The sequence below is a fragment of the Calonectris borealis genome, chromosome 1, assembly GCF_964195595.1.
Source record: "Calonectris borealis chromosome 1, bCalBor7.hap1.2, whole genome shotgun sequence".
NCBI lineage: Eukaryota > Metazoa > Chordata > Aves > Procellariiformes > Procellariidae > Calonectris > Calonectris borealis.
In genome coordinates, this window is record NC_134312.1 from 93,217,024 (window position 1) to 93,773,431 (window position 556,408).

Here is a 556,408-nt window from a genome sequence, read left to right on the forward strand (position 1 = left end):
CTAATTGACTGAAGGAAGAGGAACACTTGAACTTGCTCCAAAAGGAAGCACAAGCTCCAGCTTCCCCACATTCATTTACTTGCAGAGCTTGCCCAAACCTGCAAGTAGGCGTCAGCTTGCAGACAGGCAGTTTAGAGGAAGCAGAGTTAGGCCAGCACAAGTCAGCTGGAGGTATTGACCCTTCTGGCAGTTTGGATGCAGACCTTGGGCTCAGCTTAAACATGTCTGTCTTCTCCTCTATCTAGACGAACTGGCCCTTCCCAGCCATTATTTTCTTCAGCATGACTCATTCCGACTACAAGTCCATTGTATCCTTCAACACTGTCTATCCAGGCCCTGCAAAACACACTAGGGAGAACTCCATCAGAGCACCTACACCCCTTCTATACAGGCAATCCCTGCAGAGAAACAGATATACCATCAAATATCCCATTTTTGGTTTAAACCACACAAAGAATTTATCAGAACGTTCTTTATTTTTCTAGAATGTCATACGTTCTAATAGTCCAGTTTAGCTTAGGGCAAAGCTTAAGGCCAATAGAAAGAGCAAGAATCTCTTGAGAACAACCATCTGCCCCTCAGGTGATAATGGCACTAAGTTAGACTAGGTGCTTCAGAGACATGCACCAGAGAGCTCTGGTGGCAAAGCACAAAAAACAAATCAAGAGCTAGCTTCCTAAGCAAGCAGAGTGAGCAGGCTGCCTGACAGCCATCACTACAGTGTTACGTGTATCAGAGCAGTGAGATTTAAGTGCTTTTTAGTGAGTTACCAGGAAGGAGTAAGTGTTTGCAAAATGCATGGTGATGTGAGCACATAACTGAGAGCTCTACTTTCCAAGCCTCTCAGGAATAGAGGTTTTAGTTTAAAAGTTTCCCTGTACTCATTCCACAGAGCGAAGTCTGTTCAGCAATGAATGCAAACAGTGCCACAGAACAATGACAACTGCAGGTGCAAAGGAGGAAATGCTAGAGGCGTGATAGTGCTTCAACGTTTATTTTCCCCAAAGACACATAAAAAGAATTAAAACAGTTCTAAAAACCACAAACCTTTGTAATACTTCACAATACATACATACTAGCTGTGCTTCCTGCTCAGACTAACCAGCAGGGAGGTCTTTCATTCAGGCCTTTATGTCAGTAGGTGCATAAAGCTGTTTCATTTACTTCAGGTACAGAACAAGTGACAGGAGAAATGTAGAGTCATTCCAGTTTGGTTCAAGGCCAGGAAATTCTCCTGAGAGGGATGCTCTGCTGTTGACTGGAACTCATGTTCAACAGGTACTGCTCACATCGCATACAGATGTCTGCAGTCGGCCAGTCTGCCATGGTCCCTGTGTAACAGCACAGAGGCTGTGCTAGGCAACGGGGTTCCAAAACAACAGGTACACTGGAGTGGGAGAGGGAAAAAGAAAAGCAGGAAAGCTGACCCAGGTTTCTGTTAGAGGGCATGGTGCTCTTCCACCCTTCCCCCACACATGATCCAACACTGCTAAGCAATTTAGCTAAATGCATGAGTTCAACAGAGCAGTCAGCTCCAGTTAGGAAGGCTACTAAGCACCAGAACAGCTTCACTTACTGACACCTTCTCTCTATTGACAGTATGTCAGCCAAAGGGCTAATGGATATCTGTGGTTGATCCAAGGTTATGGCTGCATCCTTACACTAGGATTTTTTTTGCCATCCTGAAGTATGGCAGTAATGCAGTCACTGAGATCTCTGCAGCACCTGCATTATAAGACAGGCCAAACCACTGCCCCACGCAGTTAACTTCAGTAGTGAACACTACCCCTGATTTTTGGCAACTGAAGTACAAGCCTTTGAACCAGAAACTGCTGTGACTTTATTTTGGCTACATTGAAGAATGGTTTCGGAGAGAAAAGATACCTGTTCCCCCAGTAGAATATATAACTTATTTGGAAAGAAGAGAACAGATAATGTATCTTTCCAGTCCTAGATACTGCACTTATACCCACAAGGTCTGTCTTTTCCACCCAGAACTGTCAAAAGCTCTTTTTGAAATAGTTCCCTTTCTGGGAACAAAAAGGAAAGGGTGTCTGTATGTGTGTGGAGAGACTGAGAAACCATTTGTGGCATTACTCTTCAGTCAGTTATACCTGAGACCATTACCATATTTTACTTCTAGGTAGAAAGGGACTACTCCTGGGTTGTGGTGACAGACTGCCAGCTGTGGGGGATAGAATATAATGGGGTCTGGAAATTCTCATAGAAATGAAGCTGTTGCAAGGAACCTTCTATGTCTGGGCTAATATGGACACTTCTGAATCCATGTCAGAAACCTGAGAGCTAAAAAGCAAAATGGATTTCAGAGCACCTACATGTCTTCCCTTTTGGCCATCTAAAATCCACAATATTTCCAGAGAAATGTAGACTAGTTAGACCAGTGCCTGAACCAGTCATTCAGCATAACATTCAGCTGACCAGCATAATACTACATACTGCTGTCTGCATGTTTGTAGACTTGCATATACAAGTAACTGGTAATATCTTTCAAGGTAAAACCAGAACATCCCTGTCCCAGCTTACCCAAAACAGTCCCAGTGCTCTATTTCATGCAGCAACTCTGAGCTCTTCTGCTCTTGAGTAGCTGGGTTCTCCTCTCTGGAGAGTCTCAAAAGTTTTAGGAAGCAAAGTGGGAGATGTACACACGTTCTGAAGGGCATGGACATCTAGAATCACAACACAAGTCACCTGAGTTCTCAGGGAAACACATCCTCCTTCTTAGCAGGAAAATTTGTATGGCATGCAATTGATTTATTGGTGCACTTAGAAGATAGACATTAATGCAGTGAACTTTCTGACCCTTGTATAAATAGAGCACAGAGTAATTCCAACCACTTTACACAGGATGAAAGAAAGAGGAACCAGCGTTGTTTTAGCTGAGGTTGACAGATGTCAGTGGCAACCTGGCTGCTTTTGCACCTTGTAATATTTTCTTAGAGACAAGCTAGAGGGTAGATTTGAGGTATGAGTGGGATGAAGGAAAGCTTCCTATGACTAGGTGAGGTGCAGGGAAAACAGAAAATGTAAAAAACCCCATATGTTGTTGTAAAGACTAGACTTGCCTTGATGCAGCAGTCAGAGCAGACAACACTAAGAGAAAAAAATTCCCAGCATTATCATTTGAGTAAAGCTCAGCAGATGCCAATATTCCAGCTAAGGGTGACTTTTGCAAGTAAGTCTTAATTTGTGATTGTGGCACAATCACTTGATGGCAAAGCGAGCAAGCTTAGAACTCCCCTATTCAGTTTGCCAGCCCTCCTATTTATCCTAGTTTAAATCATCTGAAATGTGTCAGCATCCATAGCTTGAAGACTTTATCTGCAAATGCCCATTATTTTTCACCCAGCGCTACCATCAGACAGTTACTCAATTCCCAGTGGTTGTTTACTTGTTGCTTGTAATCAATTCAGTGCTTCACCACTGCTTCAAATAGATTTAAGTGAGCCTTAATGAGCCTGAAGTTCCTCTTTTCCTCTCCCATGAACAGAAAACCTCTGACAAATAAGTGGATACAAGAAGGTCCAACTTCTTTCCCAGTCACAGGGGCTGGAGTTCACTTTTTCAGTCCTCAGCAGAAGATTCTGGTGAAGAGCCTCTCCCAGAACCTGCTTAAACCCTTGACTGAAGTTAAATCCAACCTTTAGAGCAAAATGCAGAGAGTGATCTCTCAGAGAAATTGAATCTAATACTTGCAGAGTAAATTTGGCTATTGCTACCTTAATACTAAGAGCTAAAATTGAGATACCACTTCAGAGGCAAGTTTTTCCACATCCTCGGCAGCTGTAGACACTTCAGCCTGGCTTGTGCAGTAAGGCAAAACTGAAGGGCTCAGCAACCTGTTTGTATCCAGTACTACAACTGTTTGAATACTGAGTATTTTCAGCACTGTTCTTTCACTCTTTTCTCCCTCCTCATTCAATCCTTTTGTACCAGCTCACCTGCTGCAGAGGTAACAGCTGTAAGGCCACTTAAGAAACATCTGCTTATGGCAGCTGAAACAGATCTGTGGAAAGGAAAGTTACTTGTGAATGCAAATGGGAAATATCTTTGTACCAACAGTATCCACTGCCTGCCAAAGAGCAAGCACACAAACCAACCTTCTAAAGGCTTTAGATCCACATACAATAACAGAGGTCCAATAAAGGATAGCAAAGACACAGGAATTAAAAGCTAAAAAGGCAAAAAAAGTCTTACTTGTAAGGCCAGTGTTTTTATGATGCAGAGGTTCGGGGCAGCTGGCAGACAACAGGAGTTTAAAAAAAGGCTCTTGAGCAAACAATAGCTGTATTGTGCAAGAGTGTAACAGTAGCTAGTTAAGAGAGAGGGAAGAAGAGAGACATTCTTTGAGGTAGACTGCAGCAATCCCAAAGAGATTAAGTCAGGGCAAATTTGAATCCAATCCTGAAGCAAAAAATGAGTCATAAGGAAGCTGATGAGTCGCTTGAACTTTATAAAAAAGAACACATTCATACACAGCTGGCAGTCAAAAGTGATATTATCTTGAGAAACAGAGCTTGAGAAAGCTAAAAAAACTTCAGCAGCAAGAACACAAAGGGGGTATGAGAGCCATTTTAGAATAGGCAGAGAGCAGGCAAGTTAAAGCAGGGTTGGTAAGTAAGGTGAGAAGAAAACAAGGATTGAGTCTCAGGAGCATCAGACAGATTGTGGAAGCAGCACAGCTGTGCTAGTAGAACCCTTTGGCTCTGTCTATACTACTAAGTAAGTGAGGGCAAGAAGCTGACCCCTAAGCCAAGTAGCATGGACTTCCTCACATCTGTGTTGCAAAGGGCTTGTAGCCACGACATCTGCTCTAGAGGGGCTGGTTGCAACACCCCTTCTAAAGGAGGTTCGGTGAATAAGCCAGCAGTTAAGTAGAGTGGACAGCCAAGAGTCCTGTGCTGCAGGTCATTCCCTGTCCCCCTCATCTCCCCAACCTTTGCGTCCACTCAGCAAGGTGGTTTGAGTCAGCACAACTCAGGTGTGGGAGCCTGAGTTAAGAGCTTTTGTTTCACAGTTTAGCAGTACCAAATCCCAATTAATTACTTTGTGATTTCAGAGCTGGCCAACAGTCATGGCAGTCAGCTCTCCTAGCGTGGAAATAACAGACAAGAAGTATCAAGCAAAGGCTGGGTTACTTTCTAGGCAACTTACCCAGCTTAAGCTTGATTAGAAGCCATCACCACACAAGTGTTAAAAGATTTTTTTACAGCCTAGGGCCTCGGATCAGCTGTAGAACAGAATAAGTTGAGGCAGAGAGCGCCTCAGCAGTTCAGCACTGAGGGCTATGAAGCCAGCCAGCTTTTGAAAAGGCAAGGACAGCACAAAGAAAAGGAAACATACCTTTGCTCTTGGAAAGACACCATCACTACCTCCTTGGAAGAAGCCTTGCCCTTCCAGCACCATCATTGCATATCTAGTTCCAATCAGCTCAGCAATGGTTGGTGATGGCCACTTGGTAGGAAAGGAACAGTCCTATTGAAAGACAGAAGTTAAGCATCGGACAAAGTTGAAGGAAGCAGATATTTGGGAGGTCATCCTCAAAACCGGGTCCCAAAAGGCTCAGGAGCATTTGTACCCAAAACTCAGTTTTGCCAGTGATGGGGAGTATCAGTTGACTCTTTGACGATACTAGCAGAGAAACTACTACAGGGGTTTTAGTGGTTGCTATAGTTTTCAAGCAGCTTCCTGACACCTCATTAGGGAAGCAGGTCCCTCGGTCACCACAGTAGTTAATACCGCCTCCAGAGCCAGTCTCTGAGGAATTCTACCCTTTGATACAGACCACAGCACAGATGGCACCCTGGCCCCTCCTAGGTACAGGATCCCTTTCCACAGCACAACACTCTCTTGCCTTCTCTTTCCCAAGATCCACTGGCCCCACACAAACAGCAGCTATGGTCTGGTGGTCGACCAGGAGAGACAACAGTGCTTTTATGCCCAGGTGGGGAGCCCAATCCACCTGCATCCCCCTCCACGCTGCTGAACAGAGTGATCACACAGAGTTATGGTCAGTTTAGAGACTTGCTGGGGGTGGGGCAGGGAGGGATGCAGAAGGAAAGAAGGGGGCGAGGGCACAGCACACCTTGTCAGGGCAGAACAGGGCGAGGCCATGATTCAGAATGTTGCACAAAACCCAGCATTGCTCCCACAACAGTCATTCAGAGCCTGATGACTTCAGTACCGCATACATTTAAGTCACTGATGCTGTGCTATCTACATTTTGTCAACAACTTGTTCCCTTTACCGCAGCTTAAAGGGAGTATGTGAACGTATCAGAATCTAGAAAGAATGAGGGGAGATGGAGAAAGCAGGACGGTCCCACTGCCAACTAAAGTCTGCTTGAAGAAGCCTTGACGAACACTTTCAAGCAATGCAGTGGTATTTTTCTCTTCTTGTATGAGGAACAACTTCATTTCATATCATTCAAACTTGGAAGCCTCCACAAGGACACTACAGCATCCAGTCTTCTCTTAAACTGTCTCCAAGGAGAGAATAATATCCCAACTTAAGATCAGTATACAATATGGCCTAAGATAAAAACCACAGAACATGCTTATTGCTTGCACGAGGATCAAGGTGCAAGCTCTGGTCTTTACCAGGTGCATCAGACCAGGCTTGCTAGCTGACATGCCGCACTTACGAGTTCCTTGCTTTGAAGGCTTCTCTCTAAAGATTTGGACCTTCCTCTGTAAGGAGGCAGCTGCTGTTGGCCAGCATTCAGGAAACCATTAGGTTTAATGTCTCCTAGTGTGGGTGCACTCATGGGAGGATATGTGCAATTTGCAGTAAGACCTGGATAGGATGAGAGAGTTTTAGGGTGCAGAAAACCAATTGGCAGCCTCTAAGTATTCACCCCAAAAGCTGAACGCTCAAGAGCGCTACACTGCCTTCTGAAGGTAGCAATGCTTCCATCTCTCCCCCTCAACCCCCATCAGCTCAGATCACAAAAGCAGAGGTTACAGTAATTATGCTTGTCAGTAGGCAGTGATGAGGCTTCATTAGCACCACTTAGTTTAATAAAATCAAGTGGTGCACTTTCTACTCGAACATTCAAAACACTCATTTAGCTTTTACTGTGAATTCCAGTTAGGCCTCTGGGGACTTGCTATCATTGTTTTGAAGCTGCAGGAGCTATACAAGCTTCAGTCAACTGCAGAGGAATGGTTTTCTAAGGGCGCCTCCCCAGACTCATTACTTAGTGTTGGAGCTTCTCCTGTAAAGTGTCTTCAGGTGATCAGAGAGAAAGTGTACAGCGAGCCCAACCTAAGGCTTTGGGAACCCAGCAGGCCACTGACCATACTTTGTCACCTGCTTTAGAAGTGCAGCTAGAAGTACACTGACCTGTGCTGGTGCAGGATACTACTGATGACCTGGTTGAGGCAAGCCAGGTGCTGGAAGGCAGCTTAGGAGTGGCTTCCTGTAGACCAGAGGACAGGATGTTCTTTAGCTGCATACAAGAGACACCAAGTCCACTTCCTCAGAAGTGCTGCTGCTAAACAAAACCCAGGATACCCAGGACTAACCAGAAATGTTCAAGGCTCAGCCTTGAAAAGTGGAGCAGAGAGAGAAATCAATGTGGTACATTTAGCAACTTTATATTCCAAGACATAATAGCAAGTTAAATCCCCCCGCAATTAGAAAGCTCCAACCAAGCTAGTGAAATTTCAAATTCATCTCTCACACAAGTTCAATGCAGATACTAGTCCTAAATTTTCATCTGTTCAGGAACCAATGCCACAAAATCCTCCCTATACAACTCTCAGAATACATTGGAACCATTTCCTTGGCTCCAGCTCACATGTAGCAACACTGGAGAATAGTTCAAGAGACTGTGCCCTGCTAACCCAACTCAAACCCAATGTTGTATCTCAACAGCTTCTCTAGAAAAGCAGAAAACAAATCTGATTATATTAGTCTCCATATGAAGGTCCTTCCAGTTTAGCAGTAATACATCACCCACAGGGTTCTCAAATGCTGAACATTCCTACAAGTAGCACACACTTGTGCAAATATAGCTAAGATTTTCTGCTTTTATTAATTCGTATCCGTTTTCCTCAGTTAAGCAACTGCATTTCAGACAGAAATGTTTACAGAAAACAGATTCCTGTTTGTATGCCAGCGCATCTGTGCTAGACATGATGTGTTAGGGCTTAAGTTCTGTTCCACAGAATTTCTGAGTATGCTCAGACTGAATCCCAGAACCAAGCAGTCAAGCTTTTCATGCTCAAGCCAGGAGCTAAAGAACCCAAAGACTATGTATCATGGTTTATTGAAAAATGGTGCTCCCAAAATTGCTCCACAGGCAGAATAGTGGGAATTCACCAGTGAAGTTGCTTCCTGAAAATAAATCATGACGTTTTCCTTCCACAAGCTCACGTACCACGTGAAATGCAAATACATCAATAGATCTAGCACCAAATGCCTCACTGTGAGGTAAGGGTGGGAATAGTTCTGTCCCGTATTTGCCAAACTCCTATGCATATTAAAAATTCTGCAAGATCTAGTTTTAAGAGACCAGAGCAGACCTTGGTTCTACAGGCTGCAGTCATGCCACAAAAAGAAGGGTTTAAATATGGTGTGAGCATCTGTAGAGGAAAGGGCTTCAGTACACCTAACAGTACCACATTTGTTCACTTTTGAGAGACAAGATTGCCCACACTAGGATTTGAACCTGACGTTCCAAGCTACGTGTGTAGCCTCTCCAGAGTCCTTTCATTTAAAGCCTTACCTGAACTCCTGGTCCCAGCTGCTGTGTTGTAGCGTTGACAATTTTAAACTCGGTACTGGCATCTTGGAGAGTTAAGAAACTATCACTTGGAGATTTCAAGGCAATATTTGGTGTCACAAGCATTTCTGCAGAGGAGAGGGGAAACAAAAAACCCCCTACACACAGACAAGATAAGATATTGTGCTGTGACAAGAAAGTGACAAATTTGCTACCCACACATCAGAATTTGAGATTTGGCTAGACTTTGTCCTGGTAGTTACATAATCTTTTCGTTTTAGGTGATAGTCAAAATCCTGTTCTCTCACTTAGTGGACAGACAAATTTGAACATACATAAAAAAGGGGTAAGTTGAAACATCTTTTGAGTCTTAATAAGTCACAAACAGATTTTCTAGAAAGAACTATTCTTATGCATACCATCTCTATCACACAAAATTTGCATTCCCACCTCCCTTGCATTATACACGCTATGGAAAGGATAAGCGGGCTTTCATTTCATTATTTTTAGTCAACGCTGACTTCACTTGCATGCTTGATAGGTCACTTTGTAGCAGGTACCTTTGGGGCTGCTCCCATTTTTCCTTACTGCTGATGACGGAAGCTTCTGTGGTCGTTTTATTTCTGCCATGAGCTGTTCATGCCAGCTGGATTCCCGTGGCACACACTCTTTCAGCTTCCTCTCCAGCACCTGCAGGCAAAGCATAGCACCAGAAAGAGCCAGTGGACAGAGCAAGGAAACCAGTGGTGACCGAACTACTCCTTCAGCAATGGCACTGTTTTACAAGTGTCTCCCACTCAAGAGGGCACTGGGCCCTGCACACAAAAGACACGTGAGAGAACCTTTAGATAATGCATACTAGAATACTTTAGCAACTCTCAAATTTGAAACTGAGAACTCCAGGAGTACTTTCAGGACCACAAAATGTTCCAAATGGAAGAAGCAGCGGAGAAAGTAGGGAGATTGCTCATCTTTTTCCTATGAAGATGTCACCTCCCATTTTCCTAACCCCATGTTTTGGCAGGAGGGTCTGCCCAAAAGTTAAGTATGGTTAATATATCCCCCTCCCAAATCCAAACTAGCAGCTAAGACATTAGCTGTATATTCCTGGAAACTGTCCTGTGAACTCCAGAATCATCTTGTTTTGCTATCATTAGATGCAGCACCAGGTCACCTACAGGCTTTAGATGAGGCTTGGGAGCAGCTACATCAACTTCGGGGGTCCCGTGTTTTTGCTCGATGATCACCTGAAAAAGCAGAAATGATGCTTAAGCAATAGTTCTTTCTCTACTCCTGGTACACCCTCCCATTCAGTGGCACAGTGAATGACTCACGTCAGGATTTGGGAATGGGGGAGGTGAGGAAGGCATAACAAAACTGAGTTGGGAAGTGTAGAATGATGAGGTTTACTTACGTGGGTTTTTGGTAGAGACAGATTTGCCTGTGGCAAACTAGAGGCAATCAGAACTGCTGCACAGCCCTTTGAGGCTTGCACAAGAAGCATAGAGCCTTCTAGCCCCAGCAGCTCACAAACTGCTCTGAGAAGCCACTGGAAAACGTTGTACTCAGATTTTAATGTCAGGAGTGATCCTCACAAGCACCATGGCCACATCACATTCATCAGTGAGAACTCAGCTCCAGGGAGGAGCGTAATTGAATGGGCTAACAAGACTGTAACAAGAACTGCAGCAGCAGGCAGCTGTATGCATAAGCTAGAGTCCCAGAGACTGGCTTAGAGCCCTACATAAACTAGGAACAACAGCAAGATAGAATTGCAGGGCAGGTATTCACGTGAGGCAGACAGTCTCCCTCATCAAGACCTGTGCTTACTGCATAGGGGAGAACTGACAAAAAAAATCAAGTTGCACATGCATGTCTTTAGCTGCCTTGTTCACTTATTCTTACTTTGAGGCTATGCCATTTACTCTCCTTGTGTGTACAACTTCAGAACACGAGGGAGTGCAGGTAGAACAACACTACAGCTTCCCACACTCGCTGTGCTTTCATTCATTTGCAAATTAGACCACTGCTTGCTAGAGAGAAGCTTTAAAATAGCTTTGCAGATGGGGAAATACTCGTTTAAGAGCCTTCACAAAGACCTGAGCAGTAGCACTCTATGCTTTCTTCTAGCATTTCTGACTACTGCTTTTCAAACATGTTTGTGCTTCTTGTCAACCACAGAAAAAAATTAAAAAAAAAAAAAGAAAGAAAAAAAATAAAAATCAAGACCCAGTTCATCCTGCCCCCTTGAGTTACAGTTCTGTACTGCACAGTGCGTTGATACACAGTACATCAAGGAACACAAATAGTTATGATGTTTTGTCTCCTTTCCACTACTATTAATTTATATATCAATCAAGATATCATCTCCAGAGAAATCTCATAGCCCTATCTGAAGGCTGGAGCCACGGTCAAGACAAGCAAGAACTGGGTTTTTATAGAGGTGCATGGTTTATCTGAGGCTTTTAAACCCCCTGCACTCTAGCAGCACTAACAAGGAGAGAAAAGCTGATGTCTAGTGTGGTATGCAAAGTTTTCACTTTTCAAAATATCTCTCTTTATTACAAGTAGAGTTGTGTCTCATCTTCTGCCAAGACGTCTGTTTGCAAAGCACGCCAATGCCACAAAGCCTTATGCCAATGTTTTAGATCTGCTCATCATTCCCAGCTCAAGCTGCAGCAAGCGAACAGCATCACAAACCTTTAGAGACACCCCAGACATTTTTGTATCTGGTCGTTTTCACCAACCATCCACATTGTTGGAAGCCCCTACCACTTGAGTCAGCACAGGAGCTGCCTCTGGAAGGGGCTCAGCTTTTTCTACCCCGACTAAACTCCTGCAGTAGCTCGTGTACACTGCCTAGAGGCCTCTGCCTGAGGCTGAGCAAAGGACTCGCTCAAAAGTACTTTTGCACTTGCACACATTCCACAACATCCGGGAAGGCAAGGAAACTGGTAAGAGATGCCAGGCACAGCTCAGCTCCAGGAGCCTGGGAGGACACAAGTGTCCAAGGTGGAAACCATAAGCAGGCAAAGGTCTGTTTTATGAAACTGTTGTGTGCAAGGCAGCATAATTGCCCCAGGGAAGGGAGTGGCTGACCCCTGGAGGGAGAAAAAGTTTACCATCCAGCTTCACGAAAGCGTGGCTACCCCGACTTAAAAAGTTACTGGAAGTGAAGCACTTGGGTGGACAAACAGGGTGATCTAATGTTGAGCTGAAGCTGAGAGGGAGACCCAGACACTTCTGGACTTGGAAGTACCTTTGAGAAAGACAGGCTTTTGGAGAAGAGGTCTCAACAAATTCTATTTGGAAATGAGGTAGACCAGGTAGTTTCAAAGTTGTCCATTGACTCTAGTCACTCACCTTCCGAAGGGTGTACCTCTTGTGCTGAATATCATCCAAAAGTAATTCATAGGGAGAGCGGATACATTCTTTTGGAGGCGTGTGACGCTGTGGTCGCTCAGTGGCCTTGCACAGCCTCACACCATTCTGCAGTTCACGGATGACATTGGGCCACAGGGATGCCTCGGAGAAACCAGTGAGGGCCAAGTCAACAGCTGGCTAGAATGCACAGAGCAGCATCCCCTCCCTCCATGTAATAGGGCACACTTAGCAACTGAAGTAATTCAGAAACACAGAAGTGTGTCCTTAACACCCCCTTCAACTCAATTCCAGATCAGGACACAGTCCCAGAGCAGAGAATTGCTTTTCTTTGCAGAAGTTAATTTACAACGAGGGATCTGCGAGCTGGCTCGCCAGGCTTATTTCCAAATTTTGTCATTAACTTTATGAACATACTTCAGCAAAATATATGAACATACTTCTGCTGCCAGGTAGCTAGACCCATTTTCTTGAAAACCTACTTCCTGCAAGTGCTCCAGGTGCCAGAGTTTTTTCATATCATTGGGTCCTAGGAAACTCTGGGAATGAAATCCCAAATCTTACCATTAAAATCCTCTGAACTTTCAGAAACCAAGGGTTGAAAGGCTCACAGACAAAAGAGGAAGACAAAGGGAAAGGGATTTCATACTTTAACCTTCACAGCAGCATATGTTAGCAGTTTCAGCCTGGAGACACAAGCTGATAACTCTGACATCTGCTCGTCCTGTTCCTGTATTAATATCTGAGGATGCTCAGGCATGCAGTATAACCCAACAAAGGTTAAAGACAGGGAAAAAAAAAAATCAACTCAATAGCATGTTTAGACAACATTGTAATGGAAGTGCTAAGTCAACAGCTTATCTGGATCCCAACGGCAAATTGAGTAAGAACAAGTGATTGTATTATAAACAGTGAAAGGGAAGCAAAACATTTTAGAAAACTGCCTCAGAACAAAGTTTGACTTAGACTCCTCTCCCTTTTCAACTTACAGTATGAAGCATCTTCTCTCAACTTATCCCTTCAGATATCTTGGTATAATATCAGAAGAGTCTTATGCAAGCTCTGACTGATGGCTGCCTTCAAGGAGACGGATTTTTTGTTGGATTGTTTTAGCCTGGCTTTGGTACAGTCATACCTCAACTCCAGAGAACTAGAACTGTCAAGGAGTGACCATACACTAGCCGTATCTCCTAGGCTATACTTATTATTGTGTAGGAGAACACACACAGGTCTCTGGGCAAACTGATCAGTATTAGAGACCTTTGAAATAGCTTATCCTGAGCTGTTTGCACTTTCTAGAGTTGTATTTCTCATAGTGACAGAACTTGACTGAAAGATATGACCTGAAGAGAGACTTCTGTACTGTAATACTGCCACATTAATTTCAGGACAAGAATTGCCTTCAGCTGGCCATTTCAGAGCAACTCGTACACCCAAAACATTTTTCAGATGTAGGTGACATCACTATCACTCATACTTCTCTTTCCCTACTGACTGGATCATACAGTTATTCTACTTGGGCCATCCCATGTATTGTCAAATGCCACATAAACTTCCCACACCTGTGCAATGCAACACAAAATGCTACAACTCTCCAAACCCACTGCATTCAGTTCAACAGATGAGCAGTAAGACAGCTGTGTTCCTAAGAGATCTCACTGCTTAGATTTCAAGGTGAAGATTGGCTTGTGACATGTACGGATAAGCTCTGCTGAAACTGTACAACCCTGCACGCTATCAGGCTGTGGTCTGTTTCAGAAGGCCTGTTTCATAGCAGTCAACATGAAAAAGTGTGGTCCATAGAGAGCATTAGCTGCTTGGCACCACTCAAGGCATCAGCTCTAGTCTGTGGGATCCCAGTGAAGTTGGCATCCTGGTTATTTTAAACTCAAGAGTTTGTCAGAGCGATGCAATCAACTGGTGCTTAGGGACTTGGAAACTAGAGGCAGAGGATTTGCAACAGACATCCTGCTTTTGGAATTCCTGTCTCCTGAAGGAGCAGAGGCCAAATACACTGGCCTTCAGGCCACACGGCAAAGCCCATGTATTTATTCATGTATTCCCTGCAGAAAAGAGCTATAGCAGTTGATGAGTTTGTGGTTTGAGATAGCTTGCCAGTTTATTTTAATAGATCACAAAACTGAGAATATGCCCAAACACACATTTCACAAACATTTTCATACGAATAGTTTGAGCACGCTTCAAAGCAAGTGCTATTTAGACAAAGGAAGCGAGTCCACAAGTCTCTCGGGGCTTGCCGTTTGTCTCCACAGACTCCAGACTACAGTGCATTTGTTTATGCTGGGCAGAGCTCCAGCCAGAAGAGCTATTTGTTTCTGATTGAGCCCTGACAGTGTAGGGCCTTGAAAAGAATAGAATAAGTTGCTTTCTCTGCCCCAAACATACAGTCCAAGATCTATGGAAGGACAGAATGGAAAGATAAGAAAGGCAGTGAGCAGAAGATAGGAGCTACATCTCCAGCCTCACCCTCCTTCACCCCTTTGAGCTGCTGGAGCTGCACAACCAGAAAGATGGACAGAACTACTGGCCTTCTGTCTCCTCCAGCCCTGAACCAGCACAGACCCCACATAATAAGAGTGAACGAATCCACCCTAGTACTACCACCAGCTGAACTTTTTTCTGGGAGTTTTCAGTCCAGCTACAAGAAAGGCACAGATTGCTTTTGGCAAGTGTCAGTTCCTGCCTAGAGCTGGAGTTTGGGGCTCATTTGCAGGAAGAAATAGCCTGAGTAAGTGCTTGTGGACACTTACTCCAAAGACTGCCTCCAACTTCATTTTCAGAAGTGGTTGAAGTTGAACCACAAAGTGCAGAATAAATGTCCACATGAGGTTAACACACAAAATAGTTTAACTTCAAGTTCACTCCCCAGCTTGTTTTGCAGACAAGTCTTTAACTACTTAAGCTCTTGAACAACTTAAGAAGTCTTGTTTGTGTTCAAGCTCTACTTTTCATAGAAGCGTCAATGGAAAGCCTCAGAGAGCCAAGGTAGACAAAAAACCCCAACCTCCCCCATAATGAAGGAATTCAATCCCTTACCCAGTGTTTTTCCTTCTTCTGAAGGGGATTTTCCACCAAATGTTCCACATCCATTTTTCTCAGACTCTGAGAAGCAAACACATGAGGTCATTACCTTGCACTGTTCAGTGATTTCCTATCTATCCAGTATAAATTACCAATGTTAATCTGACAAGCCTAGAAGCCCCAAACACTCAAACTTTCAAAACCTACAAGAAATTACTAATATGGTGCACAGACAGTAGCCTTTCACATTGTGAAAATATACCTTCAGCTAGGTACTCCATTTCTAGTGCAATGGGAAGGTTACTTTAGAACTAGGTGAGTGTGTGAAGGTAGAGGGAATAGCAGCTAAGGGGTGATCCCAAATGTACCTCTTTGGAGGTCTGGATGATGGTCACAAGCTTCTGAAGTTCCATATATTCAGTAAACAGGCTCCTACAGGTCATTTCATAATGGCTGGTAGCCTCAGAAGGCCTGGACAAGTGCTCCTCACAGGCCTGAAAGAAGTGCAGCTATTTAAGAGAGATCTTGAAATGAAAAAACATGGTAGGATGGAATAAAGCAAGATTCAGTTTTCTCAATCCATGTTTAAAAAGCATCTTCCTCACAGCCCCTTTGTATCTTTTTTTTTTTCTATTGCAGATGCAGAGGAACAAAGCAGCAAAATGTCCAATGTACAATAATGTAAGTAGCTGTGTAATTCTTATATCTTGTTGTCCATAAGGTGTGGTTTGAAATAAGTACCTGGAAGGGGAAGCCTCCAGTGCAGACAAAGCACAAAAAACAGAGCAGGTGGAGCCACTTGCCCAGTTCTTTTCCCCTGCCCTGATCAGACTGAGGGATGGGAAGTTTCTCATACCTTTAAATTATGGTTGAGAGGAAAGTATTTGTTTGAGTTGAGACATTCAAATCCCAGCTCTTGCAGAAACTGAATACTATGGACGAGTGACTTTTTTCAATATCCATAGTCTTCTAGGTATCAAATTTGGAGACTACGTACAGAAGGACTTCGTAGACACAGCTGTGCGAGAGCCATGCTCAGTCTTCCTTCTTAATTCTTTTCCATAGGCACCTGCATCCACCTAAGATGGTTTTGCCTTTTCCCTTTGATGGGAAAGCCACATGCTCCCTCTATGTCCTCCAACAAGCTACCCAGCTTTTTCCCAAAAATGGTCTTGCCCCTTGGTTAACAGCATTGTTCCAGCAACTCCTCTAAAGCTGCTATATTTACTAAGTGGGAAGAAGGAAACCTTGAAAACATCCTGCAGGGTGACTGCTGGTTTCATTGCCTCATCATCCAGTTTCAACATGAGGCACAGCAGTTTCTCCAAAGGTTCACTCAGTTCTCGCTCCACTTGGCTGTCGATTCCCCAGTCCAGGGCTTCATAGATCACCACTCCCAAGTACTCCAGCAGCTGCAGACAGAGACCAAGGAAGCAGTGCACGACAAAGCATTGTGGAGAACTTCACAGCTCTCACTTCCTAGCCATGAGTGTACCCTCCACTGCCCCTCAGGGCTAAGCACATCTCTCGGGATGAGAAGGGCCCAAAAGGCAGCTAGATACTCATCGGGTAGCCTGAGATACTCCCTAAATAAGCTGGTTTAAGATTTTTAAATAGCCTTATCTAGCACCTCTAAGTTATCTGTTATTAAGATAAAAAGACTGTGGGGTATTCCGCAGCAGACAGTATCTGCGCACATTTTTTCCCTGTCCCATTGTCTTACTTGAGTTCAGTCCTAGCATTTTGTTTCACTTTCCACATTGCAGGGGACAGTGTCACTCTCACAGGGCACAGCAAATTTAAGCACCTTGGTAGTTTCCGAAGACGTCTGCATCTCCTGAGCTGGCCTTCTATTACAGCAGGATTATATCTGCACACATAACGAAGGTGAAGACACAGACTTACCTTGTCCTCTGACTGCTGAATGCTGCCAACATCTGAAAGAGAAAAAAGAGGGGAGGAGGAGAAAGATAACTGCATAGGCATTGATAGACAGCTTTTAGAATCCCTGTCAAGAGAGAGAAACAGGAAGAATTCTTGGTAATAAGGAAACAAACCCCTCTGACTAAGGTCAGTCCCACCTGGGGAAAGTAGGCCTATATTTGGGGACTCCTGGAAAGCAACACAGGATACTCTTCTTGTTGTGAGCGTTAGACCCAAACTAACTGCTGCTGGGTACTTTTTTTGTTTGCTAATAGATATCTAACCACAAGGAAGGCACTGGATCTTTGTCTTCATTCTTTATTACCTTGTCCCTGAAGAGTTAGCCTAGCATTGACCTCTGCAACATGTGGTGCATAAGACAAGCTTGTTGCCGCTCGCTAGCTACACATAGTGACAAAAAAGGGAAACTGTCAATCATAGATCTGGTCATGAGAGTTACTATAACAGAGGAACCATACATTGGAATATGAACAGATCGGAACATATAACAGAGCCTCAGACTATTTATTTCAAATAACATCAGTGGTAATAAACTTTCATCCCAGCTATTCCCTAGAACCAAATGACTCGCTAGAGCACTACTAGAAAAATTAGTAGGCCATACTCCTGTATTACCACTCATCTACAGTCTTTTCAAATGAAGTACAGGCAGCAGAACAGCTTCATGACAACATATAGAGAGAGGAAAGGGGGAAAAAAAAAAAAGCAGGAGGAAAAAAAAAATTCCCCACTTTGTCCCCACATTTCTAGGAACAGCCCTTGGCCTCCACAGCTACCTATGCTCTTACCAGACTTGTGGTACACCTTGAAGGAAGCAGTACCATCAGCATGGATAAAGATGCTTCCAGGACCTTTTATGAATACAGAATGGAGTGGTGGGCACAGCCCCTGAGCCAACTGCTCCATTTTACAGCAACACTGAAAGCAGACAGCCCAAGCTTGCTCCTCGCTTATAGGATGTTCAAAACACCTCAGAATCTCGGCTAGAGAGACCTTTGTGATCCTCTGCTCACACCGTGGAGACTCCATTTTCACCTTTACCTCTCATCTCCACTCAGCCTAGGAAGCTTAACACCCCCCTTTCCAGGACAGGCAAGTGCTCATAGCAGCCTTTTATCAGTTCTGCCTCCTGGTTTACTCTCACCTCCCTTCCCTACAGGTGCAATCATTAATGCCAATTTTGCTCTATCTTTTTAAAGGGACACCACTTTAATCTGTGTTTGTATGAGACTCCTTGAAAGAAAACAGAAAACATACAACAAAATGGAATCTAAAGAGAAGATAAGACTGTACAAAAGTCATGCTCAATTTAAGTCCATTGTTACTAACAAACATTAATTGGAATACCAACGTTGGCAGGTAAGAAAAAGAGTACATTCAGCTTCAGGCAGAGAGGGAAGGAGGCAGAAAATAACGTCTTATACTCAAGGGAGAAGAACTCACAGCAGACCACAAAAATTCAATCCATTTGATGGCAAACTATTCTGGGAGCACTATTACAGCAATCAACTCCACAGGGCACCCGCATCCACCACAGGCTCCACTCGTGCCTGGCCTTGACCCTTTGGCCCTGCCACAGTAAATCCCAACAGCTGGGGCTGGGAGCAACGCATTCAGGGACCAGGCAGGCAGGTGGGCAGCAGGGCCCTTCCTTGTTTGAAACGCTGATATGAGTTGCTACTGCTGTGAAGTTAGTTACCCAGCTTTTTTTGCACTTTGGGCTCTGTGTGCGTGTGACAGTCGGGAGGGGACAGTCGCATGGCTCGTGACAGGGGTCATCCCCTCAAGAACTCTGTTGCTGCCGCAGTGCCTGCAGTGCATCGCGGGGCACCTCAGCTGCTGCTGCTCCGGCTCTGAACAGCCCACGCTCCCGAGGCAGACACTGAAGAACTGTGAGGTTTAAAAAGCATGAATAATACTCGTAATTTATATTTCTTTCCCTTCTCACTCATGACATTTTGGGAATGCAGTCAGGCAGGCAGCGGGCCTTGGAAGGGTGTCCAGGCCAGCGTGCCCTAGCGTCACCAGACCATGTGGTGGGCGCTCACGGGCAACACGCCCTGCCGCGGCCGGGGGGCTCAGGGCTGGGCGGTCTTTTCTGGGCTGCCCCGTGGCCTTTACCCGGCCCCAGGCATCACCCTGGCGCTTGGCCGGGCCCCTGAGAGGGGCTTTCCACTCCGCCTGCAGCGCAGGGGGCCTGCCGGGCCGCGGCGCCGGGATGTGCTCCCAGGCTCGGCCCTGGCGGGCGGGAGGCACGGAGCTCCGCGCGGCCACGGGTGGCTGGGGAAGCCCGGGAGCTTCCCTTCCGCGGCTCTAGGGTGCCAGGCACCCAGCAGCGCCCGAGGTACGCTGTGCGGGGAGGGGGTGAAGGCACAGCAGGCACTGGGGACACCAGCAGCGAGACCCAGGGCGAGCAGCCCCGCCGCCGCCTGCTCGCTCGCCCGCCCGCCCGCCTCCACCGGGCCTGGCGGCTGGAGGCCCAGCCCGGGGAGCGGCCCGCCCCCCACCGGGGTGACTTGGTCCGGCCCGGGCGCCCCCCCTTCCGGCCCACCAACATGGTGCCGCCCGCGTTCGGCCTCCCTCCTACCCTACGCAGCGCCGCCCCCACAACCGGGGAAGATGGCGGCGCCCGAGGCGGCGTGGAACCGGCTGGACGTGCCGTGGCCCGCCAGCAGCGCGACGGTGGCCCTGGCGGCCGAACACCCTGCAGGTTCCCGGCGCCGGGCCGTGCGGCCGGGACGGGGCGGGCTGGGGCGCGGCGCGGCGCGGGCCCGAGGAGGGCTGGGAGGCGTTTTAAGCCGCTCCCGGGCGCCGTGCGGGACGCCGGCGTTCGTGGCAGTTGCCAGTCGGTGCTCACCGGCCGCGGGAGGCGGGACCGTTGGGGGACGCGTGGCCCGGCTGGGGCGCGCGGGGGGCCCTTGGGGCACGGCGGGCGCTGAGGCGGTGCCTGGCTCCCGCCCGCAGTGAGGTGGCTGCCCGCGCTGCGGCGGCGGTGCGACATCGCCGGTAAGCGGCTGTCGGGGACAGGCCTGGCCGTCGAGGGACGCGTCCTGCGGGCCGTGCTCTACGTCTACCACAGCAGGTTGCTCCGGCACCGGTCCTACCTGGCCCTGCAGCAGGTGAGGAGCAGCCCCGGCTGGTCGGCAGGTACTCGGCAGCTCGTCGCTGCACCCCGGCCCCCAGTCACCAGTCCCTGAAAGGCCTTTGGAGTAGTGTCTGGAGCATCGTGCACAAAGTATTTTGGAGCAGGTGCATTTTTGTCGTCTTTAAGCCTCCTCACAGTGTAGTTCAGTGGGTTTCCTGGCTCTGTGTGGCCAGTGCAGCTTCTGCTTTCCAGCCCTGTGGAACCAATACTCAGTCTCTTACACTCTGAGGCCTGAAGTAGGTACAATTTGGATATACGAGTAATACAAGGATTTCATTTTCAATTAATTTTAATAATAGGAGGGGGGAAGAATAATCCTAGGTTACTCTATTAGGCACTTTCTGTTTTAAGATGAAAAGTGAACTTCTTACCAGTTTTCCAGTAAAGGGATTGTCAGTATCTTCAAATAACTGTTTTGAAATAGAACAGGAATCGTCTTACCTTCTTGATTTGTTTATGCATTTTCATTCTTGAAAGCCAATACCAAAGGCCATTGCATACAGCAGGGGAAGCCATGCAGCACCAATTAACAATGGCCTACTCCAGCCCTTCACTTAATTCCTTATTCACAGTAATGTGACAAAGGGATCTTTTTCATCATAGTGCAGTATAGGAACATACCAGAACATTCCATCACACAAACCTGCAATTTATGCTGTTAAACTGATAAGGGGAAGGCATCACTTAATATAGTGACAGTTCTTGGACCAAGGCACTCCCATCTCTCAAAATACCTGTCAAAGGAGTTTTCTTTTTTTCTAGGTAGAACAATGCTTGAAGCGCCTATGGAAAATGAACTTGGTGGGCTGCATTGAAACCCTGGCAGGACTAATTCCCAAGTAAGTGTCATATAGCGTGTTATACTATCCATTAACTCAGTCTGCAGAGCTAAAGGGGGGGAATGCTAGATCATAACCATCTCCTCGTCCTTGTATCAACACAGGAGAAGTACATCCCAAGCCCATGCAGAGTGCTTAGTTCCCAGCCAGCCTATGTTGGAAACAGTGGCTCTGAAGGTATTGGGAGGCTGCAAGCTCCTACTACGTCTACTGGACTGTTGCTGTAAAGCTTTTCTGTATCCTTTTTTTCACCATGAAAACATTCTTACAGTTCACCAGCAGCACCTCATGAGACCAAAACTAGGTCTGCTGTAAGCCCTGTATTGCTGATGGACTCAACTATGCCATTCAGATGTGCAACTTGAAGTTTCTTTGATAGCCAAACATGATATTTTCAAGTTATTATGTAGGAACCTCAGGCTGTTGGCTGGCTGCTGTTCCGGCCTTGGGCAACCCAAAGTTTGCATACTTGTCTCCCAGATTATCCAGGATATTGCCTTGTGAATTGCCTCTAGTTGGTGTGTTCAGCAAGTCTCATTACATGCTGTTTATTTTTTATCCTTAACTGGTGTAATCTTCAGCTTGTCCGTTAAACATCTCTGCTCGGAAGAATTCATACTTTTGAACACTGTGGCTTCGGGGTTGTTGAGCCGGCTATGGTTTGTGTACTCAAAAGTCTGTCTTGTTTGTTGTCTGTCTGTTTGACGTGCCTGTCAGGGAGAAGGGCTTGTAATTAGGCCTTGCTGCTGACTGAGCATTATTCAGTTGGGAGGAGGAGGAGGGGGGTCCCTCTATCCTTTTGGACTTGATTCTAGCACCTGAAGAGTCGTATAAATGGAGAGAGACTTCTTACATGCTGTTATAGAAGGCTTTGTTCTTGGTTCATAGCAAACTTTATGTAGCACTAATAAAATCATAGTGTTAATGCCAGCCTGCCACAAACACAAACATCAAGCACTCTGCAGCAAGCAGTAAGTCCTGCCTCATGCTGAAATGGAAAGGCTGGGATAAAGTTGTTCTATAATATGTTTTCCAAGGAAATCAGTGTTCTGGTCTATCTCAGTACGAGAAAGTCACTGCTGTCTGTAGCTTTAGGAGTAACAGCAATGTGTAGAAGAACTCAGTAAAATGTTCTTTGGCACAAGAAATCTGTCTCCCCAGTAAATGTAGAGCATCAGTGGTAGCACCATTGTCCTGAGTTGGTACAGGTTGCTTTTCGGGGGAGACCTCATGTCAAATGATGTGGATGTGACCTGAGAACCTGGTGAGTCTCAGGTGTGGCACTCAGCAAAGCTCTAGGGAAGCAGACAGGCTCCTTATCAGGGACTTACTGGTCAAGTCACTTCTACATTCTGATCTTGAACAGTTCCTTAAAGCTCAGACTAAAATTAAGGAAAGCGTGGTGGCGGAGTGTAAAAAGATAAGCTTGTATTGAGTGGGAATAGAGAAAGGGCAGCTTGGAATCTCTTCCATCAGCTCTTCCGCTTGAGCTGAAGGTAGTTGTTCAGTGAGCACCAGGTTTTGCTAGAGGAGACTCCATACCTTTCTGTCTTCTCTCTTTAGGATTCAGTACAGGTGTGTATTGCACAGCCTCATGTCCTTGTATGCCATGTTGTCAACATCGCTTCATCTGGTGTCTGAGACCCAACAGATGCCTTATATCAAGGGGTTTACCTTCCCTTCTGATATCAGTAACTTCCTTGGAGTTAATATTTCTTCTGAGGTGAAGAAGCAAAAGGCTAGAATGCTTACAACAAAAAAACCTACCAGCTGGCTGAAGAAGCTCTTCCCAACAATGCCAGAGGCAGTGTCAGAGGTTGGGAAAAAGAGAAATTTTGCGACCTGCATGAGTGCTGTGAAAAACCGTAGCATCCCATGCCCCATGGACGTCGGAGAGCCAGTTCTGGTGACCAGAGCCAGCAGAGGTAAAGCCTTGTGTCACAGTGCTACTGGTTTCTGACATCTCAGAGACTGACCGCAACTTCTGTCCAACAGAGCCAAGCACATCTACCACCCACAGAGTGCAGTTCTAGTACAAACTCCCCTCTCCTGTCCTTGGAGGAGGACGAGAATGCTGCATGTGCCCTTGCCTTTATAAAGAAAGGTGTGGATAATGTCAGTATTGTGAGGTTTTTTTGGTTTTTTTTTGTTTAAACATGATACAGCCTGGAGAGAAGCAAGTAATGAACACAGTATACGGGTCCTGTAAATAGTTATTTGTATTTTCCTGCTTCTGCATCGATGGGGCCCAAGGATAGTGAGGGAAGCTAAGAGCACTCTCTGCAGTCCATACAAGAGTGGATAAGGTTGTAAGTACAGGATGCGATGCTGGTTCTGGGCTGTGCCCAAGCCTGCCCCTGCAGTCAGGGCTATGGCCAGTGACTGCAGGCATCCAGGTGTTTGCGTGAAGCTTTTACCCATTAAGTTCTCCTTTGCAGCCATCTGTAAATCTCTGCATCCTCTTCATCCCTTGCCTGCTGCCATGCCAGATGAGTGTAGTCCCCTTGAGTTTGCTGGAAATGTTGAGTACAGGTGTAAGCCTGCTGAGATGGCAGGAGATCGGAGAGCTCAGCAGGGCAAAGCATTGCAGTGTTTCTGTACGAAGACTTAAAACTGTCTTTACTTCACAATGAGGACTCTCCTCTCTCTTTGTAGGGAAGCACCTGGGGTTTGATGTGAAGAGCTTACTTAGACCATCCAGACCTCCAACACGAGAGGTTTGTATGGTACCGTTTTACGCTTTTTTTTTAAAAAAAAACTTAAAGACCCTAACACTCAAAACATGGTATCACTGATTGAAAATGTCCCCTTTCCCTGCCTTATTTTTGCCTAACAACCCACTTTATCATGGAAGCTTTGCACTGAAAATCACTACTAATTTCTGCTTAGGACTTTGAGCATTTGTTGGTATGTCAAGTGAAATGACCAGAGAGCAGGTCAGTAGTAGGCAGGAATATAAATTCTAATTATCTGCCTCTTTTTGTATTCCACAAAACAAGACTGCTCTTCCACTTTCTCCTTAGGAAATAAGGAATGTTCTCACAAAAACCTCAGTGCTCTGCTCCTCTCCAGCAGAGAGGATCAGGCATGTCATATTTTTAAAAGACTAATTATTTCTGTTATTGTTTCAGGGTATAAGCATTGCATCAACACCTTTTAAAACAAAGTCGGCATCACTTTCCTCTCATATAGCAAAATCGCAGGACACTGGATCTCTTGTACAGATGGTCCAAACAGCTTCGTCATTTGGGGAACTGTCAGAGGCACTCAGAAAAGTTATTCTGTGGTGCAAAGGCAACAAATTCAAATCGGAAGCTTATTTTCTGCGTAACAAGTTGTTGAAAAGCAACCGGCTGCACCACGTGGAGGCTCAAGGATGCAGGTAATTTTGCATGGGTGTGGGATTTCTGGATTTGACACTTTACATTGCAGTATTATGTATTTTGCTACAGTGTAGAGAAACACAGAGTTCTAACCCATTCTTTTTAAACTCAGTTGGGATCACTAGTTCCGGTTACTGGACGCTCTGACGTGAACATTCTATTTAGCATCAGTCATTTGTGAAAGGATTTAAAAGGCTAACAAATGCACAAATATTTAAGAGGGAGGATGAAAATGCAACTTAAATCATGTGCATGTTTAATAGTAACTATTATGATGCAATGGGTATTGTCTTTCTTGAGAATGCCCTGGTTAGTATTGTACAAGGTGCTGTTGTATCTCCTTGGTATGACAAGGAAAATGGTAGAGAAGGCTAGTAACTAAACCTCTCCAAACCCCAAATGAAGTAACACTTTAGCAGCTGATAAAGTTATGTTTTGTGCACCTTCCACCCCTTAAGCTTGAAGAAAAAACTGTGCTGCGTCAAAACATCCGTCCGTAAATACCTCCTATACGGATCACAAAACGCACGCTGCCCAAAGCAGTATCTCAGGGCACGGTTCTGTCGAAGGAGGATGAAATCATCCGCACGCTTGAAGAGAACTCTGAAGATTGTTCGGCAAAAACCTTCTGAGCTTTTTGGGGTCTGTGAGAACAGTGCATCACTCATCCTCCCAGCTTACCAGGATGGGCCTCCGAGCCGGGAAGAATGTTCCAATGCTGATACAGGCTGTGTCAAACTAAGCACAGCAGGGACCCCTAAAGAGCCGCTGCTGGAAGGAAGTCCTGGCCCTGTGTGGAAAGAAGCTACTGAGAACATGGATATTGATTCTATTTTTGCAGCAATGGGTGTCTGAACCTGGACTTGCAAGGAGGAAAGGGGTCAAGTAATTCCAATTTTTTTTTTTTTTTAAGTAAAACCTTCAGAACCCTAATGATGTCTTGATAACTCACACCCTGAATTCTGCTAAGAAAGTAGCAACTATTTTATTATGTTTTTATTAAACAGCTTCTTTTTTTTTTTTTTTTAATGGAAAGGTGTTCCAAACACTTGGAATAGTCTTCATCCTTTTACCTAGCATTGTCCAGGAACAGTGACTTTGAGCTACCCTTACGCAGTGTCCCTTCTCTATTGCTCAACCATGTTAAGTGCTGCTGTCAAATCCACAGTGCGAATAGTTACCATCCACAGCAGAAGGCTGCAGCTGATCACTTACTGCTGCTTAGGATAAAAGACTTGCTGCCACTTTTCCAAGGAAGCAGTCTTATACCCTTCCTTCTGTGGGACAGCCTTGACATGCTGTCCCAGTATTATCGCTGTTCAGCATTTGTTATCCTTGTCCCGAAATGAGGAGTTAACTGAACCTGCTGCCTCTGAGCTGCTCCAGAAATAGGGGAAAGCACAGCTGTGGCCTGCAACAGTAAACTGACTGGTGACCATGTTTCTCAGTGTCCTGAAATCTTTTTGATGTAAGTGCAATTTCTGCCTGCTTGGCAATGTAAGCCACAGCTACTCCAACATGTATTAATGAAATAATGTTAGAACAAGCAATGGGTTTAGTGCTTTCTGCCAGGCTATTGCTTGTAACTAAGTCCCAAGATCAGGATCACCAGGAAATACTACGAAAAAATTGTCTCGGAATGAAAAACAGGAATCTACTTTATTGTAGAGCACTGTCTAACAGAGGTAAGGAAAGGCTGTAAGTGCAAGTAAATCTGGAATAGGTCAACTTCAATTTCCTAGGCTTAATACTGGTAAAAAACAAAAGAGCTGTGCCCATTGGGACAGAAGTAAAAATAATGTTCTTAGCCAATTAAGTGCTAAAAACCCTTATTATGCACCTTGTGTGAACTGATCAATGTAAGTTTAGTTATGAGGAGTGGGCACAAACTTAAAATGTTTTATTCAAAGAACATATACAGAGCAAAGAGCAGAACTACTATAGTAGTTTGGCCTTGAAGACTTTGTCCAGTTAACCAAGATCCATTTTCTAGGTTTCCTGTCACAGGAATACCCAGTGATAACTGAAATAGTTCTGGAGAATCACCTGTCATTAGCCCTCTAGATATCTGATTCAACACAGTCATACTTCAAACAGACTTCCTGTCATTACAAGAATCTTTAGCGCTCTTTTCTCATTTCATAAAACGGTATAAAAATACGTAAGTATACCATATACAATCAGAGAACATTCAGCTGCTTGAATACTTTTCAGAAAAGGCTGGGAGCGAGGGCAGACATGCCAGCAGTGACCTCCATCCTGAATAACCCCTCCAAACAACACACGTAACATTCCTTCCTTTTGGGTAGCAGGTGCCCAAGTAATGCCCCAGTGCAGCCTATGCACAGAATCAAGATCCGTAGTTTGCTTCATCAAAGGCCTTTCTGGCTCGTTTCAGTTCTTCGTTCATAGTTAGGAGGTCTTTAACTCTGGCAAACTTCCGGGGGTCCTTGCGGATTAGAAAGACAATGTCCTCAACCTGTACACGACCCTGCCGCCCAATTGACATGGCCTTGTGTGTCTGTTAGAGGAAAAGAGGAAAGTCAGCAGGGTTCCTTTGCCCCTTAATTTCTTTTAAGCTCTCAATGTCACACTATTTCCTGTATTTTATAATCAAAAAGCAAGCAATTGCAGGATCTGGGCACCACCATCCTAGTCGCAAGAGAACTTCCCAGTAAACCATGGACTTACTGTCGCTCTGCTGCCCCCAGCTGCCTGTCACTTACACCCAGCATGTACCACTATATACACATAACAGTGATGACATCAAAACTAAAGCCAGATTACATGTACAACACCTAACCTGCAGAGTGCTTGAAGATGAATAGCATCAGGCAGAATGTGGAAGCAATGTGAAGTACCTGTATCACAGAACCGTTTAGGGCATTTTGATGAGGGAAGCCAAGGCCATCCTTTCAAAAGAAAGGGGATCCACAAAGAGGAATAACTTTTTTTCAGAAAACAAACTTTCAAACAGTATCCAGTGTCTGGAAGAGTGATGACTTCAGGCCCCAGAAGCTTGCATTTCTTTTGTAGCGCAGAGCTACATTCCCATCCATGTAAAGACACTGGGAGTACACACAAAGTCGACAGACTTTCAAAGCTGAGCCTTGTCTTTTGTCAGCTGCACATACAGTGATACCACAGTGAACCCCAAAGTCAGCCGCGTATTTCCCCCCCACCAATACTAATCTAGCTGCTACTTAAGGACTTCAGACACTGTTCTAAATCCACACAGAGCAAGATGCATGAATTCTGCCTTAATCTTGGAATAGCAAAGTCTAAGTTTAGCTTTTTCCCACTAGTGTCAGAGTTTTGGGCCTGGGATAACGCAGTATTTGAGTCAGAGGTATTAACCTTCAGAAGACTAAAGTCTTAGCGAGGATGATTTGACCATGCTGTCTAGAGCTGACTTACCATTTCTGTGATAAACTCTATTACCAGGTCCTCAAGAATGTCCACTGATTCTGTGTAAGGGTTCTGGTCATCCCCGAATCCATACATCATGCACCTTACTGCAGAAAGAAACAGGCAGCGTGAGGCTTCTTTCGTCTATTCAGCGCTGTCAGCAGCCCGCATCTAGTTAGAGCACAGCAGCCTACATGCTCACGCACCAGGACGGCGCTCTGGTCTGTTGGGCAGGACAGTTCTCGAGCAAACACACAGGAAACGAGCAGGTAGGCAGAAGCCAACAAAAGCCTAGTGCCTTATATACAGAAAAGCATGTCTCGTGACAGACTCTTTAAGCATGCATTTAGCCTACCAAATACTGAACACTGACCAACAGTGCGACTGACCTTTGGCACAGTTAGGTTCAGAGGATGCATTAGCAGTATTTTTTGGGGGGTCTACACGACAGGTTTCTGCGCTTTCAGTCAGGGCACAGAATGAAAGCCACTGCATTGCTAAGGAAAACTGAGTTTCGGAACTCCATAGCTGCCTCCTCAGAGTTTCAGCTGCGTTTGGGGGAAGGACATCGTCCTTAGCAGCCGCAGGGAGCTCTGCAGCCAGTGCCCCGGCAGCGCTGGGCAGGGGTTTCTGGACCGGCTCGACTCACGTTCTTTGGAGAACAGCCTCTTCCTCTTGCCTTGCCCGCCGTCCAGGCCCCCGCCGGCTTCCTCCGCGTCTTCTTCAAACTAGACGGGTACAGCGGGGGAGAGGCTGCCGTCAGCGCCCGGGCCGGCGGCGGGACCTCTGCCGCTACCCTCCCCGGCTCGGCGTGGGCCACCAGCGTGCCCCCCACAGCACAGGAGGGCTGCCCGGCTGCGGCCGGGATGTTGGGCTGTAGCGTCCCGTCCAGCGTTCCCCACCCCGCCACTCACCGGCGCGTCCTCCTCTTCGTCAGCCATGGCCGTCAGATCCCGCCGGCCGCTTCCGGGCGGGGCGGAAGAGCTTCCGCTTCCTCAGCCCCGCCCTCCCGCGGAGGCCGCCATGTTGTGGTGCGGCGGAGGGCGGTGCTGCTGGGGCCGCCCGGCCCTGCCCCGCCCCTCCTCGCCGCCCGCGGATTGTCGGTGCCAGCTCTGCTCCCGCTGCCCCGCCCCGCGTTCCCGCACAGAGCGGCGGCGGTTGCGACGGTTGGAGCCCTGCCGTCCCGCCTTACCGCTCGCTCTCCTCTGGATAGGTCCTCTAGGAAGCTGAAGAGGAAGAAGGAAAAGTGCAGCTGAGGTGCAGACACTGGAGAAACAGAAACATGGTGGAGAGTAGAGCCAGAGAGTCTTGATGAAGCACTGAAGGATCCCAGGGAATGAATTCGAAAGAAGTGAGCAGTGCCTTTCGGTGTCCTTCCCTGAGGGAGCTCAGGGCTGGTGCCCTCCCAAGGCACCATGTTCTGCACTGGCACCAGAGGCGAGGGCAACAGTCCAGCAGCGCTGTATTCCTCACAGAAGAACCAGTGGAGAATAACTTCTTGGGGAACAGCATTAGCAATAATAGCACTAAGATTTATTTCCCCCGCCCCGCCCATTACTACCTATTGGCATAATATGTTTTCCATCATTCTCAAATGTTTTTCAAAGAAAATACTGGTTTAAGTAGCTATGTCTGTGCAAGTGGTAGATTTATTGTCTTGTATAAACTTTGTAAACATGCCACAAGGTGCACAAATACCATTTTAAATTACTAGAATACAAAAATGTGAACTACCTTCCCTGAAAAAATCTGCTGTATATTTAACTAAACAGTTGATAGCTGCTCAATAATTACCTTATTGAGCGAAACAGTTTTCTGTGCTTATACAAGAGATGCTTATAAGTAGACTAGTTATAGCTGAAGTAGTTAGAGATCAAGTATTTAACAAGTGCTTGGGCAGTGTTAAGTGTTAAAATAAATCTGTGGACACAGGCTTAATGCTGTGGCTAGTTCTTAGGAGCAGACCAAATTGCAGTTACCGAACACAGTATTAAAATCCCTTGTGAAGGTAAGGAAGGGATGCTTACTTTACTTTTGATTGGTGGTGTTTTTAGATACAAACTGGCTGTGAACGCATCAGATGAGAATAAAAGGAAGTTACAGGACTGGCTATAGTATATTGTGGAGGGGGTGGCTTCTTATATAGGGGGCTGTACAAGCAAGTCACGCCTCTGTGACAGGTGCACCCACTCTGACTGAATTAACAGTACTTTGGTTCAGGCATCACCGACAAGTAGGCCCGAGTGAAGTCAGCCCTGTTGTACAAACCTTGAGAAATTGTGCTAGGCCGTATCTTCTCAGGAACTTCAGGAATTTAGGTCATGTCTTATCAGGAGCTAACAGTATCAGCCTGAGCTGGGACCAGACAAAACTACAGCTGCTGGGGTTGCACAGTTGCATGTACACCAAAAGGGAGTTTGACTACAAGTCAATCACTTTACGCTGTAAATATCTGCAGCCACCACAGCCTGTTGAGCTCTCTTGCACAGCAGCCACCGGCACAGCGGCGATCTCCCCTTGATGCCTCTCAAGGTTAGTCCTCACGGTCGAGAGATCCCTTACCCGGCATCTGATATCTACAGCAAGGTAGACGACATTTTGTATTAGATCTAAAGCATGTTGCAAGCTAGCTTAATTGTTACAAGTGTAGTAAGTAGTAGTGACCACTGTCTAAACATCATTTAATCATCATTTAATAACTGCTTAATAAAACCTTTTGGTTAATCCCACAGCGATGACTCTTCTTAATAATTCACCTGCGACAGCCTCTCAATTTATTAACTTATCTTTATTTTGGGATGTAATGTAAGATCAGTTTGCCTTTTCCTAGTTTTGTTGCTTTCCTCTCATCTTGTGTCCTGTGTGTAGCATGAAACAAAACCACAACTTAGTCCTCCCTCCTCTGCCTCTTCTGTAAATGGGTTCTGGTCTTACTCTGTTTCCAAAACACTTAAGCAGGAGAGTGATGTTAAGAAGCTGCATGTCTCCCTGGGTTTGCCCCTGCTTGCACAGAAACAGCTACAGTTTCTCTGTAAAATACCGTACTGGGATAAGCAGGTACTAAAAGTCATCTCAAGCATGAGTAGGATTAGCCAGTGATACAGACTGGAAACGTTAGCTGCTGCTAAAATTTGTTTCCTCTCTTGCCAGGAACTTTGACAGTTGAGGTAGCAGTATCTTGCTTCTCATGGGCAGCCACCCCACGTAATGCAGAATGAATTGTCTGTATTCAACACTTGGCATGTTCTGTTTGGCATCCAAAATTTGTTTCATACTGTGCCAGAGAGCTCCTACTGCAATACATCCTAGTTCTGAGCAGAGTCTGAAAACAATGCTGAGCCCAAGGAGCAAAACTTTACACAAGATAAATACTGAAAGAAGGCAACACTGAAACAACCTTCAAAGTGACAGTAAACGAGAGCTCTTTCTGCCTTAGTGCGTATTGCCTCTCTGTGTAAATGCCTCAGAGGGGCTAAATCTGAAATGTCTACCTGCTAAACGCCCCCCCCAGCTCTGCTTTTTAAAATAAGCCAAGAAACCTGTTTAGGTTACTTCATTAATAATAATAGAATTATTGATGTAGTATCTGGTCAATGTCCCTACTAAAATGCATTCTACATTATAGTAACTCTAGGAGACTGTTGCAAGAATACAGTCAAAATACTGGCTTTGTAGTGCCAGGATTATGGTGACAGACTAGACCAGACACAGTAGAGGAAGAAAAAGGAGAGAGTACTGCTGAAAGACCGTAGAGATGCACAAGGTAAAATCCTTCTCCACAGAAGCCTGTACTCAACATCACTTCTGTAAATGACAGGTGCAGAAGAGGCAAAGCTTTACAAGATAATGCTGGGTGCCTGCAGTGTGGTGTATACACTGCTAACAGTTTAGGACAAAGCATTTAAAACTGAAATGATCTCTACTACTTCAGCGTGCTGCCAAGGCCACCATTGATCAATGAGTGGGGAAAAAGAAAGGGATAGCTTTCGTGTCCCTGGCCTGAGAAAGTGCAGTTCCTCACTCAGCAACACAGGACGTTCCTTAAGAACTTGGCAGGAAAGCGTGCTAGTGCGTCAGACGCCTATTTACCCAAAGCGTGATCCCATGAAGGCACTTGAATGTAAGTTTTAATGTTTAAGTGAAGGAGAGGACTTGATTTTATTTACTACCTTATCAGTCACAGGGGCACCGGTTCTTGCACGTAACAAAACTGGTGTTCCCTCTTGCAGATGGCTGAGGAAAATGCAAGAGTTATTCTAGTATTTGAAGCATTTGTGAATGAAGATCTTTTGACTAATGCAGCAGAAAACTCAGATGTGTCCAGAGGTAAAGCTGGTTCTTCAGGATTAACACTGTCCCTACTGTTTCTAGCACAGCTGTAAGAAACTGTGTGACCTAGGTCCACGTGGCTTCCCCTAAGGACACCTCATGGCAACTATACACACCCACAAGGATCTTGGGGTCCAATTCAGAGTCTGCTGCCATTTCAAAGCACTTTTTATACAAATGTATTTACCAGACATACTTAATGTACTTAAGTGGTTAATAAAAGACTTCCTAGCACTGTAAGGCATTTTGTTCTGAAGAGGAATGAAAAACAGAACTGCACTTTCTTTTACGTATACAAACTTATTTTCAGAGGCTCTTCAGTCAAGGCTGAGGCCTTGAAAATGACAGCCTTGGCAAGACTGATGCTTTTGGAAGATCCTGGTGTTAAGATACTAAGAAAAGATTATTCCTGAAGTGTTCATTTGCACCTGTTCCATCTGTCTAGATACTACTGCACTTCCCCCTAGGATCAAGCATCCTATGGGCTGGTTCGCTCTGGAGCACTTTGGGATTAGAGGTAAAATATTAGAGGATTACCGGTTTGATCTCTGCTAAGATGTGGAAACTGGAGTTCCACATCTTTCTACTGCATTCCCCATAATCCCCACTTCTTACACGTATGCTGCAAACAGACCTCATCTCATGTCTAGTCTGAGACTTACAAGAATTCCATAATGAAACAAAACACTAGAAATACCTTGGAGTGGTTCACAAAAGACCTGCTCTTTCTTGAGGTTTAAACACTTATTGTTAATTAACTTTGACAACGGCATACAATTTGGCAATGTTAAGACATGACAACGCTGAGTGCCAGAGTTTGACATAGGCACTTAATAGCTTTGGTCTAAATTCTCTTGTAACAACTACTGCTGTTGATGGCAGTCCTCTGTGCCTTATAACAGCCAACTTCAGGTGCTCTTAGCTGCTGTGGGACATGGTTCTGTCAGCTGTTAAGTGCCCCTAAAGAGTACGGGACATCAGTATTGTGCTTCAGCTGCCAGGGTAGAACAGATGCAGATAATGCACAATGTGTCTCATCTCTGGCAATTCATCTGAGTGCAACTGCAGAACTTCATGCTGGATTTAAAACAGAAGGTAGATGCAGCACTGACGGATGATGAAGTGCAGAAGGAGAGAGTTCCCCTAGGCGTCAGTCATTTATTCCACTCTGTTTCAAGCCAACAGTGATCAAAAAGCAGATCCCACGAAAGATGTGTCCTTTCCTTCATCCACGGGGAGCAGCGACAACTCGATGTACGCAAGCGAGGCATGCTCTATCATGCTGCACCTATTGAATGCACGATGCAGAGGAGTTGCAAAAGTAAAATATACAAGAAGTCCTGAACACACCTTCCCAGAGAACATGTTGGCTATTTCCACTCTAGATCACCTTAGAGCAGGCAGGTTGCACAGGTGCTAGTTGTTGGCCCCTGCGATATAAGCTGAGAGAAGTAAACCTCTCTGCATCATTCAATTAAATTGGGCAAGTACAGTTTGCTTAATGTTAGGGCTATAGTTTTCTAAACTAAATGCCTTTTTATTAATGAGATTACTAGACTATCTCTAGTATCCTAAATACAGCAGAGCTTAGGCACGCAGTGGTAGCTTTTTAAACATTTAGCTGGAGGGAGAGGAAATGCTGTATCAAAACTTTGCTTCTCTTTGGAGGTTCTCTTTGCTTTTTTCTCCTTAGCACAATCACGTAGGTTTTATAAAACAGTTTCGTAATAACCTGGATTCATTCACAGTGCAAACTTCCTGAATTGATGAATTTGTTAAACAAAAAGCTTAGCCTTACAAATATTAATTTATCCAAAAATTTATACAAGTTTACCCAAAAATAAATTCTAGTACCTCAGGTTATTTACAGTAAAAATCCAGACCTCTAGTTTTGGTACCTTTTGTTCTGGGTGAGCCAAGCAGATCAGGAGCCAGTCTTCATCTGGCCTCTACAGTAGGCAGGTTTCCAGTAACGTGGGCTACAAAACACCTTAGCAAGTGAACCCCTGAAAACTCCAGAGAACTGTGGAAACAAAGGTGTGGATGTTCAGTCCAGATGCTGCTGTGTCTTGGAGTAATACAAGCGAACTCAGCCACCAGCTGTATTAAATTACATCTCCGGCAGTGCAGTACAACCTTGGTAAATTAAGCACTTCAGCTAGGTAATCAAACAATTCCAGCTTGCTAGTTAACACAACTCCAAACAAAATGGCAAAGCCCACTAGCATGCAGCGTAGGGACCGCTGCCCTTCTCGGACAAAGGCCAAAGGAGGAGCAGCCTTGAAAACTGAACCCCACCCGCAGAGGAGGGGGAGGAAGGAAAGGGGCGCTTCCCCACCAGCAGCCCAGCCTCCATCTTTGGGGCACAGAGAAGTGCCACCTCTAGAGCAGCCAGACCCATTTCAGGTAGTTTGCCCTGTTGCAAATCATCACCTGAAAGGAAACGGCAGCAAGAGGGAAGAGCTTTACCTGACCAGGAATAGCTGAGGAAAGCATCCCTGAGTTTTCTCCTTTACAAACTCCTGGATCTCCAGTACGTTCTTTAACAACAGTCCCCTGGAAGCTCGGTCAATTTTTGTTAACACCATCTGCATGGATCCAGAAAAGGAGGATTAAAAGAGGAAAAGAAGATTATTTTGCTGCTAGCCTGGAACACCTGTAAGAGTCCTGGACCACCCTGCAACGCAGGCTGAAAGCTCTGGGTCATATCTAGGGAGAAAAATGGTATAATACAGTTCACCAAAACACTTCTATAGCCTGCATAAGGAGTGGACTTTTTCAAGGTCCTCAAGTCAAGCACTGAAAAAAAAGAGTCCTTCTAATAATTCAAGCAAAAAATCCCTTAAATCCCACTTGCCCCCCTCAACACATTTTAGGCCTATTTTATTAACAATAAAGGGGGGCATGTTACTACTTAGGTAGGACAACTTGCAAGATCAGGTAGAGGTTATACACCTTTTATAGATTATCTGTACCTTATAACCAACACAAGAATGAAGCGTTACCTACCACATAAGGAATCCCAAACTCTTCCAGCATCTCTACTGCAATATGATCTGTTTTCTGGAGTCCTACTACACCATCAACTAACAGAAAAGTCCTCTTCAAGCTGCCAGAAATATAAGCAACAGTAATCACCACCATTATTTCATGCCTGCTCTGCTACTTCCAAATTCATAAGCGAGAACAAGTAACACGGGATCCGGGGATAGAAGGAGCCAAGAAAAGCCATGCATGGGAGCTGAGGGTCAGCATGGAGCAGCACCTCAATCTTTTTTGCTGTTTTGATTTCTCTAAGCACGAATGAGTGACACCACAGAGGTTCCCAGGGAAATGACATCAGAACTAATCAATACTGCCATTGGAAGTAGCTACCCCTCCTGCATTTTTTCATCTAATTACATGACACTGTATCTGGCTTTTATTGCTCTGTGGAGGTACAGTTAAGTCCCTTACTTGTGCCGTTCCTGCAGATAGGCTTCCACCATCTCCACAAAGTCTTGTGGGGCACGGTAGCCGTATCCTGGCATATCCACCAGAGTAAAGTACTTCCCTACTTTGAAGAAATTCATCATCTTGGTGTGGCCCTGGGGAGAGGATTTAGGTAAGATGAAGGAAGGGGATAGTTTTAAAAAGTTGCTTTAAGCAGTGGACTAGGAGATGCCCCGCAAAACATCTCTGTACCATACCCTGCCCTCCAGAGAAGGCTACAAAAATGCTACTGTTGCTTTAAGCTGACTAGTCTCCTACCCTTGTAGCAATCCTGTGTGGCTCTATCCTTAAAAAGACTAAAAATACCTTCATGGGTCTCTGTGCTTGGTTCTTCCCAAAGGGCTTTACAGCACGGCTGCTCAGCTGGAATGACTCTTCCGTCTGGCACGTGCCAGCCCTGGCTGAAGAGCTAAGCTGGGCTCTTTCCACCTTTTCCTTTGCTAGAGCAAGGCCTGCACCAGCCGTGAGCTGGTGGCCACCATGGCTGGCACGTTCTCCTGCCGCTTCAAGTTACCCATGAGCTTGTTTCCTCCTGCCCTTGTCAGCCCTGTACTCCGGGTTGGCACCAGCTTCTGACCAAGAGGAAGGGAAGTTAAAGTGTCACTTACCGGAGTTTTTGACACCCTGACCTCCACTTCTGGAGACAGTGAAAACAAGGCCCGGATTAAAGATGATTTCCCCACATTGCTTCGGCCGATGAAGCACACCTGCAGTGGGAGAGGCAGAGAGAACACTTCTACACCTGCCCACCTCCCCTCATGCAACGTGTCTGGGCCGGGCGTACCCCCTCCTGCTGGAGTCAGCCCAGTACCCCCCTGCCAATGCCTGGGGACAGCGATGTCCTGTGCCACGGGCTGCTGTCCTGGACACAGCAGATTGCCGAGTTGTACAACGCGGGGAGCAACAACAAATAAATGATTTAGAAAGAGCCAAAATAAATGCACGGCGCACTGTGCAGCGCTCAGACACTGCCGCCCCAGAGCTCCACAAACACTGCCAACAACCGCTTATCTCCAGCAGCTCAGGCCAGCCCGGGGGGGGCGGGGGTGGCCCTGGCGGCGGGAAGCCGCTGTCCCAGCACGGCCACGGCCTCCAGCTGAAGGGCACAGAGGGCCCCGCCGCCGGGCGAGCGAGCGAGCGAGTGGCGGGGAGGCGCAGGGGTCCGGGCTCGTCCTGACCTCGGGCAGGACCGGCGGGGGGGCATGGGCCATGCGGACGGCGGAGCTCACGTAGCCGATGGCGTGGTCGCGGCCGGACCTGAAGAGCGCCTCGGCGCGCTGCAGCGCGGCCAGACCGGGCTGGAAGAGGCCGAACCGCTCCGTGTCGGCGCCAGGAGCCAGGTACCGCGCCAGCTTCTGCAGCGGGAACACGACGCCGATGCGGCGGTTCCGCTCCAGCCGCAGCACCTGGGACAGGGCGGCCAGCGGCGGCGGGCACCGTCCCGCCGCACCACCCGCCCGCGGCAGCAGCATCCCGGCGCGGCGCAGGCCCGGCCCGGCCCCGGAAGGCGGCGGGCGCGGGGCGGAGCGAAGCGGGAGGGAGCGGGGCCCGGCGCTGCGCCTCCGGCTGCCCCCGCGTGGGCAGGGGTTGTCAAGGTCCGGTGCTGCCCGCCGCCGGGGCCGTCTGCAGCCCTTCGTCTTCATCGGACCCCAAGAGAGCAGCAAGTTTTTCCCAGGCTCGGCTTTTTATCTTTTGTTCTTGCTCATCTTGTGTCCTTTATAGACTCGAACCGAACCCAGGAACGTCGCTGAGCTGCTCAGGGCTGTGTACGCTGAAGCCCTGTTTGGCCACGAAACAGAGCAAAGCAATTGTGTCCTTCAGCACGCTCATCTGTCTGCTGCAAGAGCTATTCTGATGTTCGACCTCACACCCAGGCAAGCCTGAGGGTCCTGGGGAACGCTCCCTCTTCTTTGAGAGAGAGACCCATTTTTCTTCTGCAGTCACAGTCCTCTGTTTAAAGCCATGTAAGTCTGGACGGTTTAGTTATTACAATGAAGAGATTTAAGGCCAGGAAGGACCATTAGAAGATAACACAGGCTACATGCTACTTCCCTTGTATTGAGCCCGGTTACGAATCTATAGGGAGGGAACATCTGTCCCCTAAGAAGAGGTCAGCCATCAACATACATGTTTCTCAGAGACAGCTTCAAATCTTTTGTAATAAGACAAGCTTCTACTGAAACACAGAAGCTTCTTCTCAAACTTATGATCAGTGAAAGCAGTTACTGGTGAGAGTTAGGGTAACGGTGTAAACCTAGGGTAAAAAAAACTGTATTCTACTTTAGTCCTGTAAACTAAATCCTCTTAAAATCTGCTCTGTTTCACAGCAAGACAGAGCTCAAATGCACATCTCTCTGGACAGACTACAACCACTGGCTGCTACATGCATACTTAGAAGAGTGCTCCCAAACAAATCTACAAGTGACCTTTATTTGATTCCAAACCAGTTCGAAACCTACAGAGCAGGCCTCTCTCTTGTCACCTCCAGCGGTGCAAATAACCATAGCCAAAGGTACAGAAAAAAAGCAGAAGAATACACCTTTCAAGAATTACTTCAGGAACACTGCTAATTTTTTTTGTGGTAATGCAGCAACTTAATTTAATTGAAATCTGTGGTAAATCTAGTAACAAAAAAACCACCCTGGCCAGAGATGGTGCTCGTAACCACTCCAGTAGGCAGATTTCCACATTTCTGTGCTAAACCATGACACATGAAACAGAGCAAGCGCTCTTAGGTATTTTTGCCTCGGTGTCCCATGCAGCTCACCGCTGCTGGCAGTGGACTTGCCTGCTTGAAATTACCCTACAGTAGTTACCCTTACCAGGCACACGTTCTCCAGCACATTACTCCCAGAACAGCCGGCCAGAGACAGGAGGGAAGGCAGCAGAGAAACCGACTGGTCCGTTTAACAGTACATCTGCAGGCATGATGATGTGAACAGAGGTGCCCAGTTCACAGGCTAGTGCATCCAGTAGACCCACATCTAAAACCTGAGGATCAGAACTGTGCGTTTCAGTGGAAGGTGTTTTTTTTCTCCTGGTCCAAACTGCAGTCTTGGTTCTCTGCAGGCAGACTGTATGGAGACTGGAAATGGCAGGTTACTGTGGACAAAGCTGGTAAAATGTCAACATTCAAGGTCAGGTTGGATGGGGCTTTGAGCAACCTGAGCTAGTTGAAGATGTCCCTGCCCACGGTGGGGGCGTTGGACTAGATGACCTTTAAAAGTCCCTTCCAATCCAAACTCTTCTATAATTCTATGATTTCAGCCTGCTTTGTATCTCTCTTGAAAGACTCTACTTTCTATTCCATGTATTATTGCCAAACATTAGGCATTCAGACTAAAATTGCCTATGACTCATGTCTGTGGCAGCAGACATCTCTTTTCAGTTGTGGGTTTTGTAGTTCAGATGTTAGAGGATGACTACAAAAATAATTTAGTCCACATAAAAACTCTGACAATCATTCCCCTGGAGTATGAAAGTGGGATCTATAACCACTGACACTGACCTAAATCCCAAAGAATGATCAGGAGCGTGGAGCTGGAAGGAAGTAGTGACACCAGTTGTCTTGTCTGGTCTGATCTTGTCTATGCCAGCATTGTGCGATGGGTCAAACCATCATTCATTTCAGATGCCTCTTGGAGAAGAGTGGCTGTGAGAGCAGCTGGAGATGGAGTTCTGGGAGAGCAGTGAGGGCTCCTTGGGCATTTAGGGCAGTCAGTTTGTGTCCTGTGAGCCAAAGCCAACTGGGCTTTTGAGCTTCATTTCCAAGAAGAGGAACTGAGACCAAATACTGTCACCAGGAAGCATGCCAGAAAGGACAGAGCGCATGCACCAACCTTTCTGCTTTTCTGTGACATTAAGAGCACTACTGACTCTGTCCAAATCTGTGCTTTCTCCTAAAATACAGCCTATGTTCTTTCCACTTGGAAGGTGGTTTAGGAACTAGAGTTACTAGGATAGACAGTTTTAAAGGCTAAATTACTTGTATAAAATACTACGAAGTGCTGCATTTTCCTCTATACAAACTATTCTAGTTGGGACGTGGGGGGGAAGTGTCTCTTTCCTCAAGAAGGAATTCAAAGCCACAAACCTGTCAATGGCTGGACATTCTGAGACAAAAAAAAAAAGAAAATTAAAAAGTAAAAAAAAAAAATTTAAAATACTCATTAGTGGGAAAGTTTTTCAAAAGTTCTCAAGTGAAGTAATGGAAGAGAGAGGCATTATTGTTCATGTGGCAGCCAACACTGCTAGTCCTGGCTGAAGAGTAGTTTCCACTGGCTTCACAGAACTGAAATTCTCTTTTCATCTCAAATTTGATGAATCTCTTCTATTTGTACCTAGTCTGACCTCTGCTGCAGCGTTTGTTTTTGCACTTCAGCCTTTGAGGAGAGGCAAAGAGCAGAAGACAGAATTACTCCATCCATTTTCTCAGAGTTGGCCTTGGTCATTAGCACAGGAAACAGTGCTGTGAATATTCAGAAGAGGAGGAAATTCTGTGTCTTAAGGGCGCTTAATCAGTTAGAAACCCCTTGAATCTGGGCTGAAAAAAATAGAAGTAGTGCCAATAACACTGACTGGTGAGGACACTGACAAATGGAAAAGCTTCCCCGTGATCGGTGAAGTGGGATGGAGAACCATATAACCATTACATCAAGAACTGATTTGAGATAAACTTTTGTTTCCTTAACGCCAATTGCTATGGCCGTGACCAGGACCACGGGAGCAGCAGGTAAATCTTGAAATAAAGGAATTGGTAAAGAAGGAAGACAGTGCCATGTGTTTCCTCCCCAGTCTTGCTGTGCCTCACGTCATACAGTGATTTTATTGCAGGGACATTCAGAATATCAGACTAAGCTGTGTGAGGACACTTCTGTACTCCATAACCTTAACCACGTTTATCAGCAGAGCTCCTGCCTTTGTACAATCCATATCTGTGCTAAAGCAGTGCAGTGGCATGAAAAAAAAGACTCAAACAGTACAATTCCTGCCACAAATTTCCAAGCAAAGTACCAGCTTATGCAAACACCTAGTGTCACATGGCTGAGATCCCACAACATACCTTTGTTTTGTTTACAATAATCATCTAGAAATGTAATCTTATTACCTCATCAGTTTGAGATTGCCCTTTTTAGCATACTGAAGTTTTTGTGGGCATAGCATCCAAAGGCAGTCATGTAACACAATGCAGGGGTACTGATGGCTCACGTAGCCCACAGTTCTGAGTTTTACGTCGTAAGAGCTGGTGGGGATGGTCTCATTCTGTCCCTTGCAGATCTACAACACGTTTGGGCAGATTACAATATTCTCTAATGATCTGGCCCAAAAGCATTTCTGATGCAGGCGGAGTGTTTATTTGATAATTTATAAATCCAGTAATAGCTTCAGCAAATGCCTTCCTCTTCACTCCCAAAATGAAATGCCCTAGTTCAGGAATTACAAACACTCCACTTAAAAATTAAGCCAAATTTACCACATCAATACTAGAAAGCAACAATGAATAAACAATGAACATCCCTGAAAGTAAAACGTTTTGTTTTGAACGTGATACAGTCGATCATTCAAAAAAACCCCCAACTTTTCAAGGTGAGTGTTGTTGCTTGCTTTGACCAGGAGATGGAGAGGAAAGCACAGCTAGAGCCTGGGCCCTGACAAAAGTCGTCACAGAGGGATTGCACAACAGCAGCAGGATGAAGCCAACGTTTGCAAAACTGTGCTCTGCCCGGGGCTGAGCCACTAATAACCATTGAGCAGCTACATAGCAGCATGCTCTGAAACACCCAGGAGGGTAGCTAAAACCAGCATTTGGTACATCCGTAACTGGGGGGAAGGAGGGAGAGGCTAAGTCCCTCTGCTAGAGGTATGATGTACATATAGAGCCCTTTACCAGGGCTCTTGCAGAATGGCTAAAAAAAGTAAGGTAGCAAGCGAGAAATGACACAAAGGAAACAGGATATCATGCAGCCCTTCATGGTACTCTAATACTTCAAGTAAAACAGGGTCTTAAACACAGATGTCTTCTGAGCTGAGGAGGAAACAATCTAACACTGAAGGACACTTAAAACCAGCTCCAGGGCTGTGCTGGAGGTGGATGGAGAACAACCAGGTCCAGCAGCTCAGTTGCTTCGACCAGCTGCCTGGGGCACAACAGTGGTGCTCTTGCCACAATATTGCCATGCTGACTGGCTCCAGCTCTAGGCATCAGACTGAGAGTTTGGGCTTCCAAAAATAAAATACACCCATCAACCCACCCCCTGCCAAATCGCCCATATACAATCTTTCCACTCTACACAGTCATGCAGTAAGTTGCTGTGCTGTGGCCAGACTGTAATCCAAAGACTCAAAAAACAAAAGGCTAATTAAAGAAATACAAATATGATTTTCCAGCCATCACCTTCACTATCAGAGAGCAAGCAGAATCTTTAGCAAAAAAACCCCCAAACCCAAAAACATTAGGCCTCACCCCAAAGATAACTGGGGTTGCATGCTGTAGGGAATTCTCCCTTTCCATTTATCAGGAGTTTTCCTTAGTTTCTAAAATGACCCTAGATTCTTCCAGGTACCTGGGTGCATTGCTCCCAATTAAACCCCAAGTGATTAGGACCCTGAAAGCTGATTTTTGTGACTTGGACCATTATTTCTTGCTGCCTCTGCCATTTAGTGCTAAGCTATGTCACCCACAGATTCTATGGCTGAAACTATGCTATGTCTCGCACTGCAGGGATCTAAATGTGATCTTTGCATCTTGGACCTGCCTCTAAACATGAGAAATGGTTGTTGCACTTAACCGCCAAACCACACAGCACTGAAACAAGCTGCATTGACCAATATGCAGGTAGCTGTCTGAAATTGTTTGACAAGTGACTTTTGGAAAGTATAACTGCAGCAACAACAGCCAACAGAGATGAAGATTTCATTATACTGCTGCTGTTGGCTTTTTTGAATATAAGAACTGTGAACACAGGTTGCCTAACTTTCTTTTTGAACTTACCCAGCTTTTCTTTTGAGTCACTAATGAGTGCTATGCCTCTTCTCATTTAATGGCACCCACTATTTGGGGGGGGGGGGGGGGGGGGGAGGCGGGGAACATGGTTGCCTGCCTGCCAGTGATTCCCTCCATTCGTGGATGTCTTGCATCTATTTGACCATGGAACTGAAGCCCTTCCAGGCACATTTCAGCACAGCCATGGAAATACATAAATCTGCTGGGACAGTATTTGGGGTGGGGGGAGAGTTCTGTTCTTAGAACAGCCAAATAGTCACCAACTTATTTCACCTTGGTGGCTTCAAAGTTTGGGGAGGCTAACATTTTTCTGATAAAATTAAATTCAGTGCATTAATTTCCAGGGAGGTTCATCTTATATCTAGGGAAGCTGTCTTTGCTGGTACAAGACAGCAGTCTTAATCACATGGGAAGACAGACAGTAGTAGCTTGGGGAAAGATCTTTAAGGACCTTGTAAAAATTAAGGGACTCTTCTGGCTCTACACAAAATCCTGCAGCTCATGACCTTGAGTGTTTGCTTGTGTATGTATGGGGGGAATATAGTACCAGAACAGTTTGAAAAACAGACAAAACAGTGGTGCAAAAAAAGCAACCTTGGCCTGTCTGTAGATGTACTATTATCAGAGAAACAGAGCTGTGATAGAAATGTATAGTGTACCTACCTACCTTCCCTCCCTGCAGGCGAGAAGTGATTGCCAGTGCCTTTTAGAGAAAAGGTCTTAGGCTGTTAGGTATGTGGGGAAGGGTAGCGTGGGGAGGAAGAGGAATTTGTTTTAAGAGATTTTTTGGAATATGCTGAGTATCCTTGAAGTGGTAAGCTAAGAATCCTTCCCCCCATTCCCAATGATAAAATTCTCACTGCGAGATCAGAGCCAGACCACTTAGACTTTGTGCAAGTTCTGCTACAGAGTTTGTCTTCCCACAGTGTCACTATACAGAAGGCCAGTGGTCAGAAAGCAAATACCAACACCATTTCCTCTCCGTTCACCAATTCTCAGCACAGGAAGCTTTGTGCTAGGAAGAAAACCACCACCTCTCAGTAGCTGCACTGCGGGGCTCTCAGGAGCACAGGAAGAGCAGTGAGTCTGGCTGCTGAGGATCCCTGACAGGGGATGATGGGGAGCTCACAGCAAGCTGGATGGTGCAAGAAACCCACATCACCCACAAATGCAAGAGCTACTTTGAAAGTTGTCAGGAGGACCATGTACACCATTGTTCTGCTCACCATCACTGCAGTCACAGGAGCTACAGGTACTTCTGACGGTACTTTGGTACCAACGCTCTGTTAAGGGCAGAGGAGGAAAAGGCAATGTATCAGAGTGATGTTTACTCAATTCTTCTTTGGGAAAGAAAAAAATCTAGGGGAAGGGATCTTTACAAATTGCTGAAGGGACTTTTTGATGGAAAACCAATAACCTGCAAATCAAAACATTTCTAGCTGCAACTAGATATTTTCAGTTGTCAACCAATAAGATGTCAAGCTTTGCAATGATTGGATGAAAACTGGTAATGATTTTCTTGGAGTATGATATTTTTCATGATAATTAACAGATTTATTAAAAACACGTTTGATGGGAGGTTTTCTGATCAGTCTGGGCACCCTATCAAGCTTTACTCTTAGGTATCAGTGACTTGGCCTGACAAATGAAGTATACTGGGATCTTACAACAATAGATTCAGATGAAAGTAAGACTTAATGGGAAGGTTCTTTCCCCTTTCCAAACTCAGTTAAATACTTAGAAAGCTAATTCCAAAAATATGGGATCTGAAAAAGCAGCTATAATCCTTCTCCTCCCTACTCTACATTAATTATGCAAATTCATGTTTGTTTTTCTTATTTGTTTTTGTTAGGAGAGGTGAGGCAGGTCACAAGGCAATGATCTTGAGTCTATCAGGGATCTCTGCATCTAACAGCAAACAGGAATGTGTTTTCTTTCCAGTTAAATGTCATACTCCTCTACTATTGCATTTGTCACCGCTATAATCGGGGAAATTGGTTCATATGAGCTTTGGAGTGGCAGGGCAGAAATTGCCACCTGATGTTTGACCTGATTAGGAGGGCTGCTTATATCCAGCCCAAAGTGGGGTGAACATCTTCAAAGAGTCATTTTTCTGCCATAGTGGGCAGTGATGCTAAGGGAAAAGCCATCTGGGAGATCTCCCCATACAGATGGGCTCTGCAGCTCATTCAGACTCTGCTTCCCAGTCATGTTATTTATCCACTGTCCTAGGGAGAGGACCTTACAGAGGGAGGGAGTGAAAACAAGGACCGATGTACGTGAACACAGCCATGAATTTGAAGATCTATTCCTGCCTAAGAAGAGAGACGCAGCTCTTGGGCAGAGACAGGGCCTCATGCTGGCCTGTAGCAGTGCAGACACTTCTCTGTGAAGCACGGACCAGAACTCCAAAGCTATGAGTGACGTCCCTGGGCATCTTCTCACACGTCCTTCTCCTTTCTCTCCTTCAGGAAACGACAAAGTGACAGTGACAGTAGGTAACAGCTCTGTGCTCACCTGCCCTCCCAAATCAAATATAACTATGGTAACATGGAAAATAAACCCCAAGGTTGGAGGCCCCTGCACCTTGGCATACAGGGCTGATCAGAACAAGACAGACAGAACAAACTGCAGTGACAGCATGAACTGGAAATTCAGACCAGATCGGGATCCTGCCCTTGAGATACGGCAAGTGGGAATAGCCCATGAGGGAAATTACACCTGCGAAGTAGTAGCAACAGAAGGGAATTTCCACAAGACGTACCACCTGACCGTGCTAGGTAAGGGACTGCTTCCTCATTTTACAGGTCTCCAGAGGACCATGGGCCTGGACAGATAAAGCTCCTCTCCCCATGCACCAGAGGATATACTAATCCAATATACTAACAGAGGATTCTGCATATCCGTCTGGTTATCCTGTAGAATCAATCATTAATACACTAATTTAAGAGAACTAACGCATGTGACACTAACACTTCCAAATGCTGAGGTATTCTATCAAACGTGGGATGTTCTTATCCAGACAGTAAAAACGGACCCATTTCCTCTTATGCCGGCATTCAAATATGTTTTAAACCATGTGTACGAAGGCTGCTTAGGACAAAAGTCTAATTCAGCCCTGTATTTGGGATAATTCCCTACCGCAACGTCCAGGGAAACCTCCTCTAATGGTACATGGCTGTGGTAACTCACCTGAATGGGGGAGAGTTGTCGAAAAGGAAAAAAGAGGCACGATCTTTGTCTCTTGTGACTTTGGCCCATGTCGCTGTAATGGGATGGCACCTCCAACCTTATTCTCCTCTTTTCATTTTGGGTGGAGAACAAGAACATCCTATCCCAACTGCGGCAAACTAACTCCATGCATCTCCCCTTCCTGACGCTTTGCAGTCCCCCCCAGGCTGACCCTGTACTGTGATGACCACGGGAACCCCGTGTGCGAGGCCGCGGCAGGGAGGCCGGCTGCTCAGGTCTCGTGGGTCCTAGAGAGCAACTCCACCCCCAAGGAAGAAGGCCATGACAACGGGACAGTGACTGTTCTCAGCAAGTTCACAGCACACAGCACCAACGTGACCAATATAACCTGCATTGTGTCCCACCCAGCTGGGAACCAGAGCAAGTCCATAGCCTGCCGTCCCTCAAGTAAGTTTCCCTTTGTGTGTTTGGTGTTCGAAATCCCGTTTAGCCCTCCGTTCGTGCACTAAGACAAACATCAATGGCGCTGGCAGGATTGCAGCAGGAACCGTGCAGCTGAGCTGAAGTTTCCAGTCAGAAATTTGTTGGGAGAGGGAAGGATAAACAAAAGAGCTGTCAGAACTGTAAAGTCCTTTGTGAAATTCTAGGAAGGGAGATGGATGTGGTGGTCTTCCCTTCCACCAATAGGGCTGAATGGAAAGGCAGGATTGTTCAGAAGTTCATGACACACAAAGATGTCAATGGTAGGATCACTCAGATCTGTGTATTGTAATCCAGTGGTACCATTACATCTTGCTAATTGTTGAGTTACACATAGGTAGTGACAGGATGACTGAAAGCCAACTTACAGCTTCCAAAGACTGGCTGGTGGGTGAAGACTTTAGGTGGTGAAGTTGAAGAGGTTGCTGGGAAGTTGTGTGCAACCATTTGTACTTCACTGAAGTACTCAGTTGGAAGAGAATCAGAGCTGGGAATTTTGAAAATTTTATCCCAGCTGAAATTTGCTGGGATGCACATGCAAGGCCTGCAGCTGGACTATGGGAAGTGGTGAGGAGGAGGATCTAATTAGCGCCCATACAGCAAAAGACATCTCCATCAAGAGCATGGGGGGATGTTGTTTATTCCCAGTTCTGTGCCTAGCACTGTATTCCAGCTACCTTAGGTCATCCTCCGAAGTTCAGCACGGAGAGCATTGCCTAGAAGATGCCATCCTGACAGAAGCACAGGGTAAACAAACAGTCTGTGAGATGTACCTAAAAGAGCAACTGTTTCTCTTTAGGGAATAGTACACGGTTTCTTCACTGTGTCATCAGCCTTGCTAGTCTCCTGGGCCTCCTCTTCCTTCTTGCTGTTCTTCACCTCTACACCTTCTGTGATAGCAGGTATGTATGGGACATGATACACACAAACCCCTTTGGCCAGTCCTGGGGAAGTTTAGAAGGGCTTTTGGTACTAATTCATGTCATGCGCGGTCACCTCAGTCTGTCACAAACATGCCAGTTCGGCACATGTTTATGGAGGTTTGTCTGAGGTCTATAACGCCACAGCTGGGGCAGAGGGGGAGGGAGTCCATACATGAGTGTTAGGGACCTTCTTCCTGCTGCCATACTTCTTTCAGAAGCAAAAATACAAAGGGAATAGTTAGTTTTTTCCACCCGATTGAGGGATCTGAACAAAGAGTGCCAGGCTATGGAGATTAGAGGCAGCAATGTATCTTTCTGAGCTTGGAGCCAGACTTTTGGTCCATTTTGTCCTACTCAAGGGAAGCCAGGGAGGGCAGGGCCAATGAAGAAATGCAGGAAGTATTGCATGAGAGCAGAACAGGTCTGCTGTTACAACTGCTCAGGAGTTCTGGCAGAGTCTGGTGGCTTGGCCAATTGCTCTGTCTGAGCTAGCTTCTCTGTCACAAGGTGCAATTGCTGCCCAGAATTACAGTACAAACACCACAGAGGCAGAACTAGCTACTGGGTTCAAGTCACTTGAGCTCCACGCTTTGCCGGGGCTCTTGGCAGCTCTGTTTGGTGCTGGCTGGAGCATGGCCAGCTCTGGTCATGCTTGTGAGATTACAGACATAAAGCCTTATGTTCTTTGTTTCTCTACCAAGTAAAGGGGAAGAATTCTGTTCTTACATTCCTAGAGCCCAAAATCGCATTCCCAAAACGACCTTGTCCTCACACTTACAGTATTGGTGTCTTGTTTCCTAGGACAATGAGAAACCAGGACAAGCCAAGGCATCTTCCATCTGCAGAGCTGTCTGGGCCTACTTCTAACTCAGCACCTGAGCAGAGAAGATTAAAGAATCTCCCAGTATGCCTCAGTCAGCAATGTGACATGCAGCAGGGACTCACCAGTACAAAGCATTCAGGAAAAAGAAGCAAACATCTGCAATGCAGCCAGCGTAACTGTTCAGAAACATAGCATGCAGGGCAGATCCTAGCTGACCCTTGTCAGCTCTGTCTTCCATCATCTCTCTAGTGCAACTATAGATGCTGTTATCACCCATGCGAGTATCAAACTTTTTTTAAAAAACCAAATCTAACATATATGCAATAGGAAATTAATTCATGTTGTATAAAATGAGGTCACTCCATTCCAAATACATTGTATCCTAGTATTTAAGTATCAAGTCTTATAGGATAAAATAAATCAAAAGGAATTTTCTTGCATACTAATGAGCAGCAGCCTTCCCAGGATGATCACACAGGACTGAAGCTAAGTTTGAGCAACTCTCATTTTCACTATAAGAATTTTGAAGTGTTTCACCAACAGCTACAAAAAAGGGAGAGAGAGGGAAAATATTTGAGCTTGAGCAGTTATTGCTACATGAAGCATAGAAATTATTACAATCCTGAGATCTAAGCCTCGCACTCATTTACCTCTTTGCATAATTCAGAGAGCCGCAGCCCACAGAACACAGCTCTCTAATGTTAATTTCTTTAAACACATCTTACTGGTTCTATCACAAGGGAACCCTTTGAGTTTAATCTTTCATTCGATGACATACTTCTACTGCTAATCCTCTAAACATAGCTGTGCCCCTTCACCATTTCTTAACTTCTGTTCTGAATAGATATGACTAGAGCTGAATATGCCCCTGAAATTTCAAAGGAACCACAGGTATTTCAGACCCACCTCACTCCTCCATGCTCCACAGAAATCCACGTCTCGTCGTTACTGTACAGAAGACTATTTCAAACTGTAATACATCTGGAGACCTTTTCCATTTGCTACAGTCATTCAATTTGCTAAATGTCTGCAATGATATGTTAATGATATTCCTGTGAGATGTCAGCTTACATAAGGGCAGAAGTGGGAAGGTACTGCCGGAGCACCTTTGCTAGGTTTGTGCATTTCACATGCCCAGGTTACAGAGCTGTTGGGCCTTTCTATACTCTTCACAACCCTTCCAATCCCAGACTAAGTAGTTTTTTCCTTCTCCTTTTTTCTTTTTTTTTTTTTTTTTTTGCATTAGTTATTAAAACATTTATTTAATTTTTGGGGGTATCAGTTACACAGATCTCTAGCTCTCAGCCAGCAAGCTGGGCTTAGAATTGGGGCATTAATATGTTACAGAGAAGATAAAACACAGAAGCCAAGGCACTAAACTCCTCTGGGCATCGGGGGCTCTTTGTGGGGGGGCAAGCCTGCACAAGTGTCCACAAAGGTCAGCTGTTCTGAGGGCATCAATGAGTCTCAGCCAGATTTATTAGCTTTGTTGTAGTGCCTTGTGCGCACAGACCAGGTTTAAGGCTGACGAGATAGGGGAATTGCCCAGACCCCCAGGCCAGAAGAATACCTGTCTAAGGCTGACTTAGATAGCATTGCAAGTTCAGGGAGGAGGAGAGGGTAGAGAACAGGGAACTCCACGGCTTCCACAAACTCGGAACATGATCCTGATCTTTGTTATTCATTCACTGCTTCTACCCATGACTGACCACATCTCAGGCTTTGTGAGCCTCATTTCACATCTGAACCAACTACTGAAGGAGCCAGGGCCAAAACCTCACCTAAACGTCAGTAATTAACAAAATCAAGCTTTTCAATCTCAGCACACTAACATGTAGAATAGTTATCTAGCTTTATACAGAAAAGGAAATGCCACGTCACCGCACTCCCTCCCTTGTGCAGCTTTTCTACCACTACCTTGCTGCACCTCACCCTTTCCTGGTGCAGCCCATAAACTGGTGTAAATCACTGCCTGGGGCAGTTTCTGCAGAATGACACCTGCAGGATGCAGACAATGATTCTGCTGGCACAGCGCCGTGAAACTGCTCCTTCGACATTTACACACACAGTCCCATTCCGTCCATCTGTTGTCACGTATGGCTTTGGTCACAACAGAGTCTGAACTTTGCAGGGCTGATACACAATGCGAATGAACTCGGAGACAAGAGCTAGAAGAATAAACACTTCAGAGGCTAAAAAAATTACTGCCAATTCTTTGTGCTAACCTAACTGCTTTATCAAAAGGCCAGCAAGCAGAAAACCACGCTGACTTTAGTTGATATTTGTAGCTAAGCTGGTAACTGAGTTTCCACAGTGCACATCAACTGACTGCACACAAGTCGCACTCAGCTAAATCTCATCTCTGCAGCAGCTAAGCAAGTGTGGAGCACCTACACATACAAACCTACATGCAAACACACAGCTTCTCCACTAGCAGTCTCATTTTATGTTAAGACCATCTGCAAAGCTGCAACTCTGCTTGGCTCTTACTAAGTATATTACAGACAAAAGGAGTACACAGAGAAGACTCATCTTCCTTTCCTCTCTTCACAAACTGCAGGGCAAGTCAAAGTTTCAGAGATACCAAAAAAGACATGCCCTAGGTTAGCAACAGCCCACCAGTGTTGGCGGTATTCAGGACATGTCTTTGTTGAGCTCTACTTACTACATTTCTTTTCCTTTTCTCCAGATTGGTTAGGTCTCCAGCCAGAAGGAAAAATATCTCACATCATTTGCTGCAGTTTCCATTCAAATGGCTCGGAGTCTCTCTATCCTCTATCAGAGATAAGAGAGATCAAATTCACATACCAGAGTCCACAGGGTTCTGTAACCAGCCTTGCCTCTACCTCTTGATCTATTTACTCTCAAAGCCATCACAAATCCTTCTGCGGGAGAGAGGATGAAGCAACCTAAGCTTTCTACAGTCAGAGTTTCAACCTAGTCTCCTGGGCAACTACCAGAGCAACTAAGAATGTTTCTTTCTTTCTCTCATTGGACACCCATCTTCTTACTGGTTTGTTCACCACATGATGACGACAGATTTGATTGGAATGTGCTAGATTGAATTTATAGCTGTTATAGCTGTTTAGGTATTAATTGGCAGGCTTCTGTGCTTGCCATGAGGCTTGCTTGCCTTACTGTATATTAGAGTCTAGTGCTCGTTAGTGATTGCTTTTTGCTTTTGCTGCTTGTGGTACTGCTTATCATACTGTGCTGTGCCTGGGAACATTTTGATAACAGCAATGGTGATGCACCTGGGCTGGCAGATGGCCAGGGCATTGCTGCTGCTTCTGTGCTGCTGTAGTGGACAGGCTGGAACTCCAATCAAAGGGACTGTGACCTGTGGATGAGTCCATGCGGGAGCAGGACACCCCGAAGCGCCTGTGGCCGTGGATAAGTCCATGCCAGAGCAGGTACATCTTGAAGTGTCTGTGGCCGTGGTTATGTCTGTGCTGCAGCAGGTATACCTCTGAAGGGATTGTGGCCCAAGGATAAGTCCACGCTGGAGAAAGTACATCTCGAAGCATCTGTGGCTGTGAATAAGTCTATGCCACAGCAGGTACACCTTGAAGCGTCAGTGGCTGTGCGTGAAGTCATGCTGGAACACCTCGAAGCATCTGTGGCGGTGGATAAATCCACAACACAGCAGGTACACCCCTGGAGGACTGTGGCCATGGGTAGGGCCATGCTGGAGCAGGTACACTCCTGAAGAGACTGTGGCCACGCTGGAGCAGGTACATCTCTGAAGGGATTGTGGCCCATGGACAAGGCTGCGCCAAAACAGGTGCACCCCTAAGGGACTGTGGTCCATAGACAAGTCCAAGATGGAGCAGGGGAAAGGGAAGGAATTCATTGCAGTATTAAACCCTATGGTGTGGTCCAAAGACACCAGCGGTCCCTGTAAAGGATACAGCTTTAAGTTGTTTTACCCCATGATTTGAGTTGCATGTTATAGGAATTACTATAGCAGGAACCACCCAAACCAATGGAGGACGAGCCTTACAAGAAGCAGAGCAAGTGCAGCAGCAACCCAACCTGAGCTGGCTTTGGTGACCAATAACTCCATGCCACACACCACCTCTCCTGTCCTGAGTGACCACCATAACAGATGGAGCCCAAAGTCATGGACTAAGTGAACTCCATGAACATTTTATGGATGTTTACAGACATTTTATAGGGAGGTGGTCAACAAACTAAGGGAATGATATCTGTGTGTATATATCAAACGATAGGAAGAGGGGTGGTGGTTAATGAGGATGTATTGGATAGTGTGTGGCCTGAGCATGATGTAAATGGTAGGGAATAAGGGGTAGAGAATGTGCTGGTTTGAGCTGGAGTAGAGTTAATTTTCTTCATAGGAGCTAGTATGGGGCTATGTTTTGGATTTGTGCTGAAAACAGTATTGATAATACAGGGGTGTTTTCGTTACTGCTGAGCAGTGCTTCCACAGAGTCAAGGCCTCTTCTGCTTCTCACACCACCCCACCAGCGAGTAGGCTGGGGATGCACAAGAAGTTGGGAGGGGACGTGGCTGGGACAGCTGACCCCAACTGACCAAAGGGATATCCCATACCATATGGCATCATGCTCAGCATATAAGGCTGGGGGAAGAGGGAGGAAAGGGAGGACATTCAGAGTGATGGCGTTTGCCTTCCCAAGCAAACATTATGCATGATAGAGCCCTGCTTTCCTGGAGATGGCTGAACACCTGCCTGCTGATGGGAAGTAGCAAATGAATTCCTTATTTTGTGTTGCTTACGCATGCAGCTTTTACTTTACCTATTAAACTGTCTTTATCTCAACCCATAAGTTTTCTCACTTTTACTCTTCTGATTCTGTCCCCCATCCCACTGGGGGGAGTAAGCGAGCAAGTGGCTAGGGGGACACTTAGTTGCTGGCCAGGGTTAAACCACAACAGCAGGAAAAGATTGCTCGCCTTTTTATGGGACTTTTTTTTTTTTAAACTTATATCAGTTTTAAACTATTGTTCTCAAAAAAAAAAAAATCACCAACCTCAAGTAGGGGAAGAAGTTCTAAGAAATTGAGAGACTGCACTAACTTTTCTCCCCCCACTCCCAAATAAGAACTGACTTTTCTAAGTTTCAGTCCTTCCCCAGCAGGCACACACAACTGAGAGACCGCAGACTGACCACAGACTCATTTTTTCGTCACTTGGTGAGCCTGCCCCAAAGGATTACATAAAACCCCTCTCACATCCTGTTCACTTGCAGAATGACCTCAGAGAGACTGCTCCAGCATCACCAGTTGTGTTTCTTCCACATTACTACTAGTCCCTAGTTCAAGTCTCTTCATATTCCTACTACTTCTGTTTGTGAACAGGAACACTGGGAGACCAAAAGATGCTCTCACTTCACAGAGTATTTCTGAAGCTTGGTACAAGGATACAAACACACGTCATCCCACTGACAAGCTATCACACCACCCTGTAGAGCATCATGCTTTTCTTCTACATGCTATGATTCATACAAGTGGAAACAGCAAGAGAAAATGAACAGGAAAATGTGCTTCTCCCAATGACTTCTCATTTCATGTGTATAAACACATGGAAAAGATGCAGAAAATGCCACACATTTGTTTCCCTTAATCTTCCTGCTCTAGGTAGAATAAGACTGGATTACTTCAGAAACCCTTATGAAGGGTTTGCATCTCTTTGCTTCTATGTCCCCTGATGTCCCTGAAGAAGTAACATGTGTGCTAAAGTGCCCAAATTGGCAGAGCACTGGCAAAAATAGGCCTGTCCTGCCAGGTGTTTTCAGGGTGGCTGGCAAAAAATCCTCACTTTAAGGCAAGGGGGTGGTTCAAAAGGAAAAAGGTACTACAGCAGCAAGAGCTATAGATGAAAGCAAGAGAAATCTCAGCTTCCCCCTTGATCTATAGTTTGTTGTATCAGCAGAATTCATACATAACAGCTGTGTTCCAGTTAGAGGCAATATCTCTTTATGGTGGGAGAGAAACCACTGAGCAGACTGCAAGGGAAGACAGAGATACAAGAGGAGCCCTTAAAATTGAGTATCTAAAGATGAATAAACAGCAGACATTTCTACTTAACTCCACTATTCACAGCTTCCCCCATGCTGGCACAGCAACTTTCTGCAAAAGCAGGTTTAGAGCCCCTGTTGTTACTTTTCTGTCCTGGGAACAGGCATTGGCCTTTAAAGAAAAGATTTCGGATTATTGGCTTTTTTGCAGGAGGGAAAGATGGGGTCATGCCTGGATAGTGCTAATACCCTGTCAGTACTGGAGGTAGAATATGTTTCCTCCAGTTCCCTAACATCTAATATAAAATTTATCTTCACCCAGCTGTATGAGAAGTGAAAAACAGAAGGCATAGTCACTATATCTCTTTCCATATGCTTCCCCAGACTGACAGCATAGAAAGCTTGGTGCTGGGGAGAGGGATCTCCAGCTCCAGGAAGCTAATCATTCAGGAGCAGGCAGGTCAGGGTGAACTAGCACAGCAAATGGCAATGCAGACTCCTGAGAGCACAGTGACAAGATCTCCTACTCAGCTGAGCAAGGCAGCAACTCGAGGAGTAAAAAAATCAAAGTGTTGTCGGCAAGAGTTTTGTTGGAAGGATTGCATGAGCCTTCATGCTGCTCGCTATTGGAACAACAGCCAAGGCAGACTACCATTTAGGAGGAAGTAGCTGTCGAAGCTAGAGGTCAAGGCAATGCGCACCAATTGCTTCTTAGCTTTGTTATAGCCATGGCTAGGTAGCACGCTCACATCAGGAACAGGGTGCTAGTCAGCAGCTGGATGGAAAAAATGAAGGAAAAAAATTCACTGAAGGAGCTACAATATAATTGCATTAGCCTATGTTCCCCAAGAACTGGAAGTCTTCCAGAAAAACAGGACCAGGCAGGGGTTGCTCCCCAGATTTACTTATCATGGAAGTCACACAGCAAACTCACAGCAGAGAAAGCTTCAGAATGACCTTTCCTGGTCCACTGCTGGATGGAAAGAGACGGAAAAAAGTGAATGTTGAGAGTTTGTTTTTCGGGGGTGAGATGTGCGGGAGGGAGGTGGCAGGGAGCATCTTGGGAAAATGTTCAGCTTTTGTTAGGAAAATGGCAAGCCCCAAACTAGAGGTTTCCAACTACACAGCACATGCCAGTTGCTTTTGTGGGACTTTTTGGTGTTTGATGTAAACTGATATTTTCCATGTGTTCAGGCACTCATCAAAAGATTTTCCTCAAATAAAAAAGATTTTAAATAAAAAGATTTAGGGAAAAATCTTTTTATGAAAGCTCACAACTGAACCTACTCAGAGGAATGTGCCTCAAACTGTGCTTCTTACTGACATGTAAGACTGAGGACAGGAAGTTGTTTTGGAGCAGACTGCAGATCCAAGTGGCCGCTTGGGGCCTCTGCCCATTGGGAAGTGGTTGAGTCACCAACCCCGGAAGTATTTAGAAGACGTGTAGATGAGGCACTTAGGGACATGGTGTAGTGGGCATGGTAGTGTTGAGTTGGCGGTTGGACTCTATCTTAGAGGTGTTTTCCAACCTTAATAATTCTATGATTCTATGAAACACAGGCCAAGGCACAGCCATCAAGGCACATGCCGTCAAAAAGTCATACGAGAGTTGGCCATCATCCAGAAGCACAAAAGCATTTTCTGGGGAAGACAAGGAGCACATTTTAAGCGAGGACAACTGTGCACTCCAGAAGTTTAACTGAGTTTATTTCCATGAGTTTTTTGGTGTTTCATGCTGTCACTGCAGCATGTCCACTAGTGATAAGATAGGCTTCAGCAGTGACTGCGTAACCAAGGTAGTAACTAGACCTATTCTGTGCAGCAGGGAGAGCAGTGGATGTTGTGTACCTCAACTTCAAAACTTTTGGCATGATCTCTTACAACATTCTTATAGAGAAGCTGAAAAAGTGCACAGTGACATTGATTTAAAACTGCCTGAACAGCCAGTCCCAGGGGGGAGTGATCAGTGGCACAAAGGCCAGTTAGAGGCAAGTCTCTAGCTGTGTGCCCTAGTGGTTTTTACCTCTTCATTAATGGCCTTGACACTGGGACAGAGTGCACCCTCAGCAAATTCGCAGACAACACAGAACTGGGAGGAATGGCTGATTGCGCTGCCATTCAGGGAGACCTGGGGAGGCTGAAGAATTAGGATGAGGGGAATCTCATGAAACTTCAATAAGGGAAAAGGCAAAGTCCTGCATCTGGGTAGGAATAACCCCAGGCACCAGTATGGGCTGGGAGTCCACCAGCGGGAAAGCAGCTCTACAGAGGAGCTTGGGATCCTGGTGGATGCCAAGCTGACTATGAGCGAGCAATGCACCCACAGGACAAAGGCGGCCAACAGCATCCTGGGCTGCATTAGGAAGAATATTGCCAAAAGGTCGAGGGAGGTGATCCTTCCTCTTTACTTAACCCTGGTGAGGCCACATCTGCAGTGCGATGTCCAGCATTGGAGTCCCCAGCACAAGGAAGATATGGACTTACTGGAGGGAGTCTAGCAGAGGGCCACAAAGATGATTTAGGGTCCAGATCATCTTTCATATGAGAGGCTGAGAGAGCTGGGACTGGAGAAGAGAAGGCTCAGTGGGGACAAGGTTAGTGAGCCCATCCAGGCCTGAATTATAAAAAGGAGGCAGAAAAGCTAGCAACAGCAGATCAAAAAACCAGACAGTTTTCCTTGTCTTGTCTTTGACACAGCATAAGAGCTCTGGATACTACTGATGTGAGCATCTTAGATTGTGTGCGCACAGAAGCCTGAATCTAAGCATTATGCTTAACTGTCAAGGGAGGAGAAGAAATTCCACCTGATATTATTTGATAACACTGCTAATAGGATGCACAGTAACATTATATGTTTTCAGAATAAGAACAGCTCCCCGAAAGCCCTGAACAGAGTATTTAGGAAAAGCAACAGATGTAAGATGGCTCATCTCTGTAGCACTTCTCTGGTTCACTGCAGACAAGCTGCCTTTTACCTTTGATCAGCTGGGGATACCAATCACCACTGCCTCTCACAGCAAATAAATGTATGCCTTCTGCCATAATTCCCCTTCACCCTTTGGAGCAGCTAACCACAAAGATCCAGAAAAGTATCTCATTATCTTCCTTGAAGCACTTAAAACAATACTTGTTGCCATGATTTCCAAACAACAACAAAACAAGAGAATCCACCACCAAACCCCACATATTTAGGAGCTGGATTGTTCCTGTGCTTTGAGGAGACAGGCTAAAAAGAAGCTGTGTGCACTGTGGTCTCCACAGTAATGCTTACATGTCTGTTGCAATGTTCCATCCTTGAACAAAAACTCAGGGCACCAGATAAAGCAGATATTCACCCACTTCAAACCCATTCAGGGTTACAACTGAAAACACAGTGTGGAGGAGACCAGACAAGAACCCTGTACCAAAGGCAGAGCTGGGAATATATTTATGATGGATGTTGAATTTCTGAATGCCCCAATTTGCTTCAGCCAAAAGAGCCTTAGAATTAAACATTCAGATTCAACATCTAGAAACCTTCAAGTCTTCCCTGAAGTCTAACAACAATAAAAAAATGCACAGAAAATCCCCACAGTGAATCAAGTGCTGTTTTGGCTCTGTTAAAACTCTCATTCCACCCTACAAGGTAAGTGTTATTACTTGCTTGACACATAAGATGAAGATTAAAGAGCAGATAGTATATTTTAGAACTGTTACCTTGGTTTTACACACAACAAACATGTCAGAAAGAACATTAGCAAGTCTATGTAGTCTCATGCGCCAAGATATGAATAAGCAGATAAAAAAATATCTGGAGGCATAGTGATAAATGTATTCCCATGGGAATGTATGAGAAATAGTATTTTCAGTCCACATTTGAATCAGAGCAAAGGCTGGAGGTGAAGAGAAGAGCAGTTCTCCCCCCACAATCACCTAGAGGCTTAATTATTCTCCATGTCTGCTCATGACGTACCCGAAAAATACAGTATTAATGTAGCATTTGGCATTATGCTGGTGAATGCAGTCCTGGGTGAATTACTGCTCTATGTTTACAGTCATTCCCAGTACTGCTCTGAAGAACAGTACAGCCTGAGACTTGAGGCGACTGAAATTGCCATGTAACTCTAGAATCTGGGAGTTTATTTTAATCAGATCTTTGCTTTTATTTCTTCTTCAAACATGAACTCAAGATTTACCTCACCCTTATTTGCAGAAATAAAAGAAACAATGGCTCATATTCTAGAAAGCAAGTAAATTTCCCCTAGTTCCATGTATTTTACAATACAATTGTATTTTTTACAATTCTTTGTTAGCACGTCTTTTAGGAATATGTTCCTGAAAGAAAAGTATGGATTTTGCCACAGATCCTCCTGGAGTAGGGATAGTAGATATTTTCCTTCATGACAGAAGGGACCAAACCTGTCCTCTTCAGAGATTCTGTGGGAACAGTCCTCACCATCAGAGCAGGACTGTTGGAAAACACTAATACTAGAACTAGCTTTAGCCTTACTGTAGAATTAAAGAAAGATAAATGTGAGCCTGTTGTCCTGTTTGAATTTATTTGGCTATACCTTCCAGCCATTAATGGGCAGTATACCTTTCACACAGAAGACACGATCCTTTAATACCTAGTGTTTCTTCTTGAGTGGCTTAGGTAGGTTATTTATTTGCCAAAAGAACTAGCTTTCAAACACGAATTTATCAACAGATCTAAGGAAATAAACTAGTGCCCAGCCATGATGAAAGTTAGTTGGAGGCAAACTTTTGTTCCCTATAAGACTGGAGAAGATATGCACCTTTTTATTCATAAATGGACCTTCAAGATTTCTGGACCAAAGTTTTTCTAATAAGTCACCCTTCCATTGGGATGAACACATTCTCTTATTCACATCAGCAGAAAGTTTGTCTACAAGTGGCTCGGTTTTCTGAGACAGTCATCAGGGGAAGAAAAGTTCTATATCCCATAAGTCTATTGGTCTCCACAAAAGCTTGCTGTATATACCACCAGAAAATACCTTGTTAAACTCATACAACTTAAGACTGACTATAAGCATTGATTTCTATGCAAGGATATTTGTGCACAGTTAGTTGAGTCACCATATCATTTCAATCCTGCAGAGCAGGGATGATATGCAAATAAATCATAGGCATGAGAAAAGACTTCATTTCAAATAGCTCTTTTATGGTTGCTGTTACTGCTTTACAATGAGCAATCTGTATTATTGAAAGCCACAAGACGTCTTGGCACAGCAAACCACACTGACCCAGCTCACATTCATACTTACACCAGTGAGTGAGTTTCCACAGTAAAACAAACCTATCACAATGGAAGGCACTCAGCTGATTTGAATCAGTTGAGTTTTGCACACACATATCAGGACACACCTCACCAACCAGCATACTTACATTTCATTCAACTTGGAGTCCAAGCAACATGCTGCAGTCAGGTGCCACCCCTAGGCTGGTTCAAAATTTCAAGTGCCACAGAAAAGTTGCACTGATCATTCCCCACTAGTACGTATCAGGCTTAGTTTGAAGCAACAACCTGATTGCGCAATTGAGGGTATCCAGGCAGAGCATCAGAGAAAAGAAAGAGCAAGATCTTTTTTAACAACTCCTTTCTACATACCCAGCCACAGGCTTCATTTCTCTCAGGAAGTACAAGGCTCAGCATCGCACCCTGGACACCACGGAATCACAGGCAAACTGGAGCTTCTCCACAATTTGCAGATAGTCCATTCTTGAACTCCCTTGGAGGAGGAAAGAGAGCAGAATCCAGACCAGCAGAAGACACTTCTGAGTTCCAGCATGGTGTCTGTGTCAAGCAAGTGAAAAACAACCCTATTAAGCTATCACCAGTACATCTAACAAAGCTGTTTCCCCTGCAGTTTCTTTTCTCCTACAGACCCAGTTTGCCTCAGCTGCAAGCCATTCCAGCAAATGCACAGCCACAGCTGGACAAAATAATGAAGCCCCTCATTAATTCTTTCTGGATAGTCTTTCCCTGTGGTCTGTGTACACTGTCACATTGTGACTAATTACAGACTAAGATAATGCACATATGCTATGCAATGTTTGGGCCTTTCCTTACTTCTTCTGACTGCTTCATTTTCAAGCCTTTAATAATGTGCATTTAACATATGATTTTCTTTGTCTTTTTTTTTTCCTATCATCTTCTTGATATAGTATGTTTACACTAAGGGTACAAAGTGAGCAAGAAGTAGATGGAGGTTCTTGTGAGAAAACCAGCCATTAGTTCTAACTTTCCATTACCAAAACAAACCGAGATCAATAAGTTTCAAGTCTTCCTCTGCCACTCATGCTTATTTGCAAGACAAGCAAATCTGTGACCACAGGTTCTTTATTTTTTACTCAGTGTATCTGTCCATCAGAGGATTACGAAAAATCCACCCACGTCTTCTCAGCATGTGAGCTCCCCCATGCCCTCTGTTCTACCTATCTCAAGCTAGCAATACCTTGCTAGGTAAGCACCTCTTAATCTCCAATATATTTACTCACACAATAGCACTTTTAATGTGCATGTGGTTATAGTTAGAAAACTACAAGCAATTACCTGCTCAGCAGCAAACAGGAAGTCTGAAATCTGGAACAAGGTTGATCTTAGATTATGCTACAGACAGTGTAGCACCTTAATCCATAGACCCTTTTCTTTCATGTAGTATGACTAATAGAAGTCACAGGAGTGACTTCAGGACCTTCTGCTAGGTGGAATTTGTCACTTTGGAAAGGGATTAGATAAAAATGAGAAGCAAAAAAGCTTTAATCTAGAAAGGAACCCCTCATGAAACATGAGTAGGAGGAAAAGCCTTTTACTCTGACCAAACTGTACTGTGTTTTTTCACAAGTAGGCTTTATGCAAATACTGTGCAGGAGCACGGGTGAGTGCTTGTAGGTGGGACTGATACAGTCAGCTCTTAAGAGTGTGCGACAGTTCCCATTATAAGAGTGTCTTCTACAGCTTATAATATTGCCAAATGTTACAAGTTTGGGCTAGAATTATCTGTGCTAGATGTCTGCCTTAGCCTGATATTTGATTTTTTTCCCTTTACATTTTATCTTAGATCAATAATTCAGTAGCATTTTACTCATACCAGAAAGTGTGGACAATCTTTCACTTGAAAACCTGTAGCAGTGACATATCTTAGATCAGGCAGTTAATGTTTGGCAGTGTTTGCCTTTGTTAGTGATATGCTGTGCTGAGTCCCATAAAGGCCTGGCCAGAATTAATCAAGGGACAAGACTTTGTAAATGTACAATTTATATGCACTGCACTACTCACTGAATCTTTCTTCCCAAAGGAATGTGCGCGAGTTCCAGAGAATGAAAACACAGGTATAGACCAGCGTTGCTGTAAGACTTTATACGCAGAAATGTGAGTGTAGACCCAGACCCTAAGAGTCTTTGCAAGAGCAATTATATAATTTTGAAACAGAAGACTTTCTAAAGACATGAAGATATCTCTATAAATTCAAGTTCAAACCAATTCTAAGCCTATAAGTACGAACAAAATTTTAAAAAGGGCTAGGCCTGCCATTTCAGAAAAGGGAAATAGAGTGACACTGACACAGCCCTTTGTATAGCTGGACAGAGAAGAACACTTGTTGCATTTCCTAAGTCAGGGGGATTTAGGCTTGCTAGATTTGCCATGACAGAAAAAACACAAGGAGCCTCTAGGGTTCAGAGGAAAAGTCCAGCAGAAGAGAAGTGATCTAAAGCAGCAGCCTATAACCATGACCATCAATCCAAATCCCAAACACTGCTGAAGAGCAGCAAGGAAACTGAAGAAGAGTGACAAACAAGTATTCCCACTTCAGTCTCTATGGCCCATGCTGTGTAGTAGAAAGAGCTTGCTTTAGAAACTTGCCCGAAAAGTCTGTTTCTTTGTATGTCACATTTCCCTCAAAGATAAGACTGTATACCAGAAAGATCACAAGGGTGAAGCACTGGGAAAACAAAGTCTAACTTTTGGCTGCCCTGTGCGGGTCAGTAGCTGTCTTGGGGGTCTGTGGCACCAGGATCCTTGGGTTCCATTTACAGAAGTAATCCATGTAGAGACACTTCTTCCAGAAAATGGGACAAAACCAGCACAGCCAATAACTGAAGCGGAAAGTCATGCACCAGCCTTGCTGCCTTTTGGCTCTAGCTGTGTCAACACCATTACCGATGGCAGTTACTTCTAGCTAGCCCCATATTCTAGCCTGTCAGCACAGAGCTAGCCATTGACGAGGACAAGCGCTGCACAGGTTCAGTACTGGAATTACCTGTGTCCGAAGTAGAAAAGGATTCATTTTATCAAGCATTTAGTATCTCTCTCAGTGTCTAGGAGGCCTCGAATCTGTCATTGAGTGAGCCACTCCAGAAGGGAGAAATTGTAAGGATGCTTTCTACAGAAAAATTCTACAGTTGTTCTTTTTTCTGGAACATAAATAAATCAAACTATTCTTTGGGAACAAGCAGATGCTATGGATAGGTTTCTTTCCATTTTTAATTCTGTCCTGTATCACTGGGACACATGAAGTTGCAACCACTGTTGAGAGTTTCCACAGAAGCCATAATATGGCCGTGTTGGATAAAAACCTCTTTGTTTTGTTCTTTTTGCCCAGCATAGTCACATGCCCTGACATACCAAGCTCTTCTCTTATAAGCAGGAGAATGACCACGTAGATGACTAGATCCAGCAAGAGGCTCAGACAAACCTGTTACAGTCTAATTTTGAAGGTCTTGATATTCCCTGTCCCCCCAACATTCCTCATGCTCTTTCCCTCACAGCCATTCTCTTGTCAGCAGTATAGCTGGAGAACACAGGCATACACCAGATTTCCACCCGATACAGTCAGTATTTTGGCTGTTAGTTAAAAGAGGCTTCTGCACAGCCACATCCATGTTTTATGAAGTATTTTGAAGAAAAGTTTAACCTACTAAGAGGTACCACCTAGGGATACAGGTTTATGTGTGTGCCTGTGTAGGCAGTACAGTTTCTAAGCAGTCTAAGCCATACAAAATGTGATGTGTAAATCAGCCATCAGAGCAAAGAGAACGTTTTCCTTTTGCACTGAGAAGCAGCACAAGGAGCACTTCACAAGACTAAATTGGGGTTGCTATTAGTTCTTTGTGGTAATGCAACTGCATGACTGAAAGCCACAAAGAATTCAGCAGCAGAAAGCTACGCTGGCCTGAATATATATTTTAAATTAACATGAAGATCAAGTTCACACAGTGAAAGTGGTGCTGCTGCAGCTGAAAGGTGCTTGGTTATTATAAATCCTTTTTTACAGCAGCAGAACAACCTGAGTTCACATGCATTCACACAGAGGATGCACACCTGGCATTGCCCAGGCACAAGAGGAGCCATTCCCTGATCAGAAGAGAAGTTTATACTTCAAGACCTGCTTAGGCTTCTCCGACAAGTTACTGGCCAAGAGTACTCTGGGCAAAGGGTATACTGTAGATTTTGTGGATATCATTCTTCAGTGTCCTGACTCATGACACTGTGGGCCTTGTCATGATTTCTGATACTATCAGAGAAATACTTTATGTCAGCAACATCCTCCGAGTACCTGCTGTATTTGATTTCCACCAGTAGCCTTGTTTTATCTTTTATATTCATTCTGTTCACTATTTACAGTTTTCTCCAAATTGGTTAGATGCTGTCTAGACAAACTGCAAGATAAATAAATAGCAGACTTTTTCCCAGAAGTCCAGAAATTGTCTTCAGTTTTCCCCTACCAAAAATGTTCAATCAACAAGCTTCAAGACTGAGGCAAACACAGTTTTACCTAGGAAATAGCAAAGATCTGACTACAGACTCCAATGCATTATTACTACTCTAATTCATTATTACTTGCCAGTTTGTCCCAGAGAATTACACAGAAGCTTACCCACATCATCTTAAAGTGCAGGATGCCCTCAGAGAGACAAACTTTCTACCTATCAAGGCCTTTATAGGTCAGAGGGTATATTTAATCGGGTATCTAAGCAAATCCCTCTCTACCACTGAGGTAAGCAGGTGATTTCATTAGTATTTTAGACATAGGGAGCAAAGGACAGAAGCATAAGATATCCTGTGAGGCCTGGGAATAATTGCCAGGTCACAGAAGGAGCAGTAGCAACTTAAAAAAATACAGGGTTCTTTCCAGCACAACTTCTCACTTAGGCAAGGATCCAATGGACAAATAGGCCTGATACATGCTCAAAGCTCCTCCAGGCTATGTTTTGCTTCTGATCATGCTAAATTTTCCAGAGATAGACAGTATGCACTAGAACAGGCACATGGGACAGGATTGGTACCAGTTCCCAAGCCTGAGAAGAATGTGCCAGGTGTCCCTCATTTTTGACTCATTCCTCATGTTCTCTCCAAGTACCTGGGAGGCCTCTTTGGACATGAGCTCAGAACTCCACTCCTGCTAATGCCTGAGCACTTTTTCACTGGAAAAAACATCAACAACAAATGTAAAACGAGATATATTGTTATCACCTTGCGGAAGGATTGGGGAGGGACTGTATAATTTTAGCATTTTCAGTGCTAAAAGAAGAATGTTTCTTCCACTAGCTCAGAATAAGAAAACTCTGTCTGATATGAAACACAAACAAGAAGAGACTCCTACCCCATTTGAGCTCTGCTGTGGGGTTTATCAGCCACAGATCAACCCTGTGAGGAGAGGCAAGGCAAAGAAGGTACAGGAAGCCCAGCTCTGCAAAAAGGCAGGGGGTGGAAGCTCTCCAGCTTCAAGGACCCAATCCATCAGAATCATGGGGAGTCACAGCACAGTAGTGAAGAGAAAGCAATGACTCTGGTTGCTTAAGATGTACTGGCACAACAGGAATCTGGCACAAGCCAGACTGTATGGAAGACCCATCTGAGACAGAGACAAGAGCAAGCTTTGAAGTGCAAAAACTGCTGGTGCCTTGTGTGAGGAGACCACAAGTGCAATGGGTGGGTCAGGCTCTTCTTTGGAACGTGGCACTTAGACACCAGGGCCAGGGCTGTGTGCCACAGCTGTTTCTTTCTAACTTTGTCACTGTCTTAGCCAGACACTGAGATCACATCAGAGACCAGGTCAAAACCCCAGGTGTTCAAATTAGGTATGGGAAACAGAAGTTATGGAGGCCAGTCAAGGAAGGGTCACATTGCTTCCTGAAATGGCATGTAGGCGAAATGTCTATCCCAACTGACCAGGGAATAAGTGCTGCATTAACCCAATGTATCAGTAGCAGTCACAAAGCAGAACCACTCTTCCAAAGATAAACATGCTCCAGGATAATTGGATGATACAACAGAAAGTGCTGGCCAGAGACCCAGGTCCTCCGGTATTTAACCATCCTCATGCTGGTATTAGGACAACAGACTTTAGGGAGGAGAAAAAAACTTATGAGAACTAAGTATCAAACTTATAAAACTTACAAAACTTACAACCGATCTTACAAACTAAATATTAAACTTAAGAAAACTAAATATCAAATAAATATCATTGAGGACCCAGAGTATATACACAGTTTTTCTGTAAGTGCTTAGAAAGTAGTTCTAGGAACTGCATCCTTTTGTAATGTCTCTTCTGCTCAATGCTGAAAATATTACAAGTTTTTCTGAACATGATATTCAAAGGCAAATAGTGTCACCACTCATTGATGATTTCTGCTCACACCACCGTTGTATGGGAGCTTTAACATCTCATTCAGACATGTAATTCTAAGAGCTGATGGAAACTTTTCTCCTATTATTATCATCAGCGATTTAGATACTTTTTTCTTTAGAATTAAAAGATATGCTAAAGAAATCATGACATAAGAATGCAGTTGAGATCACTGTCTCTTACCCCATCATCAGTGACGATTTCAGCACCATTAAAAAATATTTTTATAGTGCCCTGCTTAGCAAGACAGACATAAGGCTATAAGGTATCTATCAGGGTTTGCAGACATTCCTTCAATCAGATTTCTCTCAGTAATGAGATTGCAAACCTAATAACACTACTGGAGTCAGAGTTATTTCCTATTTACAACAGAGTAAAAGGGCAGAATTTCTACTACAGGAATATATGCAATAACAAGGAGTTAATAACAGATTGAGTATCCTTGCCAGTATAATTCAGGATGACATTTACATAGCTAATAACATTCTAATAAGTAAAAAAAAAAATCATCGTCCCCCACCTATGCCAGTCTAAGAGTTAAGCTGAACTACAGCAAGGGCTCTGCCTTATTGATCTTTCATCTAGTACAAGGTAGAAACTCCACACTGGCTGTAGATGGAACAGCAGCAGTCTGGGGCTGTGGAATACCCATGTGTCAGGTGCAATGACTGTCAGCGGTATGACTAAAGTTAGTCTCTCACCACTATTCCATCAGAGAAAAACAGGGTTAGAAAGCTTCCTCTTCCTGCAGGGCAGTCCAGGGGACAGTAGCCAGTCCAGATCATTAGGCAAGTTCATGGTGGTAAGGCTGGTCCAAGGTCACGCTGGGAAATCAATTCACAAGTCAAGGTCAGGTGAAAGTAACCAGGGTCAGACACAGGCCAGCAATCATCAGGCATCTTCACAGCCACAAGACATGCCTGGGGTCAAGCTGTGAAATCAGCCCAGAGCAAGGCATAAGGCAGCTCAGAGATGATCAATACTCCTGCAAGGCAGCTCAGAGATGATCAATACTCCTGCAAGGCAGCTTAGAGATCAATACTCCTGCAAGGCAGCTCAGAGATGATCAATACTCCTGCAAGGCAGCTCAGGCAGGAAGCAATGTCCCCCACCTGGGCCTAAATGGTGCTCCTGGGCCTATGGGCAGAGAGCTTGGGTGGAGGCCCAGGTGAAGCCAGTCAGGGCCATTAAGGCTCGTTAGTGCACCCTGACAGCAGGAATCTAACCCCTATAAAGGGCAAACTAGCTGCGCAGGGATGAGCTTTATAAGTCTGCCTGGAAATGTGTGTCAGTTGCTGGTTACCTGGGCCTTTGCTGCTGCACCTGGAGTTACAGAGAGCGCAGTCGCTCTTGAGGAGTGTATTGTAGATACAGCTACAGGCACAGGGGAGAGACTAGCTGCTGTGAGTCCTGCCGCGGTCTAGCAGCCACAAAATGGGTTGCTTCTTGTAGGATTGTCAAGTGGGCCGTGTGTCACTCACAGCTACCACTGGGTAGGAGAGCCTTGATCCAGGGGGCTGTGCTTAAACTGAACGTAATGCTAGCGCCTCATAAAGGCTTTGTCAGCATCCAGACTTCTATTCACAACCAGAATTGTTTCTTGCTTCAGTTTGTTCGTTCTTCAGATAATAATCAGCCTGGAGAGAGCCCTACTTGTCTCTGTGCAAAAGGAATTCTTATCTTCAGGATAAGATTGCAAATGTTCACAATGCAACTAGTGTAACTATGCAAAAATCAGAAGTGCCTGCCTAATCTTCGCTTATTGCTATCTGTCTTTCCATCAGTAGGCTGATTTGCCCTTGTTTATTTTTACTGCATGTGGTATTTCCACTCATGCATATGAACTTTTTCCTTTTAAGTAATTTGCTTAACATCTATACATCAGGAGGTTATCTTACATTGCATCAAACAGAGTTTATTCATTTCATGTGTTACCTGATAGTGTCATCAAAACGCAACATGTCATGAGACAGGGCAAGCAACCCTCCAAACCAGTGAGTCTCAGCTTTTGCGGGCAGGTGGCCCGTTCCACCAGGAAAATATTTAATTATGGAACTCCTTCCTATATGTACCATGTCATGGTAAAAACTGTGCCTGTGTTCTGTAGAACCGGCCCATTCATATACACTGCATTGAGAGGCAACCTCAAACTCAATCTTGTATTTGAAACCAATGAGTTAAATCACAGCTATCAAGTACATCAGAGGCAACGTTCCTTATAGCAAACTCAGTTCTGCTTATCTCAGGTTTTATGCCTTGGGGTTCAAGCAGCAATTCTTATGATGCTTAAATTCTTAAATTTTTAGATTTCATGAGAAAATCTCATTAATTTTTTTTTCTCATTTTTCTTATTCTCAAATGTACAGAAGAATGAACTTTCCTTTCTTAGACAAAGATGAAGCTTCACAGGAGTCTAAATGCAGGTGAATGTCAGGATGGATAAAAAAATTCTAATAAGACTTTTCGATTTAAATATTTTAAAATAAACCTGCATATAATGATGACCAATCATTATGCTATACCTATTCAAGCAATTACGTTAGATAAAAATCATACAGTAGTACATCCTTTCTCCTAAAGTTTCACAGAAAATAGACTTTCAAAAATACTTTAACCCCCCACACAAATCCCGCTCCTTCAAACACGTAAAATCTTTTCCTTCAGGTTCAATAAAGTATTTCATTCCACCCTAAAATATATTTCTGAAAGAGGGCAGCATCACCTGGTTTGACCACAAGGTGGAGATGAAAGGGCAACTAGAGTGGGTTTTTTTAATCTACTGAAGTCACCCACAAGTCAAATGCACATTATCCCAACTGCCTAGTCTTATGCACTGGAAAATGAGAAAAATAATGACTATCAGACACCATGTTTTGAAACGGCTGGGAAAGAGATTAAAAAACATTTTGGTTCACTGTGAATTCTAGCAAAATCCATGGGATAGAATGGAGAAAAAGAAGAAATATAGAACAAATATAACACCCATCTTTTACATCCTACTGCTAGAATAGCTGAAAAGTAGGGTGGAATGTAAGTAGATAGAATAGGAGAACCACGCAATATAGATAAGATGTTCCTTCTAAAGTAATTTCTGGTCTTTCAGTATTTCTGGTGAAACAGGACCTCGTGACACATTTATCAGCAGAGAAACCCCACCAGGGAGAAAAGGCAGCTGGTAACTTTGCAGAATTCTTCTCACAGATGGTACGGATGGCCAACTCTATCAGGTAGAAAGTCCATGCTGAATGTGGATAGCAATGCAAGAAATCTTAGTTACTTCAGCTGTCTGAAGGACAGTTATTTTTAAGGTGGTCCATGATTTGAGTTCTCAGATCATTATTTTTACTCATCAAGACAGTCCCTGTGAAAAGATTTGGGGTATCTGTAGGGTGCAGAGCCTGGGCTGAACTCCATGTTGCAAAGTGTTCTCCATCGCCTTCTCTGTTTGTTCTGATCCTTCTGGACTGAGATTTAGATCTTTGATTCTCACAGAACTCAAACATTAATATGTGCCAAAAAGCTTCTGTGATTTCAAGGCATTAACTGTATATGCCATTTCATATACAGTCATGCTATCTTCTAGATGGTATTACTGAACCAAGTCTTGGCAGAGAAAAGTTGGGAAGCTTCAGCTGGTCTAGATAATGACATAAACAATATATGTATCCCAACCTACCTTGAAAGCAAGCAGAATATTTAATCACAGAAGTTTTAATCTGAAGTTGTACTCAGTTTAGGCAGTTATATGGAGCACAACAATCTACTGACAAAGTGATTTTGGGAGAAGAAAAGCTGCCGTACTGCTGCTGCACGCTCACTGACAACAGTGCCAAACTCATTAGTAAGCTGCTGTTGGTATTTATAGCTTATCAGAGTCAACAGTTGAGCTTTACAGAGCTCAAGTTGTAAGTTGCCATCATAATCAAAGGGCACAAGGTTGAGAAAGCCATCCCAAAGTGGGAAGCTTAGAATGCTCTGCTCAATACCACCCTTTTGTCTCATCAAAATTCAAGTTGCAGTATTTCTTGGATTTTAGTGCTGTTTCATTCTACTTGCAGCATTTTCATCCCAAAAAGCAGCTACAGCAGTTTCTAAAGAAAGAAGAGAGCAGTGTGAGGCAACATGTCATTGCTAATCCCCAAATTATGACTTTTGAGCTTCTGACTCACTGCCTCTTTCTCATTACTGTTCAGACAAGCTTGCCAAGCACTGGAGAGATGGAAATTTCAAATGTCATCAGTTGTATTCACCAATATATAGTTTAGAAATTCTGACCTGATTAAAACATAAAAAGCCAAATTTATTGTAACTATTGTAACAGAATTTTGCCATCATGTTCTTTTCTTCAACTGAAGTGTTCTCAGTATTGCCAAGTTCCCAAATTAAGTGATATTTAGAGGAGTTCTGCCCCAGCTGGAGTCATATGGTTCAGACAGCTCATATTTTAGCCATTGTTGCCACAGAGCGAAACCACCCAAGCAAATGCATTCCTTTTGCAGTCATATGATTTGTGGCCAGCAAGTTGGGAAATGATTTTTCAATCTTCAGGGCTGGCAAGGCTCTATTTTCCAGACCATATAGATGCCATACTCCCCCCGTGCTGTTCTTAGTTGTACATCGCTAACAACTGTAGGCTGGTGTTTCCCTGTGCCAGACAGGCCTTGTTTGTTCTGGTGTAGCAAGCAGAGCTGATTCCTAGCCATACATTAGTATCAGAAAAAATGAACTGTTTAGGTTAGCAAGTCTGCTTACATGGGAGAAGCCCATTTCTTCTCAGTTTCCAATACATGCATCCCCATCGTACCATAAGCATTTTATGTATATAATATATGTAGCCTTGGGAGTTGAGCTTCTGTGTGACAGAAGCCATTTTTACCATTCACTTATAGAAAGTGAAGGTGACAGAATGAGCCAGTAGCAAAATTGGAAGAGACATCTTTACCTCTGGCCTATCCTGAACCCCCCCACATCAAGTCTTCTGCCTTCCTCAGAAAGTGGTGAGAACAGCACTATGAAATCAGGAAATTCCCTCCTACACATTAAAAACTATCAGAAAAATCAAGTCTTGATGAATAAACTGATCTTTCTGGAGTTATGCTAGAGATTCTTTTGGATTCTGCACATCTTAATTAAGCCAATTATAACTGAACTATTTTATGCCTAACACAACTATAATAGACTAGACTTGGCTGACAGCCAAATACCCATCCAGCTGCTCAGTTACTACCTGCACCCTCAGCAGTAGAGAAGGACAAACAGGAAGAATAGGAATGAGAAAACTCATGGGTCAAGTTGAAAACAAGGAGATTGCTTATCAATTACCCTCATGGGCAAAACAGACTTGACTTGGGGAAAATTAATTTATTGACAATTAAAATAAGCATTTAATTAGTGATTAATAATCACTAGTAGTGGGAAACAAAAAGACAAACATTAAAACAATTTCTGCTTCCCTTTTGTATGTTCAACTTCATTCCCAGCTCCTCTACCCTCCCCAGAGGCACAGGGCGGATGCGGGGTTACAGTCAGTACAAAGCAGTTCCTCTCTGACGTTTCTTCCTCCTCACACCTTTCCTCTGCTCCATGTGGGCCCTCCATGGGCTGCAGTGAAATATCTGCTCTGGCATCATGCAACACCTCTCCTCCTCCTCTTCTGACCTTGGTGTTTCCTCTGCTGTTTCTCACTCTTTTTGTTTCCTATGTGGTGTTTTCTGCCTTTTCTTAAATGTGTTTTCACAGAGGCACCACCGGCTTTGCTGATGGGCTCAGCTGTGTCTACAGTGGGTCCACTACTCCTCTACCAAACCTTGCCACATACACCCACAACATAAATCTAAGGAAAAATCCTATTGCGGGGAACTCCTCACATGCTAAATATTTTTCAACTGTATCAGGATTTTCCCCTATTAAATGTAAATTTTGTCTTTTTTATGAAAGTTAGTGGCACAGGAGTTGATCATACTAGAGGTAAATGCAGCACAGAAGTTATCTGAATAATATGGAATATTTGCAAACCTCCCAAATTTAAGGCTGACAGCCCAACCTGGAGATAATAATTTCAGTATGATCCGAGTCACGACATAGATCCTTTGCTAGGAAAGCCCTCTTCCGTGGGAAAACATTTTCTTCGGAAAATAAGGTACATGCTGCTGGAATGGAGACAACAGATCCTGTCCTCCATTTCAGATTCTAGTGGTTGCTGAAGCTTTTATCAGCACCCTTTGGAAGGAGACACACAGAAATGAGATAAGGCAAAGCATGGTACAAGATCCAGAGATTATGTCCTCATTCAGATTTTTCGTGGCCTTGAGGAAATTTTGAGTTTCGTATTATTTTTCAATTTAGTCTCCTTTCCTCAGTGTAGCTCTCTTTCTTTCACTGGAAAAATCAAGAGTAGTGCAGGGTAAGCCTAGAGCTGACAACCCATAACTTCCCTTAATCACCTACAGATTAGGTTCATCACTGCTATACAATTCACTAAGGTGTTTAAGATCGATCCTGGGAAAAGTGAATAGGTATGAATAAAGGGTGTTTCAAATTTCATGTGTTTCCTGTTCTTCATCTCAGTAGAGGTTCTGCTAGTACTCATTCTCTGTGGTGAGATAACCCAGGCTCCAGCAGAGCACTTTTTCTAAGAAGGCAGCTAGTCTTTACCTGAAGGAAACGAGGCATCACTTCCTACAGTAGTTTGTTCCAACGCTTAGTCATGCTCACTGTTAAAAATACATGCCTGATTTATAGTTTGAATTCTACTGGCTGTAGCTTGGTGGGTGTTGCACCTTTTTCACTGACTGAAAAGTCCTTTACCACCTGCGCTTTTCCTCTGTGCACATATTTGCATGTGGTGATCAGATCACATTTTTCATCTCCCATATTTCCATTTACTTGTTTGTTTGTATGCTATTATAGCTAGCTAACCAAAGGATTAGAGCTTCCCAAAAGGGATTCCTTGATATGGTTGAGGATATGTGTGCAAATCAAGATAACCTGTCAATTTATTTCACAGAAGGTGCTTCAAACCTTGACGCAAAATTTCACTGAAACTAATGAATTTGTCCCCACTTAGCTTGAAGTTTGGCCTTTTCAGGACAAGATATATCATGGATGCTCTTGGTCAATTTGATTGTGGTGAACCTAAAAAGAAAAGCTTTCTTTCCCATTTCTAGTCCCACCGCTCAGCAAATTAGACAAAGAGGCACTCGATACTGTTGGGAAACAGGTGCACAGTACAACCGTGTCCCAGTTGCAGCTATTAGCTGCTAACATTAATGTAGTATCACAGAGTACATATAATACTGTCTCGGTGCCCTGCTCTGCACACCGTGCCTCACTGTGTGCTCCACTCAGCCTCTCTTGTCTCTCCTTTCATCTCAATATCCCATCTTGTGAAATGGGATGCCATCTCTCTCTCTTTCATGTCTTCTCTGCTCCATCAGTGCAAAGGAAGGTGAAGACTCCTATATCCCAGCTGGTGGCACTTTCCAAGCAATGCAGGAGAATGGAGCTGTCATGTCAGTGGGTCACAGGGGTAAAGGGGAGCAGGAATGGGGTTTTGCCAAGGAGAGGGAGTCAGAGATAAGGAGGGAGTCACAGCAACTTCTAAATTACTTGCTTTGGCTGTGGAGATAAGTGCCCCAGGAAGAAGTCCTGCAACCCCCATACCTCACTTGTGAGATCAGATCACTTGGGGAATGGGGAAGGGTTAGTGAGGCTGGAGGAAAGATGTCTGCCTCCATCTCCTGCCCCCTGAAGTTCCACTTACCTCTGTCCAAAAGTTTTAATACAATGCTTATTTAGCATGGATTCTTGATGACTTTTTGTTTCATGAAAAAAAGACTCATTTCAACCTTCCATGACTGCTGTGTCCCTGACGGATGAATGTCATGGTGGATCTCAATGTAATTTATACAGTTTAAGAATGACCTTGAGCTGTAAGATAGCTGTGGATGTCTCTGTGGTAAGCTGAACTTCACAGAGAAGACAGGCTACGCTAATAAACCAGAGGAACTGAGAGAGGTTTCCTCTCTAATGTCCAAAAGTAAGATGCTGACAATAATAATAATTTGGTAATTCTCTGTGGAAGTATAGCTGTCTTTGGGAAGCCCATTTGATGCAGGTGCAGAAAACGACAATGAACCCAGCATATATTTTTAATCAATATTGTGACCTTCCTGCACATAAATGGTTCACGATTGACTGAAATTATCTGTAGACAGTAACAAGAGCAATACACACACCCACACATACAAGGCTCATTACTGCATGCCTTGACCACACTTTGGACAGACCGTAGCTTTTTAAAGTTACAGGAAACTTTCAAACATGGCAACACTTTCAGTTCCCTATCTTTCTCCAAGTGTAGTGGGGAATACGTTTTGCACAGAAATCCCTCCTAAACTGCAGTCTATCATTTCAGAATGGCCTTAAAAATCTGGTCATATATTAGCAAATCTCACCACCATCATATATTTCAGACTTGAATCATATGCTTCTCTCTACTTCCTTCTGTTTTTTATTCAGGTGATGTTAAATGCAGTCTGAATAGAAAGGGAGAGAAACCAGAGTTTTTAGAAGAAAGGCAGAAAGATTAGGATTCAAGCTTGGATAGCTAATTATTATTATTATTATTATGACTAGAAATTAGCTTCTGCTTCCCTTGATCCCCACAATGCAAGAACAGCAGGATGCCTCACCTCACCTCGTACCAACTTCAAGGCAAGAAAAGGAAGTAACTTTTCATTTACTGCATAAATGGGCTGCGTACATCCTTATCACCAGATATTGCTGAAATAAGAAAACAAGAAAGACTCCATAAAACATTAGATAATCATGAATTGTGGAAACATTAGAAATTAGAACAATGCAGGAGCAGTACTGAAACAGATATTAAGCTTTATGTACTGTCATTTAAACCAATACCTATCTCCTGAAGATGAGAAAGTGTCTTGCACCTTTCTGTGAATGGTCTGATGCTGGACTTCAATTTCTTCACTAGAAATGTCCATTCTATTAGAATCGTCTTCTCTCAGCCTTACTGCTGTTTACTAAGCAAAATAAGACAGAAATAACTGTCCAAACCTCAAATCAGACAGAAGAATCTCCTGCTTCTGCTTACATGTGTAGCATCCGTTGGAGAAAATGAAATAAATACCTCTACAACCTGCAAATGTCTCCATACACCAGCTTGTTTCCGCTAACCACCATTGATTTATGTCAGGGAAGAATTTCCCACAGATTTCTCATGTTTCCTTACTCCAGCTACTTGAAATAATAGAGGACATATCACATCCAGCCTTAGTATTCTGTGCAGCCACACTGGGGGTAACAGACACAGCACAACATGCAGGGTAGTGCAGAGGTTAGCCCCAACCTGAGCTAGCCGATTTCCAGGCCACCTCATTAGAAGTGCTGCAAATGGTGTTCAAATGCAGAACTTCCTCCTTCGTATCCTTAGCTTGCCTGCCCTAGACTGGGAGATTGCTAGGAAGCATCTCCACTGGAAAAAAAAAATAGTCTCAGGCTTTGCTGTCAAGTGAAGATATCATGTTCATTCCTCAAGCCAAGGATTTCAGCATTTTAAGGAATCAGAGAAGTGAAACATCTTCTTCCTATTGTTGAAGCAGAACCTTAACAATTACTTATTTCTGTGCAACCTACTGACCAAAGAAAAGAGGGGCTGACTCCAATGCTTTGGATCTCCTGCACAGAGGGGAGCTAGGATTCATCTGGAGGTTCCTGCTCCTTTCCTCTCACCAAACTGAGTCAGTTCATCCGGTCCTCTGAGTCACTTCCTCCCCACTTTTCAGTCATCCGCTCTCAGTGCACTTCTCCAAGTAAACCCAGTCTTCTGTGCCCAGTCTGGAGCAGGGTTCAAGGGAAGCCTTGCTGGGAGGTAGGCTAGAACATAACCACAACGTAATCACAAGTTGAAGCTTCTAGGCATCGTGGCCTGTGCAGGAATTCAGGGCAGGTGAACATCATGCATTTTAGTGATCTTAATGCTGATTTCAAGAGAGAGACAACATTTCATACCAGCAGGAACTGTGTGCCTTCTGCGTATGTCAGTGACCCCAGAACTAGCTCCAAGTAAGCTGATACGTCATTGCATTGCACTGGGTGGAATCATTCATCCCCACCGCGTAGCCGTTAGTTGCATGAACAAGTTGCTGTGCCCCAGCTAGGTGCAGTGCTGTGCTGACTTGACTGTACTGTTTCTATTTCTGAAGCTAACTCGAAGCCAGCTCAGGGAGCTCTGCACTGTCAGCAACTGCACAGCATGGACATGGCCCGCAGAAGCTATTGAGACAGGAATCCAAGGAGTGGTGGGAAGCAGAATTTCAGACTAGGCTGCAGGGCGGTGCTTAGTACATTTAGCCCCTACACCCAGGACTCCAGAAGTACTTTGAAACATGAGTAATATTTTATTTACCTACACATGTGTATAAAGGGTGCACAACAGCTCTGAATTCAAAGTCAGGTCCTCCAATTTCAGTCTTGCTATTAAATGCAAGCTTCCCTGAAGGGAGAGGGACTCTGGGAATGTGGGCATCACCTCAGCCTTACCTACCCTCCAGTAGGAGTTGTGTAAAAGAAACCATATTCTCATCACGACTTTCAGGTGTGTGGGTGTTTCCAGGAATAAACAACACCCAACCACAGAACAACCAGGAAGCAGCTTTATAAGCATGCTATGTCACTTCACTGCCACAAAGTTTATAAATTTTATGTCCGAAGCCAGCCTACTGCATTATGCCATTCTGCTACAGGACTTGCCATGCAGTGGGACCCATGGGCAAGGAAATGACCACTGCACACTGCTCTTCATGGTGTGCTGAAAACAAGAGCTGAAATTACAGAGTCTGCAATTGCAACCATTCAGACAATCAAATTTTGGTTAGACCTGTCAATCATATTGCAGGTAGACTGGATGAACTCTGTTAGAGTTAAGAACTGGAATAGTCGGAGGAACAGCCAGTCAGAGTAAGGTACGTCAGCAAGGTAGATATAGCAGAAGTTTTGCATCTGCCCACACAAGACGTGGTGCTACCCAATATTTTTGCTTTCTCTTTCACATACCCCCGTATGCAAAATTAATGTATTTTGTTACAGACTATGCAAATAAAACTTCTGAAATTATTTTTCCTTCATTATAATGTAATGAGTTCTAGGTGCTAAGATAAGTCATCAAAAGGCACACTGACAAGTGTGACACACACTGCTATCTCTGAAAGAATTAAAGTGGTTTTAATGCCCTATACATTGGACAAGGCCATTGCATAATCTAATCCAGCCTTAATTTCACTTCCTTGCCAAATTGCCAGACAAAACCATTGTATTTCATTGTTGGGGTGAGCACTTACTCAGTGAGTAAAACAGATCTGTCAGTATACAGAGAATCATAATGCTTTTCCAGAACCATTCCCAGCTTCAGAGATAATTTTATTTACTCATTTATGTGCAGCCTGTTGAGCTAGCTATATGGTCCCAAGACTCAGGATCCTCAGCTGACATAGAAAGAGAGAGCAGGGAGAATTCTCACACTAGGAAAGTCATGGTAGCTCCATGAGAAGTCAAGGGAACCAGGCCAGCTTAAAAGTTTATACCAGCTGAAGTTCCAGAACTCTTGATATTCATGTTATCATTGGAAATGAAGTTCCTGGAAATAAATTAATTTCTGTTTGCACCTTGATAATTAAAATCCAGGTTTACAGCTCCTGCACTTCTTGTTGAATGAGTTATTAGCATGGAATCTGCTGTCAGCAAGGACTTTAAGGCTGAGTGAAACCACTTCAAACAGAGCAGATCACAGACGGTGCCTTTGTCAAATAATATCTGATGACATTATGATAATTAACATAAAATGGGTCTGCAATAACCCACACTGAAAACCACAGGCAGAGCCCAGATCTGTGCTCTCAGAAAACAAAGGACAGGGAAAGTTCAGTCTCCAGGAAGGCTGTGATGGCCCTGCATAGCACCTTAAACCAGCAATGCTTGAGTTTTCTTTGCTGCTGTGTCAAAAAGTGCACTTCTGAAAGTGTGTCTTTAATCGCACCTTGTTGGCAACATCTTCATCCTTAGCTACGTCTCAGGCTTCAGCTTCAGCTATCACAATCAGTTTATCCCTCTCCTTCTCCACCTTTCCATCAAATGCACGCTACATTTCTGACTGATGCAGCCAGCAAACCCTGACAACTTTCCTCCCTCTACATGCATTATTTCTCCATCTAAGTCATCCTCTGTCCCACTCTGGCCTTTCTCAGGGTCAATTCCTCTGTCATAGGATCCTGGCTCTCAATGTGTAACTGAGAGGACAGGCTCCAGTGAATAAGAAATAAAGTACTTGTCACTTCTTGTGGTAAATTTATGTTTTCAGTCATGTCCTGCCACAGACTTCTCATATTCCACTTCCCAAGTTCTGTTGCCCATAGCAGAACTTTCACAAGATAAAAGAAGGAACTGTTGCAGTACTTCCCAGACTCAGTCCTTGTCAGATATCTAGACAGCGTCATGTCCCTATGGATGTGATCAACAAGATAGCAACTATGTCTGCACCAGCTAACAAGAAACAAACACGAGCTTTCCTTAGGCCCCGTGGGATTCTGGAGAATGCATATTCCAGGTTATAGTCAGCTGGTGAACACTCTCTATCGAGTAACCCGAAAGAAGAACTATTTTGAGTGGGGCCTTGAGCAACAACAAACCTTTGAGCAGTTCAAACAGGAGATAGCTCATGTGGTAGCTCTTGGGCCTGTCTGGACAGGACCAGCTGCGCAAAACGTACAGCTACACTGCAGCCAGGGAGCATGGTCTCACCTGGAGCTTCTGACAGAAAACATCAGGAGAAACCCGAGGTTGATCACTGATGTTTTGGAGCCAAGTGTATCGAGGATCAGAAGCCCACTGCACCTTGGCTGAAAAAGATAGCAGCATATGAGGGGGTTCAAGCTGCTTCAGAAGTTGTTGGTACAGAAGCATATCTCCTCTTGGCACCGTGATTACCCATGCCACACTGGATGTTCAAAGGAAACACCCCCTCTATACATCATGCAACCAGTGCTAGTCAGAATAAGTGGCTAGCGTTGGTCACGCAGTGAACTTGACTTGGGATACCCAACTGCCCAGGATTCCTGGAAGAGATCATGGACTGGCCAGAAGGCAGAGATTTTGGAGCATTGTCTGAGAAGGTGGCTGGTGCCCAAGAGGCACAACCGTCTAATGAGTTATCAGAAGATGGAAGGCATTATGCTCTGTTTACTGATGAATCCTGTCACGTCGTAGGAAACCATCGGAATTGGAAAGCTGCTGTTTGGAGTCCCACATGGCAAGCCATTGAAGCCACTGAAGGAGAAGGTGAGTCAAGTTAGTTTGCAGAAGTGAAAGCCATCCAACTAGCCCTAGAGACTGCTGAACGAGAAAAGTGGCCAGTACTCTATCTCTATACTGATTCACGAATGGTGGCTAATACCCTACGGGGGTGGCTACAGCAGTGGAAGACCAATTGGTAGCGCAGAGGTAAACCCATTTGGGCTGCTGTATTATGGCAAGACATTGCTGCCCAGATAGAAAACATCGCTCTAAAGGTACGTCATGTAGATGCTCACATGCCCAAAAGCCACGCCAGTGAAGAACATCGAAACAATGAACAGGTAGACAAGGCCGCCAAAATTGAAATAGCTCAGGTGGATCTGGACTGGGAGTGTGAAGGTGAGCTATTTGTAGCTTGACGGGCCTATGAAACATTGGGACATCTAGGGAGAGATGCAACATACAGATGGTCTCATGATTGAGGCATGGACCTGACCGTGGAGGCCGTCACCCAGGTCACTCATGAATGTGAAACATGTGCTGCAATCAAGCGAGCCACATGAGTAAAGTCTCCCTGGAACAGAGGGCGGTGGCTGGGTTTTCGACATGGCGAGGCCTGGCAAATTGACTGTGTTGGACCACTGCCACAAACATGCCAAGGCAAGCGCTACGTACTCACTGTGGTGGAAGCAGCTACTGGTTGGCTGGAGACATACCCTGTAAACCATGCCACTGCCCGAAAGACCATCTTGTTTTGCTTATGATGGTAATTGTTCAGTGATCTCCCTCTCCTTATCTCTCCCATCTCCTTATCAACGAGCCTTGTGTCGTATTTTTCTCCCCCTGTCCAGTTGAGGAGGGGGAGTGATAGAGCAGCTTGGTGGGCACCTGGTGGCCAGCCAAGGTCAACCCACCACACCTTCTCATATGAGCCCCTCACTTGTTGCTAGAAACCCAGGTTTCAAACAGAAAGTTGCTCCCAAAGCATCTTAATGACATCTTAAATAATATTTGCCTACCAAAAGAATCCAGCTGTCTAACTTCTGGTTCCGAAGGAATTCAGAGACCTTTCATTATGACAATTTAAAGTAGGACTTTTCTTATTTAGAAGATAGTTTGCTCTCTTCCAAAATCTCCTCTATCCCATTGCATCTTTTCATTTTTTCACATTCATGCAGCAATCATCTATCCAATATGCCACATGTCTGCACATTTACACCATCTTAGTTTCTTCTTGTCTTTGCACCAAATTTGAGCACTATTGCTTTTACATTTGAGGCCTCATACTGCTTACATGTTGCCTACTTCTCTCTCCAGCCTTGCATCTTAATCTCTACTTACATAAACACCTCTTCTTCCTCTCCATGCCCTTGTCTAAAATATAGCTATGATATCTATTCACAAGCATTACTAATTCCTAGATCAATGGTAAAAACTCAGAAAATAAACCAGAGTGTTACCGTGAATAGCGTATCGAAAACCTGAGAACAGTGCGGAGGAGTGTCAAAATGCTAAATTGAATTTGAAAAATCAAGTGGAGAAAAATATACAGAATGCCCTCCCACCCAAAACTGTAGTCAATATGATGATCCTGGGACCAAGATGATCCAGCTGAATTTCTGTCTTACCGCATTTTCTTTATATGATCATTATCAGGTTTTTTTTACTTATTTACCTAGGACCTTAATTCACACTCCTTTGTTCCAGTGAACATCAATGCAGACCAATTTTGAACACCAGTCTGATCAAACAAAATTACCAGAACATCAGACTACTGTCATCAGTACAGCTTGCCAATGTTCAAATGTGGTGTGCAGTCCTAGCTCCTGAGCAGTTCGATTTCCTGCCAACTTTGATCTGTTTTCTGTCTTTACCTCTTATGTCTCTGTCCTCAGTGGTAATTATTCTGACTTGTAGCTTTCAACAGCTGAGGCCTTTTCTCTACTGCTGGCCCACAGAACTGTGCTGGGGAAGTGCAGTGGCTTAAGAAAGGAAAAGAAACCTTGAATCTTAAATTACTAGATCAGTGAGGAAGTGGGGAAACAGGTACAGTATTATTTTAAAAAAAACCACACAACAGTATTCTGAAAAAAACGAACAGTTTTTCAATGAAAGATGTGGCCCAGCTTCAATTTCTGTATTATTTCTGTTGAAAAGTATGTAAAATAGACTTTTCTTTCCCCTCAAAACTCCGTTTCTCCCCCCAGGGTCTGGAAAGCCTTGTTGTTCAAGATGAGAACTACGCTGCCAGTAGCGAAGTAGCTACTGAAGGGAGAAATACTAAAAATGCCACAGAGAAGACTTGAGACTGCTTTTTTTTTTGAGGAAGACACGAGGAGGAATTTTATTGGAGGCAGTGACAAAGAAATAGCAGTAGTAGTAGTAGTAGTAATAGTGACAAATATGAGGAATAAGTTTCTCTATAGCTTCCCAAGACTAAGATTTCCTTTTTGATGTTAAACTCAGCCTCGAATAATCTCCTCTGCTTTTACCCCCTCTGAGCTCTGCTGCAGGGTTTATCTTCACTCATCAGCCTCCTGAGGAGAGCCAATGAACGGAAGGCAGAGTTGTTCAATCTGTTTCCTCAGTGTTTTCGCCTAGGCTCTCAGCACAGGAAGCCTAGTGCTCTGAAAAGTCAGAAGGAGGAACCTCTCCAGCTTTGAGGAGCCAGTCGATCAGGAGCACGCACAGCTAGAGGAGACGAGTGGGAAAGGGGGAGAGAAAACACTGGCATTGGCTGCTGAGGATGCGCTGGCAGGGAAGAAATACTCCCCATAACCACAGCTAGGCTGGCGGCGGGATGGATGGAGTGACGGAGCTGCCCAAGCCGTGAAAGCAGGAGCCGACATGAAGATTGCTGGGAAGACTGTGTGTGTTTTTGTGCTGCTCACCATCACCAAGGTCACGAGAACAGTAGGTGAGTCTAACTGGGACTACTCAGCCATTGGGATGGAAGAAGGGGAAATGTGCACAGATATTTTCTTTCCATAAAAGCTATTCATCATGCTGTGACTTCCTTTAATTGCTAAAAATTATGGAGCACAACTAAAACATGCTTCCCCAATATCCACTCCTGCTCTTCTTTTCTTAGTGGACACAAGGCTGCCAGGCATTATCCCTGTGACTTCCATGTAGGCAATTATTTAGTGACCCTTAGCTGGGAATGTACCATTTGTCACAGATAGCCTTTTTACTCAGACCTCTAAATCCACATCATCTGAGAAACTGATCCATTTGACATATTAAAAATATGCCCGGGAAAGTGTTTGTGAACTTGAAGCTTTTGGCCTTGTGCTTTCTGCTGAAGAGAGGCTGCAGATACTCTGAAATAGGGCAGGGATCTCTTGCGTCTTTCTGAGGAGTGGTGGAAGATCATTGATGTGCTGACAGTAGGGAGCAATTTCTGGAATTTTGTTCGGAGGCTAATGGGCGTGGTCAGTATCAAGAGTGGGAAAGGCTTCTGTGCCAAAAACAGTGGCACTCCTAAGCCTTTCTAACCCCAACGTTTAGTGTAGTTGACTTAGTGTTAATATAGTTTAGCTACAGCAGTTAATGTCTCCCACATACTGTACATTTGCATGTCTAGAGCTTGGGCTCTTCCAGACACCATGCAGCTGTCCGGGGACATGGTAATGGAACTAGAGATTTGAGCAGCAGTTCCAGAAACCTAAACTGCCTATATATAGAGGGAGAAGGCAGGTAGGTCTGTGAGATCCAAATTAAACTAGGGACATCTCTGAATAATATGTAACATGCATGTGTCCATTCCTATTATGGACAGGTAAAATTAAACTGCATGGACATGAGTTATTCCATTCCACTTGGCCAGAAAATAAAAATGGCTCGTTGGTGCTATTTTAAAGCAAAACGGATGCAGTCATTGCTGGCAGTGAGGGAACACCCGACTATAATGTGTTTGGCTGATCAAATGAGGGATCCAAAATGGTTACCTCAGTGTTACCCATTGGAAAAACCTCAAATACTTCACAAACATTATTAAACTTTGCATCGATAACCTCACAACAGGCACACTGGAAAAACCTGCCCCTACTCTGTAGGTAATGCAAAGGAACATGCTCAGGGTCATACATACGGATTATGGCAGTCTACATTTTTGAATACGGCTGCTCAAAAAGTAAAGGAATATGGACATGTCGCAACATGTTTAAGAAAATGGGGGAGACAAAGGGGAATCCTACTGGCAAAAATTCTTTTTTAAAATGGACTTTGCTGGAAATATTTAAAAAAATCCAGTGCCAAAAAGTTTTTTTCTTCAGAGATCACAGGCTAAACGTCTCAAACTGATCCAATGTGTATGTTCTATCCAGAGAATTTTAGTGTTGTATGAAGCTCAGAAAGAACTATGTCGCCCCTTCTGAAGACTAGAGCAAGCTACTCTGAATGAAATAGAGTCATGCAAAAACTGTTGTGTGTAACCAACCTTTATCAGCATTAGCATTTCCTTAACATTTCCTTAGCATGTTGTTTGTGTGGTTTGGTTAGTTTTTACAACAATAGAAGGGACAGCTCAGAAGCAAGGCTGAGGCCACTTCGTGATTGTCACATCTAGATCTGCCCCCAAGTAGAGTTGGATAATATGCTACTGAAGCTGCTGGTGCATGACCTGTACTAACAATCCTTCTGCGACAATCCTCATAGTAGCAGCAGTGGAAAAGACTTAAAATTAAAATATTTTTGGTAACATTTTGAAGACTTCTCTAGTTTAACTAAGCAGACAGGACACCTCAGGTGGTTGTGTACATACTCCAAAGGAAAGGGGATAAAAAAGGGCAAGATCTTCCATGAGAGGTTCATGCAACAAATCTTTTTATTGGATTAACATTTGCAATGTTGGACTGTGTAAGTCCTGCATCTGCAGTTGTATCCTGTGACTATAGATATGACTAAGCACTTCAGAGGAAGCTGCAAGAAATTCGTTGTCAGTAATGAGATGTGATTCTCTATGGTTAGTTCAGTTTTATCAATAGTAAAAAATTGAACTCAGTGGCATTGCATCTGTGCTGGAATTAGAGTGTATGAGGTAAATAAAAGTGAAGTAGATTTACAGAGCAACCTGGCTAGAGTTCAAGTTTACCTGCATAGATAACTTTCTTGAAGGCTACTGCTTTCATTTAGTTTCTTTCCTTAATATAACTTACAAATTCTCTTTCACTAGTGTAGTAATGTTTTATTGCCTTCTTACTTTCTCTGTCCTAGTGTGGTTAAGTGCTCCTGTCTCTGTTGCCTCCTATTCTAGTTTACCGTGGAATCTTGCTCCATATACAAAAAATCATAGACTAAAAAACTATTCTGGTAAACTTATATTTGTCTCCATTTCACTATTTCTTTGCTGCTCCTTTGGGTCTATATGTGCTGGAATCATTCTGACCTCTTTTACCCTAAAAACACCTGAATCCAAACAGCCTGTTTTTCTTACCCAAATGCTTAAAACAGAATTATGTACTATTAAATTAAGCAAAAATTTTCTCAGAAGACATCCAAACTGCCCTAGTACGATCTTCAAAGCATGTCCTTGTGACATTAACGTTTTACTTTGCTGTGGTTCAAACGCAATGTCTGAACATGTCTAATTTCAAAACCATGGAAACAAGGAAGTTCAGTCTTGCAGGTTGACCACATACTACATGACTACAAAGTAGATTTTCTTTAATTGGGAATGCACTTGTAGAAGTGCATGCTACTTAAAACTCACAGTTGATATATTTTTTCTTTAGAGGTACAATCATTCATAAGAAAAAAGTGTAAGGAATCTTCTTATGCTGCCTTATCTTTGTATGGAGTAAGAAAATGCTAGGAAGAAAAGTACTATGCTAAAGCTAAGCACTAAATAAGATATGACTGAGATTTTAACCATATAAAAATGAGGTCATAAGCATGTTTTCATAGCAGTCCCTTATCTGCTTTCTGCAAAGTATGAAAAAGAGGGCATACAACCTACCGTTTGCCGTCAATGATCTATTTTTATTTAGAATAGCAGGAAAATGCCACTTAAGCATAAATAAACAGTACAACTTATTTTATTCTTCTTCTCATGAGGAAGAGAGTAAAAGGCCAAGTTCAGCATGCAGAACAGAATATAAAACATTCCGTATCTGTTTCTGTACTAAGAAGTGGGGGGCCTTTGCACTTTGTTACACATGGTGTCACAGTGCTATTCTGAAAGAAATAGTACCCAAGGCACTTTGGCATCCAGTGTAAATCCCTTCTCCCCTCATCCATTCCAGCTCACATTCTGGAAGGACAGAAGTTGCTATACCAAGTTTAAAGTTTACAGCCAGACTGATATAATATGCGACAGCTTGTTAAGTTCAGTGATGATTTATTAGCAGTTGAGGATTTGGCCAACGGTGTTTGTTCTGCAAGCTGGACGACTCTAACACATCATTTAAACACCAACTAATTCCTTCATTAAAGAAGTATACCCATCCTTTTTTCTGCAAAGTCATGTTTATATTGAGACATAGCCCATTTACGTGAGGGTAGAAACAAAACCTCAGAAAGGACCCCTACAACACTGCATCAAATGGCCTTTTTTTGCAGGCGTTATATAATGAAACACTTTTCATAAACAATCTGCGCACCAAAAAAAGCACCCACCTTATTGAAAGGCTGGTTTTAATCCTGACTGAGGCAAGATTCTCAGCCTAAATTTGTTGCACTACCTATTTTTATTGTTATTACATTTTGAGCTGCTGAATTTCAGCACACACCTACCATTCTGCTCATCAAGGTCACCTGGTTCTTCTTGTGTGACATTTCCATTCTTTATATTAATAATGCTATATTCTTCCTGCTTTCAACAAATTTCCTCACACACTCCTGATACAATGCCAATGCCATTAGTAAAACCGTTAAACAGAATTACCGTAAAAATCATCTGCTGAGAAACATTATTAGCAAGCTACCTTCAACGTCACATCTCCTTTTAACAATGCCTTTTGCTTTCTCTCCTTAATCCAGTTCTTTATCCATCATGTTTCACTCCAGTTGTCCCTCTATTCTTCAGCTTAATTTATGATTTTCAAAGGACACTGTATCAAACTGTATCTCTTACTAGGTGAGCTTTAACATGTTTCCTTTGCCTTCAAAATCAGCTGTCTTGAATGACTGCTTGAAAAGATACTGGAGAAAGCTAAAGAGAATGAAAAGATCATAGAAAAATTAAGGTATACTTAATTGCAACTGCAAAGGTATATTCCACCTTGAATGGGAAGATTGAAACCTTGGGTTCATTATTAAGCAACATATAAAGTCATATTAAAGTTTGCAATCTAAAAAAAATCCAGCCATGCTGCAGGAACTTTATACTGGAAAACCAGAATTTACAATGGCAAAGCGTATTTTTCTGGCTGTGTTTTAAGGTTGCTATTTCAGCTTGTATGACACAGTAGGAAAGAGGTTTATCCTTGTCATGGTTTAACACCAGCCGGCAACTGAGCACCACACAGCTGCTCACTCACTCCCCCCCGGTGGGATGGGGGAGAGAATCGGAAGGGCAAAAGTGAGAAAACTCATGGGTTGAGATAAAGACAGTTTAATAGGGAAAGCAAAAGCCGCGCATGCGAGCAAAGCAAAACAAGGAATTCATTCACTACTTCCCATCGGCAGGCAGGTGGTTCAGCCATCTCCAGGAAAGCAGGGCTCCATCACGTGTAACGGTGACTTGGGAAGACAAACGCCATCACTCCGAATGTCCCCCCGCTTCCATATTCTTCCCCCAGCTTTATATGCTGAGCGTGACATCATATGGTATGGAATGTCCCTTTGGTCAGTTGGGGTCAGCTGTCCCGGCTGCGTCCCCTCCCAACTTCTTGTGCACCCCCAGCCTACTCGCTGGTGGGGTGGGGTGAGAAGCAGAAAAGGCCTCGACTCTGTGTAAGCACTGCTCAGCAATAACGAAAACATCCCTCTGTTATCAACACTGTTTTCAGCCAAAACCAGCACAATACTGCAAGTGACACAGTAATGGTGGCAGAAAAGAAATGTGTTAAAAGGAGAACAAAAGAAGAATTTGAGAATGAGGAAGAAAGGAATTTCTGGAGATAGGAAAAAAGCCTAAATAGAATGAAATGGGAATAGAAGATATTTTCAAGGAATAATGACGAGTATGGATAAAAGAGTGTGAGTGGGAAACTAACAATAAAGGTATAAGTCTCTTATTGTGTCCTTTTAAGGATATGTCCATGCTGAAAAAACTGTGATCGCAGCTTCAGGAAACAGAGTCATATAGGCTCAGGCCAGCCGGTTCATGTATTTCTATCATGAAAATTAGAGTAGTCTAACTACTTACTACTCACCTGACACGCAGGGCTGGTTTTCAGCCTACACCCTCTCCTGTGCTGTTGTGGCTACATTTTCAGAGTCACAAAGCTACCACATATAAAACTCTGTCAGTACTTTAGCAATCCCTACCCTAGTACAAAGCACTTCTGCTTGTTCATCTCTTACTTCATTCAAGACGAGCCTTGCTAAGTGTCACAGGCACTCTGTGGCAGTAGAGGGGGAAGACAGATGCAGAGCTCAGCCTGTTGTATCTGGCCTCTTCCAAGCATCCGGTACTGCCTTTTTGATTATGACTTGCTATGACTCATATAATATATTCATTCCAAGATACAGTTAGTCATTTGCTTGTGGTATGATCATTGTTTCAGTTCATTATACCTCTAAGTTTAATACGTCACAATATGTGGGTGGGAGGGGATGCACCAAAACGCTGTGGTAGATTGTTACTGTAAGAAATAATAGGATTATGTCTGAGAAAGTAAAGCAGTCTCTTTACAGTGTGAAAAACTCTTTAACAGCTAAATTTCTGAAGAGGCTGTCATGGAACTTGAGTCATTTTGGGGGCAAGAAAAAGTTCTACTGTGGATTAAAACCTGCTATAAAGAATAACAGAGGCTGGAAATCTTCCCTATTTGAAAGCAATCAAAAGCACTTTCAAGCTGTGTAGCTGTCTGATTTTGCAGTGGTTCCCCTGAAAATTTTAGTGGCTTCACAATCAAATTTTCCTGTTTTTAAAATCTTTCTTTCTCCTTTTACTGTGAGAAAGACTCTGAGAAACAGGAGAAATGACTAAGTAAGTGACACTGCAAAGGAACCGGTGCAACTAGTTATCCACGAGAGCTGTCAAACACACTACATAAACCACGTTAAAAAAACAGAGCAAAGTCTTTCCCCCAATCTTTTTCAGTTACAGTAATCTTAGCACGACAATAGTAACCAGCACATTTTTGAAAAACAAATGCGAACTCCTCAACTGAGTTTGTTTTTTTCCTGAGTAAGAATATGTCCATTTTCAAACATAAAAGCAGAATCTGTCAGTGCATTGGAATGTGCACTCAGTGCACTGGAATAGAGCTTGAGAACCTCCTCAGACATGGCTTAAAATCTTCTTCAACCATCAAGGAGAGACAATGACGGATGGCATAATATTTTTAGTATTATAATTAAACGAACTTCAGAGGCTGGAGTCAAATTGGAGGACGTCTGTCTAAAGGCCTCCTACCCTACCCACCTGTCAGATGAGTCTCCAACGTGAAACCTGCTCATGATGGATTTGCATCCACAACCAAAATAGGACGGTTCAGCCCGCAGCTGTACAGAACTCCTGGAACCTGACTCGCCTATTTTCTACACCAGTGTGACAGACAGCACGTACTCCTGGGATCCTGAGCTCTGCTCCTTTTGGCTAACAGAAAAAATGATTGCTATTTTCCAGAGTCCACTCATTTGTGAAGAATAAGACTGAAAATGAAAAGTTATTTACAATAAATGTGTAGATATACAATCCTTCATTTAATCTCTCTTGTGTGTAATGAAATAATTAACAGTACTGACATTAATTATCATCCTACAGTTATTGCTGCACTGAGATGAGCTTGATAGCTCACACCTCTTCAAATTTCTTGTTCTCTGCAGACCCACAGAGAATGAGGCCTTTGCTGCACTGGTTATCCCCTTTTTCAGCTACAGCAAGCTGTCAGTTCAGCTTAGCTATAACATGGGATTTCACCTTGAGAGAAGTAGCAGTGCAACGTACGGGCTTGTTTCCGAGCCTTTGTTTGAATAAATGCTGACGTGTATGGCATATATGCCCTGATATATTGGTCATAAACCAATCAGCTATCACAGAGGAAACTTTAGCAACTGACTTTTAGCCATTTTACAGTACGAAAGCACCATTCCAGAAAACAGTAGTGGAGTGACAGGTCTGAATTAAAACACTTGCAGCGCTGAACCTTCCCTTTTTAACAGCGTGGAATACTTTTGTTTGTTTAGTTCTCCTGCAGAGCAGACACACACTCTTTAGGTTTAGTGAAATTCCTGGAGGGAAAGGGAGATTGTGTCTTCCCTCAGAGCTGCTGAGTACATACCCAAGAGTGCAGGCTGGGGCAGGCAGCATAAGGAGGGCAAAGAAAGCAGATGGGGAGACCCTGGCAAAGGGCTTGGTTGGAGCAGACCCACAAGAAGTCATAGAAGTGATGGAAAAAGGAGCTCAGAAGAAATCATGTGGAATCTGTGCAGCCTGACAAGTCATCGAAAGCTGGTGGAGTAGAAGAGAGGACTGGGGGAAAGAACCTGTTCTGTAAAGAAACAGAGAGGAGGAAAGATTTATTTTCAGGCCTTTTTTTTTTTTTTCATGAGTATAGCTAGCAATTCTGAGTTCCCTAAAGAACTATCACTTTCTAGCATATTGGTTTATGTTCTAATAAAACTTTTAGAGAGTAGATGGCTTTTGATACGCTCACTAGAAAGAGAAAGTAGGGCATGTCCAACTTCACCCCAAGATGAGGTCCTATCAACATCTCCAAATTGAAGGAAATGTTGTGGCTGACCAGGAAGGACAAGATAGGGATGAGGATAATTTCTATTTTCAGAACTGCCTTTGTGCTGGTTGATCCCATAGCTATTTACAGATTAATTCCTGAGAATATACATTTTGGACTGTTTTTAAATAAAGCTAACTCTGTGGTGAAAAACAGCAAGTCTTGACATCTCATTAGACTGTATTTTAGATTGAAGTAAGGCAAAGAAAGGTAAAACATCTTTTCATCAGAAACTGTTATGAAAATGGCTGACACTATGATCTGGAAGCTTCTCACCAAGTATTACCCAGGCCCAGTCCTATTTTGCTTGTGAGTAACAAGATTTTAGCTCACACAGTTCAAAACCTTAAATTATCTGAACTTGGTACCACGCTCTGTGGTAAGATGAAGCAGAGCTCTCTTTTTGCATATGCTTTCTTCGGAGAATAGCAAGCACGCTGGAAGATTTTTGCACCACACGATAATGCGAGTGAGCATCTATAGAAATGGAAGCATTATAACCATCTCCACATGGCTGATAAGCAGGGCTAATGAGCAAATGCCCAGCAGAACTATCAGCCTGGCTACGCTGGTTTTGGGACTCAGTCTAAAAGGTATCCACAGCACTCTGCCATCACAACATGCTTCCATGCCACATCGAACTGGAAGAGGATCAAAATAGGTGCAGGCTCTGCAGTTACGCTTTGCTCCCTTACCGTTTTTTTTCTTTCTCTGCCTTCAACACAAAGACAGACACTCAGAGTTTTTAGACAGTTCTTAGGAGAATGCTAACAGGCTAACAGGATCATAATATAGGATAAAACCTCCTTCTAATAAAATATGTCTGTTCTACAGAGATAAAAATATATTCCCTATTCCACCTTAAGAGGAGGTCTTCAAAGTTATTTCAGAAATACAAATTAACCAAACCTTTAAGGATTTTTTGCATATGCATTCTTCTTCTGTAAAAGCAGTCTAAAGATCATGTTTCTAGCAGCATGCATGAGAAAAGAAGCAAAGCAAGGAAGAAGTACACAATTCATATTTACACTAATGCCACTTACTTGCACTCTAGCAATGAAAGAGGGCAGTAAAGTGAAAACAGTTTTATTTTATTATTTCATAAGTCCTCTTTACAATGGTAGGAAGATATATGTAAGGATAGGATAAACAAGAAGAGTTTTTACTAATTAATCTACCATCTGGGGAAAAACTCCTGCCTTGCTAAAAGCCTTCTAAATTAATAACAAGATACAGGGGAATTCAGAATGCTTCTACAAATTTACCGTAAACCTAAAAGTGTACTTAAACATGATTCAGCAGATTTTAAGCTGACTGATGTGGCTTATCGTTTGAAGTGAATGGTACCTGATTCATTCAGGGAAGAACATGACAGAAAGGCATAGCAGAAAGCACCACTTTCACTCCCTCTTTCTTTACAGTCTTGAAGCACACAAGCTGTTATGTTGGGGAACTTGCACATTGCAATAGACTGCTTAGGAGATGCAGAGTTGAATGACAAGTAAAATGATACTGCTTTAACATGTACATGAAACTGTACACAGTTAAATATGCACAACATTGTCATTCCTGGGCAACATTTGCAAACATTATCCAAAGAAACCCCAGCGCCAACACACAGGCAGTTTGAATGCTTAGGTTTGCTTAGTCATTTGCAGCTGAGGTCAGCCACACCGATGACATGACTCAGAGCTCCGAGGCTCTTGGCAGTGTTAAACTGGGAGAGGAAACACTTTGTTCTCCAGTTTTCAGAGACATTCATAGAACTCGCATCCAGAAACCATCATGAGACAAAAGGCTTCTTTCAGTTCCTCTCCTGGTAAAATCGCCTGAGTTTAAAACACACACCTCACATTTTCTTGAAATGCCATTAAGCAGAAAAACTCGTCATTTAAAAACTCTTCCAGTGTAATAATTTATCACAGAACACTGTTGACAATTGAATTAAGGAAACAAGCATTTGTGGGGCTGGTGGGTAATTTGTGTATCAGAAAATGGTGTGAATAGATAGCACTTTTCTTCTTCTGCCATGCTTGGAAACATTAATCGATGAATCCTGGCAGTATTGAGCAGCAGGAAGCTAAGTATTATTTCCTTTATTTAATAGAAATGGGAAGTGGATGGCTTCAGTGAAATACTATCCCCACCTAATTTTCCTCTTCTACCAGCAAAAAAAACCTTCTCAGAATTACACTCTGATTTCCATGTTATACAGCTGGAGTAACTAATACATTACAGCACTGTATGGTGTAGTGTACTGTGAGGCAATATTGCAGCTACACCTTCTATCAATCTGGAGCTAGGTCTAGGTTTGGAAATGTCTTCACTGAAAGGGTACATAATCCTCAAAATGAAAAGGCAAAAACTTTTGAAGGAATCTTTAGGTAGTTAAAATGCAGTGAACTGTGTTCATTTTGCAAGTCAGAAATCATTTCCCAAGAACACAGCTAAACAGAAGGAAAAGTGGTTGAGCTGGAATGGTTCATTCACCTAGATTCCAGAATATAATGAGATTTCAGACAATATTATTAAGGTAAAACCAACTGTAGTTTTCTCAAAGAGGCTAATAGTAATGATTTGACTAATAATTTGAAGTTGGTGCTCATTAAGACCATTTCTTATAGTGTTGTGAATGTTCAGGAACTGGGCTTCACATTGTGCCAGCCAGCAGAGGTAATAGAATTCCAGCTCTGGGTAGGGGATAGAGAAACACAACAAAGTCAGGTCTGGTACCTCTGAGGAAGACTTTGACAAAGGTTTGATTAATCACACAAAACTTAGGTCTTCTAATTTTTCCATATTCCAGCTGAACTTTCAATTGCCTCTTTAGTATATCTGCTTGAAAGGTTTGGGGAGGGGTTTAACATATTTGGAATAATTTGTGAAAAACTCATTTGTTGGTACAAATCAGGTTCATTAACTTTTGTTTTCCTTCCAGATAAACACATGCTTTGAAATTAGTACTCTGATTTTCTTCTCATGAACAGCTCTCAGAATGCCACTAAAACCATTACTCAGCCCAAGGAAAGAGCAACTGGGGGTTCCACCAGAGACACTCAGAGATCAGTGGTTTACAGTCCCAAGGTTTAATGGTCACCTATTAAAAGAGGAAATGGGTGAGGTGGTAAATGGAGGCTGGCTTACCCATACAGCTATGGGTATTATTCCTATTAACTCATTAGTTGTTGCACTTAGGTTATTTATCTGTAACAGGTCTTCTTCAGGTGATTATTTATACACATATATACATTGTGGATTTTTGGGGTTGTTTGCTTTTAATTTCAGCAGGACCCAAAGGACACAAATGTCCCATTCCCTCACCTACTCTTCACACTGGTTTACCACCTGTGCCTCAGACTCTTGTTTTCTCTCAGTCTCAAAAGTGCCTCACGAAGGAGGGTGGGCTGCCTATATAAGTGTAAGCAACACTAATGCATATATAAGCAACTCATCTTGAAGAACAGTTACAGGTAACCTTTCTTTCACCTCTGAGTGCTTGCCCACATGTACCTCTACTGCAAACAAAACCCATCACAGAATACTTTATTAAAGAAAAGGTCCCAATGTGACTAGTTGAAACAAAGCAAGAGAACCAACTGTCCCAAAGGTGGCATCATGTTGAGAGGCTTCAATGGTCAAGGAAATAGTGAAATGAATCTTGGGGTTAAAAACTTGACCCCTTGGATGAGTCAGCTGAAGACACAGGCAGATAAGGGGTCCCAAATCTGGACAATATAAAGAGAGCAAGCACGACTTATGTTCAATATGTGCAAAAAAGAATCAGTCCTGAAAGCCTGTGGAAAAAGAAAACCCGGGCAAATTACTTTCTTGGCTAAGAAGAAATTCAGGGACCCATAAGCAAAAAAAAACCCAAAATTAAAGGCAATCCTGAGGGTGTAACTTGTCTTGAACAAACACACCACACAGAGGAGCCGTAATAGTGGTCTGGCTCTCTGCCCTTCAATGGCCCTTCAATGGCCAATTTTGGCCAACTTCCAAAAAGGACAAGAGGACTAGATCCAAGCTTTTCCATACAGATGTCTAGCTTCAAGTACATAGTTCATGGATCACAAAAAGATAAAGAGAGGAGGTATCGTGCCTGACTCCAAGCAAGAGTCACCTTTTAAAACCCAAAAGAAGAATCAGTGTCATGGAAAGAAAAAAATAGAACGTGTTTCCAAGAACAAGACATACTCACTATTAGAGAGCCAACACAGTTGATACATCAACTGAAAAAAGTTTCTCTGCAATCTTAGCCTTGCAAGCAAGAGGCACAGGGATATGGGAATATTTTACATCTTCGTAGCTGCATGCCTGGCACAAAGATGGGCAGGACTTACATTCATGTCCTATGGGGACTGCTGCAGTAAAAAAAGTACACTCACAGTGTGCATGCATATGTACACATTGTGGACACTCATAGTGTGAATGTATATGTTCACAAAGATTCAGAAAATGAAAAGACACCCCTGAGACATAAGGCAAAAACCTTTCCTCCTACACAAATCCCCACCATTGTTATTTATGTTGTGGTCATGTCTGAGAGATATAGACAAGGTCTTTGCCCACAGTGTTGGATTTTGTATGAATGCAGAAGTAAAAGTTGTTTACTTCATTGGTAGCAACAGTCCCAGAGAAAAGTCATTAGCATACAGTCAAATGCAATAGTCAAATTTCTATCATTTCAGTCTGTAAGTGGCAACCCACTGGAGGATTTGCCAATACAAACACACTGTTCAGATGCTGAACTGCTTAAGACAATGGCCAGGAGTAGGGTCTTCCTCCAGTATCTGTCTTATCCACTAAGATGAGCCCTGGTGGGAAATTTGTTGATAATATTGAGAGGCTAGGCTGTGATAGGCCACTGGCTCCATTATCCACAGCTGTCATACAAGATGACAGACAATTTGCAGATGAGCACAGACAGGGCCTCATGCTGGCCTGTAGCAGTGCAGACACTTCTCTGTGAAGCACGGACCAGAACTCCAAAACTATGAGTGACGTCCCTGGGCATCTTCTCACACGTCCTTCTCCTTTCTCTCCTTCAGGAAACGACAAAGTGACAGTGACAGTAGGTAACAGCTCTGTGCTCACCTGCCCTCCCAAATCAAATATAACTATGGTAACATGGAAAATAAACCCCAAGGTTGGAGGCCCCTGCACCTTGGGATACAGGGCTGATCAGAACAAGACAGACAGAACAAACTGCAGTGACAGCATGAACTGGAAATTCAGACCAGATCGGGATCCTGCCCTTGAGATACGGCAAGTGGGAATAGCCCATGAGGGAAATTACACCTGCGAAGTAGTAGCAACAGAAGGGAATTTCCACAAGACGTACCACCTGACCGTGCTAGGTAAGGGACTGCTTCCTCATTTTACAGGTCTCCAGAGGACCATGGGCCTGGACAGATAAAGCTCCTCTCCCCATGCACCAGGGGATATACTAATCCAATACACTAACAGAGGATTCTGCATATCCGTCTGGTTATCCTGTAGAATCAATCATTAATACACTAATTTAAGAGAACTAACGCATGTGACACTAACACTTCCAAATGCTGAGGTATTCTATCAAACATGGGATGTTCTTATCCAGACAGTAAAAACGGACCCATTTCCTCTTATGCCGGCATTCAAATATGTTTTAAACCATGTGTACGAAGGCTGCTTAGGACAAAAGTCTAATTCAGCCCTGTATTTGGGATAATTCCCTACCGCAACGTCCAGGGAAACCTCCTCTAATGGTACATGGCTGTGGTAACTCACCTGAATGGGGGAGAGTTGTCGAAAAGGAAAAAAGAGGCACGATCTTTGTCTCTTGTGACTTTGGCCCATGTCGCTGTAATGGGATGGCACCTCCAACCTTATTCTCCTCTTTTCATTTTGGGTGGAGAACAAGAACATCCTATCCCAACTGCGGCAAACTAACTCCATGCATCTCCCCTTCCTGACGCTTTGCAGTCCCCCCCAGGCTGACCCTGTACTGTGATGACCACGGGAACCCCGTGTGCGAGGCCGCGGCAGGGAGGCCGGCTGCTCAGGTCTCGTGGGTCCTAGAGAGCAACTCCACCCCCAAGGAAGAAGGCCATGACAACGGGACAGTGACTGTTCTCAGCAAGTTCACAGCACACAGCACCAACGTGACCAATATAACCTGCATTGTGTCCCACCCAGCTGGGAACCAGAGCAAGTCCATAGCCTGCCGTCCCTCAAGTAAGCTTCCCTTTGTGTGTTCGGTGTTCGAAATCCCGTTTAGCCTCCTGTGCACACTCTTGTTCCTTCTAGGAAGGAAAATCTATAAAAGCTATAGAAACCTTCAGTGAAGTCCTATACAGTGCCATCTCTAACTGCCTTTGCCCAGAAACATCGCCAGCTTGTTTGTGTTCTAGACACTATTTCCAAATGGTTTCTTCCCTAAGAGGGATATACATAAGTGTGGTAGTATTCTTTTGGTAGTGGAAATATTGTTGGAAACAGAGACAAAGCAGTCATGATCTTAGGGTTAAAATAACCACTTGGAAGCAGAACATCAGCAAAATTTTTTTTAGATTAAAATGTAAAGTCTGTTGCTCAGATCATAGCAAGAGAGAGAAAGAGAACCAACTCTTGTGTAGCCAGCAGAAACAAATAAATCACTTCATTCCGAGCTGTGAATGTCTGATATTCTATGACATTTGGTTTCTGGTTTTTGCTTTTTTTGTTGCTTTTGAGAACTACACATGAGTTGCAGTACTGAGATATGCTGAGTCCTTGAGAGGAGCTCAGGTACGGCTTAGTGAAAAAATATCATGAGTGTCCACTGTGGGATTTGTGGGATCTGCTTTTGTTTCTGACACAGACTCCATTTGTGTTTCTCAGACAAGTTTCATTATCGACTTCCCCTTCTGCTGAAGGGGATTATATTTATTTTATGAGCATGCTGAAAATGTGTGTATGTGCTAAAGCAGCTTTAATCTTATACTGAAATAATAAAGAAACTGAGCAGTAAGAAGATGTAACTAAAACTAACTCTTTGTTTTTAGAGAACAACGCCTTTAACCTGTATGTCTCCATCATTCTTTGTTTCCTGAGCATTATCACCTTCACAGCTGTCCTTTACTATTATAAGCTCCACAGAGACAGGTATGTATGATAGGGTGCTAAGGACAGATTGTCTAGTGCTAGACGAAATCTTTAAGTACTGTTTGTATCTTGAAATCATATGATTCTGTCAGTCTGTGCTGCTATGAATAACTGAATTAACTACATCAAATAGTTCTATACTGCAGACACTGTGCATTGCACACATCTTCACTGAATAATGCACCTGAGTAAAATATAAATGGGCAGAAGTTGGCAGAGGATCCTCATTGCATTGCCTGCTACACTAAAGGGGAGCTCTTCATTCTAATAGGAAACTGGCAGAGTAAAGCGGTTCTTCAGATATGGTGATAGTCTGTCAGTGTGTCTCTTATTTAGATCACGGGGTTGGTTCTGCTGCCTAATAAGTTCTATCAAATGCCAGAAGACTGACCAGTGCTATCCTGCCATATCAACAGAGAGGACAGCAGATTGGATCTGTATTTATGAAAAAGCTCCCTGGGTGAAGCTGGACTCTAGCCCCTTTAGGACTGGCTGTGGAGAAAAAAGCAATTCCAAGGAAAAACTACAGAAATCATTTGTGCAGAGAAAGGCTGAATTAGCACCTGTACTGAAAACCCCAGCTATGTTCTCTCCTTCCCCTATTCCAAAACTGTTTTTCTCCCAAACCTTCTCCCTCAGAGGTGAAGAATTGGTTCAATACAATTTCACTAACTGCAAATTGTACATCTTTCCAGAGGACTTTGATTTTAATCTTCTGCTTCCACTTTGTGCATAAGCTCCCACAAACATGAGAAAAACCTCTAAAGAAAGTCAGGATGCCATAATTTCAGGATCAAAAGTCAAGGAGAGAGAGACATGAGAAGGCTTTTTGGCTTTACTCTTGATGACAAGAAAAAGAAATGTTTCATAAGCTTGTGATCAAAGCAGGCTGTGATCCAGCCAAACCTAGGACTGAGGAAGGAATTTGTTTTAATACCTGTTTTCTTTTTAACAGACTGTGCCACAAAACCAAACCTCCTGAGACTGCTCCTACACATTCCCCACAGGTAAGGAGAATGATGCAAATTAGACCATCACCAAATCAGGGATCTTCTGGTAGCCCTGAAAACATGGTCAGTAAAGGGAAACCATTAGATTTTTAGTCTCTGCTTTCAGCGGGTGCTACTATGTCTTACATGTTTGCTCTTAGCCGTATCTCAGGACAAAACAAAGCCTATCATCACCATAATTTTGACTTGGAGCAAACATTAGAGGCATGTTCCAACAGCAAAGGCTCAGCAACTCCCATCTTTTATCTTAGCAAGGAGTGAGTCCCACCACATCTCCCTGTTCATATCAGATACACTGACCACAACTGCTGTACAAACAATACTCAGGAAGGATACTGCAATATCATGGGTTGGGAATATTAAGAAAGCTATTAGTAAACAAGAGGATTAAACAACAAAATTAACAGACACAGGGAAAAAAAGAATATCCCTCTTGATGTCCAGAATGATAATGTGCAAGCTCTGAAGGCCACTCTTTATCTTGTATGGTCAATCCACAATCAAAGAACTAACCATACTGAAGACAAAACATTTTATAAAACAATGGAAGGAGTGCTGAGCTGCAAGCTGGGAGGTATTCTTCAATTCCATATGTGTTACAAGCTTCCTGTGTAGCTAAGCAATTCACTTATCAGCTCTGTGTCTCTGTTCTTTGCTACCAAATATAAATAACAGCATTTCTATGCAGGCAAGATGTGTTACATCTACATTGTGAATACCTGTGCACCTACAGTAGACACTAGGCTCAAATTCTGTCATCAACCAAAAAAGGTTCTTCAGTTTCAATTTCTGAAAAGACTTAGTCAATTCTAGTTATTATTATTCTTCCTATTCTGCTGCCCTACCTGCCAGTTGTTGCTGACAGATGCAGTTGCATTAATGTAAAATAATGGGTTAAGTACCAGTGTTCTTGCTGTCACATCACACAACTTTCATTAGCGTGTCTGTAGACTGAAATTGTAGACTGATAGAGGAATCAGTCATGGTCAAGACTCTAGCATGTTATTCGCTCTTTCTAAAGAATTAGACCCCAGTACAATTTCTTTCAGGCTGAAATAAGTGGGGTAGAAAGGGAGAAAAAGGAGGCAGGTGAACCAATACCTCAGCTTTGACAGAAACAGCAACACACATTCTCTGGTAGAAAAAGCAATAGAGGTTTTTTTCTTGAGTCCAAGAGGAATAAATATGGGAGCACTATTTCCCAGTTACATTCTTCAGTCCAGACGAAAGCCTTGCAGAATCCTGCCAAACTAAACTACTCCTTGCATTTACAGTTTTTGGTTTTGTTTTGCTAGGATGACACAATGGAAGTGGAACCTTATACTACTTATGTGCAGAAGGAAAACGTAATTTACAACTCAGTGTCTGATCTGACAGTGGGGCAGAATCTTCCACAAGGACTGTCGACAGCAACATGAGTGATTCAGCAACACTGGAAAGGGAGAGAGACACTTTATAAAGGACTGGTTGTAGAAAGAAACTTCTCAGAGGATTTCTTCAGATTTTGGGGCAACATAGCTCACTAGGTCTGTTCAAACACCTGTGCTTGCTGATGAGTCCGTATAGTTCTTTTTTTCCCTGTTTTACCTTCTTCCTTGGGAAAGGAAACAGGTTTCCTGTTATTCCTTGGGAAAATGTGACTGATCCCATGCCGTAGTTTTTCCTGGAAAAGCTGTTGTGATCAGTCTTTCCTTTGCTGTTCTTGCCTTGGAGATCCTAGTTTTGTCAGTCACTTCTAGGCATTACTTTGATGCACTTGACACTATGTGGCACACATTTGGGAGATGGGAGGAGTGTTCTGTCTGAACTAAAATGAAACGCTCTTCAATCAACAGCCACTTTTTTCTAATTCACAAATTACTAACATAGCGGCCTGAGTACTGATCGTCACAGAATAGCTCAAATGGCGGAATATATTGGTAGGGAAGACCTTTAATCCCCCAGTTCTAAAAATGGAAACAAGTGATGAATTTAGAAGGTCATCCACTAAGAAAGAGACTTCACTAGCATGATTAATTTACTTATTGGGTTCATATTCAGTATTTCCACTAAATGTGTTCATTCTGTATTTCAGATTATTGTTATGATTACTTTTTCATAAGATTTTCTGAAGATATGGTATCCTTCTCTTTCTTAAGAGTATTGGCATTAAGATACTGTAAGAGAATTATGTTACTCAAATCCAGTAAGCTACTTTTAATAGAAAGAAACATCAAATATTTCACAAAACAAAACAAGTTCAAATATATCTTCTATAACTGTGCAATAATGTACAAAAAGGATAAAATGCTTGCTAATTCTAGTCATATTTATTTTTACTACCACAACTGAAGATTTTTTTCATTCATATGTCTAGATGTTTTATTGATATTCTTTTAAATATACTTGCAAGTTCACTTTTTTGTATGTAAATTAGCTTATATAGCTTAATGTGTCTAATGTTGAGGTAACTTCTTCTCACCTTCCCAAAATATCCTTTGGGAATAAGTCAAATAAATTGTCCTTTATATACTAGCAGTTCTCAAACTTTTTGCCTTACTAGCCAAAGTATGAATTGGCTTTACAGTAAGAGTAAAGAAATCCATTTGTAAACCTGTTTACTACCTCTTATTTCAGTATTTTTAAAGACTGACTGGGTACTTGGACTGATGGTAGGATCAGAAGAACTAGATTTTTCTTTTAGACCATAGAAATGTCTTTGCCACACATTGCTAGAGCTTTCTTTGAGAGAGCCTCCCGAAGGCTATGACCCAGTGCTTGGAAAACAGACTTCTAAATTGATTGCAGTTTCTACATGTATTACTGATGTAAATGGATACAATTGGTTATTTATTCTCACTCTACCAGCTATGAAAGAGCTACTTTTGTCCAGGTGCTCTCTGCATGCAAGTATTGCTTTTCTCCGTTTCTGTGTGTCATTTTGGAATGGAAGGGATCAAAGCTGAATCAGCTAATCAGCTACAAACAGAAAGTTTTAAAGGAACCTCCGTTTCCAGTGACTTACCAAGGAAAAGAGCCAGTCAACTCCGTCATAATTCTCTGAAATCCCTCACTTAAAATAGGTGTAATAATGGCCAATGATCTTTCTTCCCACACAAAAACAGTTTTACCACTTCTTAGACTTTTTTCTGTGGACTGGAAAGTCATTTATGTTCTTCAGTGTCCATAAAGTGGGGTTCATCCTATGATACAGCAGCTTTTGAAGGTATATTCTTGCCAGTTTATATGTAATATGTTTTATTTACAGAAGTATATTACCTGCTAACCTGCTGTCTAGCTGTAGGATTTTACGATCCTTTATAAGCCTATTACATTGGACTAAATCATGTATATCCCAGATCTGGTCGTTGCTAAGTTGCTAACTGGTTCATTATTTCTTTCGTCCTCTACTTCGTTCCACATCAGGCCTGCTACAGGCACTTTGAGTCAAAAGTCATGTAGGCTGTTAATGATGGCATGTATGTCTTCTGAACTGAAGCCCAAAGCAGCAAAGTGGCTAGAAGGCCAAAGCAGCCAGCACAGCAACTAATCCTGCCCTTTCATGTAGGCAGGAAGACCACTGTTTCTGTGCCTAACTGATTAGCATAGCCAAGGATGTAGCCAGATCCTCTGCAGTAAGTTGGCAGAAAACAGGATTTTAGTTTGTGACTGTGATAAATAATATGTTAAGGGTCTTATGTATACACATATATACAAATACGCTCTTTATTCCTAGCAGCACAGAAGGTCTAGAGCAGAAGGTCCCTCCCTGCACTCTTTCTCCGTCAAGATACTTGCTACTTCTCTTTGCAATGTGCTGCTATTGTGCTGCAGTCATCCTCCATGCAAAAGTGCTGCGTTGACTGTCTCTTAGCGGTCAGGCAGGCCTGCCCTATCAACTCCCCAGCATGTTGCAGACTCACAGGAAGAAAGTCAGCAGCTTTTCAGCTCCTCCCATAAAGAAATGTTTTGGCTTTAACCACATTTACCAATGCTATCTCTTGCTGCAACATTTAATTTTACTTAATTTGTATCTCCCACCTTTACTGCTATATTTTATCTTCACACACACATTCCAGTCTCTTGACTGTTTACATTCCTGCACTAATCAGGCAGTTAAGAATCGTGGTTATCTTATGACGATAGAGAATCCCGAGCACTGAGCTCACATGCACAGCAAGGCAGCAGATTCTGTGCTGTTGTGCATCCACAGAGCAGCTGCACACTGAAGTGCAGCAGGCCTCCTTCAGACTAAGGGCCTATTCTTTAAGATGGCACTGGCACTACTAAAAAATGGATGCACTACAAATCCTGAGACTGAACATAGCTTCTGTACATCAATTCTCGCAGCTCTCTAACCAGAAATTATTTCATGGGAATAGTCAAGCCCTTCACCACCCATTACACGTAAGCAACAGGTAAGATTTTGTTAAATTGCAAATTTTAGCAGAAGGGTCATTATATCATCACTTACCTGCTTCAAACAACGTTCCTAACAACAGAATCCATTAAAAGTGGTGTTTCAGATATTACCCTGTTTCTGCATCCCAACAGGATTCAGGACTTACAACTACATTCTCCTGCCAGTATCACCTACTCATATTTGTGGTTTACTACTTACTAGTTTGTAATCCTGCTGTCCATCACAGACCTTCTGGTTCAGTGTGTGACTGCTCTGTAGTTCTGCCCAGCTTTCTTCCAGTTACGAATTAAAATGACTTCAACATCTTCGATTTTCATCTTACTGGCAATAGAAATTTAAGTTTTCACATTAGAGTTAGATGACTTTCACATGAGCATTGACATAGCCACCTGCCTTTAGATGTAGCAGGAACTTCCTCATACAAATCTAGAGAATGAGTGTATTTCCTCATTCAGATCTAGAGAATTGGCAAGGGAATGCTAAAGAAATGTTTTTCAAAAAACATTTATTAAAAGAAATTTAAAAAATCTAAAATCTTTATAAGCAGAGTAAAAACTGATTCATATTTAACTGGTAGGGAAAGAAAAGTGTGCAATGCTTTTAGTCATAACTAGAAAGAAAGCTTAAAAAATAGATTTGCACAGAAAGAAACTATGCAGTCAGACCAAAACCTATTCACAGAAAATACTGAGCAAAGAATTTTCACTGCTGAATATATTTCACTAGTGAATATGTAAGAAAGGCTTCCATAGCCTAACCTGTTCTCCCTTGCATTCACTATTGAGAAATCATTTCTCTCTGATGGACTAAAGATGCCAGCTAACTTTGACCACATGTTAAGTTTAAAAATAATTCATCTTGTGCTTTTTGTCATTTACCTCAGATGGGACACTCTTCCCTGCATAAACATCCATAAACTGCATAAACATCCAGAAAGGTATCTCAGTATGTTTCTTCAACATCTTTGCTTAACTTCTGCAGTGACACCTGTTCAATAAAAATGACATTATTTAGGATGTGGGCATACTGGAATTAGTGCTAATTACACAGATCACATTGTCTTGTAATTCCCTTATGGTCCCCAACGTTTGCCTTTGTCAGCATTGTCCCTCAATATATACTTAAAACTGTAGCCATTACAAGGCGAATGCTATGTTGAGGTTCTGCGTTTGCAAGCACCTTGAATAAATGGATCCTAATCCAAAACTTGTGCACGTTGTGAAAATACAAATAATACACAGAATCTGCAAACTGAGCTAGAGGGGACATTTGTTTGCTAAGTATTATGACTTACATTAGCCAATTTGCTCCAGGAGATATGGCTTGTATAAAAGCTTCCTCGCTGATCAGTACACATGAATCTCTCCATACAAAAAACTGAGAATCACACCTGCTTCTGTCCACCGTATCACAGATACTAGATGCAGGTGCTAATGCTACGCAGCAATATTCTAGCTAGTCATCGAGCTAGAATTCCAGGGACTGGAATGCACTTTGCTCTGCCAGTTTTGCTCTTGTAAGAGGATATTCTTATTACACTGTCTACCAGTCCTGCTGTTTTTCACATTTATTCTCTGAACTCCAGTCATTATTGTCTAGGTGTTAGTATTAGCTTTACCAATCGGTCAGCTGTGAAACATTAATATGTTAACAAGCTCATCGTGAGGAGATGCGCATAGTCAGCTCTCTTCTGGCAGTATCAATATACTTGCCACAGAGTAGCTTTTATATAAAGAGGTCTGTACTCGAAGATCTAGAAGCCTGAGGCTGTGCCCACTCATGGTGCCTGTTGTTTCTTGATATATCCCTGCAGGTTTACTACAACTTGCTGGAGTCAATGCGTAACAGAAGACCTACACCTTCAGGCTGAAGGCTATTCTCCCTTACAACCTGTGCTTGTCCAGCTGAAAACACTGGCATGGTACTGATGCTGTAACAAAACTTGACCTTCTAGGATGAGTTAGGGTGAAGTGTTGCTACTATTTTTAAGGGGAAATTTGAAATTAAGGCTGACCTGTGAAATGATTGTAGGAGGATACCTAACAAGAGTTATTCTTTTGATGCCCCATTTTAGCTTCAGTTATCTTGGTCTTCAGACTCCCACAGCTGTTCAGTAAGGCAGAAGTCGATATGTCACTGTGGTAAATTGTGGGAGAGAGAGGAAAAAGGGAGTTCACAGCCCTGCTGCACAAAATTATAAATTTGTTTATTCTTGATCAAAGATTCTAGGGTTTTTCCATTCACCTCAAAGCCTCTCAGATATATATATTTTTTTAGCTTAGTATATTCAGGTGATACATCCTGGGAATAAGACACATTCCAGCTATATCCAAATGAAAATGGTAATTCAGGAACACCTATTATGACCACTAGATGACAGTTTCACCTCACTCTATGAAAAACACTGCCATAGGAGAAGCATTATTTCTCCACATACTCTTACTAGATGTGGAATTCTAGTGACTCATTTTCTTACATACGGAGCTTCATTTGTGACAGGATGTTTGCACAAAGAAAGGCATTTTCCCTTTGTGTGCACGACACTATAAAGCAATATGGCAATTCTAAGGAAAATCAACAAAAAACCCATACTATGCACCAACAAGCTCATTCAGAAATCGTTGGAGATATCTCCATGGTATACACAACACTCAAAGATGCAACGGTAAGTAGGTTCTGATGGTATGGAGAAGAGAATAGGGAAAAGCCAGTGGGATCTCTAGGGTTGGGGTAGTAAAAGGCAAATTGGGAAGAAGATGAGGGAGTGCTTAATGAGAATTCAAAGGACTGCATGTAGGGACAGGAGTTCCTCTCCTTTTTCAGCACTCCACCTTCTCAGTGGAAGGCTCGTTCTTCTCCTCTTTATTATAGGAATCAAAATCTATCTACTACCTGGGGTCCACAGAGCAGCTAGTTCCCTCCTGCAGCCCCCACTGTTCCCATACCTCCTGGGCTACTGTTTCAAGACAGGAAGCAGGTGGGTGTGAGGTCCCAGCAGAGAGCCAGCAAAGGACAGGGACATCTGGGCTAGTTAGTCCTCCTGCTGGTAGCACCAAAACCACAGATTTGCAGTAGAAACCTTAGGAGAGATCCCATGCCTTCAGTAAAAGCCATCCCCTCACTTCCACAGACCCCTGGCCTCAGTACGGATAGCAGCAGAGCAGAATACCATCTGCTCCAGTGGTTGCTCTATTCAGAAAATTGGTCCTTATATTCTAGACAAAATAAACATCTGAAGTCAGCTTTGTCCAAATTTCCTACTCTTCTCCCTTGTACGCCACTCACCTGTAACCCAGAAAATTACACAGCTCTTGACAAGATGGGATCCTTTTAGACGATCCATTGGCATCACATGAGAGTTGGTATCAAGCTTAATCTCCATCTTTTAATTTGGAGAGAAGAACCTGATGGAAAACATGATGGAGAAAGCATGCAGTGGCCACGCTTTCTGCTTCCATGAAGGACTCAGCTGGGGAGGGGCTTGTAAACTAAAGAGAGTTGATGCTGGCCCTGCCTTTTAAATGTAGGACCTATACATTACCACTCTGCAGGGTCTTTCTTTCTTGAGAAAACCCTATGAAACATGGCCAAGAATTTCTGGTCACAGGGAAACATAGGCATACACACCTGTCAGGAACATTTATTTCACCAACACTTTGCCCTTTGCCATGTACCTTTATGGCTCTCTCACAGTGAGAACCAGGGACCAAATACTTTCTAGAAGTTTCCATCCCATCACAGTCACACACCTTAATCCCTTCACATTTCTGTTGAGTAACCACCTCCTATCCTCTGTTCAATCCACCCATCTCTGCTTTTTTTCTCCCTCTCCACTTCTCTGCAAGCACTCTGACCTCTCAATACTGAAATGTTGATGAAAATGTTCAAAGTAAGGCTCCTGTATCAAGTCACATTGCAGACACATCGCAAGGATCTGAAGATGTGCACACTAGGCTGTATGATGTGAAAAGCTGTTTATCCAAACACAAAACAAACAGATAACTGGGCATGGACTTGGGTCATCCATCATGCTCCTTGGCGTGCTGTTGCAGGAAAGGGAAGTAGGTGGGTGTGAGGTCCCAGCAAAGAACAGGGACACCTGGGCTAGCTAGTCCTGTTGCCAGTAGGACCAGCATAGATCTGCAGTAGGAACCTCAGGAAAGGTTATATGACGGTGGCTTATAAATGAATGACTGTAGGAACATGCTTTTTAGGAATATTTACCACTGGCTGCAATGCAGTGCAGCTGCCTCTTTCCACCTCCAGGACCCCCATTGCAGGAAAGCAACTCAGCATGTTACAGATGTGCTATGAAGCTGAATCTGATGTAGGGGATATCCAAACCAAGATGATGCTGCAAATGTAGGAGCTTCCAGTGCCACAGCAGAGCAGCATGGGAGGTGTTAAAAAAGTGAGGGTTTTTTAAATAGCTCTCTTTACCTCCAATGAGGTTGATGTAAGTAGGCAGTCATGGCTCTCTGGGCTTAGTATCAGTATTTCAAGAGCAGTCCAGAATACTGTAGCAGAATAATAATATTGCTTTGCCTGCCAGTAAACACTTCCTAGCCAAAGATATGATAGCACTTTACCTTTACTTATAAATTTAACATTATTAATCCCCTCTGAATTATCCTCAATATTTTAAAATTAAAATCAAAATATCATCAATATTTTAAATAGACAAGAATATGAAGGGAAAGAAGGATTCAGTGATTTACACGCAATCACCAAGAACCACATTTTGCCTATTCAAAAATCAGGACAGATCAACTGCAACAGTAAGGAAAAATCATTATAAAAATTAGCACCCTCTAATTCTCCTAAAAAAAAAAGATAGCAGTACTTTAATAAACATAGGCAAACTTCTTCACCTTTAGGAGCCTCACATTTCCCTTAGGTAAAACAGGGTGATGATACTGCTTTGTGAAGTGCATGGTTTTCTACTTTTGATAGACACTGTGTAAAAACGAAGTATTACTTTTATCATCAAAGTGCAGCCACCTCTGCACCTGAATACAGAAGGCTGTGAAAACTGCAAATTTATTTAAGAGTTACAGAATAGAAGGTGAAAATTGTAACATCAAATTGAAACTGTCAAATTGAGTTTAGATGGGCAAGCTGTCCTTCACCCACCATATTTGCGCCATGTCATAGAAGTGTGTAAAACATCCTTATAGAGAATAATACTGAGTTTTTAAGGGACAAATGTCATTTGGTATTTGATTTAAGGTGTCACCTAGCATCAAATTAATCAATATCTTTTGTCTATTTATTAGGTAATGCTTTCCACAGGACACTGGTTTTTGTTTGCTTGGTTGTTTTCCCGTGGTCTCCTCACTTCATACTGACAAGTGCCCAGCAGTGGTTTAGCTGTACAAGCTGATGAGCTCATACCCTAAAGCGGAAAGGTTACACAAGACTCAGCTGCTAACACTCCCAAGGCTGAAAATCTACAAACACTGCCACGTGTATGCGGGGGTGGGAGGATGGATTTAAAAAAAAACTAGGAAAAAACCTGCAAAAACAATGTATAGCATTGGGACTTTGGTTGTCCGTCATCTGCTTTCATTTACCATTTCAAGCTCTATTGCACCAGCTGAAAGTAAACACTTTTTTCCTTTTTATATCTGTAACCATAGAACAGGACATATAAAATCACTTAGATGACCACATGACATTGAAAGAGAGCTCTAAGGAACTAAAATACAGAAGGATAACTTGAAAGAATTCTTAGATATTATTCCAGGTAGATATATGCCCTCCTTGCTTTACTCCTCACATGTCATCAAAAGAAGAAAAAAATTCTAAAAAGGAACAAGTTACTTTTGGGGGGTAAAGAAGAGAGAAAGTCTGTAAAAATTTCCATGATGACTTTTCAGCTTATAACCAGATTCCATGAACCTTATTCATCCCATAAAGGGGACAAATCTCAAGTCACATACAGTTCCAGCATATGAGCACTTGATTGCTTTTAATGTAGAAGGATTGTATTTCCCATGCCCTGGCTAAAGATTAAAAGAAAACTATTAGGGCTGGAGGTGGACACCAAAACTTTTTTTGATGCCAGCTCTTCTTTTCCCCTTTTTCAGACGCTCATCCAAAACATGCTTACTTTGGCAGTCTATGCAAAAGGCTGTGAAATCATAAAGAGCCACTGTCCAATTCTTGCCTCTGCAGGACAGTAGACCAAATCTAATCCTTGCAAATTGCAGCTGTTTTGATCAAAACTGTTTTGCCAAAATAGAAGCACTTTTTTTTTCCCTACTTTTCTGTTTTTGTGTTGTTGTCAGGACCTGGAGGGGCTCAGGAGACAAATTTTTCCCGAGAGCTTTTGAGGTTGTTCTCTTACCTGCTTTTTAACTACATAAAGAAAAAGGGGGTGGGGATTGCTGGGAGAGAGGAGGGGGGAAATGACTTGTGCTGTTCAAGAACTTGCCTTCAAAAGACTGAATGAATGGCACAAGGGATAATGAGGCCTTGCCTTTATGCTGCTGGCTCAAACCTGAGGTGATTGAAGATTCCTAACTGCTTTGTTATTACCCTTGTTTATTATTGTAATGTCTAGGGACTAATCAAGATGGACAAAGATTTAGTAATCGCTATACAAACTGGTAGCTGTAGACAGTCCTTGACCTAAAGAACTTACAATTTAAATAGACACGCCAAACATGACAGAACAGGATGTTATCAGTGATGTTTGAAAGCACGTGCAATTGTGGCAGCATGTTCAGTACTTAAATGCCCAGTTACACCTTCCTGGATCAAAGTTAAGATTTTCAAAAAGGGTGTGAGATACATGAATGCATTGAGAAAGTTCACCTTAAATTACTAACTCTGTGAACTGATACACTGACAGTTTCCATTTCCGTTGCAACATCCTGTAGAAACAAATGCTAAATCTTATGCCATTGAAGTTAATAGTGCGTTTTCCATTTAATAGCTCAAAGCAACAATAACAACCTAAGTGTTATGAGGACTTTTCTTGGGCAGGCATCAAGGCAGTTAAGTCAAAGGTACGTAAGCCTCACTGTAGTCCTACTGTGGAGTGGGGAAAGTAGGCAGCAGATGGAATTTAAGGCGTGAAAGACGGGACAGGAATTAACTACAGATACCCAATAATTTAGGATTAGATTGGTAGGACAGAATTCAGGGTCTGTCCCATCAGCATGAGCAATATTGATCAATAGACTGCATATTGTCAGAAATCTAATAATTGCAGGTACATTGAGACAAAACGGGAAGTTATATGTAAATTTGAGTAGAATAATTCCTGCACTAATAATCCCCCGATCTTTGGGTGCATGAGTTCTCCCTTTTAAGTTATGTTGAGGTACAGGCAGCAATTTAGGATAAGGAAGACTGCGCTGAAGTTACTCATGTGAGGATAAGTAATGGATTTCAGTTCCAGGGAGGTTTATGGCACTTCTTCTGGCATCATATTAAGATTTTAATACTCTATGAAGTCAAATTTTAGTCACTATAGTCTGCTAGGTGTTAATAGATGATGCTATAATGCATGTACGAATTGTATTCCTCCTTGATCTGCAATACAAAAACCTCCATGTCTCAGTAATGTGAGAATTTGATCTCACAGGAGAACTGAAGGGCAAATTAGCTAAAACCTAAAACAAGTAAATAATGTTCTTTGGGGAATCATATCTGGCAGTTCACTAAGGAAATTCAAAAGTATAAATATTTACAATAGGAGGTACAGAGATTTCTCATAATATTATAGCTGATTCCAATTTGGAATACATGCTGTTTTGCTTAAGTTTATTCCATTTGCTTTTGAAATCCAACCCATACTCCACATATAAACTTCATTATTTGCTCATCCTTTCTGTCCCTATCCTTGCTCCATTATTTTTCTGGGGTTTGTCTTTTATTGGAAATTTCATGTGCTTTTAAATTTTACCAAAAGATTGCCTTGATACAAAGTTCTGAATAAAAAAGCAGAATCCTAAGTTGATATTTACAAAACAGATTTTTGCTGTATATACACTATACTATATATTTATAAATGTATGTACATAACATTACTATTATTTAATTGCATTACTGGCAAATTTAGAGATCCTAGTGAAAACCAGGGATAAAAGCCTTTTCCTTGTAGAGTTTACAATCTGAATAGTCAAAATAGGCACCACGTGGAAGAAAATAACTTCAAGTCCTCATGACAAATGTATACTTTCAATCCTTTTTACCTCATTCCTCTCGTGCATCTCAAAAAGAATTTGCAAATTAAATAACACAGTGAGTTTTATACCCATCAGTAAAAAAAAACCCCAAATTGTAATAGGCAGGGCACAAAGAATGAAGCCATTGCCAGCACAGCATGACACATCTGCATTAAGAGCTTGTAATAGCATTAGTGCATCAGAGCCCCTGCACCCATGCAAGGAAGATCATAATTAAAACAAACTGTAAGGCTCTAACTACGGCTGGGCAGACCTCAGACTATGCAGAGATTCCCAACAGCTTTTAAGCGCACAGATGCTGTCTGGGCCTTCCCTGAATAAGCCTCATTCAGAAGTGTCCACTCAGTGTCTTCAGCTCTCACACAGTCGGGCTCCTATCACAGTTTACTGCTTGCCATTTCCAAAGCAGAAGTAGACTTAAAATAAATTATTTGAAACACATTTCTATCAGCTCAAAGGGAGCTGATAAGCTTGGAGCACAGATATATTAGGATGCAGAAGAAAAGAAGTCCTGATTTCATCCAAAATATTTTGCCCCCCTTTACAAGGCAGCATTACAAGTTACCAGTTCACACACTGAGAACCGGACTCTTTCACGGGAGGATTCTCCTGAATCAAGTGGAGATATTAGTGTCTGGCCCTAGGAGAGAAGTGGGATTATCACAGAAGGTAGATGAAAACTCACAAAAATGGGAAGCTTGGGCCATTCTAATGCCCCAAGTAGTCTAATGAGGGACACACCGGGACATTCATCCTTGGTTCACTGGAAGCTGGAACCTGACGGCACAGGATCAGGTCCCCAGACTACCATCACTACTGGTAACAACTGGAGTGATGATGTGGTGTATTAATCTTACACTGGAGGCAATAGATTAAACAGATACACGGTCAGCAGTACTCACAGTAGAGAGTGTAGTTGCTTCTAGAGCTTGCCCCTTTTCTAAAGAGATAGCACTGCAGAATGTTTCATTCCTACTCTCTACAATAAAATGATGAACCCAAGTGCCACTAAAACTGTTGAAAAAACACTTTTTACCAGCTTCCCAGAGAAATATCCAATGCCAGCCACAGGTGTAAGTACATTCCAGGGTCAAAGCATTATCCAGCCTAATGTACATAAGCTTGATACAGCTACCAAAGATATGTATGGACAACTATGCCTTGAACACTCAGCCCTCAGAGATCTGAATCAGGCCTAAATCTGATGTCCGAACACATCATTAAAGTAGCAACAGTTAAACTAGGTATTAAGAAATCAGAAATGTATCTTTGTCCTGGCCTCATCTTACTTGGAAATAATAGAACTGTTTTACTGGATTGTTGCCAAGGGATTTAAATAAGGTCTTGTTATCCACTGAAGCCTCAGGGGTCCAAGAATATAAACAATATATTGTGATTCTCTTTTAGATAGGGGCTGCTTCGCTTACAACAATCTATCATCCTTCAGGCCAGGCAGCTTCTGCTCCTCAGGGACTATTTAAAAAATGGCTTGCGGAGGAAAGCACAGCCAGGCAACAAAATCCTAAGGATTTACTCTTTCAGGGCTGCATTGTGATCAGCAGTCAAGTAGCTCTAAGGTGTAAATTTTAGGTTTAGAGCAAAGATCTGACAGTCTGTCTACAGCTTTGCTGGAATGGGGAATGGTATGTATGATACATACCACTTTGTGTTGCACTTATAAATGAGCAAAGCACCTCCCACTATAGTAGGTTCTTCATCTGTGACTGCAGCCAGAAGGCACTATGGCAACAGTGATAGCAGCTAGTGTAACAGTCTTACTCAGTAAATTACATGCTTAGCCACTGTCTCTAATGGGCCGTATTCAACTGGCTTAATAGCATCTGATTTGAGAGCATTCACAGGACTTCAGAGTGTGTGTGGGCATAGGACATAGCACATTCCTCCCATCCTGTTTCCAACATTTTGCTGTGTTCCTGCAAAAATAATTCATGGGCTGCTTACTACCTGCCTCACAGCACCGAGGTTAGGAATGACCTCTCCTGTGGCAAGAGAAAGCTACTCTTTGTATAGTCATACCACTGACCTGCAGATTAAAATCTACAGAAACCTGCATCTGACAGGAAAATGGAGGGTCAGGAACATGCAACACATGAACAATGGTTCTGAGAGGGAGAGAGACTTACCTAGGTCTTAAAACTCCCCTTGGGAGCCAAATCAGAACATGGCTCCAGATTTCCTAGCTGGCATGAACCTCGAGGCTGAGCCAAAGCCAATACAGACCTTTGTGTTCTAGGTCATGCCTTTTGTGTATTCAATACACAGAATATAAAAGGGGGAACAAACTGGTTGTCTCTGTCCACTGGGAATCCCCAGCTATTGGACATTTTTCTTTGGACAGTTTTATCCCATGCCATGGGTGGCCCAAGACTAGAGGAACCCAAGAACAGGGGAGTTGTATGGGTGGTTTAAAACTAACTATAGCCCCTTCGGACTTCTGCCAGGTACAGTTCAGGCAATCTGGAGACCGTGGGCCAAGCTGTACAATGCAGGCCTGTGGTGGTTTAAGACCTGAGGCACATGAATACTGTGAGGTTCAAAGGGATGCAGGGAGAAAAAAGCACACAAAGCACAAAGCAGTATCTTTCTGTAGCTGCGAGTTCTAGACCCAAGAGTTACTGCCTTGTCTCAGGGAATAACCTGGAGGCATAATCAGCTCTGATCTGTTTGTTTTCATCTCCTCCTGGGAGCCATTATACAATATTAACAAAATAAATCAATTTTAAATAACTCAGTGTTACAGCTTACAACAGAGCGGTTGTTTCTGGCATACCTCAGGGACATTGCACAGTCCTCCACCATTATGAATGAATGAATGGGCCTTAGCTGTACTGCAATAGAGTAATTTGTTTTAATAATGCCTGAATATACACTGAGGTAATATTTGTGCAATTCCTAATCGTGTTCTTAGGGCAGAAATTCACATATTAAGAGAACAGTGTTTATTTACATTTAAAGAGCAGTTATGGACAGAAAAGAGGCTCCAAAAATGACACCAGGAGGATCATATTTACTTTCTCCCTGTGGTTTCAGTTCAGACTTGCCTCGTGCACAAGTCAAAGGTGTTTTCTTTTAAATGACAGTTATAGAAACTTCACATGGGATTTGAAAGACATCTGCTTTTTATCCCCCTACACACAGCGGAGAGCCTGCAACTGTATTTAACTGAAGAGCTGGCAGCAAGGAGAGCCTCCAGATGCCCAGAATCTTCTTAGTCCTTTACAAGAGTCAGTCCTCCTCCTCCTAGAAAAGGAATATTTTGGTTGGTGGTAAGTGAAATCCATGTACACACTAGAAGCACCACAGAAAAAGCACCGCTTTCAGGGTGGGAGTGGTTTTTTTGGTCTGTTTTCAAATGTTAATTCCTCCTCCCATTAAAAATGGCAAGATGCTTGAGAAGGGAAGATTATACTATGGTCTTCAGGAAAGCCTTCTTGAGGAAGATTGGATAGAGAGATGTTGGTGCTTTTAAGTAAGGTTAAAAACTAAATATTGCATGTTTGTAATTTTTTGATTCTCTACAAGTATTCTGGAATCTGTATCTCCTCTCAGTCCAATACTAAACTGTTCTGAAGGCATCTTCTATGCTGACTTGTTTCTGCAGAGATTCTACCTGTTTCTTTTTAATTTATGACAGCTCCTTGGAACGTTTAGCTCTGACTTCAAAAGCAACTGTTTTTAAAAGAACAGATGAAATCTCATTAACAACATAACACAAAAATAAATTGCTGTAGGCCAAGATTTGAAGGGCAAAATTCTCTGTTAATAGCCAACTATTCACAGTCATTTGATAAAGGCTAACCTGTATTTAATTCTGGCAGAACATCTTGTTTGGCCACACGGTGTTTCAAACAAAAAAAAAGATTTGTAGCTGAGTTTTATGCAGTGTATGTATGTTTTTTGGAAGGAACACTGACGATTGCTTTCTGTTCTCCAGGCTACCTGCTTACTAGACTACATCTTTCTTGATGTAGGGATTCAACATATTTTTTGTTGGAGCAGTTCATTGCATCATAAAGGTAGGTCTGCTGCTCCTGGATTGCTGCTTCAGCAGCGGTGGAGCTCGTGGGAGCACTGCAAAAGCATGATGCTGAAGATAAGGTTGAGATGGAATTTCCAGGCTCAGCATTGCAATCAGTTATAGCTGTCTCTCTCTTTCCAAACAACAATATCCCTTCTGGGCAGTAGTTACTGATGTTTGGCTTTGACTCAGAAGCAAATCTTTGCAAGCTTTGGAAAGTTCGAATGTAATCATTTGGCTGCCTTGCAGTTATCTCAAGTGAACAAAAATGTTTTTCATCTGTTAGGAACTTCGTCCATCTCAAGGCAGCTGAAACATCATTCCAACACTTCACAAACCTTTATGCTTCTCCCTTTAGTACTTTGTTTTGTCAGATTCAGGATGTAGACTCTCTACAGAAACTGCTTAACAAAGTGAATAAAACCCACATGCCTGATACTGCTTAGAATTCAATTTCATTGGGGGTGACAGCCCTGTATTTCATCTGTACCTGACAGGTTCTGTTAAAGCCACCAACTACCAATAAAAGTTCTTCTTGAGGAAAGGATACAAGTAACATGAATAAAACACTTTGCTGGGTATCACTTAGAGGTACAGGTAAATTGTTCAATTTATACCTGTAACAGAAGCTCCATGACAATCTACCTGATAATCCCCATGATACAGCAGAGTTTCATTAATCCACTGACAGGAAGACAAAGGTCAAAAGAGTGAATTTAAAAAAAATATTCACCACATCATAAAAAATACAGAAGAATATAAACCAAGTTCACTCCTTACAAAAAGAACTCTGGCAATCATTGCTAAGTTATTATAATACCCTAAATTTACAGTAAACATTCTTTACTTCATAAAAGTAACAAGGTCATAATAGGAAATCTTATCACAAAACTGTGAGTCTGATTTACACAAAGAACCTTATGTTTACATCCTAATTTAGGAGTTTTTTCATGTGCTTACATTTGATCACAAGCATCAAGGGCTTTTCCGAATTGGAATTAGGTCTCTCTTAGTAAATATTTCCTCACGTTTTAGAAGAGACATTGTAGGAGTTACATTATAAAAGCGAAAATGAATGGCTTTTGAATATTTTTCAATTGCTTTTCATTTCCTTACATCTGCGCATGGACAAAGCCAGTGTATTTTCCTTAAGTAGATTAGCATACAAAGTCCTGATTTTAAGTTAGGATGGAAAAGAGCTGATTCCTGTGTCACTGCTGAAACCTGCCACTAAATTTGCTCCTATAGAGGCAGTGAAACAGAACCATTTTCATGAGAGGCAGCATCACCAAAATTGCTAACGGGAGCTCCTGAAGACAAACTCTGACATACCTCAGTTATTTTCTGCCAAAGAGCCAGCTCAATGCCCATGACAGCAATATGCACATTGTCACTCACCCGTTATGTCTTAGACTAAATATTCTTTAAAATTGCTGTCTGCTCTGAGTTGCCCTCATTGAAAGTCCTCTAAAGAATTACAGGTGGCTGTATATTAAGGGGGTTGTCTGATAAGTAGATAAGAGGAAGTACCTGAAAACATATTTAGAAGTACAACTATAGGTCAGATATATTTCTTCTAATGAAGAAGAGCACAGAAGCAGTGAGCAGGGCCAGTCCAAAGGGGATAGTGCTAATTGATGGAGCTTCTTAGTATGCTTTAGTCAAAATGGTATGTACAAGGTCCTATTAAAATAGCAGGTCTGAGTTTGAGAACACTGTGATAGCTAAAAAATTTCTCCCTTTAATGCAGCTGGTTTAACACAACACTATTGTTGTCAGGTTTTCTTTGACAGCAGTAAATTCCGGCTAGGCTTGACTTAAGGATGTGTGTGTCTTCTTGTAAGAGAAAAGTAAGTTAAGGAGCATAAATATACAGCCTTCAGATGTTTTTCACAAAACGCAAGCGGTGTTTGTTAGTGTGACATTAGTAAATCAACATTCAGAGTCTGAGCCAAAGATCACTAAAGTAAATTGGAATCTTTTTGATTGACTTCAAGGGGCAAGTAAGCTGTCGTGTACTGAGGGTATTTTGTTATTATTACAGGCATAAGATATAAAGAGCTGCTTATGGTCTGCATAAGGACTTCAGGATCCTCTTCCAGGAAGAACTCTGAATTCTAGAAAATATAAAGAGCAATTGGAAACCAGCAAAAGAGAAAGTAACGCCCTTTAGCAGTTCTTATTTTTGTGTGTGAGGAAAAAATGCTGTTTCATCCAGTGATGACAGGAAGTATAGCTACATCAGACTGTGCTCTGAACCAAACTGATTTGAGAGAGAATCTGCCCTTTCCTCACTTCTAAAACTACAAATAAATCTATGGTGCTTCACTGGAAGAACAGAGGAGTGATAGAATTCATGGTTCACTGCAGCCAGTTAGAATATGCCTTTTTTATTTTTTTAAAGTCAATCGAATGTATTTTGCACTTTCTGTGCTAAATTACAAGCCTCAGAGTGGGCCTTTTTTTTTTTTTGGCTAAAACTGGCTTTGTGGTTTATTTGTTGTTGGCTTTCACAGTCTGCTCTGGTCTGGAGAGATTCAACATGGAGATTCTCCAGCTTAGTTTTCACAGACCATGCATTCTTGTAAACAATTCCCAGGACAAAAGATTTCAGTCCAATGCTATTTATTAAATGGCGGTGGGCTGACTTTTTCCTATTCTTTCTTCCTCCCTGTTTCCTTATGTTGAAGCACATTTCATTTGGCAGTAAGCAGGAAATGAGTCACTCTCAGCATTTGAACCATTAGGTACTAACCAGATCCTAGCAATATCCAGTAATTAAAATGCTACAGGTCAGCTTGAGCTACAGAATTCACACCCGGATCCAAAATTTCCCCAGTGTTTATGTTCACAGGAACTGCAGATTTGTTTTAAGCACAACTTGATTCACACAGGACAAAACCACGTTGTATTTCATTACAATGTTTTATGTAGCTGGTGCTTGTTTGTCTGTTAGACAATGAAGTATAGACTTTGTTGGCTGCAAGGGCCAGCAGCCATGTGCACAAAAGCCAGTGCAATGTCTCAGAGACAAATGTTGTACTTGGTATTATTGCAGAGAATACTTTTGTTCTCTCCCATTTGGTCTTCTCCCTAAACAAGTTTAAAGACAATACTGACAAGATACATCTACAGAAATGCAATGAGACTTAAGCAGATGAGGATGCTAATGTACAAAAGCAAAACTCAGTGACAAGAAGTCCCTACAAAGCAAATCAACAGTGAAAAGTTCTGGTTCATAATAAAAAAGAACAAAATGACTGCTTAAAGAAATACTGAAGGTTTCTGGTTTGCTAGTAAATCAGAAATACATTGAAACAGTTAGAAAACTAGAGGTGTCTAGAGACAGTGCATTTGCGTATAAAACATCTGTTGCTGTAGGGCTCTGATTCTGTCTAGGGGCTCTGTATTTCTGAGAGAAATAATAATAGCAATATTAATAATAATAATAATAATAGTTCAAAGCACATGCTGTTAGCTAAACTGGAGGCATCCATGTGTGATACTACAGTACAGTCAGGAAACCACAAAACCAAAATATTAATGTTGGAATGCTGGAGACGAAAGGACAAAGAATACAGGATGAACACAGAGTCTGTGTTAGGAAACACTATTCTGAATATACAAACTTTGGGAGAGGAAATAAAATCTCCCTCAAAACCTGGTTATTTGTAGAAAAGCAACAAAGTAAACTGACATGATTTTGCCCCTGTGAAGAGTCCGAGGTGCCACATCAGCTCTCTCCTGCTCTTTTTGCAAGAATGGTTTTCACTCCACGTGTGACTGGATTGTTGACTGCTCTGTTTCCTTGTAAGCAAGTTTACACATCTAACCACCCTGCCATTATGAGATGGAGTATAGTCTGCAACGGCCACTGCTAAAATAACTACTGTCTCACTTTCAACAGAATATTTCTCAGTGGTAATGCACGGGAAGGGATAGAAAAAGTCCAGCTGGGTTTTCAGAAAGATCAGCATTTGCCTCATTAATTTGCGTATCTGGATTTCGAAAAGAGTGAAATTAACGGAGCTCTTAAAATCTGGCTTAAAGCTCAACTGAGTCCTTTGGACAAAGTCACTAAACATAAAGTCATTAAAGAACAAATTATCAAAGTCTGATAACTGAAAAAATAGCAGCTGATAGTAACCTCAAACCATAGGTACCTTAACCACCCAAAGCATGGGCAAATGAAAAGCAATTCAGAAACCTCAACCACATCAGCAAAACAGCTTCATTAGGTATTCATTTCTATAACAAGGGCATGCATGCTTTTATACGGATTAGAGTGGGGGGAAGGAGATATGCAAGTGACAGCAAAGAAAAAGAAGAAACAAAATTCAACATATCAGTAGAAGCACTGGTAACTCTGAGAAAAAGTCTAGAAAGGCAGATTTCACCATGCTGTCACTGAAATCTTAAGAACGGAAAACAAAGAGGCACCTTGATACCTACCGTGTTCGGGGGAATATGTCCCTGTTTTTGCATACTTTGTAAATACACAAGATGATGTCAAAGATATATAATCCGTTTTGTGTCATTAGACTAGATGACGCTGTCTTCAGAGACAATGAAGTTTTATGACGGTCAAATCTTACGCATCTAACTTCCATGCAGAAAGCCGGATGTTGTGATATCGCCCTTGCAGGGTTCCACTGAAGATTTTGTGCAGGTTTCACAAAACTGGTGCATTAAAGCTCTTAGTCCTTGGTAGAGTTTGGGTACTCAATGAGAGCTGCGGCTCTGCAGGGCTCCACCCTATGAAACATGGAAATTCTGCAAGATTACAGCTGTAAAGCCAATGGGCTCCTTCAATGACACACTTGAAAAAGCAGGTCCAGCAGGCTTCGAAGTCTGCATTCAAGATTATTCACAGATTTTGGAATTATTGGGCTTGTATAATATTAACCAAAAGCCATGTCCTCAGCTCTTAGGCAAAATTCATCTCATCATCACCATCTCTGGTCTTCATTTCCTTGGAGCTTTACCAATGCAAAGGCAGCTCAAGCTGAGCCCCACCAGACATGGTGTCATGGCTGTTACTGGGCTGGACCATGACAGTTAAAATTTCTGGGCCACTATCTGACCTAACATAGTAAAAATCTTCATTGCTGGAGTCGCAGCTTTGAGTGTCAAGTCAGCTGTTGGAGGTGATGATGGAGCAGTTCCAGGGACACACATCTCTCTAAATTTGCAGAAAGAGCCTTGATGTCCACACCTGGATTCTCACAGACCTTGCCATCCACCTCTGACATACCATCACACTGGCACATCAAAACCTTTAAAGAGCAAAATCAGCTTCTTTTCCATATTCACCCTTTGCTCAGATTCAATGCAAAGAGTGGATTTTTTATTTTTTATTATCAGTTACATAAAACAAACTTAAGATGGAAAATTGTGCTCATTTCTCCGATAAACATTTCAGTTTATTTTTCAGATTATTTCATAGCTAACCACTTCTAAAAATATTAAGATACACACAAGCACAAAAGGATTAAGGAAGCTTGCTGGGATTATAATGTGTATATATAGACATCGCCTTGCAAGGGAAAAATATTCATAGTTTTCAGTGGTGTTTTACTGCTGCTACAGTCCTGCTCACATTGCATTACTGAGCAAATTGGCAGCAAAAATGATTCCACCATCTATCCAGCAACAGATTTAAGGAAATAGGGATGTTACACTGAGACATGTTTCTTCTGTCTGTGGCTTAAAAAGGTGGAGGACTTATTCAAGCCCAGGGTAAACAAACATGTCAGGAAGTCAGATGAGAGACCCCAGAGTCTTTGCTAGGGAAGAAATAACAAAAATAATCTCCTTGTGCTTTGAAGGGAAACCAGGGGCCCACACTTTACAACGAGCTTACTACAGACTTTTGGAGGGAATGGGCTTTCCAGTAAAGGAATGAAGCAGTTTCCAGACAAGCTCGCCTTCCTCAGTGGCTGGGGATTGACAATACATCTATATTAACAGTGCTGGGAACTGCAAGTGTGATGTGAAATGAAATATTTATGATGTTATTGCAAGCACTACATACTTATAAACTGCAAGTTCCTATAACTTTCACTGGCAAGCCTGTTCTCTATTCCACACAGTACAGGATCACAAAGTCTACATGCTTCAAGGGCTACAGTTTAAGCTCCAGAAAAGCAGCTTTCTGGCCTGGAGCTAAAAGCATTTGTAAAATAATGTCAATATTCTTCTCTTATGAACATAATGCTTGCTTGAAAGTTCTAAAAACGAAGTTCCTATCAGGAAAAATATAGTCTTTCTCTCTCATTATGTCCTCTTCATCAGCCCCTGCCTGATGCAGAGAAATCTTAGTAAGAGTACAAGATATTAAGAGACAGCAATTGTCTGAGTCCACAAACCTCTGCTGGCAAACAGTAACTGGAGCCTATTGCTGTGGCGATTTCTTTAGTATGACAACAACTGTTCTCTAGGTAGTTCATTGAGATCACTACCTGCCATCAGGAGATCCCTGGTAACAATCCGTGCACCATATTGGTAAGAATAAACAAAGCCAAACAGGGTTTAGGGTCATATAACAAGACTCCCTCTCCCAGTGATATCAGGACATGTAGAACAGAATTAGCTGCAGTAACATGAAAATAAATCACTGAAGAGAATGGAAAATTATCTGGTTATACAAACAGTGAAAAAGCAGCCCATCTCCAAAATGATAGGTCAGAGCAAGTGAAATCTTCCTCAGTGTGCCACAGTGATCTCCATCCCACCCTGTCAAGCCCCCCTCCTACAGGTTTGATATTCACTTATATACATTAAGGCTTTTATTCCTATTACAGTTGGGTCAGAGCCAAATAATTCAGATTACCACTGAATTTCAACCTTTTCCTCTAAACTCTGGGAGGTGAAGACATGGGTCACCTATGTTTCTAATCAGTAACAACAAAGCCAGGCCTTGGGGGTCATCAGGAAAGCACCCAGTATCCTGATGGAGATTTCTACACTGCAGCTACCAAAGGCAGTAAGGAGAGCTGCCCCAGCCTCATTCCCTCTGCCTGAGTGTGTGGTGGCCCTAACCCACCACTGGTTCTTTTAGAGATGGCACTTGGGTGCTGCGTTTCAATAGGAGTTCCCAGCTCACACCTCTTAGGCTCAACTGGTTACAGAGAAAGTGGCAGGGGATAAACTTTCAAATTCACTCCCCAGTTCTGTACCTATTTCAGAGAGCTACAAAACTTGGAATTACTAGTTTGGGGAATCATTTGTTTCTCTCACTGCTCACAGAGCCACAGCCTCTTAAGCCATCCCCAGAGGGACAGTAAAAGACAGGGTTGGAGCTATGTAGCAAGAGTTGGGGCCCCAGCAAACCCCTGAGTTCAAGGCATGTGGAAAGCCTGCCTGGTACTTGCAATTCTGAAAGCTGGAATTCAACATGGGCATTTGGGATGATGAGTTCCTGGGGCAAGAATCTGCCTTATTTTTATTCTATAAAGTACAGAGCATATTTATACATCTACAGATGTATTTTACTTACTATGACAATAAACCCTTCAGAATCTTCTGTTAAGTACTCTGTGATTTTCACAGAAGATGGATGAATGAAGTTACAGTGTCTGCAGAGTTCCTGCAGTAAACATCCATGGCAAAATGCATACAAACATTTCACATCAGTCGAAGACAGTAAACTGAATTTCCTCAGCACCTCCCTTTATCCTCCACATCACGGTGTTCACAACTTCTGCTTACTTAGTAAAATCATTTGGAGTGCCTAAATTTGCATTTCATAGGATCAGCTGATTTTCTCCACCAGCAGCTAGAAAGGATTTACCTCATCAACAACTGGCTGTTTGAATGACAGATTTCTAATAGATTTATCTGACTTCCAGCGAAGCCGGGTTCTGATCTGGCCCAAGTTTAAGCAGAGCAGTGCGTACATAGTACAAAAGAGAACAGGTAAGTCTGGTGGGCATATCAGTTGTGCAGTTGTGACTCACGTGCTCAAAGATAAACGACTGGGAGACAGGGGAAGGAATTTTTCTCCAAGTCAGGTTTACATAGGCACTGGAGATACTCTGTTTTCTTTCCCACAGACTCGGACATGCTTATTTGCCAGAGCTGATTGCATTCACTAGCACCTGTCTATTGCAAGAGCGTTCAGCAGCAGGACCATTTTAGTCCTCCTATTTACAGACTGCAACTAAGGACAGCTAAACTTTCCAAATACACCAATGCTTGCAGCGTAATTAGCCTGAATCTGGTTTTATACTGGCAGTTCAACACAATGGGCTTCATTGTGACAGATAAAAGATGAAGCGTTTTTTATGGACTCAGCATTGCTGGGTAACAAGCAGTGGCTTTGCTACAGAGACTAGCACCGGTCTCTGTAGATCAAAGAGGAAAGGTCACTTGTGCTCAGTCACATCAAGAGGCCTAAGAGGAGAGGCAGCACCAGGAGCTACTCCAGAAACCTGAGCATCCACCCAAATATGTGCTGACTGTAAGGTCCAAGGCTGTAAAAAGCATCCTAAAATCTAACCTCTGCCAGTGAGAAAATTTATTTCCAACTGTAACAATAGATTCATTATAGTCCTTTGCTTCATCAAATGCCATGCAGCAGGTGGGAATAGGTCAGGGCTCAGAGGGAAAGCCCTCAGTAGATAACCAAAGTATTTTTAAGTGAAAAAGCCCACAGTGAGTTGTTTTTCTCTTCCCCCTCCCCCAGTCCTGTTTGTCATGATTTGGGCACACAGGTCATCTACCAAAAAAGACTTGAAAAAACCTTTCATTGTGATCTCTTCTCAAATCACAGTGAATTCCTTCAGCATAATGCCTGTTTTTTTCATTTCTTGCTAAATAAAAAGAATTTCAAAACTGGAGTGCAGCTTGCTTTATTTCTACATAACTGAGAAGTTGAGATTTATTTGATGTGATCTCCAAGTGAACTATAGAGGGAAAACAGGATACTGTATCTGGCAGCAAGTATGTGGCAATCACACAAAGTAAACTCTTGATATGTCTGTAATCTCTTTGTTGGCTTATCCCTGATTCAATTTAAGGCTCTGGAAAAAGCCACCAAACCTCTTCATGTGAAGTGTGAGGTGGAACTTATTAGTCATGGCAATTTGCTTCTCATGGGATGCTGGCAGTCAGAGAGCACGGTGTACTGAAAGAAACAAACCTAGAGGTCTCTTAGTCCTCCTCAGAGTTACCAGTGAGAACAGAGTTCCAGGTAGTTTAACACACAAGTTAGGCGTATGAAGGAAAGCCTGAGGGAAAGTTTGACTTACAAACTTTGGGGTTTTGGCTTTTGACAAACTTTTTGGCTTTGACAACCTTTTTGTCTTTTGTTTTCTTCAGCCCTTAGTACGCAATCAAACGCATTTGCCTTAAACCCATTAAATCGGAGGGTTGGGAAGGGTGGTTGCAGATTGTTAAGGGAATGTAGTTCTAAAAGGGTACAGCTACAACACCAGAGATACTTCCAATCTCTCCTCCAGGCATCATTTTTCTTGCACTTTTTTCATATTCTTTTTTAGTTCTCCGGTGACAAGACATTATTTGCTGAGAAAAATGGACTCATCTATGCCTATCTGTTTTTTCAAAAATCACATGTTGTCCACTCTGTTCCTCCTACCTCATTCTAGACAGGTGAAAAAAAACCCTTATTTCAGGCAGACAGGACAAATACGTGGGCAACAGGTGCTCCAGGTACTTACACATCCCACTAGGCGTTGGTGGAGGTGACACGAGGGTAGGATATTTGTCAGACATGTAAAAACATTACCAAGGCACATGGAGCTTGAAGAAGCAGCAGGATGAACCAGGACTTCCGTCCTCACCCAAATATCCTGAACCTCACCTAAATCCCACATGAAGTGCCCATACAGCCTGGCTGCAGGGCAGCTTGGCCACCATGCATTGGTTTGGACCTGCCATGACTGCGTAAGACGGGAAAAGCAAATGGGACCCTGGTTGTGTAGCGGCCTTTGAGTCCCACTCTGCTGGTTCACTTGGGGGCAGAGGAAGGGAATCGGTAGAGGAATTTGTGAGTAAAAGCAAAGGGGAGTGGTGGGGTGGAGGCAGAGAGGAGGAAGGAGCCCACAGCAGGGAATATCAAAATGAGTGCAAGGGAGCTGTGCGGCAGCAGCTGAAACAAAAGACCAGACAGAGAGCACAAGCTCTCTCCCACCTTCAGGAGAGCTCGAGGGAGCCATGGCCACCAGCTTTTAACTCAGCAGGGGCTGCGCGGAGTCCAGTCCCCATAGCTCCTCCTCGGCAGCAGGCCCCCTAAGCCCTTGCCTGTGCCTCCCCTCACGCAGCTGCTCCCCGTGCCCTGACCAGCCGCAATGTTCAGTGTCCAACTGCCAATGACCAACTGCCAGCGACCAACAGCCAACTGCCAACCGCCAACCCCTCACCTCCCCACTGCAGCACCTCTCCATCGGGGCTTTTTCAGCCTTCCCCTTCCTCTTCCCCAGGGCAGGCCCCGGCCCCGGCCGGGCAAACAGCAGCCTCCCAGCAGCAGGCTTGCAACACTCAGGCACCTTCTGCAGCCCTCCCAGGAGTAACCCACACGTCCTAAGCCGCGGGCTGAAACCTCCTGCGGCGTCATCATTGCCCTGGGGTAGGGCAGAACGACCTCTTCCATGGAGCAGGAGGGTCAAGGCAGGGTTTAGTGCAATGTGAAGTGGCAGGTTTGCAACAGAAACTCAAGCGCGCTTGAAAACAGCTCTGCTTTCTTCACTGCCCAGCTCAGTGCAGTGCACTGCCATCTCCGGTGTCTGGTATACTGCTAGCAACACTGCCCTACCCAGACTGACAAAAATAACCAAGGACAGAGTCATGTTTGTTTGGTTTGGTTTGGTTTTAACTGCTTTTTGTCTCAAATAAAATCAGGGTGAAACACTTGGTATTTCAAGGTGTCCTTTGTAGGGCAAAGTAAGGTAAAATTGCTAACCATGACGCTGGCTTAGCAAGAAGCTTGCTTCAACCTCCGCAGCAGGCCCTTCAGCATGAGCTGATTTCTCTGGGTGGGCTGCGGGGCTGTATTCATGCCCTTGCTCGGCGCCTCCTCCTCCGGTGCATACAACTCACCGCCTCGGGAGGCATCCATCTTACTGCGTATCAACATGTTTTAGGATGAAAAAAAGACTGAACCAAACTTTATAGAGATTTGGTTTTTCACGGTTTCAAGTTATTTAGTGAAAAAGCAAAAACTTGCAAGGTTTTGTTTGGGCTTGTTGACCACTTTTTTAGCTTCCTTCCTTTTTTCCTCCTTTTTCCTTCAAAGGACAGGCAAGTACTTTTTAAAACAACAGCTCACTTAGTTGGAAAATAAAGGAAGAGGCAGTGAGAAATTTCGAGTTAAATGGAAATATATTTTTGGCAAATTTTAAGGAAAACACTGCCAAATGTTGACCACTCTTTAAAGTTAATTCCTTTAGCTAATTTCTTAATTCTTTTCCTGAATTATGAGACAAGCTGCAGAAACAGATGCACTGAGGTTTGTACTTGACTGTATCTATCTAGCAACTCTCCGTAAATTCTTAACCGTCTGTTCCTGCTCCTCCTTCCTTTTCCTCAGTTAAAACAGTGCTGAAGGGGACGTCAGCCTAAATTCAGGGCTCTGCTGAGAAAGTGACCACAGCCTATGCAGGAACAGTATGGTGCATAAGCAGCAGCTCTCTTACGCAGTTCTTAGCGTAAATTAGAGAGGCAGGGCAAGATGAAGCAGATTACGGCTAGGAGAGAGATACAGTACAAATGCTAGTCCTCCCAAACTCCAGAGTCGTCCATGAACAGATATGGAACCTTGCTACAATCTGGAGCAGCCCCTTGGGTATTCTTACATTGAGGGCCACATGAACTTTGAGGTACTTAAGTTGATGGTAGAGGAATCATAGTGGCACAAACCCAGTTTCTATTCCCCTCTATCAGGCTGTTCCTTCTTTGCAGTTTTTCTAGTAGGCACAGCAGAGAGCCAGCCCCAGCATCCTTATCTTCTTGAAGAGACTGTAGAGATATTCCACTACCTCAGTAAGCTCTATTCTCCTTAGCGTCCCAAGAAACAACAAATAAATGCTATGATGGGCTGGTGCAGGCTCATTCCAGGTATCTTTGTTTAAGAAGGAAATAGGCTGGGTTCTCTTGTATGACTTTCCCTGTCCCTCAGTTGTCTCACCACATTTTTGTTCTTCCTGACAGAAAAAAAAACACTGACCTGTCTGTCAGTGCCATCTCTGCTTCAATGAGCTGCTTTACGCGTTTGTTCACGAAGGGCTGAATAACGGACCAGTGCCAAAGTCCTAATCAAGAGAAAAGCTACTACTAGTAGTTACAGCTCCTCAGCATTATACGTTTCTGAGTGGGACTGATTAAGGCTGTTGTTTGGAACAGGGGAACTGTGTCAGAGGTACCACATCCCATAAATTAGTTTAAGCTGAGGTAATGTATGTGCCAACAAACAGCAATATGTTTGCTAGCTCATCAAATGTGGTAAGCAAATGTCTGGAAGAAATAAGCCCATCAATATTTTCAGGCATTTAATCCAACTGAGACAGAGTTGCACAACTGAGGGGACCCTTACAGAAGCCCCAATTTATACACAGTGTAGTAGAACACTAAAAACTTTGCATTTTCTTTATTTATTAAGGGAAAAAAAATCTGAGAAAAAAATTTGGTGTCCAGACTCAGTTTAGCTAGACAGTTCTCAATGGTTTAATTCTCAAAGTATGGCATTTGCCACTAGAGACTCCTGAGTTTCAATCCACTCCCTCTGCAACCTCTGTTGCACTCTATAGAAAAGTCATTTAATTCTAGTCCAGACGGTGAACGTTGTATGCTGCTGAGCAGATTAGTCATACAAGTGTGTTCCTTTCTGTGGGACTACTCATGTGAGTAAGTTATCAATGGGGAGCGGGGGAGCAAATCTGGCCCTCTGAATGGAGTCACACAGAGGGAGAAAAAGCTACCACAAATTTTAATTGGTCTGGCCTCCTTGGAGGAAGAATTATCTGCAGTGATGCTAGAAGAAATAGTAAGAAAATTAAGAGACCTTCCTGACAGGAAAATCTGTTAATCGGAACAGTAGTTTCTTAAGTAACAGCAGCTTTATTGACTGTTTCAAATACAATTAAACTGGACTAAGGAATCGCAAATGCAGGGAATCAAATAGACCCATCTCATCAGGGACACTGAGTAAATGAGTCAGTAAGGCTCTTCAGTTTGTAGCACCCAACACATCTTACAGCAGGTGATTAAGACACCTGAGAGAAGAGCACACTCGCTGGCAATGCAACCAGAGAAATTAACCCAACCAAAAGTCATTTTGAAATGTCATTTCTTTTTTGAACCAGAACTGGAGTGTTGTTTTGGAGCCTTTTGGAACCTCAACTGGAACTAGACCCTCTCAAAATTTACTTTAGTTAATTAGCAAGGGGAGGTAATATTTTCTGTGCCTGAAGCTCTGTTCCACTGGATCTTTTCCAGCAATGACTGTTGTGAGTCAGTTCCAAGTTACCAACGTGGTTAACAACCGTTAGTGGCCTGAACTGAAACTGGGCAGGAACAATTTCAGTTCCAGATAAACCTGAACTGGAACGGAGGTAAAAAAACAACTTGCTTGACCCCCTGATGTGACACATCCTTGCTGATGCTGCAATTACCTAATCACACGGATTTACCTGAAGGGAAATCTGATGTGAAGCAAACTTTCTCTAGAAAACCAGGTTTTATTCACCACATTACCTTTCTGTTAGTGTCAGTAGATTATCTGTGTCTTCACTACTTGCTTTTCTCCCACAGGATCCCAAAATACTAATTAAACTTCCTAAGTCCAGGGAGATACTGGTTTCTTTTTCTGTAAGAAAACTAAGATGTCATACAGAGAATCCAAACTAGGGCTGGAAGCAGCATGTGGGAATCCTGATGCCAATCCAAACTCCCTGCCCTACTCTACCTGTGCAGTTCAGTAAGGCGCTGCTGCTCTAGGTACTTGCAAAAGACCTGCTTTGCTCTATAAAAAGCACAACAGGCAGGTTCTGAGTAACTCGGCCTTCAAGAGCACATCTTCCTCAGCCAGGCAACAGCTGTATTTTGTGCCAATGACCATGTCCAAGTAAGTTTCAATTCTTTCTTCTTTTTTTTTCCCCCCAAATTAGGAATTTTAAGTAGATTTTCTGGATTGTGACTTACAGTAGTCTAGAACTGAGCTGGGCTGCAAAAATGTATTTAAACAGGAAAGTGTATGACTGAAACACTGCATGGCTCAGCACCCCAGTGGGAGTTATAGCTTGCATGAGACTCTGATATTATGTGGTATTACTAGGCCTTGATTATGACACTTGGATGACTCATAACCAGAATATTTTCTAAAAATCTTCTTATCCGCATATAGAGATTGAGAAGAAGAACATGTGAAGGTGAACCCAGTGAATGAATATATTGCCTTGTGCTGCACAGAATAAAGCTTTTAGTTCGCTTGGAATTTACTAAAGTTACAGTACACTGGAGGACATGTAGCATAGTTTATTCATTCTTTCCATACCAGAGAGGCCTCCCTCTGAGCAGAGTTTAGTCCATTCTCCATCTGGAAATATTCCCCTTTCAGAAGCCCGTGACATGGGAGGGTGGTTGTTCTCATTTGGGGAGAAAGAAAAGAAAACCTCCATGAATTCCAAGGACTTAGTGTCACTGATCATGTTGTATTATCCAGAATCAAAGAGCTTAATCACCATTTACACTAAAGTCTTTAGCACTGCTCAGGCAGAAAATTACACTGTCTCCTGCTCTCATATTCCTGCACTCTTACATTGTCAAGAGCTTGAAAGTGCTTTAGAGTTAATAAAGTTAATAAAAGCTTGCAGTTTTTACAAGCGTGTGTATGAAGGGTGGCAGAAAAGTCTGCAGCCCAGGTTCAGGCCTTGTCTCTAGAGAGTTATGTTTGCACCGTCCAGATACCAAAACTAGTTGAGAAACAGTTTAGCATGGAAATCCACTTGGGCTAACTGACCTTGCTGGGAAGATGAGACTCCTTCATACAGAGCACTGAGGTTATTTACAGCTGGTTCACGTCTCTCTCCAACATACTACCCTTAAGGCATGCTTGTACATTATATGGCAGAAATTATGGTGCATTATCCAGTCCAAACTCAGATGGGGCATGAGGGAGCTAATACGCTGTAAGTACTAAGTCATAGAAAGTTCACACAGTCATCCAGCATATTCAGATACACAGCATGTAATTAACAAGTTACAGGAGACTGAGAGCTGTAACTGGAAAGGCAGTTGCTGGACAGCCTGAAGAACAGGTCCGTGCTTAACACTTAGAAGTGTTAGGCCTGCTTGGAATTTGTAGAGGAAAATGATTTAAAGCATAAGGCAACAATTGTATGTTTTGTGCAGCACTTGGCTGCACTGCCAGTGAAAGGAAAAACAGACCCAAGTTCATAAGCACTTCCCTGATCCTTCGCTTTGTTTTCCCTTACCTCACCCTAACACCTTTCAAATTACTTATTAACATAAACCACATTACACAAACGTTTAGTGTTTGCAGCAGTTTTAGGGAGGAGTGATAGTCACACAATGGCATCTGCAGCTGATTTACATTTATTTATCCAACAGTGTTTTCAAGTCTCTTGCCCAAAATCAAAACAGCTGCCCTCTCAGGGAATGCAGTGTCAAAAGAACGCACACATGCAAGGCTGTCTGAAATTTTAATTGCAGAAAGGTCAGGAAGTTCAGACTGAAGGTTCCCAGAGCAGCTCTAACCCCTTTCCCCTATGCGTATCACGTTGTTACAATAGGGCCTTTCATTACATAATCACGCAGCATGGGCAATTCAGCCTGCTGTTCAACATCTAAAACCATCTCATACGCTGCAGAGGATTTCCACTCCTTTTCTGTCATCCCAAAAGAACTTCTCTACTACCTCTTTGGATCCTTAGGAGTGCTAATCATGTTCTGAAAAACCCTACAGAACTAGTTACAAGGGAGCCTGCACGTCTAAGTAAGGACATAAATTCAACAAGGTGCTAAGTATATTCATATCTTGAAGAACGCTGCTGGACTCACTGATTAATGCACTCACTTCAATTTAGGTACATCTTTAAACAGTGCCCAGGCGAATTACAGTACCCTGGACATGGAGGAGGGGATTGATTCTAAGTTTTCCTAATTGTTGCTGTGATATACAGAAGTTGATAAAGTACGTTGTAGTGAATCACTTTTCGCGATGACAAAAAACCCTGAACAACTGTTTAAAGATGGATTTGATGAGTTCATGAACAATGTTAGAAAAACTAGGGGATAATTACAGCAAAAGACTAGATCTAGAGAGTCTGCAAATCTTACCCAGCCCTGCGGTCCTCTTTTCTTCTATACTAATTTGGTTTACACATCAGTGACGTAGTTCCATATCAGCAGTCCAGGTGTTACTGCCATCTCCCAGCAATTCTGGATCAGCTGCCAGAGCTGATGCTCTGCTGGAGATTTCAAAAGCTCTCAGAAAAGATGTGAATCATTTGACGTGGGCAACCAACCAAAGCAAGCCTCTGCCTTTACAGACAGCTTCAGTGGGTCTGACTCCTTCACCTGGCATGTATGGAATGCACAGGATGGAAGGCCTGGGTGTGAAAAAGATGCTTCCTTTTTCCATATGGTTTATGTATGTGCTTATTTGGGAAAGAAGAGAATTAAAAGATTGTCCTCTGTACCAGCTTAAAATATTCCTAAAAGGCCAGAACATAAAAAAACCCCAAACGACAAACCAACAAAAAACCAAACCAAAAACACAACAGAAAAAGAACAGATACTCTCCAGATCAGTAAGCCTTTTTAAATGGTGATAATGTACAAAAGTAACATGTGAAATGTCTTCTTTTCTTATTGCAGTTATCAGTTCTATTATAGCAGAGCCTGCAAGCTGCAACTAAGCTGTTTTACTATGCTAAATTCTCTACACAGACAAGGAAAGGGAGAGTCCTCATTAGTGGTTCTAACATTACATTGATAAGACAAATGTCAGAGGTTTTATAGATGGGAAAACAACGTGTGAGGAGGGTTAAGTAATTTCTTTCAGGTCATACACAAAGCCTATGGCTGAGCTGGAACTGACACATAGGTTTCCCAAGAGTGTGCCTTCACTGTCAAGTAACTTCCTTCCCAGCCAATCTGGGAATACGTGTCCGTCCCTGCTGCATATAGGTCAGATTACACCTCACGTTCTTTCAGGAGTGAGCCAAATGGGTCTCTGCAAGAGGAAACTCAGGTGCTATTACGACAGTTCTTTCTATGGTCCACTCCAGAGAGCTGGTATAGATACAAACCGTAGGTACAAACCACACCAAACCCCAGTCCACCTTTACAGCACGATCTCAGCATGCTTTGCACTCTCAAGCATTCTGACAAACCTTCATGCTACATGCACTGCGTGTAATTTATACCACTGAATCCATCTGATGAAAACATCATCCCTCTGAGCTGCAATACAGGCATTTTGAATGGAAAGAAAAAATATTTTAAAGTATTGATTATATCTAGGGCTAAATATGTGATGTTTAGGGGAGGTGAAAGGGTATTCATTGTGCACCTTGCCAGTCTTTTCTCGAGCAGGTTAGCCTTGAGGAGTATGGCTATAAGCCACACTACACCATTTGGTCTGGGAAAGGTGCATTTAGCAATGTAGGTATATTGACATGACCAAGTGGAAGGCTGAAAACGCAGAAGAAAACCCAATAATTTATTTTCACTAAATTGATTAGGAAGGCATGTTAAAACTAATTTTGAGCCATTGTAGGGACATGAATTGAGAGATAAGCTACCTCACCCAAACCTAGGTAAACCATCAGCTTTGGTAAAAGCAAATCTCCACTGATGTTGAGTGTGACTTACAGTTTGGATCCAGCTTCAGATTTTGAACCTCCTCTTCTACATACAAATGTAATAATGTTGTCATCAAGCATGAAGTGTAAATGTAATACAATTGATATGAAAGTCAGATAGGATCTAATTACAAACACCCCCACTCCCTCTCCAAGCTGTGGGGTATTCAGATACTAGCTTTACCTCCCCTTGTTCCTCATCTCTGAATGTTAAAATGTCTTGTCCTCAAAGACATTCCTTCACAAATGGAAATAAGACATGCTGAGTCAGAAGTAGAGTTAGTCTCCTACGGAGTGATGTGCTAATTCTACAATACACTATAGCTCAAGCACTAAAGCAGGATTAACTTATAATATCCGATGATTAAAAAAGGGAAAAAGACCAGACCTCACATTACACAAAACAAATGACTGGATACCAGCCAGATGTTTGAGCAAGTGTCTACCTCCTCCATTAACATGTGCTGCCTCTAACTCTCCAGGAAACCTCTAATGGCACTGCTGTGGCAAAACAAATGCTTAGTTTATTCAGTCTTCTCAACCTAGTCACTGATGCCATGCTCCCAATAACTGTCAGGCCCATCCCCAGAATATTCAGAATTCCTTGCAACATTTTCAGCAGCTAATCACTGCTTCATGAAGAATTTGTAGGCAGATGTCAGGAAGAGTCAAGATTTATGGTTTGCATGTAACAAAGTGCTTCTGCCCAAAGCAGCACGTGCATAATCCTAGCCCAGCAGCTTCATGAGATCTCATTACTAGAAAATGAATGTTGAGGCAAATTCGGGTTAAACAGGATACAGAAAAAATGAATATGAGGGATGTCAACATTTTGAATAGTGACTGGATGTATAATAGACTCTCCTTTGCTTGAAGACAGACAGGAAGTCTTTCTTCAAGGTAGGTGCTAGCTGAGAGAGTTAAGGATTTGAAGAAGAGATTATTGTGAAATCTTAGGCCACGTAGAATGGAAAACAAGTAATAATCATAAATTTTTCTCTGCATAACATCAACTTACCTACATAGCAACTCACTGGTTGTGCAGAATCTTAAGAGATTCTGTCTGTAAAGGTCTACACAAATGCAGATTTTCGCACAAAAATACTGTATATAACAGTGAGACAGCTATTCATGGAGCACTTGCATGCAGGGGATTGGGGAAAAATTCAATGGAACATCATCCTTCTGACTACAGTGCTGTGATTAATTTTTACTCATTTAATGATATTTTATTCCTTGTCTCACTTAGACCAACAGGCCATTTGGGCACTCCAAGCAAGCCATAATATGTGATTAGTACCTGTTGTAACAGACATCAGCTTTCCTCCCAAGAGAAGAGGGAGAAAAAGAGAAATTCAGTGAGTGCTGGTAGAACTGCCTCTTGGTTGAATTACTAACATATGATGTAATGCACCTTGCCTCTCCCTTCCGGCTTGAGAGCAGTTCAGACTGCCATTCCAGCCTGCAAATAGTCAGAGCAGGCACCATACAGACATACGTGAGCTCATACCCAGGGAGAGGTTGTGGCTGAGGTCAGGGCAACGTTACAGACTCCACTACCGTATCTCCTTGTTAATCATGGTAAGTCGGTGGTGTTGATGAGAGCTGTGGAACAGCAGTCAGGTCCAGATTATAATTCAGATAAGGTGCAACCCCATCTACTTCTTCCTGGCTTTCCCCTCCCAAGCAACTTAAAAATATCAGATATATACCAAAAGTCAAAACTTCAGCTGAAAAACCTGTCTAACAGCCGTTTTGCAAGGCAGGGGCCCATATCACCTTGGCCAGGGGCCTTCTGTAACAGATCCCATGTTTATGCACATGAATCTTCCAAGGGCCTGTGGCTAAATCCAGAAGAATTCAGGGGGAGTTTTTCCAGTGTTTACATGATGACAAGAATTCACACCTGAATAACTAAGTGATCAGTAAATGCATTCCTTTAAAGTTTTGTTTAGCACTAGTATGACAGCTCTCCATACGCTTCTTCCCCATTATGAAAGCTGTACAGGAGTGGTGTAAATCTATCTCAATGCTGCTTTTAAAACTAGCTTTAGGGTTCAGTTGTCCATAGGCTGCACAGTCTGCCTTGCTGCAGAATATGCTGCATTTGGAGCTTATGCTTGTTATTATACAACTATCTGCTAGAAGTGGAGGGAGCACAAAACAACCAAAGAGACTAAGGACTAACCAAGTTTTGTTTATCACACATTTGTAAACTGACTTACAGGTGAAAGGCTGCATATGTTAGGACTAATCCCTCTCATCACTCCTCCCCTTTGACAAGATGCTCCAGTAACCTATTTTTTCAGGGTTTTTCTGAAATCAGCTGGATGGACCCCATGTGTATTGAATGCAGCATAGTTAAGGGATTTTACTGCAGAAACCCTTGGCCTTTGGCAAAGTGAACAGTGCTGAGAAGTCTACTCTGGAGTTAGTCTCTTCAGACAATAAAGATAATATTCTGTCAGAAACTAGAAGTCCGAATGAACAAATAAAAGAGAAGCAAGCCGCTGAGGCTGGATAACAGACACACTAAAAGTCCTGATGGGACCAAAGAACAGAATGGATGAACTGCAAATGAAAAAATGAGCTTCTCTTATGCATGACAATTTCTGCGATGGATGACTACAAGATAGTAAGTGTTGCATTACCTGCTCATTTCCTAAGACTTAAAAAAGAGTGCTTATTACATCAGAATGAGAAATAATGCATTGAACGTTATAGAAGCATTATATGAAACAATGGCACACACTTGCCTGTAATACTCTATTCACCTCCAAAAGAGCCACAGAGGACATTCCAGAGTTAAGTAGAAAGTTTCTGTACAGAGGGAGAGTGGGCTATTGAGGTTGGAATGAAGATGCTTAAGAAAAATCAGGAAATGATCCAAAAACATTGCACCATTACTGAATATTGGATGACTGCCACAGAGGCTGTGTAAATCTGTAGCATCGGCTTTACGTAACATGGACCTAATCCTATTGCTGTAGATATGTGCAAAGATTTTGAGCAACGTTAAAGTGGGGGGAAATTTGGCCCAGATTAAAATCAAACTGAAAAGGTAAGTAGTATTCTGAAGAGGTAAAGTCCAGTTCACATCTCAGAGAGAAGAAAAGAAGAACCCAGGCAGTCACTGAGGCAGTCGCTGAGGCCAGGAATTCAGTGGCATACAAGAGGGAATTGGAAATTTCATAAAGGAAAAAACCACACAGAGGCAGAGGGTGCGATTGACAGAAAATGCTATGAAGTATATTGTGCTGGGCATAACCAATTTCTCACCAATGTAGGGAAGGGTGGAAGGACATAATTTCAATAGCCAGTTATTTAGTATTGACTACTGAGACTGTAGCAGCTTTCCTGAAGCAATAAATAGTGGTAATACGTGGATACAAAATACCAGAAAAGGTTTAACTAATCCCATGTGGCAATTGTTATATTTTTGGAAATAAAAAATAGCTTACAGAAGACCAAATAAACTATAACAAGTGATGAGAGAAATGCACTTGCCACGTGGACTGTCTATGATTTCACAGGTTGTTCTGCAAGAGTTAAAATAAGCTAAAATTTAAGAAATTATGATAATTGCTGAAATCAGCTAAGTCAAATTCTGTGCTCAGTTACACCAGTTATTATTTTATTGTTCTCTTCTTGTTGCTTTCTCCTGTGGTACAGGTATGACTGAATGGAAAATAAACCCATGCAGCAAAACTTGCATCTTGACACACTTCTCCGTAAATGTTTTACAAACTTTACCAGCAAAAGGAAAAGGAAGAGTCACTGCAGGATGCAGGGAAAATAAAGTCTCTTTTGGAACAGCTCACTGACAGCAGTGGAACCAATTCAGCTGTAGTTCAAATGGGAATCGTTATTATAAAATAAAACAGCGTTCTACTGCCCAAACGCAGCTGAAAGGAACTGTTATATAGTACATTGCATCATTACCAGACAGCCTGTGTAACCCTATCTATACCAACAGCCCTGAATATTGTGGTCCAAATTCTCTCATTCGTTATGGGTGTGCAATGATTTTTAGGGCTTTAAGTTGGGGAGATTTGGCCCAAAATAAGATAAAACTGATGACTTGATCAATTTGCCTCCTTCCGCACAAAACAAATTTGCTCACTGCAAAGCAGCTGCCTTTCAAATGCCTACACAGCTTAGAAGACCATACAGTAGTATAATTCCTCGCCAGTGAAGTCAGGCTGTAACCACGGCAGCTGTGAGTGTAAATCTCCGCTGTGTGAAAAGGCCCAGGCTGATAAAGCAGATTGTTGTACAAGTACATACGTGCCTGTGTCTGTGTCTACATAAAGAAAGCATATGGCTTAGGGTGGGAGTGAGGGAGAGCGGAAGAGCCCACCGAAACCTTTACCAGGGCAACTCTGGGTAAGCTGCCAGCTGGATGCCAGCACTGCAGGCGCCCTGAAGGGCACTGCTGAGGGTAGGCTGGGGGGTCACAGGACGAGGAGGCAGACAGGATGGGAAGGGATAATCCGGTAAAGGAACTTCACGCAGTGCGGGCTGGTTTTGGCATAATTCGGTGATGTTGTCCCTCAGGGGGAAAAACACTAATTCTAGCCTGACCTCGGTCTAAACACTACATTTGTTGCACAGAGAAGAGTGCAGAAGACAGCTCTTTTGCTCCAGTGAGTGGAGTGACCGGGGCCCAGGAGCTGGCAGCACACATATCTACAGAGATGGGGAAAGGGACAGTCTCCCTTTAATCATTCTAAGTCTGGCATTAGGTCAAGCTTTTCTTCACCCTTTTCCAGGGAAACTGGAGCCTTCGTTCCTTCCTTTCATTAAAATGAATGTATGATTGATGATCCTGGAGCCTGGTATCTCCCACGTATTCAAAGATTAGCCATAGCAGTGGCTACTGCCAACACAGCACATGCTGATGTGTCGCAACCCTAATTTCCAGGCTCCTTTTTAAGGGCGAGAAGCCCGTTTCCATGGCCTAGTCAGCCACTGGCCTCTACTGCTGCAAAGGCACAAGCACAGTGGTGATTTTGTAAAGAGGGGTCTTTACCGAGGAATCAAGCTGTGGCCTGCCTGCTCATCCCAGTGAGGCTGCGGAGTGACTAGGGAGCAGCGACACAGTGATTTACACAATGGCAGGTGCAACCAAACACAGGCAAAATTGAGGTAAAAATCAACTGAGTGATTAAAACCCTTCCTCTTACCATCCAGGCACACTGGTACACTTTGAGAATGGGCAGTTTCTCCAGAGATTAAGTCCATTTTGGAGAGGGTGCCGAACTGAATCCAAACAGAAAACGATTTTGAGCTGACATTTTTCCATCTCAGACCACACAGGAACCGTTATTATGATGATTTTGCTGAAGCTGAGCCAGGATGAGCAAACATTGATTTTTCTGGTTCAGAATAACAGATCAGGATTTGACATCTTCACCAGGGACCTTCCTGCATGGGAACAGCTTGTTTCTAGCAGGGTCTGAACCTCACAACTGTAGCCGTTCATCAGCTTTCCCATCTGCCCCAGGACGTATGACTTGCCCAAATGTGCACTGGGATGCTGCTTTGCTCTGCAGACCTTTGCAGCAGGCTGTTCGCAGCAACTTTTTCACTGGCCTGAATTGGTGCTTCTTGCCAGAGAAACTTGCTGATTTTTTTATTCCTCTGTGTGAAATGTCCCGTGACACTGCTGAGACCCCTCTGTGTCTGCTCCTTCCAACCCAAGCACCTGGATACACCCTTGAGTGCAGCTTAGATTCTGGATGCACACGTGTATGTTCATGCACTGTACAGGCACAGGTTAATCAGGGAAGGCAAAGAAGCTTCTAGTCCTTCGCCACTGGTGAGCCTGATTTTCCCTTCCCTGCCAAAATACCGTAACTATTCACTGTTGTGCTGCAGCTTCACTCCAATTTTTCTGCTCACGAGGCAGATTTAGGGAGGTAGAGAGAAACAGTCATACAGTAGTGCCAGAAATGTAAGTAGTACTGCAGCCCTAGCAGATAAGCAGATCAACAAATTCTTCCCTATCTTGAGGCTCAGCATGTAAAGCCACCCTCACTGCAGCTGCTCATTGAAAGCTTCTGATAACGTCAATGCCAGACGACATCTCTGTGAACATCATATTATTTTGCCACATACGGCGCCATCCTCATCCTGAGGCCCAGAGCTGCCCCAGTGTGGCCACACACTTCCTGGTCTTGCCTTCGTCCATCCATATAGACTTCACTTCCAGGGATGAAGATGGCAGTCTGAAAACTAGAGGACCACAGTAAACCACAGGATCGAATCCGTCTAGCTGTCCCAAACCAGAATTATCCTTATACTCCTTATGCGCTCAGACCTGTGCCTTCTGTATGGCACGAGATGCTGCAGCGACCAGTGGGCCACCACTCCGAGGTCCCCAGAAATCCTAGAGTTTTACATTGACATGAACAATAGCTCATAGGAGTTGTAAGGGCTGAAAGTTCTGGAAATTAAGCAACATATTAAATCTGAATGGCTCAGTCCCAGACGTATCCCCCAGTTAACAATTACTGGGGTATTTCCTTCCTGTTTCCCTACACACACAGGTTTTCTTTTAAAAAATCCCTTCCTCTTTGGGTCAACTTTATTTTACAATGAGAATGAAACAGGAGCACAAAGCTGGAGACTGTGCAACTGGAAAGATCAAACTACGAGATTTGTTTTAAAAGTTATTTGATATATAATGAATTGCAAATTCAGTAGAGTACCAGCTGGAAACAGCTAAGCCCTTTACCAGCAAGAGATGGGAAAGAACAATGACGAAATGAGTCAACAACGCAGATTTCCTGGAGAGAAGGCTTCTGGCACAGCAGGGCAACATAAGCAAGCATGCTATATATAGAACTGGTCCTTGGGTGAATACACAAATCTTAAAGATGACCCTAAACAGCACCCCAGTTGAGATACACAGAGAAATACATAGGATGGCTGTGTGGTTTGAAGCCTGGGCTGGGAGCCAGGGGTTTCCAGTTTCCCTTTTTCCCAGTTGAGTTTGTCTACTTATACCGACAGCCCGCAGCCTCTGTTGACACACAGGCCATGATACTGTGGAAGTTATGATCTGCAGGCAAATCGTGTGCGGCTCTTTTTGTCAGCCAGCCATGCCAGAGGCCCTGGGGATCCTTGTTTCAGACTGCGTGCTCTTCACAGCAGAGGCCGTGTCTTGCTTTGGGCGCATGCCCCGCAGTGCAATTGGCCTTCCAAAGCATGCGGCCACTAAACATTCCTGCACTCCCCCGTAGCGCGCTCTCCTGTCCCGTACTAAACATTAATGTACTCCCCAACAAGGATGAGTGTCAGAATTTGAAGTATTAACCTTTCAGACTGAAAAGGAGATGAGAGTTTTTTAATACCTCAGCTATAGGCCTTTAGTTAAGGACCTTCTTCTGTGTTTACAGCCTAAAATCTCCTTCTACATTCTGATGTACCGTTTTGGTGTAAAAATATTAGATGCTTATATCTAGATCCTCCACTAGATCATGGAGGATCAAGAGAGAATATGTAGGATGGATTTATTTATGCAATGGGTGTTCTAACACTGACTCAAAATGTTTGTTTATTTTTTTGGTGGGGAAGAAGGACTGAATTCTGTGTTTTAGAAGCAACGAAGTTGCTAATGGAGAGGGATTTAAAATATGCCCCTTGGCAATATGGTTGTTCCATAGAATAGAAATGCTTTTGGATTCAGTTCTGCACTTCATAAATTTATGATTCATTCTGGACAACAATCCTTAAAAATTATGATATGGTGACAAATTATGAATATTGGCCCAAATGCTTAGCTTCTTAAGCAATTTTTCCCACAGTCTTCCTCTAGGCTTCATTAAGAAAAAGTTAAGATGGCTCTCAGAATCTGTTATTTCTTAATAAACAATACACAGGAGTAACAGACTTCAAAAAGACAGATTTGCTATCATATAAGATACTTCAGCTTCAGGAATAATTGAATTTGAGCAAAGACATGCTTGCACTGGTTTCTATATTTTTGTTCTCTGGATCCTGGATGTCAAATTATTTGCCACATCTCCTTGAGACCTGAAAGAGGTTGGGTCCAATTTACACCTTTAAAGATTTCTTCCTTCAAATGTTTTTAATCTGATTTATTCCTTGTTCTTTCCATACATCTAGAAAAAAGCCGAGTTTGAACAAAATTTAATCTGTCAGTTCTGAGACAGAAGCACATAACTCTCGAGACAAGGACTAGGTAAATGCTTGACTCTACCTTTTCTTGGGGGCAGAGGAAGGTGTTAGTATTTTTCCAAAATGGTTTGATTCACTTTGCCCAAAAACTGTAAAAAAATAATTACTTGGTATAATGACTTTATAAGACTCTTTTCCCCTGCTTCTCCCCACTTCAGTAGAGCTAATTTCCACCCTATGAAAGGTCTTTTGTGCACACGCCTGCATAAGAGATAGCATTGCTGATGAAAGAACCAGAGACTGCTTGCTTTCTGTCTCTTCTTCATAAAGGCATTACTTGGACCTTTTTTCTCTTCTCAACTGCACAAAACTTGTAGGAAAAAAAAAATCTCTGAGATTTCCATCGGGTTCAAAAGTTTTCTAGGTGAAACTGAAAAACAGGGTTAGGGAAGATAGCCTACTAATTCAGCTGGAAAAAAAAAAAAAACCCAACCTTCTTTTACTTCATATTAAGAAAACATTATACCAGAGAGAATTTGTCTGATGAAGTGAAAGTGACTGAGGGTAGGTTAGAAGATTAACCACAGCACACAAGTAACTTAGCCATTTTTTAAGCACAGGGAACAAGATGGGCCTCCAAGTCCATGCTCCCTGCTGTATTTCTACAATTTCAGACATGGAGAAATATACTGCTGATATTAAGCCCAAAATCAGCATTCTTCTTCATAGACTTGTCTTATTCAGCTAAAGATTTTTTAAAGAGGTTAGCAATTTAGCTCTAAATATTTCACCCAAGGCTGAAATTCATAGTGAAGGTCTCATCCTTGGTGCTGTAATTTCTTCATGATTTCAAAACATTATTTCAATTTATTTCAGTGCAAATAAAGGCAATGAAATCTAAGGATGTGGTGATGTCTTCTTGCATGACTCAAAACTAGCTTCACTTTTTTATTCCAATTTAAATATTTCAAGCCACTGGAATGTATTGTAGTCTGGTTCTTTTGTGCATTTGGGATTAAAAATAGCCAAGATACTTCATTTGTTAAATAGTCTTCTATATCGTAAAGCTAATTTTTTCCTCCTAATAAAAAGTTAATTAAAGTCTGCTGGATACAGTTGGATTCATTTCATAATGCAGAACAGCACGTGAAGCACAGCTCTACCACAAAAAACTCAGTTCTCTCTGTTCCTTTTCTTTTCTTTGGCTTGGTTTCCTTTAGCAAGGGAAATTTCATCATGTGAAATGTGCAACAGTATAAATTCTGCACTCGGTCCGCCCCACTCTTCCCCATCCAGCCACATTCATTTCAAAGAAGTGTCCCCATTCCACAAGGATGTTCCTTTCAAGCAAGCCAAACCTTCTGCTTTGGCACAATCACACTAGAAAACTGGGTGATGAGGCCTAGAGCTGCACTCTGATCTCATACAGTTTGTTGCTTTGAGATATTCAAGACAGCTGTCCTACGCCCCCAAAACACTGACTTGGCCAAGAAGGAGACATTTCGTACCTCTGCCATCTCCCAGGTTGGTTCTTTCCTGCTGACCTGACTCGCAAAAGACTCTCCGTGTAGGGAGGTGCAGCCCAAAGTCCATTCAAGCCATGGCTGCTGCCAAAAGATGTCATGAAATATGCTTGACACCATTTGCATGCTCCACCTAAGGGTAGATAGCAGCACAGCACTGAGTGCACCAACCGAACTCTCCACTAGCATGTGCAAAAGAGCTTTTGTCAGATTCATCACCTAACAGAGCAAAAATTGAGGGGCCCCAGTGTAGAGCACAGAGAAATGTGTATGCAAGAGAAAGAAAATGTATCCCTTATTTGACACCTATCAGCATTAGTGTCATAACTGGAGCATCACCGCAGTCAAGTGACCAGTCTATTGAGTACTTACAGCGCGACCTTCGTTTTTTCACCCTCAGATCTCAAAGCAACTTACAAAGAGAAGGGAAAGTCTTTTTAAGAGATCAGGATATTTTACAAGGGAGGAAACTGATGCACACTGAGATAATGCAAACAAGGTGAGCCATTTAGGCAGCAATATAATGGCACAGTTCTGAGCAGCTGGCAAATCTCTGGAAGAGCAGCATTATGTTCTAATCATCCTGAAACTAAAAGAAGGAAAACAGAAGAAAGTTCCTTTTTTTTTTCCTCAGTAAACCCATCATAGGTCAATCTGTGCTTTCAGTAACAAAAAAAAAAAAAAAAAAAGAAAGATCATCTGGTTCTTCATCAGCTGTGGAGTACATACTCTACCAGTTACTGTCATTTCCTAACTCTTCAAAGGATTTAGTACTCTCTTATTCACCCCATCCAAAACAGAACAATAAGGCTTGTAGAGACCAAAATTATTCAACTGCATAGTGCAGTTTCCTCAATAAAAAACAGCTGGTACGGCACAAAACAACAGCAGAGCCATGGACTAGCATGCTATTTGCAATCCCGTGCTCTCAGTAGTAAGAAGCATATTGCTTTATTTAAGCAGAATGCAAATCAGCATAAGCCATGAGATGAGAAAAATAGACACAGGCCCCTGCAACATCTCTCTGGCTGAGTTTTAATTCCAGTGTGAACAGTTGCAGAGATTTAATTAGAAAATGACAGAACATTACTGCTAGAGAGAGGCAGCTGACATAAAGCATTTCAGGGTGCCTTGGACAAAGGACAGTCAAAATCTCTATCTATCTTGCATAAACACCATAAATGCAAGTTTCATCATTTTTACAGGGCCAGACTGAGCATTTCACTTAATTAAATCCTGTGATATAGATACCACGTTGTTTGTCCCAGCCTTAAAAATAAGCTACTAACAAGATCTGATCAGAGCCCACTAATCTCATGAATATCTACTGGCAAGCTATCTGACCAAATATGAAAATAAGGGTTGTCCTCTCTCACCACTTTTTTCTCAGAATATTTCATGACAGTTTCATTTCTGCAAGAACACGTGCTTTTAGTCACCTGTTTTTTCACATCCTCAAGTATGGTAGACGGATCAGTTGGCTAGGAGACCCTAAACTAGATGACAGTGTGCTGGTTTTGGCTGGGATAGAGTTAATTTTCTTCACAGTAGCTACTATGGGGCTATGTTTCAGATTTGTGCTAAAAACAGTGTTGATAACACAGGGGTGTTTTCGTTACTGCTGAGCAGTGCTTACACAGAGTCAAGGCCTCTTCTGCTTCTCACCCTACCCCACCAGCAAGCAGGCTGGGGGTGCACAAGAAGTTGGGAGGGGACACGGCCGGGACAGCTGACCCCAACTGACCCAAGGGACATTCCATACCATATGACATCATGCTCAGCATATAAAGCTGGGGGAAGAAGAAGGAAGCAGGAGGACATTCGAAGTGATGGCGTTTGTCTTCCCAAGTCACCGTTATGTGTGATGGAGCCCTGCTTTCCTGGAGATGGCTGAACACCTGCCTGCCGATGGGAAGCAGTGAATGAATTCCTTGTTTTGCTTTGCTTGTGTGCGTGGCTTTTGCTTTACCTATTAAACTGTCTTTATCTCAACCCATGAGTTTTCTCACTTTTACTCTTCTGATTCTCTCCCCCATCCCACTGGGGAAGAGTGAGCGAGTGGCTGTGTGGTGCTTAGTTGCCGGCTGGGGTTAAACCATGACAGACTGCTTGGGTGACCCAACCAACCTTGTTTTTCTAATGTATACCTTCTTTACAGAGGCATTTTCACATTTCAGCTTTAAAATAACTGTATATTTACTGGGGGAAAAAAAAAAAAGAATGTTCCAGGTAGCTGAAGGATTAGCAGAGAGACAGCTGAAGTATGGTGGGCTGGGAAAGGTTATCTAAACCCTGAAGAAAAACATCATTTTTAACGGAAGATCAATGGAGGCCAAGCAAACTAATCTGGAACATGGAGGTGAAAAACATAGGACAACTTGAGTAAACAGTGATGTCATCAAGTGGCCAGGTGAGATGTGCCAAGCGTCATTCTGAGGCCACAGGTGGTCATAAGATTAATAAATCCAAATTAAACCTGAAGGTCACTTATCCTTGTCTCTGCAGCAAGAGAATTAATGCAAGGAGAGAATATTACAAGAGCATTTTGTATGTGTAGCCACTCAGCCACTAATTATGGATGAGGCTATTGCTTCCAAAAACAGCTAGCTACAGTGCCCTGCTGTGACTGGCAAAGGAGAGAGCTTGTTCTGCAGATGTAATGGTTGCAGCGTTGTATCGTGACGTCAACGCTTAGGGTTTGTCTGAGAAGAAAGCCAGCCTTCTGGCCATGAGAGATACTCCAGTTCTCTTTTCAGACGTTACAAGAAATCGCCTCTACTGCTGGGACCAGGCTCTGACCCGGATGGCTGCATTCCACCTTCTGTGGGTAGCCTGTCCTCTGGTCCCTATTCATCCAAACCATCACAGTTTGGGACTCGGATAAAAGGTTTCAGTTTATTCTGATCTCTGCTATGAGAGGTAGGTTTAGTTTGGTGTCACAAAACCTCACCAGTTTTGGTTTTGTTCCATTAGTTCAGACATGGGATGGCTCATACCAGTGTTCCTTTATAACTAAACCTCAGTGGTTGGCTGGGTAAGATGGTAAAATTCCAATTTTAGATCATTTCTGTTTATAAAACACATATGAAACTGGCAATGGCCTTTTACCTTAAATGATGCTAATTTTGGCTACTGAAGTGATAGAGATGGTCAAAAAGAGCTTGAGGATCTCACGTTTCTGATGTTGTGAAACAGGAGCTATAGTCTCTGCTTTTTACATTAACCTTACAGGCTTTTCAAACAGCAGAAAGTATATAATGATTGGTATCTCTTCTTTGCTTGTATCAAAAATACTTTAGTGATGCATTCTTTGCAATTTGCTACCATCTAGAAAATCCTATTGCAGTCTTATCTCTGAGTCAGATCACTCAGAAGAAACTCATCGAGATTCAATTATCCATTAAAAAGCAGAAGATTTTATATTAGCAAAGGGAAGAGGCAAGGGTCAGAATCCTTCCGAGGTAGAAGTTCAGTGTAGTCAGCAGAATTATGCCACAAAGCTGTCCCCTCTTTAGAAAAGTTGCTTTATTCAGTAAGATGCTTCCTTCCCAGCACATCCAGTGGAAAAGTTGTTTTTGATGGTTTTTTAACCAATGGAGCAGTCGTCTTTCTTGTGGCAGGCCCTCAGGACTTTGGTCAGCCACAGTTTGCAACCAAAACTATCCTATGGTTAGATGATATAAATACCAAGCTTTAAAAAAAGAAAAGCAGAGAAAAGCTCTAGGGGAAGGGCTTGGCTTTTCTATAAATACTCACCTAAGTACAGTGCAGTTATTTCTAATACACAGAAGACAGATTTCAACAAATATGTCTAGAAATGATCAGACCAAATGTTTTTAAAAATTGTTCCTGGGCAAAATTTTGTTTTTGTTGTTCCCTCTGGCTATGGAAAAAAATATCTCCAGCTTCTCAGAGATAATTTCTCTACCTCCTGACAGGTTCTTTCACAATACTATTGACTCAGGGTACCACAGAGATGCCTATAAATACTCAGATGCGTTTAGCATGTATAGACAGGTTTTCATCTGTAGGGCTCAACATGCTCAGCAAAGGAAGGAAGGAACAGATTTTCATCATCCAGATAGGGAAGATTCTTATCACACAAAAGATTTTTATATCAAGTCAACAGCGTTTACTGCAGCTAGCTCGTACCTCCTCTGCTGAGCAGCACCGCTTGTGACAGCCGGCCTGTTTGCGTAGCAAGGCACTGTTTACCACGGGCAAGGGCACTGTAGTCTAGCCAAGTGCAATTTGTCTAAGCTGGCACAAGCCTGTAGCAAAGCCAAGTAGATGGATTCTTGAGACTGGCAGCAAAAATGCCCAGAGCCTAAGAAAGATTTTAAAACTAGAATTTGGAGAATATGCAATTGGCTGTTGAACTAAGAGAGCAGTTACATAAAAAGAACAGATTAGACTGTGATGTCCAGGGTAGGGAAATGAGATCTCCCCTTCCCACTGTAACAGAGAAATTGACTATAGTGAATATGAAAGGTAACCGCTTAAAAACTACTAAAATGAAATTATTTCCTCACATCTTTACTGCTTTTGTCTCTGCAGAGCCAGGTTTGGTGAATCTTTGGACCTAGTTAGATTCCTCTTGAAGGAGTTAGGAACATAGATAAAGGCATTTTTTAGTACAACTTCTTTACTTACAGAGGTCCTCTTTAACTGTGGAGAGGAATAGTGAAAACTACCGGTATGTTTCTTCCAATAGAAATATCTTCTTAATGCCTCACTTATTTACCACAAGTACATACCTCTCTTTTGGTTTCCATCTCTGTTTAACATACCTGTTTATTACACTGTTTCCTGCAGCATCAGGTTTTTCCCAGCACTGGGAAACTGAAGAGCATAAATTCCTTAAGTCCACCTTGCTTCAGTGATTGACCTGGCTTAATTACAGCTAAGCTGATACCAGACAAAACCTTGAGTCACGATACAGAATTGTTCAGCTGGCATACTTTGACAAGAAGCATGCAATCTCTGTACATCCCATTGGTTCTACTTCACAATTTTTTTCACTTTCTTTCTCTCCTACCAGTGACAACAAGAATTACCACTTTATCTTCCCAGACTTGATATTCTTATCCACCCTCCAGGAAGACACTGTCATCCAAAGTCATCCAAAGAATAAAAAGAGAACTGCGAGAAATATTTATTAACTTCTATAGAATGCAAAGCATTGAACTGCCTAACATTGCTTTAGCTCACTGATGTTTTTTATCACTAACCAGGGCCAATATTTTTTCATGGAGTATTTGGAAAGGAGTTGTCATTCATAAGACTAGTCACTGTAAGCTACAGAGGGACTCTAGACGATAAGCTGTGGTGATGGAATGATACTGGTTTATCCTGTTTTATCCCAGCAGGCTGATAAAACAAAGTTCATTGGTGTGCTGGTTTTGGATGGGATAGAGTTAATTCTCTTCCTAGTAGCTGGTATAGTGCTGTGTTTTGGATTTAGGATGAGAATAATGTTGATGACACACTGATGTTTTAGTTGTTAGAATGTGCTGGTTTTGGCTGGGGTAGTTAATTTTCTTCACAGTAGCTACTATGGGGCTATGTTTCAGATTTGTGCTGGAAACAGTGTTGATAACAGAGGGATGTTTTCGTTACTGCTGAGCAGTCCTTACACAGAGTCGAGGCCTTCTCTACTTCTCACCCCACCCCACCAGTGAGTAGGCTGGGGGTGCACAAGAAGTTGGGAGGGGACACGGCCGGGACAGCTGACCCCAACTGATCCAAGGGACATTCCATACCATATGACATCATGCTCAGCATATAAAGCTGGGGGAAGAAGAAGGAAGCGGGAGGACATTCGGAGTGATGGCGTTTGTCTTCCCAAGTCACCGTTATGTGTGATGGAGCCCTGCTTTCCTGGAGATGGCTGAACACCTGCCTGCCGATGGGAAGCAGTGAATGAATTCCTTGTTTTGCTTTGCTTGCGTGCGTGGCTTTTGCTTTACCTATTAAACTGTCTTTATCTCAACCCACGAGTTTTCTCACTTTTACTCTTCTGATTCTCTCCCCCATCCCACCGGGGAGGAGTGAGTGAGCGGCTGTGTGGTGCTCAGTTGCCGGCTGGGGTTAAACTACAATGATTGGATATTCTAGTTCTCAGACAGTCTGGTACTCGCTTCCCAGTCATCAGTCTTCACTTCCAGATTTTCACAAAAGGAGCCTTCTTCAGGTGTGACTTCTACAATATCTCTAATGTTTGAAAGCCACTAGCTTGCTACGGTTAGAAGCTAGAATAGAGGGTGACCACACTGTGAACTAATGCGTGACCTGCACAGGGTACTGCTTTAGCAAGGCAGAATGGAGGACTTAAATCAGCTCAGGCTACAGACCAGGCATGTGGCAGATGAGCCTGCTAGAATTAAAATATGTCAGTCAACTAAACAGACATGGGTAGGACTCAAGGCAGACCAAATCAATGCTGAAGTGAAGGTGCCACACTAGCGATTGCCCCTTTTCTTCATCTGTAAAATAGATAGGACTAACACATCAATACTTTACAGTGGGGTTATCAGAATTAATGCATTAATGTTCATAAGTGCTCAGCTGCTGCAGAAATTATGTCTTTTCTGTAGCTAAATAGTAGCACATAGTTAAGTGCCCTGTAGACCAACTAGCTAGCCAGTGCCAGATGCTGGAGGGGACAAGAGATTGGTGCTAGACAAGGAGGGTTTTTTTTCTTGCATAGTAATTTCTTTAGATCAATCATTTTCTTGGTCAAATTCTCAGGCGAATTTGGCCCAGTGATATATTTGGAGTTGAAAGGCTTTTGTCTCCATTGTCTCAGTTTTGGCACACAGAGGTAATGAATTTCACTAACCGACAGTACATGTATTCATTGGCATTGTCTGCTGTTGACCATGGGAGTCAACCTGATTTCTTTACCCTCCTTTTTTGGAAACTTTCAAACAGGGATAAGGAAAGGAAGCTGACTCTCAGTAGGCATCCTCCCCCCAACCGCCCCAAATAAACAGCAGAAAAATTACACTTTGCCTAAGTCCTCAAACACCTTTGATTTTGCTCAGATGTTATGAAGGAACTTCATCATAACAGAAGTAGAATTAGTTTACATTCTTTCCTTTTTTCTAAGGCATTGAAAATATTAACACTGGCTCTGCCTGAGTAGCATTTAATGTCAGTATCTCATCATGTGAGCCAAGTGCAATGATGACTTTAAAAGCAGGCCACAGTCTAAAAAGTGGCTCTGTGAAAGTGATATTGAGGTACTTTATGTTCACTCTTGTTTATCCCTTTCAGAAAAGGTAAGGGTAGAGGCAGTTTATTCCTGATTTTTTAGCTGCCAGTGTCCTGGTATCAAAAATATTGGAAATTCTACCAGAAATAAACTAGGAGAGATCAGCTGACAACCTGATGAAGAAGGCAAAGAAGTGCTAACTCATCTTCCTGTAGCAGGAGTGACTGGATGTCACTAAAAGAAGAAAAACTTCTCCGTAGCTCAATTTTCTCCTCATCATACCAAAATCTGCCAACACACAAAACAAAACCTCAAATTCTGCCACTGCTACCTTCCCCAGATAACTGATGTTTAAAAGGATACCTTTTAATCAGCTTTAGAAGTGCTGCCTTTCACTTTTACTCATCATCCTTTTCTTTTTGACAGAGGAAGTCAGGACAAGCAGCCTTCATTCTGTGTGCTGTTTGTTACTGTATGTAAAGTACCTTCACACCCACGTTAGGGTCTCCATACAGTTTTATGGAGAAAAAGAGAACACGCGAGGCTTCAGATGAAAGGATTGCCCACTCGCCACTAAACAAACTAAGCAGCAATGAAAAGAACCAAGGCCTGCCTTCTTTTTACCACCAGCACACACACCCCTCCCCAGCAGAAAGCACATCAGGCACAAACAGCCTCAGTATAAGAGGGTTCATGTAGTTGTGTCATTAGTTGTGAAGATGAGGGCTACCTGCAAGTATTTGAAGGTGGGCTGATCACCCTCAAAGATCATGGGCATTGCTTCCTTCTGCTGGGTCAAGTAGCAAAGAAAAAAGAAGTTAACCTGGAATGAAAGTATTTGGTGGGGATGCTTCCTGAAATAACCTATTTACCTTAAAGAACACTGTTAAATATTTTTAAGCCAGCACCAGCTAATTAAACAATTAAAGGTTGCAGAACTTGCCCTGAATATAGGGTCAGGTGCTGAAAGACTCTTTTGTAAATAAGGTAAACTGCTGTGGCTAGACAGAAAGCAAACTACACACATGATCACAAGCCCTCAAAAACCAGTCCCACGTAAAGGACTTTTAGAAAAGCAAAAAAAAACAGGGAGCCATTCAGTTTTCAAATCAGTCAGGAACAAATTCTCTTGCTTTTGAACACTTTTTTTCCGGCCAATAGCAACAAGATGAAAACGAAAGGGCTCTTTAAAACACTTATTTCAGATTTGCATAGTGCAGACATACCATCCTAGGTGAGATCAAAAGCATGATTTCACATGATACTTGCTCCTCAAGGTGGCTTGGAGAACAGAATGAGAAAACCCGAGACCAAGTTACACAACTTGACAAAGACAGCTGCGATCTTTTAAAATAATGGTCAAAACCAGCCCATTTTGTCACTCAGTTTAGACGCAAGAGAGAGAGAAAAAGAAGTCAACGACAACCTGAACTCCTAAGTAAGCGAGTCCAATTATCCATGCTTAGTGCTCTGCTTAAACTGAGGACCTTGGAGGCAGGTGACAGGAAATGTTCAACAAATAGAAGTGTTGTTTTGGGATAAGTGGCCGCTCTGCTGGGAAGAATGGAAAAGCAAAACAAAGCAGCTGTATTGAAAGGACTCACCTATACACATGGGCAACAACTACAGATGCCTTAGCACCCCATGGCAGCAGGAATTAAGACAGTACAGGAAGAGGTTTTCTTGTGCCATGAACAACTTCAAAGTATTTCCAGTCTGAATAAACTGTCAAAGGACCAAACACTATTCATGCACCATAATTATTATTTAAACATTTTCTATCTGAATCACCAAAACATTTCATTTTGATACTCTTTAAGTACTTTAATGAGATCTTGAGAGTGCAGTTTTAAAAAAATGGTATCTTGCTTACCTTTTCAAAGACAAGTCATTTTGCATTTGAAAATCATATTTTTTTAGATTTGAAAATTGCATTTTGATGCAATTTTTCCTGTAATGTGAGTCAGGAACACTTGGAAGTGACTCTTTCCAAATTCTTACAAGAACTTGGGGGTTTTCCAGCAAACCAAAACACTTAAACCCAGCCTGCTCTGGAGAGGATGCAGTTCACTCCCATCACCGTCATCCATACCACCCCTTTTAACAAGACCATCCTCAGAGAAGAGGATATTCTCCTTTCCGTTTATGCTAGATCCTACCAAAATAAAGGGCTCTAGTACCAGCTGTTTCTAAAGCAGTTCAGCCCTGCCTACCTCTGTTTTGTTTATCTAAGGATGTCCTACGCTTTCTAGGACCATTCCTAAGCCCCAGCAGGGTAGGCATAGGCCTTCCTTCTGTGCAGCTCACCCAACAGAGTTCTTTCTGCAGGGTCTTTTGTGCTGGACCTTGAAATCCTGTCCACTCTGCCCAAATGCTAATAATCCCATGGTGTTTTTCAGAGTTATCGGGGTTGTCCTTAAACAAAATCTCACTTCATTTTCCCTTTTTAGGCAGAAAGCCCAGAGTTAATTGGATGCATTCTCTCTCTTCTTCAGTGACTAAATGTAATGCTGATGTGTGCATATAATGTGGGAATCACGTTAATCATAGGCACACAGATTTCAAAGCCAAGAGTGCTGGTTGTGATGACCTAGTCTGATCCGCAGTGTAACACAAGGCATAGAATTTCTGCCAGTGATTCCTGCCTCAAGCCCATGATTTTGCACCTCAGTTCCCATCTGTACAAACTGAGTTGCAGCTTCCAGACACAGGGTTTGTTATGCCTCTCTCTGCTGCATAAACGAGTTCTTTGTTCCCAGAAACCTTCTACCACACTGAAGTCTTGTGGGCTCTGACCAAGTCACCTCTTCACCTTCTCTTTGCCAAAATGAATAGATTAAGCCTCTTATATCTCTACCCCGAAGGTAAGGTTTCCAGGCTTTGAATTATTCTGTAAAAAGTCCACATAGACCTATGCTCTTAGTATCTCACAAAAATCTCAAAGATGTGAGGCTCCTGCACTATGGGCGCTTCAAAGGCCACAGAGTTAATCATTCAGAAGTTAGTCATTTCAGCCCTCCAGTTGGATCCACAGCCTTTGCTTTGTCCCCGAGCATGCGTGTTAGTTTCTAGTTCTGTCACCACCTTATATTTCTCAGTTTATCCAATACAATATGCCTGCGCACAAAGTTTTAAATGAATCTCTGCAGCTGGGCTGTGGGTCCATATTCAGAGCAAGGGCTCAGAAACTTCATACACACTCATAACAAACACAGAGTTTAAACCAAAAGCGGTAATCGGTAAGAAAGATTCAAGCAATTAGGTGGGCTATCACATGCAGTCCTGGCTGTTCTGGTTTAGACTTAGACTTTTAGTTTGGTCTGTTATTGCTGACTTGGTCCTTTAAAAAGCAAACTTGGCTGAAAGAGCTGCTCCCAGTACTTCCCGTTACCCTGCTTGACCTGCCATACTTGTATGCACGTCAAATGCCAGCTCACCAAATGTGCTGTTCCTGTAATTACTAGCAAAAACGCATGTAATCCATGTCAAACTAGCCCTAATTTTCATGGCAAGATTCCCAGGTTTTGCAGCGATCTGGTGTGACAGAGAGATCTCAAGTAGTTCACAAATATTGAAAAGTACTAACCTTGTCAATAGATTCATCAGGAATTTAATAAATGATGGAGAATCCCCTTTGCTCTCATATCTTAGTAACTATCTTGGATAAATATATACAGATATATGCACACAAAACTCCAGTTTTCAAAATCCTTGCACATAATTGCATTGTGAAAGTCACTGATTTTAAGAGAGCAAGTGAGATTTGGAGAGTTTAACAAAAATGCTTAAGTGCCATGTAAGTCCTTTAAGATGTCTAAGATATTAAGCAATCCATAAGAGGTGCATGATATCACAGGGAAACCATCAACAACACTGTTATTTAAATTGCTGTAATTAAGCTAATGAGAACTGAAAGCTCACTTTAGAGAATAAATTTCAAGCGCTTGCTTTTCAATGTTTTTTCAGTTTTTTTCATTTGGCAATTTCAATCATGGTTTCCATATTTTTTTTAATAAATGAAAAGGTTATTCGTCCAAAACCCCTTTGCAATACACAGCTTCTCTTACCTGTTTATATTTACCATTTTTGTATTTTTAAAAACTGAGAGCAGGAGGAGGAAGGAGCTTGGCAATTAGAGCAAGCAAAACAATATCAAAATCATTCACTAAAAATTGTTTTTCAAAACCAACTTTTTCAACAAAATATATTTGTAAAAAATACTGCTCTTTTCTCATTTTATCATTGAAAATCCATCAAGTATAAATACAGCAAGTCGTACATTTTTAAGCTGTTATTTTGGGCTATCTGCAGACTCCGAAAATGTTTTAAGGTTATTTTCACAGACAGTAAGACTAGACACTTCTCATTTTCTTTTTTATAAACGCTGGGAATCTCGAGCCCCATTCAGTGGTAATAGATGGTCTAAATTTTTGACGTACATTTGGCACTATCAGTATTTACTCTAAATGTAACATTACTTGTTTCTTGCAAAAGTCTGAGACACACAATCCATTGCCCGACTCCATACTGAGTGTGAGGTAAGGCCTCTCTCCACTGGTCAAGTAGAAACCTAGGAACCAGAGAGCTGCTTTTTCAGCAGAGTTGAGTCGGTGTTTTCATTTTCAACATGCTTTGCACTAAACATCACTAAAGCCCTTTCACTAATTCTGATCTTGTGATTTCTGCCATTGACAACTAGAAGCAGAACCCAGCAGAGCAAAGTGATGTAGCATTAGGGTATTGTTTCAAAAGCAACATCTAAATGTGACGGCTGCTCCATTGTCTGGCTCTTTAAACCCAGCCTAGGATTTTCCTTATGGGACAGTGCTCCAGCAAAATAAATAAAAGGGCTGTAGTCTAAACTCCAAAGCCCTCTCTAAGATGTTATTGTGTTCCAGGCCCAGCAATAATAGGAGAGACATCACATTACAGCAGACATACACTTCTGCACTTTTGGAAAGATCAAAGTTTGCCTTGTCTGCAATAACTTTGGATAGATGCAAGATGGCTTGAGCCAGCATGGTCTAAAACACAGTAGGGGAAAGCGTCATCAACATCCTACAGGCTAATTTAAATCCCATTTTCTTCTTACTGCCTCACCGACTGAAAAGCCTGAAAAAGCGCATACTTGCATGGCAGCTGGTAAGTACCTCAATGGTGGGGGGAAACTGCAAGTGGAGGAGGAAGCACCGTAGAAGGGCTTATACCTCCAGGGGACTCTGGAAAACAGAGGGAGCAAAAAGGCCATACATTCAGGTTGAAATGCTTTGAAAAGGGCTTAATTACCAGAAGGCACGTTCCTCGCATTTTCTACTTATCAGTCTCAAAACCAAACACGCCACCAAATCTTGCCCACTCTTCCTACAAAATGGCACAACTTGGGCAGAGGCAGTTCAAGCCAAGTGGAGCAGCCATCAGCAGCTGCCAAATACTCCCCGATGGAAAACTCTGTGTAGGTCACTGGTCCCAACTCTCCATTACCTCCAAAAAACACCTACATACATTGAGGTAGGGGGCCTGACATTTCCCTCATCTTCTTTGCATTTTCTACGACTAGCTCTGACAGAAGTTGAGTGAGATGAAGGCTTATACTAACTTTATCCTACCCTGGGGATTAAGTCCAGGTCGTGCCTGGAGGCCCTTCCCTCCTGCCCCTTACAGCAGGGAGGGCTGTGTGGTGGCCGGCAGAGCCAGGAGCAGAGCTGAGCTGCTGGGGTTTGCCCACAGCCTCCCAGGGACGGCACAACATGGTTGTAACAGGCTGGACACACCACCAGAGCGTGCACTGGCCAAGAGTCTCAGTGCCCTTTAAAATGTCACAATTCAACCTTCAGAAACAACCCTTAACTTCTGAATTGCCTCAGTTTGAGGATAATGGCTTTTAGACGTGGAGGTGTTTCAAGAGCTGAGCACACACACCCCCCTAGCCAGACATCGTTCCCCTGAAGGGATAGTCCCGATGCCTGCTGGGCTACAGCGCTCTCACAAGAGCTGCAGCCCCAGGACGGTCAGTGCCTGGGATGCTGGGAGGGTCACAGCCCCAGGCTAAGGAGTGGGGGGCTGCCAGGGGGACCGTGGGCTGGCTGCCTGGCTGCCCGCAGGGAGTGAGGAGGTCCTGGAGGAGGTTCCTGAGAGCTGCCAGCTTCCCCACAGGAAACCTTGGCTGCATTTTCTGCTCTGCTACATGATGATGTGTGGGCCATAAATCTGGATGTTAATGCAGGAGCAGCTTGTGCTCCTATACAGACAGAGGAGGGACTCAGCCTTTTCTTCCTCATTAGGGACAATAATGCCTCTGGAAAGTCAATCACAGGAGGATTGTGGCTTGCTCAAAGACACTGAGTAGTTAAGCAGGACACATGATATAACCCTCACTTCTGCCCCTTTTGCCTCCAATCTGTTTCATGCTGATCTCACACAGTCTTACAGAGTGCTGGTCCTGCCTCCTTGGGCAGCTAACGCAGGTCAGCTGACACGAGGTCTGGTTGCACCATGTGTCTTCAGTGGATTCCTTTCAAAACAGACTAGTTACAGTTGTTCAAAGACACAAAAATTAGTACGTAGCACAGTGTATTCTTCCAAAGAATGAGATCCTACTGCTGACCTGCTGCTCTCTGGTGAATACTTATAAAACACCAAATGTGTTCCTCGTGCAGCATTAGATAAACAGCCATGGCCCCTTCAACTGAAACACACTGTACCTTCCATACTGCAGTCATCCTGCCATAGATTAGAGGTAATATTTCATCCAGCTCAACACACCAAACATTCCAGTCTTGCTTTAATGCTTAGCTGCAGCCACAGATAGAACTGAGTTATTTGTGAAAGAGTGAGAGTAACTATTATTATATGTACTATTTCTCCTGTAGCATCCTTTGGGGTTCAGTGACAGAAAAGAACCTTGCTATGCTAGATGCCATACAAAACCAGAGCTAAATGCTGAGCTTTGCTCCTCTACAAAAAAAAATGTTCAAATTTGACATAGTACAGTTATAGAAACATTTGGGTCTACAACCACGCAGTGTTTTGACCTGGCAATATGAAACGGCTCAAGAGGATGATACAGGAAAACACCTAAATGCAGTGAGGGGTGGGGGGGAAATGGAAGAAGATTAAAAGCAAGCAAGGATTGCAAGCAGCTGAAACTAGTCAAGACTAAACACAGAATTTGTATTGGAGGCAATACACAAAGTGACTGTGGAAATGCAGTGAAATTTTGGGACCCCGTTTCTCCAGTTTTCACCTATCCAGCCTTCTCATGAACCTCCTAAGAGCAATTATTCTACAAGTCCCTAGACAGCCATTGCTCAACTATTGTTACAGCTAGAAAGAGTTATGGGTTTTTTTTCTTCTTTTCTTGAAGATCTAACACAAGTCATCTTTGCTGAACTTAGGCCAATTTCTTCTTGCCTTACCCCGTCTTGACCTGTAGAATTGATCATTGTCCTACCTGTAACACCCTTGGCAATGTCTGAGAACTATCATATTTCCCACCTCTGCTCCTGCCATGTTCTCTTTCCTAGACTAAACAAAACTGATTCTCTCAGCCTTTACTCACAGTTCATGTTTTCTAAGCCTCTTATCACTCTTGTTTCTCCATTAGTGACTCTTTTATGTTCATCTACATCTTACTGACAATGCAGTACATCCAATAGAGACATCCGTTATGGTGTGGAGTAGGCTTACAAAGAAGGGAGAGCACTTCTACTGAAAGAATACAAGAAATTAAACATCAGCGGTAGATTAGCAGGAGTTATTCCATACTGCCAGAGATTGATTAGGTGAGATCAAATAAATTGTTTCTACCTTTGGTTTCTTCTGGAGTGGAAGTAGATGGAAGAGGCTGCACTGTTGACTGTTTCATCAACTCGTGCTTTCACAAAGAAGTCATTAATAAGACAGTTCTTCCCCTGTCTCTGCAAAGCAGTCAGTGGAAAAGTCAGCCCTATCAGTGGAAAAGCTGGAGTGAAGGAGCCTGTGGCTCATAAGTTTTAGTGGCACTAAAATACTTTTGTCTGATGCTTATGAAGAAGCAGCATGATGAAATCAGATCACAGGCACACACACATCCTGTGAAGCAAGGGTATAGCAAAAAAGCATGTCCATCCTGTGCAAAGGAGCATGGTGGAGAAGCCCTTCAATCTGGTATCTGCTGTGCTGGCTCTGGAACAGAGATACTGTTGTATCACACAACTTTGTATTTTAAAAAAAAAAAAAATTCCTTTGTCATGCTGTCATGTCATCTTTTAGGTCCACAGAGGATGCTCCTTGTGCAGCTTTTCAGCCTCATTTAGTGTAAGGTTGGTTTGGCTTGTTTATTTGCAGGTGATGGGTTTGGAGGGTAGGGTGAATCAGAAAGGCTTCTTGTAGAATGGAGCCCCTGTAGCATGTTTATCAGCCAATCCAAAGCCCATCAAAATAACTTATTTTTTTCTGGACCCTGAGCCAAGTTTTTTATTTGGTTCTGTCTCACACAGTGGTGGACTCCAGCTGCAGAAGTAGCCTACTCTCCTCCTTCATTTTCCCCTTCCAGAAAAATCACAGGGATGCACCCAGCTCTGCCCCATTCTGCTGTGGGAGTTCACTGGGTCCCTTGCTGGGGCCATCTATCAGCATCAGCTTTCAGGAGCAAAGCCTGAGAATCTTTCACAGAACAAGCTGGAAGAGTGTGAGAAATTGGGCAGGGGGGGGTGGAGGGGGGAAGGAGAAGGTGTTTTTCCTCTAAGTCCTAAAGGAAAGTTTGAGCCCACAGTGTGTTTATCATTTGGTTTTATTTGACTATGGGAAATAAGGAAGGGGAAAGCTAGGATTGTCCAGAATAGGCTCAGATCCAAACTATGCTGCTGAGAAAAGGAAAAATAGCCAGAATAGCCACATGCACAAACAGACAGCTAATTCCGCCAATTCTTTACTTGACCACATCACTCCCCGCCCTGTACACCTCAATTACTGCCTCACCCACTTCAAACTAGGGATTATACTGTGCTGCTTCTCCAGTACTCCCACGGGCTCACTGCCTGATTCTCTGCTCCCCTGTTTTTTTTAATCATTTACACCAATGCCAACAGTAAGTAGGAAACTATCAGGTCAAGAGCCAGAGCTTCAGCTAATAGAAATCAGATAACCACTATTCATGTTAGCGAGGGGCTCTCCCCTACTGCACACCACTTTATGAGATGAGACACAGGGAAGAGAACCCTGCAATTCTTCTCTAAACCCAGTTTTTCTCACTGACTTCTCTCTGCAGCTTCTGCCACCTCCAGCACCATTTGTAAGAGGCCTTCTGTCCCCTCAAATCTTCACCCCACAGAAGACTCCTTCTCAATGTTTCCTCTTCTGTGTGTGTGTGTGGCAGAGGGAGGAGGGTGTTCTTCAGGTTCTCTTCCTGCTTTGATATCACTCTGCGGGAGAATTTCAGATCTATCATTTGCAGGGGAAAAAAAAAAAACCAAAGAAAATATCTGTGTAGCAGAAGACTGCATGGTAAGCATCCTGTTGTGGCCCAGCCTCCATTGCTAATCTAGATACCTTGTAAGATATTTAAAAAAAAAAAAAAAAACCAACAAAAAAAACAACAACAACAAAAAAAAAACAACAAAAGAAACCCCAACAACAAACCCCAAAAAACCCACAAAACCAAACAACAAAAAAAACCCCAGGAGGTTAAGGGGAATTTAAATCAGAACTTAAGTAATAATACTACCACAAAATAGATAAGTCTATTCTTCTTGAGTCTTTGGTCTTAAGCATTTACAGATGGAAAATATGGACATCCTTCTGCATATTATTTTTCCCAGTGCATTTTACTTGGCAGCTCAAAACCTTATAGCAGGAAGATGGCTGTAGAATTTCAGGGATCAGTTCAAAGCCTTGTGCTGTAGCAGATCATCTGGTGTTTGACCTACACGCAAACTGAAAGCCTTGGGAAGAACACCACCCTGGGATTTTAAGATCCTTTAAAATCAAAATCTGTGTAAGCACTGTGCACATACACAATACATCTAAAACGCACACAGGAGTTCAGGTCCTAACAGGATTTAGGATCCCAGTTGATACCGTCCACACACAACAGCAGCAACAAGCTGAAGTTCCTACATACGCCCTGCTCACTGACCGAATACAAGTCTAAGTTACAGCTCAGGCTAATGACTTGACATATGTCAGGCTTTTCACTGAGGTTGGAGCTATAATACAGTAATTCACAGGTTAGGCACTCTGAAGCATACACCGTTCTGGCAGCTCAGATGGCCAGAGACAGTCAGGTAAATGGCGATAACCTCACCACCTGTCTGATCCAGGAGGTGCATCAGTCTCACTCCATAGGGATGGATTGTAAGAATATGAATTGAATTTGGTCTCCCTATTCCAGCTAGTCCCTGCGCTCCTTGCCTAGCCAGGGAACAAGTGTTTCCAAGGGCATTGTTTATGATATGCACGTCGAGAACATCTACATCTGCGTTCGTAACCTCTGAGTCAGCTCCAGGCACACAGAGCCCACGCACGCGCAGCCAGCCCTGCTCTCCAGGGGCCTGGGATCACACATGCGATTCAGTCAGTCAAAACACGTTGTGTTTATCTGTCTACATGAGCCAGCGCTCTGCTCCTGCCAACAGCCATTCTTGTTTATTCTATATTTGTCTGCCTTCCCTGGCACCCCGTGTTGTAGCGTCTAAGAGCCAGCAAAGCGCAAGCAGTTAGATGGATCAACTCATTTCGTTCAGGTGCCCAAATAGCCAGTGGGTGGGTAATGGCTTTTGGTCAAAAGCCATACTAAGACAGTGTTGAAAAGGAAGGCTTGATGACAAACTACAGAACTTAAAGCACTCAGTCTCTAATTACAATGAATTTAGACAAACTAAAAATCTTAAAAAGCAATTTCCTTGGGCACCGGAGAAGTTCAGATCACACTGGGAGTTCAAGATTCACATTGTGACGCATCCTAGGTGAATCACTATGCTTTTATTCACTTACTTTCCTCAGAAAAAAAATCACTTGATGTTTTAGGATAAACATCTGTCAGGAAACAGATCATATCCTATAGGAACAGAAGGAGGAAACTAATCTTTGTTCATGAAATGCTAAGAATGTATTTTTAATGACAGAGGCCTGGGGCAATTTCCCATAATTAGTTTACAGGAGTATGTCAGAAAGGTTCTGGCAGGCGGCACAGTGCTCATAAATCTGCACAATTGTAAAGTTTTCCAGGGTCCCTTCAAAGGGGCTGGACCAGAGGCAAAAATAGCAGGATGTCCTTCATGTGGTAATCCCAGCCTCTGCATACCAGGAGGTATTGGGAATCTTAATGAGGAATCCACTCTCTGGAGACTTTTACCTCTAATCTACACCAAAGAGAAGGGAGGGGAGAATAAATAAATAGAAGTGCTCACATTCCTTTACAGATCCAAAACGGTCTTCCAGAGTCTTTAATGTTCCCTCATTCCTGACCAGCCACAACCCTGTAGACAAAAGAAGTCAATATATTCTTCATTAGAAATAAGGCCAAGTCCCAGGCAAATTTAAATGTATCTCCACTGGTGTCACCTGCACTTTCTCCAAGAGAATCCCTCCAGTGCCAGCATGGTCCCCCAGGCCTGTATCAGATAACGTGGAAGGCAGGATATATTTTCTGCCAGGGTGTAGGAGAGAGTCAGAAAGAGAGACCTGCTTCAGTGAGGTAGAGTCACCCTCAATCAGGCTCATAGCACTTGGAAACTGCCTGAATAGGAGAGAGGCAGCAGCTGCCAGTACGCTCAGGAGGGAGAGGCTGGCTTCACCTCTGGTGAGGTACCTCCAGGAAAGACTGCGGCTGTCCACTGGTTTTGGTTGTGGAAATGGTTTCTTCCCATGAAGATGCAAACACTCATATAGCAAATTTAAAATGACAAGTTTCCATTATTTCTCTTAGGGTTCCCCCACCCCACCCCCTGCAAACCCTGGAGGTGTTGTACAGAGACCCTGATGAATATCACTGCTCCACTGGTAGGTACCACAGCAGTAATGGAGAAACTTCTTTTTGTTTGTTTGGGGTTTTTTTGCCCCTAGGGAAGAAGGGAATGCCAGTCATTGTCATTGCTGACCATCCTTACAGCCCCCTCAACACACCTCCTTTGTTTGATTTCTGCAAAGCCATGGACACACTTCCTTATTCTCTGCTTGTGGTTTCCGCAAACTGAAGATAAAATCTGAGCAAATCAAGAATGAGCAAAGAATAAAATTGCAACAGTAATATTAAGAGAGATAGCAGTACTTATAACCTCTTTCAAACCCTGTATCCAAGCATCTTAAGGCACTTCACATAGCCCTGATGCCCTGATATTGTAAGTGCTATTGCCCTTTTCAAAGCAAGGGCCACTAAGCCAGAAAGCGAAATGCAGTCTCCTGACACCCAGATCTGTGTTTTAAACCAGAAATTGATTACTATGGGAAAGGTTTTGCCATACCCCAATCTGCATGTTAACACTGAGATAATTAAGTGTTCCAAAACAGGGACACTTCTATGAGAAATCTCTTTTCCAAACGATTTAATGATTGTTCTCCTTAAGTTAGCGCTCACATATTTCTTAGTTTTAAAAGTATAAAGTGTTTTTTGGGGCTTGGGGGTTTTTTTGTTTGTTTGTTTGTTTTTAACTTCCAGGTAGGGTGATGTACTTTACTCTTAAATATGAGTTAAAACACATATTCCATTCTTCAGTTGTTATCATTCATCCATTTTTGGTCATAAGACCAGATGGTTTTGCTTTCCGGTTCTCGTGAGCTAGCAAAGTCCCCACGCGTGTTGGGAATATGGTGTGACACAGGGCAATAACAGTAATTTAAATTTATTCAATGAAATTCAAGAATGAAAAATCCTTATTCAAACCTTCTCTTGAAATAAAGAGAGCAAAGCTTGCCATTCAGCAAGCCCTTTCAGAACATATAGAACAACATATAACTTTGACTCCATTCTGAAGTTCTTATTCAGAAGCAATACAGCCTGAGCATCAGAGCACACTAAGGAGAATCAAACCTCCTTTATCCTTCATTCCTACAGAATTTGTCATAATTCTGTCAGTGAGATACCTTGATTGATTCAGCAGACTAGAGAAGCTTCGCATGAGGATCTACACCAGGTTAGACAACATGGTCTGCCTCTTTCTCCCTCCATTTGTGCCTTGCATAAAGTGAAAATACTTCCACTTTGTAAAGAGCTTTGAAAGTTACAGAAGAAAAAACAGACTGAAATGCAGTGAATCATCATCCAGATCACTTACCAGTATATAGACTCAAGGATGCCAAGATCCGATGCCCAAGGCAACACATGCTGAAGGCATTTATCTTTCAAAGAAGGAATTACCTTTCAATCTTAGTTGAAGAAATTAATTGTCTATTATTTTGCATTTATACCAGCTACAGACAAGTAAAAGCAATAGTGGAACTTGAGCAGCCCCAGTGAATCAGTGGCTCTAATTCTCATTATATTCAGAATGGCAAGGCCCAGCTGGGAAAGGCAATCAGCTAACTTCTCACCAGCTGGCAACAATCAAGAACTAAATGCATGGAGTGAGTGAGTGCTTCACTTCAGACACTTGAATGAAGTAATGTTTTACAGTGCTAATGTAAATACAGTTCAATGGAGAGGATGCTGGCAGGAAGCCACAGTAAGGACATAAACTCATGGTGCTGGAAGACCAGCTTGGCCGGCCTGCTGAAGTAGTTCACAAAGCAATCCAGCATCTCATATAAATAAACTTTTTACCTAGGTAGTAAACCAAGAGAAAGGCTGGATTTTCTATCAGATGTCATGATTTAACAGATGGTTCCATTTCCTCCTCAACTCACCCTTGTCCTGAAAAAGAACAAGTAAAATGAAAGCGGTTCTCAGATATGTCTGAGTTATTTCTGCTAGCCAGTTCAATCGAACAGTGCACAAAGCAAATGAGAAGCTACTCTCTTCTTGCTCATTCTCACTTGCATCACTCACAATGTTAATTGATACTGTCACAAATGAGGAGATTTGGGCTGTGAATATGTATCTTCAGTGGCTCCTCCAAAGAGGAGAAGCTCTCAAAATGTTCCCCAAAGAGAAGCCATAGAATTTTCTTGGATTATTAGTTGTTGGCATTCTGTAGTCTTCCCATTTGCCTCTTGCAAGCTCTTTATAAACACTTACATAGTCTTATGAATGCTTGGGAATCCCTCTAGCACCTGGTTCGATTGACACAGGAAGAGCACTGGAGGTGGATGATATCTGTAGGCATTTGTTCTCATCGGCATCTGCAAATCGTCTGATGAAGGCAGTCTGAACCCAGTGAAAACACCACAGAGGGGTTTCACTTTTTTGCTCCTGGTAAATCAAGTAGCTGTATCTTCCATCATCAGTAATGGATTATACCACTGATTCAGTGTTGACTCAGCGAAGGTCCTCAGTTTACCTCACTGCTTGTAGGCTGCTATTGAACCTTGCCAGTTTCAAGAGGTGTAGGGCTATCCCTTGCAGGCTTTCCATTTCCGTCTTCAATACCTGCTTCCTTCAACTTGAACCTGTGCAGTGGCTGCTCACGAGTAGCTACTACATTTTTGCTTCTTCCCCTGAACAGTTCTGCTCATGTTGATATTTTGGGGCATTTTTTTTATGGTTAGCTTTGTTGTCTCTCTGTCTTTCAAATAAGCTGGAATCACATGTTCCTCAAACCACTCTGCCTTTAATTAGAGAATCACTATGTCTGAAGAGCTATCTGTGGCCACCAAGGCTGCATATTGTAACATAATCTACCTACAAATTCCTTCTTCCTGTTCTGGTTTGGGGGACAAAATAAAATTGTCTCCTCTCTCAAATCATCTGAGATCACAGAGCTCCATAAGCATTGCCAGTACCCACCCCAGTACCTTACATATATCACAGCATTCCCTGGAGGAAAGTGTTCCCTACATAGCTGTCTGCACAATATTCAGAAACCAAGGAAAACATAACAAGCTGTTGCCGTACAGAGGACACCAGCAATGCAGCATGCCATGCCTGCTATGCAGGATGACACCTGGGATGTTTGAGCTCCAGATGAAGACTGCAGGCACAGGGTCTCCACTTACATCTGGAATTCACAGCCCTCGTCCTCCTCCCTGACACTAATCCTTCTCTTGACCTATATAATCTCCATAAGCATCAATGCAGACTCCAAGCTGTGATTCAGTATGGGCGCTTTTACCCCTAAGATCCTATGTCCCCAGTATGATTTTTGAGAGTCTGCATTTGACTGGAAAAGCAGGACTGAGTTTTACATAAGGGAGAATATAATGAATTACTAGCAACTTTGGATACCTCATTAGAGGTGCCATCACAAGGGGCCTGGCTTTCCAAAAAGTACTAGATTCCCAGTTTTACAGGTCAAACATCTTTGATAATATGTTTCCTGTACAGTAAATGAATGAGGCAAACATACACAAGGCATTTCTGCAGTTTGCAGACCCGGTCCAAACAAATTAGAGCTCTTTCTGAAGTCAGTTGCTTAGGCCAGCTCTCCAACATGCTCCTTCTCCTCTTCCTCATCAGAACTCCTAATTTGCCCACAGCTGGGACTCACACTCTGGACTTGGAGGGTCAGACTTCTCACATCTGGGACTGTCATTGCCATCTCAGACATGTCATGGTGACAGTGGGTGCTGCAGGTGGCAATTTCAGATGTGGCCATTGCAGAAGTGGAACTGAAATGGGCAAGAAAGTAATTTACTGACTGGTCATGTACAAACACACCCCCAGAAGGCTGTTTACATCAACATCTTCTCAAATACAGAAGCTGCTTACTTTTCTGATTTAGAACCAAGACAGTGGACATTTTATTTTTAAATATCACAAAGGTAGAAGCAGCAATGCAGTTATTCATAAGCAAGTTTAAACTCCAATCTCCCAACCAGCGGATGGGGAAGAGAGAGAGGGAGAAGGGGGTCATATCCCATGGAAGAAAGGGAAAGCTGCTGACACATTCAGGAACAGCGGCACGTGTAGAGAGTTAGAACAGTAGTGCATACAGAGCTACTTTTAAAAGCAGAGGAAGAGGAAACCCTTCCCAGCCATGGCCAAGGTAGAAGGGAAGGTGCTGAGAAGGGAAGGTGCTGAGAAGGGAAGTTTAGTGGTGAGTTGCAATTTGGATCCTCCACCCTGCCATCAACTGCCAGTCCATCAGCCAGTGCGTTTATGCTGTAGTAGGCAAGGCCACGCTCTCTCAGTCCACTTTGCCTGGGTTAGCCTAGAAGTTGCCGCCCAGCTTTGAAGCCTGCCCTCTGCTCTCCCCACTGCTTTCCTAGCGTGATCTTGGATCTTCCTTCTTTTTGGTTTTCCTTTTCTATGCACAGTTGCCTGCCAGGCTTGCTGAAGTCTAAAAACCTTTCCTGACATCAGGGCTACAGAGTCATTGCTATCCGTGCAACATGCTCAGTAAACGAGAGCAGGACACTTTTGGGTTTTTCAACAGACAAACCCACAGCTAATGCTGTTGCATTCTATGGGCTGGAAAAACTGCACAAATGGAAATCCTATCTTTTGTGGCTAAGGACAGGAAAGGCAGAAATACACAGATGAGGTGATGAGAGGCCCACTAGTAGCAGCAACAGAAAAAATATATTTTTAAAAATGAATCATACATTCCAGGGTTCAAAATATGCAGTGCCCTAAGACTGGCTGCTTTTAACAAGACATTATGGGCATTTATAGGCCATGTGTTTTAGAATTAAAATGATAGAACTTGTGTTGTACCCTTAGGAAGCTTTTCAAGGTAATACACAAGAATGCAGGATCATCCAGATGTTTGTTCATGTACTTTTCCCCCCTTCTGCATAGTCCATTGTTTCACTGACTAGAAGAGCTGATAAGAGATAAACCCACTTTCAAGAACAGCAGGTCTGAGTCCATGTCCTGTGCAGACAGAAAGGGAAGGGGAGTTGACATTGTTGAAGTCTCTTCTCAATAGAAGGAGTGACAGATAAAGCCACTGAAATTTCCTGCACCTTCATTTCCGTATTTGCAAACTGTGGCTAAGATAAAGGCCGTCATGAGGCATAGGCTGTATTGCAAAAACGTCTTGCAGAGGCTTGGATATTGCTAAATGTCAGCCTTCAGTTCTAGGATCTCAAATAGGAAATAATAGATATAGACAACATTATCCTCTAAGATAGGCCACAATGTGTGAAACAGGAAAAAAAATAGCATTGCCATAACAGCTCCTTTGTGAATGGCGCGACAGGGACTGAGGCTTGTATTTATATGTGTCTGTACAGATCCACATATAAACACTGGCCTGAGATGGATCAGTGAACGTACTAAATGAAGGCACCATGGCATTGTTCTGCATTGTCCCACTTGATTCTAATAAAAACACTTAGCAATGCTTAGCCACATGTATTTCTGACCTGCTAGATAGTGTGTTATTACACTTGCTTCCTGGAATAACAGAATGGGAACTTACCTTCTACAGAAAGGGATCTGTGGTCAGAGATTTTCTGACTATAATAGGCTTATTGCACAAATAGGGCTTCTAGTTATCGCTGCATCGCACCCTCATAGCTTCTGTTCAAACTACAGGCTGCCTTCTAGAGAGCACCCAGTATTTTGCACGGGTGATGGAGAATTCCCCTGGTCTGAATGTGTTCATTTTCTCCACACAGAGACAAGGAGTGAAAAGTTTTTAAGTACCATTTTTCCCCCTATGAGTGAGTTTGGCCTGTGCTGGGTGCTGCTGAGAGAAGAGCGTATCCCTTAATCACACAGACCTCCGGCTGTAGAGTCAGCTAGAGAGGGGGATGAGGGAAGAGACGTCTGTTTCAGATTAATGGATTGTTCCAAAACTTTCTGTTTGATGCAAAAAACACCACATCAAATGTTTGCACTGTGAAACAGCCAGAACCCTTCAAAAGGGATGGGATGGGAAGAATACAGTAGATGCAAAGTAACTTCTTGTTATGACCTGTCCAAGGATGGCAAATGGAGAACCAGAGTAAGAATGGTCATTGGAAAGGGTGGGAATTAAGTTACAAGCTTGCTGCAGGATAATAAGGGCTTCACCATTCCTCAGAATTATTACATTTTTCAAACATAAGGTTTTCATTAATCTTTTTTTTAAGTAGAGAAAAAAAGTATCAGTTCCAAAGTAAAAAAATCCAGCAATAATTCAACACTTTCCAAAATATTAAGGTTTGAGTTTGAAAAAGTATGGGGAAAAAATGATCTGTGGCTTTCTAGACAGCTCAAGATTATAGAAGGAGGTTATTGGATTTTCTGTGTCTCTGTGTCACTCTCTTTCCCTCTCATTCCTCACAGATTTATAAATCTTGGAAGCTTACTATGTAGCAGGCTCATCAAATGGGGAACTCATCAGTAACTTCTCAGCAAGGCTTCCATTTGAATAGGCCTCTGATTAAGGGAAGGATATTTTAATTCACTCTAAAAGAAGAGCACCAGTATAATTCACATACTTTGTTTATTTGAGGGTTATTTTTCCATGTAACATAAATGGAAGTGGTTTTTTATTTATATTAAAAGCAGAGGGAAATTTGAATACCATGAGGCCTCACACTGAGACCTGAAGCTGGGGTAGGACTGTGAGTGACAACCCAACTTCAAACTTGCCTGGGAACAGTTATTGCTTCAGTGGACAATTTTATTTTTCATTTAGAATAAACTAACAGCTCGGATCCCATGGATCAAATGCTCCTCTCACATCTGTTGGCCTAATTGTCACTGCTATTAAATGTAAACATTTCTTTTCCTTGCAAAACCATTGGCTGTTCAATTCAGTGCAATAAAATCAGACAAAAGCAAGTGTGTATGGGTTTGAGGCATCCCTATGTGTCACTAGATGGCGTTGCAAAACAATTATGGTATAGTTTAGTGGCAAATCACAAGGTTGTGTAATAGGCTGCTGTGTTATCGTGTAGCGCCCCAGAAAACCTGTTTCTGTGTACATGGTCACTAAAACAGGCTTGGGTACCAGTTCCATCTCTTTTAAGCTTGTTTAGCTCATATGTGAATAGACTGAAAGAATCAACACAGAAATCAACATAGAAATCATCAGTTTTCTTTCTCTACAACAGCCCCTATACGCTGCTCCTGCCAGTGTAGTGACACACTTATTCGTACCAAGCTAATCCACTGAAACTGGGGACAGTGGCAAAGTTAGGGTGGTTTCCATACTGAATACAGCCCTGACTTGGAAAATGTGTCAAGCACATTTCTAACATCAAGAAGATGACTCGTTCACTGCCTTCCCTTAAAGTCTGTGGTGTAGCTGATGTTCTAAAAATGATACGGGGATGTGCTACTTCTATTATTATTTAAGATCAGCTCATCAAACCTTAACAGTTTAAAAAGTAAAAGCTAGAAGTTAGCTTGCCATACTGCTGGGAGCTCTGGGAATCAAGCTGGTATCCCATCTCCCACTTTACCTGGCCCAGGGCTGTCAGCTGAGTTTAGCTCCGAATTACAATTGCACTGCCACTCGCCTTCCAGGTCTGCCTTCAGTTACAGCTGCGTAGCTGCACTGGCGGTGTTGGAACTGGCAGATAGGAGAGGGGAGGACAATTCAGCTGTGCCTTTAGAGTTTAGCTAAGGAGTTTGCTGATGATATGTGAGCCTAGCAGAGCCTAGCTCCCTCGCTGAGAGCTGCGCCTGTTCTGCAGGGCCAGCAGGCTCATGTGTACATAGGGTGCAGTCACACCTGAAGCTGGGGTGCACACTTCCTGTTTTCCTACTTTCTGCACAGGACGCGTGTGTGTATCCAATACTCTCCAGAACTGGAATGCCAGAATGAGATGGAGCAGGTGCAAAAGGCCAATACAGTCATCTAGGACTTATTCCCCTGCCAACAAGATATCCTCTAGTGCTCTGCCCAGTCCAGATTTAAGTGACTCAGGCTCTTGCCTGACCATGAGCTCTTGCCTTCTCCCTTGGGAAGTTACTTGCAAAGTTTTAATAGATCTCCTTAGCCTCAAAAGCCTCACCCTAGACTTGCCTTTGTCCAGTGATCCCATTGCCCCAGCCTTCCCAGTAAAAAATCTCCTGCTCTCTGATTCTTCATATCACAGCCTGGCGGCTTGTCGTTTGCCCAAGTTTAATGTAGCTACTTCTTTCACTATCTCCTCATAAGTCAGTCTCTCAGTCCCTCAATCACTTGTGTTGTTATTCTCAAAGAGAATTAAATCTCTCCCTCTATAAATAGTTCTGGTTGGTGTTCCAGTCTGTTGCTGATCTTTCCATTAGCAAAACTTCTTGACACTTTATAGCCCACCGTCTGCTGTGCATGATGGCATGCAGATGTTAGTCATACAGATGTCAGACATTTTTGGCTACCATTATAGCAATAAAGAAATATTTCTCTAACACAAAAACTTGAGAACTTGCCTTAAATGAACTAAGTAATGAAAGGTTAGTTCTGTACTTCATTCCCTTTGCTTCTTGCTGTTGATGAATAAAATCTCATTTTGCCACTCACATTTGGGAAAAAAATGCTCATTCTTCTCCTTCATATTGTTCCTTTTAAAAATCCCCAGAACCTCCCCTTTGCTAAGATACCCCCACACCACTGCCAATGAGTTAATTGACATAAATTTGGCCACTGGTGGGCCTGGCACTCCTGCCTCCATTTTCTTATTGTCCCTTGAGCTCTCACATCCATCTATCCACCTATTGTCTTCAACAGAGATTATCATCTCCCTGAAGACGAGATTTTATTGATGTTCCAGATTTTTGATTGCAGGTACAATAGCATCCTGCCCATAGCCAGGCTACTAATAGCCACCATGGATGAAATCATAAAACCCTACTCCTTTAATGCATTTTTAGCAGTTAAGAAGAATAAGGTTATATCAGATGTAATAGTATATTTCCAAGGGTGGGATTAAGGGCAAATAGTCTCGGACTGTTGGTCACAGTTTTAGCATCAGACAACTATTAGCAGTAAATACTTGCAGACAGTTTTCAAGAGGGGGGCATTAGTGGAGGTGTGAAACCAGTATATTTCATTAGGTAGTTTTTGATAAATTGCGATGTTGTTAGTCCATAACAGGATTGGGTTGCTTTCTCTGTTGTTTTTTTTTTTCCCTCTTGGAGGGGTAGCAACCATAATACTCGTAACACAAATGAAAATCAGAGAATAAAGTGTGTGGAAAAGGAACAAAATGGATTTGGTATCTGGTCACCTGCTTTGTATCTGCAGAGATGTGACAGAACCCAAATGGTTTTGGAGAGCACGGGTACGTGACCTCATGCTTCTGGAGATCAGAAAATCTCCAGATTTTCACTATGGGAGGTGAAGCAAGTTGGCTACTTTATAAGCATCTGCATCATGTGACCACTTAATATTAGCCACCTCTGTAGAAAGGACACTGAAGATAACTAGAGGTCCAAATACAGTGGCATTTCCAACAGCAGTAGATGTGTATCGGTGTAAATTAGACTTCCTTACTCCAACAATGTGACTTTCTAAGGAATCTGCAAGAAGTAAGATATCTAAATCATGTTTTACCCATGCCTACATCACTATACATTACTTGATACTTAAGACAATCTCTTCTTGGTAGATAGCGGTTTTCCGTTCCTTACTCTCCATTTTGAGTGCATGGACACACATATACACTCACAAAATTTTGTATTTGACTAAATGATGTCTGCTATATCTTGACTCTCCCAGTGCTGATGCACATGTGTAAAGCAGCTTTAACAGTTCTGGTCATTTGTGTGTTAAATTTCCATTGCTACTGGAAAAATCCCAGGTCACCTCCCCTCAGTGGAAGCAGGAGCTTGCTATAGTAATTATGGAAAAAATAACAACATCCAGACGTGAAAACTTGGACCAATTATTTCACCTGGGATCTCTTTCACAACATATTTGCTTTCTCATTTCTTTCTCTCTCCTCTTTAATTTTTGGAAGGCAGTGATCTCCCTTAAGTTTTCAGCTTAATTGTATCCTATAAATATGAGCAAAATCCAGGAGTCTTCACTGAAGACAGGAACTTTGCCATTGATTTCAAGGCAGCTGGGTTCATATATCAGGAACACATGTGGGTTTACATACAGGGCTGCCTTTAACACGAAGATAAGAAAGCAAAACCAGCAATGGAAATATCAGTCCTTACTGTGTATTTCTCTGAATAAATCTGTTATACAGATTTCCCTCTCTTTTGTTTTGTTCTTTTTGGAGATCATGAATTGTCAGGGAGATTTTATCATTAATGTAACTCTCAAAGGTGAAGTGACAGGGAAATAAACGCACTTCTTTTAGTCTTCCAGGTCTGCTGAGCACAGGCCTCCTGCCACTGTCTCTCCTGTGACTCAGCCCATTCATTGGAAAGAAACGTTGACAACACTGAACTGCTTTATCCCATGTATTTAGACAGAAGATGCCTGGACTGGGAAGTCATTCTCTAGTCATATAGTACCTACAGACGTACCAAACTCAATGGTAAGAACTTACTGCCCTATAGTAATACTAGTGCTTCTAGTACACAGGCACTAAAGTGCTCCATAAACAGCCCGCAACAATGATCTATCAGAGAAGGGCAGTGACAGTTTGTCTCTGAATGCTTAAAAATAGCAATATAAATGGTCTCTGTGTATTGTAAGAGAATCCGATCCAAAAAATAAACCTTGAAATGCTATCTAATGTATAGGCTATCAGATGTGTCATTTCAGATGTGAGCCTCTACAGGGGTATAATCCAAGAACAGCAGCAATATATTAATAAAACATGCTTCGACCACATTTTTTCTGGCAGATAGTACTTTTGCACTGTAGCCCAAAATATATAATGAAATCCAGATCTCACTAGTTGCTGGAATGTCCTTTGTCAATAACTGTGAAAAATGTCTCTCACCCTGCAGTGCAAAACCGAGCTGTGGAATTTATGTGCATAAGTTCTTCCACCCTTAAAAAGTATTTTTTATCCTGAATGAAAATACTGACACTGATTGTGCATGGCAGAGACCACTCCCTACCTCTGCTGTATATCCTAATCCCTTCTGCACCAATTTTGTTTATGTGAATTTATTGCCTGTGAAGCAGACTACCTCAGCAACCTCAAAACCCCAGATTTTCTATTACTGTTTGATTAAAAATTGATACCAGTATTAGTGAACAGGAAAGAGAAGCATATGTACATCTCCTCAATGTGAGACACTGTATCAGGGACCAGGATCCTTTTTTATTCTTTGCTTTTCTTCTAGTGAAACCGTTAGAATTCAACTGCTAGTTTTTCTCCTGGTGGAAACCTACCACATGGCACTCAACTTGGTTCTGACCTGAGCTAAGATTGGGTCACAGACCTTAAAAAAACAGACAACAAAACCCCTAGTTCCCAAATCCTTTGGACCAATGTCATGGCTCAAGACTTCTCACACCATTTTGCACCCTTTTCATACGTTTTTAGTTGAAAGCACCAGAGTAGTCAGCATTGTTCTATTGCCAGCTGCTGACCACTCACCATCATCTCATGAATTATGGTTTGAGAACTAGCTGCCTACATCATTCTGTGCCTATTTCTGCTTCCAGAAGTAGCACAGGAAGGTCACTGGATTCATGTCCCTGTAGCCTGGTGGAATGATGAGACTAACCAAATTAAGCCATTCGCCCCCTCTCCCAGGTGAGTAGGTTCTGCCTACAGAAGGGAAACAAAATTCTGCAAGGAAACAGGAAGAACTGTATTCGCCAGCCAAGCAGCATATTCAGGAGGCTGGCATGGGCCTTCCCAAAGCAAATGAAACCCCTTAAAGGAGGCTGTGAGATCTTCATCCCACTCTAAATGATTCCACAGTTTTTGACTCAATTTTCTAAATACTCGAGTTTAAGCTCGAGATACGTGCCCATTTCTTCTCTGTCTCCCCAGTGTGCTTCTCCAAGGTTTGGGTAATAGATGCTGGTGCTGAAAACTAGTTCAAGGAAAGAACTTACGAGCCCTGAGCTTCCAACTACTTGTTCTCCTTTTCCCCATTTTTATGACCCCACCTACAGGCCCCTGGCCTGCGGAGCACTTGACTGTCAGAGCACCCACCACAATGGGTGACCCCCTCCTCTGTCACCCACCAAGGAAAGATTCCAAAAGCATCTGGCAGAGAAGATCTAGTTCAGCCCAAAGAGAGAAGGGAGAGCCACAGGCTGCCACTGAGCAAGACACAGGAGCGCCTGTTCGCATGAAGGAAAGAGAAAAGAGTGACTCTGAAGATTAAATACTGTAATGCGCCTGATAGCATATAAATAAAGACAAGGGTCATGAATGCCTGCAAGTGAGCATAAACAACCTGACAAGAAGAGTGGTACATTATCTGCACACGATAATATTTCCAGCTGCCACTTGCAGGCTTGAACTGTCTTCAGTCTGATCCGAAGCAAAGGGACATAAACATTAAATTCTCCTTCTACTTCAGTCTTTTGCCTTGCCTTGCCTTGCCTTGCCTTGCCTTGCCTTCCCTCCATACAGCCATGCGAGCATCAAAGTGAGGTGAAACTTCAATAGATGCTTAAGTGCTTTTCTGGCTTAGAACCACCAGAGGATTTGAATCTTCTCCATTGACTAGTAATGAATGTTAGGACAAGAATGTGTGCAGCCATGTAACTAGTAATTTTTTATATTCATCCCCAAAACATTCTGACACGTAATCACTGAGGCTAATCACTGAGCACAGCCCTGTTTTGGAAAGCTCTTTTATTGCTGAACCGTAGCACAGTCTGGTTTTTAAACATGATCCTCCTCCACTCCTACCCCTTCAATTTTATAATCAAAACAAGTCTTTTTAAAAAAAAAAACAAACAAAAAACCCAAACAATTTTTTAATTTAAATTACAGAGTGCAAGAAAAAGTTTTGTAAGCCACAATATTTTAGGACAGATAATAAGGCCCACAAACATGTAAGGAACAACCCCCTCTGAATCAGTGGGCTCTCTTTTCTGGCAGAATCTCTAGTAGAAGTTCCTCTACCAGTGCAGAGGAGAGCTGAGTCTTCCCTGGTAAGTGAATGAGCTGATTGTATTGCAGGACAATTTCTACTTGGTCTTCTTCCAAGTGTGCAAAGCCATAAGTGATTGCATTTGGACAAAACAGTTGTCAAAGAAGTCAGACCTGGGAGCTCTGCATTAAGAATCCAAGTCCTAGTATTTGTGCAAAAAGAGAAGTTGCATAAGCACCAGCTTCCATCCTGCTTGAATCTGCTTTGTACTACAAAGTGGGACTGTGAGAGCCAGGAGAGAATTCCCCCTCTGTTCAGAAGGGCTCGACATCGGGTGCCAGTTCCCCAGAGAAAGGAAGGGAGAAGGACAAAGAAAGCACGCCAGAGAAAGGAGGTGGCATGGCTCAGTGTTCAGACCTATGCTAGCACAAAGTCCTCTTGTGCGGAGGTGCAAAAGTGAGATGAGAATTCAGGCCCTTGCAGCTGCTGAGTTCATTGCCGTGGCCAAATTCATTTAGCTGTGTAGGCATGTGATTTGGGAGAGGTAACCAAAGGCACTTCATGGGACAATCTTGAACATCAGCATCATGAGATGCCAGTAGCACAGCTTCCCTGTGGAGTTATACTGCTGTAAGAGAAGGATGTTGGCCCCACTCATTGATGATCGGAGCTAATGAAGTTGTCTTTTCCTAATAATTTCAAGAACTATTTCTGTGACTGACTGTCTGTAACTATCCCAAGACTATTTCAGTGGTTTTCTGAATGCTACACCTCAGCAGCTGTATCATCGAGAAACCATTTGCAGCACACTGCAATGGCTTTATCACTCCCACCAGCTTGTGACTAGGTAACACTGTTTGCAATGCCGGCAGATGGCAATCTTTGTATTCACTTGCTCTCATGTATAACACTTTCATCTTAGTGTACATAACACCAGTTGCATCAGTCAGTTTGGGGTACAACTTGTGTCGGTCCTGGCCAGAAGATGTTTTGTGCTCCCTGGCTGACATTTCCATCCCAGATGTCAACCAGATGTAGAACAAGAAACGGGTCTATGTGAGAGCCTTCCTCTCACCAGGAAGCTCTGTAAACTGGACAAGGAGAGGTGCTAAACTCAAGCTCAGCTCGAGCACAGGCCAATAATAACACCCAGATATCAGAATTTCACTGCGTCTCAAATATAGCCTGAACCTTTGGGGCTGCAACCCTGTGAGTACCTAGGAGGCTTAGCCTCAGTTTAAAACATTTAATTTTAAAGCTCGTAATATTTATTTTTAAAGCCTGGAGTGTCACATTGCATCACCAGTTTCTAAGCAACATTCCTGGGGACTCCACAGAAAAATGTATATTTAAAAAGTGAAGACTCAAATGAGGCCAACCTATTTATCAAAAGCGCCTTTCTATTTTAGGAGCTTGATCTGACTAACCAGGCACTGCTCTTTTTATTATGGGTCACTGCTTTTGCAAGCCTCCCTGTACTGACTCCCTTTTCCTGCTTACATACAGGGGGCTGCAGCACAGTTCCCCTGTTTACACTATTAGTTGTTATTTCCCCAGCTGCTGGCTGGGTTATGACCCCAGTCAGAACACTAATAATAGCTTCCTCCCCTCTCAGGAAAGTGAGGAGCCAGCGGGATTCAAGAAACCTGTCTCTTCTTAGAGCATCAACAATGTCCGGCTTCACAGGATTCAGGCTCTGGTGCTCTCTACTTTAATAACCCCCCACCGGCATCAGCAGGGGAACCTACACCTGCTTATCTGGCTCCCAGCTCCCCAGCACCGTACAAAACAGCTGATACCAGTTTTCCCAGCCCCTTGCCTCCTTTCACCTTCCTTGTAATCAGTTTTTCTCCCATTTTCTGGAAGATTGCCTGGAAGCCTATGGAAAAAGAAAGGTCTTCCCACTCGCACCTCTGGCTGTTTCCTTCTTGCTGCAACCTTATTTCTCCAGGTTTTGTAGGACTGAGAAAGAATCCTAGTTCAGGAGGCAGCTGACTTTCCATTTAATTCCTTAGCAGCTGAAATAATGTGGTTGTGCATACACCCCTTGACACACTTGATATATAAATTTTTAAACCTGATACCTAAAGCAGAATATAGAAAGACTCACAGTACTGTCATCCTTAAACAGATATATATTTTCCCTTTGTGGACACAGCATTAACTTTCAGTTCCTTATTAAAACCACTCTGAGGGCTACAGGGTTTGTACATTGCATTTCACCTTTCTCGGGTTGCTCATGTCAGTTCGGTAGGCTATGGAATTCCTTTTCATAAGCCTCCAGAGAGCTGCACTCTTCAGGGGTGGGTGCCGTTTTGATCTCAAATTTCCCATATAAATGTGTCCATGGGAATCTCATTCCATCCTTTTGCCATGACTTCCAGTCCAGCCAAGAAGGTCTCCTGGAGGCTTGATCTGAAGACTAAACAGCAGAAAACCACCACATTCTTGGGGAAATTATCCCAGGAGTTAACTGAGATCATTATTAAAAAATTGCAAGTAATTGCAATTACTTCAAGTCTGCATTTGTCAGAACTTAATTCCTAATCATTGGAGATCCTTCTGCCTTCCTCTGCTGGATTAAAAAGCAATTTACTTTCAGAAGTCTCTTTCTTGTCTGTGCATGAGAAGATCATGACCAAGATGTGGCTGTACCTTCCACATAGTTATTTTCCCACCACCATTTCAATGGGATCATATCCAAACATCACTTTTTGAACCCTTTGCAATCCTTTTGAAAAGCTTGATGTGCATGGGCAGTAACCACCTTATTGCTACTACATATGACTTCCTAATTTCTTGTTGACATGCTGGCAGACTTTCTCCTTGCTGCAATATCACATCAAAAGTTTATTTCCAGTGGCTTCCAGTGACTTTTAAGTCCCGTACAGAATAGCTGCCTTCTAGGATATTGTTCTTTATCTTATGCATGTTTCGTGCATTTTTTTGCTTCTTGCTGTATGACCTTGCATTGGCCCTTTAAAATATATATGTTCACTTTACCAGAAGTCCCATGTTGGCCTGTATAAATTACTTACTTTCTAAGAAATTCTGATGCCAAATATTTCCAGCAGTCATTTCAAGTTCATTCCTCACCTCAGATAAAGATACGAAGAAGAATCAGCCTTGGAAATAATCCCTGTGGCTCCACATCTTGTTGTGTGCTAGTCTCTGCCTACAGCTGCCTTACGATCTATCATCTTCACTGATCTGCCAGCCTTTCATACATTTAAGACAGATTCTGTAGCATGCTACTTTTTTAATTAGGTTGGGAGAGCACAAAAATTCTTCAGTGTATCTATAGTGGCATAGGAGAGACAGCAGAGATAATAAGGAAATCTGTTTCTTTCCTTTGTTGTCATGTACTAAGTGTGTTTTTCTTGGCTTCATTAGACCTATGCAGATAAATGATGTTTTGCTTCTGTGTCGTTTCGAACTATCACCAACAACAAGAAAATTGAGGTAATTTAGTTTTTTTAAAAAAATTAATTTACCCCAAATTAAATACTTGGCTTCAGCTTTGTAGGGTCACTTCTTTTTTGAATCTTTGTAATGAAACTGGAGGAAACATTTAAATGAAAACATCATTTTGAATTATATTTTCTTTAAAAGGTCACATTGAAAAGTTTAATGTTTAGAGACTTTTTTTCCTTGTCAACATTAATAAACCAGCAGACCTGCCACTGATTTAAGTGGAAAATGTTACCTACCCCTGCTCCACAGAGCTCCAGTTTTGTGCTCCTTGTGAGAGGTACAATGCTATTACTTCCCAGCTGATGTAGGATATGATATTCTGGGAGGGGCTGTGCATTTTTGCACTCATGTTGATGTGAGCACACCCACTTCAGGGCAAACCACTGGCCACAGAATGCAAACTGTGGACACATATTAGCAAAACCACTACTAATGTTTATCAGTGCACGGAACAACTTATAGTAAAAATGAAGCAAATAAGGAAAGAGAGAAAGAAAAGGAAGTTTTTTATCCTTGAAACATTAATTTCAAGAGAAGTAGAAGGTACAGCTCCCCCCACCCCAAGATAACTTGTCAAATCCAGTATGTTATCACAGAAATGTAACAGCATCTCTGTAAATATGTGAAATCTTGGAAAACAGTAAAAGTAGTATTAAGGCCTTGGATGTTTTTAGGTATTACCCATCAGCTACAATTAAGTGGTGTTTTACACTGAAGGTGCATGACACACTGAAGCCAGTGTGAATCGGCTAAAGACCAGGTGCTGGCAGCGTAGCTGTGCCAGTCTGCGTCAGCTCAATGGAATGGTGTCGTTTACACCGTGAAGGGAGAGCAAAGGATGTGACCCTGTCTTCACCCATGTCGCTTTAGGTGTTTTTGCCTCTTCAGGTATTTCTCTCTTTTTTTTTTTACTGCTAGCGCACATTCATGGGAAATACATGCGGCTCTAATTTTAATACAATAATAAAGTAATCATCCGGATCTCTTTAAAAACTACAAATTAACAAACAGCCATGCCCATATGACGTTTGCAGAAAAGACTGTACTAACATACATGAGGACCTGAAAGAGAAGTTGGTTGGAAAGTGAAGAGAAATTGGATTTCACTGGAGAACTCCCAGAAAGCAAACAAACAAGGAAAAGGGGAACAGGAGGCAGAAATAATGGGGTTAAAAAACAATAACTCCTAAAGACCAGAGCTGTTATCAACACCGATGGGGAAACGCACTTATCACACGACTATTTTTCATCCAGACGGTGTCTGTTTAATGGGAGGAAAGAGAAAGCCGAGGTTGGGGAGCGCCAGGGAGCTGGAACGTGTGAAGGAAAGAGTTAAGGCTGGAGTCACCCTCTCTGAAGTGCTCTGTGATGCTGTGCAGTGTTTCAGCCCCCAGAGCCTTCCTCCTCCTCCTCCCTCCCTGTGTCGGAGTGGGGAGGAGGCGGGTTCTGCTGAGTTGTTAAATCCTGAGTGAAGTTTCCCCCATTTCCAGTGGCCACCGTTGTCTGAGGCTGGTTTGGAGCAGGGCTGGGGTTATCCTGACATTTCTGGGACCGTGGCCAGACAAGAAGGGAAAAAGAAGGAAAGACGAGTCTTTTACAATTTGCTTTTGTCGAAGTGTGGAGAAAGGGGAAAGGGAAGCGTCCTTTTTTTTCAGCATCACATTCCTGTGTTTTTCTTCAGCCTGGAAAATATATTAATGCTGGTGCTTTCCTCTCTGGAAACAAAGGAGCTAAACGGGACTGAGGAAGAAAGAAGTGGGAAGGAGGCTTGGGAAGTTTAAAAGCGGGAGACTTTTCTTAAATGAAATCTCTGCCTGTGCGGGTAACTGGTAGAGCAAAAAGCTAGACCTGCAGGTAAATGGAGAAGCAGAGATCTCAAAGGAAATTTCCGCTAACCTCATCCCACTTGTCAAGAAGGTGAAGAAGAAAGAAAGTTAAAAGATACACGGAGAGACGGACAGGCTCTGGGACCTGTTGGGCTGTGTAAAGATAAATCACTGGGCAGCAGCAAAGCTGCATGGCATTGGTCTCCTTTTAAAGGAAAAAGACGTGAAACCTCGTTGCTGGAAGGGGAACTTCCCTGAGAGTGTAAGTCTAAAGTCAAATTCTTGGCTTTCTGCTATACGTACCGGACCTTTTCTCTGTGCGTGTTTGCTTGTGTGTATGTGAAAGCGTGAGAGAGAGAGAGAGAGAGAGAGAGAGAAGGATGCAGATCACAGTGTCCTTTTGGATAGACAGAGTCATGTTACAGACGGATGATCTCATTTTTGCATAAAATGATCCGTTTTGTGCTTTTCCAAAAATAACTGTAAACTGTACAAAGCCACCAGGCAGGATTGAAGTGCAATCAGCACTTTTAAATCACAAAAACTAGCCAGCCTGTGCTCTGCTTTTTTTATCACTTGCACAAGATATCATCATACTGTTAACATCTAACTTTTTCTCTTTCTCCTCCTCCCTGCAAGCGGACTGCACAATGAACTGGAGGCCAGCTCTCAGCTTAGCCCTGATGTGGGCAGCGTGGCTAGTGTGCGGTTCTGAGAAGACGGGGAGGCTAGTGGAGAAAGGGAGCCATGGAGTTAGGAAAGTGCTCCTGGCTTACAGGGCTCCAAGCAGCCTCCTGAGAAGGTCTGGAGCATCTCTGAGGAATTCAAGCCCGAATCCCCAACACCCCGTCACCAAGAGGGATTCTTCAGCACCTCCAAAGGCACCTGCCAATCTCCTGCAAAGGGAAGCGCGTTCCCAGGCCAGGGGCATGGGGACCAGAACGAGACGGGTACAGAGACTCACAGCTGCAGCCAAAAACTCCAAGTCTGAGATGATTAAGGACGAAGGGATATCCTTTGCCCCACAGTCACGAGTGGTACGTTTCCCTTCAGGGTCAAGTTCTCCCAACGTCCTGGCGAGCTTTGCTGGGAAAAATCGGGTGTGGGTCATTTCTGCCCCCCATGCCTCTGAGGGCTACTACCGGCTCATGATGAGCCTGCTGAAAAACGATGTTTACTGCGAATTGGCTGAGAGGCACATCCAGCAGATTGTGTTATTCCATGAAGAAGGGGAAGAAGGGGGAAAAGTCAGAAGGATAACCAATGAAGGAAAAATCCTGGAGCAGCCACTGGATCCTGCCCTCATACCTAAGCTCATGAGCTTTCTGAAACTGGAGAAGGGGAAATTTGGCATGGTGCTGCTGAAGAAAACTCTGCAGGTGGAGGAAAGGTATCCTTATCCAGTCAGGCTAGAGGCCATGTACGAAGTTATTGATCAGAGCCCCATCAGAAAAATTGAGAAGATGAGGCAGAAGGGCTTCATCCAGACTTGCAAAGCAGCTGGGGTGGAGGGACAAGTGGTTGAGGAAGGCAATAATGGGGGCAGCACCCAGCCTACCCCTGCTGGTGGACATGTCCAGGTGTCAGCAAGGAAGGAGGAGCCCAGGAGGAGCAACAATCAGCCAACAAGGACCAAAACAGTGAGGAAACCAATGACAACCACGGTGGCCTCTCCTCTGCCAACAGTAAGGACCACTACCCTCCCTCCCACCACCACAACTACCCATGCCACCACCCGCGCAGTGACAACAGCAAGCCGGTCTACGACAACAACTACACCCCTCCCCGCCACGCAGCGGACCTGGACCACAAAGTCGCATTCCACCACAGAGTACCACAGGCTGCCAGTAGCCCCCGACGCCACCACGTTACGAGTCACAGCCTCTGAGGATTTCAACTCTCCTGTATGGAAGGCAAACCGCAGGGACCGGCTACGCGGCCACCCGGAGAAACACCTGGCGGCCACACGGAAACCAAGCAAAGCTGCCCGCTATGACAGTTTCACAGAAGTCCCAACAGCTCCCTCGGTACACTACACAAAGGCAAATGTGGGTAGATTTAAAGATAATCGAACAGACAGGAAGGACTATAACCATAGGGACCTGAATGTCACACCAGGGCAACACAAACCAACTAAGACTAAACCACCAAAAAAGAAGGCCCAAGAAAAGATACTGAGCAATGAATATGAAGATAAATATGACTTGAGCAAGCCTGCTAGTTCCCATTTAGAGGAAGAGATCGCAGCAGGAAATACTCCCCCAAAGAAAGGAAAAGAATCAAAGAAGCATGAGCGAATGGATAAACCTGAGAAGAAGAAGAAGAAGACCAGACCTGACAAGCTGCAGAAGAGTGAGAAGCAGTCTAAGAAGGATAAAGCTGAGAAAAAGAGCAAGCAGGACAAAGACCGTAGCAAGAAGAACAAGAAGGGGAGCAGGACTGAGAATGAGGATTTCCCCAAGCCCAACAAGAAGCCTTTCCTACAGCCTCCCAGGAAATCAGTGACCGACCTCCTGGAATATTTTGAAGGCAAAAGGCGGCTCATTGTAAGTAACTCATTCATGTGAATCTTATTACATAAATGAAGTCATATCTCCCTCTTAGTAGGAATACGTGAAACAGAAAGTTTATGCTGGTTTTGTATTATTCTTTTTTGGTGCTTTTGTTTAAGAGGTAAAAATTTCTAGACCCAAACGATCATTTCCACCAGGGAAGGTTTCGCAGCCTCATGTTGGAAATCTTACATGCAGTATGAACATCAGTCAGCCAGGAATTAGGCTAAAACCTCTTCCCAGTCACTTCCATGAGTCACCATATAGCCATCAGATTATTTTGTTTTCAGTGGATATGTAGGTGTCAGGATCTGTACAGTTATGATCAATAAAACGAAGTTCCAGTGTGGATTACATCCGTTCATCGCTTTGGGGTACTTGCCAATGTTGCCACATTTCGATGCTCAGCATGTCCTGCCAGCTGGCACACCTGTTTTGTATTGGTGCTGGTGTCCTAAAACTGGAAGCAAGCCAGGTGGCTTGGCAGTACTAGTGCGTGTCGTGTCTGACTGAGGATATGCACAAAGACGTATGAACAGATGCCCTGAGGTAGGATTGTTACATTTGCTATTCTTTCTGATGGGAATTTGGCATTCAAATCTCCTAGACATCTTCAGAGATCCTGTGCAAACTTTATTTTGTTTTGGTTTTTTCCCCTGCTGTTTTTATTAAACTATAACACTACGGTAAGTTTTCAAGTCTGAGAAACTCAGCATGGTCTGGACTTACTTGTCCCAGGGTTTAATAGTGGTGTATGTTTTTCCAACTACTTATCTAAAAAAACACTTCACCTGGGACAGGAAACAGTTTTAGCTGTAGTACAAATGTTTTTTCTGGCAGACAGCACATACCCTGAAAGGTACACTTCGAAAAACAGTTCTTTAAAAATATTATTGTGGGAGCTGGTTTCTGGCAATTATTCCATTGCAAGCTGGTCTGTTTCACAGTTATTGTCCAATAGTCAGTGTCACAAACATAGCTTTGACTTTCATGCCCCATATTCCAATACAAATAGCTAATATGCCAAACTAAGATCTCAGCCATTGGAATTTAATTAATCGTTCTGCTGATGATTCACAGACCTGAGCAGAAGCCAGCCGCCTTCTCCCCCTCCCCGTTCTTCCAGCTGTAGGGGCTGTGCAGAGCTAGCAGACTTGCATTCCCCAACATGATGGAAATGGAAAAGAGCCATACAGTTGAAAATCTTGAACGTGATTGAATTTTGCAAATAATGCCTATTAATTACTTGTTAACTAATATTTAACCAAATCAAAAGCTCAGAGAGAGAAACTGCACAGAAGTTTGGGATCTTTGAAACTCGGTCATATATCTCAATGTTGTGGCTTCCAAAATATGTGCAGCATCAGGACAAATAAAAACAAATTTGAAAAAAGAGCCAAAAGCAGAGCTCACAGATGTCAGGCTGCTAATTCATTACACCAACACAGTCCTGGCAACCTAAAGGCCGGTCTGAAATTTGAACCTTCTGATACTAGGCTGGATCTCCAAGAAAAGTGTTGCACAATCTCAGGCTGTCAGGCCAAAACTCACTGAAGACAAATGATTATGCCACACTGCATTTCGCTTTTCCAGTATCTAATACCATCCTCAGCCTACGTGCTCTGAAGTTTCTTGGAGAATAGGTTTGATTTGGTCATTAGTAAAAGCAGTGGCTGAACTCTACTACCTCTTTGCCACACATGGCACGTGTGGAAAACAAACAACTTCTCAAGCTTCTTTGAATCCACACACATGCCTATTTGCATCCCTTCCTATCAAACTCTTCAGCTCCCTTAGGGTCAGTCCGTCCTTCCAGCTAGATGAACTCTGCCATTCATGAGTCTTCAAACTCCCTCTCTAGAGAATTTGCCCACACTGCCACAGAAGTGGCTCTACCTGAGTTATTCCCCACTGCTTTGCTATACTTTTGTCTTTCAGTCTCTTTAACAGACTGGCTCCCAAGGACATTGCTTCAGTCCTCTCCCAAAAGTCTTTTGCGAGAGACATGGGTTTTTAAGTCCTACACATCATTAAGGATTTCAGATTCAGATTTCAGTGTGAATTTCAAACATCCAGAATTTTGGAGTCTATTCTGGGTTAAGTTCAATTAATGACAAATATAGGACCCAGCTGCAGAAACTGAAATAATGTATGGGTTTTGAGTCCTTCAGCCCCACCTCTCTGTAGTGGGGTTTTTATTGCAGTCTTACTAATGTTGAGAAGTCTAGGCTCAGTGAGTTTGGGTTTTTTGTTTATTTCTCTGTGGTGATGAAATGCAGACTGACAGTTTGTATATAACACTCCATTTATACCTACATGCATATATATGCACATGCACATGCACATACACACATGTGCATGCAAATGCAGATAGATACAGTGTATATACTGCCTGGGTTAAAACAGTCCTAGCACAAAGCTTTGATTTGAAGTTTGCTTTGCCTCTTCAATGTTACCTGCTTTGTTCTACAAGGTTTGATGAAGTAGATCAAATTCAGATTTGACTGTGTGTTCCTGCTTACAACGTCCAAAAGTAGGAGGACAATACAAACCAATGGTCTGGTTTTGATTTCAGTCCTCAAATCCTTTCCATGATCCTTTTTTCATTTGAAGCATTTCCATGCAATTTAAAAGCATGTTACATGTTATGGTCCAGAAATCAAATCCTCTTTGTGTCAGACTCTCATTCACCTTCATGTCCCAACGCTGTAGTCATGCCAGGGGGCCTTTGCTTAAAAGAGAGTCAGATCTTATAAGCCCAGAAATGCCTTTTACATTTCAGTACATTGATGAACTGTATTTATAAGGACTATATCATAAAAATTAGCCTTCAGGCCCTACAGACTTAAGAAGGTAGCTACAAGATGATTGCACCTGCTACAGACTAAAGCATAAGCTTACAATTGAAGGATTCTGGTGATTATTTATGACGTTAAACCATATAATTTGGATCCAGATTCCAACTCCCTTTGTGTTTGGGGGATTGGTGGCAGGTGCTTGATTGCAGTTCACTGCTGCCAGTTAGAATGATTACATTGCTAGAGCTGTGGCATTCCCCTCCACCTTCTGCTGGAAACTGCTGCATAGGACCACTGCATGTTGTAACACACACACCTTCCCTGGAATATTTGCATCTCAGTCACTGATGAAGGATCTAAGTTGTGTGCTTTAAACTTTGTAAAAGTTAAATCTTTGCAATTGTTAGGAGGCTTTGAAATAAGTACTATAAACTGTAGAGATTTTTATACTTTTGTTGTTGTAATTTTTCCTCCTCCTGCTCTTCCCCATAGCCATGCCTTCTCAGCAAATATAAGTCCCATAAGGCATCAAAGTGGCTTAGAACAAACGAAAACTAAATCAGCAATTTTCAGATGAGGTCACAGTGGCCTTAGGAAGTCTTCAAGGTCGTCTTATATGGCCATCAGTTGCATAAGTATTCATGTAGCCCTAGCTATACTCATCCCTTGACAGTCAAAACAGCCACCGGGAGTCCTGCCTGGACTGGGAGGGTGAAGCCAGAGCAGCTGCCACGTTCCCAGTGTTCCCACTAAGAATGAGTAGGGGGAATCCTAGATTCATGGCAGATGAAGGCTGTGAGGGAGACCTGGAGAGACTGGCAGGGCAAGGGATAATAGGACAATACATGGTTTTCTGTAAAATCCAGTGCCATTTCTTCTATCAGCACCGTGGAGAGGCAGCGGAGGAGCTGGTGCCACCAGCTGGCCGTGCTTCCTGAGGTTTTCCTGTAGCTGGTTGAACATCTTTGGGTCAGGCCTGGGCCTAAAGGTACATTCCAACCACGAATAAATAAAATAAGGCTACAGAGCTGTCAACAGCTCTATGGAAAAGAAAGCCCAGTTTGCAGACAGTGACTAGTTCTCCTTCAGTAAAATACTCATCTGCTTCATTCCTTATACTAAACAAGCTCTTTTGTCTCTGCCACCAACCAGCTGATCACGACCCCCAAGGCGGACAACACCATGTACGTACAGCAGCGAGACGAATATCTGGAAAGCTTCTGCAAGATGGCAACGAGGAAAATCTCAGTCATTACAATTTTTGGCACCATGAACAACAGCAGCATGAAAATTGACCACTTCCAGCTAGGTTCTTTTTTTTTAATAATTTCTTTCCATCTCGTGGGCACAATACAGAGAGCAAAGGGAGAAATCTCCCCAGCTTGGGTCAGGATCTGAGCAAGATCATTTGTTGTGGTCCAATTGCACTTTCGAACCCATTCCTCCTCCTTCCATGCCAACTACACCCCTTTTTTATTTACATAAGTGTCTCTGGTATTTTCCATGTTTAGGCTTCCAGTACTGTAACTTGAGCACCTTCAGGTTTCTTTGTGGGAATTCTTAAAGCCAGTAAAACAGTGAAACAGTGAAAAGGCAGAAAAATGTGATGAGGGCATGGGACAGAAAGAGGAAATTAGGCTCAGCTCTACCAATATCTCAAATACCAACCTCACTATCTAACCGAATGGCTGCCCTAATACAATGCCCCCCCGCCCTTGGTTTTTGCAGGACATCAGCCATGGGTGGCTAGATACTGGCTAGCACAATTTAAACACTGCTTAAAGAAACTGTCTGTTGTCATGAAGGAGAGGAGACTGAGGGCAGGAAATGCTGAAGAAAACTGTTTGAGATTATATTCAAAACTTGGCCCAAGTTAATCCTATTTTGAAGTTCAACATCATTATCTCCACGCTCTGCCATATAACATTTTCTCATGCCTTTGCACTCCTCACAAGGTCATGGAAAAAGCTTCATTTTTCAGGGGCACAGACTGGCTAGACCCAGGACAGACAGAAGCATGTTAGTTAGACCCCTTGCTGCGAGTTCCTTTCCTTCCCAGGATCAGCTTTCCTAGGCTTAAAAGCTGATTTTGATGTGTTCACAAAATGAGTATTCTCCACTGTAAGGGGAGGTCCAGGCGCTTTTTCCCCTCTGTACTGGTAGACAGATATTAATTTACAAGATTTCAACCATAGCCTCTAGGTATGGACAACATTACAAATTTGCACCAGCATACCTGATATTAAAAGGTTTACAATTTGAAGTCCTATCGCCTCTCTTTACCCATAAAGCAAGATACCCATCAGAGTGACTGCTTATTGCTGGCTATTGTAAAGAGGTTCACCCTGCTGAAGCCAGAGGCACTATAAATCAGACTATGAAGGACTTGAAAAGTAGCTCATTCAGCCATATTTATTACCACCTTCTTTACATACAGAGTTCCCATATAGATGGGTGACACTGGGCACCCATCTCTCTTAGGCAGCTTTGAAACAACTGTGTCAGTGTTCAGGTCCTGTGGAAGCACCCACCAAAGCCAGTGAGAACCTTTCCTTTCATAACAGTAGGGTTTGGACAAAGACTTCAGGTCCCAGTTCAGCAAAGCACTTAAGCTTAGGTGCCTCTTGAATCATATGAACAATCTCATTGCTGTCTGCATCTGAAGGTTAACACCACTGTGAATGCTTCACTGGACGAAGGCAAAGAAATAGTATAAAAGCTGCTAGTTTTGCTTACAAGTCCACCGCATCTTTCCTCTGCAAGTTCATCTGGTTTTACCAGACCTTGAAAAGAGATGTGTGATGGAACAGAAAGCTCAGGACCACAGCAGCTCCAGAGTATTTCAGGTCTGGCATACAACAGGCCAGAAGATCACAGATTTATGTCTGATTTCCAGCTGTGCCTCTACTACTCTCAGAGGCAGAGGACCTAGCGGAGGACCAGGAGCCTTCTCTCCCTGAATGACAGAGAGTCACAAATCCTGCCAGACTGTCCATTTGTGCACCTCCTTGACAAATGTGGAGCGGTCATGCTTGCCGTTAGTAACATGTAAATCTCACTTATGAAGCATTGATGCATGATTTACGTATGGTTTACAAAGTGAACAACCAATTAGCACATCCAGCAACCCATCCAATGGGAAATTTACAACATTGCCTATAATTCTTTACAAAACTTTCAACTGAGGTACATGTAAAACCATATAAATTACGTCTATAGCTTGATTAGTATAACCAAATTTTAACATTTGCTGGTTTGGGTTTTTTTCTGTAAGAAGCGGGTCCAAGGTGTGAAACCGAAAGGTCAGGTTCTGATTCAGACTTCTTCCCAAAATTTTAATTCAGAAATTTCGTTTGACCTACTGCAAAATTTGAATCAGATCAGTATGCTCCTTAAAAGACTACAGATGTTTAGAAAATTATTTAAAATGCCTTATTGTATAATGAATCAAATAATTTCTGTTGCTGTCTGCTCAACTCCCCTTGTGGAGCAGGGGACTGGAAAGTTGTACCTCTGGATTCTAGCTCTTGATCAGCTGTCGCATCTCTGTTTGACTTCAGGCAGGTCACTTAAGCCGTGGCTGGGATTTCTAAGTGAGGATATGAATATTTATATTCATAGTGGTGTCATAGGGCATAAGCAAGTAATGTTTGCAGAGAGCTTATTGGTGCCCAGGTGACATTTCACTTTCTGTGTGATTTAGCCTGTCTTTAGCTTTCCAGGCCCACAGCTGCATACGGAGGCCTGTTCCAGCACTGTTGCAGTTGCATAGTGCTGTGCGGGATGCTACGGCTGAGGCTGAGCTGATGACAGGGAGGCTTTCAAGACTTGGCCCTCACACACCCCGGTCCCAGGGGAAGTAAGGAACCTCAGTACCTCCACAGGCTTGTCTTGTACATCCTTCAAATCTACGCCTTCAGAGGTCTTTTTCTCCTCAAGTGTTTCTGAATGTTTTCTTAGGGTAGAGCAGTGCGTAGGTGCAAATCATTCTCAAAAATAAGTTTTTTCCTGTCAGGGTACCAGAATGGGAAATGAACATCAACAAGCAGATGGAGAAGGAATGCCACAGCAGGGTTTATAGAGGGAGCTAAAGAGCCAGAACTGCAGTATTCAAGACACATTAAACAGTGTCTGGTTTCTTGTAGTCACTAAACCTCTCATGTAATTTTTTAAGACTGGAAAGGTTAACTCTAGTGTCCTGGCCAACCTCAAGCTGTTCTAGCTATATTTTAGTGACCCAAATTCTCTATGCAGTTTCATTTGGGTATGGTGCTTTCCAACTCCTATCCTAAATTGTCGAACAGTTTCTATTTTCTATTCCAGAAGTGACTGCATTTCAGGAGCTGGTGAAATTATTAGTACATGCATATACATGTATAAGCATATTGAAAAAATCTAGAAGATCTTTCCAGGAAAGAGAAGGCAACCAAGATTTTTCAAAAGCAAGTAGAACAGTTGAATACTGAAGTGCATGTGCCCTAAAATAGACTGATTTTCAAAAAATACTGGGATTGAAAATTGGACAGTTAAAAGCCATAGTGCCATACTGATGTTTTTTAATATCTTGCCTATGCAGCAGGAAGAAGGCTTCTGGGAAATTGATTTCCCCCCTTCTTTCAAGGTGAAATAAAAGGCAGAGTGCTGCATGATTCCATGACTATTTTTATTTCTCCTTTGTCTCACATGAAGATAATGAAAAGCCCATGAAAGTGATAGAGGATGAAGATCTTGTGGACCAGCAGCTCATCAGTGAGTTGAGGAAAGAGTATGGGATGACCTACAATGACTTCTTCATGGTGCTGACGGACACTGACATGAAGGTCAAGGTGAGGGTTTCGACTTTTTGAAAGAAAAGGCCTTGGAAAAATATGAAAAAAATTGAAAAATTTTAGGAAATTACACTACAGGCTTGCATGTGAGGCACATAAGAGACTGATGCAGGACTTGGTCATTGTTGGAGAATAAGAAAAAGGACAGTAAGAGAATTTTTCAGGCATTAGGTAGCTATCTTAATTTACTGTAGTTAGGGGATTTGGGGGATGGTGGGTTTCTGCTGGAATGGTGAGCTGACACTATAGGAACAGGACCCATCACTGGCAGGGGTTTTAATGTAGTACCTGGCATTCTAAAACACACAGTTTGGCCGCTCCATGGGATGACGGCACATTGCATATGGACAATGCTCTAGTTGAATGGCCTTACAAAAGAATATAATGACAATTTGTTGCCTGCAATGGCCTGGCCTTATCACATTGGGCAAACACTGAAAATATGCCACTTCCAAATATCAGTCTGACTGCAAAACCAGTAATATTTTCCATGGTTTCTAATCTGTTTTAGGCCTTGTTACCCATGTGTAAATAGGAATACTTGGATCTCTATATATCCTACAGTGCTGTGATACATGCAGAAAGACTGCTAATATGTGCATCCTTTTATCCATCTGTTCTTTTTTCTTAACAGCAATACTATGAAGTACCCATAGCAATGAAGTCCGTGTTTGATTTGATCGACACCTTCCAGTCACGAATTAAAGACATGGAAAGACAGAAAAAAGAGGGCATTGTCTGCAAAGAAGATAAGAAGCAATCCCTTGAGAGCTTCTTATCCAGGTATTACCTTCTGTTCTTATCTACTGCTAGTTCTAATAATTGTTGTCTTACGGGAAAAATACCCATCCAACTATTTATGTGATTTTTTAATATAGATTTCTCAGTATTTACAGTGTTAAGCAAATACAGAGATGTAGCCATAGCTGCATGCAGTCTTGTACAGAGCACTGTAAGTCAGGATGCATGTTGTGTTTCCTGACTGACTGCACATTCTTTGGACACTATCTTTCTGTACCTCAGTAAGATAACAACATTGATTTGCATTAGAAGAGCAAATAAGGATTAATTCACAGATGTTAGCTCAGTGTTTTGAATGTATGAAGCACAGTGTTTATGTGTTTCAATCATCAACAATCACAATCTCATTAATCCCATTCTAATCCCGTCCATGTAGCTTGAATCAGTAATTAATTCTCTGTAACTTCCTTCTTATCCTGCTTGAGATAACAGTTGGTCTTTGCCAGTATTAGTCATGCATATTATTAAAGGTCTCGCAGATGTCTCTTGCAAAATGTTTGACAGGCCTTCTGCAGCAAGACAGTTTTATTTATGCAATTTCTATATGCCATGTTACTGCTCTACCTGCGAGACCTAAATTCCAGGCAATAAACATGTCTGGACTGTGGGAATTCGAATTCACAGAAGAGCTGTGCAGCTATAACCCTCTCTGTTACAGGATAATTTACACGAAATAAGGGCTACCCCATCACTCTAGGCTTTACCTGTTACTACTGTATCTTCCTCACCTACTGTCAGAATCCATGGGAATACACTGTTAATGCTACATGGCTATAAAAATAACTGAGGCGGTGTGATGGATTATGACTTGAGGGGGAAAGGAGCAACAGGTAAATGAGTAGTTATTGGTTCATAAACATTTTAAAATTCGATGGCCACTTCAACAGAAAGAGAACCTTTAACAAGATCCACCCCACGCACCTCACCACCTCCTGTTTAGGTCTCAGTGATTCATCCTCAAGACCACCAAGAAGAACCACAGTTTAGAAACAGCTGACCAACACAAGAGCGAGCTTGTATGCTGGAAAGTGACAGGCCCCAAATCCTTCTTTGCTCACGAACAGCCCTAGTAATAAACACACATTAGAAAAACAAGCAGGCAAAATGCAGAATGTTGCATCTATAAACAGAACTGCCACTGCACAGAATGCATTTGTTGTCTGTGAAACAAGCATCAGGCTTTAAGTATCAGGTGGACTTCACTAGCCACGTTACTGGTCAGATTCCCAGCAAGACTCATTCCAGTTTTGTCCAAGATTATCTTTCCAGCTGAACAAGAGTCCCAGCATCATGTCCCTGGTGTTGCTCATTGGGGAGGTCAGTTATAATAATGCAAATATTGTTCTTAACAAGCTTGGCTGGCATGAAAGACCACGAGAGCCAGAGCTGGCTTGAGTAATGCTTAAAAGCCACATGTATCAGGAGAAGAACCTTGAGTTTGTGTGGGGGAGTCCCCCTGTAACACCAAGACACTGGCTGTGCTGCTCTCTGGGCTCACAAACGAGAAGGGCATGCAAAATAGGTACAAGAGGAAGAAAGAATGCACACAGGGAAGGGTCTGGAAGATTTGTGAGGACAGGAGTATTGGCCTGTGGCTTCTGATGTCAGAAATAAGGCATAAATCTGTACATTAGTGATGGGGAACTAACAGCTGTGAAGGACCAACTGAGTTAATTTCTCACGAAGATGTAGCCTCAGACAAGCACACCAGGTATAGGAATTACCTGGGCAGGGGGATAAACACCTTGAGTGGCTTTCAACCCTTTTCAGCTCTGTGCATCTCCAAAGGAGATACTCAAAAAAAACAGAAAGGAATTAAAGTATCTTAAAGCAGCTCACAGATAAGATTCCATTCTGATTTATGCCCTAGACAAAATACGATCCAATGTTTACATTCTCAGTCATTGTTTATAGGTAGCCAGGTGCTTTGCTATACAAAATATCACAAAGATTATTTTTTCTCCATTTTCAGAATAACAGCACGAAATTTCCCCCCTTTCCTTCACGTCACATATGTGATTCTTAATGCTTCTCATTGCTGTTCACATACTTGTATACATACGCCCATGTCTCTTTGCTGTTCCTCCTGGGCAAGATTAAAACTGGGGAGGTTTGCTTTTCAAGGATTTACTTTTCTAATTCTAAAAATACACGCAGTAACAGTTGGTCAACAAAACAAAGACATCATCAATCCCTGTTCTTTCAGCAACTTCTGCTGTGACTTTGAGCAAGTCCCACCATATTTTCTGCCTCTCTCAAGTGGACCAGAATTGACCCACTACATTAGCCTTTATTTTGAGATCTTCACACGGTGCTGCAGAAAGGCAGGCTATTATTGTAATAGAGTAACATCTGCATCCATTTAAAAGATTGTTTCCTGCTATAAAAATATCCCTGCAGCTTTGCAAATTCCTTTAAATCTGATTTATTTAGGTTTAACGGAGAAGTACCTTTGTTCAAAAAAGGGGTTGTTTGGAGAGTATTAAAACCCCCTATAGTTAGAATTTTTAAAGGTTTCAGGTGTCCTTATGGCATTGCCTTTCTTTGAGAGGACAAAGGAAGGTGCTCCTTGTGCAAAAGTTTGGTTAGATGGGGCATGCCATCTTAAAGAAAAATCAAAGATTTACCTTATTGCCCCATGCATGCCTTATATAGCTACAGGCTCACACAGCCACACCACATACAAACAAGCTCAGATTTAAGCCACGTTAAAGGTATTTTGAGCAAGTGTGGTATAGAAGAAAAAGAGGTCAGTGACTATTTACACAGAAGTATGAGTTATGAATGAAATGAAGATACACCCTAACTCTCAGACAGCCCTTGGACTGCAAAATAACTGTGCAGTTCCAGCAGTGGTGAATGACGTAAAAGCTAAATGTCTAGTGAGGAATTCTACAGGAATCTTTCTTTCCCTTGAATATACACTTCTCAGCATTGTTATAACTACTGAAGGGGGCTTTGAGCAAAGATCATAAGCTTTGCAGTGTTTGTTTGGTGAAGCAGCGAAACTGCAGATGTCTCTTTGAGAGTTTTGGAGTTGTAAAATTCAAAACAGGCTTTATCCTCTCTCGGTGATGGATAGAACTGGGAAGATCTCCCATCCAGCTGTTACTTAGAAGCTGTGAGAGGTATGACATACCTCAGCCTACAGGAAACAAAAATGCTGAGAGGACTTGAGTCATGTGTCATGACCGTGCCCTGTCACACTCTCTTCTCTTTCCAGGTTCCGATGGAGAAGGCGGCTGGTGGTGATCTCTGCTCCCAGTGATGAGGACTGGGCTTATTCCCAGCAGCTTGCTGCTCTTAGTGGACAAGCCTGCAATTTTGGTGAGTCAAAAGAAATCATACTCTTGCTCCCCAAAACCACATCCTTCCTGGTGATGTGATGGATTCCTTTGCTCAAGTCTGAACCTAGACAGTCTGAGTTGCCTGACAACTGAAAAGTTTGCCGTAGCTACTCCAAATACAAATGGAAAATATTGTGCTAAGCAGGTAATACAGCACACCCTGACAGCTAAGACAGCTAAACAGAGTGTTCCCTGGAATCATTTGTGTGAGGCAGAAAAGGTTAGCACTCCGAAGCTTCTCTTCGGGCTTGTACTTCAGGAGATCAATAGTATTTTCTTTTTCTTACTGCAGAAATTAATGATGTAAGTACAATCCTTTGAGAAGGGCAGATCCTCTTATACCCAGCTCAGAACTGGGCCAGGTATCAAGGAGATGCATGGACATCAGCTTTTTTTCTTTTCCTTCCTGCTTCATTGCCAAAACCCATAAAAATATTAATAGAAGCCACTTTAACCCAATAAGGACCCTCCCAGCCCCCTAACTAGGCACTTAAGATCTAACTACATAGTCAGTGGAGAGACATGGGCTCCTCCATGAGGCAATTAAGAGCAAGACCCAGAAACACTCTTCTATCTTTCCATTATGAAGCCCTGAGAGACATACTCTTTAACTTACGTTCCTAGCAATGCAAGTACCACACAGGGCCTAGACTTGACTCCTACAACAGAATGAAACAGGTCCCACTCAAAAGCCAGTATTTCATTACATTTCAATTATGCTTGGAGATCTGCACAGTATCACTGCTACACTGTCTGTTTATTCATAACCACCTGACTTTCATTCAGAGAGTCAGCATCATCTCATTTGGCAACTACCAAAGTAAACGGTGACATGGACCACTGTAAAATGCTTTCTGAAGAATGGGATGTAACCCAAACAGTTAATTCTCTCCACTCTTTGTTAGAGACAACTTGGAAGTGAGTTCCTAAAGCATTTGTCCTCAATGGGTGTTTTAACTAAGTTATATGTTTCCAAGTATCTTACTCCAAGTTGTAAAAACAGTTACATCAAAGATTTTGTCTGTACGTCGTACAGACTCATGTTACATGAAGAGTTTCTACAGCCCCTAAGGTCTTTCTTCAAAGCAGAGGCAACAGTCCAAGCCTCTGCCCAGAACAAAGGAAAGGAGTGAATGCCTGTCCTAAGCCATTCCCCACAATCATTTGGAGTTTTGGAGTGATAGGTTATATTGACTCTAAATACTTTGTTGCTGTGTGTATGACAAGTAAGAGCTTTACTAGTGAACAAAACAGTGCACAGACATTCTGAATTTGGGGAATGGCCTCTGTAATTTACTGGTGTGCTTGATGCTTGTATCCCTATGCTACAGAACCACACCAAATGCTGTTGTCCTTGGGACACTAGCAACAGCTTTTATGCAACTGATATCACATTTATTTGACACACTAGTTTATTGCCATGTTTGGGACAGGTGATTTGAGTGGCAGAGACTCCAGAGAAATCAGAAACTCTTCTTCCTAGAGGGCTGCTGAGACTGGCCCCTAATTTAGCATGCACAGACCTGGCCAATTAAACTGAAATCTGCCCGAGAACGAGCAAAAAGAACTGGTCTGACCCAAAACCTCTTCCATTTCCTCCACAGGTCTGCGCCATATAACTATCCTCAAATTGCTAGGACTTGGAGAAGATATTGGTGGTGTTTTAGAGTTGTATCCAATTAATGGTAAGTGACTGTTTCAAGTTTCTTCAGTACTATCCATAAAGGGCATCACATAGTGCTGAGTGTTTCTTTGCTGTAATTTCTTTAGAGGGATGGGTATGACTCTTTTTCTCTTTTGTTTTGTTTCTTTTAAGAAACAAGAAGACACAAAAGCAAACCATAAGTTTTCTTGGTGTTCCTATACTAAACATTATATAGCTTCTTCAGGACAGAAAAGCCCAAATATCATCTGGAAGTCATCTCACATCTTTATCTCCCACCTAAACATACAGTCCCAAGTACACCCCTCTGCCTTCCTTGCTGTCAAAGACAAAGGGATGTCTGTGCCTTTTACATGCTCACGAGTTTGCAGGGCTAATAGAACATAGAACCAGCAGCTTCTCTTACATGGGTCCCTCATTCATCTTCATAGAATGGTTTGGGCTGGAAAGCACCTTTTAAAGATCATGCCATGGGCAGGGACATCTTTCACTAGATCAGGTTGCTCAAAGTCCCATCCAACCTGACCTTGAACACTTCCAGTGACGGGGCATCCACAACTTCCCTGTGCAACCTGTTCCAGTGTCTCACCACCCTCACCCTAAAAAAACTCTTTCTTACATCCAATCTAAATCTACCCTCTTCTGGTTTAAAACCATTACGCTTTGTCCTGTCTCTATGGACCCTGGTAGAAAGTCTGTCTCCATCTTTCTTATAAGCCCCCTTTAAGTATTCCACTTCATCCCAGCAGGCTATTCAGGTAGCTATTCTTAGGAGACCTCACTGTCAGGGTACGTTTCAAATGCTGCAGGTTCCTCTACTACCTAATCCCAATAACTGCCTCCATCAGTGGAGGGACAAAGATGGGAAGGAGCTTACTTATCCCATTGCTGTTTCTACAGCTCTGTATATGAAAGCATATTAGTCCTTCTACCACATATAGACATAAGTCCATGCCTAAGAAAGAATATGAACAGAGAAAGCAGATGTCATACTTCTTCCATCAACGGCCTTGCAGCCTTCACTTACTTTTCATTGAAGGACTTCATGACCTTGGTTATAGTTCCTATTTGTTAAGATTGACAGACCTCTTTTCAATTTACTTGTCTAAACTCCCTTTGAATTCACATTAACTTCTAGCACGTGGCCTCCTGTGAGAACCTCTACAGATCTGCAAGGGACCTTTTATTTGTGCTGAACATAGCCCTTATAGCTTTGTTTGATACCCCTTATCTCTTTTGTAGGGACAAAAGGTAAACATTTAATCCCTATCCATTTCTGCAGTGACATTCACAATCCTGTAGACCTCCCCCAACCCATTTATTTTACAGACTGCAGTCTTTACTTGGTCATTTCTCATACAGAGTTTATTCCAAATCTGTGATCAGCCTTGTTGTCTTTCTGACTTTTTTCCCAGTTCTACCATATTTTTTTGAGAGGAGAGAACCAGAATTGCATGCAGTCTTCAAGATGCACACAAACAACAGGTTTCCATAGTGGCATAATAATACTCTGTTTTGGTTTTTATTATTTTCCTCATGGTTTATAGCATCTGTTTCAGCTTTTGACCATTAGTGAGCACTGAACTAGCCTTTCATGAAACTCTCTTTCATAGCCCTAAGATCTCACTGCCAAGTGGTAATGGTCAGACTTCACCATTTCTTATGTGGAGTTAGCAAAATTTTCAATTTGAATAGAATTTCTTCCATCATTTTATTGACCAGTCACACAGCCTTACAAGAGCCTTCTGCAATGCTTCACAATCATCCCCCGCCCTTACAACTCTGAGTATCTCCACATCCTCAGTACAATTCCTCACCTCCATGCTCATACCTTACGTGCATCATTTACAAATACATTGAACAGCACCAGTCCCAGCACAAACAACCGTGAGACTTCACTGGTGACCTCCCTCTGCTCTAGGAACCCATCATCCGCTCCCACCTTGTTTCTGCCTTTCAACCAAGCTACCAAAGTTCCTTTTGAAGCCTTCTAGAAATCCACATAGCCTGTACCAGTCAGACCACCCTTAGCCACCTGCTTGCTGACCTCCTTCAGAGAACCTCAACAAGTTTGTAAGGCAGGATGCCACTTTGTAAGAGTCCTGTTGCCAAGCCAACTATGTATATGTCTCTGTGTGTGTGTATTATATATATAGGTGTCCACTGATCCTAGTTGACTTATACTTATACTTTCTATTTGTTTATCCAGCACAGACTTCACACTTACAAGCCTGGAGTTCACCAGATTTACACTAGAACATATATTTTAAAGTGGACATGACATCTACCACATCCCATATCTTGCATATCATGACAGTTCAAGAGTGAGGCTCTATACTGCTATTAATGACCAAGCGAATTCATCCTGCAATTCTTCACGCTATCGCACTTCAATTCCAGTGATTTCTTTCACTGTGACTGTTTTTCACATATGCCTTCCGCATTATGTGAACCAGTGACCCAAGGTGCATAGGAGCCAAAAAAGTGCAAGTTTACAAAACCTAACAAAACTGTTAAAAATACATCTTTAGTCTATAGTGGAGCAGTTTCATCTCGGAACCAGGAAATCCTGAACTTGTAAACGACAAGAATCTTACATTGCCAACTATCGGGCTGTATCCTATCTCATGTTCCTAACTCACTTACCTACAAACCATCATCATTGCCTAAACAAAATATCAATGCTGTTTTTATGTGATCACTTTCTAGGAAGCTCTACTGTAGACCGCGAAGATATCCCAGCTAATTTGGTGAAAGACATTCGAAATTATTTCCAAATTAGCCCAGAATATTTCTCCATGCTTCTAGTTGGGAAAGATGGAAACGTCAAATCCTGGTATCCTTCTCCAATGTGGTCTATGGCGATTGTGTATGATCTGATTGATTCCATGCAGCTTCGGCGACAGGAAATGACAATTCAGCAATCGCTCGGCATGCAGTGCCCAGATGATGAGTATGGTGGGTATGGTTACCATAGCTATCACCAGGGATACCAGGAAGGTTACCAAGATGACTACCGTCACCATGGAAGTTACCACCATGGATATCCATACTGAAAAGAGCAACTTAGCCTCCAACTGCCCCGTGTCTGTCTTCTAATAGCTATCCAAGCAATAGGTGGCCAGTTGCAGAAAGTCTTTCCAGGCCACCTAGATACCCATGCCTCATTCTTCCACTGTTCAATCAAGGGACTTTGATCATTTGCCTTCTCAAAAATGCAGAAGCCTTTACAGTGAAGCAATTCAAACCAGTAGTATTGAAGCTTTAAACAATAAAGACTCCTTTATATTTTTAAACCTTTATAAACAAAGGGCATCAGCAGGTGCTGTTTGTATTAAAATCAAACAAAAAAAACCCCACAGTCCCAGTCTATGGACACTACTGTAGGGCAGGACACACACTGTCTGACAAATATTGCAATGCTCTTTTTAGTATTTTTTCTAAGGAGAAAAAAAAAAGTATATTTATTGGAAAGTGGGATTGCATTGTGCTCATGAAGACAAGCAAAGAATCACACTTCAGGACTTACCCAGAAAACGAAAATTTAAGAAAGAAGCATGGGGCAGGCTCTTTAATAATAACAACAACAATAATAATAATAAAATCCTTTTGAAGTATCTTGTCTAAAAAAAGACAGCATCCCTTCTACAGTGCATTAACATTGTAATTAGCTGACTTTATCAATGAAAATAAGAATTTATGGCTATGGCAGGATTTGTTCCAATACAATACAATGTAAAGTTCTTAACTACAAAGCTTGCTGCACAGCCATTTATTCTTTTAATTGGGGTCCCCATTCTCTTAGGTCCTGCCCACCTAATAGTTAAATCCAAGTTAATGAGAGCTAAGTGGAAACACCAATCATAGTTAGCATTGTCTGAAATACAGAAAACTGAAAAGCATTATTTTAACCAGAAAAAAAGGAAAAAATTCTCATTCACATATATTTTAAATGAGTTGTAACTCTCTATAATAATGTTTTTAATTAAACTATTGCTCTAAATTTCAGATTTCCTTCTACCTCTTCTTCTCATACCCTCCCCCATGAAAAAAAAAACTCTAGACTGAATGTTTATAAAACTATTTGGGAATAATTTGATCTGCTACTAAACCAGCTCTATTTCTGCCACACTTTCTGAAATGGTTTTCTTCTCCCTTCTCATTGGTGTCTTTGGGCATTGGATCTGTTGCATCACCCTACTCCTACTGAAAGCAGTGGCAGGAACTGCCATGCTTTCAACACCATTTGGGTTAAATTTCTAAACATTAAAGACCCCGCAGAAAGATTCAGAAATATCCTGAAGTGAAGGCATCATGAAAGCCTTCATAGTGGCACAGTGGTCACTTCTAATGTTGAAGGCATGCCTGACCAGTCATCTTTCTTTTTATAATCTGTGACATGGGTGCACATGCCATATATAGATTCATGCAACAGGGTGCTCTTACTAGGTTTTGCCATCACAGCAGTAGTGCAGGAATAGGGAGAAGCTACAGCTCTAAGCTGGCCAAAGCATGCCCCACAGTTTGAGTTTTAGCATTTTCCCGATTGTTGTTGGTTTTTTTTTTTTTTGGGCAGACGAAAACAGAACTGGGTAAAGCAACAAGTTCACCCAAAACCAGATGCTTTCTTTAGAAGCTTAGTCACAAAAGGTCAGACCTTGCTTGCCCTTCTGAATGTCAGACAGATGTGGAGAGGTCACAGGGCCTGGCCAGTTCTTCCTTAGCTTTACAAACCTGGTCAGCCGCTGGGGCAGGCCACAAGGTCTAGTCATCACAGGGTACAGGTCCCAGATTACCTCCCTCAGGTGACTGGACCTAAGTGGGGGAAGGTAGGCATTTGACAGAACTATTTTGAGAGGACTGCTCCCTGCAGAGAGCTTCCAAGCTCTCATTAACTACAGCACTTCCACAGCTGAAAGCAGGGGACAGAGAAATTCAAAAAACCAAAGAGGAGCTATAAGCAAGAATCCCAGAACTGAAAGGTTTCTAGAAGAAAATGGGAGGTCCCATAGCTCAGTTTTAGAAAACAAGTGCTTGTTGCATCGGTGTATTAAGGTCAGCTGCCTAACTTTCTTTGCCTAAAGCAAAAGCAGAGGAAACTATACCAGATGTCTAACAGCCACCTCCTGTAGACAAAAAGAGAAACACCTTTGGGGTGTTTTCTTTCAGGTGTTCATATCAACTTTTCTGTAATCTTGTTTTTCATGTAAAGTCTTCAAATGAAAGCCCTTTTAATTCGCATTACAAATCATGGAAACTAAATGTCTCGTGCTGAGCAGGAGGAGGAGACAGTTAACTTACAAAAGAGAGGGCAACACCTGATGCAAATTGCCTTCCCCCCCTCCCCGCTCCAGAATTCAAAGTGAAGTTGTGCAAGTACCAAACCCAGCCTTGGCATCCTGTGGGAGTTGCATGAAAAAGACAACTCCAAACAAGTTGTCCTCTTATAAGGGAGGTTGGGATGGGCTCTTAATCAAAACTACACATTCAAATATTCTTAGAATTTGAGGAAGACTCAGTATTATTCTACATTCTGGCGCTGATTCCTGCCTTCATTACAAACTGGCTCAAAATTACCAGAAACTCTTAGCAATGATTTAAAATCCTAATTTTGCAACCTATCTCTCTCTTTGGAAAACTAAAAGCAAAGCCTGAAGGAAAAGCAAGCCAAAAAATCCTTTCAACAACAACATATAGTTATCTTGAAGACTATAAGCATTAGGGAGCTTTAATACTCAAAATTAAGACTTCATTTTGCAAAACACAAATCAAATCCAAAGCACTGGATCTGTCCCTGCAGCATCACTCTGAGGACAGACTTATTGAGATTAAGATCCTATTTCTACAGCCCTCAGTGGGAAGATTTCACATGATAAGGAAAAACTTTTTTCTTATACATATTTATGGGATTTGATTCAGCTCCAAGATGGCTGTTTTCATCCACAGGCTGTCTTTCAAGCACCACGGCTCGGTGGCTACATTCACAAAATAGCTGAAATTAACCAAAATAGATACTGCTTTAATTGGCTTGTTATAAACAATAGAAAGATGAACACATCTCTCTTCCTGGGAGGTTTTGTGAACTATTTCCTCAAACCTGGAGGGAGGAACATAACATCCTCAGCAGCAATTAAGTTCAAACGTTTGGGAATCTGGGCTCTAAATCACAGCTTAGAAAGAGCTCTCTGCCCAATGTATTCATTGAAGACTATATGCCAAACTAATGCTGCTCTTGAAAAATCTCCTCATAAATTTCCCTGTTGTCATTTGAGGAGAAAAATAGTAAGCTTTCCAACATGGAGTAGATCAACAACCATACCGTGGAAATACTTAATCAAGTGGGATTCACATGATCTATTTGAAACGTGTAACTCTATAGAATAGCTCACCCTTGCTAACCAGGGCTGCTCTCCAGCTGACAATCGTTTACAGTCACTTTCTCTAACAAATTTCACGTACACACTAAATTCGACTATTGCCATGGATAGTACAGCTGCACAGAATTGCATAGTTATACTTACAGGTTACTTTACACACTTTTTTATCGCTAAGTTGATGCAAATCCTTACCCATTTTTAGACAGCACATAACATTCCTGTTGCTGCAAAGAGGACATATAGTTCTCCTCCATTATTAAAAGAAACCTGCCTGGCCAATCCAACAGAATCTCTCTGAGACCTCCAACCTGAAGACAACAGAAAGATTTCTACATGTTAGACAGGACCAACTCTACAGCACAAGTAAACACTTGGATCAACAGTTATATACCTGATATCTTTGTGCAATCTAAGACTTTGGCAAATAAGTCAAGCATGATAGCATCGGTGAAATTTATAGGGGGAAAAATCATTAAGCAGGACAAGACTGAAAGCAAGAACTAAGGGCACTTTATAAAATCTGCAGATCAGTCATTTCCATATCTCGTTTCTCTTAAGGCAGATGTTTCAGGCAGGAAGGTCAAACATACAGTTTTTAAGAGATTCATCTTTGGTTTGATGCTCTGTCGTTAGAGGTATGAGGCTGACTTCTATGTTCTGGCTTAATGCAAGGCAAAGCTCTCTAGAAAAGTTCATGTAAAAAGCTACTGCTCATGTAAATGCAAAGCAATCTAAAGCTAACAGTACTTCCACTGTTCTTGGAAATACCTAATGTTGGTATCTATGATTGAGAAAGACAATGAACTCAGGCAGGTATATATTGCAAAGCTGTATGTAATGGAAAAAAAAATGAAAATGTCTTATCGCAACTAAGTCTTTAACAGTTTGAGCATTTTGGGTTTGGGTTTTTTTTTGCGTTGAAGTTTCATTTCCCAAAGCAGGACATCATAAACAAGTGAAATACATGTTTCTGGAATTTACATTGAAATATGCTTTCTTATTCATTCTGTACAGATGCAACCAACTAGGATTCCTTTTGTTGAAATGGCCTACTATAGAAGCACAGTGAGATCAGCTGTAAAAAATATTTCACCCATAATAGTAATTTCACTTTGTACAGTTTTTCTTAATATATGCTAGAAAAAGTTAATACTCCCGGAAAAAAAGTAAGAAATGAGAATAATAATTTAAAATTCATAGTTTATAATTTCACAGTCATTGGCCACAGACGGAAACAGGCTGCCCCTCTTGATGGATCAATGACAGGAGGTATGTTAATTAATATAGCAATAAGCCATCAATACAGTATGCGTAAGTAAGCTGTTATATACAAAGCCTGGAAACAGGCTGGCAGAGGGGAACAAAGGCAGGACTGTCTTCAGTCCACAGAGAAATGCATCACTAACTGATTACTATACACTGTGGTATGAGGATTTGACACTGAACTCATTCCTTATCTTCTTAAGAATTCTTTTGACAGAATCTTTCAACTATGAAGACACATTTTTGAGGGCAGGAAATTATAAACCAACATCTTTTCCACTGTTCTGAGAGAAAAGGCTTTAGGAACATACTAAGAATCTCTTATCTGCGTCCCTATTCCCTTCCCCCCTTTTAAAATTCTCTGAATTATTTGGAACATATTTTTCATCTCACTCAAAATACAGTCCAGCAGATGCCTCACCAGTGATTCTGAGATCACTATGCCTGGCACTCTGCAGAATGATTTCTCGCTCTACAAAATGAATGCAAGACCTTATCAGTCTGACAGGGTGGAGCCAAATGATATTACCACCTGCACCCTCTTGCTCAATGCTCCAGATGTTGAAGGGCATCACTGTACCTTCATAATATTTGTTTTCAGATAGTGGCCTCAGTGCAAACTAAGCCTCTACACATGGCCTTTCTAAACGCAAAAAAGACCCTATGATGCATTTGTATTTATAACACACTTCTGTTTTATTCAAGCTCTTTCAAAGTTAGGCCACATAAGTTGCATGTAAAATTCACTACCTGCTACAAAGGCATTCCAGATTTCCATTTCCCCAGACACTGGGAGACAGGCACACAACAGTCTCACACTGAAAATGTGAGGAGAACTAGTGGCTGAAGTCAGTGAAATCTATTCTGCTCTCAGTCACATCAGAGAAAATCAGGAAGAAAGGACTCCACAGGAGTCAGTACAGAGTTACACTGATGTAAAAACAGGAATGAAGACAGAATTAAGACCATTCAAACTCAAATCACACTCTAGAGATCTGCCTGTTTGAAGGATCAACATATCCTTAACCCAAATTATTTGATTTGTTATACATTCTCAAGTGAAAGTTTGATGAGGTTGGTTCAGAGGGACTCTCTTACTCAGCTAGGGATATGTCAATCTGAATTGCCAAAACACAATAAAACAGTCAATATGCCTCATTATTTATGATGTTATTAGTAAAATCTTAAGTCCTGAAAAGAAAACTTACAGGAGCATTTGTACAGTGGAAGATGCAGCAAAAACATTTATCAATGCTCAAAACACTTCTGCAAGGTGGAGAACAGTTTTATCTCTGCTTTGCTAATCAAGGAATTCATAGAGGAAGTTGCAGTGACTTGGGACAGTCAACCAAAGCAGTGGAAGACATATGGCTAGAGCCCAGGACTGCCTTCCACAACGCAGCACGTGTCACCCAGACCACTGAGTCCAAGGTCCAAGCCTCTTCTTGTTTGCATCAGTTACAAATTTTGTTTCTTTCAGCAGTTTTTGAACTCCTGATTTACATGGATAGAAAGAGGGAATACAACTCGCCATATATAGGCTTTAACGTTCTCCTTATCCACCTCCGACATCCAGCCCCAAAATAGTCTCAGTTGCTCTGCAAGTGGGGAGAAATGACCCTTCTCTATGTTAATAAAACATTAACATTCTCTCACTATGAGTAATAGCACTCCTCTGAGCCAGCCTCATGCTAGAGGGAATCTTCATCTGTATCGATGTCACTGCTTGGTTTGTTCAATCTCTCAAATTCTTCTCCATCCTACAAGAACCAGAAGCAAAAAAGAACAATGTGAGCAAAAGTTACCTTGTTATTAATACAAAAAAAAACCCAACAAAAAAAAAAGAAGAGTAAAGTTTATTTTGAAGGTATCACTTATACAAAATCAAGACCCTGTAATTTAAATCTCTTACCAGTGTGTCATAATCTTGCTCTAGGACATACATGCTCATAAAAAAACATCCCCTGTATCTTTAGTGACTCAGTCCCTAAAAGAGCTTGTAGCCCATTCCTTCATCAGGAAGCCTACTCACATAGTGCTATTTGTTTTTACCACAGCTGCTCAATTGTAAGTGCTAAAAGAGATAACACCTGGTATAACAAAAATATATGACTTAGTGTTATTTACTGCTTGTTAAACAACAACCTAAAAAGGCACTGCGTGGAATTTCTGGAAAACATCTCTCCCAAGTTTAACGTTTCTTAGAATTAAATGGAGACAGCACCCTGTGGTGGTTGCAACGTGTATTACAGAACACATCTGTACACGCAGACTAAAAGTACATAGTCATTAACCCTTCCCGCCTAGAATGACATATCTAAGAGCAAGCCCTCCCTGCCATGTTCTAGTTAAGTAGATTACTATTCAAATCAGGACAAAAACCACTAACGAGCCTGGAGGAAATGTTTCATAAGAAAAAAACATGTTAAAACTCTGCATTTAAACATTACTTTTTTGTCCTCAGGTACCTTTGACTGTTAAGGTAGAAAGAATCATAACATCAAATATATTAACTTCTTCATGATGTAGGCTCAGCTACACAGATTTATCAGTTCTACTTAAGTACAGTTCTTTCCCAGGCGTCAATTCCAATTTCTGGATGCCAGGGCCAGTAAAATGTTTTGGTTATAAAGGTTTCAAGAAAGGATTTGCAGAAAGCTAAAGTTGCTCACAGGACTGTCTATATAGTCACAGCAGGAAAGCAATGCTTACCTAGGCTTCACAAATTGAAAAAGTGGAATATACAAAGCAATACCCAATCAATTTAAAACTTTTAAGAAATACTGAGGAGTTTTGGTGTTTGAGTTGAGGAATCAGTCCGGTCACATGCAAAATGAATCTTCCAAACATTCCATAGCATAAATGGAGGAGAAACAAAAGAGAAACCAGAGGAGACAAGTACTGAAAAGCCTTACCCCACTTGACCTCTCCCATGCATCTCCTTTGACAAGTTTGCCCCTTTCCCGCAGAGTGGCATATTCCAGGCCTCTTGGTTTACTGGCATTATAGATGAATATGGAGAGAAGCACTACAGGAGCTTCCAAAAAGAACTCTAGAGAAGGCTTGAAATCAAAGATGATGAAAGAGACGGTGGTGATGATGACAGTGGTGATCTGAGCAGTCATAACATGGAACATATTGTCTCGGAACTTCAAGATGAAGGCTACAGACAGCCCCAGGAAAGCTGTGACAAATATAAGAGCCACCGAGAAGATGTTGTGCCCATAAAAGAAGCCACAATTCCCTATCTGCCTCCGGTCCTTAGCTTGCAGCCCCAGCATAAGCCCATTGAACAGCACCCCAAAGGCATAGAGTTTGCTGTTCTGCATGAAGATGCTTTCAGCAAGCTGATCCCCATCTTTCAAGATCTTTTCGTTATAGATGTTAGCCAGGGCAGAAATGAAACACTGCACTAGAATAAGCAGATGGCCCAGGCTGAGGCGGAGAGGTTTCAATGCTCCTGCCATGGTACTGGTGACATTCCACTGGAAGCTGGGAAGGAAACTTGGTGCTACGCAGTTGCCCTTTTCCAGGCACGCTTCCTCAGGTCCGGCATAGAGAAGGCAGTGGTTAGATGGACTAAAAAGCACACTGTGATGGAATCCGTGTGCAGCCAAGCTTTGCTGATGGCCTCCAGTTCCTAGAGTCAGGGCAACGATGGACAGGAATAAAATCACCAGAGATGCCCACTGTACCCAAGAGAGTTTTCGCCTAGAAGTAGACAAAACAAGCCACCAACTTTAGAAACACAGTGGCACAAATTACATGACAGAAGAACAAGCTCTATAAAACACATAAAAGCCATCATGCCACAGATAAGGAGACAGAGACAGGTACAAAGAAAAATCTTGGCTTTCCAGAATTGACAGTAAAATGCCAAAACACAGCATGCTTTTCTATGGCAAGGGGAGCCCAGCCTGGTGATCACAGAAATACAAAATGGAGTATTCTGTAGAGATAATTCAAGGAAAGTCTTTCAAGATCGTGTTAGTTCTAGATACCGACTGCCTGACAACTTAAAAGCAACTGTTGTCTCCACGGGAACACAGGTCTGATGGATAAAAAGAAATAACATACATTCAAATAACTACCCTCTTTCTTTGGTAAACTTTCACTACATTTCACTTTTCTGCCATGATTTTGTGCCCTTTTCTAATATTTTATGATGGTAAATCATATAAATCTATTAATGTAATTTATAAGACTGTTAGAACCATTTATACTATTTCTTCACTCAAGCAAAGCCTGTTTACCTTGGGGAAAATCAGAAATTTGGAAGATTAAGTAAACTGTGACATCAGAAGAGACATAAAAGTAAACAACTGAGAAAAAGCATTTCAAGTCAGGCTATCAGACACTCTTTTGGTATATTAACACCTGTAGAAAAGGCATCTTTGCTCCACGTTCAACCCAAATGACTTTTTGAGTAGAGTATGAAATTAATATCCATTTCCCTGTCAGTCTTTTCTGAATCTAAATCACACCATAAAGAGCACAAATCAGGCAAAGTAGAACACATCGGATAGAGAGTCTGGCTTTTGTCACATGAATAATGAAGAAGGGACATATAAGTACATACTATGTGGTTGACCAGAAACACATCAGGGCTAGCACAATATTACCAAAGACACTCTTACATAACTCATCCCCTCTTGTTAGGTTACATTTACATTCAATTAAGAATTACAACAGACTGGAAAGAAGTATTGCTAATCATGAAATATGAGATGTACAAGTGAAAGTACCCAAACCTTAATTCTAACTATCCACAACTATATAATCATGATTTCCGTTGTTTTCTATTACAGTTGACCAAATGTGTATGGAGATATGTAGGGACTCCTAATAAGCTATTATTTTCTACACCTTCAGATGTAGAAAACAAAGCCATCTCTCCAAGTTGGTATAGCCACAAGAAAAAGAATTACTGTTCCCATCAGACAAAGAGAAAGAATGCAAGCTTAACTTCTTCATCAAGGTTAGGAAGATATAAAATTTCATTTACTTTAGTAAATACTACTTACTTTAGCACTATCCTGAAGAGAAGAGCTGTTGTTATAATGACAAAATTTGAGAAGAGTACAGCCATTGCCTAGAAAGAGAATGGGAACAAAGTTATACTCCAGACATAGTGTGGACATCAAAAGCCCACTGACTTCAAGTGTTCGCCTTTCTGCAAGGTGCCAGAATGAAAAGCATCATTCTGGTACTGCACTTTCTTCCTTACCCAAGTGGTAGAGTAACACGCTCCTAAAATGACATTCAAGTCCCATTTCAAAATCTCAAGCAAACCACAGAGCCTAAGTTCCACTGTAGTGGGGAAAGCTGTAGTGAAACAAAGATGTGAGGAAACCAATCCAACGGAAAACTTACTTAACAAAAAAGAAAACGGTTTCGTTTTCTGTCAGATCAGTTCCCCAGCCAGGCTGACCAGTCAACTGCAAAAACAGCCATGTCAGCACAAAGGAGGAAGGTGCCCCAAAATGAAAATAAGAAAAGAACAGCGGAAGGTGAGGCTGCTTCTGGCTGCAGAGCCAGCTTGCAGCATTCATGAAATCCCAGGCGTGGACAAGGCACTTGCAGAAAATAAACTTCTTGCATGTCAAGTGCATTTGCTGTATCAAGGTAAGGAGGTGCTCGGCTTGAATTTTCAAGACTGCAACTGTACTAAAAAATTTGCCTATTCAAAGTACAACTGAAGACAACTCTCAAGCTCCTGCTTAATTTGGGAATAGCTGTATAATAATGATAGTGCCCAAATCCACGGCCATGATCCCAAGCTGTAAACTCCTTGTGGCAAGGATTATCTTTGTGGTCTCTGTATTAGACATTCTATACTGGGACACTGGACCAAGGAGAGGCTCTTTTAGGCACTGTAGTTACCATTAAAGATCAGAATTTACCAGCACCAGTGAGGGAAAAAAAAGGTTCTTTTTGGGGGTTGGGGGTGTTTCCCAAATTGTGTTTTATTCAGGACTGCCCCGTGCGGTCAGTAAACGTACAAAAATCTAGGCATCTGAACTCTTTCCTCCAATTCAGCCTCACTTTTTTAGACAATTTTACACAAAAACACATACTGATTCAGAAGTGCAAAACACAGACTTTATCTTGAACTTTCTCATCTGCATTTCCACATTCCCAATTCTGCAATAGCAGAGCCTTTTTCATTTACCAGAGGAAAAGCACAGGCCCTTTTACCATTACCTTAGTTCCACTCTATTCCAACATACTGTCTGCTGAATAATAAAACTCATGAAACAGCACTACACAGGGTCTCAAGTAAGCTGAAGACTGACATGAGACATCCGCCTAAGAAACCACAGCTTCATTTTCCCCTTTGCAAGATTACAACTCAATAAATACTCATGTTAGGTGAACACTGTGCAAAGAGAAAAATATTAAATAAACAAGTGAATCTGGAACTAGCAGAAACCACTCCAGAAAAAAGAGGCTTGATGCAAAATGTGCAAGTGTTCCGTATATACTCTGGTTTTGCTTCACAGTCAAAGCCCCCCATCCAACACCTCTGGTAACATAGTATGATCAAAATCTATAGCAGGATAGTTACAAGGAATTAATTTTGAACTGCTTTGTTCTCTGAGGCCTCAAGGGACCTCTGTCCTAGATGAGGAGGAGTAAGAAAAAAATTTACCAAAGATCACCATGCCACTAACTTACATGTCACAAACAAAGTCTCTAAAAAATAAGTCTTATCATTAGGAAATGTTAGCCACTAAAGAGTATCCATAGTTATAGCTGAAGCTTCAAGCAAAAAAAATTTCACTAAAGCAACTCTGTACTTCAAGCAACTGCTCACCGAGGTACTACTTAGTCCCAAACCTATTTAGTTTTTAAAGTCACATGAAACCAAGGACAGTCAGGTACAGCTGCCTTCTTTCAAGCATCTTGCCTCCACCTTTTCCCTTTCATGGTCTTGTACACTGTCAAAGTATTCTATCTTACAGGTATTTAGTTATCTCTTTTAATACTTTTTTACCATTATAATGTTACAATTTCAGCTAACCCTCATAAAATATATCCAGTTAAAAGGTGTAAGACGCTAAGAGTTCTAAAAAGAGGAATCTTAAAGTACATGTTCTGAGGGGAGAGAGACAAGGTGTGTGGGGTTGTGCGTGTGTAAAATATAAAAGCTGTGCGTTTTACAAAAGATTACCTTAATTTAGCCAAATCAAATTGCTTAAGAAAGCAATAGTGTTTATGTAACCTTTTAAACATCAGCCTTTGCTATTGCAAATATTACAGCTGAATTTCCTTCCTAAAGTTAAAAAAAAAAAACAAACACACACAAAAAAACCCCAAACACCAAAAAAACCCCACACAACAAACCACAGAATCAAACACCTGTGCATGTTATTTTAAGATATCTGACTCTTGATTTTAATTAGATTTTTCCAGCCAGGTCCTTCCTATTCTAGACTCTGGTCTGTTCCTGACAGAAATGTACACCTAAAAAGACAATATTTTAAAGAGAAATTCTGAAAGAGAAGGAACAGAAACATTTATACTTATTTTTAATGTCAAACACACAGCCACAGTATTTTATAGCAAGCACTAACCATCTGTTTCCATCTAACTTCAAACATAGATTCTGAACCACAAAGTATCCTAGTACGAAAATAAAAGAAAGCACAATTTCCTGAGCATACACAGATTCATCCAAAGGGCTGAATGTAGCTAGAAGAAAGTACCAATTAAATTTTGTGCTTAAACACAACTAATAAACAAATGCAAAAATTAAGTGTCAAACAGTTTTCTTCCTCCCCTTATCAGTTCCTATTACACTCACTCCCTTTGTGGGTTTACATTTACTCACTTTTCTTTGGAGTCAGTGAGGAGAGAAAACAAGTCATCATGTGAAGTCACATACATAAAGTGGTAGAAACCGCACAGAAAGTGCGGCTCAAATACTAGCAAGATGAGCAAATGCACTGAAAGAGAAATACAGAGTTGAAGAAACCAAAGGAGAAAGCACCGAAAACCTGCCTAGTACTTAAGCAATTCAGTCTGCTTCTAAATCACTTCAGATGGAGAAAATACGCAGAGACTGCCCTCTACTGAGAGCTGTACAACGCTGACCAGCGGGCAAGAGAATGGGAAGGTCTGGCTGGTCAGGTAACAGATCATTCTTTTGCCTGCAAATCTTGCCTTGCCAGTCTTACAACTGTAAATAGCCTAAGGGCAATGTTACCTATCACTAAGACATCGGAAGATACTTTATTCAGTATATGTATACTTACTGGCTGGAGGTAGGACAGTACGTAGAAGACAATCAAGTTATCCAAAAAGTAAAGAAAGGCAGGAATTGACCATTTCATGGAATTACAAAAATTCTTCCAGGAAAGACATTCAAAGGGATGATCCAAACAACCCTCTGAAAGGAAAAGATATCAGTAAGAAGGACATCTTTCTTATTATCAAAAGCCTATTCCCTCAGAACAGAATAGGTACCACTGTTCTGTTTTCAGGAACACCGTTGGACTGAAAAAACTAACGTACCACAGCCCTCTGGCAACATGGAGGACGGATCCAGGGCAGAACACGCAGCTAGAGCAACAATCCTGTGTCTACGGGCATTGACCTCCTTGCTTCAGCAGAGAAAACATCAAGGAACCTTTTGCCCCCATCAGAGTATTTGTCCACCGGGAGCAAAAATTCAATTATCAACCATTCTTTGAGGGCCAAAAATCACCGCAAAGTCCCACACAATAGTGACATCATTACTGGGTATGATTTTCTGACGATTATCCATCAAATCTAGAAATCAAACAATGCCACAGACAGTGGAGCTGTTCATACAGCACCCAAAGGGCAGCCAGTAACGTCAGAAATACAAAATAAACCAGAACTCAGTATCTGTAGCACACAGCACATGATCTAGGTAAAAAGAGAACATACAGGAAGAAGAAAGGACAAGGCACAAAGAATGATATTTACTTAGGCATTCAGGACACACACTTTAGGAGGAAGACTGATAAATCTTAGACTACTCTATAGAGTTGGTGACAGAAGCACTTTGTTAGCACAGATTTAAGACTACCCAATGTTATCTAATCCTCTTCTGAAGCACTGACACATTGACTTCAGCAAAACTCAGACATCTGGAAGGAAAAAGAAAGAAAGGGAGAGTGAGGGAGAGGGAGCGAGAAAGAAAAAGCGAGGAAGGAGAGAAGGGGGAGGAAGGAGAGAAGGGGGAGGAAAGAGAGAAGGGGGAGGAAAGAGAGAAGGGGGAGGAAAGAGAGAAGGGGGAGGAAAGAGAGAAGGGGGAGGAAAGAGAGAAGGGGGAGGAAAGAGAGAAGGGGGAGGAAAGAGAGAAGGGGGAGGAAAGAGAGAAGGGGGAGGAAAGAGAGAAGGGGGAGGAAAGAGAGAAGGGGGAGGAAAGAGAGAAGGGGGAGGAAAGAGAGAAGGGGGAGGAAAGAGAGAAGGGGGAGGAAAGAGAGAAGGGGGAGGAAAGAGAGAAGGGGGAGGAAAGAGAGAAGGGGGAGGAAAGAGAGAAGGGGGAGGAAAGAGAGAAGGGGGAGGAAAGAGAGAAGGGGGAGGAAAGAGAGAAGGGGGAGGAAAGAGAGAAGGGGGAGGAAAGAGAGAAGGGGGAGGAAAGAGAGAAGGGGGAGGAAAGAGAGAAGGGGGAGGAAAGAGAGAAGGGGGAGGAAAGAGAGAAGGGGGAGGAAAGAGAGAAGGGGGAGGAAAGAGAGAAGGGGGAGGAAAGAGAGAAGGGGGAGGAAAGAGAGAAGGGGGAGGAAAGAGAGAAGGGGGAGGAAAGAGAGAAGGGGGAGGAAAGAGAGAAGGGGGAGGAAAGAGAGAAGGGGGAGGAAAGAGAGAAGGGGGAGGAAAGAGAGAAGGGGGAGGAAAGAGAGAAGGGGGAGGAAAGAGAGAAGGGGGAGGAAAGAGAGAAGGGGGAGGAAAGAGAGAAGGGGGAGGAAAGAGAGAAGGGGGAGGAAAGAGAGAAGGGGGAGGAAAGAGAGAAGGGGGAGGAAAGAGAGAAGGGGGAGGAAAGAGAGAAGGGGGAGGAAAGAGAGAAGGGGGAGGAAAGAGAGAAGGGGGAGGAAAGAGAGAAGGGGGAGGAAAGAGAGAAGGGGGAGGAAAGAGAGAAGGGGGAGGAAAGAGAGAAGGGGGAGGAAAGAGAGAAGGGGGAGGAAAGAGAGAAGGGGGAGGAAAGAGAGAAGGGGGAGGAAAGAGAGAAGGGGGAGGAAAGAGAGAAGGGGGAGGAAAGAGAGAAGGGGGAGGAAAGAGAGAAGGGGGAGGAAAGAGAGAAGGGGGAGGAAAGAGAGAAGGGGGAGGAAAGAGAGAAGGGGGAGGAAAGAGAGAAGGGGGAGGAAAGAGAGAAGGGGGAGGAAAGAGAGAAGGGGGAGGAAAGAGAGAAGGGGGAGGAAAGAGAGAAGGGGGAGGAAAGAGAGAAGGGGGAGGAAAGAGAGAAGGGGGAGGAAAGAGAGAAGGGGGAGGAAAGAGAGAAGGGGGAGGAAAGAGAGAAGGGGGAGGAAAGAGAGAAGGGGGAGGAAAGAGAGAAGGGGGAGGAAAGAGAGAAGGGGGAGGAAAGAGAGAAGGGGGAGGAAAGAGAGAAGGGGGAGGAAAGAGAGAAGGGGGAGGAAAGAGAGAAGGGGGAGGAAAGAGAGAAGGGGGAGGAAAGAGAGAAGGGGGAGGAAAGAGAGAAGGGGGAGGAAAGAGAGAAGGGGGAGGAAAGAGAGAAGGGGGAGGAAAGAGAGAAGGGGGAGGAAAGAGAGAAGGGGGAGGAAAGAGAGAAGGGGGAGGAAAGAGAGAAGGGGGAGGAAAGAGAGAAGGGGGAGGAAAGAGAGAAGGAGGAGGAAAGAGAGAAGGAGGAGGAAAGAGAGAAGGAGGAGGAAAGAGAGAAGGAGGAGGAAAGAGAGAAGGAGGAGGAAAGAGAGAAAGAAAAACAAAAATCAGCAGTAGCCAAAGATGGCAAACACTGACTGAATATACATACTGTCTTAGGTATATCTAAATGGTGGAGATAAAAATTTCATCAGCTTGCCAGAGTCATGACTGTTACATGGAGAAGTGGACAAAACCAGCAGTTCAATTTAACATGAGTCTCCAGTGCCTGACACCCTCTTCCAATTTAAACATCTGTTCCCTACCATTTTGAAATGCTATGAAGTTAACCTCTCGCCCTTTTTACATCACGACACAAAAGCCAAGAAAGAAAAAAGAAAAATAGCCTGCAATACAAAACCAGTAGCTAGTGAAGCCTGACACCGCTTTTTCTGAACAGCAGCCCCAAGATTTGTCTTCACAACAAAGCTACCTTGAATTATAACATTGATATGTTGCTTCTGACTCACATACCACTACACACACACAAAGCCTCTTCAGCGGAAGACTGCGGTGCTTTTAAATAAAAGTGGTCAAAACAACAGAACGTGAAAGCCAATCCTTGAGTTAGTGCAATTTACAAGCTTCTGTTCAGTCGTGACTTCACACTGAGGTGACTCCTATTATCCTAGAACAACGCTGTGTTAAAATTCTGAAAAATGTTAGACTATACCTTCATTACACTTTCTAATTCAACTTACCTACCCCATTTCAGCTACCGTACATACAACTCAAGAATACCTGAATTTACAACACAAAGTAGACTTATAAAAGTAAAGTTTAGTTATAATTCTGCATGGAAGACACAATTCCAGTGAATCTTACTAGCAGGACCTACTCCATACCACTACATGTGAATCTATCATTTAAAAAACAACAACAACAAAAGGGATCTGAAGTACAGCAAATCTTAGAAAGTCAACACATTTTATTTATTTTTAACATAGGTACTTACCTTTTTTCTTAACCCATATTGCCAATACCACACACAGGACCAGCTTTACTACTTCAGAACATATGTTCACTGTTGTAGGGAGGTAATCATATTTGTTGTCTGTGGGATTCAGCAAATCATAGAGAGTACACAATCAGATTCTGTCTCCTGCGTTCATAGTTATAGCAAGAAACTATTTTAACCCCTCCAGCCAGAATTTTAGCTACTTTCCATAAATAAAAAAGGCTATGTCAGCACTTTCATTATACATATTCCAATTTTTATGATATACAACTTCCTGAATGGTCTCCTTTCTGGGTTGAAATCTTTCCTCATTTGGTCTCAGTTTACAGTAGAACTTTTTGGAAGAACTCAAGAACATCACTGTTTTAAAAAAAATTAAAAATGGTAATGTTTTCCACAACCAGCAATATGCTATTTTTTCCTCTCACAAAAAATAGCTTCCAGGATGACACAACCTCCTTCTAGGATCTTTTCTTTGTTAGCATATTTTGCTAATACTTGGCAAAAGGAGAAGCGGTAATACTAGCCAGTTATAGCACGCCCACTATGATAGCACTTTTCTCCTAAGCCTGTTGCAAGAAAAATATTTCAGCCAAGACATGTACCATCAATAGTGCTTACACAACAATTTAGTCTTTGAAAATCAGATATAATTCACAGCCTCATCTTTTAAAGGTGAATCTCCACATGGATCATACACCTTGCAACCCAAGTTATCACTTTATCTTAGACCAGTGCCTATACAAAGATTTTCCAGTACAGAAATACATGGCACTATTATAAAATAGAATGCTTATGCTAAGAACTCTGCAAGTGGAGAACTAGGCTTTTGGGTACCCGTTTTACCCCAAACATCAACTCTTTCTTATTTGAAGCACATTATGTTTATTGCCCAACAGCACCTTCATTGGCCGAGTACTTCATCAGGAGGATTCGACTTGAGCCCAACACAATAAACACTCCTCCAAGCAGAAAGGTATAGATGGTTGTCTTGGAGCAAAACACAAATCGACTACAGCACTTGATCTTCATTCTGTTATCTTGCTGTCAATGCCCTTTGGACAACAAAATGAAAACACACTATAAAGAGTACTTCCGGAAACTGGTTAAACAAGGTGAAATGTGTGTATTTTACTGCTTTGTTATTTTATACAAAGATGCTTACATCACAAGCCATGATCTCATTCTACAGCTATCTTTTCCTTTCTTATTTAAAAAAAATCATAAAATTAAGAAAGAGAAAAGGATATGCTATGAGGACCAGCAAATGGGGATAAACAATGTATACACAGCGACTCAGAAGGTGGCACAAAGAAGACAGTTTGTCAGAAGAGTGCATCTACGGAGTACTGATTAGCTAAAACGATTAAATAAATTACACGCTTTTTTCTTTAATATTTTTAGAAGTGTTCTTGCTCCTAATTCCAGCAACGAAAAGTTTTACAGCTGTGGAGCGAGAGCAACATCGCAGAGATGACCTGGGGTTTACTCAGCACCGGCTTGTGCCCAGGAGGCAGGGGAGGAACGCGGATGGCTGGAGGCAGAGCCTGAGCTGTACCCCTGTTCTCCGTCTCTGGCGCTGCCGTTACTCGGCCGACCCGTTAACGGGCCCCCAGGTCTGAAAAACCGGCTAGCAGTCGGCCAACACCGGCCCCTGTGCCGGGGGAGAAGGGGGAGCCCCTTCGGGCCGGCTTGCAGGCAGGACCTGCGTTAACAGCCGCGACGCCCGTTAACGGCCGCCGCGACTCGCGCCGTTCCAGCCCAGCGGGGCCGGCCGGAGCGCGGCACCCTGAACTGGCCCGGGGCGGCAAAGAGAGCGGCTTTAAACTGGGCCCCGAGTGCCGGCCCCGCGGGCCCGGGGAGACACGGGGCGAACACCCACCTCGCAGCGGTGGCGAGAGCGCGGCCGGTAAGCGACGCTGAGCGCTCCCCCGCGCTGAAGGAACACCCGCCTGGCTCTGCTGACCGCCGCCTGCCACGTCGCTGCCTCAGATCGACGCGCAGCTGCAGCCAGGAGCGGGGCCACGGCCGCGCGGGGTGAGCCGGGCTCCGAAGCAGCAGCGACCGGTGCTCAGACGCCGCGGCCAAGCACACCGGGCACACGGGTTCCCGGGAGGCCGCGGCACTGAGCTCCCCCTCACTCCCGCTGCACGCCCCCAGCGCCCATCACCAGGCTCCCCAGCCCCTCGCCAGGCCCGTGGGAGACGGCCAGCCCCTCAGCATCCCGCACAAAGCTCCCTGCTCCCCCGCCGCGCCTCAAACCGGCGCTCCCCGCTCACCTGGCGGGGCGGGGCGGGGCGGGACCCTCCCGACCGGCAGCGCGCGCCCGCTAGCTGCCCTCCCCGTGCCACCGCTCTGCGCGGGCGCGCGCACCCTCATTCTCTTTGACAACCGGCCCCGCCCCTCCCCGCCGCTCCGTCCACGTGACCGCGGGGAACAGGGCTCCACCCCAGGTCTCGCCCGCGCTCGTCCCCTCCGCCACATGAGCCACCCCCGCCCTTTCCCACGGACGGCGGGGCGCGCATGCGCGCGAAGAGTCATCGGCTTCCCGCCCCGCCCCTCACCTCCCTCCGCATCTTCCCGCCTTGCGCCCACCCCCGCGCAGGCGCATCGCCGCTGGGCCGGGCGCGACGCGTCATTGAGCGCCGGTGTGTCGTCATGTGTGTGCGACACAGGGTGGGCGGGAAGAACTTAGGGAAGGGCGGGGGGTCACGTGAGCGGCGGGGGGGGCGGGGCGGTGGTGCCGGGGCGGCCGCCGCCGCGGAGATCGTTAGCCGAGGGGCGGGGGAGGCGGTTGTCCTCCTCGCGGGGCCCGCCGGCAGCATGCAGAACGTCATCAACACGGTGAAGGGGAAGGCCCTGGAGGTGGCCGAGTACCTCACCCCCGTGCTCAAGGTGCCGGTCTGCGCGGGAGCCTGGCGCGGGGCGGGGGGGAAGGGGGGGGGCGGGGTGAAGTGAGGGGAGGCGCGCGCTCCCTGAGGCGTTGGAGCCGTTAAGGGTGGAGGGGCGCGCCCGCCCTCTTGCGGCGGGGCGGCCGCGGAGCCGTGAGCCGCCGGGGTCGCGGGTGGTGATGGAGCGGCCCCGGCCTCCCCCCCCGGGGTGTCGCCCGCAGTGCGGACGCTGTCCGCCCGCTGGCGGCTTCTTGTGGCCGCTACCGCCGGCGCGGGCATTTCCCTGCGCCCCGGTGGGGTGTGAGGGGCGCCCGACCGCCCCGGGAGTCGCTCCGCCTTCCCGGAAGCCGCTCGGCTGCTGCGGCTTCGCTTGTTGTCCGGGCCCGACGAACTCTGTCGTTGCAGCGGCTTTACGCAGCTTGCGGAGGGTCTTCGAGGGCGCGGTGCCCCCTCATGCCTCGGGGAGGTTGTGCCGGGGCAGCCTTGCGGCAGCAAGGCTGTCAGCCTTCATCCTGTACCGGGGCGTACGGGATGGAGGGAAGCTGAGTTGGGGCTCACAACTCATTAGGGGTGGAAGCATTCACCTGGAAGATGCAGGCCTTCGAAGATCGGGTGTTGCTGGTCCTGCTGCTCAAGGAATAACTTATTTGTTGCTGTTTCTGTTAAAGTGGCTAAACTTTAACTGGTTGTGTGACCAGGAATGGAAATCCAAAGATGCTCGTGTACTGATAGGCTTAAGCCTGCTTTCAGGAATGCATTGCAATGGTTATTTGGGGTAAGAGTGCAACTTCTTCAGCTGATATAAAACTTAGTCACACCTTCGTTACATGAGCAGGTATAAAGTTAGGTAGCATAGCTTATTTCTGTATCAGCATTACTATATTAATACAAGCCTCTGTGTGCTAAAGTAACTGTGAATAGTAGAAATGGGCTGTTCGGTTCTTGAGAGTGAATTGTAACAGTCTGCTTGTAAAGGTGGGCAGCACATCTGTTATAATTCCTGCTATTGCTTATTTAGGTAGAAACAAATAGTGATTTTCTGCAGTTGTTAGACCACATCCCATCTTCTGCCTCCTATTTACTAATACTTCTTTATGTAAGTAAAACACAACTTTGTGTGTGAATGCTTAACTTGTCAGCAGTTCTTTCACTACTGATTTTCACATTTTTCTATGTTTTTGAAAAAATACTTTTACTGTAATTGTTTATGACAGCAACCTCTTTGCCTGATGTTTTACAGTGTAACCTTCTATATGCCTTGTACTCTGCAGGTTAGATCTTTGGGCAGAAGACAGCGATACTCAATTATTAATTGAACTTGTCCCTCTGTAGTATATAGTATGCTCTTGCCTGGATAGTGGACCTTTCTAGAGTTCCCTACCAACGTGACATATGTGGGCTGCAGTGAGGTTGTGGCATGGAAAGGTGAAGTGACTTGTTTACCAAAGTACAGTTGCTGTTGCACAGCTGGTGTAATAGTGGAGGAGTTCTTGTGCCCAGATGTACTGTTCGGAGGAGGCAGGAGTAGAATGTCCGATAAATGGGAGGTGATAATATTATGTGTATATGTTCCCTTTACAAGGGATTGAAATAAATACTCCAACTTGGTAACTTCGGAAAGAAACTAGACCTGTATCTCTTACTAGCTTACATACCACAGAATGTACAGAGATGAAAAAGTGAACCTCAAGGAACAGAGGATGGATCTTTTACATATTTTCCTTATGTAATTCCAGAAACATGTTGCCTACTGCTTATAGTTCATTGTGAGGTTAAATAGCAAGTTGTCTCCACTGTGGTGCAGCATAATGTGTTATCGAGAATTCTCGGTTTTACAGCAATCGAAATTGCTAAATTAGGATTGTTGAACTTTCTTTGATTTCTGTTAACTAGCATCTAGTGATGTTACGGTGTTTGTACAACTGCTGTTTTTCTTATCTTAATCTTGTTCTTAAATGTCTCTTTTTTAGAAATGAGGGAGAAGGGAAGTAATCAGTATTGTATGAAACAGGTGTGCTCTTTCCTTTTACATAGCACAGGTGATAACATGCACCAGGATAAAGCATCAAGAATAACCAAGTTAAGCAGTGGCTGGTTTTCTTGAATGATTTCCTAAGGATTGAATAAGGTGAAGTTGTAGACAGTTGTAGGTACTTTTCAGTTGCTGCTTTTAGTCTTGATAGAAAAAATCATGAGTTCTTTAGGGCAGGAAGTTATTCAGTAACTGATGATGCAAAAACTTGAAAAGTGAGCTATGCCACGGTTGAAACTGTATTCTTTTTCAAAAGCCATTCTTAGGTAGTTCTAATGCTGGGGAACAGTAACTTTCCTTGGTGCTTGAGGCTTTTCTGATGAAAAAAAAAAAACAGAAGTCTGAAGTAAAATACAGTTACTCTAGGTTTGAATATGCTAAAAATGTTGTATCCTTAGACTTCATAGATGTCGTCTTTAATGCAGAAGTACTTCATTTCTCCATGCAGAACTAAATCATGTTGCTGCTTGCCATCTATTCTCTCCTTCATAAAAAAAAGAAAAGAAAATCAAAACTGTTTCCATGGGGTGCATAATGAAGGCACAGAAATGGGTACAAAAAAAGTTAATAACTAAGTCTTTCTACATCACTTTTCCTACCACAGAGAAAAGTTGGTTCGGTCATTCATTTCATGACCTTTCTTAACTGCAAAGCCTCATACTGATGCATTGCACTGCTGTTCAGTGCCTAGAGTCCCAAAGTCCTGACTGTGAGAATCACTGACTCCAACAGGTTTTCTGTCTCTTACTGGCAAATGTAATCCTCAGTGCCAGGGAGCTTCTTTTCATTATTGATATAATTGGCCGTAGCAAAAAAATTACTTTTTATGTGTGGTCTTTTTTCATAATACCCCACATTCTGCCACAAGTAATTTTGTTGGGTCTTACATTATAGGATATGGAAGTAAGCTGCATATCAGCCCTGGCAGAGGTTGCCTAAAAGCTGATTCACAAATCTCTGCAGACAGAGCTAGTTCCAAGACAAAAATAGAGCAGATACTTTTCTTTACCAGTAAAATGGGGTACTTTGATTTGTCAGCAGAGCTCAAAATTTCTAAACTTTCTTTATTGCAGGAGTCCAAGTTTAAAGAAACTGGAGTAATTACACCTGAAGAAGTAAGTATTTAGAAATATTGAAATATATTTTGAAAGTAATGATAAATTTTACTCAAAATGACTATGTACATCTCAAACAGTTCATTTCTTTGCCAACTAACTATTGCTTCTTGAAACAATTTTCACAAAGTGGAAGTTCTAAATGGCCTTTTTGCTCTACAGATGAAGTAGATCAACAGCAGAATTCCTCTTGATGCTTGACATATAATATGTGGGATGCTTTTTTCCCGTATCATGTCCTGAAAAGCTTGTAAGGAAGCTCATGCTAGATCAACAGCTCTGTTTGTCATGGGAGTTAAGGACTAAAACAGGAATATATTGATTTCAATAGTCTTTCCCATAAGCAACTCAAAAGGGAACTTGTATCTTGGGAACAGTCCTTGCTTTCCTCACTTGTGGAAGCCTTCCAGTGCTCTGGCTAAATCATTACATATGCTTGTCTGCACCAAGTATCCAATGATTCCCTCCCGCCCCACTCTTCACCAAGTATCCAATGATTCCCCCAGCCGCTCTTCTCTATAGGCTGCTCCAGGCTGGTTTTATTTTGGATTGCTGCCAAACCGTTGTGGCTTTTTAAGGAGTCTGCTGCAAAGAGAAACAAATAGGATTTTTTCTAGAATAGTAAGAACTCTGATTGTCTAGGGTTACTTCGACTTCCCCTTTCTGCTTTTTCTCGTATTAAAGTGCTACTGTTCTGAAAATACACAGTCTTTACAGAGGTATGAAACAACAATGTTAAGACTGTTAGGTAGAATGAAAGAAAAATGAGATAGAATGCACAAATGTGAAGAAGAGATGGAAGATGATGGAACAAATTATGACTGGTGCAGGTATATGTGGAAGGAAGTATTTTTCCTGACGTTGGTACCTAGCATTTTTGTGCTATGTTGCATGGCAAGCAAGCACTTGTGCTTTCTGTGATCCAGAAAATTACCACTCAGAAAAACAGGCTTAGCAACATAATGTTCTGCTGTTCTGATAACCATACATAGATGTGTGTGTGTATATAAATGTTTATATATTATGTATTACATAATATATTTATAATCTATCTTATATATAAAATAAATATAACTGTTTACAGAGAAAGTCTAGACAAATGTTCTACTTATGCTTAGACCCTTCTTGATCTATGGGAGAAAACTTTGCAGTAGTACTGAAAGAAAAGGTACTTTTTATAGAACATAGCAAGAGCCACACTATGTTACGTTAAACAGTTTGCAGCATTTAAACACCAGTAAGAGAATGTGAATAGTATGTATTCTCTGTATAAAGTTAGATGCTGCTAGGATGAATATATTGGATCCTTCAAAGCAGTAGTCAAGGGAAGCAGTTATAACAGCGAGATTAATTTTTTGTTAAATTTAGATGAGACCGGAGCATGGATCTGCTGATTGTCCTTTTCACAGTCTGCCTTTTCCCTGATGATTTTGGTCTTTATATAGTAATGATTGCTAAAGAAGAACTGAATTCATTATAATGATGCTAGGATGTTATCTTTGAATGAGTTCGGATTTTTTGGGTAATGAATCTCAACTGTATTTTAGTCTGAGATGCTGACTATTTTATAGACTTTGTGGGGTTCGTGTGGCTTGCCTCTGAAGATGAATCAATTAGCAATAAGGTTAAACATGACTCATTAATCAAACTCAATACCTACTCCCTCATTTCATGTATCTGTGTACTTGGTTTAATTTCAAGAAATTCTTGCCTGTTATGAGTTCTTACTGGTTACTACCTCAGAAAGATAACACCTGTTTTAATTTTATAAGTACAGGCAAATCTTAAAAATCGTTCTTTCCAGGAGTAGAAATAAGATTTTGTCCTAAAATTGACCTCTTGCCACTTTTGCAATATTGATTCAGGTATGAGATAGCATTAGCTCTTGAGAAATAGAAAGTGAAACCAGCTAGATAATTTTGCTGCCTAAGCAGCAGAAAATGCAAATGAAATTCCAGGTATTGTTTTAGATTTTTGCATCTGTTAGACCCACAAAGAACAGGATACTTTTTTTCATCTTTAATACTACATTTTAACATTGGTGCCACAAACAGTGTTCCAGTTCCTTGAACTGAGAATTTTAAATAATTCTGGAGTTCCATGTGTTATTTATTATTATGCAAAGGCTAATGAGTTTTAAAACTTTCATACGTATTGGGAGGGATTGCTGTTTTCTTTAAAGTGAAGATTTCATTTTTGCTAGAGAGTTTTGTTGGCAAATGGATGAAAGAAATCACTTCTGCAGAGATTAAATCTGTTAATCCATATGCAGGCATGTTGTGGTGTTTTCCACTATGCTGATACACCTCGCTTTGCAGGACATGGTGAGAAAATGGCTGACACACTGCAAGCCTGTTGTGTCGCTCTACAACTCATCACCTTCTGGTCAACTAGGAAGTATGTTGTTATAAACTGGCATTTTAAGACAAGAAAGCAACTGCAGCAATAGGTGTGCACCTCATTTTTCAAAAGTAACTGGTGCAAAGACCACACAAATCACTGTTCTTAAATGCAGGCTTGCCTTCCTCAATTTATGTGGACAGAAAATAAGCCCAGTGGGTTGGACTTTGCTGGGTGAATTTTGAGTTCATTCACAAGTCTAGCATGAGTTTTCCAGTATCGCTTTGAAATAGTGATGTGATTTTATAAACACCTTTATCTATGATTCTAAGAACAAGTAGAGTGAAGATTTTTAAAAGCTATTTCTTCAGAACGAAGTTATACATAAATTTTTTGATGTAGTAAGTACTTGGTTATCCATATTTAGTCAGCGGTGAACTATGGTAATCATGGTCATTACTTAAAATGTATACTGTTTATTCCTTTGTAGCAGTTCTCTCACTGGTTCAATGAATTGATGTCAGTCTCACTTTTCTTCTTGCTGCTAAATTGTTTAGAACACCGGAAGAGAATTACATCTTTTTTTTTTTCCATTAAGCTCTTCATTGTCTTTGTAAAACTTTGAAGAGTGGCAAATAAAAACACTTTCTTCATCACAAAGTAAACAGTGTTACTGGGTCTAGGAAACTTTTTTGCTTGTTAAAAGACTGGTAGGTAATACTACGGCTTTTGAAACTTTATCTGAATTTGCTATTGTGCTTAATATGCATTTCCTACAGGTGAAGTCAATTTAGTGTTTGAGTTTTCATGGTTAGCTGAAAAATGGAGTTAAAAGAAAGCATTGAACTGATATAAACAATTATTAGTCAAATAGTTAATCTGTCAAAGGAATGTGCAACTGAAATATTAATATTGAAAAAAATTTGAGATTGTTTTCTTATGCTGTATTTAACAGGACTTTGATTTTTTTCCCTGCCTTAACAGTTTGTTGCAGCTGGAGATCACTTAGTTCACCACTGCCCTACTTGGCAATGGTAAGTAAAATCAAAAGAATTATAGAAAGCTAGCATCCATATCTGTGCTTTGATGTGTTTCCATTGGATGCAACTATACAGTTGTTTCATTTCAGAATAGTACATGGACTCTTGCAGAAGAACTTTTGCTGTTTTTATGATGAAGCTATCTTTAAGTCAGGCGGGGCTTATTTATTGCTCTGTGTAGCAGTAGTTGAGATGAGAATTTGTTTGGGGATTATTTTGTTTTGTTTTTCTAAGACTGTAGAGGAAATAAGCTGGTACATACTGTGAATGCTTTCAGTGCTTAGCTGCAGTAGCAGTTTGTCTCCCTGAGCTTGTCTTAGTATTGGTGATTGAAAAAGGAAAGACCATGTCCAACTGGAATTGCTAAGAACTAGTTGTAATCAGGGTATTTTAGACAAGCATTTGTTAATTACATTTGTTCAAGTTGGCCCACATCAGATCACTTTGCGCAGTGCTTGCCCTCGGAAATCACTTCTCTTTCATGTACAATAAGGCTGCAAATAATGTGCTCCCTCATGTTTTACTGGCATCTAGCATTATAAAACTAATCGGTTAGTGCCTAGATGGGCAGTTTCTGTGCAGTTGGTATCATCAAGGTCCTTGGCTCTATACTGGGCCATGAAGAGCTGAAGGAGGAATTATTATGCTTGAATCATTGTTCCTTGCTTTTTTACTGTCTCCTTCAGGGAAAACAAGATGTGAGTCTGTGCCAGCAGTTTGGAACAGGCTATTTAGAATGTTAGACTCTTATTCCAAACCAAAAACCACTGAAGGCAAACGCTTGAGTAATGTGAGCTTGGCAAAGATTACTTGAGCTCTGGTGACTATGGGCAGTTTTTATATTTCTAGAGGTCTATTTCTTGCTTTTTCTGAAGTTGCTTTCTAGAAACATTTGGGACTGTGTTGTTGCCAATCCTGGAAAGTTTCATATAGACTAGATTGTTCTGTCAACCCGTCTTTGCTTGGCCATCTCAAAGTGAAAGTAGTTTTTGAAGCAGAAAATAGTTTTTATCCAAGACTCCATAGTTTAGGGGTGGCCAACCTCTTTGACCCCAAACCTACATCAAAGTCTTTGTATAGTCAAAAGTAAAGTAATAGGAAATAGATTCTGAGAATAGGTCAAGAGGAGTATATAAAATGTTCCTGATATGAATTGAAAATAGAAGGGTTCTTTTGTTTGCAGATCATCAAATTCTCAACCTCTTATGGTGCACTTCATTTTACAGGGCTTCAGGAGAAGAACTAAAAGTCAAGGCTTATCTGCCAACAGACAAACAGTTTTTGGTAACTAAAAATGGTAAGGCTGAAGTTTAAATATAAGTGTTCTTAGGATTGATAGCATGGTTGACTGTGCTATCAACTCTCCTGATTGTATTGACAGGGGAAGCAAATATCTTGCACTTTGGATGCTTTGGCTTTGCAATATTAAAAAAGTTTTTCCTGCACATATAAAATCTTTTCCTTAGACCAGTTGTTACTAGGGCTTTATACGAGTAATGCAGTTTGCCTTGCTGAAGGAGAAATGAAGCTTGAACATTATAAACCTCCTTTTCTGCCTTTTCTTTCTCCTGTCCTTCAGCTCATATTCAGTGTCTAAAAGGAAAATACGTTTATTTTCCTCTTTCTTTTGGGAAAACTTGGGCTATTGAAGTGTTCCCAAAATGTCTTTCATGGTGACACTGATACTTCTAGTTCAGATATATGACTAATGTCACTATCCCTTTCAATAACTATAATATACAATACAATTTTAAATCAAATTTTGATCAGGTCACAGTTTTGTATATATACTACTTGTGGTGACTACCTTTTTATTGGATAAGAAAGCTTTCATCTTGGAACAACCATGAGGAAATAATTTTCCCAAGAGATCTTGTATGAAAATGTGCCAAACTTTGTCATTAGACAAACCTTCAGTACTAAGAACAGCCTGAGGAGATTTTTTACCTGCACTGGATTGTATTTTATGCTTTGATTTCACTTGCTGGCTTTTGGAGTCTTGCAGTGTGCTATCATGGAAAAATGCTTGTAGTAGTGTTGGACAGACTTTCCTGAGATGATCTTGATGGCTGGATGGCCAAGTGATCTACTTTGTTTCTCTTTTCCCCCCACTTCCAGGATCCCACATTGCTCTGACCCTTTTAGATCACATTTCAAAATAATATGTTTCCTTCTAATGGTGACACATTGGCCTACCACCTGAGTAAAAGTTGTGGGCTGTGGGTGAGGCTGGGAGCCATCCCACAGACCTCATTTTGGAAGTCTTTGGAGGACTTCTCTTCACTGTAACTTTCATGCTCCTCTTCTCCCTTTCTGAAAGGTCCAAGAGCAATTTAGAAATTCTGCACTTCATGCAGCAGTTGTTTTCTCTACATTAGTAGAAAAGGAGCATTTTTTACATAGTTCTTGTTTATGATATTGGAAAATGTCTGTTTTACCTTAATCAGATCCACATTCTTTCTTTGACTATTTTCTGAAAACTTTGTATAAATCTGTAATTGAATGGCACTGTAATGCATATGACTGAAGTTATTCTAAATAACACGTTAATTCTAACCTCTTCTAAACTTTTAGATGTTAATTTATAACTAAACATACCTAATATATCGCATAAATAGCTGATGCAAACTTTTAGCAGAATTCTAAAGACAAATAAGATCAGTAAACTGATGCTAGTCCAGGCAAAGTTGTACTTGGATTAAAAGATGTTTAGCATTGTGAAGAAAGCTAATAGATTGTCTCCAGTTGTTAACAAATGGATAGGCAGTCTGAGACATGAAAAGTTAATTCTTTTCTAATCCTTATGAGTTTGTGTGAAAATGCTCTAATGGGTAACAGAAGCTGTGGCCTTAAGAGTTCATTCAAGTATTGTACTGTACATGAAATAAAATATCTCATACAGCACATCAAGGTATTTTTTTAAGTTCATGCTTTTGCATTTGAAATATAGCTCTAGGATTCCTTAAATAAGGATATATGAGAGACTACCACGTTTCAGAAGGCCTTGTAGAATAATTTCTTGCTCCAATCTGGTTTTGTATAGGAATGGCTGCATTCATTTTGTTTTGCAATTTTTTGCAGTGCCATGCTACAAAAGATGTAAGCAAATGGAGTACTCAGATGAGCAGGAAGCAATTATAGAAGAAGATGATGGTGATGGGGGATGGGTAGACACCTTTCACAATGCAGGTATTCAAAGCCTTGCTTCAGACTTCGTGTTTAGTAATCTAAAAGATTTTCAGTTTCCGCTCTTAGAAAGTAAAATCTTTCTTATATATAGATGGCTGTGTACTAGTATCTAATCTGGAAGAAATAAGTTACATTGCCAGCTACTCACTTGATTGGTATATGACTGCTCAGGTGTTTAACTGTACGCCTGTATATGCCTGAAACAGGCTACTTTTTAGAGGTGTTGACAATAAATTATTTCAGTATTCTCTTATTAAAGTTCTAGGAAGTTACTTTAAAAAACGAGCTGTATAGTGACTCATTCCTTAGTAAGGAGATCCTGTGAAGAGAGTGCTGGTTTAAATTATTCGTTTGAAGAATACACAAATTTCTCTTTTTTAGTAAGAATGCATGTCAAGCACATCAAGATCTTTATCTTAATGATGACCTTAACTAACTTAACTATTTCAGTGTTTCCCATTCTGTTGAATTGTTGGATTGAGCTAAAAGAGGGAATCATTAGAAAATAGCTATTATCTGAGTATCTGAGGTCACTGGGGGAAGGCGGGGGCGGTGCTAAAAAGAAAGAAAATATTGTTAAATACAGAGATGAGTGTGGGAGATGATCCTTTTTTACACTAAATCCTTAGATGACCTTGTGTTCATAAAGAAGTCTAAAAATTCCTGCTTACATGCATCTATCTCAGTAGCTTTTCTAGCACAGCCTCTTATAATGCATATACACTTACACATGTTCTTTTGTTCTTTTCTAAGAATTGGCAGTGTTATTAGTTTCAGTCTGTTTCTTCATGTTCTATTATGAGTTAATAAAATTCTGTCTTTCAATGATGTTTTCTCCACCATTTCCAAACCTAGAAGATACTCCGCTCAGTTTTTACTTTCTGTGGTGTAAATTTTTTTTCTATAATCTGGAAGAAGTTCTCTGAATAGTTCAGCCAGGCTGGGGAGAAAAAGGGTGGGAGAAGATGCCTTTTGTTTCTGTGGATGTACATTTTTCATCACTGGCAATTCTTAAATGCATTGCAGTTCATAATTGAACACCCCACACCAAAGAAATAGTTTGACATAATTTTGTCATATCCTTGCTTTAAGGATTTATTCTCCATCCCTGTTGTGGATAGACTCCTGTGCCAAGTTTTTCTTTTTAGGGTTGTCTGGTTTGGACAACATGCTGTGGTAGCACAACTGTAAGACTCTTACTAGACCTGGCCAGGTCTCCAAACGCTGTCAAAGGAGATCAAAAAGTCTGTTTCCACCCATCTGTATAAATGTCCTTTATAACACCACTTTTTCTGCTAGGGGAAAAAAAAAAATGTAAACGATCACACAGCCACTAGAAATGCATTGTTTCCAAGCAGCATTCAACTGGCATTCCTTTTCTTTAAACAGTTATTTCTGCTGAGCCTTGATTCCAGATTCATTCTCCATAATGATGTAACTTATTTTCAGCTGAAAAGTTAATTAGATAAATTTACGGTGTAAAGCAGAATCTTGTCACGTATCCCAAAGAGTACTGGGTGAGAGCTGCAGTAAAACGAGAAAGCTAATGGGGAAGAACTCAAGAGTTGATGATACTACTGTGATTTGGGACGTTTTTTACCCCTGCTTCCTCTCAGCTAAAAGTATTGGGTGTTATGCTACATTATGACTTTGTCATGAACACTTTGCTTTCAAGATGCTCAGAAATATTCATAAATGCCTGCCTTACTTGTGAAATTGAATTCCATTATTGTTACGTGAATGCCTATCCTGAACTCACTTTTATGCAAAAATTCCTTAAAATAAAAATCCAAATTACTTTGCAGTGTTCCATCAACAAAATTTGTATGACGTGCAACAGCTGTGCTGTTGTGCTCCATGTTACTGGTATGGTTTGTTTATGGATGTCCAGCACGAAGCATGCTACCAATACCAAATAAACAGCCCTTCAAATATCAAAATTTTTGTGAGATGTAACTTGGAAAGATCATATGCTGCTTTCTGAAATCTTCACAACCTCTTTCTATACTATTCTGTAACAAAGAAACAAGCTTGTTAATGCAAACTTCTTGTTCAATTAACAGGTATAGTGGGTGCAACAGAAGCAGTTAAGGAGATCACACTAGACAGTAAGGTATTTGTTTCTAAATTTTCCTCTTGCTTTATCACAGGACCCTAAAGGTAATAGAAGTCTTACCTGCAGCAATCTAGTACTGCCTGTGAAAGACTAAAATACACTTTGTCACTATGTGTGTTGCAGATATACATTCACCTTCAGAGCCCATTATATTAGTCTAAGCATGTGCATCTCCTTATTACTATGCGTTTACTGAGGCAGTGTTCTTTTTGGAATGTCTTTAGCCAGTGTGCTCTTGTGCCAGGCTTCTATAAACCGAAAATGAAATTCGGTTTACAGTGATACTGCACCTTTGTGTCTCAAGAAACTTATGGTTGGAGATCCAGCATAAAGAAATTTTTATATGTTAAAATAATATAGGGATGTAAAGTATTTCTTTGTAGTCTTTAACTACTGCAAGTGGAGTTTTAACACATTTGGTCCTGTTTGACAGGCTTGTGCCCTCAAGTTTAGAAGTATTAAAACTGTTTAAATGTATACGTCTTACAAAGTCATCAGTTTCTGCACGTTTCCAAAAGGTCACTCTGCAGCAGGAGCCAAATCTGAAACTTAAGTTCTCAGGAATCTGAGAACAGTTGGAAGTACTTGAAATGGAAATGTGTTAGCTAACACGTTTAAGAAATATGGAGAAAGTCACAGAGACACAAAATGCTTTTAAAGATGAGTTGGTTGTTAAAGTGGAGTTCTGTCTCTGTGTGATGGGAGTTTGTTAAACCATCCAAGCACAAAGCTTTGGATTCTAAAAATTAGGGGGAAAGAGAACGGGCTGCTGCATGCTACCACACAGCTGTAAACAGCTCAAAATGCTATTGATATGGTGAACTGTGAAATGCATGTATTTCAGGTGAGACTCTGCTGAACATAGTAAAAATACTGCTTTTTCCCAAGTGAGTAACATAAGGGTGAAAGAAACACACTACGGAATACCTAGAGGTGATCACTATTTCTGCAAAACACAATACTTGCAGAATGTTACTGTGATTCATAACTGCTGTTGTGTGTTACGAATTGGATTTCACTCATAATATATCGTATGTAGAAAAACTTGCTTGTTGTACGGTACTTCATTTCTTGGACCACAGGTCCAATCCAGAAAGACAACTCTTTTTCTGCTAATGTTCTGTTTGCCAAAGCACTTCACAACTTAGTTTCTTACTGGTTTTGGTTTTGGTTTTTTTTTTCGTTTGTTGTTGTTTTGTTGTTTGGTTTTTTTTAATGAGGAAACCAGCCACCTGATGCTTACAATTAGAGCAGCTTCTAATTGTAATCATTATTTGGAGTATTATCCTAAAGTCTTCATGAAACCTGCGTAAATCCCCCTTCTGAATTTCACTGGGGTTATCTGTTGGGTTCAAATGCTACGCATAGGCCCACAATGCCCAAAAGAAAAAGTTGGCTGGGGGTTTGTGCCGTATTCATTTCTGTTGGACTGTGCTTTCTCAGACAATGGTATCAAAATGTGATATCTTTTGGGACTCTCTTGTGTTTTAAAAACAGTTATGGAACTGGACAACACTCTTGGTTTATGGAACTGGATGACGCTCTTAGTCATACTATTTAGTTTTAGGTAGTCTTGCAAGGGGCAGGGAGTTGGACTCAATCATCCTTATGGGTCCCTTCCAACTTGAGATATTCTATGATTCTATGATAACTGCTGCACAGTTGGCTGTGGGTTAGCACATACAAAATCTTAACCTACATGCTTAGTCATTGCCTTTCATTTGAAATAGGTGGGCTTTTTGAAAAGAAATTATGGGCTGTTTAACACCATGTTTATCCTTCTTTGCTTAGGAATTAAATCATTCCAGATTACAAAGTCAAAGGAGAACTTTTTAGCAGATTTTTAATGTCATACTAGGACTTTGAAACTATGTTTGGTTAATAAGCAAATATTTTAGTTCAGTGTAGTCCTCCTTAATATTGCAGAAATTATTTTTCTGGTTGGCTGTATGTATTGACTGGACTCATACCTTAAATTTGCTGGGGCTGTTAGGCTGTGTAGATGCAGCAGTCTATAAAACAGTGTTTTCACTTTAACTTCTAAAGGATCATATAAAAATACCAGAACGTTCAGCATCTTGTGAAGATGATGATGAGGAAGATGAAGGAGAAGCTGCAGACATGGAAGGTATTTCCTTAAATTGGGTGGGACATGCTTTATTTCAGGCCTTTAACTAAAGCAATACACTCTAAGAAACACTACTCTTTCTTTTCATGGAATGCATGCTGAAAAATTCAGCAGGCATATGCTCTTCATCATCTTTTATATGGTCTTATTGATGCAGGTTTACTCTAACTTGTGTGCCGAAACCTGCGTGAATGTTAGTGACTGGGAAGTTAATTTGAGTATCAGAACAGATCCAAGCAAGTATAAATTAGGGATTTAGCACAGCTTCCTTCCTGCTTCATACCTACACTTAAACCCGATACGCCTACTTAAAACCACTTAAGGATTTCTCATCATGTACTTACTGTGGTCTTGGTCAAGTTTGTATTAAAAAAGGTGCAGTCTGGTTTGGGGATTGGGAAATCTACCGGAATAAAACATCTTTAGATACATGTAGATTGTTTTAAAGGAGTTGTTTATGAATGAGAAACATGATGACTAGCTACAAGCTGAACACAGAATTTTATGGGTTTTCTTTTCAGAGTATGAAGAAAGTGGGCTATTGGAGACAGATGATGTGAGTGAACACTTTTCTGTCTTGTCTGTTACAATGCTTATCACCAATATGAGCACAAGCAAAGTAAAAATAATGACAACAAATGGCTGACATAATAAGCTTGTTATGGATTTGTCTCCTGCCAACCTGCTGCAGTAACCTTAACTCTTACATGCTCAAAGATTTTGATCACAGTAATTTTGCTTTTTTTGCTGGTCCTTTTCGCTCTGCTTACACACAGTGCTGTATTCACAAGAGGTAAAAAAAATGCTGTGGTTGTTTTTGAGGCTTACTTGTGGAGGATGAGCGGCTTATAGGTTCAATAGATTACACTGATGCATCAGACTCATGAGAGAAAACAGAGGGCATCGTTATGTGTGGTACTCTGCTAAGGTCTTCATGAACCTGCATAAACTGAGATCTCTGCCTTCTGAATTTCATTGGAATTGTCTGTTGGGTTCAAAAGTTATTGGTGAAAGAAGGGAGTGGGATGTGACAATGTAGTTGCATGCTTCCTTAAGAGATCGGACCTTTTTGAAAAAAATTAAAAAAAAAAAAAAAACACACAAAAAACTCCAAACAAACAAAAAACCCCACACTTGGTGAGAGAGAAACTGATACTTCTAATTTAAAGATAAAAACAAAACCCAAAAGCCTATGTTTTTTTAATGCTCACTTAAGAACATTAATTTCAGTTTTACAGCTTTACGTAACTATTAGGATGCGAAAGGAGGGAACCCAAACAAGACTATACTAATGTTGTCATTTTTACCTTGAACCAGGCAACGCTTGACACAAGACAGATTGTAGAAGCTAACAAAGCTAAAGTTGATGTTGGAGGGGAAGATGCTATTCTACAGACTAGAACCTATGACCTCTACATCACTTATGACAAATATTACCAAACTCCAAGGCTGTGGTTATTTGGATATGATGAGGTATAGCTATGTTGGGCTTTTTCTGTGAAATTAGACTCACCGTGTCAAATAGCAAGGCTATTTTGTTGCTTATTCACAGTAGAAATTTAAAGGAAAAAATGGTGAGAAAAACCATTATACAGCCAGGGTTGCAGGCAGGACTCACGGTACATTCAGGAAGTAGGAACAATTTCACTGAAAATTGTACTTGGTAACCGAGCACCTTTGGAAGGAAGGAAATCGTGCTCTGTCATTTGAGTTTCTGTTAGCTCTCTAGAGCTAGTAATAACCCCAGTAAACTTAGTCAAGTAAGCAGGTATGTGTTTTCATAATGTTCAGAGGGAGAGGATTAGGTAAACCACTCTTCCCTTTAATGATTAAGTTACTTGAGTTAAAGTTGGTTAGGGCTTATGGCTGAAATACCTAGATGGGAACCTGGGTGGTTCTCAAATATATTGACTTTACCATACACCTGGTATATTAAAAACAAAAATTTGTGCATACTATTTGTGCATACTATAGTACTGTACTAGTACTATATGGATTTTAACACACTCGGTTCTTTCAGTGTACCTTCAAAACTGTTGTATATTAGATACTTATAATTTATGGTGCTTCATCTGTTAATGATGTTAGAATTGCTGAGAAGGAGCAAAAGATTCTTTGTTAGTAATGCTTTGGTTCTCATGTTCCTTTTTCCAATATAGCAACGGCAGCCTTTAACAGTAGAGCATATGTATGAAGATATTAGTCAAGATCACGTCAAGAAAACAGTGACAATTGAAAACCATCCTCATCTTCCTCCACCTCCCATGTGCTCAGTTCATCCATGCAGGTAAGTCTTTGTTTCTGGTCTGATTCAACATGCAGACACAAGGCACTTCACTGGTCTAGTTAAGGATTTGGTTCAAGTTTTCTGAGCATATTTCCACAGTTGGCTGCCATAATGGTCTGTTAGCTTCCGAGGCAGTATGAAAGGAAGATATCAGCGATTCTCTGAAGTCATTCCATGCTCACCACTGCAAGTGTATTCTGCAGTTAGAGCTGTCTTCTCTCTGCTCAACTTGCTTATCCTCTGCTTTCCTACGGACTCCAGAAGATGGCAGACTGCTAGAACTCCGTAAAAGAAAGTTCTCCTATACTTTTCTTTGCTGCTTTTTTGGGAGGGTAAAAGTATAATGTATACTGCGGTAGCAGAAAAAGCTATTTGAACATGAAATAATTCTTTCTTATTTTGTAATAACTACCTTCTGCTCCCCCAGAAGTCCTTGAAATTTTACACTGATTAATAGAGGTCCTCTAATCACCACACTGAAATATTTGTTGAATACAAGTGCAAAACACACTTATGTTTTTAGGGTCTTTTCTATTGCATTTTCCACATTTCTCACCCAAGACGTAGGGGGTCTGTAGTTTGACTAGCTGCACAGATATTTTTTCTAGGTCTTTGAAAGGTGCCTTTCATCTTACATGTAGGCTGTAACATCGTTTTAGGTGTCTTAGTCATACACTGTTCAAGATATTGGCTCTGTAACTCCTCAGCTTCTTGATAGCAGGAACTTAGAGATATGAGTTTGGGCTTTTATCTCATTTAAAAAAAAAAAAGAGACATCCTTTGTAGTCTTGCATATGTTTAAAAAAAAAAAAAAAAAACCCAAAAGTCCAGATTGCCCTTTTAAGTCTTGTAATTTCTTTTGACTTAAATAAACACTTCTGGGATCCATGTCACTAGCTGAGGTATCAAATAATCAGCTTGTTGTTGACAAGCTTGGGGTAGTTTTTGCAGACTCAAAACATTCTTGTTTCTGTTTTAGGAATTATTTGATCATAAGATTAGTCTTGGGAAGGGTATATCATTTTTTAGAGAGAGAGCACGGGAGCTTTGCACCAAGTAGTTTATGGCTGCTTTTGATCTTATTATGAGGATGTATATTCATAGGCTTTGTAAATCTGTATCTCATGTTTCTTCCAGTTCATTGTTCTTTACTGCTTTACAACAATCTTTGCTTTCACCAAGTAGTCAGGCTTGTATCTGGACAATATTGAGCAGAGAAGCCATTGTACAACTGGGAAATAGCTTTTTCCCCAGTTTAGCTGTCTTGCAGAAAGTTTTAAAGTGGTAAAGTTTATTGTTGGTCTTTAAATCCTCAGGTTTAAGTCTACACTAATACAACAGACCTGTGAAAATGTCAGTCTCTGTGCTCAAGAGTAGTACAGGAAGCAGAACTTAGAAAAGCGTTAGGAAAAGGATAAAGAATAGAACAGGAAACAGCATAAGGTCTCTATTAATCTGTGGGACCACCCACATGTTGAATACTGCAGTACAGCTCTGATCATCTATTCTGTTGTCTGTGAGATGAAGGAAGGCTAAAACTGCAAAAGATACAGAGGGGTTATAATTGAGGTTATGAAGCTCTTTCCCCTAAGAAATGATTGAATAACCTGGGACCCTTCAGCTTTGGAGAAGGCAGCTGAGAGGAGAGTTATGATTTCATGAATGGCACAGAAGGTGAAGTAATAGGTGTTAATTTTTTTCTAATAGTAAAAATGGTGGTGTTGAATGCTACTCATTGCTGGCATGTTCAAAGCCAGAAAAAGGATTAAACTCTGCACACAGCACCTAAAATAAAACTAAATATTTGTTTAAGCAATATGATGTTAATGAAAAAAAAACTTGTCAAGAGTTGTTAAAAGTGAAGTTATCAGAATGCTCCAGAATTAGAAAGTCCCTGGGTTGCATATTGCCAGAAATTAGTAGTACTTTGGGGGAAGCATTACTAGGTGCTTGCTCTGGCCTCTTTCTTGAGCAGGTACTATAAGATAATAAGCAGGATGATGTAGACCTTTGGTTTGATCCAATAAGGTATTCTTGTACCTTATATGAATATGTCAGTCTTAATATGTCAATCTGCTGGTGACTTTGACTGTCTTATTGTTTGCTGTCTGCATGGTTTTGAATGAAAGAATGGATGCAGCTTTTTGTGCAACTAGTGTTTTTGAAGGAGCGTCAGGTGGGATGAACGTAGGAAGGCTTAACAGACTGACTAGGAAGATGACTAATAGAAGAAAAGGAGGAAAAAAAGTCTGAAGCCAAGGCTTAATTTAGTGATTGCTGGAAGCCCTGCAAATAAATTGGTTGGGAAGAAGCTTCTGTTGATGAATGCAGGCTGGGAGGGCACTCTCAGAAGAAAAAAAACGACCAGATATTTGGGCATGACAGCCCTCACTGACTAGGTAGACCTGTGGGTTTTATACTAGGCTGTGGCTGCAATGTAATCTGCTTAGTTTTGCAATTATTTGCAAACTTTGCAAAGTAAGAACCAATTTAATGCTAGTCTGTGAATTTGGATTGAGAGTCTTCATGGATGAGAGCTCTGTGGGCATGTTTTCACTTCTCCCTCTGAAGCCAGTGAAGTGCCAGTGCCTTTGTTATGTAATCCACATCTACACTCAAAGAAATGGTTTGCATTATGGCACTTGTCCCAATTAGTCTTTTAAGCATGAAAGAGATCATTGGTATCACAGTGAGACAGATTTGTTGGTAGTCTTAAATGTGGACGAAACTGCCTAGTCCTTCTCAAAAAGCAATCTAGTTGACCAGCAAGTGCTTAACATCAGAAAGGTTTGAAAAGATCATCTTGAGGCTCTGAAGAAAGAAGCTAATAGTGTATCTAAAATGGAGGTTTTAAGCATGTTCTCTTACTCTCCGAGGTAAGCTATTCCATTTTCTTAAATTGGTAAGGGTAACAGCTAACAAGGTCTGAGCTTCCGAGGTGAAAAACAGTAGCCAAAAATGTTGTTTTGTTCTTAATTTAGCTAGGAAGAACCAGTGTTTAGCTAGCTCTGCTGCTATTGCTTCCCTGCATGTTACGAGAATTGTGTAGTGTAGGGTATTTGCATGGTCCTAAACTTACTTGGCTGTTTCTTGTGACGTGTATATCCCTATGTCATGCGTCAGAGAAAGGAAAGAAATGGCAGTCGAGTGCTGCTGCTGTCAGCTGCTTGAGATTGCTTCTATTTTGAGTAGTTAGTTGAAATTGTTCATCTTGCAGCTCTGCTGTAAGTTGTATTTCTTGTCAGCATTTTTATGGTACTGGGAGGAACATAGTCAACTTCCTCATTAATTGCTGCAAACTGGTTTAATCACAATTCTCAACTTTTTTATGTGGGTGTTATGAAGGGACTATAACTAGTTAACTACTAAACGCGTTTACAGTTAGATCTGAATTACTTGCACTAATTCCAAGGGCTTATTTTTCTCTATTTCAGAATAAATGGTGACAGGCTTTTGAACTCTTTTTCCTTCTTACATACTCTAAATATCTGCAGGGAAGTGACTAGAGGCAACTGCAAGGATCAGTGAGCTGTAGATCTTAAGGTTAACTGACTATTGCAAATTCTGAATGTTTCTTGTAATGATGATGACTGTGGGTTTTTCCACACCTGTCTCATTGTGTTTGAGCAGTTACAGACACTGAATCAAATTCATAGGTAATTTTTTTTCTTGAAAGTACACTGTCCTAAGAAGTCTTGCATTTTACCTTCTGTTATGGAAGCTTATAGTTGTTGTCCACTACACTGAAAGCCTTGTGGAAGGCCTTTTATCTCTATGAACAGCAAGGGGCTAGGGGGCAGGGAATGAATAAGTTCTGGTGTTGGTCTTTTTTCCCCTATATGTCAGGAAGGCTTTTATTTTTTACTTTTACTTTCTGATGGTATATATTTCCCTTCCAGCTGATGCTCAGACAATGTCAGTATGTCATCTGTGCTGAATTCCAATGTGAAGTTAATAACAAATATTTTGACTGACAGCTTTGGTCAGTTGCAAAGCAGGAGAGGGGTTCTTCAGCTAGAAAGCAAACATGAGAGCATAAAGGGTCATCTAATCAATCTAAGAAATCAGCTTCTTTCAACTTATTTTTAACCCTTTAATGTACGGTATTAACTCTTAACTTAAATTTTATATCTCAATTTATTTTCAATAGCAACAGCAGTATTTCTGACTTGGAATACGAATAGTAACTCATTTTTATTACTTGAACCACTTCAAGAGTTGGTTGATATACTGGAAAGTAAATTAGGTGATTTTCGTAGATGCTTTCAATGTCTGATCTATTTGTTAGCTCAGGTCATCTACAAACAGGTCCTGGAACAAGCATTGGTGAACATGTAGCGTATTTAGTCATCTTGAGTTAAGAGTTACTTCAGGGAACTTTTATTCGGAAGTAAAAAAAACCCTGAGATTTCTAAATAGCAGGATATTTTAGATGGCATTTCTCCCGAAGTTATCTTATTTCTTTCCATTAGGGGGTATACATACTTTATATTAATTCCTCAAAATTTTCTTACAGGAGGAAACTGAAAACAGGAAACAAACTTTTGAAAGCTTGTAAAGCACCTGCAAAGCTTTTCATGAGTAACTGTATGACAGTAAGAATGACCATTACTGTGGCCATTATGGAATTCCAGATATCTAACTAGTCCTTAGAAAACAGAAAAGAACACGTCATTAAGATGCATGAAGTTGAGCTGGTATTCTATTAAAGATTTCTAATAGCTGTAGGGTGACCTGTATTCTGGGCCAGTACAAAAAATAGCTTAAGTTTTGACAGTGGCCAGGTTCCTATATAGAAGCAACTGGCCTTGGCATCTGGTACGGCATGTGTTCTGCAGGGGCATCATGAGGATCTAGAGTTGGAATCAACTGTGTGAGGGTTAGCTAATTTGGAAAGACCAACAGCACAGAAAATAACAAATGCTGACCTTTAATATTTGCCCAGACTTGCATTTTCCTGTTTACAATGTGTCTTGGTAACTTTGCATCAGCTTCCTTCCTTGTTTGCAGTCACTTGCAGCATGATTAACCTTGGAGGTAACTACTAAATGCCAGTACTGGTCAGCTGTTTAGATTTGCATAATGGTATCAAAGCATGGTCAGAAAGTTATGCAAACACTGCTTACCACTATTCCTTGTTCTCAGCAGGCACACAGGTTGTTTCAGGATGGGTGTTTTAAACTACTACTATTAACTAGCTTGCAGTGTTGTGTAGGTGGATGTCCATAGCCCTGTGTGACCTCACTGATAAAGATTGCCTACAGAATCATGAATTTAAAACAAAGTTGAAGTTTAGATAAAAGTAAGATAAGTTATACAACCTCGGAGTTTGTGTTAAAAATATATAAATAAAACACCAATTAACCATACAGTAGTTCTCCTGCCTGATTTTGTATGCTCTTCATCCCCTGGTTTATGGGGTATAAGAACTATACTGAACACAAAACCATTACTTCTGAATTGTAAGTGGTCATGAAAAGATTTGAAGTCTTCATCATTGGAGATACTCAAAACCAGACCAGACAAGGTCCTGAGCAATCTGTTCTGGTTTACTGCTCTTTGAGCAAGGAGGGTTGCACTAGATGATGACCAGTTTCTTCCAACCTTAGCTATTTTGTGATTCCATGTTATATTCCCAGGATCAGCTTTGTACACAAATGTTTGTGTGGTTCATAGTAGCTCTGGTATGTCGTTGGTGACTTAATGTCAAAACACAGTGACCTGAGGAAATGTTTGTCTTGTCCTCCCCTGTGGTGCTTTACAATAACAGAGTCACGAGACAGAAGCAGCTAGCTTAGAAACCGTTGATCTGCCACAGAACCCAAGTTACCGCTGTAGCCAGAGAAAGTTTCCATACCCTAAGTAAGTCCGAGAGCAACAGTTCTGAATTTCTGCAGGGTTGGTTTAGCCTGCCTTTCCTAGGAAATTATTAATTGTAAAAGTGTTTGATACCTTGTGAGCTCTACAGATTCAAGAGTGCAGCAGAGACAGCTAAAAAAGTTGCGGCAACTTCTAGGCATCTTTTTCAGGGGTCATCTGGGAACTTCTGGGGGGTTGCTGCTGGTGAGGATTACCTTCTGGGGACTTACCTGGTGACTTCTGTGGCATTTAGCAATTAACAATTACACTAGTGACAAGCAATATGTATTGACTCTCATTATAGCACTCAGTCTACACTGTAGAATAGAACATCCTTCTCTTCCCTTGTGAACGTAAGGAGCTGGCAAATAATGTTACGTTCATCGCTTAATATTAACTTTCCGTTATTGTTGAGACTTTTTTCCTTAGTAAATGGAAAGCTTCCTCTTGCTGCTTCTGAAACTAACTGTTCAAAACTATTTAATTTGCACAAACCCTAATATTATTGAGATGAAGAGGGAGTTACTTTTTCCTTAATATACTTTCACTGTTTCTGATCTGTTTTTCAGGCATGCAGAAGTGATGAAGAAAATAATCGAGACTGTTGCAGAAGGTGGGGGAGAACTTGGAGTTCACATGTATCCTTTTTCGTTACTACATGGTGTTATTAGAGATTTCTTGCAGTGTAAGGAGCTGTTACCTCAAGGTTCCTAACTGGAATGCAATTGTGTATGCAAGCAGTAAACAACTGTTTGTGGTAGCACTTACTGGAGTTCTGGGATGAGCTCCTTTGTGCAAACAAACTCTGTTAATCAGTTGTTGAAGGGGAGGGAGGGAGGGTGGCAGGAGCAACGGGGAAGGTAGGTAGGATTGAAGGGACAGGTTTGAGCCCTTGTTTGTAGGTGTGTGAAGGAGGTAGCTGTGAGTACAAAAATGAGTGTAAGAGGATGAGGCTGGAGGGTCATAGACTCTGGCCAGAGTGTAATCGCTATTCTTGGTACAGCAGCTTCTGTATAAGATTTGAGTCTGAGATTCATTTTTGAAAGGTGTAGAGGTCCCATTGTTCTCTACTCTGCGTGTGAGCAATATCTTGGTAAAACATTCAGCTGACAAAAAAGCAATGAAAATTACTGAAACAGTTCTGAACATCAATATCAAACGCCTCACACTTAGAATTTTCTTTTAGCGAGGTGACTGATCTTAGTTATGCTTTGTAGTAATTCATACTGTGCTTTCTGATTGAAGTAACCTCCATGTCAGAAGCAAGTGTGTCCTTTCAAAATAGTGTTCTAACTGCTTTTGCTGCTACAAGGCAAGCAAGGGGGGATTACTGAGCAGCTGTAGGCCCTGAATCAGTAAAATTCTCATTCACTGTATGAGTTGAGACTTGCTCAATTCGTGCAGCAAGCAACTGAAACTGAACTGGAAAATAACTTTTCTGGCAAGGTAGTTCAAGTCTTCTACTCCTCAACAGTTAAAAATAGCTTATTTTCTAGATTTTTATTCCTTTTTAGCTATTGCTAAACAAATTGAGGTGTTTTTAACAGGCAATTTCTTCCCTCATTATCATATAGTTTGTATTTGTCAAGAAATGGTCCATGAGACTGACATGCCAAAATAGTAGGTTTTACTTGTATCCAGTACCAATGTAACTTAATTATCAGTTGAAAGTAGTGATTTATTTTAACTTTTCAGTTCGCTGTCTGCCTCAGTCCCAGGTGGACAGAGACTTTAGTTTATAATTATCCAATATACTCCAGACTGCAGATTCAGGGCCAACATGCATTTGAAGGTGATATACACAAGGCAGACAAGGAAGGTCTCCTCTACAAAGGCAGACTTCTCAGCTTAGCAAAGCTAATCTCTCTACTTTCCCTCATCAACAGGAAGGAGCTCTTTCAAAGGATGGTTCAGAACAGGAACGTATTTCTTTTTCTGAGCCACTGAAACACTGAGGGAGGAGCCTGCTTTCCCTGCAACTACAGGAGGGTAGCTAGGGATTAGCCTTACTAGGTGCAATTCACCCAGGCATTTGTTAATAACAAATGTTAAGTATGTAAATGTTTGTGTGGTGTTTGTAAGTTTTATTGAAAATAACTCCTGGTTCCCTGCTTTAACTTAAAACAGGAAGGTCTGTATGTTCGGGCAAGCATCAGATGTCATTACCAGAGTTCTGCTGTATTAATTTCCCAGTCTCTACCTGTATAATTGCTAGGTGTTATTTTCCTATTAGCAAGAAATACTGTTGAGCAGACCACTGAATGTGACTTATGCTTTGTTTTACGGATTTCTAGCTATTGCACATTTTCCTTAACAAGAAACTCAGGTACCTTCTTATTTTCTTGAAATTTGTACAGGCGGTCATTCCAACGATAGAATATGACTACACGAGGCACTTTACGATGTAACTAAAATAAGAGATGTCTTCCTCTAATTATCAAGTCTTTTTTTAAATAACCCATCCATGTGACTTATACAACATTATACACAATTTCTGTAACTAACCTTTTATCAAGTTGATGCATTAAAATAAAATGTTCCATTACCAGCCTTTTTAATAAAAATCTTTGTGTGTAATATAAATAAATCACTTTCATTCCTATACAGACACTGTACTAAGAGGTGGGATTTTTTTCTCCATAATTCCTTCAGTTTCCTTTCAACAGAAGGCTATTTTTGTCTATATTGGAAGCTAAAATCTGCTTTCCTAGTAGAAGCCTAATGCTTCATTGCTGATTCCTGAAAATGTGAATTTTTTATTATTTTTTTTCCCTGCCATTTAAATTCACTCGAGAGCTATGTGTTTTTTTCCTAGTTATGAATAGTTGTTTCTTCTAGCTGGAGGAGGATTTTGAAAGCTGAAAGAAAATAAGTGATCATCGTGTTAGGAAAGTTTGACTACATCTTAAACTAAAGTAACTGTAACTAACCAATCTTTGAAAGGTGATTTAGATTTACACTTGAGCAAGACTAGTGTTTTGAGATGGAATTTCTTGGGAGACAAAGAAGGAATATTAGTATGTAGTCTGTTCATCTTGTAATAAAGGCAAAAACATTCTTATTGACAAAATTACAGCTTGGGGATAAAGGGAGAATATTGCTGTGGTAGAGGAAGGTTCAATCTTGATTACTTGTCTACCTCAACTACACTAACTGGTAGTCTAATAGCATGGTTTCCTTTTGGGGATAAATATACATGGGGTTGTTTATGAATTCAGATATTGCAGACGCATCCAGGCTTAAGCAGCCACTTTCTGCCCTGTAAAATGTAAGCTTTTCATTAATGAAAATGGGAGGAAAGGACCATCACACATACATATATATATGTTTGTTTGTTTGTTTATTAGATTCGCTTAAACTCTGTTTGGCTTTCAGGACAGCATCTTTGTCTCCCAAACATCCAACTTGCATTCTGCAAGGTGATCTGAAGCTGGGCATCTGCAACTGACTGAATTTACTGTTGGGTAGAAAGGTTGGTCCCTGTCTTGGCGCAACTGGTCCCCGTCTTGGCTGTCTGTGCCTAACTTTGGTTCAGATTCAGTGGAATCAAAATTTCACCCACATCTTCACTGCATGCAGCACCTGTAAACTAGAATGTACTCAAAGTCCAAGACCAAGAGATAGAGATCTAGAAGGCAAGTAGAGTGCCACAAGAACTGTAAGATGTGCAGTAGGAAAGGGACTCCAGCAGAGCAGAATTTCTCAGGAGCTATTCTCATGTAGAGGGAGAATTCACACTAGTGACCATATAGGATTTGCCAGAAGCTATAACTGAGGTTACTATGCATATGTTTATAGCAGTTCCTACAGCAGCAATCTTCACTTCTAACAGGAATTTTTAATACTAGTCCCAAACAGAAGAAAAGGATTAACGTACGGCACAACTGCTGCAAGTGTACCCAGGTCAAATTTGTTTGCTCAGATACAGCCGCTTTGATATTCAGCCAAGCAGAGCACCACATATTAGTCACCAAGCTCCAGGTTTTGTGATACTAGATATTTCTGTGCTACAAATGCCATAAGGCATTAAATATCATGGTGCTGATAGAAGCCATTGGCAAGTTCTCTTCAGTTCTGCTGCTCCTCTGTTTTCCTGCTACGGTTAGAGAAAAAGGCCTTCATCAGTTTATACTTTAAAAAAAACCCCAAAATATGCCACTTACTTCTATCAACTGCCTGACAAAGGAGAACGTGTTATTTGTTAACTCGACATAGCGGAAACCAGTGAAAGACTAATTCACCTTCCTAAAGGAGGAGAACAGTCACCTCCTAGGGAGAAGGATGTTTCAAAAGATTCTGACAGAGCAAAGAAAAAAAATCACTGCATCACTGCTGGTTATTTTAAGTCATAGTCCCTCTTTGCTCCCCTCCAAACCCCCCTATTTGTTGGGTGGAGGACAGCTACTTCCTTTGTTACCAAAAAACCCAAAACATCTTTGAAATTAGTCTGATAGGGAAAATCCTATGGCATGACTCAGTGGGTGTGGTTAAGTTTTAACAGGTTTCAGCTAGCATTACTCTTCACTTATGCAGACATTGCTTAAGATACTGTCCAAGAAAGAGGAAGTGAAGACAGATATCAAAAGAGGAAAGCCAATTTAAGCATAGTACACAGAACTTGATTACGGGCTCTCATGTAAGTAAGAGCATGGTACAGAGGACAGCCAAGACGGGGACCAGTTGTGCCAAGAGAGGGACCAACCTTTCTACCCAACAGTAAATTCAGTCAGTTGCAGATGCCCAGCTTCAGATCACCTTGCAGAATGCAAGTTGGATGTTTGGGAGACAAAGATGCTGTCCTGAAAGCCAAACAGAGTTTAAGCAAATCTAATAAACAAACCCGGATGTAGAAAATGCAACCATATGAAAGAAGAAAAAGTTAATTCATCCAAAGTATCATACCTATTGTTGGAAGTAGGTATGTATACAACTTGATAATAAGAGGCTCTCTTTTTTTGATAATCCACTTTCAGTTCCAACAAGGATTTATGATAAAAAGATGCAAATCTTCCTAGTTGCAGACTCTTGCAATCCTGTACCACCTGGTTAACATCATGTTGTGGGCACTGGTATTCTTACTACTTTTATTCTCTACAGAAAGAAAGCCAAGTTGAATGTGCTGCTAGACTGCCTTAGCATGAGGGCAGCTGGTCTGATTCAGCATATCAGGTGTAAGCCTGAGCAAATAAAGAAATCTCTTGGTAAAGAAGACAAACTGGAACATACTCTAAACACAGTTTAGAGTAGGAGCAAAAGTCTTTGTGGAGCTAAACTGAAAATTTTCTGGCAAAAATTAAACATGCGGGGGGGGGGGGGGGGAAGGTTTCTTTTGGGTCAATCCAACATTTTGAGTCAGACATTATTAATGTAGTTTTTGAAGAGAGGAAGCTAGTGTATCCTCTTCTCTTTTTGGACTTTAAAATGAAATTTTTTTAGACCAAAAGCTGGTGGTCTTAGACAAATTTGTTAAAGCACTGAAATTAGATTTTACAATATTTAGAAAACTCACATATTTCTTTTTCTCTGAAACTGTTTATTAAATTCAGCATTTCTGTGCAAATAGTTTTGGGTCCTGCTAAATAACTGGTTTTGGCCGACGTTGACTGGAGAAACACCCAATTCTAATCAAGGACACTTGCTTTTCTCCTAAGGGAAAACACAGGTTTAAAATATGTGAATGTATATAGGTTTAAATTGACATGATTATGTAATCTTCGGAAGCCTTTAGCACCAGACCAGTCTGAAGTGCTGTTCTACGTTCTTACTGCCTTGTAGTCTGTGTATGACCGCACAAGCTACGTGGCCTGCCTTCCTTTAACAGTTATGCAGAATGTGTTCTTATATGAGCTGCCATCAAATACAAAATGCATATGCGTATTCCTTTTGAGTAAGTTGTTGTTTGAAAGAAAGCCTAAGTTTCTGTGCCATCTTTTCTTTTTGCCTGCTCATGTGGTTATCAACACAGTACATCTACGTTAAACGTGTAAAATGAGCTGTTTCACAGATTAACCTTTCTTGGCTTTAGCGCCTTCTTCCAGAAGTGAAGATATTTATCTGATGGCTTCTGTTCCGAGTTGGCAGATTTGGTAAGTGCCCCCTCTGTCTTTTACCTACATTCAGAACCATGTGTTCACTGCTGATCAATAATTAACTCCTTGTTTGCCCATGAAATCCTTTCACCCTGCACTAAACAGGCCATTGTGCATCGATTTGTGTGTTTGAATGAGAGAGAGAGAGAGAGAGGTCTGTGTTAGGGCATTCTTATCAACCAATTCAATAATTGTCTTACAGCTTTCTTCTCGGTCCTAGCTCCCTCTCAGTCTCTGTAATACAATTGTTAAAACTGATGGCAGCCATCAGGACATGGCTGCCTGCGAGCATTTAGGATAGCGTTTGTGATGAAGTAGATCCAAGTTTGTGGTGGGTCCTAATCTATAATTTGCAGAAAGCTGCAAATCACCACTTTACAGCCCTTTTAAAGAGTTCTGTCTTCTTGATTGCTCAGACTCAGCCTAGGCTATTCTGAGTGGAAAAACTGGCAACCCCAGTTAGTTTTAAAGGTCAGCCTTTGAGCACTACGGCGAGTATACTCTTTTAGTATGTTTTCACATGGAGCATAAGAAGAATCAGGACCGTAATTATTGGGTGTCAGAACAGACAGGAATCTTCCCCAGTTAGAAGATGCAGACCTGCTTTCAGTGTGAAAATGCTTATGCCTCTCTTCTCGTGCTTTCTTTTCATTTCACTCTCTTCATTTCTTGGCATTTCGCTATCAGTACATCCCAAAGGTACTGCTTCGTTTTGGGAGTAACATTGTTCATTGTGCTGCAGCGATTGTTTTGCCACCATGGACTAGACCTGTGCTCCTCCATGCGTGGCTTTTGCCCACAAGATCTTTTGATGTTGCTGGTGACCAAATGTAGATTACATTTGAACATGTGGGTAAGCAATGAGGATAAAATACGAAGTTTGCTGCGTGTGCAGTGTTGTGTATAAGAAGCTAACATTGTGACTGTATATATGGATAGACAATAAAGTTGCACTGTCTTGGAAGCCTGAAGAATGTACTCTTTAGTCACTTGTCATGGGTCTAATAGTAATAGCTTGCAGGCAGCCAATGCTAACTAAAAAAATTATGTGTGTGTATTAGACTTTCACCATGTCAGACAGAGGATATAATTGCAGATATTAGAAATTAATGGCCAGGTGAAAGGGAACAAGGTCTTTGGATTATTAATAATGATTTTCAAAACACTGTGAAACTTCCCAAAGCCTAGAGGAGACAATGTGATGCAATAGCTTAAAAAAAAGAAAAAAAAGAAAAAAAAACAGGCTGACCCAGATGATTTCAGGCAGCTCAATCTTACATTGATCCTAAGAGGTGCAGGAAGAGGAGAAAATAAGCAAGTAGCTAATATTGGACTTCTTGTTCTTAAAGGATTAAAGAAGGGTAATACATGCTAATCAGTGTAGCTTAATGGAAAGTATATCCGGTCTAATTTGATACTCTTCTTTAAAACTATCAGTATTATTGGCCACCCTTGTAAAAGTAATTTCACTCATGTAATGCATTTTTAATTCCTTTTACCATTTCCTTGGTACTGCACGATTCATTGGCTAAGAAATTTGAAAAATACAATCCCAAAATTCATCAAAATGGATAAAAGAGAAGTAATTAAATGATGCCAGCTTTGATGATTCCCAGCTCACAATCACAAAGCAAGGGGTTTTACCAGGTATTCTGGGTATCAATTTTTAGCCTGCAATATTTTAGCTTTTATTACAGGGAAGAATTAAGTATTAGAAACCTGTAATGGAAAATTCAAACACTTAGTTCATTAAACAGAATTACAGGAAGACTTGTTTAAAGTGTATTTTAGTTTCACCTCTTCAGCCAGTCACATAAGAATACAAGAAGGTCTTCAAATCCTGTATGGGAAGGAGCTTTAGGAACAGCATTGTAAAGCCCAATGGGTGGAGACGACTGAAACATGAATCAGTTTCTGTTCTGATAAAGATGCATGATATTTTCTGTGTGCTGCTGTGTGAATGTTGAAGACCTGGACATGAGACAAGCTAACTTAAAAGTGAAGATGGTTTAGGTTTAACAGAATGTGCTAGGCACTTTAGCACCAGCTGCTTCCATCAGTTCTGGATCGAAGGAAGGAATTGTCCATCTGCCCAGAGATTTCTTTCATAAAATCTAAATAATAGGCATTTTCACACCAACTATCAAACTCTTAAGCACCAGCATTGAAACAGATCCTGAGCCAGAGATGAGATTAGGAGCAGAGCAGAAATAAGACAAATATTATAACTTTTTACTTTAAAATTATTGAAGTATTTTACCAAGGATTATGGTGAGTTCTTTAATCAAAAAAATAATTAATTAGTAATGAAATACTATTGGACTGTGTTTACCTAAGATTTTCTCTTCGGTATCAGTGCACACATTCTGGTCCAATTTAATTGTTGCTGGATTCTGGGTTTTGAATTTTTTTCATACATAATGTAGGTGTCAAAATGGCTCAAGTGATTAACTCCATGCAGATGCAGTAGGAGGTAATGTAAGTTCAGTTTGCTGCCTTGAAACTGTTCCATGATGTCTGTACTCTTATGCTGTCCAAGTGATCACAATTGTTTTCAGGTTTAGCACCAAACTATCCTGAAGTTTGGTAGGGAGCATTTAGCTATTGGTCTTCATTAATTTTTTTCCAACCATCTTCCCTATCTCTTCTAAGGCCATGGGGTACCATATAGTTTGAATAGAATTAACCAAGCTGCCGGTTAGACCATTCTGCTGTTGAACAATATATCAAACCTAGAATTGATCAGGTGTTCTTTTGAAGTAGTCTGATTTTTGTTTGGATCTGGAGTGGAATTATTTTGATTTGGGGTTTTAGGTAATTTTTTCATGAAAACATTAGCAAAACATTATTGAAAAAGTTGTGATCTTCTGTCCATGAAAAAAACAGGTGGGGATTTTTCTTTTTCCAGCAATCCCATGTGTATGGGAAACACTCAACAATTTTCTTCTTGTTTTGACAAACTTCTCAGCACTGGCAAAAGCAGGGAAACATTATTGGTGATATAGTTGTCACTGATAATTAGCTTATCAAAAGGTATTTTCCTAATCATTTCTCTTCAGATAAATGTCAACAGATCCTAATCAAGACTAGATTAGAAGGATTCTGACTACGGGCAAGTCTTCAGGCTGACCTGTTAGCTGCCACTGAGAAGCCTGTTCGTTATCCATTACCTGAGATACTTGAGAGTGTGGTGGGAACCAAACTGAAGCTGACAACATGGAAAGGTTACTAACTTACTATTATGAGTATGCAGTATATGGTGAGCTGAAACTAGATCTGAACTAGATTTAGCTCTGCGTCCACTTCTAGTCCCCACACCTAATCCCTCAGCATTTTGCTTTCTGACTGGGAATGATTTCTTAGGAGATGTAGCATCTGATTGGGAAATTTCCATCCGTGCCAGCTGTGTGCTGGGTTTCTGTTTTCTGGGAAGATAGAAAATATGCCCCCCTTCTTCCTAACCATGCAAGTCAAACATCCTGTAATTGTAAGTAATCTAAGTAATTGTTTTCTGCCTCTGATATCCTGCTGCTTCAGTAGACAATGACCCAACCACAGTCTATGGTGGGGCTGGAGCTGCTTCTCCTTGGTGCTGGTCTCTCACTGAAGATGGTGGGGAGGAGGGGAAGGAAGGTAGTTTAAATAGTTTTTTATCTCTGTTGGATCCCTGTCAGTAAGGGGAGGAGGAGGTGAAGAGCAATGACCTGAGCGTAGCAAATGCTGTTACCCTCTTGCATCACAATTATTTCATTTCTGAGGGGAAGTTAGAAGCAGCAACAGCAATAAAAGCAGCAGTTTCTGCCTTATCTTCCAGAGCAGCATCAGCAGGCATCCGTACCATGACAGTCCACTGCATGCGTCTTTTTCTCTTGCTTCTGCTTGGTTCGTGGTGGCCAGACTCAGAGAAGCATGTGGTGGGAGCTACGAAGGTCAGGGAGCACTATATAGCTGCTCAGATCACTAGCTGGACCTACAAACCGGAATCTGAGGAGAAGTCCAGGTAACAAAGTACAGGATAAGAAGGTTGAAACCAGTCCTGTCTTGTGACTGGAAGTGTTTTATGTCTCCCGTCTCCTGTGGAGTTTTAGAGGAGGACTTTAGAGCCTGATCTGTTGACTTCAGAGGAACTTGTGTGACTTTAAACAGCATGATCTGAACGGGAGCCAGTGAAGTATTAAAAGCTCCTTTTTATTTACTTCATTAGTGGATAGAATTATTTTTATGTTTTCAGAGCACTTCTGTTAAATATGTTCCAGGGCTTGCTTTTATCATCTTCTGTGTGGGTTGATGTTTGTTGTTTGTTTGTTTTAATGTAATTATTTTAGGTATATGGATTTTGAGCAATGTTAAGTTGAGCTATGGTTTGGTAAGATTTCAAAAACTTCCAGACTTTGGAATTTGCAGAAGGAATAAATATGTTCCAATTTGGATACTATCACTTTCACTTAAATCGGAGCCTGATGAACTTTGGAACTAGCTATGTTGTTTCTGAGTTGCTCAGTAGTTTTTGTGAAATGTCCATCCCGAGTTCTGCCGAGTAAAGGTTGTAGGATTAAGCATTGCTGTACGTTATTAAGTGAAAATACTAATTTCAATTTTTTTTCAGATAGTATTGCAGAATGGCCAGCCTACAGGCATACACCAATCAAGCATACAAAATATCTTTTTTGTATTACCACTATTATTCTTAGGATTATAAACACTGCAAGTGCAATGCTACGGATGACAAAACTTGGATGTAATTTAGAATTCTTATGCTATGTTCACTATAGTCACCATATACAGCCTTTATTTGTTCATGAAGTAGCATGAAATGGTACAACTTACTTATACATTGAAGGGTGTATTTGGATACTACTGCATTTTTTTTATATTGGTGGATCGCTTGTTTTCTTTATTTTTGTTTAGCTTGTGATTATTTTTTTAAATGTGAGTTGCATTTCTGGATGTTATGGAAAGGACATTTCCAGTTCCGATTTATATTTTCTAACTGTTCTTTTTTTTTAAGACTAATTAAAACAAAGTTTCTATGATTTCTGAAACTCCCCTTGAAAGTTTAATACAGCTGGTATAAGCAGAATGTCAAACAGGCAAGAGAGAAGAAAACAGGATTTAAATGTAGGAATATGAAGCCAAATGCTGTTTAAGTATTGACCCGGACATGTGAATTTAGTAGTTACAACTTTCATTCTCATCTGCACTGGATGCATCAATATAAGTATCAACTGCTGTTTCGTTAAACATCACGTTTTTCATGCAGTAGGGACCCACAGACTGTCTTAAACCTCAGTTGAAATACCCTATGATTAGCTAGAAGTTTTTCGTACATAGTGCCTATTGAGATATCTCGCATAAGTATTTAGAGCAAGTCACATCCCAAATGAGCCTGATGAACTTTGCAGAGCTTATAGAAATTTAACTCAAAAAAAAAAAACAACCCAACCCACAAAGATACTCACTAAGGAAGAGCTAATGGCTTGGATCCCAAAGGCATTTGGGTATGTAACTTGCCCTGGTTTCAGTAGAAGCTGAATGTCTAAATACAGTGTAAGAATCTGATACTTTTCTACTTCTGGTTCTAAATAACTGAAGAGAGGCTGAAAAGAAAAAGGGTTCTTCCTGAACTATTTCCTTAATTTTCCAATCACACATGCTAGAAAAAGGACACTAACTTGTCGTAGAGATTTATTTGTTACCATGGACAAGTGATATTTATAAGACGCTTCAGAGCAAAGTGAAAACGTGTTATCTGTGCCTGCAGCGCTGCTGCTGCCATTCCTGAAAGTTACGTAGCTAGACCTGCTTGAGTAGTCTGAGATTTCTGAAGTGTTAGCAAGCTATGTATTTTGTTCCTTCTAGCTATACAATTGGCGTTGATAAATTTCCTCTTCCACCCCATAGTCTTATGAGTATATTCTACTCAACATTGTCACGTTAGGGCAGCACTTGTCAAAGAAGGTTATAGATCGGGTCCTTCTCCTTAAAGAGTGAAACAAAATTTTAGCAGTGACTTTAAAGCGAGGGGAATGAATTGAAACGCAAACTGCTTCTGCCTGACTCTTCTGTTGCGAGAGTGTGTCGCAGAGGGATATACAAAAGATCTCTACAAAAAGAGATCTCCCCCTTATGGACCCTGGATGTCACTGAAGCGAGCTCAATGTGTTATCTCTGCCCGGCCTCTCTATGCTTGAGCAGCCCATCAGCTCCCCACTATCAAATGTGCCTGAAAGGGCATTGCAAAAGAAGCAAGTGGAATTACTGTTGGATCCAGTTGTCGTACCTACTGTAAGAAATCAACCAATAAATGTGAAACTAAATACAGGCTATTATCCCTCCAGCCCTCTTCTCATCGTTATTTCCATTCCAGAAGTGTTGTATGCTGGTTTCCTTCTGCTTGCATAAATATTTTCTAAGAAAACATTATGTGGTCTACTGGGTGCCTGGTTCATTAACGTTACAAGACTAAGGACACTTGCAGTGTTTCTCAGAATGCAATTTGCTGACTTGCTGTGTGATCCTTAATTGTTGTCAGGGAACAGTTTTGTGCTTGCCTCCAAGGTCATTGCTGCTGCAGGAGCTTGCTGTTAATGCTGTTGCAGAATCCTTGTGGCGAGTCTTAAAGTTCAAGCATGGGGCTGAGTAAAGAGAAATTCAGGTTTCTTTCACTGTGTTTTGTTAGATGCTTTCTGGGTTAAGCGTGGTGAAGACATCTTCCTCTGTGTCTTAAATGGACAAAACAAAGACATCTTCATCGCGGAATCAAAAGGACCTATAGAAATCACCAGCAAAATCAGGGGTAAACTGTGCTAGGTAGTGTCATTGAATGTCTAATATGAAATGGCGTAGCTCAAGAACATCATAGATTCAATAGAGGAAGAGGGAGAACGGAAGACATTACAAAGAGTTGGACTGTGTGCCTTGCCTTCAGCAAAATGCGCAAGCGATTAAATGTAATTCCAGGATTCATTTTCTAGGATATCTGTTAAACAGCAATGGCATCCCTGGGAATCTTTGTCCTTTTAATTTGTTTGTAACTGTTTTGGTTTCAGATTGGAACATTCAGATCCTGTGTTTAAGAAAATTTCTTACAGAGAATATGAAGTGGATTTTAAAAAAGAAAAGCCAGCAAATATATTTGCAGGTAAACGGGAAGGAAATATTCTGAGTATTTTTGTTTGTTGCTTGTTATAACGCCAGCAACAAGCTAAGCAAGCTTGTATTTCTGTGTCCATTGTTTTGCACATAAACCAAATAGGCCCAGGGGATGAGGCCCCTACAGTGCACTAGGCTTTCAAAGGCCATGGAGAGGTTGGATTTTCGGAGGCTGGGGCTCAGTGCTATCTGCAAATTAACCGCACGGTACAGTTGTTCCCTTTGTTTTCAGCATCTGATGAGACTTCCCATACCCATTTAGACTTGTATGGCACAGTCACAGTGGTGACACTATAAATTCACATGAAAGGAGCCTAAGGCCGGAGGCTAAATATGTTTCCGATAGATCGGTGGAAAGGAAAAGAAAAACTATGAGGTTGGGTGTGAAAGATGTCCCCTTGCCTTTGCCTCTGTTACTGCTTGAAGACGCTTTAAATGGATGGAGGCAAGTTCTCGTACTTATGCCATGCATAGGTATGGTACTTGTGTTCTGATACTTACGCAGAGTACTTCTATAATCTGTCTGTGCTTTGTATTAATAGATAAAATAACTTCAGATGTCAGATGTTCAGATTTAGATTTCAAAGTAAACGTGTGTGAGGTTGGTGATATGAAATTGTTATAAGTGGCCCTGAAAGGTCTAGTCTAAGATCTGATTCCTTCCAGTTTTGTTTGTTCTCCTGTCTTTTCTGAAACTGCTTCTTTCTTTTCAGAGAAAGAAATTTACAGAATAGTTTACAAGGAAGGAGACTAACAAGCCAAAGGTGGTCTTAGGTTTCTTCCATTGCTTATTTTTGCAACATGGCAAGTAGGGATACAAGCCCCTCTTGAAACCATTTGCAGGCTATGCTTCAAGAAATTTGCAACAGGGGACTGATTATTTCTTTAGATAACATTTTGGGCTTGAAAGATCTTTTTGTTCTGTGACTTCTGACATTGAGAGCGCTACTCAAAGAAATGTGCTTGAATGCCTTTCTCTAAACTCTTAGACTATAAAATGTCTGCTTTCCTAAAACTGTTTAATTAAATTGTATGTGAAGGATTCCTAGAAATTCCTAATGATCCTCCGCAGGAAACTTTTGATAAATTTTCTGATTCTGGAAATAACTTTTTTCCCCCAAATTTACCATTTTCCCGTGATTTTTAAGTGCTAGTTGCCAGATATACAATTTATAACATTCCTGACTATGAGCAGCAGGTTTTAAATCCCCACGTGCCTTTTTACAGGTAAATTGCAGTGGTATTACATTCTCTGCCTGTATTAATTTTGCAACTTGTACTTTGAGAGCTCATGTTCCCTAATGGGGGGAGAGAACTCTTCATTTCACTAAACATACAGTTTTGCTCACGTTTTCCTCTCTCTTTATCTTGAATAACTGCAGGACTTCTGGGACCAACCCTGCGTGCTGAAGTGGGAGATACCTTAGTAGTTCACCTTAAGAATATGGCTGACAAGCCAGTCAGTATTCATCCCCAAGGCATAGTTTACAACAAAATTGGAGAAGGTAAATACTATAAAAACTCTACGTTTTGTTCATTTACTTGTAGACTACTACACAAAATATTGAGAGGGGCCCAGGCGAATGTTTGAGGATATGTGTAACACAAATATCTGTTGATCGTGGGTTAAAACTTCACACCCATTGTTAGCTCCTTTCTTGTCCATCAGTGTAACACTAGGAATATGAGTGTCATCTGACATGCACAGTCTCCTGACCAGCTGCCTGTGTGCTAACACTGTTTCACAGAATCACAGAGTGGTTGAGGTTGGAAGGCACCTCTGGAGGTCATCTGGTCCAATCCCCACGTACTTGCAAAATATTCTATTTCAGGACACGTAAACTCTTAAATATAGGTCTTAAAAAAACTTTTCCAAATCCCTTGCAATAGCGTACATCAAGGCATTATTGGTAAAGGCAGTTGACAGTGCTGATCGTGTTGTCCTGATACTCAGCATTTCATGCTCAGCTTTGTGGTGGTTTGCTCCTGGAATCCTCATGAGACTAGCAAAAAGAGATCATAAACGGTGATAAAACTGACAGTTAAATGTCTGCACTAGCACTGCACTTGATTGCCCACGCTTCTCGGATTGCCCTGCCCTGGATGCTGAGCCAGAGCTCTGACCTGCAGTTTACAAATTTCTTCAAGGCTTTGTTTGTTGTGTAGGTACAAAAAGAGTTTTGCAACCCCATCTCATGGAGTTGAACAGAACATGTTATTGGAAGTGACAAGCAGTTCAGTTTGACTATCTTATTAATGTGCCTTTTGCACCTAGGATTTTGATTCTCTGGCTCCCCTTCGTCATACTGCAGATTTGTTGGATGTGGTAGGCCTAGATAGGAGCCATGACAGCCATCTGGATATGCAGTACAGAGAAGGTCTAAGGCAGCCAGGCAATGCTCGCCTGCGCAATGGCTTTATGAGAGACAATTAGAAAGTTGACAAAGTGGGCGGTATTCCTCCACAGAGTATCCGTGAGCAGAGGCTGAAGCTTCGTGCCGTCCTAACCCTAGTCAGACTGATGAAGAGCCCCACCTTTTGGCAGTGATGACAGTTCTAGGAAATCTTTAATCTGTAAGAAACAGGATGGTGGAATAGCTACTCTCCCCTACGCTACTCTCCACAATGTGAGCAGAATCATGAGTTATCGCTTTGAAGCTGAAGTATCATAGAGGCAAGAAACAAACCAAGCTTTTGGAATTGGTTGTGGGAGGACATTCCAGATGCTTTAATTGCTCTTTGTCTTCATGTCATCCTACTGACTCTTTTCTTGACAGGCTCCCTGTATGATGACAGAACATCACCTGCAGAAAAACGAGATGATGCTGTACTTCCAGGCCAGGTCTACACATATGTGTGGGATATAACAGAAGAAGTTGGTCCAAGAGAAGCTGACCTTCCTTGTCTTACTTATGCATATTATTCTCATGAGAACATCGCAACGGATTTTAACTCGGGTCTGATTGGAGCACTGCTTATCTGTAAAAAAGGTAATGAGATGCTTTAAGACTACTATAAGGTAATATAGTTTCATTTCTTAATAAAGTTAAGGTTGTATGATAATGAGGGAAGACACATTATTTTCCTTTTCACATCTTTACATGCAGTGTAAAGTAAATGGTTTTCAACATCTTTCTTTTAGATGTTAAAGTTTTTAAATGCTACCTTTCGTGCAGATCCATCCTATAATTATAGGATCGACAGAGAGCACTATAAATAGATACATTTGCCTGTACTGGTTGCATTTTCAGCTGCTTAACTGTTAAATATATGACCTCAAATTTCCTGTCTTAGAATAAATATTTTTTAAAGCTTCATTCAAAATGGTTTAGCCATTCCAGAGAATAAGGCAGGAAATAATTCTTTTACCTATGCCTTTTAAAGGCTGTCTGATCAAGAGGGTGTAGCACTCTCTCTTCTATAACAAGGGTTTGAAATTGCAGAGCAGTGTGTCTTTTGCTAGTCATTTGAAAATATGGCCAAATTTGAACAGATTATAAGTCTTCAAAAATTGCTTTGCATGCGATCAGGGACTTGAGATTTTAGCAGTTTGAGTCATTGAATTCAAATCTCCACTAATTGTGAACTGGTGTCTTGTAGGATTTGTAAATAACTGCTAGGTACATGTCACTGATTTGAGGGAAGTTTGAAACAGCATACCACTCTGTAAGCTACTTAAACTACTTGCCGGTCCCTTAAATCCTAAATTTTTCCAGGTTATATATCCTTGTTTTAGTGAGAGCTCCGTGAGTTATTTAGCTTGATTCTCTTTCCCTGCAGTTTGAGTCAAACATTCGGTATAGACTGCAGACTGCATGGACTTGGACCTTGAAGCTTTCCTGAAAGTAAACATAAAACTGGTTCAGTGTGGGTTGTTCAAGGGCACTCTTCTCACTAATAGATATCCATCTAATTGCAGAACACACCTACTCATATCACCTCAAAGGAGTGGCATTCATATTAATTATGTTCCTCCTGAAGTTTTTTGAGAATTAATGCTTTTAGTATTATCTAGGGCTTGTCGTTTTCCTAATTTTCTTGCGTTTTCTTTCTCTGTGTTCGTGTGTATGTGTGCATTTTATGGCATAATGGTAGAGTTAATCTAGACAAATGCTTCAGAATTACTTGCTTTCCTTCCTTCAGGCTTCTCAAATTCATGCATATATTGTGGGCTTGAGTTGGATATAAGTTTGAGATGGATTGGTTTGACCACTACCTTCAAGACAATTTGAGCATGTGTTTCTAGCTAGAGCAAAGACAGATGGCTAACTACTCAAATTTTTAAGATTTCTGAACAAGGGTTCTTTGACTGGGCACTGCCTGTGGTAGGTGTGCAACGTGCCTGTGTATTTGGTCTGGCTGGTATGGAGTTAAGTTTCTTCACAGCAGCTCATACGGTGCTGTGTTTTGGATTTGTGGCTAAACAGTGTTGATAATACACCCACGTTCTAGCTGTGGCTGAACAGTGCTTGCACAGTGTCAAGGCTTTGCTTTTTCCTGCTCAGACCTCCCCAGCTAGTAGGCAGGGGGTGGGCGAGAGGTTGGGAGGGGACACAGCTGGACAGATGAACCAAATTGGCCAAAGCGATGTCTCCTACTATATAACGTCATTCTCAGCAATAAAAGCTGGAGGTAGAGGAAGAAGCAGCAGTGCGGGGGGAAGGAGGGGTGTTGACTTCCAAGGTGGTGTTCTGAGAGACTGGCTGGGCGTCAGTCTGCTTGTGGGAGATGATGAATGATTTCCTTTGTGTTGCTTGGGTTTTTTCCCCTCTTTCCTTCACCTGTTGAGCCATCTTTATCAACCCACAAGTTTTCTCACTTTTGTTCTTCCTGTTCTCTCCCCTGTCCTACCGGGGGCGGGGAAGCATTGAAGTGGCTGTGTGGGTGCTTGGCTGCTGGCTGGGGTCAACCCACCACAGTCTGACACATTAAGAGCAGCATAGGTGGCATAACCTGGGAAGGTTATAAAAAGTGGACTTTTGAGTTAAAGCACTGACTGAACATTCTTTGCGTGACAAGCAGATCAATTCCTCTGTTGATCTGAGACTTCTTTTGTGCAGGAAAACAAGACTTTGTAGCCTCTCATAAATAGAAAGGATTACATTAAAGATAACTGCTTCCACTGCCAGTGTCTCTTCCTAAGTAGAATAATCAGCAAGTTCCCAAATTTTTAGTTCCTGCAGTCCAGAGGGACATCTATTTTAGTCCTGGATTATGTATTGAAAGTAGCAAATGGAAGTTTTTGATGTGAGCAATCTACAGAAAGAATCAATAAAATCACAGCAGTTCTGCGTGGCATGTCCAGAATGAATTCTACTTGTTGATAGAAATCACACCTGTATCACAAACTCAACTAGATGGTTTCTTACAATTCAGCAGTATTTGTTAAAGTCTTTTGTATGTAAAGTTTGTTTGCTGAGTGGTTGGTTTTATGCTTTTTAAAGGAGCTGATGACCTGCGTGTAGTGCTTGAAAAGGCAGTGTTTACACTGCAGGTGACTCTGCCATCATTCTTCTCCTTGCCTCACAGTCTCAAAAGAGAGGCCAGCATCTGTTTGTGGACAGAAGGCTGTTTGGCACTCACATTCATTAAGGCGATCCCCGCAACACATTGCCAGAATTCTCTGAGACAATTCATTGCATGTTGTTTAATCTCCTCTGGGATATTACAGGCCTTTGATTTCACGGTTACCCAACCCAAAAGTACTTTCAGAAATAAAATCACTTTATGAGCATTCTTAAGGTCTTGTTTTGGTCAGGCTTAGCCAGTACATGCTAACAGGTGAAGCAAGCTCATTAAATACGCATTAATGCCACTATGTTGACGTGAAAACTGCTTTACTTCTGCTTCAAATTAAGACCTGTTATTTCTTCTTCATAGGAAGCCTAAATGAGGATGGGTCACAGAAACTTTTCAACAAGGAGTATGTACTGATGTTTGGTGTGTTTGATGAAAACAAGAGCTGGCAAAGATCAGCATCACTCAAATACACAATTAATGGCTATACTGATGGAACATTACCAGGTATTGTTCAGGCTTATGTGAAATGAAATAAACATTAATGAAGACTGAATATTACCTTTGTTTGCTCTTTATGCCAGAGAACAGAAATGTGGAGGAATGGGATACAGCCTTTTTTAGAACACACCTGTGAGCATCTAAATTGTAGAAGAGAAACTGTGCTGCTGGAAGGAAGTCATGCCATATTTCTGATAAGAAACAAGATTACTTCTAAGAAGAGTTCTGCTCTAAGAACAGGATTACTCACTTTAAAAAATAAGAAATCCCTCCATTTTTTTACTCAGCTGATGGGGAGAGAGTGATGTGATTAAACGAACTGCTGGTTTTACAGTATATAGGACATACTAGGTGAAGAACTTCCTGGAAGTCGAAAGTCAGTTACCATTACATTAAACAATTATGTGGTAAGACTAGGAAGGTGGTAATGGGGTTATTCTGTTGCTAGTGTTTTCCCCTTGTTCTCCTAAGGAACTATTTTCATGTCTCTGTCCAGTCCATTGAGCACCTGTCTTAGGTGTTTTTTTTAAAAAAAATTTTGGATAGAGTAGTTACTGTCACTAGATACAACCTCATTCTTAAGCTTGGATTCTTGCCTTTTTCTTTTCTTTACTTTACTTCCTCCCCACATCCCCGCCCCCACACAAACAAGGACAGCTCAGTTGTCCAAAAGAGGCTACTGGTTTTCTTCCTTCTTTGCCAGCTCACTATAAGTCAGGTTGTCACTTGCATGTAAGATTTAAACACCTATTTTCCACTGATGTACAGGATTTTTGTATCTGTTCCATTTACAAGCTTGTGAAACTTCCTCTTGTTGCAAACACTGATTACAGGAGTCAGAGATTTTTTTTAATGTTTTGGGCGAAGATTCACTTCAGACCTAGCGTGCGTAGGAAACTTGCATGATTTGCCTGTATTCTGAACCCTACTCTCATTTCTCTTTCAGATTTAGAGGCTTGTGCGTATGACAACATTAGCTGGCATTTGATAGGAATGAGTTCCAAGCCAGAAATTTTCTCCATTCATATCAATGGCCAGTCCATGGAGCAAAGACGTCACCGAGTTTCTACTGTTAACCTAGTGGGAGGAGCATCAACCACAGTAAACATGACAGTGAGTGAGGAAGGAAGGTGGCTGATATCTTCTCTTGTCCAAAAGCACCTGCAAGGCAAGGAAACGTCTATTTATTTGGCAACTGTAGAGTTGTCCTTCTCTTCTTTGTGTCCCAAATGGTTTCTGCTGTTTTGCAGTGGTGCAGTTACTGCGTTCCAGATGGTTGTCATTTCACTGAGAAACCACTGGAGAACAGGGCGTTCTGTTGGAATGAGAAGTGCATGATGAGCTAAAAGGCATTCTTATCTGCAGCTTTACTGCTGTGTGCAGATCACAGAGCAACAGTGAATCAGTACTCCAGTGTCTAAGTCTCTGTGAGCTGTTCAGACAAGCACCATTATAAAATGAGTAAGGAACCACCTGTTTCCTGAGAAACGGAGCACTTTCAGCTAAGGGTCCCTCAATCTGATGAAAATATTCATCATGTTCATCGTTTAAAAGTGGGTATCTCTCTCTCAGCAGTGATCAGAATTCTGTTTTAAAGAATGAGAGAAATGTCTCTCTTACAAGAGCTGGAAGACATGTTGTGAAAAAAAAACAGGGGAAAAAAAAGCTTTCTAGCTGTTCAGCTGGTATTTTCAAAGAGGGCTAGTTGAGAGAGCTTCTGTATTCCATTTGATTAACATGGGCTCCTTGGAAGGCTCCCAGCCTATATCTAGTCTACATGGACGCAGCCTCTTCAAGCCTGAAAAGATGGCAAACAGATGAACAAGCACTTGTTAGCAGCCTTAGCTAAAGAAATGAGAAATGCAGCTGAAGTGGTAAGGGTTCATAAAATGGAAAATCACTATGGTACTGTTTCTTCTCCATTAGCTGGAATGCACGGTTACCTCACTGTAAGAGACTGTGGAGACAAAGAGGTGAAGAAGAGTCGTCTCTCCTATAAAGAACGTCTTATGGTCAAAAGTTGGGAATATTTCATTGCTGCAGAAGAAGTTACTTGGGATTATGCCCCAAGTATTCCAGACAGCCTTGATAGGTAAAATAATACTTTGTCAACATAATACGGAATGTTAACATGAAATCACAGAATGATTGAGGTTGGAGAGGACCTCTGGGGATCCAAAGGCAAAGTTGGATCCAACAGCAAAGTTGGATCCAACTGCATAGGGCCTTATCCAGTTGAGTTTTCATTGTCCCCAAGGATGGGGACTCCTCAACTTCTCTGGGCACCTTTGCAACCTCACAGTGGAAAGTTTTTTCCTTATACCTAATCAGACTTTCTCATGTTGCACCTTGTGTCCATTGTGTCTCATGTCTTCACTATGCAACTCTGAGAAGAGTCTGGTTCTGTTTTCAACATAATCTCCCATTTGATAGTTGAAGATAAAAATAAGATGATCCCTTAGCCGTGTCTTCGCACAACTGAATAAACCGAGATTTTGCTTCTATGTCATGTGCTCTAGCTCCCTAATCACCGTGGTGGCCCTCCACTGGACTCTCACCAGTGTGTCAATGACTTTCTTTGCTGAGGAACCCAAAAGTGGACACCTTCTTTTGCCTCTAATGGGGAGCCCAAGATATGAAGATGACTTAGGAAATGCCCTAAGTAGCATACAAGCCTATTCTCTAAATTACTTTTCAGCATGAATTCTGCTGAAATAAACAATCCTTAAGAGGAAGAGAAAGGGAGGGAAGGAATATTTCTGGAGAATAAAAGTTTTTAAAAGTTTAGTACGATAAAGTGTTTAGAATGGGAGAAAGTCGTCTTTTGCATGACTTTTGCATGGCTCCAATGTACATGTAGTAAAAGTTGTAATAAGTAAGCATATTGGGCTATTTTGTTCAACTTAAGGTAATAGAAGAAATTCTGTAACATACCTGAGGCGATAGTACACAATGCTGCCAGTGCACTGTAAGGTTAAATTTGTAATCTGTCAGTTCACCACTGCTAGAGTACTGGTGACTTTACAAGCTGGTGTTCATGAGAACCTTTAAGGATTTAAGCAGAACCAGACAAATTCCTTACCCTGTATGGAGTTATAGTTTCATATACCTCCTCAGAATATAGTGTTCACATAACTCTAAGTATTCCTCCTTCTTTGGTATGATTTGCTTCCCTTCTTATTTGCTCTTGGACTGCATGGAACAAACTTTTATATCTTTCCCTGCTAGTTACATGGCATTACTTAACCACCTCAGTGCTCTGTTTTTTCCTCCTTTGTTCAAAATTACAGAGTTTATCCCTGTTCAGTAACCTTTTTTGAAGCACAAGTGACCAGGGCAAACATGTTACTCTGTTACTTCCCAGTATTTATCTTAGTCTTGCTCTCAGCATTAACAATTCTAATGTTTTCAAACCTGAGTGTAACACTAGTTATTGTATGGTGCTTGGCTGGGATTATCTGTTCCTGTCTCTCCTAGAGTCTTTGCTACTGTAAGCAAATTGTTTATTTTTTCTATGCTCAACTATGCCTTTGTAAAAGGAGAACAGTGACTTTTGCTATCTTATCTTGAAAAGGTAGCTGCTGCTTCACTTTGTTTCTTTCTTGCACATATACCCTATTAAATTAATGTAAAATCTGATACTAATTGGTCATATGTGATACTAAAACACAAATAATTTTCCAAGCTGCTTCTTACCTAATTTAGGTTAGAATTTGGGGTGAAGAGCATTAGGTTAGTTTAGGGTTTGGATTTTTTTCAAGCAGTGAGGTTTCTACCAGTTGCGTGAATACTAATTCTGTATTCTAATAGATGTCACTATTCAAGTTTTGTTGATTATTTGTCTTTTCCTTCATTTTTAAGACACTATAAAGCGCAGCACTTGGACAACTTCTCAAATCTCATAGGTAAAAAGTATAAAAAGGCTATTTTTAGACAATATACCGATGCCAGCTTCACTAAACGTCTGGAAAATCCTCGTCCCAAGGAAACTGGAATCTTGGGCCCTATTATCAGAGCTCAACTCAATGACAAAGTCAAAGTAAGTAACATAAATTCAGAGATTATTTATACTGTAGCATAATTTTCTGTTGGGCAGAGATACAAAAGAACTAGTTTGGTTTGCGTTTTTTGTTAAAAAATATAGCTAATGTTATAAATATTGGCCCTATTAAAAGTTATGATCACAAGTGACAGTGTTTAGCTTAAGTTTTTCAGCATTCCCTCTATAGTTTCCATGATTGTGCTTTATTTTGCAACATAAACACACTTCATTCACACTCTTTGTAAAATACATTTATATGTTGACACTGGTCCAAACTGGAAAAAGCTAGACCCAGGTGGACTTCTGTGGGGGGATTTAGATATGAGGCCAAACTTCATGAGTCCCTCATTCCTTATGTTGTTATTTTTTTTTGGCCGTTTTAGATAAAGGTACTCAGTTTTCACAGTTAAATGTTCTTTCAAGTAGTTATGAAGTGAAACTACAAAGCATTTGCTTTACAAGCTTGTGCTGCTGTCACATCCACTTGTCTTTCTGTTGTCACTTAATGATACATCACAGAATTTCATGACCTTTAATGGCCACCATAGTTCTGTGACTCTGAATTTGAGTTTAGCACGTTTCTTCTTTTTTTTCTGATTTCATCAAGAATAGGCAGGACATTTTGCCTTTTCCTCCCATATCCTCTTTGGGTCTTGGAATCTGAGACAAGATTTGTTTTTAAATCTGTTTAAATTTGTTTTCTCCTATATTGAAGCTTCTTAAAAACTTCAGTCAATAACTTCATATTCCCTGAGGTAGTGTCTGCTTAGTAGCTGGAAGAATAAGTGTTCTTTTTAGATTTTCCAGAGACCAGGTGTAAGAAGCTGAACTTCACTTAGTGGGCTCTACAAAGCCCAGCAGCAGGGTACCAGCATTTAGACTGTGGGTTTATATTATCAGACAATATTTAAGACATCCCTTCGCCTTCCCAGCACTTAGTGGGCTGAAACCGGGCAAATTCTACTGTAGCTGAAACTTTGTTATGTATTCATAGATTTGCTGAATACTAAATTCTTTTTATTTTAATTTGCCTATCAATATAGATTGTATTCAAAAATAAGGCCAGTCGACCCTACAGCATTTACTTCCATGGAGTGACACTTTCAAAGAACGCAGAAGGAGCTGATTATCCTCTGGATCCCACAGGTAAGAAATTTGTGAATTACATTTTGCATACCACTAGCTGTTGTGGAGGGTTTCGTTGCTTTGAAGGAGATGCTCTGGCTAGGAATGTGCATGACCGGGAGACCTCAATTTATGCTCTGCCTCTGCTGATGTGTTGTGTCGCCTTATAGCGAAACCAAGGTATTACCTGCAAAGCATAGACAAATACCCTTTTTTGGTGTCTTAGCTTTCTGTTCTTGTTTGTGATTTTAGAGAGAGACAAAATTTCATGCTGAACTTCAGTTATCTCAGAGGTAGCTTGAAATGGCATAACTGCACCAATTTCATTAAAAGGTGCAGCCTGATGTCATATAAAGATCTGGCTCTAAGTTTGTACCATTACTGTTCTCCTTCTTTATTTTTCCTTAGGCAATGGCACCCAGAATAGAGGAATTGAACCAGGGAAGACATACACTTACGAATGGAAAATTGCTAAAACAGACCAACCCACTGCACAGGATGCACAATGTATTACAAGGCTATATCATAGTGCTGTAGATATTGAGAGAGATATAGCCTCTGGGCTGATTGGCCCACTTCTGATTTGTAAAAGTGAAGCATTGACGCAGAAGGGTGTGCAGGTAATGTGTCTGGCAACCTCTTAGAGATAGATTTTGCTCAAATAAATTATTTGATCTACAGGGAATTTGGGTTTGCTCCCCTTAGAGAACTGTCGTGTAGAGAGCAATTAAACCAACAGGCTCCTGAAGAAATGACTTGAAGAAACAGTCCTCTAACTGTCCACAGCGGTAGAGGAATCATATTCTGATTTTCTTAGCAAAAGCAGCATTTCAACAAAAGGTCAGCCTGACTTGAAAGTCTATTTCTAGGCTTGATAATAAATTTTCCTGCTGCTCTTATACCTTCACACTCTAAAGACGTTCAGATCTGAGCTGGTCCCTTTCTGTAACAGAGAAAACTCAACAGGATGTGACAATCTCGGGCATCACTGAATCCAGAGCAACCCAAACAGCACGGAAGAGTTCTGGGAGAGTGGTTCTCTTTGCCATCCGTTGAAATCTTGCTTGGCAAAGACTTGAGCATCACTTGGGAGAAAAAAAATGTCAAAAGCTTGTGCTCAGGTCAAACCAGGAGGCTGGTCTTTTTGCAGAGAGCCCAGTCGTATCCCATCTGCGTATCAGCAGTGGCTTGCTCAGTGCTCCACCACAAGTTGGTTGCAGTCGTAGGATTGTCACCTTGAAGTCTTGACCCCCCGACTCCCTTTCACTTAGCCCTTGGATCACACCTACCGCAACTCTGGTGAAGCTTATATTGCTTACATAGTAAGTAAGAAAGATAGTAGGATTGAGTCCTTAGTACATGTCTCTGCTCATAAAATGTAACTGCTGTGTTGATTGTCTTTCAGAAAAAGGCAGATGGGGAGCAGCAGGCAATGTTTGCTGTGTTCGATGAAAATAAGAGCTGGTACATAGAGGATAACATCAAGGACTACTGCAGCAACCCTGCCAGTGTTAAAAGGGATGATCCCAAGTTCTATAACTCAAACATAATGCACAGTGAGTGGGATATTGAGCTGAATATTATGAAAGCTCATGTGAACCTGAGCATTCAATGGTTGCTTGTTCTCCGATGTAGTGCAATTGGGGAATTCTCTAGAGAGTCGGTGAACTTCTAACCATGCCGGTGGCACTGTATAGAAATATGCAGTATTTTAGGGACCAGGCTGGCTCTGGACCCTGAAGCAAAGGCAAGGGTTATTTAACTTTGTTGCAGCACCTGCTGCCTTGGAGATACTATTTCCAGAGCTGGAATCTCCATCAAGGCTATTGTGGTTTCAGCCCTGTGCCAGTCTCTTTCCAGGTGCAAATGTGAGTCCAGTTCAGTGCACTGATATCAAAGAACAGGAAGTTTTAAAAGTCTTAGTCTGAAAATATTGAGACCACTTCTATTTTGCTTTCCTTTCAGCAATAAATGGTTATGTGTCTGACAGCAGTGAAATCCTTGGATTTTGCCAAGATAGCGTGGTTCAGTGGCACTTCTCCAGTGTTGGCACTCATGATGAGATTGTCTCTGTTCGCCTTTCTGGGCACTCTTTTCTGTATCAAGGGAGATATGAAGATGTGTTGAACCTTTTCCCAATGAGTGGAGAATCGGTCACAGTGGAAATGGACAATGTTGGTAAGTGGTAAAACTATAGCGTTTGACAGCTCTTCTAAGACATTTTTTTAATCTCCAGTCTATAAGGACTTACCTAAATAGGAAAGAAAGATTTTCAGATAAACACAGTGCTGGAAGATGTTGAATCATTCCTCAGTGCAACTGATGTGTATGGAGTTTTGTTGGCTACACAGCCTTAGCACATAGCATAATTGTATTCTATACTGAGGCTCTTTTTGTTGGTTTTTTTTTTGTTGGGTTTTTTTTTCACTTCACAGTTAGTATTGGGGTTAGCAATGATCATTTTAAGGCAATTCTAAGACTGTCCTTGGAAACAATCCAATATCCACTCCACTGTATGATTCCCAATTTTGCCACTTGTCCATCCTGAGTTAGCTAAAATGGGCCAAGACTGTCAAATTGTGCTAGTCATTATTGGACAAAGTAGCTACACCTCACCTTAGCCTTGTGGTCATTTAGCAGTCTGCCTGACTGAATCAGATCACTGGTCCATCGGTATACATCTCAATGTCTAACTAGGATTAATACCGTATCTTGAAAAGGTGACACTAGAATCCATGTAGTCCACACTTACGGAATTACCTGCAAAAGGACAGAGATTCTTCCTCACTGAAGGCTGTGAGTGTTTAGTGATCATCCTAAAATCCCACAAGGTTTAGGTATCCTTATCCTATTTAAAATACCAATGATTTTTTGTATCTTTTATCTATTTAAATAACAAATTCTTTATGTCCTCAAAGCTTGTTTTTGTTGCTTGCACAGCATCAAGACCTTATAAGTTAACAATGTATTGTATGTTAAGTGGTTTTTATTGTTCAAGACTAGGGAACCATTAAAACTTCATCAGACTTTATGGAAACCTCCCCAGTAATGAAATTGTACTTCTGCTTGATTTTGGTATGTAATCTGTTCTTTCTATCTAGGGCATGTTGTCTTTTGTAAATTTGCTGTTGCTAGAAATAAGGAAAGCTATCAGGTCACTTCAAACTCTGATAAATCAGAAAAATTGTGACCTTTTTAATAAAAAAGCTGGTTTTCTCAAGCTCTGTTAATTCTGTCTATTCTGTCATTTCTGCTAGTTCCAAAAGCAAGCTGTAACAAGCAAAGAACTTGATTTGATGCTGTTTAGGGAAACAGATTGTATTTTGTTCTCTGCAGATCCTACTTTCAAATGGAGAACTTATCTTCTGACTTGGTTTTAGAGGAATTATTACAACCTTTAAGTTAATCCAAGATGCCTCAGATTGGCAGCTTAATGTTTTGTGTCCAGATTGGAAATTCAAATTACTTTACTCTTTTAAAGATCATCCTTTATGCATTCAAACGCTTTTAAAATACTATGTTTGCTAGATGTTTGTCAACGTTGCCTGGGAACTTATTTGTTCTGTTCAGAATGCTCTATCTGTGTGGCAATGTATACAACACTAAGGACAGGACAAAATTAAAACTCTGTCTCAAAAGATCCCAATCTTAGATCCAGATCTAAACATAGGATCCTTTCTATTGTTTCTTTCTTTTTCATATCCATCTCTTTCATAGGTTATGTTTGGACTCAGATCCTAGGTACAGCTTAATCTGTGGAGAAAAGCTCCAGCTCTTAGATATATTTATTTATATGTGTTGTTATTTATTTACATTTATTAATTTTTTTTTCACTGCAGTGAGAGGTCACGGAAATCCCAGATGAGGATTAGCACTTTGCTGTAGCAGGTGCTGTAGAAACAAACCCAGCAACTTGCCCTGACCACTTAGATGATAGGCAATGTCCACTCTTGTAACTACTGCATATTAGAAAAACACTTTTATTTCAATTGCAGGTACTTGGCTTTTAGCATCCTGGGGTACCCCAGAGATGAGTTACGGCATGAGGCTGAGATTCAGAGATGCCAGATGTGACCATGAGGAAGATTACATGTTTGATGTTGTGGATTTCACTTACACCAAGACTGATAAAAAGGCTGTTTCCACCTCAGTTGAAGATGTGCGAGAAGAAGAAGTAGATAAGGAGGATATGGATTATCAGGATTACCTGGCTTCTTTTTACTCCATCCGAAGCTCAAGGAAGGCAACAGGCGATGAAGAAAAACAAAACCTTACAGCACTGGCCTGGGAGCAGTACGAAGGCACCGATGCTGCGAGTTCTCAGGTGGCGGCTGGCTCAGGTCTGACAGCTATAAATAGCAGTGAATCCACAAGCACCTATAAGTTCTTAGAAACTCGTATCACTCCTCTTCCCCCAATCGAGGCTGAAACATTCCAGTCAAATCACACATCAGTCACAGCAAAAGAGGACTTATTTTTAGCTAGCACAAGTGATGGAAAGGCTGACTTGGAATTTGAGAATAGAAGCCAAAGCAATTATGAAATAGATCATGGTAACATGTCTGCAGGTGAGCACTTGCTGAGCAATGGGGAAGGCCAAATGGATGTTGCAGAAGAGCTTCCAACTGATGGAAAGGACAGTACATTTTTTTCAGAAAAGCATCAAGAGGAAAGCACAGGAAGAGGAGATTATAACATTAATAGGAAAAGGAAAAGGCGAAACTCACTGGCCATTAAGTTTTACTCCATCCAAAAGATGAATGCCCTTCTAAATCATGTGCGAAATAAAAATGTCTCATTTTCTGACAAGACAAGTGCACCTCATTCTGTGCATCATGCAGAGAACACATCCGATATAGACATGGTGGGAACTGGCCAGCTTCCAAATGATTATGATGATGAACTGGAGGAGGAAGAAACCAAGATGGAAGATGCCATGCATGTAGTTAACTTGACGCTTGCTTTGGACCTCATTGCAGGAGATGGGTCTAATGCATCCAGCCTCTCTGAACCCAAGCTACCCAAAGATAAACAAGCAGACGCTTTTTCTTTAGATCATACGTTAGGCAATACAAGCCCTAATTCCAGCCCTGCACTAGTGAAGAGCTTACTAGAAGCATCAATGCCCAGGGCTGGGAAATATTCATCTAAAATGACAAATGAGGAATGGAATTTGGTGTCTGCAAAGGGGAGTCTGGGATTAGAGGCAAATTTAGATAAATCTGTTAGTCGTAAGTTAAATCATCGTGGCAGAAATGGTACAGCATTCATAAATAAGAAGCATATGAAGAAGTATCAAGGGTTCTCACATCTAATGGGAGAAAAACATAAAGGGAGCCACATGCACCCAACTCTGAAAGGAAAGGAGAGGAACAAGAATGATACTTTGAGTACATCTGGAACCTTCATCAAGATCCGAAGGAAAAAAAAGGAATATCCAAAAATGACCCACTTGCTGAGCCCAAGGAGTAAAAAGCCCCAAAAAATCACCAATTCTGTGGCAGGGTTTGGCCGTACGCTGTTTCCAAGTGAGACCAACCACACGACACTGCCGTGTTGCACTAACATCACAGGGGCACCCGGTGAGGCCAACCATACAGTGGATCTGAGTAGAGCCAGACATGGAGAGTCGCTAAATTACACGCTCACCCCGCGGCAGCTTAAGCCATCGATCACGATTGGGCTTCCCCAAGAAAATGGAGGCTACGAATATGTTATGGAAGGATATTACAGCGAGGAAACATCAGGTGGTGAATACGAATACCATTATGTGAGCTTTGATGACCCATACATGACGGACCCAAAAGTGAATATCAACGAACAACGTAACCCAGACAACATTGCTGAACATTACCTGCGTAGCAAAGGGAATGAGAGGAGATACTATATTGCAGCTAAAGAGGTCTGCTGGAACTATGCAGGATATAAAAAAAGGTTTGGCTAAATCATTTGCTTTCATTTTGCACACCATCCTGATACATACTAGCAGAATGTTGATGCACATGCTGATAAATTTAAGAACATCTGTAATGTGCAATGTGATTTCCAACATTTCAGTTGCAGAACCCCAAGAATTTTCCATGGGAGGCTGGGACCCCCCTAGAACGTCAAAGAGAGAGATTACTATAATCAAGAGCAACACAACTAAGAAGTCCTCTTCCCCGCCCTCCCCCCTTTTTTTTTTCCTAACCCACTTTTGCGGATTCACTAGAGACATTCTTCAAAACAGAAGTTGAAAAACCCACTGTAAGAGGTCAAGAGGGAAACTTCCAGTTAGTTTTGTTTTACTTGAATGACCTGTTTTACTTCCTCCTTGAGTTCTTCTCTGTAGTAGAGACAGGATAGAGACCTCCTTGTACAAAGTCTTTCCAGGAATTTAATGGACTGACTGACTTAATATAGACAAGATGTTCTTGTAGACAGGATGAAATCACAGGTTCTAGCACTAGCAAGAAGTGGCTCTGGTGTCTCAGTTCTCTACTGTAAAATGGGATAGCACTTTCCAACTTCACAAGGCTGCAGTACTGAAAAATATATGAAAGATTCAAAGTGATTAACCACACTGGTGACTGCCTTATACTTAAAGTAAAGATAAAGCTGCATGAATTATTGCATTGTTGTTCCTACTGTTTAGAGAAATCAGGAGGTGACTGGATCACAAACCCTAACATTGAGGGGTTTTCTTACATTTTGACAGGGAAGACTGCCCACTATGCCACAGCAAAGAGTGTATGTGACTTGAGAGAAACTTTATACTAAAAATTCACTATCTTAATTCACACAAATTAGGATCGGTGCTCACCCTACAATGTGTAGAATTCCTAGTCACTTTTCATCAAAAAGCTGAACTTTGTGGCCCTTGAAATGAACGAGACCAAAACTGCCACAACTTAAGGTTTTTATCAAAAGCAGCAAAAACAGGAGCAAGAAAATTTTCCTTATACAAAATTTAGCTCCAAACATATATTATTTCTCAAACTGCATTTCCATTTTATTTGATTGATATTTTTCAGTATTCTCCAGGTTTACTCCTGCCTCATCTCAGTCCGTATAAATGGCACTTGCAAAAACGTCAGAAACCAGAATTTCTTTTTGCACTTGCAAAATAAAGAAATGCTTATGCTCAGAGCTCTATATAGATCTCCCCAGTGAGGTTCATCCTCAGCTGGTGTGAGGTGCATAGTTCCAGTAAAATTAACAGAACCCATGGCATATACTGTCTCAGTGCGTTGAAGAGCTGAAAACCAGCCTTTCTTCCTACTAGATGACTTCAGTTAAGTTTCCGGTTTTTGCAGAATTGATAATGAGGCAAGGTTTATAGGGAATGAGAATATGTTTTATCAGAATAATAGCATTTTGGTGCTTCTATTTAAGGTCTGAAGAATGGTTTGAATGCCTAAAAGCTTATTTTTTCTTACCAGCTCTGTGTGGCAAAACGCAGATACAATCAAAATGCGTTTCTGTTAGCTTTCCAGAGAAGGTACGTGTGTGAGACAGTAGGGTATGGGTGGTAGGCTCACTACACTCTGAGCTAAGCTCTGATTCAGGTTATTAAGGCTAATGGTAAAAAAGGAAAATAGAGCTCAGGTGGGTTTTCAGAGACTAGTTGGAGATTTTCAGTCATAGCTGACCAACTCTGTGAAGGATCACATATACAACTGTAGAACTAGAATTGCTTAAACATTGCAAGTCACGATTTTCAGAATCATCTGACATTTTTTTGTGTGTTTATTCTTTATATTCTAAAATGTTCCTGCTGTATGAGTTCTCAGATTTCATCAAAGCTATTATTTCTGATTCACTGTGTGGGTTTTTAATTGGGGATTTCCTTTCAGTACAATGATGAATGACAAAACCTGTAAAGATGGCACCACACAAAAGGTGATTTTCCAAAGCTATACAGACAGTACCTTTACGACTCTTCAGGATGAAGACGAATATAAAGAACACCTTGGCATCCTGGGGCCAGTCATCCGGGCTGAAGTGGACGATGTTATCCTCGTAGGTCAATGTTTTGAATATGTGTGCAGGATAAGATTCTTACGGCAATCTTACAGTGTGACATAGAATGGGTCTAAAAATACCACAAATTTTTAAAAAATCATGATGGGGAAACAGTTTTCAAAGCTAGAAATTGCAGCGTGGATATACAAGCACAGTGATGTGTTTCCTTGAAACACGTCCTTTTTCTCTCCTATCCACAGTAAATTCACTTCTGTTTTTCTTTCTTATGGTTCCCAACATTAAATACTGGCTTATCAGTCTGACGTAAAATGAGATTTAAGTTTAACATTAAAAAAAAAAAAAGTTTTTTAAACCCAGATTGCACTGAAAATACTACTTTTTATATGTAAAGGGAGCTTCTTAATTTTTTTAAAATAAATTAGTAAATTTGTATTCGAGATGAATGTGTATATTTGTCCAAAAAGTGTATTTTCCTCTGAAAACTTTTGCTCTAAATGGGTTGGTTAGCTCTAATACAAACAACAAAGATGGAGAGGAACTGTGATACAGTGGTATATTTGCATTAGGAAGCACATTGCTGTAGAGTTCCCCTCCTCTCATCCTTCTTCATCCAGTCTTCCAACACACAGCGATGGACTTAGATGGGCAGAGTAGATCTCACTGCTTTCTGCTTATCTCAGTAGGAGTACTGAACACATTGCACAGGAACACATTAAGCTACATTTGAAAACATGAGTAAGAGAAGAAACAGGCTATTTTAGCTTGGGAGCGTCTTTCTCTAAGGAGAGGAAAATATGTAATCTCCCTATCCTCGTGCTTCCGTGGGACAAGTGAGCAGCACTAATTTCAGCGAGAGTGATACATACAGAGGTCTAGTGTTACTGTTTTGTGCCCTTCAGTACGACTGTGTAGCAAAGCGTAAGAGGTAGAAACTCCCCGTCTCCCTGCTTGCTGTAACCAAGCATATCCAGGTGTGAAGGGCAGCAGTAAAAGTCCTAGGAACCTAGACTCAGTAGAAGACAGAGTTAGACTCATGCTTTCTACTTTTTAATTAACTACCTGCATCAAAGAGGGTGACTGCGTGGAGATGTCAAAAGCTATCCCGGCCAGCTTTGCCATGCACAATGTAGCCTGTAATCATTATACAAACCTTGACCCTGGTTTGAGGTCATGGGAATGTATTGTGTGGGGACTTTGGTTGAGGCCTGAATTTGCTGAACAGAATCTATTTCTTCTTCTTTTTTTTTTTTTTTTTAGGTTCATTTTAAGAATCTGGCATCCAGACCGTATTCCCTCCATGCTCATGGACTGCTCTATGAAAAGTCCTCTGAGGGAAGCATTTATGATGATGATTCTACTGCTTGGTTTAAGGAAGATGACAAAGTTCAGCCAAATAACAGTTATATATATGTATGGTATGCAAACAGGCGATCGGGACCTGTGCAGTCAGGAGCAGCTTGTCGGTCCTGGATCTACTACTCCGATTTAAATCTGGTAAGGAAATCAAAATAAAAGTGGTAGTGTTGCTGGGGTTGATCACAGAATCACAGAAACATTTATGTTGGAAGGGATCACTAGAGATCATCTAGTCCGCGCCTCCCAACTCAAGCAGGGTTAGCTAGAGTAGGTTGTCCAGGACCATGTCCAGTCAGGTTTTGAGTATCTCCAAATGTTGTTACTGTAGAAATGTAAGCTGCAGAACACGTTTTGGATAGCTGTCCGTTATTTTGGGCCTGATGTTCCCATCTGACATTTAATCTCTTACACTCAGTTAAAAAAGGATATAAGCTGTGGAAGAATTCTGTTGGGGAACTCTTTGGTAGACTGAGCAGGGGAAAGTAAAGATACAAGGCAATGGCAATTCTGGCCTCTGCTTTAAATTTTTAGGGCCTGATGCATTTCTATAGAATGCTATGGGTTTTTTTGACATCTTTTGGGAAATCCACTTTTACCTCTAATGTGAGTTTATTACCTTCTAGGAGAAAGATATTCACTCTGGTTTGATTGGGCCAATACTGATCTGTCAAAAAGGAACCTTCAGTAAGTCAAACAACAGCAGAACATCGACCCGAGACTTTTTCTTGCTTTTTATGGTCTTTGATGAAGAGAAAAGCTGGTACTTTGACAAACATTCTAGAAGGCCTTGTACTGAGGAAACCCAAGAAATGCAGCAATGCCACAAATTCTATGGTACTTATTTCATTTTGCCAAGTATTCAGTTTATTGGGGTAGAGGGGAAGGTGTTGGGGGAGGTATCTCAGCTCACAGTGCCTTTGAACATGCATAAATCCCGCGCGTTAATTATGTGAATGTTTTTTTGCTGTTCTCCATTGTACCTATAATAGTTATAGTTTTATATGTAAAGATTAGCATTGACTGGAAATTTGTTATTAAAATGAAGAAAGGACATATTAGACTGAAACTTTCAACAGAAAACTTCTCTCTCACGCTCACATACATCTACCCCCCCATATTTAAGAAAAAAAGAAAAAAGAAAACCAAAAAACCCTCTTTTCAGTAAGAAGCTAATACCCTGAAAACTTTTTGCAAGAAAATTAAAAATATTGTAATAATTTGTCAAATCAACTATTTCTACTGAGGAATTCGAAGCAGCTGTAGGACAGCCCTTCATATACCTCTCTGTGGATACAGAGGTTTTAGTCATGTAGAGTTAAGTAAGTGGCTGACTGTTCAAAGGTAACCTTTTTTTTCTCTTTGAAATAATGGTCAGTAAGGAAACTCTGTGTTTCTGTCTCTGCAAATCTGATGCTTGTGGGCTGTAAGTGATCATGTTTGAAAACAGCATGTTGAGAAGTGGAATCTGCCTTTTGAAAATGTAGTCTATAATGTGGTCTATAAAATCAGTTATTAATTGAAGGTGTCAGTTGTGACTGTACAGCTGTGGAAATGTAAGCTGCAGAACACGTTTTGGATGGCTCTCCTTTCTTTTGGGCCTGATGTTCCCATCTGACATTTAATTTCTTCACCTCCTTGTTCTCCTGGCCGCCATGTGTTACAAGCAAGCTCTGGTAATGTCCCTGGATTTTCTGAATTGATGTACGTAAAGTGTGTAGCACTTTGAATTGGAAAAAGTGGTGTTTTTCCCAAATGCATTACTTCATTAAATATTTTACTCATTTTAATAACTACATTCTAGCACTCTGAGACTGTTTTGTGAGTGGTTTTCCTTACTAACAATTTTTTTTTTTCCAGCCATTAATGGGATTACCTACAATTTACAAGGCTTGAGGATGTATGAAGGTGAACTGGTCCGATGGCATTTGCTGAATATGGGTGGGCCAAAAGACATTCATGTTGTTCATTTTCATGGACAGACCTTCATAGAACAAGGAGAGCCAAGGCATCAGCTTGGTACATACGCACTCCTTCCAGGTAAGTATCAGAGCAGAGTAAGTTCTACGGGGTGACTATTGCAGTCTGTTGTCATCATACCAACGTAATGGTGAACTGGAGTTGGCTTTGGACACAGTAAGAAAGAGATTGAGAGCACTGACAGTTCATTTGCCTGTGATGGTCAGAAGGAAAGTCATCACTTCGCACCTCACTTAACACTGTGGGAGGGGGGAAATAAAGATAACATGGCTGTCCTCTAAAACTGGAAATATGAGTAAAGTTACAGACAAAACTTAAGTGCTTGGACAAATGTCTTCCTCTCAATGAGAAGGGATATATACGGAAAATAAATAGCAGTATGGTCTGCAGCACTGCCTTCTGTTTTGCGCTTTCCTTGCCACTCGCCAGCTATGTGAGCAGGTTTCTCTCCTTTATTGCATCTCTCTTCCTATCTCCAAAGTAGGTCATAGTGCTGGGCTTGGCTTTGGAAGGTGCTCAACAGTAAAGGTCAGTATTGGAAAAAGGAAGTCAGTAGGATAGTGTCAGCCACCGATTCCTCGTGAAATGACGCATGTACGATAGCGCAGCAATCCTGTTCGTGCATCCCCAGGCTTCAATGCCGCTGAAGTCTCACTGACGTTTGCTGGGAAAGACTATTGGTATCTGGCTCAGTACGGTGAGGGTTTCTTTTTATAATGTCAAGATGAGTGTGATACAGAAGAGAAAAAAACAAATGTGAGCCCTTGGAGAATTCTTATGAGAGAAGAGAAAAAGCATTCATTAGGCCACAGGATATACTCCTTTGCCCATCACTGTCAGCAGTCTGAGTGTGCAATAAAAGCACCTATGAAGCCTGTATTGCCAGCTACAAGTGTTCAAAAAAAAACCCAAAACACCCCAGTGAACAAGGAGATCAAAATAACAGGATTGGCTTGGAATAACAGGAGTTTATTCTAGTGAATATTAGGTGGCTTATTCACTATTTAAGCTTTTTAAGGTGATGTTTTTCAGGACGACATATTCATATGTTTTTGTTTAAATGGGAACCAGAATTATCATGTCTGCACTAACTAGGAAGATAAGAAAAGCAACGAAGCATGTACTGTGCTTTCTAAGAAGTGCAGCCATCAGCCTAAACCATATCTGCTTCCTGCTCAATCCTTGGCCCTCCTGGGGCATGCAGAAAGTGAGGGGAGGGCCCATACATCTGATTTTCCCGCATCTACTTTTGGCTTCTTTACATCCATCCTTTACATTACTTGACCAACACGCTGGGGCAGCAGGAGTAAGAACCATAATCAGCACCACAGAATTAACATCCCTACATTATGTAATAAACTTAATAGCACTGTTCATTACATGGTTCGGCATTGTATTTAGTGTGCAGATATCTGTTGTTACATTCAGGCATCCAAGGTTTTGTACTCTGCACCAGCAGCAAAAGTTAGGTTTTGATCTGGTCACTTAATTCCGATCTCAGTCTCCAGCTGCAACTTGCTTGCTAAGAAAAAAATGATTGAGATGGTGGTAGTTGTTGCTTTCTCTGCAATGTGTAGCAGGTTATTTATTTTTTCTGGATTAAGTAATAGGATGATCTTTGGTTTAACATCCAGCCTTGCTAACATCAACCTTATAATGCTAACATTTCTGATACGTTTCTCTTCCATTTTTTTCAAGGCTCATTTAGAACAATTGAAATGAAACCGCAGAGACCTGGCTGGTGGCTTTTAGACACTGAAGTGGGGGAATATCAGCAAGCAGGAATGCAGGCATCCTATTTGGTTATAGAGAAAGGTACTGAACTAAGGTGGTTTTTGGCTGGGGGAGTCAAGCTATAATGTCATCTCTATCCTTTCAGGATCACTAAAAATAAATTTGGGAGATTGTTCTGCAAAAACCCAATGCAGATTCTCTCTGCTTTCAAGGAGGAGGTGGAGTTGTTACTGTAAATTTATTCTAGAAGAAAAAATGTTTAGCCTCTAGCATACTAGCTTTGAATTATTTAGCATACTAGCTTTGAATTTGAGGTTTCCTCACAGTGACCAGTGGATTAATCTGCTGAGAGAAATTGCAGAGATTAACTAGGCCCTCTCTGGGAAGAGAGTGATGATGTTACAGTATTACTAAGAATTGTTCTGAATGATGTTGTCTTAGAAGATTCCACCAGAATATATGGAATATATGGAGTAGCCCTCCTTTTCTTTAACAACAGACTTACTGTGCTCTCTTTAGAGTGCAGGATTCCAATGGGTCTAGCAAGTGGAGTTATACTCGATTCGCAAATCAACGCTTCAGATCACATAGGTGAGTTCATGTACTTGAAAAGGTCCAGGCATGCTCCTGAACATCCCCAGCAAAGTATTGCAGTTCCATATTCTTTTGGCATCTCATGATACGTCTTACAAGATCAGTTCAGCAGTGAATCAACTGTCAGGTTAAAAAGCTCTCGAGTGCTGCAAGCAGAGACTGTGAGCCATACTAGGTAACCCTCATCATTGTATTTTAACAGTGCAACAGGTCTACTGTCAGTAGCACAAGCCTGAGAGTCAAGGAGTCCTCTGTCTATGGCCGGCTGGATGACCTGGAACAAATCCAGCTTTATCTTTTTTGTCCTTTGGGTTCCCTGCTTGAAGATCAACAGCAAGTGTTCAAAAAGCTTATGAGATTTGCATGTGGTATGAGTTGTGAAAGGACCAAATGTATCTGTTATGAAAGATTTGGGAACCTGGCATCCAGAGCAATGACAGAGTCTTTAATTTATCAAGTTTGTTCCTGGTATAGAAGTGGGATCATTTGATAGAGAAATTGATAGACAGTGGCAAATCAAGGTATACAGGTTACACACGCATGCAGGAACACGCATCCTTTCCCTTGAAATAACAAATAAATTACTTATTTTGGAAAACTGTTTTTTATGTGGATTTAATTTTCTTTCTTGATTTCCCACCACAGTGTTATGAAATATTGAAAGCTGTGTTGTCATATATATTTCGTATCAGTTGTTAACATGGAAACCTACTTATGCAGAGGGAAGCTCTCTGCCACGAACGTAAAGCACATTTTGTGTCTGATCCCGCTGGCGGCCAAAACTTGTTTAGCAAACTCTAGACCCTGGTTCCAAATCAGTAGACAGTACATTACATAAAAGGCTTTTATTTTTAAAGTCATTCTGCCAACTATAAAACCTTGCAGGGTAACAGCCGACTTTCAGTTGCTGACCATGTCCAGATTATCCTAGATGATGGTTTTAGAGTCTATTGGTTGGGTTTTTTCCCCAAGACAAGACAGATTGGAAAAGAACTGAAGCACTCAACATCAGTAGCTAGTTACAGCCTCCATTTTTTTTCAGTACCTCTCTTTAAATTCTTGCTTTATTCATATTTTCTGTCTAGACTATTGGGAACCTAAATTAGCCCGATTAGACAATTCTGGAACATACAATGCTTGGAGCACTACGATGGAAAAAGAACAACTCCCTTGGATCCAGGTATGGTTGGTACAACATGTGCTTGACCATCACTGAGCCTGGGTATGGCCATACAATCCTGCGTTGTGATTTTCCTGCAACTTGTTTTAAAAGGTCAAGCTGCTCTTGTTCTTGCTGAGAAGACTGCTGGGGAAAACTGCAAAGAGGCAGCAAGCTTGATTGGTGATACCATAAACTGTCCACCTCCCCTGGAGTAACCCAGTCTCTACTGCTATTGAGGCCCATTGACTGGACAGTTACCCTCACAATTTAGACTGTAACTGTTTTGTAGGCAAATGGAGTCATTCTTTCCATTACTTTTTTTTTCCTCCACTACCTAACAGTATATATTTATATTTATGTATGTATTTAAAGTATAATACTCTCAAACATTACTTCAGATAGTTTTGTGTGTGTTTGTTTTGGATGCTTCTGTGTCCAACTTGACATAGCACAGTGGGGGTTCACAAGGAAATTAAGCTTATAGTTATGGCTTCAAGCACTATATCATTCAGTCATCTCACTTCTTCCATCTTTTTCTTCCATCCCAATCACTTTTGCACCAGATAGCCAATTTGCACCCAAGTTTAGGGAAGATAGTTGATTTTCTTACAAATCTCATTAAAATTGGCAGTTGGGAGAAAAGACAGACTCAAACTAGTGTTGCAATGTGAGTTCAATAGGTGGCTGTTATATTTGGCTTGCTAACATTTGACATGCTAGCAAGTTAGCGGAGGTGAAGTAGGGGGAGAAGGTTGGAGGATCTGCTGAGGAACTGGAATAATGTTAGGAAGAGAAAGAATTTGATAGGAGACATGGTAGTGAGAAGCTGAGGCTAGTGCAGTAAAGCATGGAGAGATGTGGAGGGCATATCCCGAAGAATGAGTTTCACTGCTGGTAGGAACATCTTGCTGATTTGATTTTATGTGCTAAGTTTTTGGATCTAATATCAGCAGGAATGGTGGCTTTTCAGCACTTTAGAATGTCATATGCCTTTTCTCAGCCTGGGTATCCAAAAGTAGAGGCAGCTTATGAAAACATGAGCCTTGAATTTCTCCATATTCCTTTTGCCTACCTGTAAAATGAGGATAGCAGAGTTCTGCCTAGCACGGGGAGACAGATATTTTTGAGGTGTCTTTGTGGTGCTGTGCTGAACACTGTAAAATGGCCTCTGAAATTAAATGCACATGCAAATAAATACACAAATGAAATGAGAGAGACAGCATTAATTTGGACTCGGGCATCTGCTTGTATTCCTCCTGAGAGTGTTAGTGTTGTGGGTTTTAAAATGCAGGGCTCAAAGCTGTTGTGTAGATGCAAAGAATGAAATGGATTTCACTGTGCATTACTGGTTTTATAAACGCTGTTTGCTGTTCCTAGGTGGACTTTCAAAGACAAGTTCTGTTAACTGGGATACAGACGCAGGGAGCTAAGCAGTTTTTAAAGTCCTTGTACATCCAGAAGTTCTTTATTGTTTACAGCAAAGACAAACGGAAGTGGACCACCTTCAAAGGAGACAGCTCTTCCACACAAAAGGTCTGTACATGCCATAGGGGTTGTGACAACCTAGGTAGCATCACTGGATGATGCAGTGAGGTGACAGCTGTATGTTAAGAGATAGTGGGGGAAAAAATGATGGCCTTTAGCCACTTAATAATACAGCTTGAGGGCCCCAAGGGCATTTACCAATCTAATCAGATTCAGACCAGAAGACATTATAAGGTGAGACTGGGGTTTAGATTGGCCCTGTGACCTTGACTGTATAGAGTCTGGCTTTCTCACAAGCAACTTTCCCTACTTTTATTTCCTAAGCCCATGTCAGCTTCTTGATGCAAGCAGGAAGCTGAACTAAAAATCAGGCCCTACCTCATTCGGGACTCGATCCTCCTTCCTCTCCCTCCCTTCCTGTTGTCACAACAGTTGAATGTAAAACTGAATTGCCTGCAGAAAGTCTGTGTAATAAGCGTGGCCATACCCTGCAAGAGGTTCATTTATGCCCGACCTCTCCAGCCCTACCAGTTACAGCTCCCTTCAGTTCACCCTGAGGTTTCTGTGGTACAAATCCCGAATCAAAAACCTGTTGTCTCTTACCTCTCCCTTTGCCTCCTTACTAATGCCTTCTTACAGACTTACGTAGTGCGTAGAAATGGGTTGCTTATTTGAACTGAGGCCTTCAGGCACTTCCAAATATGCTAAGATGGGACCATGAAATATTTCAAGTTGCCCTGCAGCATAGGATGCTCCATCACAGTGGATGGGGGCTAATGGTATAAAAAAGACTACTTTTGTAAAAGAGCGGGTTTTCAGCATCCAACCCTGTGTTTACATTAAATTAACTCCATGTGGATTTTTTTTTCTTTTTTTCCTAAATAGATTTTTGAAGGTAATTCCGATGCCTACGGGGTAAAAGAGAACATCATTGATCCCCCTATTATTGCTAGGTACATCAGAGTCTACCCAACGGAGGCCTACAACAGGCCTGCTCTTCGCATGGAGCTCCTGGGCTGTGAAGTAGATGGTAAGAATGTGTTGTCTGCTGGTCCTTCCTTTCTGGCAAAATTTTTACCCGATACATTAAATGAAGCTAAAATTGTGGGTGTTCTCAATTCCAACACTGTTGCTTAGGCTATGGCTACTTGGATGAACTGGAGATAACATGGTGCTTCTCTTAACAGGTTGCTCTTTGCCACTTGGAATGGAGAATGAAGAGATCAAGAATACCCAGATAACAGCCTCGTCTGTTAAGACATCCTGGTTTAACACATGGGACCCTTCACTTGCTCGTCTCAATCAGAAAGGAAGAATAAATGCCTGGCGAGCCAAGGTAACAAGTGAAAAACAGGGACGACAGCAAGACAGCTACCGTTAATAAATTTATGCTGCCTGTGTGCTCATGCGCTTCCTGCACGCTGTGTCCAGCGCCAAGCACGATAGGGCTACTCACAGGTCTTTAGCCATCCTTTGGCAAGAAGCCCATTCAGCTCTTCCAGTAGAAAACTTGTTGAGCTTCTGGCAACAGCAATGAAATCATATTTTGAGAGATGGATGGTGTCCTCTGGGCCAGAGCCTGCAGCACTTCCCTGCAGAAATAGCCCTCTTAATTTCAGGAGATTAATACTGGTTGACTATTTGGCTCCAAGGGGTTAAAGAAAACCTTCCTGGGTTGGTTTATAGGCAGTGCAGCTTAATGGATAATGGGCCTGGATGACCTTCAGCAAGGCATGTGAGCTTCTGTGTTTCAAAATGGAGCTGCATTTCTTTACAAAGCACCTTGAGATTTGCTGGAAGCTACTGTTTTGCATAAGCATTTGGTATTAGTATTATGTATTGCATTTTAATACTGGAGATAAATCTATGTTATTTTTCATTATGTATTGAAAATTAATGTGGAAATCTTAAGACACCAAATACACCATCTGCAGTGAAGAAGTTAATTGGATGGACCACCAAGAACGCTTGTGACTTTTGCCTCAGCTTTACTCTTCTGCACTTTTTTGATACAGTTTTGTAGCATTTTGATGCAGTTTTAACTATCTTTAAATAGGATTTTTCACTTAAGCAAATAAAGACATAGACATGTTTGCTAATAGACAACCCTTTTTATCAATTGTAGTTGAACAACAACCAACAGTGGCTGCAAATTGATCTCCTCACAATTAAGAAGATAACTGCTATTGCTACCCAGGGGGTCAAGTCCATATCTACTGAAAGCTTTGTGAAAACCTATGTTATCCTATACAGCGACCAAGGCTCAGAGTGGAAATCCTATACAGATGGTTCAAGCTCAGTGGCAAAGGTATCATCCTTAGCTCAGACGATTGTATCATCGCTTGGTTTTAGACGCTAAGCACAGTCAAGGCCCAAAGGCAGAATACCCAGCCAAAGAGTTATTCTCACAGGATTTTAAAATGCTAGGGAGCTGGGGTTACTACAGATAATGTCATAATATCCATCTGATTTTGATCATAGTACTTAACAGTAATAAATGGAAAGAACTCCAAATCCGTAGAGAATGCAGTCAACATTGTGATAAAAGGAGCTGATGCTATTTGTAAAGGAGGACATTTAATTTGAATGCGTGAGGACATTTAATTTGAATGAACAATGGATTCCCCAGGGCCTCTTTTCAGCTTTTTTTTTTCTGCCTTGATTTTGTAGTGAAATTATGTATAAATGAATAGATGTAGTGACATTAGTCTGTGAGTAGTTTTGCTACAGCTGGAGAGCTCCAGATACCCACAGAGTGGACACAGTACTTTATATTGTTGCCCATATCACCTTACACCAACCTAACCCACAAGGGCTATTAGCAGAGGTAAAATAAGGGAAGTTTCTTTTTTTAGTCTATCCAAATTAGAATGGCAAATTTCATGGTGTGGATGGAAACAGAGGCTGTTTAATTCCTTCAGAGTCAGATATTGCTGGCCTGAACTAGCTTTGACCCTGCGTTTTAGGAAGAGACTGGATGTGATCTTATGTAAAATTAGAAATGAGCCAGTCCATCTACCCTGGATGGCTAATGCAACAGCTTGGAACCATTTTGAAAAGAAAAAGCAGGGTTTTTTGAAGTGCTGCCTTTTAACTAATTGTGCGTTTGTGTATTTGCAGGTTTTCTCGGGTAATGAAGACAGCAATGGGCATGTCAAGCATTTCTTTAATCCACCCATCCTGTCCAGGTTTATCCGCATTGTTCCGAGAACATGGTATCATGGTATTGCCCTTCGGGTAGAACTCTATGGCTGTGATTTTGGCGGGGGTCTGGCTGTGAAAAGGACTGACAAGTCTGGGAGCTCTTAACCTTTCAGCCATCGTCATGCAGAACAACAATTTTTTAAAAACCCTTAAAACAATCATACTTAGTAGTTTGGATGTGTGCTTCCTCAAAGGACCTTTATGTTTTGCCAGCAAGAATTGAGAGAGATTTCTCTGGCAGATGTTTCATTCCTACAAATACACACTTTAGAAAACAGCTTCTTTTCTCTGGGAAGAAATAGAAGCCCCTTCTGATTTGTGTATCCCTTCTTCATTCTAATCAGTACTCTGTCTTACTTTTTACTTAATTTTAAGTTCTAAATCCCTGGAGATGGAGACTCTGGCCTTAATCCTGAGCCCTGATTATCTCCATTTGGTAATGCTTCTGCAGCACAGAGGAGGAACAGAAAGCCACAGGTGGATGTGCTCCATGCATAGGGCTGAGAGGGAAAACCAACGCAGATATGGAGCTGTGGTGCTGCATTCCAGCGATGCCTCAGTAAGAAATGATTGTAGGGGTGGCCTCGCCTCTACATGTCTTTATACTATGACAAAGGTAGAACGCATCCCAGCATCGAGGCGTATGCAACCACTTCTCGGAGAACGTGGGTTTGCATTATTGATTTGGTTCTTACATACCCAACACACCTGAAATGCTCTGGATTTCACATAACAAATCATCTTCAGTGCCCTAGCAAGGGGAGTGCGGGTCAGCAATACCTTTCTCTCCCAGAAATGAGGAAGGAAGTGATTCAACCTGGATTATGGTAGGTCATGGAATAGCAACAGTAGAACCAAAGTGAGAATCCAGAATTCCTGGCATTCGGTCCTATACAAACTTCTAGACCGTGGGGAGGAGGAGCTCCCTCAAATAGGAAGATATTGAGAACCGTAGCTGTTCAGTGAGCATACAACCTGGTGGTGGCAGAGGAGGGTTAGATGAAACTGGGTAACAGAAACACCTGCATCTTCTTTACCATTTAGCTCTGACAGTGTTTTCATTAATGGAACTACTCTTGTGCATAAAGCATACGTGGGTTTTTCCCAGGATGACTACATCTAAGAGAAAATATACACACAGTCCATGAAATATTATTCCAGCAGACTTTTAGCTAAGCTTTCAGCAGTCTTTGGCTTCTATCCTGTAAATTGTTTAATTGCAGAACTTCCACTTATCACACTAGGTACCCTTCAGCAAAGTGGATTTTTCAAAGTAGTTTATCTTTGAACCTTGTATGGTGTTGTCCAAGTTATTTCAGTGGTTTTTCAATTCTCGTATCTCACAGACGATGCATTTCAAAATGAAGGTATAGAACAGGAGTGAAAAAAAGTATAAAAACTAAACAAATATTTTCTTTTGTTTTTCATTTTTACTATGTCACAAACTGTTGTCATTTTTTGCTGTAAAATAAAGATAATACTGTAGCATGAAAAACATTTTATTTTGTATATTTGCCTTCATAGTAGTACCTCTTTGGCAATTAGTGAAATTTTGCATCACGAAAGTAAAATTTTCAGCTTGATGGGAATTTTCAGTGCTAATTAGAATTAATTTCAAATGGTGAAACTGTATTAATAATCGCTTCATCTTAAAAGATCAGTTTCTTAATATTTTGTAATGGTGCTTAATTTATTTTTGTTTGATACAGCCATGAAATTGCAGTACAAGCCATATTCACTTAAAAAAGAAAAGATGTAAACTTTGGAGTTAGGTTTTACCCTAGAAAACAGATAATAAATGCTCGCTAACTTCAGCTGAACCACAGTTTTGTGCGATAAGTGATAAACAGTTTATGTTTAAGGCTACGATCTTAAAGGTTCTACATAAGTAATTCCACAAAATCATATATATATACACACACACACATATATATATGAAAAACCCCTACAGTTAGACAACTGCAAAATTGATTGCAGGAGCATGACTCAATCCATCTGCATCAATTTTACAAGTTGGAGATTCTGCTTCTGCTTGCTAATGGATAGGACTGTGGTCAGCTGGGGTCAGCTGTCCTGGTTGCGTCCCTTCCCCAACCTCTCGTCCACCCCCAGCCTACTCACGGGCAGGGCGGAGCGGGAAAAAGAAAAGGCCTTGACACTGTGCAAACACTGTTCAGTAACAGCTCAAACATCGGGCTATATTATCAACACCGTTTTAGTCACAAATCCAAAACACACCCCCTTATGGGCTGCTGCAATGAAAATTAACTCCCTAACACCGGTGTTCCAGTATGTCCAGTACAGGACCAGCAGCAGTGCCTGGGCCCTATGCCAGCCTAGGCACAGGGCCATTGCTGTTAACAGAATGTTCCCTGGCACAGCAGAGTAAGGTGATAAGTGCTACAATAAACAGCAAAAGTCCAAAGCAGCCGCTGACAAGCAGCAGACTCTAATATACGGTAAGGCAAGCAAGCACAGGAACCTGCCAATTAACAGCTATAAATTCCACCTAGCATGCTCTGATCAGATGTTGTTACCTCTAAGTCCTCTTGCCCCAGGTTGGGCACCAAAAAGGACTGTGGTGGGTTGACCCCAGCTGGCAGCTAAGCCCCCGCTCAGTCACGAGCTCGCTCCCCCCAGCAGGCTGGGGGGGAGACTTGGAAGGGCAAAACCAAGAAAAACTTGGGTTGATGCAAAGGCAGTTTAATAAGTAAAGCAAAGTAAGGAATTTATTCACCACTTCCCATCGGCAGGCAGGTGTTCAGCCGCTTCCTGGCAAGCAGGGCCTCGGCACATGTAGGAGTTACTTGGGAAGACAAACACCATAACTCTGAACATCCCCCTTTCCTCCTCCTCCTTTCCCCCAGCATTTACTGCTGAGCACAATGTCGTATGGTGTGGGATATCCCCTGGGTCAGCTGGGGTCAGTCCCGCTCCTCTGTCCTCTCCCAGACTCTTGTGCACCCCTCGCTGGCGGGGCGGAGCGGGAAGAAGAAAAGGCCTTGGTGCTGTGCAAACACTAGCTAAAACAGCAATAGCTAGAACATCGGTGTGTTATCAAGACTGTTCTAGTCACAAGTCCAAAGCACGGGACTATACAGGCTGCTATGAAGAAAATGAACTCCATCCCAGCCAGACCAAGTACACAAAGTATTTCCAAATGCAAATGGGGGGTCAAATTCTTGGACCATGTTTACAGCAAAGATGATGTGAAAACATACCTGTACCGGATCTGCCAAACGGAAGGGAAGCTATGTTTAGTGAGCCTGTAGATGATTGGAAAACCAAGAACTTTTATCGATTTCATGAAGCAACCAGCTTAGATTGAATCTGCCAAGGCTCTTGGAAATTTGTAGTTAAAACAGTCAGTCTTGCACCACCTTTTACACGCTATGGAATGAAATCCTGTGTGTGCTGAAGTTATTTGCAAAATACACAAGGGGAGCAAGAGTTCCTGCAGTTCTCTCAAACTAAAGAATAAAGATGCATATCACAACATGAAGGTTAGCAAACACAAGCTCTTTCGGACTGAGGGAGAAGCGTGGTGCCAGAGGTCAGAGTATTCTGACCAACAATTTCTTCACTCACAAACATGGGTGGCTGCCTTCACACTGGCCTTTTGATCCAAAGGTCCAAAGTTAACTACTTTTAGCCTCAAACAGCATTATAATGGAGGTGCTGCCCTCTAACGCTCGTTCCAGCTTCCAGGAGGCCTTGGGGTGCCCAAAGCTGAGCATCTGCAGATGACGATAGCATAGGGATGGCTGTGCATGAAGTCCCACGCTTTTCTCACTAGGTGCCACTAAGCATTTCCTTTTGCTTTCCAGAGGTGGTGGCTGTACTCCTTCAAGCAGAAGTCGTGAAACTGGTTGTGTCTGCGCTTGGATTGGAAGTGAGGTAGAAGTACATGTAAAGACAGTTGAGCAGCTCTGAAGTAGCTCCTGACAGCAGCACCGCAGTAGTTTCTTCAGACCCTGACACATTAGCCCAGTATTCAGACAGGTTTGTACAGACTGCCCTGTAAAGGCTAAAGCTGATTCAGGCAGGCTTATATGAATCAGTAGGCACACCACTTACTTATAGGGTAGACGTAACCTCCATTTTTGCCGGCTTTTCTGCTGGCAGTTCTGACCATAATGCCTGTACTGCAGAGGTAGCTGGACCGATGCTGAGCCAGCTCACCTTCACCAAGGTTTCCAGGAGTTTGCAAACGGGGTGGTTCCCTCCACACCGCTGGCATAGCAAAGCGTAATGGAGACGTAAAGCTGTATAGTACCCATGGATTAAAGTCAATGCAGATCATGTTTCTGTGCTCACTCTCTCAGAAACCTCCTGAGCTGTGCATCAAAATAGATGCAAAGGTGAATCTGGGCTTTAGGGCACTTTACATGTTAGAGACACCAGTGAGCATGCATGGCAAAAGTATGCCCATGTGAAGTGCCAGGAGAACGCTACAGAAAAAGCATCATATAGGAATCTGGTCGGGACTCCAGACAAATACTCAACCCTTTGAGCACCCTCCAGCACCCCCTGAAATGGCCATTAACACTGCTGGGTTGATCAGAATTTTAGGACTGTGCTAAGGGACAAAAAGAGGGCTTGCAGCCTCACAAGGAGTGATGCTCAGGAGGTATCTTTCATGACAGGAAAAGATCTTTTGGACGCATACCTGAAGCAGGAAGATAAAGGCTGTGCCCATGGCCACATATGTGCTAGGGAAGACTGTTTATTAATATGTTACTATTTAGCATCATGGAAATGAAATGCAACACTGTCCTGGGGTGACCAACTGCCATTTTGTATGAGTCAGTCATTCCACTTAATCAGCATTGAATACTCCTCTTCTTGCTCTCGCTCCTATATTTTGTTTTGTTATGTTTATTCACGCTAGCTGTACATCATAACCAGTTTATCCACCTACACTTTCATATCATGGCTGTGCCCCGTTCTCCATTTGTTTGTTACACCCACTACTTGCATCATGCTTTAATTACAATAATCTCCTCCAGGTAGGGACTCCATCTTCTTGAATGTTTGTACAGCACTCTCCAAAACAGGCCATGGGATCATTCTCAGGGTTCCTGGGCACATCTGTAACACCATTCCTAATGGGAGCAATTCTATGTTAAGCCCACTGTGACCTAGATACTTCTAAAAGCACCAACTAATTCAGACTGACCTATGTGCTTCTACATTTAATAAAAGTATGGGGTATGTTTCTTCTAAGTCTACTTGATCCACTGCTTGCTTTTCTTTGTAACACCTGCTATTGTACTCTATTTCAGCAGATTTTCCCAAGAAAATTTGTCCACCCGTGTCTCCATTTGTAGCAGACTTAAGTGACTTCTCCATTTTTTTCCTACGTAGCTGACTGCAAAATATTTTTAAAATGTTATGTACATAATGGAAATGTATGATCCATCTCAGACCAAGAGTTAATCTGACATCCTGTGGCAAGTGATTCCACAAATATTTTTAAAATGTTATGTACGTAATGGAAGTGTATGATCCATCTTAGACCAAGAGTTAATCCGATCTCCTCTGGCAAGTGATTCCACAAATTCAGCCATAAATGCCTTATTTCCCACAGCTGCATGCTTCAGCCTGCATTGTGCCAAATGCAGAGCCTGCTACGGTGTGTGGAGGATAAGGGAAGTTCTCTGTCGGAGGCTTTCGATAGCAACCTGCCTCCTAACGACGCCTATACTTGGAGAGACGGCTGCTGTTCGTCTTAAGGCTTCTGCAGGTCTTGATAGCTTGGATTTTACACTGGTTTCTCTATCAGCTGTGTTCCAGTAAACTGCAGTGATGCTTTCCCCCCCGCCCCTTACACAGCTTTCAGGACATGCTTGGTTTACCAGTCTTGTTGAACGCGAGATCTAGCATGTATGGAACTAGAGGTGATGAAGGCAGCACTGGAGGAGATACATGGTGGAATGTGTGGACATCAAGGCATGAACTACAGGTAAAAAGCAGTGAAGGTTCAGAAAAATGAAAAATAAGATGAATTTATCCTGAACTAGAGTACCAAAATATCTTGGACCTCCAGATTGTGTATAGTAAAATAGAAGCAGAAAATATGTTCTGTCCATGCTACAGAGAAGAGCTGTGGCATTCTTTTAGCAAGGGACCTTTTCTTACAGGTCAAGGGCAATTGGTCAGATTATAGCAATATATTTATGACAATGACTGCTGACCCTCCCTTCACCTCTCTAAAATACAAAATTACAACATACCCCTGAGAGTTTTCTTGCTCTCAAAAAGCTGGAATGGTTCCAGAATGGCACCAAAAAAGCTGTGGCATTCAAAGAATATCCTAGCAGAATTTACACATATTTATTTTTTGAAGAGGGGAAGGAATTTTAAAAGAACTGAGAAGAAGGGTTCAAGAAACTGAGTCAATTCTGTTGTCTTTCTTAAGGCTTTTTTAAAAATAGGAATTTACTATTTGAGGTCCTGATATGGGAAAACACTGTATTCTTCCCTCCAGTGAAATTACTTTATTCTGTTGATTTTGGTGCCAGAGAAATACATGCTCTGTGCTTGCAGGACAGGGCTATATAGTTCTTGAATTTGGGTTCATATCTACTCAACATGTGACATCTTAAAAGTCTGGAGCTAACAAACCCTAGGAGAACAGGACGTAACCGAAACGAAGGCATACTATCTGAATAAAGTAATCAATGCCAGAGCTTTTAAATTAACCCTTCATGGCTGCCTAATATTTGTAAGTCTCCTGTTCAGAGCCCCCAAATTATCACAGGATCAGTCAGAGGGAGAACTAGAAGACACAGACCTTCAAGGTTGTATCCAGTCTTCTGTTCTTACAGATAGCTACAATCTATAGGCTTTGTTCTAAACCAATAATGCTTAATTTCAGAAATATTTTGGTTTTTTTTGTTGCTACTTCCGTTGCATTTCAACATATATACTAGTTAATAGAGTCTACTTCCCCAAATTAATTACAACGGCCAAAATCATAAAAACAAAGAAATCAGTTGCTGCCTTTTCTCACTTTTATATGCCTTTGTTCCTTCCACGCTCAGCAAAAGACAAATCTGTTTTACTCCCTCCTTCTGGAGAGTTTCTGAGGTATTGGTACCATCTGAGTGCTCTCACATACTGACAGAGCGCTCTGGAGAACGGCTTCACGAGAGTGCAGAAAGTTTTTAACTTACAGAAGCTTTTCTCCAAATGACTTGGCAAGACTTTAAGAGAACTTTTCTTGGACGTATATTTTATAAATTCCTCCACAACAAACTGCAGGCCAGAACTAGTTAACAATACTCCCCTCTGGTGCATTTTTGGGTGAAACCTATCAGAGTTTATGGTGTGGATAAGATGTGACCTTAAAATATTGTTGACTCTGAGACTGAAGTGTGCATTTAGATGAGTTTGCTTGGATGTCATGCTGAATCAAGCATCTTCCAGGGACGATTCCACCCTAGATTCAGACAAAAAGGAATTCTTAGTCATTAGCACTAAGGAAAGCAGCAACAGTGCCCTGCTGAAGAGCTTGGTGCGATCCTTTTCTTCCAAAATGCCAGCAGCAATTTCTGAGCTTGATCTGAAAATCTGAAGGGTTCTGGGCAAGTACAGACAGATGTCAAGCTTCTTTTGTGCAGTAGAGGAGGAGGAAAACAGCCAGCGTGTCCCCTGGCCAGCAAGAGAGCCTTCTAGAGTACAACAGCCCTGAGTTGTACGAAGGTGAGGCTTCTGATAAAGAAGTTGTTTGAGGAAACTCATACGCTCTGAAGGCAGTTCTGAGTAGTCGAGTCACCCAGCACAGAAGGGTTTTGTCCAGTACTGCTACATGAGCTATGTCGTTGTATAAAATGTTATTCACCGGGCTATGGTCAGGAGATGTACAAGCCAGAGTTGTGTGTCTGTAAAGGGCAGCCACCGCACAGCACGTCCATGCTGCAGCTATCACTCCTTCGGCTCAGGTCACACATGTGCAGGTGGTGCCTCTCTGGCAGACTTGCACTGACTGTTATGGTCTTGAAAGATTTTCTAATTATTTCCACGTAATATTATTTATGTGGAAGTGTTCAGAATATGAGGAATCACTGAAACTGGTCAAATCTTTCTGGTAAGAGAATGATTTTCGCTGGAAAATGGTTTCATCCTGTGTGGAACGTAGTCATTTTCAAAACGCTCTTCACATCATCTGTCTGGAAAACTAGAAATGAACAAACACGTAGCTTTGGGATGAAACCAATCATTGTTTAACGTTAATGTAAATTGTAAGGTTATTTTTGTTTTGAAATTTAAAAAATTACAGTTGAAGGGTAGAAATTCTTCCCCTATTCCTATTTCTTTCTTTTTAAACTTCCTATTACTCCTTTTTTCCACTGAAAAAGGTGTGTGCTTGTTGAGAGAGGTAGGGCACAGGTAAGATTAAGGGAAGAAAGTGTGAGAAACCCTAGTTTTCGCAGCTTATGTCTTCCATCTTGGAAAAAAATATTGGAAGTTTTGAGGGTTTTTTTACTATCAAACACCCTTAACCTTACCTTACTTTTTCTAGTAGAGTGGCGAGATAGAGAGAGAAAATGGGGAGGAAGGCTACAGAAGGAAATACAGAAGTAAAAATTCAGGGAATAAAATTTTGTCTTGTTTCCAAAGGCTGAAAATACTTCGTGAAAACAAAATAAGATGAGTTCTTCTGAGAACCAAAGAAACCCTGAGAAAACCTGGAGTACTTAAATCAAAATGTTGCAGGTTTTCTTATGCAGTTTTTGGAGGAGAAATCTAGGTTGACTGACTGACTGACTGTGTATTGCTTCAAGGAAGCGGGTTGAGCTGACATAACTCCTTCAACCCCAGCCAATCCTCTGGAAACAGCAGTTGAGCTCCAGTGGCACAACTCTAGGGACTGCTGTTTTGGAAAGGACCAAGGCCACCCATCAGATCCTGTGAGCAGCCTGGAAGTTGTGGGAACTGCTGCCCCTAGGCAGGGCGCGCCATGGGAACTCCAAGGTTTTACTCTTTCCTCCCACCTCTGCTCAGCATGAAGCGATGACTCAGATCGGTAAGAAGGTGCACTACATCTCATTCTAGCAGGCCATATCCTTTGATTACCTGCTGCATGCCAGTAGAACAGAGGGGCTGCTAAGAGCTAAGTGAGAGGGAACTGCGTGTTTCTGTTCACTTTCCCATGGCAACTTGTTTATCAGTCATTGTTTCGGCTCATTTCACTGTAGCGGTGCTATTTTAAGAGATCAGCAGTTCCTTGCAAATGGTTGAGATGGATGACAGTATTAACGAGAGCTGACTCTTTCTATTTAGAGTTTTGCTTCAAGCTAGAGTGTGGTGAAATGGCAATTGTCATCTTTTTTTCTTCTTTTTTTCTAATAAACCTACAAACAAAAGAAAACATGGAGATGCTGAGGAGCAACGGCCTGAGAACAACTGAAAGGAAGTTTTGTTAGACCCAGAAGATAGCCAGAAAGCAGCAAACCACTGAGGCCAGATGATACAGGACCAGAATGTTTAGCTGCGTTTTACAGAGAGCTGAGTAATCTTATGGCCCTAAAACGTTTTGTAGCTATGCTTATTAAGCTATGATGATGGAGACAGTAAGAAAATTCTGCGGTTCAGGGAATCTGTTCTGGGGCTGAGAGGAACCTGTTCTTGCCCACCCAGCTGTGTATAGCCAGATGCCTTCTGAGGGCTTTTATTTTGCTTCCTCAAGCATTGACCCCAGCTAGGATGCAGGATATGCAGTTGCATATGTGGAAGGCCTGACCCCTGGTGTGAACCTTCTATGGCATCAGCCAATTTGGAGAACAAACTGTAGGTATAGAGTAGGAAGCCTAGCAGTACTAGCAATGCGGTGGAGATCAAGGGAGGGGAGCACAGGTAAAGGCAAAGCAGGTAGATAGAAAGACAATGTGGGATAGATTGAGTAGCAGAACGGCAAATAGTTTAGAGAAGGATTGGCAAAGCTTTAAGAATAGTAGTCCTGGGCGAAGCTTTAGATAATTACTTTGAATGTAATGGTTTTATTTTCTGTTCTTGTCTAGTATTTCTTCTGGCTGGACAAGAAGGTGCAGCTTTTATTGAACCACAGAAGTAGTTCCAGCTCTTATCTTGCTAAAGGGAAGAAAGTGGCAGAGATCAGCAGCTGAATGCATTTGGGCCAGGAAAGAAAGAACAAGCGCAGCACAGCAGGTAAAGCATCTCTTTGTCTAGATGGTTTTCAGGAAAAGCTTGTACCTGCCCCGCGGGGGAAGGGGGCGATGGGGAATTCTGGGGGGAGAGCAGCCTATGGGGGGACCTCAGCAACGGCTGGAGTTCTGCCACGCTGTGTTGTGTTTTCCTTCTGCGCATACACAAGAGGGGTGTCCATCTCGCTCTCCCCGGTCAGTTTTGAACGTGTATCAGAACCCATAAAACACGCTGTCCCTTCCTTTGAGGGGCCTTCCACTTACGCCGTTCAGGTAAGGAAGGCAGAGCTCAAATTCAAGGCCGCACCCCATTTCCAGGTGTCCCTCACACGCCCGTGGCACCGGCGGGCCGGGGGCCACGCCCCTCCGCAGCCCACGCCGGGCCGGCAGCGCCGCGCCCGCCCCTGCCCCCGTCCCGCCCGCCTTCCGCGCACACGTGCTCCTCTGCCGCCACAGCTCTCTCGCCCCCCGCTCCCCATTGGCCGGCCTTGACGTAGGAGGCGGCCGCGCCCAATCAGAGGGCAAGGCGCAGCCCCGCCTCCCGCGCGCCGGCGAATGGTCTTTAAGAGCCGCGGGCCGGCGGGTGTAGGTGCCTTTTGGGAGGCGGCGGCGGCGGGAGGTGACCCGGGAGGTGACCCGGCACGGGCCCGCGGCCGCCACCCCCCACCGGCCCCGGGAGCGCGCCCGGCCCGGTCCCCATCCCCGCCCGGCATGGCGGGGCTGCGGGGGGGCCGGCCGGCGCGGCGCTCCGCCCGGGCCGCCGGCGGCGGCGCGTGCTGCTGGGCGCTGCCCACGGGGCTGCTGTGCGCCTACGGCTTCTTCTGCAGCGTGCGTCCCTCGGAGCCCTTCCTCACCCGGTACCTGCTTGGGCCGGACAAAAACCTCTCCGAGACCCAGGTACTGCGGCCCGGGGCACCTTGCCCGCCCGCCTGGGTGGCTGTATTTGTGTTTTCCTTGCAGTACGCAGGTGCTGGGGGTTACCACGGTCTTTTTTCCACCCTTCCCCAGGTGTTCAACGAGATTTACCCGGTGTGGACTTACTCTTACCTGGCTCTGCTGTTCCCGGTGTTCCTGGCCACAGACTACCTGCGGTACAAGCCTGTGATCCTGCTGCAGGGCCTGAGCCTCATCATCACCTGGTTCATGCTGCTGTACGCCCAGGGGCTGCGGGCCGTCCAGTTCCTCGAGTTCTTCTATGGGATAGGGACTGCCACCGACGTTGCCTATTACTCCTACATCTACAGTGTTGTTGATGTCAACCTGTACCAGAAGGTCACCAGCTACTGCCGGAGCGCCACCCTGGTGGGCTACACGGTGGGCTCGGTGTCCGGGCAGGTCCTTGTGTCAGTGGCAGGATGGTCCCTCTTCAGCTTGAATGTTATCTCCTTAACCAGCGTATCCATTGCCTTTGGCACAGCGTGGTTCCTGCCGATGCCACAAAAAAGCCTTTTCTTTCACCACGCCTCAAGTCAGCAGCTCAGCTGGGAAATGAAGGTCATGGACTGTAAAAATGGATCGGCTGTCCAAGATCATCCCAACGTGCAGAGGACACTTGGCTGGGAGGATGAGACAAAAGTTCCCTTAAATGGGGAGGGTCATTCAGCAGAGAAACAGGTGAGTTGTGCCCTGGGTTTACATAAGTAGAAGATGCAATACTGATGTTGTTGTCATGCATGCATATGTGCATATATATACACAGCAACAGAGATGTAATATCCAACAGCGAAAAGTAGCCCTTTGCTTATCCCGCTTCCTTATTTATGGCAGAGGAAAATTTATTCCTGGCTTCCTTCTGCTGATTGAGCATGGTAGGCTACTCCTTAGTTTTTCTGTTCCACATGTCTCACAAGGCTGTGATTAAAATTCTCTGGGCATCAAATTGCCATTTAACGGTACAAAGCAAGGGACATCTCTGGGGCACTAACAATTGTGCGTATATGCAACTCTCTGTGTGCTTCTGGACGCACCCTGTGACTTGCAGAAAGGAGGCAATTCTTCCTGCACTCACGTTTTGAAAACACTTGTTATTTCAACTGTTGTGCAAGTTGTGCAGTAATAAGCTGTGTAGTAATTGGGTTTTATCTTATGATCCTGGAAGGAAACTGCAGTAGTCCTTGAGAGCACTTACAGGCTGACAATGATTAGTTATAGATGGACAGAATATGGATAAATCGCAGGGAACACCTTTGCACAATAACAGCGTAATGCAGCCCACAAGAGCGCAGTGCCCCAACTTTCGGCTTTTGTGGGCTATGTAACCTCTAACAAAGTCACTTGTATGGAAACAAGCGTGCAGGTGCCCTTGTTCGGTGGCGGGACGTGTTGGGTCCCACCAGGTGACGAGCGGGCAGCCTGCAGTTTTGAAGCCCGACGCGTGTGTGCAGTTGCCTGCTGCGCAGGTCTCTGCCACGCTGCTCCAGGTGATGCACGTGTACGGAGAGCCTGTCGCGGCAGGGGGATTCGAGGCCCTGGGGAGAGGTCAGCCTTCCTCCTCGGCCATGAGGAGGTTGGGCTTGTTCGGAGAGCAAGCCAGAAAGTAAGTGCGGCTGTTGGTTTAGTCAGCTAATGAGCATTGCACTTAGCGAGTAAGCCCCGGTTAGCTGGGTCGGGGGAGGCAGCATCTGGGCCGCTTTCAGCTTCTTCCAGCTACAGCTGGGAATTAAAGGTATTAACATTCCAGGGACCTAATCCAGCCCCATCCAGCACAGTCTTCTGTGAGCAAAAGTATTTTTAACTATGTTATACTTGCATGCTGAAGGGTATTTAAGACAAATTCTGTGCCAATAATGACTAAGGCATTAATATCACTTATCCATCCCTTTTTGTTTATCTTATTCCCATCCTGTGAGAGCAAGGGTGGTTCCAAACTAATGGTGAGTATTTTAAAAAAGCAGCAAGCACACTTGCATAACTATCCAGAGTTCAGTTATGCAAAAAATAAAAGCTGAGAAGCATTGGCATGTGATGATAATCCTTCTTACTAAGGTAATGGCAACCATATTTCACGAACATAAATGAATGGCTGTAGGAGTAATTGTACTGAAGAAGCATCGCCAGGTGGTGAGAGGGTGGATAGGCCTTTCCAGGTTATTGGGCACATGCGTGGGTTGAATGTGTCAAATCGGTTTTTGCAGCATATGTGACAGTTCCCTTCCCTGGTTTTCCTGTGCCTAAACTTGAGCTGCGTGTGAAACCTTCTGTGTGGGAGTTACATTGCTAAACTCACGTTGCTGAAAGCTGACCCCTTCCCAAGTTTTGGGCTTTGGAGGAACGGCGTCCACACGTGGAGCAAGCGTTTTGCCATTGGCAAAGCACCAACGGGACTGTGTGGTGTTTAATAAAGATGCTCAGAAATCAGTGACATCTCAAGGGATGGAAAAAAGGGAGTGCAGGACAGAGTTAGGCTATGGTCTTTGAGGGGTTTGGTAGAAACATCTTAAAATGAGTTTTATTGCTCAGGGAGAATAGTCTTTCCCAGGCACGCACTGCATGATTCCCCCAGGGAAAGGGCATACTGCCAAGAGCCCAAAGTTGCTGCTGCTGACTGAAAACCACTCCGAAACTGGCTGTGTGATGGCATAATGTGCAATAGCTCAGTCCTGTGACAGTGCTGTATGTTTCCCTGCCAGGAATCCAAGTTCACGAGGGCTAGAAATGCTGGGTGGGCCTCGGGGGCTCTGCCCAGTCTCACGTGAAGTAACTGCTGCTCTGACTTACGTGACAAGGGTCTCGCCTGTCTACAAAGACTCTGTACATCTGTGTGTGCAGCAAATGTGATCAGCAGCTCTGTCTACAAAGTAAAGACATACTTGTTTCCTCTGCTGCTGTTGGCATAAATTGGTTAGGAACAGGGCTGTAACAGCCTGTATGTAAAAAGCAATTTTCATTTGTTGTCATCCTCTGTTGCTAGAACTGATCTATTTTCAAATTTTTTTCAAACCACCTCATGGGTCTGCCCCCTTTCGTGCTCTTTCTAGAAAAATTTGTAGGGGAAAGCTTCATTTTTTTAATCTCATGCTATTTATCAGATCACTTGTATATACAGGAGCTGCCATTTGTGATAGCAGTGTCTGGTGGAAGTAGCTTCCGTTTCTCTTCAGATCCCCAGGCAACATCTCGCACCTTCTCAGAGCCTTGGCAACATTAATAGGGGTAGAGAGTGGCATAATGATATTGCTTCTTTGAATATTTATAATCCCTAAACGGAACTACTAAAGAAAATCGCATTGTTTGTGGGGAAGTATACTCATCTTTGGCTTTCATGTTCCCTGCACTACCAAATTTGCTTGAATTTGGATCAGGACTTAAAAGTGTCAGTGATGCTTTTGCTTTTATGATTTCAATGACTGGCTTCTGATCCTATCATGTCAAAGTGTCCCATTCTCCTGTGTCTCTTCTCTCTGGTACCCTTCAGTTGCTCACGTAGTACTTCCAACATCTAGCAGTTATTGGTCTCTGCTTGAGAGAGACAGAGATTAAGAGGGTGCCTGGGACTGAACCCTTCCTGGCACCTGAGGGGACCGCCCTGGTTAGGGCAGAGACCAGCTGCTGGGACTGTGGCACGGGGAAGCTTTTTATTCATTACTCTGTGGAGGTTTGTGTCCAAGAGCGGTACTGTCACTCACCAGTGATCAAATCACTTGAAAGGGGCAATTTTGTGGCACAGTATGAATATTTGTAAACAGAGGCTAACATTTCTCTCCCCTTCCTTCTCCAATCTATGCAGAAGCAGAAAGTAGACATTGCAAAGGTGCTCAAAGATCTCTGGCGGGACTTCCTGCAGTGCTACTCCTCCCAGACCATGCTCTGCTGGTCTGTGTGGTGGGCACTGTCCACCTGCGGCTACTTCCAGGTCATCAATTACGCTCAGGGCCTGTGGGAGATGGTGCTGCCTTCTCACAGCACAGAGATCTACAATGGTGCCGTGGAGGCGGCCTCGACGCTGCTAGGTAAGCTGCTGGCATAGCTCCCCATAGCTGTGGGAGATGCCTTATGTCCCTCAAGGTCACCAGAGCATGATTTGGAAGTGTCTTGCGTTCCCCCATGCATGCAGGAGAGGCAACCTCAGCATTTGGAGTGAGTCTTCAGTGACGTGCACGGGTACGGTACCCAGCGTTGAGTTCATTGCTGCATGCGGTCCTGATTCTTGTAATCCAGTGCATAGGTGTTTAAAGGAGCCTCCCAAGTCAATCTTCGTTCTGAAATATTTGGCAGGAGGCTCAAGGCATGTGGCTGACTGTGTGTTCTTGGCTGTCACTATGGCAGTGGGGTTATGCTTGTTGTAACCGCTCTAAGTCAAGCTAAGTGTCCTACGGGTTTATTGCTTTTTCTTTCTCTGGCAGCGTAGGGAACATATGAAGGTTTCCTGTACACACACAGCATCCAGTGAGCCACATGTAGTCATTTCAGCACTGTTAAGCAGAAAAGCTATTAAGATGAAAGAAGTTGCTTGACTTGAAAGGGCCACATAGGTCAGTCAACACAAACATTTATTTATTAAGTTGTTTAATACTGTTCCATTACCAGAACTAGGACGATACCTTTTTAATATAGCTAACATACCCTTGCAGAGGCTTTCTAGGTGTTGCTGCAGTATGTTTCTTTCTTTGATGGAGTCATAATTTCACCACCTGCTGTGGACATCACGTACTTGAGGGCAAAAGAAACAAGGAAGGCTTAGTACTTTCTTGGGCATGCTCAGCCCCCTCTTGGAGTTCAGTGGGAAGCCATGGCTGTTTTATAATTTTAAAAGCTGGTCTACAACTTGTTAGTTGGGTTTGAAACTGTTAGCAACTTGATTCTGAAGGTGGCTTTGGCTATTAAACTGTCTTTGGTGTGCTAAACCTGCACTTTAATAGCATGCAGTCATGCACTCTTCCTCCACTCTAGCATGATGCTGTGGCTCTTATTTCTTGTTTGATTATTTGGCTTCCTCTACCATCCTGCCTTGTTCCCAGGAAGGAGAAGAGTCAGTATCAAGGGAAAGAAGACCCATAGCGTGGCCAAATGTGGGCAGATTTAAAAAAAAAAAAAAGAGGAGTATTCTTCAAACCTTATTATGAACATCTTTGATATCAAGGTCCTTTTTTTTAAAGGCCTATGAACAATGGACCTATTGGAAGAAAAGGTGGTTGGCACTAAACTCATGCAAAACTTAAGGTTTTAGCTTCCCATTTTGATTTTCTCCTCTAGTATTTTTATAAATGGTTGAATGATTTTGGGTGATGTTTTCTGAAAGCAAATTAGCCTCTGTCCCTGAACAAAAAACCTTTCTGGTTGACACAGATGTGTTGCTTGGAACAAGTGAAGTTTAGTGAAGTACTAATCTCAACTAAAAGCTTGAAGTGTATAACAAGACTGGAAGGAGCCTGTTAAGGATGAGCATCCAGTGACCTGCCTTCCTAGGCACTACTGCAAATGCTCTAACTTCTTCTGATTTCTAGTCTGAATTTATTAACGAGCAGTTTGTTTATCTCTGACTTCATGCCAAGGCTGTATTTTAGCACAAAATTATCTCATTCTGGCCTATCTGTTCTTTGGCTCTGGGCCAAAGAAGCCAAGCTTTTCTAGCTGCTCTTTGCTAAAGTTAAGCTCTTCGTTCACTTTGTCATCTTACTAGCCCCTCTTTGTACCAAACCTGGTTTGAGTTGCATTCTTTTTGAACATGGATGACCAGAGCTGCACTCAGCTTTATTCAGTGAGGCCTCAGACTTGTAGAAGAACACTAACACTCTTCACTTTTCTCCCTTTACTAGAAATCTCTGTCCTGGTGCATCCCAGATCTGATTTGCCATTCTCATGGCTCTTAGTCATTCTGTACTCGGTTATGAGCAGTGTTTGGCAACCTTCGTGTAAGATGCTGTTGCCATCCCTGCCTGTACCTGTGCTGCCCTACAGAAGGGTTTGAGTAGAGTGTGGTGACTAACATGGCTGTCAGCTTCCTGTCCCAGGCGAGATAAAGAGTATTCCTTCTAGTGAGGTCAACTGACTGTTAAGCTGCATCCCTGCACCTTCTTGGGAGTGTGTCAATCCTTTATCAGCTTGGGATGTGAAACCACTGAATCAGCTGTAGGTATCTAATTGCAGGACACAGATTGTGTATCTTGTCATAATTAGGTGTCAGGCTGCTATAATCTTGAGACATGGGGGGAATACAACTTCGTGAGTTGCCATGAGATCCCCAGAGAGCGATGCCTGTTCCCAAATTTCAGAATTGGTGAGACAGTAGGAAGAAGGCTCTAGGACTTAGCTTCTTTTTGCATCTCAGGGTTTTGCTACTGGGGGAGCCAGGCTTTCAAAGAGCAAAATGTCAGTCGCGCAGTGTCACAGCCAGCACTGGAAAGAAGAGTTCAGTGGGGGGAAATGAATGCCTTTCCCTTGGCATAGCTACCTTCTTCACTAGTCTGCAAGATTGATGTGAGGTCTGACAGGGTTGCAAGCTTGTACACACTGATGGTACATAAGGAGTCTTCGTGTGCTTGAAAGATTTCTCAGATGGCAGGCCAGCTGAGGGCTACAAAGAGCTTAGATGCTGACTGTAGCACTTCTGTACAGTGGTCAAATGCTGAATACAGTCCTGTTTTTCAGAGATCTCCAGTAAATCTCCCTTTGTCAGTATGCTGTTTGTCTAGTTTGCTCTGTACAGCAGCATCGTTATGCTGTTGGTTGCTATCTGACTTGTTTGCAGAACAAGGCCTACTTCAAATAGCAATTTTCTTGTAATATATTTGGGCTTCTCAGTAGTTACAACTGTGATAGTGCATGAAACACACCTTGTCTGCTTGTTGACTTGCATGAAATACCACACGCTTTCCATCTTGTGATTTGTCTTCTCTCCCCATCCCCACTTTGTAAAGTCCAGCAGGAGTTACAAACCTGTTCTGGCTGTAAAGGATTGTTCTTGCACAATCAACAATGCATGATTGTAGCTTCTGATCAGGTTGCATCCGGGGAGATGTGTATTTGGACCCCTGCTCTTACCAGCCCAGCATGAAGATGACAGTAAATGTAGGTTTTTCTGCCTCCTGGGAGAGAGCTCTAACAGCTGTGTATCAAAGTGGGTAGTGTCTTCCCCCTCTGCACCCCCTAAAGCACCACAAAATAATTAGTTGAGTGCTTTTGAGAACCAGGGTTTGCATTTCTCTGTGGCCCAATTGACAACACTGCTACAGTCAGGTGCAGAGGACTGAGTGGCAGTGGTCTGAATCCTGTGGCTGTTGTGCTTCTGAAGTCGGGGAGGAGACTTCAGAGGCAGTCAGCATTGACCTGTATTTTTTTTCCTGTTCCTGTAAAAGTGAATGGGAGTTTACAGCAGGTTTCCACATGAGGGAGAGGTCAGGAAGGAGAGCTGTTAAGGTGTGCACATTAGTGTCCTCCACTTCAATCATGTTTGGCTATTAGGGGCTGTACACCTTCTAATACACAGTCTCCAAATTGCTCCAATTGTAGTAACTAATGGTTATGCTTTCCTTCCCCTCACAGGAGCTGTTGCAGTGTTCGTTGTGGGTCACGTAAAAACATCCTGGGCAATGTGGGGTGAGGTGGCACTTGCCCTGTTCTCCTTTCTTATTGCTGCTGCTGTATATATCATGGACACTGTTCGTAACATCTGGGTGTGCTATGCATCATATGTTGTCTTCAGAATTATCTACATGCTGCTAATCACAATAGCAACGTGAGTATCTTTTTAATGTAAATTGCTCTCAAGGTTACAGCTGGTGTGAAAGCTGGCATATTTTCTATGTTACTAGGGTCTTGGAAATCTGTTGGAATTTGGAAATCTGTTGCAAGGGTTTGTGTTGTGATTCAGGTTGGAAACTGAGGCACAGAGATATATTTGGCTGGCAGCCTGCCCAGGCTCAAAAGTCTTATGACACTGAAGTGACTATTTCTAAACACTAGGTAGTGCTGCTTGCCAGGGGAATGTTTTTCATAAACATGGCTGGAGTGAAGTGTTAACAGATGAGGAGAGGACAGTGCTTTGCCTGTGTTGAAGTGTCAACTTTCCCTAACCTGTAAGGAGGAAAACTTCTTTGATGGTATTTTTCACTTTGGGGAAGAAAACACAGCTGTTGTTGAACCACACATACATAACTGCTATAATACAGCTCAAGCACAGTACGAGGGGAGATGCTGAAGCTGGTAACTGCAAAAGGAGTTCTGGTCAGAAGGATGCAGGTGGTTACGGACCACACTGCAGTAGGGTGACTCTTTGAGATTGCCAACAGCTCTCTGGGATCAGAGAGCGCTGTATCTTCTCTGTGTGACAAGGCCCTTTAGCTGCATCAGACAGGAGCGCTGCTTCAGTAAGGCTGAAACCCACAGAGCTCCCAAAGGTTTTTTTAGCCTTTTAGATGTCTCTATGGGTCTTGTCTAGCCTCTATGCTAGTTTGACATGATCCTGTTTTGAGAAGTACGCTGCCAGTGTGAGGTAATTTAGCTGTGGAAAGTATTGGACCAGTCTATGTAACTCTTCAGATTGCATAGTCGTCTTGTCTAGAGATGTTCCTCCTATTCTTGCATTTCCCTGCTTTTTCCCTGTCCTTATGTTTCTGGACATCCTCTTCTTTCCAGGTTCCAGATCGCTACAAATCTCAGCGTGGAGCGGTACGCCCTGGTGTTTGGGGTCAATACCTTCATTGCCTTAGCACTTCAGACTCTGCTCACTTTGATTGTTGTGGATGCCAGCGGGCTTGGGTTGGACATCTTCACCCAGGTATGATAGGCTCTCTTAGCTGCTGTAAAGCTTTGACTCAGAAACAGCTGGCTGAGAAGGTTTGCTGACAGAGAAATAATCACTGATTCCTGATACTTTAGAAGAGGAAGGGAGCTCATATATTAACCTTTTTACGAAGTTGGTAACTGCATGGTTTAATTACTTTTTTTTTCTTTCCCCTTCTCTGCAGTTCATGATTTATGCCTCTTACTTTGCGGCCATCTCGCTGGTGTTCTTGGTCAGTGGCATATACAGTATTATGAAAGCTTGCAGAAGACAAGAACAGGTGCAAAGCAGATCTCCTGAAAGCCAGTAGCACACCGAATGAAGACTCTCAGTGGCTACATATGAAGATATAGGTCTGTTTTTTTTAATCTCTGCCTTTTTTTCCCGAGGCAGTCACCTTAATGGTATTTGATCCATATTTATACTATATTAGTAGCACGTTTTAGAAGGTAAATGTATTAGCTCTTACGTAAGTAAGAACAAATATCTTCTTTCTAAAATGCCTTTTGTTCTTCAGTTGCGTATATGGGATGTTCAGCAAAGAACAGTAAGTTTTCTTAAAGAATGAAAGCCTTGGGAGGTTTTAGTCTAAGGCTGTGCATCTGGAGGCTGCCGTTGAAAAGGCAGCTTCGTGATTGTCTAGTCAACTGCTGCTCCCTGTTACTGAGGTGCTGCTGCAGAGCAGAAGTGAGGGCACACTAATAGACCTCTCTGTGGAGAGCCCCAGGCCTGGGACAGGAGGTGGCCTTAGGCCTGTGCTCTGCAGCGTGGCTCTCCTGTGCCTGCCCCCTGATGCTGGATGCTCCGTTTTGAGGACTAGTACACTTACGTCTCTGCATACGCACATGCTTCCTTCAGTTGCCTGTACTGTTTCTGCTGTTCCTGTCTGTCACCCCTGCTGCCAGAGTTTTACCATAGCTGATCATCGTGCTTTCCCAAAAACTTAACTGTGTTCTGGGGCAACTTGTGACACTGGTGAATTGGCTATCAGCAGCGCTACTTGTGCCATGAAGGCCTGTGCCCAAGGGACTGTAAAGCTAGAGGGGAAGCTTAGAGGGAGTTTAAGTAGACAAAACGCTAATCGGAGGGACCCTTGGACATCCTTGCCTTTGCCCTTTAGGACTGCAGATTCCTGTGATTACAGGAGTCACTGCCTCACAGCCCTGGGGGCTGGGCTCTTTCAGTGGGACGGTGGATGTTATTTAGCACTGAGAAGGAAGGAGACTTGCAGGATTTTAAGCTATTCTCTGTGACCTTGGAGAATCGTGACTCTGGTGACAAAGTAGACACCTTCAGTTATGGTAGTTAGCAGGATGACTGCCTGAGGCTTTGAAAAATGCTGACTTCTGGTCTGTCGGTTTTTCCCCTTCTTTTAAAAATGCCTTTATGCTTCTGGTGGGTCTCTGTCCACTAGTTCTACCTCTTCTTTCCACCTAAGCAGGGCAATGAATGTTTGGGTGGGCAGTTCTTTTATTTTATTTTGTCCAGTCTAAGCAATTTGGGATTTGCCTCATACCTGGTTTTTAAAAATAATTTTTTTTTTTCCAAATTGCTTCAGCACTGGGAAGGAGTTGTCCTGGGCTTGGGCACCTGGATACTTAGGTACCGTGACCGGTACAGCAACAGATACCGGAAGTATACTGTGGAAATGGCCTATGGACTGTCCCTGTTGCTGTGCAGGTTGTGGTGAATTTAAGTGTACAGAACTGGCAGGGGAGAAGATGCAATGCCGCGTGCTTCCCTCCGTGCCTTCTCTCTATGTGCTGGTTAGAGCTTCTTCCAGTCAGAGCCTGAAGAAGCAGCTTTGGTTCATTGCTTGCTTTTAGTGCCATGGAGGCTTCACGGCATCAGTGTTGGGAAGGTTTCTTTCCCCTGGCTGGGACAGGTACGGCCTTTCTCATCACTTCTGTGAGCCTCAGCCTTTACCATGCAAAGTGAATGATTAATGTGTTTAGGATGTGCTGCTTGGGGTCTGGGGAGCCCTTCCAGGCTAGCTGCTCAGGGGAACCCACTCCCCAAAGTTTCTCTGTGTTTGCAGCCTGCCTCCTAAAACATCCCCCTAAACATAGGGGCTCAGTTGTACTGGCATTTACACATGTAAAGTTAACTGCCTTATCCTGAAATGGAAACTTGAAGCCACCCATGTATATATTCCTTTCTTTACTGTTTTTTGTTTTTAAAAAAATAAAATCTGAAGCCATGAAATGCTAACTGACAAGCTGTCCTGGGAAAGGCATAGTAAATGCACATCCTGCATATCCTGTCCTTTGGGTGCCTTGGTCTGATGGCAGTTGCAGCAAGGCACGAGGAGTGGGTGTACAGCACTTGTGTCAAGTGACCGAAAAAAGCAGCTCAATTTTAATCATTTTTTCATACAGAGAACAAATCTTTGATGGGGAACAACCCAGTTATTTAAAAGCAAGTCAAAAATTAACTAATGAATTACAGCAATAATAATGATTTTTCTACCAAAGTAATGAAACTGCGGCAACTGCAATAGAGAGGCATGCTACACTGTATGTCTTCAGGCCTATTAATGTATGGAAGCCACACCTAGATGTTGTTCAGGTTCCTCTGCTGTGCTGTTGCTGTGGCGATGAGGTGATATAGAGCCTGACTGGAACTGTACGCAGAGTTACTGATGCCTATGAAATTCTGTAAACGTGTTGACATTGTTGGTTTCTAATTGAATAGCTATTTTTGTTAAATAAAAATATTCCGAGATATCCTGTGTGGCCAGCGTTTGTTTTATATTTTGATACCTTGCTAACCTGCAGCACTGCTACTGTAGTCAACTAATGCAGGTTGTTCTGAGCATCTTTGTAACAAAGGGGGGGGGGGGGGGAATGCAGGACAAACCATGTAAAAAGAACCAAGTTTTAAAGAGGATAATTGTTGACTGTTTTGTGTAGGTTTGCAGAACTCTTGTGCAAGTGTCTTGGGTCTTGCACTGAGGAACCTTAATTGCTGAGCAGTTTAGAAACACTATTCTATAGTTCCAGTGCAGACTGGTCCAGTGGGGGAGAAAATTACTTAATCACTGGTGCAGGTTAACCCCGGTCAGGAAGCATCAGTCTCACTGAGGGTGACTAAGGGAAAGCAGGTGCAGGTTTGCCACGCAGGGAGGACCTTTCTGTTTACATCAACCTAAATACAAAATTGAGGCCTTAAGGAAGAAATGCTGTAAACTCCCCATCCTGGCACACCCACACTTGACTGCCTTGGAAAGCTCTCCCTGTCTTGTGCTTCTAGAAGAGATGGCTTATACCTGATAGTACAGGCTGGGCTGGAGGGGAAAGTGCTCTCTGAATATCTGCTGCCAGTTTGATGTAGTTCAGTGTGGGTAGTAGCCCAACAAGCCCTCTGCACAATACCAAAAACAGGAGAAGATGGGTGGTCTGTGGGGAAAGAGAGGTGTAGGAAAAACTGCTGTTCTTACAAGTGTTGCCTTGAGAGCTATATTGCTGAGGCAGGAGTGATATGACTGTCAGCATGTCAGGCTTGCTCCGAATTTCATTCATCTGCCTTCTCTGGGTGAATACAGGAGTCAGCTGTGCAGGGATGAGCTTCTTGACAGCGCGGGGGTTTAAAATCTCTGCTGGCATAGGGCAGGAAGGTAACTAGTAGCTCATACAGGTATAGCATTACCCTTCAAGGTGGATTCAAGCGTTTCACGCCTCTGGTGCTGTGACAAGAATCCTGAGGCTGTTCTTGCCTGCGAGCGAAGCAGGTCCACGTGAACCATGGCAATCCTCCTTGCTCCTCCCATCGCATCCTTCTATGCTGTGTACAGCTGAGAGTGCTGAAAAGGGACACCCAGCTACTGTCAAGGAGCTGAATTCCTGCATTTGCGAAACAGCACACGGTGTGGTTTGATGGAGATGAGATAAACACTACACACAGCTGGTGTGTCTCCCTGGGATGCTGTGACTGTTTCTTTGTTCCAGTTGATGCCGGAGGCTGGTGGAGGTGAGTGTTAACACTGAATCTGTGTATCCTGCACTGGGCTTGCTATGATGCTGGTAAGACGTGGCACAGTTCCTGCGCTCTAGGATCACTGTTAGGGGGAGAAGCCAGGTACTGGGCTTGTTCTGTCCAAAAGGTGAGGAATAGTAAGAACTGCCAGAGGCTGCTGTTTCAGGAGCAGCATCCACTGCTGTCCCCCTGGGTGAGCACTGGCTGTGAGAGCCCACTAAAGCATGGCAGGGTTACTCTCAACCACGCTGTGGCTGCATGTGTGTGTGAAACAGCCGGCTGCTCTAGCAGTGCTCTTGGGGAAAGGGAAGGACTCTGCGTGGAAGTGATTATGTTTTCTTCTCTATTGGTGTGATTCGTAGCCAAGAACTGGGAAGGAAAGAGGGACTTTGGTTATGGAAGGGGCAGGAGACTGGGAGCTCCGGACGCTGTTCCCAGCAACTCTTGACAATGTCAACTGTTTCCTACACAGCATACAAAAGGTGTTAAGGTGCTTGTTTAACATTGCTCTGGAGGTGTTACGCAGCCTTTCTCTGTCAAACATACTTGTTCTGTGTAAATCAGCGTTCCCTAAACACAGTGTCTGATGCATTAGTGACATAGAAAAGAGCAACCAACATGTCGGAGCCTGTCCGTGGAGCCCTGCACTGCCCTGCTAGTATTTCCATTGTGTTTTTTCATGACCGTGTTCTGTAGCTCCCTCACAGAGGGGAATATCTGAGAACTTAAATTTAATGACATATGGGTTAATGAATGCATGCATGAATTTAGATTGACCTTAAGATATCATTACATTATCATTATCAAGCATCACAGCTCGAACTTCCAGCAACGGGGTCTAATCCTTGTCTTACAATCACACGGATTTGTAATTAGTCGAATAAAGCATCTCTTGTGAATGAAAGGGGTAGCACTGACTTGTAAGATGAAGGATAGTCTTACGATAAAAACAGAGTATAAAGCTTTGATACTGTGCCCAGTTCTCTTTTAGTCTGCTATGAACTTGTCGAAGCCACCTGTCTATGAAATGTGAAAAATCAGAAGTTCAGCATATTGTCTTCAAGCACAGGATAACTGCATGACCCTGGGTGAGGTCAGTGGTTGAAGTTCTTCCAGGTACAGCGGGAATCATAGCCGAGCAGGTACCCAAAAATCATGAGTGTTATCTCAGATAAATATCAGGGAGCCCTTCCAACCCCCCAGAACCAATGTCAAACCTCATTTATCTTTCTGGCTATATGGTGTAGGATTAGCAGAAACCCCAAGGTCATGGAGTCCAACCTCCTCCTGTGATGTGTGGCCTATGATGACAGCTGTCTTCAGAGACCTCCTGAACCCCACCTTGAAGGGGTTTAGCTTTTTGCCCCGTGTTACTTTGAGTGAAAGGGTAACTCTACCCGCATTACTCTGAGAGTTATCAACGCCCTGGCTAAATTTTTTCTGCCCATATTTTCTTTCATTAACATTAACCCTTCAGTGCAGGGGGTTTGCTGTCCTCTGAGGCGTGTGACCTTCTGGTGCATTTGTAGACTGTCATCCTTCACTTTGCTGGGCCAGTGTATTCAAAACTGGGGGCCATGGCTGTGTGTGGGACGGTGTGACGGGCGCCACGTCAGTCCTGCCAGCGAGGACAACTCCCTCCCTCCACCCTGGTGGGGCCATGCTGCCACGGCCCAGGCCCGCGTGCTGTGGGAGGGCAGAGGAGGGTCATCCCCCAAAATGTGGTGCTGGGAAACACCGCGTGACACTGCACGAGCCTTGGTCACTCCACTGGCCGCTCCCTCCACCTTTCCAGCATCACCAGAGGTAAGTTAATGGCCTCCATTTCATGGCATAAAGACCAGGGACGACATCCCAAACCCCGAGGAAGGACCAGCCTTGGTTCAAACTGCACATCCTGGCTCCACTTCCTCCAGCCCCGCATGGCCAGGGAAGCAGCCTTGGCTCCGGTGCAGAGGGCTGCCTTGCCGTCTGGTGGCTTTTTCCAGAAGGGGATTTATTCAGAGTCGTTTTTGGTGCCTTTTTTTCCTCCTCTTTTCACATTTCAGAGTCCTGGGAGTGATGTGTGGTTAATGCAGAGGAGCACCTCTTTGGAGATGCGGCGCTATCTTTCTTATAAATGAAAGCTCAAATTCTGACACCGCTAGCTTTTGGTCTGATCAAATTGCTCATCACCAGCCCGAGCATGAATAATTCAACACAAAAACCACCGACGCACAGGCTGCTCCCAAACAAGTGCATAATTTAACAGCATCGAAATGTTTTCAGCGGGGCAGGGAAAGCCACCTGCCGTGCTGCTGCCCCTCTCCTGGGCGCTCACGGCTGTGGGGCCCCCCAAGGTTCTGCTTCGCTTTATTCTCGGAGCGTTAAGTGAAATGTTGTAACGCACAGGGAAAAGAAGGCGCCACCTCCTAAGGGGCCCTCAGACCTGAAAATGGGGGACAAAGCCGGGGCGGGGTGGGCCGCTGCGCGGAGGCCCGTCTCCATGGCAACGGGACAGTGCCGTCTCGCGAGCGCGCCTATGACCGCGCCCGCTGCTGCCTCGGCGCCGGCGGCGGGGAAAAGGTGCGGCCGGAGCGGGGCGGGGAGCAGTTTGGTCCTCGGGGGCCACCGTCGGCGGTGACCGTTGCTGCGGGAAGGTGAGCGGGGGGGCGGCCCTAGCTGCTGTCATGGCAACGCCGCCGCCATGGCAACGCTGCCGGGCGCACCGGCGGGCGCACCGGCGGGGCGGGCCTCGGAGGGCGGCGGCGGCACCTCGTCCCCCGGGCCGGGGGGGGGCAGCGGCGGGACCCGGCGAGGCCGCGGTGAGCGGAGTGTCCGAGGCAGGCGGGGCTGGCTCCCGCGGGGAGCTAGTTGTGCCGGTGAGGGGAATGGCGGCCGCACCTGCCGGCTGGGCCCGGGGCGGCTCCTTCGCGGGAGCCTGCCGCCGGCCCGCCGGGCTGCACACCGCCGGCCCTTGTTCATTACGGCCCGGTGAGAGGCTGCTTCGCCTGATGGCGGGTATTGGTGGTAATCGCGGTGCGGCACTGTCCGTAGGGCCGCTGCCAGGCGGTGCGCCGAGGAGTGTCGTTTGCCGGTCGTCATAAGCAGAAGCTTCCCGCCTGGAAACGCGGGGCCGGGCCTTCCCCACCGTAAGCGTGTTGGGTTCGGGTTTATGAATCTGTATATACGTATATTTTGGTACAAAGGGGCAAAATAACGGAAGTCCATCCCTTTATCCCTCTTTTTGTTGTAACTGTGCCTAGCCTGTGCCTGAACATAACCCCGAGAAGGTGTTACTAAGCTTTGCAGAACAATTCAGTCACAGCATACACACGCACACCCCCAATTAGAATAGAAGCAGGTGAAAAGGAAGACGAGATTTTCTGAATATTTTTGGTCCCTATTAAAGCTGAAGCATTTCAATCTTTACTTCATAAGACCCTAAAAAGAACAGGAGCTGAGTGAGGATTTATCTGAAACAGGGTCATTAAACTGAAATTATCTCTTCAGCCATGACTATTTTACGTTACAACAGAAGAGGCTGATTTTTATGCTGCTCCCCATTATTATACGTATCCTAAATAAATTGAACAGTTTTCAGTATTCGTGTTGAGTGTCACAGACTAATATGAACATGTTTTGTTGAGTTCAGCTTTGTAGCTGTTGTGTCCACTTACCATAATGATGAAGACATTAAAGAGAGATAGTTCTTTTGTGCTGAATATGTACTAGAGCAAAGTAACCTCCATTAAGAACTCAGGTACATGTCACCACCCAAACCAAGGATATTTGTGAAGGAAGGGGCATTTCCAAGCAAAAAGGATTACATGTCATATGAGAAGAGGTGCAGGAAAAACATGATGGAAATAGACATGGTGTGGAAAGCCAAGGCAACAGTCTGAACAAGTTTGAAAATTTAAACTCGGAGAAATCTAGAGTGATTCTTGTGGTGAGTGATGGCTAACAAGTAGTGAATTAGGAGGAAAAAAATGCCAGATTTTCTTGAACAAAATATGGATCAAACGAAAAGAGCTTTTATAAGGTTTGTATACAAACAAGTTTGCAAAAAAAGTGCCCAGCTTCATTACCATTCTTTCCTCTTAAACAAATCTTGACTTCATGTTGAGGTCTAAAAGAGCAGCACTCTTGTCAAGCATGAAACGCAGAGTTTTAATAAGTGGAGCTGGTATTCATACAAGTAAATAACTGAGGAGTCCGAGATGGTCATCAGAATTTAAAACAAAAGCTTGAAGGAATTTAAGCAGCATCTTTTGGACGGAAGGGTTTTTACAAAATGCATGGCAAAGTGCTTAGACAGATTGGGAAGTCCAGGTGCAACCCTTCTTGTCTGGAAGGGCAGGATGGTCACACAGGAAGAGCTGTCTTGCTGTTCCAGGACCGTCCAGGGTCAGAGCTAACTCTTACATCCCGTATTCCGTTGCTGTATGTTAACGCTCATATCGGGAGCTTTTAGTATGTTGTAAATGACATAATTTATCCTAGTAGAGAGACACTTAGAAGTGGCACCTTCCAGCCTACAGCAGAGGGTACAAAGAGAGTAGGAACTTTTGAATAACCAAGATTTCCTTCTTTTATGTTGTTTTTGCAAACAGTAATAAACAAATTAGGGAAGGAATGATAAGTGACTAAAGCTGTAAGAAGAGCAAAATCAGCTGTTTAGGCTGACGTGTGTCTCCACATGTTTTTAACCCTTTTGTGTCTTTAGATGGAGACAGATGCCTTCAATTGAGTGAGCTGAGCCGAGGGGTGGTAGGCAGTCAGCCTGGACCCCCAAGCACTGGCATTTAAGCAGTCCTTCAGGAGCTGTTGACACCTGTGTGCTATGCAGGCCAAAGATTGTTTAAAAGACTCAACCCTTATAGTGGCTCATCTTCAGTTTTGTCATGAATATGACTATATCCAGCCTAACTGGCTACTGAGTATTTCCCCTTGTTGTCCTCCTCAGAAGTTCAAACCAGAATTGAATCCTTTTCCCAGCAGTCTCAACTGGTGTCTGTGTGACTTTCTTTACCCCTAATACTAGTGGAGGTGATATGTTTTGAAAGCTAGCTGCTTGTAAATGTTCAGTCACTCTAGCAGAAGGTTCCTGTCAAGAGTCCGATGAATGTCTTCTCATTTTAATATGTCATTATGGGAAGCTTTTTGATAATTTGATCTACTGTAAGCCATGGCATGGATCTTCTAGGACTTGTGCTTCCCACATTTTTGCAATGTAACTTTAAACAAGTTAAGATTTCTTTAAAGGAAAGTGGGCCACGCAGATAGAGAACAACAATGTAAACGCACCTGGGAGCAATGAAAGCTGGTAGTACTTCTAATAAACATAAACCAGCGATCTCTTTGTTAAAGGATGGGACTAATCCTTAAGAGATCATGAGTTCTAGTCTTGGCTCTGTCAGAGACTCACTGCAAGACATTGAGTAACTCACGTTTGCTTTGTTAGTCGGTTTGCTTTGACTCAAATCTTCCCCTAGTAGTCGGAGCTGGAAATGCCAAAACCATTCATGTTTATAAACCATTAGTGATCCTTAATTCTGAGGTGTTGTGGCACTATCTAACGTGATTGTATTGATACTGCTCACCAGCTTGATGTGCGTAACATAAGAGATATCGATGTTCTATATTTGTGTGTCACTAGAGTTTTAAAACAATTTTTTCCCCTCTCCTTTTTATAGTATTGCTCTAACACATCACCAAAATGAGTGAAAACGAAGACCAAGGAGATCCAGCAGATATAGGTGATTCAACAGAAAGTGGAGAATATGAGGATGACTTTGAAAAAGACCTCGAATGGCTAATTAATGAAGAAGAAAAAGAAAACCGTGGTGAAAGAGAGGTATTTGTTAAATTAAATGCTAGTTATCTTATTTAGAAGACAAAATTGAGTACTATTTGGAATCATAAACACAAAATTCAATATGGTTTGAAATGTGTAGGTATATTCACTGAATTTTGACAAAGAAGGTTGTTTGGAATTATAGTGAAAAATAATTCAGTGAACTGGTTAGCTTGGTTATAACTGCCTTAAAACAGAAAATTCAGTGTTCATTGAAAATAATATGTTTGTTTCAAAAGTACTTCTGGGTTCCTTTAAGTGTTTGTGCAACACGCGACATTCTGTTTTTATGCTGTCACTGATGGCTTTACTGTGCAAGCCATGGTTAGTTAAACTTTGTGCAGATGTTAACATGGAGAAACTGCAACAGAGTTGTTAGTGCCAAAAAAAGCTATTAGTTATGACGTGCACTATTTGACAGCCTGTTTTAGAATTGGTATAGTTAGTACTGCTCTTCTCTCTTGCTATTTCTTTTCTCTTTCTCTGATATTGTTCTTTGTTGGGAGAATAGACTAGTTTATTTTAATTTTTTTAGAATCCTGAGGAAAATGAAGAGGATATTGAAGCACAAATTGTTAAAGTTGCAGACGAGTTTGAGGAAGACAATGAGGAAATGGAAGAAAATCCAGATCAGGTTTCAGAGGCAGATGTAGATGCGAAAGTGAGACCCTCCAATGAAGAGAGTTTGGAATCCAGGTCTGATATTAAACAGGGGGACCGTGTGTCTGATACTGAGAGTGAAAGCTCTATCCAGGAATCCAAGCTGGAAAACCAGCAAGAACTGGATGAGGAAGAGGATGAAGAAATAAAGCGTTACATCCTGGAAAAGATTGAAGAAGCCAACAAACTGCTGGAGAATCAGGCTCCTGTGGATCAGAACAGAGAACGGAAATTAAAATTTAAGGATAAGCTGGTGGATCTTGAAGTTCCTCCTCTAGAAGATGCTGAAGTTTGTAAAACTGACCTTGCAAGACGAGATGATGTTTCAAATAAGCTATCTCGGTTGCATATTTCTAACGAAATGGGACAGGAAAGCACATCACTTTCACCGTGTGCTGACAAGGATGAGGAAAAGAAGGATGGTAAAATCCTAGTGGAAAAAGATGGGAAATTTGAACTCTTAAGTTTACGTGATATTGAAAGCCAGGGCTTTTTGCCCCCTATAAGTGTTTCTTTTACTGATATTGAAACTCAACATATGTCTCCAAAATCTTCACACTATGGTCCTTTTGGCACTGTCTCTGGAGTGAAGGAAGTAACTCCAGTACGACCAGGAGCACATTCTTTTTCTCCTGGTGGAGAAGAGTGTGTGCATTTCCCTAAGCCTCCATCTAACCCTAAGCGTCGTCCAAATTCTGCTATCAGTGCTGCAAGAGGTCTGGGAAGACGGAAGACTCCGCAGAGAGCACAGTCTGCAAATATGCCCGTGAGAAGCTCCACTTTCTGTCTTTCTCCCAGACAAAAAGAATTGCGGAAGCAGTTAGAACAAAGGAAAGAAAAACTGAGGAAAGAGGTAAAGGTATAGAGGCAACAAGTAGATCACAGTGACCGTCCTGTTCCTCTGCTTCACAAAGACCACATGTTCAGGGCATTTACTCCATTTTTCCATTATAAAAGAGGCAGTAATACTAATACTAATACTAATACTAATACTAATACTAATAATAAAAAATTATCTGGAGTTTGTACAGAATCTCTCAAAACTCCTTTCCTTAAAAAAAAAAAAAACGTACAGAGTGGCATAGGATCCACTCTGGACATACAGGACCACACAGTGGCCTTGCTTACAGGAGAAGTCAAGTATTTATTTAATATATCCTTCATAAATAGGCCGCCTTCTGCTGTATTGTACTTACTGCTTTTGCTTATTGACCCTCTTTCTATCTAGGTTCCATTACAGGCCCACTGTTTACTGGAACGTAGCACATGGTATCGCATCAACACAGATTACACTGCAATGCAGGAAATTAACATTAACCACAGTAATGCAGGTGCACATTTGGGTGCTTATGAAGTATGTAATAGGCAATTATCATCTGGGAGAGTGTTCAGTCATAAAATAAGATTTACATGGGAGAATGACTGTGAGAACTGTGAACAAAGTGGGGTGTGTTTCACATGTATGGAAGATAACAGCTGACTTCAAAAGTGGCATGCCTTGTTGCTTGCATAAGGTGCATGCAGGTGCATCACGTTGACTGATAATATAACTGGATACTTTTTTCCTGTAAAAGTTTTGCATGGGTGACTGTTGTAATAAGTTTTTTCAATGAGTTTGTTGCAAAGTAGTTTTTTTTCCCCCTTTCTCTGTTAATCAATATTACTTTTCCTTCTTCTTTGGTTTTACCTGGGTGCTACACAGAGCACAAAAAGAAGAAAATATTCCCAGTACTGAGGTTATTCTTCTTGCATCTATAAAGGGCAGTAATCGAAAAGAAAAAAAAATAATCTATTTTAGAAATAAAGTCAGTATCTTATGTATTGCTGGGAAAAAAATCCCTTTTAATTCTTTTTCAGCTTCTTATTCAGAAAAAAATAATATTTAATAGAGAGTCAGCCTCTGACAGCTGTAACGGGAACTTCAGAAATGTTTACCAAAGATTTTAAAAATTTCTATGTTTTCCTTCGCTTTGCATTATGATGATACAATTACAGAAAGGTAACTTACTATGTATGTTGCTCTATAAAAAGAGCATGAAGCATCTACCATTTTTCTGTGCCATGATGTTCTAAGTAAGCTGGCTACATAGCTTCAAAGGTTGCTTTCTATCTGTGGAAATAGGTCTAGCCTGCTTTAATTGAAAAGTTTGCTGAGGCTTAGCTCAGTAACGAGGGGTATGAAATGTGAAGAGTTACTGATGTGTTTTCTTTGTACACACAAGACTAGATCTCTTAACACCATACTCTGCGTATTTAAAGTAAAAGCTAGTGTGGTGGAGGTAAGGATTTTCCTAACGGTGTGTGCTAAATCTCTTTCTCTGTTGGCTGACTTATGAAAAGGTAAGAATGTATTACCTTATTTCTTCATTCTTGAATGGAGTTCTTCCATTCTGTGATGGATTTCACAGGCATGAAACATTTCTTGACATTACTGGAATCCATCTGCTTCATTTTGGTGGGTTTCTTTCATTTGGGTAAATTACAAATTGTAAATTTGGAGGATAGTCTGAACGTTGTGTGTAGGTGCGAGGAACATCATCTATTCGCAAGAAGAATAGATTTCTCTGAGTGTTGAAATGAGTGGGGATTGTAGCTTTTGTGTCAAAAAGAATCAAAACCTGGTAAAATGTCCTCATCGGCTTTCTGAAGCGTTGTTTGAAAATCTTTCTCCTCCTTGTAGATACTTGTCGTTAGTTAAAATGCGATTAATAATTACAAAAAACTTTTCTCAATTTTGTAAAAATCAGTTCATTTTGTAAACTTGAAAAAGTGTTAAGCTATTAATACTCTTTAAGTAAATACATTACAACTTCACGTCCAGAAAAAAATCCTTATTTATAAGGTAGAGCCTGCAGTCCTTAGGTAGTTAAATATCCTTTAGGGTTTAGTGGTCCATCAAGCCTGAGAGTTTCATTCATTTTTTAAAATGCATCAGTTTAAACTGGTTTTAAGCCTATCAATCAGAGGTATTAGACAGGCCTTAATTTTAAGTCTTGACCTATTGTTATTGAAATGTCTGTGAGTTGAGATGTATCATGGAAATGGAGGTAATCACAGAAAGGGTTAGACTGAAAGTATCTGAATGTAACATGAACTGCAGAAGTGCTCAAACTTGTTTCTTCCTAAAAGTAGTATCAACTATGATGCAGTTGTTGAGTATTCCTGTTTCATGAGTATTTTTGTATATCTCTCTCATATAACTCAAATGGCTTTATTGTCTATTGTGACAATGAAGGCCTTTGCAGATTAAGATGATTCTCTTAAAAACTAAGTTTATTCACTCTTCATTCCATTCAAGGAAGAAGAGAGGAAAAGGGAACAAGAAGAACAAAAGAGAAGAGAGAATGAGATGGTTTTTAAAGCTTGGTTACAGAAGAAGAAAGAACAAGTGCAAGAAGAAAAGCGAATTCGTCGTGCAAAGGAGCTAGAAGACATGAACAGCAAAGTAAGGTCTCCCTAATATAAGACTGGGATCTATAGTGCTCTGGTTAGATAGGAAAACCAAATTCTAAGCCTGTGTTCTTAGTGAAGCATATGAAAATTTACAGTGATAGGAAATGTTTTTATTACATCATTGCTTTCAGCAAAGAGCTAAATGGACTTGCATGTTTAGGATTGTTCTGCTTGGCAAGGTGGCTTGCATTGTAGAAGCTGCATATATAAACTTAATAGCTATAAAATCACAGGAGGTACAGTAATGCTCCTTTTTATCAGGAGAATGACTTGATTGAACTCTGCAGTGAACAAGCAGCCGGAAAACCCTTTGAAGTGTATTCCTTATCGTCAGAACTTGTTGGCAAGGAGTTAATGCATGTGACTTAACCAAAACCTGAAGATTCAGATGCTCTGTTCTGAAGTTCCTCTGCCTTGCAGCGATGGGCTTGAAAAGCTGAATACAGTATTTTTTAAAACATACCGCTTTGAATACTCATGTATATATTCCATGCCAGATTAGCATATGCTCTAGTTTGCTTATAAAGTATGTTTCATGGATGGGAAATGCCAGCAGAGTTCAAAAAATTATTATAATGCCATTAATATAAAGGTCAGTTAATGATAAGCCTTGCGTATATATGTCTTTTTTTTAAAATAGGAGAGGAGCAGGAATCCAGAAGAAGCCTTCAAATTATGGCTTAAAAAAAAGCACCAAGAACACATGAAAGAAAAACAAATAGAAATTTTGAGACGCCAAGCTGAGGGAATTGCCTTTTTCCCAAGAACAGAGGAATGCAACAGAGCCTTTAAAGAGTGAGTAGGGTCATTCCTAGGGAATCATATTTGAAAATTTTGTAGTCTATCAATCAGCTTAAGACTGTAGTTATTTTATGGTACATCATTACTGCTGAAGTCCTTACTGGTTTGGGGAGTTTTTTTGCATGAATATGCCCTCATAAACTTACACATTAATTCCTTGATGTTGTTTTTACACTGTTGTGAAACTACTTGTCAGAACCTGAGCTGAAATAGTGAATTGCTTCTGCTGAAAAAGGGAGATCCTTCTCCCCTACCCTTTTTTGCCTGTTCTGGAGCAGGCTTGCAGTTCATTAAACAAGCAGAAAGTTAATCCAATAAAATGTCGAGCCCATTTAATCCAATAAAACTCGAGTCCACGAGTTGAATCAGCTCAACAAAAGGGGGGAGGTAAAGGTGAGTGCAGAAGCAGGAGAATTGGGATGGAAGAGTAGTGCTTCCTGCATTTAGGAGTGGCAGGTTTTTAGACTGGCTCAGCCATGACACCTAACTTTATTCTACAGGACAAGGTGACTCTAGTTAAATAGGGGCAAGTCTCCTCTGAATGGATGACATAAAACTTAAAATTGCAACTGTCAGTACTTCGAGTCCTGTTTCTCTCTCCACAGATGGCTAAAAAGAAAGAGAGAAGAAAAACGAGCAGAAGAACTAGCTGCTAAGGAGAGAGCAAGGCAGCTTAGATTAGAAGCCAGAAGAGCAAAACAGATGCAGAACATCCACTGCATTGGTTCAGAGCCTAAATCCTTTCGCTTCACAGACAATTATAGTTGAAAGTTTGATGTAACCACAGAGTTCTTGGTGGCAGCCCTCTTGATTTTTATGGCTTGAGGTTTTGCTCTTTACAGCTATTATTTGTTTGTGGTGTTTTTAAAGCTTTCAAGCAAGTTTAACAATTACCTTCACTGACAATGATTTTACTATCTATTTATTTGTAATTTTGTTGAAAAGCCTGCTTTTATGTATAACTCAGGGATCTTCGTGGTTTGACCAAATCTAAATGAGCGTGAGATCTATATGCGAGAGTGGCAAATACACATTCCTGTCTTTAAAAGGCACTTTATACTCAACTCTACCATGAATTCCTGGATGCAGGCTGTTATGTAAAATGTTGAATCTTTGCTGGATTAACATTGCTGTTTGCTGGTGCTTGTGATGAAGACTGTACAAGGTGTTACATTGTTGGAAAATGCTGTTTCTTGTACCACTTTCTATTCCTTGTACCTATTTCTGGTCAACATCTGTTGACCACCTGTTAATTCTGGCTAGACTGGGGGACTATTTTATTTTAGTTCAGGGAAAGCGGTCATTGAAGGCCAACATGTATGTGAACGTGCAACGGTTTTTGGAACTTATTTCTGTGAGTCATATTCAGTAGTTTTTTATTCCATGACATTAAAAGGTTGTGTGAATTATGACCTTTACCAGTATCAAGGAAGCTGGATTCCTTGTATACACAGCCATGTTTGCTAAATTAATTGTAATAAACTACATCACCTTACCGACCTAAATTGTGAGCTCTTGTCAGAGAACGTGCTGAGGTCACTCATGAAACCATAAAGTTAGTGGAAGATGAGGAGCATTCTGTCCAGCTGTGTCCAACAGATTTCATGATCTGGCATTGTTCTTACATTTTTCCACATTCAAAGTGTTTTCTGAAAGTACTGTAACAGAAGGAAGTGTAGATGCAAAGCAAATTTGCCATTAGTATTTTTCTCTTACCATTTTGGAGATAGTTATAGGCATATTGAGAGAGTACTGAGTGTTTGGCTGGAGGGTGCTGTGTTGCAGCTTTTACCAGCATAGATAACAGGCATGGATGTGAAATGAAAATGGGAAACATGAGTAACAGGTGCCTTCCTCCTCCCTGTACCTTCCCGTGACACCAAGGACAAGAAATGCTTCTTGTGTCTAGCAAGCAAATGCAGGGGGAAGGTTTGCAAAGGTTCACACTATCTCCCTAATTGAAGTAAGCTACAAAAGAAGTGCTTCTTCATTCATTACCTCAGACCAGTAGAATGAAAGGTTTGACATATAGTTCCTTTTATGCTGCAGGGAAAACAAAGTCAGAAATACAGCTATATTAAATCCAGAATTCCAACTTGAAAGCAAGCAAAGTAAGTTTATTGTAGCTTTCTTCATGCAAACCAAAGCACGGCCAGTAACAGCAAGAACTTATAACTTACATATTCTGATCATGATATGAGATTTCAAAGGAAAACTGGGTAAAAGCAACCATTTCAGAAACCCTCTCCCCAAACTAGACAGCTATATATGATAAATTTGGGAGTGAAAGTAAGAAATTAAAATGCCTATTTGCATCCTCCTACCTTTCCTCTTTACATTTGCAACTTAAATAGGCTTCTTTGGATTTAGCAGATTATCTGCTAGTTCTCTTCAAACCTACATCAAGATTATAAAACCAGACAAGTAAAAAAATATTTTTTTTTACTAGTATCTGTGCAAACTTAATGCTTATCTTCAGCTTCCCATAACACCCAGGAAGACCTTGGGCAAGGACTCAGTTCTAATGCTAGGTCAGGTTTCAACACTATGTACTAAAGGAGGTATATCAGTCTGTCTTTGCTGAGGATCAGCTGTGCAACAGCTTCACTCTAGAAGCTGAAGCAGATGGGAAAGCCATTATTTTAGCTTTATGGAAACACAAGAATAATCTCGCCCTGCAGTTTTCCAGAATCCATTTAAAACCAGTTACTATTTATATATTATGACTAGAGTTCATTCAAGCTCTTTCCCTTTCTTGCCAAGAGGCCTGCAACACTGCATATGCTCTTACTTTCAGAACTTACAGCTATGAAGAATCATTGCACGTACTCCTTTTTATTACTAAATTTAAAAGGCTGAACATAGATTTGGGGACAGTTCATCACCTTGGCTCAGATTAAAAAAAAAAAGCATGCAGCTGACCATTTTCCATCACTTTTTTGTTTTTAAACATAACCTATCAGCACTTCATTTACTTTGGTATAGTTACACTTTTGTCTTCCTCTAAAGAGAAATTCATTGACATTTGCTAATAAGACTATAAACCTTAAATAGTCAAGGGCATCTCTGTGCTCTACAAATTGGACCAGCATAATATTTTTGGTCTTGCCTTTGTAGAAGAAAATAAATAGCTTTCCAGACTGAAAAGTAGTAGAAGTATCCCAGAGGCTAAGGAAATCCTGTCAGTCCCTAACTTCAAGAGGTAGAGAAGCAGAAACTGCAATGTTAAACCCACCCATTATGGAAAGAAATAGGAAAAAGGGAAGCCTGCTGAACATCAACTAGTGTAATTCTTCAGAAAGAGTGCATGTGCAGTTCCATTGGCTGTGTTCTTAAAGGGCTATCAGCTCTCCTTGACAGTGATTGCAACAATTGAAAGTTACATCTTCGTATCTTGTATATGGGTGAAACCTTCCAATACTCTTCTTTGTGGAAAGGAAGGAGGGCGGAGAAGCCTCAGAAAAAGAAACTTCTGTTGTTTCTGTACACGCAGCTGGATCCAGTACACGTAGCACCTAAGGATGGAAAAATTGAGACTGAAAATATATCTATTACATTTAATGGGTTTTGTCCTTCTCTAACAGCTAGGAAGGATTTCTGTTCAAAAGCAATTTTTCCATTTTTTTCCAAGTTGAAAACTAAATATCCATCTATCCAGACCCTGTACTGTTTATAAGTTAGTAATGTCCATCAGATATCCAAGGTAAGATTTTATTGAGAATAAAGAAAATTCTAATCTTTTTAGCAGAGTTGAGCAAAACCAGGCAAGAACAACACAGATCACTAGGCACTGTGAGCCTCCTGTGGCTCAACTATTACTCAATTGCCTCCAGACTAAACTGTTAGTCTAGGTTGCTATTTAAATATCAAGCTTCCTGCAGTGGAACTTTATCTTGAAAGATAATCATATAGCTTCTCTCTGTGTTTTCACCCACTTTAAACAGAACTGATCTTTAGGGCAACAGAAACTACTGCTGAAGTGTTATGACTTATTCCTACCTGAACTAGGTTTCTTCTCAGTTTTTAAACTCAACTAAGTATTTTCAGTTGGCTTCCTCCTGACACACTAACTCTAAACAAATTTTGACCCAGTTATCTGTGGTGGTAGGGACAGAGAAGGAAACAATATGTATCATCACATTATTTATGTTGTTCTGCTTATTCTTGCAGTTGTTTTTTTTTTTTTTTTGGGGGGGGAGGGGTTGTTTGGGTTTTTTTGTGTTTGTTTGGGGTTTTTTTGTTTCCCTCATTTACAAAAAAAAAAAAAAAAGAGAGACAGATCTATTCAGCATGTTTCCCCTGCATATAGTTTTTAAAAATGGCAGGATACTAAGTAGTTAACACAAAGCAAGGTGTTTCTTTCTGGAAAGAAGACTCTGTGCTGACAGATTGAGATGTATGAAGAGTTCTTACCATTTCAGCCATTTTCTCAGCAGGGGTATTGCAAAACTCCACAGCTGTTGAAGTCTTTTTTGGACTGTTAGTGCCAACATTTCCAAGAAGATGTGAGCTTACAGCTTTCGCTAGCTTACAATTCACAGCTGCTAGCTCTGTTGTAGTGTAAGGTTGGGCACTAGGATAGTATGTCTGTTGTCTCCCCCATTGAAGAGAAACCATCAGCTCCTCCAGCAGCCTGTGCAGAAAGGAAAAAGAGCACTAATAGCGTTTTTTGTACTCTATACTATCAGCACACAGCATACCTCAGAGGAATTGTCTCTTCCAAAGACTTACTGCACAAGCCAAATGTTAACGAAAAAAGGAAGTTTAAGTGTTTAAAAACAAGGAGGCAAACAGGCAGGGCAAGGCAAGGCCTCACCACTACAGTATTTTAATACTGGTAAAACTTACTTTACATCTGGCAGGATAAGCATTAAAAAGCCAATCGGGTACAAGAATCTGTACGTTTTGGAAGGAGACAGAGGAGACTGTAAGTCAAGACAGTAAGTAATTAAAAAGAGAAAGTCTGAGGATATGAGGAATGTCCGTTCCACAGTATATGACCCCTAACACCTCATACCTCCAGGGAACGATGAAGAACGCACGCTACTTTGGCTTTTTCAGCTCTGACACTGAAAAGTGACCGTACTATCCATCAGCATAATTGATTTTTGTTGAATATCACTGGAATAGGGGAAAGTTACTTGATTCTTCTCTGGCCTAGAATAAACTGACAGAAATGAAAAGTTTGCACGTAATCTGGATTAGAAAAAACATACTTCTGTGTATCAATCATCTCTTGACGGAACTGATTGCGTTCATTCAGCAAGTCCTGGATTGCACTTTGTGCATCCCTGGTTTGACGCTGAAGAATTGCTCTGGTATTGGTTAGCTCATCAGCCATAACCCTGCAAAAGAAATCTCCAATCAGTAGTGTAAGGGAGCGGTTTGAAAGTCACCTTTATTCTACTACAGACCACAATTTGTCAGCTCAAACTAAGTACTAAGCTGCTGTTCTCACCCCCTTTCCTCACGCAGGGCCTACATCAACCTTATTACAAAGGACATGTATTAAGAGCAATTTCTGTTCAACTACAGTCAACACAACTGCAAGATTATGTTTTGACTTGCTGAGTTTAAACAATCTTATGTCACTTAATACAAATCTGGTAACAGACATTTTAAAACACCTTGAGCACATGTGAACACCTTGTGAACATGGTGGACAAGCATCCTGACAGATAAAGCTAAATACATTTTGTTTTACTAACACAGTTCTCACAGGTATGCTGTAATCATGCCTTTTCATACTCCTCTCTAAAGATGACAGCTATGGCTACAGTCTGCATTCATTCACATCTTTGCCTTTCTCAGGGGCAATAACTAGATGTTATATGTGCCAGATACGAGCATGTAAGAGCTACAAATGAGACGACTGTTGTCATATTTTGCTATGCCATGAGACTTGGCACAGACCCCTCAAGCAGGTATTTCAAATGCCTGCGGTACTGCCAATGCAAAAAATGTTGTTTCTAACAACAACCAGTTAGAAATCCGAGATCTCAACGAACCAGAATGGTACAATATCGAAGGGTGTTACTCTAAGCACATCACCACACTGTCATTCCTAGAAGGGACTTGCATTCCTGATCTCAGAACTCCTATTAATGCTAAAGAAACAAGTTAAATAAGGATAGTAACACTAGGACTATTACAAGTATTTACATTCACTCAATATGCTGAAACTTCTTAAGACCAGCAAATTAAAGGGAGGACACTGTATTCTATTACCATTTCCTTCAAGCAGCAAGGCCTTTTTGTAATATGCATTAAGCATCATAATTAAAATTTAGTTATATCCAAGTACAGTAAAAGATTAAAAATCCTAGAACACTATTTACATATCTGGTAAGACAACTACACTTAGCAAGTTAAAAGTCTAATCCATTGTCAAATGAGATTCTGACATTCAGGCAACCTTAAGATCTCCTCCTGACTTTTGCTACCCATTATTTTATGGTTATACAAGTAACAGTAGGGCTCTGAGCAGTAACACAATCAGTGTTTAATGAAAAGGTGCCCCCAGCCTTTTTTCCATAGGGAGCTGCCCTTCTCAGTAGATCGCTGAATCACTGCAAGCAGAGTTCTTGACCAAATCAACTTCTTCACACATTGATGATTGTATCCTACTTGGGGGATGGGGGTGAAAATCAAGCTAATTACCTTTAAGATGAGTCAAGACAGCTGTCCTGGAAGACATTTTTAAACCCTAAACTGCACACAGTCTATCAGAAATAAGAGCTTCTCTTGCTATGTTGACAAAAACCGTAGTTAAGATTTTAAGGGGTTTAGGATCGACTGTATTACCTTTGGAAAGAAGAACTATTTAGATTTACAAGGAGCTTACTTTGTACCTTTTCTGTATACTCAAACCTCATAGTAGTGTTAGTATAGCTGTTGTGGCTGTCCTCGGCATATTTAGACATATTCCCAGGCATTGCAATGGGCGTATGTAATAAAAGACTAAAGGAGAATGCTGTTCTGTAAGAGGGAATACCTGCTTGCTAGGAATTTGCTTCGCCACACATCACATTGTATGGACATGCGCTCTAATTGTTCAGACAACTGAGACATATTCCGGCCCAGGACTTCATTTTCTAGGATTAGCTGATTTTTCTCACGAGCCATCCGTTCAAAGTGGTACTCCAGATCATCCCCAACAGAAGCAACAAGTAATTTCTTCAGCTCCCGATTCACCTAGAATTAGACCAGACTGTCTTGTAATTACCAATATAGAATGGAACACCTTCTACTTCCAGAATGCAATGCAAGTTATCGCAAATACCTAACAATAAATTGCCCTTCTTTTTCCAGAATGGGACAAATCCAATGCAGAGTATATTAAGCCTCACAATCCACTCCAGCGAGCGTAAACATTTGAGACTAATGCACATTTAACACATTCTTGTTTAAACTCCAACAGAGGCCAAAGAGGAAGAATGAAAGCCTGCTACAAGAAACAAAGAAAGTTTCAGTAACATTCAAGTCCTGAATCAGTAAGATAACAAAGGATTAGACAAGACATCCACAGATTATGTTATGTATAAAATTATAGTCACCTCTTCTATGGCATAACATTTTTCACTTAGCGGTTGAGTTGAGGAACAAAATCTTTCCTCATGAAAGATCCATTTCCCTGCAGCCCTCTAATGCATTTCTCCCAGCTTCAAGCCTTTGATACTTTCATCTGTTGTCAGAGAAGCAGCACTGGATTGCTTAGATGTACTTCTACTCTGTATCTTAGCTGATAAGTTCAAAAGGGAAACTATCTGTTTCAAGGCAAGAGTGTCATAGCAGTTCTCTCTGGTCACATTCACAAACTGCCTATATAAACAAAAGCAGCTCAGCTGTGTGAGAGAAAATACCTTTCATTTCTTACCTCTGTCTGTATACGCAGCTGATTAGAGAGACCTTCTTTATCCTGCAACAACCGCTTTTCTGAATTTTTTAGCTTTTCGATCGCATTTTTCAGCTCTATCTGTTCTTTCTTGGGATCTGCAGCTCCATCTGACTGATGGAACGGGTCTCCTTTATGTCCCACTGCTTTAGCTACCTTAGCATTTTTAGTTGGAACAACATGGGTGATAGCTGCCTTGGGGACTAATATACGAACAGCTTCAATCTCCACTGATTTATCAGCATGTACTTTCCCTAGCTGCAGAACTCCAGGACTCAGGGAAGGGACTGTCTTTTTATGTGGGCTGTGGTGGATGTGCTGCTTCGTAGTGTTGGCTCCAGTGACTACTTCCACCGACTCAGCTGTCTGCTCTGTTTCCATGCCATCTCCAGGTCCTCGGATGGGTGATGAGGCATCATCAACTAAAATTTAGAAATAGCGGAGAGAAAGTTTACCACCTTTCACTTTGTTATGGTTTCATTGTAATTCTTGACTTAATTTCTGTACTTCAAAGTTACAGATTTTTAATTGCACACTGGATATGTAAAATAGTCCTTTGCAGCAGCAATTACAAAGCACAAGTTAGAAAAGTCCTTATCAAGTGTGTGTTGCTCATTAATACTATAGTACAAGAGACAGACATTGATTTGAATTGTATTAATCTTAATTTCCTGCTGCAATACAAGATTAGTTGCAGACATGAAAATGAGCTAGTAAGGAGAAAATTCTTGACAATACTACTCATAGATTGAAAGCAAAACTGGGTTTTGGGAGCTGACAGAATCAGAGCACCCTCATTTTAAAAGCAAGAATTAAATTTAAAAGCAGCTATTTCCTACATAGCTACTAACACCTTAAGAAGTTTAGCAGATTTTTAAGTACTATCTACCATGTGTTTTAGTTGTCCAGCTGAAGGTTTAGAAAAAGCCAACAAGCCAGTTCTGCTTCATTTCTAATCAATAGACCCCAGTATTCCCAGCAATGCTGCATTCTGCTCTGAATTCCCCAATATGCGTGATAATGTTTACTGAAACTCATTTTATTTAAGTTCACTAAGTTTTCAGCTGAAGGAAATATTATCGTAGTTTCCTCACAATGGGTGAAGGCAAGAAAGCTTCTTAGAACATAGCTACACATACTGCTTTTTTCCTCATACTGCAGGCAGTTAGCATGAGCCTGCATCCTCTATCCAAATAATGAATTTCACAAATGCCATAGTAGCACCGTTATATTGCCCTGCTTTCAGGTTGGCTGAATCAGTACCGACAGGTTCTAAATACTAGAGGAGGACTGACAGACAAGTGTGCAGACAGATGATAGTACCAGTGACAAACTTGTTTTTCAATACAAAGCTGGATTAGAAAACTACAATTAACTGTTCCATCCAGGCAGCTCTGGTTTTCACTGCAATAATGATGTCACATAACTACTTCCTAATAGCTACATAAAAGGAGTAAGTTTAAATGAATGGAGCCTAGCATACAGTGTAACTCTGGTCTTTAGAATTCAAGTTAAAGTACTTTTAACCTGGTCTGCTTAGATATCACGTGAACCACCTACCTTTTTCTAGAGATGTCATTTTCTCTTTAGCAGTCAGCTCTCCTAACTACATAAGTCTGAGGAGGAAATGAGGAGAGGGAAAAAAAAAAATCTTTAGCAAGATAATAGTGACAGTTAATCTTGGATTCCCCTATCTTCTAGTACAACCTCTAAACTCCAGTTCAGTAGCACAGTGAAAAAAACCACACCACAACAAAGGAAAAAACCCTAAAATTGTAAAAACCACACCAGGACCCAAAGAGTTAAAAGGAGAAGGCCTGTGAGACTTCTGGCATTTGTTTCTTTTTTTCACTAAGAGTTGGATTTCAACTCCTATCTCTTGCTCCTCATCCAGTTCCAGTTTCCATTTCTCAAATTTCTCTTTCCGGTCTCCCTCCTGTTTTCAGTGAGCCTTCATCTTACCCTTTAAAACTCTGTAACACTTCCAGAGTACAACTGCACGACCATGCACAGATAACCTAAGATCATCACAGAACCAGAAGAAAGGGAAATCCCCCTGTGCTTAAAGCAGACCAAGAAGTGAGAAGGAAATGAGGGCAATTCTTTTTACAATCTTTTTTAACAGACCAAATTCCCAGCCAAAGCAGGAGTCAGTGCCCTGAGTGGCTGCACATGCTCAGTTTAAGCCAACAGTAAAACTTTACCCCCAGTATGGCCCAAACTGCCATCCTGGCCATTTTCTCCCTTATCCACGAACTCTGTCAACCATTGCCTCCCCATCCGCTCCCAACTCCCCAGGCCACTCGCCTCCCTTTTCTAGGGTCTGCCACTAACTACAATAGTTTGAGATTGCTATATCCTGTTGGGTTTTTTTTGCTTTAGTTCTCCCTGTTACTCAAGGGAGATCTCCCAAAGCCCTTGCTTCCTTTCATCATACCACTAACAGAAAAGGCTTAACTACAACTTTTTTGACTTCCACTGCTACAGCTCTCTGCCCTGAAAAGATAATGGTAGCAGTGAACACGCTACTGCCAGCTTTCTAGATTCATGATTTGTTTTGTGAGAGGTAGGTTTATCTTTTGTGATGACTAGAAGACAAAAGAAATTACGTTCCCTCCTTGAGTTTTCTCAAAATACAGATACAGGAACATCTTTCTATCTGTTGCTTCTACAGCTAAAGTTATGTTTTTGCTCATTTAAGACCATGATGTACTAATCACCACTACTGTTCATTCATTTTTGACTGAGGATTTCTGCTCATTTGAGGAGAACAAGGAGGATGAAAATGTAGCTGCTCAGAAAGAGACAAGAATACTCAATAAAAAACTGATTATGAGCACTTGGTCTTATCCACTTCATCTGAGACCACCTGCTGGTGATCATGCTCCTTCACTGTTCATATTATAATACTGTTCTTACTGTCCTGTTACTTTCAAAATCTCAATGTAAGCCTCTGCACCCTCCCCCCCCTTTTACTACATCCCTATAGGCAAAACTCCTTCACTGGTTGAATCGTTAACCACTCTCAGCTCACGTCGCGCCCTGTAGAACCCCACACGCGAAACCACGCAAGGAAATCCTGTATTAACACGGCTGAGTCACGATCCACGAGGGCCTCGGAAAACCACCACCGACCCAACCCCGGCCACCCAGCCCCCGCCGCGCCTCGGCTACCAGGGGCGAGGAGGTGCCCCCTCTCACCTCAGCCCCACAGCTTGCCGGTAAGCGAAAGCTGGACGTTACCCACCGCTCTGGAAAAGAGGTTTCTCACCCCACGGCAGTATCGGCCAACACGGACCGAGTCCTCCCCTGCCCGCCTTCAGCGCCCTGACAGACCGGACCGGGCAGAGGGCCACCCCGCGGGAGGGACGGCGGGGCCCCGAAGACGTTACCGGAGCACGCAGCAGCGTTGTTACGGCAGATCCTGCAACTGCCACAACCACCACCTCCCCCCAACTTCCGCTTCCTGCGGCGGGCTGGAGGGCTCCGGCGTGACGTCTCCCCTCTCACCCAATCGCTGGACCGTGCACGGGGGCGGGGCTTCGGTTGCCAGGGCGCGGCTTCGTGTGGCGTCACGTCGGCTCGCGGTAGCAGGGAGAGGCGGGCTGCCTGTCTGCCGCCGCCGCCATCGCCATGGTGAGCTCCGCCGGGGAGGGGGAGTCGGGACGAGCGGGGCTGGGGCCGGGGTCCTTCCGCAGGGCGGCTACCGAGGCGGGCGGCGGGGCGAAGCTCAGCCCCGGGGCAGATGGTGCCGAGCTGCCGGAATAACGGCCGTGGGGCCCGCCCTGCTCCCCTCAGGGGCTGCGCTCCCCGGAGCGCCGGCGGCGTGAGCGGGGCGGGGAGGTGCCGCCGCTGTCCCCCGCCTGCCCGCGCGGCCCGGTGGGTGCCGGTGAGGTTTGCCCTGGCTCGAGGTTTGCCTGCTCTTTTCTGAGGGATCTTGTGAGGCGCAGTGAGTGGATAATGTTAAACTGCCGTTAGGTCTCATTGATACCCAGCTGGAAGGCTGTTTGCGCGTCCGAGCCGCCCTGAATTAGGAACAGGCTAGTTCGGAAACTCATGAGGGACCCAGTGGGAAGGCAGCTGGTGAATTTTAAGAAGGGAATGCGTTTCAGGTGCGACAGTCTTTATTCTTGCCTGGATCTTCTGTTTAGTAATGCAAGGGAGGTGACAGGATGTCATTGTGGGGGCACTAACGAAAAAACAGTTTGAACTGATAAAACAACTGACTTGAATCCCCTTTGCCGAAGATGGTATGCAAAAACCAGTGCTGCAAAGCTGATTAAAAACCAACAACTTTGAATCGAATTTTGTACTCAAAGACATATGCAAGATACATGTGAGAGCCTGACCGATGCACCTGTTAGCGTGCTCAGCTTTAAATACCTGCCTCAAGCAGCTCAGATTTGCCCAGTTCTTCCAGCCCGTGTAGCAGCTTTGTTTGTACCTTGCTTTCAGAACACAAACTCAAGATCAGCTTTTGCCACTTAAGTAGGAATGCCAGTGTTCGTTTTCAAATACAGGCGTTACGGGTCTTTTGTTTAATCCAGGCAAAATTGTAATTTTCAATTTCCATGTTGAATTTATTCACGTCAGCAGAAGTCCTGCTTGTGAGTTCATGCAGATGTCACTTAGGTAAAACGTTTGCTTTGTTGTAGTTGACTGTCACTATGAGTGTGATGTGTTTCTAGCCTCTCTTTGTTTCTGAGGTGACACCAAGCTAACTGATTCATTAAAGCGGTGTTGAATCTTACAGCAACCTCTAACAAAACATTTCATGGTGAATTTGTTTAATTTGTTTTGAAAAGCCTTCAAGGACAGGAACTGCATGATCTGTTGACGTCATTCCATTACATGATGATTTTTATAGCTCACTGAGTTTTTTTCGTGCAGCATATTCCATGCTGCAAATGATGCCAGTGATTACTTGTTCTATCCTTGGTGGGTATAAAGATATTCCATTTTGTCTTTTACATGCAGAAGAACTTGGAGATTATGACTTCGCCCTTTCCTCTTTTCACGTTTTCTACACTAAACAAATTTTGTTCTCTTAGTATTTTCCTATTGTTCATGTGTTTTTAAAGTTTAGATTTTTTTCCACTCTGTCTGCAGTTTTCTCTAAATGTGGTGTTTAATCTGTACGTGGTTTGCCAACTGCCATGTGTTTCATTGCTGCTGAGCAGAGCAAAATACTTGTTTCTTGTGTGTAAGGTCTTCATAGTGCCAAGTTTGCCATCCTTTTTTTTCCAACTGTATCTCATTGCACTCTCGCTTTCTAACTGCAACCCACTGCAACTTTCAGATTTTTTTCCCGTGTTTTTGTTGTTTGGCTAGTTTTTCCCCTTGTATTTGGATTTGTTTTCTTGATCATCATTGTAGTACTTTGCGTCTGTCTTTATAGAATTTTCAGATCATAATTTTGAATTCTGCTTCTGTTTACTAAACTGCGTGCAGTCTTTCCCACCTTAGTTATCAGTGCAGATTCTGAAAGTGCACTTTCTCAGTTTCATTGTCAGTGTAATAAGGAAAATATGAAATAAAGCTAGGTGCGTGGCAGATCATTGTGGAACCCCATTTGACTCCCAGTTTGCAAAAGAAATATTCCTAATTACTTCTTCATGTAGTAGTCATAACTGCTCTTCAGTTTAGGCCGTAATTCCCTACTCAGCTTGTCAGACTCTCAGGTGACTTAGATTAAAAGCCCAATCAAAGCCAAGTTTGTCACATCTCTGGCTTCTTCCTTGCTCACTGTGTCAGAAAAATATTTGCTCTTGACAAATTTGCATTATCTGCTTTTTATTATCATATTGTCTTCTTAGATGCTCAACGACTGACTGCTTAATAACTCGTTCCAGTATCTTCCCAAAGACTGCAGTTAGGTTGACTGTCTCTCTTGCCCTTCTCCAGTGCCCTGGGACCTCCCTCTCTTTTGGTTTTCTCTGGCCTTTCAAGTGTTACAGAGTCCTGCTTGTTTCTTTTATACTTACAAAGCCACCAGTTTTCCCACTCATGTACTCTTCCTCCTGCCAGTTTCCTAAAATACAGTAAGAATAATTTGGTAGTTGGAAGATGATGGGAAAATAGATGTTTTGGGAACATGTGCTGCCCAGTTAGGTATAGACACAGCATCCAGGGAAACGGGTAAGTTATGTGACTTTTGGACTCCACGACTTTACATAGCTGATCCATCTCAAACATTTTCAAAACGTCTTTTCTCAGGAACAATGAATCAAAAAATAAAAGACTCCTTCTGGTGGATTCAAATACTGATCTGTAAGCCGGATTTTAACCTCAGGGACCTGATTATATTCTGAAAGTAATTAATTTTCTGCTAGAAAGTGTGGCCAACCTTTAGTACTATGTTGCTTCCAGTCAGTCATATAGATTCCATTAGTTTTAATGTATATACCTACTCTGAAAAAAACTGTTACAAGTCATATTATGGCCACAGAAAGAAGAGTATAGTAACTTTTAGTGGAATCCGTTTGGAGTGTATTTGTGTTAGACCCTATACTTCAGTCATATGGAAGCAGCGCACTGGAAGTAGTTGTGTGTATTATAAAACTGGGCACATAACTGTGGTGGAGGCTAAGGTAAGGGGAGAAATGTTCTGAAATATCCTGCAGATATTTGTCTTTCTATGACAGCACTTTGGCTTAAAGGTCTGCTAATCATTGGAAAACAGTTTTCATTGTCATCGGATGACAGTATTTCAAATCAGCTCTAATGCATCCTGGCGTCTTGATTGTACATTTGTGACACATGGCCACTGTAGACAGTGAGCAGTAAATTCGCAAAGCGAAACTTGCTTATCTCCATCTAAGATGTGCTGTCTCACTTGGCTGGTGGAATGCATTATTCTTTAATGGTGCCTTTCATGTAATCACACAAAGAGACGTATTGGAGCATCATCTTAACAATGTTAGCTTCTTTTTATTAATGAGTTTGGTGCACTCTGACACTTGAAAGTGTTCCAGCTATAGAAACACAGCATTTGCTAGAGAGCAACAGCCTCTGTATGCAAGCAGCATGTCACACAGATACAGAGCCTTATTGCACTTGGAAAGGCTGTATATAGGTGTAGTTGGATGATTTCCTTTCCCTCCACTCTTTAAAACAATTATTCTTACCCCTGCACATCTGACAACTGCAGCCTACATTACAAAGACTCTTTGAACAACAGGATAGACAAGTATTATTTCTGTTTTGCCCATAAAGAAATCAAGGCATATAAAAGCCAGGTGACTTGTCTAATATGATGCCATCTAGCTTTGATTTTCTGGGTGTAGAAGCACACGGTTGATGGAATTTGAGTGTCCAACCACCTTGGTTCTTGTTGCAAAGTTGGGGGAAAATGTATATGAGGTAGACTCTTCTGGGGTAGGTTGCCAGAGCTTGCAGTCTTATAATTTTGACCACGATCTTGAATATATCTGGAGATGAGCAGTTCAGCTCACTTCAACAGAAAATTTTATGACTTGTATGTTACATGTTTATTGTTGTTGTTATCATCAGTTCATTAGTAAATCCCCCAGCTTAGAGAATTTCAACATGGAAATCCTCAGTTTAGACAGGGAAGAAAAATGAGTAATTTTTTAAAATGCTTTGATTCATCAGTGGAAAAGACTTATTTCATGTTTTGGAAAATGGATCCTAGAAAATAGCAAGTGAATCAGCCATTTCTAGAACTTGACAACAGTGAGTCCTGGGTTCCTCATGGTCCAGCATATCATGGTGTGATCAAATTTTCAGCTGAAGACTTTATAAAGGCAATACAGCTCATGGGGCAGCTGTGGAATATACCTCAGTTTACAGGCGTTTCACTTGGGAACTAGTAATCTCAACCATACTGGATTAGCTGGTAAAATGGGATAACTTTGGTGAAGAGCTGTCATTCAGAGCTGATCATATAAACAGACAAAACTCTTTCCTGCTAATGGACTTTCCTGAACAAGTGCATGTTTATAAAATAACTTTTCTTGTAAGAATTTCCAAATTATGTACTTTTTGTTGCAAAATAGTTGCCATCTAAAAAATAAAAAGGCATTTTTAACTCTTCCAGGAAAAGATGCAAAATCCCCCAGAAGACACCTTCCTAATGCTTGAGAAGATTTGCTGCTTTGGTCTTAAAACAAGACTCATTTTCACTGGAGTGCCAGCTGGTGATTACATTGATTTTTTTTCAGCTGCAAAGTGGCCTGACCCTTTCAGTTGTAAGGTTGCATGACAGAACCAACCACAAAGACAAGTTTCCTTACTTAATGGCTAACTGTCATTTGCAGCATTTCAGCAGGGAAAAATGAAACATTGTGTGCAGCACGAGGAAAAAATAAGCAAAATGCTATCAGGTGGCCTTTAAATGCTTATTACATGGTGAGTCTTTCTATGAGCATCAAAAATATGACATGGTTTCTTCTTGAACTAGTGTTTCCAAATACTGCTAATTTACTTCTTGAGCAGATGGGCTATGTACATTACAGAAGATGTAGCTGATAAAATAACAGAATCTTTGGCCCTCTGTCAGCCAAATGAAAACTGCTAAAAAATATAACTTTCCTTTGTTCCAGGAGCTCATTTTGGGTTAGATGTTGCCATCTTTATGACATTATGTGCTATATAAAATACCAGCCTACAAATATAAAGTTGATAGGTTCAGAATCCATGGGATAAATTACCTCTTACTCTAGCCAAGTCTTGGCTTTGGCTTGCAGAAATTGCCATCTCTCTAAAAGTAATTTTAGATGCATTGATGGCTCTTCTGATGGGAGTGGCTCAAATAGGACAGTATGATAGTCAAAGTTATCTAGCATTACCTAATGATAAATTCGATACTAATCTCCCTTTATCACCAGAGATGCCTCTCTGAATCCTTTGGGTTGTAGGTGCAGTTCTTAATAACTTTGACACATCTGTTCTAATTGTATGTTGGGTTTTTTTTTATATTGTCAGAAACTGAAGAAATTCAGGAATTACTCAGTGAACCATTGCCAGGAATAAAGAGTGACAAACTTTCCTTTCAGTTGGCAATAAAAAATAATAGGATTTGATGACAGAGCCAGTGGTTATTTAGAGAATTGTTCCAGGCAGATTTGATGTGGATAAAATTTATAGTTAAAAATGTTGTGTCAGAGCTCTTAGTTTTCTGAAAGCACATCTAGACCGTTGTTAATATATGAACCCAACAGATCTGTGTAGGCTCTGGAGAAGCTTGGAAGGATGGACATTACCTTTGGACAAGGAGCCACCAAGCTATAATAAGAATCATAGAATCATCATTTAGGTTGGAAGGAACCTCCAACCTGCTCAAAACGGGTCTGACCAGACCAGGCTGCTCCAGGCCGTGTCCAGGCGAGTCTTGAACATCTCCAAAGATGGAGATTGCACACCTCCTCTGGGCAGCCTGTGCCAGTGTTTGACCACCCTCTTGGTAATTTTTGTTTTCCTAATATGTAACTGGAATGTCCCATGTTTCAACTTGTGTCCTTTGCATTTTTTGCTGTCACTGTGCACCTTTGAGAAGAGTCTAGCTCCGTCTTTTTGGTGTCTTTCAGTTAGGTAGTTGTAGACAGCAGTAAGGTCACCCTCAGCCTTCTCTTCTCCAAGCTCAGCGGGCTTGGTTCTCCCAGCCTCATTTCGTGTGTCATGTTCTCGTGACAGCCCCTGACTGTCCTGGTGGCCAGTGGCCAAACACTAAAAACTGAACCTTTTATCTTTTTTCGTTTGATAGTGTCTGTTTCATTTAAGCCAAGGGAATAGTGCGCCTCTGAAAAGTGTTTTTTGGCTGTTTAGTTGAGCATTTTAGTGTCACTTTCTAAAATATTAGAGTGATCTACTATATCCAGGTGGGATACTCTGTTAATCATTAACTGGCTGGTGAGAAACAGTGGTAATAGGGAACACCTATTGCTGTGAGTCTGAAGAGGACTTTTTTCCATGAACATTGACCTTTAACTATAATTGTGGCTACCAGGAATAATCACCAAAAGTACTATTTCCTAGAAGTAAGCACTGTGCTTGGCCTAATCCTCCCAAACTATTTTGTGTTCACTTGTGTCCTTACACGGATGGAAACCAGAGGCAGTGTTGCCTAAGCAACACGCCAAGGTCACTCAGTAGTGTTTTGTGGGTGGAACCCAGTAGTTCTCTCCCAGCCAACAAAATAGAAAGAAAAAGCAGCATAAGGTTTGATAAAGGGAGCAAATATAGCTAGGCTTTGGAACACAGTGCTGCAGCTTAATGCTAAGAATGAGAGCTTAGCAAGTCTTCACATGTATAACGAGAATATCCCCTGATCAGATGAGCACATGCAAAAGGTAGAAATTCTTTTTTTCTCACACTAATGCCTAATTGAGAAGTATGTTCCCAGTATGAGATAAACTCTCTGAGGTGGCCCTTGCAAGTTGTCCTGGAGAGGACAGCTCTGGTATTCATTTAAAATATGTGGCATTGACATTTTTGGAGGCTGGGTATTGAAGAAGGCCACGTGCCTGTGTGTCAACAGTTTTCCTATGTGAAAGGACTTTATCACCCAGGCTGTGGTGATCTGTGCTTTATAATTTAGTCATTTCTACCTCCTCGTAGAAGATTACTAATTTTGAGGCATAGTGCAGTAGGAAGAGATAGCAAACAGAGTCGGCTTCTTACGGATCATTTCAGAAGTTAATTCTTGAGATTTAAATAAGGTGCTCAACCTGTCTTTGAGCACCAGAGGGTGCTCCTGTATTTGCAAAGAAGTGGCTCTCTCCAGAGATAACGTTCTGGAGAGCCTGGTCCATGTTCTTTGTTTGCATGGGATTCTTCAATAAATTTAACTACCTTAATTATTTTAAAAAATCACACTTTTTCTGCAGACTATTCTAACACACTTGGAAAGAGAGCCACATATAAGAGAGGGGGGAGATGTGGGCATGCATTCTTGAGGCTGTGTACCTGTTCTTCCACATGAACATATGCACATTTAAGTATGATCCTTCACTAAACTTAGTATCCTTCCTATTTTTACCTTTCTATATATTCTTTCTCTTATTGTAGTACCTAGGAGCAGGACTGTGTTCTGCTGTATGTTTTCTAGTTATGTAATAGCAATGTTGTCCTCTCCCTGTCTGATATTCTCTGTTATGGTACACTCTTTGATAACTGAACCATGGTCTCTAAGTCTGAACATCCCCAAATCACTGGGGAGGAGGAGGGCAACCGTGGGTTGGATCCGATCCTTGCAGCTACCGACATTCTGGACTAGCAGTGGTGCCTGGTAGCAACTGCAGAGGCAGTGGGCTGGGCGGCATTAGAGACCCTTTCTAACTTCTTCCACAGGTGTCTGGTTCCTGTGCTGCAATGAAGGGTCTGCAGAAGCAGGAAATGAGGATGAACTAACTGAGCTGCCTCTGCCACGTTTTTGGCAAATCCAAGGAGGATTTATAATGCCTAAATAGTATGGATATTTTAGCTATTAAATCTTGCTATCCTTCCATGAAAGGAATGATGATGATTACTTCCATTTTACAAATGGATAAAGTGGGAAATACAGCCTTCTTTTTTTAAAAGTGCTGAACATCAAATGCACTAATGCAGGGGGCAGCTGTGAAGGTGGAACTAAGCAACTTTACCAAAACTCTGTATGGGATTGGAATCTCTTAGACACTGTCTGCATCCAGCAGAGACCTTCACATCTCTGGGGAATCACAGAATCATAGAATCATTAAGGTTGGAAAAGACCTCTAAAATCACCGAGTCCAACTGTCAACCCACCACCACCATGCCCACTAAATCATGTCCCTAAGCGCCACATCTACACGTCTTTTAAATACTTCCAGGGATGGTGACTCAACCACTTCCCTGGGCAGTCTGTTCCAAGGCTTGGCCACTCTTTCAGTAAAGAAATTTTTCCTAATGTCCAATCTAAACCTCCCTTGGTGCAGCTTGAGGCCATTTCCTCTCGTCCTATTGCTTGTTACTTGGCAGAAGAGACCAACACCCACCTCGCTACAACCTCCTTCCAAGTAGTTGTAGAGAGCAATAAGGTCTCCCCTCAGCCTCCTCTTCTCCAGACTAAACAGTCCCAGTTCTCTCAGCCACTTCTCATACGACTTGTTCCCCAGACCCTTCACCAGCTTCGTTGCCCTTCTCTGGACACGCTCCAGCACCTCAATGTCCTTCTTGTAGCAAGGGGCCCAAAATTGAACATAGTATTCGAGGTGCGGCCTCACCAGTGCCGGGTACAGGGGCACGATCACTTCCCTGCTCCTGCTGGCCACACTATTTCTGACACAGGGCAGGATGCTGTTGGCCTTCTTGGCCACCTGGGCACACTGCCAGCCCATGTTCAGCCGGCTGTCAACCAGCACCCCCAGGTCCTTTTCCTCTGGGCAGCTTTCCAGCCACTCTTCCCCAAGCCTGTAGCATTGTGTGGGGTAAACATAGTCTGCTCAAATCTGTGATGACAAAAGTTCTGTGCTCTGGGAGAGAAATAAATCTTTGAATTGCAGAACAAATCTTCATAAGATGAACCTGTAAAAGCCCGTTAGGATTGGCAGAGTTTAAAAACATGATTATACTTACGTGCTTTGCTTCCTCTACGCTGAAGTTTTTAATTTTTGACAGCTTTTCTAATGGGAAGTTGCTGAACAGCTTTTATCATGAGAACGTCTGTTCACATGTAACTTCTCAGTAGTCTGACTTCAGAATAAAGGATATATGACCACAACATCTGTACTAGCTGAAATCTGGATTTAGTCCAACTACTTTAGAATTAATATTTTACACAACCTGAGAAAAAATAGTATTTTAACATCAACATTTGGTTAAACAATAGTGCTGACAAAATGCTTGCTTTAAGTGTCCACAGTAGTGAATAAGAAATGTGCCAGCACAGTTCTTTGTCTACTTCATAGGATCGTAAATTGTTGCTTGACTGTGATAAGCTCTGACTGTTCAAGGTAGTTGCAGCACGTGTGGCCTTCAGAACATTCAGAAAAACTCCTGGGTGCTAATGCTTGCGGTATCAGCTGGCTGAAGGACCCTCTCTCCCTTAGCTGTGATTCCAAGGCATCAGCTAGTTCTTGTTAAAAATGCTTTTCAGAAGATTATTATGAGCTGAGATAATCTGAAGATGCTGTAGGCATTATACTACTTTGAAGTGCTGTTGACAGCTTTGGTTCAGGATTTGTAGGTGTTTCCTTTAAAACCTCTATTTCCAGCTGCTTGTAACTTTCTGAAATTTTAACCATTCTGCTTGAAATTTTCCAGACAGATTCTACTGGAGGTTGAAAATTTAATGGAAGACTTGAATAAGAATGTGTGGGGAAAAAAAATTGAAAACATTGCAGAATCCTAATTAAAAAAAAATAAATTCAGTGTTCCTCTAAAGAGCTTTAGTTTTGAAAAGATTGGAAATTGAAAGCTGAAAGTTTGCCAGAGGAATGGGCTCTATAAAAGAAGACTACTTTTGAGTATTGCCATCAACTTTAATGTTGGGCCAAGTTTTGAGCCTCTCAAAAATGTTTTTTTCTGTAAATACAATATAGGTTGGATCTTGGGATGTGCACAGGTAGTTCAATGTACGTGTAGCCCTGTTTCCCTTTCTGGGATCACGTGCAGGCACTAATCTCGTAGTTCAAAGTCAGACACCCAGCATTCAGCAACTGACCATAGCAGCGTTAGTTCTGCCACTGCTGACTGATTAGATGCAAAATATCTAAACTTTACGCTCAAATATGATTATATGAGATGACTTGTGTTACAAACGCTGTTCTGAGTCAGGGAACAGCTCTGTTTTTGCTAAAATCACTGTCAGAGTCTTCTTGAGTTAGTGGAGGGAGATAGGCACATGCTGAGTACTACTCACTACTCTTAGAGGAATTACCTGTGATCATGTAATTAAGAGTACAATAATATAACTTATGATCTGCAGCTTTATAAACATGCATTAAATGAGGACATATTCCCCTAAAGACAAGGTTTAGCTGATCTTCTAAAGCTAAATGTGTCTTCACAGAGCAGTGAACAGCAGTTCGTGTGTTTTAGAGAAGTTGTGTTCCATAATTAGAAAAATAACATGAATCCTGTAACTAGGTACTTAACTGTAACATGTAATTGCAGAGGATTGGAGTTAATGGTTGAGGATTTGAATTCTTGATTCTCTTATATGAGAGATTGGGAAAAAAAAGGCTACACTAATCATGCCTACACGCTTCATAGGAAGCTTACAGAATTTACATAATCTAGTAGTAAAAGAAGATTTTTTGCTTAGTAAATTGTCAGAACAGCAAGATAATTTCGCTGATGTGAGGTAGGATTGCAGATTCCTAAATTTGAGAAGAAAATTTGGGGCCTTCAGCCTTCTAGAGCTGAGTTTATCACAACCCCTGCGCATATGGGGATGATTTACTGAACTGAGATCCCAGTTGAAGAGGAAGATTCACTTGGTTAGTGCTACAGAGACAGAAGTATCCCCATGTTACTTGGCAACAGATGGTCCAGGCAACAATAGCCATATGAACATATGTAGTCCAAAAGGCATCTGAGAAGCTTAGGTACCAGTAATATTGGGAGTCAGATAACCGTGGATCTAAAGGATGTAGCACCTATTTGCAGGAGGGTAAATGTAGTCGAGTGTTTGACTCACTCAATGGATTTCCAAAGATAATTAAGAATTTTAATAATTTAACCAATACTTAATTAGCTTGAAATAGTTGTCTAGAATTTGTGTGAAATTTTCAAGAGGCAGGATTTGCTTTCTACAAGGGGAGGATAAAAAGAGGTATGCTTACAAAATTCACCAGTGAGCTTTTGAATATGAGGTTTAGATTGAGAATCGTCTATAGTCAAGACATTGTCATGGAAATTGCAGTTGCCAGATGTTTCTCCGTTTCAAAAGTGATCTTTTGATTTTACTTTTTGACTAAAGAAAAGCCTGTTGAGAAAGTGGTGGGAGGTCCAACAACAGCGAGGGGGCTGCAAAATTGGAGTTCTAAAAATTATACCAGGTCGTGTGTCAGAAACATGAATAGAAGAGGAGGGGGAAAATGAGTTTTAAGAGACAGAGCTAATTGAGTGCTCTATCTAGAGTGTTGTGGATTTAAGTTTTACCTGGAAAATATCCTGTATTACAGGAACTGTGAAGGTAGAAGATGGGTTGAATAGCACAACTTAATAAGCGTGTGCTGCTGAGGATTCATTTTGGAATTTAAGATGCATTACAATGCTGAAAATGAGAGCACTTTCTGCCACTCAGAATGTTTTTTGTTAATACCACCAGTATGTCTGAAGTCTCTTGTTTCTGTCTTGCAAAATTGTCGCTAACATTTAATGACTTAGCTACTTCTGTCCTTTTTTTCCTTTCCCTTTTCTTTCACAAATGGAGATTTTTCTTTTAAAGAATTATTGATGATGGAAAATTACTTGTAGTGTGCAAATAGAATTTTTCATACAGCTGCTTTCAGCCTGTTTGCCTCAGAAAAACAAAGTTTGTGTGATCACAGTCTGTTGGTGTGTATCTGACCACTAAGTTTTTCCCCTGGAAAGTTTGAAATTTACTGGCAGATTTGAGTCAGATTCAGCAGAGGGATAATGATGTTCCTCCAGGTTTCACAAGAATGGGGAGGGGTAAGAAACCCTCTAAGGCACCTTTAAAGAAAGACTTCAATGTGAGCTCAACCCTAGTTAGACATCAGAGAATCGAGGTGGGTACGAACCTTTATGAAATGCCTGAGCGGAAGAAAGGCTGTGGTCAAAGTAGTCAGGGATGAGAAACATGAGTATAGAGAACCAGGCCTCAGTATTTCTCGTGCTTGCAGAAGTACTTGTCATTCAGTAATGACAAGTAGCCCTAAAGAAGGGCAGAGAATAGTGGTTTGGAAGTTTATTTGCTTAAGATTGTTGCCTATTGTAGTTAAATATCCTGTCCTTGTTCAGTCAGACTGAAGGGCATACAGTGCCTGGAAACTACAAAGATAGACATGTTTGATGAAAAAGCAAGTGCTTTGCACTGTGATGAAGTGACACCATCCATTTTGCTAACCATTCCTTTGCTCCCTGAGATGCATCTCACTGTAGCAGTCCAGGCATAGATTGTATAAGAGGAAGTTAAGCTGTCTGGTTTGTGTAAGCTAGAATTGCTTTACAGCTTTTATAATACAAGTATTCCTTTTATTTACGAGTGCCCAGAGTGGCAAGCCCTCCCAGAATAAGGATTTTGTTACAGCTGGAGAAAAGGACGCACAAAAGGTTAAGTTGATTGTCTGAGATTGCACAGAAGTCCATGAAGAGCTTGACATGTCCCATTTGATGTCTTGACTTTTTATGTAACGTTTTTGTGGAGACTCCAATTGTTTTAAATGTTTTTGATTTTCCTTTTTCAGCTTTGTAGATTTATCTGCAGGAGACTCTCACGTTTGAGACATGAAAGAAAAGCACTCCTAACCCACTGGTTGAGACCATCTTTAAAAGCTAATTGAAGTTACATTTTTTGTTTGGTGTTCTGAATTCACGAGCACTCGGTGCTACTTGGAAAGCTGGGCGTACTGCTGGGCCTGCAATTCCCTGGACAGATGCACCTAAAAGCATTCAGCTGAAAATAAAGCAAAGCTAGCCAGATGTTAGAATGGGAGAACAGGAAAGCTAATAAGTGAACCATTTAAAGCAATCAAAGTATTTCTGGGGCTTTTAAGAAAGCAGGTGATACTGTGACAGTACTTATATCTGTGGCCTGCTGGGGGAGTATAAGACTGTGAGTAGCTGCCTTTGAGGAAGGTGGAGATAGATCTGGCCAAAATTCATGACTCTTGCTCCTCAGACTAGGAGTTTATCAGTGACTTTCTCGCCATTTGTGCTGAAGTCCTCTTCACAACTAGGAAATAGAGTTAAACTGAGGTGGTGATTGGTCTGGAAGATGAGCGATTGGTGATTTATGAGCTTTGAGGAACTGTTTCAAATAATTCATAACAGAACTTAGATACCTGCTGTTAGAGGTTGATCATACATCTACAACAATAACTTCTGAGAATAATGTTCTTGATGAAGGCAGCTGGTCAGGTCCCCCACTTCAGCCTACTGTCTGAAGAGCATGAGGCCAACGTCTGTCTAAGGTATGCACCAACACATATGGCAGTAGTTATTTTTTCGTTATTTACAGAGAGGAAGGACAAGGAGAAAGATACCTGTTGACTGGCCATTTCAACAAATTCTATTGTTTGCCAAAGACAGTGGTCGGCAAACTCGCCGTTTGTCCTTTTTTTTCTCTTTTTTTCTAAAAGTATAAGGTCAGTATATGTTAGTGCATAAGCAGACTACCTGATGTTGGAGTCAGTCAGCCTCATGATATCTTTACCTGAAAAGTTTTAAAATAATTTGTATCCTTGTCCTTTGACACCATCTCATTTTTTATAAAAATATTCTTGCTCTTCCACAGTACTTTTGAGAGTGCCACCAGCCTAGTCTGGGGGGACCAGGTTGTGAAAGAAATGTTTCTCTTAAAATTATTGCCAGAGTTTTAGGAAGTTTCAGGGCAATCTTTCCAGAAAGTTTTTTTTGTGTGTTAGGAGAAATACCCATTCAGTGTGAGAATAGTTCCTGTCTGCTGGTCCATCCTGTTCCCAGTAATTTTCATAGAAACAGTTTGATTCTTAACATCAGTGCTTGACTGCAGGTTTTCCCTGTGACAGCACAGTGTTTTACAAAATATAGAATACAGATATCAAGATGGATCCTTTTGGCTCTGATTCAGCTTTTACTGAGGTTTGTGCGGTCTTTTTATTGCTTCGTTGCGAGCTGATTCAGGTCCTTTGATTCTTTTTCTCTCTGATCTGATTTCAGAGTCACTGAGTCACTGAGAAAATTGAAGGACCAGCAGACACGAAGCTGCCCACTTAAAATGTAGCAATACTCTCATGACTCCTAAACTTCTAAATATGTGGGCAACAGGCCATGAGCTTGTGTCAAATATGTCATGCATGTTGAAGTTCCTGATAGCATGTATAAGCCTCATAGAGATCAGATTGCTAATGGTATGTAAAGATGCACTTTCTAGATATCTCAGGGCTTTTCTAATTTTAAGAAATGTTTTGAAGTTTTCTTGAGTAGTAAGCTAAAGGGGTCATGATACATTGCAGGCTGGTAACTAGTTTAAGCATAGGTAGTTGTTTCCAGTCAATTACAGATCGCAGAGATTACGGCTCAAAAGCATGAAGTGACAAACTGGCAGAAAAATACTAACTTCAAGCTTACAGATGGGACAGAATTATCTGTATAAGGGAAAAAAGTAAGTCATGCGAAAGACAGGATCTTAGTAAAAATATGTAGCCCATATAATAGCGAGGAGAATCATCTAAACTGCCCTTCCCTTAGACTGTGATAAGTCTGAGAGTGCATATGACCAGCGGAAAAAAATTCTGTAGCTCCTGATTCCCTGTGTTCTCCATTGTAAGAGAAACTCTAGGATGAAATTTCTAATCAAAACTAGAGGAAGAGGACAGAAGTACTCACCCCAGAATAGTAATATAGCGTGGCAGTCAGGAGGCATCTTGAAGCTGGGAAAACCAAATCCAGATGTATGTTCTACATGGTTCAGACCAGAGGGATAAAATTGTTTCTCCACCTTCCCATGCAAGTTCCTTCGTCCCTAAGCTGCTGTTCTACCACTGTTGCTTCTCATGAAAACCTTTGGAAGATCTGCTTTTGCTTTACTGCAGAACAGAAGCCCTTTGGAAGTCTAAAAGGTTTACAGGACAAGAAATAATTTCCTGTCCGCTTGCTAAGCGTTGTGCTTTCTGGTTATGAGCTTCCTTGGCAGCTATGTTCCAGACAAATCATTTCCCTCTGCAGCAGAGTTTTTTGTGAGCACAGTTCTTTCACAAATGCTTGGATTTAGCTTCTAGAACTTAGTCCCATGCTAGCTAAGAATGACTGCTTCCCCCATCACTTTCAGAACTAACTACAAAATTTGATTTTTTTAATTCAGCTGTACTTTAATAAATGTTTCTCATGTGCACAGAGCCATCCTACTGCATATTCACACATACTAATATAAACAAAAAAGCATAAGCTAGCAAAATCTACACATGCATCCAAATGTTTTTCCGTGCAGCTTGTAGAAGGAGGAAGAAAGAAAAAGATTATTCTTTCTGTATTACAGTAGCTAAACTCTTGATATCACTGATTTCAGTGGCCCTAGATTTTACCATGGAAAGGGGCTGTAAAAACTGATCTAAAGACAGCTACTCTAAAACTATCAGTATGTAAATATAAAGTGCACAGTCACTGCTGTGTTTTTTAATGCTGGTAATTTTTCCACTGATGTGAACAGTTATGAAGAATTATTTCTCCCCCATTAGGTATTGCTTGGTTAATTGCGTGGTCATGAGAGCAGAGGCTGTGTGTGATTTTAATGAGGGTACAGTACAGAAATGAATGGAAACTAATGCTTTAAAGCAAGAATTTTCTGAGTTATAATGTATTAATAGATTCACTTGATTTGTTATTACTCAAGCTGTTCACAGTGATGTGATTTCAGTAGTGACTAATGTGTCTCAGCCATTTGCTGGGGGAATGAGGTGCCGGGGCTCTCTGGTCAAGGGCTGTGAAATCTTCCCCTTTCAGGACTCAGTGTTGGTCCGGAGCAGTGTGGTGCATTGAACACGATACCACCTGACAGGTCATTGCTGGTCTCTAATCACTCTGCTCGGGACAATTATTTTCTCTCTGAGTTTCCTCTGTTATGAGGATGAACAGAAGCCAAGGATGAAACTTAGCATGCTGTCTCCCATAGTACTTTCTCATCTTTGAGACTCCTTCCCACATTGCAGTCTAGGGCACACTAGTGAAAGGGTATGTAAGAAAGTTGTTTGCTGTACCAGTTCTGTTGATTGAGCAGTAAATTGATTGAAAGTAAATGTTCAGGAAAGATAATTTCAGGGCTGTGAAGACTTAACATTTTATTGTGATCCTTACAATTTGTGATGGGAAGTGGACAGGTTTTTGTGTTTGTTTTTTGCCTTCAAAATCCTACTCCTGCATTAAGTAAGTAAATAAAAGTCTCAGTTCTCATTTAGAAAGATGTATTATGAGCTTAATATGTACTCATTTTTTAAAACTTATCATTTTAAATCGGTTGGTGTTTTTGATCACTTGGAGTTGCAGTTTTACAGTGATGCCTGGCAAGGGCTCACCAGAATATGTTCACATTATTTCATGTCATGATTGTATTCAGGATTGTCTTCTATCTGTTTTAAGACTATTTGCATAAATCTGCAATAGTAAAATTGCAGTCCTTCTGTGTTTTACATTATACTTGTTTGGCAGGGTCTTCAGTTTGCTTTTAATACTGAATTTCTTCACTTTGCAGTACGTGCCTCTGAAACAATCTACCTGTTCACAAACATAATCCGTTTCAAATTATTTTTACACTGTTTTCCATAAGCTCTTAAGTTTTCTTCTGATATTGTTCTCTGCATTTAGAAATATTTATGGTGATAATTTTATGACCATAAAGCAGAGGAAATTCTAGTTATGGCCCAGGAGAAGTTTTACAGACTTTGTTTTGGTTATTTTAGAAAACTGTTAGCTCTCCATATTTTCCAAATACAAAATAATTATCAATTCAAATTTTCCTGCTTACTGATAACATTACTGGGCATTTGGGGGTTAGCTCTGCAGTGTTTTTCAAGTCTAAGTAGCATTTATTATCTTGCCTTTGCTTACAATGCTAAAAGAAGATAATACAGAATGGGCATTTCTGCCATTCAGCTGAATAAGAAGCAGTGGCCAGCAGAGCTTGCTGAATAACAAATATGAATAGCTCAGACATTGAGTAAGATCTTATAAAATGAATTTCAAATGGATCTTAAAACCAAGGTTCTGTTAAAAGAAAAAAAGCAGACCAATTCCTCACCAGACAAGACACACAATGTAGTTTCTCACTGTAAACATGAAGATGCTGATGACTGATACTGGTGACTAAGTGAAAAATCTAATGGTGTTTTCTTTGCTTGTTCACATAAATACATTACTTCCCCGAGACAAGTAAGCATTTGGAAATTTTGGAAGTTTTGCTTAAATGAAAATTAGTAGCTTCTCTGGCAACTGCTACCTAGAAAATATATTTGAAAGTGATGCTATAGCATGAAATAAGTAGCATGAAGTAATGCAATTCTATATGTCTTCATCTTATGAGGAGGCATTGATTAAGGATGGTGCATCTTTTTTTATTTCATACGTCACCAGTCAACTTCTGGAGGTAGTACTCTAGAAACAGGACCGTTTTTCTTTTTAGACAACCTCTTTGGTAAAGAACTGCTTCTCTATAACATCCATCCTTGACAAGATGATGGTCAAATTAATCGATCAAATGTTTTGTCTTGTCTTCCAGCAGTATGAATGTATTTAAGATCAAGGTTGAAATCAGTCATTTATTATTGTCTGCAACCCTTATTATTGCTTATTGCTAATGACATGCCTAGATAGAAAAAATAAGGTGTGAGTTTCGACATAAGAAAGAGTTTGTTCTGGCTTACATATCTCCAGAATGACGGCAGTAGCAATAAAGATACAACCATGTCTACCTTAAGTGAGCGCCAGAAACCAGGCTAAGTCCCTAGGGAGTTTTGTGCTGGATGCTGCACCTAAAACATGAGTTTAAGTATTGTCAAAGGCTGTAGTGTGTAGTGTAGAGGTAACACAGCAGTTAAAGTAGCTTATGTAAATAAGGCTTTCAGTGCTGTACAGACTTCTACAGTTAGAAATGAAAGCTTTCTGTCTTTCACAGAGCACTGTGCTGCCGCACTGCATAAGTCTTTCTGTGATATAATCATATCTTCTGCAGTGTAGGGGTACCATAAGGATTGACTGGAGGGTGGGGCACTTGCCATGATGCTTTTTTTAACTGAACAGGTACAAGTATTCATCACATTGTAAAATTCTGAAATTGTTCTTCATTATCTCATTCTTTCCTGCTGCGGCTTGTGTTAGGACTTCAACCTGTGAAAGCACTTAGTCCTAAATCAGTTTTAAGCTGAAGATGCTGAAAGAAGAAATGCACTGACAACAAAAGCAAGATCACTGTTGTTGTATTGGGGTTGGGTTTGGTTTGGATTTTTTTTTTGAAATGTCTATATGTCTATAGGCTTGCAGTCACTAGGAAAATGATTACGATTCGTTTCCTGCTGGTGTTCCAGAACAGTCATGGAAGCCCATGGGAACTCTTTCTGTCCTGTTGTTTGTTGAGCAGTCTTTGAAACAACTGAAATGCTGCTGTTTTCTAAAATCTGAAGAACTAAAAAGACCTACATGGCTTCAACTTGAACTCCCAGTGGTACCTAAATGTTTAAGATGTATAAGGCGAGTATAGATACATCTAAAGAGTGGAAGCCTGTGACAAGACTGTGCTGACCCTCAGGAGTAGCAATCAGATTAGAGGAGGTGTGGAAAATAAAAATTTAGAGCTCCATCTAACAGCTATCAAATAACTGATACTGCAGTATCAATAACTAACAAACATATACCACTAAGAGATGTTAGAACTGCACGTCCACATGCATTGCATCGCCTTTGTGCTTACTTTCCTGTAGGGGGTTATCCGCTGAAGGATGAGTAGTGGAGAGAAGCTACACATGTAGCTACAGTTTTAGGATTATTGCAGTCTAGCTTTCTTGTCACACTCCTTAGGGACAGAAAATGAGTTGTAAATGAGATCGGGCTATTTATGCTTTATGTAAATTTCAGGAAGTTAAGTAGTGAATCAAACTAGTGTTGTCCTTAACTTGAATACGTTTATCTCATCATTAACAGGAGTTCAGATATGACTGTTCAGGAAGAGGAAAGTCTTTTCTTGTAGGATGTGTAGAAAATGTGTTGAGATTAGTTGTGAGCAAACATGTTCTTTTTAACAAATGAAAGTAAATTAAATACTTTTACTTTCACGAAGTTAAGAAGTCTAACAACAACTTCTATAACAGTCCACGTTTCATGACTGATGAAATCAGAATAAGTTTTGAGATTGCCTGGAAAACTGCCATGCTGTTTCCATCATACTTAAAAGATGATAGCTAACAAGTGAAAAGATGTCACCAGCTGTGGTAACCAACAGATGATATGCAGAGTGTGCAAGTGCATTTACTAGTCCTTTTTTTTACTTTTCTGGTAACAAATGCAAGGAAGTTTTTTATTTGTGTGTTTTTACATATAAAACATGCATGCTTTCTATAACAGCCCTTTTCCCCCTTTTCTTTTTCCAGAGTCAAGATGACAGATTTGCTTTCACTGCTGAATGGTATGACCCAAATGCTTCACTCTTTCGGCGTTATGAACTTCTGTATTATCCAAAAGATGGATCAGTTGAAATGGTAAGAATAAAAGAAAAAAATCTATTATCATAAGTGTAATATCCAATTAAACAGTTTGTAAAATGGCAAGCCACTGCCTATGCCTATTAATTTTCCAGGTAAGGAAAATGTAATTTATGATCTATCTTGCTCCGTTTGTAAAACTAGAAGAAAAGCAAAAATACAATTTCACAGTGAAGCATGTGGAAGAGCTTCCACGTTTTTTTTCCTTAAAACTTGCTTTGGCGTGGAGAGATTCATTTTCACAGACGTGTTTTCATTCAATCTCTACTCGGGTTTCAGAATTGAAACTCAGCAACACTGACCTACTGCTCGATCAACAGAAATTGAAGCTGATTCCAAACAGGGGAATAACTTTCAGCAGGAATTCCAGAAGTTTCTGAAGAGTAAAATGTAAAAGAGTCTTATCAAAGTAGAGGAAATGGTAAATTGCTCTTAATTTGGTTTTAATGAAAGGAAGGATGTTTCAGACAGTGAGATCTAAATTTTTGCATCGGTGGTGCTTGCACAGACGTTTCTGACTTGTGGTTCATACAACTAATCCCCATTGTTTATCGATAGCAGATTAAAACAAGCATTTTGCAGTAGCAGGCATATATATAAAAATGTAATATGTACTGTAAAGATAATCCTAATAAACCAACCAATGCTTTGTGCTTTTTTTTAGGAATGAGTGAATGGTTTGGAGTAGTGTTTTCCAATTTTTAATGAAAACCTAAGGGTATGAGAATAGCCTAGATCTGGATATTCACACTTAGTAATTTCATTATCAAATTTTAGTTTTCCTGCTATACATATCAAATGCAGAAATAAGAAAGCTAGTGGAATCTGCCTTTTCTTACCCAAACTACTGCTCACTGAAACCATGGTACCCACCTGTGCGAGGAGATGCACTTTGCAACTTTTTACTGATAGTCTCTTTAAACAAACTCTGTCATGATGTTGTCCCTTTTAAGTTAGTTCTTTGTATGATGTCTCTGTGTGCACAGTTGTCAAAATGTGAGGATTTTTATTTTTTATTTCCCAGAGACAGTTTAGTTGATCAGTCAGGAGCCGTAATAATCTTCCTACACAACCATGTGTAGGCTGGCAAAATTGTTGTTCATTTCACCTAGATGTCTCAAAACCAAAAGCTTTCAAGGTGTTCTTGAGCTTCTTAATGCATTCAGCACCAAATACCTATGGCTTGGTAGACTTTTGCATTTTGCTAGTGTGCTCTTAGGTTAAGATAGTATGGTGTGTACGCAGTCATGAGTGTATATGGACTGTGTGTGTTCAGGACAGGAGTTAAAAGAGCAAAAATGCATGTAACAACTCCATAGAAAGAATATCTCAAAATCACTTTTGGGGGTGAGTTTGTGGACAGAGATTAAATTTAGAATTCTCTTCTGGATTTTCTTTAAAATTTCTGCAGAGTTTGGTGATTCTTTCTTTATTACCGCCTAATTCTTCTGCATCTTTTGGTATCTTCCTGAGGAGATGGCAGCCTGCTCTTACCTCTAACATATCTGAGGAGAAGTGAGGTAATGGATATGAGCTAGCTTCTCCCTGCTTATGAGAAAGATGTTTCATCCCCTTTCCCACCTCCCTGCCAATAGCTCTCCTTTATCACACGCATCAGATGAGGGTGGAGCAGGGCTGTTGAAGGCTAATGTTATGTGAAGTCCTCAGCTTTCCTTTTCTTTCTCAGTCCTTCATGTCTTGGTTCCTGTGAAGAAAAATGACAGTGGGAATAATGAAACAAGTTTCCAGCTTGCTTTGCAGCTGGAAGAAGACAGCATAGGTTTTTGTCCAAGGACAGCAAGCAGCTCTTATGATCAAACTGGATCTCTTGACAAAGAGATGCCCCATTCTCTGAATTTTCCATAGTGAATAACTCTTATGGGGAATTCTTAAAGACTGAACACATTTTCTTTTTACAGGAGATTTCCTAAAAAGAGAGAAGAAATCTTTAAAAAGGACAGATTCTTAGCAGAGAACTATTTTGTTTTTTTGTAATTTACTTCTACGTGCACATGGGCAGGAGGGTAAGAGTCCAAACAGTCTTAAATTTCTTCTGCTGTGGCTTATCATTCGCTTTATAAAAAGGTCTTTTAAACAGATCCAAAATTCCTCTCTAAAGAAGAATTCTTTAACACAGGTAGATGCTTCCCTCCCACCTTTATCTTCTGCTTGAGAAGAGAGAAACAGCTCGGGGTGCCTTTCTAGCAACTTCAGTGAAATAACCAAGGGAATGTTCACATTTTTAGTCAAGATATTGAAGAATTTGAATATGGTCAAGACAGTTAATAGGTTTCCTGGCAAAGTCCAGGAAAAAACAAGTAGCTGAATTCAAGTGATTTTTTTTTTCAGCATGTTGTCATTTCATTCCCTACCACACTTGAATAGAGGACACTTAGTAAGAGTACGTATGAGGATCTAAAGAGATTTTGGGGGAAGGATTATTCTTTATAATCCTGCCTCAGCAGAAGGAAGTATCAAAATAATTTATATTCTCTGATCTGCAAAGTTTTGGCTATTCTGGAAAAACTTACAATTCTTCTAGCCTTCTAACAGGAGAGAAATGTATTCACACATTTCAGAACATGGAGGAGTATGTAATTTTGCTCTTAATTTTTTTTTTCCTTCCAAAATTTGTGGGAATGATGTTCTTCCTTTTAATGCTATTCTAGTCTATATACCATTGCAATGAAGGACAGTACATGTAATTCAAGACAGAGAAGGGGAAGTTTGGCCTAAGGAGGACAAAACTCTTCCTTTCATAGGATTCCACTTCCCCAGGAAACTGAAGGTGTCTGTAATATCTACATGCAGTGAAGAAACTGTTCAGCAGGTTGCCTTTTGTGCCTGCCAGCCCACCCAGAAAACTACACATTAACATCTTGCTTCTTGCTTGGAATGATGATATATAGCTGAATTGTCTTGACAAGCTTTTGAGCTTGCAGCTCGAGGCAGTGAGAGCGTCTCAGCCTAGTGTTGCAATCATCCATCCGTCCCTAATTCTGCTTCTTATGCAGTCAAATAAAGCATGGTATCACTGGAACGATGCCCTGAAGAGGAGACCTGCCACAGTGTGTATCTTGATCATTCCTGGTGTGAGCCATTGGTCTGTGAAACAGCATAGATCTCTCTCAGTGAGACTGGGCAGAGTTATCCACTAGGCACCTGAACCATTTATCACAGCTTGAATTAGCACAAGCAAATGATAAAATAAAAAATGCAAAGATAGCTGTCAGCCTAAGACTATTTAAATGGAATAAATTTGTAATTGTGGTTTAGTCTTCTAAGCTTTCCTGCTACACCTGTAAGTTCAAAGGGTTAGGAATTAAATCAATATAGTGATCAGATTTAATCCCACAGTACTATGGAAATTTCTGAAAGTAGAGTAAAAATTGTGTTGAGTTCGCCCACAGCTTAAATCTCTTGCTATGGTAGATTTTAATCTTCATTTCTCTGCAGTATGATGTGAAGAACCATCGCACCTTTCTGAAGCGCACCAAGTATGAGAGCTTACACCTTGAGGATTTATTTGTGGGCAACAAAATTACTGTTTTTTCCCGTCATCTATCCTTAGTGGACTATGGCGATCAATATACAGCCCGCAAGCTGGGGAGCCGCAAAGAGAGGTAAGATAGCATGTTTTTTGAAATCTTCCTTTGTGGTTGGGGTTCTTTGCTGGAAATGAGGTAAGTTTTCTGTACTATGTGGAGAGGAGGAGATAGCTACAAGTTTGCAGGCAGTTTGAAGTGATCTGGCATACTGATAGCTGGAGAGAAGCAAAGTGGCCCCTGCTTGTGGGCAAACCCATGACTGCCATTGTTACCTGATAAATCTTCAAGGCCAGCTTGTCCATGGTGTCAACTGCTGCCTCCTCTAGGTCTCTTGGGAGAGAAGAGGGGGAGGAGAAAAACAGGGGGTCCTGTTCAGCCTTGTTACTCCCCCGGGCAGGCAGCAGTAGGATTCTTGTGATTTGTGGATTTTCTTGGGGCGGAATTGATATGTGCTGGGCTCGAAAGGCCTGGAGCTTGCGAAACTAGCACCTGTCTCTCTGGGATCTGTGCAGAAGCCTAGTGCCTTACCAATCAAATCTACTCTGTGTTAGTAGTAGTAACTGAAAACAGGAGGAACAGGAGTGAGAAGGGCTCATTCCCATTCTCCATTGTTTTTCCCACTATGGAGGATTTTTTCTGAGAATTTTTTCAGCATCTCCTAAACTCTCTGCATGAGGACAGGAAGTGTAGAGTGAGAATGTCAACAAAACTTACAGGCTTGTTTGTTAAGACAAATTTTGTTTATAATGGATGAAGATAAGTCTCATCATCTCTTTTTGGTTGAAAGACTTGCTTTGGTAGACTTTAAGAGCCATCCAAGAACAAAAAAATATCAGGAGAGACTTAATAAAATGACAGTTAGATTAATTTACAAGGAATTTAAATCTGGTTTGACTGCAGGGCAGGTAATATCTGAATTTGCAAATTAATGAATTTTGATAATTTGCTCCAGCTTTTTTTGAAAAGAACACAATATTTTCTTAGGTATGATGTTCCAGTGAGCCCTATTCGCCTACTTTCTTGCTCCCTCCCCCTAACTGCGCTTATTTTGAACTCTTTTTGGAGAGTTGTAGATAACCAGACATACAGGAAGAGTTGCAAGTTTTAAAACACATCTTTGTCTTAGCCTCACAAAAACATTGCCGTGGAAATGACTGCCATAATATCTTTCCATAAGGAGTTCTGGTAATTTTTCTCCAAGCTGGGGTTGGGCATGGTGGAAGAGTAGCAAAGGAGGTGGAGAATACCGGAGGACGGCTTCTGTATATGTGGCTACTCTACCTGTTCCTCAGTGGAGCCTTGGGTAGATTACATCTGTCTTGTTTATGGTTTTTATATCAATGTAACTTTTTATTTCCTGCTCTGCCTAAACTAGCATAAACCCCGGTGCTGATGCAGTTATATCAAGAAAAGGCATAAATGTTATAAAATGACATTTTCTTCGTGTAAGGGAAGTTGCTATCTATACAGCAACACTATAGTTGTGTCAGTGAAGTGGTCCTGGGAGGGGGTGAATTTTTGTACTGCTCTACAAAAGGAAGGAAGGGAATTTACGACATGTCAGCTGTTTGGAAAACATTTTAGGAATGTTGGCTGAAAGATAACATAGATATGCAAGTGGTGTTACGTATTCAGAGTAGCCCAAAGGAACATAGTGAAAGGTGTCTTAAACAGGCAAGGGATCCTCAAAATCCAGTTTCTTCACAGAAGCTTTCACTGGGTAAACAGGGTCATATTAAAAGAGTCCTTGGGCAAAATAGTTGCATATGAGGTATTTGTCTTTTTGGCTTGTTCCTAGCAGGTTTTACAGCAGTTATTAGTTAAATAGATTTAGTTAGATTTCTGCAATACGTGATAATTCCTAAAATAGTCTGTAGTTGGAATTCTATTAATAATTTTAAGGATGTTGTATGAGGCAGAATGTTTCCCCATCTTTTTCTTGCCTTTGTTCTGTACAGAACTATCAGCAGTTTAGTTCGACTTTGGAAATACATTCTTTGGTCACTGAATATGTATGCAGACAGGCTCAGCAAAGGTCTTTGAGGGAGACTGAGGAATGTATATAAAAAATCTTGAATGTTTTGAATTAGGGACCTTTGTTTTTGTCTGTAAAGCAAGTGAATGTGACTCTAGGTACATGAGGTACAAAATAGATGTGTAAAAAGAGGCTAGATTTGCACAGGCTCTTTCTAGAATTAGGCTAAAATTATTAAAACAGTTCTATGGATTTTCAATTTCTACACCTACTTTTCTTAAGTCTTGGGTCAATTTTTAAATATAGCCATATTTGAGTGTTCTTCTTCCCTGCTCCCCTTCCAGTGTATCATAAGGAAACCGTCACAAACACTGACTAAAGTGGGTGAGTAAGCATGTGCTTACTTACAGTGTACCACATAAGGAATCACTGGCATGGAACAGGGATTTCTGTTTCTGTAGTCTTTCACTTGTGATCCTTGGTGGTTGTAACTTGAGGTAAACATTTGTTTAACTAGTGTGTCCTATCTAAGTAGGCTATACTTAGAGTCAGTTAATATCACTGGTTTTGAAAATGGTGTGAAAATGTGTGCCTCAACCAGAAATATTTGAATTCTTTTTTGATTGGGATATGTTATTCCTACACTTCTAGTCATTGACATAATCAGTGTTTCTTCCCCTACAAGACATAAGCTACTGTACATGCAGCAGTCCTATTATTAGAAATAAGCAGGTCTCAAAAGCATAGCCACAGCATGCTTTGTGCATCATTCCTTTGATCAGTTCCCATCTTCTGTTGTTTCAGTACTCATTGCAGCACTGTCGTACGGTCCCTCTGAAAATGTAAGCAAATGAGCTTAATTTTCATTCTTTCTCCTTTGTTCCTAGACATAAAAATGTTTCAAACTGTACTTTGCAGGCTGCATCATGTCAAACCACAGAAACATATTCCTAATTAAAACTAAAAATAGGGCACATGAATCAAAATCCAATCTCAGAAACAGTCTTCAGCATCCTGAATTATACTTTTCTTATCCTGCATACCTCTGAGAAGCTCACACTGAAATGTTAAAGTTTATATATCAGTGTTAGAGAAAAGATGTTATAAGAGTTGCTCATTGCAGTTTGTATTAATCTCTTCTAGGTAAATTGCTTCATAATGCAATATTTCATTACATATTGGTAGGAATTACAGTTTTACTAGAAAGCTTGAAATTAGAAAAGTAAGGGACAATTTATTTCTAACATTAGCAGTCTGTCTCAAATAGCCTGTGTAATAACATAGATTCAAAAAAGTATTCCTCAAGGAAATGCAAACAGCGCTGGCGATCTCATTGCAGTGGTTTGATCCTTACTGTTCATGGTAAATGACAGAGTTGAGAACCTCTTATGCCAGGATGCAGGTCATACATTGTGTGACCGGGTGGGTACGTGTCATCAGTCAAGCACGCAGTTGCTCCCCTTCATGTGCCTTGATGCACACCCTGTCATGTGATAAATAATACCACAAAATGCAGTGGAGCTCAGGCTACAGGCCATAAACTGCATGGAGTACGCTGGCAAACTGTGTTGAATGTTGGCCAGAGGTCAGCCTTTCCTGATCTGAGGATAGGGCTAAACCCTATTTAGTCTGCACTGCAATGGACTGAAGCATAGGCTTGGTTGACCACCCTCATGCAGTTTCTGTCTACACCCTTAGTCCATTGGTCTTTTTGTATCATATTTCCCAACAGATCTGGGCCTAAGCTGGTCCATGTATATGAGCTTCCTGATGCTTGAGGAAATCCGTTTGTTTCTGAGCTCTGAAGGTCATCTATGTCTCTCCCTTAGTTTCAGATGAAATGTCACATACGTTCAAATCTTCCTCTTTACATTTCCTGGTCCTAACACCTCTCTTCCTTTAGATTTGCTGTGAAATAGATAGTCTGTCTGTTCCCAAAGCATCTGTCAGTTTGAGGTCACTTAAGGTTCAAAGTAAATGTAGTGGAAGTACATCCATCTCCTGTAACCTCAGCATATTTGCCCTGGCTAGAATATATTGCTGCTAACCTAAAGGCTGCTTTCCATGCTATGCTGGTATATAAAATAAGAAATTTGCAATTATTTGCCTTTGATTTAGGGAAGTACTGCAATAAAAAATTCCATGGAAAGAGCTCTTTAGGATTGTCAGAGACGTGGAGTTTCTGAGATACAGGGTTGAATAAATCTGTTGATTTGTAAGCTGAGCACATTTGAAGCTGACTCACCACAAAATGAATGCAAATAGAAAATGCCATTTTACAGACCTTCTTTTTGTGCTTGTTATTTTTGATTAATAATATGTTTAGTGCTGATGGTGTACTTGGTGCTATGCAAAGAGCACTAATAAAACAGTCCTGGCCTTGGGGATGTACATTATAAAAAGATAATTATCAAGAAGACAAGGATGTACTTGGAAACAAAGATGTGGGGGAGAATGTAAAGATTTTTGGATTGGTCTCTCTTAGGATATAGCTGTCAGTCAGTATAAGAGATGTAATACCTCCTCTACCAACCTTTTATTGTGTCTATTAACAGTGTCAGCTATTTGACATGCAAACTGTATACCATGAAGTGTTTCTACTGTACCAAGCACAATAGGACCTTCTTCTCACTGAGGCCTCCAAATATTTGAAAAGTAATAATAAAACAATCATTTCACTTTGAGTTTTATGGAAGAGGCACATGTTTAAGTAGTATTTTTAAATAGGGAATTTTAACAGCTTCATTTTTATGTATATAATGTTTAACATTAGGAAAAAAGGGAGCTGAGCAAGTGTAGGGAGACATTAACAAATCAGTTGTGTTCTAACCCAGAGCTGTGAGTGAGGAGCTATAGAGATATAAACTAGCTAAGGAAGAAGTGGTCAAATTGTTTGCTCTGAGAGTGGAGGGAGAAGCCAGTAAATAATGACTGCTGGTAGAACACTGTGGGCTGACTTGGGTTAGAAAGCCGAGGAAATTCTAATGTGCAAAGCTCGTTCTTATCAGAATAATGCCTTGCGCAAGCAGTCAAGAACAGCATGGAAATTGATGAGACACTGTAACTAGGATGTTTGACTGTGGCAGAATTTCTCTCTTTGATGTGATGGTTTTTTGTCTGAATATAAACTCAACATGCACACCAAATGCTCTAAGGAAAGTAGTGTTGGCTATATCTCTCTACTTTGTTTTTCCCCCCCCAGAACGCTGGCTTTGATTAAACCTGATGCAATGCCCAAGATTGGAGAATTAATTGATATAATTATTAATGCAGGATTTACAATAACTAAGGCCAAAATGATGGTGCTTTCAAGGTAAGGAATTTTTGAGGTTAGCTCTATTGTATCTAAATATTATTTTTGCAGTTAAGGATGTTCTCTTGAAGCTATCCTGTGTTGTTCCACACATCAAATCCAAACCAGTGAGTAATAGAGGGAAGACTCATCAGTTTCATAATCATGTAAGTTTCTGAAAGCATGTAGAGAATTAAGCTAAGTATTAAAAAGTTCTGTGCAAATGAGTATGCGTGATTAAATATGTAATGTCTCTGTATGAATTCAAGGTGACTACCATAGCTTTAGCAATTCAGCAGTTTACTTCTGACATGTCTGTATGTCCTCACCTCATGGCTTCCTGATACAAACCATATTGCTGATTAACAGTGTTGTCTTTAAAGTAGTTCGTTTGTTCACTCTCAGTAAATCCATTGTCTTAATTTGTGCTCTCAGAACCCAAACTTGTTCTCTTTTTCATGACTGGAAGTCGCAGGCAAAGCAAGTGATCTTCTGATGTTGTTGCAGGGTTGGATAGATTTTACTCATGCATCTTGCTAATCCTCCCCAACCTCCACTGTTCTCCACTTACCTCATTGAGCCACAAGATTTAAAAAAAGGCATGCTGCAGATGAAAGAAAACATAATTAATTTACCCTGGAAAACTTCCCCAAAGTTACTGCGCTATTTCTCCATTGCTGCTTTGCCAAACCTGTTCATACACAACGTGTCTTTGAAAAGAAAAGCTATGTATCTTACATAATACCATTTTCATGTGTTCTTATGGTTTCTGTTTGAGGTCAGGAACAATTTTCCCCTACCTCAAAACCTTTCTGGCTTTCTGAAATACTGATAAAAAAACTACGTGACTTCCTCCTCTTGTCTCTGCATTCACCTGCTGCAAGGTTTGATGATACTGGTCCCAGATCCTCCCTCAAACAACTCCAGTTCATGAGTTCAATCAGATTTCTAATGCTGATTCACAATTCACAATGCCTTTCAAGCCAGCTTTTTCTGGCTTGCTCTCCTGCAGTCTGAGAGATTTGATCCTGGAGTGTTGTGTTGGGTGGTTCTTTATTTCAGTGTCTGTCTGAGAACTTAAAGCACTCATGTGCTTTAGAGTTGACTCACTCTGAAGGGAAGAAACTTTGAGACTTCATCTTTTATTGCCTATTGCTATATAAAAATTTCTGCTTGTCATGTATAATTAAAAATAAATATTAATAAGCACAAGATTGGGCTGTGATACTGGATATATTTAAAATAAAGTTTTGAGTATTTGTGGTTTCTCTGCTTACTGTATACTCTGTTTCTTGGGACTGTGCCATTTTAAAATGATAGAACTATGGCTTTGCCAAAGTCTTCTACGCTTAGATCTCTGCAGGCATGCTTGTTCAAACCAGCATCATCATCTACTGCTTTCTTTAAAGGGATTATTACTGGCATTTGTCTGGCAATCACTGTTAAGTAGATTCATGCCTTCTGTAAAAATTGTAGCCAAGTTATGAAAGTGAGGGCAGGCACCTGCTTTGACAGGTCAGCTCTCTAATCTCTTCATTTAATCATATGTCAGTTCAGTCTATTATTCCCAGATGAACACTGTTTTCCATTCTTCAAAAGCAAAGAACTAATAAGAGAGATTAAATGAAAAAGGAAGTAAGTTATACAGCACAACTACAGTTTTATATTTATTGCAATAGAAATTCTTAACTGTGTAGTAGAGCTCAATTTGTTTCAGAAATATATCCCTCAAATATTTCTTTGTGTTCAGAAATGATAATACGTAATCTGTTTGCATATCTTTTTCATATTTGCTTTCCAAAATTATTTGGTGAATTAGTTTCAGAAGAGGATTTTCTGGTGAAATAGTGAATTGTAAGCAAAAACTTCAGGCTATTTGCAGAGTGTAGGTTTGAAGCTTGAGATTGCAAGAGTTCCTGTGACTAGCATAATTTTTAAATCATGTTACTGCCTTAGTTATGAAATAGAAGGAAAGCATATTAGCTGTATGGTCAATGAAAATCTTTTGAATTTTGAATGGCTCATACTTACACTGAACTGAAAGCAACAAACCAGGAATTATTCAGTTCCAATGAGCAGGAAGTCATTGTGATAAAAAAAGCTGGAGAAAGCTGTGACTGTCCAAATATTTGTCAAGGTTAGGAAAATGAAATTCTTCTTAGGTTCTTCTTGAGGTTATTTCTTTCCTCTGGCAATATTGGGCTTAAGTCTGCACTGCAAACGGCAGAGACACGTGAAAAGTTCCATTGCAGATGACAGAACCATGCCTTTGTTCATACTTGGAATCTGTTATCTGAAAAACATGCAGGTAATTTCTTTCAGTAAAGAGAGTTGGTCAAAGTGAGCAAAATCATGGAGACCAGAAAAAATCAGAAGATAGTTTGTGATTTTCGGGGGGGTGGGGGTGGGGGGTGGGGGGGTGATGTGGTGTTATATATATGTGTGTGTGCATATATACCTATATCTATACATCTATATTTATGTCTTTTTATTCTTCCAGAAAAGAAGCAGCTGATTTCTATGTAGACCATCAATCAAAACCTTTTTATAAGTAGGTATATCATTTTCAGCTTGACACGTATTAAGCTTATTTATTGAATGCACAGGATTCATTTACCATATTTGGTACTGTAGGACCATGGGAAAATCAGAACTTGTCTTAGTTGAGTGGAGCCCTTCGCAAAGTATGCACCCTGGTCATCCTCCTCCAGGGAGAGATCCTTATTTCAGCTATTCAAGGTTTTAACTGACACTCTTTACAACCGATTGATATCAGGGGAATGTCTTTGTTGGTCTCACAGAAGTGAAAATGCTCCTAGCAAAGCGAAACTTCAAAGCCAAGGGGAGGAGCATCTTCAGGATCAGGGTGGAGCTTGCAGGTAGTGCGAATTAGGGGGGAACACTTAGCTGTGAGAATTGATTTGGTAGCAAGTACCCCAAATCATAAGTAAAGGAAAGGATAGTGCATGGGCAGTTGTTTACTGTACTGCTACCCTTGGACAACACATCAAACTTCTATGATGCTAGGCTGCTCCACCTAACATAAAAAACCTTAGTCTTTCCATAACTGACCAGACTGATGCTTATGACCCAGAGATTTTGGCATTTCTACTTCGCCTGAAAGTGCCAACAAACAGCTTTCTTTTCCTCCCTCTGGATTTGGTGGTCCTCCTTTTTTAGGAAGAGGATGCAGCTCTGCCTTGTGTTTTTCAGCCATGCCGGAATCTGGGTTTGCACTGACTTGGTCAAAAGACCTGGTTTCAGTACTGTCATGAAGTGCTTGAGTATTAGGATCTGCCAGCTGCTCTCCTGCAACAGCAACTGATTTATTGTGGGTCCAAACTCAAGCCCTTCAGGGAGACATGGCCCCATGCTATGTCTGACCAGGTTGGACATCAGAGGAGGATTTAGAATTGCCTTTTCTTTGCTGAGTAAGCCTACTTGAATATGTTGATAAATAAGCAAGAACTTTGCCCATAGTGTTATTTCACAGATGTCTATCTACACCAATGGTTATTATCTGAGGGGCTGTAGCCTTTGTCCACTGTGATGTGCCTGTCTCCTATCCTACAGTCCTATTGGCTACATCTTCTGTATAGGATTGTTCTCTAATTAGAAACAAATAGTTATAAAGCATTACAAATCAAATAGAACAAAAATCTTCAAGGCAGTGAAATGTAAAATCTCTGACTTGTTTGTATTTAGCATTGTATTACTTGTCTTTAAATTCAGATTTAGTTTGCAAGTTCACTAGTGAATGTAAGTCTAGTGAATAGTAGGGAAAATAGCAATTCTACTTGTTTGGAAAATAATATTTTTCATATTAAAGAATTTAATTTTTTTATTTAATATTCAGGATTAGTCTGCACAGAAAGCAGTGTTGTAGAAATTGCTTTTTTCTTGGGTTTACGTATGTGTAAGCCATTTAACTGTATCTTAAACAAGCAGTCTCTGACCAGCAGAACCTGAGTTCCAAAAGCTTTTCCCTGTGTTTCTTTATGTTTATGTAACTTTTCATAGTTTTAATATTGTTCCTTTAGCAAAGAACTAGTAGGATTTCTCTTCTCTTCTTGCCCACTGATTATTGCGTAAATGATCATTAGAAAGAAGATGAAGAAGCGTACACATCCACAATATAATTGTGTAAAGCTCTTTTTTTAAGAAAGTAGTACAAAAAGCATTGAGTCAACTTTCTCCTTTGTTGGTTCTGTCCAGACTACACAGTGAAAAAGCGATCTTGTTGATATGCATGTTTTGTAAGGATACAGAATTATAGTCATGGTGTTTTGTTTAAAGTAGAACGTTTGGGTTTCCAATTTTGGATGGTTGTTTTCCGGGTAAGTGAGGTGGTCAGGACAGGAGGCAGACTGCTCCTGACAGTCTCTTCTCCTTCCTGAGATTCAACCCGTTAAAATCAGTTGACTTCTGCTTATGCAAGGATGTCATAACTCACTTTGTGGTTAAGTCCCCTCTCCCCTGCAAACTTTCCAAATCTTGCTTCTCCCTTCTCTCGCACTTTGGATTTTTACTGGGCAAAATCCATGGAAGAGACCCACGGGGCAGTGGAGCAATCCATCCTGACAGCAGTGCTGAAGTTGTGTCAGTGAGGAACGTACACGGGTCATGTATGAGAATCCTGAAATCCTGCTGTGCAGAAGAGACATGCTTAGGAATCGTTTCTGTCAGACAAATAGTTAGCAGGGTTTCTTTCACTGTTCCCAGTACTAATCTTTTAAAATTTCTTCTGAAATCTAACATACTACAAAGTAGCTTGAGTGAGTTTGTATTATCTGGTTCTTTTTCTACAACCGTAATAAGAAGAGCATGTCTGCACATGACCTAGTCCAATCTCCTCCTCAAAGCAGAGCCAACTTCAAAGTTAGATCAGGTTGCTCAAGGCCTTGCCGGGTTGAGTTCTGAGCATCTCCACTGGATCGTATGTTTTTGTTGGTTTTAATTTGTAGCATGGATCACCATGTGCTGTTTCTGTTTTGCAGTGAGCTTCTCCAGTTTATAACGAGTGGTCCCATTGTTGCTATGGAAATCTTAGGAGATGATGCAGTTTGTAAATGGAAAACGTTACTGGGGCCAGCAAACTCTGCAGTGGCTCAGACTGATGCACCAGACAGCATTAGAGCAAACTTTGGACATGATGGCCTAAGAAATGCAGCTCACGGCCCAGATTCGGTTGCTTCAGCTGCTCAAGTAAGTTTTTGACTGTTGGCTGAGGTTTATCTTTACTTTATCTGGTAACAGCTGGGTCAGGAATTCCTCATTTTTTTCCCCACTTGAGTTCAGAACTAGTTAGATATTCTTCATGGATCCTTTTTAGCATAGGAAAATAAACTGTCTGAAAACAGAAAACTTGCTTATCTCTATCACAAAGAGGAACCTTGGGCGCTTTGATCAGGAGAGCATGCCTGGTCATTTTTAATGTCTTCTGTACATCACAAACACTGAGTTAATTGCATAGTCTGTGTAATCTACCTATAGCCTACCAATGTTGGTCATAAAAAGAAAGGGATTAAACAATTAAATCCTTTTGTGCCCTCCTGTGTTTCGCTTATCTGTTCTCCTCCACAGTCCTCACTAGTCCTCTGCCTGCAGCCTACTTTCCTCTGCTTTTATTGTTCAGAATGAACAATTATGAAAACAGGCCACTTTGTAGTGCTTTGTGTTTTGAGAGGTAATACAGTGGGCTTGGCTTTGAGGAGTTTGGTTCTCTTTTGCTTTGCTTGTGGTGTGTCTTTCCTTAGTCCTAAGAAAAAGCCCTGGGACTGAGTGATAGGTCTTACCAGCATTTCTACAGAATTAAAGTAGCTATTTGTGTGCGTTGTTGTGGCGTAGATATACTGATAAATGATGGCAAGAATAAAGTTTACCTCATGATTGGGTGGTGTTGTGCTTAGCTCTAGACCACTGGGGAAAAGACACCCGTTGTTGCTTCCTTGATCCTAGTCTTTCCTCTAAATTGGAACAGCTGCAATAGCACAGCTGGAAAGAGACCTGCCCCAGAACACCTAATAAGCTGCCAAGTACTGTATACAAGAAAATATACTTAGAGATTATATCCTGGTGGTGAGGGCAGAGTTGGTCAACCTCATCTTCTGGCTGGCTGTTAGGCTGCGTGGCACAGCAAGCTAACTGCAAAGCGTGGGTGGTTTTCTGCTGGTCAAGCACTCATCTCGCTTATCTGCACTGTCCTTGGGCTGCTGGATCCTCTCCGTGTGCCTCTGCTTTTGACAAGAAATCATATGCTGGACCTGAAGTACTTTTTCTGCTGGCAGACTTGGTGAAGATGGTACAGAGTCAGAAAGAGTTTGGATGAAATTGATCTTTTCTGTTGAAGGAGAATTTTAGTCAGAAAAGTCTTTGTAGTTCTGGTTAAGTAGCTAGATGTGAAAGTTTCTCTTTGTTCCCGTGTACTACCATGACAACTGTGCCAGCTTTTGAACTGAGAGTGTAGGAAAGAGTATCTATTAGCATAAAATTTTGATTAGAAGCATCAGTATGTGCTTTGGCTTAAGTTTGTTGTTCTTTTTGCATTTCATTATTTTTGAAATGCTGTTTGAAGGCCCCATTCATCTGCAGCATTTTTATGACTGTGGGATTATTTTGCTGAACTTTTGCAGGTATGTGCATCTTTGTGGTGTTACTGGTACCAATTTTCAATAAATCAACCGAAATTGTGAATTTAATACCCCTGTGCCTATTCTAATTTAGTAGGCCCAGTATTATATGGCTGTACAGCAGTTGCCATGGAAACTAGTTGGCTGTGCCTTGCAGAAGCTTTGCTGAAAAGAAAGAAATATAAGATGAAGGAACCTAAACAAACTCTTCTGAAGGAAAACTGAAGTCTCAAACACATTTGATGAATGTATTGTAAACTGAACAGTTAGAGTGGAAGACTGCATTGTTCTTTTGGGGGCTAAACGACAAGTGAAAGTATGCCTCTGGTATACTCTAAGCTGGTGTGTCTCTGCAGGCCAAATTTTGGAGTTTCTTTAGATCAGGAATAAAGGGAAAGGAAAAGAATTTTCTTTTTAAGACTCCACTTGGATATAGTTTAGCATTTCATTATCCTAGTCCTTCAGCATTATTTAGTTACTTTCCTTTTATGACTTTTAATGGATAAAACAAAGTGTTAAATATTGTAAATATTTTGCTGCCTTTTCCTGGCTGCTTCTTTTAGAGTAAACATTAGTTAACAGAGTGGGACAAGGTCTTTGAAGCATGCAGCATTTTATCAGGAAAAGGATGTAGGAAATGAACCCTTTTGTCTCAGATATGCCCACTTAAAATGTGGATTATTTGCTAGGAGAAAAACAAAACCCGTTTTCCCTTCTGTTGAAAGATCCGTTAGTTTGAATTGTGTAATTGTTCCAGTAAGGATTACAGGAATCGTCAGAGTGCCACGAGCTAAAGACTGGGAGATAGCTAAGTCTATTCCATCTGAATTGAGCTAGTAAATTAAATGAGACAATTTCAGGAAATGACCTTTAGCGCTGTTACTGTTACAGAGGAAAAAATCAGATCAATGTGCTAGTAGTATTTCCGGGATATTATTATTTCCCTTAAATAGAAATTTATCAATTCTCTTACTGAATTTGACCAATAGGTCTGAAATGGAATCTGTGTTTTGATCATTTGACTAATGTTAATTGGCAGATTGTGTAACATGTGAATAAATGGTATGAAAAAAGTGTGAAGCTGGCAGTGAATAGTGAACAGGTATCACTGAGGAAAGAAACCTGGTGTCAAGCTCACCCCAGTATGGTCTAAGACCCAAGCTATATGATACCTGAATAGTGATGGTGGGAAGAAAGGAAGTGATCGGAGGCAAAGAGATTCTTTTGATTCATCCCAGAAATCAGAGCAATTGAGTTCATCAGCTTCAATTCAGTAAGATAAAAAAAAAAAAAGAATAGGGTCACTAAGGCATGAGGAACAATTTTAGACAAAATTTAGTTTTTTAAGACAAAAGGAGAAAAAATGTAAACAAATGGGATGGAGGTCAGTTTTGTATATGGAAGGAAAACATACTGAGAAATGGATGGTAGTTGCATTTTTGCTCATGTAGTGGAAAAGATGATGTGAAAGGAGGGAAGATAAAATATATGTATATGGGAATGGATTTGGGAAAGATACTGAGGAAAGAGAGAGAGAATTCAGAAAACTGGGAACATCTCTACCAAATGGTTGTGGCAGTGGCATTTTGAATGCTCTGAATGGAAATGGATTGCGTTGCAGAAGTGAAAAGAAAGATGTTGCAAGAAATATTCAAATCATGTTTTTATGATTGTAGCAATGGTGCCAGAGAGGGAAAGATATATTTGAGACAATATTATAGGGAAAAAGTATTTGTAGCACAAAAATCTGTAATTAAGGTTTATCTTCTGTGACTATGGATACTTCAGATGTTGTTACTTATGATAAAAGCTGATGTATGCAGCTAGATCAATCTAAAATGTATTCAATTACAATTGTTTTCAGGAGCTGGAGTTGTTCTTTCCCTCCAGTGGAGGTCACGGACCAGTCAACAGTGCAAAATTCACAAACAGTACTTGTTGCATTATTAAGCCTCATGCGGTTAATGAAGGTAAGCAGTGCAGATAGTGGTGGTGAAAGCAATGTGTGCTTCATTGTATCCATGATCATTCCTGTGCCCTTTTTTGGGAGAATGAGACTGCAAGAGCACAGGGTATATTTCATAGTACATGTCAAAGTATGCAGATACGTTGTCTTTCATACACCTTCAGTATTTCTGCAGTTCAGTTCCATGAAGTGGGTCGTGTGCTTTCCATGTGGATACTTGTTAATTTCAGAATATGAAGGGAGAGGTGAAAAAAAGAAGGGTAAAAATATACATGAGATTTCATGAATCTTACTGTGACAGCTTACCATGTCCTTGCTCCTGTCTGCCCACCACGCTCATCTGCTGGAGGTTAGCATCCTCGTAGCAGAGTGAAAGCAGGACACCTGGCCGTATTGCAGGGCCTTCCACTCACGCAGTAACACATTACATTAAAACTAGTCACAAAGGGAGATTTGTGCTGATATGAATCTTGTTCTGCTGAATGCAGTGGGGATGGAAACTAGAAAAGGCTTGTTTACTCTGTGAAAGTGAGCAAAAGACCTAAAGCATTTGTTGGACTCCATGATGCTTTCTGTGCTGGAGAATGCCCTGTGAGCTCACCATATGAGTATTGGAAATGTTTAATGCCCAACTGTTACCATGCAAAAATAATCTTGCTTTTGTGTCCTGTACTTAGATACAGGAGCATGTGTAGGAGCAGTGAGTGCAGTAAAATATTTTGGCTCTGGCACTGCAACAGTATTTTTGGGTGCAGAATAAATATTGCCATGTGAGAGCATTGAGATTTTTCTTAGTAAGATGCAGAAGCACACTGCAACATTTTAATCACTGCTCTGTGGATAGCTGAAATGGAAACAGCAGAAGTGGCCGTAGCAGTTTCCAGGCCTTTCACACCTCAAGTGGGATGTCTGGAGAGCTTGCTGAAAAGAAAATGGCTTTCACAAGAAAGAGTCTCACACTCGCTGCTGATAACCTGCCTGTTATCTCTTTGAAGCCTTGCATGGTATCTGCTACTGATAAGTCTGCCATGCAGCAAAGACAGAGTGATGTTCCTTTTACAGAAATATGGGGAGACTATGATCTTGCCTAGCTAAATGTTTGCAGAGGGGACAATTTTCCATGGCAGGATTGTTAGGATCCTTAATTTGATTGTGAAAATAGCAAAGTGGATGGCTTGAGCTGTGCTTTCTTATACTTAAGATATAATTTCTATTACATATGGGGGCTCAGACTCTCTCTTAGTGAGCTCAGGTTGTTCCTTCCTACTTCTAATCCTCTTCATTTCGTTAGATTGCATAGTGCCCTGTCTATTACTTTCTTTCTTTTTTCTTGAACTTCTCAGAATTTTTCTGAATCATCAGGACAAATTCTAGCCCTCTTTGCACTCCCCTCTGGGATTGTGAGTGTCTAGAGGAGGTGGGGGTGGTGAGAGAGAGAGAAAGAGGTACGAGTACAGATAAACAGAAAATAAAGTGCACACCCAGCTTTGCAATGTGAACGCGAGAAAGACTGGACTAAAGTTGAGCTTAATATCCACTACATAGTCCTTTTTCTCACACAGAGGGCTGGAAAGGCAGACTGCAGCTGCCAAACAGCAACTAAAATTTGAAAGACAAAGTCTACCTTGTGTGAGTGTTCTCCGTCCATACAGTTTTGATTACTACCCTCAACAGAATGAAGAAATCAAAACTGAATTTTCTTTTCTAAGTCAGCAAAGCGTTTTATCAATTTTAAATTAATATCAAGAATCATGGAATTCAGGAACTGGCTATGCTTTTACCTTACTAAGCTCTGTTGTTCCTGCCTGTTTTCTCCAATGTTACTCTGCAAGTTTCAAAAGCCGCAGGTGCTGCATCTCTTAAAGAGATTACGAGACTAAGGAGGTCTTGTAAAACTTCCCAGAAGTCTGGCTTCTGACTGGGGATTTGGGCTTAGGGAAGGCAAGAGTCCTTCGCTAAGGAAGGTGGCGGGGCGGTGGCCTCCCTCTTTGGCTGAGAGCACTGGTGTGGCTTCATATTGCAACTGGACTCATTCCAGTCTGCAGTTTGAGGTGAGATGAATCCTTCTTCACAAGGGCTGCAGGAACTCTCCAACATCAGCCCAATGGGCCAGGAGTGTCGCAGGGGAGAGGATTTGGCTTTCTTAACCTGTCCTCTTCTGTCTTCCTTAGTCTTTCTTCTATTCTTTTTCAGCCTATTTTTGTGAGTAACAACGAAAATATCACTGATTGGCATCTCTTTTGGTACACTTGGTCTTCTTATAAAGCACTTTGCTTCATCACAGTTGGAAGAACCATGCGCAACAGAGTAGAGAGCTGTGCTTTAGCTTTGCAACAGTTTTTTGGAAGTCTTAGTTCTGAAATTACTCTCTTATGATTAAACTGCCTGTTTTAAAGTTGAAGGAACATAGCCTTTGCCTCCTATAGATTTTAAAGCTTTTAAAGTTTTGAGCATGCAGTGTGGTGGTGGCAGAAATGCCACCATTCCTCCTTCCCTGTGCGGACTGTTCCCTGGCTGGAGTCAGGGAATAGCATGCTCAGGAGAGCTACCAGCTGCCTGTCTGAAACAGGCAGACAAGAAGGGAGAAGCCTGGCTTTAGGGATTAGAGAGCAGAGACATGGCAGTGGAGCAGGTTGGCCCCATGGATTGTGCTTCTGTAGGCAGAAAGTTTGAGAAAGGAAGGGCTGACCTATTTGGGCTCAGCGATCCGCAATGGAGCAGGGAGGCCCTGCTCATCTCGTCTCCCTTTTAAAGGCTGTTAGCAACTGTGTTCAGTGATACCTGAGACATTCTGGTTATACCAGCAAGGTTTCCTGTATCTCAGTTGAAGTAGGTGCTGTAGCAACTAGTGAGCTGCCCTTTTGGCAAAATTGCACGTAGGAGACTGTGTGGTCTTAAAAATAAGCAACTTGCTTACCCCCAGCAACAGAGCTTCTAGCTGTGGCTGTGCACCCTGCTAGAAGTTTCTGGCGGGGGGAATGTAAATGGAAACACAGCAGCTGGAGAGGAGAGGAAATCCTGTGTGGCCATCAGTGTGAAAAGGTAGTTTGGCAGAGGCAGAGGCATGGAGAGGGATTTATGTGGGTCAAAGAAGCAGAGCCTCTTATGCATTGCAGATTTGATTTGTGCTCCACAAATTTTCAGTATCAAGTATCTAAAAATAAACCTTTTTGCCATTTCCTATGCACTGCTGAGGCTTTGAACTTGATTATCTAATTACCATGAATATAATCTGCTCATTACACAGTTACAATTACCTGAAGTTTCACTTACATATTTGAGCTTATACGGAGCTTTAGTCTTTATTTCTGCAGAAACATTTGACTGAATTTATGATTTGAATTTTGCTTTCTGGTCCTTTTTCCCAGTGTTTCTTTTTCCTCCAGAGTCCGTTCCATAACTGGTTCTTAGAAGGAAAAATCATCTATTTTTCCATCCTGGAAGATGGTTTGCTTTAACCACAGCTATAAGCTAGGAGGCTTTTCAGCGAGCTTACCTTGCTGTCAAAAGGTTGGATCTAATCTCTAGTTTACGCTGGTTAATTCTTGGACACAGTCCTTTCTTAGAAACTGACTTTGATTACCGTAGAGGGTTTACAGGGTTCCTATCCAGTGACAAAGCAGTGGAAAATCACTGTTGGTTTTATCTCTGGCCTTGCTGACCCTCTTCTGACGGGCATACAGAAACATCTGTTGCTAGGCAGCCGCAGCAGTGCAGCCCGAGCACCTGGGGCAGCACTCACGCACATGGTAAGTCCTGTAAGTGAGAGTGCCGAAAGTGTCTTCCATGCTGCAGAGGGACCCTGGGGCCTGATAAAGGCTGTCAGGGGAGTTATGCGAAGTTTAACTTCAGCTGTCAAGGGTGCTGGTTATGCTGGAGGGGTGGTGTCGCCGGCCCTCTAGGAACGTGTATCATATGCACCTCTTAAAGAAGTAAGGCAATAGCTATTCAGTCTGGTGTCAGCATAATGTCTTCTGTGGAGGATCAGAGATGCGAAAACAGCTGGGAAGGCCATTGAAGGCTATGTAGCCCAGCGCTCCGGACTAGACAGCTTTAGCTCATTCTCTAGCAGCTCCTCCCGGTGGAAATGAAGCACTTTCCCGCTGGCTGGAAAGTTGGCAGTGGCAAGGTGGTTGTATTTTAACTCTGAAGAGCATTTGCAAGAGCAGTGCAATTCCTCTTTATTGGGAGCTGATGCTACTCCATGCAGACTTGTTCTGACCAGGGGTGTGTAGGGGAGACATGATGTTGTTTGACCCCTCTAGCATCTGCCACGCTTTTCAGTGTCTTTTAGCCTCCTCCTTCTCTTCTCCTGAGACCAGTTTTTAGTCAAGGAGGATGGTAACTAGCAAGCATAAGCTCCTCAGTGTGTTGATTAGGATTGTAGGGCTTAATTGTTTAATAATTGGAGGGTTTTAGTGTGGATCTGTGTTCTGTAACCCACTTGCTGCTTGTGCTTGGAGCTTCTGATAATTCAGATACAAGGTCACAGTTGCAATCATTTAGACATTCTCTTTTTGTAATTCCCCTCATGTTATTAGATCTGGAGGTATTAGCAGTAGTGCTCAGAAGCCAAAATTGTAAATGCACCAAAATGGATGAACTCCAGTTTAATGCCCTAGGATAATTATGACTCGACTGTTTTTTCGGCAGAAATAGCACCTTGTAGATCACTTTAATGTATTTATGTGTGACAGTTTAGTCATGTTTGCTGTAGGAATTAGAATTTGGTATTTCATGACTGGTTTAAAGTTTCTTTGATGTGGCTTTTACTTAATTCCTTTAAAAAATGAGCAGGGAAAAAATGATGAAAGTAGTGATGATCAGGTTATAAAGGCTGAGGTCAGAAGTTTGTTATATTTCACATTTTGTACTTAGGTTACAGCACAGAGCTTGAGAGGTGAAATCCTGCCCTCCTTTTCTGCACTCCCAAGCTGAGACATGGGTTCTCTTAAAGTCAGAGTTGTGTCAAAAAAATTTGGGGCTAGAACTTTGTCATGAACTTGAAAAGCAAAACTGCTAGTCAGGAATTCATTGGACCTGATGCAAACTGAAAGGCCTGCCTAAGGGAAGGAAGCCTCTATGGACATGAGGGCTCCTAGATGTGAGACTCGGTACCCAGACAGGTTTGTTCTCCTAGTATGTGTTAAGCTTGAGATTTTGTTCTAACATTGCAGATAAGTTAAACCCTTGTCCCTCTTTTGTAATAAAAAAAATGATAAGTTACAGTGCTGTCTTCCACATTATTCTTCAACTAAAATTTAAGTCTCACAGAAAGCAAAAGGAGCAGGAGTTCTTCGTAAGTGGAAAAGATATTCTGTGGAAATGTGGTTTTAGACCTGTTCTGAGTGGATGATAAATCTTAGAGAGTGCTCCCATCTTAACTTAATACCTACTGGACTGCTTTAGAAATTCATAGACCTTTATATTGATCAACAAAATGCTGCATGACAAGTAACCATAAGAATCATATTTCCTTATTTATGCGAATACATAGAAAAATTTTAATGAAGAGAGTAGTTCCTTGCTCCAGAGGCAAACCTAACTTTAACAAAAAGAATACCAAGGACAGTAGTTCAGTCTCAAGCAGGTACAGAAACAGGGTTTACTTATGTAGGATCTCAAATGAAGTTACTTTACAAGAGAGAGTGGGGAGAGAAGGACTAAAATCCAGCATTTTAGTAGATTATATGTCTGACTGCAAACAACAGAAGAACTGTTCCTGACTTGCAATATACTTGTTGCTCTTTGAAAGAGAGAAGGCATCACTGTGAAAATGTCCAATTGACCTCTGTAGTGTGCTAAGTATAGTTACATGTATGTAGTTAGGAAAGGAAATAAGCTGGAAAAGAAAGAGAGGATGGGATAGAAGAGGTGCAAATCTGTCGTCATTCTCAGGACTAGGTATCTATATCATTGGTTTTTATCACGATGTTTTGTATTCATTAGATAAGATTTTTAAAAACTGTAAACAAACTCTGGAAATTGGTGGTTTTTTCTTTTCTTCAGCCTGGGTTTTTAGACATAAGTTTGAGTAACTCATCATTTTGATTTTCAGGAAACTTAGAAGTAGAACAAGGTTTTCAGAAAGCTGTTTTCTCACACTTGAGAGAAAATGAGGACAGCAATTTTTCTCAAGTAATCTGAAAGAATATCTTCTGTTTGTGATAAGTATTCATAACAGAAAGGTGAAGTGCAGATGCTGTGGACTTCACCTCATCGTAGGCAGAACTTTTCTTTGTATCTTGTCTACAAGGTTGAGGGCATCATTGATACAGTTAACAATTAGAAGTCTGGAAATGGAAAAATGGAAATGGAAAAAAAAATAGGATGAACACAAATCTTTGCAGATGCTTCAAAGAAGTATGGTGGACTGTTTGAGATGTGACCTCTGGATAGTCCCACATGCAATATGGCAATCTTAGTGCTGCAGTCATTGAAAACTACCTAGTAAAGCCCTATGCTTTCAGATGCAGGCGTTTTTTTGCAGATGGATTTGCCCAGGCAGAAAATGATTTTATGCAAAATTAAATGCACTTTGTTTCTTATGTTTTACTTGAATATATTATATCTAGGGTGTTGAAGTGTTTGGTGGTTGTCTGGTGGTGCTGGGGTTTGTTTGTTTGTTTGTTTTTGTTCTCTTAGAGAAGCTAGGAAAAAGTGATTAAAATAAAAGCAACCTACTTTATCACCGTTTTTTAGAAAAAAAATTAGCTTCCATGAGAACAGTAGTCCATCCACTTCCATCTGTGTTTTAAATTCTTTGGTGTAGTTGTAATGATGGATATTCCTTGCTTGGGACGTTTGTTTTTGAAACCGAGCCTATGTTGTTTCTTGATTATTTCCTGCATAAGGTTTTAGCAGCTTGACATTGGCTTCCCAACTTAGACTGACTTTGGATTCCAGTGGCTAGTGGGGAAGTGACATTTATTTTTTCGAAGTATGAAAAATAAATTTTACATTTGAATTGATTAAGGTAGAGGGGGAAGTGAACTGGAAATCCTTTCTGACAGTTTGAGACTGGAAGGAAGAGGAGGAGGTATACTTCAGAGAAAAAAACCAGATCAAATGGCACAGCCAATCCTTACTGAAGCTTCTAAGTATCCTCCTACTACTGGAAAGAGAGTGTTTCCCAATAGTCTTCAGTAGACTTGGTTTAGTGGTACTCCTGTTGCTGAAAATCATCTCTGTGCAGGGACGATGGTGTTAACATTAAAAAAAAAAAAAGACATTAGGAATGAGTGTTTTATTACTGCATTTTGGGATTTTCATTCTTAAAGGGTTAGACAAAAGTTAATTCTAAGAGTGGTCCGGGGAATTTCAGGCTAATGAAACTTTTTTCATACCAAGGAAACTGATGAATCAAGAACCTATAATTTCATTTAAATCACTTTGATAGTGATGATGTGATGGACATTAACGAGCATGTCTTTTTTGAAGGAACATATGCTTTGCTGATCTCTGAATTCTTAAGTATACTTTCCATAAAGGAAGGTAAAACAGAGCCAGATAGTCTAATTCACTTGAATATCAGTGCCTTCATCAAAGTCCCTTGCTGTTAGGAAATGAAAATTTTCCTTTAGTGAAGTAATTCGTATATTTAGATCTGTGCAGCATAGGCATCTGCATAGCTTTAAATGTTTTCCTGAACATTGGACTGGACATAAGCATATCAAATTAAAAGGGCTTTACAAGTGAAATCTTGTCACCCATCCTTGGGCCAGTTCTTGTCAATGTTGTCATTAATGACTCAGATGGGGACGGACAGAGCATGCTTGCAGTGTTTGCAGATGGTACCAAGTGCCTACTACAGTTTTGGAACATGTGATTAGAATTCAGAACATTCCTGATGAACTGCAGAAATGAAGCAATGTGAAGAAGATGAAACCGAATATAAACAACTGCATAGTACTACCATGGAGAAGGGAAAATAAATGCACAAATGTAAATAAAGAAGAACTGTCAGGGTATCAGTGAGAAGTCTGTAGAGAAATGGTTGGAATAGTGATATATCATAAGCACAATCAGTGTTCACAATGTTGGACACACTTTGTTTAGGTTTTTTTTTCAGTAACTAGTTCTGCTCAGTGCTGATGAGAGCTCAACTTGTGTGCCTCTGGGCACTCTGTCTCAAAAATAACATAATCAACTGAGAGCAAAAAGAATAAGAGATTTAGCCAATGAAAACTTGATGAAAACTTGAAGGGTTTCATTTATTTAACCTGAGATGGAGAAGACAGGGATATACAGCTTTCTATATGTAAATTTGGAAAACGTGCATATTTACTAATTTAGATGAGAGAAGATTTAATTAATCATTAAGGAAAACTTCAAAGTATATCACTGGCCTGATATCTGGAGATGTAATGGGATCTTTGTTACCAGAAGTTTTTGAGAACATTTTAGAAAAATTAAAAAAATGCAGCCATGCATAGTCTAACTTCACTGTATCTTGGAGCAAAACATAAATATGTTGAAGTCTCTTCTCTTACTGCCCTTTTCAAATCAGAGCGTAAGGGAAAGGCAAGGTATTGGGTCTGAAAAGAGCCAAGACACACAATGTAGGAGTATGTAATACTCTTTTGCCAAGTCGAAAACAAATGATAGAGCTTACAATATATTTACTATTGATCTAGGACAGTGAGTTGGCAAACCTTCCACAGGAAGTGGAATATAGAATTAGTAAAGGCTGGAGCAGATTATAGAGGATCTCCTGAGGGTTTTAACCTCCAGAGTTAAGTTAATTGACAGTGCAATAGTAGATTAAAATTATTGTTTATAATTAGAGGCTAATGCACACTACAAGGCATAATTTTAACCATTTCCTCTCTGTAATTGTAACCATTCAGGCAAAGTCCCATGCACAGTGTTCAGTCGGGATAACCAGAAAAAAGAAGGAAATATTAGTAAGCATACAAATGGCTTGAATTATAATACTGAATGCCATCAAATAATCCAGTGGTACAATCTCAACTAAAATATCATGTTTAGTTTTGTTCATACTCAAGAAATAAGCAAAAGTGAATGAAAATCATTATAGCCATAGAAACATTCTCCTGGCCAGAGTGATTGACCATACTCTTTTCAAGTGAATAAAAATCACTGGATGTGATCACATCAGTGGATGTGCTAAAGGAGTACAAGATAATGAACAACTCAAAAGAAGTAAAAAGAAAAACAAACCGGATATTTCTTTTTAAGCTTTCTCTTAGCAAAAGAACAATGAAAGACAGAAACCTAAGCCTTTCTGGGTTTTTTTGTAAATATACAGCCATCAGTTTGAGTTCAGCATAACTGTTGCAGAGGTATTGATCTTTCCTTCTTAATCTTTCTTTCTTCCTCAAATTCCCTGCACAGCCAAATCGCTGGATACTTTCTGTATCCTGGCTGTGATCTTTGACTTGAATTTCTGTATGGGTTTTTGTATCTGAATTTTAAGTGTGACTCTTCCCATCTGTTCCCATGCAAGAACTCCCTGAACAGTTTTTTTTTTCCTACAGGTTTTCATCATTTTGTGTCTTAATGCCCTGTCTGGCATTCACAAGTGTGGTCTTGCCTTGTTCATAGCAGTTCAGAAATTTGTGGCTGGGATTAAGTCTTTGAACCTTCCACCCCCTTTGAATCTTTCTGTGGGTTCCCGTTCTCAGTCACATCAAATGTTCAACCATTTTGGTTTCAAGGTCCCCTAAGATTTACTGTCTGTATGCATAATTTTTCTTGTGCTAGCAAAATGCTGACTTCTATTCTCCAGTAAAGCAGTGGTGATATCTTTTGTCTTCACCCTTTTAGTATTTTCAAATTAATATTGTTTGGAAAGATTTTCACCAGTGCTGCAGCATTGATAGAGTTCTCCATAAGTATCTGTAAAGCTGCCCTTCAAACTTCTTAAGGTTGTTCTTTAATACAATGCTTAGAGAGAAATGAGGAGTGATGGAAAATCTTGGATTCTATCACTATGAACAATATTCTTTCATCATTTCCTCACATCTTCCTCTTTACCTTCTGTCTGCATCCACTTGTTTTTTTTCTTCCGCCTCATGGTTGGGCTGGGTAGTTTCTGAGCTCCCCTTCTGTTCTCTGTTGGCCCAGTGTGTGTTGCTCAGGAGACCCTCTTGTCCCTCTGTGACTCACTGCTTTGTGCTCCAGAGTACAAATACAAAAATGACTGGATACCCTTTTTCATACAGTACACAGTGAGGCTGGGAGATAAATAGCTGCAAATTATCACTATGGCCAAACTTTTGGGGAGTCTAGAAATGGTGTATTTATGTTGCATAGTAAGAATGCCTCGAGTTGCATTATTTCTAAGTAGAAAAAACTCTCTTTTCTAAGAGAAGAGATTGATAAACTTTGTTCTTCAGGGGATAGGTTAATCAACTGTTGGGAAGAAGTGCACTTTTTGAGAAGGACATCTGTCAGCTTCCTACTGAACACTGTTTTGCAATGTTGTCTGAAACAAGATTAGTGAGAACTTCAACTGAAATACATTGCAGGAGGGCCCAGGTCTGACTTCCATTTTTAACTCTTTCGGAATTCAAAAAGGACTTTGCTCGGATTCCAGCCTGATTCTCTGGAGTTTTGGGAGAGGCAATAGGGAATCAGATAATTTCATTACACTGTGAAGCAAAATTGCATTTTAAAATGTCAAAAATAGACATAAAATGAAATTGCTACTTATAGTTAGTGCTACTTTAAGCATCTGGTACCAGTTACTTCTAGAAATATGTTATTGGATTAGGTGGATCATTGATCTGATCAGTCACGGCAGTTTGTGTATTCCTGTCAAAAAACTGTTGTTGTTCCAGAGGAATTATTTTTAATTATTGGAAGTGTATTAAAAAAATGACATATAGAGGTTGAGATGAGGAAGCTAGTTCTTGACTTGCTTTGAAGGCAGTCTGCTGTCTTGCCTAATAAGCTTTTAACGGTGGAATGGTTAAATTGGGAAACAGGCCAAGAACAAAGGGAAGAGAATGTAACATCCCTAGTCATAGGACTGGTGGTTCATAGTGGGCTGGGACTGGCAGGTCCTGGTAACACAGCTGTTACGTTCCATTAATTAAAGTGCTGTTAGATTAAAAGTGACTTTCACGAACTGTTTTATTCTATTCCAATCCTTAATTCTGCAAACAGTTGTAACGTTTTTCGGTCTGATGTCTTCCCTGCTTCTTTCTGCTTCTTAATGAAGTACAATTTTCAAATATTGTGTGTTGTAAAGCAACAAATTGTAGAAGACCAATGTAACTGATGAGGTCTTGGTGCCTTATCATTTTATCTGATTAAAATATATTGGAAGATTATCTGTCCTGTATTAGGTGCGTAGTAACATAATGCTGCCTAGGAGACATAAAGCGTGTGCATGCTCGCTCTCTCTCTCTCACTGTCATATTTGTTAGGATTAGTACTAAGTTCCCCCGGTTGTATTTAGTAATGCTTGTGATTCTTTTGTGCTTTGTGACTGAAAATTCATCATAACTGGTGCCTAATCTGCAGCTTTGATTTGGGTTCTTACTGTAATCACATTTTAAACATGCACTGGCCCTGTTTTAAGGGTCCTTAAAAAGTTGTTTTTTCACTACAGATCTGGATTTTAAAGTTGAAAACAAATTGTTGAAAGCTGCTGAAATGGCACTCTATCTAATTAGTTCTTCTTTTCCTCAGCCTTATCTGTCCTCAAAGGAGAGGACATGTCCCAATTCAGTCATGCAACTGGCTGAAAACCTGAAACAGATCCCAAGCTGAGCCTTGAGCTTCCACTCATCTGTTGCTTGGGGATTGCTTCTGTGCTTTTTGTTTCTGTTTTGGTTCAAGTAGAGTTTGAAAGGAAAGCATCCCTGGGAGAAGTGATACATGTCCCTAAACTGGGACAAGGGAGGCCAAGTCACTGGATTTGTAGATCTGCGCTGCCACTGGCAACTTGCTTATCCTCCTGCGCCTCAATTCCCACATCTGGGAAGTGGAGCTAACATCCTGCTTCGCAAACATAAATGAAATCTCATGCCTCTTCCTCAAGGCACTTCGAATTTTTTTGGCAAGACATCTATCTGTGTATGATGGTGACAATAATTCCTTTGGTTAAGCCTTTTGGGTGTTGCAGTTGTGGGCAATCTGTCTGGAGCAACAAGGTGCTCTGTTGCTCTGATGAGTGAGAGTGAACTCAGAAATACAATGTAGAGGAAAATCTTGATAGGTTTATCACAGTTAATTATTAAACGAACCTTGTATTAAAGACCTTTATGCAAAAAACATTCCTACTTTGATTTCTATTATTAAAGGAGCCTGTCTCCTTTCTACAGAGAAGAAAAAGCTTAATGACTTCAGTCGAGAAACAGCCCAAAAGGCTGAATATTGGAGTCCCCCTTTGTTTCTCTAAAACATAGATTTTGCTTACAACTCGTAAAACTGCCTAAGACAGAAGTTCTGTAAAAAGCAGATCTCCATAGTACCCCAGAACCTGATACCTGATGAGTATTTTAATTAGATTCTTGCCAGCTGTGAAGGCCTATGCGAGTGGCCCATTCGTGACTGATAAAGTGTAAAATGGAGATCTGTCATGCAAAGCAGCTTTCTCATACCAAGGTAGCCTTGTCCCTGCAAGTGGCGGTTGCCATTTGTCTGCCACTGCCCTTTCTTCCCTCTTGTTCGTTTTTTGTGAAGCAGTGGCTGTTGACTGGAGTATTGGCTCTGAAAATCGAGAATGAGGAAATGTTCATGCTCTGTCACAGATTATTTATTCATTTATTTATTTCCTGAATGATTCCCAGCCAGTCACTTAATCTCTTCATAAACTCGCCATTCATCTCTGAAGTCAAGACTGTAGGCTGGCTGCCTCGCTGGAACCAGTGTGTGGAAGTTCCTGAGCTGCTCAGCCTTTCCAGCAGCGTGGACAAAAAGAAACTAGAGGTCTGGTTTCTCTCTCTGATGTGGTCGTGCATTTCCTGGGCAAACCTGTCCAAATCCCTTCATTTTGCTGCTGAAATTATTTTTTTTCACCTTGGAAAAGAAAGGCGAAACATATTTTCCCGGTTTCACAGGAGTGTTATAAGGAAACTTTTATCAGTGCTAGTGAGCCATGGTGTAACAGTATAGTGGGATGGCAGGAACTGCACCTTATTTCTACGTTCTGTAAGCTCAAGGAGCTGTGTGGACTGAGTATGTACCAAAATCTCAGGTTTTCCCTTTAGTAGTTTGAAAATTTTTTTGAAGAAGTATGCACTGTTTTATATGTGGAAGGTTTTTCTACATAAACCTTAATGTGAAAATACAGTGGGGGATACTTCAGGGACAGCTTTTTTCATTTTCATTTGTAAATACAAGTTTTGAAAGCCCTCCAACTATCCGTCTCATTTACTCAGCTTCCACTGACCTTTTAATGTGGTGGGAAGCTCACTAATCCTATGCCACAGGTATTAGCAGACTGTGTACAACTTAGGTCTTGAGCATGCTAGAACCTAGATACCAGATGTGCTTTATTCTCATCTACTAAATTTATGCAGTGCTAAAAAATCCTGCAATTTAAAGACTAGTTAATAAAAGGATTTAATGACCAGAAGTCAAATCCTGCTGTTGTTATTCATTACAGGGTATACTTCTATGATTAATTCTGCTCTGAATAAATGTCCAGAAATGTGTAGTTTCTCACATATTATACTAGAGGACAGGCATTTACATTCTATAAAAATGGTGATTCTGTGAAATTCATTCACACAGAGTACTGTGTTGGCTGGCATAATCTTTCAAATGGCCTGATCTTGTAAGCACAGGCAAATCTAAAATATATGTTCAGTAGAAAGTCGGTGGTTCTTGTTCTCCAAAGTTTAGTGTTTTACAATGTCATTCAGTCTTTGAGGATGCATTCTGGAGAGAATAAAGGAAGCAGTACAATCAGCAATAACATATTTGTGAGTTAGAACCTTAGAAGCAGTAGGTTATTTTGCATTGATGTTTTTTTCCCATAGAAGACATGAACTTTGCTGGTTTATTGGGAATATTTATTATCATCCTGCATTGTTTCTAGCTTAAAGTAGGACCCCCAGTCTGGTGAACACTGTATAAAACCAGCAAAATAGGCAGCCTGTGCCCTGAATTGATTATTGTTTAAGCATCAGTATTGCCAGTGGAACTTAATTAAAAATATAAATCTTGATCTTGAAGCAACTGGGTATTTTGCAGTTGATCTGAGAAAGGCAAAGGCTTCACTAATTACCTTTTTTTGGTAGAGATTCTTTCCAACAGCTGCATGAAATTTAGTTGTTTGAAATCGTCAACACGTCACTTCAGATAGAACATCAGAGTATGTGAACTCAGCTCTGCTCTCTGCTTCCTCTCACAGCATTACGCCAACATTGGTTTTTTGGTTTGAAAATAAGTGGTATATTGGCATAAATACCTTCCAGTTGTAAATTCTGCTTTTTAAAATTGAATACTGTCTTTTGTGTGTTTCTTCAGGGCTAGCTGGAAAGATCATAAAAGCCATCATCAATGAAGGATTTCAGATCTCAGCTTTGCAGATGGTAGGTTTCCTTTTGTGTATGTTTTTCTGATAAACGGAAGTTGGAGAAGTGCTGTGTGAGCTTCACAGCAATGCACAGGTGTTTTCCTGCAATACAAAACCCTTGTACAGACTGTCTAGCAATGTTTTGGGATCAGCACTGTTCTTGTGATACTTGTGTTTTATTATTGGATTGATCAGCTGATCTGTTTCTCGTTGCTGGGTGACCTTGAGCCGAGACACTTTACCTCTCTGTATCTCAGTTTCCCTATAGTTGGAGGGAGATAATGATATCTGTCTCTTCTGGAGCAGTTTGAGATATCTTTACAAAAGGTACTAGCTAAGATCAGAGAAATGATTGTTAATATCCTTCCTCAATTTTTTTTAATATATATATTTAGTATGAATTTAGGGGAAGGTTTTTAAAGATACTTAAAGGATTTTGACATGCTGATCACCGTCAGCAGTTAAAGGAAGCTGGCACAGAGATTGTTCCCAAGGGTAGTCCTGTAAGTCCTGTCCTTGGATTTTTGTGAAAGTCTCGAGATCTGAAATCCACCTATGACTCAAATCCCCACCACAAATGAAGAATAGCCCCTTTCCTTTACTATGCAACAAACAGATCCTCTTGCATGTCTTAGTGGCATCAGCCAACACTACATTGTCCACTTATATTTAAGGTGGAAGAAGATACTGTGTGCTATGTTGCCTGTGGCGTCATTGGTTAAGTTGTTGACAAACTTGATATTGCAGCTGTAAAGCCATTCCTTTTATCTAGTAAAACTTAAAAGTATTGTGAATGTTTGCAGGTTAAGAAGGGGGGTCTGTCTGTTTTTTTGTTCTTGTTGTTTAAGGCAGACTGGCTAACACTTTTGTTTTCTTAGTTCAACATGGAGCGTGCAAATGTGGAAGAATTTTATGAGATTTATAAAGGTGTCGTCGCTGAATATATGGTAAGCATAAGTATGAGAATAATCTGTTTAAAAATAAAATATGATTAAACGAGGAAGCAGTCACATCTTTCCTTTTTTAGGATTGTGATAAGATTTCTTTTAGGAACCTGGTATTGACCAGTTCTAGCTTCTTCTCAAATAAACTAACTCACTTGAATATTGTGCTATCTGTGTTGTAAGAAAAGAGAGTCTTTCGTGAAAATTGTTCAGCCAGGGAACTTGTAAAATACAACAGAGTGAATAAACTGCCCCCTCAGATAAGTTATTTTATTGCGGTAAAGTTATGAGAACGTGTCACATCTGTATCTTTGTTTGATTTGATATTGCAATAGTGGCTTGGACCAGAATATATATTTATTATTTTGTTACATTGGGGCTGCTGTATTTGAATGCCTTTCTAATGACTTTTTGAGCTATTCTTAAGTATATTGATCTGAATTTTGTGGATCTTCAGAAAATTTAGAAGTTTAAGATAAGCTTTAATCCCAGTGGACGTCTAAGACTCTCTATATTATTATGCCTGGTTGTACTGTCACATAAAACTTCCTAACTGCAGATAGAACAATGGGAATATAAGATGACAAGCTTGCATTTCTGTATCACCTTCTGTCAGAGGATTTTGGTTCATTTTACAAGTAGTAATGAGTTTAGCTTCACTGCCATGCTATGTACTATGCAAATTATCCTTAATTTTTCAATGGTTAAATTATTAAAAGTTTTCTACACAGTTACTAACATTACTCCAGACAGTTACTAATATTACTCTTATAATGACATTTTTAATTTCTTTTTTTTCCCCCTTTATGATTGTTTAGTCTAACTTACTTCAACAGAGTTTGTAGATTTGTCTTTAAATAGGTTAGGAGTACTGTTAGTTCACTCTCAGATTGGGGAACGCTCTTAAACTCTCCTCTGATGACACCGTTTTTGACAAGGACCAAAGGAAGATTGGACAGGCAGACTTGTAGGTACATGGCAAAATTCAAATATGGTAATATCTGACCAGTATTTCAGGGCCCGAAGAATCCCATGGTACTGTAAAAGTCTCTGCTTTGAACCAAATTGGAAATTCTCTACCATCTTCTGCAGCTCTTTTGTACAATCTCTGACCCCCTAATAAGTTGCAACTTATTTTAGTTATATAATTTAATTGGAGAGTTACTTAGAAGGGAAAGTGACATTTAAACAGGGTAAGTCAATAAAGAAGATAGGTTTTAGATGGGATTTGAAGAAAAGTGAGAATCTAGAGCTCTGTCCTGCAAGCCATATGTGCTGGATGCGCTCAGTTGAGAGATGAAATGAAATTAATATCTCTGTGCACTCAGGATATCTGTGAAACAGGAAAACGTGGGAAAGCTAATCATGATGGTAAAGGGATCCAGAGAAGGCACATATGGGAACAGGAGTAGATATTGTCAGTGCAGGCCAAATAGGAAGAAGTATGTTGCAAAATAGAATATTGTAGAAAGAATATGACCTCTTATATCTGTGACTCAGAACCGTCTGTTTTGATCTGAATTTTATTTATCATTCCAAAATAACTCAGCATAGAAGATATCCAGAAATCCTTTTCAAAAACTGTACTCCCGTTTCTTCTGGTTACCCCTTGTCTGTCAGATAAAGGCTTGACATTGTATATAAAATACTCCTCTGTGAAAAGAGAAAGCTGAACAATTGCCCAAAATTTTGGTGGTAAGACAGTTTTCGGAATTACAATATTTATTCATGTTGTAGAGCGTGAAACTAAGTCTGTACTCTTTTCATGTCCTCTCAGGAATACTTCTACCTACATTTCCTAGGATCAGGTTCATGATAGAGGCACTTGGCTAAAATTCTGTCCCATTGACTTCAGATTGGAGAGATTAAGCACATGCTCTTGGTGTGGAATCTGTTATGAAGCTACCAACTCTTTGGAACAATGCTGCTTTACTTGGAGTCTTTGTGTGCTTTGTTTCCATCACAATTCATAAAAGGCGGAGGAGGACTTAATCCTTCTTTTCCTACTGCTTTTTTGCCCACTCTGTATGCTCTTGTTCTTTGCTATGGCTCATCCTTGACCTGCCCTGGCTGGTGGGTGTGATTGCAGTACCTTGCTTGTCCTTCCCTGTCCTCCCTTATTTCTTGTGAATGTTTTCGCCTTTCCCCTTTCCTCATTGGTTTTGATTCTTTTAATTGTCCTGATTTGTTTAAAGCTTGTCTGCCCAAATTTCTAGACAAGTATGCAAAAGGGCATGTTTTAAAAAAGGAAGTCAGACTAGAACATCAAAGTAGGTTCTTTCTGCTTGTGAAACCTATACCTCTAATGAACAAACGGGCACTAATGCCCAGAGTTAATTTATGAAAAACTTATGAAAACTAAGACCCATCTTCATCACCCACTCAGAACTCACAATGTCTCTTTACTCTCCAGGAGGCTCCAGGGAAACAGATGATTTTGGTGTAACTGAGATTCTGGTAACAGTACACCACAAGAATGTTGCCAGATCAAGGACCCTTTCCCTAACAGGTTGTGCCACAGGCCCGTTTCAATTCTGTTCTGTTGGCTTGTGTGTTTCAGCTTCTGTAGTAATATGTGAGGAAAAGACAGTGAGAACCAAAAGCCCAAGAGACATTTTAATGACTTGAAGCCATCAAACGGGTGTATATGTGAAAACAAATACAGGCTGTGTACTGTGCTCCCTGTAGGGAACACTGCAAAGTACATTGCTGCCTGTGGAACTGGCTGAACATAGTTTGATTTTTCAGGGTTGTACCCAGCAAAGTGTATTCCATTGATTCAGTCTAGTTTGACAAGTTGTGGGATAATTCTGTGAAATCCAGGTCCAGATCAATAAGGATGTACTCTCTAAAGACTTTAAAGTATTGTGGATGCTATTGCATGCTATTCAGTATGCTGTTGAAGCTGAATATCCAATTTACCTCAATCTCCACCTTCTAAACTAAGTAGCAAAATGGAAAACATTTCTTTTGTTGTGAATACTAGTGACATCTTTGTTTCATGTCTTTGCTTTCCTAAATGCACCGATATTTCTTAATTGTTCCTGTCCTGTAAGTTTGGGTCTAGTTTTGGGGAAGAATGCAACTCTTGCTAACGCCCAAAGAAGCTCAGATTTGTTTCTCTCTTTTTTCTCTTCCAGGAGATGGTTACAGAGTTGTGTTCAGGTCCCTGCATAGCAATGGAGATTATACAACCCGAGCCTCCAAAAGTGTTCAGAGACTTCTGTGGTCCTTCTGACCCTGTAAGTACTTGCTTGAGTGATAAGGAATGCTTAAAAAGTTGATGTGCTGTCTATGTGAATTAAAATATCGCAGTGTGGTATGGCTGCCACATACCTGCTGCATTCCTTGGAAACATGTAAGCATTACCATTTTATGGAGGTCAAATGCTAGTCTTAGTGGACCAATTTGCAAATCCTCTAGCAACTCTTCTGATCTTACCTAAACCAGATGATAAAATACTGTGATGGTATTTATGTGAAAGGAAAGCTATCTAGGCAAAAATCTCTTTTAAAGATTCATAAATATTCTAACAAAAGGCTTCAGAGCCCTGGAACAAATAGTTATTGCTTGTGCATGCCAGTGTAAATCAAATGTTAGTCCACTGTAGTCTGGCATTCTCCTAGGATGAAACTGTGAAAGGAGAATTGGTTCCTTTGTTTTTTAGAAAGAAGTGAACAAAAAAGGGTGTAAAAGTTCTCCTACCTGTTTGCTATGCTAATGCTTCTAGCTTTTATTTTTCATTTCTTGAGGTGACTAATTGGATATGCGTGATACTGTGTGCAAGTTGGAGACAAGCATAAGTGCTCTCTCAAAAAGTTTGCAGTTTTTTGTTAAACAATGAAGGCTGCTAAACCACACAGGAGCCATGAGGTGAAATGTCAAGATGGAGGCAAGGAGATCAGGGTTTGTATGTTTTTTTTGATTATGATTTTATGTTTTAGTTGCAGACTGAGTGGGTTACCAGTTTCCATGGAAAAAATTCACACAGATTAATATTTGAAGGGGAGAACAAGTTGTTCAGGATATATTTTTCTTCAGATCCAGAGTTTCCATTACAGAGAGCACAAGTTAAAGGCATTATCCAAACCTTTTTTTTTTCCCCATCTGTTTGGTAACATTCAATGTTTTTCTGCTGGATTAACATCTTGTAATATGCATAACCTGTTTATCTGAGTTAGTTTTAACTGCAGGATGATATATCAGTAGTAACGTACACAATATGGTAGTTTCAGTTTTGTTTCAAATTCCATGTTTAAGGTTTCTGGTCTTGAAAACTTTCAAAGATGCAGTTATTTTATTTGGGCCTATTATATCGTTTTCATGTTTCTGCTTGTTTAATGCCCGAGACGTTAAAATCAAAATACGCTTGCAAACATCACAGCTGCTTTAAGTTATGAAAGACAAGTGTACCTATACAAGGGGAATTTATTTTCCCTTACTACATCACATGAAAAGCTCTGTCATAGCCATACAACATGTGTGTGACCAAAGGAACTGTTGATGAGCTGAGGAACTGAGGGATGTATAAACTGATGGCTTCTCTCGGTAGCACAAGAAAACAGCAAAGGAGGGAACTAAATTCCTGTCTCTCAGATCTCTTGCTAGTGACCTACCTATGCTGTGTTTCCCTTTTAATGGTTAACTGTGTGACTTGGGAAGTGAAGATGAGTACCCGCCTACTTCTAGTGGAAGCAGGTGACTGTAAGTTTTGGACACTGACTTCATAGCGGTTACACTAATGGTATGTTTGGAAGACAGGCAGCTGTGTTATATATTTCTGTCTACTGTTTTCTATAAGAATTGCAAATTAATTGATTCTTCAGGCACACAAAGCAGATGTACAGTAGCTACAGCTGCTCTCAAGAGTGATCTTTGCCTGAAATTTATCTGTCTCTTCAGGTAGCGTTTGTAGCTTGTCCTTGAGGAAGAAGGGACTAAGGTATCTCAGTGGTCTTTTGTCATTCCCAACCGGAATCGTCAGAGAAGCTCACAACTGAACTTTGTGGTTACAATATCTATCTCAAATAGGGTTAGCAGAAACAATAAGAGCAGTTTCATTATCTAGCAAGGTTATATACAGACCATGAAGATACCATGGACTTGATATTGTAGTGGTTAAAGTACACCTAAGTGTTGTGCAAGTAGTGCGTTATCATTGAGAGATCTGGATCTCTCTTTTTCATTTTTTTGTGTATATTTGCTAGATCCTGATGTGTCTACAGCCTTTTTATAAACACAGGTGAGGAGCAAGTTTACTACAAAATGTACCTGATTGGGTCACTTTGGCTTTTGTTAGATAGTACCTATTTGGCAAGTAGTGCCATTGAAATACCTGTGATTAGTCACAAAGCAAGGTGCTGTTTGAAGTGAGTAAAGGTGTTGGAATTTGACATATATAATGAATCCCTCCCAATCACATGTGCTGTTAATTATATCTTAGATACATAGCAAATGTAATAATTACTTTGTGGCAAGTCAGATATCTAAACTGGGTCTGTTCTGGGTTTTTCAGGGAGGCAGTTGGGGTACGCGTTAATAAAAGGCATCGAAAAAGAGGTGATACAAATTTTCCCAAATCAAAGCCAGATGTCATTTGGAAATAGGTCTGGTTTTGTCCAAGTCCCTTGATGTTTAGGGCTGAAGAAAGAATTAGAGTTGTTCCATTTTGAGGATTATACTTTAATAAGCTAGCAATTTCAGCAGTGTACAATGCTAAAAATGAAATGGAACTTTGTGCTATTTTCTATAACTCGGTAATATTTTGTTAGCATTGCAGGTCAGTAAAGCTCTCTGCCAAAAATATCCTTCATTATAAACCATCTTATAAATACTTTATTAAAACCTCTCATGTGGTAGTAGGGAAAAACCTGTTTTGAGCCTTTGTAGTAGTGTACGAACAGCCTATCAAATCTGGAAAGCGGGCAGTGGGATAAAGATTCTTGTCTGTAAGGAGCTGTGCTGGACATGCTCACTCTCAAAATTACTGTGACCTGATTGAAGGGCTCAGTGTCAGAGGTTGCAGGCTTGTGGAACATTTGTCCCCGGTGGATAGTATATGCACTAGGAGAAATGCTTTTCTGCAGATCTTGCTGCTGCTTGCATTCTTCTTGTACACTGGCACTTTTAGAAATGGAAAGCTCTCTCCACATCTACTATAATAAACAGGTATTTACGCTTTACTTATTGTTGCAGCACCCCTATAAAAGGCCAGCAGGCCATTCTGATGCCTATCTTGAAAATACTATTTCTTGACAATGTTAATAAGGACTGTTTAAAAAAGATCTCTGAATTCCACACAAGACTGTAGCTTTTCAAGGAGGGGAAGCACCCACAGCCTCTGCTATGCACCCAAAGCTAGGAAGTTTGAGATATTGACATCCTGTGAGCAGCTGAGCACTTTTATTTGGATATTTAAGTATCAAATAGAAATGGGATTTCTGAAATGACTTTGAGTTTCACTGGTTTTTCCATGGTGTGTCTGAATCATTTAAGCCCTTTTTCAAAATATACTATCAAATCTTGTTATGCAGGTTGTTAAATTATGGGGTTTTTTTGTGCTGGGTGCTACTTCACTCTGTTTTTACTGGTGCAGTTCTGACATCAAGAGAAAAAAAAATTACACCTATGGCAAAGAGGTAACTGCTCTAGAAAGCTAGGAAGGGAGTTAAAAAGTTAATTAAATCAGATTAATACAGAACACAAATCTTTTGAACTTTTGATACACACTACCACTTAGAAATAAGAGTTGCTAACTGCAACCAAACTTCAACAGGAAAGAAGCTGTTTCTTCTTCTTCATTGTAAAGAAATGAAAATACTTGGAGGGGTAGGGGTAAATGCAGCACAGTGTGCACTATCAAAAAAGCTGTTTTGTTTAAGTGTGGTAAGAAAAAAAACCCACAAACTCTTCTGCATTGATTTCACATTGTTTCACATGGATCAGGAAGCAAAGGCTATCACGGAAAACCTCAACTTTGGAACAGGGGGATGGTGGCCAGGGAATCCCATCACTGCTTGAACTTGCTGGCATCAATGTTTCATTTGATTGGTGTTTGTGTATTTTTGGCCTCTGGGGCACTTGGAGGCCTTTTGTTATTACTTAGGTCTGAAGCTACAGCTTCATTTTTCACATCTTCTTCATGCAGCTTCTATGTTGAAATAGTTGCTGGTAACGTTTTGTCATGGAATTGTTGAGGTGATTACTTAGTATTTGTAAGACACTTGTCAAATGCTGTAGAAATTAGATATATTGCTTTTATTTTTTTATTTTTACCTTTCTTTTGAACTTTCTTCATACACAAATGAAAAGGTTGGTTATAACATGTGATTCCAGGAGTCCACATCAGCTACATGCTCCTGGCTGTTTGCATAATTTTTAGTAGTCTTAAGAGCTTCTAGTTAGGATTGGCAGTACGCTAGAAGTGACCCAAGTACCTTCTGCTGTGAGATACTATTAAAGTGATGGGACATGCTGCAATATTTCTGCATCCAGTAGGCTGAAAAGGGATTTTTGTATACTTGCTTTAGATCCTAACCTATGTTGTTTTTACATTGGGGATTTGCAATTTTAAGGGTAACAGTGTATTAACAGTCTTGTACTTTTGCATCAACGCCAGAGCTAAAAGGGTGATTAGATGGTTTAAAACAAGGTGGTGAACTGAAAGAGCTGGAGCCTGCTTTATCTTCATTCCTGACCTCACTGTGTGACCTTGGACAGAAAGTTCAATATGTTTCTGCCTCAGTTATCACATCAGTTAAATAAGGGTAACGGTACGAGCCAAAGAGCACTGTTGCTGTAAGATTTTTGTTTGTATAGACCTCTTGTGAATCTCTAGTACTGAAAAATATCTACATGTGAGGCCAAAAATGTTCATGTTCATTCCTAGAACTACATTAGTAGCATGACGTTTTCATATTACATCACATAAAAAATAGTTCAGTGGAAGATATAAAGAAATATAAAGACTATTTTTGAGCTCCCAAGTATTCATTTTCTGGTAATACCTTCATAGCTGTTTCAATGTGGATTCTCCTTGTAGCCTGGTGAGCCTTAGTATGACAGTATTGACAGTGAAATACATAATGTGTTTCAAGAGAAATAAGATTTATTAATCTAATTCTCTGATGAAGAAGATTTTCATATAATTGATTATCTGCCCAGATAGGCTGAGTCATGTGATAATAATAATAAAAATTTTCATTCAGTGCCAGACCATTATCAGCTAGAGTAGCAAACAGATCGATCGATACCAGTTACGATATCCTGCTGTCTAAGCCTGCAATGGGAAAAAAATGATTAAATTGCTTAGATGTTATTTAGGGTCAGTCATCTGACTCTGTCCTTTCAGTTTTTAATTTCCACATTAGCCTCTGCAGGTCTAATGAAAATGTGTTCTAGGCAGTGCTAAGGCCTCTTAGTTGGGAGACATGGTAATTTTTGACTGAGTGAGTGTCTGTGGAGAGAGATTCTTCCCTCTAGTGCAGCCCCCTTTTGCTGAGCTGATACTGCTGGTTCATAAAGCCCAAAGTCTCGGTGGGTTCAGGACTTCTCCTACCTTGTTCTGTGTCACCTGTCTGTGCGTGGGCAGGGGCCTTATTAAGACTAGATCTGGAAGAAGGGAAGTGTTAAGACACCTGTGCTCTAATGACCCACAGCTGTAATGTGACTGTAACCATGAGTTGCCACCACCGCTTTAGACTGTCAGTACGTTGGTGTGTGGTTTGAAATTTACCTCCAAAAGTGTTATAGCTTGTTGTCAGAGACAAGCCTGTCTGTGTGGACACTCACTCACACCTGCGGCAGTGAGTTGCTTTCCCTGGTTTAAAACTGATGGAGTCTGCACTGGCTGCACCAAAAACAAGACTGATACATAAATGTCACATTTGTTCTTCCTGTCAAAGATGTGTGTAGCTCTGGGAGCAGCTGAGATTCAAGAATCCAATAATTAATTTTTACAGGCATGAATTCAGTGTTCGTAGTAAGTTCTCCTGATGTGTTTCTCTTGCTTCTGAATGGGTATTGCAGAGGTCTGCCAGCCCCTGACACCCTCCCCCTGCTGCCCCGTTTGCTTTAATCATGTGTGTGTATGTGCTTTGTAGTGGCATGTATGCATGATGTGGTTACAATTTTGAGGTGACCTGTTTAAAGCTCTGTTTCTTGCATACTGCCTTCTCCAAGCCACCCTTTGCAGGCAACGGGAAGTCCTTTGATAGGAAGAGGAACTTCAACCTCACTGAAATACGTCCTTGTGGGAAGATTAGCACAAAAATCAGAGCACTAGCAGTGGTGGAGGAGCCTTTTGCTTGCAAGTGGCTTGCTTTAAATGTGGCTTGTTATTGCCTGAAGTTTGCTGTCATATGATGGCTGTTCAGTGTCACGTGGAGCTGGAGTTTGTAGGCTCACTTTGATTTTTGATGGGTAGGTGCATATGTGTGAAAATTGTTGTTATTGGTGGTGACTGGCAGTCTCCATCAGAAGACCAAATACTGACAGAGCCCTCAAGACCGAACTCTGCTTTAAATCCAATGTAATGAAGGCATGTTTGCTAGGTTGCAGGTTTTTTTCAGACTTTTATTTGCCACTCCTTGTCTGAGGCTCCAGAGCTACCAGACTTGAATGTGTCAGCAGTGCTATATTTTCTGCCTAAATAAATCCTGGATGGGAGGTAACTGGACTTAGATTCAGTGGTCACAAATTACAGTCATTTGGTAAAGTAGATAATCAAAGATATTGCATTGTCTGATATCAAGCCCAGTACTGCCACAGAGGCATGATGCTGGAGGAATCTGCTGCTTTCATCCTCTGGAGAGAAGGTGCTGGGAACCTCTGGGAGAGGACTGAAACTGGAGTACATTTGCATCTTGTTTCCGGTTGCTGCAATATTTTTTTTTTTTCCCCCTCAGTTGACTACCAAAGCCCCTCTGGCCTATGTAGGGTTTTTTTGTAGTTTCCTCTGCTACCTGTCGCTGTGATATTTTGGTATCCCCTGATGATAAGGTACCTTCTTAACTGCAATTTCTGGACATTTTCAGAAAGTTACCAACATTTTGTCAAAAATCCCGTATGCCCTCCCAGAAAGTAGCATCAACTTAGAAGCCTCAGGGTTCCCATCTGTGTTCTTGTCTTTCCCTTATGTCGGGCTGTCTTCTGGCTTTGAACTAGTTCTTCCTGGGCTCCTCATGCCTGGTTCCAGGCTGGAATAGCTTGCCCTATTTTAGCAAGAGAAGAGAAGCTGAACGTGAGCCCAAAGACTGAAAGAAAGCAAGGATGTGCCACAAGGCATTAACAGCGCTGGTTACTGATCTTCCTTGACTTGCTGTGCTGCCCGAGACCTCTTAGCTACTCCCCAGAATGGATAACGTGCCAGGGTATCCTGGAGCTGGGTGTTTAGGCCTTTCCCTGCAAAGCATCATAGGGCTAGCCATTTTTATAAGGGTTTAAGCCACACTTAGAATATTTACTTTTTAAGAAAACTCAATTTCTTGGTTAAGGACTTGTACCATTCATCTCTGCAGACACATTCATCTCTTCATGTGTCTGCAGGCTAATCTGAAATCACAAAGACAAATTCTATCTATAAGTAGGTGTGAAAGAAACCTGAAAGACTGACTTAGGGATCATAAAAGCTCCCTTTGCACTCAGACTGAGTGCATCCCAAAGTAGTAGGTGGGTGTTATTAAAAAAGTGGTATTTTAAGCATCTGTGATGAACACAAGATTCTTCTAAATGCTGTGAGTTACATAAATTTGCCTATCCAGCCTTGAGCAGGTGGGGTTTTTTTTCAGATTGCACGGGGTTTTGGTTATAACTGTCCATCCACAGGTCTTGTTTTGCAAAATGAATGCTTCCATATCCTGTTTGTATTGCATCTTCCTGTTTAGGTGCTCTCCAAGCTTTGAATATATGCCATGTTTTAGACGGTGGTGTTACAGTTTTAGTATCTCACATAGATGGATCATATTTTATTTAAAAGGTGACCGCACAAAGCTTTAAAAATGCTTCCTTGCCTAGTTCTTTTAGCATTTGCTTGTTTGTTTTTTAAATAATGCTAGCCAATACATTTCAAAATACCATATCTTTATTGTAACTCTGCTTGCGTATCTTAGATGTATTAAGGAGAAAAAGAGGTAGGCTTCTAACATACCAGCTGGTCGTGTGATGGCAGCCTGGTATAGACAAATACACAATGTAATTTTACACCAGTAGGCTGATCAAAGGTAGTCCGCAGGGTTCTCTCTAGGGCTTGTTTCTCTCAGCTACACTGGATTAAAATGCAATTTACCTTGCCGATGGGAGGGTTTTAACACTTTTTAAAAATCAAAGTATTCTTCCCCCTTGTGAAAATACAGTCTTTGTCAGTAAGACACAGAGCTGATCATCAAATTTCTAGGTTATAGTTTCCTGCGATCACAGGAGGGCTACCTTCCTTGGTGATTCCCTTTTTATTTTGTGGGTTTTTTTTTCCCCACTTCCTCCTTTGGACTGTTCTATTATGGTTCTGCTGTAGCTGCTGAGGTTTCTGAGAACAGATTAAATAATATATTCAGTCCATAAAGGCACAAGGCAAGAGCCTTTTCAAGAACATGATGGTTCTGGGTTAATTTCAGTCTCTTATGTGGTTGTTTTCTTTGCTTCCCTTGTATTCTGTTTGGTTACAGCAGACAGCAAATTGCTCTTCTACATTGGGCAGTGATGTTTTTGAATATATAAAAGTTAATCCCTTAAAAGAAGTCTTCAAGCAAAAAAACAAATTCTGTATAACCTCAGTCCTTCCTTGGAAAAAGGCAGCAGTGTTTCCAGAAGATACGGGAAGTGCTGAGGTTGCTCTGTCTGGGAAAGAAAATGATACTGTTACTGCACTAAACAACCTTTTCTCCTTCTCCAGTTTCTTAGCATCCTGGTCACCGTGACCTTGTGTGTTTGCAGAATCTTTGATTTGAATAGAGTAAAAGCATTTGCTTACATGCCTGACTCAGGCTTTTGTTGACTATAGATAGCTTTGTCCTTCACTTGAATTCTTCCTGACTTCTGGTTGGAACATAGTAGTTTTGTAGTGCTGTTACGTATACTTCACGTTATGAAGTAATACGAGTGATATCTCCAGTAAAAAACTAGTAAGAAAATAATAAGCCAAGGTAGAACTTGGTAGAAGAGGCTGCAAGGGCTTTTTCTAGAGCACTATAGAAGGCAGTTAGCAAGTCAGCACATAAAGGTGCTTGTTGAAAATGTGCTACAGAGTAAGTTATAAACGTGTAGAAAAAGGGCAGTAGAGCACTTACTTTTCCTTATAACCATGATGATGTTGTGATCTTGAGTATCCTGAAGTTGACCGTAGCTGTCCCAAAAGGTTTCATGTCTTTCAGTCGGCAGCTTATGAGTAGTCAATTCTTGGATGCGTGCGACTTTTTCCTTTTTTTAAGATCCCTTGGAATAAACAGGTGAGGAGGATGATCAGACCTATCAAACTCTTATCCCAGAGGACTGCTTATTCAGGCTCTGCTTGGTTAGTAAATTGGTGGCAGAGCTAATAATAAGCAAACAGAAAAGGAGCTGCAGATCACAGTCTGTCTATGTAGTCTTCATGATAAATTGGTACACAGAAGAGAGTGATCTGAGGGGAACTGATCACTGCTGGAAGGAGACCTGTCAGTTTCTCAAGTGGGTTTCCCCTAAGAGGGATCAGTTGGCTTTCTAGGTGGTGTAGGTGGTATCCTTGTACTGTATGTTGCAACAGTACAGTATGGACTGGGTGTGTGTATGGACTAAAATTCCCTAGGTGCTTTGCATGCCATTGTAGTAATGCAAGAAGTACATGTTGCGGCCAGAGTGTATCTGCAGTTATTTTCTGCTTGAGCTACATTATTGAAGGCTTCAAAGTGGGTGAAAACAAATACTGTGCCCTAGGCCTTCCCTTCTGTAACAAAAAGAAGTAGGTAGTCTGGTTTTGCATTTCTGATAATGATGGGTATTATTATTATTTTAAATCCTCCTCTCTGCAATTGCTGACAGCCATGAGAATAGCTGCAGTAATAATTTTCATTCTGTACCATTGGTCTCATTGTCTGTGGACACTGTTAACTAAACAAAAGCATTTTAAAAATTGGATATAAAATTATTAATTCAAATGCTGAGAACCTGCTGAATAATTTGGGGTGCTGCTTGCTGGTCTGTTTGGTTTAGGCTGACATTCTCTGTTCTACTGCAGGGCCACCTGAGCAGAATTTTTAGCAGCTTCTTTCGCTTACAGTGTGATAGACTGCATTTGATGTGCACATGGGACTTCCCTTGGATACTCCTACTAAGAAGTTTTCCCTTTCTCTGCATCCCTTGACTTCCCAGATCAAGGGACTAGAACAAGGTCAGGGTGGAAGATGGGTGAGCAGCAGTTCTTCATGTTCCCATGTCAGCTTTCAAGTTCCCATAGGTGACCAGACACAGCCTGAGTTTTGCAGACTGTGGCTTATCATTAGAGTGCTAGACAGGAATTAAAGCAGCATTAAATCAGGGAGAGAGAACAGTTGAGGAACTGGTCTGGAATTCAAAAGATCTGAGCTAAAAGTTAGATATTGAACTTCTGATCCTTGTGAAATGTGTATTTCTTTGTGCCCGAGGGAAACTACTGTCTCCCTGTCTTGGTTTTTCATTCCAAAAAATGCAGTCCATTCTGCTCCTATTTTCTGGTCTTTGTGTCTCTTCATATAGGTTTTCCAGGCCAGGAACTGTCTATTAGTATGTATAGGAACACTGACTAGTACAGCTAGTCATGAACATAGCAGGGGCTTTTAAAACCAGTTGTAACATAAATATTTATGAGTGATTCCTTCCATCACCTTGTTCACAACTGCATGGGAAGAGGTGGCAGCACTGCTGCCTCCAAGGAAAAGCTTGCTGTTGGATTGGAGAGGCTTGAGGGCCCAGAGTTGGAAAGGAAAGCTCTCTCCCATGCTAAGCCCTGAATGAGAAGCATCTCTGGGGTTTGCAGCAGACTTGTAAGTTTTGTCTTCCAGTCCATCTGTGTCTTCTGTTGGATGGTCCAAAGTTGGTTCAGCTAGGGAAGTCTCAGCAGAGTTTTGAAGCAGTTTTTTCTGCTTTGCAAAGTGTAGAGCTCGGATATCTGGACTGCTTTTGCAAATGTAAAATTCCATCTTGAAAATTTCAGCGGAAAAGATAATTCGTAATTATTCTTGTTCTCACAGGGGAAAACTCAGCCAAGATATCTGCAGACTAAAAATAATGTTTTGCAACTTTATCTGGAGACTCTCCAGATATTTTGCTAACATGAATTAATGAAATCCCAAAATATCCCTTGCAGCCCAGTGGTTTTTTATCCTTGTTTACAGGTGAATTAATAAATGGATGAAATTCTGGATGCCTTGAAAGCACTGGAAAAGCATGACTAGGACCAGTATTTCACCTTAAAGCTTAAAGTAAACCAACTAATGATCAAATTTACAGTTATACTGTGTTTTCTGATGTCTTGTGGGTTTAGTTGCTTTTCAGTTGTTAAATGCTTCCTTTTTCCAACTTATCAAGTAATGTAAATATCCGTTATTGCACCCAGATAATACAACAAGATAGCTAGATATTTTATTCTTATTCCTATTTTGTGACCAACTTACATTTGGTATGTCAGTTATCCTCAAGACTTCACCATCCAATCTAGTTTACACTTAACTCGGAAGTGTGTCGGCTTGCTCTTACCTAAATTCAGCCCATTGGCAATGGTAGATAGGCACACAAATACGACAGTAAATAAGTTTCTGAGCAGGGCAGTTATCATTAGAATTGCTTAAGCATCAACCAGAAGCGCCAAAACTAGTGAAAATGCTATCTCAGGCTGGCAAATGTGCCATGTTTGCTGCCCACAGCAGAGAATCTGCAGAGAGTTGGTGCAGCACCTTTGGGCTGCCAGAGAGGAGTGGTAGGGAACGTGTGGGAGTGAAACAGAGAGAATCAAAGTGTCTCAGGGGATGGAGGCTGAGGAGGAGACAGTGTAACAACTTCTACAGACTTGTGAGGTTCCGAAAAACTGCCAACACTGGAGTATGGAAGATAATTTTAGGTCCGTTAACAAAACTTCCAAAAGATACAAGGCTTCAGACTGGTAGTTCAGAGGTAGGCTGACTTTAAAATAAAGAGAAAAGCAGACGGATATTTTTTTTTTTTAACTCAGACCAGAGTAGGCTTTTGTAACAAAACAAACTATGGTTTGATTACTTGCTGCTACTGTTGCAAAAAAAATATTTGATTTTGGAAGGAGGTGAGCCTTAGATGGACTTTTTACAGCCTTGCCACTGAACATTTGGCTGCTCTTGCCTGGATCAGATAATTTAATTTGCTGACCAAACCTTTACAGCCACACTGTTTCAAGTACATATGTACACATATTCAACTATATGCACACAGACTTGGCTCAATTGAAGATATGAGAAACTCGTCAGGATGGCCAGTAAGTGATAGGAGGCATAAATATTTTGCCATCAGTCAGGAGAAGACAGCCTGAATGTCTAGGTCAAATGCACAGTGCTCAGGGGATAGAAGATTAGAATAAATACTATAAAGACTTTCAATGCGATCTTTCTAGATTCTTGAGAACCTGCGTATCAGTTTGTTTTGTAATAAAGATGAAAAGATGAGGAGTGCTTACTGTGTGTGTGTTTGGAGGAGGTCGTTTTGGTTTGATTATTTTTTTGCGATATGTGGAAAGTACAAAAGTCTTTCTAATAACACTGACTTCCTTGGAATTGTGCGTAAGGCCATTGATACTGACTCCATATTTGTACATGACGTTGCTGCAGCTCATGTGGAATGCGAAGAAGGAGAAAATGTGTCACTCTATCAATGAGAGACTTCTGTTCTTGATTGGTTTGTGAAATGTAAGCTGAAGGAAACCTATTGCATTCTCTTTAACATTGACCTGGTTTTGTATTTAGAAACTTTGTGAAGTACCTTTCAACCGGCAGGCCCCAGGTTTCAGGGCAAAATGTGCTCTTCACCAGTTAAAGATTTTACAGTGGCAACAGCACCATCTTACGTAGATTTTTCTCTCTGTAATATACACATAAGGCTTTGCACTGCATTTAGGGATGATTAAAAGGACCTCGAATTGATGCAGGAGTAGGAAATTGTTGTGTTCTGCAGCAGCTGATGTTAAGTGCAAGGTGGCTTATCACATGAAACTGGGGAACATAAACCAGGTCAGAGCTGAGGTAAGTAGTAGGGAAGCACACACATCAAAATTGGTTGGCTAGAGTTTGGATGGAGTATGGGCTGCAAAGAAAACATGCGAAGCAAGCTGAGGCAAGCTAACCCTTGTGGTATCATGCACAAGATCATCTGTGACCACAGATTTCATTTTGACAGTTAAGCCTTTGTCTTCGGATGGGAACTTCTTGGGAAGGATATGTCAGACTGGTCAACTGAGATTGTTCCCGCAGTAACAATAATGTCAAGGTGTTTCTTAGCTTGAATAAGCATTACAGGAGATGCTTGTCTGGTATTGTATTCTGCATTACAGAGACTGTGCTGCTTTTATCATTTTACCGCTTGCTGATGGTTTGTGTAGGAATGAGTATTTTGTACAGTTCCCTGCTGCAACCAGCAGTGTGTGATATGACTAGTGCTAAAACCCCCTGAAAATAAAAGCCAACTGAAGAGCTGTGATGATGGGAAGGGAAGAGAGAGGCACTTATCCTACCTAGCTTACATAGCTGTTGTACTGCAAAAGAGTTTTTTTTTTTTCCTGAAAGGGCTTATCACTCTCCGCTGACTACAGAGGAAGCTCAGGTGCCTCGCTTGGATGAGGCAGTCAGCTTTCCGATGGCTAAAGTTCAGCCAGACAAATTCCACGGTGAGTGGTGGAATTTAGATTATTTTGTTTGTTCACAGTTAATGTGTGTTCTGTTCTCTTGACAAGGGCGTAGCTGGTCCTTAAAAGGAGAAGGGCACTTGCTTGTTTGCCTGAGGCCTGGCTACTGCCTTCTGGATCAGTTGGCACCCTCAAGGGGAAAGAGGGACCATTTCTTTCATTACAGCAGTTCATGGAGAACTGCAGAAGAAAAAAGCTTCATGAGTGCAGGGTGAGGAAAGCAGAGGGGGGGAGACCAAGTCAACAAAGCCTTCAGAAAGAGTGATGAATGGGGAATGCCAAGAAGAGCAAGGAGCAGACACGCAGTCAGGGCTCGGATAGAGAAGGAAAACAAGGTGTTTTACTGGGAGTTTAGAGGGGACAGTGCAGAGTTTGTTGCAGCCCAAGAAGTCTTCTGAATGCTGCTGGCCTGAAAGCAAACCTAAAAGAATGAACCTGTCCTGGGAGCACACTGTGGGTAGGAGAGTGTTTGATCACTAACTCCCTTATTTTTATTCTGCTTCACTCAAAAGGATCAGTAACGAATTTTCAAGGTTCCTTTGTTCTAGTTCATGTTCAAGTAGAACAAAGTTTGAGGCTGTAAAAGTTCCTTTGTGTGTTTTTGGTCCATCCAGAGTTTGTGCTGTTTCCAACTGAGGAGGGAGGAAATTATTGCTGCACAGAATCCGTGGTTGCTTCTTTGGCTTTTCCTTGAATGCCATTTAAACAACAACAAAGCATGCAGAAATGTTTAAGAGCAGTGGCCTTTCGGCCTTTCTAGATACCCGATTAAGTATTCAGGGCAGATGCTTTAAAAAACTTGACCAAATTTTCTTGAAATCTGCAGTTTTGGCTGGAATACATGTTACTGTTCTACATAACTTCCCATCCATCCCATGAAAAAACAGCCATTTGAAGGAAAAGCAGTTAATGAGCTTTGCTCATGAGTATGTTTATGATTTTTCAGTCTGATTTTGACATATTACCAGCATTGGTGACATTTTTGTTTCCCTTCATTGGTGACATTTTTGTTTCCCTTCATGTTCCTTCGTTGGTGACATTTTTGTTTCCCTTCCCTTCATTTGTACAGAAATAGAAAGATTTTAGAATGGGCTAAGTACTTCATACAGGCAGCGTTGCACTGGGCACAGTTACATGACAGAGAGAAACATGAAATATATGCATCTCTATCTTGTGTAGGACAAGGATCTTCAACGGGGTAGCTGTAGATCAAAGCCCAGCCTGTCAGGTGTGATCAAATAGCCTGCTGAATAAGACCAAAGAGGATGAAGCCGTTTGGTACAGCAACCTTGGTTTGTTTTGCCGCAGACAGTGTATTCTTTATGTGAGGTGTGAGTTCATGGCGTCCCCGTTTACACAAGCACATGAAGTTCCAGCGCACACGTTACTCTCCTCTCATGCGTATGGTAGAGCTGTAGCAGCTCTTAACTCCTCCATCATCCCACTCTCAACTCCTTTCAAAAAGTTTTTGAAAACCAGTACACAAAACACATACTCCCGAAACTAGACTCAGCAGAAAGCTTAGGAAAAAGAGGTTTAAAACGGGATGGAGGGGTGTGGGGGAACCAACCCAAACCCCACTATTATATTTGTATCTCCCTGTTGTTGCAGATGAGGCCCTATAAATAAAATGCTTGGCAAGCTTCCTGTCGTGGAGCAGAAGAGTGTATATTAATATGTGCTGTGAGGAGTAAGTTCTGTAAGGAACTCTCTTCCTCCTTCCCAAGATTTCCAGCCATAAAAACACAAGAACGCCTATATATGATCCATACAGCTCTTAATATCTCCATCATTTACAGAGGCCTTGTTCCCTGAGGGTTCCTCAGTGGTATAGTAAGCAAGCGACAGAATAGTAAAACTTCGGAATTGACAGTTATTCTCCTTTTTTGACTATGTAAATATAAGCAGAGACTGCTTTACCTTTTGTCCTGTTTGTTAACTGATGGCAAGAAAAGCTTATTTAGGTTCTTATTAATCAGGTGCTAACAATGTAAAGTGCTGGAGGACCTACCTTTGTGTACTTCTGATCTAATGCAATCCCAGGCAGAACAGAATGAGTCCCTTTTTGTGCAAGATGTCTGGTGAGTTTCAGGAAGGCAGGAGACTGCGTAGCAACCTGCGGTGAAAAATTGAAATAAGAACAGGGGATTGCGTACTGCAACAGTAGGAGCTTTTGCCAACGTTAGTGAGAGAGAGTGAGTCCAAGAAAAGAAACATGAGGTCTTCTGTTATGAAGTTGTGAAGTAGAAATGAGAGCTTAGGACAAATGATAAGTCAGGAGGCCATAGCTGCTTTTAAAGAAAGAAGAAAGGGGGGAAAAAAAAGAAAAAGGAAACAAAAGTGGGTTTGGTGAGGAAGAGGGGTCAAGGGAAAGCTTGGGAAAGTTTCATAAGAAGCATCATTTTTGGACCTGTTGGAGGACAGAACAGCTTGAGCAAAAGAGTTTGATGGATAGGAAATAAACAGAATATGAAATACCAAGCCTCAGCTTTTTAGATCTGAGCTGTTTCTTGGTAAAGTGTTTCCAAAGATTTCATAGCCACAATAATTTTTTCTAATATGCCCAAACTTTCCTTAAAATAATTGAAAGCCTAGTGCTATTGCCAGCTTCCTGACAGCTAGTTGTTACTAGAATCAACAGTTGTTTCAAGGACGGCTTGATTAAAGTGTCACATAGCTACAGTTTACTGGCATGAGACTTTTGTTTCTCCAGCAGACTTTCTTATCACAAGCCTTTAATGGGACCATGTAGAAGAGGGTTTTATTTTTCTCCTTGGGGCTTTTTTTTTTTTTTAAAAAAACTCTTGAACTTTCCTCTGAAGCAAAATTTGTTTGATGTTGAGTGTATCTTATTCAAATATCCTTGACATCCATATCCAAAGGTCCTCTATAACCTGTGACGTACATACAGTAACAATGGGGAACTGAAACTTCTCGTCGTAGCATGTTTTGGGTTAGACACACTCCAAGCATTAAAGCAGTTTAATTGTGTTCCAGGTGAGTAACAGATCACCACAGGTAACAGATCTAGGTTACTAGGTAACAGATCACCGTAATTGTTAATTATTATTACAGGAAAATATCTAGGACTTACTGGGCTAAGAGAAGATCTTGGCCTTAAAGTCCAATTGTCTTAGTTTAGTAATGAGACACGACAAGTGGGTGACGCTGGAAAGCGGCTAAAGGGTGTTGTCAGATAATGCTCTTGTGAAGTCTTTTGGGACTAGCTTAAAACATTCACTGACATCCCAGAAGACAGCGTGCATCATGCGAGTGGTTCTCATCTGTACCTGTGCAAAGTTTTCCAGGTCAGCCAAGAGCCACTACTGAAGTCACTTTGAACCCATTTGACACTGAAAGTTAAGAAATGCTTGGACGATCCAGTCTGGTGACTCGACTGTAGGGGCAGAAACCTCCAGCTGTGATACCGAAACAAACACCTGGGAGTGGCACAGTAAAACTGCGCTGGCGACTTCCAGAGTGATTACACCCTAATGTACCCAGTGCCTTTTCAGAAAGGGGCTGATGTAGGCTCTGTTGGCAAGGAAGAATGCTTTTTTTTGTTCAGTAGCTGCAGTGTGAGCTTGTCATCGGCCTGTCCCCTCACAGGCAGCAGTGCTCAGGAGGCACTCATGGAAGAATGTCCGAAGGGTTTTAAGGAGGGAAAACTGGGTTAATGCCACCACCACTGAATTTTAAAAGGAGGCACACTGTGCATGAGGTAGGCTCGGAAAAGAGCTCCAGGGTGTTGGGAAGAGAGGCCAACAAGGTGTATCACAGTTGGCATAGGAAAGGGGTTAACGGACAACACTGCGAGGTGATAGTGCAGAGAAGTACAGCAGGAATGCATTATACCTTGAAAGAAAAAGCATGGTGGAGGGGAGAGCAATGAACGCAGTCAGTCCTCTGTGATATAAGATGGGAGATATACCATAGTAAAGAGGTAGGGGAGGAATGTTGTCTTAGGACCTGAGTGGTATCTGCTGTAGTAAGAGAAACACTCTAAGAGGCCAAGCATGCATTTGGCATTGTAGATGAAGAAGATAATTAAAATGTCAACTTCAAAGAACAGAGAAAGATGTAGAGAGAGTGTGGACTGATCCTCAGAGGGGATTCGATGTTGGCACTAGTCATGGTGTCAGAGAAGCACCGCAGAGAAGACCGAGAGGGCTTCACAAATGTCAGCTTCTGAGGCAAATAGTTCAGTGTTAGGGGAGGCAATCTGCAAGGTAGTGTGCTTGTGTCCGCTCACTAAGGACAGCACATTCTGTGCTTGAGAGCTGCAAAGGTGTTAACATGAGCTAATTGTATTAATAGAAGTGCCAGGAAGGTGTATGTGTAATATGAAGGGTCCTGCATTTCACCTGAGGTGGCTTGATTGGCCCGATTTCAAGCAGTTAGTTTTCACAATCTTGGTCATGGTTTTTCAGCAGGTGTGTACGTGTGCAAGCTGGAATTTCCCTCTTTATTTTCTTTTATAGTGTACCACACATATATTAATAGCACAGTAATGTTTTACTTTATAAGATTCTATTGGGTCCACGATATAAAGGAACAGAGTGGTTCACAAAGGTCCTCTGGTTTTCTTGTGTTCAATAGGAAATCGCCCATCATCTCCGACCTGGAACTCTGCGTGCTGTCTTTGGGAAGAACAAGATTCAGAATGCTGTCCACTGCACAGACCTACCTGAAGATGGACTTTTGGAGGTAAGACCTGCTGGACAAACATGTGCTTTTATATCAAACGAAGTTTTAAAGTGAAAAGCTATAGCTGACACTGTTTTAAGATGTTGAAGTATCTTATATGTGGGTTAACTGTGTTGGAGACCAGCAATCAACTAGAAACAAAAGCAAAGAGTTTATTAAGGGCATTTAACTCGGTTAATTCTGATACTGTAAAAAATTCATCCATGCAGTTTTCTTGAGTGAATATAGTACAATGAAGTATTTAATGAAATGAAAGTCAAAAGTCTTCTCTTTGGCTGAATGTGTCCTTGGGACTGGGTATCAGCACCTAACAGTGCTTCTGCAGGGACACCTTCTTAGCCCTTTCTTGCATGACCACCATGACTCCTGATCTGGATTGTCTCTACAGTGAGCTTGTACAGAGCTTGGAATATTACAGGCACTAGGGATTCAAATTCTCCAGATAGGGTCCAGGTTTATTTGTAGACAATCATAATTACACACATGAGTTGGTATTTCCTGTGTTTTATATTAACGTACTAATTATTATCTGATTTTGGCTTTGTATGCTTTCTTTAAAGTCCAATAAAATGGGAAAATGTTAAATTAAGGGAGTTTATAAAGACAGAAGTACTCACTATGAAAACCAGAACAAGCTCGCTCACTTAATTCCATGCCTCAGAACTAAGGTTTGTACAGGGGGTTGAAGTGGTGTGGAAGCGTATCTTGCATGGATCTCTGCATCAATGCAGATGTTTTTCCAGCACATGCATAGCTTCTGTTTTACTGTCTACATGTATTTGTGAGCGTTTTGCTGTCAGACTATAGCAGAATGATGTTGCAGCAAGAGCTTTCCTAGCTCGGATAATTTTACATTGCCAAAATAGTGTTTTCAGTGAGGGAAGAGGAAGAGCTAACTGCAACACCATCCCCCTTCATGAAATAAAATCAAATCCGTGAGTTAAAGTGCTGTTTGCCAGGAAATTGCATCTAGTTTAAGGAATAGACTAGTGAAATTCAACGCTGAGAATGGCAGCCAGTATCAACAAAGTTGCAGCTTTTTAAACTGTTTCCAAGCTGTCATTAAAAGTTGACAACTTCTAGTTTCTGCCCAAAGGGACTGGATTTAAACAAGCAAACAGATATTTGTCACCACATGCCTAAAATCCCTCAGTCATGACTTTTAAATGGCAACAGAAAAAAAGGCATAGCCTGCAAGGGAAAAATGAAAGTCTCACCAACACTCACAGAGCATTTTAGTACTTCAGCAGAATTCTCTCTCTCTCTCTCTCTCGTGTCCACAGTCAGTCTCCTTTAGCTGGTGCAAACCATTTTGCTCGTTGTTTAAATTGGGTTTACAGCTACTATAAGTGAGGTGGGTAGGCAAGCAGTCGAATTGCTTCTCCAAAACAAAAATTGAGGCTGGAGTTCTCTTTCAAGGTCTCCACTACATGTGTTTGTCCTTAGAATCCCACAGCTGAATCATAAGCTAAGTTCTTGATCTAGTATTACTCTGACTACACACTTTGCAGTTCCCATTGCAGACTGGTCATTTTAACAGTCATTTATTCATAGTATTTTTTTGGGAGAAGGGTCTAAAATCTCTTTTTACCGTAGGCATAATTGTACACAGAATGCGGCTCTTCGTCTGTCTGTAGTTTCTTCTGTAACAGTCCAGGTTAAGCCAGCAGTTGTAAAGGACATCGGTCAATGTTTTTTAATGTGTAAATAAAGCAGTGAATGTTTCGTTCCGATTGTTTGGCAAATAAGCATTATAATGTAAACTATAGAAACCTTTTTACTGCTAACACTTTAATTCTTGGAGTATCTTTAGATCTGTGTTCTGTAAGAAATGTAGTTGCCTGAAAACTTAGGTGAGCAAAATTTAAAAATAACCTCTGGATTTGCTTAAGTGCAAGGGCTTGTCACAACTGATGAAAAAGAAATGATACAGTATACACAGACATCATCTTTGGGAAGGGCTTTTTCTGTGAGAGGAGCTCAAATCCAGTCACAGAGGTCTCATTTGCTGGCAAGGAGAAACCAGACCTTTCTCCCCCCTCAGTCCCATAACGAAAGGGCTGTACGTGCTGGGTTAGAGCAGAGTGACTGTGTGGCATGCAAGACAACTATAAAAGGAAACTGAGCCGGACTAACATTTTTAAGAAGTATGTTGTTCAGTAAATGATAGTGAATGTTTTCATTCTTTAATGGATAACTGAATATTTTAATATACTGAGTTTAACAGAGCAATTATTCTCAGCCTTGGAGGAGGTGAATTCAGAGATAGATAAGGCACTGGTCATTGAGGAGAATGACCTTGGCTATGTTGGCACAGTGGAACTTCCTTCTTTTGATACGGAGTTAGCATGTGTTCGTTATGTCCATGTTCTGATAGGAGATGTTGCTGTTGCTGAGATGTTAATGCTGCTGTTGCTATAAAAGCTTTACAGTATCATTGTAGGACAACTGATTAGTAGAAGAGGAGTCTGGAATAAATTTCAGAGACACATCTGACCTACTAGATTTATACTATGAAGATGAAGGATCCTTTTTAAAACCCCAAAGAAAATTAATTCATCCCTAGCAGTCTCTTTCCTTTCTTCAGGTGGCATTGTTTTTTGTACAGTGTTAATACTCTGCTGCAGTTACTACCCAGTATAGCTCCAAAAATCAGCCTATGTGCAAATTCTTGCACTCCTGTTTTGGTGATGAAAGGTAGCTTTGGCAATCTGAATTCAGGCACAGGAGTTAGGAACTCCAGAGTTTCGTTTCTAACTCTGGTGCTGATTTTATCTGAGCTTGGCTAAGCCACTTTTCAAATTTTGGCATGAAAGTTTGGCTCTGAAATTCTGTATTGAAGATGTTCTGATTTATGTATTTCTTCTCTAAAATAAAATACTAAATGCAAAATTTTTAGAAAGCAAACTGCAGAATCATTATTACAAATTCTAACAAAATTCTAACACTTTTTTCCCCCCCCAATTCCCACTACATATATGTTGGCGGGGTTTTTTTGGGGGGCAGGTTGGTTGGTTGGTTTTGGTGTTTGGGGGGGGCGTGTTTTGGTTTGGTTTTTGTTTGTTTGTGTCCACACTTCTCTGCAGTTTTCATCACCCACAGTTTAAGATCTAACTGAAATTTGAAAAGAGTTTGCAATGGCAGTTGCTGTCTGATTGTCCACAAATGGAGACTTCTTAGAGGAGATGAGGTAGGTAATTGAGGGCTAGATCAAATGCTTGCTAAAGTTAATAGCCAAACTCTGTGTGACTTTGGTGGTTCATACTTAGTTGGCAGTCACTAGGAAGGGCAAGGTAGTGACCTTTCTCCCAAAAATCATGACCAAGGAGTACTCGGGGAAAGGAGAGAGAACAACGCTGTCTTGGGAACAGCAAGGACTAACTAACTAAGTAAGGGTCAGCTTGTGCACCTAGTTTTAGAACACTGTATTTAATTAATATAGTACTGCAGTTTTGCAGTGGTTTTTTGTTAGACCTCTTTTCCACGGACCTTGAAAAAGGAAAGTTCACTTTTAATCTTAAAAAACCCTTGAACAAACAAACAAACAAACCCCAAAAGCAAATACCAGCACTTGCTCCCACCAGTTTGACCCTTAACTCCTGTCTTTGTTCTACAAACTACTTCACGTTTTAGGCAGTGACTAAAGCATACCAGAATTAATGAATAACTCACTTTGGCTCAAGAGAGGAGGGGAGATGCAGTTGAACCTAAACCGCAACTGGTGACAATGGAAAATCAGTGTATTTTCAGTTGTAAAGCTGTAACTGCTTCTTTTATTCCTAGTTTAGTGATACAGGAGAAGGGTGAATATTGCCCTGAAACTTCTTGGATGATCTCTTTGACTTACTGGGTCAGGCAATTACTTATTCACTTCATAGACTTCTGTGTCCTCATATCAGTACAAAATGTATTTTCACAGGTGACAATGGATAGACATGAATAACTCAGTCCATTTTCTTAGCCTTGTCATCAGTTTCCCGTTTTAATGGGGAGAGGAAAAAAAGGAGGAAGTAGGGAAGGGAGTCTGGTAGCGATGGAGTATTTATGAGATGATGGGGTTTAATGAGTGAAGGCTAAACCAGCAGTTTCTTAATTTTTCTCATCAACTGATGTTGCGTAGGACATTCATTCAGAGCAGGGATTTGCATTTGTTTCCCACATCCAAAGCAGGTACTGCTTTACCTCTCGTCAGTTTTTTTTCCTATTTTATACGAAGCAGGTACTATTTGGAGCAAGCAAACAACTACAGTACTCACCTGCATTCACGTTCCTTCTGAGTCAGGTAGAGCAAGGACTGGAACGTGCATGTTTTATATGCCAAAGAAGTGCTCTGTTTAACAGACTAGAGTTGATTTTGTATTTGTGTCTTTCATTTACATGTGGTGAAAGATGATTCTGTTTCTCAACTCACTTGTCTTTGACCTGAGGAACATTTCTGATAAATATCTTGTTGAAATAGAAGCTTGCAAACCATTGGATCTCATGAATCATCATTCTCTAGACAAAACAAGTTTCCTTGAAATTAGTCATTCCTGGACTAGTTTTAATCAAAGTACTTGATACAAGGTGGTGTGGCTACCAGACTTGAACAGGTTTATGTGCCTCCTTAAAGAAGCGAAGGCAAATTAAAAATCAGTCAGCGAAGGCCTTATTCACATCACTGGAAGTACAGTGAGTAAAACTTTCCACAGGAGGTGGTGCTGTACACACACCTCAGTTCGTTGGGTCTCAAGTGGCTGAGTACCTTTCAGATTATGCAGGAATCCACATAATCTACAACCATTAAAAAACTGGTAGCCTAGACCTGCAGTTATAACAAAACCAGTATTTTTGTTTTTTGGACGCTCTGCCTGTAAATTGTTGCTCATACTGTGCAGTTCAAGGTATTTTTTTTGTTGTGAGCACTTCCATAGGGGCATTTGTACTGCAGCAGAACACTCCGGGGATGATAGACTGCACACATCTGAGGTAGCCTGAAAGGTCTCTCCATTGAGGTACAGCCTGCTGCGTCTGAGCCAGCTACGCTAGCTTTATGTTCCTATGCCATGGTGTTTGGGCAATCAGTCAGTCTCGTGGGGTTTCTTTGCATAATTAAAAAATTCTTAATAGTCATACATGTGTATGTGTGTGTGCACTTAAACATAGAGGGAGAAGATGCTGCCCTCAGTAAGATATGCATGAAAAAGGATTTGCTGTAGGATGGGTAAAATTTGAGTTCTGGGTGAAATAGCCTTCTCCCTGTTGCCGAGGAAAATGCTGTTATTGGGTGACTAATTCTTCTAGTGGACAATAACGTGGCAGTTGCTGCGGGAGTGTGCTTACATGTGCCTTTGCGTGTCTGGTAGGCTACGTGTGAAACTGCGGAGGGGGGTGGGCTGTTAAGCCAGTTTTCATGGGAGCGGAGGTTGTGCCAACTGCCTTCTCAATCTTGCGTCCCCCTGGGCTCTCTTTCCACTGACTCCTCAGGGTGCTGCGTGCATGTCTCCGCATGGCTGCCGGGTGCCGTCAGGCTCCACCTTGGGGATTGGGACTGTGGAGGGAGATGTGTCAGTTTTCAGTGTTGCGGGCAGCTTTCCAGCCAGGCAGTAGCAAGGACCTCCTCGAGTATCGTTTGCTGGCCTTCTCCCATGCCTCAGAGCTATTTGTGGCATCCACAGACATGAAAATAACCTATGGAAGGGGAGTGATTTTGGTGTTATCAAAGAAGAGTGGGTTTTGTTTGTCTTCTGAGAGAGCTGTCATGATGGTTGTTTTTTTCCCTATCACTTCTTTGAATTTCAGCTGTGCAGTGGTGTTCGGGAGTGAGGCTGGGGACTGGCAGACTGTGCAGCGTACTGCTGGAAGCTCTTCTTGCTCAGCCTCGCACCAGTGAGACTGGCTTACTGCTTCTGAGGCATTTAAGCAAACGAGTCATATCATCTAGCTGTACAGATCAGCTATGGCGGTCTGACGGACGGAGTCTCGCACACGTTCTGGCACTGGAAGTTCAGCTGGCTGGATCCAGCCTTGGGGAGATAGGAGGTGATGTCGTACGATAAGCGGTGACAGGACGGGCCAGTTCAGCAGATGTGTTTTGTCCGGACAAGTGCTGTGGGCAATGAAAACCAGCACTGTTTTCCTCAGACTTGGTATTAACTAAATGCTCTGACGAGTGTTAAGAGCTGTGCTGCTCCTGGGCTTTTGGTGCAGCGTGTCTTCCACCTGCTAGAAGCCAGCTGTCCTCGGTCTGGCATTCCAAATAGTGCCAGGAGAAGCACGCCTTACGCCTCTTTTCCTTTTGCCTGTATTCAGGGAGGCTGGGGGGAGGGTGGTGTTTTAGCAGGCTGTTCAGAGTGGATGGGGGGGCACTCGCCTTGCAGCGAGGGGACATGACAAATGCTTCCCATAACCATTTCCGTAAGAACAGAGTCCTGTTACAGAAGCGCTCTGCTGGCTGCCAACTTGCGTTTTTCTGCTTGCTACTTCCTTGCCTGCCCGCTGCCATTGTCTCGACACGTGGGCGTGCTGCATGGTGCTTGCTATCATCCACCCTGGCAATGCCTTTGTACCAGTAGTGAGCTGCTCCGTGGGTTGAGGTTATAGTGCAACAGTTTAGGATGGAAGGCATCAGAGGGATGCAGCTCTGTTAAACTAATCTTTTTGGTGCATCAAGGTATAGTCCAAGCAATTTAATAAAGCATGTCAATGAGTAACTCTCAGAAGCGTCAATGTGCTTAGTGTGGAATTTGTGTATGTCACACTCGGAACAAAGGTCTCCTGCATTGCTTGTTACCGATTAACTTGTCTGGTATTATGCAAGCTGCCTCTACCAGCTGAGAACTAACTCTCCCCATTCACAGGGCAGCGCAGCTTGTAAAACATTACACAGCAGAAGTGCATAGCATGGCAATGAACCTTTCACTGAGGGCATTTCAGCTGTACAGCATTTCCTTCAGGAGTCTTTAAAATATTAATAAAGAAGCCATTGTTTCACTCAGTCATACGGCAATTTTGCAATGAAGTCTTTTATTAGGGGCCCATACTGAGCTGCATAATCCAGGGTAAGATGCTTTTAATCATCTCCAGTGAAAAGAAACAAAAAATTGGAGGGTTTGGGTGAGGTTGGTTTTTGGTGGGGTTTTTTGCAAGTTTTCGTCAAAGCGGTAACTATTTTTGTCTGTCAGTTGGAAATTTCAGTCTCTCCTGGTACAAAATGATCTGTCAGATAATGGTTATTATGATTCAAGTGCTTCTCCATTTTGACTTTCTGAGACTTTTTATCTAACAGCTGTGGGAACAGGTTGGAAAGAATCTGGAGTGTAGGAAAACTTCATCTTATTTGGTGGTGTTTTTGCATATCAGAGGATGTTAGCCAGCACTGGAATTCTGTCTCACAATGTTTCCTGATGCTGTATATATACTTGTACAGAGAATTAAGTAATCTTTTTGCTTAGGCCTATCTGAAAAGAAATTAAAATTAAAAATAGCAATAATAGAGGGATGGATTTTGAACACATGTTGGTGATTTCTCTTTTTAAAAAAAAATTATGGTTTATGGTATTATTAGGTCACTTGCAGCCTAATTTTGAACATAGGTTGTATAATTATTATACTTGTGGGCCAGACAGGCAAACTAAACTAGAAACTTGTTTAAACAGAGTTGTGAAATAGTTCAGCTCTTGTGTTTCCACTTCTGGGTAAGATCCGAGGTCCAACTGCCCCTTGTTCTGCCAAGTATGAGGTTTATAAGTGCCAGAGAGAAGTTAACGAGTGTGAACCAAGCAGCTCCCAAAGCTCTTCAAGTTTCACCTGATCCTGAAGGTAACGTACATGATAAACAGGGCTTGGTTTTTGGCACGTGTTGCGTTGCGCTTAGCCAGGTAATTTTGTGGAGGGGAGGTCAAGGCAGAGGGAAGGCGTGACACTTCTTGATAACTCATCCGAGGCCCAGTTTGTGTCTGTGAGGCTGCTGCCTTCTTTCTTTCCCTTGGCATGTTCTCATTTTGAACCAAAAAACCCAGGTCCTCTTTCCATTATCCCTCTTCCTCCAGCTGAATCATAGCAACAATTTAGCTGAAACTCAACTGCATGATGGGCAGACTACAGCAAAGAAGAGAAAAAGGCCCAGGGGAATAGCTTGTACAGCAAAAGCAGTAAGGGGACTGTAGTTACACAGTCACATAGAAGCTCAGAATCTCCTTTCGTTTCTTGAGCAAGGGGTCCTGCACCTTTTTTTGGGATAAGAGAAGCATTGTTTTCCTTTAGCACACACTGCTGTGTGATGCAAATATATTTTTATGTGGATTCCTATTATTGACCTCAGCCAGTTGCACCTCCCACCTCTCTCTGAGAGGTCAAATAGGCAAATGATTAGCTTTATCAGTACTTTCTGTTGTAGGGTTTACCCCTTCCCTCATCAGTGCAACCTCCCTGACTGACTACTGTAAACTAGCAGTAATTAAGAGGAGAATTTAAGTCAGCTATCTGCATACATGTGTTGAAATGTGTGTGGAACGTGGGAGGAAAAAACCAAAGCCAAACATGTCTTAATATGGATAGAAGACTGTGAACAAGATTTCCTATCTCTCATAGATGCTAATACCATGGAATATCTTAAGAGTTTATCAAGCTCTAGAAACCACTTCTTCTTTCATAAGTAATAATAACTAATTATTCAAAGTGTAGTGTCATGCTAATATTGGTTTTGTGTTGTGATAATACTGAGGGCTTAGACATTGGCTGTGATGACCTTGTGCTAGCAGCTGTGCAAACAGAACAAGATGGCAATGGTCACCTGAAAGGGTGTTGGCTGTAATCTAGGACTCCTCGAAGTCACCGAGCATCTTCTGGTTTCAGGACGAGCTGGAGTCTCCCTCTTCCTCTTTAACCCTAAGTGCATATAGGCAGGAATGGTATATCTGCAAGTATATCTGAGATATACTGAGATATGTAGGCAAGTCTCCTGGCAAGAGGCAATTCGCTTAAGTGGGCAAGTTTCCTTCCTCGTTGGTGTCAGTGGTGGTTACTGCTGTTGTGCTGGGGAGGGACAGTGTGCCGAGACTATTCAGCCGCAAACCAGGAACTGTGGGCTTTCTCTGGTAGCTGCCTTACTCAGTCCAGCTATTGAATAGGAACTTGGTCATGCAGGTGTCGAGAGTCTAGTCCTGTCATGAAGGTACATGGTTTAGCACACAGCAGAAGTGTTGAAATCGCAGAGGGCTGCTGAGACTTGAAACAAGCTCTTGGCCTCTTAATACTGACCCGTTCCACAGGGGAATGGAGCTTTCTAGATTCAGTGACGTTGCTTAGAAGGTACTTTGAGCACTACGCTGGGGGAATTTATGCCGTTAGTTTGGGCGGATGTTTCCTATCAGCACAGGGAGCAATAGTCTACACAGGGGCTTGTGATGGCACGTGCCACTACTTGTGGACCGGGTGGTGCTTTTGTTTGGTTGGGGTTTTTTCAGGGTTTTTTGTTACTGTCTTATCTGTGGTAACTTTTACCCTGCTGCCAGGTGTAGCTTGTTGGGTCCCCTGGCCAAATACTACCCTGCAGAACGTCTTGGTTGCTCAGGAAGGGCTTTAAATGCTGGCTGCCTTCTACTTCATTTATTTGCTTGTTGCTTCCATCCTCGCTTGAATCCATGATGTGGGTGGAAACATCCACCCACGTGGTTCTTGTTCTCTCTCTGCGACCACTTCTTCCTCTATTGGCCATAATCTGGTAGCTCATGAGGACCATGACTTTCAGTGCTCTCTGAGTAGGCTGGAGAGCCTTAGCTCAGCATTGGCAAGGAGCCCCCACAATGCCCGTGGCTTGTATGAACACATCCAAACCAGGCTTTACTTAGATATTTCAGGTTCTAGCAGCAGGGGCCCTTTTCAGTGGTTTTATCCAGTGTTCAAGGACGTTATTTGCAGCTTGCATCGACATCTGTGGTGGTGCACCTAGCATCGTGTCTGTACCTAAGCTGACTGGTTCAAGGGCATCATACAAGAGCTCCACAGGAGCTCCTGACTGAGGCAGGCAAGTGTCCCTCAAGATAAGCGTGAAATGCAGAGGCAGTGACCCTGGTGACTCAGTGAGCTGCTTGGGATCCTTGGGAAAGCAGTACTCGCTGTCACGTTGTAGTTTTTCATGTGTGATGGGAGCCAGGACCTTTCACTTTATTTCATTCCAGTGGCTCTGCCAGGCCAGTGGTCTCTTCTGATGGCAACCAAAGATGTTGCTAAAGGAGGAGTGGAGCTCCTGGTGGGAGAGTCCTGGGTTAATACGTTCAGCCCCAGCTACTGAGCAGTTGGCTTATGCCATGGAGCGGGGGGATTCAGTGAACCTGTACCTTTTTATTAAATCTACAAATATGTATACTTCAGAAATCAGTGGTCTGAGTCAGCACAGTAGTTATGTACGATGTAAAACCCACTTTGTTATTTTAAATAAGTTTTTGGGGTAGCTTATTTTTCTTGTAGTGTTACAGAGTAAATAGCATAAAACTCACTTTCTTGGTGTTTTGATTGTGGTATAACAAATTATTGTCTTGTCCTCTCATTTACATCCTGTTTGGAATTCAGATTTCTCTAATCTTTTATTTTATGGTACAATTACCAAATAGCTTCCCTTGCCCCTTCTCTTTGCTGTATTTTCAGAGTTGGTTATAACCACACGCAGTGTTTGAGGTGACTGTGTTAACAGCACATAACATAAAAGCAGAATGCGCCCTATGTTATCCTGTAGTGTTTCTTTAATAAAACCTTCCACTGCAAAGTTTTATTTTTTAGTGCATTAGGGATTTTTGTCCCAGTTGTACTTAAGAAATTAACTTGGACAGTTGAAGTGCATGTGTACAGATTGTTCTGCCTTGGGCAGCCTGACTGGCTTTATTTCTTACAATGCGTGACGCTTGAGAGAGAGGCAGGAGTGGCTAACTTTTTTTTTTGAACACACTTCCTGGGACTAAACCACCTTCCTGGGACTAAACCACCACTAAACTTTCCTTCATGTGGGAAAATAATTCTTTATTTTCAGAACAAATATAGTGAATAAGTAGACCCTCTTCTTTGACAACCATTTTTATTTCTGGACTGCTTGTGGCTGGAAAGATGGTATGAATCCATAGGTTTTCGGGGTGTTAATCTAATGATTTAGTTGTGTGAGTCAGCTGAGTGAACTGTACCTGAAATGCATTTTAGGTGTTAGCAAGTGCGCTTGCTAACAGAGTTGGCAGGTTCATGCTGATGTACAAACCAAGATTAATGGGTAAAGAGAGATTTTTGATTCCTACTAGTGACCTCAAACAGAGATAACCTGTAAAAAATTGTAAGACCTAAATGTTCAGGGAGACTGTACTGATGCTGAAACTTTCGGTCAGCAACGACTCTCTGGATCACGTGCCTGGATACCTACACTGAACCAAGGAGATACAGTTTTGTGGTGGTTTTGGGAAGAGGGTACTGGTGAGTGTCTGTCCAGCTTCGTGAAGGGCGCTGAGATGACTGACAGGCTCTAAACTAATACAAGGATGAAAAAGCCTTCCATCTCCCAGCTGCCTATTTTGGTTCGGCAGAGATGAGGAAGGACTGAAATTGCCATCATCTTTCTGGTGATGGATGAGAAGTGAATCTGTGATCTCAGCATATTTCGTACTAGTATGTCTTCCCCGTCAGCCCCCTTGCTTCTGCCAAGAATGATACTAACAGGGTCTTTTACCAAAAACTGCCAGCCCAAGGGAACAAGGGGAATGGACCGTGAATGTTGAGGTACCCTTTCAGTGACGGGGTTTTCTTTGAGGCAAGCTGTAATGCTGCCTGTATGGTATTCTGGTGCCGTTCAAGGTGTACCTCGGTCTGTCCTTCTGTAGGCAAAAGCTCTGACTCCAGAGCTGTTCAGCTGGCATCTCTCATCAGCACTGCTTTTTGCTTTGTTTTCTGGGCAGGAGGAGAATTAAATTGTAGATGTCTGTAATTCTTACACTTGAAATCTTCAGGACACTTTGTGCCTGCGCTGGGTCCTGCGTTATTACCAAGATCTTTTGCTCTCCCTTGGAAGACTGGCTGCCTCACTTGATTTGCTTCCCTCTTTTTTTTTTTTTTTTTTTTTTTTTTTTTAAATTTTGCCTGACCTCTGCATGCTTTTAGGGCACACATTGTTCAGATGATAATCGTTTGTGCTCAGCCAGGGCATTAGACTGGATTTTGTTATTGCCTGCTGTATTAACTCCTGAAACTTTGAGGTAATGCGTGGAAGCACCCAGAGGGAGCAGTCTACTTCATTAACACGAGTTTTGTGACTGAAGCAAAGCTTCATGGAACTGAAGCAGCTCTCAGCTCCTCCTCAGTGAAGCAGTTTATAGGGTGAGAGCCAGAAGGTCACAGTTATTCACCCATTATTGCTTCCTGAGCGTTATTGTTATTTGTCCCTGAAGAGGAGCTAGAGCAGGCATAGCTGTGTGCTGTAAAGCAGGTAGATGGTTCCTGGGATCTGTAAGGAGAGTACTGATGTTAAATTTAATCCTGTTTCATCCCTGGGAAGGAGTGAGCACACCTGAATGTTAGCATCATTTGAAGGGCATTTGGATGGCACTTGTGAAATGCGTTTGGTTGGTTTCAGATCAGTCCCTGGTGTGGGTTTGTCTTCTGCCACCTTTGGGTCCTGTAAAGAGACCAGAGGTGTGCTTGGCTCAGAGAAACTGACCTTGCCCTAGGTGAAATGTGAGGTTTATTGAGATGTTTTGTACAGCTCCCTTTTCTGTGGTTTATACTATACATGGATCCTGGGAAAGAGAGTAACTGTAGTTCCTAAAATACAGAGTGCTTTGGAATACTTAACCCCCACCTGGATGCTCAGTGCAAGTACCTCCAAGTCCTGGATCTCTTTGGAAAAGGACCTGGTGCTTTTAGAATGGGCTTGTTCAAGCTGGGGCCTCATGAGATGGGGGCATCCCAAATCTCTTGGTAGTGCTGAAATCCTTGGTCTTGGTTCTTCTGCAAAACATTGTATGTGTTGTCGGGTGAGTGGGGTATCGGATGGCCCTTATTTCTGGTGTTTCTTGTCCGGCACTGCTGTGCTCCTGAGGGCGAGGTTCTTGGAGAGAAGGATCCTTTCTGTGTACCACAGATATGCCAGCTCTTAACTGGTTTTACTGGGAGCTGGGTGGCAGCTGACCCACATAAAGATAATTATACATAAAGAGAACATACTGGCACCTAGTTTTGCACGTTATACAATACGTAGTGTGCTTGTTCTGATGTCCGAGCCTTGCCAGTACAGTCTGCATGGGTCTTCAACAATCCAATAAAAGCTAATTGAGGAGGAAGAGGTTTTCCATAGGTTGCAAGCTGAGGTTGTTCAGCCTGGCCTGGGAAAATTGGTTGCACAAAATCAGGGGCTTTTAAGGACTAAAATAGTGCAATGCCTGTTGTTGCTAATAGCAAGTGAGCAGGAGCTGGGCGAGGACAGCATTCACCTGTATCAGTGTGTGCTGCAGGGGCGGATCATTACCCAACCCCTGGGAGGCCACGCAGCTCTGGCCGAGGGAGCGCAGGAAGCGGTGGGAGTTGACGCAGCTCGATTAGACCTGCCCTGTCCCGGGACACGGGGCCTGCGGTGGCCGCAGGTGTACCAGTGCCCCAGCCTGGGGCCGGACACAGAGTTATTACCCGCAAAGGAGCAGACTCCACTGCACTTGGCCGCCGCCTTTGCGCTTGGCACAGCTCCCCGCGCACACCGAGGGTCGTGCCCGGCCCGTGCCGGCCAGCCGCACTCGGCCAAACTGGGAACAGAAGCCCAGAAGTGCCGACACTCAGAGCTGTAAAACTGGTAGCTGGTGTGTGTTAGTGCAAGTGTTCTTGCGGACACAGCCTTAAAGGTTCCTGTCCTTAAATGAGTGTGTGTCTCACTCTCTGCTTTTTATTAATATTTTTGTGTGCCTCTCTAACCTCGAAATGCAGGTGCCCTATATCAACAAGAAGGGAGATAAAATTCACTGTAATGGCTACAATTATACTATGTTGAGACAATCTTGCAGAAAGAACACGTTCAAACTGGCAGTTTATAATGTAATGTCCTATTAGGCAATAAGGAAAGCGATGCCTTCCTGGGGAGAATAGATTTTACATAGGCAATACAGCACAGATTTTAAAAAAAAAAAAAAAAAATCTTGAAAGCAAATTTTAAATTGGGTTGATGAGATGTCACATCTTGACCCCTTTCCCCTCTCCCCCCCCGGCTTTTGACCGGCCACTTAGGGCAGCAAGGCTGTGTCAGCAGCGTTGTGTGGAACCTCGTTTTAGTATTGTCTGTTGTGTACCAGAAGCACTGGTGCCGCTGGGCGAGCTGGCTGGCCAGCCAAAGGTCTGCACCTGCCTCTCCTGTCGGGGAGGCTTGGGGGTGGGTTCTTTGGGGTTGGTTTGGTTGTTTGGGTTTGGTTTTTTGGGTTTTTTTAACCATCCTGCAGCCTTTGAATGCTGTGTCTCTACTAGGTCTGACAAATTCCAGCAGCGTTTCTAATGAGTGATGGGGACATGTCTGGCCACGTGGGTTGTGGGGGTACTTTTGGGGGGTGGTGGGGTGTGGCCCCTTGGTAGCAGAGTTGTCATGAGGCCTGTGACTAGTTGGCTCTTTTCCGTGGGTGGCTGCAGGGTGGGCAGCTGGGATAGCTACTGACACTACTGCCTCGTTAATTAGTGATCAGAGCGGGCCACCCTGCTTTCACTGATTTGGTACTCGGAAGTGATTGGGGGCGGGGGGCAGGGAGAGGTAAAGGTTTGTTTTTGTTTTATTTCATATGCTATTACTAAGAGTACATGATACAAGCCCCTTTTGACACTTGCTCACCGAAACCAACACAGGCACCCTAAGTTTTCTACAATGTCTGTCCCACCCCCTGGAAGCCATTGTCTTTATTACTAGTTCATGCTTGGACTTTGAGCTCATATAGTAAATTAAAAGGAGAGAAATAATCTAAAACTGAATTGGGTCTTTTATAAATAAAGCAAGTTTTGTTGTTGTTGTGGGGTTTTGTTTTTTAAACTGTCACAGGCCATGCACCTAAGAATTGAATTGTAGGGCAGGCGATCCTACCAAACCTTGAACCATGCACCCCCCCACCGAGGGCAGTCACACACCCACCAATTGCTGGGAGCCAAACCAGCGCAGCTTCCCTGCAGCTCTTGCACTGGTGGAGCTTCCTTCAGGGAGTATTTTAGGGCTTTAATCACAGCGTCTTGGTTAAATCCTTGCCTCGCTATAAGCGTACAGCAGCAAATGAAACAGTTGAAGGTGAGATTTCTGCTAGCTCCTGCTCCTTAGGAATCGCATGGAACAGCCACATGCGTACGCTAACCACTACAGCGTAGCGTGACTGTGCTTTCCTTCTAGCAGATGGCAAAAAGTTTAGCAGCTTGCTTTTCCAGTATTGTGCGTTCCGGTCAGGAAGGCTTTATCGAGCAGCTTGCTCTAGGATAGTCACCTTTTGTCACTTTACACGGAGAAACTCTCCCTGGTAATCTGCGTCATGCAGCATAAAGTGATCTCGACTCCTGCAGGAAGCCAGCTGCCGCATTTTGTCACGTCTGCGCGGCCCTGTCAGCCATAGCCTGTCCTCAGCACCGAGCTGTTGGCCCAGCAGCAACGCAGAACAAGTCGCTGCTGTGAAACTCCGTTTCTTCTGCTCGTGACTTCAGTGTGCGCCCTGCCCTCTGGGCCTGCAGCACACACCGCTGGTGGGTGCTTTAACCCACACTAAGGATAAGCCATTTTTACCTGTAGTTACTACTTAAACATGTGGCCTGTGCCTCCAGATGTAGAGGACTTGCAGTAACAGTGAAGAGATTGAAGACTTTTGGGGTTCCTGACTGGTGAGATGACAGGCACATGTGCCACAGCCACCTCCAATGCAGCTCAGGGAGAGGGGAAAACAAGTAACTCACCCCAAACCATGCTGTTCTAAAGCCAATGTGTAACACCCTTGCTCACAGGTGGGAGCAATTTCAGGCACTCCCAATGCATCATTTCAGCAACTACCTTCAGCTGAGATGTTCCGGGAATGACAAAGATGTATTTATTTTCTGTTTGAAATAGGTGCAGTACTTCTTCAAGATTCTGGACAACTAACAGCCTCCATCCTCACCCAACGCAAAAGACTTGCACGCAGAACAGTGTGTTCATTCATTTATTTGTCCAATATTTCAACCTGACTGAAATACAAGATCAACAAGAGCACTGTACTCCTGGCTATTACATGTTAGAACATAGAGTTTTGCACTTTAGACAACATTTAACACCATTCTATGGGGTACTGCATTGCTTTTATAAAGTTTAAAATAAAGATTTATTTTCAAACATGTGACTTTGGTTTATTTCATACATTACACTTTCTTGCAGAAAAAATAAAATTGTACAACTGCATAAATATAAAATTCTTCCACCATGAAAATGGTTAAAACATTCAATAAAGACATTAGCACCACAGTGTGCGATGCCTCCAGCAGGAAAAAAAAAAAAAAAAAGAAATAAAAGAAAATATACAAAGCAAAGAGTTATGCCTATCACTGAGGAGAGTGATAGTCTGACCCGGTCTCTCACACAGCGTACTGGAGGATGAGGGAAAAGGTGGGGAGAGGGTGGGGGGGAGAGAGAGAGACAGCATTCGCCACAAAGCACAGTACACAATCATCTATTCTCATCAACTTCACTTAAGTTAGTTTCCCCTGCCACCCCTCCAAATAAAATACCCTAACACCACAGAAAAGTCAGAAGCCGTATGGAGTGCTGTTAAATATAGTCTCACAGGTGGGCCTTTCTTTGAAAAGGAACAAAACAATGAGAAGTATCATGCCAGTTCTAGTCCCATTGAGTATTTACACCTTGGACAGCAAAAGTCTTTGCTCACAAGAAGTAGAAAACAGATACAATACATGGCTTGAAAAATGACCAGAGTATGCACCTATAGTACTGTACACTAAATAAAATACACAAGGCAGCAATACTTAGGGGCCAGAAACACTGCTTACTACAAGTCAGTTATGGAATCATAATTTACAGTAAAAATGGGCATGTCCCAAGGCTCAATTTTGTCTTCTTTTGTCATTTACAGTAGAATAAATATTTGTCGCTATTGCTACACTTTGTTTACATTCTAACCTAGTAAATGCAGAAAGCTAGTGTAAAGCATATAGATTACGTGTAGGTCCCATACGTATGACAGTTTGTTCAAGACTAGTAGGTTTTCTTTTTTGTTCTTTTTTTTTTTTTTTAACCTTTTTAAATGGCTAGGAGGAGGAGAGGGGGGAAGAGAGTTGTGCTTACAATCAGCTGCTTTTTATGTCAAATTTAATATCAAAGCGTCCCTGGAAGCGGTCTTTGTCGCTGTACTGGATGTTCTGCCCGTAGGCCTTGCATTCCACGCGCACCTCCATGTCGTAGGTCAGGTTGGTGAACTGCACTGCCACCAGCGGCTGCAGGTACCGCGGCTGCAGGAGCTTGCCGTAGTAGGGGTAGTACTGCAGGGGAAAGCCAGGGTAGCCACCCATCCCGTAGTACTCCACGGTGCCTATTTTGTCTGCATCCTCCTCTCTCTGGGGAGGCAGGAAAAGGAAGAACAAACGATGACAATCACCCAAACTCTACCTTTTGCAGCCCTTTTCCCTAGCAGCATCTGTTTTTCACCAAGACCGCGACCTCTCTTTGGTCATCACTGACCCTCATCTCGACGGCAGGAGGACAGTCCCGATGGTGGAAAGGACACCTCAGCGCTGTCTAACTGGCAGCGACACAAGAAGCGCCTCCCAGCAGACACAAGCCAGGAAAAGGGCTTTTCTTTATTTAAAAACTCAACCACTTCTTTACGCATTCAGAAGTCACCACAGCTTCCTGTTGTACCAATGCACTATATTTGGCTAAAAAACAAAAACCAGCTTTGCTGTTTCTCAGCTGCTTTACAAAGCCAAGTAAAATACCTCTTCCCTGAAGTCCTTTTTTCAGGCATCCCTGCTAAGAGCTCCAGTACAGCACTTGGAAGCAAAATAGCTACTTTTGTGGATACCCTTTGCCATCCGGCCCTGCTCTTACTCCCCCCGCCCCCCGTCAGGGCAGCACTGTCATTTGTCACCAACGGGGTTTTGAGAAACTCCTGTCCCAAGGAGCAGATACCCCAAGCGAGAACCACCCCCATTATCTGCGGAAAGGCAGAGGGGGGTCACTATGCTTGGAGAAAGACTTGGACAGTCTTCCCCTGCAGCTTCCCGACTCTGCTCGATTGTCTTTCAACTTACCTTGGCAGTGCAGTGGACAGGGATGAGATAGGGGTTGTATTTTGCCATAACCTCTGTAGGGAGGCTCTCATTTACCGGAGCCTGGAAGAAACCCAGAACAAAGGGATGTTACACACCAGACACTTCTCTGCAGCAGTGGCAAAGCTCAGTGGTACCAAACGGGTGCCATTAACCAGAATCCCTTCCAGCTCAGTTTCAGAGGCAACAGCTCTTGGTGGTGGTTCTTGGGACAGACACGCAGCGTAACACATCTAGAAGCCGGGGAACTTAACCCAAGCAGAGCTGTTCTCTGTTCGAACAGCTTTGCTGCTGTGGATACCAAAGCAAGCAGATCAGGCTATTTTCCGTTTCGTGGTGCCATCGGGGAGAGCGTTTCACAGCAGAGTGCTAGCCAGCGGGGCTTGTCTCTGCAAAGCCCAGGCAGTGGCGGGAAGAGATGCGCTGCGGAGGATTTGCCACCTGCCTGCCAGGGGCTGCAGCTAGGACTGGGAATGCACACGGAGCAGAGAGGGGCAGCCACACCCCGACGCTGCTGACCTTCGACACCACCTACAGGGAAGGACGAAGGCTCCGAGTATGTTAGGGAGAGATGGGATTGCCAACGCTGACGTTGGTCTTTGGTCTCTTAACAAGCGCAGTAGTTTTGCTTCACAACCTCGCAGGTCTCAGATCTGCTTTAAACACACCTTGCCCAACACAAGAGCTGAAGGGTCTCTGCTGGAGCGTGGAACGAGGGAAACAAATACTGCCTTGGATACACACGTCGTTTCTAAATGAAACATGTAACGTCATTCCCTGACTAGACCCTGCTGCCTAATGCCCTCTGCAGCCCTTCAGAGCTCTGTGGCAAAGAAGAGAAGAACACGCCAAACCCTTCTCTTCCCCAGTTGTCCAACACGCGCGTCCTATGTCATCCCACAACCACCGCGTACATTCCTGCTAAAACGCACCCACTGTTTCCACCCTGGATCAGATGAGCCAAAATTCAACTCATTTCTTTTAGCACAGGGCAGGCTCCCTTCGAAGAAAAATGTTCCTCAAAACACATTAGCTAGACAGCACCACTCCCCATCCGTGACTACACCGATGGGTGGTGGGGAAGGTGGCTTGGCACACTATTTGCACTGTTCTCCATCCAGAAGATGGAGTGGTAGGTTTTGCACACCACCTTATTCAATAACCTGTGCTCTGCCACCGAATTCTTAGAGAATTTTTTAGCATTTAAATGTGTTGGGGTAAAAACTGGAAGTAAAAGCCGTTCCTGTCTAGATTAACATCCTTCAGCATCACTGCAAACATGCCTTCAGGTGCAGCAGAGAGCATGCGGCTGACAGGGACATCCTACAGCATCTAGGAAACTGCATTAAATAACCTCAATATCTCCTCACCTTTCTGGCAGTAAAGAGCTGTGCCTGACTCAAATGTAGTTTACGCTTTATAGACTATGTATCAGTCTGATAGTGAACATTAGCACGACTTCATTTAATTAAGTGGTTTCAGCAAGGCAGGCAACTCTACACTGCCCGAGGAAAGAATGGAGTAGATCAGGGCATGACACAATGTACTGATCTTACTACAGATAGAGTTGGCCTGGGAACGGTCCCGTGGAAGCACACAGGAACTTAAAATGGGTTTTATCATTTGAAGAAAATACCCCGTTAGAGCAATTCAGTTCACAGGCTCAGAAGTTATCAGATAAATAACCAGGAGTTTGCACTAGGAGGTTCGTTGCTGCTTGTTACCAAGTTGCGGTGTGCAGTTTTCATCGCTTTTTAATGAAAACTATTTTTAAAGCCAGTTACTCAAATCGTCTCACAATTTCTCCTCTGCAGAAGGGGTTTAATACTGATCTCTCTGCAGAGACAGAAAAGCAGGCACAGCAAATCTGCAGCCAACTCCTCCTCCTTATCAGTAGCTTCTGCTAGAAAGGGAAGAGATACTTGCCTTAGGTTTGAAGCCGATAATTCTGTTGAGCTTGATGATGATGCATGGTTTGCCATCCCTGTACCCAAAGGTGGGATCATTTATTCCAGAACAGTTTTCCAGCCATTCACGTTTGAATTTGCAGACCTTCTTCTGGCCCTGGAGATCATTATATGGTCCTCTCTCTTTGTAATCGGTAGGTATGTCTGTCACGGTGGGGGAACGAAAAGACAACCGTATGCAGCGTGACCTTTTGCTTGCCAGGAACAGCAACACTTACACTTCACTGTGCAGTTCAGATTTCCCCCTCATCCAACAGGTAAGTGACACCACCACCTCGAGGCTGACGCCACAGACCTGCACCCAGCCACCCCCCACCTGTGGGCTGGTCCCAGACCAGCAAGCTGGCCGGGGTTTTGTTTTTTAACTGAGGATTCTTCCTGACTACAAGAGAACAAACATTTGTAATCCACTGGCTCAGAGATTCTTTTTGGCAGCTTTTACAAGTGGGTTCCCCTCAGATTTTACACGCACGTATTACGAGGTGACAGTCTCAGTCCACATTATTACATATAATCTATTAAAGGTTAATACCTCCCAGATGTTTTGCTGCCTTGCATCAAGAGGACCGACACTGGCTTTAGCAAAGTCGTCAGTAAAACTGCTGTGGCTTTCAGAGAGGATAAGGTCAGCGCCACGTGCTTTTTAGAGTCAGCTGCAACTTTCTCCAAGTGAAATCTGGGAGTTCCCAACCATACAACCTCCACAATAAGCTTCTAGGAACATCCCTGGCCAAGTCTGGTCTGTCCAAACTAATCATTTAATGAGCAGCCATATGACTGAAACCAGAGCCGGTTTACCAACATGCCCTTGGTTACAATAAAAGGACCAGCCAAAGACAGAGACCACCACTGCTCGCCCTCAGCTCTGACACAGAGGCCCTGGTCAGAGCCCTCAGCTGCAGGAAACAGTCGAGACTTACCCCCACAGTCCTGAAATACAATGTTTTCAGTTTGTTGATCAGCGCTGTAGTCCTCTAAGAACTTCTCAAGGTTCTTCACATACGGCTCAAAACTTTTGGAATCAGAGGCAGAAAAGGAAATTTCTGTCTTCTGTACCTGGGGGATTTGAGTCAGTCCTAAGAAAAGCAAAATCAGGAAGAAAACATTAAGTACACCTCAGAGTCGCACAGCCTCTGGGCAATGCAACACACACAAGAACATAACTCATTCTAATAATCTCTATTTTTCAAGACTTCAGGACTTGCACAAAACAGCTTAAGGTCACTAGAGGGAGGCTCTGACGGGCTCTTATCTCCTCTTTCCAACAACAGTCTGGAATATTCGTCACGATGTTTGCATCACTAAGCAGATAAAAATCACAGAATGCAGAAGGGAGGCTATAAGTCAAGGTTTTCCTCAAGAAAAACAGTCAACCACAGGTCCCCTACCCACTTCTGCCTCCTCCCCAAGGGCAGAAGGGAAGCTGTCTGCGTGTGAGACCAAACACACAATAAAGTCCCACGGAAGCCTACTCTTATGTACGTATCCCTAATAGGTTGACTTGAAAGTCTGCAAAACACGCTGCGTGTTTAGGACAAAAATCAGAGCCGCCCCCTCATGAACCCTCGCAATAAAATATGAGAGGTTCCCCAAGTCAGGTATGGTCTCTGCTGGTTGTAATCCACATTGCCTTTGTGTAGTCTCCCTTGCAGGACACAGGGCAGGAGACTTTTTCTCACTCAGTAAATTCACTAGCCTGATTGCTTTCTCTGGTCTTTTCGCTCCGTAAGTGGGTATTTCCGATTGCAAAAACAGCCTTCTGGGCTCTCTAATTGGAAGCTCATCACCAAGTGAGTAGGAAATACCACCACACAGGAGAGATGTTTAAAAGACTCTCCTAGATTCTGGGCTGTGTAACTAGCTCCGCTTTTGACTTTAGGAGGGTGAACAGAGAAAGAATGCATGGAGAAGAGAAGGGACTAGATAGAAGTAATGCCTACAGATGAAAAGCGCCAACCTCTTCGCTTTTCGTTATGGGACTTGGAAATAGTTGCTCCTGCGTGATGCTTAGGTCACATTTTAATTGACTGCATTGATGCATGGCTAACACTTCAAACTTAAGTAATGGGAACTGGAGTTCATGCTGCTTTTGTTGCAGCCACTGTGATTATTGAGGTCTTGACTTCTGTTTAGTTTGTCATCTTCATTTTAGCAAGAACAAGGCAAAGGAGCAGGGGAGCAGCATTTGCTCCGACAGCTTTCAGAACAGGCCTGTTGCCAGCAAGTTCCCCTGGTGCAAAACGCGGGAAGCCCAGCTGGCTGGCCCCAACCCACAGGAGCTTGTGACTCCAGCAATTTTTCCAAAGCCACTTGAGTGCTTCTGCTTAGTCCCTCCTCAAGCCAGCTCACCACTCCCCCTCCCCGCTACCCACTGAGTTGGAATTTGTAACCTAGGACAAAGATTAGCTTTGTTCCCCTAAACGCAGCTCCTAGTAGCCAAAGATAGCGAGACACCCAGTGAGTAGCTCAGGGTTTCAAGTTTTATTCCAGGAAGCAGCTTTAACCGCTCAAAACTCCCTCTGGTACAAATTGACCAGGTTGAGCGCTAAAAAGTTTAGAAGCAACTTACTACCAACTTACTACTCCACTAGCAGAATTATGTCCTACCCTCCAAAGTCAGAGGCTTTCAATCCCTTTTCAAGCAATTACTTGCATGCTTGCTTCACAAATGGTTATATACAAATGTATATAAAATAAATAAGCTGGGTTCAATTTTAGTAAGGGACTTCAATCCCGTCCTGCCAAACCCTCCTCATGTTACCACTCAGCTGGGAAGCAATAGGCTCAGAGTCACTTGAAGTGGCTATCGGGAATTGCAGCCAAGGCAGGCCTTGGTTCCTCTCCTGGGTCTGCCTTTTCCAGAGTTCAAGTTACAGGTGTGTCATTCAAGTGTATAAATATAAAATTCAGGAAAGCTTGGCCAGGACTGCTAAGCTTCGGTCAGGCAGTTAAACTATTAGTTTTGCTCAGGACCTCTAAACCCAAGAAACTCCCCACCTCTATTTCTTTATCTTGTCCAAGGTCATGCATAAAGGTACCCATGCAGACATGGCAAAGGTGAAGGGAAGGTCAGCAACATAGACCCTGTGGTGTGAAAAAGCCACCTAGCAGAATATCCCTGTTCTCTGGTTAGGAGAGCCTGGCTGCTGATACGTACAGTCCAAAGCCAACCCTCTGCCCATGAGACAAGTGACTAGGTTGGAAGAACAGACGTCCATCCAGAGCATCCCTGTCTTGCAAATCTCTGCAGAGTGGCACTGAAGCCTAAGCAGTGCCTCCGTACAGCTGCTCCAGCGGCCGGCGCAAGAGAACAACCCTTCCTGCCAGGCAGACTCAGCCTGTGGCCACAGCTGGGCCGCCTTCAGCCAAACGTGGGGCATTTACAGGTACTTGGATGAACCAGACTGAGCTTTGGTACAGCAGGTACTTTCTTTGTTTAGGACAAGAACAAAGTGGAGATCAATCTTCCCACTTATGAAGGGAGGAAGTAAATCTTTGTGAAGATGAAAGGCTTGTTATGAAAATAGCTTTATCCTGATTAAAAATGTATTACTGGCTTCCACCACAACCTCCGTTCTCACATGCCTGCAACTGATTGGACACAAAGCCCTAAGCACAGATCTATCATTTCCTTCCTTGTTTTCCATCTGTACATCCCGTTGCCAGAATAAAAGCTTCAATGCTGTTATTAGAACAGCACTATCGCTGAACCCTTCTTAAGCAATATTGTTTAAAAAAAATGTGTTGACTTGATCTGACAAGAGGAGGTAACCTCTGCAGAACACATCTGTGACCTTTCTGAAACCTTGCTCATTCCCTCCCATTCTCTCATAGGGGAACAGAGCAAGTAGGGACAAGAAAAAAAATTAGAAAGCTGAGCCATTCCAGTGCTACCTACCATGGGCTGCTAGACACCTACGGAAGTAGGTGGCTCCAATAAAGTACAGGTTTGAATAAGCCTCTTAAGGCTTCATGCACATGAGGAAGCCATTCGTAAGCAAGTCCTATGGGGGAAGAGAAACAAAGCCTCAAGTGCTTTCATAGCCAGGAGTCTAAACAACCCTCTCCCCATCTTCAGACCATAATCCATTTGCCACAGTTCTGCATCTCATGCTATTACCACAGAGATACACCATGGTGTCGTGTGTGGTGATGCTGTTCTTCACACATGGAAGAATCAAGTAACTTATTGCTAAAATACTGACAAACTACCTTAGAAAATGTCTGCAATTGGCTCTTAGAGTGCATTGCTAAGAAATACGATTCCTATCTTCACTTGACTGACACTGTCCACATAAATGATGAGTGATGCCTTGACTTGGTAACAGACACCACCTTCTGTTGGCTTTCTAACTGTGGATGTACAAAGATGCCAAAAGCCAAAAAAGCATGTAAAGTAATTGATTTTTTTTCAGCTACAGTTCCACTTCCAAGACACTGCTGTAGATTAAAATCACATTTGTTCAACTTCATTTAAAACCAGATTTTCCACACAGACTATCACTCTTGCAGCAGCAAGACTTCAGGAAAAACGGTGTCCTGAGGGTGAAGAGGAAGAAACTAGAAGTGGGAAGTCAGGCTTGTTATTAGGAATGGTTGTGTAAGTCCATAGTAACCACTCTTGCTTCATCATGCAATGCTTATTTCCAAGTACCATGTAGTCTTGGTTCAGAATGAGTCTGAACACACCTGGGATGACACAGATGACAAACTGAGTGATCACTACACCATTTCTATTTACCACCCACCCCAGCTCACTAAGTAAGGATAAAACTTAAAACCTCCATACCAAGCAATGTCCTTCCAAGCTTCCAGTCACCCTCTACCTCATCCCCAAAGTGCAAAAAGCAGGTGCAAGTTTCCTACAAATGCACCCAAATCTGCTTGGCAGATAACATCCCTGGAGCTTGAGGTTCAGAGATTTTTCCAAACATAGGTACTGAGCCAACAAGAGGCCGAAGCAGAAGAGCGCTACTTCACCAGAGGTGGCATACGCTCCGTGGGGCTTTCCTGCCACCTCCCTGCTGCTATCCGAGATAAATAAGCCAATATTGGGGAATACACACCAGAGCAGCCTTTTCCATGCTACACTCACTGCCCAGGCATATCGTGGCCAGGCAGCACTGGAAGTAGGGACACCCGAAATCCCCTGGCTTCAGCAGGGATTCTTCCAGCTGCCACTTAAAAACAGCCTTAGGCAGCAGCAGCGAGCTCTCTCGCCCCTACACCAGCCCTAGTGACGGGATGCGGCGTTTCACAGGATGCAGACCACAAGATGGCAGGATACACAGCCCAATTTATATTGGGGTGGAGGAGAAAGGACTATTATTTTTTAAACGCTCAGGACACTGTGTTTAAGAGTCAATATCCTCATCCTTCCCTATGAGCAGGGTAAGTCCTCTGTGCTTAAAGCAGAGTGCAAGCCTGCAGCACACGTGAAACCGGGAGCCGGGGCTGTCGCAACGGCAAGGTTGGACGAGAAGGTGAACTGCACTGTCCCTTCCCCCACCCCAAGACAAAAGAGGAGGAAAAAAGTACCATGGAAAGGTACAAAACTCAGCTTGCCCTGAAGCCCTGTATAACATTCCTGTTGTGTTCAATGCAGAAACCAATTAGCATAGTAATGACACTTGGCTACAAAAATAGCACTTTATGGCTTTCTATGTTATACCCATGTCAATAACTCAATAAAACATCCTGCAGGTTCTGCTGCTGTTATGAAGTCTGTTGTATTTCAGAACAAGAATGACATTATAGCAGCCCCTACAGCATTTTCTCCTGCAAATCCTGAAGGGAAGTGTAGTTTCCCCTTTCCCAGCCATTTTGGGCTGACACAGCAGTGACTTGCCGAGGAAGGACAGAGCACACTAACAAGAATAAAACCAGGTTTTCTAGCTTCCTAGAAAATCCAGGGCTCTAGCAAGCTGCCAAAATACTTACTTGCAAATCTACCCACAAGAACCAGGAATTAGAATTGCATAACACCCCGTTTTAAGTAGCTCATAGTCTGCAGGGGTCCCAGATCACAGAAAATTCAAGTTAGACGCTCACCAAGTGCAGGCAGGAGTGAACATGCCCACGTGTGTTCGTTGCCAGAAGAGCAGTTGTGCTTGCAGTGTAGGGGAGAGCCCTACATAGCAGGGGAGTACAGGGATTGCTGACCTCCCAAACACAGCAGTCCAGCAACTCAGTAATGTCAATCTCTGTGAAAGCCTTCATTAAAAGGCTATTTTTGACTCATTGTGGTCTAATGGCTGCTGTGCTACAGGACGAGGAACAGACTCGATGTTAAGAGCCAACCTCCACCACGCCTTACCCCTAGCTTGTCCACATCTGTAGAAAGAGTTGTCGCATGACGCCCTGCAAAAGACCCTGTGTTATTAAGTGGTAAGTATCTCCCTGAAGTTGTACGGATGTGCCATTACAGCTTGGTTTAAAACTCTTGTTTATTGGGCTGCCTACTGTCATATGTTCAAGGAGCTGGATTTCGTTCCCCTTGATTTCAGTACATGTCCTGAAAGCCCACTACAAAGACCCCTGATGACCTTTTCATTCTTCCTCCATTTTGATTTCTGCAGTACATGCTACAAGAGCGTCTTGAAATTCAGTTCCCTTTTTTGGTTAAAAAAAGGGTAAGCCCCAGAAAAACTGGTGCAGTATGCAATTAAGAGATGAATAAAAATCCCCTGCAGGCTGAAACCTTACACAGAAATTTTACCACAGAGTTGCTTTGAAATTAGAATTGCAAACTGCTATTACACAGAAAGTGAACAGTTTACCTAGAATGAGTAATTATGTGACATCAGGCTAAACAGCAGGTCTATCTGGATGTGACCCAAGATCCATGGGCTTCTTCGCTAATTATTTCACGTCTGGTGAGACCACTGGGCTTCAGCCGGGGAACAACACGTTATTAAAATAACTACTCCACCATTAGCCATGTTGGCTTTTCAGATGCAGCTAACGGCTCTGGGCAGTATCAGTGACAGTTTAATCTTTCCTGCAAATGTCAGAGCCCGTTGCAGAGACAGAAACAGCTACTTTCAGTTCTTAAGACAGCATTTACCCTAACCATGCTGGTACGTTAAGAAGTGCCACACACTAAGACAGCAGTTCCAGTCTCTGTTCTGTCTTTAAAAAGTGCTGGTGGAAAAGCAATTATCTGAAAAAGATGATTCTTTGCCGAGATATAAGACCATTTGGTGATGGTAACGTCCCTACATTGTTAGAGCTGGGAATAATCACAGCATAGCACTGCAGACAGTGGGGCTGTAAGACACGGTGTGACAGCAGAGCCAACTTCTGTAGCTACAAGCCATCAGCCTCACAATTGTCACTTAAATACCACTGTTATTAAAAGCTTCTGAACTGTTTTACAGAGCAACTGGAGACAGATCGTTACCATCCCCAGTGCCAAGCAGCCTCAAGGTCATTTGTAATGTGGGAAAGCAGCAGTTGCGCAGCTCCCCCGCCACGCTCTGAGCAGCCGCTGGCTGCAGCCGGAATCAGATAGCGCAGCAGAGCTTGGACAGGCAGAGCGGGGAACCTGCAGCAAGGGCTAGTTACTCCATTTGCCCCTACCCAAGGCAGGTTGGCCACAGACACTGCTCAAGTGATCATTTTAATTTTGAGCAGAGACTTATTTCATCTAGTAAAGATAGGTCATGCATCAGCAACTACAAGACCCACCTTTAACCTCCCACAACACATCCAATTGAAACACCCATTAGTAAATGCTACCATCTCCTCTAGATCACACAGTGTAGTCCAGTGTTGGCTAATACAATTCAATAAGCACACCCAGAATTGGTATGGTCCTCTTTTTCCTTGTGCACCCGAGTTTCACAGATAAAGCTAACATTTTACTTTTGTCCCTTCACTTACCCATGGGAACACGGTGGCTATGAAGAAAGAAAAACTGAACCCCGCTTCTTCATACAGCTCACTCTCAAGTGAAGCCTCTTAGCCTCACTCCATTGCTTCAGTTTAAGGGAAAGGAAGAGCAGCAATCAGGGTTCAAGCTCTTCTCAGACAGGAGGCACATTTCATGTGATGCAACCTTTAATTCTAGCAGGATTGCCTTCAAGCTCCAGTACTGTTAACACAGAAGGCTGAGAACATACCCACCCCCTACAAATATGTGTTGCAGCAACGACATGCTTATTTCATCCTCCTCCTTGAGGTGAGTAACCAACCCGCCTCCCCAGAACAGCTTGCACCAAGTCAAACATGGGCCTCCTATGTAGTTACCTGGAGGTGCCACTCGATCCTGGTATTTGGGCTCAAAGTCACTGACAGTGAGCAACATCACTTGGATGGTCCCAATGAATATACCTGCCAGGCAACCGTAGAAGATGACATAGAAGAGGAGGATCTTAACTGCAAGAGAAAACAAACAGAAAGAGGAATCAACTCAAACCGTCGAGGCAGTCACATTTCAGGACAAAATTTCCAGCCTTTGCCACTTGCAAGGAAGAGCCAAGCACACTGAATTCAGATGGCAAGCCCTGTAGCAGAGGCATATATTTAACAGTGAGATTATGCCCTGATGCAGACAAACAGAAAGTGTAAGTCACTCCAATTGTTTGGGGGGCTGGAAGCATGAGCCCCTGAAAACCTAGAAATCCATGAATCAGGATTTGGGATTGTAAAACATCAAGATTAAACCATGTTCTTCCATATTTTAAAGGATCTCTTGGCTGACCCGACACTACCATCACACACTATCACAGGTGACAAACCTTCAGTGAAGCAAGCGCCCAACGGCAAGAAGCCATACTATGGGTGTGCTCTGAATGATACCCATTCCACAAAGCTCTGAGCCTCAAAGCTATTTCCAGGAGAGCCTACAGTAAATGTTATATTCAGGTTTACAAGCAATTGTAAAGCCTGATCTCCAAGTAATTCAGGCTATCACCTCCATTAAAGACAACTTGACCAGAATTTGGGCCCAAATTAACTCCAATATTCAATCTCAAATGTATGCAGAAAGTATGTAGTATGCAGACATGTCACAGTACCGCAGGTTTACCAGCCTTGTATGTCTACGAAGGCACTCCAGCACTGCTCATACCAATTAAAAAGTGAATTACATAATAATGAAAGACTGAATTTAGTTTTGGTCTAAAGGGAGATGCCTAGAATAATCTTGGGGGCGGGGGGGCAGTGGAGATGAGCCTGGAGACACAGCATGGCTCAGACTCTGGGTATCAGTTACCAGTTTAGAAGGATTATCTCAACTGATTAACTGCACAGTAACATGCCGTACTAGGCATCACCAGGCCGCCTACGGGAAGGATAAGCCAGCCCATGCCAAGCAACTATATGCTAATCAGGCTGCAGGAACAAGCAGGCCAGCACAGAGGCCAAAGCGTACTTGAAAGAGAGCCTGCTTGGTCTCAGACTGTCCTCATCTAATTGCAAACGAAAAAGAGGTGGTTTATTTGAAGGACTTGAAGTGCCCAGCTACAAGGGAAGGGGAGGAAGCAGTAGGTGGAAGTATTCCTCCTCCCTCCCCAGCCCTATCATAAAAAAAAAGCTCCATCAGTGGAAAAGCCTCCCGATGAAAGCAGGCAGTTCTGGCTGTTTTCTTTTCAAGTCTATGAAAGACAGGCGAGCAGGAAGGGCAGTCAGCAACACAGAGGCTGAGGGACACTGTCAGAAAGGCACTCCATCCTCTCGTCTTCCTCGCGTGCACCGGAGGCAGAGGAGGTAGCCAGGGCTGGTGGGCAGAGCTGGGTGCGGTAGCGTGGTGCTCCAGGAGTTAAAAGCACTCTTTGGTATCCAGGCAGCGTAAAGCAAATGGCTGTGACGTCAGGGACGTGTGGAAATTTTTTCCAGAGCACGGTCATAGGAGGTGCTGTTGTAACAAACCAAACACTAATGCTGTTGTCTGCAGCGTAACGCCTTTGAGTTTTGTAACATCAAAAGGCAAACGCTAGGAGGTAGCTTATTTAATCAGGTTCCCAGCCAGGATGCTCTTAACGCCAAAGACACCTTAAAGGTCAAAACCACTCCTAGGTTTCAGAAAATACACAGCGGGTCTAGCGACTGAGCACGACAGGGCTGAACGAGAAAGCTTGCTGCAACAGGTAGGTTTATAACAGAGGAATCGGATCATCACCCTGCAGATCGACTCCACAAATGGAAATCATCAGTCCTAGGCGGATAGGTACAGGCACTCTGGGAGAAGGACCTGGTTCGGCCTCCGCATTTGAAGCACTGCGCAGTTGCCTGGTGCCTCAGGAGCAGAAAATACCTATCCATGCGCACCCACAACCCAATTCTGCTCACGTAAAGATACAGCAGAAGCCTGCTCTAGTCCGCCCGCCTGCCAGAGCTAAAGCCGGCAGCTCTGGATGTGGCACCTCCAGCTGATCCATTACAACAGGAGCCGAATTCAACATCGCAAGGGTGGCACACCAGCTGTGGTTGGCAGCAACTGGAAGACCGTCTATTTGCGTAAAGAAAATGTTAAAAGCCTCTTAGTCTAAGTGCTATTTGTACAGCACCTAATAAATAAATACATCATAAGCATTTAATGACGAATGCACATATAGCCATTTCCTTCTTGCAGAGGCATTAAAAGCCAATTGGTCTCTCTCGACGAGGTAAAATTAGCTCAGCTTCCTTTATCCAGAGAAAAGGGAAAAAAAGAAACGCCAGCCTGAAGTCCAAGGCAGATGACTGGGAGGGCAGGCTCCCCCGACGGCGATGCTCCCGGGCCGGGCCGGGCCAGCCGCCGGGTAAGGAGACCCAAGGACGAGGCGCCCTCGCCAAGGTCGGCCCGCCCCGGGCTCCATCCCGGGGCCGGGGGCCGACCCCGCTTCAGCCCCGGCCCCACCTGAAGTCACACCTAGGCAGGCAGCGCGCCCCGGCCCCCCGCAGGCCATGGGGGGGCAGGAAGGCCCCCCGCCCTCACCCCGCGGGGACGCGTCGCGCCGGCCCCGGCCGCAGCCCCCCCCCGGCGCCGGGCCCCCCTCGCCGGGGGCCGCAGCCCCGCCGCAGCCGGCGGAGGCGGAGCGCCGCGGGCCGTACTGCAGTGCCCGCCGCATCGCCGCCGCCGCCCCCCGACCCCGGCCCCGCCGCCCCTGACCCGGCACTCACACCAGCTGCCCCCGGTGCGGCCCAGCAGCTCCTTCTTCTCCGAGTTCCAGATGAATTTCTTCCAGTTGCCGTCGCCGTCCTTGGCCTTCCCGCGGGCCATGGCGAGAGGACGGGCGGGCGAGCGGCGGCGGGGAGAGGTCTAGCCCTCGGCGGGCGGCGCAGGCAGGCCCCGGCCGGGCTCCGCGCCCCGGGGGAAGTCTGGCTGCGCCCGCCCGCGCTACGGGGCGGCCGGCGGCGCTGGCCCGGCGGGGTGGTTGGGGGGCGGGAGGGGGGGGGGAAGCGACCGGGGGCGCGGGCGGGAGCGGCGGCGGCGGGCGCTGAGGGGAGCGGAGCCCACGGGCACAGAGCAGCCGCGCTCCCCGCCTGCCGCGCCCCTTCATATACACCGCCGGCTCCGCCCCGCCGCCGCCGCCGCCAATGGACGCCGCCAGAGGGACCCGGGGGCGGGGCCCGGCGAAGGGCGGGGCCCGGGGGGCGGGGGGCTGCGGCGCCGGCGGCAGCGCGGGTCGGTGCGGGGCTGCTGGGTCTGCAGGCGTGAGCGCGCGTGGGCATGCACGTGCGCGTGCCCGTGCGTGCAGGTGTGCAGGCGCGTGCGGACACACCTGCACGCACGGGCACGCGCACGTGCATGCGCGCGCGGCCCCGCCTGGTGCTTCAGGACTTCCCCGCCCCCCGCGCCCGTTCCCTGCGGGTCCCGGCTCCTGCGGAGGCCCGGCCGCCCAGCCGGCAGCGCCGCAGCAGAGGCTGATCGGCCGGGCGCTGAGCATCGCCTGCCTCCCCTCCTCCCCCGCCTCCTCCTCCTCCGGGAAGTCGTCCTGCTGCCCCGGCCTCGTCGATCCTACGCTTGTACCTTGCAGGAAAACAGGAAGAAAAAAGGAAAAGGGCATTTTAATGCACCATTAAAACTATCGTTTTAATCTGCTCTGTGATCCCAGGTAACTCACGTTAAAAGTTACACGTGATCCTTGCCTCCACGTTTCCAAAGGATATTTAGATTAACTCTGAATTTTCTATTTGGTTGCAGTATTATATTCCACGTATTGTCTTGCCCTTAAGCTAGATGTTCTCTCAACTTTAACTCCCCCATCCTTTTTCCTTTAGGGTCTGGGAATCGGGATGAATGCACATAAGCTGGGCCTCTCCTGGTACCTCCGAGCAGCTGCATGTTCCGGAGGTTACCTGCAGGAATGACCTGGCCTGAAATTGAGGACCGTCCAACCAGCCAACCTCAGCATGCTCTTCTCAGACCTCAAGGAGAAGTAGCCTGGCCACCCTCATCTCCTACCCTCCCTAAGCCGTTAAGCGAGCACTCAGGGGACAAGTCGTAATGTGGCACCCTTCTCCAAGTGATCCATGGCTGGGACCCAGAACCAGCCCCTGAAGCAACCAAGAGACCTGCTTTTTTAGGCCGTCAGCCTTAGCCTACTGGAGCCGCGCGGGGTCCACACAGGCCAGATACCCCCAAGGTCAAGCCACCATTCTCAGCAGTGGCTGAGCATGGCCTCCTTAGCTGTAGGCATACGACCAGACTTCTCAAAGCCGTGCAGGCTCGTGGGTTAAAGAGAAGACAGGTATCATGCAGGAGGTATAGAGAGGTCGTGTGCCTAGAAGGCTGTGTGTGTTTAACTGGGAGTGTCCGGCTTGCCAAACGCTCCGTGACACGTTATGCATGATCAAAGGGAGCCAGGTGTGCCACATGGATTTTCATCCTAGGTTAGGAGAATCAGCTCTTAATGGCATTTATGTGATCGAAAAGGGCTGATCAGCTAGAGGGAAGAGGATAAACGGCATCTTTCTTTTCTCCTTGGTGTCTGGTCAGAGCTGGTCTTTTAAAGCAACCTGCTGATGGTGGGTGATAACAAAAGCAAACACGGACAGCAGTATCTGATACCCAAGTGAACATCATCTACTCTGCAGGGAGGATAGTATCAGTTACAAGTTAAGGTGGCTGTGATTACAATCAAGCCAATAAGTAGACGAGCACTGCTGGAGGAAAAAACACCCATTTTTAACTTCCAGACCTCAGCGCAGTTACCACTGTAGCCAACTAGGCAGTTTCTCTCGGCTGCTGGACTGCCAGGTCTGCACTGGCCACTGGGGAACTGAACCAACTCTCCTTCTCATGCCCTGGGTGCAATTTATAGCCCAGGTATGCTACCCTACAAAGGGCAGCAGTTTGGGAATTATGCGTGGGTACGTGGTGGTGTCACCCAAGCATGAAGTCTACTCATCAGACAGCCGACCCTTGGAGGCCGTGTCTGGCATTATTCACGGGCCAGGACTCAGCTCAGCGAGTCTGCAGAGGAAAACACCACACAAGTTAGTCCAGGTCACATGCGACAGCAGCAGTCGGTGCAGCCCTCCCCTCCTAGCCTTCTGCCCGAGCAATGGGGTCATCCAAAATAAAGCAGGCATGGGACATTGAGGCAGGTTCATGGTGGTATTTAAATCAGGGAAGATTTGAATGGGAGTACACTCTCCCACAGCATTATTGCCTAAGACCACGGACAATGACTTTGGAGAAAGCAGCTAGAGAATATCTGAATAATTGTATCACGATTACACAGTAAATGTGTAAATGGCCACCCAGAAACACGATCTTCCTCTGAGCACATTCTCACCATCACTACAAGCTCTAGTGGTGCTGGTGGAAGCTGAGCTGCAGGAGCTCCTGGCTTCATCAGTGTTTGTTTAAGGATCACCAGGAAACTCTCCCCCCCTCCTGCAAGCATCTGTATTTCTGTATAAATACACAGAGAAGTCCTGTTGGGTTGGCAGTGGCCAGTGATACCAAATCTCCGTGACTGCACAGGCTGGGGTGTGCAGGATCTGGAATAGGCAAAAGGCCCTTCATGAGGGTTGCACACCGTTCCTGCACACTCTTCTACACGCCCGAAGCCTCAGTCCCATGTGTGCTCAGGACACGCACTTTACTTGATGTCGGTGAATTATCCTCTCAGAATCGGCAGAACTAATAGGCAACGGGGTGCCAAATTTTATTCAAATTTACTGTTTGTTTGGCTGCTCAGATATCAATCAGGCCGTCTCTAAGGCTACCACTATATGATCTGATTTTTTAAGGCGATAAGGGCCTGAGGCAGTGTTTGAAACCGCCAAGAACAAAATGTGCAAAGCGATCCATGTCCAGGAGATTAGCTGCAGGAGGAAGGACAGGGCTGGGGAAAGCTGTGCACTGGCACCTAGGAAGGAATGACCTGCAAGGTGGAAGTTGTTAAGGGTTTATCTCGCTGCCCTGAGGAATTAGCATGTGAGGAGCATTCTGATTTTCTCTGGTGGGTTTGGGCATAGCCACCAATGAGATCCCTGCTTCCTTTGAGTCTCCTGCCTTGCAGGACTGGGAGAAAGCACCTAGGGCAAGGACAGGTGTCTCACTACAGGGCAGGAGGGTGGACAATTACTTTTGATGTAGCAGCAAAAGAGAAGGGCCCGGCGCAGAGCAAAGCAAAGTGAGGATTTGTCCAGCTTGGTAACTCTTCTGCCCATTAGTGCCATTTATCGGGGAAAATGAGACTGTGCAGCTGATGGTCACAGGCAGGAACTTTGGGTAACGTGTAATCTGGAAACATCTCTGAGGATGGCTGTGGATGATGCTGCAATATGCAGCAGAGGAAGGAGAGAGGCATGCCCAGGGGGGAGGGACTCTCACAGACTGCGGGACCAAGTGCTAATTATAAGATGACAGAAGTGTGCAAAGTGGCCTCAAGTAGTTACTATTCGTGGGCTGCCATTGCAAAGAAACGGGGCTGGGCCTCCTCGGGCTGGCATGCGCGGGAGCTGGAAAAAGGGCAGCTGCTCAAGAGCTTGGCACCAAGCCTGCATCACACACAACAGGTGAGAGAGGGCGAGGAACAAAACAGGCGACGAAAGCTGCCGCAGCCCTGCAGACTGCGAGTGAGAGGCCAGGTGGCACACGGGCATTTTACACCCCTCTGGGAGCTGCAAGGGGCCTCGAGGGGGAGAGGAGCGACCCTCGAGAACTGCCCTCAGTGTCCCAGCGAGGCGAGTGCTGGCGTGGGGTCCCCGCACCAGCTTCCCTGTCCTGCAGGGCACTGCCTTAGGACCATCCTCCGATTTTCTGCCTGGGAGTTTCAGGAGAAACAGAGTCTGCTCAAGCAGGGTCTGTAGTCTCCCAGAACACAGTATGACAAAAATAGCTTTCAAGTCTTCCTCCTTCCCCTCCTTGTCCCCCCCACAGATGTGGGGTCACTAGGGATTAGGCTTATAGACATAGGCGGTTGGTCCTCTGAGCACAATGACTGCATTTGAACAGATGAATTGCATATAGCTGTGCAAGCTGGGGTAACTTAAGTTCAAAAAATTGTGAACTGGTAGGCACTGGGAAAGTAAATATATATAGAAATAACCTCCCCCCAAATCCAGCCACGGGGCCAGTATTCTCTTCTTTAATATCAGTTTGATAATTGTGTCATATAACTTGTGGGGGTGCCTGCACAGCTCACCCTTGGCAAAATAATGTGGAAAACAACAGCTGTTAAGATAGGTAAGTGAGTGTAAACAGCGTGTGCGGATGGAAAACCCCAAAGTGTCTGAGAGGGCATTTGCCCAAAACTGATCTTGCTGAAGAGGCAACCAACCATCAGTCCTCAACTAATCATGCTAAAGAGGATGGCAGCCATCAGCTGGATTAAACGGTAACCAGGGAATGACAAAGACAATTTTGAAACAAAGAACGAGTTGGTCTGAAAAGCTGTATAAAAGAAGCATAAAAATTTGTAATGGAGCAGGGAAGGGCCTCGGGCTGGGAAGAGAACAGCAGTCAAAACCCAGTCCGGCACATCACAACCTCTGCCAAGACCAGAAGCAGCAGCTTCCCCATCCATGAGACACCGTCAGCAGCCGGCACCCAGCGCGTGGCCTGACCCTGTAGGGTGCAGCATGTAGGGACCCACACTTCGGGTGTGTGTGGGTGACCTGCTGGGGTACCTTCCCACCAGCGGGTGCATTAGCTGATTGTCGGGCGTAGCGTGGGCACCCCTAGAGCTGGAGCGGCCACAACCCCAGTGGGAGCGGGGCGTAAGCGGGGGGACCCGCACTCCCAGAAGGGACCTCCCTGCCAGTGAGCGAGAGGTGGGTGCCTGCGTGGGTGGGATGAGAACTTCTGAGGATTAGTTACAGAAGTGTGTTTAGGAACTTGCAGGAATTTATTAGTGTTTTCTAACTGTCTAACGTTGTGGTTGAACTGCTGTATTGCTGACATAGATCCTGAATGTATAGTTCACTGATTGTCAATTACATGTCCTTAATAAATCAATAAAACCATTTCAATCCTGATTTGGTTAAACCTACATGAGTTGAGCCATTTTTCCCTGCAACAATGACCAACTGATACAAGTTTTTGACCAATCCTGGCAGGAGAAGGCCCATATGCTCAGCGATTGAGAAAATATTCACTTTGTGTTGAACTGGAGACTAGGTACCAGACGAGGCATGGTTTCTGGGGTGGGCTGGCTGGCAGGTAGAGACAAGAAAAGGGGGATGCGATAGAGACAACGTGCTGTGTGCCTGCTGTTTGATAACTGGAATAAATACTTCTGGTGGACGGTATAGAGTTCCTCTGGCTAAGCACAGCCACCAGTAGTGAAACCTGCCAGCTATCAACACTATTCTGATGGAGGCAAAGGCAACTTGTGAAGGCAGCAGAAGTCAAATCATATTGCCAGAATTTATCTTTTTGGCTGATGCAGGAAAAATGACTCTCATCTCCTCACTGAAAATAATATGAAAATACTTTCTTGCACAAAATCCCCCCTGTTTTCCTTGGCACATTTGGAAGTGACCGCCACACAGGGAAAAAGCATTACCCAGGAACTAGCTATGAACCTGGCAAGAACAGCACATGTTTTGTGACAACAGGCACCTGGAGCCCTTACTGGAGAGGCAGCCGGCTTCCTGGTACACAGCCACCGAGCTCGGGCAGCTACGTGAGCTCCCGATGCAACCAGCAGCTGTAAGTCTGGGGGACTGATTTGGCTTCACCCCTGCTGGTCCAAACAAAATGGTCCCCATTCGGCTCCCACTGGATATAGCAGCACTATGCACCATTAAAACAGGCCGTCATTAGTTTTCTGTCTTGGCAGCAAGATCACAAGGCTTCACTCCCCACTCGCTCCTAACCATGGTTCGTGAGGGGTTTCTGGTGGCAGGTTGTATTTGGGCACCAGCCTGCTCGGTTGCCTCAGTTAAAGCTCTGCTGTCTCCAGGGCCAGCCAGTCTGGGACGTTCCAGCATGAAATGAAGTTGAAGAACGAGAACTAAATAAACTCCAAAACTATTTTGAGGACTGCTCTAATAGAGTTGAAAAAGAAAAACAAAATCAGAGTGGAAAAACATTTCTATCTTTAGCCATCAGGAGCAAGACTTACCTAAGCAACACCACACAGCAGCTGGCAATGGGAATGGCAAGTTAGGGTTCGACTTGTTCCTAAACACCCTCTTTTAATTGTTCGGTCAGGGCCACAGTGGGATGCTACATGATTTACAGTACCTGCCAGAGGCCCTTCTCCTTCTCCTCATGGGAGGTCCTTTCCCTAAAACAACTCACAGATGTCTGTGATAATTTTAAAGATTACTCCAGCATTGTCTACACTAAAAGTTCTTACCGACTGAAGGTAGATGACTCTGCAAACTGGGAAGCCTGCTGTCCACTGTGGGCTTCTTGGTGGTCTTTGCTTTGGTTTGGGTTGTCTGGTTCCACTGCAATGTCCTGCCATGACCAACACTGCACCCTCACCTGCAACACAGTAACACAATACATGTAAAAACCAAACACATTTTGACTGGAAAACCTCTCTCCAGTCCTCAACATCCAGTTATCATGACAAAAGACATCATGCAGCTGTGGTGGGAACTGTCTGTCTTCATTCCCCTGATGTAAGGGGTGCTTCGTAACCACGTTGGAGTCTGAAATTCCCTTTTCTCTTTTAACCAGTCCTGCGCGGACCACAGCACGTCACACAGCCTGACAGGCATTCGCATACAGGCCAAAGGAGGCAGACACACATCTAATAGGAGTTTAAAAAGTATTGAAGTCTTTCTCATTATAATCAGGAGGAGTTAAGGACCTAACCTGTGTGGATGACTTGAAAAGCTGGATGGGCCTCAGTTTGTATTTTTAGATGCTTGTGTACCTTGAAAAATCTGCTTTGACTTTCCACAGTTCAGCCTTTCTGCTCAGATAGCCAGGATACATTTGACATGGACATTTGTACCAGAACCGCATCAAAGCGGATCTGTTCTGCAAAGGTCTAACGGGAGCTGGGCACTTGTGTCACTGTCCACAGATCCACCAGGAGTTTCTCAGAAACTATCAATTCTGGCTGAATAAGACACCACAAGTTATGGGTAGAGGGAAGAGAACACCATAAGCAACCAACTCCATCACATCTGGTCTAACAATGGGACGGTAGAGGAAGACAGCGAATGTGGTGATGCTGCTGTTATTTACACGAGGCGATACCTTTGTTTTTCTGTTATTTAAACCCTATTTATCAGCTGAATAACACAAACCCTTGGAGGATATAATTGTGACAAGACCCCCAAGTCAGCTAGAGTTTTGAGTTGCGCATTTTTTCTCATGGGAAACTCTCCAAAATACCAACATGCAAATCTGTTCTTCTGCATGTTGAAAGTATTCCCCAGGCAACCAGGACCGGGAACTGAATAGAAAATCCCTTTTCTCCCCACCCATATTTCCTTTTGAAAAAGCAATCATTACTGGTAATCAAAGATTAGTTACTATCACCTGATGTTCAAAGCACTTCACAAATGAACACTCAATACCAAAATGGCCTTAGCTAACCAGTTTTATTATAAGGTAGTTTTGTCGATTGTAAGAACATAAGACTGGCTACACCTGGAACTCACCAAAGGTCCATTTGATCCCGTATGTCTTCTCCAGCTGTGGCCAGTAGCAAGTATTTAGAAAAAGAGCCTAAGAGCAGGGCAAGTACAGAGTGACCAATGTGGCCTCCCAGGTGCCAGCAGCCTGCTGCGTCGGGATTTCCCAAGCCAGGGAGTACGCTGACAGCTAAGTAAACTGGGCGTAGTCCCACACCTAATCTGTGTCTCACCTTGGAGAAGCAGTTTGTATCCGGCACGTTGCACCTCACCCTCCAGCTCGGGGGTGTGACTGCAGGCTCTGCAAGTTCACCTGAGTGAGCTTTAGAGGCCAGCAACTGCACAGAGGTGAGGGCAGGTCTCATAGCCACACACGGGAACAGCTATAGCCTGCACTGGGCTTTGCACTGATACGTTTCATTATGGTTCAGCAAGATGGTTTAAAGCTGTCTCTGGTCTTGCTATGTAAGCTGCCACCAGCCTCAGGGGGCCCACAGATCAGCCTTCCCATGAGGCATGCAGTAACAAGCGGACCATAGACTTCAGTGGACACACGGTAGTGCATCTGATGAATGAGGTACCTACCTACGTGTTCATCTTACTGTCACGGTGGTATTTGAGCAGTCACCCACATATGTCGACACCACCAAACAACATACTAACCTATAACAAGAGTATACAAAGAGCTCTGAATGTTTGACTTTGAGCTCCGTCTTCAGATGCAGCCTCCTAGCACATGGGAATTGCCTCTCATTTTTCAGTCGAGATGACCAACTGAGGTGGCCAGCATGTCACCTGTGGTGACCCACTGACTCACAGTCCTTCCTTACTGCACTGTGAGAAGAGGCTTGCCACAGGGAAAGACACACTCTGCTAGGTACATACATAATTTATAAGTGCTAATTAATTGAATAATGGGTTGGTTAGCAAAGCCCCTGGTCTATATTGTATTCAAACTGCCATCTGGAAAAAGGCTGGTTAGTAAGATGGGTGCTCTCTTAAACCTGATACCTTTGTAAGAGAATCTGTCCCAGCATTACTAATGAGAGAGAATTTAACAGTGCAGATGTACATTTTATTCTCCAGGAGAATATTTTTGAGATGGCAAATGTTTGGTCATTGGGATGGTGATCAGTGTGCTTCATTCCTGTGACAAGCAGTCGGATGAACATCCTGTTATAAATGGAAAGCAAATAGTTTACGCGAAGAGCTTTAAATGTCATCAGTCTCTTAGAAAATGCATGTCAGTAGGTCTCATGTGACTCTGAAAGCAGTGTGGCTGTTTAATGTAACTTTTGCCTCCACCTAGGGCCGCTGGGTGCCTACGACTGAGAGCAGCTATCTTTATACTGACAGCCTTGCTTGAGGTCAGGGAGGCTCTGACCTGCCTCTGAACTGAAAGCCTGAAGCACTGGACAGATACTGATGTTTCAGTTCTTCCACATTTATCTCAGGGATCAGGTTTCTAGGAACCTGCTGCAGCTGAGTTCCCATAACGAAATGGCACAGGAAAGTCACCCACATCAGGTGCTCACAACGGGCCTGCAAATCCCTCTCTCCCCTCTCGGCTTCAAAGCACATTAAAGAGTAAATGCGTATACATTGTTACGGCCCCATTTCTAGCAGGTAGGTACATGTGGTGCATGGGAAGCTGGTGGCAGAAGAAAGAGCAGAACCAGTGTTTTGCCGCCTCGGGTACAGCTTCATGCAGGTGACGGCACCGTCCTCGCTAGCCGGCAGGCGTCTGGGAGAGGGGCGCAGCTGGGAGCCTCGCACAGAGCCACGTGCAGCTGCCCAAAGCCTGCGTCTGCTGCACTCACGAGAGAGATCTACGCACGTCTTGCCCCATGCCTCCCACAGAGCAACGCGCTTTCTAGGTATTCATGAACTGAGTCCAGCAGCGTCGCTTTTCTAAGGTAGAAAGGTCCCCATTTCGTCAGTGGGAGAAACTATGGGTTTGCGTACATAGAGACGCTCTGGAAACCTAATCTGAATGAGCTTTGCAAGCTGACGAAACTTTTAAAAAATTAAATCGCATTAAGGCCCCACGTGGGCATTTTAACTTGAAGGTATGTTCATTCTCCGCAGTACACTTCACCTCCAAAACTAAATTGAAGAACATTTAATTTAGCCCACCCTAATTCTTACTGAAAGTGTCCACTTTAATGCAGTTGATTCACCTATTTGAAATTCATGCTTTTAGTTCATTTAGATGTCTTTTTCCTCAGTTTTCTTTTGTAAAGAAGCCATTCAAGAGGGAGAAAAAGGGACTTGTTTAGGATCGTCCAAAAGAAGTGCCAGGAGCAGAAGTGGGGGAGCCCAGACGTACACAAGTATTCGGGGAAGCGACTTTTCTCTCCACTACCTTTCTATCATTGCTGGAAACGTTTTCTGCGGATCTAGCCCTGCTGCACTCTTTTTCTACCCCTACCACATCAGGCTTTGCAACAGACCCGAACAGCAGAGGCAAGACAGGAAGAGCGAGCTAGCAGGTGCCTTGTCTGGCTGCAAGCAACTGTGTAGAAAATTCATGAAAATGCCACAGTCCTTCAAGACCACAAAGTCTGGGGTTCATTTATTCTGCCCTTCCAGCATAACACAGTATAATTTCATTCCATTACTTCTTCAGTCAGCCTGATCGCTCATCTTTGACTGGAGCGTAGTCAGGTATTTGCTGCAGTCAAATTGTTCCAGGTATTTTGTTGGATGCGTGTTTTCCATTGAAACCAATTTTCCTTTTAGTAAACTACTTTTTTATAACCTTTTCCCCTGTGACAGACATGCCTTCCTGTGCAAATCCATAGTCATTGCTTTCTTGGGGATGCAGCTTTGGTCTATAGCAGCTTAAAAAAAAAGGAGGGGAAAACCCCATTCCTTTCCAGGGGTCTGAAATTATTACACCAGCGTGAATGCAAATTTCTCCTAACCTCAAATACCTCTCTCTTATTGTCACTGCTATATCTAGGTTCTTGAGGACATCCAGCAGCTCCGTTTGTCTACCTCACCATGTCAGCAAAGCAGCTGGAAGAGGAACACCAAAGCCTGAGAGCTTTGCAAGTTGGTCCCAGGAGAACCTGGTGGGCAGCTTCAAGGCAGTTGCATGAGCCATGAATTTAGCCTTTTCTCTTCCCCTACCCAAATGGCAGCGTGAGGTTGGGCAGTGCAGAGAGATGCCAATACACATTGGAATAAAGCATAAAAATGAGCAAGACAAAAAAATGGAGAATAGCCTCTATAGGGTAGGTAATTCACTCACAAATATTTTAGTCTTATCAGACTAGACTCACCATGCTGCACTGTCTCAGCCTTCTGGGATCATCAGTAACGTTCAGAACATACATATAAGAAGTTTTCTGGTGCTGGATCTTAACACGATACATGATAAGGACAAGAAGCACTATTTCTTACCTTTTCCTGAGAGATGGGGAAAAGTGACTTGACCTTGGTCACACTAGACAGTTGTTTACTAGAGAACTGAGGGCAACACCCAGAAGTCAAATGATAGTTATAGTATCTTTGGCACCCTGACTCATAGACCCATCTGGCCAAAGCTCACGGGATCCACAGCAGAGCTGGGCGCAGTCATTAGGTAGAGATCTGTGGACATGATCTTCTCTTGCAGCATTCATAGATACCCACCCATCCCACCTTCTCTATTGCCAGGATCCCTTGGGCCTGGACCTTTCCTCAGGCTGCCAGTCCTCTATCTGGAAAACTACGGCGCTCTGACAAGCCATGTAGAAACAATGTTGGAGTCATCATTAACCTGTCAGGGACCTATGCCCAGACCTTTATTACAGTACCCTTACATGAAGCTGAATCAAACATAGCATATTCAACTGAGTCTATGACAATGCATTACATTTGCCTGATTTTCTCATTTGCCACAGGAGAGAGTTGGAATTACTCTTTCTGAGCAAATGAGGTTTAGTTTTTATCATCAGCTTTTCATAATCTTTAGCGCACAGATTGGGAGGAAAGGGATTTCAGCAATTTTGGCTGAAAGTAACATGACTAAAGGTTAAAACTGAGAGCAGGAGGGAAGGCGCCACCATTCCAGAGAAGTTTCCAGCCTCCTTCTGCTAGTCTTGACTGCATGCAGAGTTCAAAAATGGCAAAAAATTACAGAGCCAGGCAAATTCTTACCCAGCTAGTGGAATGGGCTGTTCAGGTCAGACTCATACAGGCTGATCTAATGTAAATAACCAACTTAAAAATGAAGGGCTTATCTGTACTGAACTGTCACTTTTAGCCTTGGTTAAGTCAATTTCGATCACTCCAGTTAGTTAACTTTATGGTGACACTAGACCTGTGAAATCTCACATGGTCTAGGGCAGATATAGGGATGTATTACATAGCATGGGGCATCCCGCGTACATGCTTGCGTCTGTCATCTGACCTAAAGGACCATCCACTCTCCTCCAAACCATTGCATCTTCCACTGCACCGTGCCCTGTATGTTGGAATTGAAATAAGCTGAGGTGAACCCACTCTTGAGCACACGGCTGCAGTATCCTAAATTAGAGGCAGGTCAGAAGCCTCTCACGCGTTCTCTTCAAGCCTAGACTTTGCAATAGATGCATACCACTCCTAGGAGTTGCACCACGGTCATCAGACCACTACCTAGATTGAGTAGCTGCCAGCACCATACAGCCTGAGTCATAGCCAAGCTGGACTGTATACCCTGTAATCTATGCATTGCATGATCTACTCGAGATGGGGCTTGCCAGTACAGCAGTGGAAGCCGCAGCTAAGAGCACCAAAGGAACGCATCCCTCAAAAGGAAATTAGTTATCCAGACAAAGTTTTTTTTTAGCTGACATAACTGTGTCAACACCAGGGCTTTCACAAGCTCTGTTTTTTTTCACACTCCTATCCAGCTCAGCTTCACAAGCAAAACGGTGAAATGTAGGCCAAATGCTCTGAGCCAACTAATCCTTTTTATTTATATGAGAGCAATCAAATATATATGATTGATCATATGTAGCGAATGTTGCAGCATACAATAGCCCATGGCCAAAGGAAGCAGAACATGCCTCATTTTGTGCTGTTTTCCGGAAGCGTGTTTGCTTGTGCACAACCCAGAGCATGGGCAGGGCTTCGGGAGCTGAAGTGAAGGTCACCCTTGCGCACCTCCACACAGCATCGCCTGCCTTGCCCTCCTCTGTAGCTATGGGACACCGGCCCAGAGGACGTTGGTCATGACTGAGACACACACACGAGGTGCACGAAGAGTGGGAGAGCGGTGGGGGAAGGAGAGGGCCTGTTGCAGGCTGGCAGCAAGGCAGCCCTTCCGCACAGAGGCACGTGCAGCACACAGGTCCCCAGACTGCTGTTTGCCACACCACGTATGAAGGAGAAAATGAGACTTAAGGAAGATGATGCCACTTGTAGTGTATATCCTATGGCAGATGAGCTGTAATTCTTTGTCTGTACAATGTTAGAAAGCGGGGGTGGTGTTTTTAAAGATATTTTCTATACTGGAGCTAAGAATGGCAGGTTTCACAATGAAGCTGTTGTTCAATTAAACGTGAATCAGTGTGTTTGCAGACCTGACTGAGACAGGGAAGTAATAAAACAAAGACACTAAAACTTACCAGTAATTCCTACCATTTCTTAATGATGTTTCTAATCTATGCCTTTGACCCTTTGGTAATTCTACTTCGTCCTCTGCTGCGGTAACATTTAGAAAGTAACTGAAAATTTTATGCCAGTTGTTAGCTTATCATGTTTGCTTTACGACAGCCCAAGACAAAGGCCAATATATCATAAAATAAAAGTCCAACTCCATATTTAGACTCCTGACTAAATGGCTTGAATTTCAAATGAGCAGAACTCACAATCTCTCTCACTGCTTTTAATAGAAACTCAAGGGTTCCTGAAAAATCAAGTCTTTTATCAGACTGTCAGATGTGATCTTGGGGACATATGCAAATTTGCTTTTTATGCAAATCATAGGCACAGGCCTATGTTCAGTGAACATCGTGTCATTAGTACAGTTATCGGGCGGGGAGACTCCTTAGTATAGGAAGGGACCTCATGAGGATATTTGTGCTTTTTCTTTCAAAGTCTTGCATCCTGTCAGGCTGGTTCAGCCCCAAAGGCTGGATCACTGAAGACTTCTGTTGGCCTACGTACCGGTCAGGACAGCAAAGGGGTGAGCTGCCTTGCTGGCGTCACTCTTGCAGCAAAGCCCTGTTTCCTGCCTGTGGGTTACAGGCTGGTACGGAGCACAGCCTTGACAACACGCCATCTCCACAGCAGAAACACCTCCCTGGTAAAACTCACTAGTGTAGAAAAGCGTTTGTAACAAAGCTGTGGCTGAAAGACGTGCCCTTTTGACTACACCTGCTCACCGAGTGAGCACGGTCACACTCACCTGTCGGTGCTTTACATTGGCAAAGCTTTCACTTCCAAGAAGAGAGAAGAGTTAAATCAACGGCAGACCTATTCAGGCTATTGTAATGGAATTTAAAATTGGGCGTTATATGGTATGGACTTGGCTAAGGGAAAAACAACCTCCCCTTGACACATACACATAACCACAACAGTTGTGCAGGCATGCAACTATAGATCAGACACTAGCCTGAAAAGTTTCTTGGAGACTGAAGAAAGACTTCCATGCAGTTTGGTCACATGGCAGGATTATGCAGAAGAAACGGCATAAAATGAAGTTACGAGGTGGCAGATTCAAAGCTAACAAAAGGAAACGCTTCATCAAATGCATAGTTAAATTCTGGAGCTTGCTGCCAACAGTGCTAGGGATGCCAAAAATAGATTTCAAAAAATGATTTGACAATGTCGCGGACAGATCTATTAAGCGCTGTTAAACAGCAAGATTTTAGGAAACTTTCAGGAACCCACAGCCTGGCAAGTACACCAGAGGATTACCACTACATGCTTGCCTTTCTCATACAGTTTTCTCTAAACATCTGCTACCAACCACCAATGAAGAGAGGATACTAGACTAGACAGACATTTAGAATGACCCAATATGACCATTTTTCATTTAAAACTTTCTATGTTGGTGCTAATTTACCTTAATGATGAGGGTTGTTAACCACAGTGGTTCACCAACTGCTTCATAAGCAGCTGAGCCATCCCTGCAGCCCAGGCAACCTCTTCAAGAGACAAGATCTAAATCGATGGGGAGGTAGTCATGCCATGTTCTCCCTGGGTTAATTTATCCAGCTGTTGCCTACAAGAAGGTAGAACTTCTCAAGCACTTAGTTCACCTCGTGCAGACATACCCTGAGGGGTTCGCCCAGCTCAGACGCAAAGGATTGCGGCAGGCAAAGATATTGATTCCAGGTCTCCCAAGTGTTTTGCCAGCGCCCAAACACCTGATCTGTTGTGCTTCTCAACTCAGGAGGCAAGTGCAGGATAGGGAGGAGGTGGTAAAATAGGCAAGAAATAATGATTATGCAATTGGCTAAAAGGTTATTGCAAACTTTTATATGTCATCACATCATCCCCCACTAAAGTTTACAGTGCACACCGCACTTCAGCAGCCTTCTTCACAGGTGTGAGCAGCCCTCTCTGCACAGAAAACTGAACATACCTGGGAATCCTGCTGCAATAATGGTTATTACTGCTGGTATACATAAGGTCAAACTCTGTTTTAGTAAGGAATTTGTCCTCTGAGCTGCAGCATAGATTGGACTTGTGTACACAGGTGAGGCAAAAACATGCAGTAACATGGTAAGCAGAGAAATGCGCTGTAACATGACCCCTTGGCATAGAGATCTGCCTGCGTAAATGCTACTCCAGGTGTGACAGATGGAGGGAAAGAAGTTTCTAATGCTGCTGCGTTATGCTACTGCTCCCAAACATAACAGGTCCCAGACCGCTGTGATTCCTCAGTGTTTTGCCTGAACCACTGCGCCCTCTCACTATGTGCTACCAGCCATAGTCCTGTCCCCCTGGGCAGGAAACCCCTGAGGTAACTCCCCAAGGAATGCCAATAGCAAACCCAGGTTTAATTCCTGGTTCTGCCCCAGGATTTTTCATCATTGCTTAGGAAACTGAAGAGGTGACATCTCTGTGCCTCTGCTTCTCTTCTGTAAAGCAGGGCTTGCAGCAGTTTTCAACCCCTTAGGAACATGAGGAGAATGCAAAGATGCGAGGGAGGCTGTGAGGCGCTCAGAGTTGGTGGTACCAGAGACCACCCCAGCACGTGAGACAGGTGAGCCCCTGGACGGTGCCTGATGCACAGAACCAGGGTGAGCTTTTCCCCTGATGTGCAGGGCAGGCGGCTGCAACTGAAGCTCACCCTGCATATGGAAGACCTCCTGCATGAGTTGAAGTAAATCCAGACTTTGCCTCTTCCGCCCTCCTCAAGCTTTGCCTTAGGATGGCAGCAGAAGAGATGGCTGACCTGTGTAGCCTTGGGTCAATTAGTCAGGACCTCAACTAGGAGGGGACTCTTTGCACCAGCATCACAAGCACCTTGTTCTGGCAGAGCTGCAGAACCCGACACCAAAATCTCCCAAAAGCTCCACGGCATTGCTGGGAATAATCACAGTTTCTTAAGACTTCCCTGAATAACCATACAACTGCATGTTCCAGAACAGCTTGTTCTACCTCAAGCCATGTGGTTATTTCATCTAGTGGTGGGCTTTGGGGGAGCTACTTTATCACCAGCTGCAGCAGGGCTGAACTGTTTCCTGCCATTAATTAAGGAAATAAAAGTCACCAAGCACAGATTTTCCTGAAGTCCTTGTGTGAAGCTCTTCCCCTGTGCATGCTCTCCACTGATTGTATCGCTTTGCCAAGCCTTGTTAAGGCTTCTCCATTGTTCTTTGTGTGCTGTCAGTCAATCACGGTTGACTGTACACACTGGCAAGATTTGCAAAGACGAATATGCAATTGAGATCCTTAATTAATGCCACGTAACATTCAGATATATTCACTGGGGAAGGGACATGTGAAAGAAATCAAGCAAGAAACCTAGCAGAATGGGGGGAGGAGGGTGGACCCCTTCCAAGGATTTTATCTGCAGAAAGATCTAATTAAGCTAGAATAATATGCAAGCTCACTTAAAAAGAAAATGAACATCAAGAGAAGCTGAAGCTAACAACCAGCTGTCTCCTCTTTGAGAGTTAAACGCATTAGCTCCAGAGGCAGAAAAGAAAGAGAAAAATAGGCTTAGGATTTGTGTATCTTAAAACAAGTGAAATCTACACCCACTGGTATAAGACTGCAAATCTTCCACTTCATTTGCATCACAGGGGCAGGTCTATTCACTAAAGGGAAGTGTCCTCTATTAGCCGCTTAAAAGCATAGGCTTTGCTGCCTGTTGTTGACATAGTCCTACCCTTCCACTTTCTCTCCAGCCCAGCCCAGCCCAGGCTTCCTCCCCCAGCTTTGCTGCCTGGGGTATGTCTGAGGTGCAGCGCTGAAGCTAAGGTGACCAACAGGTAGGCTGGATTTGGGTTTGAGGGAAGATGATGCTATATTGTTCACAGAGACCTCACGGGGGTGGGGGGAAACATGGAGAAATGTGTTAAACCATCATTTCAAAAGAGAAAAAATAGGCTTTAGATAATGATTTCAAATGTGTCTAAGAGAGTTAGGTATGTAGGTGACCTTCTCAGCAAGCTGGACACTCAGTTCCTCTAGGGTGTGTCTACACTGAAAGGAGTTTTCCAGCATATATATATTGCTAGAGCCATGACAAAAATATTTCAGTAATGGAGATGCCATTCATACCACTGAAGGAGTTATTTTCTCAGCTACCTAAATAGCTTAAGCTGTATAATTTTTTTTTTCAAGCATAATTGAAATTATGTTAGGACCAGCACTGATATGAGTTTGATGTGTATTCTCCCCTATACTCCCAGCCAGACAGCAAAAATTTTCAATGCAGAATAATCCATATGCACATTATCAATATCACCATTACCCTTTAGTAAGGGAAAAACAAACCTAGGGAAAAGTATTCACTCCAGTGTGAGAAGTCACACAGCTCTGCTGAAGAGCCAACAGCAGTAACTCCGATTTTCCCACCCTTTATTTAACTTTTCCATTCAGTGGTCTGTCTTCAGCCCTCAGGACCTTGAGGATGCCAATGGTTCCTTTATGGCTGGGAAGTTTCTACCTCTGTCTAAGCATTACCAGAAAATAAATTTATACCCATAAACTAAAACCATCAAGAAATGACAATCCAATTTGCAAACTCTGCAGGACAATGGAGAAGCTGAGCAGCCTTCAGAGTACAAACCAACACAAAGTGCCTGGACTCCCCAGCAGTGACTTGTCAGCGATGCATAAATCTATACAAGGAGATACAGGCTTGTTGGAATCCAGATGAAGACCCAGATCAAAGAGCATTCCCTCACTGCTGTAGTTGTCTATTAAACAGACATGTAAAATATTACACTATTATAGACAGATTTGCTCAAATGTTTGTTCTTCCCACTTCCTTAGCTGAAGGCTGGAAGGAAAAGTGTGCATTTCTACAGTCCAGGAATCAAGATTGGTTTTGCCTAAATGTAGACCAAATCAAAGAATTTAGCTTTTCAGGAGACCGACTGTTTTTGGAAAGGGAGTGACCAAGCAAGCATATATTGCTATGATAAGACTGAGAAGGCCAAAACAGGTGAAAGGCTATCATTCCTTGCCCTTGGAGACTCCACTTCAACCCTCTCAGCTCTGGCTGAGATTTAACCACTCCTTTGACAACTGTCCAGCCCATTCAACCTGGGCAATGCACTGAGAACTCAACAGCAAAGCAGGGAGTAAGAATTCCTAAATGCCCATGTTGAGAGGGTCAAGAGATCTTCTCTAACAGAAGGCATGATCTATCCATCACAGTTTCCACTAGTGGAGGGCAGTGAGAGTGGGCTGGTCAATACCCATCAGAACATAGACAAAAATGAGATTAAAAATTTAGAGATGTGGAAGTCTTAATTATTTTGAGGACAGGAGAGAGCAGCCACTAAAGCCAAGCAGTTTTTAATACAAGGATGAGCACTCCAACTGCTGGAAGATTTTTAAATAGAAAATTAATAAAGGACAAGCAGGATATTGTATATTGTACATGTATTATTGTATACTTTATATGCACATGTATAAGGCCTGTGTTATTCTTTAAAAAAGGGCAAATAGCAAATGAAGAAAATTTAATTGTGCTTTCTCAGACATTTCTAATGGGTCATATTTCAGCTGCAGCGTAGTGTCTCTAGCCTTCTATTTAAGTAATACTTTGTTTTGGTGAAGAGAACAAACATGGCCTGGGAACAGACTGCAACCTCCTCCAGTCAAATTCACAAACATAATTCTAGGCTTCTATCTCCTGCTGCAGTCTGCTGCTGAAAAAAATATATTATTATATATGTAATTATTAAGGTAATCATAAAATATGACATATTGTTTGTCTTTGTTACAATAAACCCCCCCGCTCGGATTGGCAAAAAACATCTTTGTCTACATCACATCTTTGTCAGCTCTCTGACTGGCAAAACATGTCTTTGTCATCAGTGGCATGCCAGGATACTTTATCCTGGGTTTTACCCATATACTCAGGAATGTTTGACATGACTATAAATAATTCAGCACTGACACATAGTTTTTCAAAAAGATTTAGTCTCAGTTATAATGCAAGATAAAGCCAAGGGCCTGGTAGGAAGGAGACAGTATGAGAACCATGCTCTAACCATTTTCTTTACCTGAGTGACTAAATAGTGAAGATGGCACTTCTGAGACCTCGTCTTTGTGGGAAAATGCACCCAGCTGAAAAGCTGGAACAGGCAGAGCCGGTGGAAAATCCCTGGCACAGCACACAGGCCCTGATGGGAGAGCCAGCAGCTAACAGTTAACACATTCCTGGCCCAAATAGATTTGCTTTCCACAAGTCCCGGCTTGTGGAGGGCAGGATGATCTGAGACAACACACTTACAGGACACATCTCTCACTGGAATGCATTGCAGAAAACAGGGGTTGAAAAAACACAATCTGTGGTAAGAGGGGTGGGAAGTTTGCCTGCTCCCGGGATACAAGCAGCATGTGAAAAAGCCCAAAGAAGAGGGGCCCAAAGGGAAGTTTCTTACTCTTGTCCACAGCACCAGGGCCTCAAGACAAAAGGGATTCAAATAAGAAAAGGAAATAATCGAGTCTGGCTTCGTCCTTCCAGCCTGATAACGGTGAAGACCAAGTCTCAGCTCAAGGCTTAGGATTTGGTATTTCTGCTTGTTCCAAGGAGGCTTCCTTGACTTATGACCTCCAGAGCAGGAATCTCCTGATGAGACCTTGACTGGGAAAAGACAGAGGCTAGCTGTCCTTACCTGACGCCCTTTCCATCATTTCAGAGCAGGAGGAGCAGAAAAAACTGTTAAGGCTAGGACCACATATCTCTGGCCTCCTGCGTGACATTTAGGCAAAACCCCTGTCAGCCACACAGAAATGCCTCAGTGGCAGAGTGTGTTGCTGCATTTACAGCAACATCAACTTTCCTTCTGGAGTTCAAGGAGAAAATGCTGCAGAACAGGACTCCCCTCTTGGCTTTTTCCACTACCCTTAAGGGCAACTTGGGACAGCAAAAGAGAGTGACCATGAGAGTCATTTTTCTGCAAGGACACTGCTCCCCTGCAAACCAGCCTGTAGCACCCGATCGTGCCCAGGGCGGTGCTGTGCACTGACCCCATGCACACACGGCTGGAGGCTGACGTGAAGCACCTCTGTCCTTCCACTCAGCCTTGCAGAGGCACCTAACGCGCGATAGCTCTGCTGCTGCTCGGTCGGTCGCCCAGGCTGACCCGCAGCTGGACCCAGCGCTGGTGCGTACTCCTTCCTGCTCGCTCTGATGCCCCGCTGGCTTTCCACCGCCCATGTGCCAGCACAGGGCCCTTCATCAGTGGAAACCTGCTCCCTCACCTACATGGCCCAACCTTGCTCTGCAAAGAGCCCAAGGAGGTGCAGGGTGCTGGTACCCTGCTGCTGCCCGTGCCCCGAGGAGGCACTGGAGGAGCAGCCCTGGGGCTGGAGCAGTGCTGTCTGGCACCCGCTCTGGTCCGGTATGCTGACCAAACCAGTTACACCAGCGCCGCTGTCCTCCCAGCCCCCACGCCGAGCTGGCTGGGACGCAGGGAGGCCTCCAGGCAGACAGGGGTGGGGATGGGACCTGTGGAGCTGCTAGAGCTCCTTCTTGGGTGCTAGCCAAGAAGGAAAGCCACGTGGCACCTTGACCCACGTGGTTGGGGGCCAGCCATTACAGCCACTCGCTAAAATTGCAGGTTGAAGTTGTAGCATAAGGAGGGCTATGCTATAAGTATTGGTACACAGCATAATTAAGCAAGGGCCATCTAAAGGAACAAATGAGAAGCTCTCCATAGGGCCGTAGCTATCCCTATTCCTCCCATTTTCCAAGATGAATACTGTTTTATCTCCCTGCTCGTAACAGCCTTTGACACCTTTCAGCCTTGGAGACCTTTCCAGTAAAATCTCCCATGTCTCCCAGCTAGTTCCCTTAGAGCTTCCCTAGCACGGACAAAAGCCCTGTCCCTTCCTTTGCTTCACATACCCATCCTGTAGGCTGGCATCACACAATTTATCTCATTTTTCCTTCCATTTCTTTTGCTACCTCCCTGCCCCATCATCTCCTCTCATTTCCCTCTTCTACTACTCTACTTTTTCCCCAGTTCTGGGGCAGGCAAAGCAGAGATTTCTGCTGTGGACTCTGTGGGGCTGCGACAAATATGCTTCTGGCTGGGAACAAGGTCAAGAGAGATAGAGAGACATGAAGCCTGACTTACCAGGCTGATGACCAGGCATTTTTTCCAAGGCAAGCTTTTCTGAGGACTGACACAGTAGGTGGATGGAAAGCAAATGGCTTTCAGAGAGAAACAACCAGTGTTTCACCGAAGGTGACAAGGAGCATGCACGACTGGGCCAGGCCAGGTGTGTGGCTCCAAGCCCTCTCGTACATCCCAGCACTCCTCCACTCCACTGTGAGCCACACACTGGCTCCTCAGGCTGGAAGACATGTGGTTTATAATAAAGAGTGGACTTTTACTATCAGTTGTTGTGTCTGTCACGGCTTTTCCTCCTCATCCTTGTGAAAGAAAGTATATTATCCTCCAGTTGTGCTTACGTGTGATTACAGGTTGTCTTTCGTGAGAGACTGTTGCTTGGGTCAGAGCTCCTGGGCCCGTGTAGAGCAGATGTCTGATAGGAAGGGAAAACTTCCAAAACAGTAATTTCACACCACCAAGTCAAAGCCCTTCTCTTAAAGCGAAGGCCCGTAGCCTTTTCTAGGTGGTGATCCACTTAAGAATTTTCTACAAACATAAAAGCAACATAAGCATTACTGAATGAACTGACTTTTTGCCAGGCACACATACCCACTCATAACTGGCGTATTAAAGTCGCAACCGTGCTTATCCCCCCCTCCCCTCCATTTTGACTGTATTCAGAAAGAGAAAATTGTTCTCTGGCTATAAGTGACACAAAATGCCACTATCCTTCGCTCGTCCTTGCAACACATGGGCCAACACTGCTTTGACAATGCGTCTGCCTCGGCCTGCAGCTCACCTAGTATCGGCTGTTGTGCAAGCGCCTCCTGGAAACCCCACAGTGTTCCTCCTGTGAAGCCGGCAGGGGCCGAAATTGGGTCAGGTTCTGAATGCGGATCGCTGCTTCGGTGGGCAGGGTGTGAGCAGCTGCCCGAGCCAGTGCAGCTCCGATGCCTGCCTTTTCCTTCCCACGCGCCACTGATCTGTACTGCCGCAGCGTCCCAAGCTCTCTGGGCAGAGGCCCCAGGCAGCCAGGCGAGGAGTGCACGCCTTGGTAGGGGGGTCTCGGTTTCAGTCAGCTTCTGCTTGATGCAATTCGGGTTACAGCAGGATGGGAGCTAAAGCCCCGCTCGCTACCTGGGAGCTTCATCCAGCTGCTGCAGCCTCCGTTGCTGGCGTGCCTGGGACAGCCCTGGCTGCTCGCGAGACAGACCGTGCAAACATTGCAGACAAAACGTGCTCCACGCCGTAACTTGTTGCAACACTTTTGGGGTTATAACCTAAATCTGTGGATGTGCATTGTGAAAAGCAGGCAATGGAAAGGGCGAGACATCAAACCCCGTGTGAGTGCCTGGGTGGCTCCTCTGTGCTGTAATAGCCTCTTCACCTCCCTGCGCTACTCCTGTTGACCTTGACTTCAGCAAGAAGGCTGCCAGCTTAAATCAAGCACAGACTAGCAGTGCTTAGCTGTCAAATTCCAGTCGGTGACTGCTGGCAGGCTGAGCAAAATGAGTTTTAGGCCTCAGTGGTTCACATCTCACTTGCAATGGGCCCAAATTAGCTGTTCCGTTATGGGACTGAGATCTGAATGGGCAACTGAAACTGCTCTAACCGAGAGAAAGAGCAAAGATTTGGGAGGGCCTGGCATAACTGCTTGCCTTGCCACAAACCTGTCACGTAACCATGCCCAAGGCACCTAGCTTTTAGCCCCCTCACCTTGCTTCCCTGAAATCGCGGTAAGCACTGCTTCAGCACAGTACTGGGGGCTGGTACTCTGAGGCTTGCATGAAGTTTGGCCATTATAGGTGACAGGCGCCCCAGAAGAGTCCACAAGGAAGAACTGGGTGGCACTAACACATGCCCCTTTCCTGCAGGACTTCATCTGCACTCGCATGGGCGCGAGGTCCCAGTCCACCTAGAGCGAATGCAGGACAGGGATGTTTGCTCCGGCCGTGCCTGTTTTCCATACTCTGTGGGTAAGACAAAGCTTCAGGCTCCAGGGCTGTGAACAAGTTACTCTCATCAATGCTAAATTTGTTTTAAAAGCAGCATCATCCATTTTTTTTCTCACCTCCTCCCTCCCCACAAGTGCATGAAGTGCCTTTCAGGTAACAGGCCATACCCAAGGATTCCTCAAGATGTTAACACAGGAAATCTTGGGTTAGAGAAGGCTGCTGTTGTTAGGACAACACGTCTCATAAATGCTTCCATTGCTGCATACTCCCTGCCTGGTCCCAACCACTCTCCTTATGCTTCACGGCCTTTCTCCCACTTGACAGGCTGCAAATGAGGTCAAATGCTCTGGAAATGGTTTGCAGCACTTTTTTCTGTATATAATAAAAAGCCCCAAATGAAAGCATTTCTCAGGTCAGCACTATATGAGCAAAGATGCCTAAGCTGCAGTGTTGAATTAAAGGTGGTGTTGATGAAACTGCTGCAGTTGACTGACTTTGCGCAGACAAACGAGGCCAGCAAAGTCTGTGAGCCATTCATCTCTGCAAGGACCGAGATGTCCTCCTCTACACATCTGAACGACAGATTCGGTTAATGATAATTCATGACTTACATTTGCACGGTGCGTTCATTCCATAGCAGCTTTCTAGCTGCAAATAGCAAGGCTACACATCTGGCCCTGTAGTGCTGTCTGGCAAAGGAGAAGGCTGTATATAACCTATCAGATATGCAACTAGGGGGCACGGAAGAATTGAGGGAAGGGAAACTAAGTCATAACATCTGGGACTTGGCAAGGGCGCAAGGTTAACACACTGCAAAGAAAAAATAAATCCACGTGATTAGAACCAGTACACAAAGTGTCCAGACCTCATGATCACACATCTCACTGAAGACATGGCCGACAGCACAGATTTTTCTAGCACTGGGGGGGGGGCCTTTCCTGCTTCAGATATAACATTGCCACCTACTGACCAATCGTCCCTACTTTGGGCAATACCCTAGATCCTGACCCTCCCTCCTAGGTCTCTCTATTCTCCTCCCATTATCAGCAAGACTCCACTTCATTTAGTTTGTGATATCTGATCAGATTGCAACCAGAGGTCATATAACTGTACAGACCATTAAGCACCAGTTCACCTGGGCAGAAGCAAATGGCTCCATTATACCGAAGTCCCATTGCTCACGCACCTCACCTTAAGCGCCAGGATATCATCTGAGCAAGGCAGTGAAGGCAATAAAAATGCAATCTGCCCAAGACATGGTTCTTTCTGGGGAGATCTGGATGTGGAAAGTATTTCCAGATACTTCCAGATCTGTGCTGCTTAATGTACAATAGGAACACATTGCCAGCAGCTAGATTTACTTGTCTGGGACTAGAATATTTGGACACGTGTTGTTGGTTTGTGATACCCTGCCCCTACCTGTCAAATGCAGAAAGTAGGCTTTTAAATGACTTCTCATCCAAATGCATGTGAAAAAGTATCCCTGCTGGAAACTTCTCACTGTAGCACAGTTTTGTTTGTGCTGGAAAACCCAGCTATCACCACCCAATAAACCAGAAGAGTGATCTTGGAGGGCTTCTTCTCAGCAAATGTCCAAAAATAGCAGATATTGCAAGAGGGTAGAAGGTCACGTAACACCCATGCTACAACACTCTTCTGAGTCCTGTTCGTTACCTATGGCAAACTGGCCATTCCTTTTTTGCTGTTTGCTAGGCAGTTTCTAATTCACATAGTCTTTCTTTAGCTGCTATTTTGCTGAGTATCTCACGCATTTTTTGAGGCCCAGTTTTCCTTCACAGAGCTGGGGTAGCCACAATGGGCTAAAATCTGTGCATTTCCGAGTTTTCTGTCTCGTTTCAGTCACAGCCTCTGCCTCTGACTCAGACTGGTGTTTCTGATAGGATCCCAGAGAGGGAGGAAACAAGAATAAATAGCATCACGCCCTCCTCACGTGGGTTGTGGTGCAGAGCTGAAAGAGAAGATGAGGAAGAGCCTGGGCCGGCAAGGGAGGGGGTTCAGCTGAAACTAACCCACATTTTAAGGATTTCTTCACTCTAATGGGGCACTGAAGCAGGGGTATTACCAGCCTCTCCTTCTCTCATACCGGGACCCAAACTGGCTATTACTAGCTCCTAAGTATTGGAAGCATGAGCTGTCTGTCTTAACCTCCCAGAGCTGGCGACAAAGCTGCCCTTATAGGCAATTAATGCTGTCGGGCAAGATGAGGGCAGGTTAGCATGGTAAAGGTCACGGACATAGGGCACCCAGCCCTGACCGAGGGTGACCCTGTGTTTGCTTCTCTCCAGAGAGCAGCATGAAGGAGAAGTCAAGCTCAGGCGACTTTGAAACAGTGGCGGAAAGCTAAATAGCATTACTGGCAAAGAGGGATAGAGAGCTTAAGGATTTTGACAATAAACAACTGATCCTCTGACCTGATTCAAAACCTGGTCTGGTGAGAACGGATGGTGACTCAGCCTCGGAGGACTGATTAGTACTCTGCATGCCAGGATATGCTGGCCTCAATTTGGTTCTTTGGAGATACCTGCATGAGGAAGAGCTCCTTATATCTGGCATATATTGGGAGTTTTAGGAGGCCACTAGGCTGAAACTGAGTCAGCCACTTACTATTACCTATTATTACTATTCAGCCAGAAAGGCCTGATGGTATCCCAACATGGGATTCCTTGGTATCCCAACAGAGGCAAGGTGGGATGAGAAGCCACACACATAGAGTTTTGTGAAGCTCTCCGTAGAAGGGCCCCATGTGCATGTGGATGTCCTCAAAACATTATCAAATGCTTTTCTCAGGTGCCTACAACTTAGTTCCTTTGCTCCTCAGGGTGCTGCACGTTTAATAAAATACTTTCCTGCCTCACTGGTTGCACAGTTTCAAATCTCTTTCTTTGCCTCCACCAAACAAGGTACATCTACAGGAGCAATGTTGTAACTAGCAAATGACAGTATTGCATTTGCAGCTTATTTTCTCAGACAGTAATAATAAGCCACACCAGTAAAAAGCCTCCTGTGGCTGCTTTTGCCTCTCTCACTTTGCATTAAAGCCTGTGCTGATTGCAGTTGACTGGTGGGAGGAGAGGGAGAGAAAAGGAATTTTTTGCATTCCCAATAGCTCTATAATTTCCTAGCATGAGATAAGGCTAGGTCATGTCATTGATCTCTGTAATGCAGGACATCCCAGGGCAGAAGGGAGATAGATAGAGGCAGGCTGCCCATTCTGGGTGAGGGACAGAGCCTCGCAGAAGAAAGTAGAGCAAAAGCTCACCCGGGACTGAATCCACACCAGGAGATCGCTTTCCTCTTTTCAGCAGAGCTACTATGGTGAAGATGAACTCTAGTATGAGGCAGGAACAGCTGTTTTTAACAGTGTGTGTTCATTAATATCTCTTTGATTGAAAGGACAAAATAAACTGTTGGAAGGAAATAAAGTCCCAGCTACTTTCTCTAAGAATTCAGAGACAGGTCAACATCTTGAGTCTACCAAGAAAGATCTCCAAGAAACAGACTCAGTGTTTGTGACAGTTCTAAAGGTAGAAAATAATTTTCAAAAAACTAAACATTTTTGAACTTTCCCTATATGCCTTAATGTGACAAAACAAGAGGAAATCTCTCCTTATTTCCAGATGACAATTCTCTGTCTCAAAAGGGGAATGAAACAAGGAGAGGAAAATGAAATACAGTACATTGGGAAACACCGAATGTAATATTTACCTGTCTTGTTACATCTTTTTTCTTTTGATACTCTTTGCCATTTAGGCCTCTTTCTGCTGGTTAGCTTTCTGCCTGAGTTCATGCACAGGAGAACTTGACTCTTGATTTGGGAGCCACAACTGTAGATTATTCTAGTTTTGCCAAGGTCCCCCTAGGGAAAAATAAAAGGAACAATGTGTCATTTTACACTTTTGCCTCATTCTTCTTGGGCTTTTGCTATCTCAGCCTGTTGCACCTCACAGTTTGAATAACACTGCTTGGCAGCCCAGTGCAGCCATGGGCCAGGCACGTGCTCTTTAAGGGATTTTCCCTCTGCTTTTATGTGGGCATCTGGGTGCCTCTTGGTTTACATAATTCTGAGAAACACCTGGGGTTTAAAATTCCTAATACCTGAAATTGTTACGGAAATAAAACACACGCTTGTTGGATAAGGATGCTGTTTGCAGCTTACACCACTGGTTGAGTCAGAGGGAGGAGGAAGAAAGGAGAGGCTGGGTTAACGTGTGCAGTTCTCCGTCCCAATTCTTTTGATAATGGTCCCGGGCAGCTGATTGTGCCCTTCCTGAAGTACACAGAAAACGCCAGGAGACTGCTTTCTGCCAGCCCAGCTGAGGCTCTCTGCACGGCTGCGTGCAGAGGAGGGCATGTTTCAGAGAAGTATTTTTAGTGCCGGGAAGCTGACAGACCTGGAGAGGGAAGGCTCCTCTCCAGAAGCTGAGTTGGGCAAGCGCGGGGCATCCGTCCACCCTGCCCCTCTGCCAAAGCGCTCCCGACCTGGAAGGAAGCCGCTTCTTGCAGAGGAGAGCAAGCTGCTCCCCCGCCTTCCCAGGCTCCCCCTTCCCCGACGCTGCAAAGCACCCTGCCAGTTTTTGGGCCACACATACTTGCCTGGCAGGAACCCAACCCAGCCCAGCTAAGCAGGAGGTGCCCCCGTGCCCTCGCGGCCACGGGCGGCCACCATCGCTGCCCCCAGCCAGCCCATGCAAGGCTCACACTAGAAACCCAGCTCTGGGTCACTGACTAGCATCCACCCCTCCCAGGAAGACAGTTAATTTTTTTTAATACGGTTTCTATTGTTCAGGAGTTGAAGGACATAGTTGAGGCTTGTGGCATTTTTCCTCTGGGATCTAATTAGGGAGGAGGAAAAATGAATCTGTACATTTATTAACTCTTCCAAACCCAGAATAAGACATAAGAAAGGCCCCAGCAGAGCAGGGCAAAGGCGTATCTAGCCATTGCCTTGGCTCTCACAGTGGCTGCTACCACATGTCCAGGGAGATGGTAAGACATAGGAAAATACACGCTGATCGTTGTTGACGGCACCCAGTCAACCTCCAGCACTACCCTGTGCCAGTGGCAGTGTGCCAGTAACTGGACGATAAATGTTACAAAAAAATCTGCGTACTTTTATACAGGAAAGTTTTGCAATATTTTCCTTAAAGATGCAGTTCCTGGTATCAAGGGGCTGCACAGGTGCTTCGGTGAAAGGCAAACGGGATTCGAGCTGTCATGACTGCATAGAAAAGCCTGAAAACAGAACTTCTTTGTACAACAATGGCACCCGTATCCAGAGGGCATAAAAAAGGAATTTTTTTCTATTTATTTATTTAATAATCCTTTGATTTCTAAATTTTGAAGGCCTCTTCCTTGATGACTAAACACCTGAGATTAGTAGCAGTGCACACAAGTATTTTTTCTTTGCACAAAGATAAGCATTTTTCTTGACATTCAAGGCACCTTGGCTCTTCTTTTCAGAGTCAGCAAGCACACGGCACTCCCACGATCTCCACTAAGCCCTCTGCCTACCTCAGCAAGAGTCTGAAAACACTCATATTCAAAAGCAGGTCCAGTAAAAAAAAAAATTAAAAATAGCTTTGAGGCCACCTACAGATGTATGTACACCCAGCTAGAAGAAATATTGCTGACATGCTGTTCAGTGGATTTCTCTTTCATGGCCACCAGTACACCTTCGCTAGCCAGCTCGCCTGTTACTAAACAAGGTTAGATGTAAAATGCAAAATCTGTACAGAGAAGACTGCAATAAACCAGATTTCTCATGCACCTTGAACCATCTTATCTGCACTCTGTCCCAACTCCAATAAGGGCTGCTAACATTGTAAATATTTTAATTAATACAAATGAACATTTAGAAAGAACCAGCTGGCTACAGAAAGGTTTCCTTTGTGTCCCTCTTGCAAATCACATTGACACGTCGTGTTTGATCTTGTTGAACTAGCTGGTTTAGGGTACTTTGTCCCGTGAGAATACCAGAGGAGCTTCTGATCTCAGGACATAGGCTATGCTTTTAAGATCACAGACTATGAAACCACAAGGCAGAGACTGAGATATTTTACAGGACATTAGTACTACTAATTACTTCTCCTTAGACTTACCTGAGGTTTTTTTTTTAAAAGAGAGGGAGTAAATCACAACAATACATTTAGGAGTGCTCTACAGTAACCTTTGACAGAGAACACATGCGAGGCTCCAGCGAGGTTCGCTGATATTCAGTTGAGAGTAGCTACGTAAATTATTTCCCATTTTGCCGTTTCTGAATGATGCAGTTACTCCCCTGCCTGCTTTTAGATACCAGGATATACCAGTTTTTAGATACCTGAATATAATCACACATTTTTCTCAGGGTAGGCTTTTGTTTATTTTAAAATGCACCTAGTTGGACAACCATTGGTTGAAATGTCTTTGTTCTTTTAGTAGATTTCTAGCCGGGTGCCTTTCTCTGTGACTGGGCTATTGGAAACCAAGTCATCCCTGGAACTCAGAGATACTAGGAAACATGAGCGGGACAAAGAATTTTCCAATCTTAAAATTGTTACATTCAGGATTCATTAATGCCTGAGGTTTATACTGGCCTGTATTTAAATCTTAACTGTGACCTCTTCCAAAACATGGCCAAAGTAAATGAGATCCCTTCCCCCCCACCAAAAAGATGTGACATAAAATTTGAATGTTACTTAGCTTAATAAACCTGAATACCAAGCTTTTCCCTTTCTAATTACATTGTCCAACTCTGGTTTTGCAAACTGCTGTTTAGGTAAACCAATTTATGTGCATATGTGTGCAGTGTCAAGAACTATAAAAATCATTAAAATTCTTCTTTCATTAAATTCTAGAAATGACCTTTCACTATTTTATTTGAGGAAATCTTGTAAAACAACAATCTTGCACTGAAGAAAAGGAAAGTACATGTCTTCAAATAAATGCAGTTTCAATGAGAAATCATTTTTGAGCGTAAATACTCAAAAAATCTGCAAGTATTGTTTGTGCAAATGTGATACACAGGCAAATGAAAGAACACCTATTTGTCACTATCGCACACAACCTTAATTTAAGCAACAGTATCCTCAGTTAATAATATAGGAAGAGATTGGAAAGGAAGAGGTTAAACTTTTAATTGGTTGTTTACTGTTTCAATTCCAGGCAGCATTTATGCATCTGCTCAACACTGGGATGGCTTAGGAATAACAGCGGGTGTACTGACTGTAAATAAGCTGCAAGTTACAAGCCTGTGAGCAAGCCACGATCTGATGTAATAAATCACAAGTCAGACGCTCTTGTGGATTGTGACATCACGGGCACTCAAAGCGCTATTTATAAGCTCTACCGTGCACTGTCCAAGAGTATTGCCAGTTCAGAAATGCCTGCGAATTAAAATGTTTAGGATTCTTTTCTTATGGTCTTTCTTAGATAGGGTGACCTATTTGCAGCAAATTTAAGCCAATCCAAAGACAGGATTGCTTGGGGCCACAGGTCAGGTGGGGCCAGGCACTTGCATTGAAGGGAACCTAGTGGAGTTGAGTACACAGGAGTTGTGCTGCTGAGCTGACGGTCTTTCAAAAGTAGTTTTTCCTCCAGCTTCACTAAGGTGACCTGAAACACGAACAAAGAAATATTTGAAGAGTGCAATGAGGAAACCATTGAGGGTGAGTGAGGATAAGACGACCAGAAAGTGACGGAAAATTATCTGAAGGGATGCAAGGCTGGAAGAGTCACTCCTGTTACTGCCCCGCTACCAGGCGGTGCCATTTGTGAACTTTACCCCCCACGCCACTGCTTGTGGTGGCTTTTCAGGTGGAAGATGGTAATGGTCAAATTCTTCGTCTGATAGAGTACGGAGTTAGATGGCTTTGCCTAAATCTGCTTTGGTGGCAGCACCTTACGCTGCTCTAACACAACTGCAAAAGCAGGTGAAGCACCACCCTAATTTGGAGAAATGCTGAGCCTTCATTCCTACGTGTTAGAAACTGCTTTGTGAGTAGCAAAGCATCGGCTGCTTCTACTGACAGGCCTATTCAGATCAGGATCAAATTATTTCCAGGATCATTATTTCCAGTCCCTTCCAGAGAGATTGGGGCAGCAGTGGAGCAGCGCAGGTGGCTGCCGGCACAAGGGCACTTCTGAGGCGGCTGAGGAACTTCTCCAGGAAAACTGCCCTGTGTATGCAAGGCTTTAGAGAGCAAGACACCACAAACATTTCTAGTCTGACCAAAGAGAGAGACTTGAAAATCCTCAGGCATAATCACTGATTGATAAAACAGACAATGGGAAAAGAGATTTAAGCAAGAAAGGAAGAGAGAGTAACAGTAAGCCTCGGAGGCTTGTAACTAATTTAATCAGAAAAAGTTAACAGTATTTAGTTAAAAGCAGCATCCCCGTATAATTACTGCAATTGTGCTGAAATACATTATTTTGTTTACACCAAATTGACTGCAACTTTCCTCAGTGCTCAACACATTTATAGTGCTAAGCAAGCACGCAAGCTAAACACGTCACCAGCCGCTCCTCCCCATCTGCTGTGCCAGCCCCCGCTCCAAGGTCTCAGCTCCCCTGGAGGGACTTCCACAATGGCCAACACATTGCTGTGGCTAGGAAATGGTTAAAAAGTCCCATTTTTAAATGCTTTAGGGAAAGTAGAGGGCCTTCCTGGTACTATGTTGCATGAGGGTTTACTGTAGTGTTTATTAGCAGTACTGCTATAACCAGGGCGATCTACTGTTACCAGCAAGGTAACCGATACAGCTGGGGGAAAACCGACATCCCCAGGCACAAAAGTTTTCTGTGTATCTGACTGGACTGGAAGACCAACCTATGCATATTTTGTTTGCGTCTGAGTTTTACAAGAACTGAGCTTGTCAGCAGCCGCTATTGTTGTTAAGCTCTTCAGAAGAGGAAGCCCACTTCTCTGGTACAAAGGCATTGGTATTGCCAGCTGAAATTTCAGGCAAAAGGACTAACAGCAGGTGCCAAAGAGCTAAAAAACAGAATACTTAAGTAAATCCTGTATGAAATATGCATGATACAATTTCCCTCTGCTTTCAGGATCAAGTGACTAATTGTAATTAGTTGAGTTGTTAACGTAAAACCCATCTCCTAAAGGAACTTGCAAAGGATTTCCTAAAATAGCCCTCTGAAATTTCCAGATCTCTTTTATGTTCTACCAAACAAAACTATGAAGCAGCCAAATAGTCACGAACTGAAAGTGTCTCCTCCCTTTCCCCGCTTCAGAAAGGTGGAGATGGTGCTCTCTTGACCTGACTGACGGCTGCAGTTTTACCCTTGAAATGACCCCTGTATTTCACTGGAAATAACGCTGGTATACAGCAGGAAGGAAGCAGGAGTGACTTGTGGCTGCTGCGATAAAGAATTTCTTAATGAGCATCACTGCTGTGGGGAAGCTTTATCAAGGAAGTCTGCCCTGCTCTTGGGCTTGAACCTAGTCCATCCTAGTTTCTGGCAAATGTTTCCAGTCGGGATTGAAGTCTTGAAGCTAAAAATTCCCAGTACCCAGCGGTGCTTAGTTTGGATTTGGCATTTCCCAAACGCATTCATCCCGATAGAACAGACTCTGCTATCTCAAGGGCTTGAAAGGGAAAGCAAATGCCTGGGACCTGCAAGGCTGGCAGATCAGGAGCCTGGTTAACAGGCTCCAATCGAGCACCGATGACTGGAGATAGCGACCAGAAGCAGTTCCCAGCTGGCAGGGCTTCAGCTTCCTCTGTGACATGAGTCAGTGGCGCTGGGCCAGGGACCAGCGAACAAAGTACCCTCAGTAAAACAAACAGAGACGCCAGGGACTGGGTGGCTTAGCAAAAGCTGGGCTCTTCTCTGGGTTTTTAGACACAGCCTCCTATCGCCAGGGCAGCAGTGCTGCTCAGGGTTTTTGGTTATTAGGACCATGAGCAGAGGACTGTGTGGGTATAAGGCTATTTGGAAATTTTTATTAGGGCTGAGGTGGGCATACAGAGAAGCAAAACTGTACCTCTGGCTTGCTGATACTGCTATCCCATCCTCCACACAACTCCACCAGAGATTTATAATCCTGAACAGCAAGTGACAACCTACTAGAGGCGCTTGCCCCTCACCTGAGCAGGGAATCCCCTACAAGGGTTGCGTTTGGACACTGGAACTGAGAAAGCAGTGGAGCCACTTCTCTGGTCCAGCCTTTTGCACTGTCCTCTCTGTTACATATGGACACAGAGTTCCAGGTCTGAACACGAGACTGGAGACACCTTCAACTTGAAGCAGCTTTCTCATTTTTCTGAGGCCTAAAATGCCACGCCTAGAAATTTCTGAGACATGAAGAGTTAGCATTTCAAATAAGCAATCTGATACTCAAAGCAGTTGTCTCTGACAGATTCCAAGTCTTTAAAACAAGGTTGTGCAGGGACACAAGTGAAGAGAAAAAACTTGGATTAATGAAAGAAGTGAGTAACAATAGATTTAATTAATCAATAACCACACAGACACCCTTCGGAACCGCTGCCAGCCAGCTGGAAAGTTTCTCTCTTGCATAACAAAGTCAAACTCTAAGTACTTTATTGCTCAATGGAGATTTTTTTTTTAAAGCCTTAGGTTTGCATTTCATCTGGAATTACTGACCTTTCAAAAACATTGACCCGTTTGTGTGCACTCATCTTTTTTTTTTCTTCTGGTGAAAGGACGAGAGAAAAAGTCAAATGACATTGAACTGATAAACGAGGCATAGGTGTCTCAGAAATACCTATGGATGATTTCTCCAGAATGAACAATGTGTCCCAGAACACATTTTGAAACATGGACTCTGATAGCTCCCAGGGACATACCTGCTGCATGTGCCCATGAACACATGCTGGGAAATGTCCAAAAAAATCTTTCCTTTCTCTCATGGTAAGAGGCTCTTCCAAGGACTATACAGGCAGAGAGCTAGAGACAGAAAAACTGTCTACCTGAAGAGACAAGACCTGAAGAGACAAGATGGCCATAAAAAAAGAGAACGAACAGTACTGAAGAGACCAGTCAAGGTAACACGGAGCAGCACCTATAACCTACTACAGAAGTGGCTTATCTTAAACCAGAAAAAGGCACTCCTCCTCTGGAATAACTACAACTGCAGGTAGAGCCAGGCGTGCCAAGGAAAGGCGCCACCAAAATGAAACACGGAAAACACTGGTTTTAGCCTAGTGGGAAAATCAGCTCTTTTAAGACTGTCCTTCCTGTGGCATGTGGTTTTAATACAGCCCCCCAAAACTGAATAAATCAAATACATACATACAGATGGATAGGCTTCCCTCCCCATGTGACCTAGCCTACTGTCCTCAGTGGGATACTCCAATTCATCCCCACATAAGCAGATGAATCAGATGTACAGAAATGGATTCACTTGAAGTGCAGTTTCCTCATTCCTCTTCATGGGAGCCCTCCTCATTTCATGTAGGTAAAGAAAAGGTGGACACTGATTCCTGATCTTTCACTGGTGATATGGCATTTGGAAATGCAGGCACTGGAATTTCAACCCCTTTTTCACAGTTCCCAGCAAGTTCAATAGGAGTAGTTCTCACTAGCCTTGGACTAGCTTTGGTTCACCAATGCAATGAAAAGACACATCATGCATCCTTACCAATATTTTGGAGATCATATGTTTCTTCTGGAAGCTATTTTCCAATTGTCAGTATCCTAAGAAATAAAACTCCTTACCCTACAGTACAAATTTGCTGCCCTTAAGTCATCTGACCAGGCTTTTAAAATCCGAACTCCCCCCTCATACTCCTCCATACACACTTATTCTCCCGAGTCATGATAAGCGTTCTGAATCAGACAGATATTTAACAAATACAAAGAAAATCCCACTGGAAACAAGTACATATTTATAGAAGTTTTAAAGCTATGATCACTGCTTAAATTCTAATCACTACATCTAATAAAAAGGTCCAACAGCCAAGCACCAAATTTGACAGTGACATCAACACTGTAAGTTATGCAATGTAAGGATGATTATTTTACACACTGAGAGGCTATGGAAGGAGCAGAGAACAGCAAGCAGAGCAAATAGCGGAGAATCGCAAGTGTATGTGAAAGAACAGTGTTTTTCTTTTTATTTTGCAGTTTGTAACAACCTTGTGTTAGTTCTTTTCTTTTTTTTTTTTTGCCTTCTCCTGTCAACATACAATAAGCACTACTGAGTAACCAACCACCTGTATGTGGCCTAAAGCTCTGCACCAAGTTAGGTCTTTTTGGATTGATTAACTGCAAAGAGCTGACCACCAGCGAGGCCGGCTAACCAGCTTTCAGATCCAGGCTATGCAGCTTGCATGGGAGAGGCAGGAAACAGAAAGTGTCCATTTCTCTAAGCCAGGACCTCTGGACTTGATGTTGTTCTGCATTTTCATTAATTTTTTTCAGTGGTCCAAGCCCTGCTACTCTGAAGCAAAAAAGGGATGAAAAATAGTCCTAGATGTGTTTCTGGTGCTGCAGCATATTACAGTAAAGTACCGTTCATCCAAGAAACTTCAGAGCAAGCAGAAGCCACATGATTCAAATAGTCTTTTGCATTAGTCATTTCTGGGCCATGCTGAACAAAGCGCTGATGGGGGAGAAGTAGTGACAAACATCTAGACCCCAGATGGATTTGAACTCTGAACCAGTTTGGTCTGTGGATTTCCCATCAGGTTTTGGGCTTCTCTGCACTGTGCAGTGGAGTATGGGACAGAGATGCTCGTGGCAGGGCTGAGCTGAGCCAAGGCTGCTTTGCAGATCCCTGCAGCATGCTGCTACGCTGAGGTACCCCATTTAAATGCGGATGCAGTACAGCTACTTTAATGCGCTGCTGGGCCACAACATGCTGCTTTCAGATCTGAGTTGGCTAGGGAAGGAGGAGACGGAAAAAACAGGAGAGAGACCAGGTAGCAGGGAGCAACAATAACAGTAAATGTCATCTAAAGGTAAATAGCAACATAGCCTATCCTTTCAATAGTTATACCTGTGCTAAGAACACCTGATGAAGGCACTTATGAAGTACTTTCCTCATGATGCTTTTACAGCTAAGAAGTCACATCAACCTGCTGAACCTCAGGGGACTTCTTGAAAAATATCATCTCTCTAATCACATAACAACACAGGATGAAGGGAGACTGGAATTAAAGTTGTAATCCTTAGCAGGCTAGCAGCCGTAGCCCACTGCCTCAGTTTTAAGTCTCCCAGCTTGAGAAGGTCTCCAGAATAAGTCCCTCACTCAGCAAGGATGTTCACGTGGAGCAGCTGTGAGATCGACCATAGTCTATCGTGAGCTGGACCAAAACTTATCAATTCACACCAACCTGGCTGAACAGTCCATCCTTCCAAGCCATTAAAAATGGGAGCATGACAGAGCCTGCTCCTTTCACCACTGTGGACTTCAGACAGGACTTTTAGATACTCCAAGCTTAATCTTCTTGGAGGAGATATGTTAATTACGTTCTGTTAACACAAAGATAAATAATTTTTACAGAACCTGAGCAACTTCTTTCTGTCATAAACCAGTGATAAGTATCTATTATCTCAATTAACTGATGTTATTCCAAGTGAAAGAGATCATGTTGAAGGTTGGAGTCTAAAGTGAGAAAGGATCTTATGGATCCAGATCCAGCTTCACTTACACTCGCATACATCAGAGGAACTGCACCGAAGACAAGGGGGTGCAGTTCATTGCTATGGTCAGAACTGCACTGCTTCTCTTTATCCCAACAGGTCCTGATTTAACTGCTCTCCTTCCTGGTGCTTAGATTGGAGCACGCAGGTAATCCAGCTGAATCAGACTATGCCCAGGACAAATACAGTTTGTTGGACTGGAGCCACAGCTCTTACGATCTTCCAGAGTTAAGCCCACAGTGTTTCAAGTCTTATGCATATGCTTGAGAGCTTAAGGTAGGGCCATTGGTCACGGTCTATCACTGTTTAGGAACCTCTATATTTGACACGGAAAACCCTTTTAAAAAAAAAGCAAAACCAAAAATATTGAGACCACAACATTTGGCAAGTGACTCGGGACGAAGAAAGAAACCTAATGAAGCTATCTCAAGGCAAACATGCTAGATTTTCGTGTATACAGTGGCAACTCGTATGTAGTTTTATTAACTAAGAGAACTTACAGTTGCATAAATCTAATGTTTCAACTCAAGCCCAGTGGATGCTGTTTAAAAATACTCAACAACCTTAAATGTAGTGCTTATACCATAGGTTACTGATAATGTAATTTAAAATCCATTTAATTTACCTGTGTGCTGTTCAGCTTTTCGTCCTGACTTTGGACAAGGAGTATAGGCATCTTAATTTCACAAATTTCTCTCCTATTCCAGCTCTGAAATAGTGAATCACTTCAGCTATGTCAGGGTATTTCCATCAATAATATTTTGTTATTGTGAGTTTTGTTATTTGTACATTTGTGAGTGTAGTCACTGAGATGCAGGCTGGATCCCACTGCCAGCCCTGAAGCCGCCTGTTTAAACACAGGACAAACCCATCTCCTCCAGTTTGTCCCTTCACAAAACTAAGGACAAGGAGTAGGGTTTTTTTCCCTCTTTAGCCCATTCAACCCAGGCCCCTCTTCACAGATGCTCCTGAAACTACAGGGTCAAATTACACCTATAAATCTTTAAAGGTTCTTGTGGCATTTGTTTTCCCTTTCCAGGGTTGGTCATTGGGAACCCAATGGAGATTTCCATTTATCTTTATTTATATAATGAGATTATAGCTTGCAGCCGTGCTGTTAGAACTGTAGACTTAGTAGAAATCATAGAAATATTGGGCTGGAAGGACCTCAGAGGTCCCTTCCTTATAACAAAGTAAACATGCCTAGACCATCATTGACTAACAAAGCTTTGTTCTTAAAGGACTCTATAAACAGGGACTTCACAGCGTTCAAGGCTGCTTCACTGCTTCTCTCTTCCTATTTTCAGAATAAATCTACTGCTGATACTTAACCAAAATCTTTGTTTATGCAAACAAAGCTGGCCACTATTTGTTGCATACCCTTCTTGCCACAGAAGCAAAGAACAATTAATCCCTGTTCTTTTTATAGCTCCATTAGAAGAGTTTTCCATGTTCCTCCTCAATTTTCTTTCTCCTAAACCCAGCAAAACCAATTCCTTCAATCATTCCCTTTGGCCAGGTTTTCTAGACCTGTGACAGTTTTCATCGCTCACTTCTAAATCCACTTCAGTCTGTGTCTGACACAGCGACATGCTCTAGATAGGCTGATGTTTTTTCTCTGATGTTAGCAGAGAGCTGCTTAAATACCTAATATATATCAGATGATACCACAAACTGGATCAAGTTTTCTCCAGCAAAGAGAGCAATTACATATAGGCAAATTCAGTGACTTTCTTTTTAGAAATTTTTTGGTATTATCATGAGAGTTTCCCAGTACTCCGGTATGTCCAGCACACCACCATTAAAATCAACAGAATGAAAATGCTGCAATTGTGCACATCCCATTACTTTTGTTACCCTAACTCTTGGTCTCATCCCCTCAGTCTGCCTGTTTCATTCACCGGTTGTGTCTTGGTTTTGGCACCTTGAGAGCATTTTGTGGGAATGACTGTCCTTTGCTAGGTCTGTAAACTGTCGCTTAATACATTGGGACTTCAGCCTGGTAAGATTGTGGGCATTAAAATGTTTCTTTGAAGTAACGTAATAATGTACCAGATGACAAAGCACCTAAGAGCATAGATGTCAAGGAGAGTTAATCTGGTATTAGTGAGACTAACGGGAGGAATTCAGACTGGAGAAGAGCAGAGCAGAGCAGAACACTCAGGACAGCAGGTCCTTTGCCCTCCACCGGCTCAGAAGCCCAGGGAAGAGAAGCAGCTCAGGGAGGTGCCTGCACACCAGCACGAAGAGCTCCATGAAATCATTTGGTAAGCCGGAAGGGGAAGAGGAGAGGTTATGTTCAGCACGCGGATGCAGGCCCCTTAGCAGAAATGGCTTTGGTCTTGGATTCTCATTGAACCTCTTTGTTCTCCTCTGATTTTTTGAACAATGCGATTCTGTTTCTCCCCGTGAATGTAACTCCTTATGGGTTACTGCAGTTTTGTTTATTCTTTACACAGAAGTTAGGAACTGGCTTTTTTTCTTTCTTCATAGCAGATGAGCTTGTCTGGTCTTTCATAATTGTCCTGTGGTTCTCCAGAGAAGCAGAGGTAGCTGGGTTGTGTCTGGATCATTACCATAAAATACAGTCAGGAGGAAAGCTAAGGGAAGTCAGGCTGTTGTATATAGTGCCACACAATGTAGGACAGCTATTTAGGTACTCACTTCTCCCCTCACAGGGGTTCGGGTTGTCATCAGCCTGTTCTTTAGCTTGCCAGAACAAAATCACCAGGTGCTACAGAAATTGCAGGCAAGCCTGAGTTTAACAAGTGTTGTGCTTACAAACAGCAATCTCAGTGAGATTCAGGGAGGCGAGTGATCTGTTTAACAACAGAGGTGACAAGTCACTCCACAGTTAGTAGCCTGGCACACTTTTTCACAGCAAGCCAGCTTTATGGGCCTCCTGTTCATCACTGTCAGAGAGGCTGGGAGAGTGTCAAAAATGCGTAACGGAAGTGTGATGGTCCGGGGAGATGATTAGGCCATTTAGTCCAATGTGCTTATCCACTTAAATATTTTGCTTCCACTCAGCCCTTCTTTCTTACTCTTTCCTGACATCCTGTGATTCTCCCCCTTCTGCCTGCAGGCACAAAGCTCTAGCTGTTGCTTGATCTCATTTCTGTGACATTTCAGGCACTGTTCCTGCTGACTTGTTCCATCTGGTTATTACCCTTTGAGTGAGAAGTAGCTCTGCCTGCATCTCTGCTGAGTCTCCTAGTCTGTGCGCTGAGTGTTTCGGCTCCTCCTCCCTGAACAAGCAAGCTTGAACAGGTTTATAAATAGGAGTTTTCAAGCTAATGGGAGGGGGTGCGGGGGTGAGGAAGAGAGAAACTGCACTGAAGTCACTTCAGAGGCAGATCCTAACGCTCTTCAGAACGACAGCTTTGCAGGCACAGCCACGGAGGGACATTTGGAGAGGGGATGGTTAAGCACTGAAAGGGGGAGGGGGTTTAAGTCTTGGCTCTGCCACAAGCTTTAATACAACTTGGGAAAAGTCATACCTCCTCTCAGTTCTCCATGGGCTGAATCCTCTTCCTGCTTCCCTTCCAGCAAATGTACTGTAATGCCTCTGGGGCAAGAATGGTCAATTCCTATACATTTACTTGCACATCAGTAAAATAAGGCTTGCCTTTTGCTGGGATCTCCCAGTATCACCACGATAATACAGACTTCCCTTTAGAGGCAGTGCCCCGGCTCATGCACACGACATCCTCTCGCTGGGGCATAATATATGCCTTGCACTTTATGACTTTTCTTCCCCCTTCATTTTTATTATCCACACTTAGGGCTAGTAAATAAAGCAGCACAAGTCCTGCTGGGACTAAAATCCTTGTATTGACTTCCAGCCCACTCTCCAGAAGGATAAGTCATTTCCCCTATCCGTACTATGAAGACAAAACACAGCCAAAACACAACCTAATTTGTAGAGATGGCCTGTGGGTCAGCAGCTTCATATCTGGACAATACTCTGCATAGGCTACATGATTTTGTAAATGCCAAGTGTCACTGTATTTGGTCTCCGAACTAGGGACCTACACCAAAATGACAGCAGAGGAGTGGCTGTGAGGCAGCTCTCTAATGCCATATGAGTATGTGTGATAAAAAAGAGGTGGGGGCCAGACACACTAAAGGCAATATCAGACCCGAACAGCACATCCTGCTCCTGAGAAGCCTTCCAGGAGTTACAAGATTATTAGACAAGTACTCTCCACTTGCAAGTCCTAGGACTCAATGTGACATCTGCAGTGCTTAGCAGATATATGGAGGGGACGTGAGGTCAGATGTAGAATAAAAACTGCGTACAAGTGCAGTGGGTCACAGGGGATTGTCTGGGATTGTGCCTGATTGCCTCCAAACATGAAGATTCAGCTGCAAACTGCAGGATGTTCTGTCTCTCTGTCTGCAGGGGAAAGAATCCAGATTCATTCTGGTGCAGGACAGCCAGAATGCAGACATTATCCTTGAAATACTCAGTGTACCTACAAAAGAATTGATGCTCCTGCATCCCTTACTTCTGGACCTCACACAGACTAAATCTCAAGCATGCTGTTCTCTTCATCCACCAAATTAGGACTGATTCCTTGGAGAGATGATAGAACATAGTCCTCTCCTCCTTGTATCTTCTCTTTCAGAAAGTCCTTTCTGAACAGGCTTGGAAGCTTTCATTTCCAACCATGGAAATGGTTTAAGATCTTCCTATACTGTCTCCCCTTCTGGGAGAAACCCTTGCTTAGTCCATAGTTAAAACTGATCACTAAAAACAAACTCTGTGCTTTCCAAACACCCAGCTGTGAGAACTGGCTGTTCAGGACAGCAGCAAGAACCACTTAAAACATTCTGGCATTGTGAGATATGAAGAATTAGTGGCAACTTTGCAGGAAGCTGTTCAGCATTTTGAGGCATATCCAAACAGCAAGAGTGCAGCCCTCATTTACCTATCCCAGCTTAGAAAAGCAATACCCAGATGGTTCCTATATTTCTATCCATCAGGCTGAAGGCATGTTTAGTAGGAAGATGAGAGTTTCTCCTACTCCCGGATATTCACTTCTCAACAAAACTCTTGCAAAAACTTTCATGACCTCTTACAGATAGCTTCATCAGCCCAGTAGCTTACTGAAGAGGCGGAAGATGTGGTAACGATGTCCCACCAGCAGCTTGTGTTCAGACAGCAGTTTGGAAGGGGAATGGAAAATTTAGCCCTTGTATTTTATTAGCGGAATGCGATGCTCTTCTGAAGCCTGTTGGCAAAGTTAAAAAGTTGATGGCATTTTTAAAGAGTAGGCTGAACTGCAGCCAGCTGATGCTTCTCAATGAAGTACTATGCTCCTACTGCCTCCTGTCATACAGGAGAAACAGGTCTTCTACACACTGAAGAGGAAATTTGTTCTGGTGGCACTGAGCATGGAAACAGAAAATCTTCAGCACTATTACTACTCATCACTCTAGGAAACCCGCTTTTGTCAATGTCCCAGAAAAATGTCTCTCTGTAATAACACAGTATCTCAGGAAAGGTCTTTTTCAGAACTTCTCCCATCCAACAACCATGCTTCATTACTTGCCCTTTTCAGAAGCCAGTTTTCTATCCAATATTGCTTCTATGGCTTTAAAATACTGGGCTAAATACCCATCTCATCTCTCCACAAGCATCAACCATGCTTTCTGCTTTGCAGAGCATGTTGCACAGCTAAAGGTCCTGTTTGCTACCCAGTCTCCTGACTGCCAGACCAGTGCTTTATCCACAAGAACACATTGCCTAACAACAAACAAATGAAACAGGACTAACTTCGCACTCTAGTTCTGCACTACTTGCAACCAAGAATAGATCTCTTCATTTCACCAGTGAATCTGTTTGCTGATCTAGTACTGTGGTTTTCAACCCACAATATGTGAGATCCCAGGGGTCTGTGAATTATTTTTAAGGAGTGCATGGATAAAAACCAAGAAAAGCAAACCTACTCTCCCCACAGGAGCCCACACCTCTGCCGGAATTTGTAGTGGCTGGCAAATTGGAAGAAGATTGAAAACCATTTGTCTGGTGTAACAAGATAAGATATGTTCCCTCGGGCATAAAATTTTGGGGAACTGCTGAGGAACTCTGCCAAGTTGTAACAGTTGCAGTGCCTAGTTAGCACCTGCCTATGAAGAGCAGTATTTGTGAAATAGCTAGGGGTGGACAGAGTATGCAGCAGCTATGCCTTATTCCATGCCTGGATGAGACACCCCATATGAATGGTAAGCTTTCTTTTGGGTCATTTTAAGCCAGTGCCAGAATCATAGAATCTTAGCTCATAGAATCATAGAATACCAGGTTAAAAGGGACCTCAAAGATCATCTGGTTCAACCTTTCTTGGCAAAAGCACAGTCTAGACAAGATGGCCCAGCACCCTGTCCAGCCGAATCTTAAAAGTGTCCAATGCTGGGGAATCCACAGCTTCCCTGGGGAGATTATTCCAATGGCTGATTGTTCCCATTGTGAAAAATTTTCCTCTTGTGTCCAATCAGAATCTCCCCAGGAGTAACTTGTACCCATTACCCCTTGTCTTTTCCATGTGACTCCTTGTAAAAAGGGAGTTTCCATCTTTTTTGTAGCCACCCTTTAAATACTGGAACATGGTGATAAGGTCTCCCCAAAGCCTTCTTTTCTCAAGGCTGAACAAACCCAGTTCTTTCAGCCTTTCCTCATATGGCAGGCTTCCCAGTCCTTTGATCATCTTTGTGGCCCTTCTCTGGACCCTCTCCAGCCTGCCACATCTTTTCTGCATAGCGGGGACCAAAACTGAACACAGTATTCCAGGTGTGGCCTGACAAACACTAAGTGGAGTGGGATAATGACTTCTTTATCTCTGCTGGTGATGCCCTTGTTGATGCAACCCAGCATCCTGTTGGCTTCTTTGCCGCAGCAGCACGCTGTTCACTCATGTTGAGCTTGTTGTCCACCAGGACCCTCAGGTCCCTTTCCACAGAGCTGCCCCCCAGCTGGGTAGATCCCAGCCTTTGCTGCACTCCTGGATTATGTTTTCCCAGGTGCAAGACCTTATACTTGTCCTTATTGAAATTCATAAGGTTCTTGTTAGGCCACTCTTCCAGCCTATTCAGGTCTTCCTGCAGAGTGGCTCTTCCTTCCGAAGTGTCCACTTTCCCACTCAGTTTGGTATCGTCGGCAAACTTCATCAGGGTACACTTGATCCCATCATCCAGATCGCTTATGAAGATATTAAACAGTGTTGGGCCCAATATCGATCCCTGGGGTCCCCACTTGTGACAGGTTGCCAGTTTGAAAAGGAGCTATTTACCACCACCCTCTGGGTGCGGCCCGTCAGCCAGTTCCCCACCCACCGTGCAGACCACTTGTCTAAACCGTAATGCATCAGTTTCTCTAGGAGGAGGCAGTAAATTAAAGGAGAGAATTCTCCAGGAGAACGCAGTAAATTAAATCACATGAAATCTCCCCAGTGCAGAAAACTGCACATTGCATGGGGAACTATTGCAGGCTCCTGTGACCCTTCCAGCTCCCCATAATGCAACCAAGCCTTTCACAGGGTCTGCACGAGCCATTCATAGTAAAGTCCCAAACATATTTCAGCAAAATGTTTTCCTTGGAAAAATACATGGCAAAGTTGCACTTTCTCTGCAAGAGCACACACTGACAGCAATGACATTGTGTCTAGCAGAATGGAAAAAGAGAATTTTCCATTTTTAAACTTTCTATGAAGCGAAAGGTCAACAGTGAGAAGGAAAAGCACCCTGAGCCTCTCTGAATGCTCCAGCTGAACCTAAATTACACATTTGAAAATTTGTACATTAGGGAAAATATTATGGTTCTGTTTAAAAAACACACACAAAAATAAAAATGTTGCAGAATAAAATTTCTTTTTTACTCTCCTCCTCCCAGCTTTAGTAACAGGTTACTACCCCAAAAGTCTTTGTGGGATCAGACCCCTAATCTGGCTTTTTTTTTCTTCCCTTCACAAGTATGCTGCTCTTTGGTATAGTGCTGGATGCCCACTCAGCAGCTTTTACATATGAATCTTCCTACCACGCCTGAAAGGTTTCTCCCATGCATATATAACCTCTGCCCCTTTTCATCATGGCCCTTTGCTCTGGCACAACTAGTCTGTATTGCCTCAGAGACAGAAATGCGCAAACCACAGTGAGGTACATGGCTTCCAGCAGGGCAGATAGCTGGATGCAAAGGAAGACCTAGGAAGCCAGGGAGCTCTGCAGAGGAACAGCTTTTCTCTTGGTAGGATAATGCTGCTATCAGCATGCAGTTGTTCAAGTCACAGAGTTAAAAATGAGCTGATTATAGGTACCCATGCTCTGTATAGACCTCTTGAATGGTTTTGATGGGCTGTCCAGACTATTCACTGTTAATACCTTTCTGTCAGTGGCAATTTTTGCCATTAAAAGTATGTGGGGAGAAGCACTGATGAGGAACGCTCTTCCTTCTAAATCCTGCCTGTCTTTAGCTTTGCTCACACTCCAGGAGGTACCTGTTAACTGGAACACAGGAGAGCCGTTTTCTCTGTGGCAATGCATGTTTAGTAGTCTTTGGCATCTGATGAAAAATGCACACACTAAAATACCATCAGATGATAAAAAAGCTAGAGAATACTACTGGGATGAAGAACTAGCTTCCAAGTTTATCCCTGCATTGTGGCATATTAAAGAAACACTAGATAGGATCCATTCAAAGCAACTGGTACATAAAGGCAGAGCAGCAAGAGAACCAAACCCAAGCTGCAAGCTGGTTTATGCAATATCTAACTAAGGATTTAGTGGGAGTAAGGTATCTATCTTCCCTGCAGTGCCTGGTAGCAGCTTAAAATCCTCTTAAGTGCCTGTGTCTTTATATCACTATATGGCTTTAAAAAAATCTGGTCCTGCCTGTAAAGCCAGAGCTATTTCAAAATTGATACACATCCAGACAAAAAGTGCCTTAATGGGGACTGTTTAGCCTTACTTTCCCATCAGTTAAATTACCTGTCATAGTTTCTCAAGACTAATAAAAAGAACTAAGCTTTACTAAATACCAGAGTTGAGGATTTCCTCGGCAGTGTTTTCTCCAACAGACAACTCCTGCTATGTGTTCTCAGTAGTCTGCAAGTATCTGGCTGGAGGGGATTGCTTCAGTTTTTTGGATGCATTTCCAAGGTCACAAGGATTTTCACACCTTTTACTGCTGGCTGCTCAATGGCAGGTAAAGGATGTTGCAGCTAATGGGAACACAGATTGGAGCTAATTATAGAGTGATTGACTTGCCATGGACTTAATTGCTTATTAGAAGTCACACTGATCTCTGAAATGGAGGCTATGAATCTCATAATATGCAAAGAAATATCCACCATCTGAAGAATAAACATGAAAAGCTCATTCAGGTACAAGGAATAGGTATTTGCACGCAACTTCTTTCAGTGTGTGACACATTTCAGCACCAATGCTTGGAAGCCAAATCTAAGTGTTCAGGTGTGAATGTCAGCAAGTGAACTTATACAAGAGCAGCTCCAGGGCCCCAGTCTTGCCAAGGACCAACACCAAATCACAGTGCCAGTCAGTTACTTGGTAGGGGGAGCACAAGTAGGAAGCTGCGTTTTCATGAAACTCTGCTTGTATTAAGCAACTCTGCAAGTTCTCCTTTCACTACAGGGCGCCAGCTCAAGCCACCCTCCCTTCGTGTCTTGCAGCATGTGCTGCTTGCCGAGTGCTACCCCAGCCAGAGACTGCACACTGGTATTAGCAGAAGTACCTACCCAAGGCAACACAGAATCTGGGTCCTTGCTTATAAAGCTTTTTATGCTATGGCTCTGCCTAGTTTCAGGACCTTTCCTTCAGTTTCCTTCCCCATTCTTGCCCACAGGCACCAGCTGTCTCCATTGCCTTTTCCACCATCGTCTCCTATTTCTCCATGGAGCCCTAGTAGGCCAAACTCAGTGCAGGCCTAAGCGACTACAGTGAGCACCAATGGGACTTGTATTACCCACCCCGCAGTCTGGGCTCAAGAAGGTACCACAGTTGCAATGTATTGCAGTGGAGTTAACAAAGCATTCTTACTTTTTCCCTCCCAAGCATCCCTGTTCATATTTTTAACTCTGACAACGCTGAGCTTTTTCTTTCATTTAGCCGTTGTTTTATCATATCCATTGGAGTTAATCCTCTCACTGCTGACATGGCAGCTCGCTCCTCCGAGGGCCCCACTGTCTTGAACCTCACATGGGAACCCCAGGCACTAACTTATATTCGGGGATTTTGCAGGGCTGTCTGGCAGTTACACCACTTCACTGTCTGCTCCCACCATTTAGAAGTAGGGGTATGTATCTGCTTTTCAGCTGCTGCATTTCACAGCTGAAAAACTGAGCGCAAGTTTAAACTGAGACAAGCTCAAGGTAATCATAGAATCATTTAGGTTGGAAAAGACCCTTAAGATCATCAAGTCCAACCAAATGCATTTTTCTGTAAACTGCAGCAGCTCAGGAGCAGAAATGTGAGACCTCACGCAGAGGTGTAGACCCTGCTGTCTGCTCCCACCCGCTTGTTAGATGTCTTGTACCAAATCATAGCTGCGCTCCGTGGGGTCCCTCCGTGGCCTGAGGCTTTGGACATTTGCCCTGCTTGCTCTGTCTCCCCTTCAATAGGCTCCAACTTGCTCCTTTGTCATCATTTCTCTCTTCCTCAATTCATACTATGTCATAAACAGTAGGAGAAAAAGTTGTGCCAAAGGGAACAGTCTTGTACATTGTGCTGTACAAACGTGAAGCTGTGGATAACACGGTTTCCCCTTTAAAAAAATACTCCCTTGTCTCTGAATGGGAGCTCTTTCCACTATGACGTGGTAGTGCAATGAATTCCCTGCACTGAGACGTTGCTCACAGCCTTGAGACAAGGCACAAAGGGAGTGCAAATAAATGAACAATACGGTGGAAGAAACAAAGGGCAAAATAAAAGCGAGCGAGCAATAAAGAAAAAAAAAAGGAGAACCAGCCTGCAATGTTTAAAGCTGTGCCATGCAAAACCACCACCATACAAAGTGATGCAGAATTTCTACAGAACTGGGCTGGCAAAAAGCCTATGGGGAGTCCAGTCAGAAAAGCATGCTGACTCCACGAGCAAGGACAGAGCTGGCAATTAAAGGACAAGTGCTGCACAATTTTCACATTGGCCTAGTGCATCCCGTCCCATGGGATCCCACAGGGTGTTACAAGGACTTTTCCCGCTCCTGAAATACAGACGTATTTGGGGTAACAGGTTAGCAGTGTACAGCAGCAGCATACAAGTAAAGAAAAAAAAAAGAGAGATTTTTGCTGTTGCCTGGGTCCTCCCTTCTTTTGTCCCCCCAATTCCAAAAGCTCCCCTAAAAATAAATATTCCTCACACCCACCAGTAACTATACAAGATTGACTCCCTTTAGAGAGCCATGGGGAGTCTTCTACCCCAGAGCCATACAGGCTTGTGTGGAAAAAAGAAAAAAGAAAAAAAGAAAAGATAAAATACATATTGCAGAGAGCCAGTGCACAGGTCATTGTATTGGAGGCTGGCAGGAACAGACATAGAATCACATTAGCAAGCTCAAAGTATTCACAATGTCATCCACATTCTCTACAATTTTAAATCAGGCATTTCTTCTCAAATAGCAGTTTGCTCCTACATCCTCCTTTCTGATCCCCTCAGACCAGCCTCCCTCCACAACTGATTCTCACTTCTCTTCCCTCTTTTCTCCTCATTCTTCCCCCACTCCTTCTAGTCATAAAAGCAACTCCCTCCTCACTGAGCTCCCATCTCAAATCCCCCCCAAAACAGCACCAATGTCACTGCAGAGGAGTCGTTACCTGCTGGATGCTGAATGATCCCTTGCAGATGACAACCTTTTCCACCACATCAGAGCTGTCTTTGGAGGCTTTAGAGGCTTTTCAGAGCAGAGACACTGTACTTCAGTCTCATGTACAAAACACAAAACATTTAATGCAACAATACCCTGATCTCAGTGTTTCTGTAAAATAGAGCTCTTGCTTGGTTGTAACCATCTTCCTAGTGTAATGTATAGCGCACTACCTGGCCAACCGTGTTCACTAAACACTACCTTCTTGCTCCCATGTTAGGTATCCTATGGGATGGGGAAATGTAGGTCTCTGATCTGCCCTCTGGCCATTCACAGTTGGCTTAAACTCCTCAACCCCTGAGCTGCTACATGATTCAAGCCCTTCTTTTGTGCTAGATCTAGTGATTTCTCCTGAGCAAGTTTTCAGCCAGATCAGGAAGGCGATCCAGCTTGCTGGGTGATCCAAAGTGGCAGCTGGGCTGCGCAGTGGTTGGTGTACTGGAGCGATGGTGGATCTCTCCACTACTTCAGTGGGGGACAAAGAACCTTATGAGAGCGGTGACTTGCAGCCAAATCAGGGGACCCACTGAAAGAGGGCTGCCTCTGTGTGTTCCTTTATAAATGGATTTTTGTAACAGAAAATACTTTTATAAGATCTCTCTGCTCAACTTGTTTATGTTTTCCCTTCCTCCTTTTCTCGCCTGGCTGTAATTAGCTCTCAAGTCTTGGTGCATATATTCTGTTCATTTGCCTTTTAAAAAGGCAAAAGCCAAGACAGGCAAGTGCTCATTTCTCTTTTTCACTCTGGTTGGACTGAGACAGCACTGCAGCTTAACTTGGCTTAAAAAGCCTTGGTGTTCTTCATCTTTAATCATTCATTCATGCTCCTGCACCTCACTCTTGCTTGAGCTGACCCCAGTGTTTGTGCACCTGGCTGCTGAATTAGCTCAGGATGAAAAATAACTGTCCCCTCAAAATGGCTATGTGGTTCACAGCCCTACGACATAAATGCTCATGCCAGCACCACAGACAGGACAACTGAGTTGGGGGAGAAGAATGACCACAAACAACTATGGTGGAATGGGAGAATTATAACATTTAAGCTGGTAACTGCAAATTATAGCCTTACTGCTCTCAACAGTTGCAGCCTGCTAGACAGAAGTTGCTCAGTCCACTGCGTATTGAACAGGGTCAACAGCTTGACCGTAGCTGTGAGTCTTCTCTCCACCTTCTTGCAATTAGACAACAGGAAAGTATCTGCATCCTAACAACCCCTCCTCCCTCCTTTTTCTCAAAACGTGATCCTTACACGATCCAGACATCTTCTTCCCAAGCAGGAGTTCATGCTCTAAGGCTAGCCATGACCTGCAACGATTCTTATTTATTACTGTCTGCCTAGAAAATCTTGTAGGGTAAGAACAGAGATGTCTGTTCTTCAGGGACACTTCTCTGCAAGGTATCTGTAAGGATCTCAAAACACTTTGCAAACATCCTTTACTGATGACTCACAGCACCTTCTCTTGTTGCTGTTTAATGCTGAAATGGAGTTTTGTCAATATGAAGAATGTGATGGCAGCAAGGTCTTCAGCGACTGCTGCTTCTGCCTCTTCCTTACTCCTTCCTTGTGCCATCGCCACCTCACAACAGGCTGACCCTCAACTGTGCACTACTCCATAAACCAGATGGTGTAACTATTCCAACTGAAAAACAAACAAACCTAACAAAGCTTTGTTGTTGTTGTTGTTGTTGTTGTATTTTATAGTCTCAGCAATCACCAGACTGGTAATACTGCTGGGAAAATGCTGACTGAGGATGAACACAGCAGTAACATGCAGTGGCACTGGAGCAGGAATGAGCTGTGGGGGAAGGAGAAAGCAAAGGAGAGGATGAAGATGCTGGGAAGTGAAGCAGCAATACCTGAAACCTGTATTACCAAAGAAGACTCTGTGTCATCAAGCCACCATGCCAGGCACAGAGAAACTAAATGACTTGTCCACAAGAAAAGAGCAAGTTATTGGCACAGAGCATAATTTTAAGAGACGATGATACCTGCTTATCCCCTCTCTCAACTCCAGGCATGCTTCTGCCCTGGTCTTGTTTGAAACTGCAATGAGAAGATAACTAGTACAAATGTAAACTGAGGCTATCCCACCCAGGTGTATTATCAATAGTTGGCAGCTCATAGAAGTTTCTAGACTGGTTCCTAAAGAGAAAAAAACCAGCAACATCCAAATGCCTGAGCCAGGCCTTGTTTTTAAAGGCAGCATGCACATACACACGCAGGTGGTCCACCTCTGCCCTCTTCCCTTCCTTTCTTCTCTTTGCCTCTGCTACCACAAGAAAATTGCACTAGTTAAATTTAAAATGGATTTTAAAAATAAATTTGTAAGTAATTTTTAAAGATTAGTTTTAAACCAGTGCAAAGGGCTGGGTAACCACCTCTTAGCTTTCAGAGGGCTCTTTCAGTTTAGGGAAACTCAGTAGTCCACAATCTCAGATGTGGAAGTAAACTGGTACAGTGGAACTGGTGAAAATGTCCGCGTGGATGCTCAGCTTTCTGTGATGAAAGCCTACATGTATGATGATGGAGGGAATCATTTGCAGTACCCAAGCTATTCCACACTTGCTCCCTGCGTGCGAGCACACGGCACCCTCTGTGTGGGAGGGAGGCTGCTTGGACAGCAGGGTGCATGGGAGCAGCAGGGGTACTGCTCCAACCCAGCCTGCCCACAACTCACTGTGGGAAACTTCTCCCTGTTGTTCTTCCAGAGGAACAGAAACACCCCTCCAGCCTTTTATGAGATCCAAACAAGCCTGCCATACGTACTTTGTGTATCAGAAAAGGGGAAGAGGATAGAAAGCTGCGTTTTAAAGCTTTGCAACTCATATTCAACAGCAAGTCCTAGCAATTTAGTAAGCGATTCTATGCAAGCCTATAATATAGTTAAACTATCTCTTGGGTTTTACTCTGTGAGCTGGCTTGGTTTCCCTACTTTATTGCTGCACTTGCTAAGCCTAATATTCTTTCTAACCTTTGGATCACAGCACACACTGCAATCTCCAAGCCAATGTCCTCCATAAGCTAGCACTGTCCCCAGGACAAGTATTCCTGAACATCAACTACTTCCCCAATATATGATACCCTCTCTGTTTCCATCTGCCAATTCCTTTCTGTTCATCATCTCACTCTGGATGATGCCCACATTCCCTCACTCCCACAGCAGCACTGCCTCGGCTCCCAGCTGTGAACAGCTGGCAGGTCCCCAGGGTCCAGACAAAACTGTGGCTGCCCCCTTATGACATTGTCTGGATTAGAGTTGGTGCTGGTCTGCCGCTAGGGACAAAAGAGATGCTGCTCATTTTTCTTCTGCTTTGCTGCTGCCGTTAAAACACAGCTGCAGCTTCCACGCCAGGGCTATGCGGGGCACCAGCCTTCTGGCCACGCTTCCATCTTTTCCTAGTCTGCCACTCGCCTCTCTCAACACTTCTAGCATGAATCTTGTGTAGCAGGCTTGTGCTGTGCTGGAAGAAAGTGGCTTTGGTTGCAACATGGGAAAATGCTCCCCTCGCTCTCCTGGATTCAGGCACATGGGTAGTTTCCTCCGCAGTTAGCAGACAAGAACTAAAGATGCTGGTGCAACACTGAAATTATGTGCTGGCATGAAAAAGAGAGAAGTCCCTACTAATGAAGCTAATATTTACCCTCATTGGCAATTTGGGGGAATGCTTATTGTCCCTTCATACGCTTCAGCCATGCCTGCTGTGAGACAATCCATCGTGTTACTGCTAGACCTGATATGTGCGCAGTAGTCCACCCTGCAGAGGTAGGCAACAGAAGATGGAAACATTCACTACAACCACACAGACTGCTACCATTTGAATTAAAAGAGCATCCTTGTTACAAAAGAGTGCTGGTAAGGTCTTTCCCTCTCAACGGACCACACACAAGGGCAGGGATTTAGCAGTGAGAGGGAAAAAGTAGTGCAATGCAAACATAAAGAGAAATAATTGAGGCCATGTGTAGACAGGTGCAGGGCTGGCTCTAGGAATCAATAAAGCATTTAACTTCCCAGAGCAGGAAACCAAAGCACGCAAACCAGCTATGACCTAGCTGCCTATTTTGCCTATGCCAGGGTGCTGGAAAACCAGATTGTCTTCTGCTGCCGCCACCTCTAGTTGACTGGGTTCAGAGTGTGTGGACAGCTGCTATTTCCAGCGTCAGGGCTAGCAGCATGATCTGTCCTCACGCCTCTGATCTCTGCACAGCATCACCACCACTGCTCCTCCCATGCACACTCCATCCCTTCCTTCCCTTTTCTATCGTAGATGATCTCAGTATCTGTTCCTCATACTTACAGCAGCTAAATTCACTTTTGCCGTGTTGCTGGAAAACCTGACACTACTTTGGAGAGGTGCTGCATTTATTTAGAAGTGCACTCAATCTGCAATGTGAGGGCTTTTAATCTTACCAAGGGCAAGTCCCATTTGAAAATCAAGTTAGCTGCTGTAGCTCCTAACGGGACAACAGCCTCTGGTTAGGGACGTAGGGAGCAGCCTCACAGCAAGGAAGGCTGCTCATCCCTTCCTGGCAGAGGCATGAAAGCATCCCCACTTCCAAGAGCCCTGTAACAAACCAGCTCAGTATTTGTTCCAGGTTGGCCCCAGCACCTGGCATCTGACACAGCACGTAACTGAATTGCATTCTGGTGAAAGTCACCCTCAAGTTCAGATGCAAAACTGGCTTCTAACGCAGCTGCGTTATTAATTTGTTGAATGACAAAGAGAATCGCTAGGGATGCAAGTAATAAAGGAAGCAGTATGTTTTAAAACTTAACAAAAAATACTGGTATGAGATTTCAATAACTTCCACTAGGAATCCATCACAAAGGAAGGTCTGTTTACAGCAGCTCCTCAATGCCAAAACATTTAGTCTCATTATTGTAGATGCTTAAGCAATCATGTCTTAGGTTGCTTTGTTTCGCAGCAGAACTGATCACTAAAGATTACAGAGTAGTAGCAAAAGTGCTGCAAAGGAAGACACAAAAGCACACTGTTAAAGAGTTATAGACAAAATATCCAAGTACTGTCTGGAAAATGCTCACAAACGTAGACTTATGATCATATGACACACAAAAAGAACATCACCAAGGGCACAAAATCATGGACTCACAGGTAGGAAATGCCGGGATTAGAGCTGCCTATGAAACCTTTGTTCCCTGTTGGAGGTAAGGCACTGTGATATAATCTCCAATAGCAGGATCACAAGCTGTTTTGTCTGAGGAACCAGTACCAGACTCTGCACAGGGAACTGATGACCCTGAATGGTGACTCTACAATCATTGATATGTGGCCTGCACACTACTGGGTCACTGCACTACAAATTTCATCTGGACCAGATGCATGCATACGATCACATTTTAATAATCTTTTCAGCCAAAACTCACAAGATGGCATTTAGGAAGCTTTATATTCATATAGGGCAGTTACACCAGCTGTGGAAGGACAGACCATACTTGACTCATCATGAAGTCAGTGAAGCACAGGCAGACTGTGCATGATATACAATCTGCCAGAACAGAGTGTCCCTTCACTTCTTTAAAAAGCATTTGACACAGCAGAGTAAGTATGTACTGTTTCAGCACTGTGCATCATGCAGCCGTGGTACATTTGCTCTGGTCCTAGAATTGGACTGACCATCTCATACAGTCATGGATCGAATAAACAAACATGCTCATCCTTACTGTCCTCATTCCACATGAATCTCCATACCTTGTATCCTGCCCACAAGCTGAATCCTGCACTGAATGCGCAACTGGCATTTTCCCTGTACATATTTCTCCCCGGTACTCTCAGCAGGTCTCCACGGCACAAAAGTGCTAGGCCTTCTCCATTCAATAAAACTGGTCAATCAATGCAATTTGTAATCTTGCACAAAGTGGAATTCCTTAAGAACAAAACCCATAGTCCATTATAGCTTCACTTAGCTATTTAGCTGGCACAAAACTTCTATCAGCAATGCTTGTCCCTCTGATGCAATTGTTTTTTCAGACTAGGATAGTGGTGGGGGCTGTGTCTCACAGCTGTGCCAACCTGTGCTCCCAGGAGCAGGTGAAACCATTTGACAGCACATGGCGGATTGGATTTTATTCCTGATTTCTCTTCTGCTTTGTTTCGCTGCAGCTGAGAGCATTAAACTGAGGGGGAGGTAGACGTTAGCTTTTGCTTCTTTTGACATGATTTGTGGCATAGATCTTTCACAGCTCACTGTGGGACTTGTCCCTGGCACTCATGTCTCCATTAGATAGTGTGTCCTTTCTTCTCCATACCTCCCCATTAACCTGCTGATATGTATCTGCAAATAACAGGCGATAAAGCTGCCTTCAAAATTCAGCCATGAAGCTCAGAGAGAAGTCCTGCCTGAAGTCTGCAGGGAGAAAAGTAAAGGAATCCAAGGGATACTTTGAGAATTAATAAGTATCCTTGCTAGAAAGGAAATTTACTTCATGGAAATCACAGCCGGTTTCTCTCTTCCAATTCTCACATCAGACTTAAAATGATTGCAAGGCCAAAAGCTGTGAGGGCAGAATACAGCTCACTCCACTCTAGAAGATGCTCTCCTTTACTTCAGCTTCAAGAGGTGAGTGGTATCATCCGTCCTTGCAAGTGAGAAGCAGAGGTTTAACAAGAGAGATCATCTAGTCTCGGATGCAGACATGGACAAAAAGTACCCTCCTGACCTATAGGTCTTCTGTATTTATATTTAGCAAGTTATTTCAAGCTCCATTCATTCTTTGAACTGGAATAACCCTCAAAAAAATATCTTCAGTCATCTTTTGAATGTCCTCCTCAATCCTAAGCTGAGGTCAAGCTAAGAACAAGCCTGCACTTTTGTCTTGTCTTAGTCCAAGTTTCAATCAGAAAACCCTTTTGATTCTGAGATCACTTTCTTTGCCTTGGAGAATTATTCCAGGATCCACACTTTTAGCCCAAGAACGATTACTATATATTCACATTCACAAGAATTTGTTTCAGCACTGGGATAAGTCCTCACATCTCCTCCCGGGCTCCCCTGTCCTCTGGGCCTAGTTTTGACTTCTCTTACTTCTTCCTTCCAGCACTGCCTCTTAGATTGCCTCTTTTTTTTCCATCTTTCCTCTTGGTGGCAAGAGAGGTAGTTCAGGAGACCACCACCTTTGCACAACCACCTTTGATTCTCCCACTTTCTCCAGGCTCTTCTATGGAAGAAAGCCAAGTCTTATCTGTCGCCCAAGCACTGTGCTGATCTCATCACTGACTTCACAGCTTTATAAAGACAGGCTGACATCTCAGACCAAATGAATATTCTGGTTCTGACATGTTTTTCCTCTTTGACAGCGGTCTTACTCCTTCACCTTTTGATGGAGACTAATTCTTTACTAAATCCCTATTGTCTCAAACAACAGAGCAGAAAAGCCTTTTCTGAGCTTTACATTTTATACTTTCACATTAATTGAACAGATATTTTTCTCTGGATTCCCAGTGTGCTTTCCATTTTTGTTCTGCAATTCCAGATGTGTTTTTTTGTATCCCTTTGTTTGGTTCCTGCACGACTTCCTATAATTAGGGATCTTGCTGGGACGATTAGGAACCAGCAGAACAGGGTAGGTAGTTTGAATTTCTGGCCCCTCTCACCAATTAGCTCTTTAGAAAAGCTTGAGCAAGGGTACAAATACACAAATCATCTCATCTCTGTCCTTTTTATAAGCTGTTCTGTGATCTCTTACTAAATTGCTGGATGCAGTAAGACTGCTACTGCATTCTGTTCTGATTGCACCTTTATGTCAGGTAAACTCGGATTTGCAACCCAGAGCTTTTGGCAATAAAGTGTGGCTATCTAAAGGCAACAATTAACATTTGAGATTTAAAGAGTTAATGCCTTTTTTTCTGAATTCTGATTTAACACAAAGGATCAGATTTCTGTGTGTGCTTTTATTCTGGAGATTTTAAGTAGGTGTATTGACAAGCTTGTTAGGAGGAGTTCAGGCATCCTCTGCTAAAGTCCAGTGGCCTTAAAGAAAGGCTGGGACTTGGGAGATGCAGGTTCAGCTCCCTGACTTGCCCAGATTTTCAACGTATCCTTGGATAAACCACTTAATACTCTTGTCATTCAGTTTCCCATGAGTCACAGGGGTACACTAACAGTCTCTTTCCTCACAAGGCAGTTGGTAAGGTATTTATAATGTAAAGTGGTGAAGTGATGATGGTGCTGAAGGACTTGGAATGACTGGTGGAAGAGGAGCAGGGGAATGTTCCAGGTCTCATCCTAAAATCCAGAAGTGAGGCAGAGCCCAAAGGACACATCATGTGTGCCTATGACTAATGTGTCTATGCCCGATATGCTCTAATAACTAAATTAAAGGCCACAGGAACACAACTGGCAGTGTCTTATTCTTTGTTATTCGGCTGTATTTCTTATCCTCTTAAGTGCTTCTGTGGTATTATTTAAAAATTAGGAACACATAAACGTTATCTCTTCAGCACAAATGCAAACAGACCCTTTTTTTTCACCCGTTAGAGCTTATGGCACTAGAAAAATGGATTTTTTAACTCAAAGTTGTCCCTGGCAAAGGATTCTCCTGAAACTGCCCCAGGATGAATGGACATCTGTAGTGTTTTACTCCTCTTGGTTTTTTTCTCTTCTGTGTTTGTAAAGACCTTTACTAGAGAGACAGTATTACTGTTGTTATTAGTGAAGTATTCCTAGCAGTGTGCCAAGCATGTTAAGCATCTTCCAGACATGAATATTCACTCAGCAAGGTCCATTCTTACATTTCCAACTGAATCAATGGCAGAGCAATCCCTCCTTGGAGGAGCTCGCTGCCAATGAGCCAATAAACTCTCGGCAGGAGTGAGGAGTTGTGATAGGAATATGAGGCCAATCACCCGGCTGTGGACCCCTTCAACACTAGACAAGAAACACAGTGCTGCAACCCTCCTTTGTAGCCTGAGCTCAGAAAGCCTTTCAGCAAAACAATGCTAATGCAGAATATAATAATAATCAATTGGTGCTGGCAAAAGCTAGGCTATACAGATGATTAGCAAAGCCAACACGTTCCAACACACAGCCACAGGGTTTGTGCTCAGTGTCACCAACTTCGGGGCCCTCTGTGTTCCCTGCCCAACCCAGGTCTTTGCTGCCCTTTCTCTTCTATGTGCCTTGAGTCTCTTCCTGATGCAAAGGATGGTCATCTACCTTTGCCTCTTACACAAAGGCTTCCAGACAGACTGCTAGTCTGCTGGGTCTTCTAGATTCAGGCCTTGGTTTAGCCTTGTTTTGTGGGAACAGTGATTTCCCTCCCCAAGGGGAAAGGAGAGGCAGTGGTGTCCTCTTACTTCTTGCTATGTCAGGGTGAAAACAAAGTAGCTGTTGCAAACCTCTAACACTTTTGCCAACTGCCTTTCTTCAAATTGGAGTGGGCAATGCAAACAGCTACTTCAACGAGCAGATGAGAAGCACTGCTTAAGAGCTAGGCATTATTTCAATGATCTAGGGAAAAATGCTACGACACCAGTGAAAAATCAAAAATAAGTAACATGCCAAATTACTGATGCCAAAGAGCACTGAAATATCATTTCAGATTTTGAGACCAACTCTTAGTTCCAGAGTTAATATTTGGGAACATCCTCACTGTTAGGAAATTCATACCTGCCTCGAACCTCGATGCTGCAAAGCCTCTATTTTTATGTGTGATAGTCTTCTATTTAAAAAAAAAAAATCAGGAAAAAAGCCTGGAAATTGTGACCTTTTCAAAATGTTGGACATTCATCAGAGCTGAACTATATGTCTTGACACTTCCTGACCATACACTGCTTTAATCAGGATCCCTCAACCCTATGAACCATGACTGGCACAACTATAAACTAAACTGTTTAAATCAGTCTAAGCCGTTAGAGCAGTTTAAGATAACTAAGCCACTTAAAACTCATTAGTACTAAGAGTTAATTTAAGCAACATCAGCAGGGTATCAGAGATCCTGTATTATAGTCATTCTAGCACTGCAACTTTCTCAAGCAGCACACTTTCTCACCCTTCCAGCTTCATGAACCCATTGCAAGTTTTTGCAAGTTGAGTGCAGCTGAAGATCTGCCCTGTGATCTTGCCTTGATGATCAATCCTGATGTAGTCCACAACACAAGTCAAATTTGAAGCTGCTGGGGTTATCCAGCTTTTAATATTTATCCCAAGAGCAAACTTGACCAGAAAATATGGAAAACTGTCTTGCTTGTTTTGTTCATATACTTAAAAAAAGTTAGATGTATATTATTTCTTGACATCACTTGTCTCTGCGTGTTTCATAATTTTTTATGTAAGTAAGTGTGTGGGGGAAAGGATTAAAGAGCATGTACGATGGTGTGAGACTCATGAGATGGCTTGAGGTTGATATGGCTGCATTACTCACGAATGGCAAAGCCTCAGTCAGGTACGTCGTTCATTCCTAGAACTTGGTGTTCTGCATTTTAGAGGAAAAACTCTTAAATCTTTTTAAATAAGTGAAGTCTTTTCCAAGAATCTTATTACAGTATTTCTTCAGCAGTAACCCCATCTTCCCTTACAGAACAAATTAACTGAGCAGCACAGGCAAAGTTACCATTGCTGCTTGGAGAGAAGAGGCAGGTGTCAGGGCAGAAAGAGGGAAGGAAGAAACAGGAGAACAGGGGCCAAATCTGCTGAGACCCTGAACTCATGCACTGGGGCCTATGGCAGCTGCCAGGGAAGGACCCTGGCCCCTTCTGCAACAGCAACAGCTCCAGCAGTAGCCAAAGTTTTTGTACTGGCCAAGCAGGCGCTGTGGCAATCATCACGGTGCAGCCCATAGCAGTCTGCTGCCCCAGGCGGACCTGCGTTGTCTGTGCTTGCCGTAGACCTGTCTCTAGCTGCTCCGGACTTGCGGCAGTATCACAGACCTGCTCCTACAGCTTCGGTCAGAAAAGGAAAAATATAAATAAAACAGTATATGCACCTCAAAAAACCCACTTTTGTCTTTTCTTTCTGACACCTATTTATTATGATGAAAGGTCTGATATCTTGCTGTAACCCTTGCTTTTAGCCACATATGTGCTCTTTATTCACAGTGTAGTAATACTTCCGTTAATATAAGCCAGAGGGAGAGGGGATGAGAGGAAGCCTGACATAAAGAAAATGATAACACTTTGAAGCTTCTTAAGGAAGAGTCGTAAGTCCCAGAGGAGACAGTTTAATGAGCAGAGTCCGGAGGTGGATATAGCTCTCCAATCGGTCACCTTGACATCATAATTTCTCAACTGTTTCTCTTCTCATGCCATAAAGAGGGCCTGAACATGGTTGCAAGGACAGTCCTGGCTTCTGAATGGCTGCAATGTGAACGGTGGTGTGTGAATTACATTCCACAATGCTTTCGAAGTATTAAAAGAAAACTAAACAACAGCAACATCAAAATTTCACGTTAGTCCTCACAAGGTTTATCATATGTAGCTCCTCATCAGCCTTTCCCAACCTGAGATAACGGAGAAACTACTCATGGTGGAAAACTCATATCGGTAGACTTACCCTAAGAAGAATCCCCAAGTACTTCGTTCGCCAGGGAATTTCAAAAGTATGTGCTGAACATGAACAACAGACCCAGACCTAAGTTCTGGATCTGGAGAGGAAAATCCTCTGCCTGTGGCCGACCCTCTTTTCTCTGGTGCCTGTGCTCTTTGCCTGAGGCCAGGCGGGCGCTGCCACTGCTGTGACACTTTCAGGCTACGCTGGTTTCCACGTGAAAGGCTGGCACATTTTTACAGAATTTAGTTTCCAAACTCCAGGTCCTTTCTAAACAGACACAGCCCGAGTGCTTCCGTCCTACGCTTTTTTCAGATTTCAAGAAATACCACAGTAATGACAAAGGCACTTCTAAAAAGGAGGGCAGCTTTGTACTGACCTCCAAACAAGGTGAAGGAGTGAAAGCACCAGAGCTTTTAAATTGACAGTAAGATTTCTCATGTGGGCAGATGTACACATTTTGCAACATCTTGTTCTCAGAAATGGGTGATATTTAAGTTGTTTTGTTTTAAATTAAGCAAAAGATGCCTGAGGTAGACACCCGTCATGGAAAATTTCAGCCTGAATTATAGAGTTTAGCAAAGTTGCAAGCAACTTCGAAAAAAAATAAGGGGAAAAAAAAGAAAAGACTCTTGTAATGGAAATGATTGTGCAACCTTAACTGTGGGTGAAGGTAGCTATCGCTGCCTAGGTTGAGTACATTTGAGAGGCTACCTTCTCATATAAAAGCTGCAGAGCAATAATAGGGCGTTGTTTGGCACTGCATTCTTGAATAGCTTTAGCAAACACAGAAGACTAGGAAAAACAAGGTAGACAAAAAGCAAAACAAAACAAAGGCCTCCAGTAAGTTCAGAGAACATTTGTATTTTCCTCAGAAACTGTATTATAACTGGACGTTATAATTTCTAGATCAGGGCAGAGCTATGTTTCTGGTTTTAGTGCGGAATGGCTATAAAAATGGAGTTACTGAGTTTCTAGGTCATAATGCAAGCTGTCGTATATTCCTCTTTCTGCTTTTCAAAGTGTGATGACTCTCCAGTTTCACTGAAGTTTTACTGAACTCCTTTTAACTCTCTGGGCATGCTTTTCAGCTGAGTTAAGTAAGTAAGCAAGCAATACCACTCAGGAGAGGTCAGGATCTAGTTCTACTTACCATCCTCTTCACTGATAGTTTACAAATAAAATCTGGAGTTTATCAAGTCACTGGATATGCGCAGTCTATCACTCTCCATCCAAGTTGCCATAACTGGATAATTAAACAGGACTAGAGATTAAAATGTACTTGAATTAAAAGGGTTGGGCTCCTTGCTACAATTTTGTCATTAGATGACTCATATATGATTGATCAAGGCCTGCAATTATTAGAATACTTTTCTTTTCCCTAAGACATAAAAAAAGATGATAATTGGTCACCCCAGACATGAGTGCTGCACTTAAAACGTTTAAAATTATATAATCTCTGTTGTGTGTGTGCAGTAGGATTTGGATTTTTCTTTATTTTTTTCCAGTAGCTATAAATACGTGATGGTTCTTTGCATTTCTGGTTTTTGTCTCCTTTTCTCAAAAAGACACGTGCTCCTCTTCAAGCTTGTCGTTCTAATAGAAATCCTGACACGTTACAATGAATTAAATAATATTGTACCTTCTCACAAAGAAAACAAATATTTATGTGTCTCTTTAGAGCTCATCCACTTCTGGAAGTTAGATGCTAATCAAGGCTTGAACTTGCTGATCTTACTTCAGTAAAACTTCTGTTCAACCTGCCTAGCTAGGTTTACAGCCAAGTTGTTTCACAGGAGCCACAAGTGAAGTGAAGGTCTGTGTCAAGTCAGGAGGCAAAATTGCTGTGCTCCTGTGGGCTGGGAGGGCTGGTTGCTGGCCCAACTCTGGAGACTGTGTATCAAAGCAATACAAAGTCCACTGAGGATCATGAAAGGTGGGATTCAGGAAAGAGCAGGTCTCAGGTTGCATCACCATCAAGACTAACCTTCTAGATATCTGAAGAGGGTTGGAACAAATTCTCTTTGCTCTGTGCCTGCCCAGGGAAAGATTCATTTCTTGTGCAATGTTTTTCTGTTCCTGAGTGTTGGTCTGAAAGACCTTCCACATAGAGTAGAGAAGCAACAGCACAGGAAAGAGGATTTTGCTTGCGTGGTATGTGTATCTCCAGCAATAAGCTTCAGTGACTCTAAGAGGAGAGTGGTGCCACCTTGAAGCGGCATGGCCTGTGAAGGCCACACAAGTCTTGGGGAACTCTGCATGTGTGGTAGATACTGATGGAAGCTTGGCTTGTCAAGTCCTAAATCAAAGCTATATATGCTGCAATTCAGTAGATCACTTCACCCATGCTTTCCTTCTTGATTTCAGTATATTATGTGTTAATTTAAAACTTCCACTGCTGTGGAGAGCAAAAAGTGAACCTGGCTAGAGGCAAGTGGTGCAAATAAAGACTCTGAATTGTTCTGACCCTGCAAAGAGAAAATTCCAAGCACTCAAATCAACTCTACTAACAGAAAAATAAATCAGGTCCTTAACATTTTCACAGCTATATCTGAGTCATGGCATTTTAATAACACCACTAAGAATGCTATTGCAAATTATCTAATTATTCAAGGAAGAAATTCCCCAGCCTAGGCTTTCTACCAAATCTCTTCTCACCATTGCTGGAGGATTGCTCTGAAAAAGGATGGCCTTACACTGGTGGAACCCTTGTCGAAGTCTGTGGGAGTTTGCTTTCACTGTGAGATGCAGGAAACAGTTGGTGAAAAACTAAGTCTGACAGTAAGCACTGTCGGGCAAATGGCCAAGTCCAAGAAGGAATACAGGCACCTAAACTCTTACTGATCTCCATGACAGGCTGTGGCTTACATTTCTTCAGGTGTCTGGTCCTGTATCTTCTTTTGTCTTTTAGGATTAACATACCAACGTTCAAGTTGCTTACTTTCACAAAGAATAAAGAAGTGGTGTGTTTTCAAGAGCCGTAAACAAACGGGTGGACACATGCATGATCTAGCAAACAGCTACTTTAAATATATTTTGGGCTTTAATGTGACATTGTGAGGTGCTGATTAGCTTGTCAAAAACTGGATTAGCTGAATCAGCACTCATTTGCAAATTCAGAACCTGAGACCTGATCCTTAAGGGCTCTTTTGCTGGTGAGTACGCAATTTATTTTTTTAAACTGGCACAAATTTTCCTGTATCAAATAATGCATTTTACCTCAGAAGACGTATTAGGTCAATGGTTTGGGCTGATGAGAGATTAAAATAGTAACATGTTCTAACTAAAATAATACAGACCTGAAAAAGCTTGGTATGGAGGAAAAAACAACCAACCAAAACCCAACCACACCTAGAAAAAAGATCACACTAGCTCTAACAGCTTAACTCCTTTTTTTCCATAGGAAAAATTGTGATTCTTCTCTGTCCCAGTGGCAGAGAAAAAAGAAGACGATTCTGGCTGATTTGCAGTATTCCGGCCAACCACAGGAGAACATAATTTGAACCTTTCACAATTCAAATGCCAGAAAAGCATGGCAATACCATTAAGCCTTATGAATGAGGAGCCAGTGGGATTTCAAGGAGTATGGAATGGGTGTTTCCTTCTCTTCCTCTACCAGTTTCATGCCGTTTCTCTGCCTTCTTGAGATCAAGCTGCCCTGTCCTTCAGTGAGACTCCTGCCCTTCCCAGTCTTCCGCAATCACCTGCTGGGACAAGCATAAAGCCACTTGCTGCACCACCTTGTGTGTTGTTATAGTCAATAGTGGTTAAGCCAGCAGTGACATTTCTGGACCAGCTCCATTTGATACCGCTGATACCGCTTCCCAACCTGAAAAACAATTGGCACTGTGTACACACTCAGTGCCAGCCATTTGAGTGTACCCTCTGCAGCTGAAACACACAGAAACCTGATAGAAGTGCTGAAGTCCCCACTGCCTGCACGGCCACCTGTGCAACACCAGACAGACCGGGGCGAAGAGACATCGTCTGGCAAGCACTCGGAGTCCTTCACCCTCCCCTTCGCCCCTTCCCCAAACCCACCTATCCACCGCTGAAGGTCCGCTTCCCCAATTCACTCCCCCAGTCACTCTTCAGCAGCTCGATATAGCTCCAAGGAGATCTCAGTTGGTTCTGGTCTCCCTGTGCTGGGTCAGTGCTTGTGCACCCCCCGTGAGGACCCCTGGGGCAATCCCCACAACCGAGCAGGACTCAAGACCTTGCCCCTAACCTGGCATTCAGTCTCTTCTGCTCCTTTGGAAAGATCAAGGTATGTACACATAAAACTACAGGAGGGGCATCAGCTACAAGACTTTGTCCTGTCATTTCATATGAGTAAGAGCTTCCTTTCCTCTTGCCACAAATCTGAGCCTAGTTTGTGGCATGCTGTTAGACAGTAACTACGATTGATTCCTGCAATTGCTCCATAGCAGAGGTGGGTAAGTGAATGTTTACCAAATACTGGTACTTTGGAGTTTGCACAATATTATTAGATAAATCAGCATAATAAAACGCTTAGGGATCCTTTGATCTAAAGGTTGAGCATATATTTCAGATCTGAAATGTCCATGGTACCAGAATATTTGCATATGTGCACAATTCCAGATTACCATGCACAGTACATGTTCTTCCTGGCTTTCCTTTCAGCTCTGCTAAGTCAGACGGTTTAGAATTCAGTGTCACCTGGCTTTGCCCTACACATTGCCACAATCAATTAGTGAAGAAAAAAACCTACTAACTTTTTGCTTAAATAAAAGATTAGAATTTAAGAAAAGCAGCATTTCTAGCAACACCACGAACAGTACAGATCTTCAAGAATTTTTAATGTACTTGCTTCAAGGTTATTGTAGTTGTCCTCAAAAAGGAACTTCCATATAGACTATGATATTATACATCACATATACTGGTGATGTGTATCAAAGGTTCAAAATACCTTTGAACCAGGTTGGACCTGCAGTTACTGGAAATAAGTAATTGTACTAACTGGATAGTTAGTTCCCAGAATAGCAATTTTCTAACTAGGAGAGTACTCAGACTGCAGCCTTTCAGATCTCTGAATATATTATACATGAACTACTTGGCAGCATTCAGGGGACAAAAAAAAGTCTGAGTGCCACCTTAATGAGTTCTTACTAGTGATACAAATATTTGGGCTTCTGGACAAAAGACGATTATAGGTTAAATGATATTTGGATAGCATCATGTGGCTGATTAAAAATGGAATAAACTGCTAATGCAGTAAAGAATGCATGTGTTTACAGGCCTGAATCGACTTCTAAAACAAGAAGAGAAAAATTTCTGAAAAGTTTTCTCATTTTATGTACTACTGTGTACAAGTGACACATATGGTTTCCATTAGGCATTTTTCCAAAAGAAAAGGAAAGGAAAAGAGACAACAAAAATGAAATACATCTCACTTTAAACCCAGGGATAATTATTAAGGGGTTTTTCTTGGAATTGCAGTTCTAGTCTGATAAACCGTTATGCAAAAATACTACTAACTCAACAGAACTGCTGCCATGGAAATGGTTCTCCAGCAACTCTTCTCACTTCAGTGAAACGCAGTAGGGTTTGTCGCTCCCTCATCCCTTCTGCCCTTGCCTGCATTTATTCTCCACCATGAAGGCAATATAATGGACTTCCCTCCTTGGGCATCATCACTCTAGTGTCTTCCAAATTAGCCATACCATCTGAGGCCCACCAAAACCTATGGGAAAAAGCATCGAGGAGGCAGGATTTGACTTGCAGAGCCTTTAAGAAGGTTTATGTGGAAGAATTGACTCAGTTCCACTAACGGTTTTAGAGGACTGTAGGACCATCATTTTTTTTTAAAGATATTTTTCATTTTTATATAAACTTCAGCAACAGAGGCTAATGCAGCTGTGGTCCCAAAATGATATCCCAGAAATCAATGTGACATGATGTTACTTTTGTCGCAAGGTGTCAGACTGAGAGCTCTGGCAAAGAGGAAAGCTCTGCTTGTCCGTGGGGCGAGGCACAGTGCAGTGCGAAGGGGCTCCTCTCTTCCTGCCCCGCAGGATGCAGCACTGGATAACACAGGAAAGGGAGATGGTGTGGAGCACCCGGGCGTTGTTCAGCCTCTGGTCTGCCATTTCTTTCACAACCCAAGTCAGATCTTCAACCTCAGCCTGTACTGACACGAACAAGCTAGTTTTAAACTGGCCAACAAGGCTACAGAAAAAGGCATAGCTACCCAAGGACTTATTGTCAGCGCCAGACTAAGCACCGGGCTGGTGGAATTGTACTACTGAGTACCCTGCTGCCTCATCTAAAAGTGGCCTAGGTCCATCTCTATAAGCCAGCATTTTCTCCTTGGGAATAGCCCCACCTTTGTATTGTGGAGCAAATGTCCCCTTTATCTCTCCGTTTTTCAGTTTCTTATTCATAAATTAAGTACCTTGTCTACTAAGTTAATCCTTAGTACATGGCTTAGTACATGAAACAGGTCATGGACCTTAGATGGGGGAAAACCTGGCACTTAGCTGACCTGAAATGTGAGCGAGTTCTGTCCTTTTGTCCTTTACTCTTACTGCCTTTCCAGTGCTCATTTTATGATATGCTCTCCCACTTTTTTCCCCACAAAAGAGAAAGACAGAGTGACATTTCCCAGCCTTCCACTCTCCAAACTGACAGCAGTTCACCTCTGTAGTGACTTTTTTTTCCCCTTGTAAGCAGACAAGTACTTTACAAACAACAGAGTATGTGTTCTGGACAAGTGATGGACAAGTGCCACAGTGGTCAGGGACACTCTAGATACCATTCTGAGCTTCAGAGGGCATCCATCTCTCTTCGTAGCAAAAATAGGCCAGAAATACAGTAAGAATAGACCTCTCTCATGGGGTTTTGGTACATCAGCTCCTGTTTGAGGCCAGAGCTGTCTGAAAATTTGGAAGAGAAGGTTAAAAGAAATTTTGGTGCTCATAGGAGAGGAGATTAAAAAAGGAGAAGGAGAAGGAGAAGGAGAAGAAAGAGAAGGAGAAAAGTGGAAAAAAGGAAGAAAGGAAGAAAGGGAAAGGGAAAGGGAAAGGGAAAGGAGGAAAAGGAAAAGAGCTCGACATTTTAAAGAAGGATTTGGTTTATTTTCTTTGGATTAATTTGTTCATGTCTAAGAGCTAGTAAGTCTCAGTGATCAGGACAAGCACTTCCCAAGGCCCTAGCAATCCTCCTCCTCACTGCCCTGCATTACATGCGGTTCCCTACAGAAATGAAGAGAGTACAAAGGTGTTGCGAAATACTATGAAATCAGAATGGCAGGACCTTGTACTCCCTATGCCCTTATTCTGCAGCACAAGGATTACACACAGCACAGGGAAATAAGACATAAATCTCCTCTGCCCTCAACACAGGAGATCCTTGCTGGGGGATCTGATGCTGCCGTTGGCAAAAAGTGTCAACACCCAGTGAAACTGGTTGCAGTTTAGGGCATGCAAAATAAAAAAAATGACCCTGGACATATTCAGGTAGAGCCCTTTGACAACAGTGGGAATCCCTTCCTGGGTTCAGCTGTTCCAGACCAGACTGGAAATGCCAGCCAGAAAACAAAGCAAAGAGATGCTGCTATTGCCCTTCATTTATTTAGCCTTATTGTAGTGTAAACAGACATGAAACCTGAGAAAGCAAAAGCTCAGAGGACACCTTATGCTTTGGGGATGTTCACAAATTGCCAGCCCTTTATGAAAAGAATAAGCAGGAATTAGGAAGAAAAATAATCCCTTAAAGATATTTCCTGGTTCCTGCTTAAGCACATGAAGGAAGAAGGAAGACTTACTCAATTTGGACCAGTTCCAGATGCACACTGTCACCTCCACATGGGGCTTCGCTTTTGATAATGCTTGTGTCCATGTTTGCCATTCAAACTGACAGAGCCGTGAACAGCAGCAGCAAGCCAAAAGAAAAGGTTGTCTAGTGCAGATGGTGGAAAACCAGGCTTGGCAGCTAGTGGGCTACGGACAGCCCTGAGCAGTGCATGTGAGGTGCAAAGGGAGGAGGAGGATTCACCAAGATGGCTTGGTGGCACAGGCCCTCAACCCGAGCCGATAACAAAGCTGTCTGTTTCTCTGTCAGCTTTTTGACGGAAAAAGAACAGCTCTTACCCAAAATCTATTTGGAGCCGGTCTGCAAAGTCAATTGCTCCTTATGAAAAGCTGCCATTTGCTCAACAGCATGGTATTTATGTGAGGTTCCTGTTTCGATATGCTTTCCTCATGCTTGTGGTGCTGTAAATCTGGCTGCACATGAGGGCAGGAATTTCCAAGCAGATGGTTGCCAGGGTTCTCCCTTCCACACACCTCAGGATCTGCTAGGCCAGGTCGCATTAGCAACCACCAAGTCCAGTATCTTGTCTGAGGCTACTTCTCAAGAGGCAAATTCAGAATGCCATGGACGGTGCAGTGCTGGCTATGAGGCAGAAAAATTCCGTTCTCCTAAATAAATCCACTACCCATTGTCCCAGACCTATTGCCATCAAACTCCATTTTCTCTTCTGCTTTGTACTTCACATACACTTCCCCAATTACATGATGGCTTTCCTTTCCAAATCCTGTGTGAACTCTGTCTCATGGGAGCCCACACTCTTTCTAAAAGGATCTACCAAATCCCTTGCCCTTGGCATGCCACACACCACAGGGCACAGCCAAACAGTCTGTACTAAACTGCAGCCAGAAGCCAGGCATGTTCAGCCACGCTGGGGAGAAAGCAGGCAAGGGAATGGATAGTCCCAATGTTTGTCTGAGAATGCAAACAGGCTTTGAAATGTTGCAGGACCTTCCAAATAAGTAAATGTAGCCCTTCATGAAGGTGATGTGGAGCAAGTCAATTGGATTTGTGAATAGCACAAAGCTTTGCAGGAGACAGAAACGCTTTGATGGCTTCTACAGTGGTATAAGAGACTACATAAACATATCACACTTGATTTTCCAGACAAACCCAGGCACTTAAAGGTCTATTGAAATCAATGCCAGCTGTCCAAGTCTTGTCTCACTGGAATCATATAATTCAGCAATTTTTTCAGCATTTCATTCTTATCCAGTTATTTTCCTTTTGATTTATCTACATTAAAAATTTATGAGATCCAGAAAATACCCAATACGTGCAAGGTTGGGATTAAGAATAGCCAAGGAAGAGGGATCAACTTCTGGAGAAGGATCCAGCAGCCACTGCACTTCAGTTTCTCATTCACAGCAGTGCCTGTGCTGCTCACTCCTGGCCCTGGCAAAGGGCTAATACCAAGGGGCTGAAGGACTAAAAGGCAAGCCCTGAGACTTGGCAGCCCCTTCTGCTCACAGATTTTCCCACTTTTCCTGAGGCTGGTGTGACATACCTCCGAGCTGGTGCAGCTGACTCTGACTGCCCTCTAGTGCAGGGATCAAACTTGCTGAATAATTTAAAAGGTGGAGATAGATACAAATGGAACAGACACCTTCAGCTAAATGTTGAGCCAGCCCTTGCTCAAGCATGGGAGGTCTATGGCTGGCAAGGAGACTCCCAAGTTGTATTCCAAGTGGCACAGTGGCCATGAATATGAGGCCACCAATCTGTTTTAACCGTGCAGAGCAACTGGTTAGCCCTTCTGCTGCCGCAGATGATAGAAATTCTCATGCAAACCACAGGTAAACCAGTAAAGTATCACCAAAACAGAAGCATCACATCGTAATTCTACATTTTAGAAGTATCAGAAATGGCTTCTGGGGGTGATGTGTTTAAGAGAACACTTGGTTAGTTCAGTCTCTGTCTCACATGTCGGCAGTTGACTACTGAACCAATTCAAGAACCTTCTCATCTTACACGAGGCTTTAGAACTTCTTTTCCATAAAAGAAGACAATACAGTTTTGAAGTACTGAAATCCACAGAAGCACAAGAAAAATATCCTTCTGTGCAACAGTGGAATCACTCAGGACAATTTTAAATAATCTTGATTTTTCTCATTGCTTCAGGCTTTAGAGACATTGTTAAGACCGAAAGCAGAGCAACCTCATCATTAGATTCAGCAACTACCTGCAATTAGATACAGCAAGATAAAATTACATTACTGGAGAGAAAAGATCTACTTACAGTGGTTCCAAATAGACATCTGAACTATTTATCTTCTGTACAGCTGGTGTATTCTGGCTATGCTTTGTATCACGAGATAAGTGAATCTGAATGAGCAGGGTCAGAATGGCCACATTCTTGGGATCCATTTGATAGCTTCCTGTTGAAAAGAGGCATTATAATGAGATTAATTTAATAATGTGAAAGATTCAGAAGAATGGTAATGGACTACAGAGCCCTTTATCTTTTAAAGTCTTTCGTAGCAGATCAGTTCACGCAAGATCACCCAGCCCATGGTTCTTTATCTATGAGAAGTCAAGCTCTGGGCAAAATACAAGAAATGGTATAAATTTGTCCTGTAATCCATAACAGATAGAACTTATTTCAAAAGCATGGTGCTAATGAAGCACCATTAGACAGTCAGTGGTAGTAAGTGCCTTGGCTCTGTGGTTGCATTAACTCACATGAGATATATTAATAGTCCCTACCTGCCTTTAGCTCCCCAGTAGTTACTAATACACATGCATACTTGCAGAGATCAGCCAGCCTGCTGCCCATCCACATACCTTTGGCTATATCCCTGTGAAGCTTCTCATTCTTTGAAGATCTATCTAGCCTAAACAAACTAATTATCTGCAACCATTACCATCTCATACCCATCCCTCTTCCCAGTTCTTCTAATATATACAAATGGGACTACCAAGCTTTCACCTAACTAAAAATCAGCCCAAGGTACTCTGGCCAAAACTTATTTTAATTTCAACAGGCAATTAGAAGTCTGTGCAGAGCAAATTAACATCCTCATCTGGTTCCTGGTGGAGAGTTATCCATATAAAGCCACATTGCTACAACCTGTAGGTATGAATTCCAGCACAGATACCATAACACAGAGTCTAATTATGGTCAGAGCTTGAACACATATGTAGAAGTTGTTACCACTGCTGCACCTATTCTGTGACTAGTTAGAAGATTTTACCTTCAAGGGCACTTTCTAACCCGCACCTGAGCAGCTCGTTCTGGAACCTGAGTAGCTACTTCTTTTGAGAGTACTATTTGTACCAGTCTTGCTGGTGTCTCTTTTGTGATGCCTCTGCCAACTACAGTCAAATGATCAGGCTTCAGCAGCAGACCTGGGAAGAGAATCCCAGTTTTATAAATGTTTCTTGCCCTCGGTACTACACAGCCAGATTTTCAAGTTAACAGCAGCAACATCTGCACACAGGTAGTGTAACTTCCCAGTAATAAAGACGTGCTGAATCCTCGGTGTTAGTTCCGCCGGCTGAAAAGAGCTGGGGACACAAAGACAGACACTCACAGCGTGGTGGTGAATGTTTACCACTGGCACACCAAACTGGGACTCTGACTGACAGCAGACAAATAAGGGGAATTCTTTAGGCAGTTGTTTCTTAAAATGAATCTCTTGCCAAACTCAGGGGTCTGGTTAAACCTTTGCAGAATCAGACAGAAGGATCTTCAACTAACACTGCCTTTTTTAAGCTTAATTGCCTTATTTCTTCAATTCCCTTGGGAAGAGAGTCAGTGTGAGAAGTGGTATGTACATGCATACTTGCTCTTCCTCTCTCTTCCAGAGGTATTCTTAGTGTATACCTGCTGCTGCTGCCACTGCTCCTGCCATTGAGAAAGATCATTTCAGACCTATTGGGCTTTTTGTTCCTATAAATGCAGTCATATAGCAGCATAAGAAACACAGCAGTTGTGCAACAATTCAGTGTATTTGACAACAGCTGGAGGAGGAAGAGCATCTGAAAGGACAAACCACCAAAAATGCCACCTCCCTTAGGAAAAAAGAGAGGTCCCACCGTAAACAGAGTTGGAACAGCTTGTACGTCTGAGAGAGAAGTCTTAAGTGTAACACTGGCCACAGCTGTACAAGTTTCTCTTAAGCCTTCTTCCAATGTTGCGTTTCAACTCTGTCCTGCAGGGACACTTGCTAAGAAGTATGCATAAATTTCATGCAAAAATATGGCTCTATCTAGCTTCAAATCAGAGTCATGGGAAAGACTCACATTGGCTTCAGCAGAGGTAGCTCAAGTCCTCCATCTAACCTAACCTACTGCTGAGAGCTATGTGTGTCCCTAAATGGCCCAGATGTCCCACACTGATAGCACATGAACAGTATGGAGCAATAACTTGACTGTTCTTAAACCACCCAGAGCTAATAACTAGGAACGCAAACATAAGCACAGCACATGGTACTTTCACAAGGGTCTAAGGGAGCTTCATGAGCTAGCGTGTTCTGTCCCCACTCCTCTATGCCCTGTTGAAAACTCCAGCCTGTAGATCCCAGTCAGATCTCCTTTGCTCTCAGGACCAAGCATTGCTCTTCTCAAGTCAGTGCAGTGCTATTACTGCACAAGCACAGGAATAAGTTAATATTATCTGCTTTCTCACTTACATGCTCTTATGCAGCAGTAAATAAAAGCTTGAAGTAGCTTACGCTTAGTGAAAAGGGAGCAAGCTGGCTGAAATTTACTGTAGGGTCAGAGCATGCACACAGACTGGTACTCCTGGTAGCAAATGAGCTCCTTCTCTAGATACCCTGCAATAACATTTACTTGTGTCTAGAGACAAGCAAGGAAACAGCCTCCTGTCATTACTAATTCAGAACAATAAAAGTAAATATAACAAGACACAGCTGCTTTTCAATTACAATTACTGTTTTATAGCATTGTGCAAGATAAATGCTCCCCCTCCCCTCCTCCCACTTACCTAATATAATATTTGTTAAGATTAAAATTGAGATTTAGTAAATCAGACAATCTTAAATTCAGTTTTCCACAACAATATTAACCCTGTCCAACAGGGCTAGCCAGACAGCAGGATGTGACAGACTATAAATCTGGCAAATAATTTAACACAGTACTGTTATTTTGCCTTTTGCTTTGGGAGCACACTCACATTTATGCCAATGGAACACAAAAGCAGAGCTCAAAGGAAAATTCTCTAATGTAACTGTTTAAAAAAATTGACATACCACTGATTAACTTATAATTATTCTTTACAAGCCCAGTTCCGTGCAGGTAGTATCCCATCAACCAATACCTTCTATCAAATGTATCTGCATTTAGGTATTTAGTACATAATTGCTTTCCCATAACAGTAGGCTTTAGCAGTTCTTACTCCTCCATGTTTTAATCCCTTAGCCATCACCAGGATTTTTAATATATAATATTGTGACTTTAAAGATGTCTCAGTCACATTGTAGTTACAGTGCAAGCATGCTGCGATGCTGAACAGCATAGTCACAAACTTTCCCCACTCCTCTGCTGGGATAGGAACTATGCTACCGAAATCCATGCTACATTATTGCCCTGAAGCTGTGCTGGAGTTCCACCTCCTCTAATATCTTGTAACTAAAAATGGAGCTCTCAGCTCACCCCCAAGAGGTCGCTAATTAAAATAGGTATTTTTAGGCTCTAGGTATACTCAGATACACTGCAAGTGATACTATAAATATTTTGTGGTTTTATTTTCTTATACATTTAGTCTCTAGAGAAAGGAAAGAAATTTTACCTTCACTGTAATGACAGCCCAACCTATGAAAATATGTACTGGATATAAAACAGAGGAAAGAATAAATCAGAAGGCATTCAATGACTTCAGTAGTTAGCCTTTCAACTACAGTAGTGGGTGATGGCAGAAACAAACAATTGCAAAGCAGCAACCAAGTAGCTGAATTTACTGCATCACTGGCTCCAACTACATTTTAAAGAAAAGTTTATTTTCCCACTTTTTGCCTTCCCTTTTTATCTTCCCAACAAAGAAACCATTCTTTACTATCTCAGCTAAGGTTAGAGAGAGGCTTCAGGGAAGAGGAGATGAGGGTATCTGCAATTTCATCAAGTTCCTAAAAGCTCAAAGTGAGAAACATATCCATAACTCCAATGCTTTGGGTTTTCTACAGCAGACCAGGCTGGCAGAGACATGAGGAGGAATTTCCTGTCCCCTCATGGGTCTGTGCAACACTTTCTCACCACCTCTTCACCATGTCCTGATGCCGTGTATCCCATGTGCGAGGCACAGAAGGCACACCTGAATCATCTTCTGGCTTGGGAAGGAACCTGAAAGGACTACAGAAGGCTACATAAATTACTAAAATGCTGGGAATCAATGGAAGGGGAAAATCACACTACTTCATCATTTCTAAAACTCAGAGTTTTTAATATCACATATGGATAAAATGGTTTGTTCGATACACAGTTCAAGACATTGTTTACATTACTGGCTTACACAACTCTATGGTACCTAGACATTTTCTTGATGCTGATGCATCCACTTTCCTAAGACTTCCCAAAGAGAAAGGCTACAGCTGTTAAAAGTGTTTTACAGATGGGTAATGAAGAGACTGAGATCGCATGACAGCTAAGAACTGAATGCAGGTCTTTGAATCCTGGACTAATGCTTAAATTATCGTATCTTCCTTCCCTTTTCATCCATAATCCCAGTCGTTAAGCATCCACTGTGACACAGAGTAGCCCAAGAAATTAATTAAGATTTAGATCTGTGTAATTCTGCTGTTCTACTCTCCTAAATTCATCAAACATCAGAATAAGCTTGAGTAAGAAGCTAACTCTGTGACATCTATTTGTAGGAGATATCCTCCCCAGCACCCCTAGATGATGGCATGAGGAAGTCCCTTGCTGTCACTGCTGCCTAGAATAATGTTTTCTGAATTATATTTGGAATGAGGCAAATGAAGTCAATTCAGGCTAAACTAGGAATCTGTTGATACTCCATACTGAAGTGGAGACCAAGTCCAAGTCCCCATGTAAGTAGCTAACAGATATATATGTGCAGAAAGATATATACCTCTAGAAAGTCACCCCACCTACCCCCAAATAAGTTGTTTCAGTTCAGAAGATCTGATAAAATCCAGAATCCGTTCATGTTTTCATGAGAAGCCAGGGAACTTGAGCAAAAATGCTAAGTTTATCTGGGTAGCTTTCAACCTGAAGTTCACTCCCATGTGAATTATCAAAGCTACTATATATCTAGTTGCCAATAACAAATTCCACAGCCATGACTGCTGAGGGGCTGGAAAAATGAGGAAATGATCCCTCTTTCAGGCCAGTTTCCTCCAGCCCCTTAGAGCTAGCAGCTGTAGCAGGAGCCAGGAGAAGGGACAGAATCAGTTTGCTCCAGTCTCAAATCTAGTCTTAGTCAAGGATATAAACTTCATCTCCTAATGACTATAATACAGCCTTTTGGAGCTGTCTGGTATGATCCACATATTCTGCTTAAGTAGTTCCAAGCCTTTTTTTTTTTACAGGCATAACTATTTCATTCAGGAGTGTGTTTTCTTTTTTTTTTCACATACAGAAATGGTTGTATTGGCATCATACACCTTTATACAAATATATTGTTCATTCACAGTAAAGGAGAGATCACAAAGCTTTAAGTCCATCAGGATATTTAAAGCCACTGCAATTTCTCTGTGTAGACAAACCTTATAATTTCCAACACTTGGAGATTCATCTATCACAGTTCTTGAGATTTGGCTTGTCACGGTATTGGAGAGCTTCCCAAAACTCGCCATCCTGAAATAATGTCACAATATGCAGGATTTTTCCCTGCAGTCCCACTTCATAAAAGCAGGCAGAAGTTACACCCAGGAGCCACCAGCCTTCAAAGTCTACAGCCGTTTGTTTCTCTTCCACAAAGATGACCTTGAAATGTACTTGCTGCAGCTGTTCTCTCTCTCCCTCTGCTCTTGCACTGAAAAACTTGCTCTGCTCTGCCTGCCTGACGTTCCTGAGTCATTATCTGTGTCTTAATATCCATCTCTGAGTGTCTCGTGCAAGTTAAATGACAGAAATAAAAATCTCCACTTGTAATAACATTTCTTAGCAAAAAAGATCCAAAACTGTACCCTGCCATGACCCTCTTACAGACTTGTGTCTTCTCTGTCGTGAGAAGCTGGAACGCATTGCATCGGGTTTCAAAGACCTGACTGCCTGTGGAGGATGCTAATCTCCTCTCAGCAGAGAGAGAATTACACTAATTTGCAGTGCTATCAATTCTTTGGAACAGACAGTCAGTGAATCCAGTCCCAATGGCTCAAAACTGCTCCCATGTTCTCTGATCTTTTAACCCTGGCCCTCGCAATGGCACTTCTGCTGCCTCCGTCTGTCGAGGAGTCCTTTCCACGCCCTCGAGGAGGAGCTCAGCTGGGACAAATTCTGAAAGCAGCTGGGCAGTAAATGGATTGGGATGAGCTCGGAAGCATCTGCTCCTGCCAGCTCTTCGTTAGCCATGGGGGAGATGCGTGAGCCACAGCCACCTCTCTCCACAGCAGCCAGAGCAACAGTTACTGCCACATTCCTTCACTTTTCTGCTGGGACTCACCTTATCAATCTTTCCTGCTTTATTGCTACAAGCTGGCAGCTAGGACCACAAGGATAACTTGAAGCTAAGCAATTCCAAAGACAGGAAAACACCTCTGTGCATCTTCCCAGAAGGTTTCAGAAAAGATTTAGGAACCAAAAAAATAACTTAACCTCTTGACTACTGGTATAAATCTAACTAAATCTAACAATGTTTCTGTTGTCTCTTTTTCTTTTTTTTTTTTAAACTAGTCCCTCCTATCAGTGTGTCCTTGAAATGCACAACCTCCCCACCTAGTTTTGCCAGACCCGGACCTGAAAAAAAAACCCAGCGTCATATAGACTGTGACTCAGAGCTCAGCCTATTCAAAAGTTTCTGGCTAAGGAAAGGGGAATCTCATAAGGGCAGAAGGTAAAAGGATGACCTGCCCCAGAAGAAGTGTGAGGACGGAGGTGCACTGGGACCTCAAGACCTTCAGAGGCAGAAAAACACAGGTGCTGCCTGCTATAAGGAAGCGACCCCTCAAAGGCCTTCTCCTCATCCTCCTCCTCTTGAGAGGCAACCACTGGGCATGGTGTTTTCCTGAAACCCATGTCTGGTCTCCTCAGACTGCATGATCCATTTATACACCAGAACCAAGAACATTATTATCCTGAGGAAGGACACAAGAAACTGTGGAGATTTACAAAGAGGCTAAAATATTAGAAGAGGTGGAAAACACATAGTGGAAGATAGAGCCATGGGAATTTGATACAACAGTCCCACAGTTTATTGAGTGTCGCAACAGCCTCCAGAAATGCTCTGCAAAGATATCCCGCAGGGCACTGTTTTAGGCTCTGAGGACAGCACTGGCTCCACTGGGCACTTTGACTTCAGCCAACAGCCACATTTGGGGAACCAAGTACCATCTTTGGTGATATGACAGAGGCACTGCTCGCAAACCAAGAAATCTAACAGCTGCAGAATTCCTGACTGTAGGCATGGCAAAAATTGCTTAGGAGCCTAATTTTGCATGGCAATTAGGGTCGGAAAATTTCACAGTAGACCATCTGTAATGTGCAGGAGTGGTGGTCCTAAGCCACAGATTTTTTTGCTCACCTGTAGAAACTGGGAGCAGGGTGCCCCTTGCTACTCTATAGGGAGAAGCTGCTTGTGACCTCACATTCCAGTGACGACCTCACGCTGGCTCTATACCGGTGATTTCTGTGGAATTATTCCTGGTTTACCACATTGTAGAGAGGAGAATCTGGCTCACTGAGATGAATGTGTGAAAACTGGCAACCCTGAGAAGATGCCACCATGCCCTGCCACCTGCATCTCCTACGCCTGAGAGACAAGCCTTGAAGGGGAATACCTGCCAAAGAGCCTCCACCTCGCATTACGTACCATAATAAACAACTCTGGTGTTTTATTTATGTTGCCAAATTAACAGAAATGCTCATCAAAAAACTATCTTGGTAGTGTCTAATAACAAGCTTTTTAGAGGCCTATATTTTTCCATAGCTGCAACTCTTCAGAAATGTAATGCTTTGTTTTGACTTGACTAAGGGCTGGGGTGGGTAGGTGGGTGGTCTGAAATCCATATGGGCCGCTTTAATTACCTTAGTCACACCAGCAGCTTCAATTTACCACAGCATCCTCTCTGTTTTTTCCTGTTAGTAATGAGTGAACCTTAAATTAAAAAAAAAAAAAAAAAAAATTTTTCCAGTTTAATTAGCTACAAACCACTTTTATACCATGATTCCCTTTCTAGAGATCCTCAGCTTATGAGGTGTTTGCTGCCTGATGACTGATTTCTCTGACTAAGGTTTTGGAAGTAAAGAGCTCAGCATGTTTGTTTAGTTATTCTCTCACTGACTTGAAATAATATTCTGAGGTCTTGCTTGTTCATTCTTACTGAGTTACCCCTGTCAATACTTGGATGGGAGACCTTAAAGAAAACCCTGCTCAGGGGTTGATCCAATACCCTCACATGGTATCATGCAGTCTTACACATCTGAAGATGCTCTCTGATGCACTGTAAAAGCAATAACAGACTGACTCTTTAAAGATGCCTTTTCTAGAGGTCACTGTTGGAAACAGTGTACCTCAATCAAAATTCCTAGTACTTATCCCACCATGAATGTCCTAGCAGCATCTGCTTGACAGTTTTCCATTTCCTGAACTGATTTGGTACGTCATGGTGTCACACAGTACCCAACAGCTGCTGTTCAACCCAGAAGTAGCTACAGCTCTGCAGTGGGTGAGGTTTGTTTTGTGCAGCCCTGGAATCTCCACATTCTTGCAGTCCTGAAGAGGGCTTCCTGTCCTACAGGGTGAATCACTTCCTTTTGATTAACGAAGTCAAACTTTTGCCAGGCAGGTGGCATTTTAAGACTCCAGGACTGCACAAACAACACTTGGGAATGCTTGAGAACAAAATATGATTTACTTGGGTAAAGTACAGCCACATTATTCATGCAAATCCACTGCCAAGACAGTCCTGTCATAATGTACAGTCTATGTAGGAACAACGAAATGAGGAAAAGAGTCCACCTTTCTCATAACAGGTGGGACATCATAAATCCTGGGTTCCAAGAGCTTCAGCCCTGCACTGTAGGACCGCCAACTTCTTTATGCCTTCTCTCTCTTTACTGAGGCTTCTGTATTCCCACCAGGTGCTGTTGCTGTCTCTCTCTCTCCAGGCTTGGATGGCTGCTCTCCTCCCTCTTCTTTCAGGCCACTCCTGCTCTGTGGTGGCAGCCCCCAAGTGCATCAAGGGGAGCCAGGAAAACACCAGAATGGGCCCAGATAAGGACCAGCAAGGAAGTAGTGTGGATGGCTGTAGGGCTTGAGTCAAGCACATACCAAGATGACCATTTAGATCTGTCCTCATATCCCCTTTAGGCCGTAAATCAGCTTTGTCTCACTGGTAGAGCCTTTTTTTACCATTTTGTTCTCTGCTGGTGATCCTTTTACTAAGGCTGGAGACAATGTGAAATTAAAGAGATGCTGTTATTACTGCACTGCAGCCTGCAAGGTGTGGAAAGAAGCCACCAGTATGATCGTTTGGTCCTGACTACAGCTTGCGTGGGTGCTGTTGTGATGGAGGGTGCTGCATGTGATGCCAGCTAGCCTGGGGAATAGTGTCCAGCGGGCGACCCCCCCCAAACTTCAGGCTGGCAAAGTGGAGTGTCCATGCGCTTTGTCACAAGGGACGACTCTAAGAGGTCACCAGTCAGCCAGGTCCTTCATACACCTCCTTCAGCCAGCTCCAAGGCATACATTAAACTCAATACGCTGAATTATAAAGGCAGCTCATGGGGCAATAGGAAGCTGGGGGAATTAATTTTCTTTGGAAGAGTACATTACGCCATGGGCTGAAGCAGAAAGACTCCCATGAAACTTCTTTGTTGACCTGCATATATTTTAGCGTGGAATAAATACTTGTTTGAGTGCATATGTATTGGGCAGGGTTGGTGGGGGTCGAGGGATGGGGCTGCAGAGTGCCCTATGTGGGAGAAGATCAGGCACCGCCCAGTGCCAGTCCCAGCCAGGTCCAGCCAAGTGAGCAACAGGGAACACCAACCCACCATGCCTCAACATCATGGCCAGTCAGAAGAGCATATGGAGCCTCTGCGAAAACATATTTAAGAAAGGGCAGTAGCTGCTCCTGGAGCAGGAGATACCAGAGAGAGAGGAGAAGGCACAAGTGAAGGCGTATTAGGAGACACCCATGCAGGAGCACAAGACACCCGAGCAGGGGCAAAGCAAGAGACATGCCAGAGCAAAAGGAGGCACAAGAGGAGACATGCCTCTGAAGGGACTGCAGCCCATGGAGAAACCCATGCTGGAGCAGTTGAGTAAGAAACAAGAAGCAGCAAAAACAAAGGAACCACAAGACACCAACCCCAACCTCCTGCACCGCCCCTCATCTCACTGAGGGGACTAAGCGTAGCGTGTGGCTAGGGAACTGGAGACCAGCAAGGAGGAGGAGGGGTATCCAGAGGGAAGCTGGGATGTGTTCCTTGTTTATTTGTCATCTTTATTTATCAATTCCAGAGTCAGTAATTAAAAATGTTAATTAGCAATAAATTAAGTGAAATTCCCCAATCCAAGACTGTTTTTGCCCACAACAGCATGCCACTTCACAATAACTATGTTTATGTGTATGTCTACACGCAAGTGAACATGTGATTGTATGCTGGAGGACACACATTTGCACATGGCATACATATATAAGATTTTGATATATGGACATTTGAAGATAAATGCTCTTAATTTCAATAATCTTTCAGTTCTTCCTTGCTAGTGCGCTTAGTCTTCTAGCTGAGCAACTATGTCTATTTTTGCTGACTGCACAGGAGCCACTGGCTATGGGTTCTTGGTAGATGTGGAGTATTTGATGTGGTGCCTGACCATCTACAGTGACTTGTTCACAAGCAGTGAAACAAGACAGACCACACATCTTGACTATATTGTGGAACAGGAGAGGGTCACAGGGAAAAGAGGCACAGAGGACAGGTTATTTTCACATCCCTGCTGTTTTGGGCAGCCCCTTCTATTGCTTATATTACCATACACTTCATGTTACAGGGAAGGAGAAAGCACCAGGTTTCAACAGCCTTGAGTTCAGAGGCTGGTATGTTTTTATCAGGAACCACCTGAGATGGAAGAGGACCCTGAGAACCTACATGCAGGGGAAATAGTAACACAGCGGTCAACTTGCCCTTGCATCAAGGGCAGCCAGCCTTTCCTGATTTCCTGAAACAAGAAAGACTCTGCTTGGCCAACTGCCTCGGCCCCACAACACCCCAGCTCCACGCCTCCCCCACCGAGCAACCCCCTGGCCAACAGCACTTCACTCCTGCCCTGGGTCTCACAGCCGAGCACTGCAGCATCAACGGGAGAACTGCCCCTGGGCTGCCGGCAGGTTGCAGGCAGGTGAGAAGCCACAGGCTGGCTGTTCCTGGGGGCCTGTGGGGTGAGACCATGGGGTGTCTGTGGGGTGAGACCATGAGAGTTCCTAGATTTGCAGACTGGATGTATTAGGCATGGCGGATAGAGCTGGGACTCAAGCTATGTGCAAGATTGTTTGTTGTTCTGCAAGTGTATTTCCGTAATCTATCTGTGGTGTAGCCTGTACTAGCCAGTGGGGTGCTTTGATAGAGAAGGCTTAATGAATTATGTTGTGGTAAAAGCAACAGTAAATAGAAGTTGCTAATTTAGTCAAGGAAGTAATTTTAGGGTCTGATTGGTTTTCCTACCACAGTCAAAGATTAAATTAAGGAATTGGGGTTGGGCATTGTTGCTTGTCTGGAAGGTCAAGCGAAATGCCTGGATGTGTAGAGCAATGTTGTTGTGCGTTACCAGGGGACTCTGCAGGAATCGGAGGCAAAGGTGACACCCAGGCTGGGCAGCAAAGTTTCTGACTCCCTGTCACAGCATACCACAACGTTTTAAGGCTTGTTTAAATGTGGGAGGTGCGCCAATGGAAATGCCAGAACACACGTACAATCCCGATGTGATCCATTCTGACAACTTTATAATGTAGTTTTTATCTATGCAAATTGCCTAATGCTAAGAAGCCCTCAGCTTCACTTCCATTAGCGAGTTACTTTTGTGAAGTTTCACACTTGTTTTGGCCACTCTGTTTCAAAGGGAACAACTTTTGGGAAGAAAATACACTGAAAGAAATTAACCTGACAGTTTGTATCGCACATTTCTTGCCTGAGCTATCTTAAAATCCTGCAGAAAATTTATTACACAAACACACCGGCTACCATCTCATTTTCCCTTTTCAGAATCTCTGAAAAACTCAATCTGTTAAAAAATCACAAATGAGGCAACTACTAATGATGACATTCATGTAAAAACTATTTTTTCAAAATCAGGAATTCTTTTAATTTTTTTTCCTAGTTTTTAAACCTCTAGATTTCATGTTTTAAAGGTTTTCTCAGTAACCATCAGGGAAACATACTCTAACTAAATAAAAAGAAAGCGGACCCTTAGTTAAGTCCATAACTCTGACACAAAACCTCTGACTGCTGAGAAACTCCCAATAAAATAAGGAAAGCTGGTGGTAACTGCCATAGCGAGCTCTTGAAGAATTAGTGACTGGCTGTTCTGGGAGAAAGGCTGCAGCAAAGATAGCTTCATACTAGACCTAAGCCAGCACTGAGTCTCAAACTGGCCTATAAAAATAATAGGAAGAGCCTGTAAAGCTATTTTCTGATGAAAGAACACCTTGTCCTTCAGGGCCTAAGATATCTCTGTGAAACTGTCTTATTCCCTAAATCTGCCTTTGCTGTCAGCAACATATACCTGAAATCACACAGCTTTGTAGGGATTATTCAAACCAAAGACAGGAGTTTAAGGAATTCCAGGCATTGAAAAAAAGTCACTCTTTTTAAGTGTGTTTGGAAAACAGTTTGGTTTTAGCTTGCTCTGATACTCAGGGATCCTAAAGAGATCTGAGCCTTAGTAATGTCCTTCTCCTCTTCCAGATCAAAAGGTAAGAGGAAAGTACAAGACATTCCTCTCCAAGACCTACCAGGAGAACCACAGATACATCATTGAAGGTGTGCTCCAAGGTACACCTGGCTCCACAAATGCATCACCACATGCCCACTAAAAATCTTCTGTCTTTTCACCTCCTCTCAATTTTCTTTCATCTTTTCTTTTTCCTTCCCAACCCCTCACTAACTCCCTCATTTCATTCCTTCACCCTGTTCTCTCAAACCTCCTTGTCCCTATTCCTTTTTTCCATCCATTTTCTTCACAAGATCCTTCTCTGTTGTCCTCCCTTCAATTTTTCCCTCACAATTCACCTTGTCCCATCCCACAGCTCTTGTTCTGCTCAGAGTGTAGAAGAGTTGACCCAGGTTTGGATTCTGACGCAGGATCTTACAGGACCACATCCTTAAATTAGTTTTTCTGGTGCCCATTTACACAGGGCTTTACCCTCCTGTTGATTTCTGGTGACATCAAGTCGTTCTCAATAGCTGATTTGGCCCAAGAAAAGAGCCTACCAACAGGTATGTTCTACTGAGGAAATGTCTCTTCTGCATATGGGCATATATTCTCCCTTCGTCTCCCACCTGATTTCTGTGTGCTCTCTGTCCTGCGGAAGTGAATTCCATTTTTCAGACATCCCCCTATAAAATTATAGGCATTTTACATATAATTTCCAAAACAGCCATTGCTTTGCTGCAGTCATCTCTTTTCCCAATATTGCCAGGCATTTGGCACTTCTGTGGCCTTCCAAATGATGGCACATAAGCCCACATGACCCACATGACAGATCATGAGGGTTATGTAGCTTGATTTAGCTTATCTCCTCAAGTCTGTGTCAGCAGAACTGAGAGCACATCTTGACATCCTGAATGAGGTACCCAAAGTAGGTTAACTATCTGCCTTCACTTACAATGCAGCATCTGACAGTGAATGTTTAGCATCTGGTGTTTATCCATTTGAGGCTGTGGCAGTTATTTGTAGCTCAGACAAAGGGGTTCATGCTCAAGAGACTGCGACAGCCTTTGCTGAGTCAAAATGCCCCAAGAGAACAGGACCAGCAAGAAGCTGTCAGGATCAGTGCGTTGCCCACGCAATAGGCCCCAGGCTCTACTCTGTTCCTACTTACGGATATCATAATAGCACCTAAAGGTTCACCCAGAGTGAAGGGCCAGCTGTGCTAGATGACACACAAACATACTGTTGAGGACAGTCTGTGGCACAAAAAGTTGAGGACTGACACAAGTTAGACACAGGAAGAAGAAAGCATTGTCTTCCACAGATCAAAGATGGGAACTGAAACAGTAACTGTGACTTGTCAAGGTCACGCAGGAATTGAACAACAGAGATGAGAACAGAAATTCTTATTCTTCTGAGTCACAGCTCAGTGCCTCAGTCACAAGACCATCCTTCATCTCTCACTCTTACCCCAAGGGAAGAACATGTCACTCCTATTTGCTTACCTAGCAGCAGTCCTATCTACAGGCGATAGGGTCCTTCTAGCAAGCAGGGTACCAGCAAGAGCAGAGTCTGAAGTAATAGGGACACATGAGAGCTTGCCTCCCTGCTGGAGGCACATGACACAGCTGGTGTGCATTAGAAAGGCCGCCTGATTCCTACAGCACCCTCAGATTTCGTGCCTCGTGAAGTCGACAGAGACAAGGAGAATTTGCAGCCCGATCCCCCTCAGATTAGGTTTCTGAACATTTCCTTTATGGCATGTGGAGAGAATCTGAAGGAGAGCTCAACAGCATAGATATTTTCCTGGCAAAGGGACGGACCTCTGAAGCTCTCAAGTGGTCCCAGAATAAACTTCATGACTTGGAATGAACACTATGTGCTGACAACGTCATCAGTTCACGGCTTTAAAGGCAACCTCTTCAGGGCAGCTTTTCTTGTGCCCACTGCAGTGCTGTGATCCAGCCAGATTTTCTGGAAAGAATGCAAAGGGTTGGGTGGGATGCTTCTGTGGGCTGCCTCCATGGGCATGCACGGTGGTGGGGACATCAGCTGGGGCATCAACGGATGGGAGGCACTCACCCTTGAGAGGCAGATGTGAGCCAGAGCTTTCTGGTAGGCAGAATCCTGCTGGTTTTAGTGTCTCTAGATGGATTCCTCTCAGGAACCTGGAATCTCACTGCAAGGGGAATGGAGGGGTAAAAAAATCATTGGGGCACAATATGGGAGAAGAATTGCAATAAACACAGTGACCTGGTTTAGGATGGTATAGCATAGCCAGACGGATTATGGAAGGCTTTACAGATATCTAAAATAACTGCATAATGAAAAAGCAGTAATTTATATTAAGCGATTCTTTGCAGAAGACAGCCAGGGATTTATATGGGAAGAAGACACTGGTCAGATAGATGGTTTGGGATGCATGCTGGCTAAGGAGCAGTGTGGAGGATTAAAAAAAGTTATTCTGATGAAAGTAGATGTGGGGGCAAAATCCTGGCTCTACTGAAATCCAAGACAGAGGACTTCATTGGAGTCTGGGTTTGGCTGTGGAGATCTGCTGTGCTTGTAAACCTGCAGGAACTGGTTTTGCTCATAGTCTCAGCATGGTGGATGTATGGTACTGCCATGTACTTCAATGCCATCTAGACCTGTTTATGAGGAAAACCTCTGCTAGCTAGAAAGTACAAACTTCTGGTTACATCACACCCCATCTCCAAAATCTTTGAAACTTTGGGGAACTTCTTGTCTTCAGACAGAAAAACTGAACAAGCAAAGCTTCCCCTGTTCCTCCATGTAGTCCTGTGAACCATTTCTTAAATATCTTCAGACAAAGCTTTTTTCTGTATGAGGACAGGCACCAGCCCATTCAGGACCCAAGTTTCATGATCCACACTTCTACTGTAATGGAAGTTTCGCTTCATGCTCCTACCAGGTCCCAGGCAGAGGCTGTGCAGCAGAAGCAATAACAGAAACTGGTATCTGGCTGCCGGGATGTTCCTGGGCTCAGGACATTTTTTTGACAGTGGGAGAGCAGAAGCAGCCATGGGGCAAGAGAGTCTTTCTTCAACAGGAAGCCCCACTCTGCTCCTGGCCTTGCCCAGTTGGATCTCCAAGTTCATGACTATTTTTCCTTCCTACAGGGGGAAGAGGAGTAAAGGCATTATTATTGTCTTACTCATATCTGCCCCCAGTTTTAGGAACAAATCAGTAATTGTGATCAAGGCTACAAGTAAAAAGCTGGTGACAGATGAGCTGGGTAGGATTTGCAATTGACAGAGAGAAATCCTGGGGTCTCCCCACTGAGCTTAGCTTTTATCCTTGCAGATTCTCCCACCTGGTGGAAAGTAGCGTAGGAGAGCACGACAGAGGAGCCGTATGTAACTACAGACAAACACATACAGATGTTGCGGCTGCATGTGGGCAGACTCAACCTTTGCTGGAGTTTAGTTTACTACTTGTTCCCTTCCCCTTTCTTATGCTGTGTCCCCATATTGTAAGGTGCCACATCACCACATACTCATTAAAGCCTGTGATGACAGTCCCCAGAGCCACTGAACTCCCACAGCTACTTTAATCACAAGTCAGAGAAGGGGTAGCAGGAAACCAGAAGCTGGAAATCACCGACGGAGAAGGGGATGTGACAGCTAGGCAGCCTGATGAAAGAAGCCAAGCAGGAATACACATGTAGGGGAGAGAGGATCACGTCACAGGATCACTGCTTTCAACCACTGGGCCACAGGATTAGAATTTCTTGTTGCTATCACGACTTGATGCCTCAGATAAAAGGAGAGGAGCCACATCAGTCATTTGGCTAACGGGCAAGAAGAAGAATCCTCCTGAACAAAGCAGAAAGATTTGCATGAAGCTTTGCAAAGGAGCAGCTGATGTATGAAGTGGGCTTCCCTTTAATTATCTTGCCAATAAAGTGGTAACTCTCCAGGGGGTAAGACTGAGGCACGGTAGAGGAGATAGTGAGATCTGAGCCCTCAAGTCTTCACTTCAGTGTGTGAGCTCCTTAGCTGGGAGAGGGGATGGAGAGAAAAGGGAAAGAGTGGGACAGATCTGTGGCCTCAGCTTTGTCAGAGAGTCTGTGGTACAAAGCAGGCAGAGAGCTGATCAAAAGGATTGCGCTGAGGCAGAGTGTAGCAGTGTTTCTTAGCAATCTAGCCTTTATGAAAAGAAAAAAAAAGACATAGCTCACTGCTTTTCCTTTATCATCAACTAAAAATTAGACTAGAATTTTGTATATGCCTTTATTTTTTTTCCTGTTTATATAAATTAAATAGCATTTACTTTCTCCCTCTCCTTTTTGTTGTTGTTTGCAAGCAGGAATGTAGGTGTGTATTTTCTTTCACTGTGTATTTTTACAGCATTTTGTGGAAAACCTTTAATGTCTTACCAAACACCTGTGGTCTTTGGACAATAAGTTCATAAGCACTGACTTGAAACACCCAGCTTTATGTCTCTTGCTTCTCCTGTTATTTAGGAGCAGACAGGGGAGAGCACGTATAAATCTCTGGCCCATATAGCAATCTCCAAGGGACATATACCTGTAGCATAGGTAGAGCAAACCCTAAAATATTTTAATAATATTCTCTTTAGATTCATTTTAATCTCTCTGCAGGATGAGGGTTAGCTGAGTAAAATGTTAGCTTATGTCACCTTGCCCTGCACACTTTTCTCTGAGACAAATATTAACTTGATTCATCTGAAGATCTGGTCCATTATGATTAATGATTTCTCAGACACTTACGGCACTGACCACATTTATACATATCTAAGTCATTTTCCCTGAAAGCAATTGCTGCAATTGCACCAAAAGTTACATCCATATAAATGGGACAGTGACAAGAAGATTGTGAAAGGCAAGAATCTCTGTAGCTGGCTGTATAGTCAAATATCATGTTCACCATATCACAGTTGCTTTTGAGACTCCCTGCTTGGAAAGACACACATATGATGAGAAAGGTCTCCATTCTGATCACAACTTAAACACATCATAAAAGTTCTGATACTTCAGAGAAAATCTCCCTACTCAAAACACCAGGCTCACACAAGCCTGCTCACCCAAAGGGCTACAGTGGCATTGACAGACCCTTTCCACACTGCACATAAATTTTGTTTCCAGAGAGAGAATAATTACAGTAGAGTGTGAATGATATATAATTAGCTGTTTTTCCAAATCAAAGCACATGTAGAGATGAGCTGCAGCTCAGTCTGCCTGTTGAAGGATACACACATGTGAGTTTCCTTGCATCGTAGATCCCCCCAGAACACTCATTTCAGATAATTTCAACAGTCTTGCATAGCAACTGCAGTATCCACTGCCTTTGCTTTCTTCTCTGCCAACTCTTTTTCTCTTCCATGCATTATACTGATGGAAGTTGCGTGTGGCCCACTGGCTCACATGACAGCACAAGAGGTTGGTGTCCTGCTCTGTGGCACCCCTGTCCCCCCGGATGGTCCTCAGTGGATCACAGATTACACTCACCAGCTGTGCCTGGCATGGGAAGGGGGGGCACAGGGGGGACAGAGGCTGCAATGCGGCAGAGAAAACATAGAGGAAAAGCTGCCTGCTGAGGGGAGCACAAGGTGGGAATTAATTGTATGAGTTTTACCCTTGATGAGCAAGATCTGGCAAGCCTGTCATATTAGCTCCTATCAACTGTATAAACCAAGAAACCTGCCCAGGGCTCTCCCAAAGCCCTGCTTCCCATTTGTACACGCATATTGCCTCAGCTGGAGTCACAGTAACTCATTTGTCTTACATTTCTCCTAACCACCCCTATGCTGTTGCTGTGGTGATCTACAACCGTGAGAGCCGTGAGAGCGATGGATGGAGCAAATGGAGAACCATGAGAAATCAGAGGGCAGAGGCTTGCAGCAGGGCACCGGAGCCATGTGCTTCAGCTGGCAAGGAGAAGTGAGCGAAAAGGACATGAATGAGCTTGGCAGAAGCAGACTAAAATGGAAGGGGAAAATGAAACAAGGAAGAAAGAGTAGCAGAGACACTGGCTTTGTGGTTAGGCAGGGAGTAGGGATTTGGTAGACAATCTGTTCTACCACAGACTTCCCGAGTGACTTTAGGCAAGTCATCCCATCGGCTTGAACATCAGTTCCCCTTCTGTAAAAAGCTTCTGTGAGAAGAACTGTCACAAAATGTCATGAGGAGCATAAATACAGCATGGCAACCACCTTGTAAGTGATAAAAAACAGGCTGAACAACATCCAGAAAAAAGAAGGCTTTCATCTGAGCAGCCTCAACAAAGTCACAGTTCATGGGGGAAAGCAAACAGAAACAGACTGGGAGAGAGTTGGGGCTGTTTCTATATCTCTCCACGACGTATCTATACAGAGCGTATGCAGTTACTATACTTTTAGGAAGCTCTTTTGGCTCATCTGTTGGCATCAGCATCACAGGGCTGTACCCCCAATTTGCAAATGTGGTGTTATCTCATGTCCCTCAGTACCAGGGAAGGATAAGGGCCTTCTGCTGAAATAGTATTTTCCTTTCCCTGCTGTCATTCTCTCCCCACCAAGTGTGTTCCAGTGAATCATTGTTTTGCACCCTGAGTCGTACTGGTGTGGCTGAAAGTGTAGACTTAAGTTTAGGTTAAAGTGGAGACCTTTTGGATATGGATGCTGCCAAATCGATTTGTGATTAGGCAAATACAGCCCTAGAAGCCTCTCGGTCACTGAATGCTATCAGAGGAAGCCACAGCACGAAATGTCTTTCATTTGAGTGAAATCCTCTTAAAGCATGCTGGCCTCCTTTCCTCACCTCTCCCATCAGAGATTGTTCCCGAACCTAATTGCTCTGATGGCTAGAAGCTTTCTTCTCATTTCCAGGCTAAATTCCTTTATGGTCAGTTTATACCCACTTGTTCTTGGGATACAACTGTCATTCAGCTTTAATAACTTCCTCCTCTTCTGATTTTTACACCCTGATACATTTATAGAGAGGAAATACACCCTCTCTCATCCTTCACTTTGCTGGCTGTCTCTCCACATAGGCTAGAAGCCCCCTTGCTCCTGGTATCATCTGCTCACTCTTCTCTTCACGTGTTCCTGTTGGAATACGTATTTCTAGTAAGTAGGCGGCAAGAATTGCACTCCATTTTTCAGATGAGATCTCTCCTGAGTCCTGCATACCGCTATTCACTCTTCCCTCTCTCTCCGGATACATTGTAGGGTATTATTTGCCTTTTCACAATTGCAACATGTTGGGGCTCATAGTCACCGTGTGATGACAGTGTAATATATTACTAAGTGCAAGCTTTTGTCTTCCTCTGGCATTTCCAGCTGTTGAGCCACCACAGTGCTGCTGTTATGGATGCCGATACGTTTCTGCATATTAAAGCTAATGCACTAGTAAAGCCAGTTACTGAATTCCATTCTTCTAACCTGATACCTTCCCTTTTTGTACAACCTACCTTTGTCTCCCCATCAGCCAGCTCTTTATCCGCCTTCTAACTTTTTCATAACTTCTATTTTAGCTATTAATTTCACATATGGCACTGTGTCAAGTACTTTATTGTAGTCTGGACAGATAAGATCTCTATCACTTCCCCTATCCAAAATAGTTGTCTTATCAAAGAGAAATATCGAGTTATTCTGGCATGCTCTGCCTTCGACAAACTAATATTGCATTGTACCTCATTGTTCATTTGCCTCCGTGTTTTTTTATTATCCCTTCCTACAGATTGGCTCTACAGCTGTATGCACTGTGGTGGTCAGAAGAATGGGTCTGCATTTCCCTAGATTACACCCTTTTCCTTTTCTTAGAGATAACAGAAGTACTGTATCTGTTATTCTGCAGTCAGACAGTGCCACCACCAACTTGATAGATTAATTAAAAATCCGCCCTGGAAGACTTGCCATTTCATATGCCAGCTATCTCAATATTCTGAGATATTCTGGTCCCTGTGACTGGAGCTGATCAAGATGCTTACGTTCTTGTTTCATCTCAAATGCAGTCATTTCCTTTTCTTTACACACAGCACTTGCCCTGTGTTCTCCACTGTCAGAATTGCTGAAAGTCGAAATATTACTCATTTAATTCATTCTGTCCTTGGGTCACACCTATGATCCCCTCATTACTTTCCCCAGGCATGCACAGGTCCTTTCCATACCACGTCACAAAGGAATCGTTTGTTGTTTCTATTACTTGCCTTTGCAAGGTCTATCTCAGGTTGGCCTTTGATCATTCTTAATTAATCCTTTACAGTTTTAGCCCCTTTGCCCCCTAACAGATAGCAACCATCACTGTGACCTGCTGCTTACTTTTGGTGCGATCTGTGCTTTCTGTGCTCATATCACTCTAAACGTACCATCAACAGAATTGGTTTGGAGCCGATATAAAAGAGATGTCACAGGGGCTTGCATGGGTTTAACATTAGTCACGTTCTAAACTATTAAAAATTGAACTTGTGCAAGAAGTGTGTGAAAACCTTGACTGAGATTTAAATTTCATGCCCACAACCCAGTTGCTCTGGGTCAGGGAGAAAGAAGCATTTTCTCTCCTTGCCTGTTCTACACGTTCACTTATTTTGTAGATTGTCTCTTTTGTATTTTTAGAAGTGGATGTTGCTAAGGCGACCAAACTAGCTGAACATTTTGTTTCCCTAAGAACAATACATGTTTAAATATTCAGGCAATTTTCCATTGTTCGGCAGGAATGGTGAGATCAGTCACATTATCCAGACCAGATGAGGGAAGTTTAGGTTGGCTTTCTATTATATTTAAAAGCCTTCAGTGTGCTGACAGCCATTCAACAGCTCTGTCCAAGGAGGAACAATATATAGCAGACACATAGACTACCCTCCATAAATGGGAGAAATGTTTAGTTTTATTCCCTTCTGTTACACTCCCCACAATAAACCGAAGTACATATGTATTTCCAGGTAGCTGAGCTATGCTCACCCCTGTGTTGTGGCTCACACAAGGCCTGTTCATGTTCTGAAAGCACACCATTGGATAATGATAGTATCATACAGGTCAGAAGGGGCAAATAAATGATCTATCTGATTTATCACATCCTTCCCTCTTGCTTATTCTGTGGCTTTCAAGCATATGTTTCAAGCATCTGGAAAAGATTTAGAATAGTTCTGCAGAGCCAGCTGTTTGCTGGTACCCCCAAAACTGGGCTGGTGATGGGATCCTGTGAATGACTCTCACCTACCTGTACAAAGCCCATGAGCTTGACTTCCTTGTTGACTTTGCACCAGAGCAGATTACGAGGGGCTGGCATAGCCCATCCCACCGGCTGATCTGTGATGGCAGGAACCGCCACCTCGTGAGTGGCTTGGAGCAGAGTGCGGTGTCCAGGCCCTGCAAGAGAGCCAGAACCATGCTCTGAGACTGAGATACCTTGAAGTCTGTTTCTGATTTTGACATGAACATTTTCTGGGATGATCACTAAGTGTGCTTAGCTTCACTTTCCCCACTGGCGTTGTGAGATGGCTAAACCTATAAAAACCTGAAGAAAATATGATTATGCCTTAAAAATGTTTTTGAAAGAAGTGCCAAATACTATTATAACGCTGAAAAGAGCAGTGCGGGGAGAGGGGAGGGAAGAAATAAAGGAGATTAAAAGTGTGAAAGTGGCCAGCATGTGAGACTGCAAAAGGCACGGAGGCACAAAAAGCATGGCACAGTCGAGAAAGGGGATGTACTCCCAGAGCTGATCTGTAATCCAGAAGCAGGGAGCAGCCTGATACTAAAGGATGGAAGGTGCAGAGGAGAGTCATGATGGGAAAATAAGGAACACAGGACTGAAGCTACTGTCAGTGAGAGCAGAGATGCTGCGCAGTGGAGCAGGCACTCCTCCACTGAGTGACACACAGCACACGCCTGACTGACTAGTGTTACTATGGGATGGAGCTATTTATCCTTTCCAATACATCCCACTCCGGAAATGTGCAACTCCCTCTTCCTTCTAAATACCTTTTCTGGAGACGTGAGCAATACACCGTTAACACTGGATGGCAAGTTATCAGTCTGAAAAGAGAACTTTAGAAACCTCTTTGCTTTTCATTATTTGGTAGTTTCTGCGTGTATATTTGTGCTCTTCTCCGTCTTTCTCTTTTTAAAAGTGAAGCACATCACCTAGAGCCTTCAAATACTTCAGCCTAACAACTAATCGGTGCAAAGAGGGTTGTGCTGTTCAAAGAGTGATAGCAAGGTCTCCTAGTTTATCGAGGCCAGATCCAAGCATACCAAACAGTAAGAGAAGTGTCCTAGGACTGTAAAGATACCGGGTTGAAATGGCAACATTGGCAGGGAGAATTAGTTTTCAGGAGACTAGCTGGTTCCTAGGATGATGGACAGCTAGGCAAAGTCTGAATAACTAGAAAAGTCAATGAATCATGGGTTAGCCTGACAGAGCCATGTGAGCCATAAAAGAGCCATACGAGCCGAAAAGTCCTAGTCCCAACACAAGCTAATCTGTTTGGCTCTTTTCCACCCCATCATTTTTCCTGAAAAACAAGAAGAACTGGCGGATTAGATGTGGTCCAGGGTGGGCACACATCACATCATGGGTGATCAAACTGCTGCCAAAAATGGCAAATATCATTTGGGATGATTTCCATCCTTTACAGCCCTCACTTTCCCTGCAGACTGCCCTGCCCACCTGACCAGTGTCCTCAAGCCCGGGGCCTGGACAAGCTGGAGGACTAGGAAGAAGGTCAAAGTCCAAAACAGGGCTCATGGGTGAGAATGCTCTTTAGTCAGAGACAGGGGTCTAGCAGGTGCTTAGACCTAGGCAAATGGAAAGAAGAAATTGGGCAGAAAAGAGTTACTCAGAGGTCTAGGAATGAGGCAGATTGGTCCACCTCAGGCTCCCAGTTGGAAGAGGTGGGAGAGTCCCAATTCATCTGCAATACATCTGACTGCAAAAAAGGTGATAGTTTCAACTTTTGCCCATGGTCTACTGAAACCCCTGTGCAACCAAGGCATGGAGCACCCGAGCTCCACGCTCTGATGAGGCAGGCAATTGTAGGGAGAGAAGCAGGGAAGAAAGAAGTGGAAATTGCAGACTAGAGTGGATTGGGAGGCGTCACCAAAGGGACAAGGGGCAGAGGGGAAATACAAGGTGTGCTTGCTCTCAGTGCAGCCTATTCTTGGAGCATCAGTAAACAACAAAGCCTTTGTTTCATCCTTACTGACTCTTTAAATGTCATTGTCTCTGCTCCTGCCAGGTGGTACCTATAAATTATTCAGTCACCCAACTACATCGTGTGCCCAAAAAGGGAAGACTGAGCTGAACAGGTCCAAAACCCAGAAGGGATTATTTTAATTTAAGAAAGAGCATCTATTGTGTAAAGAATCAGCTACTTTCTCACCATAGACACCCTCAGGAGAAAGAAAGGGGAAGGTCCCCCAGCAGTACTGTCGGATCAGAGCCAACACAGTGGTGCAACCACAGTGTCGGCTGCGCCAGCTGTCTGCAGTGAGTCTCTCTGGGGCAAGAGTGGGGAGCCCAGGACTGTTGCAGTCCAATTTACTACATGTTGCACAGAACCTGGCCTAAGCCAGGCTTAGTTTCAAGACTGGGAATTGCCAGTGAAACTACTCATACCACTTTGAGCAATTCACTTGTCCTCCATCTGTCTCAGTTTCTTCACCTGTGAAACAGAGCCTGATAGTGGCTTTGCAATGCGTGACTGCTTTTCTGGCCCTGGCTTCTCCGCCAGCTCTACAGCTGCTGGCACGGCAGTCTGCAGGTGGGTCTGCTTTCAAGTCTGTAGCCATAAGGGAGGCAGCTTTCGCTATGGGAGACCATGGTTGTATGAATATATGAACAGTGCAGTCAGTGCTATTATGAATATTACAGACAGCAGTAGTGGCTGATACAACCTCTCAGAAAAGGTGATTATGGCCCAGAGAAGGCAGATGGTGCAGATGTGCAAGACATGTACGCCTACCACTTTCAAATCCTATTTGCATTCATATATGTGTGAACTCACTGCAAAGTGGTTCACCCCTACCTTTCAGTTAGCCAGGTAAAATCCCCTCTCTGAATATGACACCAAAATATCTGAACAGTCCTCTTGTGACCATTCCCCAGTGTACTTGCCCCATGACAAGGCTCTGTGCCCTCTGCATGCGGCTGTGAATGCTCCATCCAACCTGGGAGAACCACCTTTGTCATGCACATCAGAAAGGACACTTTCCATAAAGGAGAAACCAGAAACTGCATTGAGAACAGACATTGCTCTGCACTGAGCAGTGAGCCTCCCAAATGATTTTTATTACCAGTTTTCTGAGGACAGCAGCTTTCTATTCAGTCGATACAAGAAACATAGCCATGGGCTTAGGCGTTTGTATGGATGAGAGTACTTCTTTCTCTTTTTTTACACACCTGCTCTTCCAATTGCTGTTCTTAATAAGCATTTAGGGAACAGGAAGAAGGGGACCGGGAGAAGGGGGGGATGAAACAGCCAAGCTGAAGGCAGATGCTCATGTTAGTCTCGTGAAGCAGCTAATAGGACTTTCTTTCTATACAGTAACTTGACTTTTGCAATGCAAAAGCAAGAAGATAAAAATAAAGCTGTGATCTTATTGTTCTCGCCAATAGAGCAAGCTATCTGCAAATGTCAGCCACCAAAAAATCACAGAAAAATAAAGTTGCAAACCCGAACTTGAATGAAAAGATTTTCAAGATTGAACAAAAGGGAGGTTTGGATTTTACTCCGAATTTCACTAGTTGCTTACTACATGGACATACTCCTTGTTTCAGTGCCATGAGTAAGAGGCATTACATAACTATGCAAAATACCAGAGATGTGGGGGCAAGAATCCTGTCGGGACTCAGGTATTAGACTGGAACTCTGAAAATATTGCCGTGATTTCCATCGCAAATCCACTGAGTCACAGAAATGTTAGGGATTATTCACACTGTGGGAGGAGCCAAGGGAACCCAGATCTGGGAGACCCTTTGTACAAGCCAGCTTCTACTTAAGGTAAGCAGGGAGCACTTTCTGGTCTATCTGCAAATAGTCTAAATGTCCTTTCAACTATTGCACACCACGAACAAATGTTTTCACACACACACACCCCTCTATCCTACGTACCTGTGTACAAGGATTCCTTTGGTATCCCCCTAAAATATGCAGCCAGTTTGGCTCTCCTAGAGCTTTTTTATACTACACTGATGCAAAGAATTGGCAGCAGATTTATCCTTACATTGGCCAACCAGACTGGAACTTCTTGACAGCAGGCCCAGAGCTGAGGACAGAGACATGAGAGAGGAGGATCTCTATACATGAGGGGATCTCCACACAGGCTTGAACAAGCAGCCCTTTGTTTTGATTTCAGAGCAATAATAATCTTCTCTTCAAAATGACAGCTTAGGGCTCAGCTGCTGCAACACCATTTTTTTGGAATCAAATTACTGGAAAGGTCAAAATCATTAACATGTGCTTTAGGAAGAAGGAAAATACCAGGCAAAACCTATAAGCATCCACTGCTGAAAGATGCCCGCTGGACTAGCAGATGCTATTATTTGCTTCATTTCACTGTAGGCAGAAGGGTGTCCTCTCACCAAGGGAGCAGAGAAGGAGGTCATTCTGCTTGGAGGTCTTTCAAAAATATGCATAGCAGGAGAAGCCTCTTATGACTTTGCAGAATTTAAGAGACATAAAATAGCGTTAGAAGGACTGAATGAATGGATTATGTCCCTCTTACCTGGCTAGGGGTTCTGCACTGTTGGGGATGGCTGTCCCAGTGTTAAAAACGTACAGACTTATTCTTGCTCCCACATCCAGCAGGAGAGAGTGAATATGGAGTTGGTGCTACACCCAAAGGACAAGACCTAAGAAGAGAATTTTGCTCATGCCTTGATTACATGCGTTGGGGCATAAGCATAATAATGATTACAGCACAGTTATTCTTCAACAAGAAGTGTTAATAAACAAGAAAAAAGAGCAGACAAAGTCTTCCACAATGTTTGAGCTACAGCTTTGTCTTTCTTGTTTACCAGACAACTCTGTGAGGCCACCTGAAGACACCTAGTGCCTTAGCAGTGCATTAATCATCAAGGTAGCCAGCAGATCAGGGCAACGTGTTTCCCTTTTGAGAGCATTCAAATGAAAAGGTAAAACATCTATCAAGCAATAGACGAGTTCCTACCAGGAGCCATATTTTGGGTGCTTCATGCACCATTTGCCTCTTAGGCCAACTCTACATTCTCCAAAATATGGCTAAGACAACACTGAGTACAAGACAGAAACAATCTCTGCCCTAAACTTTTAAAGTTTAACAAGACAAACAGTGTACTTACAGGCTTCTCTCCCACGGATGCATTTAACCACCTCTTCCCATTTAGCCATTCTCTTCTGTAGTTGCTTCTACATTTCATACCCCAGTCATGCTCTCATGTTTGCCATGTGTACTCCTGGATGGATAATAGGATTCACCTTGATATGATAGCGCCAACGTCTCTAAAGTAATCTGACCCATGAAAAATCATCTTTCTAATCCTTGAGAAAGACATATGTATTAGCTGCAGCCTTTCTGGTATGAATCCTCTAGACTGGACTCAATTTCACACAAGTCCTAGCAAGACGGACCATCCTAGGCTAGGAGCTCATACCTCCTACAGTTTCTACTCTCCAGAGAGGCAAGCAACCACTGCTTTTCCCATAGGATCCACCTTTAAACCTATATATAATTTTTCCTTTCCAGAGCAGGGAGGTTCGATATGGGAATTTGGAGGTCAAATGCTTTGGACTGTCTTGCCCTGTATCTCCCTTTTGTATTTGTACACCTTTTTGTGCAGCACTGCATGTTCACACTCAGTGTTCACCTTCACCTGCAGCATTAAGTTAAGCTTTTCCACAGCATTTTTCCTTATCCATTTCCCCTTGACCCACAAAAACCTATTGCCTGAGTTTAATGAACCATTCAACTTGGCTCAGGCTCAGGCTGTTAGCCGCTGTGTTCAAAACTGCTAGTCTTCCAGTGCTTTTCCATAACTTCCCTTGGGCCACGTATTCTTGCTCAGCTACCTACTCACTACTACTACATCAGAAGTGACGCCTCACTAAGACAGTATATACCAGGTTTAAATCCACCTGCAATGCAGTCTGATGGGCAGGCAATATTTCTAGTATTTCCATGGAGACACCCAGACCAGCTCCCAGCTACCCAGAAGAAAATGTATCCCTGAGGACCTGGGAGGTGATTGCAGAAGTCCTACAGCCTCACCTGAGTGAGCACACCTTTTTAAAGGACACGCTCCAGTACAGCTTGGCACACTTGTATTTGCTTGGCCTAGCTTAATCTGACCCAAGGTCATGCAACAGCAAAAATGTACCCTTTGTGCGTTGTACTCTTGTGAGCATTCACCTTTGCTGTATGCTTTGCATGCTCCTTGTTGCAGTTGCCACACGATGATTCTCACATTCATCACAGACCACTGTGGCACCGTCTGACTTTTTTTTGTGTAGATTCATTTGGCTTTTATTACTGCTTTGCATTGCATTGTGTTGGCTACAATACTGTCACTGCAGTCAAGTATTTAGGTTCACGGCAGAATAAATGTTTGAAGATATGAATAATTACCCGAATTTACCCTATTAACCCTGTACACAAAACTTAAAAGCTCTTGCAAGCACTCCCACTGGAGAAAAGATATGTCAGAAACAGAAAATATTAAGGAAGATGTTGCTCTATGCTCAGGAAAGGCAATTCAGGAAGGTTGTCTAGAGGTCACATTAGTTTGCCTTTAATGTTTTGGAAGGGGAGAGCCTTTTAAACTTTCAGAAGTGGGTAGCTGCCTCAGGACAGCGCCTCCTTGACTCCACTCTCTCCAATGGAGATCCCTCACTCTTTAGACCTGGCCAGTTGTTTGGGCCAGAGTCAAATAGCTGCGGTCATGACCTTGCTCTCACCTTTCCCTGTTACCACAGATTTCTTTGATAGCTAGTACTTTCAGGGGTGTGAGGGCAGTGGAAGGATTGTGTTCACCTGGTGATGAGGTCAAGACTTGTCTTTGTGCAGGAATATAACAGATGTAGTGAAAACACGAGTCCTCAGCTCCTCTTTCCTCTCTGGGGACTCTGGCATCCAGCACCTCCATGCAGAATTTCCTCAAGGGATGGAAGGGCTCAAAAATGAAAGAACTGGCTTCAGGCCAGCACTTGGTCCTTCGCTTGTTCAGGCAAATGCCTGAGATGCCCTATATGTGAAATGAATTGCGGACCTCTACCTCCGAGGGAATTAGAGTTAATAGCTTAATGTTCTCACAGCAAAAAAAAAAAGCTATGCAGGCATTTTGAGCAGCCTCACTGCTGGACTGTGTGTTTCCTTAATGCAGTTTCAGGAGAGATTGTTGTTAGGGAGAGGGAGTAGGATCCCATTTTGTATGCAGATTTCAGTGCTGAATTGAAGGTCTTACAGTCTCATGATGCCAGGGCAGCAGCAGCAGTATCTGGCCATTCCTTTTGCAGTGATCATCAGATGACCTTGAGATTTACCCAGCTGGGGCAGTACAGTTTCTATAAATATCCCATTTTCCAGGATCGTGTTTTCAGCTGTATCAGAGACAACCCTAGAGAAGAATCAATTCAATTGGGCTCACCCTCCCTTCTCTCTCACCCTTCCCCTCCCCCCCCAGCCCTCCCTTACTCTGGGTTGTAAAAAAAGCCTCTGAGGTTTCTGTTTTAGCACTGACCTTCTGAGCTATCTAATGATGAAGATAGGAAGAGGCTGCAACCAGACAGTGAAAAAAGAAAAGCCTTTTGCTAGCAGAGAAATGTGTGAGTAATATACACACTGTTGGACAGTGGCCAAATCACTCTAGTAACGGCTGTTAGTTCCTCTTACCAAGAAAATGATAAAATGAGAAAGAGAAGCTGCAGTTGGGTGTCAGAAATGCTGAGTCGCAACGGGAGAGTGCCGCATCCGATGGAAATTTACCCAAGAGCCAGCGACCTTCACACGCTGGGGACGAGGACCGAAGGCTTGCAGGGATATCCTGCCCTCACTCACACGCTGCTGTACTACCTCCGTATCACCACCCAGGCAGAGCACATCCCGAAAAAGGAGGCCAGGAGATGAGCTCAGGAGCTGTGCAAGCTTCAAGACGGAGTGGGCTGCCAGGACAGCCTCTGTGGCATGAAACAGGGTACTGCTTACACAGCATGCGAGGATGGCTGGCCCCACAGCACTGCCTAGTCTATGGTGATTACCTGCCTCAGGTGATTACTTGCTGCTCATCTGGCCCTTCCCCTGGTCCTTTGGACACATGGTCTTGAAATGAGACAGTTGGGTCCAGCTGACCCATGCCTGGGGCTACCTCACCTGGAGAGAGCAGGTAGCAAGGATGACTTCACAGCTCCCTGCTTTTAGGACTCACGGATTGTGCCTTGTGTCAAGCTAGAGCTTCCCCAGGGGCTGCTTCAATGCATGCCCTGTAGCCATTTTCACAATGTTTCAGGCACTTACTGTAAGCTGAGCACAGGAATACTCTGGCTTCACCTTTGTCAGAGGGTCTGAGGCTTGGGATATCACCAGAACATCTCCCTTCCTCCTCACTCCTAAGTACTGGAACGTAGTCAATGGCTTTGCCTCCAAGGTTGCAGCCTCTCCCTGAAAGATGGTGGGGAGTGGGGGAGGATGTGCAGTAATCCCAGAGGACAAAGGATACAAGACAGTAAATAAGAGTTGTATCTGAAAATTAAGGACAACTACTTGCATCGAGCTGGAAGATGGAAAAAAAGGAAGAGACATAGCTGATGATGCAATGATGGGGATGCTGGCTAGATGGTGCTAGCACGTACTCCTGTGTCAGTACTTTTGTCAGGGAATAATACAACATTATTACTGCTTTTCCTTTAGGCAGAGGTTTCATTTCCATTGCAAGAGCCAGAGAAACTACTGTCTGTTGACGGTACTGCTAATAGAGAACTGGTAGTCCCCAGTGAAGTTCTTGTCCCTTTCAAAGACAAAGGGCTCTGGAATATAAGAAAGATAATGCTCGCTTTGCAGCATGGGGCAATGACAAGCAGTTGATTTTCTCAATCCAGTACTCCTGTGTTGGCTAAACATGCCACAAAATATGATATCTACCTCACGTCACCCTAGAAATCCCCCTTCTCATGCTGTGCTGCAGGGACTCCTTCTTAATCCTCTGGACTATATTGGATTAGGCTCTCCTGGTTGTGCTAATAGAGCTGGCTCCAGTCACCAAGGCAACAGCAGGCTCCTCAGCCCCTGAAAGGAGCGAGTCCACGTGGTAAGGTGAAGATCGTGGCTCAGGAACACCCAGTCCCACGATCTGCACGCTTTCCTTTTGTACATTGTGCTTTTAGTTTGGCTGTATACAGCTTGTGGCACAGCATCCATGCTGCCCTTCAGAAGATCCAAGTCCTGGTACGAGAGATCCTGTGCCTACTGTGGTGAGAAACCAGTGGGCTTCTGGGACACCTGCTGGTGGACTGGTGCTTGACACACCAGGTCGTGTGAAGTTCAGGCCTGCAGAAGGACTATACCCAAACTCCAGAGCTTGGATAAAAGTCTCCTAGCCCTCTTAGTGAGTATCTGTGGTGAACAATACAGCTTGAGGGTAAATTAGATCTTGAAAGTAGGCTCAGACCTAAAACAAACTCCCTACGTAGCTATGGTTTACAGAGAGCCCAGCCACCACTAGAGGGAACAGAAGGCCACAATGAATGACAAAATTATAAGATTGTTCTCTAAAATGAATGCAGTCAACCAGAAAATACTAGTAGACATTCTCATTAAAACTGGAAAAATATACCTGAAATATAGACATCTTCTAATCTGGTAAGAGGAGAAAGTGGAGACTGGGAACAGAGAGCAAGTAGGAATTTTATATCTTTGCCTGTCTTCCAAGCCCAACCACCAACTCTTCCTACAGGCAGTGGAATAAAAGGGGACACCTTACATCTAAGTCTCCCTGAAGCTCTTGATAGGAGGCCAGAGTCAGTGGAGAACTGGGCCAATGAAGGCTAATCGATGTTGTGGAGGGGCACAATACCACAGCGCCAATGGGTTCCCACTAAGGTCTGGGTTGCCAGGAAATTAGGCAAAGCTACAGCCTAGGACAGTATATATTTGGGGAAGAAGAAGAAATCATCTTTGTCATCCATATCAAAAAGATCCTACAAGCCACCCTAAACTGTCTCCTTGCAGTGAGCATAACATGTTGCACATGGAAGCAGAACCAGCTGCATTTGCTGTCCTGGGCTTGCTCCTGGGTGCTCTGTGGACACGAAGCTCTGCACTGGGCTGCAGTGTCCAGCCAGCCTTGCCGTGTGCAACAGTGGGAAAAGAAAGCACCAATGGGAGCAGCTAGAAAGTGGAAGCAAAATTTTGCCCAAGAGGTTAGGAATAACCTCAGCTTCAGCAGCCAGTTATCCAGCACTGAGAGAAATGGGAGCAAACGATGAGACTGAACAGTACAAATCCCTGCAAGTCCTTGCCCATCCTCAGGGTTGGCAGGGAAAGGGCTTCACCAGTCCTGCTGCTGACTGCTCCTTCAGAGCGACTCACACTGCCACAGGTACCCTTTGGCCCGTGCTCAGACAAGAGGAGGGTGCCTTGCTGGGTGCCTTGCTGATGCCAGGCACCTCACACCAGCCCTCCTGCTGGTTGATGGTGCAGAACAGCCAGGAGCCAAAACGGATACAGGGGCAGAGCAGTCCTCACATAGTAATTCTCCCTAAAGGTCAAGGTTGGCTGAATAGTGCCTTGGGAAGAAATTGCACTCTTACTGCCCCTAGTGCCAGTCATTTCAGCATATCTTTAAGTTTTCAGGGCTGTCCCTTTCCTGGCTGATGGATTTATGTGTTTTCATCCTCCACTTCACTATGTCAGGACAACTGCACTAACTTCAACAGTTTCGCTCCTGATTCACACTGCTATAATCAAGAGGATTGTTATTGTTCCCAGGAATGAATGCTGGAGGTCTCTTTTGATCTCTGCATCAGCTACAGGGAAATTTGTAGTAGAAAGTGTCCCATTACTGCCCTTTGTCCATATGACTCATCTTGATCCTGCTGTTATCTCCTACTAACGTAATTCCTAAGAAATACACTTTTTTGGCTTTAGGCTGCCAGTTTTCGTTCCACACCCTTCTTATGCACAAGTTTTCCTCTAATTCCTGTTGGTGCTACCTTGCCCGGCATGGAATGAACCATTTCCCCTCACTCACAGAAGCGAATCCGGTGCAGCCCTGTGCAGGGGATATTGAACACCCGCCGGTCATACTGCAGTGAGAAACTCAGTTCAGAGGCCCCCGACTGAACAACAGCTACAGCACAGCTCCAAAGCTAGCTAATGCATGTGGTTCTTTTTTGGTGTCTCTCCTCCCCCAGAGGAAGAGGAAAACCTTGGGTTAAACGTGGCTGTGGTCACCGTGGCTGCACAGCACAGAAGTCAATGGAACAGCATGGTGTCAATCCAGTCCAGCCCCCATGATGGCACTTTTCAGGTCTGAAGTTGCCTTTACCCTTTCCTCCCACCATCAGGGCCGGTTCAGCTAGCCCTGTTGCCTGCCAAGCACAGCAGCAGTTCTGCTTTCAGCTTCTTACCCAGAGATTCACTCACACATGTACACACACAAGTGTATCAACGCCCGCGCTCATGGCCTGTCTTTCCTTCTCTCTCTTCATCTTCAAATGTCAGCCTCACGGAGGTACTGAGGCTGACTCACTCCAAGGTTACATGCTTTGGCCTCCCCATGACCTGCACGTCAGAGCAATCCTCCTAGGCCAACTTTATCTCAGAGCTTGGCTGTGGGTGGGAATGATGTGCCGGGAAAGAAAGCAAAATTCCTTTATCATTGACAGGGAGGCCTCTGGGTCTCCTTTGACCTAATGCTGCTGGTGAGACAGGCTGATGCCACAAAACAGTACGGGGAACAACTCAGAGATCAGGGAAATTCCAGCTTGCAATTTCAGGTTTTCTATAAGGAGAGTGACGATATGTCTTTATTTGGATCCCAGATCAGGCTTGAAATTTGAACCCTGAAAAACCAGCAGGGTAGCTGAATCCAAGATCTGGAGGTAGGTTTCTCCCTAGTCTTTTCAGAGGAGCGTTTCAGGATTTTTCCATGAGAAACCACACTGCTCAAAGAAGAGCGTTATGGCCTCATCCCATATTGCTGAAGTGTCTCTTATCAAGTGTGTGGTTATGATCCCCTCTTGACCTGGTTACCACAGGAAGACGGCTTCTAAAGTGAAATGTATTTTCACAGCAAGCTAAGCTAAGAAAAAAATCCTCCTGTATAGCAGCCTATTAGCAGCTTAGAAAAATCTGGCCCATCCAGACTTCAGCCATTCACCGTTTCTAGAAGGTCAAGTTTTGTAATACTTTGGCCCCACAGATGTCACTGGGAGCTTTGCTCTTGATTTCTGTGGGGCCAGGGTTTATTTTGAGGGCATTTAATCTCATCAGAAACCAAAAGTACTTCATATACTCTGTGCACATAGGCCTTACCTTCTCATTCAGGAAATGGTATCTCTGTGGGATGATCATGGGCTGACAAGACATCCACATGCATATAAAATCACCATGTCAAGGCCCTAATTTTTCTGAAACTCTTTGCCTCCAAGAGCTATGCAAATTAAGCAATTCACTTTCCCTTCCCTCTGGTAGAAAATAGGCTGAATCAAGAGAGGAATTACAAATGGGACTTGACAGTGTGTAATTCTTCAGAACAATTAGGGCCAACATGGGATAGGAGCTGCGCATTTCACCACTCTTCCATGTGTTCAGATCCACTTGAGAGGTTTGCCGCTGCCCTGGCAGTGATATGGCTGAAGCACTTGAATTATGCAAAGGCCAAAAGAAAATTGAACTGTCTCACAAGCCAGCTCTGTAGCTCTTAAGCCAACTCTCTTTCCCTGGAGCCAGTCTGATGCCAAGATGATATCGCCATACCTTTGGCAGGAAGTCACACCCGAAGAAAAGGAGGGGAGAAATGAAACAGTGAAGCCACACATTACCTTAGCATAACCATACTTACTCAGGCAAGTCTTAGGGACGTGGGGAGCCCATGCCTTGTGGTATGGAGAGACACTTGCCATATGCCCAAGGACCTCACATCAAAATGGTCCACTTTAGTACCTGCACTGCAGATAATCACTGGCAGTCCCTAATTTTGAAGGGATATCTAAATACATACATATATGGAGAAAGTTATACAAATAGGGAGGGATATATAAATATATATAAAAATATATATGGAATTTTACTAAATAAATAACTTTTTGCACTCCTGTTACCTCATGAGCATATCTTTACCTACAATGGAATAAGAGTTGAGGTGGCTGTCTGTTTGAAAGCTCCAATAGGAAGTGCTTCTGTTAGACAACTTTCTTCTCACTCTGGTGTTACAAAAACAAGGCTGCTGTGGGCTGCATGGTGATAGTCAGTGGACCTCAACAAGCCATGAGATAGCTCAAGCATTGCTGACTGGTGATTAAGCATTAACAGACACCAGTCAAAAGTACAGCAAAAGAGGACATCAGAGAGCAGCGAAACAAGATCCTGCTGCAAAATTCCAGCAAGGTAGAGAAAACGTTACATCTACATGGTGAGCCCCTTTCCCTTCCTACTCTCAGCAAATCCTGCCACTTCTGTAAAAGAGTTCTTTTTGCAAACAAACAACAGGGGCGAGGTTTAGACAAGCAGAAAAACAAATTGCCTTCTTGAGCACAAAATGCAGAATGCAAAAGACAACATCAGCCTGAAGAGTCCAGCAATCCATTAACATAAGCTTACATGAGCCACATTTTCCATGTTTCTAAAACACAACTGAAGTAGCTAACATCGCTTACGTGGCGGGAATCCAGAGAAAGAGGCAAGCCAAAGCAAGACCGGGCAGTCCTCCAGCAGAGTGGTTTAGCTTCAAAAACTGAAGTGCACTTAAAACTTTAAGGGGGAACAAGAGGCCAACTTCAGATGCTATTTCACCAACCGTACATGGATTTCCAACCTGATGAGAAATTCCTCTCTCCAGATTAATACTCCCTCATTAGACTATAGTTTAATATATGTGAATGATCCCATTTAAGCAACTGAGACGAGTTTCATCATTCCATTAATTAGCAAGCTGACACTAGCCATTTCCAGTATACTTTCTGCTCTGTATACAGGGCAAATTTCCCCCCAACACAGTAACACATCTACTTATTTAGCAGCAGTCCAGTGCAGAAAGCAGAGAGGATTGATTTTACAAATGAAGAGTGCTTGGGAAATTCTGAATAAGGCAGAATGTAACTAGCATCTAATAAGAAGTGTCATAGACATGTATGAATGAATAATTGCATGTTTAGGATAAGACTTGACAGACTCTGCTCTTGTGGCAAATAGCATAGCAGGGAGGTAATTTTTTGTCTCACCTGAAAACTACCATTTCCACCAGCACCAGAGCATCTAACGTGATCTGCTTGGGCTTGTGGTGCAACACTCTTGGTATTGACTGAATACCTTGCAAATCTCCCATCCATGTTGTTACTCCAGTCACTGATGCTTTTCTTGGGTAGAGCTAATTGGAACATGCTGCAAAGTCGGATCCGCTGGTAGCCAGCTTATCAGCATGGGGCTACTCCTTCTTATGGGTGTTTTGCCCTGCTGTGTTCATACAGATAACTGGTGATGTAAAACAAGTGAGAAGAAAAGTAGGTCTTTAAAATGAAGAATTTTTCCACTGAGCACAGTCAGACAAAAGACATGGTTCCAGAGATCTTCCAGTGCTTTTAGGAGAGAGACAGGGGTAGAAGTCATTTTAGGGAAGATATGTACAGCCAAGTAATCTCAGCCTTAGTGATCTGCAGCGTGCATGTTGCATTGAGCAGGCTAAAGGGGAAAGGCGTTATAAGCCTTATATCAACCCAGCAGCTACCCACAACACAGAAACACTGTCATTACGTATAACTCTGCTCTGCTGACAGCCTTAGTGAAGGGAGCAAGAACTGATTCAGTTTGGAGTCTGAACTCCTACCCCCATCCAGGAGAGAATGTGAAAGAACGGAAACACTGGAAATGAGTAGAGGAGTGGAAAGGAAAAAAAATTGTTCTTCTCTTATTGAAATTGGCAGACAGCTTCCCTGGTGTCCTTACATTGGCAAAGAGCCTCCCCTCCTCCTTAGCAGCTGCCCCTTGTTTCAATGTATTAAAAACAAGATAACAAATCTATCCAGAAAAGGCATTTACACAGTGCCTAAAATTCAAAGAGTGTCCACATCAATAGAAATCAGAATTTTGAATTGGCTATTCTTACTCCACAGAGTACATATTGCCCAGAGCTTTTTGAAATAACCACGTGCAGAAGTTATGTTATTTTTTGGGAAGGATAAAACAAAAAACCAAAACCAAAAAAACACTCAAACCCTAAACACTTCCATTTATCCAGCTGCATCATACATAGATGATTGTTTTTTGGGGGTCCACTGCAGGGCAAACACTGAAGATTTCATCCAGGTAGCATTTGGGGTTTTTTTTCAATGCGGGAATAACAGAAAAAAAATTTGTATTAGGAATCACTGTTGAAATACAGGCTGGGAAAAGATGGCCCTCACCCCACATACGACTGCAGATACTCATACGACAGATACCAAGTCCAGAAGGGCCCAGGGAACACTGTTTTCCAAGTCTACACACACTGCAGGCTCCACAATATTTCAGAATGACCTATTTATAAAGCAAAATACTAATGGCTTATAACACAAAGTTAAATGCCAGCACTATAATGGGCCACAGGAAAAAAGCAGGAAAGATGAGAATTACTGCCAGCGTCCAAGGTCCCTGAAATAGCTGGGAGTTTGCTATGGAAATTCCTAGCTGTTAGCATGTAAAAGAGAAGCAAGACTGGCAGTGGGTGAATGCTGTATGGCATACGCATATATATGGCTGGGGATCAGATCCAGATTCACAAATTTGGAAAATAAGCCCCACTTTTAGGGATAAGACCTGCTGAAAGAGAGGATAAGACAGCGGCAAAATGGTAGAAGGAAAATAAGACAGGAGGAAGATTAGGCACAAAGGAAGGGAATGGCTAAAAACAGGGGAAGAAATGATGGTGACCTGTATTTTTTAATTGCCAGTTTTGCTATAAACTCAGTGCATGACCTGGATGACAAGTAAACCTTGCCGTGCTTTTCCTCAGTTTCCCACATCTGCAAAATATATATAACATTTCTGTACCTTGTAGATATAAATGCCTCAAGATCCTTAAACGGAAAGTGCTAGAAAGCTATAAAATATTACAGTGTAAAAAAGCATAAGATAGGCATAAAGGAGAAAAGCCAACTCAGAAAATAATCACTGGTATCTGTGGAAAAATGTCATTTTGGGTGCCATAAAGAGCTAAGCCATTTATATTCTTAAAAGGAGGCATGGCTGAGAAAAGCAGTGCTCTATCCTTATTACCACTATGGTTCCCAGCAGAGCTTCCTACTGAAAGAACACGCAGTGTAAACAAATAAATGCTGATGTGGTGGTGATAGTGATTGATGAAGACAGATCAGGATCCCATTGTGTTAAGCACTGTGAACACCTAATGATCCTTACTTGAGAGGCTCATATTCAGACTGTAAGCAAGAGACAACAATGGATAGAGTAAGCTGATAGGAGATGTACATACTGCAGTGAAATTGCTTTTTCTAATTGCATTTCATCTTGGTGAAATGATAAGTGATCCCATCATCCCAGCCTCATGTTTATGGGAATCTGGATCTGTCTGTTGTGTATGAAGGCAGCCAGCAATTCTCTGCTGCAGAGGGCAGGGACTGTATCAGGCAATTCGTAGAGCAGTAATTATATGCAAATTATTTACTCTGCAGTGGATGACAGTGAGGAAGGAATTTTTGGCAACACCCTCTCCAGGTTTTTCGCTGTTCCCCAGGGAATCTTTGCCTAAGTGAAGGGCACTTATGAGGTACATTATTTCCTTATTCCTGCAGCTTGGGCATTATTTTGTCTGCAGCGCTGCGGGGATCTTAGCATGCAGCTTTGGACTTTGCCAGTCAGGTCATTGGATTACTGAAGCAAAGCAGTGAAGTCAATGCAGCAAAAATGCTGATTGTACTACAGTCCGGGAGAAGTGCTATTCATATTCAACTCACGGTAAAGCCTGTTACGACATCATAAATCCTCCGTAGCAGCAAGAGCAGGACAAGGGAGAGAAGCCTGCTGTCTCTGCCTTTCTTGCACAGCCTATTCTCGGCGCTGTGCATCATGGTCTCCTTCATTGCCCTCCATCACTTCTGCACAGTTCAGACAGACTTTGAGATCTAGGTTTGCAGGGTTATGAGTTAGCAAAGGCCTTTTCCACCACGACACAAAGGCCACAAAAGCCAAGGAGTTTTCTGCTGTCGATCCAAATGTTTGTGCTCTGAGTAAATTTGACATAAGAAATATGGAGTCCCCCATGATGCCAATATTAACAACAATTTTCAGAGTACAACAGCATTTTAAGTGGGGAAAAAAGAGACAAGGCTCTTGGAAGAAATAAAAGCAGTTGTAAATGTCAAATTCATTTAATGTCAGGAAATCATATGTCTAGAGAGACAGGCTAATAGTAGTTATTATAACTGCTGGTTAAGAAACAATTTTTCGTTTTCTGCTGAATAGCTGGAAGCTTTTTTCCCCATCTTTTTCCACAATAGGACAAGACAGAGACTCTTGTGAGCTTTTCTGTGAAAAAAAAAAAACAGAAAGCAAGAAGCAAATAGTAAATAGCTGGGGAATATGGGCATTTGCTTGGGGTTGCAAGACACTGATTGTCAAATCCATAGGAAGAGACAGTAACTTAGTGACAGAGCTTACAGCATCAGGCCAGAAAGGCCAAAAATGAGCAGAAGGCCAAACAGGAACATGAAGAGGCAAATTTGCTAAAGAATACAGAACAGTCTAGTGGCAGAGCCAGCTTGAGCTGTGACTCAACCCAGTGTGTCAGGATTTATTAACCCAGGACTCCAGGTTTTAATAAACCAGTGAACTGCTGATAGGCTGAAGCTTAGGTTTAAATACACAAAAATATTGTTGAGAGGAAGATATTAAAAGGGTTTCAAGCAATTAGCACAGTTCTTTTATTGGGTGCAAGGTTGCCAGGGCATCTGGAGAGTTGCAGCGCTACTGGGTTAGGGACAATGACAGTTCCCCAGGCAACTGATCTAACCCATTGCTGATACAAAAGAACATTGATGCACTCTTTTTAGCTGCTGGGTTTTGCATCCTTCCTAGAAATAACCAGGTGAGACATGGCAAATGTGCCTAATACAGGCTGAGAAACAGTCTTTGACTTTCACTGCATGTGTGGCATGCCTCTGCATCTGCGCTGCTAAGTATTCTAAGGGCACAGAGGCAGGACACTCCTCCTAAACTGAAAAATATACCATTTTCAAGATATCATTTTGAAGGGGATAGTGATAAAGACAACTATAGAGCAGAGGAGTGCAGAAGTAGCAGAGTAACAGTAGCTTCAATTCTATTATCAAGTTCCTTTGGTCACAAAGATATTACATTGCCAGGCACTGTAACTTATACTTTCTGTTTGCAGGTGGAAAAATGAGAGGTTGTGCATTCTCCATCCTTGGAGGTTTTCAAGACTGGATGAAGCTGTGAGCAGCCTGCTCTGACCTTCAGCAAGCCCTGTTTTGAACAAGAGCTTGCACCAGAAACCTTCAGAGGTGCCTTCCAACCTGAACTATCCTGTGCTCATCGTAGCATGAGGAAGGCGAGGTGTCGCTGCCCATGGTTAGTAGAATGGCGACTTCTGGCCCTTATTCCCTTTAGCTGGTGCTGAAAATTTGATGACTGCTGAAGACAAACGCTTCCATTTCCCATGCTTCACCAGAAAGTGTCACTGGGTACAGCTACAGAGGCAGCTTAACCCAAGTAGTCCACAGACATCTTTAGTTAGCTTAAATCATCAGCTCCAGAACCAATGAGTGCTGACACTTTGCATTGTGCTGTGTGGACATAAAATTTAGCCAGGCATTCAAGTAATGAGCCAAAATTTTTCTTCATCATGTCATATTCCCTTGAAGGCAGTCACAAAATATAAGCACAAACTATTCCACTACTGCCTGTCATGCCTGCTCTTCTAATATCTCACCTTATGAACAACCCAAACACATAACTTTGTTTCCAGAAGTTTTTTAGAGTTCTGCTGATTCTTCTTCATTCTTTCCATGTCTATCTTTACATATACTGGCAACTATTTTCTCATCATTTATCCGTATAAAACAAATAATAACACCAAAGTTATGCACTCTCAAGGCTACTCTTCCACAGATCCACAGTGTTCTCTGATCATAGAATCATAGAATATTTTGGGTCGGAAGGGACCTTTAAAGGTCATCTAGTCCAACCCCCCCTGCCATGGGCAGGGACATCTTCAACTAGATCAGGTTGCTCAGAGCCCCGTCCAACCTGACCTTGAATGTTGCCAGGAATGGGGCATCTACCACCTCTCTGGGCAACCTGTTCCAGTGTTTCACTACCCTCATTGTAAAAAATGTCTTCCTTGTATCTAGCCTAAATCTACCCTCTTTTAATTTAAATCCATTCCCCCTTGTCCTGTCACAACAGGCCCTGCTAAAAAGTTTGTCCCCATCTTTCTTATAAGCCCCTTTCAAGTACTGATAGGCCACAATAAGGTCTCCCTGGAGCCTTCTCTCCTCCAGGCTGAATAACCCCAACTCTCTCAGCCTTTCTTCACAGGAGAGGCGTTCCATCCCCCTGATCATTTTCGTGGCCCTCCTCTGGACCTGCTCCAACAGGTCCATGTCTTTCTGGTGGTGAGGGCTCCAGGGCTGGACGCAGTACTCCAGGTGGGGTCTCACCAGAGCGGAGTAGAGGGGCAGAATCACCTCCCTTGACCTGCTGGCCACGCTGCTTTTGATGCAGCCCACGATACGGTTGGGCTTCTGGGCTGCGAGTGCACATTGCTGGCTCAGGTCCATTGCTTTTCATCCACCAGTACCCCCAAGTCCTTCTCGGCAGGGCTGCTCTCAATCCCTTCATCCCCCCGCCTGTGTTGATATTGGGGGTTGCCCCAACCCCGGTGCAGGACCTTGCACTTGGCCTTGTTGAACCTCATGAGATTCGCACAGGCCCACTTTTCGAGCTTGTCCAGGTCCCTCTGGATGGCATCCCGTCCATCAGGTGTGTTGACCGTACCACTCAGCTTGGTGTCGTCTGCAAACTTGCTGAGGGTGCACTCGATCCCACTGTCTATGTCATTGATGAAGATATTAAACATTACTGGTCCCAATATGGACCCCAGCAGGACACCACTTGTCACCGATCTCCATCTGGACATTGAGCCATTGACCACTACCCTCTGGATGCGTCCATCCAACCAATTCCTCACCCACTGGACAGTCCACCCATCAAATCCATACCTCTCCAATTTAGAGAGAAGGATGTTGTGGGGGATCGTGTCAAAGGCCTTACAGATGTCCAGATAGACGACATCGGTAGCCCTTCCCTTGTCCACTGATGTAGTCACTCCATCATAGAAGGCCACTGAGTTGGTCAGGCAGGACTTACCCTTGGTGAAGCCATGCTGGCTGTCTCGAATCACCTCCCTGTCCTCCATGTGCCTTAGCATAGCTTTCAGGAGGATCTGTTCCATGATCTTCCCAGGCACAGAGGTGAGACTGACTGGCCTGTAGTTCCCCGGGTCTTCCTTTTTTCCCTTTTAAAAAATGGGGGTTATGTTTCCCCTTTTCCAGTCACCAGGGACTTCACATGACTGCTGTGGCTTTTCAAATATCATGGAGAGTGGCTTGGCAACTACATCAGCCAATTCCCTCATGACTCTGGGATGCATCTCGTCAGGTCCCATAAACTTATGTATGTTCAGGTTCCTCAGGTGCTCACGAACCTGATCTGCTCTTCTCTGCTGCTGATGAGCAGTGGCTGTAAATATGCTAAAGGTGAGAAGAGAAACAGGGAGTCTGCTGCCCTAAGAAAGGTGTTGGGAACTCTCAATGCAATAAGATAACCTAGAGCATAGCGCAAAGAAAAGGAAAGGATTCATTATTATTATTATTATATATTATTAAAGGATGTAGTTGACAAGCCATCAGAATTCAATGTGATTAGAAAAGGTAAAGGCAGTAATAGCTATGTAGGCATTCTCCTGCTTCTTGGTGAACACAGTTACTGCTGGGATCTAGCATGGTGTCAGGCACACCAAAGAAATACAAGAGTGCTCTTACAAAAATGACCTGCCACGTGGATGGGCATAAGACATGAGAAGCTGTGTGGTGCGAAGCCAAATCTGCATGTTTGAAAGCTGAGAGCAGGCTCAGGAACTACATGGTTCAAGCATGTAAATACCAGATAATGAAATCAAGTTTCAGGGGCTCTGAGTTACGCTTGTTGTGGTGATGAGGAGGAGCTGATCTGCCCCAGCCCCACGGAGAAGCTGAACTAAGAAATAGGCAATTTGTAGCAATAGCGATCGTTGTAACTGCATGTAACAACAAGGTGGGTGGGGAGGAAGCACATCATAGATCAGAAATAATTATGGCAGCTGGAACTACTGCAAAAGTAGTCCCTAAAAGACTAGAGGTACCAGCTTTTATGAACTTGGGAATAAAAAACTTATACCAATATAGGAAGGTGCAGAATAGGTCAAGCACATATGTTTTTGGTTTTGTGCAAACTCTATCAGAATGGTATCTGAGTCAGGGCAGTGTCAAACCTGCCTGTCACATGCACTGAAATAGTTATCGCCCAGTTAAACCAGAGGACTATCAAGATCTTTGTTACCTGACTGTGTTCTATTCATTTGAACAGATACAATGACTACAGAGACTGGGTGTCAGATATTGTTGCGTTCTCCATATTCCAGTTTTTTGTTTGAAACCCCAGATATTTCCCAGGGGAAGGCAACTTTCCTTTGAGCTGTCACTGTGCTGTCACCTCTGCACAGCAGGTGAGCAGGAGCTGCTCCTTATTAGCCAAACAGAGTAGCAGCAAGGATGACCTCCAGCCACCCCCTGCTTACAAGATAATGAAGCAAGATTTGTAAATGCCATGTAATGAGGGTCTTGACAACAGCAGTTGCCAGTGACACTTGGAGAAAGTCTATAATCCCCTGACAAAGGTGAAGAACTTGTAGCATGAGGAGGCAGATCTGACCTAGCTTTCATTCACCTGGCCAAGGTATCCACAGCAGCAAAGATGATGAGTCTTAGACAGCAGCATAAACCAGCGGCCACGTAAAGGGGCAGGGACCCAGGTGGTTTTGTACTCTGCGGTGCTCACATAGTGGGATGAGGAGTCCCAGGCAGAGGGGAAGGAGGACAGAGACCCGTGCAGAGCAGCAGGGCCTTTTCTGAGTCTGGGCAGATGGACCTCATTTGGCACAGCCACGGAAAGCCACAATTATCATCCACCCCCCTGGACTCTGGGGACTATCGGCTTGAGTGCTCTCATTAGCAGCTTCACTTCTCATAGCCAGCAAAGGGGGGTGGCATGTGGGGAGGAAGGAGCGTGAAGCAGCCCTGGGATCTGGGAGGACACAAGGAGGACAAAGCAGGGTGAGACAAGGGAGTTGGATTACAACAGCAGGAGCATGGGATTGTCTCAGTGCAAATGCCAAGGAGCTACTTCTGGAGCAGGTCAATCTAACCTGCAGTGATAGGGTTAATTTTAAATTGGCAGAGAGCTTCTCGGACTTTTTCACTTCCACCGTCAAATCTCTGGGGCTGGCAGTTGCTAATTACAATAATGCAAGGTCACAGTCACATGAGGAGTGGTGGATGGCTGAGCCGGGCTGAAAATCCAGAAGGTCAGATCGCAATGAATTATAGTGACAGGACGCAGAAGCCCCTTCCCTGAATTTTCTCTTCCTCTCTCCCCACTTCTTCCCCCCACCATCTGCAGCACCACAAAAGCAAAAAAGTAAAGAAAAGAGAACTCATTCTCAAGACTGGAATGCAAATAGACGGAGGGCACCGGGAGCTGGGCGGGGAGCTGGGTTTCAATGGCTACGCTGTCACTCCAGCTATCCAAATTCACAAACCATATGGCCAAAAGGGACCAACTAAGCATCTCTTTTCATTTCCCACATAACTTGGGCTGGCAGACAGCACCCAGCTTTATTGACTGTTAAAGAAAGATCATTCTGAACTCTTAAGATTTTGTTTTGACACAAAGAAGCCTGCACAAAGAAAGTGCAAAACACCACGAGCTCTGAGTGTTCCTTTTCCGCATTTGCTTTGCACTGGCCTGAATGATCATGCAGAGAGTTTTGCATGTAAAACTGAGATACTCTTAAGTCACATTCTCACCCCTTCTCCCCCTCATCTAGCACAGAGAAAACTGGTTTTGGCTCAGTCCCATTCCCATGACCAGCAAGTGAATTACAGCTACTGCCACTCTCACATCAAAGATCAACCCAGCCCTGACCTCAGACTTATTCTGTGGGTCTGTGCAGAGCTGTTATGAGTGATTAGTTCAGAATTTCCCCTCCAGCATTTCACAGCAATGTTATGATCTGTAGGTCATGGTATATGCAAGAGAAAGCCATGTGAGAACTTTCTAATGATACCAAAATTCAGTGAAGGAGAAACCTGCTCACCATCCACAACGGCTGGTTTCCATGACAAGGATCACAGCTGACTGACCTCTTAATGCTGTTCAGTCTGACGGCTACAGTCACGCCCCTGGAAAAGGGTGGCCCATATTAAGCCCCAGGTCAGAAGTCCATGGATTTTGAAAATGCTACAGCTGGCTGCTGTGGCCTTTTCTAAAAGGTTCCCCATGGATTAACCTGAAAGAAAAGGTAACTGAGCCATACGTGGAAACAAGCTTTGTGTGAGTCTTACAAAACAAACAAAATAGGACTTGCACCTCTTTTGTATCTCTTCTCAGATTATGAAGAATACTTCAAAAATACTTTGGTTGCTTTTTCTAACTTCTTCTGCATTCGAATTAACATTTTTCCTACCCATTTTATCACAACAGCTTTCTCAATGCTTCAAGAATCAGCTGAAGCTACACATTTTGAGGCCAAACTTAAAACAAGTTCAGAGAGGGAGAAGGTAATTTTTCATAGATCTATTGAAAACTCCTTATGCATCAGGTTTAGTACCAATTTCACTCAAATGTCCAACAAGCCCACTGCAGAAGAAATCTCTTTCTGAAGGAGTCATATGAAGTTTTAGAACATTACTGCTTCTGGTGATCTGGTGACGATGCTCTTCCAAGAAAGCTCTCCAGCCATATCAAGTAGGAACCACCAACTTCTAGACAGCACAGAGATAGCCAAGCTTGAATTTAGCCCAAAGACTAAAAATAAAGCTATTATATTAAAAAAAGATGAGGAGATCTTCAATGAAAAGGGGGATTCAGTTACTCAGCTCACGTATAAAAAGGTCCTGGTAAAATGCTGCCTGCTAAATCTATGAGGAGGTTCAGCACCGACTCAGCCTGAAGCATCTGGCTTTCTCCTGAATCAATGCTACCTGAATTTCCTGTAGCCTCGAAGCTTTTTTCTTTCCCTTTGGCAGCTTCACCTTCAAACACTGCACCCCGCCTGACCAGGCTTAATATGGGACTGTAGCTAAAGGCCTGTTACAGATTTTAAGCATACATGCTAAAAGAAATAGTGATAACAACAACAACAACAGCTACAGCAATAAGGAAAGACCTTTTTAGCAAAGAGTACTGGGAAAAAAACACCTAGCTTTTAGCAGTGACATGTAATTGGAAAAATACCATGCCCTGTCCTGACATTTGAAACTGTAATTGCAAACACACATCAAATTGGTTTTTCCTCATTGTAATGATCCTGGAAGAGTCACTGTAATAGCAACAGCTCTGTAACTTGCAACAACTTTAGGGAATGAATTTATTAGCACAAATGGTAAGAGTTACCAGAACAGGGCAACTTTTACAGCATGATGCGCCGAGCGGGGAGGAGCAGTTATATCACTGCTCTGACAAAAGCCTGTATTAAACCGTGATTAAACCATGCAGGAGGTGAAAGAGCGGGAATCATCTAACTTCTTCACTACTAGTGGACCTGAACAAAAAATGCATCATTTTCTGTTCATAAGCTGTACATGACTTCTTACTACATTTACGTAATTACACCGTTCCTCATGCCCAGAACGGATTAAATATCCCCTAGTAAATCTATTTGAAATTATTTCTGGGGAGAGATCTGTGGAAGTCAGTAATGATGGCAACAGGCTTCTGGATTATTTAACGACAGAATATTCTGTGTAGACATTCTAGGATGTCTGCATAAACCCTGCAGTTGATAAGGATGTCTCCCCTTGCACAATTTAGCTCTTTTCCTCTCTCCAAATTTTCCCTGCTCAAAGCTTTGTGTGAGCAGGGAAAAGTTTGTCACAAAGGTTTCTGACTGTCACTTTTGTACCCACTTTTAGGGGTAATCTGATCTAGGAATAGTGATCAATCTATGAAACAGCTGTTCACCGATTACTTGAAAACTACATTTTCAAAATGTTAGATTTCAGAGTTGCAGGTGGAAAAGATTTATCACGGTGTCTAGCCGGTTCCCCAGACCAGGAAAATTTGTTTCAGTTGTTTCTTTACTAATGTTTCAGTGCAGCTTCCTTACCCTTTCCTCAGAGACTTTATGACTTAAGTTTTGCATTTCCTGTTTGCTTCTATTTAGCCCATGATTTAATACTACACATGCAGGCAGGAAGCTATTACAAAAGTAATCCAAAGGCTTATGTTAATCTTGGAAAAATAGCACTGCAGCTCGTGCTTTTTTCCTCCACAGCAATATTCCAGGTGGTATCGTATCAGAATTTTCTACAGCTACTTCCAAAGAGAAATCAGCTCTGCAATATCCTCTAGTATCGTAGGATCTTAAGTAGTAGCTTCCCTTTTACAAAGAAAAAGCTACACAAAGTAGAACCAGCGTCTCTGTAGGGAAGCAGCAGGAAAAAGGTGTTGGGAAAAGGTGTGCTTTCCCAGGGCTGGAGTCTGACGCTGACAGTCTAGATGCTGGAGTTTAAAATCTGTTTCTAGCCCTGAGGTACTGGTGGACATTGGGCAGATCACTGGACCTACTGTGTAAAATAAGGGGTTTTAAATCTTTCCTACTTTTCAAGAAGGGGATTGAACTTAATTAAAGTACTTTGAGAACATCAAGCAAAAAGTGCTAGGGAAAAAATCATTAACAGTAGGAAGCCTTGACAAATGAACCCCAGCCTTCACCGTATACATTACTCTGAAAGAAGGTAATAACTTTGAGCTAAAAGGTTGACAAGAATAATCTTTGTCCCTTGTGAAGCACAGCTTTCTAGCAGCTTCATCCTTCTCCACATTATCAAGGCTTCTGTAACCTCATTTCAAAAACATTAATAAAGGCACCCCAAGTCCTCACACTTTTATAAAAACTGTCATTCTGCAAAGATGGCAAGGAAAAGTAATCAGTAATTGAATTCAATTTACAGCTCCCAGATCATGCAGCCTCCCTGACTCATCCAAGCCACTCTGCTTTATCAGAACAGCCAGCATCACTCTGAGACAGTGTGTAATAAAATACGGAAAATGTGTTCCAAATGTGCGACCTCACTGATGCAATGAGCTGACATGAAAAACACTTTCTTCTCACTGTGAAATGCCATGATGCAGTTGCATTAGCTTGGAAGCAGATGTATATTGCTGCTGCTACTGTCACTGCTTCTGCCATACCTGTTCTGTGTACAGAGGACTTCAGGGCTTAGGGGATACACACTCAGCCTCCTTCACCAGCACAAAATGCAAAGCTTCACTTCTGGCTATAGTCCTGAGTAATATGGGACTCTTGTGCATCTAAAGGATGAAGTGCTGTGAGGGAACACCCTTATATGCCCCTTCTGCCCTCACAGTGGGGCAACAAACTGGTTGCCCATGAGTCAAACCTTTGCAGACGCAGGAACTTCAGCAGCACGGCTATTTCAATAAAACCAGATGACACTGCTTTCATGCAACCCAGTTTTGTAGACACAGGTCTAGCTGTACCTGTCACTGACCAAGTCTGAACCCTTGCTATTCTCTCTGTGTTTGCTCTAGTCTCTCGGTATTTGCCAAATAATAAAGCTTTTCTGTTCTTTCTTCTATTTTAGTATAGAGCTTGGGTGCTAAAATAAAACCCATTAAGCTGGCTACTGTTATTCATTCGAATAGTACTACTGCATCTGTGATTTTAGTTCAAACCACTGCAATCTCTCTGCATTTCATGGCTGTAACATGGCATGGTAAGAGAATACTGCAGCATTTCTCCTAATGGCTCCAAAGCACTAATAACACCTGCAGCGTTAAGTAACGCTGCATCTAGTATCTGCAGCAGGAGAGAAACACAGAATAATTCAGGTTGGAAAGGACATTCCTCTTAAGGCCTGTGGTCCAAACTGTGCTCAAAGCAGAGCTAACTTCTAAGATAGGCTAGGGAGCAGGGGTATCAAGAATAATCACTTTCATCTCCCATCATTGGGCAAGACAGAAATTAAATACTTGTTTGTGTGGATTAAATGCAGCGTTTCTAAGAATTGGTAGGGAATAAAATTACCAGCCAATATAGATTCCACAGCAAGGAACTGGTAATGAAAGGTTGGTCTTAGCACCTCATATTTACTCTTTCATTTACACTTTCTGCTTTTCCAAAGTTTGGATGTGCAAGGCATGCAGCTGACATTTTTGAAGTCAAATTAAAGGGTAAGTAATTTCAGAGAGGGACTGATTTTTAAATATTGTTGAGTTTTCTCCTAGTGCAAACTCTAGCTGAAGCCAACCACCGTCACCAAGCTGCAGACTAGTTTGCAGTTCTTCTAGCCACTGGCTTTTGAACTGCTATGTTTGATTCACTGGCCAGAACAGAATAAGGCATAGTGGTTAACATGCCAGTGAGTCAATGGAAACACAGCTAAAATTGCAACTCTCAGCACTGGCAACATCAGTGGAATTATCTGGGTTGGAGCAATGGTGTGAAATGTTAGCGAAAAAAGTCGCATGTAGCCTCAGCTTTGCTCCATGAACAAAGCAGCTGTGAACTGCAGAGCTGAACGAGCATTACTCAGAAACAAAATTCAGGTATGCACAATATTCTCTTTTTTTAACCCCTACAGGAATTTTCAAATCACAGTTCCTCCCACTCACAAATACCACCCTTCTTCAAGGTGACTAAAAACCATCATGTCCCTCCTATAAGAAATTCTGCTTTCTTCTGTTTTTATTCAGTATCAGAATGAAGCACAGAATTTAATATTAAAAGTTCCCAGAAAGCATTGGATCCAGAAACGCAGAAAACTGTAGATTTTCAGGCAGTCCCTGGTCAGGACATGTCTGCACTGCCACAACTGCTACAGGGAGTTGTAGTTCCACATCTCTCGTGTTCGCTATCTTCCCTGCACAGCTTTTTCCCCCAGCCAAATCACTTCTTGATCACAGTGCAGCATGGAAGTGCCACCCTATCCACTAACCG

At 42.7% G+C, this 556,408-nt stretch overlaps 15 protein-coding genes and 2 long non-coding RNA genes across 38 annotated transcripts; 10 read left to right on the forward strand and 7 right to left on the reverse strand.

The window, feature by feature from the left end:
- Window positions 1-982: 982 nt before the first annotated feature.
- Window positions 983-18,999, reverse strand: LOC142090000 (protein spire homolog 1-like). The gene is made up of 16 exons (XM_075167193.1): window positions 17,902-18,999; window positions 17,075-17,106; window positions 16,417-16,581; window positions 15,538-15,663; window positions 15,185-15,250; window positions 12,110-12,271; window positions 9,925-9,993; window positions 9,307-9,436; window positions 8,750-8,874; window positions 7,363-7,438; window positions 6,662-6,813; window positions 5,362-5,493; window positions 3,960-4,024; window positions 3,084-3,111; window positions 2,545-2,687; window positions 983-1,387 (listed from the first exon to the last, which is right to left on the reverse strand). Exons 1-16 carry the CDS (start codon window positions 18,140-18,142, stop codon window positions 1,216-1,218), a joined length of 1,884 nt encoding a protein of 627 aa, XP_075023294.1. The 5' UTR covers window positions 18,143-18,999; the 3' UTR covers window positions 983-1,215.
- Window positions 19,000-19,669: 670 nt separating this feature from the next.
- RMP64 (ribonuclease MRP subunit p64) lies at window positions 19,670-25,473 on the forward strand. 2 transcript variants are annotated; one of them, XM_075167207.1, is made up of 9 exons: window positions 19,670-19,823; window positions 20,078-20,232; window positions 21,021-21,097; window positions 21,202-21,333; window positions 21,679-21,756; window positions 22,661-23,022; window positions 23,753-23,814; window positions 24,229-24,479; window positions 24,939-25,473. In XM_075167207.1, the coding sequence occupies exons 1-9, from the start codon at window positions 19,733-19,735 to the stop codon at window positions 25,333-25,335; spliced, it is 1,605 nt and encodes a 534-aa protein (XP_075023308.1). In that variant the 5' UTR covers window positions 19,670-19,732; the 3' UTR covers window positions 25,336-25,473. The 2 variants fall into 2 exon arrangements, with proteins under 2 accessions (XP_075023308.1, XP_075023315.1); XM_075167214.1 differs by lacking the exons at window positions 19,670-19,823; window positions 20,078-20,232 and adding an exon at window positions 20,259-20,362.
- Window positions 25,474-26,365: 892 nt separating this feature from the next.
- Window positions 26,366-28,981, reverse strand: TAF13 (TATA-box binding protein associated factor 13). Of its 4 annotated transcripts, XR_012676387.1 has the most exons (6): window positions 28,803-28,981; window positions 28,538-28,616; window positions 28,278-28,436; window positions 27,898-27,995; window positions 27,342-27,548; window positions 26,915-27,001 (listed from the first exon to the last, which is right to left on the reverse strand). XR_012676387.1 is itself a non-coding variant. In XM_075167257.1 (5 exons), exons 1-5 carry the CDS (start codon window positions 28,827-28,829, stop codon window positions 26,831-26,833), a joined length of 483 nt encoding a protein of 160 aa, XP_075023358.1. In that variant the 5' UTR covers window positions 28,830-28,981; the 3' UTR covers window positions 26,366-26,830. The 4 variants fall into 4 exon arrangements, 3 of the variants coding, with proteins under 3 accessions (XP_075023358.1, XP_075023350.1, XP_075023372.1); XM_075167257.1 differs by lacking the exon at window positions 27,342-27,548 and having other exon boundaries at window positions 26,366-27,001; window positions 28,278-28,385; XM_075167249.1 differs by lacking the exon at window positions 27,342-27,548 and having other exon boundaries at window positions 26,366-27,001.
- Window positions 28,982-29,429: 448 nt separating this feature from the next.
- GTPBP8 (GTP binding protein 8) lies at window positions 29,430-37,367 on the reverse strand. Of its 2 annotated transcripts, none has more exons than XM_075167237.1 (7): window positions 36,888-37,367; window positions 36,318-36,416; window positions 35,674-35,804; window positions 35,227-35,326; window positions 34,687-34,805; window positions 34,116-34,240; window positions 29,430-30,464 (listed from the first exon to the last, which is right to left on the reverse strand). In XM_075167237.1, exons 1-6 carry the CDS (start codon window positions 37,350-37,352, stop codon window positions 34,156-34,158), a joined length of 999 nt encoding a protein of 332 aa, XP_075023338.1. In that variant the 5' UTR covers window positions 37,353-37,367; the 3' UTR covers window positions 29,430-30,464; window positions 34,116-34,155. The 2 variants fall into 2 exon arrangements, with proteins under 2 accessions (XP_075023338.1, XP_075023329.1); XM_075167228.1 differs by lacking the exon at window positions 29,430-30,464 and adding an exon at window positions 32,922-33,505.
- Window positions 36,958-40,501, forward strand: LOC142090037 (uncharacterized). Its single transcript, XR_012676388.1, has 3 exons — window positions 36,958-37,049; window positions 37,432-37,673; window positions 38,037-40,501. It is a non-coding gene; the product is annotated as an uncharacterized LOC142090037 (long non-coding RNA).
- Window positions 40,502-45,054: 4,553 nt separating this feature from the next.
- LOC142089678 (cell surface glycoprotein CD200 receptor 1-A-like) lies at window positions 45,055-80,672 on the forward strand. The gene is made up of 7 exons (XM_075166876.1): window positions 45,055-45,492; window positions 46,100-46,351; window positions 47,184-47,286; window positions 48,109-48,211; window positions 79,040-79,111; window positions 79,321-79,465; window positions 80,536-80,672. The coding sequence occupies exons 1-7, from the start codon at window positions 45,129-45,131 to the stop codon at window positions 80,670-80,672; spliced, it is 1,176 nt and encodes a 391-aa protein (XP_075022977.1). The 5' UTR covers window positions 45,055-45,128.
- Window positions 80,673-81,708: 1,036 nt separating this feature from the next.
- Window positions 81,709-100,561, forward strand: LOC142090042 (cell surface glycoprotein CD200 receptor 1-A-like). The gene is made up of 6 exons (XM_075167292.1): window positions 81,709-81,983; window positions 94,962-95,270; window positions 95,878-96,129; window positions 96,939-97,038; window positions 97,994-98,045; window positions 99,344-100,561. Exons 1-6 carry the CDS (start codon window positions 81,914-81,916, stop codon window positions 99,464-99,466), a joined length of 906 nt encoding a protein of 301 aa, XP_075023393.1. The 5' UTR covers window positions 81,709-81,913; the 3' UTR covers window positions 99,467-100,561.
- Window positions 100,562-179,239: 78,678 nt separating this feature from the next.
- CCDC80 (coiled-coil domain containing 80) lies at window positions 179,240-199,733 on the forward strand. Its single transcript, XM_075167303.1, has 8 exons — window positions 179,240-179,876; window positions 180,254-182,160; window positions 186,117-186,273; window positions 189,654-189,790; window positions 190,428-190,576; window positions 193,818-193,921; window positions 195,546-195,626; window positions 198,314-199,733. Exons 2-8 carry the CDS (start codon window positions 180,265-180,267, stop codon window positions 198,658-198,660), a joined length of 2,871 nt encoding a protein of 956 aa, XP_075023404.1. The 5' UTR covers window positions 179,240-179,876; window positions 180,254-180,264; the 3' UTR covers window positions 198,661-199,733.
- Window positions 199,734-203,915: 4,182 nt separating this feature from the next.
- On the reverse strand, window positions 203,916-217,708 carry SLC35A5 (solute carrier family 35 member A5). 7 transcript variants are annotated; one of them, XM_075167338.1, is made up of 7 exons: window positions 217,612-217,708; window positions 215,950-216,102; window positions 215,045-215,143; window positions 211,503-211,636; window positions 208,269-208,336; window positions 206,160-206,955; window positions 203,916-205,004 (listed from the first exon to the last, which is right to left on the reverse strand). In XM_075167338.1, exons 2-7 carry the CDS (start codon window positions 216,077-216,079, stop codon window positions 204,936-204,938), a joined length of 1,296 nt encoding a protein of 431 aa, XP_075023439.1. In that variant the 5' UTR covers window positions 216,080-216,102; window positions 217,612-217,708; the 3' UTR covers window positions 203,916-204,935. The 7 variants fall into 7 exon arrangements, with proteins under 7 accessions (XP_075023439.1, XP_075023422.1, XP_075023416.1 ...); XM_075167321.1 differs by lacking the exon at window positions 217,612-217,708 and adding an exon at window positions 217,327-217,467; XM_075167315.1 differs by lacking the exon at window positions 217,612-217,708 and adding an exon at window positions 216,930-217,458.
- Window positions 217,709-217,775: 67 nt separating this feature from the next.
- ATG3 (autophagy related 3) lies at window positions 217,776-242,592 on the forward strand. Of its 4 annotated transcripts, XM_075167424.1 has the most exons (13): window positions 217,776-217,942; window positions 218,957-219,034; window positions 221,044-221,085; window positions 224,410-224,459; window positions 225,692-225,762; window positions 227,547-227,654; window positions 229,718-229,767; window positions 231,817-231,898; window positions 232,420-232,454; window positions 233,216-233,371; window positions 234,058-234,185; window positions 240,614-240,682; window positions 242,371-242,592. In XM_075167424.1, the coding sequence occupies exons 1-13, from the start codon at window positions 217,871-217,873 to the stop codon at window positions 242,450-242,452; spliced, it is 1,023 nt and encodes a 340-aa protein (XP_075023525.1). In that variant the 5' UTR covers window positions 217,776-217,870; the 3' UTR covers window positions 242,453-242,592. The 4 variants fall into 4 exon arrangements, with proteins under 4 accessions (XP_075023525.1, XP_075023536.1, XP_075023527.1 ...); XM_075167435.1 differs by lacking the exon at window positions 233,216-233,371; XM_075167426.1 differs by lacking the exon at window positions 218,957-219,034.
- A 2,861-nt stretch (window positions 242,593-245,453) lies between these two features.
- F5 (coagulation factor V) lies at window positions 245,454-285,767 on the forward strand. Of its 4 annotated transcripts, XM_075167378.1 has the most exons (25): window positions 245,454-250,133; window positions 253,183-253,274; window positions 254,668-254,790; window positions 256,063-256,275; window positions 259,166-259,309; window positions 260,250-260,471; window positions 261,230-261,395; window positions 263,165-263,342; window positions 264,389-264,491; window positions 264,879-265,090; window positions 265,876-266,026; window positions 266,436-266,648; window positions 268,466-270,404; window positions 272,306-272,471; window positions 273,693-273,929; window positions 274,415-274,625; window positions 275,649-275,828; window positions 277,467-277,583; window positions 278,022-278,093; window positions 279,182-279,276; window positions 280,636-280,791; window positions 281,629-281,773; window positions 281,931-282,079; window positions 282,869-283,051; window positions 283,864-285,767. In XM_075167378.1, the coding sequence occupies exons 1-25, from the start codon at window positions 249,973-249,975 to the stop codon at window positions 284,050-284,052; spliced, it is 5,817 nt and encodes a 1,938-aa protein (XP_075023479.1). In that variant the 5' UTR covers window positions 245,454-249,972; the 3' UTR covers window positions 284,053-285,767. The 4 variants fall into 4 exon arrangements, with proteins under 4 accessions (XP_075023479.1, XP_075023489.1, XP_075023510.1 ...); XM_075167388.1 differs by lacking the exons at window positions 245,454-250,133; window positions 253,183-253,274; window positions 254,668-254,790; window positions 256,063-256,275; window positions 259,166-259,309 and adding an exon at window positions 259,481-259,710; XM_075167409.1 differs by lacking the exons at window positions 245,454-250,133; window positions 253,183-253,274; window positions 254,668-254,790; window positions 256,063-256,275; window positions 259,166-259,309 and having other exon boundaries at window positions 260,341-260,416.
- A 7,198-nt stretch (window positions 285,768-292,965) lies between these two features.
- On the forward strand, window positions 292,966-306,563 carry SLC19A2 (solute carrier family 19 member 2). The gene is made up of 7 exons (XM_075168160.1): window positions 292,966-292,978; window positions 294,020-294,120; window positions 295,125-295,730; window positions 298,843-299,065; window positions 302,598-302,790; window positions 303,690-303,831; window positions 304,022-306,563. Exons 1-7 carry the CDS (start codon window positions 292,966-292,968, stop codon window positions 304,145-304,147), a joined length of 1,404 nt encoding a protein of 467 aa, XP_075024261.1. The 3' UTR covers window positions 304,148-306,563.
- A 1,032-nt stretch (window positions 306,564-307,595) lies between these two features.
- On the forward strand, window positions 307,596-320,067 carry CCDC181 (coiled-coil domain containing 181). Its single transcript, XM_075167671.1, has 6 exons — window positions 307,596-307,806; window positions 313,491-313,651; window positions 314,187-315,164; window positions 317,610-317,756; window positions 318,405-318,559; window positions 319,171-320,067. The coding sequence occupies exons 2-6, from the start codon at window positions 313,514-313,516 to the stop codon at window positions 319,331-319,333; spliced, it is 1,581 nt and encodes a 526-aa protein (XP_075023772.1). The 5' UTR covers window positions 307,596-307,806; window positions 313,491-313,513; the 3' UTR covers window positions 319,334-320,067.
- A 594-nt stretch (window positions 320,068-320,661) lies between these two features.
- On the reverse strand, window positions 320,662-329,931 carry BLZF1 (basic leucine zipper nuclear factor 1). Of its 3 annotated transcripts, none has more exons than XM_075167713.1 (7): window positions 329,731-329,931; window positions 328,020-328,075; window positions 326,442-326,881; window positions 325,560-325,759; window positions 323,782-323,910; window positions 322,979-323,198; window positions 320,662-322,080 (listed from the first exon to the last, which is right to left on the reverse strand). In XM_075167713.1, the coding sequence occupies exons 2-7, from the start codon at window positions 328,036-328,038 to the stop codon at window positions 321,898-321,900; spliced, it is 1,191 nt and encodes a 396-aa protein (XP_075023814.1). In that variant the 5' UTR covers window positions 328,039-328,075; window positions 329,731-329,931; the 3' UTR covers window positions 320,662-321,897. The 3 variants fall into 3 exon arrangements, with proteins under 3 accessions (XP_075023814.1, XP_075023806.1, XP_075023798.1); XM_075167705.1 differs by having other exon boundaries at window positions 329,707-329,931; XM_075167697.1 differs by having other exon boundaries at window positions 329,661-329,931.
- An 80-nt stretch (window positions 329,932-330,011) lies between these two features.
- On the forward strand, window positions 330,012-420,508 carry NME7 (NME/NM23 family member 7). Of its 3 annotated transcripts, none has more exons than XM_075167723.1 (12): window positions 330,012-330,095; window positions 349,682-349,789; window positions 353,249-353,415; window positions 358,518-358,628; window positions 361,108-361,158; window positions 363,605-363,812; window positions 367,101-367,206; window positions 381,651-381,715; window positions 382,578-382,646; window positions 385,784-385,885; window positions 404,113-404,220; window positions 420,278-420,508. In XM_075167723.1, the coding sequence occupies exons 1-12, from the start codon at window positions 330,093-330,095 to the stop codon at window positions 420,308-420,310; spliced, it is 1,131 nt and encodes a 376-aa protein (XP_075023824.1). In that variant the 5' UTR covers window positions 330,012-330,092; the 3' UTR covers window positions 420,311-420,508. The 3 variants fall into 3 exon arrangements, with proteins under 3 accessions (XP_075023824.1, XP_075023834.1, XP_075023842.1); XM_075167733.1 differs by lacking the exon at window positions 420,278-420,508 and adding an exon at window positions 399,395-399,495 and having other exon boundaries at window positions 404,113-404,197; XM_075167741.1 differs by lacking the exon at window positions 358,518-358,628.
- Window positions 420,355-435,909, reverse strand: ATP1B1 (ATPase Na+/K+ transporting subunit beta 1). Its single transcript, XM_075167754.1, has 6 exons — window positions 435,561-435,909; window positions 432,705-432,833; window positions 425,375-425,530; window positions 424,414-424,598; window positions 422,470-422,550; window positions 420,355-421,773 (listed from the first exon to the last, which is right to left on the reverse strand). The coding sequence occupies exons 1-6, from the start codon at window positions 435,658-435,660 to the stop codon at window positions 421,507-421,509; spliced, it is 918 nt and encodes a 305-aa protein (XP_075023855.1). The 5' UTR covers window positions 435,661-435,909; the 3' UTR covers window positions 420,355-421,506.
- Window positions 435,910-436,345: 436 nt separating this feature from the next.
- On the reverse strand, window positions 436,346-446,923 carry LOC142091771 (uncharacterized). Its single transcript, XR_012676876.1, has 3 exons — window positions 446,847-446,923; window positions 442,202-442,332; window positions 436,346-436,410 (listed from the first exon to the last, which is right to left on the reverse strand). It is a non-coding gene; the product is annotated as an uncharacterized LOC142091771 (long non-coding RNA).
- Between the last annotated feature and the right edge of the window lie 109,485 nt (window positions 446,924-556,408).

Excerpts from the sequence above, each read along its gene's own strand:
- LOC142090000 (XM_075167193.1), bottom strand. The coding sequence starts at position 18,142 with ATGGAGTCTCCACGGTGTGAGCAGAGGATCACAAAGGTCTCTCTAGCC. Across the intron at positions 8,875-9,306 it reads AAATGGGAGCAGCCCCAAAG|AAATGCTTGTGACACCAAAT; the intron begins GTACCTGCTACA and ends TCTCCTCTGCAG. Across the intron at positions 2,688-3,083 it reads GCTCTGACTGCTGCATCAAG|ATGTCCATGCCCTTCAGAAC; the intron begins GCAAGTCTAGTC and ends TTGTGATTCTAG.
- RMP64 (XM_075167207.1), top strand. The coding sequence starts at position 19,733 with ATGGCGGCGCCCGAGGCGGCGTGGAACCGGCTGGACGTGCCGTGGCCC. Across the intron at positions 21,334-21,678 it reads TGTTGCTGTAAAGCTTTTCT|CTTGTCCGTTAAACATCTCT; the intron begins GTATCCTTTTTT and ends TGTAATCTTCAG. Across the intron at positions 23,023-23,752 it reads GGTGACCAGAGCCAGCAGAG|GGAAGCACCTGGGGTTTGAT; the intron begins GTAAAGCCTTGT and ends CTCTCTTTGTAG.
- TAF13 (XM_075167249.1), bottom strand. The coding sequence starts at position 28,829 with ATGGCTGACGAAGAGGAGGACGCGCCG. Across the intron at positions 28,617-28,802 it reads ACGAAGAGGAGGACGCGCCG|TTTGAAGAAGACGCGGAGGA; the intron begins GTGAGTGGCGGG and ends GTACCCGTCTAG. Across the intron at positions 27,002-27,897 it reads TAGAGTTTATCACAGAAATG|ACACACAAGGCCATGTCAAT; the intron begins GTAAGTCAGCTC and ends TTCCTCTAACAG.
- GTPBP8 (XM_075167237.1), bottom strand. The coding sequence starts at position 37,352 with ATGAAGACGAAGGGCTGCAGACGGCCCCGGCGGCGGGCAGCACCGGAC. Across the intron at positions 35,805-36,317 it reads TCAGGGTGTCAAAAACTCCG|GGCCACACCAAGATGATGAA; the intron begins GTAAGTGACACT and ends TCCTCTCCCCAG. Across the intron at positions 35,327-35,673 it reads TATCTGCAGGAACGGCACAA|CTTGAAGAGGACTTTTCTGT; the intron begins GTAAGGGACTTA and ends TATTTCTGGCAG.
- LOC142089678 (XM_075166876.1), top strand. The coding sequence starts at position 45,129 with ATGAGTGACGTCCCTGGGCATCTTCTCACACGTCCTTCTCCTTTCTCT. Across the intron at positions 48,212-79,039 it reads GAAGATTAAAGAATCTCCCA|GAAACCATCGGAATTGGAAA; the intron begins GTATGCCTCAGT and ends GTCACGTCGTAG. Across the intron at positions 79,466-80,535 it reads TCTGGACTGGGAGTGTGAAG|CGTATCGAAAACCTGAGAAC; the intron begins GTGAGCTATTTG and ends TACCGTGAATAG.
- LOC142090042 (XM_075167292.1), top strand. The coding sequence starts at position 81,914 with ATGAAGATTGCTGGGAAGACTGTGTGTGTTTTTGTGCTGCTCACCATC. Across the intron at positions 81,984-94,961 it reads CAAGGTCACGAGAACAGTAG|GAAACGACAAAGTGACAGTG; the intron begins GTGAGTCTAACT and ends TCTCTCCTTCAG. Across the intron at positions 97,039-97,993 it reads TATAAGCTCCACAGAGACAG|ACTGTGCCACAAAACCAAAC; the intron begins GTATGTATGATA and ends TCTTTTTAACAG.
- CCDC80 (XM_075167303.1), top strand. The coding sequence starts at position 180,265 with ATGAACTGGAGGCCAGCTCTCAGCTTAGCCCTGATGTGGGCAGCGTGG. Across the intron at positions 182,161-186,116 it reads AAGGCAAAAGGCGGCTCATT|CTGATCACGACCCCCAAGGC; the intron begins GTAAGTAACTCA and ends GCCACCAACCAG. Across the intron at positions 195,627-198,313 it reads AGAGTTGTATCCAATTAATG|GAAGCTCTACTGTAGACCGC; the intron begins GTAAGTGACTGT and ends ATCACTTTCTAG.
- SLC35A5 (XM_075167338.1), bottom strand. The coding sequence starts at position 216,079 with ATGAAGATCAAGTGCTGTAGTCGATTTGTGTTTTGCTCCAAGACAACC. Across the intron at positions 206,956-208,268 it reads CTCTTCAGGATAGTGCTAAA|GCGAAAACTCTCTTGGGTAC; the intron begins GTAAGTAGTATT and ends GTCTACTTCTAG. Across the intron at positions 205,005-206,159 it reads CATGGGAGAGGTCAAGTGGG|GATGGAGAAGAATTTGAGAG; the intron begins GTAAGGCTTTTC and ends TGGTTCTTGTAG.
- ATG3 (XM_075167424.1), top strand. The coding sequence starts at position 217,871 with ATGCAGAACGTCATCAACACGGTGAAGGGGAAGGCCCTGGAGGTGGCC. Across the intron at positions 229,768-231,816 it reads AGATCACACTAGACAGTAAG|GATCATATAAAAATACCAGA; the intron begins GTATTTGTTTCT and ends TAACTTCTAAAG. Across the intron at positions 233,372-234,057 it reads GGTTATTTGGATATGATGAG|CAACGGCAGCCTTTAACAGT; the intron begins GTATAGCTATGT and ends TTTCCAATATAG.
- F5 (XM_075167378.1), top strand. The coding sequence starts at position 249,973 with ATGACAGTCCACTGCATGCGTCTTTTTCTCTTGCTTCTGCTTGGTTCG. Across the intron at positions 253,275-254,667 it reads GCCAGCAAATATATTTGCAG|GACTTCTGGGACCAACCCTG; the intron begins GTAAACGGGAAG and ends GAATAACTGCAG. Across the intron at positions 265,091-265,875 it reads TGACGCAGAAGGGTGTGCAG|AAAAAGGCAGATGGGGAGCA; the intron begins GTAATGTGTCTG and ends ATTGTCTTTCAG.
- SLC19A2 (XM_075168160.1), top strand. Across the intron at positions 299,066-302,597 it reads GGCGGCCTCGACGCTGCTAG|GAGCTGTTGCAGTGTTCGTT; the intron begins GTAAGCTGCTGG and ends TTCCCCTCACAG. Across the intron at positions 302,791-303,689 it reads CTGCTAATCACAATAGCAAC|GTTCCAGATCGCTACAAATC; the intron begins GTGAGTATCTTT and ends TCTTCTTTCCAG.
- CCDC181 (XM_075167671.1), top strand. The coding sequence starts at position 313,514 with ATGAGTGAAAACGAAGACCAAGGAGATCCAGCAGATATAGGTGATTCA. Across the intron at positions 315,165-317,609 it reads AAGAAAAACTGAGGAAAGAG|GAAGAAGAGAGGAAAAGGGA; the intron begins GTAAAGGTATAG and ends ATTCCATTCAAG. Across the intron at positions 318,560-319,170 it reads TGCAACAGAGCCTTTAAAGA|ATGGCTAAAAAGAAAGAGAG; the intron begins GTGAGTAGGGTC and ends CTCTCTCCACAG.
- BLZF1 (XM_075167713.1), bottom strand. Across the intron at positions 325,760-326,441 it reads AGCTGCGTATACAGACAGAG|GTGAATCGGGAGCTGAAGAA; the intron begins GTAAGAAATGAA and ends GTCTAATTCTAG. Across the intron at positions 322,081-322,978 it reads CTGAGAAAATGGCTGAAATG|GTGCTACGTGTACTGGATCC; the intron begins GTAAGAACTCTT and ends TTCCATCCTTAG.
- NME7 (XM_075167723.1), top strand. Across the intron at positions 358,629-361,107 it reads AAAATGATGGTGCTTTCAAG|AAAAGAAGCAGCTGATTTCT; the intron begins GTAAGGAATTTT and ends TTATTCTTCCAG. Across the intron at positions 361,159-363,604 it reads CAATCAAAACCTTTTTATAA|TGAGCTTCTCCAGTTTATAA; the intron begins GTAGGTATATCA and ends TCTGTTTTGCAG.
- ATP1B1 (XM_075167754.1), bottom strand. The coding sequence starts at position 435,660 with ATGGCCCGCGGGAAGGCCAAGGACGGCGACGGCAACTGGAAGAAATTC. Across the intron at positions 432,834-435,560 it reads CCGCACCGGGGGCAGCTGGT|TTAAGATCCTCCTCTTCTAT; the intron begins GTGAGTGCCGGG and ends TTTCTCTTGCAG. Across the intron at positions 421,774-422,469 it reads CTGTCCACTGCACTGCCAAG|AGAGAGGAGGATGCAGACAA; the intron begins GTAAGTTGAAAG and ends CTGCCTCCCCAG.